The 576,716-nt window shown below is 45.9% G+C and overlaps 7 protein-coding genes across 11 annotated transcripts in view; 2 read left to right on the top strand and 5 right to left on the bottom strand.

Moving 5' to 3' along the window:
* The window catches only part of glyctk (glycerate kinase), a 15,337-nt gene extending 11,777 nt beyond the window's left edge, over window positions 1-3,560 (bottom strand). Inside the window, exons 1-3 of one of the 2 annotated variants that reach the window (XM_078209881.1) lie at window positions 3,346-3,531; window positions 991-1,090; window positions 418-848 (exon numbers count right to left, since the gene is read on the bottom strand). In XM_078209881.1, the coding sequence (XP_078066007.1) occupies window positions 418-806 (389 nt within the window). In that variant the 5' untranslated portion in view covers window positions 807-848; window positions 991-1,090; window positions 3,346-3,531. Of the gene's footprint in view, window positions 1-417; window positions 849-990; window positions 1,091-3,345 lie in introns of both variants that reach the window. The other variant, XM_078209880.1, reaches the window with a different exon arrangement.
* A 3,191-nt stretch (window positions 3,561-6,751) lies between these two features.
* wdr82 (WD repeat domain 82) lies at window positions 6,752-36,634 on the top strand. Its single transcript, XM_078209879.1, has 9 exons — window positions 6,752-7,098; window positions 10,481-10,578; window positions 20,807-20,873; window positions 21,495-21,594; window positions 26,073-26,189; window positions 28,079-28,234; window positions 30,011-30,080; window positions 31,863-32,005; window positions 33,141-36,634. Exons 1-9 carry the CDS (start codon window positions 6,938-6,940, stop codon window positions 33,168-33,170), a joined length of 942 nt encoding a protein of 313 aa, XP_078066005.1. The 5' UTR covers window positions 6,752-6,937; the 3' UTR covers window positions 33,171-36,634.
* Window positions 36,635-46,507: 9,873 nt separating this feature from the next.
* LOC144491693 (protein phosphatase 1M-like) lies at window positions 46,508-90,785 on the bottom strand. The gene is made up of 10 exons (XM_078209877.1): window positions 90,291-90,785; window positions 71,863-71,983; window positions 68,483-68,755; window positions 63,973-64,085; window positions 62,529-62,613; window positions 61,673-61,791; window positions 56,889-56,952; window positions 51,727-51,834; window positions 49,671-49,819; window positions 46,508-48,459 (listed from the first exon to the last, which is right to left on the bottom strand). Exons 1-10 carry the CDS (start codon window positions 90,503-90,505, stop codon window positions 48,312-48,314), a joined length of 1,395 nt encoding a protein of 464 aa, XP_078066003.1. The 5' UTR covers window positions 90,506-90,785; the 3' UTR covers window positions 46,508-48,311.
* An 11,382-nt stretch (window positions 90,786-102,167) lies between these two features.
* Window positions 102,168-207,556, bottom strand: twf2 (twinfilin actin binding protein 2). Of its 2 annotated transcripts, XM_078209910.1 has the most exons (11): window positions 207,473-207,556; window positions 189,417-189,494; window positions 156,645-156,823; window positions 137,113-137,208; window positions 135,213-135,317; window positions 134,514-134,528; window positions 115,360-115,485; window positions 112,664-112,814; window positions 111,059-111,180; window positions 106,115-110,054; window positions 102,168-105,983 (listed from the first exon to the last, which is right to left on the bottom strand). In XM_078209910.1, the coding sequence occupies exons 1-10, from the start codon at window positions 207,495-207,497 to the stop codon at window positions 109,881-109,883; spliced, it is 1,071 nt and encodes a 356-aa protein (XP_078066036.1). In that variant the 5' UTR covers window positions 207,498-207,556; the 3' UTR covers window positions 102,168-105,983; window positions 106,115-109,880. The 2 variants fall into 2 exon arrangements, with proteins under 2 accessions (XP_078066036.1, XP_078066037.1); XM_078209911.1 differs by lacking the exon at window positions 134,514-134,528 and having other exon boundaries at window positions 207,473-207,551.
* An 18,566-nt stretch (window positions 207,557-226,122) lies between these two features.
* Window positions 226,123-231,931, top strand: inka1a (inka box actin regulator 1a). Of its 2 annotated transcripts, XM_078209914.1 has the most exons (3): window positions 226,123-226,326; window positions 228,140-228,318; window positions 230,790-231,931. In XM_078209914.1, the coding sequence occupies exons 2-3, from the start codon at window positions 228,316-228,318 to the stop codon at window positions 231,765-231,767; spliced, it is 981 nt and encodes a 326-aa protein (XP_078066040.1). In that variant the 5' UTR covers window positions 226,123-226,326; window positions 228,140-228,315; the 3' UTR covers window positions 231,768-231,931. The 2 variants fall into 2 exon arrangements, with proteins under 2 accessions (XP_078066040.1, XP_078066039.1); XM_078209913.1 differs by lacking the exon at window positions 228,140-228,318.
* Window positions 231,932-233,810: 1,879 nt separating this feature from the next.
* Window positions 233,811-522,583, bottom strand: LOC144491702 (ubiquitin-like modifier-activating enzyme 1). Of its 2 annotated transcripts, none has more exons than XM_078209895.1 (25): window positions 522,401-522,583; window positions 517,830-517,888; window positions 510,102-510,270; window positions 509,232-509,366; window positions 505,999-506,105; window positions 503,867-503,957; window positions 500,798-500,933; window positions 497,038-497,135; window positions 493,043-493,189; window positions 490,755-490,931; window positions 489,029-489,139; window positions 486,234-486,314; window positions 482,943-483,098; window positions 472,543-472,708; window positions 467,666-467,862; window positions 429,266-429,330; window positions 419,704-419,899; window positions 403,407-403,481; window positions 379,925-380,114; window positions 377,474-377,562; window positions 370,436-370,528; window positions 335,602-335,793; window positions 261,014-261,115; window positions 248,774-248,874; window positions 233,811-235,977 (listed from the first exon to the last, which is right to left on the bottom strand). In XM_078209895.1, the coding sequence occupies exons 2-25, from the start codon at window positions 517,883-517,885 to the stop codon at window positions 235,845-235,847; spliced, it is 3,063 nt and encodes a 1,020-aa protein (XP_078066021.1). In that variant the 5' UTR covers window positions 517,886-517,888; window positions 522,401-522,583; the 3' UTR covers window positions 233,811-235,844. The 2 variants fall into 2 exon arrangements, with proteins under 2 accessions (XP_078066021.1, XP_078066022.1); XM_078209896.1 differs by having other exon boundaries at window positions 522,421-522,572.
* Window positions 522,584-537,372: 14,789 nt separating this feature from the next.
* Window positions 537,373-576,716, bottom strand: part of traip (TRAF-interacting protein) — a 46,572-nt gene continuing 7,228 nt past the window's right edge. The window contains exons 4-16 of the mRNA XM_078209876.1: window positions 575,015-575,095; window positions 571,732-571,771; window positions 568,460-568,587; window positions 568,260-568,354; window positions 564,594-564,707; window positions 559,096-559,183; window positions 554,726-554,815; window positions 548,896-548,984; window positions 546,923-547,078; window positions 545,447-545,492; window positions 541,185-541,298; window positions 540,131-540,181; window positions 537,373-537,608 (exon numbers count right to left, since the gene is read on the bottom strand). Coding sequence (XP_078066002.1) covers window positions 537,489-537,608; window positions 540,131-540,181; window positions 541,185-541,298; window positions 545,447-545,492; window positions 546,923-547,078; window positions 548,896-548,984; window positions 554,726-554,815; window positions 559,096-559,183; window positions 564,594-564,707; window positions 568,260-568,354; window positions 568,460-568,587; window positions 571,732-571,771; window positions 575,015-575,095 — 1,212 coding nt within the window. The 3' untranslated portion in view covers window positions 537,373-537,488. The remainder of the gene's footprint in view (window positions 537,609-540,130; window positions 540,182-541,184; window positions 541,299-545,446; window positions 545,493-546,922; window positions 547,079-548,895; window positions 548,985-554,725; window positions 554,816-559,095; window positions 559,184-564,593; window positions 564,708-568,259; window positions 568,355-568,459; window positions 568,588-571,731; window positions 571,772-575,014; window positions 575,096-576,716) is intronic.

Genomic DNA, 576,716 nt, shown 5'->3' with positions numbered 1-576,716 from the left:
GAGTGTCCTCACTCAATACCCACTTCCTCACCCACCACCATTTTCTAGCATGAATCAGGAGCCTGATTAAGAATCAGGAGCACAGACACCACCTCAGTTTCCATCTCCATAACATAGGAGCACTGAGACCAAATGTAGCTTCCACTTCTCCCCCACAATGAAGTTTTTCAGCAAGACCAGAAATTGAATCTGCAAACATACTGGTCAGTATAATTCCATTTTACAATTGGACCACAAATTTACCAACTGAGTAGTTGTTTGAATGTTTCTCAAGCAACCCCAAACTGTGTGAAACTGTGTCATCCTCCAGCTTAATGTCCTTGGTTAGGTTTGTTAGGGAAGGATCAAGGGGAGACTCATTGGTGCTACCGGCTAATAGCAAAGAAAAATAGACATGCTAATCTTTTAATTTCTTACTCTTTTCCAGCCAACTGAAGAATCCGCTGAATTCCAAGAGGAATGCTGATCACTCCTTGGAGCAGGTTGTCTCCCAGAATCTCTTCCATAGCAGCTGCCATTCCCAACACGGCCTTTCCAAATCCAACAAGGTAGACATTCTTGTGCACAGGGAAGCACTGATTTTGAATCACCAGCCTGTCTCCTTCTATCCTAATGTTGTTTTTGATCATGTTTTGAGGCAAAACAGCATTGATTGCTGCCTGAAAGATCTGCAGACCATGCTGCTGAGGGGGCATTTCTTTACTAATTACAGAGGCAATCTGATGAGGTCTCCTTGGCTGCCAGTACTTGTAGATGAGTTGGTGATTGCGATGAAGCCGTAAGTACCTTCCAAATGCAGCGACCATCTTAATTACTGAGGTTCATTGATTGCTTTGAACAGTTTCATCCTGCCGGAGAATGAATATGGATTAGTGAGAAGTTAATCCAATTCTGGAGTGCAGCAAACATAGATTCAAGTCCAGAATTAAAACTGTAGGGTAAATGTCATGTCAGAAATGTTATTTGGTGGTTACATCTCCAATTCTTCACCTGTCATTACTTTATCTTCCACTTTGCATATTTTCATTCCAGATTTTTACCAGAATTTGTACTTCCAGATGTGATCATTGTTATTTCATTTTTCATAAAGCTGCAAGAAATATTAGTAAATCATAAACTGGGGTCTGGTTGGTAACAAAGCTTTTATTTCCACCTTTTCACCATTTTAAATTATTGACTAGAGACCTGTTGAAATAATTTTAATTTTAGCCTTGACACTTCATCTTGAATTGAAATATTATTTCAGCTTTAGGGTGGGATATTGTGCCCCCCACCACAGCGTTGGTTTCCCAGTGGTGGAGGGGTTCACTCTTGGTCGCTGGTGAGATCTTACGATCCCGTTGATGACTATGGCATTTTGCATGGCTCCCCTGTCCTGCTGCAGAGGGGTCGCCTTTGGCGGGTCTGGAAGATTCTGTAGGCTGGAAGGGCTGGAAAATCCCGCCCTTAGCTGGGCTAAGGTGATCGGTCTCAATGAGAAAGTGATGTAATTGGTCTCTGCATCCCTCAGCTTGGGGAAGGGAAAAATACAATCCTTACAGAAGTGCAGAAGGAGACCATTCAGCCTATCAAGTCTACACCGACTCTTTGACAGGGTGTCATACCCATGCCCACCACCCTGCCTATCCCCTAACCCCACACATTTACTATGGCCAATCCATTTAACTGGAACATCTTTGGACTGTGGGAGGAAACCAGAGCACCCAGAGGAAACCCACGCAGACACGGGGAGAACGTGCAAACTCCACACAGACAGTGAGCCGAGGCTGGAAGTGAACCTGGGTCCCTGGCATTGTGAGGCAGCAGTGTTAACCACGGTGCCACCGTGTCACATCAGTGCTGGATTCTGCTTCTGATTGCTAACCAGCAACCTGATATGTGTGTGTGAATTTGGATTCAGACTGGTTATCCTGTCCTGCTGAACTGTCCAGGGCTTATATACAGAGACAATACACAGAAAGACACCAACGCCTCTACTTCCTCAGAAGACTAAGGAAATTTGGCATGTCAGCTACAACTCTCACGAACTTTTACAGATGCACCATAGAAAGCATTCTTTCTGGTTGTATCGCAGCTTGGTATGGCTCCTGCTATGCCCAAGACCGCAAGGAACTACAAAAGGTCATGAATGTAGTCCAATCCATCAGGCAAACCAGCCTCCCATCCGTTGACTCTGTCTACACTTCCCGCTACCTCGTAAAAGCAGCCAGCATAATTAAGGACCTCACGCACCCCGGACATTCTCTCTTCCACCTTCTTACTTCGGGAAAAAGATACAAAAGTCTGAGGTCACGTACCAACCGACTCAAGAACAGCTTCTTGCCTGCTGGTGTCAGACTTTTGAATGAACTTCCCTTGCATTAAGTTGATCTTTCTCTACACCCTGGCTATGGCTGTAACACTACATTCTGCACTCTCTCCTTTCCTTCTCTATGAACGGTATGTTTTGTCTGTACAGCGCACAAGAAACAATATTTTTCACTGTATGTTAAGACTTGTGACAATAATAAATCAAATCAGAAATATAGGAACAGGAAGAGACCATTCAGCCCCTCAAGCACGTTGCACCCATTCAATGTGATCATGACTGATCTGCATCTTTAACCCTACCGACCCACCTTGCTTCTGCAAACTTTTACAAACATGCCTGTCAAAAATCAACAGCTCTTGTACCTTGCACCTGAGCACAAGGTGGGAGGTGAGGGGAGAGGAGAAAATTGTTGAGTGGGGGAAGGGCAAAATTAAACATTGAAAGGATAGTTCTGTAAACCATTGGCCATCTTCCTTCGCCTCTTTCCTTCAGGCCATTTTGAAAAAAAAAGACCACCAATAAAATTGCCTAAAAACAATGAAATCTAATTTCCCTGAAAAGAAATGCAGAGATGGTTCCAAAAATCTTTATTTTATTTATTATTTAATACTGGTTCAAGGATGCCGGAGGTTAAGGGGGACAGTAGTTACAAAATAACCCGGCACAAATCTCCAGTTGAGATCATTGATAATCTCTTGCTGAAGCGACTGTTAATTATTAACACAGGTCGAGACTGAAATGTAACTTCGAAAAAGAAACTCTGACCCAAAGTTGTTCAAACTTATTCTGCACAGCCAGAACTGCAACTAGACTCCTAAAAAAGTTCCCCCAAAATAACTGTAGATCTTATGTGATCCAAGGTCATCGGGCAGCTTAGCTGGTCGGTGTCAGGCAAGGGATGAGGATGGAGCTAGCAATTTTACTGCTCTTTTTCAGCACTGCGCCCTTCCTGTTGCTGCTGCTTACACGCGTGGGTTGGACATTGGGTTAAGTGGCATGTTGATACACAGCAGAAATCTGCTTCATGCTCTTACCTTTTAGGCGATGGCTGCTGTCAGCGAAAACTAAACCACAACCTCAGCTGTGAGTCTGCCGCATGATGTACGGAATTGTAGGGGGTTGGACATCCTACTGCTCCTCCTCCTCTTCCTCAACCCACCGTCGTCTCTCCCCTCCCCACCTTCTCTCCGCAAATGCCTCTTCTTCCTTACAACACGAGCTCCATCTCCTCTTTCCACCCACCTTCTCTACCTCTACTTCGCTAAGGATGACAGTTATTTTTTCAAAAATTCAATTATTTAGTTAGTAAGTGTTTTGGAGATGTTTCCACTCAAGGGGGAAGGGTTGGAGGGATCAAAATAAGGAGTCTTAAGTATACAGCACTCGCCCATTCGGTGGAAGGATTGAGAACCAGGCAGAGGACACATTAATTAATTGGCAAAAGAGGCAATGGTGACAGAAAAATGACTTGTTCACCCTGTGAGTGGTCAGGATCTGGATTGCACTGGCTGAGTGTGTGGAATCAACCGTGGCATTTAAGAGGGATTTAGATCGTTATCTGTAAAGAACGAATGAGCAGAGCTACGGGGCAAAGGCGAAAGGAATGGCACCAGGTAAATTGCTCCTTCAGAGGGCCAGCACAAACACGACAGGCTGAATGGTATCCTGTGTTTTAACCATCTTGAGGTTCATAAATCATAAAATCCCTACAGTGCTGAAAGAGGCCATTCGGCCCATCGAGTCTGCACTGATCACAATCCCACCACCCCACATATTAACCCTGCTAATCCCCCTGACACTGTGGTCAATTTAGCATAGCCAATCCACCTAACCCACACATCTTTGGAGTGTGGGAGGAAACTGGAGCATCCGGAGGAAACCCACGCAGACACAGGGAGAATGTGCAGACTCCACAAAGACAGTGACCCAAGCCGGGAATCAAACCCGGGTCCCTGGCACTATGAGGCAGCAGTGCTAACCACTGTGCCACCAGGTTAAGGGGATTAGTGGGATAAATACGTGGGGTTATGGAATAGGGCTTGGGTAAGATGCTCTGTTGGAGAGCTGGCGCAGACTCGATGGGCCGAATGGCCTATGGGAATTCTATTCTATGATTAAGTCTGTACACTAGAAAGGTACTTACCTGGAAGCTTATTATGTACATAGTGTAAATAACATGGTTTTGAAGAAACTTAACTGAGTTGGACATGAGTCAACCATGAGTCGAGGGAAACCTTCCTAATATTGATTAGACTACAAGTTACCCGATGAGAGATCCAAATGCTATTCTGTGTGGAGACCAAATCACAAACCACCAGTCTTCATAGAATCATGGAATCCTTACAGTGCAGAAGGCGGCCATTTGGCCCATCAAGTCTGCAATGACTCTTCGACAAAGTATCTTACCCAGGCCCTAACCCTGTAACCTGTATCCCAGTCTTCTAATATGACCAGTTTCTGTAAATTCTACATACAAATAAGTATTACGAAGTTCAAGGTGCTGAGAAGTTTTGATAGAGTAGATAGAGAAAAATTATTCCCTCTAGCGAGTGAATCATTAAGAAGAGATCATAGATTTAGAATCATTGACAACGATTTAGAGGGGTGGCGAGGAGAATGTTTTTCACTCAGAACAGTGGTGGGATCTAGAATCCTTTATTTGAAATGGTGGTGGAAGCTGATTTCAACAATAAGTTTAAAAGGGTATTGGTCAGATAATTGAGGATGAAGAACTTGCAGGACAGACAAAAAGCATGGGCTGGTGTGGGATGGGATGGAACTGAGTAGAGCTGTTCTTTCAAAAAGCTAGAACAAGCATGATAGGCTTGAATGTCTTTCTTCTGTGCTGTAAATGCATTTGATTCTATGAAGCACTAGGTGCAGTAAAAACAGAACATGGAAAGCAGTTCAGGCATATTCTGTGGAGAAGGAAACAGAATTAATGTTTGAAATTAGTGACCTTTCATCAGAACTTGAAAAATGAGTGCCAGCACAGGTTTTAATAAGCAATCACAAAGGCAGGCAAAGGCAACCAAACGGTTGCCACTGGTATCATTTAGGAAATGGAACCGTGTAGGAAACAGAGGTCAGAATGGGAGTGGAGAATTAAAATCAGTAGTTTGGCATTCACTACCTAAATTAGCTGTTAAGGCTGAAATGCTCAAATTATTTAAGAGGACTGGCACTGCTGCCTCACAGCGCCAGGGACATGGGTTTGATTCCCAGTTTGGGTCATTGTCTGTGCGGAGTCTGCATGTTCTCCCCGTGTCTGTGGGTTTCCTCGATGCTCCGGTTTCCTCCCACAGTCCAAAAAACATGCTGGTTAGGTACACTGGCCACGCTAAATTCTCCTTCAGTGTACCCGAACAGGTGCCAGAGTGTGATGACTATGGGATTATCACAGTAACTTAATGCAAACCTACTTCTGACTGATAAATAAATTTTAAGGTACCTGGAACTGCATCTGAATTGCTGTAACCTCCGAAACTATGGCCAGGTGCTGGAAAATGGGATTAAAATGTACAGCTAGTTTCTATTTTTTCTCCTTTTTGGCTGACATAGACAGGATGGGCTGAATGGCCTCTTTCTGCGCCAGAACTTGAAAATTAGGGCAGAGGCAGCAAGGATGGCAAATTTCTCCACAAAATGAACAAATTTCTCCACAAAATGCTGACTGGCTGAGGTGAGACTTGATTATCTGTAAAGACTGCATTCCAATCATTATTCTGTAAATTGAGTTTTTGTCTCTGTATGCCCTGTTTGTGAGCAGATCTCCCACTCCACCTGACGAAGGAACAGCGCTCCGAAAGCGAGTGGTGTTTGCTACCAAATAAACCTGTTGGACTTTAACCTGGTGTTGTTAGACTCCTTACTGAGGTGAGAGCAACAGGGAATAAGCAGTAAAATAACTTATAATCTTAAAAATATAATAAATATAACAAAACTAATGTGGTAATGGGACAAGTTAAAAAGTGTAGGAGGTGTAAAATGGAAGAGCAGAACCATGACAACCAGGAGGTGGGTATTATGGGTAATGCGTACAACCAATCAAGAAGCGGGGTGAAGGTCATCTTCGGCTTGAGGGACAGACGATGTCGAAGGCAGAGACCACGCCCCTTCTGTCTCCCTGACAACCGGGGCGGTGCGTGGTGGGTATTATGGGTAATCACGAACAGGGACATCTTCGGCTCGAGGGACGGACGGACGGACGACGACGGCGAGACCACGCCCTCCTTCCATCTCCCTGACAACCAGCGCGGTTAATATTATGGGTAATGGTTGCACAGCCAATCATGAAGCCGGTGAACGTCATCCTCGGTTCGTGGGACAGACGCCCCACAGAGACCAGCCCCCCCCTCCTGTCTCCCTGACAACCAGCGGTTGAGTATTATGGGTTATGTTCCCGCCAACAGCGGCTTGGGATCCACAATGCCCCGCGATGGTGGTGGTGGGGGGAGGGGAGTGTGATTGCAGCCTCTGTGCGCGGCCCGTGTGCCGCCGCCATTTTAACCGCTGCCACCGGCTCGCCGCTTGCTTTTAAATACTGAGGGGAGGGAACAATCCACCGCGGAAGCGGCGTTTTGACCGTCCGATTCTTTCTTTTCCCATCCCGGGCACAGAGAGGAGATGAAGCTGACGGATAACGTGCTGCGCAGCTTCCGAGTGGCCAAGGTATTCCGGGAGAACACGGACAAGATCAACTGCTTCGACTTCTCGCCCAACGGGGAGACGCTCATCTCCAGCAGCGACGACGACTCCATCGTCCTGTACGACTGCCAGGAGGGGAAGTGAGTGAAAGCAACCCGCCTCTTCTCCCCCTTCCAGCCGCCCTGCTTGGGTTTAAAGACCAGCCTCGGAGGCCTACAAGCCCCGACCTCGATTTTCACAATGCCCTCCCAATCTGTTCCTCGTGGCGGGCAGGAGGATGAGGCCAGACTCCAGGCAATGGCGAGAGGAGAGTGAAAGCTTGGCAAATTATAATCAGTCGCCTTCTCTTATTTTAGTGATTTTTTTTAAAAAAGGGGGGCAGTCATACGTTGGACGTAGGGCGGGAAATGGTTCCATGATAGAGTGGCTGAACGTAGGAATTAAAAGCAGGAATAGGCAATTCGGTTTTTCGAGAACATTTCTCATGATTATGGCTGATCTTTATCCTGGTCTTAACTCCACTTTTCTGCCTTCTCTCCGTGGCCCTTTTATCCCATTTTCATCAGCAATATATCCATCACTTTCTCCTATCTGTTGACTGATTCTGCCTCCACTGCACTCTTTGGGGGGGGGGGGGGCGTGAGTTCCACAACTTTGAGAGAAGTGCAATCACTGAATCCCTACAGTTCAGAAGGAGGCCATTTGGCCCATTGAGCCTCTGCCAACAGCAATCCCATCCAGGCCTGATTCCTGTAACCCCATGTATTTACCTGCTAATCCCCTAACACGGGGCAATTTAGCATGGCCAATCAATCTTAGAATCCCTACAGCACAGAAAGAGGCCATTTGGCCCATCGAGTCTGCACCGACCACAATCCCACCCAGGCCCTACCCCCATATCCCTACATATTTACCCACTAATCCCTCTAACCTACGCATCCCAGGACACTAAGGGCAATTTTAGCTTGGCCAATCAACCTAACCCGCACGTCTTTGGATTGTGGGAGGAAACCGGAGCACCTGGAGGAAACCCACGCAGACACGAGGAGAAAGTGCAAACTCCACACAGACAGTGGCCCAAGCCGGGAATCGGACCCAGGTCCCTGGAGCTGTGAAGCAGCAGTGCTAACCACTGTGCTACCGTGCCATCTAACCTGCACATTTTTGGAATGTGTGAGGAAACTAGGGGGAAACCCACGCAGATGTGGGGAGAAGGTGCAGACTCTGCACAGTCACCTGAGGCTGGAATTGAGCCCTGGTCCCAGGTGCTATGAGGAATAGTGCTAACAACTGTGCCACCACGCTGGTTTCTCCTCCTCTCACTTTTGAACCCCAGTTTAAGGCCAGGGGTTCAATATCACATTTTTGCTCTTCCATTTCCTCTGCATGCAATAATCTTAAAGTTTATCTGCGGTCCTGTAAAGTCTGGGTGTAAAGTACAGCCTGTGGTTTGCAGGGTTCACTTCCCCAGTATTGCAGTCTGCCAGCAAGGGAAGCTGAGAATCATGTAAGCAGTTAAAATATGCAAATATTTTAGCTTGGCGATGGAGCAGTTGAGGCAAACACCTTGCGTGTAGAAAATATTTCCTGCGTGCTCTAAAGTGCATTCAGATCCACCAAGAGTTAAATGATGAGCACTTAATAGGGCATGGACACAGAGCTGGGGCTTAAAGGGAGTGAGAGCTTTATGGAGGAAATTCCAGAGTTTAGGGCTGAGATGACTGAAGGCTCAACCCATACCAATGAAGAGAGTGTGGGATTTACACAAGTGGTCAGTGTAGGAGGAATCTTACGTGGAGAGTTGTACAGCTGGGATAAATTATAGAGATGGAAGGGACAAGGCCATAGAATGGTAACTGCATTGGAGGCCTTTTGGAGTTAAATGCATCTAGGTCAAACTATGTGCCCTCCTTCATAAGATTTCTAAAAAATGTCTCTTTATGGAGAATTGTTCTTTTTCCCTTCTCCGTTTTCTCCCTATTGATGTCACTTCCACAGTTCTGTTGTCACAAGTTATTATTCATGCGTGAATCCTAATATTAGGTGCTGGCAGGTTATTCCACAGTTGCAGGGGCAGCCACAGTTGCATCTGTTCTTATTGTTGCTACCTGCAGATTTCCAGTCTGTGCTACAGCTAATTCTGTAAAGCAGATATGCAACCCTATATTAGGTCAGGTATCTCAACTCTCAAAATAATGTTACTCCGACAGAGGGGGTCATAGAGTTATCAGGATATTTAAGCTTGATTTTAAAATGCAGTATTGAACTGCTTGATCCCCTAATAAGGCTTCCGCATCTCTTGTCATGGTGCTCAGTGGCCGTACAGGCCAAGCAAGTGATACTTTGCAATTCTTTAGGTTTTATTTTACTGTGGCTTGTGATTTTCATTTGCTGTCTCCATTGTTGCAAGTAAGGTTAGCCAATAAATCATAGGATGTCACTAGCAGCTACAGAGTGCTTTTTAGCTGACTTCGTTTATCATCTTGTATTAAAAAAATACTTCACTGCTTTAATAAACGATAGCACTATATGGCAGTAGCTAAATTGGTGACATACAAATTCATACTTGGAACTTGTGAACAGGTTGTATTTAAGTTTTGTTAATATCCTTTCTGATATTTGGACATCTCACTCCATGGGAAGTCTTCAAAGTAGATACCAGTGAGAGTAGGGTGTGTGACACCTGATGTATGGACCACTGCGCGTACCATTGCTCTTTCAGTGTTGAAATTAAATATCTTTTCTGATAAAACCTGCTGTAAGTTGATCAAGTCTGTCAAATTTTCTTTTTATTCCTCTCCCTTCCTTTCTAATTGGTTATTGTTTGTTTTTGTTATTTTCCACTTGTTTGAGATTGTGGAAGGGAATGGGGGTTGGTGAGCAGTCTTGACAAGCTGCGATATGCTCACTCCTTTCATGGTCATAATAATTTTGCCTGCTGACAGAGTTGTTAGGCCTACACAGTGTGTGTGTGTGGGTCACTGCATGATCGTGAATGGCTTTAGAAAGACTGGGCGCAACATAACTAACTGGAAAAAAGACTCGCTTGGTTAGCGGTGGGGAAGGGTGGACACAAAAATAATATCCTTAATTGGAACGAGCGGGGAGTCCCTTGTCTGGAGAGACTATTTTGGGTGGATTGATGATGGAGAGGGAAAATTTTGTTTCGGACAAGAGACATGGCTGAGATAGGAAAAATAAACCTTGCATGGACTGGGGGATCAGCTGGTTTGCTGGGAGCAGGGGGGTCCATTTCGGTCTCAATGTTAGTGGGCCCGTACAAATACCATGCCTTCCAATTCATTGTGATCGATGTCTTCGACAATCTTTTTTTTTGGTTTTTATTGTGGTAGATGTCCTAGTGACTAAGATGTGCCAAACTTAATTGTTCCCTTTGAATCCTGACCAAAGGAGCAATTGTTGGGAGAGGATTCTCAGAATTTGATTGTTGGCCCTTTGTTTGGAATTTGTTTTTAAGCTTGCACTTAACATCACTTAATATAAATCTTTCTTATCTGTCAGACCAAAGAGAACACTGTACAGTAAGAAGTATGGGGTAGACCTGATCAGATACACACACGCAGCAAACACAGTGGTTTACAGCTCTAACAAAATCGATGGTAAGTTAGCTGCTGTCATGCAACTCTGATTTGGTTTCTCTTTCTGTGAACTTCTTGAGGATTGGAGCATCAAAGTCAATTGCCATAGTGTAAAGTTTATCGGCTATTGTATTAAATATGTTTAAGATTTATGTATTGCATGTTCAATTCAGTCATATTTAAGAAAAAGTTAGTGATTTAGTTGCTTGAAAGCCACACTATGTTAAATAGTTTTGTTTCATTTTCCCATAATTTTGGGTATAGCTTTGTTTTGGTAATTTTTATACTGAAAATTTTGACCTAGCCCAAACTGTATAACTAGTGGAAGAAAACCATGCATGTGGTTTTGAAATCTGCTTTTGTAAATCAGTATGGTCTTATTGTTATTTTTGAACTAAATCAAATTATCCACTAAATTGAGTTTAATATATGAAACAAGATGGGGATTTGAAATGTGGATTAACAGATGTGTTGAATTAATTAACATTGACGGGGGAACAAGCGACTGTAGTAAGAAATAAGAGAGGTGGTGATCTTTTGGGCAAAACGTTTTTTCCTCCTCCACTCTGGAAGGTGTGATTCCTGACTGGATTGCGTTCAAAGGAGTGCAGTTAATCCATTCGTCCCTCGCCCAGGTGTGGCATTTTTACAAAGGCCTTGTTACCAAACTATTTTACTTGCTTTGGAAATGAGGGAGGGGTAGCAGGGATTTGGACAATTGCAGCTGAACCTGAAACCAAAAGTGAAAATGCTGGAAAATCTCAGCAGGTCTGGCAGCATCTGTAAGGAGAGAAAAGAGCTGACGTTTCGAGTCCAGAAGACCCTTTGTCCAAGCTAAAAGGCATAGAAAGTGGGATATATTTATACTGCAGGGGGAGGGAATGAAAGATGAGTCATAGCCACAGAAACCAAGGGAAAACACTGCTAATAGCTGTCCACAGAGAGAATAAAGGGTGTGAATGGCCAAACGGCAGAGAAGCTAAAATAAAGGTGGGGGGGTAGGGGGGAGGAAAATGGATGGGACAGAGGTAAGGGAAGGGGGATAAAGTTGGGGGGAGGGAAGAAAAATGAAGAAAGACAAAGAAATAAAACGCAGAGAACAGTAAAAAAAAATTAAATTGTTAAACTTCAGGTGATTTGCTCTACCCCACCTCGACCCTTTTGTTTTCATTCTATTTTAATTTTTTTACTGTTCTCTACCTTTTATTTCTTTATTGTCTGTCTTCCTCCCCCACACCCTTTTCCCCAACTTTATCCTCCCTCCCTTACCTTTTCTCGCCCATTGCTTCTCCTTTTCTAAATCTTAACTCTGTCCCATCCATTTTCCTTCCCCCTCCCCCAACATCTTCATTTTAGCTTCTCTGCTGTTTGGCCATTCACACTCTATTCTCTCTGTGGACAGCTATTAGCAGTATTTTCCCCTGGTTTCTGTGGCTGTTGTTTCCCTCGCCCTGCACTATAAATATCTCCCACTTTCTATGCCTTTTAGCTTTGACAAAGGGTCGTCTAGACTCAACGTCAGCTCTTTTTTTCTCTCCTTACAGATGCTGCCAGACCTGCTGAGGTTTTCCAGCATTTTCTCTTTTGGTTTCACATTCCAGCATCCACAGTAATTTGCTTTTATGCAGCTGAATCTGGCCAATGTAGCTGTTTTGTTCCTTGCTAGCTAAACATGGACACTTCCAGCGATGGTGACTGTAACCCCGTGGTATTAGAGTAGAAATGGAACCAGATTTTACTCTTCCATTTTGTCCTTCCTACCCAAAGCCTCCTACATCAAGAGGGTGACAGTCAGTTGTGCATCCTTGTGTTTCACTGGCTGGGGTTAGCTTCCTCAGCAAAGGCAGAGAATGCAATAATGCACTTTAGTGAAAATATTTTGTTCAAAACCTTTTTATAACCTTTTGAAATCATCAGGAGTCTAAATTTTGAGATGGTTAATGGGTGCTCCCGAGGTGAAACGTACAATTGTGTTGCTTTGGAGGGTGTAACTCACTCTGCTTCCATCTTTGTTCAAATTGCAAGTGTTTTCAATACCCATTTTAGAGGGGAAAAAATGATAAATCTAAACATTTTGTTTTCCTTGACATTGTGTATGTTTCTGTTTAACTGAATTCTAATGAAACACCAAGTACTGCTCCGGATGAGTTACTGAGCCTAACCATGTGAGAAACGGGACGTCACTTATTGAACCTGAAGCACCTTGTTTGATTGGCAAGTGAATGATGTTGGGTTTTTTTGTTGTGCTGTCCTGTAGCGCGACTCTTGAGGATAATGTGGTTTATAGGGAGGTGCTTGCAGTGGAAAATACTTCCGCTAATCAGTTACATTTGTTGAAATAAATGGTGTTCACGCTGTATTAATTTATAGTACTGCAGCATCATTGTGCTTGGATTTGAGTGCAAGTCCTCACATGTATGCAACTGTCCTTAAAAACATACTGTTAGCATTCATCATTGGAATTGTTCTGAAACATGAAATATTATATTGCTTTATAATTGCTTTAAGTAATTTAGTTTTCGTTACCCACATGCTTACCTAGGTCAAATTTTTGCAATAAAAACGCAGTAGCAATGCTTTAATGAGAGATCTAATAAAGGAGACTGCAGAGCAGTCTAGCCTTGTTGCAGCTCATGAATGATGAAGCTGTGCTACACCAGCCCCACATTTTATCAGTGTTTGGAAATATTCATGGGCCACTGAACATTTATAGCTATTTAAATTATAGCTATAACATATAGCTATTTTATTTTTAATTTGTTTCTGCCTAATCCCAAACCAGTTCAACTTGGATAAAGATATCTGCTCCACAAATAAATACTGATTTAATGTAAATGTGCAATGTTTTATTGGACCATTAAGTAAAATTTGTGATTCAAATTTTAAAAATGCGTGCAAAATACATTGATACCTATAACTTACAGAAGCAACTGCAACACTGCAGTTACCTGGGAAAGTGGAAAATCCAAACAGTTACAACCCCAATAGCCAAATTTCATCAACAAAGTGATGGGTGGTTGTATATCATCAGTTCAGTCAGGTAGCACTTGCTGCCCAATAAACCATTGGTTTATTGGGCAGCATGGTGGTACAGTGGTTAGCACTACTGCCTCACAGTGCCAGGGACACGTGTTCAATTCTCACCTCGGGTGACTGTGTGGAGTTTGCATGTTTTCCCCGTGTTAGCATGGGTTTCCTCCGGGTGCTCTGGTTCCCCCTCTCAGTCCAAAGATGTGCAGGTTAAGTTGATTGGCTATGATAAATTGCTCCTTAGTGTCAGGGGGTTGGCAGGGTAAATACATGGGGTTATGGGAATAGGACCTGGGTGGGATTGTTGTCAATGTAGGCTCGAAGGCTGAATGGCCTCCTTCTGCACTGTAGTGATTCTATTCTATGAACCTGTATGCTTATTGGTCAGTTTGGGTTCTGCCACTCCACTGTAGAGCTCGTAACAGCCTCAGGCTGAACAGAGGTGAAGTGAGAGTTCCTTTGTCATCAAGGCAGCATTTGACCTAGCGTGGAATTGAGTAATCCTAGTAAAATTGAAGTCGGTGTGAATCTGGGGGGGGAAATGTCTCCTGGTTAGAATTATACCTTGCATGTGGCAAAGATGGTTATTGGAGGCCAACCATCTTAAAGCTTCACCTTCACTGTTTATCATTAACCCTCCTCCCAGCATAAGGGGATGTTTTTTTGTTAAAGTATCCTGTATTGTTTGCGACTTTTCAGATAATGAAAGGTCTGTGCCCATATGCAATAGGGCATATCCCAAGATTCAAGCTTGGGCTGATAAGTTGCAAGTAACATTTACCACAAGTGCCAGATAATTACTATCTGCAAATGAGAGTTGAACCACCTCCCCATGGCACTTAATGACATTGCTGAATCTGAATCTCCCACCATCAACATTCTGGTAGGGCACCGTTAACCAGAATCTTAACTGGATCAGCCATATAAATACAGTGACTACCTTAAACATTAATTCCCTGCACCACCCAGTACAGACTGCTGTAATGTGTACCATCTATAAGATACACTGGAGCAACCTTTTGAAGCTTCTTTGACAGTAGCACTTCCCAAACCTGCAACTTCTACCACCTTGGAGGGCAAGATCAGTAAGCACATTGGAAAGTTACCAACTGCAAGTTCCCCTCCGGGTTGAGCACCATCTGACTTGGAAAAGTATCACTGTTGCTGGGGGGTAAAATCCTTGAACTCCCTCGCAGCACCATGTTTACCTACACTGGATGAACTGCAGCGTCAAGAAAGCAGATTACCATCACCTCCTAAGGATGGGTAACAAATGCTGTCCAGTTATACAGATATCACTGTGCATGTGCAAATAAGCCATAATAAAGTCTAGTTTAATAAGAGATCTTCCCTCTGCTTCCTGTAAAAAAAAAAAATCTTAAATAAATATTCAAGCTATAATGCAAATCGCTCTAGCTCCACAAATTAGTAACTTGCAGACATGCAATGACAGCTAGAGTGAAACTTACGGATGTTACCCTGATGTTATAAGAGTCAGGTTTTGACTACAGTGTTTGGTAGAAATGCTATGATTTACGTTTCACCCAGTATAAATTAAATGGTGGTTGTTGCATTCAATGCAAATAAATTTATAATATGAGGCAAAATCATCACATTTTAAAATCTGTTTTAAAGCACTGTTTTGATATACAAATTAATTCACCCTGCATCACGGATTGTGGGCTTTTGTATTTGGGACTTTCTCCATATCAAAAGCTTGCTGTGGGAAACCAGAAACCTGAGACTGCCTTGCTCTGTTGCACTATTTTTCAGAGCTACTAATGTGTGTTATGGGTATAAGATTGCTGAAACTGGTTGGTGAATTAGATCTTCAGCTGATTTTTCTATTTTACTTTATGAAATTTTAAATCTTGACACTAATTAAACCCAGACTTTTACAGTCTCCTGTTTTCCCGTCGTTGCTAATTCAGGGAGAGAAGGTGCAGTGATAATGTCACTGGACTAGTATCTGTAAAATTAAAAAATCAAATATACTTGTATAACATAACCTTTTAATTCAAGTTGCATACCAGTGTGAAATCGTGATCTTTCTGCAGCAAATAATAGCTACTCTCCTCCAACCTCCTAAGTAATGAAGATTTTTAATTCGGTGTTAACAGTATATTGATTGTGTATTATGGGTGGCACAGTGGTTAGCAATGCTGCCTCACAGCACAAGGGACCTGGGTTCAATTCTTGGCTTGGGTCACTGTCTGTGAGGAGTCTGCACATTCTCTCTGTGTCTGCGTGGGTTTCCTCTGGGTGCTCCAGTTTCCTCCCACAGCCCAAAAGATGTGCAGATTAGGTTGATTAGCCATGTTAAATTCTCCCTCTGTAACCGAACAGGTGCCGGAGTATGGCGACTAGGGATTTTCACAGTAACTTCATTGCAGTGTGAATGTAAGCCTACTTGTGACCAATAAATAAACTTTAACTTTATGTCCTAAATTTGATTTATTTGTAGTCCGGATCAGTTTTCCAGAATTTAAGTTGATGGAGCAACATCAAAACTTTACATTGCCTTTTGAATTGATAAACTTGGTTAATAGGCACAATTAAAGCAAGTTTGTGACCCATGAACAAAAACTATGATGAAAATTGGCTAAGAAACTAGTTGTAGCTGTTTTATATTTGCAGTTCAGTGGTGGTATTCATAAACTTGTCCCTGTGCGATCACCGAGTGCCACCGATGTCCACATACTATTCTGCCTGTGCCCGTGCAGAGGTAGTTGTTTGTACAGTTTGAGGGTTTGTGACACCACCCGGTTGATGGAGATAACTGTACAAGCCACTGCCTTGCCTGGGCCAGAGACCAGCATCACCCAGAAGGGACCAGGAGCTACAGCTTGGATGAATCCGCCGTCTTCAGATGATTAAAGAATTCACTCTTGATAAAGTTGTACAAAGTTTTTTTTTGAGTTAGGAGCTTGTTTGATTTATAGAACATAGAACATAGAACATTACAGCGCAGAACAGGCCCTTCGGCCCACGATGTAGCACCGACCAGTTAAAAAAAAAACTGTGACCCTCCAACCTAAACCAATTTCTTTTCGTCCATGAACCTATCTACGGATCTCTTAAACGCCCCCAAACTAGGCGCATTTACTACTGATGCTGGCAGGGCATTCCAATCCCTCACCACCCTCTGGGTAAAGAACCTACCCCTGACATCGGTTCTATAACTACCCCCCCTCAATTTAAAGCCATGCCCCCTCGTGCTGGATTTCTCCATCAGAGGAAAAAGGCTATCACTATCCACCCTATCTAAACCTCTAATCATCTTATATGTTTCAATAAGATCCCCTCTTAGCCGCCGCCTTTCCAGCGAAAACAATCCCAAATCCCTCAGCCTCTCCTCATAGGATCTCCCCTCCATACCAGGCAACATCCTGGTAAACCTCCTCTGCACCCTCTCCAAAGCCTCCACATCCTTCCTGTAATGTGGGGACCAGAACTGCACACAGTACTCCAAGTGCGGCCGCACCAGAGTTGTGTACAGTTGCAACATAACGCTACGACTCCTAAATTCAATCCCCCTACCAATAAACGCCAAGACACCATATGCCTTCTTAACAACCTTATCTACTTGATTCCCAACTTTCAGGGATCTATGCACACATACACCTAGATCCCTCTGCTCCTCCACACTATTCAAAGTCCTCCCGTTAGCCCTATACTCAACACATCTGTTATTCCTACCAAAGTGAATTACCTCACACTTCTCCGCATTAAACTCCATCCGCCACCTCTCGACCCAACTTTGCAACCTGTCTAAGTCTTCCTGCAAACTACGACACCCTTCCTCACTGTCTACCACACCACCGACTTTGGTGTCATCAGCAAATTTGCTAATCCACCCAACTATACCCTCATCCAGATCATTAATAAATATTACAAACAGCAGTGGCCCCAAAACAGATCCCTGAGGTACACCACTTGTAACCGCACTCCATGATGAATATTTACTATCAACCACCACCCTCTGTTTCCTATCCGCTAGCCAATTCCTGATCCAATTTCCTAGATCACCCCCAATCCCATACATCTGCATTTTCTGCAGAAGCCTACCATGGTGAACCTTATCAAACGCCTTACTAAAATCCATATATACCACGTCCACTGCCTTGCCCCCATCCACCTCCTTGGTCACTTTCTCAAAAAACTCAATAAGGTTAGTAAGGCACGACCTACCTGCCACAAAACCATGCTGACTATCACCTATCAATTCATTACTCTCCAAATAACTATAAATCCTATCCCTTATAATTTTTTCCAACATCTTGCCGACAACAGAAGTGAGACTCACCGGTCTATAATTCCCGGGGAAGTCTCTGTTCCCCTTCTTAAACAGTGGGACAACATTCGCTAACCTCCAATCTTCTGGTACTATACCAGAGGCCAACGACGACCTGAAGATCAGAGCCAGAGGCTCTGCAATCACTTCTCTTGCCTCCCAGAGAATCCTTGGATAAATCCCATCCGGACCAGGGGATTTATCTATTTTCAGACCCTCCAGAATATCCTGCACATCCTCCTTATCAACTGTAATACTGTCTATTCTACTCCCTTGCAACCCAGTGTCCTCCTCAGCTATATTCATGTCCCCTTGCGTGAACACCGAAGAGAAATATTGGTTCAATGCTTCACCAATCTCCTCCGGTTCCACACATAACTTCCCTCTGCCATCTATAACTGGCCCTAAACTTGCCCTAACCAACCTTCTGTTCTTGACATACCTATAGAACGCCTTAGGATTCTCTTTAACCCTATCCGCCAAAGTCTTCTCATGTCCCCTTTTAGCCCTTCTAAGCTCGCTCTTCAACTCCCTCTTAGCCAATCTAAAGCTTTCTAGTGCACTACCCGAGTGCTCACGTCTCATCCGAACATAAGCCTCCTTTTTCTTTTTAACCAACAAAGAAACTTTTTTGGTGCACCACGGTTCCCTAGCCCTACCAATTCCTCCTTGCCTGACAGGGACATACCTATCACAGACTCGCAGTAGCTGCTCCTTGAAAAAACTCCACATGTCGGACGTTCCCAGTCCCTGTAATCTCCTAGTCCAACCTATGTTTCCTAATTCTCTCCTAATAGCCTCATAATTACCCTTCCCCCAGCTAAAACCACTGGCCCGAGGTTCATGCCTATCCCTTTCCATCACTAAGGTGAACGTAACCGAATTGTGGTCACTATCACCAAAATGCACACCAACTTCCAAGTCTAGCACCTGGTCTGGCTCATTTCCCAGCACCAGATCCAATATAGCCTCACCTCTAGTTGGCCTGTCTACATACTGAGTCAAAAAACCTTCCTGCACGCTTTGAACAAAAACTGACCCCTCTAACGAGCTAGAGCTATAACAATTCCAGTCAATATTAGTCAAGTTAAAATCCCCCATAACAATTGCCCTATTACTTTCACTCCTAAGCAGGATTGACTCCGCAATCCTTTCCTCAACCTCTCTAGAACTTTTAGGAGGTCTATAAAAGACTCCCAACAGGGTGACCTCTCCTCTCCTATTTCTAATCTCCGCCCATACTACCTCAACAGATAAGTCCTCATCAAACCTCCTCTCTGACACTGTGATACAATCTCTGACCAATAATGCTACCCCTCCCCCTCTTCTACCTCCTTCCCTACTTCGACTAAAACATTTAGCTTGTAAATTTAAATGTTTCATTACAAAAATTAATATTTTAACAATTGTTGAATCATGCAAAGCTGGCATTCCTTTTTATAAAGTAATTATTTAATAGCTTATATTTTGGGGTTTTATTTTCTTCAGAAACTTGTTCCAATAAAAAGTTCAATTAACTGTGGGATAGATAATTGATTAGCCTTGCTGTCAATGCTGGTGGCCAAACGTAACTTGAGCCTTGAAAACACTATCTCAATTTGGGAGGTTCATGATTTTTAAAACATGCATTTGACTGCAACTGAAAATGCCTCAAAGGGAGATCGATTAATGAAAGCTGAGCCTTCCACCTGGAACTACCATTCTATGTGCTATCCCTGTATAATTTATGGTTGTAAATGGAAATCGAAGGTTTTCTGTTCGCTCCATTCCAAATGTAAACAGGCCTACAGTTTATAGGGCTGCAGAAACTGGAAACTGTCCAAAGTAACAACCTTGACTCTTCAGGGCCTTTTGTTTGCTTATCTAAATCGTCACTGCACTCCCCAGTATAATTGTGTGAAGTATTTTGGATGTTTTGACACTGCTGCTGTATAATTGCAAAGATGAATCCCCAACCATAATGAAGAATGTCCAATAACGTTTTGCTTCAAATGGTTTCAGCGATTGACTACTTCACAAAGACCAAATTGTATTCTGCAAATAACCTCCCACCTGTGCCACCACTTCTAGATTAAATGCTGCCTTTAGGATCAAGCAACGTTGTAAACTCCAAGGCAGCCGGGCATTGTTGTGAAACCAGACCCATGCTCTGTGACAGACGCTGCAATCACAGCCATTGTCCTTTGCATCAATATGTACTGATATCACAACCAAAGGCAAGGGTGGCATGGTGGCACAGTGGCACTGCTGCATCACAGCACTAGGGACCTGGTTTTGATTCCTGGCTTGGGTCGCTGTTTGTATGGAGTTTGCACATTCTCCCTGTCTGCGTGTGTTTCCTCTGGGTGCTCCAGGTTCCTCCCAGAGTCAAAGATGTGTGGGTTAGGTTGACTGGCCATGCTAAATAGACCATAGTTTCGGGGGATTAGCAGGATAAAATGCACGGGGTTACGGTGATAGGATGGGTTGATGGGCCGAATGGCCTCCTGTGCTGTAGAGATTCTGTGATTCTAACTTGGAAAGCTACATGGTGATCCTGGAATGATAGATAATGGAGGAAGAATGGCAAGCAGGATGGAGTGACTCCGTTGTAACCATAACTTATTAAAATAAGCAAGGACTGAATAAGTTCAAATGTAGCACCACTCCATTAAAGTCCTTACCTCTGCTGAATTCCTCATGTGCTGAAGAATAAGCCTGAAAGTAAAGTGCATTCTGTCGAACATATGAAATAGGAGCAGAAGTGGCCATTTGGCCCCTCAAACTATTCAATGATACAGTGCATCAAACAGACAAGGAATGCCATGCTCTCATAACGTAAAAAGTTTGCAAATTTCCTAATGAAGTGAAAAATTATCAATGCACAAGCTAGAATATAAAGTGATTTCTTTTCAATTATATACATCCTATCTTGTTTATTTTTAGATACTATCCGGTACTTGTCACTTCATGACAACAAGTACATTAGATACTTCCATGGTCACAGCAAGAGGTAAGTGAATTATTTGTATTTGTCAGCTCTGTTTTGGCTTTTACCATGGGCCTCGCTTCAGTAGTGATCTTATCAGATAATGTTCTGGGCTGAATGTGCATAATGTAATAAGAAAATTTAAATCCCCATTTAGAGCTCTGTCCCTTATAAGCCATGATAATAAATGAACATACCCCCACAACATTGCGTAAGTTGGACTGAATCATAACATGTTGAATGTGTAGGATGTCTTTTTTGTGTCTCCGTTAGGTGGGGGGTTATCTTGTTTTTCTTTTCAAAAGTTCTAACAGTCTTTTAGATACTTGGCCCGTTCTTTACTCATGAGCCTGGACTTTCAGATGTAGCAGTGTTTGACCATAGAGCTATCACTGCCAAGATGGGTTCCACCCTCACTTAATGTCCATTCATGTGTACTTTCTTTCAGTGGGGATCACTAAGCACCCCCCCCCCCCCCCTAAAGTTTTGATAACCGCGAAAGTATTTGCACATTTCAGCACTGTTCGTAGCCAATACTTGTTAAGATACATTTTGCAATAGAGTAAATGTTACATTGCACAGTATTGAGATGTGGGAAATCGTCCTGAAGCTCCTAATGTTCTTCTTTTGTTTTGCATGCTTTAGAGTTGTAGCGTTATGTATGTCTCCTGTGGATGACACCTTCATGTCCAGTTCCTTGGATAAAACTATCAGACTGTGGGACCTCAGATCACCCAATTGTCAAGTATGTTTTATTTGTCTCCTATCTAAATGAGCGGTGATAGTTGTCAGCTTTGGTGGGGGTGGGCAAGTAGTCATGAATGTAGTGTCATCTTGGATCTGGACTCATAACTCTGAGTCAGGAGGTAATTGGTTCAAACTTTGCCCAAGATTTGAGCACGCAATCTAGGCCATTGTTTCAGTGTATTAAATAGGCCGATGCTTTTAAAACCATGTCTCTCTGTTTAGATTGGCACTATGTGAAGAGCTTTTTTATCAATTCAGTACTGAGTTTGAAAATTTCAGGAAAAAGACATGTTGTCAAAGCTTTTCGTCTTGCACTCATCAGGACAATTCATGAAAATATCTGATGTGAAGGGAAAAATTTATACTTCATCAAGTGATTGGTTGACAAGTGGACTCTTGATTGTTAGATGCACTGCCATGGAGAATACACCAGTTAACTGCCAAGCTTTGTTTAAATTCAAACCAGGCAAGTTGAAGCTGATTGTGTCTATTTCAACTGAACAAAATGTGTGTGTTCTTTATGTCTGCAAAGAACAGGACCCTGTGTACTAACATATGTAGCTTCTCTCTCACAACTGCACCACACGTCAAGCCCAACTGCTAATCTTGAATTGGTTGTCGGTGTAATTAAAACCACATAAATGTTATGGCACTGAAAGAGGCCCTTCAGCCTATCATGTCTGGGTTGGCTGTCCATTTTAATCCCACCTTCCAGCACCCAATTTGTAGCCTTGTAGGTTACAGCACTTCAAATATGGATCCAGGTACCTTTTTAAATGAATTGTGTTTCTGCCTCAACCACCAGTCCAGGCAGTGAATTCCAAACACCTACCTGTGTGTGGAAAAAGATTTCCTAATGTCCCCTCTAACCCTTCTACCAATCACCTTTAAATATGTGCTCTGATAATTAACCTCTTTGCAAGGGGAAGCAAGTCTTCCCTCTTTGTCTACTCTATCGAGGTCCCTCATAATTTTGTACACCTCAATCAAGTCACCCTTCGTCATTCTCTGTTTTAAAGAAAATAATCCCAGCCTATCCAATCTTTGCAATTTTCAAGTCTTGGCAGCATTCTTGTAAATCCTCTCTGCACACTCTCCAGAGAAATTATGTCCTTCCTGTGATGTGATCAGAACTGTACACAACTCCAGCTGTGGCCTAACCAGTGTTTTATACCATTGCAGCATTGTATCCGTGCTTTTGTATTCTATACCTCGTGCAAGAAAGGAAAGCATTCCATATGTCTTAACCACCTTATCAATCCATCCTGCCACCTTCAGGGATCTGAGGTTGTTCACTCCATGGTGTCTCATTTCCCCCCTCCCCCTCATAATCCTTGCATTTAATGAATATTTCCTTGCATTTTTTGGCCTGCCAAATTCTTTACCTTGGGTACAGTTGATACTTTACCTGTTGCGAAAAGCTGCTGTTCGATCTGATCCACCAGTCTTTGGAACATATGGCTGATGTGTAGCATCTCACACGTGTGTGATAGGCAGAATGGCTTTTTGGCTTGATGGCGGCATCTTGTTTGTGGCAAATACCGCTTGGTGTTACTGCTGCATGATAACTGTACGTCCCAAAGACTGGCAGATCATATCAAACAGCATGTCCCTTCATCTGTTCACAACAGGCAAAGTACTGACTGTACTCAACCTGCCCATGCTTGCAGAACTCAAAACACGGTGTCCAACATTAGATGTGAATCCGTGATTTAGGCAACATTTGCTAAACATTCAAGTGTGCTAAGAATTACACTAACAGCCAATCCAAGATTATCAGTCAGGCTCACAGTGTGGTGCACTTGCACATGCTAGAAGCACCCCATTAAGACTCGGGGCTCTGTTCTTTGCAGACAGAACATGTACACACAATTGGCATCAGCCATTCTTTGGTTCATTCCCCAAGGTAATGCCTTGACCAATCAGTCAGTCTGCTTGGTTTAACTTTAAGCTAAGCTTTGTAGTTAACTGTCCTCCGATAACTGGTGCATTCTCCGTGGCACTGCCTTTAACAATCAGTCACTTGCCAGCCAATAAGTACTCTCCTGTCTCTTGAAGTATAAATTGTTGTTCCCTTTACATTTGATATGCTTGTGAATTGTCCTGATAAGTGCAAGACAAAAAACTTCATGTCTTTCAGCAATGCTCCTGTTCTGTACTATGGCACGACTACTGAGAATTCCTTAATACTTTACTTATTTCCTGTCTCTACGAAGACGTTGTTTAAGGAAACTTCCAACCCCAAGTTAAAGATAAACGAGGGGACTGGACAAGCACTGCCACTACATTCAATTTTACCAGTGTTTATTTAAAGCTTTTTGATTATGCAATTAAGGGTTCCTCCCTTATTATCAAAATAACTTGCTTTGGTGAGTAGGCAAATGAATACCTGTTACACATGGTCATTACCTGGCTGTACTGTTGCTGTAAGACAAACTCAATGTAAAACTGGTCAACCACAGTATTTGATAGACAAAAAGGTTAACATTTTTAGAGGAAGCTTTCTGTTGAAGGATACATTATATATTGCCTACTTATTCCTCATGAGCTTGATCTGTTGGCATTTTTGCTTTTATTTCAGATTTTCTGCATTCAAAGTTTACTTTGGTGTTGGCAATTAGGATTTGAGCTTGCCCTAATAAAGAATAAAAATAGGTTATATAACAGTATCAGCAATACAAGATTAATTGATAAGCTATATTTATTACCATATTGAAATGATGTGGTGAGAGCGTGTACAGGAAATGAATAATTCCAGGCAAGGCCAAAAAAGCCTTTGACAATTGAAATATTTTGTAAAAGCTGAATAGATCTCCAGAATCGCCCACTTCTTAAACCTTCCTGTTAATCAGGAAGGTTTAATCCTGTTAATCAATGATAAAAACCAAAAGGCCTGCTTACAATCAATGCAGAGAACATTATTTTTAAAAAAACATTTCTTTAAACGTACACTAGCGTTACACTTCAATTAAAGCACAACATCGCTCTAATGTTCGTGTTATCTTCAAATCAAAAGCACTGGGGGTTGAACTATCTGAAGTCTGCAATTCTGTGTAACTACAGTTTCTGCAATGAATACAGAAAATAGCGCATTTAATGTGACTTTAAAAAAAAACTAACACTGTTGCACCTGATATATCTTAAATCTAAACATACTAAAATGGCAAGTCGAGAAAGAGAGTCTGTCCACGTCATGATATTTGAAGAATTGTGACCAATCATTTACCAGCAGTCATGTATCTGGTTGTTGGTACCACAGTATGCAGCCTTGTCATGTGGTATACTTAAAATTTCAATGCATGCCAGATTTTCTCAAGCTAACCCCTTTTACAGCTAGTAGAACAGGACTATAAAGACTTGAACAGAACCTTTGTGACTGCGCGATGCCACAGATGTTGGATATTTGCCTAACGTGAAACAAATCTCCAATCGTGTGCAATGCCAATAGAAGCTTGTCTGGTGGAATAAAAATTTCACATGCCTGTTGTAACGTCTGTATTAGCAACAAACTGGTTTGCTTTTTAACTTTGCTTATTCCTTCCCATATGTTTTAGAAAACAGGGAATCTTGACTTGCAGCTATTTATACTCAATGGGGATAAAATATCTACCATACCGATTGTTAGCCTGGCAGAGCTGTGCTTGCATTTGTTCAGTCGTATTCATTCCCTTTGGCTGTACACTAAGTGAAGAAGGATATATGAAGTTGCCAGCTGCTCCTTTTTCACCCCTTACGCGCACACACACACCTTTACTGAACAGGTTTTGGGGTTGGTTTGAAATTCTATAATCAAAAACAAATCTGTCTTTGAAAGTGTTCTGCTTATAAAAGAGAATTTAAGTTTTAAATTTATTAGTGTCACAAGTAGCCTTTAACATTGCAATGAAGTTACTGCAAAAATCCCCTAGTTGCCACCCTCCATCTGTTCAGGTACACTGGGGGAAAATTCAGCATGGCCAATTATGCACCTAACCAGCATGTCTTTCGGACTGTGGGAGGAAACAGGAGCACCTGAAGGAAATCCACTCGGACACTAGGAGAGCAGACAGACAGTGACTCGAGCAGGGAATCGAACCCAGGTCCTTGATGCTGTGAAGCAGCAGTGCTAACCACAGTGCCACCGTGCTGCCCATTTTAATTTGTATAAAGTAAATTGTACTGAATAGCCTGGTTGATTGTTTGCTCTGGCAGCTCTGCCGCACAGCATGTTTAGCAGTACTGCAGTGGGAGAGGTAGTGTGAAGAAATGGCTGGAGCATCTCCATCCTCCCCACACGTGCACACACCCAGCCCCCACTGCCTGGTTTAAGAGGAGGCATGGCAGCCAATCATCAGCTCTCTCGACACACAAAACAGAGTTAGAAAATAGAATGGGGAATATGACATTGAACTTTGACCTTTAATGGGAGGAGTAATGGATTCGTTTATAATTCTTCGCTTGTACTGGTACTCATTTGCTGCTTTTATCATTTGCCAGGGCTTAATGCATCTTCAGGGGAGGCCAACGTGTTCATTTGATCCTGAGGGACTTATATTTGCGGCTGGTGTGAATTCTGAAATAATTAAACTTTATGATCTACGGTCGTTCGACAAGGTAGAGTCTCTTAACCAAACCTTTTGAGTTCCAGCAATTCCTGTGGTGCAGCATCTTCTAAGATTAAGTTCAAATGTATGTAACCAATTTTACTGTGTCGGCAGATAATGTATGCTGCTGCTTATACTTGGGGAATCGAAGTTGCCTCAATCTACCCTTTAGTAGTTCTTGTAATATATTTGCCATCACCTTGGAAGCAAGTCACTTATGTGTGACTTTACTGGGAAATAATTTGTGAACTGAGAAAATAATGGGCAGGCTCACTGCTGTCTTATATCTAGCAAAGTTACACTTTCTTTGAGAGGTATGCAGCTAATGACTGCTTTTAAAGGATGTATATCTTGGTTTGAGTGTGTGTGTGCATAGCTGATCTTCATTTAGACTCTTGTTGGCAGTAAACGTGTATTCCAATTCTCTCCTCTTGAATCCAGTTAGCTTCCACTCAGCATCTCTAATAAGAAAGGCATCATGTAGTCCTGTATCATTTAGAAATTAAGATGGTACTTTGTACTCTATATGGCAACTCCCTCTTAATTCCTCCAACAAAAGGTAGCATTACTTTCAATTACATTTGGCAATATTATACCATCACTGACGTGAGAATCTTAACTGACAGCAAATTATTGGTGTGCTAGGTTTGCAGTTGTGGGACTTGCACTTGCAACAATTATTTCCTCATGGTGCCCACTTGTTTGGAGTGGGCGAGGATGATGAGCTGATAAAACATGCTGCTCCATGGGTAGAAGATGATTGAATTGCTGCTGAGTCAATGATATATATGCACTTGTCAGTGACAAAACAGCTTGGGGAAAGCCTGGGAGTAAAGTGTCCCTTACTTGAGCAGACTGAGGATTGATGATGAACTCAGGAGTCACAAGATTAAGTTTGTAGTTTTTTTTTTAGTTTATTTATTAGTGTCACAAGTAGGATTACGTTAACACTGCAATGAAGTTACTCTGAAAATCCCCTAGTCTCCACACTCTGGTGCCTTTTTGGGTGCACTGAGGAGAATTTGGCATGACCAATGAACCTGTTGTAGGTAAAATAATACCTGAGACCAGTCGTGAGTCAAAGTACAGTGGTTTATTTTCACAATTGTGGAAGAAGTCCGATCCCTAACACGGTCTCCCAGACTTCTTACTGATTACAGGTCAAGAACAATATTTATACATATATTTTCGCCCCATGTCACGTCCTCATCTTCCCACGATTATTGCTGTCTCGACAGTTCCGTCTTTCCCGTGTAACCGTGGCCATCTCAAGGCTGCGAATATCTGTTTTGTCGCCACCTGTGCGTTGTTTATCCATTACACAAGATTATAAGTTTGCATAAACATGTTAACTAAAATACAGGGGCCTATATAACAATTTATATCGATAAGGATGAAATGGTATATAATGAATATATATGAATCTATTGCTATACGATCACAGAAGGCATACATGTCAGCTCCATGTTAAACAAAGGTACATAATATAAAATGGAGTCTAGCTTAGCTGATTCTGCTTAGCTTATACTAGCTGGGAAAATCATACGGTTGTATACAGTTGTACCTCTTATCTGGTTTGGATACATGAAAACAAACTTTACAGACACACATCTCTAAATATTACAGATATCGGGTCTCAATGCTTAAGTGTTACAATGTTCATTAACCCATTCCTGTCTTCAAACCTAATCAGCATGTCTTTCTGTGGGAGGAAACCAGAGCACCTGGAGGAAACCCATGCAGACTCTGCATTGACTGTCACCCAATCCAGGAATCTAACTCTGATCCCTGGCGCTGAGGGGCAGCAGTGCTAATCACTGTGTCACCGTGCCACCCATATCCAGTAAGATTTAAAATTAAACTAGAAACTGAAAGGATTTTCTAACCTTGTTTTGTTAGGGTCCTTTTGCCACATTTAAGATGCAGTATGAACGGACCTGTGAGTGGACAGGATTGAAATTCAGCAACGATGGAAAACTGATGCTTGTGTCTACAAATGGTGGCATGGTCAGGCTCATCGATGCTTTTAAAGGAGCAGTACTGCAAACATTTGGGGTAGGTGGAATTCTTGTGAGCAGAAAGTAAAGTTTTTGCTTGGTTAAAAGGTTTTTCAAAAAAGGTACTTAGCACAACATGAAATGGATACCAACAGCAGAACGTTAGAGATGTACAACAGCAAAAGAAAGCCTAACATTCCTGCCACCAGTTTGCTCTAGCAGTCTCACTGCTTTGTTCTTTCCCGTAGTCCCATATCTTCTATATTGCCTTAAAAGATGCATTGTCATCTGCCTAAATCTTGTGACAAAGTATTCCTCGCTCCAAGAATCTGGCATTAAAAAAAATTCTTGGTGACCATCTGTCACCGATAATTCAAACCAAGGAAATCGTCTTTCCCATCTCACATTGCAAAAACCCTACATCATTTTAAAAGAAAGCTTCTGTAAAACAAAAATTCCTTTGGGCTCCCTCTATTCCAGTCAACTATCTCGAATCCTTGCCCCCTTGGCAGCACTTGACAAATCTACCTTGCACCCTTATCTATGCCGATTTTATAAAACTCAAATTAATATTGGCCTTTTCTTTCATGGCTCTGTTTGTACTTTCAAATGCCAACATTTCTGCTCATCCACACCGTAGCATTTTCCCACAAGTGTAATCCAATACCTTTTGCCAAAATGTATTGCTTCGTATTTATTTGCATTAAATGCTATTTGTTTGTTTCTCAACCCATCTATACCACCCTGTCTGTCCTCCAAGGATTTTACATTTCTCTTTCCCCTAATGTAGTCATGAACAAAATTTCAAATCGTGCTGTTCATGGCAGGTCCAAATCATTTGTGTCCCCCAAGAATCATAGTGAACCCAGAACTGGCCCAGATCATTCCCAAAGCAAAGTCCATTAAACCTAACCCTTCTTTCCCAACTGTTGATGCTGCTACAATTCTTTCATACCATTCACTGGACTTTTCGTGACGAGCTCTTGTAAGGCAGTTTTCCAATTGGATACTTTCTAATAAAAAATTTGTTAACTCTGTCAAACACTATACATTAGCAAATCTTTAGCTGTCTCATACTCATCAGTTCTATTTTAATATATTTTGAGAGTTTTCCCATAGTTACCTAATGGCTCAGTAAGTAGTCTCACAACACCAGGTTAAAGTCCAACAGGTTTATTTGGTAGCACAAGCGTTGCCCCATCAGGTGAGTCTGTCGATATGCGCGATCTGCTTGGAGATCCTCCACTTTGAGCTGGCAGTTTGCGGTGTCGGTGGTAGCCATGATGTGGAGTTGCCGGCGTTGGACTGGGGTAGGCACAGTAAGTAGTCTCAACACCAGGTTAAAGTCCAGCAGGTTTATTTGGTAGCACGAGCTTTCGGAGCGTTGCCCCTTCATCAGGCGACTCACCTAATGAAGGGGCAAAGCTCGTGCTATCAAATAAACCTGTTGAACTTTAACCTGGTGTTGTGAGCCTACTTACTGTGCCTACCCCAGTCCAACGCCGGCAACTCCACATCATGGCTACCACCTAATGGCCATTAGCCTAATTTGATCTGTAGCCCAGGTTGTTCTTTTCCCTTGGAGCACACGAAAGTGTTGATGAGGTTTTATGAAAACAGCATAGTGGCTCATTCATTTTTGGTTACTGCCTCTACTTGCAACTGTAAGCAGTGGGAAATAACTGTTGTCCAATAAGTGGCACAGTAAAGCGTATCCTAACTCTGGGTGCTGCTCTAGAGGAGATTGTACTAGTTTAAAACTAAATACTCTGCTTTAATTTCTCAGTTGGCAGAATGATGACTTTATGCTGAACTATCTTGTTTGATGTTTTAGGGATACAACAACAACAAAGGTATTAGTTTGGAAGCATCATTCACACCAGATTCTCAGTTTGTGATGATAGGTAAGCCTGAGAATACCAGTTGAAGCAGTTTTTACCTCTAAAATACTCCAATATTGTATTGCGGGATTTGACATTTTATTAAATTAGATAGTGCCTTTAAGTTTTATCTTCGCTACAAAACTAAATTATATTGTGTGCATTCATTAAACTTCTCTAGAGTTGCTATTCCAACTTAACCAAGTGTAACTGGATTCCCTCATGAACATTTGCTAATTTATTTTATAGACAACAGACGAGAGAGTTTTAGCTGAATGGGCATCCAATGTTGTAACATGGGTTGGGAGGTGTTTTAAGTTTATTAGTGTCACAATTGGGCTTGCATGACTGCAATGAAGTTACTGTGAAAATCCCTAGTCGCCACACTCCGGCGCTTGCTCGGGTACTCTGAGGGAGAATTTAGCACGGTCAATTCACTGAATCAGCACCTCTTTCGGACTGTCGGAGGAAACTGGAGCACCTGGGCGAAACCCACACAGACACGGGGAGAACGTGCAGACTCTGCACAGACAGTGACCCAAGCCGGGAATTTAACCCAGGTCCCTGGCGCTGAGAGGCTGCAGTGCCACTGTGCCACCATGCTGCCCAAGACACAGTAGGGATGAACAATTATAATCAGATTGGGATGTGATGGGTGATGTCTCACAAGGAACAGTCCTGGGCCCTCCACTTTTTGCCACGTACTTAGATGAAGGAAAAATGTTGTAAATGGTTTGCGATGGCACTGTTAGGTGGCATAGTGAGATACAATATTTACAATTGAGTTAATTTGTATTCCCTTGAGTTTTGAAAGTTGAGGGGTAATCTAATTGACAAATTAAAAATGATGAATAGTTTTGATGATCTAGATACAGGTAAGCTGTGTTCCCTGGTGTGGAAATCCATAAACAAGGAGGTGCAATCTTAAAACTGCAGGAGTCAAATCGGAAAGAATGTGGGACTTCACAAAAGGAGCATAGTGGCGGATTTCTGTTCACGTGCTCCTAAAGCTCTGTTCAAATGCTGCTTATGCAGTATGTTTGTGCCAAAGCTGCTTGCTGTTAATGATTGCTATCATGTAACCAACCACTTCTGCAAACGTGAACAGCAATCTCTTGGGTCACAGTAGCCCACACTCCTTTCTGCAAATGTCTGAATAGCACACACGTTGTGTCCTGACTTGCACAGATGAAATTGCTACTGTGGCAAGGTACAAAAGGTTGGCAAGCGCAAGTGGTACTGTCAGCAGCTTGCCTTACAACAAAGTTCATAGTAGAATATAAGATTGCAGCATGGATCCCATCTACGGCAGTGCAGGAATTTGGTATGACCGTTGGTCTTTTTCTTGAAATAAAGATGGTTTTATTTAAAATTCAGAAATTAAGTTCCCTGCCCCAGAGGTTCCAATAACAATGGAGTCAAATTGCTTTTCTCTCTGTCATTAAGGGGAGGGATGAAAGGGGCAAATTAAAACCAATGTCCTTTTTCACCATGGCAAAGGTGGCCTCATCCTTGGGTCACCATATGTGCTGTAGTGTGATTTATTAGGTGTGATTGAAGGTAATTTAGCTCTTTCAATTCTTTTTTTGGCAAAGACACCGGTGTCTTCCATGCAAATCTATTGTATAATGGTGCTGTTAATGGCAAAAGGCCCAGTGCAATCAAATTGTTTCTCATTGAGTGTTTAACAGACTCAATTTTTCTCCAAACCCCCCTTGATTAAACATGAATTTGGGAAATGTTTTGAGTTGAAGTTTTAAAAAGAATTTGGTCATTAAATTGCACAATTTATGTTTTGGTTTGCAGGATCTGAAGATGGTAAAGTTCATGTGTGGAATGCAGAAAGTGGGTTAAAGGTGGCTGTTTTGGATGGGAAACATACAGGTCCTGTTTCTTGTCTTCAGTTTAATCCCAAGTTTATGACATTTGCCAGTGCGTGTTCAAACATGGTGAGTGTGTATAGTCATTTGTTAGGATAAATTAGGCTGCCACAACTACTTCTCTGCATTTTTAAGATTAGGATTATCCAGGTCTCTTTATAGTTCCTCAGTTGCTGACCCATCAGCTAACTCAGCAATAATCCGTGGAACCTTCCTGGTCTTGAGTTTGACACTGGAGCGCATTTGCTGAATTGATGAGGTGACAAATCGGCACAAGAAAAGTCCTCTTTCCCACGTCTTCCTGGCTGTCGAATGTTGTCAACCACACAAAATTGTAATGAACAGGCTGCCCTGCAACCATCAGTAAATTTGCTTTCTGGCAGCAATTAATTATTAGTGTATGCAACTTTATTTTCTACTTGCTGTTTGCGTGAAGGAAAGTCAATTTGCAAACAACGTGATCCTATTTAAGTTAACTTCTTTTATGTAATAAACCATATGTGCACTGTTTTGTAATAGAACTAGCAAGTCAATGCCGATTGATTTCCAGTCTATGGGCTATTCACCCAGAGGGCGATTGCTAAGGTTCTTTATTTCTATAGTCGTATCTTTATCCTTGTGTTTTATTAATAGTTCAAACGTTTCCTGGTATTTTTTCTGTTGTGCACTAAACTAATTTTCTGTCCAGTAGTTTGCTTTCCTTCTCAGTTAAAGCAATCTTTCAGAAATTTAAATAAAAATAAAGTTTATTAGTCACAAGTAGGCTTACATTAACACTGCAATGAGGTTACTGTGAAAATCCCCAAGTCGCCACACTCCTGCGCCTGTTTGGGTACATGGAGGGAGAATTTAGCCCAGCCAATCCACCTAACCAGCACATCTTTGGACTGTGGGAGGAAACCGGAGCACCCGGAGGAAACCCACGGGGAGAACGTGCAGATTCCGCACAGACAGTGACCCAATCCAGGAATCGAACCCGGGTCCCTGGTGCTATGAGGCTGCAGTGCTAACCACTGTGCTGCTCCGTAAGGGGTCTGGATGTGTCGATATTTGCTGGGACCCACAGGCAAAGTTTGAAAATTCCTAGTGTAAATACTCCCAGCAGTATTATTCAGCATAGGGTTAGACTGGACAGCAATGCATTTGTTCACCCTGGTGTAACATGTTTTACTCAAGTTTCTGAAGTGTTTTAATTTCTTCACAGGCATTTTGGCTACCTACGATTGATGACTGAAGAGAGAGAATTGGGATAGTTTTTAATCGACTGCAATCAGTAATGGACTGAATGCAGAAAGTTGGACCTCCAAGCTTTTCTGGGTCTCTTTCTACAGAGATTGATTTGAACTTGATTTACAGGCTGGCGAGTCAAATCTTTATGCTTGGGCATCATCAGTCATGGTGATGGTTACAGATATTTTCTGTGGAATTCTCATAAGGAAGTAAAAGTCAAGATGGTCTTTTTTTTTGCCCACTCTTCCTACTCATCATGCGGGCTGCAGATTTTGACTCCTCCCTCCAACGTCACTTTTTCTCTTGGGAATGTGCCAACTCCATTTAAAAGTAATTGAATATGCTGGGATTTTTTTTCAGTGCGACCTTGCAAGTTGTGCAGGAATGTGAATGCAGTGCTAGCTGCAAGATAGTGGGGCCAATGTGGCTGGGATTTCATTTCGTATCCCAGCCAAAAATTATGCTATTTGTTCGGTTTGTAAAAAAAGCTGAAGAAAGTGCTTCCATTGTGATGGATGTTAACATGTGAAGAGAATCTTGATTGCATCAGATGGATGGCTGAGCAAAAAACTGACGAGACGTCCAGCTGGGCCAGGCAGCATCTGTGGAGAGAGTAACACGGGCAAGTTTCAGGCTGCAGACTTTTCATCAAAACTATCAACCTGAAATGTTAACTATTCCAGAGAATTCCAGCACCTGCATTATTGTACTTTTGTGAACGGAGTTGAATGATTTACCATTAGTAAACTAAACCTTTCCCTTGCTTGAGTCTTGATCAGAAATATATCCCTGTTACTATATTGTATATTTGTACAGTTCAAAACCTAGTTTCCATTCAGAACTAAGTTTACTTTCTTCAAAATGTTCTTGAGGTATATTTTATGTAAATACAATGGGGTGATTGTGGTTTTTACATTTTTTTTCACTGTTCTGACGCAAGGTATCTGAATTTGCCAAGCTCTGAAATCACACTAAACGCGCACACTTGTAAAATTTGCAGTGTTTATGTTTTTCTTCCTGTCCCCCTCTTTCCTCCATCGCTGTTTTGAGGTATAAAATTGTTCTACAATTTAGAAGAAAATCGCTAGAAAATGTGTTGTGGTGAGTCCTGTTCTGCAACTTAGATTTAAATCCGCTTCTGTAGTTTGGGTGTTTTGATGTGCCAAAGATACATTTCTGCCACAACCAGGAAAGTATTGTTTACTATGCAAAACCTGATTCATTGTGTTCAATAGCTAAAACAACTTTCCTCCCAAAGGAGGTAGGATTATTATTTTTTGTTGTGGGTGGAAGTTAAAACAGAATAAATTGCGACTTTCATCTTTTACAAAGTGTCTCTCCCTTCTAGGAGGGGGCAGTGGGCAGGGATGGGGGGGGGGGCATACACTGAGGTTCAGCAAGCTGCAGTTAGGACCAGTATCTCGCACAAAATACCATTCATGTACAATTCTTTCAGGAGTTAAGTAGGAAGGGGAGAGAGGGAAGGATAAAAATGTTCCTGTTCAGTTGAGCCTCTTGGCAAATTGACTGAGAAATGATGTTGACAGCCCCACAGAAATATTAATGGGCTGGATTATTACAACTTCTTGATCAATCTCTCAGGATTTGGCACGGATTTTCTTCTGTGTGGAGATGGGAAAATAATTTTTGAATTGTGCGTAAAGTTATTTGAAAAATGCAGTTTTACCTCCAGTGATTTTTAATGGTGTGACATGTTCTATTGCCCGTCACAAGCATAGATACCACACCTAAAAACAAGCTACACTATCAATTTTCAACTCCTAAGTTTCAAATGAGTGTCTCAATTTTGACCATTTGTCCTGATGGAAACTTGTAAAGAATTAGACTTTTTGAGTATAAAAATCACCACCTGCTCTTTGTGAATTGAGCTTTTATCTTGAAAGTTATGGACTACAATACAATCTTGGCTAGCATAGTGTTGACAAAGCTCTTTAATGTAATGCTGGAGGTTGTGATGTTTCTTGAGCTTTTTAAACACGTAGACTTGTAAATACAGTATTTCTGTTCAGACAAAAATACTGTGGACAGGATATAATTAAAGGGAACCAATAATTTGTGAAGTCTGGCGATTTAATTTACCAAAGCAATTCTAGGATAAGATAGTGACACCTGAAGCGTTAACCTGCCTTTGTATCTAATGGGCAAGTTAATTTGTGGATATTCTGCCAAAGTGATGTGAAATTAACTGTTTTGTATTTTTTTGATTTCTCAAATTCAACATTTTTAAGTTATGCTTTGTTCAGTGGTCAATTGATTTTTTTTTTATGGTCAAAGAAATAACCTTACTTCTGTTCCCTATCTCCTCCAAGACACCGTAAAATACAAATGACTTTAGGCACATAGTAAGTCTTCAGCTGATCCATCCACCACCTTTACCGACAAGCAAGTGCATTCTGCACAATTACTCTAGGTTAAATAATAGACTGACAGTATTGGAATTCGTGTTGATCCGGGCAGCTGAGGCGGATATAGAATCTCCAAAGGCATTCAGAAAATACCTTGCTGGCTTGACTCCTGAGAATGTCCTGACTTGTATTCTGCTTTACAAACTGCAGCATTCAGTATCTGAGCTCTTGGACCACACGATAGCCAGAGTGGCAGCTAATCATGTACAACATCATGACCACAATCCCTGAAATAGATTAGGGATCTCTTACGGGATATTCTTTATATCGTTAATATTAAATAATTACGAGGCATATCATGTAAGTTCTAATGTGCAGCAGTACTCGAGTCCCAGCGCTGCCCAAAAAGCAGGAATTGATTTCTGGCACATTAAATGTGATATTTCACATATCCTTGCAATAAATTATATTTAATGTATATAGTACCTATAGTAATTAAATAAAGGTCAGTATTAAGGTGTGATATTTAATCTCTGGTCATTTCAGAGCTAATCGTAGTTCCACAAATACTGTAGCCAGCAAGCTTCTGTAGTTTAATTCCCTGTAGTGGTCTTGTTATTTTGTATGACCTGTGGTATATTTAACATTTTATACCGTTCTGTTTGAATAGCAGTGTATTTTTTTTAAGGGAAAAAGCAGCAGTGCATTGTGCCATTTTGAATGTAAAAATGTAGTTTTGTGTTGGGAGAGAATCTGGTGCCTGCCCATCTGCTTCCGAGAAATGTTGGCAGGCATATCCTCACATCTTCCCGTCAAGTTCTTGGCATTAGCCATCATTCTACTCTCTCTCTTGGCACTGAGTATCTACCAGAAGGGACATTCAAAAAGTGGCAAAGCCTTTTAATTTTTTAAAAAATTTGAGCACTGATGATTTTAAAACGGTGACTTGTAACTTCTTGAATATGAAGTTGTCCTCATTTAACTATAAAAGCTGTTGGTTTGCAAGATTTTGTATAAAGCTGTTGCATATTGCTTGTGTATAGATGAGAGACTTGCTTGAATCTCTTGTAAACTGTGTTAAATAAACTGACATATTTCATCAGTGTAGATGTACTCTTCAAATTTTTAAATACCAATTAATGTAAATGAGCAGGACGGATATTTGAAGTAAATAGCTGAAATTGTCCCATTACATGAGGATGGTTTAAAAAATTTGTAAACTCATAATTAGACAGGGAGGCGAGTGTGAATATAAATGTGAGGAAGATTTTTAAAAAAAATGTTCTCCTGGGTTCCTTGGTGTAGAACTTGTCCCAAGTGCTTATTATTCAGGATCAGCTTTGATATATCACTCAAACCATTAAGCCATGAGGTTTTCTTTATCCATTCAGTGTCCGTGTGTCTGCACAGAAAGAGGCCCATCGTGTCTACATCGGCCATCAAGCACCTTTCTCTTGTAATCCCATTTTCTGGCACTTGGTCTGCAGCCTTGTATGTTATGGTGTTCCAAATGCTCATCTAAATGTTGAGAGGGTTCCCCCCCACTAACACCCTTTCAGACAGTGAGTTTAAGATTCCCACCAAGTGGGTGAAAACATTTTCCTTAAATCTCCGACCTGTTACTGTAAATTTGTGCACCTGGTTACTGACCCTTCTACTAAGGGGAAAAGTTTCTTATTTACCCTATCTGTCCTTCATAATTTTGTACACATCAGGTCCCACCTCCGCCTTCTCTGCTCTAAGGAGATCAAACCCAGCCTCTCTTTATAACTGAAATGCTCCAGCCCAGGCAACATCTTGGTGAATCTGCTGTGCACCCTTTTTAGTGCAATCACATTCTTCCTGTAGTGTGACAACCAGAACTGCATTAGCTGTGGCCTAATGAGTGTTTTATACAGCTTCATCATAACCTCCCTGCTCTTATAACCTATGCCTCGGTTAATAAAGACTGTTTTTAACAACCATATCTACTTGCCCTACTGCCTTCAGGAATCTATGGACATGGATCCTGGTTCGCTATACATCCTAGCGTCCTGCATTCATTGTGTAATCCCTTAGCTTGTTAGTCCTCCCAAAATGCTGCATAATGTTTTTAAGGGTTAAATTCCATTTGCCACTGTTCTGCCTACCTGACCAGCCTGTCTATATCGCCATGTAATCCTAAGGCTTTTCTCCTTGCTATTTAGCACACCGATTTTTGTGCCATCTGTAAATTTGCTGGTCATTCGTTCCTGCCGCCTCCCAACCCGCCCCCCCCCCCCCAAACTCCAACATTGTAGATCATTAATGTACACAACAAAAACAGCAAGGGACTCAGCACTGTTCTCTATGATGCACCACTGGACACAGGCTTCCAGTCACAAGAACAGCCTTTGACCAATACCCTCTGTCTCCTGCCACTAAGCCAACTTTGGATCCAAATTGTCCTGGATCCCATGAGTTACCACCTTCACCAGTCTCTGCCATGTGGGATCTTGTCAAAAGCCTTACTGAAGTCCATATAGACTTCATCAACTGCGCTGCCCTCATTTACACACCTGGTCACCTTGCAAAATTCAATCAAATTTGCTTGACATGATTTGCCCTTGGCAAAGTCATGTTGACTATCCTTAATTCTGTCCCTCAGAATTTTTCTAATAATTTCCCTACTGCTAATTGTTAGACTAACTGGCATATAGTTACATGGTTTTTCCTTACTCCCCTTCTTGAATAATGGTATCACATTCCTTGTGCTCAGAGGGAATTTGAAAATTAGCGTCAGAGCTCCTGTAATCCCCTTCCGTCTTTCATCTGGGTCTGGGGTTTTATCCAATTTTAATCCTGCTAAAAGCGCTAGCACTTCCTCTCCCTCAATGCTAACCTGTTCATTTATTTCACAGACCCCTGTTTGCTCCTAATTTCTTCGCTCCTAATTCCTGCACTTGCTATTCTCTGGAGCATCAACTGTTTCCAGTGTCCTATACAAGCCTTTTTTCCTTATCCAGTCCTGTATTTGCCTTGACATCCAAGGTTCTCTGGACCTTTTGGTCCCATCCTTCACGGCTTTATACTTTGTATTTCCTTTCTGAACAGCTCCCACAGCTCTGGTGTGGGTTTTCCTACAAGTAGTTGCTCCCAGTCCATTTTGATCAGATCATGTCTTACCCTATTAAAATCAACCCCACCCCACCCCCGCTGTAATTCAGAATCTTTCATTTCAGTCCATCTTTGTACTTTACTATAGCTACTCTATTATGGTTACTATCACCACAGTGCTCCTCTACTCACAGATCTACCACCTGTCCAACTTCATTCCCTAAAATTAGGTAAAGTACAGCCCTCTCTCTTGTACAACTCTCTATGCGCTGGCTCAAAGAACTCTCCTGGATGCACTTCAAGAATTCAGGCCCTCCTAAGATATGTTATAAAGCCAGACTGGGCCCCAACAATTTTTCATTTTGGCAAATCAAAACATCGCAGTTTAAATATATCTCTAACAAAATGAAACCGTTTAACTCAACTGTTGGGACATTTAAACATAGAATCATGAAATCCCTACTGTGCAGAAGGAGGCCATTTGTCCATGGAGTCTGCATCAACAATAATCCCACCCAGGCCCTATCCCCATAATCCCACATATTTACCCTACTAATCCCCCGAAGGAGCAATTTAGCATAGTCAATCAACCTAACCCACACATCTTGGGAGTGTGGGAGGAAACCGGAGCACCTGGAGAAAACCCACACAGACATGGGGAGAACGTGCAGACTCCACACAAGACAGTGAGTAACCTGAAGCTGGAATTGAACCTAGGTCCCTGGTGCTGTGGGGCAGCAGTGCTAACACTGCCACCATGCTGCTCCAAACATGAGAAGAAACAAACTTCTAACTATTCCGTTCCAACTAAGCAATATTTCTCTTATAGACTTAACCCCTGCTTGGTAGCAAATCTAGGCATACTTGCTTTCACCTTTGTTAACAGTTTTGGAGCTTCCCGAGAAGTTTTGTAGAGAGAGAGATCTGCTTGTAGGCTGTTACCTTTAAGCCGCCCTCTCCAGCAACTGGACTCAAAGTTGTTTTTCTTAGTTACAGATCTAGCTCCTCCCATTTCTAATATCGCAGGACTATATGACCCTGTATACCTAACTCACCTTTTCATTCCTTTAATCGAGAGAACATTCCAAGGGTGGTCCTCTTTGGTAAACAAAAACTCATTAACCCTTCTGCTAAATAAACACTTACATGCCCAAAATGAGTAATTATTCTGCTTTCCAGCATCTTGCTGTATTCCTTCCAAACTAACTGACTGCTTGTAACAAAACACTGCATCTTAAAACAGTTCCCCCCTTAAACATAAAATATATCAATAGGACACAGGCCAGGGAGAAAGTTGGTGTGGATGGGATTTGGTGGGTCGGGTTTGGGGAGGCAGACTGATTCAGGCCCGCAGCTTGGAGGTAGGGGAATGGAGGGGGGCATCCTGTGGGGTTAGGAATATGTTTGTTGGGGGGGGGGGTTCCCCGTGCTGGGCTTGGTCTGGGTGTTTAAAACAGTTACGCTGAAGGTAGAAGTTGCTTTGTTTCTTCTTGCATTTTCAGAGTAACTGTTGGTGTAAATCTGGCAGAATCATCGAAAGTTTAGTGACTTAAGTCACTTTGTCAGATGGTTCCCAGCCCAGTGCAATTCTCCAGGAGAAGTTTTTTTTAAAAAGCTTATTTATTGGCGTCACAAGGAGGCTTACATTAACGCTACAATGAAGTTACTGTGAAAATCCCCTAGTCGCCACACTCCGGCACCTGTTCGGGTTACACTGAGGGAGAATTTACCACGGCCAATTCACCTAACCAGCACGTCCTTCGGACTGTGGGAGGAAACCGGAGCACCCAGAGGAAACCCACACAGACACGGAAAGAACATGCAAACTCCACACAGACAATCTCTCTCAAGCCAGGAATGGAACCTGGGCCACTGGCGTTGTGAGGCAGCAATGCTAACCACTGTGCCACCGCGCTGTCCATAGAAGTTAGCCCTTCTGGACAATTGCGAGTTAAACCCTTAACTGGAAACCTAGGTCTATGGTGTCCTTCTGTGACTCGCTGCCCATGCCAAAATGGTTTAACAGAATTTTTAAAAAAAATCTGCTTAAAATTTGCACGTATCTTTTAAGGGACAGGAAATAAAAGGACGTAATCTTAAATAATCTGTGAGGCAGATATAGGTGCTGTGCTGTGCGCTGGAGCTTTTTTCTGTATTCAGTAGCATCTGGGGGGGGGGTGTTTTAAGACCATTTTGTTGGCCAGCAGATGTCTCCAGATCTTGGCTCAAGGCGGGGAATGTTTTGCTGCCTTTGTTTCCCTCCCCCAAAGGATTTATTTGGCTCATGTTTATTGGACAGGTTGAAGTCAAACTTAATCCATGCACCTAGACTGAGCAATTCATTGCACAGTGTGCTGCAACCATCTGGCCTTCACACGTTGGAAGATGCATCAGAAATAACAATGGCATTAGGGTAAAAACACAAAACATATTTAATTAATCACACTCTATCACCTTCTGTTAAGTCTGTACTTCATATTCAAAGAATGATTACTAAAAAAATCTCTTGTACAGTAAGTCCCTATTTTAAATTGCTCTGGGTTCAGTTGTGATGTGGAGTTGCCGGCGTTGGACTGGGGTAAGCACAGTAAGTAATCTCAACACCAGGTTAAAGTCCGACAGGTTTATTTGGTAGCACAAGCTTGATCACTCACCTGATGAAGGGACAACGTTCCAAAAGCTCGTGCCACCAAATAAACCTGTCGGACTTTAACCTGGCGTTGTGAGACTACTTATTGTGATTTAAGTTGATGCTTTAACATCAAGCAGTTAACATAGAACAATACAGCACAGGAACAGGCCCTTCGGCCCACCAAGCCTGTGTCTGTATCCCTCTATTCCCCATCTGTTCACATATTGCCCATCCCCAGTTGCCTCAGGGCAGTTGAGAGTCAACCACATTGCTGTGGCTCTGGAGTCACATGTAGGCCAGACCAGGCAAGAATGGTAGATTTCCTTCCCTAAAGGACATTCATGAACCAGATGGGTTTTTCCGACAATTGACAATGGTTTCATGGTCATCAGTAGATTCTTGCAAGTTTCATTTTGAAGTCAATTAGTTCTGGATCTGATGCAAGACTGCATAATCAGATTGCCATTTTGGAGAGACCTCTGCCATTCCCTATTCTTCCCCCCCCCCCTCCCCCAACGCTCCAAACCCTTCAGTTCACAGCCTCTGACCCTCCCCTCTTGCCCCATACTTCCCAGCTTGTGGCCTCTGCTTTCTGTGACCCTCTCCTTCACCCAAAATTCTCCAGTTTGTGGTCTTTGCCACTGCCTGATCCTCCCTGTATTTAAGTATTTAATTCGTTTTTACCATTTGAAGCTGTGATGGCCTAGTGGTATTATCACTATTCCAGGAAACTCAGCTAATGTTCTGGGGACCTGGGTTCGAATCCCGCCACGGCAGATGGTGAAATTTGAATTCAATAAAAAATATCTGGAATTAAGGAAACTACTGATGACCATGAAACCATTGTTGATGTTGAAAAAACCCATCTGGTTCACTAATGTCTTTCAGGGGAGGAAATCTACCATCCTTACCTGGTCTGGACTACATGTGACTCCAGAGCCACAGCAATGTGGTTGACTCTCAACTGCCCTCAGGCAACTGGGGATGGGCAATAAATGCTGGCCAGCCAGCAACACCCATGTCCCATTAATGAATTTAAAAAATGATCGGTTAAGCCTTTTCTAACTGGTGATGTAATATTTGGCAGGTAATAATTGTATTCAATCTTATTCCTAGTTAGTGAACAAATCCAATTCCAATCTTACGGCCCATTGCGATGAAGGAGGGCCATTCATGCAGCCCACTCACTCGCCCTTCCCTGTTCCAGACCCCCCAGCCCACACCCTGTGCTACCCCCTGACCTTCCCTCTCCCTACCAACCTTTGAGTTTGCAACTTCCACCTTGCACGTTCTCCTGCTTCTATCCACCGATCTCCAGCATCTAACACTCATGGTAAGAATTCAGGAGAGGGTAATGGGAGAGGTCACGAACCAGAGGGTTGGCAGCAAGAGAGAGGGTCGGGGAAGCGGGATGTGTGGCGAGCGGGAATCTCAGCAAGCAGGAGGTAAATAGCTTCCTTCATAATAGATTCCAGCACTTTCCCAACAACTGGATGTTGGACTAACTACCCTGTAGTTCACGGTTATAACTTTTAAAATAAAAGTGATTTCACTTACCAATATAGGAATTTAATATTGCAAGTCATAGGGTTTGATGCATTTTCCAATGGTCCTATAGAACCTGACTGCAGATTTTAATGAGAAAATCTGATTCACTAAAGATTGTTCCTTTCAAGAATGAAACCACAACTTTAAGTGAGGACTTGCTGCATTGAGCAAATTTAATTAATACACCAAAAATAGTGATTATATTTTTGAAGTGCAATGAATAACCAAATAATGGAGATAGTCATGGATGTCAAGAAGCATAGTGGAGGACATGCCCCTGTCTACATCAATGGGGACAAAGTGGAAATGGCCAAGAGCTTCAAGTTTTTAAATGTCCAGATCACCAACAACCTGTCCTCATCTCTCCATGCCGACACTATAGTTAAGAAAGCCCATCAACACCTCTACTTTCTCAGGAGACTAAGGAAATTCAGCATGTCCACTACAACTCTCACCAACTTTTACAGATGCACTATAGAAAGCATTCTTTCCGGATGTATCACAGTTTGGTATGGCTCCTGCTCTGCCCAAGACCGCAAGGAACTACACAGGGTTGTGAACGTAGCCCAGTCCCGTCACGCAAACCAGTTTCCCATCCATTGACTCCGTCTACTCTTTCCGCTGCTTGGAAAAGCAGCCAGCATAATTAAGGACCCCACGCACCCCGGACATTCTCTCTTCTACCTTCTGCTGTCGGGGAAAAGATACAAAAGTCTGAGGTCACGTACCAACTGACTCAAGGACAGCTTCTTCCATGCCGCTGTCAGACTTTTGAATGGACCTACCTCGTATTAAGTTGATCTTTCTCTACGCCCTAGCTATGACTGTAACACTACATGCTGCACTCTCATTTCCTTCTCTATGAATGGTATGCTTCATCTGTATAGTGCACAAGAAACAATACTTTCCACTGTGACAATAATAAATTAAATCAAATCAAATACTTCATATTATGCTCCATTTGCCACTCACCTAACCTATCCAATAGCTGTTTTCAGCCTCTGTGTCCTCCCCATAACTTGCTGTACCACCACCAAGGCCATGGAGACTTCAGCCACTTTGTCTTAAAAGTGTAATGTATACAATGAGCACCAGGTGGTGCTATACAACCAGGATGAGAAAATGCTGACTATATAAAAACTCCAGGAGGGAACAGTTCAGAAATGCTTTCAGTAATTATCAAAATTTAATGTAGAAAATTTAGAAGCAAGCAGGGAAAGGTCTTCTGCACTACTCTCCTCTCCTGCACCCTCTCCTTTCCTTCTCCTCTATGTACTCTATACTCTATGAAGGGTATGCTTTGTATAGCGCACAAAAAACAATACTTTTTACTGTATCCCAATACAAGTGACAATAATAAATCAAAATCTTCACAGGAGCAATATCAACAAATAAGAATATTTTAAGTTAATGTCCACATAGGTGATTATGCATATATATATATATATGTGGAGACGCCGGCGTTGGACTGGGGTAAACACAGTAAGGAGTCTAACAACACCAGGTTAAAGTCCAACAGGTTTATTTGGTAGCAAGTGGCGTTTGCTACCAAATAAACCTGTTGGACTTTAACCTGGTGTTGTTAGACTCCTTACTGTATATATATATATATATATGCACAGTGTAAGATTTATTGATTCTCTCAATTTTATGTACCTGGATGCGGTTTCTTATTCATCACTATCTCAGCAAATCGTGTAACTTATCCCTTTACATTTGGGAAGGATGTCATTCTTGTTCTGCTAGTCCGTGTGTGTCATAATGAAGAGCACCAGAATGTCCCAGAATCAGTACATCTGTTTTTATTTATTAATGGGCTATTGGCAAAGCCAGCATTTATTGCCCATCCCTAATCAGCCCTGAAGGTGGCAGTGTTGAGTCACCTTCTTGAGAAGAGTTGTTTGGCAGGCCTATTCATAGTGCAATGAAGGGTCAAGACATATAGGCCAGGCTGTGAGCATGGACAGCAGATTTCCTTCCTGAGGGGAATTTGCAGGTGGTGTTTCTGTGGCCCTTGTCCTTCTAGATGGTGGTAGTCGGAGCTTTGGTGAGTTGCTGCAATGCATCTTGTGGACGGTACACACTGCTGCCAGTGTGGCAGTGGTAGGGGAAGTGACTGTTTAGGGTGGTGGATGCAGTGCCAATCAAATGGGCTGCTTTTTCCTGGAAGATTTTGAGCTTCTTGAGTGTTGTTGGAGGTGCACTCATCCAGGCAAATGGAGAGTATTCCATCACACTCCTGACTTGAGCTTTGTAGATGGCAGACAGGTTTGGGGGGGGGGGGGGGGGGGCGATGGTTAGGAGTTGAGTTACTCGCCGCAGAGTTCCCAACCTCTGACCTGCTCTGGTAGCCACAGTATTTATGTGGCCGTTCAATTCAGTTTCTGGTCATTGGTAACCCCCAGGATGTTGATAGTGGGGGATTCAGCACTGGTGATACCATTGAATGTCAAGGGGGAGATATTCTCTCATCTTGTTCCTCCCCCCACCCCCCTCTCCCTGGCTGCCAGTGAGAAAAGAGATTCCTTCCAATTGTACAGCAGTACAGGAAAGAGATAGAGAATCTGGTGAACTGGTGGAACCACAATAATCTCTCCCTCAATGTCAACAAAACAAAGGAGATCGTCATTGACTTCAGGAAGCGAAAGGAGAACATGCTCCTGTCTACATCAATGGGGACGAAGTACAAAGGGTCGAGAGCTTCACGTTTTTAGGTGTCCAAATCACCAACAAACTCTCCTGGTTTCCCCCCGCCCCCCCCATGCCGACACTATAGATAAGAAAGCCCCACCAATGCCTCTACTTTCTCAGAAGACTAAGGAAATTTGGCATGTCAGCTACGACTCTCACCAACTTTTACAGATGCACCATAGAAAGCATTCTTTCTGGTTGTATCACAGCTTGGTATGGCTCCTGCTCTGCCCAAGACCGCAAGAAACTACAAAGGATCATGTCTGAAACCCAGTCCATCACTCAAACCAACCTTCCACCCATTTGCACTATCTACATTTCCCACTGCCTCGGAAAAGCCAAAAGCATAATCAAGGACTCCACATACCCCGGACATTCTCTCTTCCACCTTCTTTCGTCGGGAAAAAGATACAAAAGTCTGAGGTCACGTACCAACCGACTCAAGAACAGCTTCTTCCCTGCTGCTTTTGAATGGACCTACCTCGCACTAAGTTGATCTTTCTCTGCACCCTAGCTATGACTGTAACACTACATTCTGCACTCTCTCCTTTCCTTCTCTATGAACGGTATGCATTGTCTGTATATCGCGCAAGAAACAATACTTTTCACTGTAAACTAATACATGTGACAATAATAAATCAAATTGATTTGCTCCCCTGGTGGCAACAAATATATAAGAGTTCCTTTAACACAGTAAAACACCCCAAAGCCACATAAAGGGAATATCAGCACAGCTGTGCAAAACCTTAGCCCAAAGAGCAGCTTAAAGGAGAGGATTTTACCTGGCACTTTCCAGAGCTCCATCTCTCATTTCTATTACCAGATCCCAAAAGTTTTTTAATTTAAATTATTATAAACCCCATACACAATTAAAACATTTACAAATGGCATTAGAATATTCCATCATATGGCATCTGAAAGTTACAGAGGTAAGTACTCTCAGCTTAAGCGTGGCACAGTGAGTTTCTGGACTTACATTCTATAGGTCTAAACTGCAAGGATGCACAATAGTAAATTCGACACACACCAGAGAAGGAAAATGCTTTTATATTTATTGAGGAACACGATAGAAATCCAGATAAGTACAGTACATTTATGAGGCTGAGATTTAGTAAACCTTCAAAAGCTGCCCTTGAACTAATAAATAAATCTTAAAACTTTTAGTGTCATAAGTAGGCTTACATTAACACTGCAATGAAGTTACTGTGAAAATCCCCTAGTCGCCACATTCCGCTGCCTGTGCGGGTACACTGAGGGAGAATTTAGCATGGCCAATGCACCTAGCCAGCACGTCTTTCGGACTGTGGGAGGAAACCGGAGCACCCGGAGGAAATCCACGCAGACACGGTGAGAATGTGCAAACTCCACACAGACAGTGACCCAAGCCGGGAATCAAACCCAGGTCCCTGGTGCTGTGAGGCAGCAGTGCTCACTGACCACTGTGCCACCCCAACTCCCCCGGGTTTCGCTCACGTATTCCTTGAAATGTTTGTAAAAGAGAGTGGCAGGGATCCCCATAACTGCATACGTCCCATCTCCAAAACTGGGTTAGCACAGCCGCTCTGGCAGAGTTATGACAGATGATGGAGAGAATCTCTGCAGAAACTCAGCCTTTCCCTCCTTTCGATTCCTGCTGGAATATTTTGATTTAAAAACACAGAAATAAAGTGCTTAACAGCTCAACGTAACATCTCAAATGTTCCTAAATGGCATCAATTAGTCAGAAAACAATCTTTGCTGATCATGGAGCTGTCGCGGGCGAAGTCGAGATGTCCTCTGTAGATTTCTGATGCCTTTGGTGTTTAGTTCAGTTCAGGCATCGACAATGGCTCCGTGGGTCGATGGATTTTTAAAGTCTCATTATAATTGTGGACACTTTTGCTTCAGTCCTTTTTGTTATATAAAACGTAAGAAAATCAACTGCCCTTCAATATTTGTACATAGAACCAAAGATGGATATGAGAAGGTGGCATAGGGTGGGAGATATGAAAATGGCAAAACATTTGTCCCCTCATCAACACATTAATATACTCTCTTTCCCCAGGGCTGGGTCTTTCCAAGTACATATGTTTATCTTCGATACCAATATCTCTGTAACCCTTCAATCTGTGTCAATTAGCAATGTCTTTATTTGAAAAAAAAAAAGAGTCCTCATTTTGTATTTTAGTTGGTATTCAGTAACTGGAAGTCCCACGTGCTCTGCCACCATATCACATGATGTGGAGATGCCGGCGTTGAACCGAATAAACCTGCTGGACTTTAACCTGGTGTTGAGAGACTACTTACTGTACAATATCTCAATGAGTGAAAGGAAAGATAGGGGACCCATTGACCCCACGTTGCTCAAACTCGTCCCTCTGACTCAAGTTGGTCAATGGCATAAATTGACACCCAGGGGAGAGGCCACCCAAAATGGGACTTGTGTTGGGAACCAGGAGATGTACAGGAATGCAGCGAGATGTTTGTCCCTTTTAGGTTGGGAATAGTACACGTCAGTGGCTGAAAACCCAAATACTTGCCACACAAACCGCTCCCTCACTGAAGGAACATTTTGTAAAAAAGGAAAAGCTCCTCGCTTGGTGCTGAAACATTAAATGGATGAACAGAACTGGTCACTTCTCTGGTGCAGCTTCCCGTCAACACCCATCCATCTAACTTGTGGAATTGCTCAGGGTGAGAAGTGGTCGGTAACTCGGGTCCACACAAACACACGATGGTTTCCCACTTCGACCTGCGGCAATTCTCAATTCCACCTTGGACACAGCTTTAAGCTCGGAACACTCAAGGTCGGTGGGAAGCTGCGGAAACTGTGCGGCCCTCTTCGAACCAAGACTTACACCATGTCTGCTACGTTAAGCAACGGTATCACAAATACCGATATGTCATCGAAAGAGGCGTAGTTGCCATCTTCCAGTTTCCATTCGTTGTCTTGTAGCGTTCCTTTTGCCTTATTTACAAGGCACTGGGCCAGCATGGTGTATCTGGAGAAATAAAGATGGGTTATGTACAACTTAAAAATTTCCTTTCCTTCATTCAGCCATCATTTCCTCAGTGTAATTACCATTCATCACCCGTGATATTTGACCAGCTTGGGGTATACATGTGATTAGGCAAAGGAAAGGTTAACACTGCTGCCTCAACTCCAGAGACCTGGGTTCGATTCTGACCGTGGGTGACTGTGGAGTCTACACGTTCTCCCCGTGTCTGCGGGGGGTTTCCTCCAGGTGCACCAGTTCCCTCCCACACTCCAAAGATGTGCAGGATGGGTTGGTTGGCCTTGCTAAATTGTCCCTTAGCATCCAAAGATGTGCAGGTTAGGTGGATTGGCTATGCTAAATTGCCTCTTAGTGTGTAGATTAGGTGGATTAACCATGGCAAATGCACAGGCGGGGTGGGGAGGGGTGGTAAGATGCTCTGTTGGAGAGTCGGTGTGGACTTGATGGGCCGAATAGCCTCTTTCTGCATTGTAGAGATTCTATGGTTCTATAGATTCTATGGCAAGGTAAAGTCCCAGGTGACCATAGGCTGTGATAGGTGGCGAGGATCACCACACCTCAGGCAAGGGGCAAGGTTGAGAAGGCAGGGCCTTCATGAATAACCTCAGTGGGTCTGGGAATTGAACCCGCGCTATTGGCGCCACTCCGCATCACGACCCAGCCGTCCAGCCAACTGAGCTAAACTGACCCCCTAGCTAAGCCTCAACTGCGGGGTGTCTTGACAAGTACATGAATAGGATGGGAATAGAGGGATATGATCCCTGGAAGGGTAGGGGGTTTTAGTTCAGGCGGGTAGCATGTTTGGCGCAAGCTTGGAGGGCCGAAGGGCCTGTTCCTGTGCTGTAATTTTCTTTGGATACTTTCAAGAGGTTTCACTGAATAAATAATCAGAAATAATACTCCAGCTGATTTTCCCCTCTGTATCTCAGATAGATATCAGTTAACACCAGTGCCCCCTTTCTGCTAGTCTAGTACAGACAGGGAACTGAACTTTGGGCCTTCTGGTCTGTAGTGGACACGGTGCCTTTATCAACAAATGCATTGGTGCAGCAACAAGTCGAATTCATATCAGATCTCGGAGTTTGACAGCACGCATCATCTTTTCACGTTGCCGTTTATTAAATATGTCGCACGAGGGTGAGCAGAACACACAAATGTGAGGAAAACAGAATGAACAGACAAGGAGCATCCTTTACCTGCGTGGATTATGTTTCTCATCTTCCAAAAATCTCTGGCTGATGTCTGCCACTTCCTTATTAGACATGACATCCCATAATCCATCGGTGGCCATTACGAGAACATCATTTTGCCCAAATTCATGTTGTCCCAGGTCAAAGATTGTCACCTTTTTAAAAAAAAAAGTAGGAAGAAGCCTTGAAGATACATCTGACATTTATGATTCTGGTTACTGACAAACTTATTGAATAATTTAAATGTAGAAGTTTATTTTGGTATTTAGCTTCATGTACATGGGGAGAGCTGCACTGAGAGAATACCACATACTTTATTATCCCTCATGCACTGTCAGAATACCACATACATATCCCTCAAATCAACATTAAAAAACAGATTCCAGGTCAGTAAATCTGAAATCCAAACATATCTAAAAACCACATTTTTGATAACCTCATCGACCTTTAGCACGGGAAGTCCTTGATCCGAGAGGACATGAACTGTGCCGACCGCCCCTGACTAATGAAGTCTAGTTGTTCCGTCTGCACTCGCGACAAATCTATATGTGGTATCCGCAAACTAAAATGATCCAAAATATGAGACGATAAGATACTCGGTCTGTGCAAGTCATTATCACAAAATCACAGAATTGTGGAAGGAGGCCATTTGGCCCATCATGTCTGCACCAGCTCTCCAAATGAGCACATGACTTAGTGCCATTCCCCTGCACATTAGAGGATTGTTTCTATTCGAGTAACGTCCTCTTGAATGCCTCGATTGAATCTGCCTCCACTGCACTTCCAGGCAGTGCGTTCCTGAAATGCTCTTGGCGTTGAAAACGTTCGCTCTCGCGTCACATTTGCTTCTTTTGCAAATCACTTCAAATCTGTGCCCTCTCGTTCTTGATCCTTTCACAAGCAGGAATGATTTCTCCCCATTTACTCTGTCCAGCTCTATCATATCCCCTCTTAGCCTTCTTCTCTCCAAGGAGAACAGTCCCAACCTCTCCAATCTATCCTCATAACTGAAGTTTCTCATCCCTAGAACCATTCTTGCAAACCTCTCCTGCACTCGCTCCAATGTGTTCACATCCTTCCTATAGTGCGGCAGCCAGAACTGTACACAATATTTCATCTGAGGTCTAGCTCGTGTCTTGTACAAGTTCTGATTGCTGTTTATGGGAGTTTGCTGTGCATAAGCTGGCTGCTGGATTTCCTACAATAGTGACTACTATGATGATACAGATAAATATATATAGAGTTTAAGAGGAATGTTTTAAAATTTAGCCTTATGCTACAGGCAGTCAGCATGTTTGGAAGCAAAGCATTCCAGCATTGCAAGTATTTATTTTAAGTAGAGTTAATGGACTTTTGTTTACTTAAGTTCCTCTGGGATTTCTGATAAGAGTGATCGACAGGGTCATATGATGATGTGGTTAATGCACAGAGCAGGGTCTGTATCAGAGAGAGAGGGAGGCTTTTGCAGTTCAAGCATTAACCTGGGCCTGTGGTCTACTGATATCACCGCCAAGTCATCATTGTCTCTAAATTTATTCCTTGCGCATCCTCAGCCTCACTGGCAACAATGAGTCCACTCACTTCATAGAAATCATAGAAACCCTACAGTACAGAAAGAGGCCATTCGGTCCATCGAGTCTGCACCGACCACAATCCCACCCAGGCCCTGCCCCCATATCCCTACATATTTTACCCACGAATCCCTCTAATCTACACATCTCAGGACACTAAGGGGCAATTTTAGCATGGCCAATCAACCTAACCCACACATATTTGGACTGTGGGAGGAAACCGGAGCACCCGGAGGAAACCGACGCGGACACGAGGAGAATGTGCAAACTCCACACAGACAGTGACCCAAGCCGGGAATCGAACCCGGGTCCCTGGAGCTGTGAAGCAGCAGTGCCGCCCTTAATGGTTTGAAAGTAGAGTGCTGTAATTACAGCAAAGAATACTGGTAATATAAACACAATGAGTGAAGAATCTTCTTCTTAAACCCACCCACCGCCAGGAACGATACCGGGACTGAGATACGGGTGGTAAAAGCCTCTGCTGTACCTACCTCGGGAATACAGGATAAAAATGGCTTTACATGGAGATCAGTGTCATAGACCTTCAACCCATGGTCTCCAAAGCCTCGTGTGACTGCGATCGTCCCCATTATACGAGTCTGAAAGGGAAGGCAAATTACTTTGTCAGGCGAAATGGCAAAATGACTGGCAGGAATTGAGAGAAATTAAGTCACATTAAGGCCCATCTGGATAGAAATGTTGAAAGAATAAGAAAAAGGTAGTTGGTGGATGAGACTGGGTGTAGGAGGAAGAGAAATTGTAACCAAGCCCAACATTGCGCTCAGCAGAGCTGCAAACATCCCCACATTTCGGCAGTCACCAGTGACAAGAAACAGGAATGGCACTCCCACTTCCCCATGTAGTGGCAACTATTCTGCTCCCACTGTAATCAGGCGACTGGGAATAAAGCAGGGATCGAGCGATTAATAGCCTGGAGTCTGCTGCTTGTGAACATAAACACAGCAGGAAATCTCATCCCTCCGACCTTCACTCCGGCAAATAGACTGGCCCCTGCTCACTCTGGTTCACCCCCAGGTGGGAACCCGCTATGTGAGGGATCGTCAGAGAGGAAACCACGTCCTTGTGTCAAAGCCCTGTGATACTCTATGCTGCAGTGTCCAAATGCAAAGGACCTTCAGCCAGCACGCTTGTGAAACCCGTCTTCAGTGATAGTGTCAAAGGATGTGGGCCAGAGGTGGATAAATGGAACAGAATCGGCTATCACCCAACTGAATGGCCAAGCAGGCTTGAGTGTGAGATTGGCCTATATCGGGTCGAACATTGGTAAAGTTCAGCTCAATTCTTCTGCTGCCGCAGATCCTGTTTCTGCTCCATGTTTTTAACTATAGGAGTAAACCCACAAGGTTTTGTGTACAACTGTTAATGGCCCACTCAAGTGGAAATGTGACAAAGGTCATAGTGCAGAGGCAGGCCATTCGGCCCATTGAGTCTGCACCGACCACAATCCCACCCAGGCCCTATCCCCATAACCCCATGCATTTACCCTAACTAGCCCCCCCCCCCCTCCCCGACACTAAGGGGCAATTCAGCACGGCCAATCCACCTAACCTGCACATCTTTCAGACTGTGGGAGGAAACTGGAGCACCCGGAGGAAACGCACACAGACACGGGGAGAACGTGCGGACTCCGCATAAGCAGTGACCCAAGCCGGGAATTGAACCTGGGTCCCCGGCGCTGTGAGGCAGCAGTGCTAACCACTGTGCCACCATGTTACCCTCAATCAATTTGTCTTCCTAAAAACGATGATGACAGCAATGTCACTGCTTGCTCTCTGGTGGAGGTGGGAAAACAGGAGCCTGGGGGCCACACGCCATCCATCTGGATTCTGAGTGCAGCCCAGGAGACAATTTGTTGAGTGTTGGCCACATGCAAGGTTGCCGCATTCCGCTGATGTCTTTTTTCCTACCGGTATGACTGAACTGACATGCATGTAAAGCAAGGGCAAGTGAAGTGAGCTGCTTGCTCACAACATTGACTGTGAGAGCTGTGCGCTCTCCCTCTGTGTCCTTTTTAGCATGTGAAGTTGATAATAGTTCTATTAATATACAAATAATTAACTATTTTCTACATCTTATGAAATATTTGACATGTATTAAATGTATTTAATCTTGTCCATGGGGTTATGGTTAGTGAACAAGCCCGATTTCAGTTATGTGGCCCACTGAGATGAAAGAGGGCCAACCATGTCCCCACTCACTAGCCTAGGCTGCCCATCACTGCTCCATGGGCATCATCAGGGCTGTGCTCTCTTCAATATTGCACCATCTAGGACAAAGAAAGAACAAAGAACAATACAGCACAGGAACAGGCCCTTCAAGCCTGCGCCGCTCATGTGCCCAACAAGACCATTCGTTTGTATCCCTCTATCCCCAGTCTGTTCATGTGGCTATCTAGATAAGTCTTAAACGATCCCAGCGTGTCCGCCTCAATCACCTTGCTTGGGAGTGCATTCCAGGCCCCCACCACCCTCTGTGTAAAATACGTCCCCCTGACATCTGTGTTGAACCTTGCCCCCCTCACCTTGAACCTGTGTCCCCTTGCGTTCGTCACCTCTGACCTGGGAAAAAGCTTCCCACTGTTCACTCTATCTATGCCCTTCATAATTTTATACACCTCTATTAGGTCGCCCCTCATCCTCCGTCTTTCCAGGGAGAACATCCCCAGTTTACCCAATCTCTCCTCATAGCCGAGACCCTCCATACCAGGCAACATCCTGGTAAACCTTTTCTGTACTCTCTCCAAAGCCTCCACGTCCTTCTGGTAGTGTGGCGACCAGAACTGGGCGCAGTATTCCAAATGTGACCTAACCAACGTTCTATACAGCTGCAACATCATATGCCAACTTTTATATTCTATGCCCCGTCCAATAAAGGCAAGCATGCCATATGCCTTCTTCACCACCCTCTCCACCTGTGCTGCCACCTTCAAGGATCTGTGGACTTGTACACCCAAATCCCTCTGTGTGTCTATATTCCTGATGGTTCTGCCATTTATTGTATAGCTCCCCCTTACATTAGATCTACCGAAATGCATCACTTCGCATTTATCTGGATTAAATTCCATCTGCCATTTCTCCGCCCAATGTTCCAGCCTATCTGTACTGCTGGTTTGCGGTGGACAGAAAGGATCGAGCATGTGGACATAAAGAAAGAGGATGTGTTGGAACTATTGAATGGCATCAAGGTTGGTAAGTCGCCGGGACCGGATGGGATGTACCCCAGGTTACTGTGGGAGGCGAGGGAGGAGATTGCGGAGCCTTTGGCGATGATCTTTGCATCGTCGATGGAGACGGGAGAGGTTCCGGAGGATTGGAGGATTGCAGATGTGGTCCCTATATTCAAGAAAGGGAACAGGGACAGCCCGGGAAATTACCGACCGGTGAGTCTAACCTCAGTGGTTGGTAAGTTGATGGAGAGGATCCTGAGAGACAGGATTTATGATCATCTAGAGAAGTTTAGTATGATCAAAAGTAGTCAGCACGGCTTTGTCAAGGGCAGGTCGTGCCTTACGAGCCTGGTTGAGTTCTTTGAAAATGTGACCAAACACATTGACGAAGGAAGAGCGGTGGATGTGGTCTATATGGACTTCAGCAAGGCGTTCGATAAGGTCCCCCATGCAAGACTTCTTGAGAAAGTGAGAGGGCATGGGATCCAAGGGGCTGTTGCCTTGTGGATCCAGAACTGGCTTGCCTGCAGAAGGCAGAGAGTGGCTGTGGAGGGGTCTTTCTCTGCATGGAGGTCAGTGACCAGTGGAGTGCCCCAGGGATCTGTTCTGGGACCCTTGCTGTTTGTCATTTTCATAAATGACCTGGATGAGGAAGTGGAGGGATGGGTTGGTAAGTTTGCTGACGACACCAAGGTAGGTGGTGTTGTGGATAGTTTGGAGGGATGTCAGAAGTTGCAGCGAGACATAGATAGAATGCAAGACTGGGCGGAGAAGTGGCAGATGGACTTCAACCCGGATAAGTGTGTGGTGATCCATTTTGGCAGATCCAATGGGATGAAGCAGCAGTATAATATGAAGGGTACCATTCTTAGCAGTGTAGAGGATCAGAAGGACCTTGGGGTCCGGGTCCATCGGACTCTTAAATCGGCCTCGCAGGTGGAGGATGCGGTCAAGAAGGCGTACGGCGTACTGGCCTTCATTAATCGAGGGATTGAGTTTAGGAGTCGGGAGATAATGCTGCAGCTTTATAGGACCCTGGTTAGACCCCACTTGGAGTACTGCGCGCAGTTCTGGTCACCTCATTACAGGAAAGATGTTGAAGCCATTGAAAGGGTGCAGAGGAGATTTACAAGGATGTTGCCTGGATTGGGGGGCATGCCTTATGAGGATAGGTTGAGGGAGCTTGGTCTCTTCTCCCTGGAGAGACGAAGGATGAGAGGTGACCTGATAGAGGTTTACAAGATGTTGAGAGGTCTGGATAGGGTAGACTCTCAGAGGCTATTTCCAAGGGCTGAAATGGTTGCTACGAGAGGACACAGGTTTAAGGTGCTGGGGGGTAGGTACAGAGGAGATGTCAGGGGTAAGTTTTTCACTCAGAGGGTGGTGGGTGAGTGGAATCGGCTGACGTCGGTGGTGGTGGAGGCAAACTCGTTGGGGTCTTTTAAGAGACTTCTGGATGAGTACATGGGATTTAATGGGATTGAGGGCTATAGATAGGCCTAGAGGTGGGGATGTGATCGGCGCAACTTGTGGGCCGAAGGGCCTGTTTGTGCTGTGGCTTTCTATGTTCTATGTTCTATATCCTGCTGTATTCTCTGACAATGTTCATCACTATCCGCAACTCCAGCAATCTTCGTGTCGTCCGCAAACTTACTGATCACACCAGTTACATCTTCCTCCAAATCATTTATATATATCACAAACAGCAGAGGTCCCAGTACAGAGCCCTGCGGAACTCCACTAGTCACAGACCTCCAACCGGAAAAAGACCCCTCCACTGCTACCCTCTGTCTTCTATGGCTAAACCAGTTCTCCACCCATCTAGCTAGTTCACCTTTTATCCCGAGAGATTTAACCTTTTGCACCAGCCTGCCATGAGGGACCTTGTCAAACGTTTTACTAAAATCCATATAGACGACATCCACAGCCCTTCCGTCGTCAATCGTTTTTGTCACCTCCTCAAAAAACTCAACCAAATTTGTGAGGCATGATCTCCCTCGTACAAAACCATGCTGTCTATCGCTAATGAGATTATTCAGTTCTAAATGCGCATATATCCTATCTCTCAGAATCTTCCCCAACAATTTCCCTACCACGGACGTCAAGCTCACCGGCCTATAATTACCCGGGTTATCCTTGCTACCCTTCTTAAATAACGGGACTACATTTGCTATCCTCCAATTCTCTGGGACCTCACCTGTGTCCAGTGAAGAGACAAAGATTTCTGGTAGAGGCCCAGCAATTTCACCTCTTGCCTCCCTGAGGAGTCTAGGATAGATGCCATCCGGCCCTGGGGATTTGTCTGTCTTAATGTTTCCTAAAAAACCTAACACTTCCTCCCTTGTAATTGAGATTTTTTTCTAACGGGTCAACACATCTCTCTGAGACACTCCCAGTCAACAGGTCCCTCTCCTTTGTGAATACTGATGCACTGACAGTTTGTACAGTGAACTTTCAAAGGTGTACCTGTCTTCCATCTCCGTGCACAACAGGGTACTTGAGGTCATCTTCTTGTGCGGTTTTGTATCCCCTGAAAGCAGACACAAGACTGAGAGTAATGACTTTAAACCAGCATGGGTTTATAAAGAGAGGAGGTACCCATCTTGCTGACATGAGAAAAGTTGTTTGTGATAAGAATATTAAGTATCATATTACAGAGCTTCAGAATAAACCTACATCAGCTATGGTAACACTCTTCCCTCAGTGTCAACATTGTGGGTTCAGGTCCCATTCTGGACACCCCACCTACCTTCTCAGGGTAGATCCCACGATACTATCTTGAAGGGTAGCAGGTGAGCTCTGGCTAAAACCTGCCCTGAACCAACATTGGTTGCTGCATTTCCGACATTACAATGTGACCACACTTCAAAAAGTATTTCATTAGCTGTAAACATAAGAACATAAGAACTAGGAGCAGGAGTAGGCCATCTGGCCCCTCGAGCCTGCTCCGCCATTCAATAAGATCATGGCTGATCTTTTTGTGGACTCAGCTCCACTTACCCGCCCGCTCACCATAACCCTTAATTCCTTTACTGTTCAAAAATGTATCTATCCTTGCCTTAAAAACATTCAATGAGGTAGCCTCAACTGCTTCACTGGGCAGGGAATTCCATAGATTCACAACCCTTTGTGTGAAGAAGTTACTCCTCAACTCAGTCCTAAATCTGCTTCCCCTTATTTTGAGGCTATGCCCCCTAGTTCTAGTTTCACCTGCCAGTGGAAACAACTTCGCTGCTTCTCTCTTACCTATTCCCTTCATAATCTTATATGTTTCTATAAGATCTCCCCTCATTCTTCTGAATTCCAATGAGTATAGCCCCAGTCTACTCAGTCTCTCCTCATAAGCCAACCCTCTCAACTCCGGAATCAACCTAGTGAATCTCCTCTGCATCCCCTCCAGTGCCAGTATACCCTTTCTCAAGTAAGGAGACCAAAACTGTACACAGTACTCCAGGTGTGGCCTCACCAGCACCTTATACAGCTGCAACATAACCTTGCTGTTTTTAAACTCCATCCCTCTAGCAATGAAGGACAAAATTCCATTTGCCTTCTTAATTACCTGCTGCACCTGCAAACCAACTCCTTGAGATTCCTGCACAAGGACTCCCAGGTCCTTCTGCATAGCAGCATGCTGCAATTTTTTACCATTTAAATAATAGTCCATTTTGCTGTTATTCCTACCAAAATGGATGACCTCACATTTACCAACATTGTACTCCATCTGCCAGACCCTCACCCACTCACTTAGATTATCTATATCCCTTTGTAGACTTTCAGTATCCTCTGCACACTTTGCTCTTTCACCCATCTTAGCGTCATCTGCAAATTTTGACACACTACACTTGGTCCCCAACTCCAAATCATCTATGTAAATCGTAAACAAATGCGGAACCAACACTGATCCCTGAGGCACACCACTAGTCACTGATCGCCAACCAGAAAAACACCCATTTACCCCCACTCTTTGCTTTCTGTTAGTTAACCAATCCTCTATCCATGCTAATACATTACCCGTAATACCGTGCACCTTTATTTTATGTAGCAGTCTTTGGTGTGGCACCTTGTCAAATGCAACACAAAGAGTGTTAGGATGTCCGGAGGTCACGAAAAATGCTATATAAAATGAGATTTTATACAAAAGTCTGAGGTCACGTACCAACCGACTCAAGGACAGCTTCTTCCCTGCTGCCATCAGATTTTTGAATGGACCTACCTTGCATTAAGTTGATCTTTCTCTACACCCTAGCTATGACGGTAACACTACATTCTGCACTCTCTCCTTTCCTTCTCTATGAACGGTATGCTTTGTGCGTATAGCACGCAAGAAACAATAGTTTTCACTGTTTACTAATACATGTGACAATAATAAATCAAATTTTCTTTAAAAAGGTCTTTGGGTAATTTGGATAATAATTGGTAAAATATGAATATTGCTGGAAAAAAAAAAGAGACATGCTGTTGAAGCTTTTCATCTTGCACTCACCAGGACAGGCACAAGAATACCAAATTTCAAAGAGAACCATAAAGACCATAGTAATAACAAAATTTATACTGCATGAGAAAAGGATACTGCTTGGCAAGTGAACTCTGATTGGTACAGCCATCGCCAAGAAGAATGCTTTTCAAACCAGGCAAGTTGATTTTTTTATTCATTCTTGGGACATGGACGTTGCTGGCTGGCCAGCATTTATTGCCCATCCCTAGTTGCCCTAGAACTGAATGCTTGCTAGGCCATTTCAGAGGGTAGTTGAGAGTTAACCACATTGCTGTGGCTCTGGAGTCACATGTAAGCCACACCAAGTAAGGACAGCAGATTTCCTTCCCTAAAGGACATTAGTGAACCAGATGGGTTTTTCTGACAATCGACAACGGTTTCATGGTCATCATTAGATTCTTAATTCCAGATATTTTTTATTCAAATTCCACCATCTAGCGTGGCAGGATTTGAATCTGGGTCCTCAGAACATTAGCTGAGTTTCTGGGTTAATAGCCCAGCGATAATACCTCTAGGCCATTGCCGGCCAGATACACCAGGGAACAATAGTCCTCCATGCCTTTGTTTGGTAGGAAAAGGCGCAATGCCAGGACAGGTTCTTTTTGTTTGCAGAGGTCGCGGCCTTGCGTATGAATATGTAGCTTCTAGCTGAGCCACATTGCGGGCCTGACAGATAATCTTAAATTGGTTGTCAGTGTAAGTTTGAGCACACTTTGGATTTAAACCAAGTGTAGGGATAAAGTGCAACTGTTTAATGGTCAGCCTTGTTCATCTCAAAACTATAAAATCCCACCCAAGGCCAACAGACCTTTCCATGAACAAAGAACAAAGAACAGTACAGCACAGCACAGGAAACAGGCCCTTCGGCCCTCCAAGCCTGTGCCGCTCCTTGGTCCAACTAGACCAATTGTTTGTATCCCTCCATTCCCAGGCTGCTCATGTAACTATCCAGGTAAGTCTTAAACGATGTCAGCGTGCCTGCCTCCACCACCCTACTTGGCAGCGCATTCCAGGCCCCCACCACCCTCTGTGAAAAAAATGTCCCTCTGATGTCTGAGTTATACTTCGCCCCTCTCAGCTTGAGCCCGTGGCCCCTCGTGATCGTCATCTCCGACCTGGGAAAAAGCTTCCCACTGTTCACCCTATCTATACCCTTCATAATCTTGTATACCTCTATTAGATCGCCCCTCATTCTCCGTCTTTCCAAGGAGAACAACCCCAGTCTACCCAATCTCTCCTCATCTGCTCCTCGCCCGCTTCGAATCCTGTGCTGGGAGGGAGGGTAAAATTCTGGCGGTAGTGTATTTGGATTCTCAGAAACTTTGATAAAATCCCATATAACAGTGGCGCAGTGGTTAGCACTGCTGCCTCACAGTGCCAGGGACCCGGGTTCGATTCCTGGCTTGGGTCATTGTCTGTGTGGAATTTGCACGTTCTCCCTTTGTCTGTGTGGGTTTCCTCCGGGTGCTCCGGTTTACTCCAAAGATGTGCAGGTTAGGTGGATTGGCCATGCTAAATTGCCTTTGCATCCCCATAACCCCATGTAAATGCATGGGGTTATGGGGATAGGATCTTGTGGGATTGTGGTCGGTGCAGACTCGATGGGCCGAATGGCCTCCTTCTGCACTGTAGGGATTCTATGAATCCAGAGAAACAATAAAAAAATGCATATTCATTCACACAAACCCATGAATCAGAATGGGACAATGTGGCTTCAGATAAATTTCAGATAATTGTCCCAGAATGGGACAATTTTGGTTTCAGATAAAGCTCGGCACAACATCGTGGGCCGAAGGGCCTGTTCTGTGCTGTACTGTTCTATGTTCTATGGTGAATGCGCGAGGCAAGTTTTAAGTTAATGATTCTTCACTTGTGCAGCTGTCGACTTACGGTGTATCTGCTGCCCTTATCCTTCTAGGTGGTAGAGGTTGCGGGCTTGGAAGGTGTTGGCACGGGAGCCTTGGTGAGTAGTTGCAATGCGTCTTGTAGATGGTACACACTGCAGCCACTCTGTGTTTGGTGCTAGGGATGACCCCAACCAATGGAGAGATTGCCCTCTGATTCCCATTGACTTCATATTTGCTGGAACGCCTCAATGCCGCACTTGGTAAAATGATGTCTTGATGTCGAGCAACGCCCATTACTATGAACACAAACTAGGGCAAAACATTCGATATGAAAAGATCAGCATTAGACGGAGGACTGGCACTCACTCACAAATGGAACTGAGAAGGAAGAATGCATGAGAGCCATTTTCACTTTTCTCAAAAAATCAACAGCAATATTAACTGGACTGTTGGTCTACACTCAGCCGCAGAATTCTTCCCAGTATACAGAGAGTAAAGAGAACAGGAAAGAAAATTAAAGTAATTAATAAATAAATAAATAAATAAATAAATAGAGGAAGACCAGCAAATATTATTTTTAAAATGTGGAAGCTCGATTTTCCAGGATTGCAGATGGTTTAACAAAGTTACATGGGTTCGATTCCCAGCTTGGGTCACTGTTTGTGCGGAGTCTGCACGTTCTCCCCGTGTCTGCGTGGGTTTCCTCCGGGTGCTCCGGTTTCCTCCCAAAGTCAGAAAGACATGCTGGTTAGGGTGCATTGGCCATGCTAAATTCTCCCTCAGTGTACCCGAACAGGTGCCGGAGTGTGGCGACTAGGGGAATTTCACAGTAACTTCATTGCAGTGTTAATCTAAGTCTACTTGTGACTAATAAATAAACTTTAAAACTCAAAACTTTAAATACTCACCAGCCAGACATGAAGTAATCACGGTATAAGACTTTCTCTCCAATATCACTCCTTTTCACTCTGCGAGGAACCTCGTGTCTTGAAAACACATCACCAAGTAACTCAGGCTTCAGGAAGGCCTAGAAGGAAATGTTGAGTCATTAAAAAATGATGTTAATTCACATATATATATATATAGCTTCAACTCATAGAATCCCTACAGGGCAGAAGGAGGCCATTCAGCCCATCGAGTTTGCACCGACCACAATCCCACCCAGGCCCTACCCCCATATCCCCACATATTTACCCACTAATCCCTCTAACCTATGCATCTCAGGACACTAAGGGCAATTTTAGCATGGCCAATCAACCTAACCCGCACATCTTTGGACCGTGGGAGGAAACTGGAGCACCCGGAGGAAACCCAAGTCTCCGGGCCCGCTAATTAGATCGAAATGAGTATTTGAATATATTATACAGCTCTGCACCGATCTCTGGCACGGAGCTGATGGCGCTGGAAATCTGGCAGCCGGAGACTTGCGGAGGCCGTGGCACCCAGCAGGAAGCCAACTAAACGGCCTCCGCTTGAGTCTCCGCTAAAGCAGCGCAGCGGGCTGGGAGAATCACCCCCATATTTCTGGTTTATGTTTGTCTTACTCAATGACCCACGTCGCTATCTCCCTGTTCCCTAATGTCGCCAATTTAAAATTCTTATCCCTCAAGTCCTAAGAGACTAACCCAAACTCTATTAGACTCTCATCTAGAAAAGAAAATGTAAAATTTAACTGTTTAATAATTGCTTTAGAAATCTGCTAAATTAACATGCATTAAGTCTTCAAGAGTTACGTAGGACTAAGATGAAGATGTTGCATTTTACCAGATACTGAATCCTTTGTCTCTCAGTCACAGCTGTGAATTCATTGGACAGGGGTAGAACATCAGTTTTGTGCACCATAATTGCCCTTTAGGGGGGTTAAAAAAAAGGGGAAAATTAACATTCATCACTTTTGTGTCCTGCGGGGGAATAACTTTCTAGACAACACAATAGTCATGCTAAGGGGGTGCTGCAAGCAAAGCTTTAGTAATCACAATGCAAGGTGGATGAATGAACAGCGACAGACACAGGGAAGCTGAAGACAAACTGAGATGTAAAGTTTAATTATTAGTGTCACAAGTAAGGTTTACATTAAACACTGCAATGAAGTTACTGTGAAATTCCCCTAGTCACCAAAGTCCGGCGCCTGTTCGGGTCAACCCAACCAGCACGTCTTTGGACTGTGGGAGGAAACCGGAGCACCCGGAGGAAACCCACGCAGACACGGGGAGAATGAGCAAACTCCACACAGACAGTGACCCAAGCCGGGAATCGAACCCAGGTCCCTAGAGCTGTGAAGCAGCAGTGCTAACCACTGTGCTACCATGCCGCCAGTTAATAAATTTTGACTTCAGCCAGGATGGCCTTCGAGGTACAAATCAGACTTGGTGTCCCTGAGTAGGTTAGAAAAGAATAGGATTCCTACCCTTGATAAAAATCTTGTGTGGGACATTGAAAAATGTGGGCCTGGGAAAAGGGAAAGAAAATTCACTGTCGTGGGGTTAAAATCCTGGAACTCCCTCCCTAATAGCACTGAGGGTGTGCCTACACCACACGGACTACAGCGGTTCAAGAAGGCAGCTCACCTTCTTGAGGGCAATTAGTGATGGGCAACAAATGCTGGCCTTTGCAGCTTTAGTTTTTTAAGTTTATTTATCAGCGTCACAAGTCAGCTTACATTAACACTGCGATGAAGTTACTGTGAAAATCCCCTAGTCGCCGCACTCCGGCGCCTGTTCGGGTACACTGAGGGAAAATTTAGCATGGCCAACACACCTAACCAGCACGTCTTTCAGCAACCGGAGGAAACCCTCGCAGACATGGGGAGAATGTGCAGATTCCACACAGACAGTGACCCAAACCAGGAATCGAACCTGGGTCCCTGGCGCTGTGAGGCAGCGATGCTAACCATTGTGCCACCCCAGATCTCATGTGTTAGTATAAAAAACGAAAGATCTATTTGATTTGTACTAAACTCCATCAAAGAGCGTATTCCAGACGGCCTGTTCCAGAGCTGTCTGGATCTAACCACAAGATGATCAAGACCAGCAGGAAACTGTCTTAGGATAAGGCTGGCCTGTTATTGAGCAATAAAACAGGAACCCAAAAAGAGGAAGAGGGGATACTTTGTGGAAATAAAGACAAGTAAACCAGCACCAGTCAGCCCAAAGGGGCCATCACAAAGGAAGAAACAATGCTGAGATCATCAGTCTGTTCACACACTAACCTGCTGTCTCCTGCATTGGCCACGTACAACTTTCCCTGCAAGCGAAGTACAACCAGAACCGTACAACCTCCTGTTTGATTGTGCGACGCCTGGTAATGTTCAATCTGTTCATCCTGGGGGGGGTAAGAAAGCAAATAGAAAGCTGGGTGGTTAAATAAAGAAGTGTCAAGCGTGCCTCAGTTGGTAGCACGCTCGCCTCAGAGTCAGAAACTTGTTGGTTCAAGTACCACTCCAATCATTGGAGTACAAAGGTCTAGGCTGACACTCCAGTGTAGCACCAAAGGGGAGTGTGCTTGGGGCCCGTATCCAAGGAAGGATGTGCTGGCCTTGGAAAGGGTCCAGAGGAGGTTCACACGAACGATCCCTGGAATGAAGAGCTTGTTGTATGAGGAACGGTTGAAGACTCTGGGTCTGTACTCGATGGAGTTTAGAAGGATGAGGGGGGATCTTATTGAAATTTACAGGATACGGCGAGGCCTGGATAGAGTGAATGTGAAGAGGATGTTACCACTAGTAGGAAAAACTAGAACCAGAGAGTACAACCTCAGGCTAAAGGGACGATCCTTTAAAACAGAGATGAGGAGGAATTTCTTCAGCCAGAGAGAGTGGTTAATCTGTGGAACTCTTTGCCGCAGAAGGCTGTGGAGGCCAGGTCATTGAGTGTCTTTAAGACAAGAGATAGATAGGTTCTAGATTAATAAGGGGATCAGGCGTTATGGGAAAAGGCAGGAGAATGGGGATGAGAAAAATATCAGCCATGATTGAATGGCGGAGCAGACTCGATGGGCCGAGTGGCCTAATTCTGCTCCTATGTCTATTGTCTTATGGATTGCTGCCATCTTTCAGATGAGACATCAAACGGAGGCTCTGTCTGCTCTCTCAGGCGAATCTCCGTTGCCTTTATTCTGAAGACAAGCAGGGGAGTTATCCCTGGTGTCCTGCCAATATTTATCCCTCAACTAACACCACAAAAAGAATTCATGAATATCACATTGACGTTTGCACGAGCTCTTGGGTGTTCAAATTGTCTGCCACATTTTCAAAAGAACTTAATTGGCTGCAAAGCGCTTTGAGACATCTCGCGGCCGTGAAAGGCGCTATAACAATGCATGTCTTTCTTTCAAATAACTCAGCTCCACATTGTCCTCAGTGGCTCCTTATCCTTTCAATTTGCAAACATTCAAGAACCAAGCTTGACATCACCAGTTCCCCCATTTATCTCATCTACTAATAGATCAGACGTTAAACCAAGAACCCGTCTTCAAAGTTAAAGTTTATTTATTTGTCACAAGTCAGGCTTACATTAACACTGCAATGAAGTTACTGTGAAATTCCCCTAGTCGCCACACTCCGGCGCCTGTTTGGGTCAATGCACCTAACTAGCACGTCTTTCAGACTGTGGGGGGGAACAGGAGCACCCAGAGGAAACCCACGCAGACACGGGGAGAACGTGCAGACTCTACACAGACAGTGACCCAAGGTGGGAATCAAACCTGGGTCCCTGGTGCTGTGAGGCAGCAGTGCTAACCACTGTGCTGTCCCATCTAACTGGTCGGGTGGATGTACAAGATCCCAGTAGCACAGTTCGAGCAATAGCAGAGGAGCAGAAGCTCTCTCAAGTTATTTTTGTGAACAGAATTCTCAAGCAACACCAGCAAAACAGGAGGTCAGTTCTCTCATTGCAGCTTTGGAGACCTCACTGTGGATAAATTGGCTGCCCTGTTTGCCTGAAAGCAACAGAGTCCCACATCAAAAGTAATCGGGTGGAATTTTCCAGCCATTCACGCCAGCGGGATTCTCCAGTCCCACTGCAGAGATTTGGTCGTTCTCTGTCCTTCTCTTGCTGGCAGCGGCAGAAGTGCGTGAACAGCCGGAACTTTCTGGCCACGAGTTAGATCGCAAAGTGCTTTCAGATGTTCTGAGGGCAGGAAATGTGAGATAAATGGAAGTTCTTTTGCTGTTTTTTTAAAACCTCACTGTAGTGTTGCGCATTATCACCTCAGATCGTAGTTTCTTGATGTTTAAATAGAAAACTACACATATTGATGATGAATTATCCCAAATAACTGTTGCTTTTCACAGTAACTTCATTGCAGTGTTAACGCAAGCCTACTTGTGACAAAATAAACAAACTTTACTTTGAAGTTCATTTTGAGGTTCGCGGGGAGGCAGTGGTACAATGGTGTTGTCACTGGGCTAATAATCCAGAGACCCAGGGTAACGTTCTGGGGACCTGGGTTCGAATCCCACCACAGTAGATGGTGAAATTTGACTTCCATAAAAATCTGGAAATTAAAAGTCTAATGATGGCCATTGTTGGTTGTCAGAAAAACCCATCTGGTTCCCTAATGTTCTTTAGGGAAGGAAATCTGCCGTTCTTACCTGGTCTGGCTTACAAGTGACTCCAGATCCAGTTCTGGTAACAGAACTCCCACTTACCTGACGAAGGAGCAGTGCTCCTAAAGCTAGTGGCTTTTGTTACCAAATAAACCTGTTGGACTTTAACCTAGTGTTGTGAGACTTCTTACTGTGTTTCCATCTGATCCAGTATTGAGAACATTTCGAATTGGCTTTGTCAAATGTCTGGATGTTCTAAACTGCTACAGTAAATATTGCCTTTTGTGACTCCAATATCTCCCCTTTTGAAGGGTTTTTCCCTTCTCCTTGCATTTCTATAGCACCTTTAAAGACCTCAGGGTGTCCCAGATTGCTTTAAAACTACCGGAAGGACCAACTCTGACTACCGGAAGGACGTGGAGGCTTTAGAGAGAGTGCAGAGGAGGTTTACCAGGATGTTGCCTGGTATGGAAGGGCTTAGTTATGAGGAGAGATTGGGTAAACTGGGGTTGTTCTCACTGGAAAGACGGAGGATGAGGGGTGACCTAATAGAGGTGTATAAAATTATGAAAGGCATAGATAGGGTGAGTGGTGGGAAGCTTTTTCCCAGGTCGGTGGTGACGTTCACAAGGGGTCATAGGTTCAAGGTGAGGGGGGGGGGGGGGGGGGGGGGAGGTTTAACACAGATATCAGAAGGACGTATTTTACACAGAGGGTGGTGGGGGCCTGGAATGCGCTGCCGGGCAAGGTGGTGGAGGCGGACACACTGGGAACGTTTAAGACTTATCTAGATAGCCACATGAATGGAGTGGGAATGGAGGGATACAAAAGAATGGTCTAGTTTGGACCAGGGAGCGGCGCAGGCTTGTAGAGCCGAAGGGCCTGTTCCTGTGCTGTATTGTTCTTTGTAAAACCAATGAAGTACTTTTGAAGGTGCAGTCACTCTTGTAACGTAGGAAACACAGCAGCCAATTTCCACACAGCAAGATCCCACAAATAGCAATGAGTTAATGAGGGACCCGGGTTCGATTCTAGTCTTGGGTGACTGTCTGTATGGAGTCTGCACGTTCTCCTTGTTTGCGTGGGTTTCCTCCCACAGTCCAAAGATGTGCAGGTTAGGTGGATTGGACATGCTAAATTAGCTCCTTAGTGTCCCAAGATATGTAGGTTAGATGGATTGGCCATGACCATGGTCATGAAATGTGTGGGGTTACGGGGATAGGGCGGAGCAGAGGGCAGTTACTCTGTCTGAGAGTTGGTGCAAACTCGATGGGCTGAATGGTTTCTTCTGCACTGTGGGGATTCTATGATTCATGTTTCATTGATGCGATTGAGGGGTGAATATTGGCCAGGACGTTTGGGAGAACTTCCCTGCTCTACTTCCAAATACAAAATGAGATGTTTTATGTCCGCCCGAGGGGGCAATTCACGGCTTCAGCTTAACACGCTATCTGCAAATTGGCACCTCTGACAATGCAGCAACCCCTCCCGTGCTGCCCGGAGGTCAACGTAGGCTGTGCACACAAATCCTGGAGTGGACCATGAACACATAACACTCGGAATCAGAGCAGCGAGGGAGCTACAGCTGACACCCAAGTTTCTCAACGAGGAATCGTACCTCTTCTCTGTGGAGATATCCGCAAGACAAATTGGGTAAAGGAAGCCAGATATACTGTCAGAAGGCAATTACTATCAATAACAAACTGCATTTACATGGCACCTCTAAGGGAAGAGGACACTTCACAAAGAGCACCGCGAAACAAAATTTGGCATCAGATCACATAACAAGATGTACAAGCAAATGACCAAAGACTTGGCCAAAGAGTTAGGTTTTCTGGAGGGTCTTAAAAAGGAAATTAGAAAAGTTTAAAAGGAGGGAATCCAAGGCTTAGGGCCTAGGCAGCTGAAGGCACAGCAGCCAATGGCGGAGCAGTTGAAATCAGGGATATGCAAGAGGTCGGAAATAAAGGGAGCGGGGCGGATATCTCGGAGGGGGGGGGGGGGGGGGGGGGGGCGGGGGGGCTTTGAAAGGCTGGAGTAATGGGAAGGGGCAGGGCCGCGGAGGGAACACAGACGACAATATTAAAACCGAGATGTTGCTTCACTGAGAGTCAGCTTGGTCGGCGAGCATTGTGGGGGAATTGGAATCAGACCACCCGTGTCATATACTCACGCAGTTTTTGAAGGCAGTCTCCAACGCCCCTTTCACCAGGTTCTCGATGCAGACATTTTTCTCTACTCCATAGCTTATTTCAGTTTGCGTCCCCTTGTCCCCCGCAAGACGCAAAGGGGGTGGGACATTACACGGGCCGCTGATAACATCCAAGATTTCCTCCAGCTGTTCCCTGATGCAGTGATGCAATTGTTCAGATGCCAGAATGGCAGCCAGGGGGCCATTGTGACCATCAAACAATCCCCAGTAGGTGGCTGCAAGGCCTTGGGCTGGCTGTGGAAGAAGAAAATAATTTTGGAACCAAAGTGCTTTGCCCCTCACACAAGCGATTTGTAAAACAAGCAAATGTCTCTGTCTGTGTGGAGTTTGCACATTAAAGTTTATTTATTAGTCACAAGTAAGGCTTACATTAACACTGCAATGAAGTTACTGTGAAATTCCCCTAGTCGCCACACTCCGGCGCCTGTTTGGGTCAATGCACCTAACCAGCACGCCTTTCAGAATGTGGGGGGAAACCGGAGCACCCGGAGGAAACCGACACAGACATGGGGAGAATGTGCAAACTCCACACAGACAGTGACCTAAACTGGAAACCGAACCTAGGTCCCTGGTGCTGTGAAACAGCAGTGCTAACCACTGTGCCACCATGCCGCCCACATGTCTGTATGGGTTTCCTCCGGGTGCTCTGGTTTCCTCCCACAGTCCAAAGATGTGCAGGTTGAGTTGGTTGGCCATGCTAAATTGACCCTAGTGTCAGGGGGATTAGCAGGGTAAATGTGTAGGGTTACGGGAATAGGGCCTGGATGGGATTGTGGTTGGTGCAGACTCGATGGGCCGAATGGCCTCCTTCTGCACTGTAGGGATTCTACGATGTGAGGAAAAACCTTTTCACACAGCGAGTGGTTGGGGTCTGGAATGTTACTGTCTGGGCATGTGGTGGAGGCAGGTTTAATCGAGGCATTTAAGAGGGCGTTAGATGATTATTTCAATAGAAACAATGTACCGGGGTACGGGGAAAAGACAGGGGAATGGCACTAAGTCACGATGCTCATTTGGAGGGCCGATGCAGATGCCAAGGGCCAAATGGCCTCCTTCTGCACAGCAATGATTCTGTGATGAATGCAGGAAAACTGGTATAAAAAGGGACATCGACTGATGCAAATTTTTCATTTGTTTCCAAACACACAAGTGAGGGCATAAAACCAAACCATTCTTATACCAACATTGGGATGAAAAATAGTGTGTCCCTGAACCATAGTCTTTGTTAAACACCTTCCTGTGACGGTATCCCCTTCTGAAGGACGGAGAATGAGAACGTGGCGCTTCTCAAACCAATTCCTTTTCAGTGAATGTCAATAATTTGGATTTTCCACTGAACCTTCACCAAATTATTTAGCCTAAAGAGAACTGACCAACGCAAGGCAATTTTATTAAAGAGGAAATCGGCTCAGTAAATGGGTCTCTACATTAAACGCAGCCTGGGTGACCGCTTTGAGGAACACCTTTGCTCAGTCCTAACCCCAAACTTCCTGTTGCTAACTCAGCTTCTTGTTCTCATGCCCACCCTTGGCCCTCCTCCAAGTTCCACTGATGCCCAAGGCAAACTGGAGGAACAGCACCTCATCTTCTGATTAGGCATGGAACGGCCTTCAGGCCTCAACACGGAGTTCAACAACTTTCTCCTCCATTTCATATCCAATACATTTTTGTCTCAATGCTAAAACAATTCCCTGCCCCCCCATCTTGGCTATCACGGGCATTCGGCCTCTGATCTTCGCGTAAGCGTTCTCCAAGGCGGCCTTCACGACACACGACAGCGCAGAGTCGCTGAGCAGAGACTGATAGCCAAGTTCCGCACACATGAGGACGGCCTCAACCGGGATCTTGGGTTCATGTCACACTATCTGTAACCCCCACAGCTTGCCTGGACTTGCAGAATCTCACTGGCTGTCCTGTCTGGAGACAATACACATCTCTTTAACCTGTGCTTAATGCTCTCTCCACTCACATTGTTTGTACCTTTAAGACTTGATTATCTGTAAAGACTGCATTCCAATCATTATTCTGTAAATTGAGTTTGTATCTCTGTATGCCCTGTTTGTGAGCATTTCTCCACTCCACCTGACGAAGGGGCGGCACTCCGAAAGCTAGTGGCATTTGCTACCAAATAAACCTGTTGGACTTTAATCTGATGTTGTTAAACTTCTTACTGTGTTTACCCCAGTCCAACGCCGACATCTCCACATCATGACCACAACCATAGTCAGAGGTAGGAATACTGTGGCAAGTAACTCACCTCCTGACTCCCCAAAGCCTATCCACCACAAGTCAGGAGTGTGATGGAATACTCCCCATTTGCCTGGATGGGTGCAGCTCCAACAACACTCAAGAAACTTGACACCATCCAGGACAAAGCAGCCCGCTTGATTGGCACCACATCCACAAACATCCACTCCCTCCACCACCGATGCTCAGTAGCAGCAGTGTGTACTATCTACAAGATGCACTGCAGCAATTCACCAAAAATCCTTAGACAGCGCCTTCCAAACCCATGACCATCTAGAAGGACAAGGGCAGCAGATACATGGGAACACTACCACCTGCAAGTTCCCCTCCAAACCACTCACCGTCCTGACTTGGAAATATATCGCTATTCCTTCACGGTCGCTGGGTCAAAATCCTGGAATTCCCTCCCTAACAGCATTGTGGGTCAACCACAGCACGTGGACTGCAGCGATTCAAGAAGGCAACTCACCACCACCTTCTCAAGGGCAACTAGGGATGGGCAATAAATGCTGGCCAGCCAGAAACGCCTGTGCCCCATGAATGAATTTTAAAAAGCGGGGAATCACCCCTCGGATCAGACTATGGAACACACCAGAAACAGTCCTTTCTGGCCATTTACAGCCTACATTTGTTCCAAAGGGATATATCTGGCCAAGAAGTTAGGGATGTTGATCTACTATTCGTGAATATTGCTCATTTGCCTTAATTAGTCTGGGAGAAATTTCCTTGAGATTTGTTCTTAGAAATGAACCTTAGGTTTTTTTTCCCCTCTTTTTCATTTTCCCCCATAATAGTTCACGTGAATGCCTATAAGAACTGGAGAGGAATCTTCCTACATGGAATAAACTACATTTTTTCCAATGACAGTTTATATGGGGTTCCTAACACCTGTGGCACAGACTGTAGGTTGTGCATCGGACTCCTCAAATCACCCAAGAACTCATTCTTAGTGTGGAAGTAAGTCATTCTCGACTCCACGGGATTGTCTAAGAGAAGAGCGTATGTCTGTGCTCAGTCTGTCTGACCTGTCTATCATTGCCATTCAGTACACAAAACAGTTCAATTAAACCTTTGTTGCCTCGTGTGGTACGTACAGTGTCTTCATCTGGGCACAAAAGGACCCATTCTTCTTCAATGTCCATTGCTTTTCTGAGGAACATTGGTCGGCAGGTTGCCTGATCTTCATTGAGAATACTTTTACCGGCATTTATAACCCTGTTGAACAAGAAATGAACAGTTAACCACATACCTTCCACTCACTTTGCTCAATGACTTTCCCTAACCAGGCGGATCCCTGGAATGGCAGATCTATCATATGAGGAGACTAACTCTGTTAGGATTGTATTGGAGTTTAGAAGAGCGAGAGGGGATCTCATATAAAATTCTAACAGGGTTAGACACGGCAGACTCAAAGAATGTTCCTGATGATGGGGGAATACAGGACTAGGGGTCATGGTTTGAGGATAAGGGATAAACCTTTTAGAACTGAGGTGAGGAGAAATGTCTTCACCCAGAAGGTGGTGAACGTGTGGAATTCACTACCACAGAAAGTAGTTGAGGCCAAAATGCTGTGATTTCAAGAAGAAATTAGATTTGGCTCTTGGGGCTAAAGGGATCAAGGGATATGGGAGGAAGGGGGTGGGGGGAATAGGGGAAATCAGGATATTGAATTTGATAATCACCCATGATCAAAATGAATGGCCGAGCAGGCTCGAAGGGCCGAATGGCCTACTCCTGCCTCTAGTTTCTAACTCTTCTTCTCCTTTACAATTTTCTCTTCTCCATTATTCGGTGATGGGGATACATGTCTCCAGCTTTATGGAAAAAATAACAATTCACAGGATCTGTGCATCACTAGCAAGGGCAGCATTTATTGCCCATCAGTAACTGCCCTCCCAAAGTGATGGTGAGACACCTTCCTGAACTGCTGCAGCCCCATGGATTACAGAATTTCAGAGCCGTTTTGATAACCGCACTAGCAAGCCACTCGGTTTAGGAGTCACCTCATTGCTGAGGGTCTGAAGTCCCATTTAAGCCAACAGATTTCCTTCTCCAAAGGGCATTCATGAACCTGTTCGGTATTTACAACAGTACAGTTTCATGGTCACCATCACTACTGTCATTTCAAGTGTAGTTTACTGATTTTTAATTACCCAAGTGGGATTTTAACTCCCATCTCTGAATCATTAGTCCTGGCCTCTGGATTACTAGTCCAGTGATATAACTTCTGTGCTACCGTAACTATCTGTTGATGTCCCTCTTCCAGTTTCTTTCTATGTACTTGGTACAATGGGTTATTTGAGCATTGTTTCTTGATCCTCTGATGTGTGGATTTTCAGAATTTAACACGGTTAAATTCTGGAAATCCACAACATTGTGAATTATTTCTTTGCTTCTCCGAGATCACAAGAATGGACAATGCTGGAAAATCTCAGCAGGTGTGGTGTAGGGGGGCTAAATTAGGCCAATTTGAACACTAACACAATACTGACTTAAGAGTGAATGATCTTAGGCTATGGAAAGCGTTGACAAGAAGGCTGTCATTATAGAAAACAGCTATATATGAATAACAAGCATCCCTCATTTAAAACATGCATTTTGCATTTAGTAAAATGAATGTAGTTTGCTTTTAAGATACATTTTGTGAAACCTCAGTCAATGGCAAGAGACAGCAGGGCTTGATGGGATGAGGTAGCAGACGGAGCCTGCATTCCAGAGGACAATGGTTTCAATGAATGCAGCTACTTTATCAGCAGTTGTCAGGAATAAGATGGCTACCAACGCCAGTTTGATGAATAGAAATATACAGCTTCAAGCTGATAACATCGGTGCAAGGCAGACAGAAGGGATTTCTCAGGGTTGGACAAGTGTCACGTGGATTCCAGTCGGTGGGAATTTCTCCCGTCTCCCATGTCCAGCGTCCTGTGTCGCTGGGCAACAGAAGGGAGGTAACGCCCGTAGTTAATGACAAATGAGATCCCAAGAGTTCAGGACGTATATTGTTATTGGCTGGAGTGAATGGCAGTGATGATCATTGACTGATTTGTATTAATGCTGACTGGATAATGCCCACCAGAAAGGTGGGAAATATATAATTGCCCTCACGGAGGCACTGTATTTCACTGTGATATTGGGCTGCCCACATGTGATATGATATTGAGTGCTGGGCTACTTTATATCATTCTCCCATTCAATCGTTTGGTTAATAAAGTAACGTCTTAAAATCAGTACACAATGGGGCCGATTTTACCATTTTCATTCTAAGTGCTGAATCTGGGCGTAATTCCGATCCGACTTGGAAATCTGCTCTCAGGCTCCCCCCCATACACACTCAGCCTGGAAATAAAAATCGCCAGTCCCATTCGCACTGTGGGCGGGGCTTATCGCACCCGGAACGATCGGAGCTCTGAACTGCGCATGCGCAGTTAGAAAAAAATTTGAAAAAGCGCGCCCGTGTCAGATCGCTCCTGGGCCGCAGAAAGTGGAGAAAGCGGCCCGGGAGCAAAAAGCGGGAGCGATGGCCCCCACAGACATCATTATCCCCCTTATCCACCCCCCCCCCCACTACCCACAGATATCACTGTCCCCCCTTATCAACACCCCCCCCCGCTACTCAGACCGATCGCCACCCCCTGCCCCTCCACCCCCCACCAATCGCCCGCAGAGTGGCAGCGGACCCCACTGCCCCCCTCCCCACCAGAGATCCACCTGACCCCCCCACCCACCAGAGATCCATCTGCGCCCCCCCCCCCGACCAGAGATCCATCTGCTCCCCCTCCCCCCCCAAATCAGTGAGCGATCGGGTCTCCACGCCCCCTCCCCCCAGAGATACATCTTACCCGCCTCCCTGCTCTCCCCCCACCCCAGACAACGATCTGGCCTCACTCCCCCCACCCCAGAGAACGATCTGGCCTCACTCATCCCCCCACCAGAGGAACATCTAACCCGCCTCCTCCTCCCTCCCCACCAGACAACGAACAGCCCTCCCGCCCCTACCACCAGACAACGATCAGCCCCCCTCCCCCACCAGAGAATGATCTGACCTGCCTCCCTCCTCCCCCCACCACTGATCTGAGTCAGAGAGCCGTTGGAGACTCTGAACGTGCTCTTCAGCTGCTGGAGTGCCCGACTCAGACTTTTATTTAGCAGGTCCATTACGGCACGGTTCCGGATTGGCAAACGCGGTGGTAAAGGGGGAAATGCTGATAAAGTTGGGCGGGCAGTTCATTAATTCAATTTAAATGCATGCAAATGCATTTAAATCGCCGTTGCGCCTGTTTTGGATGCGAAGTGGATCGCGGCCATTCCCGGGTTTCGGTAAAGTGGCCATCTGTGCGGACCGCGATCATGGCCTCACACCCGACTTTACCATGTTTCCGCGCCCGAAAACGGGCATGACACAATGGTAAAATTGGGCCCAATGTCTCTGTGTTAACTGAAGTTTGGTAATACATAGCCTTGCGAGAAAACCCCCATCAACAAGGTGTGACTGCATTTGTGGAGAGAGAACAGAGCCAACGTTTCGATTTGGATGCTCTTATCACAAGAATGGAGGTTGATGGGTATATTCCTCCTTTATTACTCAAGAGAGTTGGAAAAATATGGTCCACTTCACTTTAAAAACACCTCATGTTTAAGTTAGACATTGAATAGTTATCAGACCTAAACTCAGCCTCCATATCAAATGCATTGTACTATATATAAATCATGTCTCTGTATCTTTTATAGACAATCTGTTTACAGCAGGGGACTTTTTTGCAAAGTGAAAATAAAGAAACAGCAAGAAGTGCCAAAACTTGCATATACAATCTTTAACATGACAGGCGATCTCTAAAGGAAGTTATTCATTCTCATCTTTGTTCTGCTATTTTTTGTTAGATAACACACAAGTGCTAATCTACTGTGCTTCAGTTATTCCTATTAACATAGTTCTCTCTCTCTCTCTCAAGAGCAATATGATAGGGCTTAACATTTTCTCCAAATCAAATAGGACAAGAATGTATCGCTCAAGGGCACAGATAAAATGCAGAGTAAAAGCTCGGGACAAAGGTGAAATAAAGGATGAAAAACATGCTGCTGGATATAAAGTGTGCTATAAATAGGATTTAAAAACAGGTTTAGATTTTTGCGATAATTTAAACATTTCATTCACACCCATCTGCACCAACAGATGATCATGGCCACACAGTCTTATGGAAAAATTAAACACTCATTAAGCTGCTTTCCTAGAAGAAGAAAACCATTAGCAGAGGCTTGAGAACTCTGCGCTCCTTCAATTCTGGCCTTTTGCATCTCCCCAGTTTTAATCATTCCGCCATTCGCATGGCGGCACAGTGGTTAACAATGTTGCCTCACAGTGCCACGGACCCAGGTTTGATTCCCAGCTTGGGTCACTGTGTGTGGAGTCTGCACATTCTCCCCGTGTCTGTGTGGGTTTCCTCTGGGTGCTCCAGTTTCCTCCCACAGTCCAAAGACGTGCTGGTTAGGTGCATTGGCCGTGCTAAATTCTCCCTCAGTGTACCCAAACAGGTGCCGGAGCATGGCGACTAGGGGATTTTCACAGTAACATCATTGCAGTGTGAATGTAAGCCGACTTGTGACTAACAAATAAACTTTACTTTAAGCTGCCTCGGCCCCGAACTCTGCGATTCCCTTCCTCCATCACCTCTTCCTCTCTCTCCTTTCAGCACAGTTATGCTTTAGTGTTACATTGGACCCTTACGGCGCAGGAGTTGGTTACATTTAGCACAGACCCAGTGAGAACAATGCTGTGTAGCAAAACGTAATGAAGTTGATGAGATACCTCAGGCAGGATAGGCAGACAATTCGCAGAGTTTGACACTGAACATGTGAGTACATGTATTTAATAACAAGACGTTTGCCGGATGTTTCATATTGTCAGCCTCTCTCTCAGTCAAATCCTTTTGTACAGTGTGGCTAGAATGTTTTAAACTGCAAGGTACCGCCAGGATTTCTAGGGTGGTGGGGCCAGGAGGGCTATTTGGCTTGGGCCTCAAGTTCAAAAGGGGGGGCCTCAAATTTTGACACTTGTTTTTTTTTTGCAATGGCCTAGTGGTATTATCACTGGACTATTAATCCAGAAACTCAACTAATGCTCTGGGGACCCAGGTTCGAATCCTGCCACAGCAGATGGTGGAATTTGAATTCAATAAAAAAATATCTGAAACTAAGAATCTACTGATGTTCATGAAACCAGTGTCGATTGTGGGGAAAACCTATTCACTAATGCTCTTTAGGGTAGGAAATCTGCCATCCTTACTTGACCTGGCCTACATGCGATTCCAGAGCCAGAGCAGTTGACCCTCAACTGCTCTCCAAGGGTGACTAGGGATGGGCAATAAATGCTGGCCAGCCAGCGATGCCCATGTCCCACAAATGAATAAAAAAATATACATTTAAAAAGCAAAATATGCTGGAATCTGAAACAAACACAGAAAATGCTGTAAAGTCTCAGCAGGTCTGACAGCATCTGTAGGGAGTGTGTAGAGCCAATGTTTCAAGTCTAGATGACCCTTCGTTGGAGTCCAATATCAGCAGCTCTGATGAAGGGTCACCCAGGCTCAAAACATTGGGGATAGAACTAAACCAACACCTCACATTTAAAGTTCTTACTCTTGTATTCACTTTCCTCCATCTGTAACCTTCTTCAGCAATAAAACAAATCCCACTCCCCGTGCACTCCCTCCTTCTCCCTCATCGTTTTCGCATTCTACCCTCCATCTGGTTCACCATTAATGAGCACACCTTCAGCCAAAGGTACCACCTTTGGAATTCCCTCCCTAACTGCACCTATGCTCCTGACAGATTGCCCATTAAAATTCCTACAGTGCAGAAGGAAGCCATTCGGCCCATCAAGTGTGCACTGACTCTCTGAAGAGCATCTTGCCTATCCCCGTAACCCCATGTATTTACCCTGCTAACCCCCCCCCCTGTGGAATGGAATTCTATATCAGACAGAGTTAAATGGACATTAGCAGCTAACAATTAGGAAAGAGAGAGTTAAATAAATCAATCTTACCCAACACGATGATTTTAAGCAGTTGATTATATGTGAAAGAGTTTGGAATGAAATTGAATTATGATCTATATGCTTAATATGAACAAAATCAACTATAATGATTTTGAAATAATCCGTTGTATTGAAATAATCCATTGTATGGTATTAATCAAGCTTATAAAAAGCAAACTAGCAAATTGTCAATAGAATGACCAAAGAATTAGTAACATTAATGAAAGAATGCAGATTTGGCAACATCTGATGGACTTTATGTAATCAGCTGTAAGAAAAGCAAAGACTGCAAACAGATATATTCAAAATATATCTTGAAAATGAGCACATTCGATGATGCATTATATAAGAATCAAGCTGCCCAGGCTTGGACGGATGCCAGGTGTTGGGCCCACATCTGGGATTAGATCAAGTCTTGGCATTTAGCCAGTGCTGAGCTGGACAAAAAAAAAGCTTCTTGGACATCCTAATAACAAGGAAGTAACCCATGCCAAGAGGTGGACTTCCGCTAATTGGAATGAGCTAATGGAAAATCATTATTTAAGTTGGCAGATTGTAATTGATTGAAGCAATCCTGTCATAATTGGATTGACATATTAATGATAAATGAAATCACATTTAGCTAATGAATGGGTTGAACTAAAGATTACGGAAAAGTAGAATTGCATTTAATTTTGGCACGAAAGTCAGGATCTTTGAGAAAGTTCTGCGGTACTTTTAGTACTGCTTGGCATATCAGAGGTCTCCCTTTGACTGAGGTTACTGCTCTGTACGCCCTGCTTGATTTTTCTATGTTTTAATAAACTAGTTTTAAATAAATAAATTCTGATACGCTTTAAAAACGGAGTCATTTTACCTTTGCAAAGTTTATATTTTCAGAATTACTTTAGTTTTCTATTTGCATATCTTCGGAGTGTGGGAGAAAACCCACGCAGACACGGACAGAAGGTGCAAACTCCACACAGACAGTCACCCAAGGCCGGAATTGAACCCGGGTCCCTGGCACTGAGAGGTAGCAGTGCTAACAGTGTCAAGAAGCCCTTTGAAAATCTCCTATTTGAAGCTCTATACATGCAGAGTCAGCAGAATGAAAACCCTTCATCCAAACTCAAGTTTCTGATTTGCCAGACGGAAAAGAAAAGCAGAACAAAAATATTTCTTAAACTCAGAGGAAGCTCGACTCAAAGACCAACATAGAATCAGACATCGCAGAAGATCAGCCCATCGAGTCCGCATCGACACATTAGAAACACCTCAGCTCCCACGTAATCCCATCTGCCAGCACTTGGTCCATAGCCTTGATCATAGTATCGAATGTGTGGTCAGGTGCTGATTCTTCATGTGACTGGTGGCACAGTGGTTAGCGCTGCTGCCTCACAGCGCCAGGGACCTGGGTTCGATTCCCAGCTTGGGTCACTGTCTGCGTGGAGTCTCCCCGTGTCTGCATGTGTTTCCTCTGGGTGCTCTGGTTTCCTCCCACTGTCTGAAAGATGTGCTGGTTAGGTGCATTGGCCAAGCTAAATTCTCCCTCAGTGCACCCAAACAGGCACGGAGTGTGGCAACTAGGGGATTTTCACATTAATTTCACTGCAGTGACTAACAAATAAACTTTATATTCATTGGAGTTTAGAAGAGTGAGAGGGTGTATCATAGAAACTTAAAAAATTCGAACAGGATAGATTCTGAAAGAATGTTCCCAATGGTGTCGGAGTCCAGAACTAGGGGTCTTTGTTTGGGGATAAAGGGGTCCCTTTAGGACTGGGATGAAGAGAAATTTCTTCACCCAGAGGGCGGCGAATGTGTGGAATTCACTACCAGAGAGAGCAGTTGAGGCCAAAATGTTGTGTGATTTCAAGAGGGAATTAGATATAGCTTTTGGGGCTAAAGGGATCAAGGGATATAGGGAGAAGGTGGGATCAGGATATTGAATTTGATGATCAGCTATAATCAAAATTAATGGCAAAGCAGGCTTGAGGCCGAATGGCCTATTCCTGCTTCTAGTTTCTATATTTCTAACAAACATCCATCCCTCAAACCAACACCATCAAAGCACCTTGGCATAAAATGTACAGAAACGTGTAGACCTTACAGCATGGAAACATCGTGTTTAAATCTCTTCCTTATTTTGTTCCTTCACAGCATGGTTCCTGAGGTGGATACAGGGCAAGTTGGCATGAAAGATGTAAGGGCAAAGGGTAGTGGGTTGGCACTGGGGCTATAAGGGAGCCACAAGGGTGGGTGGGGGGTGCATGAGTTGGCATGTTAAAATGGATGGGGCATGGCAAGAAGGTGGGGTGGTGAGGAATGTCCGTGTTGGTGTATGCTCTCCACTTGAGTAACTGGTTCCAGTGTCATTTACCCAATCTGCTCCCAGATTCTTTCAACCCCTGTTCCCACATCTACCCAGTCATTGTAATGTTGACATAATCCTGGATTTTCACAAGTAATGGGAGACTCTGTGCACTTTTCACAACTTGCCTGGATGTGCAAAATCTCACTAGCTGTCCTGTCTGGAGACAGTACACATCTCTTTAACCTGTGCTTAATGCTCCCTCCACTCACATTGTCTGTACCTTTAAGACTTGATTAGCTGTGGGGTTATGAATACAAGCTTGCTTGTTTTTTAAATAAGGGATTAAGTACTTGAGGAGATTTAAACATTTTGAATGGGCTAGAACCACAGAACCATAGAAAATTACAGCTCAGAAACAGGCCTTTTGGCCCTTCTTGTCTGTGCCAAACCATTTTATGCCTAGTCCCACTGATCTGCACTTGGACCATATCCCTCCACATCTCTTACATTCGAGTGCTTTTTTTTTTTAACTATTGTAAAGCCTGTAACAGATATTTAAACCTTTATTTTATTCCATCACAGCATGGCTCCTAAGGTGGATACCAGGTGAGTTGGCATGAAATATGTAAAAGCAGAAGGTAATGGGTTGGCACAAGTTGGCACTGGGGCTATAAGGGAGCCATGAGGATGGGTGTGGTGGGGGGGGGGGGCGGCAGGGGTTGGCATGTTAAAGAGGATGGGGCATGGCAAGAAAGTGGGGGTGGTGAGGAATGTGGGCGAGGGAGCCAAAATACTTAAAACCACCAGGACAGAGAACTGAAGCGGGCCTTTCAAACAGCCCACCCGAGCACGTGGCAGCATCAGTGGCTGCCCTCAACTTCCATCCGGGGGAGGGGGAGAGAGAGAGAGAGAATGGACCTGACTCCACCTACCCATCTCATGCTACCCACCTTAGGAGCAAAGATCTAGGCTGTAGTTTCTGCCGAGACCACTACTCACCCTGGTGGTGAATTCCACATCTTTACAACAGACACCAACTCCTACAGGCAGCATTCACTCAGTTCAGTATGGCTGGAGTGGCGGTCAGCAAAGGAGATCTTTCACTCCTGCGCGCGGTTGTGTGCTTTGGGAACAATGACTGACATATCACATCATTTTAAAAAATAATTGAGGGGGGGGGGGGGGGCGGCACGCTGGCACAGTGGTTAGCACTTTGCCTCACAGCGCCGGAGACCCAGGTTAGAATCTGGCCTCAGGTCACTATCTATGCGGAGTCTGCACATTCTCCTCGTGTCTACGTGGGTTTCCTCCCACAGTCCAAAGATGTGCGGGTTAGGTTAATTGGCTATGCTAAATTGCCCCTGGTGCCAGGGGATTAGCAGGGTAAATATGTGGGGTTGCAGGAATAGGGCCTGGGTGGGATTGTGGTCAGTGCAGACTCGATCAGCCGAGTGGCCTCCTTCTGCACTGTAAGGATTCTATAAACCAAGTGTCACAAGAGTGTCTAATGATTCAGCATTCTTCACACCACATGGTCAACCACAATATATGTGGAGGAGATCAGCTGGTAGGTATTCATTCTGCACTGGTCTGTTGAGAACCACTTTATGGAGCTTGCAATTACCAATCACCCAAGTAACCCTCTGATGTTACAAATCAGAGTCACATGAAGAATCAGCACCTGACCACACATTCGACACTATAATGAGATCCTTAACCATCAAATTTAAGAAATGAGATTCTCTTCCTCACTGGCTAGACTCTGTATTGTTTCTAATTTTCAGTTCTGTTATTTGTTTTTTGCTGCCTAAAACATGATTAATGTGGCCCCATGGATAGCTAGAAATGTTTGCTATATCAGCAGGGTAGAATCATAGAATCCCTATAGTGCAAAAGGAGGCCATTTGGTCCATTGTGTCTGCACCGACCACAATCCCACTCAGGCCCTATCCCTATAACCCCATATATTTACCCTGCTAATCCTCCTGACACTAAGGGTCAATTGAGCATGGCCAATCAACCTAACCTGCACATCTTTGGACTGTGGGAGGAAACCGAAGCACCCAAAGGAAATCCATGCAGACACGAGGAGAATGTGCAAACTCCGCACAGTGACCCGAGGCCGGAATTGAACCCGGGTCCCTGGTGCTGTGATGCAGCAGTGCAAACCACTGTGCCACCATGCTGCTCCTACATGAGATCTGGCAGTGCACAACATTGTGTGTCAATGTTCACCCAACTTGGCTTATTGTCTGCCAAAGCCAAGGCAATAGTGCCTGACTGACTCAGGGTTGTTTTGGGGCCCAACTTGACGCCATGGAAAAGGCTCAAGCATTCACCCTTCTGAGCTTTGCAGGGCAGACGGTGGCAGAGTGAGGCCCAGGGAAAAAGATACAAATGTCTGAGGTCACGTACTGACTAACTCGAGAACGGTTTCTTCCCTGCTGTCATCAGACTTTTGAATGGACCTACTATAACGTAAGCTGGTCATTCTCTACACCCGTGCTGTGACTGCAACACTATATTCTGCACCCCCTTACAGAATCCCTACAGTACAGAAGGCGGCCACTTGGCCCATCGAGTTTGTACCAACCACAATCCCACCCAGGCCCTATTCCCGTAACCCCACACACCTACCCTGCTAATCCCCCTGACACTAGGATCAATTTAGCATGGTCAATCAAGCTAACTCGCACATCTTTGGAGCGTGGGAGGAAACTGGAGCATCTGGAGGAAACCCACGCAGACACAAGGAGAAAGCACAAACTCCACACAGACAGTGACCCGAGGCTGGAATTGAACCTGGGTCCCTGGCGCTGTGAGACAGCAGTGCTAACCACTGTGCCACCGGGCCACCCTCTCCTTTCCTTCGCCCTCTATGTTTTGTCTGTACAGCGCACAAGAAACAATACTTTTCACTGTATACCAATACATGAGACAATAATAAATCAAGTCATTGATAAAGGTGAAGCTAGAAAACCACAAGGAAAAAGAAATCAATTAGAAGGGTATGAGGTTGATGGGGTTACTTAAAGAAAAACAGGAGGAGGTTTGTGAGGAGCACAAGTACCAGCATGGGCCTATTGGGCCGAATGGCCTGTTTTTGTGTTGCAACTAGTTTGTAATGGTCATTCTGTCCATCATTCTTGGGTCTGGGTTTGAGGGAGGAAGGGGTCAGTTAGGCAACTGTTGCCTGAGCTGAACTCTGACCTTCTGCTGTCAGAGTTCTCCCCCTGTGGCGACATCACAGGCACAAACCCTGGTTCGAAAATATAAACTATTTTCCAAAATGATAAACCTAAAATTAAGGTGGTGTTAAACACTATGTCAGCTTGACCCAGTTTATAACACCACCACCTGAACCAGAGGATTGTGGGATCATAAGAATTAGGAACAGGGGTAGGCCATTCGGCCCCACTAGCCTGCAACACCATTCAATAGTGCTACATAGAGTCATAGAATCCTACAGTGCCGGAGGCCATTCAGCCCCATCAAGTCTGCACCGACCACAATCCCACCCAGGCCTATACCCATAACCCCATACATTTACCCTAGCTAGTCCCTCGGGTGCTATGGAGCAATTTAGCATGGCCAATCCACCTAACCCGCACATCTTTGGACTGTGGGAGAAAACCGGAGCACCCAGAGGAAACCCACGCAGACACGGGGAGAATGTGCAAACTCCACCCAGACAGTGACCCAAGCCGTGAATCGAATCCGGATCTCTGGCGCTGTGAGGCAGCAGCTCTAACCCACTGTGCCACCATATTTTGGCTTCAGTCTTTGTTTGGAACAAGGAAGGTATGTATTGATAATGAGGAACTTTAGGGTTTTGCAACACAAAGGCTGCCCTGGGACAGAGTCCCAATTCTACATGCCTACTAAAGATTCTCCGGAGAGGACAACACCCTCTGGTGTGATGACTCATGCTCAGTTTTCATTGGTCCCTCAAGTCAGGTGACTCACATCTGCTGTACGGTCTTAAAGTAAGAAGTCTCACAATACCAGATCTTAAAGTGACAGACACCACATACACAACAAATAGTATCATGGCTAATCCAACATTCCTCACATCCACTTTCCTGCCCTTTCCTCATAGCCCTTGATTCCCTTACTGATCAATAATCTATCTCAGCCTTAAATATACACAAGGACACTGCCCCCACATCTTTCCTTGGCAAGGAGGACCAAAACCTCTCAACTCTCAGAAGAAATTCCTCCTCATCTCTTTGGTTTGATTTATTATCACATGTATTAATAAACAGTGAAACTATTGTTTCTTGCGCGCTATTCAGACAAAGCATATTGTACATAGAGAAGAAAAGGAGAGAGTGCAGAATGTAGTGTAACAGTCATAGCTAGGATGTAGAGAAAGATCAACTGAATACGAGGTAGGTCCACTCAAAGGTCTGATGGCAGCAGGGAAGAAGCGGTTCTTGAGTCGGTTGGTATGTGTCCTCAGACTTTTGTATCTTTTTCCCGAAGGAAGAAGGTGGAAGAGAAAACGTCCGGGATGCATGCGTGTGGCCCTTGATTATGCTGGCTACTTTTCTGAGGTAGTGGGAAGTGTAGACAGTCATTGGATGGGAGGCTGGTTTGCGTGAAGGACTGGACTTCGTTCATGACCCTTTGTAGTTTCTTGTGGTCTTGGACAGAGCAGGAGCGATACCAAACTGTGATTCAACCAGAAAGAATGCTTTCTATGGTGCATCTGTAAAAGTTGAGAGTTGTAGCTGACATGCCAAATTTCCCTTAGCCTCCTGAGAAAGTAGAGGAGTTGGTGGGCTTTCCTAACTATAGTTTCAATATGGAGGTCAGGTTGTTGGTGATTTGGACACCTAGAAAATTGAAGCTCTCGACAAGTTCCACTTCATCACTGTTGATGTAGACAGAGGCAAGCCTCCACTGTGCTTCCTGAAGTCGATGACCATCTTCTTTGTTTTAGTGACATTTGAGGGAGAGATTATTGTTGCCGCACTAGCTCACCAGATTCCCTATCTCATTCCTGTACTCTGCCTGGTCATTGTTTGAGATCTGACCCACTATGGTGGTATCGTCAGCAAACTTGAAGGGGAATTTGGTCGTGCAGTCATAGGTGTATAAGGAGTATAGTAAGAGGCTGAGGACACAGCCTTGTAGGGTACCGATGTTGAGGATGATCATGGAGGTGGTGTTGTTGCCTATCCTTACTGATTGCGGTCTGTGGGTTAGGAAGTCTAGGATCCAGTCACAAAGGGAGGAGCTGTGCTCCAGGCCATGGAATCTTAAATTGGCTCCCCTTTAATCTGAGACTATGCCCTCTGGTCCTAGACTTACCCATGAGGGGAAACATCCTCTCAGCATTTACCATGTCAAGCTCTTTAATAATCCTGTATGTTTCAATTAGGTCACCTCTCATTCTTACTAAATTCCAATAAGTAGTGCCCCAACTTGTTCAATCCTTCCTCATAAAGACAATCCCTTCACACCTGGGATCATCCTGGTGAACCTGAACTGCCTCCAATGAAATAATATCTTTCCTTAAATGTGCGAGTTAGGTGGATTAGCCATGATAAATTGTCCGTCAGTGTCAGAGGAATTGAGCAGGGTAAATATGTGGGGTTACGGGGATAGGGCCTGGGTGGGATTGTTGCCAGTGCAGGCTCGATGAGCTGAATGGCCTCCTTCTGCACTGCAGGAATTCTGTGATTTCTATGATTCTAAGGGGACCAAAACTGCTCACAGTACTCCAGATGTGGTCTTGCCAGTACCTTGTACAGTTTTTTTCTTTGTTTTTATTCCAATTCAATCAAATCAAGTCCAATTCAGAGTCTCAACAAGTTGAGACATTCCCAATCCAAGCTGACAAGACAGGGCTCTCACCTCCTGTCTTGGGCTTGATCCACATGATCCAAGCTGATTGGAGTAGGCATAGCTCCTCCTCCAACGCTTGATCTCATTTGCATCTTAGCTAAAAGGCTGAGATGCCGCTTTTAAAAATTGCTTCAAACGAAGCTAAAATGTAACCCAATGACTTCAACCAAGTACAGCATGTCGATACTACACTTGATCTTAGCCAAAAGGCCGAGATAACTTCCCTACTCTTGAAAACTCTGGGCTAAGAAGGTGCACAATTCACTGGCTTCTGTTGCCACTGGACCCTCTTCTTGGCGAGCTGAGGTGTTAAGTAAAACCAAGACTCTTAAATGAAGCAAAGCAGCATCAGGTAAATGTGCTTCAAGCCATTATCAGTAGCTTTCGTAAACATCCGACCCTGATTTTGGTACAAAGTCTCATGTTTATCAATCTCCACACAGCAAGTGTTTTGATGTGTAAAAGATATTGAACAAAAGGACAGGAACTGTGCTTACAAAGAGTGAAAATCAAAAAAGAAATTCGAACACTTCAACGTGAATTATTAAGAGCTTGGCTGGATGGTATGTTTTTCATACAAGTGAGTTCCTCCAACTCATTTGTTTACTTCTCGAGTTACTAATTCTCCGCAGGCCTGGGGAACATTGCCCTTAACTCAAACTCCAGATTTGAAATTTATGTAGCTTTTTACCCAATATCCTGTAATTTATTCAGTTTTCTAATTTTAGCAACCATAATTTGGATTTATACCTCAGTTTTAACATTAAGAAAAGTGCCAGGGTCATTCCTGAACAGAATGTGAAGGCCGGAGGAAACTGACAATGGAAATAAGGGAACTGATGGTTAAACTCCAAGCTTGCTATTACTTAATCATTACTTCTGGATTTAACTTCTTCCCTTTTTCAAACGTTAGGTGTCAGACACTTATCAATCGAGCTCCTTCATTTAACAATAAATTAAACAATTTTGTTCCTTCGACTATGGATCCACAAACATTAACACAACTGAAATTAATTTGTCGTAAATTTCCTACAAGGCTGAAATTAAAGGTCAAGTATTGAGAAGGAACAATGGATGGTATGATTAAGGGTGGCATGGTGGCACAGTAGTTAGCACTGCTGCCTCACAGCGCCAGGGATCGGGGTTCAAATCCTGGCTTGGGTCACTATCTGTGTGGAGTTTGCACATTCTCCCCGTGTCTACGTGGGCTTTGTCCAGGTGCGCCAGTTTCCTCCCACACTCCACAGATTTTAAAGTAAAGTTTTTTAAAAGCTTATTTATTAGTCAGAAGTAAGGCTTACATTAACACTGCAATGAAGTTACTGTGAAATTCCCCTAGTCGCCACATTCTGGCACCTGTTCGGGTCAATGCACCTAAACTAGCACGTCTTTCAGACTGTGGGAGGAAACCAGAGCACCCAGAGGAAACCCACGCAGACACAGGGAGAATGTGCAGCTCCACACAGATCGCCGGGAATGGAACTTGGGTCCCTGGCGCTGTGAGGCAGCAGTGCTAACCACCATGCCACCCAAGATTTGCGGGTGAATTGGCCATGATAAATTGCTCCTTAGTGTTAGGGGGACTAGCTAGCGTAGGTGCATGGGGTTATGGGGATAGGGCCTGGGTGGGATTGAGGTCAGTGCAGACTCGATGAGCTGAATGGCCTCCTTCTGCACTGTAGGATTCTATGATAGCACGCAAAACAATACTTCTCACCGTATCTTAGTACATGTGACAATAAATCAATAAAAAAAAAACAAACACAGAGCTCCCGAACGCACCTTTAAATCTCGCTGGCTATTAGGATTGCACAAGAGAATGTAAGAGGGGAGTGAACACGAGGAAAAGCTGTATCAGTCAACAAGTTGTTATGCAATATAAACCAACAAGTGCTGAAAATACTCAGCAGGTCCGGCAGCATCTGTAGAGAGGGGGGGAAAAAAAGAGTCAATGTTTTGAGTCAAATATGACACTTCCTCGGAACCTGAGGTTATGATCTGGAAGGCACTGCCCGGAGAAGCGGATTCAGTAGGTACTTTCTAAAGGAAGCTGGATACACTCAGAAAGGAAACAAAATGCGAGTTAATAATGGGAAACAAGGAAATAAGACTTCGAGCAGATATTTTACATCGGTCTTCATGGCAGAAGATGCTAAAAATCACCCCAATAAAACTCGAGAAGCAAAAGGGATCAAGGAACAGAGATCAACGCTGGGGCCTCAACCACTTCTGATTTATTTTAATGCAATCCATCCAAATTTGTTGACAATACGAAGCTAGATGGGGCAGTAGGTTGTAAGTAGGGTACAAAGAGCCTATCAGGGATACAAGTAGGTTAAGTGAGTGGGCAAAGAATTGGAAGCTTGAGGTTATCCACTGGTAGTAAGAATAGAAAAACAAAATATTATTTAAATAGAAGGAGGCTACAGAATGCTTCGATACATCAGAGATCTGTATATTCTCAGCCATGAATCACAAAATGCAGGTACAGCAAGCAATTAGCAATGCAAATGGAATGTTGACCTCTATTGCAAGGACGTTGGAGTATTAAAGTAGGCAAGTCTTGCTAAAACATTACAGGGCCTTGGTGAAACCACGCCTAGAGTACTGCGTAGTGTTTTGATCCCATTAGTTAAAAGGTGGATATACTTGAATTGGAGGTAGTTTGGAGAAGGTTCATTAGGCTGATTCCTGGGATGAAGGGGCATCTTCATCTAGAGGAAACGTCGAGCAGGTTGGGCCTGCCTGATCAGAGTTTAGAAGAATGACTGGTGATCTTATTAAAAAATAAAAGATTCTGAGTGGGTTGCACAGGGTAGATGCTGACATGATGTTTCCCCTTGGGGGAAGAATATAAACTAGAGGACATAGTTTCAGACGAAAGTGTCGCCCATTTAAGATGGAAATGTGGAGTATGTGGGCGGCACGGTGGCACAGTGGTTAGCACTGCTGCCTCACATGCTAGGGACCCGGGTTCGATTCCTGGCTTGGGTCACTGTCTGTGCAGAGTCTGCACATTCTCCCCGTGTCTGCATGGGTTTCCTCCGGGTGCTTCGGTTTCCTCCCACAATCCAAAAGACGTGCTGGTTAGGTGCATTGGCCATACTAAATTCTCCCTCAGTGTACCGTGTCGCTACTAGGAGGTTTTCATGAGACCAGGAGCAGGATTAGGCCACTCGGCCCATCGAGTCTGCTCCTGCCTTTTCCCCATATTAAATCAAGAACCTATCTCTGTCTTAAAGACACTCAATGACCTGGCCTCCACAGCCTTCTGCGGCAAAGAGTTCCACGGATTCACCACTCTCTGGCTGAAGAATTCCTCCTCATCTGTTTTAAAATAATCGCTTTAGCCTGAGGTTGTGCCCTCTGGTTCTAGTTTTTCCTACTAGTGGAAACATCCTCTCCACGTACACTCTATCCAGGCCTCGCAGAATCCTGTAAGTTTGAATAAGATCCCTTCTAAACTCCAACGAATGCAGACCCAGAGTCCTCAACCATTCCTCATACGGCAGTAATTTAATTACAGTGTTACTGTAAACCTACTTGTGACACTAATAAATAAACTTAAAACTTATCTCAAAGAATTGTGAATCTTTGGGATTCTCTGCTGCAGAAATCTGGGTTATTGAATATATTCCTGACGGAAATAGACAGATTCTTAAACTGTAAATCAAGGATTGAAGAAGGGAAAGTGGCGTCAGATCAGTTATGACCTTACTGAATGGTGGAGCAGGCTCAAGGGGCAAGTGGTCTACTCCAATCTCCTATGAAAGAACTGGGGAGAGGGACTCATATGGCTCTATCAAGAGGGAGCTGACAGCATAGTGGTATTGTCACTGGACTAGTAATCCAGAGGGTGACACACTTGGGACCCAAGTTCGAATCCCACCATGGCAGATGGCAAAAATTCAATTCAAATATAAAAAATCTGGAATTAAAAGTGTAATGGTGACCTCAAAACCATTGTTGTAAAAAAAACCATCTGGTTCACTAATAGCCTTTAGGGAAGGGAAATCTGGTCTGGTCTGGCCTACATGTGACTCCAGAACCACAGCAATGTGGTTGATTCAAAACAACAAATGCTGGCCCGGTCAGCCGAATGGCCTTCTCTTTTGTTGTACGATTCTAAAGAACGTTGTTTTGAAGGCGGCAAATACCACAAGCGTTTTTCTTTTTTGAAGAGTAACCGTGTGTAAATGAATAATTTGATTATTTCACCACAAGGGAAGATTATTTAGTAACATTTTTGTTGCAAATAAAGGACAGTAATTGTCCCAAATTACACAAAAGGCTTGGCATGGAAGTTTCATCATTTTGAACACAAGTTATTTCCTGTTGAAACTCACTCAGCGTAGCCTGTGTTCCACGGAAGTTTCTTGTTCCTCGGAGGAAGCAGGATCGGCCTGTCCCTTTGATCCCCGTTCTGGCTCATTTCTGCGGGGTTTTGGTGCAGAAAGTGGGGCCGGCAGTACATGTTGTAGATGGGCTCCGGGCGAGAAGTGGTCGACGGCTGGCGGTTCCTGGCCACGGGCGCAGTCCTTCTCTTTAGCCTCTTAAACATGCCTGCGCTCTGGGTTTATGAAGCAGCGGGAGGGACTGGATTAGTAATCTTCTCTCCTCCTCTTCCCCAATTTTGTCCTCTTCCCCAGTCCAGGCTAACACGGTGCAGAGAAAGTTTTCCTAATGAGGAAAGATTCCACTTGTTCCATTTGTAGGGATGAAATCGCTGTGAGCCTCTGTCTCCCAAGCCCCCCTGTTAACAAGTGAGGGAGTTCCTCGCACCCGCGATCAATGCTGAGTTTTTAATGTGTAGCAGCATTGTGTAAACCTGACACAGACTCAGCGTCCAATTACAGGGCTCAGTCTAATTTCACACACTGAGGAATCTAAGTCAGAACCTGCAGTAAAAGAGAGGAGTTTCAGCCTCTTTGATGAAACTTAAACTAATTGGATGGTTTTAAGTTCATTTATTTATCTCAGTTCACAAGTAGGCTTACATTAACACTGCAATGAAGTTACTGTGAAATTCCCCTAGTCGCCACACTCCGGCACCTGTTTGGGTCAATGCACCTAAACTAGCACGTCTTTCAGACTGCGGGAGGGTGACCTTCACGAGGGCAATTAGCGGTGGGCAACAAATGCTGGCCTTGCCAGCTTTAGGTTTTTAGTTTATTTATTAGTGTCACAAGTTGGCTTACATTAACACTGCAATGAAGTTACTGTGAAAATCCCCGAGTCGCCACACTCCGACGCCTGTTCGGGTACACTGAGGGAAAATTTTGCATGGCTAATATACCTAATCAGCACATCTTTCAGACTGTGGGAGGAAACCGGAGCACCCAGAGGAAACCCATGCAGGCACGGGAGAATGTGCAGACTCTGCACAGATATTGACGCAAACCGGGAATCGAACCCCGATCCCTGGCGGTGAGGTAGCAGCGCTAACCACTGTGCCACCATTCTGCCCATCCAAAGTCCTGAAATTCTTCTTTCAAGCATTTGTTGCCCCTATTTATTTATGGGATGTGGGCTTCGCTGGCTGGACCAATATTTATTGACCATCCCTAATTGCTTTTGAACTGAGTGGTTTGCTAGGCCATTTCAGAGGACAGTTCAGAGTCAACCACATTGCTGTGGGTCTGGAGTCACATATAGGCCAGACCAGGTGAGGACAACAACTTTCCTTCCCTAAAGGACATTAGTGAACCAGATGGGTCTATACAACAATCGACAACGGTTTCATGGTCATCATTAGACTTCTAATTCCAGATTGTTATTGAATGCAAATTTCACCGTCTGCCGTGGTGGGATTCGAACCATCCCCAGAGCATTACCCTGGGCCTCTGGATTACTAATCTAGCGACAATACCACCACACTACTGCCTCCCCTATATACCCTATTCTCTTTTGAAAGCTATCATTGAATCTGCTTCCATTAGGCTTTCGGTTCATGCAGTCCAGATCAGGACAAGTCACTGCACAAACAAAAGTATTCTCATCTCAGCCTTATTACAATTGCCTCTGCTTCTGCCCTGCGGAAATGTGCCGGCACAATTTTGTCTCCTGCCGCTCACCGGAACTTCCCTTACCGGGTGGCATAGTGGTAATATCACGGGACTCGTAATCCAGAGGCCCAGGCTAATGCTCTGGGGACATGGGTTCAAATCCCACCTGGAATTGAAAACTAGTCTCAGTAATGGTGACCATGAACAATTGTCGTAAAATCCCATCTGATTCACTAAGGGAAGGAAATCTGCCGTCCTTACCTGGTCTGGCCTACACATGACTCCAGAGCCACAGCAATGTGGTTGACTCTGAAATGCCCTCCGAAATGGCCTCGCAAGCCAATTATTTCAGACAGTTTGGCATGGGCAACAAATGCTGGCTTTGCCATGGACACGCACACCCTCATGGAAGGGAAAGTAATGGCCTAGTGGTATTTTCACTAGACTATTAATCCAGAAACTCAGCAGATGTCCTGGGGACCCAGGTTTGAATCCTGCCACAGCAGATGATGGAATTTGAATTCAATAAAAAGTATCTGGAATTAAGAATCTACTGATGACCATGAAACGATTGGCGGAAAAACCCATCTGGTTCACTACTGTCCTTTAGGGAAGGAAATCTGCCGTCCTTACCTGGTCTGGCCTACATGTGGCTTCAGAGCCACAGCAATGTGGTTGACTCTCAACTGTCCTCGGAAATGGCCTAGCCAAGAGCAACTAGGGATGGGCAATAAATGCTGGCCAGCCAGCGACACCCATGTCCTATGAATGAATTTTTAAAAAATCCTCTGAAAGAATAAAGAAAAAATTCCCTCCATTTCATGAGTTTCAACTGTAGCTAAGTGTCTCTTATAAAAGAGGTGTGTTTGTGGTTAAATGACTTATGGTTATATGGACTTCTTTGGAAGTCCGTATAAATAACATTCCGAGACATTCTCCCATCTGATGCTTTAGTCACCTGTTCAAAGAAAATTCAATGAGATTAGTCAGGCATGACTTCCCTTTTTAAAATTCATGATAACTCTGATCAGCTGAAAATACTCAAGGTGATAAGTCACCATATTTTTAATTATAGATACTAGAAATTTTCTGACAACGTCTTAGATCAGTGCCTTCCAAACCCTTACCCGGTGAGACCCCATTTTAATGCCTCAGACTTCATGTGACCCCAGAGTCAAAACGTGGGGGAGCAGGTGAATTGCTGAGCTTAAAGATTTTACAAGTTTATTTACTTCTTCGTGCCACAAGTAGGCTTACGTTAACACTGCAATGAAGTTACTGTGAAAAATCCCTAGTTGCCACATTCTGATGCCTGTTCGGGTACACCGAGGGAGAATTTAGCATGGCCATTGCATCTAACCATCACATCTTTTGGACAGTGGGAGGAAACCCACGCAGACACGGGGAGAATGTGCAGACTCCACACAGACAGTGACCCAAGCCGGGAATCGAACCCAGATCTCTGGCGCTGTGAGGCAGCAGCACTAACCACTATGCCGTCCTTGGCAGATTTCCTGTTGAGCAGTTTTGGGGGGGGCGGGGGAGGAGATGATTCAATTATTGAGTGGGGGCTTTGGTTATTGCCCAGGATGGAGGGGGTGGGGGGGTGTTCAGGGAGCATAGAGCATAGCTGACTAAAAAGCAGGGTTTCTCCAAAAGAAAATGAACACTCACCTGTTCACAAGGTGTGGAATCAAGCAGAACTCGGAGAGGAATCCACCAGATCACACCCACCAATAAAACATGGCAAGAATTAAAAGGGGTCTTGTTGCTGTCAGGAATCTGTCGAAGTTCTTTTGGAGCCTCCTCCAGAGTTGCTGCTTCAATCTCTCCCTGCAGTACAAGCAATGATGTGGAGATGCCGGCGTTGGGCTGGGGTAAGCACAGTAAGAAGTCTCACAACACCAGGTTAAAGTCCAACAGGTTTATTTGGTAGCAAATACCATAAGCTTTCGGAGTGCTGCCCCTTCGTCAGATGGAGTGGATATCTGTTCTCCAACAGTGCACAGACACAGAAATCAAGTTACAGAATACTAATTAGAATGCAAATCTCTACAGCCAGCCAGGTCTTAAAGGTACAGATAATGTGGGTGGAGGGAGCATTCAACACAGGTTAAAGAGATGTGTATTGTCTCCAGACCGAACAGCTAGTGAGATTCTGCAAGATCAGGGGGAAAGCTGTGGGGGTTACTGATAATGTGACATAAATCCAACATCCTGGTTTAGGCCGTCCTCATGTGTGCGGAACTTGGCTATCAGTTTCTGCTCAGCGACTCTGCGCTGTCGTGTGTCGTGAAGGCTGCCTTGGAGAACGCTTACCTGAAGATCCAAGGCTGAATGCCCGTGACTGCTTCAGCACTTCAGCAGTCACGGGCATTCAGCCTTGGATCTTCAGGTAAGCGTTCTCCAAGGCGGCCTTCACGACACACGACAGCGCAGAGTCGCTGAGCAGAAACTGATAGCCAAGTTCCGCACACATGAGGACGGCCTAAACCGGGATGTTGGATTTATGTCACATTATCAGTAACCCCCACAGCTTTCCCCCTGATCTTGCAGAATCTCACTAGCTGTTCTGTCTGGAGACAATACACATCTCTTTAACCTGTGCTTAATGCTCTCTCCACTCACATTGTTTGTACCTTTAAGACTTGATTATCTGTAAAGACTGCATTCCAATCATTATTCTGTAAATTGAGTTTATGTCTCTGTATGCCCTGTTTGTGAGCATTTCTCCACTCTACCTGACGAGTGCTCCCTCCACCCACATTATCTGTACCTTTAAGACCTGGCTGGCTGTAGAGATTTGCATTCTAATCAGTATTCTGTAACTTGATTTCTGTGTCTGTGCACTGTTGGAGAACAGATATCCACTCCATCTGACGAAGGAGCAGCGCTCCGAAAGCTTATGGTATTTGCTACCAAATAAACCTGTTGGACTTTAACCTGGTGTTGTGAGACTTCTTACTGTACAAGCAATGGCCACCAGTCCCAGTGGCACTGCTGAGCATGAAGAGCTGCTGGATGGTTGGCAGCTCTCAAAGATGGGCTCTTCATCTTTGAAGGCCCAGTGGTGTCAGTTGACTGCCTGACTAATTATTTCAGGGCGTACAAGTTTTTTTAAAGGCAGAGGTGGATAGATTCTTAGTAAGCAAGTGGGTGATGGGTTATCGGGGGTAGATGGGGTGCAGATTTGTGGTTATTATCAGGTCAGCCATGGTCTTATTGGAGGGTGGGGGAGGCTCGAAGGGCTGAATGGCCTCCTCCTGCTCCTTTTTTGTAAATGCAGATTTATTATCAGGGACAATCCAGGGGAGTACCAATCCTGAGAATTTTGACACTGGAACCACTGGCACTTAAGACTGCACTTTAATTCAGTCTTGCAATTCTCGAATTATTTATCCATGAAAGATTAGGTATTTTAAATGTTACAACAGTTGTTGGAACTTCAATACTAGTTTACAGGGGTCCTTTCATTAGGAATCCAAAACTAGGTAAGTCATGTTAATTTGTGAAGTGAAACCTTCCAACAATATGACTGTGATAATCTCAACAGAACATCACGACTAAATTATCACGTCAAGATACACAGATTTTTAATCAGTAAGGGAATCGAGGGTTCTGGGGATAAGACGAGAAAGTGGAGTTGAGGATTATCGTTAATAAGTTGCTGTCTTTGTGCTTGCTTTTGATTTGATTTGATTTATTATTGTCACATATATTAAAATGCAGTGAAAAGTATTGTTTCTTGCGCACTATACAGACAAAGCATACCATTCATAGAGAAGGAAAGAAGAGAGTGCAGAATGTAGTGTAACAGTCATAACTAACATTGTGCACTTAGCCGGAGAACCTGTATTTTTGCTTGCTGCAATTCTGCAGGGGTGAATCAGAATCACTGGCTACAGAGAAACCAGTTCCCTCATTAACTAACTGCAGTTGCCTCTCCAGTAGAAAGCTTATTTATCCCCGACTAAGACTGAAAATAACTTAACTTTAACAGCAAATGGTCACAATGGTGTTGCCAGTGTAAGTTTAGGTTACTTACTCCCTTAGCGTTTCCTGGTATAGCCAAGAGATCTTCGATTGGGTCCTAACCTTCTGAAAGCCAATGAGACCACTCATGATCTCATTGAGCGGTGGAGTAGACTCGATGGGCCGAATGGCCTACTTCTGCTCCTATGTCTTACATTCTTGTAACTTTTGGTTTTCAATACTGTGCTCCCAGGAGGGATCAAGGTGAGTCATTAAATCTTACAGCACAAAAGGAGGCCATTTAACCCATCATGCCTGTGCTGGCATTATGAAAGAACAATCGAATTCACCCCACTCGCCTGCTCTTTCCCCATAGCCCTGCAATTCTTTCCCCTTTATTCAATTCCCTTTTGAAAGGTACCTTTGTTACTGTTACTCCCAAAACCATTGAAATAAAACCTTGGAGTCAAGTTCTACTCAAATCCGTTCATTCACTTCTCTTTGTCTCTCTCACACTGTCCAAAGGGCATAACTTGGAACACTGCAAAACATTGTGGGAATATTGCAAATACTTAACACATTCATGGCATTTTGTTATTTTAACAGAAACAAGCTCAATTAAAACATAAACAGTTAATAAGATTCTTGTTTATCTGCCAAACATAGTCACAGTGAAAATTGCTCATAAGCAGGGAAACTTGCTAATGTCAAACAGAAAGTGCGTACTACTGCTGAGTTAGTTTCTATATTTAAGCACTGCATGCTGTGTCCCAGCTGGGACTGAGCTGGTTTTATGTTTGCATATGAGTCACTACGTTCAAACTCCAGGGCCTGAGTACAAATGTCAAGCCTGGCTCCAGTGCAGGACTGGGGGAGTGTTACACTGTTGGGAGGTGCGGATCCCTTCTTGCAGCCAACTGGAACTGATATGGTTAGATGAAGGAGGCGGGTAGCCCGATTCAAAAGCGTGAGTATAGACGAGTTGGGTAGAATGGCCTCTTTCAGTGCTGTAACTTCTAGTGACATCTCAGTTGCTGTCCAGGGTGGAAACATACCTAACACAAAATCGGGCACCTTCCTATTTACTGCAGCCCAGGACCACACCAGTTGCCAAATAATCTATCTGAAGATATTTTTATCAGGCTATTTTCTTTTGCCTGCAGGAATACCCTACCACAAAATGACCTCAATTCTGTTTGTGTTCAGCTGCCCTGTGGCGTGATGGAAAACACTTTGTGGTACAACATAAGCACATTCTCATCTTGATTCTTCGAGCCTATGGCATTGTGGATTGCTGTACCATGGACTGTCTTGCTATCTTTCACAATCTTTGTTTTTGGAAACATTTTCTTTTGTCAAGATTGGAGGTAGTGGACAAGATCAATGTGGTCGATTCTTACTGACCCTGTGAAAAGGACTAGCAAGCCACTCAGTTGTCCCAAACCACTACAGGAATAGAATCAAGTAACAGCTTAGTTTAGCTCTCAGAGATCAACCTCCCCTTCATAACAGTGATGGAATACTCTCCACTTGTCTGGATGAGTGCAGCTCCAACAACACTCAAGAGGTTTGACACCATCCAGGACAAAGTGATCTGCTTGATTGGCACCCCATCCACCACCCTAAATGTTCAATCCCTGCACCATTGACAAACAGTGGCCACAGTACGTACCATCCACAAAATGAATTGCAGCAACTCACCAAACTTCCTTTAACTGCACCTTCCAAACCTGGGATTTCTACCATCTAGTTGATAGCATAGGATTCTACAATAGTAACACCAATGCAATATTTGTCACCTAAAGGGGACAAGGGCAGCAGACATCACCATTCATTCATTGCAGCTGGATTAAATCCTGAGACTTCCTTCCTAACAGCACCGTGGGTGTGCCTTGATCAGATGGACTGCAACGGTTCAAGAAGGCAGCTTATCACCAACACCTTCTCAAGCAAAGTTAGAGATGGGCAACAAATCCTGGCTTAGCTACATCCCATGAAAAAAGTTTTAATAAACTGCCTCGATCTGCCCAATAGATCATCGATGCTGCAGATGATTTTATGAATTAAATCTGTGATAATTAGGGCCAGATTTTTATCTTCAGTTTGGAAACTGCAAATTGGGCAATTTACATCTTTGTATTCCCAGCTTCTAAAAGGCAACACGATTCCATAAAATATTTGTTTCTGGGACCAACGCCTCTACTTTCTCAGAAGACTAAGGAAATTTGGCATGTCAGCTACGACTCTCACCAACTTTTACAGATGCACCATAGAAAGCATTTTTTCTGGGTGTATCACAGCTTGGTATGGCTCCTGCTCTGCCCAAGACTGCAAGAAACTACGAAAGGTCGTGAATGTAGCCCAATCCATCACGCAAACCAGCCTCCCATCCACTGATTCTGTCTACACTTCCCGCTGCCTTGGCAAAGCAGCCAGCATAATTAAGGACCCCACACACCCCGGACATTCTCTCTTCTACCTTCTTCTGTCGGGAAAAAGATACAAAAGTCTGAGGTCACGTACCAACCGACTCAAGAACAGCTTCTTCCCTGCTGCCGTCAGACTTTTGAATGGACCTACCTTGCATTAAGTTGATCTTTCTCTACACTCTAGCTATGACTGTAACACTACATTCTGCACTCTCTCGTTTCCTTCTCCATGAATGGTGTGCTCTGTAGAGCGCGCAAGAAACAATACTTTTTACTGTATGCTAATACGTGTGACAATAATAAATGAAATCAAATCAAATCAAATTGGGTGCAAGTTGAAGTCTCCTAAGGCAGGTACAAAGTGACAATGGAGGTGGGCGGTGGATGTTGGACCAGCGGGTTAGAAGGCCTGCCTTCACTTACTGGGGCATTGACCCAGTTCTATGTACGGTTGTTAGCCTTCTACCCCTCACCCTTAATTCCCCCCATGTTCCCTTCATATCCACTTACTCGGTATTCACTATGTAACTGTTATCAACAAAAGTAGGCTTAGCAGATGGCCAGACATCTAACTTGCCAGATGGTCTCATTATGAATGCTTGGCTGAACTGCAAAACTCACTAACGGATTCAGATTTGATGCTTTAGGTGTCAAGGAAATATTTATAAACTCACAGAGAATAGCCTAGGAAATCAGCAATGGATACCGTAGAGCAGACTGCCTGCCTGTCCTCATAACCAGGCAATAATCCAAAGGTCAATGGGACAAAACAAAACGTTCTGCATTCTTAAAACTCAAATTGCAACATAATTTCCATAAAAGTTAATTTTGTTGTATTATTTGAAACAAGAAAGACTTGCATTTTTGGAGTTCATTTCTCAACCCCAGGGCATCCAAAAGTACTTCAGAGGCAATTGTGTACTTTCAAAATGCAGTCACCGATGTAATGCAGGAAACAAGGCAGCCAATTTGTGCACAGCAACCTCCCACAAACAGCAATGTGATAATCAATCTGCCTCCACTGCTATAAACTGGTGGGCAGTGGCAGGTGGGTCAGCTCAGAGACTGGAGTGTATTATTGGCCCACTTTAATCAATTAATGCTTTAAGTTTCATTTATGCTTTGTTTTTGTTTTGGGTGGTTCCCCCTTTTAAGGGACTGCCCTTCTTGCTTTCTCCTTCAGTTTGTTTAATTTAATTAAATTTGTTTTTCCAAAAAGAATGGCGGGTGGGTCGAAGTACAAAGGCCAATTTTGAAATGGCTCCTTTGAAAGGCAGGAAGGCAAGTGTGGGGGGGGGGGGGAGGGGTTGGTGGGGAGGGGATATCAATTGGGAGGGTTGGAGAGCTGTACATGTTGGGGCACCCCCTTCCCACCATGATGTGACACCATCCCCACTTGTTCTTCCCCATGTGGCCTCCAAAGCCCGCCCGCCCCCTATCCCCTCAACCCCTCCCTAGGTTGGCTGATCCCTTCCTGCCCTAATAGCCCAGGACTTACTTATCTCCTTCTGAGATCCATTGCTTTTCCCCATGGAGATGCTTGTGGTTCTAGCAGCACCCACTGTTCAGTTCTGGCATTGCTGGGAGTGCCAAAACTGCCAGCCAAACTGAGGTGTGGATGTTTGATCTCACCCTGTTTGTGCTGCCCCCAACCTGGTATCACTACGGTGCAGGATTCAGGATTTTTAAAAGGTGGTCCGTTTGGGACTGATGTCTTTTCGGGATGGGGGGGAGGAGGGGATGGAGTCAAGCAATTATCTCCGCCCCTGTAAAATTCAGCCCTATTATCCACTTTAACACCAGCCGAAAGTGGATGTCTCTTAAATGTGAAATGAATGGAAGATAGGTGCACCCACATTGCTGTTAGGGAGAGCGTTCCAGGATTTTGACTCAGCGACAGTGAAGGGACGGCGATATATTTCCAAGTAGGTTTGTGAGTGACTTGGAGGGGAACCTCCAGGTAGTGGTGTTCCCAAATATCTGCTGCTTTTGTCCTTCTAGATGATAGTGGTCATGGGTTTGGAAGGTGCTGTCGAAGGAACCTTGGTGAGTTCCTGCAGTGCATCTTGGTTCACACGGCTGACACTGTTCGACGGCGGTGGAGAGATTGAATAATTGTGGAAGGGGTAGCAATCAAGCGAGCTGCTTTGTCCTGGAGTTATCGAGTTTCTTGACTTTTGTTGGAGCTGCATTCATCCAGGCAAGGGGAGAGTACGGGCAGCATGGTGGCTCAGTGGTTAGCACTGCTGTCTCACAGACCAGGAATCCGGGTTCGATTCCCGGCTTGGGTCACTGTCTCTGTGGAGTTTGCACGTTCTCCCCATGTCAGCATGTGTTTCCTCCGTGTGCTCTGGTTTCCTCCCACAGTCCAAAGATGTGCAGGTTAGGTGGATTGACCATACTAAATTGCCCCTTATTGTTAAGGGGACTAGCTAGGGTAAATGCATGGGGTTATGAGGATAGGGACTGGGTGGGATTGTGGTCAGTGCAGACTCGATGGGCCGAACAGCCTCCTTGTGCACTATAGGATTCTATGATTCTATGAAGTATTCCATTACATTCTTGACTTGTGCTTTGTAGACGATGGACAGGCTTTGGGGAATCAGGTGGTGAGTTACTCACCGCAAGGTTACGAGTCTTTGACCTGCTCTTGTAGCCATAGTATTTACATGGCTAGACTAGTTTGATTTCTGGTCAATGGTAACCCCCAGGATGTTGGTAGTAGGGCATTCAGTGATGGTAATGCTATTGAACGTAAAGGGGCAATGGTTAGATCCTCTCTTGTTGGAGATGGTCATTGCCTGCCACTTGTGGGGTGCGAATGCTACTTATTTGCCACTTGTCAGCCCAAGCCTGGATGTTGTCCAGATTTTGCTGCATTTGGACATGGACTGTTTCAGTATCTGAGGAGTCACGAATGATACTGAACATTGTGCAGTCATCAGTGAACATCCCCACTTCTGACCTTATGTTGGAAGGAAGATCATTGATGAAGCAGTTGAAACTACAGTGGATTTTTGATAATATGGAAGAGGAGTTTTGGAGTAAAAAACCGTGAGAATCTTGGAGTCAGCTAATCTCAGCTGGGAACATTAGTGGAGCTACAAATATTCATTAGCATCCTTAGACTAGGATCAGCGAAGTGATCTTTATTTCTCCCTCATATTCCTGTCGAATATGAGGGAGAAATAATATGAGGGAGAATATGAGGGCGGCACGGTAGCACAGTGGTTAGCACTGCTGCTTCACAGCTCCAGGGACCCGGGTTCGATTCCCGGCTTGGGTCACTGTCTGTGTGGAGTTTGCACTTTCTCCTCGTGTCTGCGTGGGTTTCCTCCGGGTGCTCCGGTTTCCTCCCACAGTCCAAAGATGTGTGGGTTAGGTTGATTGGCCATGCTAAAATTCCCCATAGTGTCCTGAGATGCGTAGGTTAGAGGGATTAGTGGATAAATATGTAGGGATATGGGGGTAGGGCTTGGGTGGGATTGTGGTCGGTGCAGACTCGATGGGCCAAATGGTCTCTTTCTGCACTGTAGGGTTTCTATGATTTCTATGAATGACCCTCCAAGTGGAAGTGTGCAAGTGTGATAACCACAAAATAGAATAACAAGTCAACGCTCAACTCGTTAGGTGATTTGAGCTAGGTTCTGGAGTGAGTTGGATTTCAAGGAACACTACTTCAAGGAATAATGACCTTTATCAGGAACAGAGAAAATAAGATTCTAGCGATGATGCCAGTGGTTATGGAAAGGTGTAAATTACTCAATCGTTGGAAATAACCCACAAGTACTCATTCACTTTGACTGAAGACAGAAGATGAACTAAAACTTGTAGAAACATTTATTATACGAGGCATGAGTTTGTGCAATTCCTTTCAATGTGAATCGATCAACCAAGAGGAAATGCAACCTCTCAGTTCTCACAGCAAGACCAGAGGTAACTTTCCCTTGAAAGTTGACTTGCGTAACTCAACTACAGAACATCTTCAACAGAGGCAGGCCGAGTAACATCACAAAACTATCTATTCACTGATGCTTCTTTTAGCATTTGGAAGAAATGATTTACAACAGTAACTGAAACACATTGTACAAGAGGGCACATGCAGAAAGCCTGGTTAGTGTTGAATCAACATTGTCTGCTTGCTGCTTTCGGGTAAAGTTGGATTTCCTTTCAAGGTTAAGAAATTGGAAACAAATAAAAAGCAAGCAAAGTTACTATAACTCCACAGATTACCATACACAAGAGCTGTTTACAATTTAAAATTTTTGAAAGAATGTCATATAGGTCCTGTTTGAAAGGACAAGCCAGAAGAGGGCAAGTAGGGTATCCTTTAGAAGCAATCTGGAAGTTCAATTGTAATGTGCGGCTGAAAGAGTTTCTAGTTCACCTTGGACAGTGAGTTTCATCAATTGTGTGTGCGTGTGTGTGCAAGTATATGTATGTATCGGTGAGCAACCTTCCTGGTGCATTGACCATAATGTGGCATTAAAACTATCCTGGGTCATGAAATAAGCTGTTTGAGAATGGCATATATTTAAAACAACATAAACAACTTATATATATACATATATAGTGCCGTTAACATAAAATGTCCCAAGGTGCTTCACAGGAATATTATAAAACAGGTATGGTACGAAGCCACATACAACCAAAAAATGGTCATAGGGGTAGGTTTAATGTGTATCTTTAAGGAAAAAAACAAGGTAGCAAGGCCACGAGGTGCAGGGAAGAGTATTCTAGTACTTGGGGGCTAGGCAACTGAAGGCACAGCCACTAATGATTGAGTAATTAAAGGGATATTAAAGGAATTAACATATCTTAAGAGGGTTTTGGGGCTGAAGGAGATTACAGAGATAGAGGGGACAAGGACTGGGAGGGTTTTTGAGAACAAGAATAAGAATTTTAAAATCAAGATACTGTTTGACTGGGAGGCAATGTAGGTCAATGAGGACAGGAGTGGCGGGGAAGCGAATCAAGTTTAGACATGGGCAGCTGAGTTTTACATGACCTCAAGGTTATGGCGGGTAGAATGTGGGAGACCAGCCTTGAGTGCATTGGAATAGTCAAGATGAGAGGTAATGGAGGCAGGAATTAAAAGTTTCAGCAGCAGATGAGCTGCGACTAGGAGCAGGGTCTGGTAACGTTATGGAGGTGTAAATGGACAGTTTAATGATGGCCCAACTCTGAGGCTGGAAGATGATCTCAGGGTCACATATGACACAAAATTGTGATCAGACTGACTTAATCTCAGATTATTGCCAGAGATAGTAGTTAGGAAAGGGAGTTTGGAGCGGAGACTAAGAACAATGGTTTTAGCCTTCCCAATCCTTAATTGGAAGAACTTTCTGCTCAACCAGTACTAGATGTCAGATAAGTAGTCTGCTAATTTAGCAGCAGAGGAGGAGTTGAGAGAGGTGGTGGTGAGATCGAGCTGGGTGTTGTCCGTGTAGATGTAAAAACTAATAATAAAAAAAACAATGAAAATAAACTACATTTGAGAGAAACTGAGAAAAGTATCAAGCAAACGTTCCTTCAAAGAAGAATAACTGAAAATGAAGCTCATCAGGTCATATAAAGAAATTGGTTAATTTGCATTTAAGTTTCATATAATCTTTACAATATCACTGATATCCTATTGATGAAAAGCATGATGTATACATATTCAAATTGTCTGACCATTTATACTGAGCAATGGGATGGAGAAGTGAGATTTTCCATTCTCTGAATTCAGTAATGTACTGTGAAAAAAATCAAATCGATGCTGTCCACATATTTATCAAACAGAACTTTGTTAGAAGTATAAAAAAGTACTGCAAACATCAGGGTAAAGATTTCTAGGTTCCTAAATCCCCTGCCATAATAATACCACAAATGGCATATTCCATTTTTCCAGGGTTTCTGCTGATCTATTTCCAAGGGCTGAAATGGTTGCTACGAGAGGACACAGGTTTAAGGTGCTGGGGGGTAGGTACAGAGGAGATGTCAGGGGTAAGTTTTTCACTCAGAGGGTGGTGGGTGAGTGGAATCGGCTGACGTCGGTGGTGGTGGAGGCAAACTCGTTGGGGTCTTTTAAGAGACTTCTGGATGAGTACATGGGATTTAATGGGATTGAGGGCTATAGATAGGCCTAGAGGTGGGGATGTGATCGGCGCAACTTGTGGGCCGAAGGGCCTGTTTGTGCTGTGGCTTTCTATGTTCTATGTTCTATCTTCCACTGACTGTATGACGGGAGGTTAAGGAAAAATGCTACAGAAGCTTCAGATGCTTATTTTTAATAACACAAAGTTTAAGTTTATTTATTAGTGTCACAAGTAGGCTTATACTAACACTGCAATGAAGTTACTGTGAAAATCCCTGAATCGCCACACTCCTGTTCGGGTACACTGAGGGAGAATTTAGCATGGCCAATGCACCTAATCGGCACGTCTTTCAGACTGTGGGAGGAAACGGGAGCAGCTAGAGGAAACCCACGCAAACACTGGGAGAACGGGCAGACTCCGCACAATGACCCAAGCCGGGAATTAAAACCAGGTCCCTGGCGCTGTGAGACAGCAGTGCTAAGCACTGTGCCGCCGCACTTCGTAGGTGTTTTACCATTTTCAAACTTTTCTTTACCCTTTTGAAATTTGCTGCCACTGATGTGATGGCTGTGTTTTGCCAAGTGGCCTTGTGTCACTTGGCAGAAGAGATGAGTTTGACGTTGAATCGGCAACTGATGAGAAATGATATTTCAATTGAAAAAATACCATTTTACAGGTATTCTGAATATATTGTCGTACAACAGTCAGTGAATTAATAGACTAAGACTGTATCAATGTTAAAGTATAATGAGAAGTTAAAAAATTAGATGGATGACAGTCAGTTGAGGTGTCAAGTCAACTCAGACAGGTAGCACAGTGAAATTGATATAGATGTCACCAAAGATATTAAACAAAGAAACAAGAATTCAGAGGCGTCAGAGTGACCTGGGCTGAATGTCAATTTTTTTCTGCACCAATCCTCCATCATTCAGAAAAGACTTATTGTGCCAACAGATTTTTACACATCCCAATGCATCCTACTTTATAGCAATTGAGTCATTGAATTATTTATTTGTTCCCCAAATATTTGAACAGAAAACATGTTGATATATATATGTATATAAATGAACAGGTTTAAGATGTAAATATTTGAATAAATGGGTTTTACCATCAGCCAGCATGATAATAAATGCACTCCACTCATGATAAAATGTAGCTCAGCTTCTGTGTCCTCTCATCATGAACATGCCCTCCCAGAAAGCCCAGTAATGTTGGTATTTTTATGACATCCCACTCTCTGAAGATTCCTTGTTAAACTACCTCGGATGAGAGGCTGGGCAAACAACTTGTCGCTGTAACTGGCCACTTGGGAAGACCCGAGAGCAGCCTAAAGGATGACTTTGTCTCACCTTGAGATTGTCAAAGCACACGCACAAAGGGTAGGACTCACTGCATGGGGTTGTGAAGGAAATGCATGTCTTGCTACTCTGCCAAATAGCTCGTGTATGGCAATAAACAAGAGAAAGCACAATAACACCATGTGCCGAATCTGCTGTCAGATCATGCCACCCTGCTGGTAAACACTACCAGGTTAAAGTCCAATAGGTCCAAACCTGTTGGACTTTAACCTGGTGTTGTTAAAACTCTTACTGTGTTTACCCCAGTCCAACGCTGGCATCTCTACATCATGGTAAACACTGGCTCAAATCTCCAAATTGGGCCTCTTCATAAACGCAGACCGTACCTGTTCTGGGAATCCTTTGTAGGGCAGTATTATTAGGGGAAAGCCAATAAACTATGACCCCTTTTTACTGAAATAGCTGCTGTATTTTTGGAAGTCTTTGTTCACTAACACAGTGAAAGGCTTTGGGATATTGCATCAGCTTTTCTGTATTAATGACTGAGGTATGTGGGTAGGGTGGCAGGACAGTAGGCAGCTGGGTAGGGTGGTGAGGTCCAGTAAGGTCAAGTCGGGTCAGGGAGGGGATTCAGAGGGTTGGGGATACTTTTCCTGGGTAATTATCTAGGTACGCGAGTCAGAATCCTCTGAAGTTTCTGACTCTAACTCAAGAGTTGGAGGCATTTTGAGGGCTGCTGATCTGGGGAATTGCCTATTGGAAGTTGAAACTTGATAAATGATAATCTAATGAAAGAGATACTTTCCATTTGGCCATAGGTTTGTTTCTCAACCAAAGAGGAGATTGCAAGGTTATTTTACAATCATGGGATGTGAGCATCCAATTTCTTTCCATCGCTAATTGCTTTCGAGAAGGTGGTGCTAAGACACCTTCTTAAACTTCTGTAGTTGATGTGGTCAGCGCTATTAGATAGAGTGTTCCAGGGTTTTGACCCAGTCACGATATATTTCCAAGTCAGAACGGTGTGTGACTTGGGGAAATTGCAGATTGTGGTGTTCCCATATGCCTTGTCCTACTGGTGTTAGAAGTCTGAGGTTTGAGAGGTGCTGTTGAAGGAGCCTTGGTGAGTAACTGCACCACATTTTGTAGGTAACACACACTGCAGCCACAGTATGTCAGTGGTGGAGGGAGTGAATGTTTAGGGTGCTGGATGGAATGCCAATGAAGTGGGCTGCTTCGTTTTGGAATATGTCAAGTGACTTGACAGTTGTTTGGAGTTTCTCTTGGAGAAGCAAATACCTGTTGCCATGGTATTTATATGTCTGGTAAAGTTTCTGGTCAGTTGTGACCCTCAGGATGATGTTGAGGTTTCAGCGAAGGTAAAGCGATTGAGTGTCATGGGAATGTGGTTACTCTCCCTTGTTGAAGATGGTCAGAACCTGGCATTTGCAAACATTCCCATTTCTGACCTCATCTTGGGTGAGAAGACCATCGAAGCAGCAGCTGATGATGGTTGTGCCTAGGGCACTGCTCTGAGGAAGTCCTGCAGCGATGTCCTGGGCTGAGACGGTTGGCCTCCAACAACCAAAAAATCTTCCTTTGTTTTAAGTACGACTCCAGGTTTTCCCCCCAATTCTCATTGACTTTTCCAAGGGCTCCTTGGTGTTACAGTCAAATGCTGCCTTGATGTTAGGGGAGGGGGGGTTATTCTCACCTCACCTCTGGAATCCAGCTCTTTTGTCCATGTTTGGACCTAGGCTGTGATGAGATCTAGAGCTGAGTGGGTATGAAGGAACCCAAACTGACCATTAGTAAACATATTATTGATGAGTAACTACAATTTGACAGTACTGTTGACTACACCTTCTATCACTTTGCAGATGATTGTGATGGGTTGGCTGGAGTACTCTGTTAATTCTCCAGTGTTATCCCAAATACATTTTATGATTTTTAAAAAAACATTCCCTATTCTGTGTTTCCATCGGGAGCTTAGGTGACACAAGTTAATGTCCTTGCAACACCTTGTAAAATATCTCATTAATTCTGAACTCATTAGAGTTTAGAAGGATGAGGGGGGATCTTATTGAAACTTACAGGATACTGCGAGGCCTGGATAGAGTGGACGTGGAGACGATGCTTCCACTAGTAGGAAAAACGGGAACCAGAGGGCACAACCTCAGGCTAAAAGGACGATCCTTTAAAACAGAGATGAGGAGGAATTTCTTCAGCCAGAGAATGGTGAATCTGTGGAACTCTTTGCCGCAGAAGGCTGTGGACGCCAGGTCATTGAGTATGGTTAAGACAGAGATGGATAGGTTCTTGATTAATAAGGGGATCAGGGGTTATGGGGAAAAGGCAGGAGAATGGGGATGAGAAAAATATCAGCCATGATTGAATGGCAGACCAGACTCGATGGGCCGAGTGGCCTAATTCTGCTCCTTGTTTTATGGTCTAAGTGGCAAATCCCTACTTTCACATCAATACAATTCCACTGGACAATACGATTGGTGATCTTAATCAATTGTGACCGACTGTATTTCAATGGATACTTAAACAGCATAACACACTAAAGACTTGCTCTGTCCACACACACCTAAGCAGATATTCTGCCTGGTGCAACTAATTAACATTACAGATTTTAAAGCTGATGTGATTTACACAAGTTAAAATTCATTTATTATCTTTTAGAAATGGTCAAAATTCCACATTATAAAGAAATGCTGGTGAAAGGCGCAGAGTGCGGCCTCACTGATTTACACCATTTCATCGATTGCGACCTAAATTCACCTTTGGATTAACTTCAATCAATTAGTTCCAGTGCTATGGTTCTCGTCCCACAGACACCACAGCTATATTCAGATATATTCCCTATCTATAGCTATATCAGAGCAAAGTGCATTTTGTGAATTAACTTACAGTACCACAACATGAGTAAAAACTTACACTCCTCCAACAACAAAAAAATACAAATAAAGAATCGGGGGAGAGGCTTGAATCAGATTCCGGTGAACACTGTGATCCAAATTCCTGCTCCCCTTATGTACAGAACTCTAATATACAATAGGTAAATATGGATGACATGCCAAACTCGCCTACATTGGGCACCTGTCCCTTTGAAAATAAAACAGGAAGTCATTTTCCACTCTAACCAAAACTTCACGTGTACAGCAAAGGGTAAAGAGTAAAACGGAGCTGGGAGCAACTCCACGGACCGCTGTTTTCATGCAAACATTTGCTTTCCGGTGATGGTGTCTGTGCCCATTTTCCATGGTTATGGATTTGTATTCCAGCTCCCTCACAACCTGCTGGAAGAGTATGAGTTTAATTCCTTGTGGTGAGTGTGCACCAGCAAATCTGAGGAGTGGGAGGTCAAGCAGGAGGTGATGGATTTAACCCCCTATCAGGTTGCCGCCGGGGGTTAAGTATCAGAGTCACTGGCACTGTGGATTGGCTTCCCAGTGGCCTATTGCTGATTTGCACACCAGCCTTTTGAAGTTGCCGACGTATTTGCAGGAACCTTATTTTGGAAGTTTTCAAAATCAATTACTATCGCAGATAATGCAAGTTTTGGATGCACTTCTGAACTCGAACAGCATGTAGTGTTTGTAAGAAAATAGTTTCAGTTTCCCCCATTTATTGTCATTCAAATTAGTGATTAGTTTTTGTTTCTTTTGGTCAAACCTTGAAAAGCACCACACTAGATTCACCCCCACCCCACCCAGGTGGGAACCTGATAGAGTGTCAGTTGTGTCCCTCGAGTTAGGGATAATTGTAGTGCATTTGGTAGTGGGGAGCTCACATGGTTCCCAACTGAACCGGCTCCCAAGTGTAAATGGGACATGCAACTGGTTTGTGTTGTTGTCACGTAAAGCAGCCAGTGACTTACAGCTGCCATGAAACTGTGCCAATTATTGTGTGTTTCTCGGATGGCGACATGACAGTCCTTGTACAAATCAAAAACTCTCCCAAATATTCTGTGAAAAGCCGTCAGCAAACGATTAAAACTCAGAAAGGTGCTTAGTGTATTTTGGGAGAAAAAGGGCAAAAAAAGAAATGAGGTTCAACTCATAAATTGATATTCTAATGTAAATTTTAAATTCACTGTTAAAAAGTAGAAAGTTCAAAGTCCCTTATGCCTGGCGGTCTTTGTTTTTAAACATCCTCTCCGTTTTCCGCATCGCCACCTCCTTTGATAATCCGCTTCATCCCACGCTTTCCAGCGGGTCCCTTGGGCTTTGCAAACGCTTGTTTGAAAGCATGCTGCTTAGGGTGGACTTCTTCATAAAGGAAGTCAGGTGTTAGCTCTTCACCACTGTCTATCTCCATCTGTAAAAATACAATTTCAAAATGGCCGTCTTATTCAAAGTTAAAGTTTATTTATTAGTCACAAGTAAGGCTTACATTAACACTGCAATGAAGTTCCTGTGAAATTCCCCTAGTCGCCACAGTCCGGCGCCTGTTCGGGTCAACGCACCCTAACCAGCACGTCTTTCAGAACGTGGGAAGAAACCGGAGCACCCGGAGGAAACCCACGCAGACACGAGGAGAACGTGCAAACTCCGCACAGACAGTGACCCAAGCCGGGAATCGAACCCGAGTTCCTGGCGCTGTGAAGCAGCAGTGTTAACCACTGTGCTAACCAATTGCATTGTGAACCGAGCAATATGTGCTTACAGTACCACACATAAAAATTTGAAAAGCATTTAAATTGACTATTCAGAGTGGTTTTAAAATAGTAAACTAATCTTGAAGCTCAACTTTGTCACCTTTCTAGGTAGCTTTCGACCCATATTCTCTCCAACATAAAGTCCACTGTGTGTTACTTCTGTAACATAACTTTCTCAACCTCTGCCTACACCCGACTAGCAGTAAACTCCGAAGTATTTGCCCAGTGATATGCCTGGCAGGGAAATGGGCAGCATGCGTGGGAGGCCTACAAACCACTCTTTCCTGCTTGCGTGGCGGTACAGGCAAAGGTTGCCCTGTAAAGGAATTCCCCCTTGCTGCCCTCAAAGTGGCACCTGGCTGCTATTTCTGTTTGTTTAAAGTTTTACAAAGGTTGGTGAAGTACCGTCTACCACAGTCTGCTGTTCCTCATAAGCTGGAAGGCCTCTGATAGGTCCTCCAGCATTGAGAGCCCGCTGTCCTTAATCCGACAGAGAACCTTTGTCCTCCATGGCAATTAAGAAGGAGCCTTTGTAAGAATCCCAGGTCAGTGACTGCTTCCCCCTGGGAGGGGGCCTGGAAAAAGATCCAGCTTCCGTTTCCCAGCACAAAATAAAAAAAAAAATCACCCCACGGTATCTGCAGACACACATGTAGGTGGATACCTTTTTGACGACTTTCAGTTGTAGCTGTTGTTCTGCCACGTCTAGTAACGGTCCCTTACAGCTGGAGTACAGCATGCGATCTTTAATACCACATTTGTACCCTGGCATGGAGTAGATAAATACTGTGGGAAGAAAAATAATAAATTCAACACATTTAGAAATAACAGGTGAGTTGTAGATGTGTGCGAGCCTGGAGTTGTGTCCCATTTCTACCCACTATAGCTCCCTCACTGAACACACACAATTTTGTATGATCCTGTATTTTTGCTTTTGTGAGAGATGTTAGGACAAGGCACAGTTGAAGCTATTTCTAACAGTGGACGCGCAGGGGTAACATGGACGGGGAAGGTGAACAATGAAAGAAAGCTATACGTTCCAAAGAAAGAATATAACATATAGATGCACAATTGCATCTGACTGGCATTAACAGACTGCAATTTCATTCAATATTTCAGCTCACTTCAAGGAGCAGATCTGGCAATTTATGGGTTTTTAAAAAAAATCATTCATGGGATGTCGCTGGTTAGGCCAGCATTTATTGCCCATCCCTAATTGCCCTTGAGGAGGTGGTGGTGAGATGCCTTCTTCAACTCCTGCTGTCCACGTGGTGTAGGTATACCCACACTGCTGTTGGGATGGAGTTCAAGGATTTTGACCCAGCGACAGTGATCATTTAAACCTTCTGATTATAGTGATTCATTACAATTCACTTAATATTCACGTGCATAGATACACAAATGCATTAATTTTATGGACTGTAAACTGTATGAAATGTAGGCTCTGTCACTGAGTTAAGATTGGTATTTAATAGTTGCTGGATAATGCTAATGCATATGAAGGAGTACAGCGTAAACTGGGAGGGCGAGGGAAACAGGTAAATTGTAATTAACATTTTAAAAACACCAGCAAGGTTCCCGAATGGTTCAACAGGTTGACTTCACTTCCTGGTGTCCTTCTGAACCATCTGGACCAGGGGAATCTGTGCTGAGATTGCTGATCTCATCTGGGTAAGGGTTGGAATGACCTCAGTACCCACTGGCAAGAGAGGAAAATCAGGTATGTTAACCACTGGAGTACCTGCTAAACAGCAATTGCAAGGTGCAGATAGGCTGGGTAGTGATGCCCCTATCCCAAGGTTGAATCATTTGCTAACACTGACTCATAGAATCCGTACAGTGCAGAAGGAGGCCATTCGGCCCATCAAGTCTGCACCGACAACAATCCCAGCCCAGGCCCTATCCCAACAACCTCACACATTTACCCCACTAATCCCTCTAACCTACACATCCAGAGACACTAAGGGGCAATCAACCTAACCCGCACATCTGTGGGATGCAACTGGAGCACCTGGCGGAAACCCATGCAGACATGGGGAGAATGTTCAGACTCCGCACAGTGACACAAGCCTGGAATTGAACCCAGGTCCCTGGAGCTGTGAGGCAGCAGTGCTAACCACTGTGCCACCGTGCCGCCCAGTTTGTTTATGAAGCACGGGCAGGCACTTTGGGTGAGAGAGTAGAGACTACTATGAGAGGAGGGAAGGGGAGCAAGTAAATAAAAACCAGAAAAACCCAGAATGTTTCAGTTATACATTTTTCAGCTTACCAACAGATTCTAAGTAGTCCCCCTCATGTGAGTGCTTATAGAGGAAGAAATGATAGCGAGCAGCGTTACTTGGGATTCTCTTTGGCAAATCAAGGATGTCAGTGACATCTGTATGAACCAAGTTGATAGTTTCCTTCTCTATATCCAATTTCTGAGGAGTGGAGGAGATAGAAATGTAAAAAAGTCAGCAATTGGCCCAGCTAAACATATTCTTTATAACAGAATATCTTGTAAAAGGTTCTGTGAAGAGCACACAAAATAAGCCCGTTTTCTCAACATATCCTAAGCACTTGAGCACCGTAGCAAAGAACGACACAGCACAGGAGGTCACTCAGCCTATCGAATTTGTCCTGCTACCCCAGCCCTTTTCTCATTGACATTTAATGGAAAGATGTGGCAGGGCAGTGTGAGCAGTGAATACAGAATACTGCATTGAAAGAAGTAACAAGTCCACTGATTCCATAGCTACCCTCATTACATTTCCTCCCAAATGTTTCCTGTAAGGACTTTATTCCATCCTCCAGGTTCCTCTGTCTCTGTTGCATCTATTCCAACTATACCACCCTTCATACCAGTGCCCCTGCAATGTCTTCCCTTTTCCTCGACTGACATCTAAACACTCACTTCCCATTCCGTGGAACCTTCCCATGCAAGTACAGGAGATGCGACAGCTACCCATTTACCTCCTCCCCTCCCACTGTCTAGGGGTCCAAACACTTTTTCCAGGTGAAATAGCGATTTACAGCTGTACTTCTGTACTTTATAGTACATCACGATGTGGTCTCCTCTACGCTGGGGAGATCAAATGCAGACCGGGTGATTACTTTGCAGAACATCTCTGTTCAATCCCCGAGAGTGACTCTGAGCTTCCAGCCATTTTTAATCTCCACTTTGATCTTGGCCTCCAACACTGTTCTAATCAAACTCCAAGTCAGTTGGAAGAACAGCGTCTCATCTTTTGATGAAATGATTTACAGCCTTACAGACTCAATGCTGAGTTCAACAATTTCAGATCATAACCAGGTTTTCAGATAGCAGTTACTGGCAATGTTTCTGCTTTTGTCATTTCAGCTCCTCTAATGCATTGTTTGTTCCTTTTCTTCTCTCACTACCATCTTCTTCTACCTTGCACCGTCATCCTTTTTGTTATTTAACCTCCCTTTATCCAACTCATTACTTCCTTTTCTTCTTTCCTCCCATCCCTGTTTTTCCCTGCCTCTACATTTGATTAAAACATGCTACATCATTAATTTTTTTCCAGTTCTGATGAAAGATCATTGACCTGAAACATTAACTCTCCGTTTCTCTCTCCACAGACGCTGCCTCACGTGCTGAGTACTTCTAGCATTTTTTGTATTTATTACAAGTTATGTCTGTATATATCATAAGAAAACACCAGGAAGCAGTATGTTAACAAACGTATTGCTGTAAGTGAGAACGTGATAAATCCTCTATTTTTGAGATATATGGCCATCAAAGCAAAAATCTTTTTAAAAAATTCATTTATGGGACATGGGCGTTGTTGGCTGGCCAGCATTTATTGCCCATCCCTAGTTACCCTTGGAGGGCAGTAGAGAGTCAACCACATTGTTGTGGCTCTGGAGTCACATGTAGGCCAGATCAGGTAAGGAAGGCAGATTTCCTTCCCTAAAAGGCATTAGTGTACCAGATGGGTTTTTCTGACAATCGACAATGGTTTCATGGTCATCAGTAGATTCTGAATTCCAGATAGTGGAATTTGAATTCAATAAAAACTACCTGCTGTGGCGGGATTCAAACCTGGGACTCTAGAACATTAGCTGAGTTTCTGGATTAATAGTCTAGTGATAATACCACTAGGCCATCACCTTCCCTTCAGTTAGAAAAAGTCTGTTCATTATAGAAACATAGAAGATAGGAGCAAGCGGAGGCCATTTGGCCCTTCGAGGCTGCTCCGCCATTCATTATGATCATGGCTGATCATCCAGCTCAATAGCCTAATCCTGCTTTTTCCCCCATAACCTTTGATCCCATTTGCCCCAAGTGCTATATCCAGCCGCCTCTTGAATACATTCAATGTTTTGGCATCAACTACTTCCTGTGGTAATGAATTTCACAGGCTCACCACTCTTTGGGTGAAGAAATGTCTCCTCACCTCCGTCCTAATACTTATACTTTACATATATATGGTTACATGCAAGATGTGTGAAATTACACTCATGCAATGTGACTGCTTGTTCAACTAAATATATGAAGTCCCTGGATAAAACAACTGTTGGAATATTAGCATTAGATATTTGCAGGATGTCCAAATAAAGACATGTCATAGACAAGAAACTACTATCCGTATAGCCTAGACTGCACCAGTGTGAACATGAATAGTATTTCAACAGGTTATTATAACTATAAAATTAAGGGGACCCAATTAGAACAACAGCATGAGACTTTTCTTTTAATTTCAATGGTAACTATAACCCTTTTCCTTTCACTCGAGCAGGTTACCTGAATCTAAATGTCTTTTATTACTCTGCTCCCAGTTAATAGATAACATCAGTTGTGTTAAAGTATAATTAAATTGTCCCAAGGGAAGCATCACATTATATATTAATCTTGTAGCGTTCGCTGGGATACATGCAGAACCCATATATTTTGTTACACGCAGCCTTACAATGCTGAAATTAATTCAGTTTACATTGAATGAAAATGGAATTACATACCAGCTGGATGTAATTTATCTTCTTCTCTTTAAGTAAGAGAAGGGCCGCAATGGCACTTTCCTGAATTGGAAACGCAATACCTTGCATTGTCTGGTGCTTACTTTGGACACTGATCTCAGTCTTTACCTGGAATGGCAAAACATGAAATTACCACATAATCATACCGCAATAGGCACCTTCCTCACCTGTCGCATAACACTAACATAACTCAACCCGAGGACACAGTTCAACAAGAGGCACAGCAAGCCCGGGAAAATTGTAATACAATTGGAATTTTACTACAGAAACTTAAGGGCATGTGCATTTTCTTCAAATTAAAATGCTGTTAACTTCTGTTTGCAAAAATACACAGAGGCTGCTGTAAGAAAATCAGCTGACAGCATTAAAGGGACCTTTGGGGATTTACATACTACAAATTTTTGATGGTGGTTAAAAAGGCTATTAAAGAACCACACATGATCCCTAATTTTATAAATAGGGGCACAGAGTACAAAAGCAACTTCAATTACGCGGAACCTTTGGTTTCGCCTCAGCTCGAGTATTGGAGTACTGAGTCAATTCTGGGCACCACAGCTTTGGAAGGAGCGGATGCAGAACAGATTCACCGGGGATGAGAGATTCAGTTATGTGGAATGATTTTAAAAGCTGGGATTTTCTATTTCAATCAGAGAAAGATTAGTGGAGATTTAATAGATGTGTTTGAAATTATGAAGGATTTTGATGGGGTAAAGGAGAAGGAACAATTTACACTAATGGATTTAAATTAGTTACCAAAAATAAAAGCACAGAAGAGATGAGGAGTATTTTCTTTATGCAGCAAGTTATGATCTGGAATGCTTCTTGAAGAGGTGGTGGCAACAGATTCAATACTAACTTTCTAAAAGGAACTTGATGTGTATTTGAAAAGGGAAAAATAACTGAAAGGTTATCGGGAATTCGGGCAGCATGGTGGCACAGTGGTTAGTATTGCTGTCTCACAGCACCAGGGACGTGGGTTCAATTTCCTTCTCTATGTACGATATTGTCTGTATAGCGCACAAGAAACAATACTTTTCACTGTATGCTAATACATGTGACAATAATAAATCAAATCAAATATCCAAATACACTTCTAGTGGAATCTTTTCCTGCATTGTAGATGATTTTTTTCCTCTCTCGTCACACTTTACATTGGATTTAAAATTTTACCTCCTGCTAACCACAGTAAGTGATAGACTGGAAGAAATGTTCTAAGTTTATTGCTATTTATGATGAATAAAATGAAACTCCAGAAATAAGCAGTGATTAGAGAATATTTAAGCTTTAAAATTCACTTTTGAAATTATTTTCACGAACTTGAAATTTAGCTTTTTATATCTGTTTTCAATTTGCGTGCACATTAAACACCACTAAACTTCCTGCTAGTGAACTGCAATTAATTTCAGATGAACCTAATCACGATCCTTAATCGTTATGACATTATTGATCAACTAAGACCAACTGGATGGACAGCCAGTGCTGATTTCAGGACTGAATCCATCTTACATGGCTTACAAATACTTATGTATTTATTTGTAAGTACTCAAACACCAGTAGTAGTTTTGAGGTAACAATCTTTGTGTTCTCTGACTTCTTACAGCAGGTTTTCTATTAAGCGCATCGGAAGAGTTTGCAATTGTGTCCCAACAGAAAATTTGCATATTTGTGACACTTTAGTTTGGTGAATTTTCCAACATTACCAGACTAGATTTTTCAGTGCGCTCTTTTTTTTTAAAAAGATGCGCGCCATTTGATCAGAAAATAACCCTCACTAACCCCTTGGTTGTAGTGTGTTAACAGGGAATCTTGTTCTAATGTATTAACAAAATAATATGCTGTTTATTATGGTAACACTACAGTTTTGATCATGGAGAAAAACAGGTTTTTCTGTTTTAAAACAGAGGTTATCCCATTTATTTTTAACTGGTTAATACCTTTGTTAAAATAGCAGAAGAATGTCAGTGTTTATTTCTTGTGTGGTCTAAAAATGGTTCTTCAGTAAATTAACTGCCACTGACCCTTACAAACTTCGAAGAATGGCTGCCTGCAATGCCTCTGTCTTGTCTCATTGCTGCCTTCTGCCTTTGTTGATAGGATTTGATGTATTTCTTTACATAAACATCATGTACACAATAGTAAGGAAGCGGCGAGAGTGAGAATTAAATTTAGTGTGGATAATTTTGACTTTAGGCCTAAGGGAGGTGTTGGCAAGCAGCCAATCTGACACTGCCTATTTTACTGAAGTTGTAAGTTCATCTTTGCACAAACCTTAACCTCCAAAAATTAAACCTCTCCGACATATCCTCGATTGCACGCTGTAAAGAATGGGCATGCTCCAGTCTCCACAATAATCAAAAAGCAAATATACTGAATCTTGCCTTCAATACACCTGTCCTGCAACCTATCTTGCCCGTTGAATCTACTATTTTGTGACCAATTTGTTATTCTATATGCACAAATGTATGAAATAGACACGTTCTCTTTTATAACAATGGCAATGTGTAATTGTCGTTAGTTCATATTTCAGATCAAGCACTGAATTGCTCCTTTTTGTTAATTCTTTAAAATCTATGTGAGTGGCTGCGACAAATTGTAGGATAGCATTAAAGCTGAAAATGCCAGGAGAGAAGAGGAGAAATTGTGGATAAATGAAACCAGTCAAGATTTAAGTATCAGCCGGAGCTCAGTTGGTAGCACTTCTGCCTCAGTCACGAGGTTCTGGTTTCAAGTCCAACTTTAGGGCCTGAGTATGAAAATCAAGGTGGACACAGTGGAGCGCCAGGGATTGCTGCACTGTCAGCAGTTCCGTCTTTCAGTGAGATGTTAAACATAGGCCCCATCTGCTTGCTCAGGTGGACGTGAAAGATTCCATGGTAATATTTCAGAGACAAGCAGGAGCCTTATCACTGGTGTTCTGGCCGATACTTACCCCTCAATCAATACCACACGTTTCTGTGGGAGTTTGCCATGCGCTACACTTTAAAAGTACTCCAGGATTCCAATGTATATGTTGAACCATCAAATGAGAACATGATCAGACTTGGGTGTGCTGACTGCCTATGGTCAAATAGCTTGCCAATATTTGGATAATGAGCAAACAACGTACAATTTAAAAGGATTTAAAAGGATAAGCAGCATGAGTGAATACCTTACAGGCAGGATAGAATTTAAACAAAAAATTGTTTACAGGATGTGGGTGTCGCTGGCTAGGCCAGTATTTATTGCCCATCCCTAGTTGCCCTTGAGAAGGTGGTGGTGAGCTGCCTTCTTGAACCACTGCAGACCCTGTGGTGTAGGTACACCCACACTGCTGTTCACGAGGGAATTCCAGGATTTTGACCTAGTGACAGTGAAGGAACAGCGATATATTTCCAAGCCAGGGTTGGAAGTGGCTTGTGATGGTTTTCCCATGTGAATGCTGCTCTTGCTTTTCTAGATAGTGGTGGTTGTGGGTTTGGAAGGTGCTACCTTAGGGGCTTTGATGAGTTCCTGCAGTGCATCTTGTTGATGGTACAAACTGTGGAGGGAATGAATATTTATTGAAGGGGTGCCAATCAAACAGTCCGCTTTGTCCTGGATGGCATTCATCTTCTTGACTATTGTGAGAGCTTGCAAGTGGTGAGTATTCCATCACACTCCTGACTTGTGTCTTTTAGATGATGGACAGGCTTTGGGGAGCCAGATGGCGAGTTACTTGCCACAGAATTCCCCGATTCTGCCCTGCTCTTTCAGGCACAGTATTTATATGGTTGGTCCAGTTTAGGTTCAATGGTAAGTCCCAGGATCTTGATCATGGGGGATTCAGTGATGGTAATGCCATTGAATATCAAGGGTCAACATTTGGAGGTTAAATTTGCTCTTGTTGGAGATGATCATTGCCTGGCACTTGCGTGGCATGAATGTTACTTGCCACTTGTCAGCCTAAGCCTGGATATTGTCCAGGTCTTGCTGTCTTTGAACATAGACTGCTTCATTATTGGAGGAGTTGCAAATGGTGCTGAACTTGTCAGTCATTGGCAAACATCCCCACTTCTGACCTTATGATGGAGGGGAGCTGAAGATGGTTGGGTTTAGGACACTACTCTGAGGAACTCCTGCACAGCTTAGATCTGATCTGCTAATTGTAAAATCACTAAGCTCTCACTATTACTTGCTACTTAAGCTGCTTGGCATGCAAGTAGTCCTGCTTCACCAGGTTGGCATCTAATTTTTAGGTATGTCTGGTGTTGCTCTTGGCATGCCCTCCTGCACTCTTCATTGAACCAGGATTGATCCCCTGGCTTGGTGATAATGGTAGAGTGGGGATTATGCTGGGCCATGAGGTTACAGATTGCAGTTGAATACAATTCTGCTGCTACTGATGGCCACAGCGCCTCATGGATGCCCAGTCTTGAGTTATTAGATCTGTTCGCAGTCTGTCTCATTTAGCAAGGTGGTAGTGCCACACAACAGGATGGAGGATATTCTCAATGTGATGAGGGGACTTGTCATGTTGGTTCCCTCACCACCTGCCGCAGACCCAGTCTAGCAGCTATGTCCTTTAGGACTTGGCCAGCTTGGTCTGTGATGGTGCTACCGAGCCTCTCTTGGTGATGGACATTGAAGCCTCCCAACCGGAGTGTATTTTGTAACCTTGCCACCCTCAGTGCTTCCTCCAGGTGGTATTCAACATGGAGGAGTACTGATTCATTAGCTGAGGGGAGAGTGGGGGGTGGCTGTGGTAATCAGGAGATTTCCTTGCCCATGTCTGACCTGACACCATAAGACTTCATGGGATCCTGAACTGATGTTGAGGACTTCCAGGGCTCCCTCCCATCTGTATACCACTGAGCCACCACTCTACTGCGACTGTCCTGCTGGTAGATCAGGTCATACCCAGGAATGGTGATGGTGGTGGCTGGGCTGGTAATGTATGAATCTGTGAATATGACTATGTCAGGCTGTGGCTTGACTCCTCTGTGAGATAGTCCTCCCAATCTAGGCACGAGCCCCCAGATGTTAGTAAGGAGAACTTGATAGGGTTGGGTTTTGCACAGGTTGAAGCTAGATGGTCCGTCTTGTTTCATGCCTTTTTATTGACTTTGTGGAAATTTGATACAACTGAGTGGTTTGCTAAGCCATTTCAGAGGGCATTTTTAAGTCAACCCCATTGCTGTATACAGATAAGGAAAGCAGATTCCCTTCCCTAAAGGACATTCTATGGCTTATAGAAATTCTCTAGTGTAAGGCTGTTTCTCATCACCTCTAGATCAAAATCCTGGAACTTTAACCATAATTGTATAGACTGAAAGTTGCTTAAGTGGCTCATCACCACTTTCTGAAGGGCAATTAGGGCTGGGCAATAAATGTTGGCCTTGTGCGAATGAGTAAAAAGCAACATGAAAAAAGGAAGTTGCCTTTGTGTGTGAAAAAAAACAAACAAATAAAGTTCTTCCTCTGCAAGTTTCTATTCTGCAAACATGCTACAGAGTACGGTGTACAAAGTTCACCTAACAGCTGCTGTTTTCTTTCAATTTATTTGTGGAAAGTTTAAAACAATGAATTAAATTACAAAATTTACAACAGACCCACACAGCTTTCTAAAAACTCCTGGAAGAATCAAAGGTGTTTTTTTTGGTCTCACTCCTACTGATACCAACTCTGCTTTTCTGTCATGAAAAGAAAAAACAAAACAGACTTGACGAGAATGAGGTGACTGAAAGGGCAAATTTAAAAATAGAAGAAAAGAGCTCCTGATGATGAAGTCAGTGGTTCCTTATTTATTGCTAGCAAATACATCAGGGGTTCTTAACATTTTTTTGCTTCTGAGGAACACCTGCCCCCAATGTTATAAAAATTCGACAGACCCCCGGCAACACAAGTATTTCTTCTGTATAAAAATTAGTCACACAATTAAACATATGTATTAATTTACTTAGTTTGACCAGAGGATTGATTGTAAATTGCACAGGGCTGTAATGAGCGAGTGCTGCATTGAGCAAGTTTGGAAACGAGATATGAAGTGAATGATGAACTTCTGGGCAGTAAGACTACCTATTTCTACCTCTGTAACATCACCCGACTCTGCCATTGCCACTGCTCATCTTCTGCTGAAGCACTCATCCGTGCCTTGGCTACCCCTAGACTTGAGTATTCCAATGCACTTCTACTTGGCTACCCACATTCTACCCTCTGTAAACTTGACACCATTCAAAACTCTGCTGCCCACGTCCTTACTCAGCCCAAGTCCCATTCACTCATCGCCACTGTGTTTGCTGACCGGCAGTAGGTGCCTATGAAGAAACACCGTGATTTTAAAATTCGCTTCCTTGTTTTCAAATCCTTTTTTGGTCTCACCTCTCCCTTCTTCTGTCATCGTCACTATCCCCACAATCCACTGAGATATCTGCACTTGTCTAATTCTAGTCATTAGAACATCTCTGATTTTATTGCTCTAACATTAGTGGCTGTGTCTCAGCTGCCTAGATCCTAAGCTCTGGAATTCCCTCAGCCTCTCATTCCGCTTTTAAGAGGCTCCTTAAACCCTTCATCTTCAACAAAGCTTTTGGGCACCTGCCCTAACATTGCTTTATGTGGCTTGGTGTCACATTTTGCTTTATAATGCTTTGGTGAAGGGTTATTATCAAAGATGTTATATAAATGAAAGTTGTTGCTGAAGGTGTTCTCAAAAGAGTCTTCCATAATATCATGTTGGATACACGGAGGTTATGGAATTAACATTCAGTTTGGAAGATTTTAATGTTGTTTAGGGACTGATTAACTTAAAGCTTGAACTAATGCATCAGCATTGGCGCATTCAACAAGTTCTTTCACAGGCATGAAAGAATTGCACGATGCTTGTAATATTTAGGGTTATATGTGTGGCAGAGCAAATCTATATGTTTAATATATGCAGTTGTTAAATCTATTTATTGCACAGGTGACTTAAAACCCAGTCATAAGTCCACCCCCTTTAGTTTGATAACTGGAAATTAGATGCAATTTTATTTTTCCACTATTCTAGTCAGAGGCAAATTAACACATGATACAAGCTGAAACAGGTCCTAAATCACACTAGTGTGGACATCCAGTGTGTGGATCTAAAGAGGAAGATCTCCCTGATGACTCGATTGTCACTTATTATTCACTAGCTGCTGCTTCTTACTGAATTAATTGAGGAAATAGTGTCTTTTTGATGCTACTGGTGACAGCCTCAATGTACTGCCTGTTGGCCCATTGTTGTTGCCTCTTTCTCTGAACCAGATCACCCCTGCATCACTGTGGCTGAAGAAAAATGATGTTCCCTGACTCTGCCCCACCTGTACTTGTTGTGCTTGTTGGCTTTGCATCGCTTGTCCAAAGGGCCAAAAGAACCAAACAACTAGATTGGCCACAGCTAACTCAGAATGACAGGATAAACAAAGCTTTTGGATCAGGAGGGCTGCGGTTTGAGACAAAAGATGAAATGAGGTGAATCGGCTATTTTTGGTGGACCCCTTGAAGTATTCTTGCAAATCCCTAGGGGGACTGACAAATCCCCAGGGCCTGATGGAATCTATCACAGGCTGCTCAGGGAGACGAGAGATGAAATCGCTGGGCCTCTGACGCAAATCTTTAGTCTCGTCACTGGACACAGGTAAGGTTCCAGAGGATTGGAGGATAGCTAATGTGGTCCTGTTATTTAAGAAGGGTAGGAAGGATAACCCGGGAAATTATAGGCCGGTGAGCTTGACGTCCGTGGTCGGGAAGTTGTTGGAGAGGATTCTTAGAGATAGGATGTATGCGCATTTAGAAAGGAATAAACTCATTAACGATAGTCAGCATGGTTTTGTGAGAGGGAGGTCATGCCTCACTAACCTGGTGGAGTTTTTTGAAGAAGTGACTAGAATGGTTGACGAGGGAAGGGCCGTGGATGTCGTCTATATGGACTTTAGTAAAGCGTTTGACAAAGTCCCTCATGGTAGGTTGGTGCAAAAAGTTGGATCTCATGGGATAAAGGGGGAGGTGGCTAGATGGGTGGAGAACTGGCTTGGTCACAGAAGACAGAGGGTGGTAGTGGAAGGGTCTTTTTCCGGCTGGATGCCTGTGACTAGTGGTGTTCCGCAGGGCTCTGTATTGGGACCTCTGCTGTTTGTGATTTATATAAACGATCTGGAAGAAGGTATAACTGGGGTGATCAGTAAGTTTGCGGACGACACGAAAATGGCTGGATTTGCAGATAGTGAGGAACATTGTCAGAGGCTACAGAAGGATATAGATAGGCTGGAAATTTGGGCAAAGAAATGGCAGATGGAGTTCAATCCAGATAAATGCAAAGTGATGCATTTTGGTAGAACTAACGTAGGGGGGAGCTATACGATAAATGGCAGAACCATAAAGGGTGTAGATACGCAGAGGGACCTGGGTGTGCAAGTCCACAGATCCTTGAAGGTGACGGCACAGGTGGAGAAGGTAGTGAAGGCGGCATATGGCATGCTTGCCTTTATAGGACGGGGCATAGAGTATAAAAGTTGGGGTCTGATGTTGCGGTTGTATAGAACGTTGGTTTGGCCGCATTTGGAATACTGTGCCCAGTTCTGGTCGCCACACTACCAGATGGACGTGGAGGCTTTAGAGAGAGTGCAGAGGAGGTTTACCAGGATGTTGCCTGGTATGGAAGGGCTTAGTTATGAGGAGAGATTGGGTAAACTGGGGTTGTTCTCACTGGAAAGACGGAGGATGAGGGGTGACCTAATAGAGGTGTATAAAATTATGAAAGGCATAGATAGGGTGAACGGTGGGAAGCCTTTTCCCAGGTCGGTGGTGACGTTCATGAGGGGTCATAGGTTCAAGGTGGGGGGGGGGGGGGGGTTTAACACCGATATCAGAAGGACGTATTTTACACAGAGGGTGGTGGGGGCCTGGAATGCGCTGCCGGGCAAGGTGTTGGAGGTGGACACACTGGGAATGTTTAAGACTTATCTAGATAGCCACATGAACGGAGTGGGAATGGAGGGATACAAAAGAATGTTCTAGTTTGGACCAGGGAGCGGCGCGGGCTTGGAGGGCCGAAGGGCCTGTTCCTGTGCTGTATTGTTCTTTGTTGGGATGCAAACTTCCAGTTGAGAACCTCTGCCATACATTACTGATTCAAGTGGCTCATGAATTTACTGGTGCGGTTCTGAAATTGGTACTGATTATTTTAATCAGGGTAAGAGTTGGGTTTGTTTTGAATTGCATGTGCCATTTAGGATGTAGCTATTAGATTGAACACTGAGCCCCAAAGTCCATCTGATCAGATTTCCTTCCTGAAGACTGAATTGCAGTTTGCCATGTCATAGAATAGAATCATAGAATCCCTACAGTTCAGAAGGAGGCCATTTGGCCCATCGAGTCTGTACCGACCACAATCCCACCCAGGCCCTATTCCCGCTAATCCCCCTGACACTAGGGTCAATTTAGCACGGTCAATCAATCTAACCCACACATCTTTGGACATGTCATTACCACATGCATCAGTCAGAGTGGTACTTCAGCCCAGTATCCGGTGCCAGGGTATTTAGGTGACAGCTGAGCTCAGTGGGTGTATCCTCATGCCTCTGAGTCAGAAGATTCGTGGTTCAAGTCCCATTGGAAAGACAGAGGCATCAAACTCATGTCTAGCAATCTGGAAATGCCAACATTTGGATGAGACATTAAAATGAGATCCACCTTAAGTGGACATAAAAGATCCTATGGGACTTTTTGAAGAAGAGCAGGGGAGTTACCTCCAATGTGCTGGCCAAGATTTATCTTTCAACCACCAGCACTCAGCATCTGGTTATTCTCACAATGCTATTAGTGAGTCAATTTGTACACAAGTTGGCTGTCACGCTTCACACATTGCGACAGTGTTTACACCTCAAAAGTACTTCACTGGCCATAAAGTGCCTTGGGGTTTCTTTAGGTCTTGAAAGGCACTATGTATATGCAGGTCATGCACCTCTTAGCGTGTATTTTATTCGAGTACAGTATTTGTAGCGGTTTGGTAGTGGGCTGCCTTGGTCTGGAATGGGTTTGTAAACTTCTGCGGATTACTAGAGAGGAAGAACACACAAAGAGGCAGAAATGTTGGAGAGGTAGGCAGGCTGTTTGATTGAGACATGAGCACAGAGTTTGAGGGCACTAGTTTAAATTCAATAAGCTTCAGTGAGACTAGCAATTTACAAAATCATTTATCCAACAATGACATGCGGAAGCCATTCCCACTAAATACAAGTAATTATCTCCTTCAAAAAAAGAACTGCATAGATACTTAGCTGGGAATGGGGTTAGTGATTATAGGGATATGCCAAACACTTACGAGGTTTAGAGATGGCTTGTATGCTACTGGGGTCTAAGTGGTGCTGTGATAAAGAGGAGAAGGCTATCTTGTGGTAACTATGAGCTGGATTTGACTTAGAGTTACTAAACTGGATGTAGTTTGGGAAAAGTGGTGTCTCAGTAAGTTTTGGGAATGTTAGTATATTTTGGGAGTAAGGTAATTTTAGATAAAACGGTATTTAGTTATTAATATACTTAAGTGTCATAGTGCACATTAATCTTTCTTGTGCGTTTTTCTTACTCTTTATTAATTGTTTGCACAACGACTGAACTGGTTCCTCACTGGGATGTACATGCTTCCTCACATTATTCCAAACAAATATACATCACAAAGAACCAGTGCTTCGAGTTATCCTTTGAGGTTTTTGAGACACTCTTGCAGGTAACATCAGTGGGGTTCTTAACAATGGTCTGGATTGGAAATGGTTGATCCAGACTATTTGACTCATTTCCACCCATGCGTCTTATGCTCTTTTCTTCCCTTTTTATTGTGACTATTACCAACAGTTGTGGTTATACGAGGGAAATTTTAAACTGGATCATATTCTGAAATAGCCTACTTCAGAAAGTCCATTCAGATGCCATTATGTTGGCAATCATGCTTTGTTATGTCTCAGTTGAGCTATTAAATAAAACCTAGGAGGTAGAGAAGGGTCAGGTCATTTTGAGTGGGAAAGGAAAGAACGCCCATCTATAAATAAAGTTTAGTTTTCATTTTTCCACTTCTTTGCATATGTAAACAGTGCCCTGATCCACTTACTCCTTTTGCAGTCACATTAAAAAAAAAATCAAATATTCATCATAATGGAATATGTTCACATTATCCAATTAATCAAATACAAAATGATAAAATTCACTGTTAACAAAGGGATGGACAAACATGCCAGGCAGGAGATCGAGATTTATAGCCTCAGATTATTTTTTTTAAAAGTAAAACATTGAAAATAGTAAGTCTTTACTCTGTTTCCAAGCTGATCAGAGCATAACATTTTTGATAGCTTTACTAGTTAGGAGGAACTCAACCCTCTTTAATCATTGGTACTGCTGTAGGTAGTGAACAGATAAAGCAACAAAAACAAACATGAAGAACTGAAGGCCTACCATTGTGCCGCTACACTTCTGAAAGCATGTGAAAGGGCAGAAAAAATGCAGCAGAAAGTAAAAACATGATAGCAAAGCTCTGTAATAATCAGGTACTGGAAACGCAAAGGCTGTCTTTGTTTTGATCTGCAGTAATTATCAGCAATTGTCCATGAGCAACAGTAATGGAAGCTTTGTCAATTGATTTGCTTATGAGTACGAAGTGGTTCTGAAATGAGAACCTCTCACAAGCCACAAAGTCAAGTTGAAACAAGATAATACATGACCACTTAAAAGGTACACATTTCGTTCGTCACAGGTACAATGTATAGTCTTTATCATCATAGAAAAGAATCCCTACAGTGTAGGAGGTGGCCATTCGGCCCATCGAGTCTGTACCGCCCACATCGCACCCAGGCCCTATTCCCGTAACCCCACACATTTACCCTGCTAATCCCCCGGACACTAGGGTCAATTTTAGCAAGGCCAATCAACCTAACCTGCACATCTTTGGACTGTGAGGAGAAACTGGAGCACCCGGAGGAAACCCACGCAGACACGGGGAGAACATGCAAACGCCACACCGATAGTGACCCGAGGCCGGAACTGAATCTGGATCCCTGGCGCTGAGAGGCAGCAGTGCTAACCACTGTGCCACCCAGTGTCAAGTGAGATTTGCTTAACTGGCCATTGACCATGGTCTTGAAGGTGAACTTTATTTCAACGCGAGGTTGATTGACTAACATTTTCTATAAATTTCCATTCAGTTGAACAGTTAATTATTTGACATGCTATAAAGGAATACCAAGCAACGGAAATTAATTTCTGACTGCGGAAATTCTGTTCTGACCATCCCGTGCTGTTTTCATGGGGGTTTTTTATTGTCCGCACATGAACAAGTATACATAAAATCCTAGTATGGAAAATAAGAACTGACTGCCATTATTGTAATTGGATTGCTGAATATTCAAGTTGCCTGGCAAAGATATGGTTCGGGACTTTTTCTGCAGGCATCTGATCCTCACCGTCAGACTGAAATGTGAATTAAAGACCTGTACAGTGTGGGAAACTCCCACTTGTTGCAATGCTCCCCAGGGTGGCCAATTAATGGCCAGAGCGTAGGCTTGCTGTCCAGTTAAGGATGATGGGTGGGGTCTCAAAACTGGAGGGCCTATCAGGGGAGGTAGTGGTATTGTCACTGGATTAGTAATCCAGAGACTCAGGGTAATCTCAGGGTTTTGTCGCTGGGCTAGTAATCCAGAAACTCGGGGTGAATCGCAGGTTCAAATCCCACCATGCTAGATTGTGAAATTTGAATTTAATATAAATCTGGAATTGAAAGTCTAATGATGATCATGAAGCCATTGTTGCAAAAACCCATCTGGTTCACTAATGTCCTTCAGGGAAGGAAATCTGCCGCCTTTACCTGGTCCGGCCTACATGTGACTTCAGATCCACAACAATGTAGTTGACTCTTATATGCACTCTGAAATGGCCTAGCAAACCACTCAGTTCAAGGGCAAATAGGGATGGGCAATAAATGCTGGCCAGCCAGCGATGCCCACATCTCATGAATGCATAAATGAAAAAAAAAGCAGAGGCCTTCCAGCTTGAAAAGATGCTGCAATGGCACTTAAGTAAGAAAAAGAGTGCTTAAACCTCTCTCTAACATTTTTGATGTCACATATAAGTGTCACAGAAGCTGGGCCACCATTTTGGGCGGGTGGGGATGGTGGAGAGTGGGGGGAGCTCCTTCAAAGGCGACCTCTGGCCTCTAGATCCACATGGATTACGGATCCACCCTCACCACCCAACCCATCGGTCTCTGGGAGGCCGCCTCCAGTCACCTAAACTGGTCACCACACCTGGGAACCTGGAAGCTGACCAGAAAACCCTGGTTGGCCTCCTCGAATTGGCCTTAATTGGTGGTGTTGGCTACCTGCTTTTTTGCAGGGCCACCTGACAGCATTACATGTCTGCAAAAAACCGCTGTGGGGAACAGGGTGTGGGATGGAGCTGGGAAACTAGCATGCTGGCCCAAGGGGCTACGTTTAGCTCCAGCCTGCCTCTGTTCCAGCCCTTTAGAGCTCAAATCCCTGTCCATGGTGTGTAATTCTGGAGGTTAAGTAGTCAGTCAGCCCTGATTTTAAGTCCAGTCACTGTAACATAATCCAGTAAAAGGAGAGATAAAGTATGTACTATGGTGACCTCTTGGTCCTGTATGTTTTCAGCAGGATATGCAAATTGATATAACAGAATAATTCTGAAGCGGGCGACAGTGACATCTCATGGCAGATTCAACACTGCAAGCTCTTTTATTTTGTACCACTGAAGCTGCCTAACCGAGTCAATTTGGATCCCTTTCCATGACAAATTGTAATGTTAATTGTTTACCCAGATGGACGGACATTCAGCTGCAGCTAAAACTCTGCCCCTCTCCTGTTCCAGACTTTGGAACAAGCTCTCAATTTCAATCAAACGTATCTTTGATATTTTTAAAAAATGATAAAAATTTAGTTTAGTTTTAATGTTGTTTATTGTCTGTGTACAATTGTAGGCACGGCTAGGTTGAAGCTGAATACAATTTATATCCGAGGGATGTGCGTTGTTAAAAACACATATACACAGACATACACAGGTAACATTCCACATACATGTCACAAAGTTGAAGGGCAACTACAGATTGCATAGAACAAAACAACAACCTGCACCATTCTGATGAATATTTCACAGTGAATTCCTGCACAACTTTAAACACTCCTTCCAGTTATGATAAAACACATATGAACTGATTACTAACCAGAAGGCCAATTTTCAAAATTCCGTCATCTTTGAAAACATGTAACGTGACAATTTCAGTGTAATGGAATGGCAGTTACGTAACTGTAAGGAGCATTATTCAAAAAAAGGAGACAAGCAAATTTAGGATCGGTGAAGAATTACAGAAATTCATAAGTAATAGTGTAAAAAAACCCACAAAAATTAATTTTGGAAGATGTGCTTTTGATCACCAGGCAATGCGGACGGAGAGTATTTTTGATATCGGGAAATACTATTTTGTCAACTGTGCAATTGTTTCACATTTATTGCTATAAAGGCACAGAGATATTAACTGGGCGGAGCAAGCTGGCAAAATCGCGCGAGAGTCGGGAAATCAGGCTCACGTCCGATTTCTTGGTTTTCACGATCTTACGCGAGCCGGATTTCCGTCGAGGTCAGCCTCTTGCCGGGAATGGGTGAGGGACTGGATAAATGATTTAAATGTTAATCTACATATGTTGAGTGAGCCCGGCACTCAATCATCCGGACTCACTTGCCTTCATGGCCTCGACGGGAGAGTTCTCTCCGGCGAGGAAAACACTTGCTCCCCATGAACGGGGATTAGTCGTGTTGGCCTCGCCAGCAGAACCAGAGGCTATTGAGCCATCCCGTGGGGAGACCGAGGGCAAGGGGGGGTGCCCCTTTGGCACTGTCCGGAAGGGCGGCCCGCTGTCACTCTCTCTGTGATTGGATCGTGGGGCGGGGACGCTGCCACTCTGCCTGCGATTGGATCGGGGAGGGGGAGGAGGGGCCTGCTCTGAGTCATGATCAGGTGATGGGGGCTGCATTTTGGGCGGTGTGAGGTTTGTGATCGGCCGCGGGCCCCCATGATTGTTGGGGCTGGGGGGGGGGGGGGGGGGGGGGGGGAAGAGTTTGTTCAGGCTGCCTGCAACAACAGGGGCCTGACAGCTCTCTCTCTGTCTGTCAGACCTCTGCTATTAGAATTGTGCATGTGCAGAATCAGAGGTCTGCACATGCACAATAGCTCCCTCTGCAGTTGCTATTGCACATATGCAGGCTGGCTGGTGAATTAAGCCCAACTTATTGCCTGCAGCAGCTAGAAACAGTCTAGACCATTTTTCTATGCACTATGTACACAAGACTGGCTGTGAAAACTCGCCCAAAAAATGGATCAGGAGCTCTCCCATTTTCATGCGAGCTGGACACTTAAAATCATTCTCATAAAATTCCGCCCATTGTGTTCAGAATTTTTTCTTTAATATAGCGCACTTGTTTGCCATTGATATTTCTGTGGGGGGAAAATTGCATGCTTTTTGCATTGAAAATTCAATCTAGTAGTCAAAAGTAAGTATTCAGGTCACACTAGAATAATGCTGTAAATTGTAAATAATCTTGTAACAATGCAAAAGAACTGAAAATTGGCCTCACGATACACATAATTCATCAACTACCTTGTTAATTTACAGTTCTTACTTATTCTTAATCGCACACAGAAAATCACGACAAAGATTAGACCATTAAATCCAATTCAAACCAATCCAGGGGCAGGGCATAAAGTAAAAATGAAATTGAAGAAATTAACACAATGGAACTCTGTCATTTAAAGATGTGAATTTGTTAAAATGTTGTCTGGTTAACCTGATGCAAATAGCGAGCCAAGCAAACCAGATTCCATTTGTACTCAGTTTCAGTTACCTGATCATAACTGCAGTAAAGATATCTACACATTAGCCTTAGGAAGGGGACAGGCAGAGGAGGGAGGAACAAAAGTCAGTCAGTTCCTTTCCTGATCACTATCCCGTGGTCTGCAGTATAAAGCACACAGGTGAGGATGTCGGGGAAGGACAGGGCAGACAAATCATGTGTATTAAATAGCCTGGCACTGCTCATCATCGAGGTTCGCACAGATTTGCAGATAGCCAGAGGGGAGGTAACAGCCCGAATTACTTTTCTTCAGAAAAGGACTGATAAACATTGAGGGAAAGACCCTGCAACAGATGTAGAGTTCAGAGCCAGCTTTTGAGAGAACCTACTCCACGAAATTTTTCCTCGCTCTCTATTCTCTGTATTTTTGTGCTCAGCACAATTTCTAAGGCTCGTAGTAAAGGCTGGTAGGCTGCTCTCAGACCTTTGCTTAAACTCATGATGGTGACCCAGGGATAGCCAATCCTTTCTGAAGAGTTGCAATGATCGAGTTTTATTTTTACTTAGAGTTTATATATATATGAGACACACACATATATAAATGCAACTGCATTCAGCTTTCGATAAGAAAACAATCTTTGCACAATGCAAAGAAGTATTAGAAAAGCAACAACTTCAGACATGCACAGTTCACCACACTGCAGTCAGAACTTTTGGAAGCAAAATAAATTGCAAAATCAAAGGCAGGCAGACACACACCACAAACAAGACTTCTTACATTTCTGTCAATAAAGACACACTCATAATTGTCCCTATTCTTGTGTAGATAACTGCAGAAGCAACCCAAGAATAGATGCATTGTGAGGTTGATTTTCACTGCCAAGGATCAAATACCTTGCCACGCCACAATACGGCTGGCTCTATTTTGAAAGGGGCTTACTGCTGGCTGTACAAAATGCTTGCTTGTTTCAGGCCACTTTCATAATGGAAATTAGAGTGCAATGACATTAACTGAACCAGCGTTCGATCAGCTGGAGTGAGAGCTGGGCATACTCTAACCACCTAACCACTTAAACTGTAAGTAAAGAGGCCCACCAGATAAGTGTTAATTTTTCTTTCTCGTTCTTCCTCCAGCCACTTGTTTTTATCGCCCCTCTGCCTCATACCTCCACACCCACTTAAGTTGGCTTAGCAAATTATCTTTCTGGGTCAATTTTGAGGCTTCAATTTAACATGTTACACTGGGAAGATCTGTTTGGTTCCATGGAATGCGCCTGCCAAATTTAAATAAGGGCTCAAAATCACCAGGACCTTTTTGCCACTGGAACTGTGGCCAGAAATGCCCACAGTTGTAACAGCATCAGGAATTGTGAACTCTTATGCTAAGTGCTACTCCAGGTAGCCAGAGGTGCTGGTTGGATAAATTCCAATGAGTCCTTTATCTCCAGACTTTCCTGGGGCATAAAATTGAGATACAAGGAGAGTTCTGAGGCACTGGTAAGGATTATATAGTGTTCCAGATCACCGTCACTACATTCTAGTTTTAATTACTGGAAACCTAATGCACGCAATTCCTCACGTGACCAACCCTTGACTTTTGCAGTGTTATCAGGGTAGGTGTGGACAGGACATCACTATGGATTACATGAACAAATAATGCCAGTGCTCTCAATTACATAGGAATTCTTATATTTAGTCAAATCTTGATGGCATGCAAAGATTCTTGAATTTTAGAAAAGTGTGAAACAATCTGATTTAAAAGGGTTGGCACCAACGTTCCCGCTAATTTTCCTTTGTTGTGCATGGTCTATTTCTAACATCGTGTGATCCTTTTAAAATTGCTGCACAATCACACAATCACACATGTACCTATAGTAAAAGGATTGCTGTTTGAATGCAGAACAAGGGCTGCACGGTGGCAGAGTGCTGCCTCACAGAGCCAGGGACCCGGGTTAGATTCCCAGCTTGGGTCACTGTCTGTGTGGAGTCTGCACGTTCTGTCTATGTGGGTTTCCTCCGGGTGCTCTGATTTCCTCCCACAGTCTGAAGGACGTGCTGGTGAGGTGCATTGGCCACGCCAAATTCTCCCTCAGTGTACCCGAACAGGCGCCGGAGTGTGGTGACTAGGGGATTTTCACAGTAACTTCACTGCAGTGTTAATTTAAACCTACTTGTGACACTAACAAACTTTTTTAAAAATTCCAATGATACACCCTCGCAGCATGAAAGCAAGGTTGGTGGGGACTGCTAACATAGGAAACCAGGCAGCTGTTAGAATGTCCTGTACCCACCTAGCAGATCACATGTAGGCATCTGATAAACACATGGCATTATTGGGGTAGCACAATGGCACAGTAGTTCGCACTGCTGTCTCACAGCGCCGGGGACCTGGGTTCGATTCCCGGCTTGGGTCACTGTCTGTGTGGAGTTTGCACGTTCTCCCCCTGTCTGCGTGGGTTTCCTCCGGGTGCTCCAGTTTCCTCCCACAGTCTAAAAGATGTGTTGGTTAGGTGCATTGACCCGAACAGGCGCCGGAGTGTGGCGACTAGGGGAATGTCACAGTAACTTTATTGCAGTGTTAATGTAAGCCTTACTTGTGACTAATAAATATACTTGAACTTTAACTTATTCAGGCTCAAAGATTTCACCTGGATTTATTGGTGAGGGATGGGAATGATCGAGCTTTACGCTCGATTTCTAATTGGCACACAAGGAGTTGACATGCATCACATTTCAGTTCAAAAACACTGCATTTCTGCTCATGCAACCCAGCAGTAACTTAAGTCAGTTGCTGTGTGAAGTATGCTTTTAAAACTGACTGCGCTATTTAAGGGTGGTGCCACCATGCTGGAGAACTGTAGTGGGAACTTCATTCTTGGAGCAGTCAGAACTGAGTGCCCTCGATCCTACTATGTAAAGTTTACAGAGACTGCTACATCAATGCAAATGATTGCCGTTACAACAACAACATTTGCAAATCCACTTTTTTGATTCTCGGCTTAATTCTTATTTGTGACGATCTAAATGTGTAATCTGCAATTTGCAATGTGGTATTATTATCATGTTGCACACTGCTACAGCCCTTTCTGGACTACAATATGATTAAAACATCTTAGAAGGAAAGTTATCATGGCAACACCATCCCTTTAAAAACTTCTTTTTCTGATCTCATCAGACATGAATGAAAGACCACATTTTATTGTACTCTGGTACTGCTTATTCCATTCTCTATACAAAATTCATAGCTTTGTCAAGCTCACTCCAAAAAGACACAAGATAATGCAAATGGCAGAAAATGTTTAAGTACTTACCTGGATCACCTTATCCTGCAAAAGACAGTAACATCAACCCAGAGCTACAGAAATGCTTTTTGTGACAATCAGGTTAACATGTCTTTTTTAAAAGAAGACCTTTTTGTCTCATAGGAGACAAGGTTTCCATTATTCATGACTGATTAACCTACAGAGCAAACCTCTTTGGTGATAAATGTGAATCCAATGCTTCACAGATTTAAAAAAAAATCTCATTGTGGCATCCGTGAAAGGATTCTGTATACATGCGAGCAACTGGAAGGCAATTAAATATCCATCAATAGACATAATGACCTACAAGTGGATATACAAGGTATTTTATTTAAATAAGGTTATCTATTCAGCAGAATACTTGGTGTTATTTTTTCAATGACAGTCTCATTATACATCAGGCTCATCATCGCTGTATCATTACCAAATAACATCTTCAATGGCGATAATTAAGTTTTCTGCAGCCCATTCATTAAAAAAATTGCACTTTTTGCTCAATTTAAGTAATTTAATAGTCCTTTGTCATGTCTTCACTGCACCCAGCAAATCAAACAGAAAACATTTGCTTATTCCTAGAATTCATTTTGTGCTGTAAAACTCTAAGATCCTGTAACTAGTTTCATGATCCCTGCAGGGACAGACTGTAAGAATTGTTGAGCAAAACTAACCACAAAGTGGATGAAAATGCAGAATTGATGGTTTTGTTACCTCATTAATCTTAATCTGTTTCAGCTCCTCCTCAGCTGCTGTAAGTGGCGCTGGTCCCAAGCGGGACAGGACATGTTTTTGATAGCCACTAAAACAGACATCTTCCTGTTGGGAGAAATATAGAGACTTTCAATATTAGAATATTATAACAAACGCTACCAGAATATATATTACCAGCAGGGTGAGTTCAGGCAAATTGCACTACATTGCAACTGACGAAGGGTAATTCTGACTTGAAACATTGGCTCTATTCTCTCTCCACAGATGCCGTCAGACCCGCTGAGATTTTCCAGCATTTTCTGTTTTTGTTGCGCTAAATTCTTATTGGGGCAAGCAATACGGTTGGCAAGATCATCTGCGTAGATTAACAGTGTGACTCATATCTAAAATGAACTGTCTTCATATGCAGACAATGTTGCCTGTGAAGATCATAAGGACTCTAAGCAGGAGAAAATTATATTTCAAGTTTCTATCATAAGGGAGTCTGAAAAAAAATACTGCAGATAGGATCCAGGCACTATTGAAGGCTTTTATAAATAAGGATATAGAAAGATGTGGTAAAAGAAGGTGGCACATTGGTCAGCACTGCTGCCTCACACCGCCAGGGACCCGGGTTCGATTCCCGGCTTGGGTCACTGTCTGTGTGGAGTTTGCACATTCTCCCCGTGTCTGAGTGGGTTTCCTCTGGTTTCCTCCCACAGTCTGAAAGATGTGCTGGTTAGGTGCATTGACCAAGCTAAATTCTCCCTCAGTATACCTGAACAGGCGCCGGAGTGTGGCGACTAGGGGAATTTTACAGTAACTTCATTGCACTGTTAATGTAAGCCTTAAATAAATAGACCCACTCAAAACACAGTGAAGTTGACAATGTTAAAGAATAAGGATGTGATAAATGTGCTAAATTATTTATTTCCCCTTTCAGTTGTATAGTGGGGAGGATATAATACCAGAGGTAGAGGGAAGATTAGAGATGGGGAGGATTTTACATGGGTTCAGACAAGCAGTTGAAAAATGTAATGGATAAAACAACAGGATTATGGCCAACATAACAAGATTGAGGATAAATTTCTGGGCTTAGACTGTTTCCATCCTAGTGTATCAAAAAATTGAGTAAATTTGGAACTGTGTTATAACCTTGTGGAATTGAGAGGAAAATAGGAGGCAATGTTTGAGATAAAAGCAATTGCGTATAGAACAGAAAATTGTAAAGGCAATTTAAGGCAACACTGAACATTAGAATGGCAGATGGGAGTATAATTTAACTAGGGAAACAGATAGCAGTTCAGGAATAAGCGAACAACACGATTTATGGGTTCAGATACATAAATCATGAAAAAACAGCTTGTAGACGCTAAAACGATCAGGAAGATAAATGAAATGCCACATTTCATCAGAAAAGATTTGATAAAGGTAAAAATTCATGGCGCAGTTATAAAAAAGGTCAGAGCTTTTTAGAATTAATGATTTTAGTCTGAGGAAGCTCTGCTGCTCCTGGAGAAAATATATGATTCACGGGATGATGGTATTTGGGATGAAGAGACTTTTGTAAATGCAGTTTGTATCATTTGGAGCAACTTTAGGACTGAAATTACCTAAAATGTTAACTTGCTTTCTTTCTCCACAGATACTATCTGATCTGCTGAGTATTTCCAACATTTTCTGTTTTGATCTAAGGGTGAAAGTTTAAGATAACAGTGGGAATTAACACTGTTAGGGAATTACGCATCTCTAGAAAGTGAATCCAGAACAAGGGAACGTGACTTTAGAATAAGATGACTAAAAGCAAGGTCAGTTGCGAAGAATAGATTTGTACGCTAGACATTACATTTTCCAAAGTTTAACATGAAATTAACAGATCACGTCCTGTATATTCATCCATTAAAATAGAGTATCACAGTACCTTCATTGTTCCAAATAATTCATCCTTAATGTGTCCTCCACCAAATTCTTTTTTCACAGTAGCTCGAGTTGCAGCGTACAGCATCTTCTGTCTGACCTGTGTAAAACACAATGGGGTTAAAATGTGTATGTAACTTGGAAGAGCATGCAGGAAAGCAGATTTCGTCAGTGGGAGTGAACAATTATAAATGAGGAGTTAAAACCTCTCTCTACACAAAAACAATTCAACAAGGTGGGCGATTGGCAATCACCCTGAAGAATGCTGCCCTCATCTCTTATGGTGTGGATTGACCTTAATTAGGAATTCTTATCCTGCTACAGAATAGATTTAATTAAAAATCACCATTTATGTTAACAATATTTTGTTTTGTTCTTGCATTAACCTTTTTGGATAGAAATTATATCATAGATAAGGCTAGACTTAACAACAAATAAATCACACAGTTCAAACGCAAGTACTGGGAAACACATGTGTAAATAAAGTGATATTCATGGAACTTCAGCTGAATATTGGCTTCAGTGGCACCTACCAGCCAACTGAATGTCATTAGCAATCATTGTTTGAGCATAATACACACACATACAAACACACAGAGGGCAATCTTACCAATAAAATTCTAAGTGCCATACGAGCGTGAAAACAGGAGAGTTTCAGATCCGTTTTTTGGGTGAGTTAAAAAATACAATCTTTCACCACTGTGGGAAAAATGAAGCATAATCTGTTTCCTGCCAGTAAGGGGAGGAGGCAGAGTCCAAGCTCGCCAGAAAGCAGACAGCTCACAATAGCGGGCGCAATTGTGCATGCTTACTTATCTCAGTTCCGTGCAACAGAACAGGGAGATCTGTCAGTCACCTCCACCCCCTGGATATCACCTGCCTCCCCCACAGCGATCGCTGGCCTCCCTGGCCGATTGGCCCCCGCCACCCACCCCTCGCCGATCGCACGCCCCCCCCCCCCCCCAAAACTTGGTCAATCCCCCCCCTCTCCGCCCCAAGTCCGGTCCGGGGGGGTGAGGCTGATCTTACCGGAAATCCGGGCCCGGCAAGATCACGAGAGATAAAATTAAATATGGAGGGAGCACGTCTGATAGAAATTGTAGGTATATAGTTTGTACACTATGCTGACTTTAATTTCAGACTACAAACAAATTGCTCCCACTATGGTTAAAAATGAACTCAGTTTCATATATGGAAGTATCTCGAATTTAATAAAAGGCATATTTATTTCAGATTTGCATGAATAGATAATTTTCCTCAGCCATGCACATAATGCTGCGTTGCACAACTTAGTCATTTTAATATAGGACTGAATTTTACAGCTGCCCATGGGATGTGTTTTTGGCAGGGGGTGCACATAAAATATAACGGATGGGTAAACCACTGCCTTTCTGTCCACTGCCCCCACCCTGCCACTATCCCATCCCTGAGCTATACCCCATAATATAGTTGGTGGATTTGTAAAATAGGCAATTAAGCTTGCCAACAAGCCAACTTACCCAAACATTACACTGCCCACGCCATAATATGGTTGGCATAGGTGGGAGAAGGAAGGCCTCCGATTTAAAAAGTGGGCAGGAGGGGCAGGGGGCATCCTTTGGGAGGTGCCCATTGCAAATCAGGGACAACGCCCCCCCATTACAAGGTGTCCCCCCCACCCCTGCCTTTGTTCCTTCTTGTCTGGCTTCCAAAGCTGTTCTCCATACCCCCGCCCCACTCAGGTACCCTAAAAGCCCAGGTATTATTTTATTCCAGACACCATCACTCTTCCTTGTGGGTTGACTGCTTGTAGTCCCAGTAGCACCCATGACTGAGTGTGTCTCTAGATCAGCAAGCAGCTCTCAATTGTGAGACCTCCTTCCACTGAGGGGCAGAAGTCCAATCCTCACCCGTTTACAGCTGCTGGCAGCAGGTCACCGTTCAGCGGTGGCCTTGTCAAGCATCGGCCAAAGTGGATGTAACAACAGTGGGTCATTTAGCCCCTTGAGCCTGTTCCCCAATAAGACGGGATTGTGGCTGTTCTGCAACTTAACTCTATATACCCATCTTTGATCCAGATTCCTTAATCATTACTTAACAAAAAAAATCAATTCAGATTTAAAATTAATAATTTGATCATCAATTGCTGTTTGCAGAAGATAGTTTCAAACTTCTACCTCCCTTTGCATGGAGAAGTGAAACCCTGTCATTTCCAGTAAAATCCTGTCCTTTCGAACGTGTTATGAAATCGGAGATTAATTTGAATATCATAGACTCCCTACAGTGCAGAAGAAGGCCATTCGAGTATGCACCGACTGCAATCCCACCCAGGCCCTATTCCCGTAACCCCACATATTTACCCTGCTAATTCCCCCTAACACTAGGGTCAATTTAGCATGGCCAATCAACCTAACTTGCACATCTTTGGACTGTGGGAGGAAACTGGAGCACCCGGAGGAAACCCATGCAGCCACGGGAAAAATGTGTAAACTCCACACAGACAATGACCCGAGGTGGGAATTAAACCCGGGTCCCTGGCGCCATGAGGCAGCAGTGCTAACCAGTGCCACCGTGCTGCCCTATATTTGTATTACCATGATACCAAATTACCATAATATGCATTTTAAAAAGGTGCATTAGCACAAAATCCAAACACAGTTTTTTCTCATTGAATCTAGAACAGTCTAATCCTGGGACTCAGTTTGTGGTTTATGATATGTTACCCAAATCGCTTAGTTGATACTGCCTGCTAAACCATGCTGATAAGATCCATTCGCTTTTTCTAATTGTCTCCCTTTATTCCTCCCTCTGATGGCTGTGCTACATGTGATACAGTGAAGCAGATCCTTTGGCAATGTGATCATTCTTCACATACGAGTTGGATATTAAATGAGAGTGAGTTAGGTATTGGGTCATTGGGGCTGTTAAAATGAACCCAGTGCTATCCCTGGCCATCACACTAGAAAGCTTGCAGCGGCTGGATAGCAATGAGGCAGATGGATCTTTTTCTCTCTTCCTAGACCGTAGGACATTTTCTTGATAAAGGAGAACCAGTGGACTTGATTTATTTAGATTTCCAGAAGGCCTTTGACAAGGTGCCGCATAGGACACTGTTAAATAAGTTAAGAGCCTATGGCCATCCTGACATGGATAGAGGATTGGCTGACTGGCAGAAGGCAGAGAGTGGTGATAAAAGGGTCTTTTTCAGGATGGCAGCTGGTGACTAGTGGTGAGCCTCAGGGGTCAGTGCTGGGACCACAACTTTTCACAATGTACATTAACGATTTGGAAGAAGGAACTGAAGGCACTGTTGCTAAGTTTAAAGATGATACAAAGATATGTAGAGGGACAGGTAGTATTGAGGAAGCAGGGAGGCTGCAGAAGGACTTGGACAGGTTAGGAGAGTGGGCAAAGAAGTGGCAGATGGAATACAATGTGGAAAAGTGTGCGGTTTGCACTTTGGAAGGAGGAATGGAGGCATAGACTATTTTCTAAATAGGAAAATGTTTAGGAAATCAGAAACACAAAGGGACTTGGGAGTCATTGTTCAAGATTCTCTTAATGTTAATGTGTAGGTTCAGTCGGCAGTTAGGAAGGCAAATGCAATGTTAGCATTCATGTCAAGAGAGCTACAATACAAGAGCAGGGATGTACTTCTGAGGCTGTATAAGGCTCTGGTCAGACCCCATTTGCAGTATTGTGAGCAGTTTTGGACCCCATATCTAAGGAAGGATGTGCTGGCCTTGGAAAGGGTCCAGAGGAGGTTCACAAGAATGATCCCTGGAATGAAGAGCTTGTCGTATGAGGAACGGTTGAGGATTCTGGGTCTGTACTTATTGGAGTTTAGAAGGATAAGGGGGGATCTTATTGAAACTTACAGGATACTGCGAGGCCTGGATAGAGTGGACGTGAGGAGGATGCTTCCACTAGTAGGAAAAACTAGAACTAGAGGGTACAACCTCAGGCTAAAGCGATGATCCTTTAAAACAGAGATGAGGAGGAATTTCTTTAGCCAGAGAGTGGTGAATCCGTGGAACTCTTTGCCGCAGAAGGCTGTAGAGGCCAGGTCATCATGTGTCTTTAAGACAGAGATAGATATGTTCTTAACGAACAAGGGGATCAGGGAAAGGCAGGAAAATGAGGATAAGAAAAATATCAGCCATGATTGAATGGCGGAGCAGACTCGATGGGCCGAGTGGCCTAATTCTGCTCCTATGTCTTATGGTCTTATGATTGTACGAGACAGCATCACATCCAAAGTGCAATGGACCTTTGTGCTATTGGGGTGGAGATGGGAGGCATTTGTGCATCAGAATTCACTGCAGGTGAGGAAATCTCTGCATTGCAATTAGAAAGAGGAACAACTACTTACATTTATATAATGAAAGGACCCAAAACACTTGACAAAAGACCAGAAGACCATAAGACATAGGAGCAGAATTAGGCCACTCGGCCCATCGAGTCTGCACCGCCATTCAATCACGGCTGATATTTTTCTCATCCCCATTCTCCTGCCTTTTCCCCATAACCCCTGATCCCCTTATTAATCAAAAACCTATCTATCTCTGTCTTAAAGTCGCTCAATGACCTGGCTCCCAGCCTTCTGCAGCAAAGCACTGCCAAACAAAATTTAACACCAAGCCACATATATAGAGATATTAGGACAGATGACTAAAAGCTTGGTCAAACAGGTAGGTTTTAAGGAGTGCTGGATAGGCCCCATTTGGAGTACTGTGAGCAATTTTGGGCCCCACACCTCAGGAAGGACATACTGGCACTGGAGCGGGTCCAGCGGAGATTCACACGGATGATCCCAGGAATGGTAGGCCTGACATACGATGAACGTCTGAGGATCGTGGGATTATATTCATTGGAGTTTAGGAGGTTGAGGGGAGATCTGATAGAGACTTACAAGATAATGAACGGCTTAGATAGGATGGACGTAGGGAAGTTGTTTCCATTAGCAGGGGAGACTAGGACGCGGGGGCACAGCCTTAGAATAAAAGGGAGTCACTTTAGAACATAGAACATAGAACATAGAACATTACAGCGCAGAACAGGCCCTTCGGCCCACGATGTTGCACCGACCAGTTAAAAAAAAAAACTGTGACCCTCCAACCTAAACCAATTTCTTTTCGTCCATGAACCTATCTACGGATCTCTTAAACGCCCCCAAACTAGGCGCATTTACTACTGATGCTGGCAGGGCATTCCAATCCCTCACCACCCTCTGGGTAAAGAACCTACCCCTGACATCGGTTCTATAACTACCCCCCCTCAATTTAAAGCCATGCCCCCTCGTGCTGGATTTCTCCATCAGAGGAAAAAGGCTATCACTATCCACCCTATCTAAACCTCTAATCATCTTATATGTTTCAATAAGATCCCCTCTTAGCCGCCGCCTTTCCAGCGAAAACAGAGATGAGGAGAAATTTCTTCAGCCAGAGAGTGGTGGGTCTGTGGAATTCATTGCCACAGAGGGCTGTGGAGGCCGAGACGTTGAGCGTCTTCAAGACAGAAATTGATAAATTCTTGATTTCTCGAGGAATTAAGGGCTATGGGGAGAGAGCGGGTAAATGGAGTTGAAATCAACCATGATTGAATGGTGGAGTGGACTCGATGGGCCGAATGGCCTTACTTCCGCTCCTATGTCTTATGGTCTTATGATCAGAGGGGTAAAGGAGTAGGGAGGTTTAGTTTAGGGAGAGGATTCCAGAGCTCAGGCAGCTGAAGGCACAGCCACCACAGGTAAATATACAAGATGAATAAAAAGAACATTCTGAGGAGTATGAATCTTAGCCACAATTTAAGGTGCAAAGATGATTTCAAAAAACAATGTTCCTTTAAAGCAAATAACAGCACAAATTATTCTGCATTATAAAACAGGTAATTGGTAATTATTGCACTGGATTTTAATAAATTGACAGTTTTGAAGGAAACAAGACGTGCCACATAAACACGTTAATACTCATATCGGCAATGCACCAGTACCAGATTTACAATGGAGGGATAACAACTCTAATTTGCTTCACATCTTGGCTGTTGTGCCTGTTGATGAACTCTGCCAGCAGGTGGCAGTAGTTATTCATGAACAGTGAAATGGTGCCGTTGGCCTGGGTGAAATCTTATCAAAAGATGGCAGAGTATTTCCCACCGAAGGTGCCGGGGTGTCTTTGGGCCAAATCTTATACCTCAATCGCAGTGACTTTTATGTGTGCTCCCTCTGATTTGCCTGCCCCACAATGACTTAACTGCTGCAAGCACTGAGGTAAACGGCCATGTAAACGGCTGCCCAGCACTCGTTCCACAACGGCTGCAGGGGATGGCAGGCAAGAAGGCAGCACCATGCATTTCGGAGGGGCCCCTCACCAGGATGCTGGGTGGAGTGGAGCAGAGGCGGGACACACTCTACCCCTGTTCCAGGAGACGGTTTTCCAGCAGGGTCACCACCCAGCCTGGGATGCAATGGCAGCCCTGGTCAGTGCAAGTGCACTCCAGAAAAATGCAACAGTGTCAGAAGATGATGAATGATCTTCTTCGCTCAACGAAGGTAAGTAAACCACCCCCAGCCATTTAGTGGACCCCCTCGCACCCCTAATCTCTAACTCTGCCACCTTAGACTTTGCCAACACCAAGCACCAGGTTCCCCCTCCCTCCCACAATCATCATGTGCCCCCAGTAGTTGTCATGCTCCTCACTCTCCAACTCCTACCTAAGCCCCACATCTGCCACACTTTATCACCATCTTAAATGTCAACACTCCAACCTACACTCTTCCTCTCTGTGGCATTACAGGACAAACTCAACCACAACAGCCATCAGTGGGCACAGCCAGCTGGACTCGTGCCTGAACTGAGAACCATCATGTGTTTTGAGGAGCTAGCCCGCGAGTTGGCCGGGGAGGAGGAAGAGCGCGCCTGCACTGCTGGTGAAGTGGGGACAGCAGAGAAACGTGAGAATCTTCAGCACACATGCTGTCATTTCTCAAGAGAGTCACGTTTCCTCCGTATCCCCTGTAATGCATTGATGCCATCTCCTTTCTCATGCAGGTCGACCACCGGAATATGCTGTACCATCCTCGCGCCCCCTGGACCCACCGGAGTCCAGCAGCTCCGAGAGGGACTTCTCCAATCCCATCGTTGAAGAGGCATCGCAGCTCTCACCCACACCCAGGTTCATGGCACCGTGGCTGGCTCTGCTACACAGGAGGGCAGGAAAACGAGTGGCAGATCTATAGTGAGAGGGGATTTAATTGGAAGGAGAATAGACAGGTGTTGCTGCGAATGCAAACGAGACTCCAGGATGGTATGTTGCCTCCGTGGTGCAAGGGTCAAGGATGTCTCGGAGTGGCTGTAGGGCATTCTGGAGGGGACGGGTGAACAGCCAGTTGGCATGGTGCATGCAAGCACCATCAATATAGGTAAAAAACGGGATGAGGTCCTACAAGCTGAATTTAGGGAGTTAGGAGTTAAACTAAAAAGTAGGACCTCAAAAGGTAGTAATCTCAGGATTGCAACCAGTGCCACGTGCTAATCAGAGTAGGAATGTCAGGACAGCTAACATGAATACGTGGCTTGAGGGATGGTGCAAGAGGGAAGAATTCAAATTCCTGGGACATTGGAATCGGTTCTGGGAGAGGTGGGACCAGTACAAAGTAGACAGTCTGCACCTGGGCAGGACGGGAACCAATGTCCTAGGGGGAGTGTTTGCTAGTGCTGTTGGGGAGGGTTTAAATTAATATGGAAGGGGAATTGGAACCAATGCAGCAAGTCAGAGGGAAGTAAAGTTGTGACAGAAACAAAAGGCAGTAAGGGGAAAAGTCGAAGGCAGAGAAACCAAAGACAAAACTCAAAAGGGGCCATATTACATCATAATTGTAAGAGGGCAATAAATGCCAAAAATCGAGTCTGAAGGCTGTGTGTCCCAATGCGAGGAGCATTTATAATAAGGTGGATGAATTAACTGAGCAGTCAGTCATTACTGGTTATGATATAATTGGGATCACGGAACCTAGCTCCAGGGTGACCAGGGATGGGACCTCAACATCCAGGGGTATTCAATATTCAGGAAAGATAGATGGTAAGGAAAGGGGGTGGGGTAGCGTTGCTAGTTAAAGAGGAGATTAATGCAATAGTAAGGAAGGACATTAGCCTGGACAACGTGGAACCTGTACGGGTGGAGCTGCAGAACACCAAAGGTCAAAAAACGCTAGTGGGAATTGTGCACAGACCACCAAACAGTAGTAGCGAGGTTGGGGATGGCATCAAGCAGGAAATTAGAGATGTATGCAGTAAGGGTACAGCAGTTATTATGGATGACTTCAATCTGCATATTGATTGGGCTCACCAAACTGGTAGCAATGTGATGGAGGAAGATTTCTTGGAATGTATAAGGGATGGTTTTCTCGACCAACATGCCGAGGAACCAACTAGAGAGCAGGCCATCCTAGACTGGGTATTGTGTAACGAGAGAGGATTAATTAGCACCTTGTGGTGTGAGATTCTTTGGGGTAGAGTGACCATAATATGGTAGAATTCTTCATTAAGATGGAGAGTGACACAGTTAAGTCTGAGACTAGGGTCCTCAACTTGAGGAAAGCTAACTTTGATGGTATGAGACATGCATTGGCTAGGATAAGCTGGCAAAGGATACTTAAGGGGTTGACAGTGGATAGGCAATGGCAGACATTTAAAGAACACATGGATGAACCTCAACAACTGTACATCCCTGTCTGGCGCAAGAGTAAAACGGGGAAGGTGGCTCATCCATGGCTAACAAGGGAGATCAGGGATAGTGTTAAAGTCACAGGGGAGGCATATAAATTGGCCAGAAAAAGCAACAAACCTGAGGACTGGGAGAACTTTAAACCCAGCAGAGGAGGACAAAGGGTTTAATTCAGAAGGAGAAAATAGAATATGAGAGTAGGCTTGCAAAAAACATAAAAACTGACTGCAAAAGCTTCTATGTGAAAAGAAAAATCTGGTGAACACAAATATAGGTCCCTTACAGTTAGAATCAGGTGAATTCATAATGGGCAACAAAGGATGGCAAACCAGCTGAACAAATACCTGGGATCTGTCTTCACTAAGGATGACACAAATAACCTTCCAGAAATACTGGGGACAGAGGGTCTAGCATGAAGGAGGAATTGAAGGAAATCCTTATCAGTCAGGAAATTGTATTGGGGAAATTGCTGAGATTAAAACCTGATAAATTCCCAGTCCCTGATGCTCTGCATCCCAAAGTACTCAAGGAAGTGGCCCTAGAAATAGTGGACACATTGGTGATCGTTTTCCAGCATTCCATAGACTCTGGAAGAGTTCCAGTGGATTGGAAGGCAGATAATGTAACCCTACTTTTTAAAAAAGGAAGAGAGAAAATGAGGAATTATAGTTAGCCTGGCATCGGTGATGGGGAAAATGCTGGAGTCAATTATTAAGGATGCAATAACTGAGCATTTGGTAAGCGGTGACAGGATCAGTCCCAAGTCAGCATGGATTCACTAAAGAGAAATCATGCTTGACGGATCTTCTGGAATTTTTTGAGGATGTGACCAGTCGAGTGGACAAGTGAACCAGTGGATGTTGTGTATCTAGATTTTCAAAAGGCTTTTGACAAGGTCCCACACAAGAGAATAGTGAGCAAAATTAGGGGCGGCATGGTAGCACAGTGGTTAGCACTGCTGCTTCACAGCTCCAGGGACCTGGGTTCGATTCCCGGCTTGGGTCACTGTCTGTGTGGAGTTTGCACATTCTCCTCGTGTCTGCGTGGGTTTCCTCCGGGTGCTCCGGTTTCCTCCTACAGTCCAAAGATGTGCAGGTTAGGTTGATTGGCTATGCTAAAATTGCCCTTAGTGTCCTGAGATGCGTAGGTTAGAGGGATTAGTGGGTAAATGTGTAGGGATATGGGGGTAGGGCCGGGGTGGGATTGTGGTCGGTGCAGACTCGATGGGCCGAATGGCCTCTTTCTGTGCTGTAGGGTTTCTATGAATTCTATGAAAATTGAAGCTCATGGTAGTGGGGGTAATGTATTGATATGGATGGAGAACCGGTTGGCAGCCAGGAAGCAGAGAATGGGATTAAACGGGTCCTTTCAGAGTGGCAGGCAGTGACTGCGGGGGGTACTGCAGGGTTCAGTGCTGGGACCCCAGCTATTCACAATATACATTAATGATTTGAATAAAGGAATTGAATGCAATACCTCCAAATTTGCAGACGACACTAGGCTGGGTGGCAGTGTGTACCGTGAGGAGGATGCCAAGAGGCTGCAGGGTGACTTGGATAGGCTGGTTGAGTGGGCAAATACAATACAACAGGAAAGAAGATTATCTGAATGGTGGCAATTTAGGAAAAGGGGAAGTGCAATGTGACTTTGGTGTCATGGTGGAACCGTCACTGAAGGCTGGCATGCAGATAAGTTTAAGTTTATTTATTAGTGTCACAAGTAAGGCTTACATTAACACTGCAATGAAGTTACTGTGAAATTCCCCTCAGTAGGCGGTGAGGAAAGCTAATGGCATGCTGGCCATAGCAAGACAACTTGAGTATAGGAGTAAGGATGTCTTGCTGCAGTTATACGGGGCCTTGGTGAGGCCAAATCTTGAATATTGTGTGCAGTTTTTGTCTCCTAGTCTAAGGGAGGACATTCTTGCTATTGAGGAAGTCCAGCAAAGGTTCACCGGATTGATTCCTGGAATGGCAGGACTGACATATGAAGAGAGACTGGATCGACTGGGCTTGTACTCACTGGAATTTAGAGGAATGAGAGGAGATCTCATAGAAACATATAAAATCCTGATAGGACTGGACAGACAAGATGCGGGAAGAATGTTCCTGATGTTGGAGAAGTGCAGAACTAGGGGTCACAGTCTAAGAATAAGGGATAAGCCATTCAACACTGAGATGAGGAAGAACTTCTTCACTCAGAGTTGTGAACCCATGGAATTCTCTACCACAGAAAGCTGTTGGGGCCAGTTCAGTAGATATGTTCAAGAGGGAGCTGGACGTGGCCCTTGTGGCTAAAGGGATCAAGAGGCATGGAGAGAAAGCGGGAGTGAGATACTGCAAGTGCATGATCAGCCACGATCATATTGAATGGTGGTGCAGGCTCGAAGGGCCGTATGGCCTACTCCTGCACCTATTTTCTATGTTTTTATGTTTCACCCGGCACCAATGCAGTTGCTCACACCTCATTCGGTCCAATAGGTAGGCAGGCTTCTGGTCACTCACTGGTGAGCACTTCACAACTAAAGATCCACAGCAGGCGGAGGCAGGGTTGTCCCAGGGAACTGACACTCGGAGGGATACCGGAGCCCAGGACTGAGCCCGTTGCTGATGATGTGCCCCTGGGCCCGGTCATCCCAAAGCTGCTGGAGCTGCAAAGACAGAGTTGTGAGCATCAGGAAGAGATGACAGCAGCCCTCCTTGCAGAGCAAGGCCAATTGTTGGAGTCCCAGCACCTTCTATCCAATGAGATGGTGCCTTCACTGCAGCGTACCGAGAGGTTGGCATCCGCAGTGGAGACATTGGTGCAGGACGTACACTCCATGTCAGGAGATGCCCGCACCATGATGCAGGGCTTTGAATGTATGGCGGGAATCCACGAGTCCAAAGATGTGCGGGTTAGGTTGATTGGCCATGCTAAAATTGCCCTTAGTGTCCTGGGATGCGTAGATTAGAGGGATTAGTGGGTAAATATGTAGGGATATGGGGGTACGGCCTGGGTGGGATTGTGGTCGGTGCAGACCCGATGGGCCGAATGGCCTCTTTCTGTGCTGTAGGGTTTCTAAGATTTCTAAATGTCAGCGCCAGAGGACGGCGGAGCTTCTGGATCTCACTCCAGCTGCCCCTCCATCCCATGGAGAAGAACAGGGGCTCCTGGGAACCCAACGGGAAGAGGATCGGCAAGAGTTCAGCCGGGGGCCTTGGGCGTCTCCACTGGCAAGGGGACGGTAAGATCAGAACTCGGAAACACGTCAGCATGAACTGCGCTCTCCAGATTTGAGCGCAAGCCACCACTCCCGCAGGCGAAGAGTGCAGGCTCAAAATCGCCCCCACAGTTCCTTTAGTTTAAAGGATTAAAGTTTAAAGTTTATTTATTAGTGTCACAAGTAGGCTTACATTATCATTGCAACAAAGTTACTGTGAAAATCCCCTAGTCGCCACACTCTGGCGCCTGTTCGGGAACACTGAAGGAGAATTTAGCACGGCCAATGCACTTAACCAGCACGTCTTTCGGACTGTGGGAGGAAACCGGAGCACCCGGAGGAAACCCATGGGGAGAACGTGCAGACTCTGCACAGACAGTGACCCAAGCCGGGAATCGAACCCAGGTCCCTGGAGCTGTGAGACAGCAGTGCACTGTGTCACCGATTATAGAAATCATAGAAACCCGACAGTGCAGAAGGAGGCCATTCGGCCCATCGAGTCTGCACCGACCACAATCCCACCCAGGCTCTACCCCCACATATTTTACCTGCTAATCCCTCTAACCTACGCATCTCAGGACTCTAAGGGGCAATTTTTAACCTGGCCAATCAACCTAACCCGCACATCTTTGGACTGTGGGAGGAAACCGGAGCACCCGGAGGAAACCCACGCAGACACAAGGAGAATGTGCAAACTCCACACAGACAGTGACCCGAGCCGGGAATCGAACCCAGGACCCTGGAGCTGTGAAGCAGCAGTGCTAACCACTGTGCTACCGTGCCGCCCTTACTGCCAATGCTTTGCATTATATGCTCTGGAATGCTGGTCCGAAGAATGAGTGCTAATTGTGGGATTACAAATAAGATTTCCTCATGTGGTCCTGACTTCAGCCAGGGAGTGAGTAAAAGGTAAAACTGGAAAAGAGGAATTTTGGGAGTCAGAACACCAGTAAATGGTTGGAAGATGGTGAAAGAAACATATTTGAAAAAATTTCAGCATTGCCATATTAAAGTCTTTGGTCATAAACTGAATTCCTTAAATAGCTTCTTATGAACATGCGACAAAGATCCATTTGGCAATCTGACCTTTGCTTAAACTAAATAATCACCGAATGCAATCTGTAATGTAACAACCATTTTGCATACCTCATCTGCCATTAGGTCTCTTGCAACATACTTTTCCATTATGACCACGTTTGTATGAAAGTATTTGTCTGCAACAGCAAACATTGTTGTGGTGAAGTCTCAATAAAAGGAAACAGACTATGCACCACTGTGCATTCAAGCTGAAAGTTATGCCCTTGCTAATGCTAGCAAGAGCTTAGAATCAGCAGAATTTACTTTCTGGTCTGACAGGCTTTTAAAAAGATTCTCAAGATATTCTCAGGGACACTTGGCAAGGCAATTTTTCTTGTCCACCCGTGGCTGCCGTAAGGTGGAGAAAAGGAGTGTGACATGGAATTATACGCAGGGTGTTTATAAAATCCTAGTGCAAATTTAAACTTCAACAACTTCAGATGTACAAATGATAGGAGCAAGCCATAAATCATAGAATCATAACAGTGCAGAAGAGGCCCTTTGGCCCATCGAGTCTGCACCGACATGTGAGACACACCTGACCTCTCGCCTAATCCCATTGACTAGCACTTGGCCCATTGCCTTGAATACCATCACGTGCCAAGTGCTCATCAAGGTACTTTTTAAAGGATGTGAGGCAACCCGCCCCTACCACCCTCCCAGGCAGCACATTTCAGACCCAGTTGCCTGGATGAGTGCAGCTCCAACAGCATTCAAGATGCTTGGCATCACCCAGGACAAAAGCCTTGTTTGCTTTTCTTTAGTCGCCATTTTCAATCAGTTTCAGCATCGTTAGAACAGCATATCATTGAAATTATATTAATTATACTTTCATATGCAGTTTTCTTCTATCATGTATATTTCTAAAGTGATTAAAGTTTACAGTTCACAAGATCTTTCTAAACGTCCTCTATTGGGCAGACGGAGTAGAATTGTCAGGTTTTGTGGTATTGGCACAGAAATGTCCAGACATTTTTGAATCCAATTTCACAACTTGCCAAGTTGGGCTGACAAGTGGTAAGTAACATTCACTCCATGCAATTGCCAGGCAATGATCATCTCCAACAAGAGACCTAATCATTGCTGCTTGACATTCAAGAGCATTACCATTGCTGAATCCCTCATTGCCTATGTCTTGGGGCTTACCATTCACCAGAAACTGAACTAGCCAAATAAATATGGTGGCTACAAGAGCAGCTCAGCAGCTATAAATCCTGCAGTGAGTAACTCACCTCCTGGGTCCTGAAGAGTGTCCATCACCTACAAGGCCCAAGTCAGGAGTGTGAAGGAATACTCCCCACTTGCCTGGATGAGTGCAGCTCCAACAGCATTCAAGATGCTTGGCATCACCCAGGACAAAACAGCCCTTTTGATTGGAACCCCATCTGCAAACATTCACTCCCTCCACCATTGATGCACAGTGACAGCAGTGTGTACTATCGACAAGATGCACTGCAACACCGGAGGGGGTGGAGATGAGATTCACCAGGATGCTGCACGGATGGAACATTTAATTTATGAAGAGATGTTGGATAGGCTTGGGTTGTTTTCGTTGGAGCAGAGAAGACTGAGGGGCGACCTGATTGAGGTGTACAAGATTATGAGGGGCATGGACAGAGAGCAGCTGTTCCCTAGTTGAAGGGTCAGTCATGAGGGGACATGGGTTCAAGGTGAGGGGCAGGAGGTTTCGGGGGACATGAGGAAAAATGCGCTGCCTGGGAGGGTGGTAGATGCGGGTTGCCTCACATCCTTTAAAATATACCTGGATGAGCACTTGGCACGTCAGAACATTCAAGGCTATGGGCCAAGTGCTGGTAGATGAGATTAGGTAGGAGTTCAGGTATTTCTAGCGTGTCGGTGCAGACTTGATGGGCCGAAGGGCCTTTTAAGTTTAAGTTTATTTATTAGTATCACAATTATTCTTACATTAACACTGCAATGAAGTTACTGCGAAAATGCCCTAGTCACCACACTCCGGTGCCTGTTCGGGTACACTGCGGGAGAGTTCAGCATTGCCAATCCACCTAACCAGCACGTCTTTCGGACTGTGGGAGGAAATGGGAGCACCCGGAGGAAACCCACGCAGACACAGGGAGAATGTGCAGATTCTGCACAGACAGTTGCCCAAGCCTGGGTCCCTGGCGCTGAGGCAGCAGTGCTAACTACTGTGCCACCGTACTGCATTGTATGATTCCATGCAGCAAATCATCAAGAGATGATCATCCTGAAACAGCATCTTCCAAACTCATGACCGCTCTTATATGGACAAGAGCAGCAGGCGCATGGGAACACCACCACCTGGATGTTCTCCTCCAAGCCACTCACTATACTAACTTGGAAATATATCGCCATCTGTTCACTGTAACTGAGTCAAAATCCTGAACTCACTCCCTGACAGCATTGAGGGTGGACCTACACCACATGGACTACAACGGTTCAAGAAGGCAGTGCACCATCACCTTCTCAAGGGCAATAAATGGGATTGGCAATAAATGCTGGCCTAGCCAGTGATGATCGCGTGAATTAATTTTAAAAAAAGACAGGCTTTAAACTGAAGACTTCTGGGTTTCCAGTCCAGTGCCTAGGCCAACAGGCTACCATATTTGTATCTGCCGACTCCAATAAGTGCCATATTTAACCTTTGAAAGAGAAGCAGTAGAAGCTAGAAGAACACACGTCAGTCAGCATCTGTCAAGTAAAAAAACGCTTCAGTTATGTATCTTTCATCAGAACGGACTTGCTGAGTATTTGCAGGGGTTTACAATTCCATTCCTGATTTCCAGCTTTTCCTCTCAACTTATTCTATTCAGCCCGTGGCTGGTTTTTGAGAGCAGCACCTAGTGAGAAAGGTCCTGACACCATGACTGAACTTTCCATAACCCTATGCAGACGCTTTTCTCTTCATTACTTTGGCCACTGTACGGGTTCAGGCTGGAGGAGCACAAGTTTAAAATAGAGACGAGGAAAAGTTGCTGAGCAATAGAAGCAGCAACTCAGTTCGTTGATTATGAAAACCTAACGTTGCAAGTTTGGAGAGATGAGTATCAATGAATTTTGGTGGACAAATTCAGATTTTGTCATGCTAGAGGCTTTTTAAAGAAATGTTAAGCACTATGCATCTGGGAGTTGTTTTCCCAGCATCTTGACCTTAACTGCAACATTTTGAAGTGCAAATCTACCATAGAAATCAGGAAGATAGAAGTCAAATCTGCATATTCAAACACCAAAAGGAGGCATCAAATAAACTGAGAGGGTCAATATTTTTGGTGAGATAGTTGGAAAGATTTAAGAGTGTTGGAAGAAACTGCTGACAGGATTTCAGCACCGCCGTGGAAGCAGATTTGGGGCATTGGACAAGACAGCTCTTGTTACATTCTGAACAGTCTCCAGCACACTAATTCATTTACTGGAGCTTTGTGCATCCAACTGGTTCGATACCCACAACATTTCATAGAATCTCTACAGTGCAGAAGGAGGCATTCAGCCCATTGAGTCTGTACCGATCACAATCCCACCCAGACTCTATCCCCATAACCCCACACACTTTCCCTAGTTAGCCCCCCTGACACTAAGGGGCAATTTAGCACAGCCAATCCACCTAACCCACACATCTTTGGATTGTGGAAGGAAACCGGATCACCCGGTGGAAACCCACGCAGACATGGGGAGAATGTGCAAACTTCGCACAGACAGTGACCCAAGCCGGGAATCGAACCCAGGTCCCTGGCGCTGTGTGGCAGCAGTGCTAATCGCTGTGCCATTGTGCCACCTCTTTTGGAGGAAATTGTTTGAAGAAAGAAAAAAATTGCATTTATAACATAAAAGTTTAATTGACCATTATGTTGAAAATGCCGATAATTTTACATCTAAATCTGCCATGGAATACAGGGATGCAGGATTGATCCCAGACTCCAGAGAGCTTGGGACCTGAGTCTCTACTGTGGGGAGGCACTGCGTGGAGGTAGTGATCCCCTTCGAGTGAAGTAAACTATAAACTAGTCTGCCCTTTGTGTAGGGAGTCATGGGAGCAGCCTGCCTTCTGCTCTGCAAGCCTTAGAAGGCCTGTTAAAGTTCATACTGTGAGAAAACTAGGTAGAGCAAAGGAATTTCATACAGTCACAGCATTGAATATAATTGCAGGCCACGTTCTGTGGCTCAGGGTAATGTACAAACTGAAGCTATTTCCCCCCATATTTTGGATGAACTTGAATGAAAACAAACTCCATACTGAAAAAAATGTTTGCCTTACTATTTTTTAAACTAGTTTGGAAGTGTTACATTATTCCAGCTTTAGAAATGTTTCTCTTGTCAAATTGCAGCATTATAAGTAAAGGTTAGCCTTAAGCTCAAATTTGTTTTCTCAGCAGCAAAGAGGCACTGATCAGTATTCAGCGGCTTCCTGCTCCATCCATCAGTGTAACCGGCAGCAAACTGATAAGGGCCTACAAGCTGTAGCTGATGTTTGTTTGATATGCAGTGCTTCTCCTGTGGACTTTGTACTACAGTTCAAACACTTCACCCTTGCAAAAAAAAAAGGTGCAGCTATTACTTGCAGAAAGCAAGTGACTGTGGAATGGAGGACCAGTAATTAAAATGAACGCACAGCCTTTCCTGAAAAGGAAGACAATCAGCCTGGAATACGTGAAAAAGGAAACAAAGTCTGGAATTTGTAATGAGGGGAATAAAGTGAACTATGGCTCGATTCATTCACATTCATATTTAAACTGATTTTACATGTACGTTGCACATACAAATCATTGCTGGGAGCTGAAATTGGGGGTTTGCTTCCTGTGTGAGGCATTGCTGTGGATGCCAGGGACAGCAAGCCTGCCAATTGTGGCAATGCATGGGACTAGCAATTTAGATGACTCTGTGAAGGTTGTACTATCAACCCAGTCATTGTGGTACATTCTGGCTGAGTATGATTGCTCCCATTGCTCTGTGCATTCTGGACTCTCAGGCAGTAGCATTGCATGGTCAATTCACAGCATTGTTTTGGAATTGAAAATTGTTTGCCTTATATGGGTGAGTTACAGTGAAGACGGAACTGCACTCATTCCAGGAAGCACAGTCACCAACTTGGCCCAGTTCCATTCTTGTGTTCCTTCAGGATTCTCTGTGTAAAGGACAGTAAACATGCAGCAAAATATTTATTTCCTACTCTGGTAAACCTGGAGACTGCTGGCATAACTTATATGCAGCACATTATGTTTTTGCCTTAAAGGGTTCAGTGTGGGGGGCATCTTATACTTAAAGAATGAGCATTAATAATTGAGGTGTGCAGTATCATATACTATTTACCATTATTCACTGACAATGAAGATCAAGTACTTCCATAGATCAAAAATACTCCCCGAGAGACAGCTTAGCTGAATAAAAACTGGTTTAAATTTCCCATGTTGAGGTAATGAAAAATTAATGAGAAGACATAGAATACCACCCTGCTTGCTATATATTTTTTCACTTTCATGACTAGCTTCAGAAAGCGGAAAAATCAAAGGGGCAGTTTTCTGTAAAACATTTTCAAATAGGCTCATGTTCTAAAACTGCAAATGATCTGGCTCGCAAACGTTGAAGCAGAGTCCGTATATTAGTTCACACAGGAAAGGTGCTAAATTGGTTACAGTGTTAATTCTTTCAATGCAAGTTTGATATTTTAAAAATTGAAGCAAATAAAGGGTCACTGGTCGTAGGTGACTTTTAAAATGATTTCATGGGATGTGGGCATCACTGGCTAGGTTAGCATTTACTTCCCATACCTAATGGCCCTCGAGAAGTTGGTGGTGAGCTATCTTCTTGAACCGCTGCAGTCTAGATAGCACAGGTGCACCCAAGGTGCTGCTCGGAAGTGAGTTTCAGGACTTTGACCCAATGACAGAGAAGGATCAATGATATGGTTTCAAGTCTGGATAACGTGTGGTTCGGAAGGAAACTTGCAGATGGTGGCTGCCCTTTTCCTTTTGGTGATAGAGATTGTGGGTTTGGAAGGTGCTTCTGAAGGAGCTTTGTTGAGTTGCTGCAGTGCATCTTGTAGATGGTACACACTGCTGCCACTATTGGCGGGAGAGCAGGTAGATGTTGAAGATGGTAGATGGTGTGTCAATCAAATTGCATCTTTGTCCTGGATGGTGTTGAGCTTCTTGAATGTTGTTGGAGCTGCATTCATCTAGACAAATGGAGAGTATTCCATCACACTTCTGACTTGTATCTTTAGGAGTCAGGAAGCGGGCTATTCTCCACAGAATTCCCAGCATTTAACTTGCTCTTGTAGGCACAGTATTTATAAGACTGGTCAATTGGTTGGTGATGGGGGATTCAGCAATGGTAATGCCATTGAATGTCAAGGGGAAATAGTTACATTCTCTCCTATTGTTGATAATCATTGCCTGGCACTTAAGTGATAACTAACATTTGCACTACACATTAGTCCAAGTCTGAATGTCATCCAGGTCTTGTTTTCCAGTTTAATCTATCTTCCCCCCCTTTCAATATTTGACTAGCCTCTTAATATTCCTAATGTTAGATCTGTTGAATAAAGATCATGCACAACTTACAGGGGAATGATCAGGTGACCAGGAAATAAAGAGCCATTCGTAGCCCTGTGCATTCTGGCTGTCAAGGCGATAAAGGATGTAGCACGGCTGCATGTCCTCCAGAAGGGGAAGGATTAAATTGTCGTAGTCTCTGTCCCATGCCTGTGATGGCTCCTTGTACATCCCCAACACTAACTGCTCTAGAAGAGAATTACAAACATAGTCAATTTCACATTTTTAAATTCTCTTGTGTTCAGTTAGTTCAAGTATTAATAACAGGGTAACCAAAACTATAACCTGGAAATTCCTATTTTATATTTTTTTAAAGATAAAATGGAGGTGTAGCTGAGTAACACAATACACATTCAAATTGTTACTGCAATGTGGTAAAGTATTGTAATTTTTTTGTTTAACAGCGTGACCAGTGTAAAAGAATACATTATACCACATCATAGCCACAGAATCAGATAGTGAGCAGAAAGGAGGCACTTGTTTTAAACAAAAAAATATCATAGCTTGAGTAAATCTGGAGCCGCTTGTTTGCACCCCACAGTAGCTCGTGACAGAGGTCTGGCAGATGCTGCACAGTTGTGAGTCTGTCTACTCTTGATGCAGAATGACATAAATCAGCAATGGACAAATGCTTTAAGCAGAACTGTCACAAACTGGACTTGAGAATATTTGATGCCGACACCTAAATGGAAACTGCTCGATACTCTATCATCCCTTATCCTGATTACAAAACCAGCAAAATAAAAAACCACAATGGGGGTTTATTAGTTCCACAAATGGAACTAATTTTTTCAGTTGACAGATATCTGTGAGTCAGTGAATTACATACAAGTAGATTCTTGTTGTTGGAGGCAAGTGACCAAATGTCAAGATTTACCATGCTATTAATCTTTACAAAATGGATAAATGTTACAGTGGCGATCTTGAGAATATACTATTGAAATACTGCAGTAAGTTGAATACCATTGGCACATACATCCACTCTTTCGGAATGTCTGTTGTATAAAACAGAAAGTGAATTGGTTGGCTAAATCGGAATTGATTAGAAAGCAGATTTATCTGCATTGTGCAGCTAAGTCCCATCTCCAGATCTGAAATTACAGCAGCTTTGAAAGAGATCAGCAGAGATATAAAGCCATCTTTCCATTTGTGCAATGATACAGTGGCCTGTTAACACTGTAAATTAAAGCTACAGCACGAATTTATAAACTTTATTTTCATATAAAATATAAGAAAACCAGCATCACCTTGTTTTTGTTTTGTACTCGAGGGGTTTTTTGTTTCACAAACACTGTTGGCAATATTAGCAAACTCATTCATTCACATGACATGTCCATGTGACTACTGCTTTTTTCCTTCAAGGTGGTACAGCTTACAGGTTTGGAAGGTGCTGTTGAAGGAGGCTTGGCAAGTTGCTACAGTGCATCCTGTACAGGGCTCACACAACTGCTACTATGGGTGTTGGAGGAAATGAATGTTTATTGTGGTCGATGGAGTGCTGGTCAAGTAGATTGTTTTACCCTGGATGGTGTTGGGTTTCTTGAATGTTGTTGGAATTGCATTTATCCAGGTACACACTTGATTTGTGCCTTGTATATGGTGCACAGGCTCTGGAAGCTGGGGGGGGGGGGCGAATTCCTCGCTGTAGGATTCCCAGCCTCTGAATTGCTTTTGCAATCACAGCTGGTCCAGTTAAGTTTATGGTCAATATTAACGTCCAGGATTTTGATGGTGGGGTATTCAGTGATAGTAATGCTGTTGAACTATCAAGGAAGATGGTTAGATTCCCTCTTGTTGGAGATTGTCATTGTCTGGCACTCATGGGGCATCAATGTTACATGTCTGAGCATTTGCAAACAGAATTTTAATTTTTAAACAATATTTTCTTCACTGAGCTCTTTCTGTGCCTGACCATTTCCCTAGCTAAGGGTATTCCGTAACTTTGCCAACACTGCTGTATAACTGGGTGTCAGATGGTGGGCTGGAGCCGACTAGGCTTATCTGTTTCCCTGTTTTGTTCTTTCCACTGTGGAAAAGTTCCAAGCCTCCATTCAACAGCATTCCACATCAGGACATCTGAGTAACTTTGAGTATAAATCTCCATTCATCTGCCAAGTGGCACCTGCAAGCCTGAATGTTCTAAACCATCTTGTTTCAAAGCCAACATGCCACTTCGCACGTCCCCCAACAAGGTGACTCATGAGATCACAAATTTGGCTGAAAACCCATGTCCAACTATTGTGGGCAGTACAACTCCCTGTATTTAGCCTCCTTAATCACCGGATTTTATTTAACTGCCCATATATCAGTGCAATGCCAGAGGGGATAAATTCTCCTTACCTTATCTCAGTTACACAGTTCTAATAATATTTATTTTACCTACTGTCAGGAAAATGAAACAAATTCAAGAACTACAGTTTTGGACACAGAGATTTAATTTCCATTCTCCTTCCCAGAAGCTCATGAATTTCATCACTGGTTGCATCGGTCACAGTCATTTACAGGCACAGAATGTGGCCATTTGGCACATTGAATCCATGCCTGCTCCCAGTCCAGTCAACCCCAACCCCTGCATCACTGCAAGCTTACTTCTTCCAAGTGTCCATACACTGAAATTTTGAAATCATTAATTGTTTCCGCTTCCAAATCTTCATGGGCAGTGAGTTCCGGCTCATTAACACTCGCTGCTTAAAAAAGTTCCTCCTGCATTTCCCTGCATCTCTTGCCCAAAATCTTAAATCCGTGATCCAACTTCCTTCTCCCATCAAATAATAGGAAGAGTTTTTCTGGCTTCTTTCTCCAAGCCTGTCGTAATCTTGTACTCCTTTATCAAACCTTGCCTCAATCACCTTTGTTCCAAGCAGAATAACCTCAACCTTTCCAACTTAATCTTTTAACTAAATCCCCCCAATGGATCCATTCTGGTGAATCTCCTCTTCACCCTCTCGAGGGCCTTTCCTTAAGTGCAGTGACCAGAATTGGATGCAATACTTCAGTTGGGGCATAACCAGAGTTTTATATAGATTCAGCACTTCCCTGTTGAACATATATTTCCCTGCTTTTGTACTCAATGCCTCTATTTATGAAGCCCAAGATCCCATATGCTTTGCTAACTATCCTCTGAATATGTCCTGCCAACTTCAAAGATGAATACACGTGCGCACCAGGTAACTCTGTTCCTGCACACTAATTGTGCCATTAAGTCTATATTGATTCTCCCATCCCGTCTGCCAAAAGTTACCACCTCACACTTCTCTTTATTAAATTCCATCTACCACTTGTCTGCCCATTCTGTTAACCTATCTATGACCAGTTGCAGGCAATTCGGAATATCCTCAATGTTTGCCACTCCTCCAAGTTTGGCATTATCGTCAAGTTTTGACATTTTACTCTCTATTCCAAGATCAGAGTAATTTATATCTAGCAAAAGAAATCAGTGGTCCTAGTACCAAGTCCTGGGGAACATCACTGACTACCAACCTCAAGTCTAAAAACAGTCATCTATCATGACTCGCTGCTTTCTGTCCATAAGCCAATTTTTTTACCCAGCTGAACACTGGCCCTTCTTTTCCATAAGCTTCAATTTTGTTAACCAACCTTTTATGTAGTACCTTGTCAAACACTTTCTTAAAATCCATACAGCCAAAATCCATCCATTCCCTTCATCAAAAAGTTCAATTAGCCAAGCACGATCTGTAATTTACGAATCCATGCTGGCTCTCCTTCGATAACTCAAACACCTCCAAGTGCCTGTTGATTTTATTTGCCCAACTGAAGAATCCAAAACCTTGCCCACCACCGATACAAGTAGAACGATTGCCCTTTAGGGATAATAACAAGTTCTGTACCACATTAAATTCTTTTTAGAACACCACCCACTGATCTTCTGTCGATTTACTCATTAACAGGTTTGCTCAATCAACAACAGAAACGAAAAGACTTCACCCTTTCAGTGTGAGCTCCAATTTAAAAATCAGATCTGAGATGACGGAAATGGCACAACAATATTGTGCCATCTCACATATATTGACAACATTAAAAATATCTTTGGCTGCACTCTCAAAATTCCAATAAACAAGATTTACATAATCTTAATCCAATTTTTGGTTTATTCTCGGACCTAGAGTTGTGATCTGAGCTCCGGAATTTAAAGTTTATACAATATAACTGTTTCAGGAAGAATGATGCATAGCAGCATGGTGGTGCAGTGGTTAGCACTGCTGCCTTACAGCGCCAGGGACCCGGGTTCAATACCGGCCGTGGGTCACTGTCTGTGCGGAGTTTGCACATGCTCCCTTTGTCTGCGTGGGTTTCCTCCAGGTACTCCGGTTTCCTTCCTTGGTCCAAAGATGCGCGGGTTAGGTTGATTGGCATGCTAAATTGCCCCATAGTGTCGGGGCGGGGGGGGGGGGGGGGGGGGTTAGCAGGGTAAATACGGGGATTACAGGGATAGGGCCTGGGTGGGATTATTGTCGGTGCAGGCTCTATGGGCTGAATGGCCTCCTTCTGCACTGTAGCGATTCTATGACACCTATGCAATGTCTCCAGTAAATGTAAACTGCAAGTAATTTCTACACTGATGACAAACAATTGAAGATCAAAAATAAAAGAAAGAAAAAGAATTTGTACATTATAATCTTACTCTACTTATTTTATTTATTTTTGTCACAAGTAGGCTTACATTAACACTGCAATGAATTTACTGTGAAAATCCCTGATAAGCAACACAGTCTGATCGTTGACCAGCCTTGGACTCTGAAGTGGCTGGAGTAATTGGACGTGTGACACTTGGAGGATTTGACTTGATGACAGAGGTCAGAACAAGCTGTCCTCCAAATGACTGGATTTCATTTCTGGAATCAATTTGTTAGTTTGGATTGTTTGAAAACAATGATTTAGAGCTTTGGATCAAATCCATCCATCACATATTCTAAGGGAAGACTGGTTAAATACAGAGCAATGGGAAGAGTCAGGCAGTTGTATTAGTTTTGGATTGTTTTAACAGTTGGGAGATATGGTGGCTCAAATGGTTTCCTTCTGTGCTGTAAACTTCTATGGTTCTATCATTGTGTTTGAACAAGTTTTCCAGAAGTGATTCAAGGCTAAATAAAACCATGCATATTACCATAAAAGATAGTCTGTTTTGATTTAAAGACAGTGATGCAATCTCAGCTCTGGCTTTCCGTGTGGTTGAAAACGATTTCCTGTTTATGGAGAGTGGTAAAGAACCACAGTTAAGGACAATCTCTGACAGGGGTTTTAACCTCAATTGCAAGCAGTGTCACTGGATCCAAGTTACCTGGTGCTACAGTAAATCTCTTCTGCATTGCTGAAGTGGGAGAATAATAGACTTTTGCAACCATCCAGACATTAAATCAACAAATGAATAATTCCATAAGCTAAGGAATCCACAGCCATAAACAAGTCAACTGAATTAGAATACAACCACATAGTCAGTTCTTGGAATCTATCACTTTAAGTAGTTAGCCCAGGAATGAGTTACTTTCTACATGGGGCAGAATTTTGGGTCTGGGTCTGGACACAATGGCAGGATCAAATGGAGGTCCTAACCCTGTACTGTATTGGAAACAGTCACCTGTCAGTGATTTTTCTTGACTTGCCAAGTAATGGCCTGAGGCCACGCTCAACATCCAATTAAAGGTGGCAGCTAGCTCTTGAAGCTGGGGCGGGGGGGTGGGGGGGGGGGGGGGGGGGGGGGGGTGGGGGGGGGGTGGCCCTCTTGGCAAATTTAAGGGTGACACAGTGACACAGTGGTTAGCCCTGCTGCCTCACAGCCCCAGGGACCCGGGTTCGATTCCTGGCTTGGGTCACTGTCTGTGTGGAGTTTGCACGTTCTGCCCTCCAGATGCTCCGGTTAGCTCCCACAGTCCAAACATGTGCGGGTTAGTGTCCCAAGATATGTAGATTAGATGGATTAGTCATGCTAAATGTGTGGGGTTACAGGGTTTGGGCGGGGCCTGGGTAAGTTACTCAGTCAGAGAGTTGGTGCAGGCTCAATGGGCTGAATGGCCTCTTCTGTACTATAGGGATTCTATGATTAAAAAAATTAAATTAGAACATGGCCACAGCTGCCTGGTCACCATTGTGAGCCTCAAAACCTGCCTGCAGTGCTGCCATTTGGGAGGCTGCCTCCGTGCAGATTGCCATTTCCTATATGGGATGTGCAAGTTAACTGGAATATTCCAGTTGGCTGCTGATAATTGGCCTTAAACTTAGTTTAATTGGCTACCCATTGCTTACAAGTGGGTAGCCCTTCTGCCCCCAATCTTGTCCCTGAGAAAATTACCTGCAAAGGGGGGGGGTTGCGCGCCACAGGATTCCCAGTCTCTGACCTGCACTTACAGCTACAGTATTTATATGGCTAGTCCAGTTAAGTTTATGGTCAATGGTAACCCCCAGGATGTTGATAGTGGGGGATTCAGCGATGCTAATGACATTGAATGTCAAGGGATGATGGTTAGATTCTCTTGTTGGAGATAGTCATTGCCTTGCACTTGCCACTTGTCAGCCCAAGCCTGGATATTGTCCAGGTCTTGCTGTATTTAGATGTGGACTGCTTCAATTTACATAGTTCATGTTTACTCTACTATGAACCCACTCTGCTGATGCGATGGAGTATGTACACATCCTGGAGGAACTCAAAAGATTTGAACAGGAATCAAAGTTTGCAACTGACATAGAAGTTAATTTGGACTCCTGAATGTGGCGTGATGGGGGGGCGGTGGTGATGGTGGAATGGATACCTCCATCAGTGTGAGTCATTCCAGCCAGGGCACTTGTGGGTTAACTTTACAAAGTACATTTCTAAAACAGCTCAGGAGACAGACACCTGAAATGGTTGGACTCCATGTACCCAAAAATATGCTACAAAACCAACATTTCTTCCGACAATATGATTTTTTTTGACAGTATGCTTTAAAGTAGACAATAAACTATTTCAAACAGAATGCATTCTCTAAATGTCCTCAAAGAAGATAAATTAGAATTTAATTTAAGGGAATCTTACACTATTCTGATATATTGGCCAATATATTCACCACTGCTGAATGGCAAATCAATTCTTGTCTTGAGATTATAGATGACCCAATAGTTCAATGTCGATTATAATGTCCTCATCATAACTAAATTACAATTCACTGAATGCAGATATTTTTATCCAGCCATTTTAAGCTTTCTTATGGTTGTACCATTTCCGGATGAAGAAAGTGGCGAGATGACCTTCTCTTGGATGCCTTTGAACTATAACCGGGGTGTCTATTGACACAGCCATGTCAGCCAATGAGTTTCATTGTGTCAGCCAATGAGTTAGAGATGTGACTGGAGGATAGTTACCTACAAATACGTATTCAATACCAGCCAATTACAGTAATGCACTCCCAGGGCCAAATTGACAAGGAAATTACTCAATCATTTCTATTATATGCAGCCAAGATGAAAAACCTCACAAATACATGGCAACAATCACTCTTCCTTGCATCCTACCTCACAACATGCATGAAGATCAAGGAATGAATGCAGAGCAACATTAGACACGTGAAGCCGTATTCTATAACAGTGAGGCAAATTGGGAGCTACAATAATACATCACTAAGTGTGAACCTCAGAAGATAATGTTAAATGACGACTATTTAGGAAACTAATTGAATGCTCAGCAGAGTAAAATCCTTCTACATTCAGATTCACAACACTTTTTGCAAGAAACAGTACAATAAAAAACTGTGCTCTGTATAAGATTTTTTATTCATAGCAGCCCTAATATAATTTAAATGATTTAAAAGGAGTTCCATCTCTGCAACGACACACACTAATAATTAATAAGGGAAGAGATGTGATTACTTTTAGCAAATCATTTGTGAAATGATGTTGACAATTCTATTTGTTGTGGATGTGGAAACAAGACAAATTAAGCTGTTGAAATACAAGTACATGTTTGCCTATGTCTCTAAAATCAGGTTATAATCTTGGCTTTTAAGGAAAGTGATAGCTCTTAGTCAAGGTATAAATCCAAGTGAACACAAGCATGACATGAATTCAGATACAAGAGTAGCTCCAAGGGATCCTGTAGTAAAATATTAAGATCTTCTCCTGATGGTCTTCATTGAACTGAATTTTTAATGTTAGTTTAAACCTCACACGGCCTCTCACTACTAATCAGTCTCTTATTCTGGCAGTAGCTACAGGTTACTGCATCTCTTGTTTGAGGCTGGGTAGGGATTAAATGGACCTTGTACACTTAGCAGAAGAACATAGGCATTTTCCTTCTGATAACTATAATACAAACAAAATGATTTTGTTAATTTGAAAATACTTTTGATGACAATGAATATTTTCTGAAAAAATGCTGCATTTAATGTATCATAACATAATCCCAAGTGATGTCCCTACACTGGTACAAGGGGAGAAAACAGCAAAATCCAATATGCATTAGTTTGGGTTTCTAATTATGCTGTCCAATATCAGAATGCCCACTGCAGAAATACACAATTCAAACAGATATAATCGCGGTTGCATTGCACAGAATTCTAGTTTGGCTAGATTTTGAATTTTCTCAGAGATAAAATAGTCCTAGATGATGCCAATGTACTGGGTGTTGAGAAGATTGTGGCAACTGATGAGGCAAAGTCCGAACAGAAGGAGCAAAAAATCTGGTAAACAAAACTGAGAAAATAAATTATATTAATCATTTTACAGTATTATTTTCCATTTCCCCAATAAATTTCCAAGTCCATGTAGATGCCAGATACTGTTTTCTTTGCTTAAACTTAATTCATTTCAATTATATGTGATTGATACCGACTGATTGCCAATACTAAAAATGTAACCTTTAGTAATGAAAACCATTAAATTAATAAATGCTGAATATACCACATCATGTGAAACATCAATGTTTGCAGAACTGAAAATTGGAATTGAATAAATCTTTTTTTCACAATGGACCCTAATTGCTCTGTAAAGGGACCAATTAATCATCATCCTACTGAATATGCAAAGCAGAAACCACTTCGTCAATATAGGAGAAAGCCATTTTTCTCTGCCACCTCTTTGCTGCAGCAATTAATGAAAATAACAAAGATAAAAACTTGCATTTAAAAAGTTTCTTTAAGGTAGGACAACCTAACAGGTTTCTATATAGAAGCATAGTCAGATCAAACTTGGCATTGAGCTACAGAAGGAGATGTTAGAACGAGCAACTAAAAATATGACTAATGAGATAGTTTTTAAGGAGCAGAAATTTTCTCCAATGAAATACTGAGAAGACCAGTCTTTTGTCCCCGTCACAAATTCCAATCCTGAGCCAGTGATTCCATTGCGCCACCTCAGAAAGTACCTGAGACTGAACCAGACCATTTGGAACCTCAAGTGTCATATTTGACACAGAAATGAATGTCTGGCCACATATCAGTTCCATCAACAAAACTGCCTTCTTTTTTCACCTCTGCAACATCACTGACTTTCCACACCTCACCTCAGCTGCTAGAACCTTCATCTGTGAGGGAACAGAGTTTGCGTCAAACGTTGAAGCTTTGGTCTTCCCAATGCTTAGTTAGATGTTCTGTCGGGGAGCAGGTGCAGATCCGATGGGCCGAATGGCTTCTTTCTGCACTGTAGGCACTCTATGATTCTATGATGGGACATTCTCTCGTACATTTACATAAAAATAGCATAAACACAGTCTACAGGAAAGGTCGAAACAGGTTTTTGATTTGATTTGTCACATGCATATATGTGGTATACAGTGAAAATTGCTGTTTCTTGCATGCCGTACATGGCGAAGGAAAGGAGAAGGTGCAGGATGTAGTGTTACAATCACAGCTGGGGTGTAGAGAAAGATCAACTGAATACGAGGTAGGCCCCATTCAAAAGTCTGATGGCAGCAGGGAAGAGGCTGTTCTTGAGTCGGTAGGAATGTGAGCTCAGATTTTTGTATCTTTTTCCCGACGGAGGGAGGTGGAAGAGAGAATGTCCGGGGTGTGTGGAGTCCTTGATTATGCTGGCTGCTTTTCCGAGGCAGCAGGAAGTGTGCCCAGGGTTAATGGATCGGAGGCTGGTTTGCATGATGGCTTATGCTTCGTTCACAACTCTTTGTAGTTTCTTGTGGTCTTGGTCAGAGTAGGAGCCATACCAAGCTGTGATACAACCAAAAGGAATGCTTTCTATGGTGCATCTGTAAAAGTTGGTGAATCGTAGCGGACATGCCAAATTTCCTTAGCCTCCTGAGAAAGTAGAGGTGTTGGTGGACTTTCTTAACTATAGCGTTGGTGTGGAGAGACCAGGACAAGTTGTTGGTGATTAGACACCTAGAAACTTGAAACTCTCGACCATTTTCACTTCATCCCCATTGATATAGACAGGGACATGTTTCAAGCACCGTCTTAAAAGCCTGCAAGTGTTCATTTTAAGAAAAATGGGAATTGCTTGAAGTACCAGAAGATTGCTTTTACTAAACACATAAAGCCATGAACCACATACTTCCATTTACCAGATCAGCAAGTCGTCTAAGTACCAGTTTACCGGACCTTAAGATTACCAATTTGTAGTGGCATCTAAAACGTTTATCTAGTTGCCACAATCTCCTTGAATGCACTTAAGCTAACTGCATACCATATCTCTAAAAATTGTTTAAACTTTATAAGTTATGTTATTTTTAGTCATTGACTGCTTTGATGCAAGGCTATTAAGATTCAGGGCCTAATTCTGTTCTGGCGTCGCACCACTTACATTTCAACAGAATGATGACCAGAGAATAGATTTAGATTAGCTTTTTATTCACAGCACAATGTTTTCATGTGCCAAACACACAAACGTGACCCAACAAACAAATTCTGCTTCTCAGTTACAGAATGATGCCAATTTACTGATATCATGTCACCACATCAATGCTCTAGATGCATAACTAAAAAGAATGCTATGGAACAACTAACTCCATGTCAATGTTTACAAAGCTCAGCGAAACTTTAATGTGATACTAGAATAATTGATGCTTAACCGTGGCTACAAGAACAGGTCAGTGGCTGGGAATTCTGTGGTCAGTAACTCGTTTCTTGACTCCTTAAAGCCTGTCCTCCAGCTACAGGTCACAAGTGAGCATTGTGATAAACTACTCTACATTTGCCTGGATGAGTGCAGCTCAAGAATGCTGAAGAAGCTCAACACCCTCTAAGACAAAGCAGGTTGCTTGATTGGCATCCCATCCACCAGCTTAAACATTACTCCATCCACCATCAGTGCACAATGGCAGCAGTGTGTACCGTCCACAAGATACAGTGCAGCCAAAGCTCCTTCACAACGGCATTTTCCAAATCTATGACCTCTACCACTTAGAAGGACAAAAGAGCAGGCACATGGAAACACCACCACCTGCAGGTTCCCCTCCTAGTCACACATCATTCTGACCTGGAACTATAACTGCTGTTCCTCCACTTACTCAATTCCATTTGGAATGGAACCACTGAATCTGCTTCCACTGCCCTTTCAGAAAGCGTGTCCCAGATCTCAATAACTTCCTTCAAAAAACTCATGTCACATCTGGTTCCTTTACCAATCACCTTAAATCCAAATCCTAAGTATCCCGACTCTTTCTTTTTAAGAAACAGTTCCTCATTTACTCTATCAATGTTCATGATTTTGAACATCTCTTTCAAATATCACCAGTAACTGACATTCTTCAAACTGTTCATGACTCAAGAGTTAATTTCTGGCGCCAATGGACTTTGGAGTGCTAAAAGCTCAGGTATGTCATTCATCCACCAACATAAATGTACATTTTTTGGCCTATTACCCGATTCCCAACTCTTGCTTTAACAAAGCTCCCAGCCACCACATTACCTACCAATCTACCAATCAGAATTCTCTATTAACCGGGATTTCTGATATTCCCCTAATACAAATCGTCACTTTACCAACCAGAAGCAGTTACAAAGTTATCTCGAACTCTATACTGCATTATTTTACGTGCTGCTGAAGATTAGAAGAGAATGCTGCCATTTCCTTACTGAGTATTTGCATAATAGTTCATGCTACGAGCATTGTGCTGTATCCCATTGGTAAATGGAACTCTCCGCTGACCAGCATTTTTCATTAACCAGCACCACCCAAACCTTGTGGATAATAAAGATTTTACTGTACCTTGAGTAAGTGCATGGTATGTATAAAGGAATGAAAATAATATCAGTGTTCTCCCTCCCTCAAAACAAAACTTGTGTAATGCATGTTTAAAGCTGGCTATGAAGTAATGGGTTTGAACTGATGCAAACGGTTCAATTTAAATCCCCAGTTGCTGGTGTCTATAAGTTAATGTAATACGAGACATGAAAGTGGTCTGTGTGAGAGGAGTCTAAATACAGAGATTAGAATCGATCATAGCAAATGTGACCTTCCCAGAGGGCATATCAAAGAGAAAACTAACTAATGCTTTCTCTAAATTAATATTTTATTGCTTTTCGCTGGGTTCTCTCTAACTTAATCCCACAATATGTGATGTATACTACTGAGAATGGTGAGAGACAGCGTCTAAAGTTTTGATTGGATTGAGTAAATTTGATCTGAATCAGAAAAGGATTTAAAAATGAGGACAGATCAGCTTCAAAACATCTGCTGTTCACCTTCAGATGTGCAGCAAAATTGACTGCAGTTGTGTGTCATGAAAAATAGGAGATTTTAACCAGATTTCAAATCATAAGCAAGTCTATGTTTTATTTTCTATCCATGGCAGGTAACTGGTCACGTCTAATTCATTTTACTACAACTGTCAATCTGGTTGAAAATGTACACTCAACACCAGGAGACAGAGACTGCTGTTCTTGTTTGGGAAATACATCAAGGGCAAAATCGTTAAAGAAAGATATAACACCAAATAAGCACTATTTGCTTTGTCGAAAAGTAATTGACGCAGCTGTTCAATAAGGGAAGAGTCGAGTTTTTCCACTTTGGTAATCTTTCGCTATACATTCCAGTGGATAGAAAAATCATGGGGTGGTACGCGTACAAATGGAAAACAATCTGGATAAGATCCCAAATGTTCCAGGTATGAAAAGAGCAGTTGATTTTAGGTCACTAGAAATTAGGAAATGTGATCCCTGATCAGCTGGCATCCTGTGCATTTTAAATTCTGGGCCACCTTATACAAGCATAGATTCATATATATTTGAATTTACTTCTTAAACAAGATGAAAGGCTGAAACTGAAGTGACCTACTTATTGTGATAGCGAGAAGTAAAAGTAAAGTTTAGTTATTAGTGTCACAAGTAGGCTTACATTAACACTGCAATGAAGTTACTGTGAAAATCCCCTAGTTGCCACATTCCAGCGCTTGTTTGGATACACTGAGGGAGAATTTAGCATGGCCAATTCACTTAACCAGCACATCTTTTCGACTGTGGGAGGAAACCAGAGCACTCGGAGGAAACACACGCAGACACAGGGAGAACGTGCAGACTCCGCACAGACAGTGGCCCAAGCCGGGAATTGAACCCGTATCCGTGGCACTGAGGGGCAGCAGTGCTAACCACTGTGCCACCCTATAAATCCAAGAAGAAGTCCAATAAGGGTTGACTTTCACCTTCAGCACAAGTGATAAAACAGGTGGTTGTGCCTGGTATATGCCCCACCCAATTTTTAGATCTATTGATCCATAAACATCACGTCACAATGATTCTAGGACTGTGGGCAGCTGGTTTACAGCTCCATGACCATACAAAGGTCTATCTTGTGTAATCTACCTCAGATGGACAGTTATTTGCGATTCACCGGGCCACAGCTTTTGCGAAGGTAGTTCCATTAAGGAAAGGTATTTGCAATGCTTAAGTGTTAAGATATGGATTTCGGACCAAGATTAACATTGCCAGTGGAGTTAATGAAATCCTGTATCTTTTGTTATTTTTGAACCAGAGTGAATTAAAGCTTATGTTAAAACATAGCAAGCTTTTATACTGCACTTTGGCACTTCATAGCTAATAGCTCAAATATTTTTTGTTCAATAATTTACACCTAAATTCTAGTCTGGTAGGATTATTTTTCAACCAGCCAAAGGCAATGACATCATGGGTCATATTCGTGGGTCATATTCAGAAAACTAAACACTGTAAAAGAGTTTCTTTTAGACCATTATGTAAAACTACAATACCAGATATTGTACATGAGAGACTTGGAGTAATTGAGGGCTGAGTGGGCTTTAATTTGAACACAAGAGACATATCTGGTGAAAGCCAAAAGATTTAGAAATAACATATGCAGTCTTGTTAGATGCAAGATAAATTCAATACAGATTTGAATCAGGAAAGATTAAATTGGGAACAAAGGACTCAACATGTTATCAATAGTATGTGTAAAATCAGATCTGGCGTTAAAATAAATAATCTTAGTAACTGTTTTTACCTCAATACCAATTAAGATGCATGACAAATCCCACATAGCACACACCAAATCCCTCCCTATATTGTGCACTGAAGCCACCCTGCAAAATTCCCTGTCAGCTGCTGTCATGGTGTAAAAATAATCCGACACCCCTCTGCAATGTGTGCACATGCATAGATAGGCAATCTCTTCCCTTCCCCGCTACCAAAAAAATATAGTGTGTGCAGCTTCCCTCATATACTCAGGCAGTCTGATGAGGGAAGCTTCACTAATTATCCATGTGAATATGATCTGTAGAGTTCAGATTACATTGCAAGATCCCAGCATATGTACACAGCAAAGCTCTTACCTACTAAGAAATTTACAGGAGCCTTCTGAAACATGAGTAATGACTGATATAATAATGATGACTTAAATAATTCTGCACGTTAACTAAAAAGCAGCACAGCCTACAGTGGAAGGCTATTTTGATTTGAGGAAGGTTTAAACTGCAGAAAGGATTTTTAGGAGATTAACCTTTGTTTAGAAATACTGAGAAGTCTAACAACCTCTCATTAGAACAGAGGTTCTATACTATATCATTAGCTTGTTTAATAATGCTTTTTGTCAGCAGTCTAAAGGCGAACTAGTAGTTAGCGAGTGAGTACAGGAATCAAATTGGTAGAACAACAAGGTATAGACAAGACTGTCTAGAGTTTATCATTTCAATGGTTTACACTGGAATACAATTGTTTCATTTGTTGCTACATGTAATTTAGTGAATCTGTTTGCTGCATGAAGAAATATTTGTTTAGGTGGGGTTTTGATGGATTTTCCTGTTTTAGTATTTAGGCTGCAATCTATCTCTAACTGACCCTCCCTAACAACATGTGCTTCACTTTTTATATTCTTCTAAAAGAGGGATTAGTTAGAATCTCATTTACAATGAAGTTGGATCCTTTCCAAACATCCATAGTGCATTTTAAATATTGGTAAGAATTGGTGAAAATTATATTAATATAGTTTGTATGCAGCTATATATTATGCACATCCTTGCTAGCCAACGTAAATTAAAAATAACATTTATGTTCACACACTAATAAACAATTGAAATAAAACATATTTAATATTTAAGATTATGTTAACTACTAACCCATCTATATTCACTAAATTGTGAAATTACTTTATAGCTCACGTTCTAACTTCTTCAATGAAGGTTTTAGTTGTCTGCATAAGGTTTATCATTCAACTTATACACTGAAAACCCCCAACCTCGCCCATGGCTGGGATTCTCTGGTGCCATTGAAGTAAATGGAGTTTTGGCTGGAGCGCCAAATTCCCCATTTTTGCTTGCAGTGGGGCGGCAATGAACAAGATCGGAGAATATCGCACCTGTATCAAGGGGCAGTGCCAGAGGCTGACCCCAGTGGGAGCCTCATGGGGTGGGGGTCATTTCATATATGGAGGTGGGCCAGAGCTCCGATCTGATTTTGGGGGGGGGGGTGGGAGGCCCTGAGACCTCTGTGATGGGCTAAGGGGGAGGTTTATTGCTGTTCTGATGAGGCCTTCCTTTAAAGATTGCACCCTGATCTCAGTGCAGCCGGGTTTTGCCGCGTTTTGAGGTCCCGCACCCCTGCATGACGACGCAAAACATGCCCCCTTGATTTTTTTTTGGCAGTCGTGAGATCTGGAGAGAAAAGTGGTGTGTTTCTCTGGAGTGAAACATGCCAGTTTTCTTGCCAGAAACAACACTTTGCCATTTTTGGTCGGATTCCACCCATAATTTCTTTTGAAATCACTGGAGATTGAATTATATTGCTGAGCATGTCAACAGTCGTATTTCATTGACAATTTGGTGTTGGTGGGTTGAAATCAGTTTTGACCCTTGCTCCATCTCTCAACATTGCTTCCACCACCTACTTTTAGCAGTGCCCCTGGTACAGCTCACTGGTTCTCACGATCTGTTGCAGCTTTGTAATTGAACAAAGTGGGAATTCTCAGGAAATTAGGAGCTTCCCCCCACAACATGCAGTGGTATTCCCAGGAGCCGCAGATGATAGGTGTTGGACGTGGCACTAGATTGAAAGTGGCGAGCCTGAACGGAGTGGGTGGGAGAAATTCCCACCATGAACTGGAAGGAGGGGTGAAGAAAAAAAAGCAAGGCGTTTGGGGAGGGGGTGTTGTCAGAAAGCATGCCAGTTTGTTTGCCTTCGAGGAGGAAGAGGAGAAAACATGAACTGGAGAGAAGAATGAGAGGGAAGAAAAGGATTGGTATGAACCAACTGGTGAAATGGGAGAATAAGCATACTTATCTGAATGAAGTAAAGGGGAGGGAAACTGTCTCCATATCACTCTGGCAATTGCATACGTAATTTTAAAATGATTAGCAATGGTGGATGCCTTCAAACCATCGCTGAAGAGGTCAAACATCCAAGCCGACTCAGCTGACTGACTAAGATAGAGAGGGCTCATTCAGGAAGGCACTAAACACATCAAGAGATTTTGTCAGGGATGTGCAGAGGCAAAGTCAAAGCATCATTGATCCACTGGAGCAAGCTGAGAGGGGTGATTGAAAAGCAGCAGTGCTGGTAAGAGATTAATTGGATTAATTGAATTGTTTATTTATTTAATTAGTCAGCTAGTGTGTGTATTTTTTTGGCCTTTACTTTAACAGCAGTTTTTCAAGTTTAAAGTGAAAACTAGAAGTGGGCAGCAAAGGAGTCTGGGAAGGGTTTTTATTTTAACTTTAAAAGTCAGTTACCTGGGTGGTTCCCCCTCAGTAGTAGTTTTTTTTTCTCTCGGGCCCCTAGCCCTATAAATTGGAGATACCCGATCCTCTACACTGGTAGAGGATCCCACCCTTCCATCCTCCTCTAACCTAATTATAAGTGTGGGGAAGTTTTTTGTTTTCTTTTTTTCTTGCTGGTTATGGCTTCGGGGATGGCAGTTCAGGCAGTATGCTGCATCTCCTGTGGGATGTATGTGGTGAGGAAATCCAGTAGTGTTTCAGGAGATTTTAGTTGTAAGAAGTGCATTAGATTGCAGCTTCTGGAGGAGCGTGTAAAGGAGCTGGAGGGGGAGGTAGAGGAACTCCGCATAATTCGGGAGGCGGAGGTGGAAGTTGATAGGAGTTATAGAGAAATAGTAACTCCTAGAAATGAGGCTTGGGTCAATGCCAGGAGGAGGGGTAAGAAGCAATCGGGAAGACAATCCCCTGGGGCGGTTCCCCTCCATAATAGGTTTTCGGTGCTGGAGGCTACAGTTGAGGAGGAATCAACTGAGCATAGAGAGCAGATCTCTGGGGGTGAGCCGAGTGAGAAAGCTCAGGTGGTTAGGGGCTGTAAAAGACTGGGCCTTGTGATTGGGGACTCCACAATTAAGGGGACAGATAGGAGGGTCGGAACTAAAGGTAGGGACTCAGGGTTGGTGTGTTGCCTACCAGGGGCTGGGGTCCGGGATGTGTCTGACAGGGTATTCAGGACTCTTAGGGGGGAGGGAGATAAACCACAAGTTATTGTACATGTGGGGACACACGACATAGGGAGGATAGGGGAAGGGGATATTAGGCAGGGATTTATGGAGTTGGGGTGGAAACTAAAGGCCAAGACTGACAGAGTGGTTATCTCTGGACTCTTGCCTGTACCACGGGATAGTTTAGAGAGGAATAGGGAGAGGGAAGGTTTGAATTCATGGCTGAGGGGATGGTGCAGGAGGGAGGGGTTCAGGTACTTAAGCAATTGGGGCTCGTACTGGGGAAGGTGTGACCTCTATGAGAAGGATGGTCTACACCTTAATCAGAAGGGGACCAATATCCTGGGGGGTAAATTTGCTAAGGCCATGCAGGGAGGTTTAAACTGATTCGGGGGGGGGGGGGAGGGATCCTGAGTAGTGGGGCTGAAAGTGAGGGATGCATGGATGGGGACTGCAATGCACGGCATTGCAGAGGTGGGGTGGAGCAGGGTTTGAAATGTGTATACTTCAATGCCAGGAGTATTCGCAATAAAGTGGGTGAACTTGCAGCGTGGATCAGTACCTGGGACTTCGATGTTGTGGCTATTTCAGAGACATGGATAGAGCAGGGGCAGGAATGGATGCTGCAGGTCCCGGGGTTCAAATGTTTTAGCCGAAGTAGGGAAGGAGGTAGAAGAGGGGGAGGGGTAGCATTATTGGTCAGAGATTGTATCACAGTGTCAGAGAGGAGGTTTGATGAGGACTTATCTGTTGAGGTAGTATGGGCGGAGATTAGAAATAGGAGAGGAGAGGTCACCCTGTTGGGAGTCTTTTATAGACCTCCTAAAAGTTCTAGAGAGGTTGAGGAAAGGATTGCGGAGTCAATCCTGCTTAGGAGTGAAAGTAATAGGGCAATTGTTATGGGGGATTTTAACTTGACTAATATTGACTGGAATTGTTATAGCTCTAGCTCGTTAGAGGGGTCAGTTTTTGTTCAAAGCGTGCAGGAAGGTTTTTTGACTCAGTATGTAGACAGGCCAACTAGAGGTGAGGCTATATTGGATCTGGTGCTGGGAAATGAGCCAGACCAGGTGCTAGACTTGGAAGTTGGTGTGCATTTTGGTGATAGTGACCACAATTCGGTTACGTTCACCTTAGTGATGGAAAGGGATAGGCATGAACCTCGGGCCAGTGGTTTTAGCTGGGGGAAGGGTAATTATGAGGCTATTAGGAGAGAATTAGGAAACATAGGTTGGACTAGGAGATTACAGGGACTGGGAACGTCCGACATGTGGAGTTTTTTCAAGGAGCAGCTACTGCGAGTCTGTGATAGGTATGTCCCTGTCAGGCAAGGAGGAATTGGTAGGGCTAGGGAACCGTGGTGCACCAAAAAAGTTTCTTTGTTGGTTAAAAAGAAAAAGGAGGCTTATGTTCGGATGAGACGTGAGCACTCGAGTAGTGCACTAGAAAGCTTTAGATTGGCTAAGAGGGAGTTGAAGAGCGAGCTTAGAAGGGCTAAAAGGGGACATGAGAAGACTTTGGCGGATAGGGTTAAAGAGAATCCTAAGGCGTTCTATAGGTATGTCAAGAACAGAAGGTTGGTTAGGGCAAGTTTAGGGCCAGTTATAGATGGCAGAGGGAAGTTATGTGTGGAACCGGAGGAGATTGGTGAAGCATTGAACCAATATTTCTCTTCGGTGTTCACGCAAGGGGACATGAATATAGCTGAGGAGGACACTGGGTTGCAAGGGAGTAGAATAGACAGTATTACAGTTGATAAGGAGGATGTGCAGGATATTCTGGAGGGTCTGAAAATAGATAAATCCCCTGGTCCGGATGGGATTTATCCAAGGATTCTCTGGGAGGCAAGAGAAGTGATTGCAGAGCCTCTGGCTCTGATCTTCAGGTCGTCGTTGGCCTCTGGTATAGTACCAGAAGATTGGAGGTAAGCGAATGTTGTCCCATTGTTTAAGAAGGGGAACAGAGACTTCCCCGGGAATTATAGACCGGTGAGTCTCACTTCTGTTGTCGGCAAGATGTTGGAAAAAATTATAAGGGATAGGATTTATAGTTATTTGGAGAGTAATGAATTGATAGGTGATAGTCAGCATGGTTTTGTGGCAGGTAGGTCGTGCCTTACTAACCTTATTGAGTTTTTTGAGAAAGTGACCAAGGAGGTGGATGGGGGCAAGGCAGTGGACGTGGTATATATGGATTTTAGTAAGGCGTTTGATAAGGTTCACCATGGTAGGCTTCTGCAGAAAATGCAGATGTATGGGATTGGGGGTGATCTAGGAAATTGGATCAGGAATTGGCTAGCGGATAGGAAACAGAGGGTGGTGGTTGATAGTAAATATTCATCATGGAGTGCGGTTACAAGTGGTGTACCTCAGGGATCTGTTTTGGGGCCACTGCTGTTTGTAATATTTATTAATGATCTGGATGAGGGTATAGTTGGGTGGATTAGCAAATTTGCTGATGACACCAAAGTCGGTGGTGTGGTAGACAGTGAGGAAGGGTGTCGTAGTTTGCAGGAAGACTTAGACAGGTTGCAAAGTTGGGCCGAGAGGTGGCGGATGGAGTTTAATGCGGAGAAGTGTGAGGTAATTCACTTTGGTAGGAATAACAGATGTGTTGAGTATAGGGCTAACGGGAGGACTTTGAATAGTGTGGAGGAGCAGAGGGATCTAGGTGTATGTGTGCATAGATCCCTGAAAGTTGGGAATCAAGTAGATAAGGTTGTTAAGAAGGCATATGGTGTCTTGGCGTTTATTGGTAGGGGGATTGAATTTAGGAGTCGTAGCGTTATGTTGCAACTGTACACAACTCTGGTGCGGCCGCACTTGGAGTACTGTGTGCAGTTCTGGTCCCCACATTACAGGAAGGATGTGGAGGCTTTGGAGAGGGTGCAGAGGAGGTTTACCAGGATGTTGCCTGGTATGGAGGGGAGATCCTATGAGGAGAGGCTGAGGGATTTGGGATTGTTTTCGCTGGAAAGGCGGCGGCTAAGAGGGGATCTTATTGAAACATATAAGATGATTAGAGGTTTAGATAGGGTGGATAGTGATAGCCTTTTTCCTCTGATGGAGAAATCCAGCACGAGGGGGCATGGCTTTAAATTGAGGGGGGGTAGTTATAGAACCGATGTCAGGGGTAGGTTCTTTACCCAGAGGGTGGTGAGGGATTGGAATGCCCTGCCAGCATCAGTAGTAAATGCGCCTAGTTTGGGGGCGTTTAAGAGATCCGTAGATAGGTTCATGGACGAAAAGAAATTGGTTTAGGTTGGAGGGTCACAGTTTTTTTTTTTAACTGGTCGGTGCAACATCGTGGGCCGAAGGGCCTGTTCTGCGCTGTAATGTTCTATGTTCTATGTTCTATTAAATATATCATCTGCTTTTTAAAATGTCAGTTACCAGCTGCCATTATTTATTAAGTCAGATGGGCGTATGTTATAAATTTATTTGTCGATAACGGCCATCTAGCCAACTCTTTAAACACCACCTGTCCCACAAGTGGCAAAGTCTGCAAGTTGCTCAGTGGACTGATCAGCCATCTCCGAACCCAAGGAATCAAAATGGAAGCAAGACAGTCTCAATCCCGAGGGATTGCCCAAGTGGAAGAGGTGGAACCTTCGGATCAAAAAAGTATTTTCCCCTTTCAAAGTATTTGCATGTACTTGGAGGTTTCTACTATATGAACTGTTTAGAAAAGTGGAGGGGGTGAATCTATTAACTACAGTCAGCCCAATATTTGTGTCAGGAGATACAACAACGTGGGACAAAATTAATTGGCATTTGGCAAGATATGGGCTAATAAATTTCGCTAACTTGATCTAATTCTTTGAAGAATTAATGGAGATGGTTGCTGAGGGTAGTGTGGTTGATACGGTGACACAGTGGTTAGCACTGCTGCCTCACAGCACCAGGTCACTGTCTGTGCGGAGTCTGCACGTTCTCCCTGTGTCTGTGTGGGTTTCCTCCGGGTGCTTCAGTTTCCTCCCACAGTCCGAAAGACGTGCTGGTTAGGTGCATGGGCCATGCTAATTTCTCCCTCAGTGTACCCAAACAAGCGCCGGAGTGTGGCGACGAGGGGATTTTCACAGTAACTTCATTGCAGTGTTAATGTAAGCTGACTTGTGGCACTAATAAATAAACTTTAAAACTCTATTTTGTGTATATGGACTTTCTAATGGTGTTTGACCAAATGCCACAGAATTGGGTTGTTGGAAAATGTAAAGCCCATGAGTAATGGAACAGTAGCAGTATGGATACAAAATTGGCTCTTGTCAGTGGCATTCCCATTGTTGGTATTAAGATCACTGCTCTTTTCGATATATATATATTTTAAAGATCTGGATTTAGATATACAAGCATAATTGAAAATGACAACATATGAAATTAAACAGGCACATGTAGCAAACAATGAGGAAAATAATAACAGACTTAGGAGGACAGGGACTTCTGAAATGGGCAGACATATGGCAGATAAAATTTAATGCAGAGCACTGTTAACAAAGCTTAAAGCAAGTATGCCTGCATTTGCTAACTATTTTTTAAAAGTGGGGTTTAAGTCTGTAAGAGAAATATTGCTGAAGTGGAATTGAATAGTAATAAGTTAAGAGTTGTTTCCTTTCATGTTTAAACATTGTTAAATAGTTAAGAACTGTTTCAATTTGAATTGTTAAACTGTTTCATTTTGTAAGAGTTATTCTTAAACTGCGTTATGAATAAAGCGTGCTTTGTTAACGAGATCCCTAATTTCATAGAATCATAGAAACCCTACAGTGCAGAAAGAGGCCATTTGGCCCATCAAGTCTGCACCGACCACAATCCCACCCAGGCCCTACCCCTATATCCCTACATATTTACCCGCTAATCCCTCTAAGGGGCAATTTTAGCATGGCCAATCAACCTAACCCGCACATCTTTGGACTGTGGGAGGAAACCAGAGCACTCGGAGGAAACCCACGCAGACACGAGGAGAATGTGCAAACTCCACACAGACAGTGACCCAAGCCGGGAATCGAACCCAGGTCCCTGGAGCTGTGAAGCAGTAGTGCTAACCACTGTGCTACCGTGCCGCCCTGCAGGAGCCATACCAAGCTGTGTGATACAACGAGAAAGAATGCTTTCTATGGTGTATCTGTAAAAGTTGGAGAGAGTCGTAGCTGACATGCCAAATTTCCTTAGTCTTCTGAGAAAGTAGAGGTATTGGTGGAATTACTCCTAGAGTAAAGCATCCTTTCCTCACATTTATGCCAAAATAGAAAATTGTTGGGGTCTAGTCTGACTTCATAATATACCTTGGGGTTTCTGATCTGGCACCCTAACAAAGATTAAAAGGAGATTTGATAGAGGTGTATAAAATTATGAATGGATTTGATAGTAAATATGGAGAAGCTATTTCTAGTGACAGACACAGCAGGTTGTTGTGATTTGGAAGGCATTGCCTGAAAGAGTGGTGGAAGCAGATTCAATAGTAACCTTTGAAAGGGGAAACTGGATAAATTTTACAAGGAAAGAAAGATTACAAGGCTATGGGGATAAAGCAGGGGAGTGGAATCAATTGGTTACCTCCATCAAATTGGCTTCAGAGGCTGAATGGCCCCCTTCCATGTTGTATCATTCTACAATTCTATCAGGTTGCTTGAGTATCAATTGCCATCATTTTTTTTTAAACAGTGACTGCTTGCAAGGCAAAGTAACTGATCACCTGTTCACCTTCTTGTCTCGAGATTTGACATGTTAGCAGCACATCATCATAAACAGACGTCAAAGCAAATTTTATTTCACCGTCTTAGGTCTAGACAGGCTGCATTTCAAAATGATAGGAAACAGATTCCACTCAGTAACAAGAGCTTGCTTGGGAAAGCTGTTGTCAGCTTGTTGTAAGCATAAGATTTAAAGTCAATTGCCTAAAAAAGTATCTAAAAATTCCTGAACTTTTACACCTTCAGGAGATTATCACTGTGTCATTTATATGTATACAATTTAAATTAATGAACCGACAGGTTTTTGCCAGAAGATGCTGTGAATGTTTGGTTAAGTTAAAAATATTTAAACAAATATTTAATTGAATCCGAAAGCCATGCTGGTTAGATGCATTGGCCATGCTAAATTCTCCCTCAACGTACCCAAACAGGCACAGGAGTGTGGTGACTAGGGGATTTTCACAGTAACTTCATCGCAGTGCTAATGCAAGCCTACTTAACACTAATAAATAAACTAAAATTTAAAGTTAAAAAACACATAGAATCTTTAGGCATGGAATAGAAAAGCAAGAAAGTTATTCTAAGCATTTATAACAGCAATATTTAAGATGCAGCTGAGTATGGGTAATGTGTTCCATTCTGAGCAAGACATAGGAAGGATGTCAAGGCTTTGGACAGCATACAGCAGAGATACAAGGGGTGAAATAATTCAGTTACATGGAGAGGCTTGAGAAGTTGGAATTGTTCTCCTTAGAGCAGAGAAGATTGAGGTGTACCAGAGAAATATTAATGATCAAACGAGAAAGAGACACAAGTTTAGCCTTGTTGTTTAAGAAGGGTAGCAGGGATAACCCAGGAAATTATAGGTCGGTGAGCTTGACGTCCGTGGTAGGGAAGTTGTTATGGAGAGGATTCTTAGAGACAGGATGTATGTGCATTTAGAACGGAACAATCTCATTAGTGACAGACAGCATGGTTTTGTAAGAGGGAGGCCGTGCCTTACAAATTTGGTGGAGTTTTTTGAGGAAGTGACAAAAACGGTTGATGAAGGAAGGGCCGTGGATGTCATCTATATGGATTTCAGTAAGGCATTTGACAAAGTCCCACATGGCAGGTTGGTTAAGAAGGTTAAGGCTCATGGGATACAAGGAGAAGTGGCTAGATGGGTGGAGAACTGGCTTGGCCATAGGAGACAGAGGGTAGTGGTCGAAGGGTCTTTTTCCGGCTGGAGGTCTGAGACCAGTGGTGTTCCGCAGGGCTCTGTACTGGGACCTCTGCTATTTGTGATATATATAAATGATTTGGAAGAAGGTGTAACTGGTGTAATCAGCAAGTTTACGGATGACACGAAGATGCCTGGACTTGCGGATAGCGAAGAGCATTATCGGGCAATACAGCAGGATATAGATAGGCTGGAAAATTGGGCGGAGAGGTGGCAGATGGAGTTTAATCCGGATAAATGCGAAGTGGTACATTTTGGAAGAAATAATGTGGGGAGGAGTTATACAATAAATGGCAGAGTCATCAGGAGTATAGAAACACAGAGGGACCTAGGTGTGCAAGTCCACAAATCCTTGAAGGTGGCAACACAGGTGGAGAAGATGGTGAAGAAGGCATATGGTATGCTTGCCTTTATAGGACGGGGTATAGAGTATAAAAGCTGGAGTCTGATGATGCAGCTGTATAGAACGCTGGTTAGGCCACATTTGGAGTACCGCGTCCAGTTCTGTTCGCCGCACTACCAGAAGGACGTGGAGGCGTTAGAGAGAGTGCAGAGAAGGTTTACCAGGATGTTGCCTGGTATGGAGGGTCTTAGCTATGAGGAGAGATTGGGTAAACTGGGGTTGTTCTCCCTGGAAAGACGGAGAATAAGGGGAGATCTAATAGAGGTGTACAAGATTATGGAGGGGATAGATAGGGTGAACGGTGGGAAGCTTTTTCCCAGATCAGAAGTGACATTCACGAGGGGTCACGGGCTCAAGGTGAGAGGGGCGAAGTATAACTCAGATATTAGAGGGATGTTTTTTACACAGGGGGTGGTGGGGGCCTGGAATGCGCTGCCAAGTAGGGTTGTGGAGGCAGGCACGCTGACATCGTTTAAGACTTACCTGGATAGTCACATGAGCAGCCTGGGAATGGAGGGATACAAACGATTGGTCTAGTTAGACCAAGGAGCAGCACAGGCTTGGAAGGCCGAAGGGCCTGTTTCCTGTGCTGTACTGTTCTTTGTTCTTTGAAATCCAATTAGAACAACTACCTACTTGTGTGTGTTCAGGTCCTGAGGTTCTGCTACAAGTTCACAAATTTGGATCATCAGCACAAGATACAAGAGGAAGACTTAATCTGATCTTTATTGTATTTCTTTTGAAAATGACCCCCATTTTAGAACAGCTTGTTCAAAGAAAGAAACAGATTGTTCTCATTAGAACTTGCCTATCTCAAACACAGTTGGAATCATGCCTCCCTTACAAGTAATCTTAGAAGGCTAAACTGCTGAATTAGCAAGTCACAAACAAGCTGACTTTGAAATTTTGAAATCAGCGGAGATGTATGTGGTCCTTCATATGCAGCCAACTACCACAGACATCTTCAAAACTAAAGTGAACAGGTATAAAGGAAACCAGTTTTTCGTTGTGTTTCATTTGTTTCCAAATGTACATGATCTCTAACAGTCCAAAGATGTGCAGGTTGGGTTGATTGGCCATACTAAATTGCCCCTTAGTGTCAGGGAGACTAGCAGGGTAAATACGTGGGATTACGGTGATAGGGCCCTGAGTGGAATTGTTGTCGGTGTAGGCTTGATAGGTTGAATGGCCTCCTTCTGCACTGTAGGGATTCTATGATTCAATGATTCTATGAATTCAACATGATGTTAGCTGCTCATGCACATTAACATTTTCCAATGCTTTCTGCAGGCACAAGAGCGAGACAAACAGCCTCAACTAATGAAATCTCATTGGAGTGGAACCAGGAGCTATCCAAAATCTGGCATCAGAAGCCAGTATAATCAAAGTAAACTTTTCATTAAAAACTGGTAATATGGTTATTGTATAATATATACAGTTGAATTTAGTGAATCAATATCTCATTTTGGGCAGCACGGTGGCACAGTGGTTAGCACTGCTGTCTCATAGCACCAGAGACCCGGGTTCAATTCCCAGATTGGGTTACTGTCCGTGCGGAGTCTGCACATTCTCCCCGTGTCTGTGTGGGTTTCTTCCCGGTGCCCCGCCCACATTCTGAAAGACGTGCTGGTTAGGTGCATTAGCCATGCTAAATTCTCCCTCAGTGTACCCAAACAGGTGCTGGAGTGTGGCAACCAGGGGATTTTCACAATAATTTCATTGTAGCGTTAATGTAAGCCTACTTATGACACTAATAAATAAATTTTATAAACATTTATTAAGAAATTGCATATTTGGATCATTGGATCGGATGTCATTTCTGACTTTGATAATGGCTGTTTCAGTGATGTGGTGAGTAGGTAACCTGATCGGTGAGTTCTGAACTTGATGTTGTTCCAAAATTCATGCCCATTTTCCCCCGTGAGACTGTGGCTGAAATTTGAATTTCCCAATTTTATAGTATCCTAGTTACCATCTAGATAAAAAGAACTCAGAGAATTTTGTGTGCACTTTAAAGCCCAAGCAAGTTATAGTTCAGAGAATTTTGAATGCCTTTCTGTGGTATTGTGATTGTTATCAGAAATGACACCAATATTGAGTGCAGGGAGGATGCCATTAAAAACCAGATCGGTCTGGTTTTCCAATCTGTAAGATAAATATATTTTATTTTCCATTTGATCACATAATGGTCAGGTGCATTGACCCGAACAGGCGCTGGAGTGTGGCGACTAGAGGAATTTCACAGTAACTTCATTGCAGTGTTAATGTAAGCCTTACTTGTGACTAATAAATAAACTTTACTTTTAACTTATAATACTAGATATCTCACTCAATGCAACCAACAAAATATAGATTCTCTTCACAGATTAAATATGTCATGGTTTATGTTAGCAAATGCATATTTCTGTTACAGACCAATGGATGAACAATGCTTAATATGGTGCTGTTAGATCAGTGGATGCGCACAGTTTAATATGGTGCTGGTGCTGTTATGCAAACTAATGGGTGAACACACAGCTTAATAATATAACATTTCTTGGCGATTTCTCTCAAATCCAGATAGGAAAAGCTGGCTGATATTTAAACAAGTATTTAATTGAATACTTATATATTCAAAACTAAAAAACCTGAGCCCAAAACCTTTATGGTGAATGTAGCACCTACTAATTCAAAAAAATAGACAAAGCTCACTCAATCATGGAGACCTATCAGATTTGAATACAGTGAAATACTTTTTGTCCAGCTTCCAGGCAGCACACCACATAAAAAGACACCACGTGACCAGTTACCAAGATCAGCGAGTGTAGAGGTGAGGGAATGCTGCACTATCAGAGTTGCCAACTTTGTGAGGAGGCCCAATTGCCCCTTTCAGATGGATGAAAAGATCTTGTGGCACTATACGGAGAACATCAGGGGATTTCATCCAGGTGTGCTGTTCAATATTTATCCCTCAATCAATATCACTAAAACAAATTCTCTGCTCATTATCACATTGCTGTTTCTGGGAGCTTGCCGTATGCAAACTGGCTGCTGCATTTCCAACAGTACCACAGTGACTATACTTCAAACAATGTTTCATTGGCTGTAAAGTGCTTTGGAATGTTTGGAGATTGTGAAAGATGCTATATAAATACAAATATTTATTTCTTTGCATTCTAGACTGGTGACTAAGGCCAATTACTTTACTTCTATTCCTCCAACTTATAGATTTATCTGCTAAGGGAAATAGGTCCTTCCAGTTCATTTAAGTCCTTTATAATTTTATAGACTTCAATCAAATCTCCCCTCAGCTTCATCTGGTCCAAAAAAAAACAACTCCAAACCATTTAATCTGTCCTCGTGACTAAAATTCTCCAGTCCTGCAGCATGCTTGTAAACCTTCTCTGTACTCTCTCCTGGAACCACGTTCTTTCTATAACATGGTGACAAAAACTGTACAAACTACTCCAGCTTAATTAACATTTTGTACAATTCTAGCATAACCTCCTTGTTCTTATAATCTATGCCTTGGCTAATAAAGTTGCCTGCATGCCTTCAGAGCCAACTTCTGTACCTGCCCTGCTACCTTCAGGGTTCCAAGGTCCCTCTATTCTCTTCTCAGCGTCCTACAATTTATTGTGCATTTCTTTGCTCTCCCAAATGCAATCCCTTACATTTCTCCAGACTGAACTCCATTTGCTACTTTTCTACCTACCGGACATTGATATCTTCATGTAGTCCACAGCTTTCTTCCTCATCATCAACCACACAGTCAAGTTTTGCATCACCTGCAAACTTCTTAATTATGCTCCTACATTTTAGCTTAAATCATTGAAAATGCCATGAGCAACAAGGAACCAAGTATCTGAAGATCTCTACTAGAAACACACCTCGAACCACAAAAATACCAGTAGAGCGTTACTTTGACCCTTTGCTCCCTGCCAATGAGCCAGCTTTGGATCCAACTTACATTTTCCCTTGCATCACAAGTGCTTCCACTATTTTGAACAGTCTGCCATGTGGGACTGATGGTAATCCAACATAGTGGGGACCAAGTGAGGAAGAGGATGAAAGTGTAGAATGGTGTATTGGGAGTTCAGAAAAAAAAAAGAATAGAAGTTAAAAGGAACAAATCATGTTGCCCTCCCCCTGGAGTTGCGGTCACCCAACAATTTATAACAGATGTAACAGCGGAAACAGGGCAAGTTCAGGGGCTTGGGAAGAGTGATGGATTTAAAGCAGCAGGCAGGTAAGAAGAAAGGGGAGACACCCTACAATCTGCATATAGAACCCCCCCCCCCTTCCTTTTTACTCTGAAGAACTTGTTTAAAATAACTGGCTGCCCACTCCTGCCTGACTGCCCAAGCCAACATTCTGTGACACGGACAGCACATTATTGGGGTCAACTAGCTTGGGAATGAGCCTAATTAACTTGTGATTATTGACTTAAACATGGTGGACGGGCTGCTGAATTTGGCACCTGTCCAGTAACAACCCCCCTCCCCTCACTCCCATATTAGAGGGTGAGCTCAAGGATGTAGAAGAATGTGTTGGGGTGGGCACCAGCCCTATTATACGTAACCCTACCACCAAACATGCAGTCCCGTGTCTCAGAAGCATCAAAAGGAACCAGATTGTTCAGTTGATGAGTGCAGAGAAAGGTACAGTCTTGTGATTTTGCCATAGTGTTATGAGAGGACTAAAGGCTTTGAACTTTGAAAAGGTTGTTGATCTAAAATAAGATGACGAATTTGGAGTGAATCTATCAGGAAGAGAATGGATATGGTTGGAGATTAGTGATGAGAGAATTGGGACCTTTAGGAATCAATGAATTTGTGGATAAGGAGTCAAAGGATGAGTCAGCAAATACAACATAGATAGAGCAATGGAAGAAGAAACTGGATAGCCAGTAACATAGTTTTGGTGAGAAGTCATGGTGGTGCTACACCAACATTCCAGGCCCTGTCAACAGCCCTGAAAATGTTCAAGGCAACAATAGACAATTTACCCAAGTCTTCAATAGCAGATTCCAGAGGTATAGAGTCATAGAATCCCTACAGTGCAGAAGGAAGCCATTTGGCTCATCAAGTCTACACTGACTGTCTGACAGAACATCCCATTCAGGTGCAACCCCTGCCCCACCCCTGTAACCCCACACATTTACCCCACTAATCCCCCTAACCTACACATCTTGGGACACTAAGGGACAAGTTAGCACGACCAATCCACCTAACTTGCACATCTTTATAATGGAGGCAACAAGACTATAGATGGGATGCCAAAATGATATAGTAGCCCTAAATTTTCAAGCTAATGGGTGCACAAGATGCTGGACTCCTGAGAACAATATTATGATAGTGAAGAAGAGATTTCTATATTAAACAAGACAACTGTCTCCAGATGCATCCCATGACATCTTCTATGTGCACAGAAATCTGTAACTGATACTTTATCCATGCTTTTCATGTTTACAGTGTAACATCTTCAGTACCAGTAGCGTGTTTTCATTCTTTGCAGCAAACTCATGATGTTGTTCTATCAGCTGAGTCCAGTCCAGCCATACCCATTGGCTGGATGCACTATTTTAAGCACAGCCTGCAGCTGTCATCACTTTCAGAGCAAAGTGACAGGTCCCATCATGTTGCTGAAGTAGACTGACATCACTACATATTCAGTACCCATACACACGCACCCCCACTCCTTCCCAACACCCCCCCCCAATCTCCCCAACCCCTCCCCAATCCGCTGCTCCCCAACTCCCCCCCCCCCAAATCCCTCCCCAATCCCCCTCCCCCCAACACCGCCCCCCCAACCCCATTCCCAATTCTGAGTTGCCTCATACAGCCATTTCACCATGCAGGAAATAAATCCCAGCAAAGCACATACTGTTCTGAATCTATGTTTTCCAGTGAACTGTAACAAGAAGCTAGGCATTGATGAAAAAATATCCTGTAGAATGTTCTGACTGTTATAAACAGGTAATCTGTCCAGGTTATGTGTATATAAAACAACCAAAAATATCAGATCAGATAAGTGATTAGAAGAGAGGAATACATTTTAAAGCAAGAAATATCAGACTTTGATTCCCTCCTTATTAGACTTCGCCCTGCACTATACAATCCCTTAGATGAAATTTAGACTGGTGAACTAGTATAGGCATCTGTCAATGCCACTCTAGTCACCAAGAGATGGCACAGGCAATTCAGGATGAGTTGTACCCCAGTATCCCCTCACTTTCACAAGAGGGTTGGATAGATGGTTGATAGCAAACAGTTCTGTGCATGATCAATCCAAGCTGAGTGTTTGGAAAATTGCAAATCCACATCCTGACTCTCCATGCACAGCACATTGGGAACCATGTTACACCATTTGGTACATCTTTTTAAAACGAGGACAAGTGACTATGAATTCCAACCGCCCCCCTCTCAAAAGTCAACAAATAGAATTTGACCTTCATGTACATGATATGATCAGGGGTTATGGGGAAAAGGCAGGAGAATGGGGATGAAAAAAAAAAATCAGCCATGACTGAATGGCGGAGCAGACTCGATGGGCTGAGTGGCCTAATTCTGCTTCTATGTCTTATGGTGTAACAAGGGATGCCAATAAGCCAGATATTAAATTCAATTGCCATTTTATTTGTTGAACTCCTCATCATCATCAAAACTCACAAACTCCATCACAAAATGAGAGAGAATGGATGTTAAATGGGAGTATTGCAATATTTGAAAATGAAGTCCTTTAAGAAATCAGATGTAATCTTTAAAAGTAAATATTTTGTGTTGATTGCGTTGTGGATGTCAGATCAAGTATTCGTAATCCAAATTTAACATAGGTTAGACAGGTCTTGGGTAAACCGCCCTTTGTGCACCATATCCAACCATATGCCTTTACATTATTGTCAGAGCAACATTCCCTCTTGCACCGGTACATCATTCTCCTTCTCTACATCAGCCATCTGAAATGAGACTGACCATTTGTTTCCATTTATAGTCTAATTGTGGGAGTTTTATCCTGTGAGCTGCAACTTATTGTGGGTGTGGGTTACGGTGCTCAAACATATTGAGAGAGACAACGTCAATTCCAACTGTCTACTGGATATGGGTACAGGTCCTCGTCTCAGCCAGTCATATTAATCAACAACTTCTATAGTAACCAAGATTTTATGTAATTGGGGATGGAGGATCACAGGTTCATTTCATACTTCAGAATCAAAGGAGTTTCTGCAGTGGAGCGAGAAAACTGACAGACATAAAGTAGCCAGTCGGGAAAACTGTGAAAGGCTATTGATAGACTGAGGGTTTAGGCAAGGGAAATATAAATGTGTGACAAGTGATAAATGTAGGGGGGGGGGGGGGGGGGGGGGCACACTTTAAATATAAATTAAATTGCTTAAAACGTTGCTCTTAAATGCAACTCAAAAATACATTATCGTTGTAATAAATTTGACTCAAAGGCCAACACAGCAGCTTTTTTTAACTTCAACCCGAGCTCCGTCTCTTACTGTACTTTGTATACAATATCCCCATCTATATAAATATAGCAGCTGTGCAGATTCTTTCCACAAAGAATACACACATTCCAATTTTAATTACAATGAACATTTGACCACAGTATAGTAGGAAAAACAAACAAAAACTCACTGTTGTTTGAGACAAAACTTACCATCTTTGATGATAACCTTCATAATGCGAATAGATCCATTGCGGGCCTTTGCAAAGAAGTCCTTCAATTCCCTGGTAGCTAGGAGAACCAGAAACATGTTGATTAAACAAAACTCCACAAACTGCAGCAGAACTTGACAACCAAGCTAAGCTTGACAGAGAGTACTATGCTATGTCAGTCTGCGTTGTGGAAACTGTGAAGTACACAGAAAGCACTGATGTTCTGTAAGACTCCAGTATTAGATACGGTGTGTGCATGTGACCAGTAGAACCTGACACCAACATGGGTGAACATAATCCCCAAATTTAGCTGGGAATGGCAAGGCCAATGGAAGAGCTCAAGTGATCATTTATGATATATATATTTTACCGATCTGTGCAGCATGCAGCTCTTTCAGGATTTTCTTTATTTTAATTAATAGAGACACAAAAAACATAATTCTTGCAACAACCTGCATTTAAATAGTACCTTCCAGGTTGAAAAAAGATTCCAAGGTGTTTCATGGAAGGATAAGGAGATAAAAATTGACACCAAGATTAAAAAAAGGAGATTAGGAAATACAACTTAAAGCTTGGTCAAGGAAGAGGGTTCAAGGTAGGTCTTAAAGAAGGAAAGGGTGATACTGAGACAGAGAGGCTTAGGGAAAACACTCCAGAGCTTACAACCAAGATGACTGTCAACGATTGGACAAAGAAATTTTGGGGTATTCAAGAGGACAGAATCAGAAGAATGCAGAGTTCTCAAAGGGGTGTGGGACTGGAGGTCAAAATGATGATGGAATAGTGATGTGGCCTTGATGTGATCTGAACAGGAGGATGAGAATTTTAAATTTGAGGCTTTGGGGGACTGTGAGCTAATGTAGATCTGTAAGCATGGGGCTGATGTGTGAATGGGACATGGTGTGGGGTAGGTCACAAACAACAGAGCTTTGGATGAACTGGGGTTACTAGAGGTTGGGGGATGAGATTCTGGCAGAGTGCATCAGGGATTTAAATTACCTTTCGAAACAGTAATGTTATCATGTAACACTGATTGGCAATTTATTTGTCTTCTTCCCAAGTTGTTAAGGCTGTTTCGAAAAAACAATTTCCACTGATGAATCAGAGATATAAATAGGCATTTTTATTTCACTGCGCAAGAACATAATAAATAGGAGCAAGAGAAGACCAAATGGCCCATTGAGTCTGCTCTACTGTTCAATACGATTATGGCTGATCTTGGGCTTCAACTTTACTTTTCTGCCTTCTCTCCATATCCTTTGATTTCCTGAACGCCCAAAAATCTGTCCATCACAGCCCAAAATATATTCAATGATGGTGTACCCACAATCCAAGCTAGGAAATTTCTCATTTCAGCCCTAAATGATCAGTCTCTTATCCTGAAAGTGTGTCCCCTTGTTCTAGATTCCCTAATCATGAGAGTCAATTTAGCATGGCCAATCCACCTAACCGACACATCTTTGGATTGTGTGAGGAAACAGGAGCACCCAGAGGAAACCCGCACGGACATAGGGAGAATGTGCAAACTCCATACTGTCACCCAAGGCCGGAATCAAACTTGGGTTCCTGGCACTGTGAGGCAGCAGTGCCAACCACTGTGTCACCTGTTAGGAAGGGAGTGCCACGATTTTGACCCAGTAACATGAAGGAACATATATTTCCAAGTCAGGATGTTTTGTGACTTGGAGGGGAACTTGCAGGTGTTAGTGTTTGCATGCCCTTGTCCTTCTAGGTGCTGGAGGCTGGTGGTTTGGAAGGTGCTGTCAAAGGTGCCTTGGTGAGTTGCTGCAGTGCAGCATAGAAACATAGAAAATAGGAGCAGGAGTAGCCCATTCTGCATCTGAAGTGGATAACTTCACATTTATTCACATTATATTGCATTTGTCATTTATTTGCCCACTCACTTGTCACCTTGAAGCCTCTTAATATCCTTGTCACCACTCACATTCACACCACGTTTTGTGTTGTCAGCCAACTTGGAAATATTACATTTGGTTCCCTCATCCAAATCATTGATGTATATTGTGAAAAGCTGAGGTCCTAGCACTGATTCCTGCAGGACCCCACCAGTCACTGCCTGCCACTTTGAAAAATACCCATTTATTTCTACTCTCTGCTTCCTGTCTGTTTACCAATTCCCAATCCATGCTAATAAATAACCCTGAATCCAATGCTCTTTAATTTTTCACACTAACCTCTTATGTGGGACTTTATCAAAAGTTTTCTGAAAATCCAAATACACCACATCCACTGGTTCACCCTTATCTATTCTACTAGTTACATCCTCAAAAAAACTCCAACTGATTTGTCAACATTTCCCTTTCATAAATCCATGTCCAATCTGGTTGACATTTTCTAAGCGTTCGGTTGTCTCATCGATATTCAGCAAACGTTCTGACTTCTGAACTCATGATAGAGGGAAGATAAGTGATGAAACAGCTAAAGATGGTTGGGCTTTGGACACTAATTACCCTGAGAAAATCCTGCAGTGATGTCCTGGGACTGAGATGATTAACCTCAAATAACCACAACCATCTTCTTTTGTGCCAGGTATGACTCCAACCAGCAGAGAGATGTCCCTCTGACTCATAGAATCCTTATAGTACAGAAGGAGGCCATTCGGCCCATCGAGTCAGCACCGACCACAATCCCACCAGGCCCTATTCCTGCAACCCCAAGCATTTACCCTGCTAATCGCCCTGACACTAGGATCAATTTAGCATGGCCAATCAACCTAACCCGCACATGTTTGGACTGTGGGAGGAAACCAGAGCACCCGGAGGAAACTCACGCAGACACGGGGAGAATGTGCAAACTCCACACAGTGACCCAAGGCCGGAATTGAACCTGAGACCCTAGCGCTGTGAGGCAACAGTGCTAACCACTGTGCCACCACGCCACCCATTTGATTCCCACTGACTTCAGTTACACTAGAGCTCCTTGATGCCATACCCAGCCAAATACAGCCTTGAAGTAAAGGACAGTCATTCTCACCTCATTGCATACTGCTTCCAATGTTTGGAATGCAAAAAATCATGTGTGGCAGCTTCACCAGGTTGACACCTTATTTTTAGGTATGCCGGGTGATGCTCCTCACATGCCCTCCTGCAGTCTTCACTGAATCAGAGTTGATTCCCTGGCTTCATGGTAATGGGAGAGTGGAGGATATACCAGGCCATAGGTTACAGACTGTGGCTGAAAACAATTCTGCTGCTGCTAATGGCCCACAGTGCCTTATGGATGCTCAGTTTTGAGTTGCTAGATTTGCTTGACATCTATCCCATTTGGCATTTTGATAGTACCACACATGTTGGAGGTTACCCTCGATGTGAAGACGGGAATTTGTAACGAAGAGGTTATGTGGCAGTCAATCCTACCTCTACTGTCATGGGCAGATACATCTGTGACAGGTAAATTGGTGAGGATGAGATCAAGTAGGTTTTTTCCTCTTGTTGGTTACCTCACCATCTGCCACAGACCCAGTCTTGCAGCTATGTCCTTCAGGATTCAGCCAGCTTGGTCAGCAGTGGTACCACTGAGCCACTCTTAGTGATGGACATTGAAGATCCCCACCCTAAGAACATTCTGTGCCCTTGCCACCCCTCAGAGCTTCCTCCAATTGAGTACTGATTCACCATTGTCCAAGGTGCCAAGCATTCTTCCAGGTGAAACAGTAATTTATTTGTACATCTTTCAGTTTAATATACTGTAATCAATGTGGCTTCCTCTGCTTGGGGAGGGGAGACCAAACTCAACTGGGTAACCGTTTGCAGAAAAACTCTGTTCGGCCTGCAAGCATGAGCTTCTAGTCATCTGTTATTTTAATTCTCCACCTTGTTCCTACTCTGATCTTTCTTCCCTTGGCCTTCTGCAGTGTTCCAGTGAAGGGGCTGCATGGTGGCACAGTGGTCAGCACTTCTGCCTAACAGTGCCAGGGACCTGGTTCGATTCCCACCTTGGGTCACTGTTGCGCGGAGTTTGCACATTCTCCCCGTGTCTGCATGGGTTTCCTCTGGGTGCTCCGGTTTCTTCCCACAGTCCAAAGGTGTATAGGTTAGGTGGATTGGCCATGCTAAATTGCCCCTTAGTGCCAGAGGGACTAGCAGGATAAATGTATGGGGTTATGGGAATAGAGCTTAGATGTGATTGTGGTCGGTGCAGACTCGATGGGTCAAATGTACTATATGATTCTGTAGCTCAACATAAGTTCACAGAACAGCAGCTCATCTTCCAAATTGGCATTTCAGTCCTCTGGATTCAACACTGCACTCACCAATTTTAGATTGCAATCTCTGCTGCCATTTTGTGATGGTTTTCTTTGTTAGTTTGTATTTTTTATCCTGTTTCTCTCTCTTTTTAAAACTTTGATTTTGGACGGCAGCTATTCAGGATCCTGGCACTCTCACCTCCTCCAGGCACATCTTTTGTTTCTTTACTTGTCCATTACTACTCCCTTAGGCCCTGCATCATGAAACCTTTCGTCATTTAATCTCGCCTGCCCTTCACCCTATCACACACCTTCCTTTTTGTTCTTCTTCCCACTCTCCCCCCTTTCACTTTCTCACAACATTTTAGTTAGCTCTTAAGAAGTTAGATGGATGCAAAACATTAACTCTGTTTCTCTCTCCACAGATGCTGCTGGACCTGCTGAGTTTTTTTCCAGCATTTTCTGTTTTATATTGCCTCAAATACATTGTGGGTGCATTGCTGGTATGCAGGGAGGCACTTACCGCTCAGACTGCCTGCCTGAAATAACTCCCCAGAGGCCAGTGTCCCTTCAACAGATTCCCTTTATTTACAAACTCAATTCCACTCCTAAGAGTGCTTCAGCTACAAAAGGTCAGAATCCAGAGTGCCAGTAGACCTGACACTCCTCATTATATACACAAGTGAGACTCCCTGATTAGGCAGGCAATCATTACCTCAATCAGGGAGCTCGTACTCCAAGAGGCCCATCTCATGGGCTGTGAGAATGGTTAACTATAAATACTCATCCTCTGACTACACATTTTTTGTGCCGTATGTAACAAAACAGAAAACAAACACATCAATCTGTTGCTCCAACAGACATTTGCTAGTTTATTGTGGCAGATCACAGGTTCTACGCACACTGAGGTGATGTTACCCTTCACAGATCACCCATTCCCTACCTCTGCTAGTCTGCATGCCACATCTTGGCTCTCGTGTCTGGGCTACTTGGTTCAGATACTTTGTCTAAAATGACCTAAATATATTTGTACATCCAAGACACACAACAATATTCAATATCCAGGAAAAGAAATGAGGCCACGATAAAAAGCTGGAATTCTGGGCTCAATGTGTGAAGGAAAATTACATTGAAATATTTCCAAGTCTGCATAAATTCCCAATGACTAATTAGCTAATTTTGCAAGGTAATGTTAAAGGTGACATCGAGCAACATATCACCGAATTGGCACAGAGGTTAAGTGAGTATTTCCCCCGCCACTGTTCCCGATGGACAACACAAGGAACTGGATATGCTACGTTTTCTCAAATTTTCCTGCAATTTCCAAGTCATAAGAAGAGTTGGCTGTAAAAGAACATGAAAATTCCTCTGATACACAACTAATAGAATTTCAAGAGTTTCAAGAAAAGCAGATATTTTGGTCCAAATGCAAGCAGAGTAACTTCACCTGTCAGGGCTTTGATGCTGTTCGCCACAATGTACGAACCTTTGTGAAAGGGAACTTCTGGCATTCATTGGAATGAAATCTAAGTAGTGTCCGTGTATGTGTTGAAAACAGTCTGCGACACCCATTTCTCCCACCTTTACGTGCTAATGCTCCAACAATCAAACTCATCCATCACATTAATGGCAAGTAAAAAAAATTATAGATGTATATTTACCTGTAATGTGAAATGATGATGATTTATACTACATGCCATCATTAGAGGGGCAATTAAAAAAGAAAGCACCTGTAGGGGTTTGCAAAAAGTTGGCAAATCTGAATAAGGGTATGTGGCCAAAAAATGTTTGGGAGCCAGTGGTGTAGTACATAAGCTCCATTCCTCACAATGGAATAAATTAAAAACAGTCACCCGCAACAAAACCCTCTTCCCTTTGACAAAGGATCAGCTTTGACAAAGGGTCATCTGGACTCGAAACATCAGCTCTTTTCTCTTCTTACAGATGCTGTCAGACCTGCTGAGATTTTGCAGCATTTTCTCTTTTGGTTTCAGATTCCAGCATCCGCAGTAATTTGCTTTTATCCTCCTTCTCCTTTCAGCTGATACAGGAACCTTTGGTGATGTCTTGAGAGGTTTGTTTGCAGTCAATGAGTTATCTGGCAAAGGTATACGGCAACATTTGGGTGGCACGATGGTACAGTGGTTAGCACTGCTGCCTCACAGCGCCAGGGACCCGGGTTCGATTCCAGCCTTGGGTAACTGTCTGTGGGGAGTTTGCACATTCTCCCCGTGTCTGCGTGGGTTTCCTCCCACAGTCCAAAGATGTGTAGGTTAGGTGGATTGGCTGAATTGCCCTTAGTGTCCCAAGATATATGGGTAGAGGGATTAGTGGAGTAAACACATGGGGTAACGGGGTAAGCCTGGGTAAGTGTTGGTGCAGACTCGATGGGCAAATTGCCTCCTTCTGCACTGTAGGGATTCTATGAATATAGAGCCAGGACAAATGAATGGAGTTAAGATACAGATCAGGATGATCATATTAAAGGATGGAACAGGTTCGAGGTTGGCCTATCCTTGTTGCCATGATTCTATGATTGAGATGAACATCATGTTTACAGCAAAATTAAACAATGCAGAAAATTGTAAGGTTTGACATTTTGTGTATGAAATTATAGCCAATAAGTTTTTAATTATTTTACAGTTCTGCTGTATCCAATTTTGTGTAGATTTTTGTTTCACATCTGCAATGTGTAGAAAAATGTGCTACTTCAGTTATTAACATTAAAGTTACTCCTTGGGCAAATATATAGTCATCGCTTTGATTTTTTTTCTTGATATTATGGTCTGGTGCCAGTTATATTCGTTTTTTAAACATCAGTCCTAATATTTATTGTGTGTATGTTTTGAACCATGGGACAAAACTAGATTGATCTGAATCAACCAATAAGGCATACACAGCTGATTCCAAAATTCTGTGGCTGTCAGGGTTTTGCACAACACAAGGGTTTTCACATGCTTGCCACAGAACAGAAGACACATGGCAACTTCCTTCGTTATAAGCATATCTATAAACATAGATGCCTCTAAAGCCTCTGCATTAATCTGATTTAGCCACTAGCAAAACGGGGAACTGCAGAACAACACAGTCATACGATAGGCATTCAATTAGCTCATTTATTCCTAATGCAGTCACAACCTCTGGTTTTATATTCACAAGCTCTTTAGGGTGTTGATGTATCATCACTTAATATAGAAAATAACACATTATTATAATCTGGGCCAGTGGACATTCGGGGTACGTGTTAACTGCAGATAGATACCTTATTATTACACCTAATTTTTTTAGTGGCTGGCTATTCCAGAGCAGTTCTCATAGCATCACAGATGTCAATTTTCAGGCAATTCGATTCACTCCAAGTGATAGCAAGAAATGGCTGAAGGCAGTGGATATGCAATGGCAATGGGTCTCGACTGCATTCCAATAACAATACCGAAGAGTTGTGCTCCAGAACTAACTGCACCCCTAGTCAAGCTGTTCTGGTATAGCTACAACACTGGTATGGAAAATTGCCCGGGTATGTCCCGCCTGCAAAATGCAGGTCAAATCTAACACGGCCAATTACCACCCTATCAGTCTACTCTTACTCATTAGCAAAGTGTGGAAAGTGTTGAAGACAGTGCTATCATCGGCACTTGGGGAACCCAAACTGAATGTCACTCAGCTCCTGACCTCATTACAGCCTTGGTCCAAACATGGACAGAAGAGCTTGACTTCAGAGATGAGGTGAGACTGATTGCCCTTGAAATCAAGGCAGCATTTGACTGACATCAAGGAGCTCTAGCAAAACTGGAGTCAATGGGAATTGGGGGGAAACCCCTCTATTGGTTGCAGTCATACATAGCACGTAGGAAGTTGATTGTGGTTGTTGGAGACAATCATCTCAACCCTGAGACGTTACCAAGAGTTCCTCAGGGTAGTATTCGAGGTCCAAACATCCTCAGCAGTTTCATTAATGATCCTCCCTCCACCATAAAATCAGAAGTGGGGATGTTTGCGGAAGAGCTTGTCTACAGAGGCCCTATGGGAGGAGCTGAGAAACAGGAAAGGTATGACCACATTAATGGGGTTGCATTATAGACCACCCAATAGTCAGCGAGAATTGGAGGAGCAAATCAGCGGAGAGATAGCTGACAACTGCAAGAAACACAAAGTTGTGATAGTAGGGGATTTTAATTTTCCACATATAGATTGGGGCTCGCATACTGTTAAAGATTTAGACGGGGTAGAGTTTGTAAAATGTGTTCAGGAGAATTTTCTACATCAGTATATCGAGGTGCCAACTAGAGAGGATGCGATATTGGATCTCCTATTGGGAAATGAGTTAGGGCAGGTGATGGATGTGAGTGTGAGGGAACACTTTGGATCCAGTGATCATAATGCCATTAGTTTCAACCTGATCGTGGATAAGGATAGATCTGGTCCTCAGGTTGAAGTTCTGAACTGGAAAAAGGCCAAATTTGATGAAATGAGAAGGGATCTGGGAAGTGTGGATTGGCACAGGCTGTTCTCTGGTAAGGATGTAAATGGAAAGTGGGAGGCCTTCAAAGGAGAAATTTTGAGAGTGCAGAGTTTGTATGTTCTTGTCAGGATTAAAGGCAAAGTAAATAGGAATAAGGAACCTTGGTTCTCGAGGGAGATTGTAACACTGATTAAGAGGAAGAGAGAGTTGTATGAAATGTACAGGCAGCAAGGAACACATCAGATGCTCGAGGAGTATAAAAAGTGCAAGAAGCTACTTAAGAGGGAAATCAGGAGGGTTAAAAGAAGACATGAGGTTGCTTTGGCAGACAGAGTGAAGGAAAATCCAAAGAGCTTCTATAGGTATGTTAGGAGCAAAAGGATAGTGATGGATAAAATTGGTCCTCTTGAAGACCAGAGTGGTAGACTGTATATGGAACCAAAAGAGATGGGGGAGATACTAAATGGTTTTTTTGCATCCGTATTTACTGAGGAAACGGGCATGGAGTCTACGGAAATAGGGCAAACAGGTAGGGAGGTCATGGAACCTTTACAGATTAAAGGGGAGGAGGTGCTCGCTGTCTTGAGGCAAATCAGAGTGGATAAATCCCCAGGACCAGACAGGGTATTCCCACGGACCTTGAGGGAAGCTAGTGTTGAACTTGCAGGGGCCCTGGCAGACATATTTAAAATGTCAGTATTCACGGGGGAGGTGTCGGATGATTGGAGGGTGGCTTATTTTGTTCCGTTGTTTAAAAAAGGTTCCAAAAGAAATCCGGGAAATTATAGGCCAGTAAGTTTGACGTCGGTGGTGGGCAAGTTATTGGAAGGTGTGATAAGGGATAGGATCTACAAATATTTGGATAGACAGGGACTTATTAGGGAGAGTCAACATGGCTTTGTGCGTGGTAGGTCATGTTTGACCAATCTATTAAGAGTTTTTCGAGGAGGTTACCAGAAAAGTGGATGAAGGGAAGGCGGTGGATGTTGTCTACCTGGATTTCAGCAAGGCCTTTGACAAGGTCCCTCATGGGAGGTTAGTTAGGAAGGTTCAGTCGCTAGGTATACACGGGGAGGTAGTAAATTGGATTAGACACTGGCTCAATGGAAGAAGCCAGAGAGTGGTTGTGGAGGATTGCTTCTGAGTGGAGGCCTGTGACTAGTGGTGTGCCGCAGGGATCGGTGTTGGGTCCATTGTTGTTTGTCATCTATATCAATGATCTGGATGATAATGTAGTAAATTGGATCAGCAAGTTTGCTGATGATACAAAGATTGGTGGTGTAGTGGACAGTGAGGAAGGTTTTCAAAGCTTGCAGAGGGATTTGGACCAACTAGAAAAATGGGCTGAAGAATGGCAAATGGAATTTAACGCAGACAAGTGTGAGATATTGCACTTTGGAAGGACAAACCAAAGTAGAACGTACAGGGTAAATGGTAGGACTCTGAAGAGTGCAGTTGAACAGAGGGATCTGGGAATACAGCTACAGAATTCCCTAAAAGTGACGTCACAGGTGGATAGGGTCGTAAAGAGTGCCTTTGATACATTGGCCTTTATAAATCGGAGTATCGAGTATAAAAGTTGGAGTGTTATGGTAAGGTAATATAAGGCATTGGTGAGGCCGAATTTGGAGTATTGTGTACAGTTTTGGTCACCTAGTTACAGGAAGGATGTAAATAAGGTTGAAAGAGTGCAGAGAAGGTTCACAAGGATGTTGCTGGGACTTGAGAAGCTGAGTTACAGAGAGAGATTGAATAGGTTGGGACTTTATTCCCTGGAGCGTAGAAGAATGAGGGGAGATTTGATAGAGGTGTATAAAATTTTGATGGGTATAGATAGAGTGAATGCAAGCAGGCTTTTTCCGCTGAGGCTCGGGGAGAAAAAAACCAGAGGGCATGGGTTAAGGGTGAAAGGAGAAAAGTTTAAAGGGAATATTAGGGGGGTCTTCTTCACGCAGAGAGTGGTGGGAGTGTGGAATGAGCTGCCGGATAAAGTGGTAAATGCGGGGTCACTTTTAACATTTAAGAAAAACTTGGACGGGTTCATGGATGAGAGGGGTGTGGAGGGATATGGTCCAAGTGCAGGTCAGTGGGACTAGGCAAAAAATGGTTCAGCACAGACAAGAAGGGCCAAAAGGCCTGTTTCTGAGCTGTAATTTTCAATGGTTCTAAGATTGCACAATGTTCAGTACCATTCACTACTCACTTACTCTCCCTTTCTTTGAAGACTTAAATGCACCCTTGTCTCCAACAGCACAATTTGCCTGTGAGGTCAATTCCTCATTCTATCATTGTGCTGCACTCAGGACATTTAATATCTAAACTGTTAACAAATATAAAATTTCACATATGTGGACATTACAGCAAAATAAAGTGCTTTGTTCTGAAAGAAGTATTCATTGACCCTGTCAGTAACCACACCACCTGTTCTGCAACTGCCAATACTAAATGCTGATAATACATTTAAAATCTTGTAATCTGCAATTTAAACACTACCACTCCTAGTTTCAAAAGTGCACTGTGCCTACTTAATTCATATTTCATCAGAGAAGTAGTAAAAAAACGCCTCAATAGAACAGGACAGTGATTCCATCAAGCAATTGAGCCAACAGCACAAATTTATTTTAACATTTAAACACTCCTTTACAATTGTGTTGTTATAATTGGGAGGAACACAATCATAGCAAAAACGTGGATCCACAAAAATATAAAGATGTACACTATATGATTACTGTTCTATATTGTGTTTGTTTAAAACATTGGACTTTCAGGTAAAACATCTTATGGCCAGCTGTACAAAGTGTTGTATTCTTACCAGGACTATTGCACCACAGTAGAAGAAAATCTGAATTAAAACATTCATTGCACATTAAACACAATAAACTATAGCAACCAACAAGCCTACATAAATTATGGCTACATCTCAGGAGTACGACGTTGGGTGTGCATGTTTTGGATATCTTGAGGATGGAAAAAAAATGTAAAAGTTAATTATTTTCTTCTTGGGTAAATAGAATATTGCAGCAGATGACAATCTTACACATATGGCAGGAGAAATAATACATTAATCGCTGTTGCCAAAGACTTTTTGTGCATGGGCATTTCAGGCTGGCAACATTTATTGTCTAATTGCCCTTACAAAGGCGATGAGTCACCTTCTTGAACTGTTGCAATCTGATGGTGAAGTTACTTTGAAGTCGCCACAGTCCCAGATGATTATAGGCTTTGACCGGTGGTGACTTAACCTGAGGGTCACCAAACCTCAGGAGAGGGGCAAAGTTGCGAATAACCTGGTACGGGAATTGAACCTGGCGTCACTCTGCAACACTGACCAGTATCCAACTGAGCTAAATACCTGGGTTACCTTTTCCAGTTTAATTTATAGTATTTCACAATAACTTTTTCTATACCCTCCCTCCATAAAACAGTAAGAAGTCTCACAACACCAGGTTAAAGTCCAACAGGTTTGGACATGTTGGACTTTAACCTGGTGTTGTGAGACTTCTTACTGTGCTTACCCCCGTCCAACGCCGGCATCTCCACATCATGGCTACCATCGACACTGCAAACTGCCAGCTCCAAGTGGAGAGGATCTCCAAGAAGATCGCGCATATCGACACAGACATCAAGTTTCTACAAAGATTCCAACCATTATCTTGTAAATTGAGTTTGTGTCTATATATGCCCTGAACACAGCCCTTCATTCACCTGAAGAAGGGGCGAGACTCCGAAAGTTTGTGCTGCCAAATAAACCTGTTGGACTTTAACCTGGTGTTGTGAGACTTCTTACTGTCTCTACCCCAGTCCAACGCTGGCATCTCCACAACATGGCTTCCATAAAACATCCATATGACTGTTTCTTAAGCCATTTGTTTCCTTCTCCAATGCTTGAATGTGTCCAGATTTGGCCTCCATAAAACAAGAGACATTACAGCTTTGGGATTGTGGTAATAAGAGTCAGGAAGCTCATCCCTAGTATCAGTCGTCTAAGTTACAATGACAAACTGGAGAAAGTTGGGGGCTTTACAAAATCATTTGCCCACATAGAAACCAATGGCTTAGAAACCAGTAGTATGTCTATGTCTCAGTTGAAATTATGGGACAAAACTCAGGTACACAAGCAACTCACTGTGCGGTTTGTCAAGAAGGAAACTAAATGCATCCAGCAGCTTCACAGTAAGAGATATGAACAGATTATCAATGATGAGTGTAAAATGGTGTACATGCTGCAGTTTTTAAGTGCTCATTTTCAAGAAGAGAGCAGTGATGCATACACTAAAAATAGCAAGCCTAATCTTCAAATGTAACTCTTGCACACAGATTAATTTTACAATTTCATGGCTCCAAGTATGTTGCAAAGAGCAAAAGTAGGCAAATATTATGAATAAACAAAATCAAAAACCGCTTGACTGAACAATTAAAATGATTAATTCCAGTCAAGTAAATTTTATACTACAGTTCCTTTGAGAAATCCTGATAGTTAATTAAGGCTCTTCACGTATAATTTCACAGTAAGTTTGACATTTCCAGGTGCCGTACCACTCTTGCTGTATCTGGCTGGGAACATTTGAATAAGGATAACAATTCGGCGGTGGAGGAAACACAAGACTTTGCATAGACCCAGAGATCCTTGGTATTGGTGAGGTAGTATCATTGACTTACAACATTCGAACATAAAGATATCGGGAGAGCTAGCTCTTTATACATGTTAATAATTAAGCAGACTACACAGTGGACTGTGTTTGTTCTCCTTCCTGGATCACATCCGGAGTATGAAATCATCACTATAGCATCCATATGTTTAATGCATCATTTAACAGTGAGAGCTGAGAAGACATGGTTAAATAAAAGAAAATACAACATGCTCTCTACACAATAGTACCCCAATTCCGAAAACAAAATACTGCAACTTCTGACGCATTTTGTTAGGTCCCTACTGAAAGCACTATAATGGTCATCTTTTTCACTGAGGTACAAAGGTTATAAAACCATTCTGCAAAAATGATTAACATGTTAGTTAGAAGCTTCATTCTTTCTCTCTGATATCTTGCTTCAGAGCAAGTGTCCTAAGTGGTAATGCTCCATTTGGTGTCTGAAAGGGCTGAACTCAACCAGATTCACTTTTGAATCTAACACGCTGCTGCCTCTGGAAACAATCTAATTTAGTCTTGTGACAAGTGGTTACACCTCCCCTCTCAGCTTCTGCTACATCATAGTCAGCTCGAAAACATGTCTTGTGCTTTTTTTTCCCTCTCTCTGCTTGCCTTTATTGTTATGTTAGGGCCAGCTGAAGGAAAGTGGCAGCACGGTGGCACAATGGTTAGCACTGCTGCCTCATAGCATCAGGGACCCAGGTTCGATTCCCGGCTTGGGTCAGTCTGTGTGGAGTCTGCACGTTCTCCCCGTGTCTGCGTGGATTTCCTCTGGGTGCTCCGGTTTCCTCCCACAGTCCGAAAGACGTGTTGGTTAGATGCATTGGCCATGTCCCTCAGTGTACCTGAACAGGCAGCAGAGTGTGGCGACTAGGGAAATTTCACAGTAACTTCATTGCAGTGTTAATGTAAGCCGACTTGTGACTAATAAATAAACTGTTAAAATCACAGTACAAGACAACACTATTCAGGACGTTAGTCCACCTGCTTATTCATTGATTGGTGATTTCTCAAACTCTCTATTGAGACTCTTCACATTTGATCAATTGTATCGTCAGTAACCTGATACAAAGGTTTCACCAGAACGAACTCACAGCATGTTATCTTTCAATTCTGTATTCTACAGATTTCTGGACTCAACATTTTGCTGGTTCAATTTTTCTCATTTCTTTCTTTATTCTTTCACTTTGCATTTGGATTGCTGTTATCCAGCCATTCACACCTCATCTGGACACATCATTAGAGAAAATGCTGGAAAATCTCAGCAGGTCTGACAGCATCTGTGAGGAGAGAAAAGAGCTGACGTTTCGAGTCCAGACGACCCTTTGTCAAAGACATTTCTTATTCATTATTAAGTACAGCATGTAGTGCACTCTTCTCCTCAAAGCTTTGACAAAGGGTCATCTGGACTCGAAATGTCCTTACAGATGCTGCCAGACCTGCTGAGATTTTCCAGCATTTTCTCTTTTGGATTCAGATTCCAGCATCTGCAGTAATTTGCTTTTATGGACACAATATTAGTTTCTTTATCCATGCCCACAAAACCTTTTGTCATTTAATCTCTTCTGCCCTCTACTCTATCACGGACCTTCCCTTTTGGTCTTCCCTCTTGTTTAAAGTCATCCTCAACCTGAAATCTTAACTGTTTCTCTCCACAGAGGCTGCTAAGAATTTCCAACATTTTCTATTTTTATTTTAGACAAACCCAACATCCTTTTCACATTTTGAATACGGCCTAAGTTCCATTTCAAAAGCAAACCTGCCATAAATTCTGATTAAGAACCATTCTACCTGAGGTGAAGCCAGCATTACTTCACTGAATTAACTGAGATGCTGCTACATTTTTAAAATCTGACTTTGTATCATGTGTATGATTGCCAACTGTTTTGATGAACCAGTATTTTATTTTTAAGCATGATTACACAACCCAATTCGCAGAAAAATTGCTTAAAAACAAAATTTGTAACCTTCAAAGCAATGACCATATAAATAGATTTAAAATATTAGGAGTAAAAGCAGATCAAATTTCTGTTTGAAAAAACCACCACCACCCCTCTGTAACCACAAAAATATATATACAATCAAACTAATCAGAACTAATGCACTTTCAAGGCAACTTGACAGCCTCACTAAATCCAACTGCACCCTTGTATTATTCATACATGCTGCATTTCTTATTCATTATTAAGTACAGCTTGCAGTGCAATCTTCTGCTGAAAGTTTCTCTCAACAGGAAACAACCAAAGAGATGGTGACTGTTGCTCTACACTGCTGATGACTAACACTACATGGGGAGCGAGTGGATTCTCTCAATTAATTAATATTTTAGCCAAAGGCCCATTTGCATTGTGGACAGGTAACATAATGCTCACTCATGAATATTTATTCAAAGTCTATCTTGTGAGGGCTCCCGAGCGGCGCCCACCTGATGCCTTCCCACTTTCGCAATCAATCACACTCTACGTGGTGGAATCAGAGTACAAACAAAAGGGTAATGTGAGCTTGGGATATACATGTGAAGGGATTAATTTCAATCCTTGCATAATATGACAGCAGGCCACATGACTACATTCACATCATTATTAACAAAACAGCCATACCTTAGCAATGTAACACAGACCCAGTGGAGTGACTATGGCGAGATCATTCCTTCCACTGTCATATAATGAGGTAGATGGTCATTTATTACTGAAGGTGTCTTAAGTTTCTAGTGGATACCTCTACAAGATTATGCCAATTGTGTTTTAATATAGTTGCACACAGTGGAAACAGGATGCTGTATGAACAGCAAATACTTGATACTACTAGGAGTCAAAACTGCAATACGTGAGTTACTGAGACACTAGTATAGTTAACCAGATCGGCATCCAGAAGGGTAGACAGGAACTTGCTACTCATGGGGCTGGTGGTGGCAGAGACGGTTCATGATTTGAAAAGGAAACTGCGTAAGCGCTTTAAGGAAAAAGACTTGCAGGGTTAGGGTGATAGAGTGGGTGAATGGGACTGATTGAATCCATGCTGGCTCTCCATGGAGCAATGGGCCAAAAGGTCTCATTCTGTGCTGTAACTGACTCCATCACATTGTTAATGATACTCTAGCCATTTTACTACGCGGTTCAGAAGAGCAACAAAGACATCTCTCTCTTTCCTTTCCCCCCTGTCCTTTGGTCCAGAAGCACCAACCTTCTCTTTGATATGTCCTTAAGACAAACTGCACAGGGAAACATTACTGGTGGAGTGCTACCTAGCCAGGTCACTCAAAAGGAGACACAATTAAAATTGCAGTCAAAGCCACAAAAGCTACAGATAGCTTCAATTCAAAGTTTCATAAACTGAACCCTGCTAATGGCACTGCAGCATCAACACTTTCTTGATTTAATAAATTCTACAGTTAATAAACAAGTTCATGAATGTTATCACAAATTATTTAAAAGATTGAACTTTAATCTACACTTAGACATCTGGAGCCAGTACATGTTGTCCATGTGTAGACTGGCAGTAGGGTAAACAAAAGAGCTTCCATGCTGCCATGGGATAAAGAAAGTTTATAAAAAGCACAAATTACAACAGGGACTGTTTGATTTGGTTGAATTGTTTGCAATTCATAAAGCAAGTTTAACTCACCTGGGAAATATTGTGTATTAACAGCACATGATGTGTTACCTAAACTGTCTGTCATCACAACAGACTGCACCAAAAAAACAGGCCATTTGGTTCAGTATGTCCATACCGATGTTTGTGCTCCACAAGAGTTTCCTCCCATCCCTTCTTCATCTAACCCTGTCACAGCATTACCATTTATTCCTTTCTCCATCATGAGTATCTAACCCACAACCCCCCCTTAATGCATCCACACTATTTGCCTCAACACTCCCTATTATGGACAATAGGCACCATAGACATACAACTCACTGCATCTGAAGGAGCTTTTGTGTCCTTGCAAACCAAATGACAAATGACACAAGTACCCACCCCATTCTAACGCGGGGGGGGGGGGGGGGGGGGAGAAGAGGAGGAGGGGGGGAGAAGAGGAGGAGGGGGGGAGAAGAGGAGGAGGGGGGGAGAAGAGGAGGAGGGGGGGAGAAGAGGAGGAGGGGGGGAGAAGAGGAGGAGGGGGGGACATTTCTTTGGGCTTTACAGGCACTGATGGATCTGATATTCACTTCCAGTAACCTACCACTTGTGACATGCCAGCTGCAGGTTTCTTTGTCTATGAAGGCCACTGCTGCAATCAAAATGCATTAAAATTTCCCAGTAAAATCTGATCTGAGAGGGGTTTATTTTCCATCAAAATGGAGACATTGGAGCAAAGTGCAAACACACAAGGGAATGACCTGAGCTGAGGGAAGCATTCCTGACACTATTGTGTTGTTGTATTTTAATCCCTTACAAAGCCAGGAGAGGGTAAATTAAGGTTTAAAACCCATTTTGTGACTCCTGTCCCACCCCCCAGGGACATCACAACTGGGCACTGATTGTGATTGACGTTAGTGCAGGCCAATCAGCAGCCGCCCCGCTGACCGGACGTCGCGCTTCACCAATCGGCGCGGCAGAGGGGCGGGACTTCCGGCTCGGGCTGAGGGACTCAGGCGCCGGGTTTCCCCAGCAACACAAACGGCAGCGGGGCTGGAAAAAAAACGGTCACAAATCAAATCAACCGGAGCGCCCATCCCGCACCCAAACCCTCAGAGAAACTGATCGTCCCTCAAATCCATGTGGCACCGGCTGGTGGCTCTTACCGGGTATCCCCGTCTGGTGCGACATTGTTGAGACGCTGCTTTACAGAGAGAGAGACGCTGAGAGTAACGGCGCCCGCCCACAGGAGGGCGGGGCTACAGCCCAGGGGCGGAGACTAATTGCGGGAGGGCGGAGCCGCGGCTGAAGGCGGGGCTGAGCGTGTGAGGGCGGGGCTGAGGCTCAGTGTGGGAGCAGTGATAGGGGCGGAGCTGCGCCTGGGGGCGGGGCTGAGGGTCAGTGCGGGGGCGGAGATAGGGGCGGAACTGCGTCTGGGGGCGGGGCTGAGGCTCAGTGCGGGGGCGGTGATAGGGGCGGAGCTGCATTTGGGGGCGGGGCAGAGGTTCTGGGGGCGTGGCCAGCCCGCCCACGTTGCCGGCGCTCCACGTAGTCACACTGCAGCGCCCTCCGGCGTCGAGATACCCATACCGCAGCCCTTCAGAGGCAAACAGCGACATCTCCCGGTCACATAGAGGCACTGCTCCCATCACCCACACACATCGCCACCCAGTATCCACACGCACATCACCTCAGCGAAGGTTGTATGAGCTACTTCAAAGAGCGTGGTGAGCTTGCCTGTGAGGTGCTTTCCCTTCCTTGCACCCCTTATAACATGTCTTTAGGAGTGTGGGAGGAAACCGGAGCACCCGAGGAAACCCACGCAGACACGGGGAGAACATGCAAACTCCACACAGACAGTGGCCCAGGAATCGAACCCGGGTCCCTGGCGCTGTGAGGCAGCACTGCTAACCATTGACCATTTCGGGTGGCATGGTAGCACAGTGGTTAGCACTGCTGCTTCACAGCTCCAAGGACCCGGGTTCGATTCCAGGTTTGGGTCACTGTCTGTGTGGAGTTTGCACATTCTCCTCGTGTCTGCGTGGGTTTCCTCCGGGTGCTCCGGTTTCCTCCCACAGTCCAAAGATGTGCAGGTTAGGTTGATTGGCCATACTAAAAATTGCCCCTTAGAGTCCTGAGATGCGTAGGTTAGAGGGATTAGCGGGTGGATATGGGGGTGGGGCCTGGGTGGGATTGTGGTCAGTGCAGACTTGATGGGCCAAATGGCCTCTTTCTGCACTGTAGGGTTTCTATGATTCTATGATTCATTTTAAATTCTCCCACAGTGTACCTGAACAGGCACTGGAGTATGGCAACTAGGAGATTTTCACAGTAACTTCATTGCAGTGTTGATATAAGCCTACATTGATACTAATAAATAAACTTAAAAATTTAAAAATTTTGTATCATTGGTAAGATCGTTTTGGTACTATGACAGGGACAGAACGCTGGTTGGAGGGATCCAAACATCAAGTTCTGGAAGAATTAGACAGGGATTTGGGAGCCAACAATGAATTCTAGGATCTTGGAGAGGAAAGGGGGGCTGAAGTTTGCAAGAATGTGACACTCCTTTGAGGAGTGGGTTGATGCTGGCGGATTGAGTGGCGAGGGAATGCACACCTGAAGAGAGAGAAACTAGGTAACCCCTGGGCCAAGATTTCATCCTGCACCTGGAAACACCCTCTTCCCACCATGTCTTCATGTCTCCTTCCATATTGAATCCCATCCCTCCACACAGGTGCATCACGGTAGCACAGTGGTTAGCACTGCTGCTTCACAGCGCTAGGGACCTGGGTTCGATTCCCGGCTTGGGTCACTGTGTGGAGTCTGCACGTTCTCCCCGTGTCTGCGTGGGTTTCCTCCGGGTGCTCCGGTTTCCTCCCATGTTCTGAAAGACGTGCTGGTTAGGTGTATTGACCCAGGCACCAGAGTGTGGCGACTAGGGGAATTTCACAGTAACTTCATTGCAGTGTTAATGTAAGCCTTATTTGTGACTAATAAATAAACTTTTACTTTACTTTATAAGCACAAAGACTGCAGATAGCTCAAGCTTCATCCAGTGATCAGAAAGTAGCACAAGTTGTATGTGGCGGCTCGTACACCCCGTACTCCAGTGTCAGTATTTCTTAACACAAGCTGTCAGCAAACATAGACTTACAAAATATAAGAATAAAAACATCACTCTACAATGGCCCAGCAAGACATGCAATTGCATTAGAGATGGGCAACAATTGCTAGCCTTGTCAGTGATCCTCACATCCCATGATTTGATTTGATTTGATTTATTGTCACATGTATTAACATACAGTGAAAAGTATGGTTTCTTGTGTGCTATACAGACAAAACATACCGTTCATAGAGAAGGAAACGAGAGAGTGCAGAATGTAGTGTTACAGTCATAGCTAGGGTGTAGAGAAAGATCAACTTAATGCAAGGTCAAACATCTGATGGCAGCAGGGAAGAAGCTCTTCTTGAGTCGGTTGGTACATGACCTCAGACCTTTGTATCTTTTTCCCAACGAAAAAAGGGGGAAGAGAATATGTCCGGGGGGTGCATGGGGTCCTTAATTATGCTGGCTGCTTTGCCGAGGCAACGGGAAGTATAGACAGAGTCAATGGATGGGAGGCTGGTTTGTGTGATGGATTGAGCTACATTCACGACCTGGACAGAGCAGGAGCCCATACCAAGCTGTGATACAACCGGAAAGAATGCTTTCTATGGTGCATCTGTAAAGGTTGGTGAGAGTCGTAGCTGACATGCTTCTGAGAAAGTAGAGGCGTTGGTGGGCTTAACTATAATGTCGGCATGGGGGGACCAGGACAGGTTGTTGGTGATCTGGACTAATAAAACCTTGAAGCTTTCCTCCATTTCTACTTTGTCCCCGTTGATGTAGACAGGGGCATGTTCTCTACTACACTTCCTGAAGTTGATGACAATCTCCTTCGTTTTGTTGACATTGAGGAGAGATTATTTTTGCTGCACCCGTTCACCAGATTCTCTATCTCATTCCTGTACTCTGTCTTGTCATTGTTTGAGATCTGACCCACTACAGTGGTGTCGTCAGCAAACTTGAAAATCGAATTGGAGGGGAATTTGGCCGCACAGTCATCGGTGTATAAGGAGTATAGTAGGGGGCTGAGAACACAGCCTTGTGGGGCACCGGTGTTGCGGATGATCATGGAGGAGGTGTTGTTGCCTAGCCTTACTGATTGTGGTCTGTGAGTTAGGAAGTTCAAGATCCAGTCGCAGAGGGAGGAGCCGAAGCCCAGGCCACGGAGTTTGAAGATGAGTTTTGTAGGAATAATGGTGTTGAAGGCTGAGATGTGGTCAATAAATAGGAGTCTGACATAGGTGTCTTTGTTATCTCGGTATTCCAGGGTTGAGTGCAGAACCAGGGAGATGGCATCTGCTGTGGACTTGTTGCGGCGGTTTTTGATGAGGATTTTTCACTATTAGAATAAGCATGCCCATTGCTGGGTGAGCTGCGAACATGGATGTTTTCAATACAATACTTTGAGGGAGGGTGAGCTAAGGGAGACTGGTAAAGGGTGATGGTAAAATAATTTGGAATTTATATATGTGGGAGTAAGGGAGCACAGGAGAGGATGAGAAGACTGCCACACCAGCCCACAGCACTGCAAATGTGGTTGAAGATTTCACCAGTGGGAATTTCGATAGTGTTGAGCTCAATTCATAGAATCATAGAATCCCTACAGTGCAGAAAGAGGCCACTTGGCCCATCGAGCCTGCACCAACAACAATCCCACCCATGCCCTATCCCCGTAACCCCACGTATTTCCCCTAATGCTAAGGGGCAATCTAGCATGGGCAATCAACCTAACCCGCACATCTTTGGACTGTGGGAGGAAACTGGAGCATCCGGAGGAAACCCACGCAGACACGGGAAGAACGTGCAAACTCCACACAGACAATGACCCGTGGCCGGAATTGAACTCAGGTTTCTGGCGCTGAGAGGCAGCAGTGCTAACCACTGTGCCACCGTGCCTCTCCTGCTGGAATAGCGGATACTCAGTTTCAGCTCAGGTCAATTGGGCGAGGAGGTTGCAGCCACCTGTGGATGCACACTTTAGCAAGATTGATGCTTTCGGAAGAGAAAGGAAGCGGGCCGGCCCCTCTTTCATGCCAGTGATAATCCCCTGGAAAATTGACTTTCCAATAGGGCATTTTTGAATCCTCTATGCCCTTTTAAAAATAATTTGAGTGCTACTGGCATGGATATTCAACGTGTGACGGTGAGAGGACTTTTAAATAAACATTTCCACACATCTTTCTGCAGCTGGAGCCTCTGGTCAGAGGGAACTTGCCTGATACCCCCGAATATACAGATCCTTTAATACAGAGAATCCTTGGTGCAGAGAATATTTTAAAATTTTATTCATTCATGGGATGTGCGAATCACTGACAAGGCCAACAATTGTTGCCCATCCCTAATGTGACTGCATGTCTTGCGAGGCCATTGTACCACATTCCTTTGGACCTGGAGTCATGTGTAGGTTAGACTGGGTAAGGATGGCAGATTTCCTTCCCTGAAGGACATTAGTGAACAAGGTAGTTTCTTGATCACTATTACTGATTATTTTAGATTCCAGATTTTTATTCATTAATTGAATTTGGAATCCAAAGGGTGCCATGATGGGATTTGAACCCATCTCTTAAGAACATTAACCCAGGCCGCTGGATTACAGGCCCAGTTATTGAACCATTAGGCCACCATTCCCAGCTTTTAGCATGTTTAGATGTGAAGGCATTAGAGAGAGCGCAGCAAAGATTCACACAAATAATTCCAGGGATGAGGAACTTCATTACTGGAGATAGATTGGGGGTGTTTGGGACTGTTTGGAGGGTGTGAGGAGGATGCAGAGATTCTTCAGCGTGATTTGGACAGGCTGAGTGTGTGGGTGTCTGCATGGCAGTTGCAGAATAATGTGGATAAATGTGAGGTAGCAATAATTGGAAGACAGATTATTACTTGAACGGGTGTAAATTAAGAGAGATGGATACTCAACGAGACCTTGGAGTCCTTGTGCATCACTCGCTGAAAGTAAGTGCACAGGTACAGCAGGCGAGAAGATTTGAGTATAGGGATAGGAGATGTTTTGCTGCAATTGTATAGGGCATTGGTGAGGCCACATCTGGAATACTGTGCGCAGTTTTGGTGCCCTTATCTGAGGAAGAATGTCCTTGCTGTAGAGGGAGTACAGCGAAGGTTTACTAGGCTGATTCCTGGGATGGCAGGTCTGTCATATGAGGAGAGATTAAATCGGTTAGGATTATATTCACTGGAGTTTAGAAGAGTGAGAGGGGATCTCATAGAAACTTATAAAATTCTAACAGGGTTAGACAGGGTAGATTCAGAAAGAATGTTCCCGATGGTGGGGGAGTCTAGAACTAGGGGTCATAGTTTGAGGATAAGGGGTAAACCTTCTGGAACTGAGGTGAGGAGAAATTTCTTCACCCAGAGGGTGGTGAATGTGTGGAATTTACTGCCACAGAAAGCAGTTGAGGCCAAAACGTTGACTGATTTCAAGAAGAAATTAGATATAGTTCTTGGAGCTAAAGGGATCAAGGGATATGGGGGGAAGGGGGAATCAGGATATTGAATTAGATGATCAGCCGTGATCAAAATGAATGGTGGAGCAGACGCGAAGGGCTGAATGGCCTCCTCCTGCTTCTAGTTTCTATGTTTTCCTCGGAGAAGAGAAGGATGAGAGGAGTTTTGATCGAGGCATACCAGAGGGGTCTTGACAGAGTAGATTAGGAGAAGCAGTTTCCATTGGTGGAAGGATGGAGAACAACAAGGTGCAGATTTAAAATAATTTGCTACAGAAGCAGTGGCAACATGAGGAATAACCTTTTCACACGGCGAGTGTGTCAGGTCTGGAATGCACTGCCTGAGAGTGTGGTGGATGTAGGTTCAATCGAGGCCTTCGAGAGTCAAGTGCATTATTATCTGAAATGGAAGATCGTGCAGGGCTATGAGGAGAGGGCCGGGGTGTGACTCTAAGTGAATTGCTCCTTTGGAGAACCAGAAGGAAATGACCTCCTTTCTTTCTTTCTATGAATTTCTCTGCTGTAACTATTCTGTGATTAATTCTGAGCGCAGATTTGACATCAGATGATTCACTATGCTCATATATCCTGAACAGTTCATACAGATTTACCTGAAGAATACATTCCTGGTATTGTTAATATTGTCGACACTGTCACTTCTACTTTTAAGTTAATGGCACCTTTAGGCGATTGTGGAATTGCTGCAGTCTGTTCTACATAGCCAGCTGAAGGGAAAGTTTAACTGTGCAATGATTGACTCACCAAAACCTTTCAAAGAGTCTATTAAGAAGTAGAAAAGGGAGCCTCCATTCTGCTTTTGATGTCCCAAGCGCAGTTATCCACCAGCCATTCTGTCAATAGCTATTGCTCACTGACAGGGCCCATTGTGGCACTCAGTTGGAGGCGGGGTTCAGGAGAAATCGCCTCTTTGTTTGCCCCGTTCCCTGTTACATTGAGTGCTTTGTCCGGTCTTAATCGCAGAGCCGTGAGGGAGACATATGAAAGCGTTTGAGGTGATGGAAGAAAAGAGTCCTGAGATTGATCCATAATGGGGGAGGGATCGTAATAAAACAAATATAGAGAGAGATAGAGAGTCATGGGATTTTCAATCTTAAAAGCAGGTGATGGAGACATTACTTTGTACAAACCTGTGACAATAACAGACACTAGTCCACCTGGCCTCATGGTTCTCAAACATTTTTTTTCCATGGACCACTTAGACAGGGTGGCATGGACAAGTAGGGCCGAAGGGCCTGTTTCCATGCTGTAAACCTCTATGACTCTGACAGTAACAAAGACCCTGAGGGCCATCAATTGGCACCACCCCACCTGCTCTTGCAAAAAGACACATTGGAATTAATGAAAACTGGAAATATTTCACTGTCTTCTTGTTTCTAAATGTCATAAATGCAAATGCATTCATATTTAAATTAAATATCATCAGTAAATTATCAATTCAAAACAAAAATACAGATATTTTAATATTTTAAACACTAAAACTACAAGAGAACATGTTCTAATATGAACAATAAAATCATCGCAATGATCTTCTTCTAAGAAATCTCGCACATCTATATTAATCAAACAAAATCAGCAGTAACATAAATCTTGCTTATAAAATGACATAGTTGTTGCTGATGTTAATGATGACTAATGCTGCACAAGTGGGAGCCAGTTTTATTATTGGAGGTTGTGTCAGCGACAAGGATGAGGGTTCTGGCCTGTTCTCCAGCATGGCCTTGGCTGTGGCGAGCGTGCCAGTGACGTGCATTTAGTACCCCACAGGCCAGACTTTGAGAACCCACTGATCTATATTATATTAATCGAGCACAGGTAAATGGTGAGAGATTGTAGAATTGGGCGGCACGGTAGCACAGTGGGTTAGCACTGCTGCTTCACAGCTCCAGGGACCTGGGTTCGATTCCCAGCTTGGGTCACTGCCTGTGTGGAGTTTACACATTCTCCTCGTGTCTGCGTGGGTTTCCTCCGGTTTCCTCCCACAGTCCAAAGATGTGCGGGTTAGGTTGATTGGCCATGCTAAAACTGCCCCTGAGATGCGTAGGTTAGAGGGATTAGCGGGTAAGTATGTAGGGATATGGGGGTAGGGTCTGGGTGGGATAGTGGTCGGTGCAGACTCGATGGGCCAGATGGCCTCTTTCTGCACTGCAGGGTTTCTATGGTAGAACTCTGAGGTACAGAGGGATCATAATTTACAGAGGGATCTCCACATCAGAACTCTGAGGTACAGAGGGATCTGGGCGCCCTGCTGCAGGAACCACAAAAAGTGAGCGGAAGGCAAATGGAATGTTGTTGTCTATTGCAAGAGGAATGGAAATTAAAAGTAGGAATAATTTGCTACAATTGTACAGGATGTCGCCTTGCCCCCATATCCCTTGATCCCTTTAGCCCCAAGAACTATATCTAATCCCTTCTTGAAATCACGCCAAGTTTTGGCCTCAACTACTTTCTGTGATAGTGAATTCCACAGATTCGCCACTCTCTGGATGAAGAAAATTCTCCTCACCTCAGTCCTAAAAGATTTATCCCTTATCCTCAAGCTGTGACCCCTCGTCCTGGACTCCCCCCACCATCAGAAACATTTTTTCTGAATTAGTGATTATCCCTTTAGCAGCGACACAGCAGAGTCAGGCTCACATGGCCTGGGTAAGCGATTGGGACTCAGTGTGGGTAATTACCCCAGGGGGTGGGGTCCTCTCTGAGGCAGTGGACATGTAGGGAACTAGGTGCAGCAACGCTGGCTGCTGTTCAGTTCTTATTAACAAATCCTTTTGCGTTTGTAATGAAGTTTGTGTAAGTGCATCATTACACCCAGACAGCTGTGACGTCCTATCCAGTTTTGTAATGTTACAGATGTATCGTAGATATAAAACAAGGTAAGAAACTGAAAACCACAACTCCAGAACAAATTAGACCAAGATAGTCAGACAAAGTGACAGAGCTTCAAGCTGGCAAAAAGGTAAATTTTGAACATGTTATCAGACAAAGAGTAATGGATGCTTGGAACAGACGTCCTGGTAGGCCTGGTATCTTTTAAGAAGCAGCTGGATGCTGTAATCAGGTGGGTGGGGGGGGGGGGGGGGGGTGCGGTTTGCACAGTTGTTTTTTAGACTGATGAGCAAAGATGAGTTGAGTGACCTCTTTGCCTTTATTTATCTTGTGGAGATCTAACTGATTTACTGATACTTCTGTTTCCTGCCTGCTGACATAATGCGAAAGGAAGACAAGCATTAACATCTCATGTTGCTGCTTTAACTGTGCATTCGGAACTCTCATTCCAGCTTCAGGCATTTATATCGTGCTTCTCATCATTTTAACATGCTTCCCCTCTGTATCCACCCCCGCCCACTCCGTTCAATCTCTAACCCATTTGTTGCTGTAGACATGTCCCTCAATACCTTCATCTTGCAAAAATCTATCAGTTTTAGTATCTTTAACTGACCTGGCTTCAACATTTTTTGGTGGGGGAAATCATAGGATCCCCACAGTGCAGAAGGAGGGCATTTGGCCCATCACATCTGCACTGACCACAATCCCAATTCCCGTAACCCCACATATTTACCCTGCTAATCCCCCTGACACTAAGGGGCAATTTAGCATAGCCAACCAACCCCACCTGCACATTTATGGACTGTGGGAGGAAACTGGAGCACCCGGAGGAAACCCACGCAGACACGGGGAGAATGTGCAAACTCCACACAAACAGTGACCCGAGCCGGGAATTGAACCTGGGTCCCTGGCGCTGTGAGGCAGCAGTTTGATTTGATTTGATTTTATTGTCATATGTATTAACATACAGTGAAAGGTATTGTTTCTTGCGTGCTATACAGAAAAATCATACTGTTCATAGAGAAGGAAACGAGAGAGTGCAGAATGTAATGTTACAGTCATAGCTAGGGTGTAGAGAAAGATCAACTTAATGCAAGGTAAGTCCATTTAAAAGTCTGACAGCAGCAGGGAAGAAGCTGTTCTTAAGTCAGTTGGTACGTGACCTCAGACTTTTGTATCTTTTTCCTGAAGGAAGAAGGTGGTAACCACTGTGCCACCATGCTGCCATTAGTTAATTTATTAGTTACAAGTAAGGCTTACATTAACACTGCAATGAAGTTACTGTGAAATTCCCCTAGTCGCCACAGTCCAGCACCATGCACCTAGCCAGCACGTCTTTCAGATTGTGGGAGGAAACCAGAGCACCTGGAGGAAACCCACGCAGACACGCGGAGAACATGCAAACTCCACACAGACATTGACCCAAGCTGGGAATCGAACCTGGGTCCCTGGCGCTGTGAAGCAGCTGTGCTAACCACTGTGCTACCATGCCACCCCCCCTGTATAGATTAGGGAAATAATTGGGGTAAATATGTGGGGTTACGGGAATAGAATCTGGGTGAGATACTCTTGTCAGAGAGTCGGTGCAGACTTGATGGGCCAAATGGCCTTCTTCTGCACTGTAGGGATTCTATGGAAGGTTGTGGGATCCCACACAAGCAAGTGTCAGTACTTCTATGAAGGAATGGAGAAAATTTGGGGGGTGGGTGGCTGAGGGGGTTTAAAGTAAAAGTTTATTTATTAGTCACATGTAAGGCTTACATTAACACTGCAATGAAGTTACTGTGAAAAACCCCGAGTCACCACACTCTGGCGCCTGTTCGGGTCAATGCACCTAACCAAGAAAAGGGTTGAAGAAAAATTGAGAGCAAGAATGTGAAAATACCCCATGCAATGATTCCCCCACCCCAGAAGTGTTGTGATAATGCTCTTGTGGACATGTTTTCCAGCACCTCGTTACTTCCTAACCTGAAGAAAAAAGGGCGATAAGGCTTTGTGTATTCCTGACCCGAGGACAACATTACTCCTCGCAAAGCGAATACACACCCCTTAGCACGGTTGGTGGTTCTGAAACAACAGCCTATCAAGACAAATCAGATCAGATCACTGATCTCATTAAATCACAATTCCACCCCGCCCAGACAATGTGAATTTTAATCTGATTTTGATTATATTTCATGTCACTAGATAAACGCTTAGTCTGAAAAAACAAAGGTGTTGGATTACTCCTGTGTCGAGTTAAAAGGCTTAACAGCCCAAATCAACAATAAATATGACAAAGAAAGTAGTCCATCAATTAAAAATAACAGGGTGGTCTGATAATAAAGCAAGTCTTCAAGAAAAGAGAAATTAAATACGGGTCCCCTCTCCGAGACTGCACTCAAAGCAGTGATGGCAAAAAAAAAAGCTATGATGTGGAGATGCCGGCGTTGGACTGGGGTAAACACAGTAAGAAGTTTAACAACACCGGGTTAAAGTCCAACAGGTTTATTTGGTAGCAAAAGCCACAATGCTACCAAATAAACCTGTTGGACTTTAACCTGGTGTTGTTAAACTTCTTACTGAACTTGTAGCAAGACAGATTGGGCACCAGGGGGAAACCAAGCGACATTGGAAATGGGCATCTAGTCTGAATGCTCTTTGTAAAATTTGCTTGCAGGAGGAGAATTAGGTGCCACGCAGAGAGAGAGTTTGAAATAACTGGGAGTTCAATTGGATGCCAGTTTTACACTGGTTGCTGCAAGCGCCCCAGACGCAAAACAAATAGAAATGGGGATTTGAGGTGGTGGCAATTGCTGCTTCATTAGTGGGCGGATTCGGGGTGGTGGGGTTAAACAATTTGTGGTCCAACATTGCAAAAACTCAGCTTGTTTCCTCCCGCGGGTTTAAGCGGGGTGAAATTGCAGACTGGGTGAATTTCGGGGTAGCGACATTAAAGTCTCGACTGCCTGTTGCCCCCGGGGTCGAGTCCGCAAACTGGTTCGACTTTGTCTTTACGCCGACGGGGTTAAATTCTCTGTGTTCTTCCGTTAATGAGGAAATCATTCAACGGTACGAACTCGACTCTCTCAGACAAGTCCCCCGGGGGGGCTTCTTTCCTTTATTTTTATAAGCGTGTGATCTTGGAGCAGGGTGACGAAAAGCACCAACCCTCCTCATTCTCCACCCCCAAGGGGTACTGAGCTGATAATAAAGTATTAAGTGTCCCGGGGGCTCCCAGGGTTGTGGGATGTGAAAATGTGTCGAGAGGAGAGTTTCAAGTTGTAACATTTCCACCTCAGCACGTGTCTCGGCCTGCGACCACGCGACTTAAGGCAGTCTGAGTTGGCAAGATCTAGGGGAAGTGTCCCAGCGAATTAAAACAGAAAATGCTGGGTGGATGGGGAGGACTCAGCAGATCTGGCAGCATAGCGAAACAGAATTAACGTCAACAAAAGGGGAGGCCATGGCCTAGCAGAATTTTTCACTGGACTACTAATCCAGCTGGGACCCGGGACCCGGGTTCAAAGGGGTGGCACGGTGGTTAGCACCGGTGCCTCACAGCGCCAGGGACCCGGGTTTGATTCTCGGCTCGGGTGACTGTCTGTGTGGAGTTTACACATTCTCCCCGTGTCTGCGTGGGTTTCCTCCGGGTGCTCCGGTTTCCTCCCACAGTCCAAAGATGTGCGCACTAGGTCGATTGGCCATGCTAAATTGACCCTAGTGTAAAGTGGATAAGCAGGGTAAGTGTGTGGGGTTAGGGGGACAGGGCCTGGGTGGGATTGTGACTGGTGCAGAGTCGATGGGCCGAATGGCCTCCTTCTGCACTGTAGCGATTCTATGATGAGTCCTGTCATGGTAGATGGTGGAATTTGAATTCATAGAACATAGAATTCATAGAACATAGAACAGTACAGCGCAGAACAGGCCCTTCGGCCCACGATGTTGTGCCGAGCTTTATCTGAAACCAAGATCAAGCTATCCCAATCCCTATCATCCTGGTGTGCTCCATGTGCCTATCCAATAACCGCTTCAGTAACAATTATCTGGAATTAAGAATCTACTGATGTGTCGATTGTCAGAAAAACCCATCTGGTTCACTAATGTCCTTTAGGGAAGGAAATCTGCCGTCCTTATCTGGTCTGGCTGACATGTGACTCCAGAACCACAGCAATGTGGTTGACTCTCAACTGCCCTTCAAGGGCAACTAGGAATGGGCAATAAATGCTGGCCAGCCAGAGGAAATTGTTCGGCGCAACTTGTGGGCTGAAGGGCCTATTTGTGCTGTAGCTTTTCTATGTTCTACGACCATGTCCCATGAATGAATGAAAAAACAGAAAATGCTGGAAAATCTTAGCAGGTCTGGCAGCATCTGTGGAGAGAGATTAGAGCCAACGTTTTGAATCTTCCAGCATTTTCTGTTTTTGTTTCAGATTCCAGCATCTGTAGTATTTTGCTTTTATTTAACAGGTTAACGTTTCCATTATGTCTCCTCACCATATCTTTAACTGCAACACTATATTCTGCACCTTATCCTTTCCTTCTCCCCAATGTACTCTATGAATGGTATGTTTTGTCTGTATAGCGTGCAAAAATAATACTTTTCACTGTATCCCAACACACGTGACAATAATAAATCAATTCAATTCAGTTCAAACTCTGTTTCTCTCTCCACAGATGCTACCAGACCTGCTGAGATTTTCCAGCATTTTATGTTTGTGTTTCAGATTTCAGCATCCACAGTATTTTGCTTTTATTTAACAGAGTTAACATTTCCCTAAACGTCTCTCTCTCTCCATGGATGCTGCTAGACCTGCTGAAACCCCCACCCCTGTATTTTCTGTTTTAATTTCAGATTTCCAGCATCCCTGGTACTTTGCTTTTGTTCCAGCAAATTGAATCTGACTCAGCTCTGCTGAAACCCGCCTGGGGAACACAATCATCGGCTGTCTAACGGAATTAGCATAAATGGTGGAGAATCCAAGTTAACATTTTGAGGGGAAATCCCTGAACTGAGATTATTTCCACCGCAGAACAGCAACGGGAACAGCTTGTTTTCTGATCACGTGCATTTTCCAAAATAACAGCGCCACAGGGTGTAATTACCATGTGACAAGTTTACATAGGCAGTTTCCATGCTAAATATTGACATAGGAATTTATCATGCAAACATGAAAACAAGGACAGAATCTGCGACTGAATTATATCTGGGTGCCCTGGTAGAATGCATATACTTCATAGAATCCCTACAGTGCAGAAGGAGGCCATTCAGCCCATCAAGTCTGCACTGACTCTCTGACAGCATCCCACCCTATCCTTGTAACCCCGCTAATTCCCCTAACCTACACATCTTGTGTCACCAAGGGGTAATTTAGCATGGCCAATCCACCTAACCTTCATATCTTTGGACTGAGGGAGGAAACGAGCACCCGGAGGAAACCCGCACAGTCACAGGGAGAACGGGCAAACTCCACACAGACAGTCACCCAAGGCTGGAAATGAACCTGAGTCCCTGGCGCTGTGAGGCAGCAGTGCTAACCACTGCGTCACCATGCCGTCCTTCATCTAATCCTATTTCACATTTGGCCTGGCTTTAGGGCAGATGGATCAGTGTATTTTATGAAATGTCTTTGCACAGACATTGATATGGACATATATAAAATATCTTGAGTTCTGAAGAAATCAAATGGGATTTGTAATGTTAACTTTGTTTCTCTGCCCACTGATGCTGTCAGCCTGCTGAATGTTTCCAGCCCTTTCACAGAATCCCTACAGTACAGATGGAGGCCATTTGGCCCATTGAGTCTGCACCGACAACAATCCCTTTCTCCAACCCTATCCCTGTCTTTACCCTCCTAATCCCTCTGACACTAAGGGGCAGTCCAAAGATGTGCGGGTTAGGTTGATTGGCCAGGTTAAAAATTGCCCCTTAGAGTCCTGGGATGTGTAGGTTAGAGGGATTAGCGGGTAAATATGTGGGGGTAGGGCCTGGGTGGGATTGTGGTCGGTGCAGACTCGATGGGCCGAATGGCCTCCTTCTGCACTGTAGGGTTTTTATGATTTCTATGATTTCTATAACTGAGCATGGCCAATCCACCTAACCTGCACAGGGTAACTGTCTGTGTGGAGTTTGCACGTTCTCCCCGTGTCTGCGTGGGTTTCCTCCGGGTGCTCTGGTTTCCTCCCACAGTCCAAAGATGTGCGGTTTAGGTGGCTTGGCCATGCTAAGTTGCCCCTTAGTGTCAGGGGGACTAGCTAGGGTCAATACGAGTGGTTATCGGGATAGGGCCTGGGTGGGATTGTGGTCAGTGCAGACTCGATGGACCGAATGGCCTATTTCTGCACTGTAGGATTCTATGTAGATCACTGTAATCTTTGGACTGTGGGAGGAAGCCGGAGTACCCGGGGGAAACCCACACAGACACGGGGAGAAAGTACAAACTCCACACAGACAGTCACCCAAGGCTGGAATTGAACCCGGGTCCCTGGCGCTGTGAAACAGCAGTGCTAACCACTGTGCCACCGTGCTGCCCTGAAACTGTTTTTATTTCAGATTTCCAGCTGCTGCAGTACATTACTTTTTACTGCATTAAATAAAATATCTTTCCTGTGGCTGCATGCCTGGAAATGCCACAATAAATTCTCCAGACACTTTTCTGTTAACGCCTATTTCTCTGCTTCTCTTTCCTTCAAGAACCATCTCCTTGACCAAATATTTGGCTACCTTCCCTAAGATGCAGTATCCATTATGCAGTCTGGTGTCAAATTTTGTTTGGTGACACTCCTGTGAATTGCATTGAGAGATTTAACTCCATTAAAGGTGCTATATAATTAGTTGTTGCTAATTCCCTCATACTATTTTTTCACATTGTATGTGTCTGTCACCATTAGACTCACCTATTCATTTCACTTGTCTGTGACTGCATACTCTACACTTGCTACCAAAGGTATGTGACATTTTTTCAATCATTATCTCTGAGATCTCCCAGCTCTGAATCCGAGATATTGTCACCCACTTAGTCCCCAACCATGGCCAGAACTAGCAGGAGGAGCAGAGCACACCATTAGCCTCTGCCACAATTAGAATCCAAACCCTAACCTCAGACCCAAGTCCTGAAGACCCCAGCTGCAGTTCCAAAAGTTGTGACCTGGCTGATAGTGAAAACCAGCTTCCATAGAATCCATAGAACCCCTACAGTGCAAAAGGAGGCCATTCAGCCCATCGAGTCTGCAGTTACCCAGGCCCCTTCCCTCCTCTGTTCTAACCCCGTAACCCCACACATTTACCATTTACATATCCACCTAACTTAGGACTGCGGCAGGAAACCGGAGCACCCGGAGGAAACCCACGCAGGCACGGGGAGAACGTGCAAACTCCACACAGAGAATAACCCGAGGCTGGAATTGAACCCGGGTCTCTGGCGCTGTGGGGCAGCAGTGCGAACCACTGTGCCACTGTGCCATGAGTTCCTGGTCAAATTGCTTTGGTTAGTATATCTGCTCCTGCATCATGAGATCACCAAAATCCTGCCTAAGACAGTCCAAGTGTTCAGATTTATGTACAGTGCAAATGCCTGGCTAGTCCTCACACCAAGTAAAAACTGTGCATCCTCAATGATAACTCCACTGAGCACATCTCACTAAGATACAAATTAAACCTCAGCTTCCTGCATTGAGGACACACTAGCCTTCAAGTTTGTAATGGGCTACAGATAACCGGCATTAAAGTTACCATTCTTTCCTGCAGCCTCCCCTCGATTAACATCAGCCTTGGAGATTAAATTGAATAAAATGTATTAAAATTATCATTTTAAATTACAATGGTATTCTGTATTCAATTGAATGGATTGCTTTGATTGGTGGGCCATGCCATTGGAATGTCAGCACATATGGGGAGTGCTGGTGTCGCGGTATTGCCACTAGTAATCTAGGATTATGCTCTGGGGACCCTTGGTCAAATCCCACCATGGCTGATGATGAAAATTGAATTCAATATGAATCTGGAATTAAAATCTAATGATGGCCATGAAAACATTATTGATTGTTATAAAAATCCATCTGCTTCGCTACTGCCTCTTGAGGGAAGGAAATCTGCCAACCTGACCTGGTTTGGCCTACATGTCACTCCAAACTCACAGCAATGTGGTTGACTCTTAACTGCCCTCTGAAATGGCTTAGTGAGCCACTCGGTTCAAGGGCAACTAGGGATGGGCAACAATGCTGACTTTGTTAGGGATGCCCACGTCTCTTGAAATTAAAAAAAAATACAGATAATGAAGAAAGTCTTGCATTTATAAAATGCCTTTCATGATCTCAGGGGCCCCAAGTGCTTTACAGCCAATGATGCACTTTTGAAGTGTGGTCTCTTCACTTCAGAGTGAGTGTTGTAATGGAGGAAATGTGGCAGCTAATTTATGCACAGCAAGCTCTCACAAACAGCAATGTGATAATGATTGGATAATTTCTTTTGTGACGTTGATCAAGGAATAGATTTTTTTTACTCCATCATAGAATCATAGAATCCTACAGTGCAGAAGGAGGCCATTCGGCCCATCGAGTCTGCACCGACAATAATCCCAGCCAGGCCCTATCCCCGTAACCCCACATATTTTCTCCGCTAATCCCTCTAACCTACACATCCTGGGACACTAAGAGGCAATTTAGCATGGCCAATCAACCTAACCCGCACATCTTTGAACTGTGGGAGGAAACCGGAGCACCCGGAGGAAACCCACGCAGACACGGGGAGAATGTGGAAACTTCACACAGACAGTGACCCAAGCCGGGAATCGAACCTGGGTCCCTGGCACTGTGAGGCAACAATGCTAACCACTGTGCCACCGTGCCACCCCAATCTTAAAGTTACAGAGCCAATGCTTAGAGTGGACTAGGCAAACTCAAATCCATTCTTTGCTTACTCCAAAAACCAAATTCAAATTCAAATTGAATCCAATTCATGGTCTCCACAAGAGAGACAAACAAGATCCAAGCTGAAGGCAAAATACTGGGGATGCTGGAATCTGAAACAAAAACAGAAAAAGCTGGAAAGTCTCAGCAGGTCTGACAGCATCTGTGGAGAGAGAATAGAGCCAACGTTTCGAGTCTGGATGAACCTTCGTCAGAGCTTTGTCCAAGCTGACAAGATAAGACATTACACCCTATCTTGGGCTTGATCTGATGCTTGATATTAGCCAAAAGGCTGAGTTCAAGGAATAGATATTGACCAGGATACTGGGAGTGTTCAACTGCTCCCTGGCGTCCAGCCGAGAGGACAGATGGAACCTCATCCCAAAGAGTACACCTCTGACAGTGCAGCACTCCCTCAGTCCTCATTGGTTTGCATATCCAAGTCCTCCAGTGGGTTGAACACAGTGCCTTTCTCACTTATGAAGCCATGATGTGGAGATGCCGGCGTTGGACTGGGGTGGGCACAGTAAGTAGTCTCACAACACCAAGTTACAGTCCAACAGGTTTATTTGGAATCACGAGCTTTCAGGGAGCTGGTCTCTCTCACCTGAGGAAGGGGCAGCGCCCCGAAAGCTTGTGATTCGAAATAAACCTGTTGGACTTTAATCTGGTGTTGGTGAGACTTCTTACTAAAGAGGCGACACAGGTACCAACCGAGGCAGCTGCTGACAAATTATAGTCCTCAGCACCCTCCCCCCCAATATCTATAAACTCCCCTGCACCCCATATTGCCCTAACTACAACAAGAATGGCAGGAGATTGTGGAAACAATACGATTTCCTTCCTCGATTCCTGGGGCCAGTCGCCCATTCCTGGGATTTCCATTGGGAGGGCAGTGAGGGAGTGACAAATAGCGGGGTCTTCACCCAGAATCTGGGCAAACCCCCCCTTTCTCCCCTCCCCACAGACTGAGAAAACAGCGAGAACACGTTACTCGAAATCCGAGGGCTGTGGAAGAGCTGAACTCTGTGGACACCTTGGACTTTAACCTGGTGTTGTGAGACTTCTTACTGTGCTTACCCCAGTCCAACGCCGGCATCTCCACATCATGACACCTTCTAATGGAGATTTGTCCCTGTAATTCACAACGCAGGCTCACAAATGCAGAAAAAGTTACAAGCAAGCAGGTCATCGCAAACTTTCTGAAAAGTTCCAACGTGCTTAACTCCAATATTATATATAATATATTAAAGTTCACAAAACGGCATTTATTGAATGCAAATATTGAGTGCATGGGCCCCTTAATTGTGACACTTGGCGGAGTGCCAATTTTCCCCCACGTTGTGAATCTTGGCGATAGATTCTGGGATAAGGTTACAGAGCCGGGCGATTGGCCCGTGTCTCACTCCGAGAGACGGAGCTGGGTCCCGATAGGCTGCCTTTTTAAATAGGGGAGGGAGGGAGAGGAGGGGACCCTCCCTGTATAAAATATACACCAGCCAAAATTTGAAACAAAAATTGAGGGGGAGAAATCCGACAAGCCCAAGCCAAGGGGAGGATTGAAAAGAACCGAAGCCGCAGCAATTTTTCCAATGTAGGGGGGTGCTGAGACTATTCACGGTGCAAGAGCTGGGAGAGGGGCGGCTACACACAAAAGGCATCGGTGATGCAGGACGCCAAACTGGATGATTTCATTTGTCATCTCCGCAAAGAAATGGTGAGTTACCGAGAAAGAAATGGAACACTTTCAGCGGAGATTTAATGTTGAATGTAGCGTTCACAGTTAGTTCTTTTAGAGTTACTTTTTTGTTAAGGAGATGACAAGGCTCAGAGTAAAAATCCAGTGTCGTCCTTGGGAACTCTGGTTATTAAGAAAAAAAATCCCTTATGCCAGATTTTAAATTCTCTATTATTGCCAATTCATGTAATATTGGAAATGTTAATGTATTTGTCAGCTCCTGGCACCTAACAACCAATGTCCCCATGGCATGACATTATGTTTTTATTTATTTTTGCTTAGTTCTGTGGTTTTATAAAGGAGCTGTGGTCCCGGACGATAAGAGAGAGAGAGAGATACACAGGGGGCAAATGCGAGTTGGGGAGGAAGCATAGAGGGTGCGGATTAAAGCATTTATCTGACCCTGACATTACACATATCAAGCCAATGTGGACCCCCCTCCCCTTTTTAATTGGGGGGTGAATTTGGAAAGTTACTGAGGAGAGAATGCACAGTCTCCCTGTATGAAATGTATAGCACCAAGCAGGCCAGGTGAGCAGTAAGCGTGTCCAGGTGTTCCCTACAGTTAACATGTTCTTACCTGCCCGCAGCGTCTGTGCAGATAGAATGGAATGTCTACGAGGGAGAGACTCTGACCCTTTCCTTACTCATCTCTTAACTTCTTGGAAACAATGAGGGTGCCCGTGTGGCCTTTTGGAAAGGGGGCTCAATCATTACCTCCCAGTCCATCTATTCATGGGGAATTTGCAGTTACAACCTCGATCATCAATAACTCTCCAGGATTGGTTGGGGGAAGAGTTCTTTTGGCGGGAGGGAGGAGGAAGTTCTGTCTTTCACCCCCTCTTCCCAATTGTACCATCACTTTCTTTTTCTCCAGCTCTAGATGTTGGGTCAGGGATGGTGTGGAGCATGTTTGAGCTAGTCATCTGGAAGCAGTGATGGGCCGAGTGGTTTTCTGTTCTGGAAATCATTAAACTGTAATGAGCACAGATATGAATGGGTTGGAACCTGGGATCTTGCTGCCCTGTGTGGCTCAATCCGACATGGCAAAATGCATTTCCCTATTGAGTCAGCAGAGGGAGCCGGGTGGACACTTTTCCAAGTCCACCGCACTGCACTTGGCACCCCAGGCTTAGACTGGATCAGGCATGAGTCCAGAGGAAGTTAACTCAATATTTGATATTGGCTGGTGTAGGGGGGCAGTTAAATAAATGCAGTGCAATATATCTTTATTAAAAGGAGCACCTACATACCCAGAGTAGCTTTTAGAATCCTACAATGCAGAAGGAGGCCATTCGGCCCATCAAGTCTGCACCGGCCACAATCCCACCCAGGCTCTATCCCCATAACCTCATGCATTTACTCTAGCTCGTCCCCCTGACACTAAGGGGCAATTTAGCATGACCGATCCACCTAACCCGCACATCTTTGGACTGTGGGAGAAAACCGGAGCACCCAGAGGAAACCCACGCAGACACGAGGAGAATGTGCAAACTCCACACAGACAGTGACCCAAGCCGGGAATCGAACCCGAGTCCCTGGTGCTGTGAGGCAGCGGTGCTAACCACTGTGCCACCGTGCCGCCCATGGTGGTGTACAAGTCCTAGATTTGGAAACCAGTGTTGTTGTGGCATTGAGGCCTCACAGACATGCTGAACTGCTCATGGCCAACGTTTTAATTTAATCTAAAAATATTTATTTTAAGAACAATAACTTAATGGGAAAAGATTAAAATCCACTTCAGTTCATCTCATAGGGAATATTTCTGAAAGTTATTTTTGATGTGTTATAGATTTCACTCCATCTTCCTTCCCTTGATACCCGGCTGAGGGAATGGGCCCATTCGCACATGCTCGCTGATAATCCATTTAGCATTGCTGCTTGCACACAATGGAAGTCCCGCAGACGTCAGGACACTACAAAGTCTGGATCTAACTAGATCTTCATGATACTGGGGCTCAGACAGTAATGGTAATTATTGTGGGTTTTAGTGGATTGGAAGGCAGATTGGTATGGGAGTAAAGTTGGGCAGTGCTAGGTGTACTGGAAGGGGAGTAGGCTGTTCAGCTCCTCGAGCCTATCACTGAGAGTGATGGCTGATCACAGAATCTACAGTGCAGAAGGAGGCCATTTGGCCCATCGAGCCTGCACTGTCCACAATTCCACTCAAGTCCCAGCCCCCTAACCCCATGTATTTATCCTGCTAATCCCCCTGACACTAAGGAGCAATTTAGCATGGCCGATCAACCTGCACATCTTTGGACTGTGGGAGGAAACCGGAGCACCCGGAGTGAACCCACGTAGACACGGGGAGAATGTGCAAACTCCACACAGGCACCCGAGGCTGGAATTGAACCCGGGTCCCTGGCATTGTGAGACAGCAGTGCTAACCACTGTGCCACCATGCCGTCATTTGTGATCCATTTGCTATGGTTCCATATCCTTTTATACAATTGTCTAGCAAGAATCTTTCAATCTCAGATTTTAAATTATTGAACTAGCATCTGCTGCTTTACATGGGGGAGTTTCAAACTTCCCTTTGCATGAAGATGGAGATATACATCGAATATACAGCACAGAAAGAGGCCATTTGGCCCATCGAGTCTATGCCAGTGTTTATATAATTCTCAAGCCTTCTTCCATCTTTCCTTATCTCAATCTGTCATCGTAACCCTTCTCCATCATATGCTTGTCTAGCTTGCCCTTGAATGCAGCTGTACAATTCACGTCAACCATTCCCTGGGGTAGTGAGTTCCTCATTCTCACCACTCTTTGGGTAAAGGGGTTTATCCTGAATTTCCATTTGGAATTCTTGGTTACTGCTGTATCTTATGCACCTGATTTCATGTTCCATGTATGCACAAGTATTAACATATATACTGACAAGTATGTGCAACACTTGCAATGCATGTAGACAGAGATATACATTCACACAAGAGGAATACTCATCTCGTAATGAACATCTGAATAAGGAGCGGTAGGCCATTCAACCCCTCGTGCCTGCTCTGCCATTTAATAAGATCATGGCTGATCTGATGGTAACCTCAAACCTGCATCCCACCTACCCCTAATAATCTATCACCCACTTGCTTAGCAAGATTCTATCCACTTCTGACTTTAAAATGTACAAAGACTGTTTCTTTTCAGGAACAGAGTTCCAAAGACTCATGACCCTCTGAGTGGAAAAAAATGCCTCCTTTCTGTCTTAAATGGTCGACCCCTTACTTTAAAACTGTGGCCCTTAATTCTAGATTCTCCCACAAGAGGAAACATCCTCTCCACATTCACCCTGTCAAGATCCCTCAGGATCTTATGTGTTTCAGTCAAGTCACCTCTTACTATTCTAAACTCCAGCGGACACAAGCTTAGCCTGTCCAAATCTTTCCTCATAAGACAACCCACCCATTCCAGGTGTTAACCCTCTCTGAACTGCTTCCAACGCGTTTACATACTTTCTTAAATAAAGTGACCAATACTGTACACAGTACTGCAAAGGTGGTCTCACTAGTGCTCTGTAAGGGTGGCATGGTGGCACAGTGGTTAGCACCGCTGCCTCACAGTGCCAGGGACCTGGGTTCGATTCCCGCCTTGGGTCACTATCTGTGTGGAGTTTGCACATTCTCCCCGTGTCTGCGTGGGTTTCCTCCGGGTGCTCCGGTTTCCTCCCACACTCCAAAAGATGTGCGAATTAGGTGAATTTGCCATGCCAAATTCTCCCTCCGTGTACCTGAACAGGTGCCGGAGTGTGGCGACGAGGGGATTTTCCCAGTAACTTCATTGCAGTGTTAATGTAAGCTGACTTGTGACTAATAAATTGACTTTGACTTTAACAACTGAAGCATAACTTCACTACTTTTGTAGTCAATCCCCGTTCAATAAATGATAACATCCTATTAGCTTTCCTAATTACTTGCATACGAGCCTTTTGTGATTCATGCACTAGGACACCCAGATCCCTCTGCATCAGAGCTCTGCAATCTCTCTCCATTTTGATATACGTTTTTGTTCTTCCTGCCAAAATGGACAATTTCACATTTTCTCACTTTATGCTCCACTTGCCAGATCCTTGTCCACTCATTTAACCTATCCATATCATGCATCAAATTCGGCAAACACTGAGGTTCCAGCACTGATCCCGCGGCACATCTTGCTAACCTGAAAAATACCTATTTATGCCTACTCTCTGCCTCCTGTTAGCCAGCCAAGCTTCTATCTGTGCCGATATGTTACCACTACAGCATGAGCTTTTATGCACATTCCCAGCCATATACAGACACCCATAGACAGTGAACTAAATTTAGAAATTATTTTTCAACAAATCAGAGGCCTTCCCTTCGGGATTTTATACTTTGATAGTTAGTATTAAACAATGCTAGAAAAATAATTACCTGCAATCAATTTGATTTACTTATTGTTTTCTTGTATTGTGTCCTCTGAACCAGATAAATATGAAAGAGGCAGGGGCTTGTCTTCGCGATCAAATGCAGTGTATGATGCAGGCATTGCAAGACCTAAAACAGATCCACAGCATCAGCAGCTTGAATCTGAAGGAGGAGGAGGTGCCGTTGCCCCCCGCCAAGGGGAGGAGCTCACACAGTTTTACTTCGGATGTCTCCGAATCGGACACCTACGACTCCGCATGTTGCCTGGTGTCTCCCAGAAGTGAAGAGGAAAGCAGCGCATCAGTATTCGCGTCACCCAGCAGTGAGAGAAGCTTAGAGTTTGACTCTGGTTACTCAGAGGCCTCTGGCCCCACCTTGACAAAGGCAGCCCGGGTAGGAAGCTCTCCATGTTTGAGGGAGAATAGACTCCCTCCCTCTGGAATCTTGAGGAATAAAATCGGCCTGGGACTAAACAAAAAAGTAAGACCAAAATCCACTTCCGATGTTTATTTGGAACAGTGCTCCTGGAAGATTTTCGATTACACGGATCCCAATGACTGGACAGTGAATTTGCTCTCCCAGAGCAGGAATAGGCAGCCCCTGGTACTGGGGGACAACTGTTTTGCAGATCTGGTGGAAAACTGGATGGACCTACCAGAGGAGGTTGATGAGATGACGGAACCAAAGGCCAAGGATCACTCCGGCAGATGGTTGGGGAAGCCTCACGAATTCATCCTGAACCTCTCTGGTAACGTCAGGCGTAAACTGGCCAACATCTCGAGGTCTGACAGGTCAAAGGGCACAGACCTGAAGCACCAAAGCAGCAGAGATAGCAGCCATGCGCATATGCTATCAAAGAGACTCTCTTGTCCGACAAATTTGGGTAATTACATGCCAAAGCTCTCTTATCTGAATCGTTCTCACTCTAACCTACCCCAGACGCATGAAGCATCAACAGACTTTGATAAGTTTATTGCTTTGATGAAAAGCAGAAGTAGGAAACCAATTATTTGCAAGGACACAATTAGTTATGTATAAAGTAAACATGATGGACATTGACTCCTGTGCGTCTAACTTGAGGCACGTATTAATCTCATTTTTGTATCACTTTTTGATATAAGCCAAAATGTATATAGCCATGTAGTTTGTCAACATACATTTTATATTTTATACAATGCCTTAAAATAAACACAAGATTCTTCAACGGTTTTGTTTGACAACTCTTTGTTTATTTAGATGTCAAATTCCAGCATCGATAAATCAACACAATTCTATAAAGGTTGTGCCGTCTTTTCCATGGCACTCTGCAGATTTTGTCTTCATTACTATTTTCTAGTCTGTGATCTGACCCTCTCTACAGCTTTACACTTCAATTTGATTCAAAGCAGAACTTCAGCCAAAGCTCAACCACAATTGGCCCCCACTTTGCAAACAATTAGCATCTGTTACCAAACAAGGTTGTTTCAATTAACTGTGGGCTCTTGCAGCCCTGGGGACTATTATTTACTGTATGGTTTCCATGCAAGGGAAAAGGTTAAAATGCTCTTTACTTCCAGTGTATGGGGAAGGCGATTCTCCCAACCCGCTGTGCTGCTTTTTTTTAGTGCAGCGGGCCGGGGGACTCTCGTGGTGGCCAATTCGTGCTGGGTGTCCGGGCCTCCAAGTCGCCCAGCGCTGGATTTCTGACGAGAATGGCGCGGAGCTGCATAATGTATGCAGCAGCTCATTTACATGCTATTTAAATCCTATTAGTGGGCCCGGGACTGGAGTCTCCGGACCCACTAGCCTCTTCCCCCGCCCCGCCAGATGTGGTTCACTCCAGTGGGGTTTACTATAGCTCCGCAATTGCAGGGAGCTGGCGGCCCGATCTCGCTGGAGTGGAAGGGGGCAATCGAGGACCCCAGAGTGCCAGGAGCCGGGTGGTTGGCACCTGGGCATTGCCATCTTGGCGGTGCCAGCCTGAGCCCCCCTGTTACTGCCCAAGGGGCAAAGTGCCAATGCCCAGGGGGCATCTTGGTATTGCCCACTTGGCATGGGGCAGTGCCAAGGGGCAGTGCCTAACGCGGCGAGCCTCTGGGGATGATTGGTGTGGGTAGGGAGTCCTGCTGCCACTCTGCAGTCGGGATCGGTGCGGGAGGGAGGGAGACTACATGCATTTTGGTAGAACGTAGGGGGGAGCCATATGATAAATGGCAGAACCATAAAGGGTGTAGATACGCAGAGGGACCTTGGTGTGCAAGTCCACAGATCCTTGAAGGTGACGTCACAGGTGGAGAAGGTAGTGAATAAGACATATGGCATGCTTGCCTTTATAGGACGGGGCATAGAGTATAAAAGTTGGGGTCTGATGTTGCAGTTGTATAGAACTTTGGTTCGGCCGCATTTGGAATACTGTGCCCAGTTCTGGTCGCCACACTACCAGAAGGACGTGGAGGCTTTAGAGAGAGTGCAGAGGAGGTTTACCAGGATGTTGCCTGGTATGGAAGAGCTTAGTTATGAGGAGAGATTGGGTAAACTGGGGTTGTTCTCCCTGGAAAGACGGAGGATGAGGGGTGACCTAATAGAGGTGTATAAAATTATGAAAGGCATAGATAGGGTGAACGGTGGGGAGCTTTTTCCCAGGTCGGTGGTGACGTTCACGAGGGGTCATAGGTTCAAGGTGAGAGGGGGGGAGGTTTAACACAGATATCAGAAGGACGTATTTTACACAGAGGGTGGTGGGGGCCTGGAATGCGCTGCCGGGCAAGGTGGTGGAGGCGGACACACTGGGAACGTTTAAGACTTATCTAGATAGCCACATGAATGGAGGGATACAAACGAATGGTCTAGTTTGGACCAGGGAGCGGTGCAGGCTTGGAGGGCTGAAGGGCCTGTTCCTGTGCTGTATTGTTCTTTGTATTGGGACTGGCTATTGAGGTGGGAGGGGGCAGCCTGCTGGGGACTGCGGGGGTGGGGTAGTTCGGGACTGCCAATCGGCAAGAATTGGGAGATCGAGGCGGGCCGGGAGGGAGGGGGGGTGTCAGGGCTGGGCGCAGACATGTCCGGGGAGCCTGCGACCAGGCTTTGGGGGGGGGGGGGGGGTGTCGCACGGCCGGCATTGCGGGGGCCATTGGGCTGGCCAGCGATCCAGCTGGCCAGCAATTGGGAGGCCGTCAGTGCGGGGCCACAGCGCAGGCGCTGACCTTGGTGCTGACAGATCGGCGCATGCACAGTAGCGCATTCAGTGCTATGCTGCCGGCCTCTCCAGTGGGAATAGGCCCCGCCCATTGGTGTCTGGAGCGAATCACGCTTGGGCACTCTGCAGCGCATAGAGTGGGAGATTCATTTTGAAACTCCCGCTGAAAAAAACGGCAGGATTTACTCCAGTTTTTACATGAATCCGACACTTAGAATTCTTTTGGGAGAATCGCCCCCGTTGGTGTTTCCAAGCATCGAACAAGCAGTGATCCTGGCTGCTGTAAGTTACTATTTGCAAACTGGGATCAGTCTACAGAAAATGTGAGGAGAGTTCATAAAGGGTGGAAACTTGTCATAGCCTTAACCTGTCCTGGAGTAGTCACGTTAATCATTGTATTGCTTTGTGTTAATTCAGGAGTGTGAATCCATTGGGTAACGTACCTAAATCCCAGACTCCATTCCAAAGCCTATCACATCTTTAATGTTACTGATGCAGCTCTCACAAGGTATCCCTCCCCTCATCGGAAAATGTGATGAATTGAACATGTAGTAGAAGGCGACCAAAAATCAAGGGGCTTTTCCCAGCAGAGACCAAAACATAACTTGATACTGAAGCTGCGTTTGCTTCAGTGTATTGTGAAAATTAACCTGTAACGAGTGTATCCCTAACACTCGCTGCGACACAGGGAGTTTTTAAAAACACAGTTACTCCATTTAAATACAGCCAGGCTTCCCACTGGCACATACTTCACAACAAGGCTGCCTTGTTTAAAATCTATCAGGTAAGTGATAAAATTCCTTTTCTGAAAACAACCTCGGGGTCCAAACCTACTTGGGTGTTTGTTTTTCTCCTCAGGTGACATTTTTCTCCAGCTGATCAATTTCCAGTTTCCCTTTTCATTATTTTCATTTGTTCTGTTAAAATTAATAATATGGGGTGGGGGTAGGGGGTGGGCGGGGGGGTGGGGGTAGGGGGTGGGCGGGGGGGGGGGGGGGGGGGGTTATTATTTCTGAGTCCAATTTGGGTAGTGAAATGCTATTTTGCCATTTCCAGTCAGAAGCCTTACATTTATTCATCTCTTGTATTAAAAAAGGTTTCAGTTTACAGGGAAAAGATAACTGTGGTGAGGAATTGGTCATTTTTCACCTCTGACTTCCACTGTGAAGTATTCTTCACAGTAAGAAGTCTCACAACGCCAGGTTAAAAAGTCCAACAGGTTTATTTGGTAGCACAAGCCACTAGCTTTCGGAGCGCTGATTCCAAATAAACCTGTTGGACTTTAACCTGGTGTTGTGAGACTTCTTACTGTGCTCACCCCAGTCCAACGCCGGCATCTCCACATCACTAATAAATAAACTTTACCTTGCATTATGATGTGACGCCTACATTTCCCATATTAGTATGGTGGGTGGATAGGCAATGGGTGGAAATGTAAAGGCCTCGGAGCAAGCCTGGCCATTTAGTGCCAATTATTACTGAATTATGTTGACACGAGTTAAGATTGACACATGACCAAATCAGAACGGAGCTGTGACTGTCCCAATTCACACTGCGTGGCATCTTTGCAGTGAGCAGAAAGGAAAATACAGAGGATATATTCATCCCCTCAGCTGGGTTGGGTTCAGATTTAGATCCTGGAATGAAAACAGCAATGTAGCCGAGATTCTGTGCTCGGGGTCATGTTTAAAAGGGATTGGCAGTCTGCAGTCTGCATCACTTTTTAATGATTATCAAAGTGGCCGCTCGTGACAGTGAGCTGTGGTGCTTCACTGGACTATTATCTTCAGAAAATAAGAGAAAACTCAATAACATTTAAAAATATCCAAGCTTTGCATTGTTGATAGGCCAACAACGCAGAGGTTTCTATAAGGTTATCAGAAAATGGGCAGGTGCTTGGGTGAAAGGGGCAAGGCACAAGTCCCAAAACTCCTATGCTTTCACCGGATCTGGTAGAAAACAGGGGGAAGATCTTCTCCATCTTCTTCAGTTTTGCAGTTTATCTCAAACTTTAGGCCCTTCACATGTTCCTCGATCTTTTCCTTACTGAGCATTTCCACAATCTCGGACAGTCTGAAAAGAGGCAAAATATTAATAGATATTAATGGGAAATATCAAAATATGGCATGATGCATAATACCACTTTTTAAAAAATTCATTGATGGGATGTGGACGTCACTGGCTGGGCTAGCATTTATTACAAAGAACAAACAAAGAAGAAAGGAAATTCCAACACAGGAACAGGCTCTTCGGCCCTCCAAGCCGGCACCGACCATGCTGCCCGACCGAACTAAAACCCCCCACCCTTACCAGGGACCATATCCCTCTATTCCCATCCTATTCATGTGTTTGTCCAGATGCCCCTTAAAAGTCACTATTGTGTCCACTTCCACTACCACCCCTGGCAGCGAGTTTCAGGCACCCATCACCCTCTGTGTAAAAGACTTGCCTCGTACATCTCCTTTAAACCTTGCCCCTCGCACCTTAAACCTATGCCCCCTAGTAATTGACTCTTCCACCCTGGGTAAAAGCTTCTGACTATCCACTCCGTCCATGCCCCTCATAATCTTGTAAACTTCTAACAGGTCGCCACTCAATCTCCGTCGTTCCAGTGAAAACAAACCAAGTTTCTCCAACCTCTCCTCATAGCTAATGCAATTGTCCTTGAACTGAGTGGCTTGCAAGACCATTTCAGAGGGCGTTTAAGAGTCAGCCACATTGCTGTGGCTCTGGAGTCAAATGTAGGCCAGACCAGGTAAGGACGGCAGATTTCCTTCCCTAAAGGACAGTAGTGAACCGAATGAGTTTTTCCGACAATCGACAACGTTTTAATGATCATCAATAGACTTTAATTCCAGATTTTTATTGAATTCAAATTCCACCATCTGGGATTGGAACTCGGGTCCCCAGAGCATTGTCTTGGGGATTCTAGGAGCAACTCACAAGAAAAAAGTCAAAAAGGTTCCAAATACCTTTATAAGTCACCCTTGTCCTGATATTATGGGAAAAGATGTCGGGAAGAGTAAAACTAGAGGCCATTGAGTTTATAAGATAGTCACCAAGAATCAGATAGGGAATTCAGAAGAAATCTCTTTTCTCCAGAGAGTGGTGAGAATATAGAACTCGCTACTGCAGGGAGTAGTTGAGGTGAGCAACATGGATGTATTCAGTTAAACACTGGGAAGGTCAAAGGCATGCTCTTCAGCACACAACACAAAACCTTGTTCCCTCTCAACTGATTCCATCCCTTTCCCGCCTGTCCCTAGTCAATGTCTCCAGGATGTTCGCAACCTCAGTGTCCAATTTGACAGAGCTGAGTTCTGATCCCATATCCGCCCTTCATAAAGACCACCTACCTTTGCTCACATAACCACAAGTCTCTGCCCCACCTCAGCCCATCCATTGTTGAAACTCTCAGTCACATTTCTGTTAGCTCCTGAACTGATTATTCCAATGTTTTCCTAACCAAACACCCATCTTCCACCCTCCATAACCCTGAGATTATCCAAATCTCTGCTGTCCCTCCATATGCCAATCCACACCACCCTGGTCAAATGACACGCCCGTGCCCGCTGATCTACAATGGCTGCTTGTTTACCAAGGTGCCTTTGACAAGGTACCACATGCTAGGTTGTTGCATAAGGTCAAATCTCACGAGATCCAGGGTGAGGTAGCCAACTGGATGCAAAATTGGCTTGACGACAGAAGACAAAGGGTGGTTGTAGAGGGTTGTTTTTCAAACTGGAGGCTTGTGACCAGCGATGTGCCTCAGGGATCGGTGTTGGGTCTACTGTTATTTGTCATTTATATTAATGATTTGGATGAAAATTTAGGAGGCATGGTTAGTAGGTTTGCAGATGACACCAAGATTGGTGGCATAGTGGACAATGAAGAAGATTATCCCGGATTGCAACGGGATCTTGATCAATTGGGCCATTGGGCAGATGGAATTTAATTGAGATAAATGCGAGGTGATGCATTTTGGTAGATCGAACCAGGGCAGGACTTACTCAGTTAATGGTAGGGCACTGGGGAGAGTTACAGAACAAAGAGATCTAGGGGTACATGTTCATAGCTCCTTGAAAGTGGAGTCACAGGTGGATAGAGTGGTGAAAAAGGTATTCGGCATGCTTGGTTTCATTGGTCAGAACATTGAATACAGGAGTTGGGACGTCTTGTTGAAGTTGTACAAGATATTAGAAAGGTCACACATGGAATACTGTGTGCAATTCTGGTTGCCCTATGATAGAAAGGATATTATTAAACAAGAAAGAGTGCAGAAAAGATTTACTAGGATGCTTCCGGGACTTGATGGATTGAGTTATAAGGAGAGGCTGGATAGAATGGGACTTTTTTCCCTGGAGTGTAGGAGGCTGAGGGATGATCTTATAGAGAATGATCTATAAAATAATGAGGGGCATAGGTCAGCTAGATAGTCAACATCTTTTCCCAAAGGTAGGGAAGTCTAAAACTAGAGCGCATAGGTTTAAGGTGAGAGGGGAGAGATACAAAAGTATCCAGAGGGGCAATTTTTTCACACAGAGGGTGGTGAGTGTCTGGAACAAGCTGCCAGAGGTAGTAGTAGAGGCGGGTACAATTTTGTCTTTTAAAAAGCATTTAGACAGTTACATGGGCAAGATGGGTATAGAGAAATATGGGCCAAACACGGGCAATTGGGACTAGTTTAGTGGTTAAAAGTAGGGCGGCATGGACAAGTTGAGCCAGAGGACCTGTTTCCATGCTGTAAACCTTTGTGACTCTATGACCAATACCTTGATTTTAAAATCTCATTCTTGCATTCAATTCCCTCTCTGGCCTCACCCCTGTTATGTATTTAAAGTACTCGCATCTCTGCCGGTAGAACATCATGTGACCTATAGTGATGTAAGCAGAAGGGTTTGCGGGCTTATGGGGCATTTCCATCTTGAACCTTGGACGAGCAACAAGTCCTAAAAAGACCTACCCCGTGTTTGACTTTAACCCGTGAATGTGGCAATTACTTTCTTTTTGTTGAAATTCTTGGTCAATACTTATAGAGTCATAGAGTCATAGAGGGTTACAGCATGGAAACAGGCCCAACTTGTTGATGCTGCCCTTTTTTTAAAAAATCCCTAACCATTCCCAATTGCCCGCATTTGGCCCATATCCCTCTATACCTATCTTACCCATGTAACTATCTAAATGCTTTTTAAAATACAAAATTGTACCTGCCTCTACTACTACCTCTGGCAGCTTGTTCCAGACACTCACTACCCTCTGTGTGAAAAAATTGCCCCTCTGGACACTTTTGTATCTCTCCCCTCTCACCTTAAACCTATGCCTCTAGTTTTAGACTCCCCTATCTTTGGGAAAAGATATTGACTATCTAGCTGATCTGTGCCACTCGTTATTTTATAGACCTCTATAAGATCACCCCTCAGCCTCCTACGCTCCAGAGAAAAAGTCCCAGTCTATCCAGCTTCTCCTTATAACTCAATCCACGAAGTCCCGGTAGCATCCTAGTAAATCTTTTCTGCACTCTTTCTAGTTTAATAATATCCTTTCTATAAGAGGGTGACCAGAATTGCACACAGTATTCCAAGTGTGGCCTTACCCAATGTCTTGTACAAATTCAAAAAGACATTCCAACTCTTGTATTCAATGTTCTGACCAATGAAACCAAGCATGCCGAATGCTTTCTTCACCACTCTGTCCACCTGTGACTCCACTTTCAAGGAGCTATGAACGTGTACCCCTAGATCTCTTTGTTCTGTAACTCTCCCCAACGCCCTACCATTAACTGAATAAGTCCTGCCCTGGTTCAATCTACCAAAATGCATCACCTCGCATTTGTCTAAATTAAACTCCATCTGCCATTTGTCAGCCCACTGGCCCAATTGATCAAGAACCCGTTGCAATTGGAGATAACGTTCTTCACTGTCCACTATGGCACCAATCTTGGTGTCATCTGCAAACTTGCTAACCATGCCTCCTTAACGCCCCCCTTCCTACCGCTTAACTTTCTCCAGCCCTGCAACCCTACAAGATCTTTGCATTTTTCCAGCTCTAGCCTCTTGTGCAACACTGCTTCCACCCCCACCGTGGACGGTTATGTCTTCATTTGTCTAGATCCTTAGCTCAGGAATTCCCTCCCTAGGCCTCTCTCCCTCGACGTCCCTCCTTTTAAGAAGCCTCTTACAACCTACCGCATGTACCAAGCTTTGAGTCAATAATCTTAATATCTCCTTCTTTGGCTCAGTGTCAATTCTTGTCTGATTCTGCTCCTTGTGAAGTCCCTTCGATACAGTAAAGACGTTATATAAATGCAGATTGCTGTTATTAGAAACTGTAATCTAATCAAAGGTTTTGCATGGGTTATGCATAGATTAATAAATACCTGGGTTTGAGATTACAGATTTAATCAAGGGCCTCGGGCAGTTTTTATCAGCAAGAACAGCCATTCGACAGTGGTTGAAGGATTGAGATGGTTTTACAAACCACAAGAACTATCTTTGCATGCAATTACCATCATCTGAATCCAAAGATTAGAGTTCATTTAAAGGTTAGATATGCATGGGCTTCCTGGGTCTGGTTTTACGTAGATATGCATTCATTACTGAGTGGTCTATGCACAACATTGATGGAATGAAGATTGTCAAAAACTCGAGAAAGAGAGAGGCACAGATTCAATGTGATTTGTAAAAGAAGCAAATGTGATGTGAGAGAAACCTTTTACACAGAGTGAGTGATTTGGGTCTGGAATGCACTGCCTGGGAGTGTGATGGAGGCAGGTTCAATCAAAACATTCATGAGGGCTTTAGATGATTATTTGAATAGAAACAGTGTGCAGGGTCACTTGGAAGAGGCAGGGATCACAGAATCACAACAGTGCAGAAGGAGGCCATTCGGTCCATCGAGTCTGCACCGTCCACAATCCCACCCAGGCCCTATTCCTGTAACCCCACATATTTATCCTGTTAATCCCCTGACGGTCAATTTAGCATGGCCAATCGACCTAACATGCACATCTTTGGACTGTGGGAGGAAACCGGAGCACCCGGAGGAAACCCACCCAGACATGGGGAGAATGTGCAAACTCCACACAAAAAGTGACCCGAGGCTGGAATTGAACCCTGGCACTGTGAGGCAGCGGTGCTGTGCGCCCCGGAGAATGGTGCTAAGTCAGAATGCTCATTCAAAGAGGTGGCGCAGACACGATGGGCCGAATGCCCCCCTCTGCACAGTAACAATTCTGTGACAAGAACTGACACTGAGCCAAAGAGGTATGATTAACAATGGACGCACAATTGCTGGAAAATTCCATGGTCAATCTTGATTCTGTGCACTCTTCCTGTTTGTAAAATCGTACTTCACGATGTCACATTTTGTTATAGTTCCACATCAATTTAGAAATTCCTAAGTCCACATTTATTATGGAAACAGCCGATGTTAACTCGAGTTTATTGTGTCTCTCACCCCCTCAGCAGACATTGTTCACCGCATCCCAAAAATGACCGCCTGTTAATCAATAAATAATACATGGAAGTTTTATGTAACAATAAGAACAGTCTGGATGACTTTAAAATGCGAACAGCATTGTATTAGCAAACCTGAGTCCAATTATCCCCATTCCTTAACCTCACTTCACTTATTGACTATTTGGTTTCGACACTCAGGGAGTACGTTTGCCTTTGTGCAAAAGTGTATAAGGGGCAACGGCAAATCAGCTACTTGTTTTGCACCGCTTCTGATTTTTATTTCAACTGAAGATGATCCGCCAATTTACACATTGTCATAAGATGTCAAGATGTCTCCTTCCGCGTGCAGCGCCATGGTTGGTCGACATGGTAGTAAGAAAAATTAAGTGTCACTTCTGAGCTAATAAATTGGCAAGTCCCAAGTGTTGCTTTGCAGTAAAAATACTGAAGCCTAACTCAGCTAACCAGCAGACACAATAGTTTGGTGATGGATGCAGAGGTAATTTTGAAGAGACATTTATTCTCCACTGGCGGTTACCAGGTTTCATATCTCAGCAGTGAGTGATACCAAACTGTTCATGGCAAGCTTCTCGGACAATTCCATTGACCGCTCATCAACACGGAGAGCACAGGGAAAGATCTCACTGTATTGCCTTTCAAAAGGATTCCATAACCATTTTAACATTTTGGTGTTAAAGCCAGTTTCCCTGACTTCTGCTCCTGTGAAAGCCGACTGTCTGGGTGCAAAGGTCAGGTCAAGGAGGGGGAGTCCACTTCGCCTGCCAGCACAAGCTTTTCTTGACATAACTTCTAAGCTCCCCGTCGGGGAAGTCAACCACCGCCATGACAGGCAAGGGTACTAACCACTACACTAACGCGGAACTAGCTCTAGTCTATTCTGTACTCCCCTGAGCTAAATCTCCGTTCACTGCAGCAGGACCAGAAAATCCCGTCTGCGTGGATGGCCGGAAAAGTCCCCCCTACATGTATTGGCAACCAGAGATACATGTAAGACCTGATTGAGACTGTGTCTGGGACACAGCAAGGCTGAACAATATGAACCTACGGAGGAAACAGATGGGGCGCCTCCCTCTAATTGGCTCCTGGTCATAGAAAGTGAAAATGAACATGCTTTTCTTGAGCAAGTCTGGGAAATGTCTTATTCAGCAAACACACACACACACACTCTCTCTCTCTCTCGCACACACACACACTCTCTCTCTCTCGCACACACACACACTCTCTCTCATACACACACACACACACTCTCTCTCTCTCGCACACACACACACTCTCTCTCTCGCACACACACACACTCTCTCTCTCGCACACACACACACTCTCTCTCATACACACACACACACTCTCTCTCTCTCGCACACACACACACACACTCTCTCATACACACACACACACACACTCTCTCTCACACACACACTCTCTCTCACACACATACACACTCACACACACTCACGCACACACACCCACACACACTTACAGACACACACAGACACACACACACACTCTCTCTCACACACACTCTCTCTCACACACACACTCACGCACACACACTCACACACACACTCTTACAGACACACACACACACACACTCGCGCACACACACACACACATACATATACACAAAGACACACAAAGACATTCACACACAAACACATTCAGACACGCTCTCACATCACACACACAAACACCTGGACACGCACACATAGCAGCAGGGTCCTGCTATGGTCTGGTGTATATGATGCTATCAAGAGATCCTGTGCTTTTCTTTTTAAAGCGATAGGAAATGTCTTGGAGTGGTATCAGAGAGGAAATAGCCACAGGCGGATGTTTACTCCACCCGTCAAACAGCAGCTAGAATTTTACATCCTTCAGCTGCTGGTTCAGAGGGTAACCTCCAGCCTTGGGAACCACACACACATGAACAGGAACAGTAAGACATTTCCAACAACTACAACAAACAGATAAAATCCCGGGCAGTGGAGTGGTGTCAATATGACACTCCTTAGTGTACCTGCCGAGGTCAGGTTCCCTCAGTACCAGTGAGCCCACTAACACACCCACTCCCTGGTTTAAGGGAGTCTGCAGCGCAGGAAGAGGGAAACACTGGAGGTTTGTGTCTGAGCCACATTCATGGGCAATGGGAAGAGGAGGGAACAAAAACGGAATTAGTTAGAAATTCTCCCTGGCCCTCACTCTTTCTTCCTCAATTTTTTTGTTTCTCATTGTCACTCAAGTGGCAAAGGTTAATAATGTTCATGAACATACAGTTATAAGAATATAAGGACATAAGGAATAGGAGCAGGAGTAGGCCATCTAGCCCCTCGAGCCTGCCCCGCCATTCAATAAGATCATGGCTGATCTGAGGTGGATCAGTACCACTTACCCGCCTGATCCCCATAACCCTTAATTCCCTTACCGATCAGGAATCCATCCATCCGCGCTTTAAACATATTCAGCGAGGTAGCCTCCACCCTCAGTGGGCAGAGAATTCCAGAGATTCACCACCCTCTGGGAGAAGAAGTTCCTCCTCAACTCTGTCTTAAACCGACCCCCCTTTATTTTGAGGCTGTGTCCTCTAGTTTTAACTTCCTTACTAAGTGGAAAGAATCTCTCCGCCTCCACCCTATCCAGCCCCCGCATTATCTTATAAGTCTCCATAAGATCCCCCCTCATCCTTCTAAACTCCAACGAGTACAAACCCAATCTCCTCAGCCTCTCCTCATAATCCAAACCCCTCATCTCCGGTATCAACCTGGTGAACCTTCTCTGCACTCCCTCCAATGCCAATATATCCTTCCTCATATAAGGGGACCAATACTGCACACAGTATTCCAGCTGCGGCCTCACCAATGCCCTGTACAGGTGCATCAAGACATCCCTGCTTTTATATTCTATCCCCCTCGCAATATAGGCCAACATCCCATTTGCCTTCTTGATCACCTGTTGTACCTGCAGACTGGGCTTTTGCGTCTCATGCACAAGGACCCCCAGGTCCCTTTGCACGGTAGCATGTTTTAATTTGTTTCCATTGAGATAGTAATCCCATTTGTTATTATTTCCTCCAAAGTGTATAACCTCGCATTTCTCAACGTTATACTCCATTTGCCATATCCTCGCCCACTCACTCAGCCTGTCCAAATCTCTCTGCAGATCTTCTCCGTCCTCCACACGATTCACTTTTCCACTTATCTTTGTGTCGTCTGCAAACTTCGTTACCCTACACTCCGTCCCCTCCTCCAGATCATCTATATAAATGGTAAATAGTTGCGGCCCGAGTACCGATCCCTGCGGCACGCCACTAGTTACCTTCCTCCAACCGGAAAAACACCCATTTATTCCGACTCTTTGCTTCCTGTCGGATAGCCAGTCCCCAATCCACTTTAACACACTACCCCCAACATTATATGGGCACTGGACTGCACCTGGGTCTAAAGTATATTTGTATTTTCATACGAGTGTTTCAATGGAGCTATGAAATGTACTATGCATCTTTATATATATTGCTTAATGTTAATTGTGTGCAATTTTAATTAGGGGATTGAGTTCATCTTTCAACAGGGCTTCGGTAATTGGACTTTATTTAAATTTCATATAGCAATGTAACGGAAGCAATTACTCCTGGGTGGCACGGTGGCACAGTGGTTAGCACTGTTGCCTCACAACGTCAAGGACCCAGGTTCGATTCCCAGCTCGGGTCACTGTCTGTGTGGAGTTTGCACTTTCACCCTGTGTGTCAGCGTGGGTTTCCTCTGGGTGCTCCGGTTTCTTCCCACAATTCAAAGATGTGCAGGTTAGGTGGATTGGCCGTGCTAAATTGCTCCTTAGTGTCCCGGGATGCATAGGTTTGAGGAATTAGTGGTGTAAACATGAGAGGTTACGGGGATAGGGCCTGGGTAGGATTGTTGTCGGTCCACACTTGATGGACCGAATGGCCTCTTTCTGCACTGTAGGGATTCTATGATTCCTTCCTTTGTGGAGATAATCTGATTATTTATATATTTTTATTCATTCATGGGACATGGGCGTCGCTGGCTGGCCAGCATTTATTGCCCATCCCTAGTTGCCCTTGTTCAGAGGGCAGTTGAGAGTCAACCACATTGCTGTGGCTCTGGAGTCACATGTAGACCAGACTGGGTAAGGACGGCAGATTTCCTTCCCTAAAAGACATTAGTGAACCAGATGGGGTTTTTCTGACAATTGACAATGTTTTCATGGTTATCAGTAGATTTTTAATTCCATGTTATTTTTAAAATTAAATTCAAATGCTACCATTTTCCATGGTGGGATTCGAGCCCGGGTGGCCAGAACATTAGCTGTGTTTCTGGATTAATAGTCTAGTGATAATACCACTAGGCCATCGCTTCCGCCATATATATATTTAGATACTTGGAAATTTCAATCCCATAATCCCAGTCCATTGGTAAGTAACAATACAATCATTTACATTGTCTGAATTCCTTTTTACATTAACTATAATGGAGAGATTTCAGAGCAAACATGCCAAAGATTATTATTAATTTAATTGGCAAATATCTTGCTGTAGTCCCAGAGACCTTTCTTTTTAATTCCTTCATGGGATGGCACGAAAGGGACAGTTATATATAGAGAGAGGGGCAGACAGAGAGAGAGAGAGTCACCCAGGCAGTCGGAGAGAGAGGAGACACAGAGAGACACAAAGGGACAGGTAAGTATATAGAGAGAGGACTGGAAGGTTTGAATTATAAGGAGAGGCTGGATAGGCTGGCACTTTTTTCCCTGGAGCATGGGAGGATGAGGGGGTGTCCTTATAGAGGTTTATAAAATCATGAGGGATATAGATAAGGTGAATGGCCACGGTCTTTGCCCCAGGGTAGGGGAGTCCAAAACTAGAGGGCATAGGTTTAAGGTGAGAGGGGAAAGATTTAAGAAGGACCTGAGGGGCAACTTTTCACACAAGAGGGGTGTGAAATGAGCTGCCAGAGGAGGTGGCAGAGGCGGGTACAATTACAACATTTAAAAGACATTTGGACAGGTACGTGGGTGGAAAAGGCTTAGAAGGATATGGGCAGGCAATTGGGACTAATTCAGTTTTGGAAACTTGGTTGGCACGGATGAGTTGGGCCGAAGGGCCTGTTTTCGTGCTGTATATCTCTGTGACTTTATAATGGAGGAATTTCAGAGCAACGGTGCCGAAGATTACTATTAATTTAATTTGCAAATATGTTGCCGTAGTCCCATAGACCTTTCTTTTTAATTCCTTCATGGGATGGCACCCTAGGGAATATGCTGGTGAACTGCCTTCTTGTAGACCTCGTGGTCAGATATTCCACAGCATCATTAGGGAGGGAGTTTCAAGATTTTGACCAAATGACAGTGAAGCAACACTGATATACTTCCACATCAGGCCGGCGCGTGTTTTGGGAGGGAACTTGTACATGGTGTTCTTCTCTTGTGCCTATGGCCCATATCGTCCAAACTGTTAGAAGTCACAGTTTTGGAAGATGTTCCCAGAGGAACCTTAGTGAGTTGCTGCAGTGCATCCGATGGATGGAGCACACTATACCCATGGTGCACTGGAGGGAGCGAGTGTTTAAGACTGGAGGAAGGGGGAGCCAGTTCTGTACGAGAATCTAGCTTCTCCGATGTTGTTGGAGCTGCGTTCACCTCGGCAAATGGAGGGCATTCCATCACATGCCTGATTTATGTCATGGAGGTGGTGGGAGGGTTTTGTGGAATCAGGAATTGAGTTACTTGATGCAGAAAACATAATCTCTGACTTGATTTGTAGCCACAGTATTAATGTGGCTGCCCAGTTAAGTTACTGGTCGATGCTGCCCTCCGGGAGATTAATTGTAAGGGATTTAACAATGATAATGCCTTTGAATGTCAAGGAGAGATGGTTAGATTCTCTCTTATTGGGGATAGTGGTTGCTTGACACTTGCCATTCATCAGCCGAAGCCTAAATGTTGTCCAGGTCTTGCTCCTTTAAGAGACCAACTCCAAGAAGTTCACTATGCAAACACTGATGTGACACATGGCCTTGTGATCAGGTATTTTGAATGTTGTCACATAGACCTGTAGATGTTAGCTGGCCAAGTTTGTTATCCTCTTCAGTAGAATCATAGAATCCCTACGGTGCAGGAGGAGGCCATTCAGCCCATCGAGTCTGCACCAACAACAATCCCACCCAGACCCTACCCTTTTAACCCCACGTAATCCTCCTGACACTTGGGGCAATCCCACCCAAACATGTTCCCCATAACACCAAGTATTTACCCCACTAATCCCCCTAACCTACACATCTTGGTACACTAAGGGGCAATTTACCATGGCCAATCCACCTAACCTGCACATCTTTGGAGTGTGGGAGGAAACCGGAGCACCCGGAGGAAATCCACACACAGACACGGGAAGAATGTGCAAACTCCACACAGATAGTCACCCAAGGCCGAATTGATCCCGGGTCCCTGGCGCTGTGAGGCAGCAGTGCTAACCACTATGCCACCATGCTGGTAAACAGATCCTGGGTGGAATGTTGAGGATAATAACTGACCATTGAGTGGGTTGAAAGTGTGTTTGGAAATGGAATTTCCCGAACCAGTACTCACCTTTCCAGGCCTCTCCTATTTCTCATCTACATGCTACCCCTTGATGGCATCATCTGTAATCGGCGGCACAGTGGTTAGCACTGCTGATAGCGCCAGGGACCCGGGTTCGATTCCCGGCTCGGGTCACTGTCTGTGTGGAGTTTGCACGTTCTCCCCTGTCTACGTGGGTTTCCTCCGGGTGCTCCGGTTTCCTCCCACAGTTTGAAAGACGTGCTGGTTAGGGGCATTGGCCGTGCTAAATTCTCCCTCAGTGTACCCGAACAGGCGCCGGAGTGTGGCGACTCAGAGAATTTCACAGTAACTTCATTGCAGTGTTAATGTAAGCCTTACTTGTCACACAAATAAATAAACTTTATTTAACTTTTACTTTACTGTGAACACAGATGTCAGGTTCCTGGTGTGTATTGATAATACGGAGCGGGATTCGAACCCGGGTCCCCAGAACATTAGCTGAGTTTCTGGATTAATAGTTTAGCGATAATATCACCAGCTCATTGCCTACCCCTTGAACAAACAAACATAATCAAACATTAATGTGGCAGCATAACTAAAGCGATGGTGGGGGATGTGGTGGGATGGAACATTACCACACGGTAGTTTAAAAATGGGCAATAGCAAATTGGATACCTTACATCCCTCCTGACTTTTATTTCCATTTAAGTCAATGGGAATGCGGATCAGGAGGGAGGTGAAGTGGCTGCGGACCTGTTACCACTCGCTGTACATTATTGCCAACAGTTAAAATGACCGCCACTGAGTAATCATAACACACTGGGTCTCAAACTGAAAGGAATGTTACGGACCTCTGTGATAATCGCTTCGTCTGTACTTCCTGTCTCATGTGTTCAGCATACACATTCCAAACCTCACAAACGATGGAAATGAGCTCCATTCCGTGTTCTTTCTGCAAGAGAGCAAAACAGGTTTTAAGTTTACTTATTTGTATCACAAGTAGGCTTGTAAGATTAACACCGCAACAAAGTTACTGTGAAAATCCCCGAGTCGCCACGCTCTGGCGCCTGTTCGGGTACGCTGAGGGAGAATTTAGCACGGTCAATGCACCTAACCAACACGTCTTTTGGACTGTGGGAGGAAGCCGGAGCACCCGGAGGAAACCCACATAGATAACGAGCAGACTCTTCACAGACAGGGAGGCAATGGCCTCGTGGTATTATCGCTAGACTGTTAATTCAGAAACGCAGCTAATGTTCTGGGGACCCGGGTTCAAATCCTGCCATGGCAGATGGCGGAATCCGAATTCAATAAAAAAAAAGTCTACTGATGACCATGAAACCATTGTTGATTGTCAGAAAAACCCACCTGATTCACTAATGTCCTTTAGGGAAGGAAATCTGCCATCCTTACCCAGTCTGGCCTACATGTGACTCCATAAGGTTAAATCTCATGGGATCCAGGGTGAGGTATCTAAATGGGTACAAAATTGGCTTCTTGATAGAAGCCAGAGGGTGGTTGTAGAGGGTTGTTTTCCCAAACTGGAGGCCTGTGACCAGCGGGGTGCCTCAGGGATCAGTGCTGGTTCCACTGTTATTTGTCATTTATATTAATGATTTGGATGAGAATATAGGAAGCATGGTTAGTAAGTTTGCAGATGACACTAAGATTGGTGGCATAGTGGACAGTGAAGAACGTTATCTCCAATTGCAACGGGATTTCAATCAATTAGGCCAGTGGGCTGACGAATGGCAGATGGAGTTTAATTTAGATAAATGCGAGGTGATGCATTTTGGTGGATTGAACCAGGGCAGGACTTACTTAGTTAATGGTAAAGCGTTAGGGAGAGTTACAGAACAAAGAGATCTCAGGGTACATGTTCATAGCTCCTTGAAAGTGGAGTCACAGGTGGACAGAGTGGTGAAGAAGGCATTCGGCATGCTTGGTTTCATTGGTCAGAACATTGAATACAGGAGTTGGGACGTCTTGTTGAAGTTGTACAAGACATTGGTAAGGCCACACTTGGAATACTGTGTGTAATTCTGGTCACCCTATTATAGAAAGGATATTATTTAACCAGAAAGAGTGCAGAAAAGATCTACTAGGATGCTACCGGGACTTGATGGATTGAGTTATAAGGAGAGGCTGGATAGATTGGGACATTTTTCTCTGAAGCGTAGGATGCTGAGGGGTGATCTTATAGCGGTCTATAAAATAATGAGGAGCACAGATCAGCTAGATAGTCAATATCTTTTCCCAAAGGTAGGGGAGTCTAAAACTAGAGGGCATAGGTTTAAGGTGAGAGGGGAGAGATACAAAAGTGTCCAGGGGGGCAATTTTTTCACATAGAGAGTGGTGAGTGCCTGGAACAAGCTTCCAGAGGTAGTAGTAGAGGCAGGTACAATTTTGTCTTTTAAAAAACATTTAGATAGTTACATGGATAAGATGGGTATAGAGGGATATGGGCCAAATGCGGGCAATTGGGATTAGCTTAGGGGTTTTAAAAAAGAAAGGGCGGCATGGACAAGTTGGGCCGAAGGGCCTGTTTCCACGCTGTAAACCTCCATGACTCTATGACAGAGCCACAGCAATGTGGTTGACTCTCAACTGCCCTCCAAGGGCAACTAGGGATGGGCAATAAATGCTGACCAGCCAGCGACGCCCATGTCCCACGAATGAATTAAAAAAAGACAGTGACCGAAGCCAGGAATTGAACCCGGGTCCCTGGCACTGTGAGGCAGCAGGGCTAACCACTGTGCCACCGTGCCACCCATTGACAAGTGCAGTTGACGGGACCGTCCTTGAGGTGAGAGGAAAGAAACACGCACAGAATACATTTCTCAATTCAATGGTGATAACGAAGGCACAGATCCCTCCCAAAATAAAGTTAATTCCTATTCAACTTTCTGGGAAGGGCGCTCCCTGCGTACGTAGCTCCATTGTACTGTAGTTGATTTAAAAATAAAGTTTCAAAAGATTAGTAGGGCAACTCTTTTCAAAGCAGCGCACCTGGCTGAAGAAAAGATGTATATTCTAACACTGCTTTTAATAATGTACTTCATCAGTTGTGTTCATTCACTGAAGTAGCAACACAATGAGGAACCTTTGATCTGGAAATCTTGGCACACCCCCCTCCCCCTCCACCAAAACATCACGTTAAGAACTTTAAGCATTTTTTAAAATTATTTTTGACTGCAGGGCTTCTTTTCTTTGATAAAGCAGAGGTACTAATAACATATCATCGTAATTCAAAGCCTCCTTCCTGCATTAGTGGGCAGACACTGTCAATTACAAAGAGTAGCGCACGCCCCGTTTGAGACACAGAGGCTCAGCTGCAGGTTTACACTTGAAATGCCAACTCCACAAAAGTTTGGCTCCTCATCTGACAGCAATGTGCTGACGTTCATCCACTTTATCAGAACTCTCACCTCAAGGCAATTGCAGGACCATTCCTGCCATTGTCCCTCCCCAAAGGATATCAACAAGTACGCTCTTTACCAGGAACCGTTAATATTTTTGTACATATATCAATACAAATATATATATATTTTTATTCATTTGTGGGACATGGGGATCCGTGGCTGGCCAGTGTTTATTGCCCATCCCCTAGTTAAGAGGAATCAGTTGACAGTAATCCCACATTGCTGTGGCTCTGGAATAACATGTAGGCCAGACCAGGTAAGGATGGCAGATTTCCTTCCCTGAAGGACATTAATGAACCAGATGGGTTTTTCGGCAATCGACAATGATTTCATGGTCATCAGTGGATTCTTAATATGAGATTGTTTTTAATTGAATTCAAATTCCACCATCTGCCGTGACGGGATTGGAACCCGGGTCCCCAGAACATTAATTGAGTTTCTGGATCAATAGTCTAGCGATAATGCCACTCGGCCGACAGACAGACACACACACACACACACACACACGTTAAAATAATAAACAGAATCTTTTTAATTGCTTGAAAGAAAATTAACAGCATATTAATGAAGAATTCAGTAACTTTAGTTGCCCTGCACGAGTTGCAAATCCTTGGCACATTAAGGATTGGTTTTCTTTACTCCATGAGGGAGATTCCGGGCCAGGCTGCAAACAATTAGAGGAAAGATGGCAGCAATTCCCACCGTCAGGCGACCGAACAATCTAGAGTGAGTGAGGTCAGCTTCATGTGCCCGCCATTTTGGTAAGGCCACTCAGGCTTGATACGCGGGAGCATGAGACACAGAAACATAGAAACAGAGTAGATAGGAGCAGGAGGAGGCCATCTGGCCCTTCGAGCCTGCTCCGCCATTATCACGATCATGGCTGATCGTCCAATTCAATAGCCTAATCCTGCTTTCTCCCCGTAACCTTTGATCCCATTCGCCCCAAGCGCTATATCCAGCCGCCTCTTGAATACATTCAATGCTTTCAATGAAGGAGTTAGTAGCACGCCAGCCTGGCGCTGTAACAACAGAATTTAATAGTGGGAACTTGAAAATCGCAGTTACTTTCCAAGGAGTCCTTCCTTGATTTGAATACGGATGTCCCATTATTTACTTTGGAACTTCAGATACCTGGGGTTAAAAACTGCTAGAAAGTGTTGCTTGGAGATTGCGTGTGCGTGTGTGTGTGCGTGCGTGGTCATGTAGCTTGGGTTTGGTCCCTACCACGATTGAGTTGAACAGAGGCCAGTGGCTGCTGCTAATGATTCAGATCAACAACAATTTGTATTCACGTGACACCTTTAATGCCATAAAGTACTTCAAAACACTTAATGGAATGCTTTTCCACCGTTCCCCTGACACTAGCGCTGTGTTATCGTTATGGAGGATTTTCAGAGTTGCACTGCAGAAACTGCTGAAGTTTGAAGTGCCCCTCCTCCAAGGTATCTCAACTAAATTTTGCCTGATAGTTTGTTCAGGGCAGGATATACTTCATCATTCAAAGTTCTCATTCCTTGTTTTCAAACCCTCCACAGCTTCTATTCCTTCTTACTGCTATTAGATTTTCCAGCCCTACAACTCTCTGAGATCTCTGTACTCCCCCAGTTCCTGCCTCGTGCTCATCCCCAATTTTAATTGCTACTCAATTAGTGGTCATTGCCTTCAGTTACTTACATGTTAATCTCCGGAATTGCCTCCCTCGATCTCCCCACCTTGTGACGATATTGTGCCTTTAAGAAATGTATTTTAATCAGGTTCCTTTGCAAGATGTTTCTAGCGGGCCCTGGAAGTTGGCGGCACAGTGATGTCTGTGACCATAGAAATCATAGAAACCCTACTGTGCAGAAAGAGGCCATTCGGCCCATCGCGTCTGCACCGACCACAATCCCACCCAGGCCCTACCCCCATATCCCTACATATTTTACCCGCTAATCCACGCATCTCAGGACACTAAGGGATAATTTTAGCATGGCCAATCAACCTAACCCGCACATCTTTGGACTGTGGGAGGAAACTGGAGCACCCGGAGGAAACCCATGCAGACACGAGGAGAATGTGCAAACTCCACACAGACAGTGACCCGAGCCGGGAATCAAACCCAGGTCCCTGGAGCTGTGAAGCAGCAGTGCTAACCACTGTGCTACCGTGCCACCCCTGTGTGCTACCAGTGTCGCGTGTGCTACCAGTGTCCTTTATTGCTGCTGAGGCAGTATAATAGAAATCATAGTGATTTTAATCTGGACTAATGCAGTGTTCTGCGGTTTTATGGTTCTTCGGGAATCACAGGGTGGAGCTTGGTTTGGGGATGATTGACAGGCCAGGTGACATGTCTGAGACAGTTTATTTTCTACAGAAAAGTCTAAGTTTTAGTATCATTTTCTTAGTTGCTGCTCGAAGCTTGTGGAAGAAGGCAATGTCTCTGTCTCTCTCTCTCCAGAGGCATGATGAGAGTTTCCGGACAGGGAAACCTCAGAGAATTGATCCAACATTCAAAGCACCAGTTCACAGCAGGTGTTAAAAAGCTGATGATCCAGCATCACATGAGCAGACTTATTTCTTTTGTGCCAAGTTTAAAGAAGGGTGTATGTCTATGGGATGGTGTTTGGCTTGGAACAACAGAGATAGCTAGCTGGTAGGAGTATACTGTATAATATTTGAATCTTGTAATTGGTAAAAAGTTATGCTAATTATTCTTGTTATATTTTAACTGGGTTCTTAAATAAATTTTGTTTGATAAAAGCTTTCTAGTGGGTCACTTGAATCATACACAAAGTGAAACATCTTGTGCTCACCCATGCCAAAATCAAATGTAAAACTTAGGGTCTCGGCCACCAGGCGGCATGGTGGCACAGTGGTTAGCACTGCTGCCTCACAGCTCCAGGGACTTGAGTTCGATTCCTGGTTTGGGTCACTGTCTCTGTGGAGTTTGCACATTCTCCCCGTGTCTGTGTGGGTTTCCTTTGGGTGCTCTGGTTTCCTTCCACAGTCCAAAGATGTGCTGGTTAGGTGTATTGGCCATGCTAAATTGCCCCTTAGTGTCCCGGGATGCGCAAGTTAGAGGGATTAGCGGGGTAAGTGTGTGGGGTTACGGGGAAAGGGCCTGGGTGGGATTGTTGTCGGTGCAAACTCAATGGGCCAAATGGCCTCCTTCTGCACCTTTTTCTATGAAAACACCTTGGGGTTTTTGGCCTTGGTTTTAACAACCTCTATACCTCTCTGTTCCTTTAAGATTTTCCTTGAAACCAAACTCTTTGACCAAGTCTTGGGGCAGGATCTTTCCATCGCCAGGATCATCCGGTCCCACCGAAATTTTGACTGGCCCGCCACATCTCCCCCAGCAGATCTGAAAAATCCCAACATTGGTCACCTGTCCTAATACTTCTTTACGTGGCTTGATGCTAAATTTGTTTAGTAACATTGCTGTCAAGCACATTGGGTTGTGTTACTTTGTTAAGGGACCTACATAAATTCAAGTTGTTGTTGCTAGGGCCTGGGAGATGTGGGAGGGTGAACTACCCGGCTTGTTGAAGTGAGGGAAGGGGTCATTTTTGTGAGTCTGTGATATTTCGTTCATTTTTTTCAGCGTTAGTTTAATTCGTTCTAATAAACTTCAGGTTAGTTAACAATGAATAATTGAATATGCTTTTCCCAACAGGAAACTGGATCAACTGCTTTTGCTGGGTTGCAAAAATCTTACACAATCTGATTGGGAAATTAAAAAATACACCAAGGGCATCACATTACAAGGGGCCAATGGCACTCTCATTGGCAGCCCATGAAAATAATTAGAGGCCAATTGAATTTGCTCCCATCCCCGTCCTCCCCTCACTGGAAGCAAAGTGCTGCAGGCAGGCTGAACCGGGGCAGTGCGGGTCCTCACTGGGGAGGAAGTCTATCCCACGGGAACTGCCAGCCATTCAGATTGGCCAGCAGTTCCTTCAGTCCTGGCAGCGCCAAGAGGGCATTAGTGGACACTGCTGGGACTGCAACCAGGAACAAGAAGAAGGCCCATGGATCTTGGATCTGGGTAAATCCAGGGTTTGGGTAATCTAGGAGGGGTGCCAGGGGAGGATGGCGGGGGGTGACGTGTCTTATGCAGCAGTGGGTAGAAAGAAAAAGGGGGGTACTATATTAAGGGGGTTGCCCTCCAAAATGCAAAGGTTCCCCCCTCCCCCCAGGGCAGGAACCCTGTCTTCCTGCCCTTTGAAAAGGTTTTTGAGAAAGTAACCTGCCCACTACTGCCCGATTGCCCATGCCAATCGTTCTAACGCGTATGGCTGGCTTGTTAACAAGCTCAGTTGGCCCCTAATTATTTTATTTAAATATGGTGGATGGGCTATCAATTTCGGCACCCCCCCAACTCCCCTCTCTCCCCCCACCGCTGTATTATGGAGGTGTGGGCACCTGCCCTATTTAAATGCCCACAGTCAAAAACACATCTGGCAGGGGCACATAAAGTGCAGCCCCAGAGTTTTAAGATATAATTTAGTAGTTCTCTTGCCTCATAAACTCCAGCCTTGTGCCAACATTAAGAGTTTAAAATAAGGTAGAGCAAAAGTGATGTCAACATTCATGGTGTAGTGACACTCCAGGTTGGTCTCCCACATTTCAGCCTCTACGAACTTGTGGTAACCTAAAACACTGCAGCCTCGCTCTCCCTCACACAAAACCCTGCTCGCCTATCACCCCTGTGTTCGCTGACCTAAGATGGCTCCCGCAGGTCAAGCGATGCCTTGATTTAAAAATTCTCATGATTGTTTCCAATTCCCTTCATGGCCAACTCCCTCCCTAATCTCCTTCAGCTCCAAAACATTCCGAGATATCGATGCTCTCCTAAGTTAGGCCAGTCGAACATCCCTGATTTTAATCGTTCCGCCATTGGTGGTCATGCCTTCAGCTGCCTAGGCCAAAAGCTCAGAAATTCCCTCCCACAAACTCTTCGTCATGCTACCTCTCTTCTTTCCTTTAAGACCCTCCTGAAAACTTACCCCTTTAACCAAGCCATCTTGCCCCAAGATCTCCTTGTATGGCTGAGCATCTCGTTTGGTTTGTAATGTTCCTGTGATGTACACTGGGATATTTTATTCCAAAAAAATGCACTGTATAAATGTAAGTTATTGATAATGGTCAGAACAGTCTTGTGTCAGCTTTCACAGTCCAGTTATGAAGCAAAATGTGGCTGCGGGGATCATTTATTGGTACAATCCTTATATCAGTATAAAAATGGCCAAGCAAAAATAACCACTCTTCACTCAGTAAGATTCCTATATTAGCACAGAGACAATTGCTGAATTGAATCCATAAATCCCTACAGTGCAGAAGGAGGCCACTATGTCCATTGAGTCTGCATCAACTCTCCAAAAGGGCATTCCCTCCCTCTACCCTATCCCTGCTATCCCCATAATCCTAGGCATTTACTGTGGCTAATCCACCTAACCTACACATCTTTGGAAATTAAGGGGCAATTTAGCATGGCCAATCCACTTAACCTGCACATCTTTGGACACTAAGGGACAATTTAACATAGCCAATCTACCTAAACGGCATATCTTTGGACACTAAGGGGCAATTTAGCATGGGCAATCCACCTAACCAGCATATCTTTGGACACTAAGGGGGCAATTTAGCATGGCCAATCCACCTAACCTGTACACCTTTGGACTGAGTGAGTGCAGGAGTATACTATTATATTGGGGTGAAGGCTATTGAACACTGGGAGTGAGAAAAATAACCCGCAACTAATGTGCGAAATTAGCTTTATTTCAAGTATTGTGGAAAGTAAAGGAGTTGTTTCTGTTTTTCCAATAGTTATGATGTTGCAAGTTGGTTACTATTCAGGCTTATCTACCCTCCTCCTCCCTTTCAAATATTGCACTGTGTCAGAACCGCATGGTTTCGTGCAAGATAAATACATATGGTTTGTTGCTCAAAATGAGAGGTTAGATTTCAATCGTATGTTTCTGCCGTGATACCAATCTCACAGCTGGCACAGCTGGAGGGGTGCCAAGATAACAGATGAACGCAAACACAGTGTAATGTGATGGCTCAGCTCTGAGGAGTCTGTGCTGTTGACAGCACCAACCTGTGTCTACCTGTATTCACCCTGTCTGACAAGGATCGTTCTCCCCCGTGACGAATGCTACCCTTGAACCTAAAATGACCCATCTGTCCATCAGGCAGGAGCTGAACTCCACTTGCATGTCTGTTCCAGATTTCTTTTGGTTGAAAACTGACATTTTCTGTCTTCTTATTATTAACTCTTTACATCTTCTTTGTATCACAGCAAAGCTGCCGTGGCATGGTGGGTAACCACCGTGGCTTTAGCCCTGTGCGTACTGAACAGGGTCTGTGTTTGTGGAAAACCACTTGCTTGTTTGGAATTTTCTGACGATGTGCGCTCACATGGGAATGGTGTCCGCCATAATCTCCCCAGTAAAATAAAGTCTAAGTGTTAGTTCATAGAGGTTTACAGCATGGAAACAGGCCTTTTGGCCCAATTTGTCCACGCCGCTCCTTTTTTTAACCACTAAGCTAGTCCCAATTTCCCACATTTGGCCCGTATCCCTCTATACCCATCTTACCCATGTAACTGTCTAAACGCTTTTAAAAAGACAAAATTGTACCCTACCTCCGCCAGCTTGTTCCAGACACTCACCACCCTGTGTGTGAAAAAATTGCCCCTCTGGACCCTTTTGTATCTCTCCCCTCTCACCTTAAACCTATGCCTTCTAGTTTTAGACTCCCCTACCTTTGGGAAAAGATATTGACTATCTAGCTGATCTAGCTAGATGTTGCAACCAAACAATTCACTCTCAGGTAAACAGCTCAGTTAAGCAACTCTCAGTAAACCCTTCAAGCATGTATGTATAAATCAGCAGCAGGAGTTGGGAAATCACAGCGTTACGTAGTATTTACAGCTGCAGTAATATCCTATTCAAGGACTTGTGGCATAGTGGGTCTCTGAGCCAGAATTTCCGGGTTCGAGTCCCACCCCAGGACTTGATAGCCGAGGAAGGTGGGTTCATAACACGGTCAAACAGGTTGAGTGTCAACCTGCAAATACTTCTAAACACGCCAATGGCAGGCAGTAAGAGCGGGAGAGACTCCTGGTCAGTCACACTTGATGTGGAGTGGCGCCCCCCCAAGCTATAAGCCCCTGGCGACAGACTAGCGACCTGTTCTGAGAGTTACTAGCTATGGAAACAGACGTTAGTGCACCACTAGGTGTGAGAAGAGAATTTAAATGGAAAAAAATATCCTAGTCAGCCCAAACCATCCAAACTGGCGTCTCCCCTTAGTGTCAGAGGTACTAGCTAGGGTAAATGCATGGGGTTATGGGGATAGAGCCTGGGTGGGGTTGTGGTCGGCGCAACCTCGACGGGCTGAATGGTCTCCTTCTGCACTGCAGGGATTCTATGATTATTTTCGATATGAGCTGTCTCTCACCCTAATTATTTTTGTGTCACCCTATTGATATATCCTTCTGTTCTTTTTCCTCTTGTATTCATCTTAACACTGTACGGTAAGGAGTTCCAAATTCTAACCACTCTCCAGACGAGATTGTTGGGTGAAATGGCATCATTCAACACCTACCTGGGGAATGTGCATTCGAAGGCACTTATTGAAGGGGCTATGTTGTGGCAATTTAGTGCGAGGAGAGAGCTGTGCATACTGATAGAACAGCTCTTAATGAATGTTATTGTATAATTAATTTAACATTTGGCAGTGTCTAGTTTGCTGGCAATTAAGGCATCCTTAAGCTGAACTTGTAGACACTTGGCAAGGTAAAAAGGGAACTTGGCTTCCTTACAAAAAAGGATCCAGACTGTATTTTATCTATACTTTTTTATCTTTGTTGGCATGTTATAGAATCGTATTTCTGAACTTGCACTCCATTTTTAATGAAAATATAACTGAATCTCCCATGGATATCATGTTGTTATAACTTGGTGTTCAGGACCGCACTGCCCAAGACCGCAAGAAACTCCAAAAGGTCATGAATGTAGCCCAATCCATCACGCAAATTAGCCTCCCATCCATTGACTCTGTCTACACTCCCTGCTGCCTCGGCAAAGCAGACAGCATAATTAAGGACCCTACGCACTCTGGGCATTCTCTCTTCCACCTTATTCCGTCGGGAAAAAGATACAAAAGTCTGAGGTCACGTACCAACCGACTCAAGAAGAGCTTCTTCCCTGCAGCCATCAAGACTTTTGAATGGACCTACCTCGCATTAAGTTGATCTTTCTCTCCACCCTAGCTATGACTGTACCGCTGCATTCTGCACTCTCTCCTTTCCTTCTCTATGAACGGTATGCTTTGTCTGTACAGCGCGCAAGAAACAATACTTTTCACTGTATACTAATACATGTGACAATAATAAATCAAATCAAATCGAAATCGAAAAGGAGAGTCCTATAGCTGGCCTTTAACTATAAACCACATTAGTGGGTTATCAGACACACATTTTTAAAGGCTCGAAAATTTGGCTGCTTCCGCCACATCCTGCCTCCGACAAGCTTCTAAGTTAGCGGAAACAAGAGCAGAGGACGCTGGAAAAACGTGGCAGGCTTGCCAGCGTCAATCAGGAGAGAAACAAAGTTAACGTTTCGAGTCATTCTGACTCTCCATCAGAACTGGAAGGAGGGAGAATGTGGAAACTGCAACACAAAGCAAAAACTTTAAGAACCAAGGGCATATGGCCGAGGTTAGAGGGGAGTGTTTTGCTTGAGGCAACATGTGCATGGAATATTACAAAAAGGAGAAAGGCGGGGGGGGGGGGGGGGAGGGTTTAAGATCAAAGAGAAAGGTCAAAATCTAAAGTTGTTGGACTCAATGTTGGGTCCCGATGGCTGTAATGTGCCCTGTTCCTCCAGTTTGCACTGGGCTTCGCTGGAGCATTGCAGCAGGTCAAGGACGGACATGTGGGCATGGGGACAAGATGCTGAGTTAACAGGTTGGATTCAGCTTTGAGTTTCTGGTATGAAAATCTATGATTCTATGAAGGGTCTTTAAACCCTGCCAGACCTCTGTGTTACCTTGTTTTGAGTGCTAAGACCCCACCCCATGGTTCCATCATTTTCTGCTGTTTATATTCACGTTTGGGTGACGCGTGGTATGAGAAACAGCTTTTGTGCTGCAGCACTGGCGTAGTGGTATTGTAACCCAGAGGCCTGGGGTAATGCTCTGGGGACCGGGGTTCAAATCCCACTGCGGCAGATGGCGAAATTTGAATTCAATAAAAATCTGGAATTGAAAGTTTAAAGATGACCATGAAACTACCATCGATTGTTGTAAAAACCCATCGGGTCTTTACCAGATCTGACCTACATGTGACTCCAGACACACAGTGATGTGGTTGACTCTTAAATGCCTGCAGGGATGGGCAATAATTGGTGACCCAGCCAGTGCCTCCCACATCCCATGAACAAGCGACATCAGAGATACTCAGACAAACAGTGCACGGCTGAGGAATAAAGAAAAGACATCAGTAGGATTTGAAATCATCTTCATGAGGTACAGCGTGAAAATCATGAGGGCACAACAACAGATGTGGTTCACGTGGTGTTTTGAACTGAAAAATGACGTGAGTATAAACCTGTGTCTGGGTCACACCGCAAAGCTAAATTTACTAAACCAAAAAACCAACAAGGAAGTTGTTGTTACCTTAAAGTAATTGAGGAATTCTGCCAGAGTCATCTCTTCACCGTTTGGTTTAATGCCTTGAACATTTATACGATCCCATATTGTCCATTCTTTGTCACGGTACTGCAACATTGAGAAGACAAAGTTATTCACATAGTTGTCGGTGGGGTGGAGGGGGGAGGGGGGGGTGGGGGGGGGGGGGGGGGGAGAGATGCGGGGGTTGTTTAAGGAGTTGCATTCAGTGAGATCATCTCAAAGCATCCGCCAAAAATAACCAGAGTAAGTGCAGAATCAAATACAGTTTGTACCCCAAACTAACTGTCTGTGTGGAGTTTGCAATTACTAGGGGGCACAGGTTTAAGGTGCGAGGGGCAAGGTTTAAAGGAGATGTACGAGGCAGATTTTTTGCACAGAGGGTGGTGGGTGCCCTGGAACTCGCTGCCGGGGGAGGTAGTGGAAGCAGATGCGATAGTGAGTTTTAAGGGGCGCCTTGACAAATACATGAATAGGATGGGAATAGAGGGATATGGTACCTGGAAGGGTAGGGGGTTTTAATTCAATCGGGCAGCATGGTTGGTGCAGACTTGGAGGGCCGAAGGGGCTGTTCCTGTGCTGTAATTTTCTTTGTTCTTTGTTCTCCCCGTGTCTGCGTGGGTTTCCTCCGGGTACTCCTGTTTCCTCCCACACTCCAAAGATATGCGGGTTAGGTTGATTGCCATGCTAAATTGACCCAGGTGTCAGGGGGATTAGTAGGGTAAATATGTGAGGTTATGGGGATAGAGCCTGGGTGGGATTGTTGTCGGTGCAGACTCGATGGGCTGAATGGCCTCCTTCTGCACTGTAGGATTCTATGATAACCGCTTCCAACCCAGAAAAAAATACCTAAATCTGTCTGTGAGTTTGACAATAGGGTCGCAGCACTTTGAAGGTAATTTGCCCTGTGAAGAGTTGTGAACCATTCAGGCTAGGTGAAAACGTGAAAACCCATTAAAGACACTTAAGCCTCAACATGCATCTAACTGGACAGAGATTGTCATGTGACCAAATCAGCCCAGGCAGAGGGAGGTGAAGGTACCAGCTTGGGAAATGTCAATTTGACATAGCGTCAGATTTTCACTATGATGGAAAGGCTGGCTCTCAGTTGTTGCAAAAACAACGAGAATGGCTGAAAGAAAAAGGGGCGGCACGGTGGCACAGTGGTTAGTACTGATGCCTCTCGATTCCCGGCTTGGGTCACTGTCTGTGTGGAGCTTGCACGTTCTCCCTGTGTCTGCGTGGGTTTCCTCCGGGTGCTCCAGTTTCCTCCCACAGTCCAAAAGACGTGCTGGTTCGGTGCATTGGCCATGCTAAATTCTCCCTCAGTGTACCCGAACAGGCGCCGGAGTGTGGCAACTAGGGGATTTTCACAGTGACTTCATTGCAGTGTTAATGTAAGCCTATTTGTGACACTAATAAATAAACTTTAAAAAAAACTTGTCTTTTCGTGGGGGATGTGGGGGGTTGTTGGTAGACTGTGGAAGCAACAAGGTTGAGAACTGCTGGTTTAAGAAGCTTGAAGTTTGTATGTAGAGTTATATGTTGGGAAGAAGAGTGAGATGGTTTGTGCTTTTCTTCTGATTTCCATGTGTCTGTTTGTACATGTATAGCGGAGACAGATACTCCACATGCAATTTAGCCCCGGGGGAAGAGACTGAACTTTACTTGTTTACTTGTGACAATAAAATCTAAGATTTCTTCAAGTTAACTTAATCTTCAGACGGTGTATTTGATCTTTACATTCCATCGCAGAATGGCTACAGCACAGAAGGAGGCCATTCGGACCGTCGCATTTAAACTGGCTCGGAGAATTTCCAAGTGTTCAGTTCCACAAATGCAACTCACCAGGAGAGAAATATCTCTGGAAAGCTGTGATGTTAAAATGTATTGTTCTAGACGGAGCCACCAAGGTTGTAATTTCGAACAAATAACTCTAACCAGCCCAGACCGAAACAATATGAATTGTCACGACAACAATTCCTCTGTGTGGGAAGCAATTTCACTATCGCCTGCTTTTGGATGCACTGGCATTTTGTCTCAAAGGTAAAGTGGGTTTGTGCTATTTAGCAAGTGTTCAGGTCAACAATAACAACAACAGCTTGCATTTATAAGTCCCTCCAACCTAGAAGAAAGTCCCGAAAATCATAGAATCCCTACAGTGCTGAGTGAGGCCATTCAGCCCATCAAATGGGCACTGACAACAATTCCACCCAGGCCTTACTTCCGTAACCCCACGTATTTACCCTAGCTAGTCCCCCTGGCACTAAGGGACAATTTAGCATGGCCAATCCACCTAACCTGCACATCTTTGGAGTGTGGGAGGAAACTCTGTGGAGCACCCGGAGGAAACCCACGCAGACATGGGGAGAACGTGCAAACTCCACACAGACAGTGACCCAAGGCCGTAATTGAACCTGGGTCGCTGGTGCTGTGAGGCTAACCAGTGTGGCGCCGTGCCATCCAAGTTGCTTCACAGAGGTGTAAGAAAGACTAGTGTTGAGCTGACTTTGCCAATATGGTACTGCCGCAGTGTTCTATGATACTTGGGAGGCCACATTACGTAGAATAGCCCCAGGTTCCCATGGCAGCCACAATACAGTTTGCTGAGGTAACTGTTGAGTACGGGCCAATGTTTTGTCCTTTGTTTTAGGAAGTAGGCTTCCATTACAAAGGTGACGGGGACGATTCTCCCAAAGAAATTCTAATTGTCGAATTCATGTAAAAACTGGAGTAAATCCTGCTGGTTTTTTCAGCGGGTGTTTCAGAATGAATCTCCCACAATCTGTGCACTGCAGAGTGCCTCAGCGTGAATCACGCTGAAAATCAATAAACAGGGCCCATTCCCGCTGGAGAGGCCGGCAGCATAGCGCTGAGTGGGCTACAACGCATGTGCCGATCTGTCAGTGCCGAGATCGGCGTCTGTGCAGTGGCCCCTGTCTGCCGGCCTCCCAATCGCTGGCTAGCCCCGCGACCCCGCATCGCCGGCAATGTGACCACCCCCCACCCCATGGCCCGATTGCTGGCCCTCCGAATGCCCGTGCCAGCCTCGACCCCCCAAGCCCCTGTCCCCAACCTGCCTCGATGTTCCCCCCATCGCTGCCCTGATCGCCTGGATCCTCTGGGGGGGGCCTTGATTGCCCTCTTCACTTCAGAGGGGTTGGGTTGCCAGCTCCCCGCAAGTGGGGAACGATACTAAACCCCACTGGAGTGAAAAACTCCTGGAAGGGGGGGTGAGAGGCTAGCGGGCCTGGAGGCTTCAGTCCCGGGTCTGCGAATGAAATTCAAATTGTATGGAAATGCTAATTTAAATATATTACACAGCTTCGTGCCGATTTCTGGTGCGGAGCTGACGGCGCCAGAAATCCGGCGGCTGGAGATGTGCGGAGGCCTTGGCGCCCAGCGGGAAGCCCTCGAAACGGCCTCCGCTGGAGTCTTGTGGCCCACTGCGCTACAAAAGCAGCTCAGCGGGCTGGGAGAATCACCCCCAATATCTTTGCCTTCTTTGTATAGAACCAATACACGGAAGTTAGGATGAAGGAGATAACGTTAATGGATTAGGTCGAGACCTTGAATTGGACACTTTACAACTGCATTTTGTGTCTTTTAAGGGGCCAATCAAAATATCCACAGTATGTCTAAAATATTAAATCACCCCACTTATGAAAAAAATGAACCAGGAAATTTGCAGCAGTAACGGTCCAGGAACGGCGGAGATTGGGTTTGTGCTGCTCACGTCTTCAGCCACAGGGGGTACAAGGTCCAACCAAAACTCCACGTGACAAAGAAAAGGAATAGAGAGTCAGAATCAACCCACTTCAGATAACTGGGTTAATGCCTCTCTCAAAATACTTCACATCAGCTCATTAAATACTCTCACTCTCAACCTTTCCACACCTGACGGTGCATAGGTCAGACTTTTATCTGTTCCATAGCCAGTAATTCCCAGAACAGGTTGCTAGTCTGTCGCCAGGGGCTTATAGCTTGAGGGACAACAGTTCACATCAAGCATAGCCACACTCTCTCTCGCACACACACAGACACATACACACACAGCACACATGTGCGCGTGCACACACACAACACACAAACACACACACACACACTCCTGCACATACACACCACACATGTGCGTGTGCACACACACACAACAAACACACACACACATAAGCACACACACATAAACATACACATGCACTAACACACACACACACAACTAACACACACACACATGCACTAACACACACGCACACTAACACACACACGCATGCACTAACACACACACTAACACACATACACATGCACTAACACACACACACAGGCACTAACTAACGCACACACGCACTAACACACATACATACACACACTAACACACACACACACCCACTAATACACACACACACACACACACACGCACTGACACACACATTAATATTCATATAGCCTAATTTCGAGACTGTAACCGAAAATCTCTGCAAATAAAGTATGATAATCATGACATGGAATTGTGAGGTGAAAATAATTGTAATCCAGCCTCAACAACAACCCCCCCCTCCCCCCGCCCCGCCCCCCTGCTATTTTGGGCCATAGCAATCTCTTAATTCTCTGTCCCATTTCATGTCACTTTGTGTTGCCTTGAAAGGAGAACGCCCGTACAACGAAAATCAAGTGACTGCCCTCCTTTGAAACAGGCGCAAATACGCACACACATCTATTTACATAATATATTATAAAGTAAAATCCTTCACTTCTTGGGTTTCAGAAGTGAGCAATGATGACCCAAACCTTCGGTTTTGGACACTGGGACAAGCTCTGGGGTCAACAGTTTACCACTGCAGCCTGCAACTGGAAACAGTTTCTTTGAGTCAAATAACTGGAGTGATTGATGAATTCGGCTGGGATGTTGGGATGTAAGTAGAGCAGCTATTAATTCATTTGTCTTGTATAAGTCTGTTATAGGATAAATGGTATTCCCTAATTTCCCTTTATTCAGACCATATATTGGGCAAAGGATGTCCCATATTTCTCCTTTCTCATGGACATTATCTCACTATCTGTACAGTTATCTCATTCTCCACCCCTCAGGAATATTGAGATATATAAATCTCCCGTCTCCTATTAATGTCTCAACCCACATTATTTCATCTGTCTCTCTCTCTCTCTCTGGCACTTTTTCTTGCCTGTCTGGCTGGGTTCATGCCTCTTTTCCAAAGGCCGGGGATGGGGGGTAGGGGTGGGATGGGGGTGGGTTGTGTTTGCCCACAGCTGTTCCCTCTCTCCTCAGCTCGTTTCCTGTCTCCATCAATCCACATGTGAAGTGGGGGAGGAAAAGGGGAGGTGAGAGCGGAAATGCTGCCACAGGCCGATGTGAGGCAAGAACTCAGGCCAGCCAGAGCATTCAACGTACTGTCTTAACGTCAGGAACACTGCGGGGCTAGGGGCAAGCAAATAACAGCCAGCAGACTGCTAATGAGGAACAGGCCTCCGGGAGCAGCCCCCCTCCTCTCTCTCTCTTTCTGTTTGGCGGTGAACACTGCTCCAGCTCACAATCTGCAAATTAACAGGAAAATTGGTATCCAGTACAAGGTAAAAAAGTTAAAATAAAGTTAATTTATTAGTCGCAAGTAATTTACTGCGAAGTTCCCCTAGTCGCCACACTCCAGCGCCTGTTCGGGTCAATACACCTAACCAGCATGTCTTTCAGATCCGTGGGAGGAAACCGGAGCACCCGGAGAAAACCCACGCAGACACGGGGAGAACGTGCAGACTCCACACAGACAGTGACCCAAGCCGGGAATCGAAACCAATCTGGACTCAAAACGTCAGCTCTTTTTTCTCTCCTTACAGATGCTGCCAGACCCGCTGAGGTTTTCCAGCGTTTCCTCTTTGGGTTTCAGATTCCAGCATCCGCAGTAATTTACTTTTATTGATCGAACGCGGGTCCCTGGCGCTGTGGGGCAGCAGTGCTAACTACTGTTCAACTCCCTCTGCGAGATTCTGCTTTCACCAGTCAAAATGTGATCTTTTGGTGCTGCACATAGGCTGGCTCTGTGCAGGATCAAATTAATTTAGCCTGGGTGTGAGAGGGTGTGGTGGGCCTGTTAAATTAAAAGTGATGTCTCTTGAGGAATCACAAGAACAAGCTAAAATAGGGACTGGGCCACTTCAAAACAGGGAAATCTTAAAAAAAAGGGAGATTAAACTCTTTAATGAGGAAATTTGCTTTCTATAATGTGGTGACCAGAACTGCACACAGTACAATGGCTTTAATGATCCGTTTCCTTCACACACAAATTCAGCTTTCTGTTTGAAAAAATACTTAATCTCTGTTCAGAGAGGATATGATACAGCTGGCCAAACGGGTATATTCTGGTGGGGCGGGGAGGGGCAGGGAGGGGTTAAGACTGCAATGTGCACCCGTGACATTTGTCATTTGGAAACCTGCCCAATAATTTTTCAAACGCATCTGGTATTCCAGCACCGATTCAATTAAGAGGCGAGGCCAGAACATCTGGACCTCAGTCTCGTGAGTCCGGGGAACTGGGATCTGATCTTAATGTGAGCCTGCATTGCCAGAGTTCATTTCTTCAGGAAGGTCCCCATTCCCGCCCACCACCGCCCGCCCCCCCCCCCCCCCCCCCCTCCTCCCCTCCCTCCCAATCAATCACAGCTGCAGTTTTAACAGCACTCACATTTAACCCCTGTTAATGAGGTTTAATCTCCGATTACTGCAAACATTCCAAAGCACCACTGCCTCAGTCACTGGCTGGTCTTTCAAGCGATAAGATGGGATACTTGCCCGTATTAGCCGAGGTGTAGAATATAAGAGTAGGGAGGTTATCTTGCAGCTGTATAAAACGCTGGTTAGGCCACAGCTAGAGTACCGTGTGCAGTCCTGGTCGCCACACTATAGGAAGGATGTGATTGCACTGGAGAGGGTGCAGAGGAGATTTCACCAGGATGTTGCCTGGGCTGGAGCGTTTCAGCTATGAAGAGAGGCCGGATAGACTGGGGTTGTTCTCCTTAGAGCAGAGGTGGCTGAGGGAGGGACCTCACTGAGGTGTACAAAATTATGAGGGATTATAGATAGGGTAGATGGAAAGAGACATTTCCCCCTTAGTAGAGGGGTCAATAACCAGGGGGCAGAGATTTTCCACTGGGTGCTCCAGTTTCTTCCCACAGTCCAAAGATGTGCAAGTTAGATTGATTGGCCATGTTAAATTGACCCGAGTGTCAAAGGATTGGCAGGGTAAATATATGGGGTCATGTTGATAGGGCCAGGATGGGATTGTGGTTGGTACAGACTCGATGGGCTGAATGGCCTCATTCTGTACTGTAGGGATTCTATGTAAGGAGCAGGAGATTTGTGGGGGATTTGAGGAAAATCTTTTTCACCCAAAGGTTGGTGGAAATCTGGAACTCACTGCCTGAAAGGGTGATAGAGGTGGGAACCCTCACAACGTTTAATCCATAGCATACAGGGCCACGGACCAACTGCTGGAAAATGGGATTAGAATAGATGCTCGATGGCCAGCACAGCCACAATGGGCCGAAGAGCCTCTTTCTGTGCTGTAAAACTCCATGGAGATGATGGCAACAATGCTCTACTACAAAGTCATGCCCACACTTGTGTGTGCCTACACCCAGCACGCTCACTAACCTCAGTTCACGTGAGGCACTAGCAAGCAAGAGAGGACAAATCCTTTCGGATCAGGGTGGATACCTTGGGATGAGGTGGCAATAAGCTTGTCTCACAACAGTTGCGGAGAGGAAATTCATCATAATAGGACGTGATGATTAAAATAATATTTCAGGAAACAAGTAATAAATCAGATCCAGGCGTGAGGCTTCCTGAGGAAATTAGGATCTCCCCTCGCAAGGCTGGGGCTCTGATAACAAGAGCAGGGATTCTACAAAACGTTGTCGATGCAAAAAAATGAATGACCAGATCATTATTGCTGGCGCAACAGAGGAACTGACGAACTTCAGAAAATAATCCTTGTGAAATCCAGTTCATATAAACATTGTACAGGTTAACAAAAGCCTATATTATGTCCAGATAGCATTATGTACTCGGGTCCAATAAATAAACACACAACTTTTCTTTCATTTCATTGAACTAATTTTTAATTCCGAGTTATTCATGAAGTATTTGACCTTAAGAAACAAGCTTAGGAAACTGAGGCCTCATCACACAGTAAGAAGTCTCACAACACCAGGTTAAAGTCCAACAGGTTTATTTGGAATCACGAGCTTTTGGAGCGCTGCTCCTTCATCAGGTGAGTCATGGAGCGGCGCTCCGAAAGCTCGTGATTCCAAATAAACATGTTGGACTTTAACCTGGTGTGGTGAGACTTCTTACTGTGCCCACCCCAGTCCAACGCTGGCATCTCCACATCATGGTTACCACACTGTAGGATCCCTACAGTGCAGAAGGAGACCATTCGGCCCATCAGCCCTTGAATTTGCTTTGGGACATCCCTCCACTGCTCAAGCTTGTAGCTAGGCAAGAAGGCCAAATATTAAGCTTTGTTTTGATACATTCAGTTTGCCAGCTGTGGCTCAGTCAGTAGCACTCGCACCTCAGAGCCAAAAGGTTCTGGATTCAAGTCCCGCTCCAGCAAATGAACACTGGGGGAGGTGATGGCCTAGTGGTTACATTGCCAGACTATTAATCAAAAAACTCAGTTCGTGTTCTGGAGACCTGGGTTCGAATCCCACCACGGCAGGTGGTGGAATTTGAATTCAATAAAAAAAATGTAGAATTAAGAATCTACTGATGACCATGAAACCATTGTGGATTGTTGGAAAAGCCCATCTGGTTCACTAATGTCCTTTGGGGAAGGAAATCTGCTGTCCTTACCCGGTCTGGCCTACATGTGACTCCAGAGCCACAGCAATAGGGTTGACTCTCAACTGCTCTCGGGCATCTAGGAACAGGCAATAAATGCTGGCCAGTCAGCGACGCCCACGTCCCACGAATGAATAAAAAAAATCATGATAAAAGAATCAAAACTGTTATTCCGGGGCAGTACGGAGGGAGCACTGCATATCAGCTGCGCTGCTTTTGAGCTGATCCTACAGTATGATTTTGAAGATCTCCAGTATGCTGGTTAATATTTATCCCTCAATTGATATCCCTAAAACAGATTATCTATCCATCATCATATTGGCATTGTGGGAGGTTGCTGTTCTCAAATTGGCTACCTTGTTTCCAATAGGAGAACAGTGGCTACACTTCAAAAGTACTTCATTGGCTGTAGCTTTAATGGTTGTGAAAAGTGCTTTACTTCTCTTAAAGTGAAAAGTATTTGCATACACTCCACGCCAACGCAATAGTTAAGAAAGCCCTCCAACACTTCTACTTTCTCAGGAGGCTAAGGAAATTCGGCATGTCCACTACGACTCTCACCAATTTTTACAGATGCACCATAGAAAGCTTTCGTTCCGGATGTATCACAGCTTGGTATGGCTCCTGCTCTGACCAAGTCCTCAAGAAACTACAAAAGGTCATGAATGAAGCCCAGTCCATCACTCAAGCCAGCATTCTATCCATTGACTCTGTCTACACTTCCTGCTGCCTCGGAGAAGCAGCCAGCATTATCAGGGACCCCCACACACCCCAGACATTCTCTCTTCCACCTTCTTCCATCGGGAAAAAGATACAAAAGTCTGAGAACACGTACTAATCGACTCAAGAACAGCTTTTTCCCTGCTGCCATCAGACTTTTGAATGGACCTACCATATATTAAGTTGTTCTTTCACTACATCCTAGCTATGACTGTAACACTATATTCTGCACCCTTTCCTTTCCTTCTCCCCGTGTACTCTATGAATGGTATACTTTGTATAGCGCGCAAGAAACAACACTTTCACTAGATCCCAATACATGTGACAATAATAAATCAAATCAAAAATGCACATGTTTGCAGATTTGCAACTCATCACAATTGCCAGCATAATTAAGGACCCCACGCACCCCGGACATTCTCTCTTCCACCTTCTTTCTTCGGGAAAAGGATACAAAAGTCTGAGGTCACGTGCCAACCGACTCAAGAACAGCTTCTTCCCTGCTGCTGTCAGACTTTTGAATGGACCTACCTTGCATTAAATTGATCTTTCTCCACACCCTAGCTATGACTGTAACACTACATTCTGCACTCTCTCGGTTTCTTCGCTATGAACGGTATGCTTTGTCTCTATAGTGCGCAAGAAGCAATCCTTTTCACTGTATGTTAATACATGTGACAATAATAAATCAAATCAAATCAAATAAAAAAATCATCTTTAGTGACTTTGACCACTGCAAAGTTGAGTGATGTTGGCCTCCAAGAGAAGTGTAGAAACTGAGAGTTATACATTCAAAGTTACTTGTCTGAATGGCCACAGGGGATGAGAGCAATTACACCAGTGATCAAGTTTAGTTACTTATCCTGATGACTGTAAGCTTACTCATCCAGCCTCACCGCAGTGGAGCAACATCCCTTGCCAATTACTAGCCTATAGTTTATACAATTTCCTGCCTACAACTAAAACAAATAAATACATGGCTTTTTTCATAAAAGAAAGTCAGGGTTTAATCTCCACACCATCATTTCACAGTACAGTAGTGCCAAATTAGGTTCTAATTAATGCAAAGAGCACAGTCCGCTCCTGCTGTGGTGCCCCTGGATATCCTGAGGTGACCCCAGGGGTTACCGAGTCCCAAGAAACCTCTCTCTCATACAACCCAGCAGCAAGCCAGTTAATGAAGGCAAATTAAAAAGGTGGAAGAAAGGGAGAAGTGACTTATTTGAGGGTCGCCAAGAATGCGGACATGGTACGTATAGTGGTTTGTGCAATGAATGAGTCTCTGTCAGCTTTTGCATTCAGACAAAGACCTCGACACATTAGCGAGATGTTCATATAAAAAGGGAGGAAGGATGGGCTAATGTACTGGGCACAAATACAGCACTTCGCACAAGACTTTTATTATATATTTTTTCCCTCAATGTCATCCTGTTCTGCAGTCAGATGCTCCAAGGGCCCTTTAGCAAAGCCACCCCGTGACCTTCCGAGTGACATTATAATGGGCGCTCTCTTCTGGCCGCTGGACAAGAACCGATAATCGACAAGCAATTACTTCTCCAAAAACACTCCATTCAAATAATCAAATGGCCACAGAAAGCCAGGGCTCTGCCAAAGAAATGAGTAAGACATTTCAGTATCAATGGGCGTTTTGTCTCTGATGTGTTGCTTACTGTGCAATCCTGAACAGGATAAAGCTTGACCCATCAGAAAAGCAAGGAGTGTGCCCTGTGGTTTGTGCTTTTAACTCCAGGCATTTGTGTCATCGACAGAACACATCTTTCCCGACTGCAGTAAGTTTTTTTTTGTTGGTGTTCGCTGAATGGAATACACCGTGCAGAAGTGCATGAGTAACACAGCAGATCTTCACCATGGAGTCTGCAGCCAGGTGTACTGTCTTCTTTCTCTACTTATCTTTTATTTTATTTATTTAGTGTCACAAGTAGGACTACATTCACACTGCAATGAAGTTACTGTGAAAATCCACTAGTCACCACACTCCGACGCCTGTTCGGGGACACTGAGGAAGGCCAATGCACCTAATGTTTTATGATGTCCCAAAGTGTGTCACGGTGGCACAGTGGTTAGCACTGCTGCCTCACAGCACCAGGGACCTGCCGGCCTTAGGTCACTGTCTGTGTGGAGTTTGCACATTCTCCGTGTCTGCGTGGGTTTTCTGCGGGTGCTCCGGTTTCTTCTCACAGTCCAAAGATGTGCGGATTAGGTCGATTGGCCATGCTAAATTGAGCCCAGTGTCAAGGGGATTAGCAGGGTAAATATGTGGGGTTACGGGAATATGGCCTGGGTGGGATTGTGGTCGGTGCAGACTCGATGGGCCAAATGGTCTCTTCTGTAGTGGAGGGATTCTGTGAACCAGCACGTCTTTTGGATTGTGGGAGGAAACCCACGCAGATACGGGGAGAACGTGCAGACTACACACAGTGACCCAAACCGGGAATTGAACCTGCATCCCTGGCGCTGTGAGGCAGCAGTGCTAATCACTGTGCCACCTCTTGTATTAGTAGAAAGTGAAAAGTATTGTTTCTTGCGTGATATACAGACAAAGCATACCATTCATAGAGGGGGAATGGAGAGAGTGCAGAATGTAGTGTTACAGTCATAGCTAGGGTGTAGAGAAAGATCAACTTAGTGCGAGGTAGGTCCATTCAAAAGTCTGATGGCAGTAGGAAAGAAGCTGTTCTTGAGTCGGTTGGTATGTGACCTCAGACTTTTGTATCTTTTGCCCAACAGAAGAAGATGGAAGAGAGAATGTCCGGGGTGCGTGGGATCCTTAATTATGCTGACTGGTTTTCCGAGGCAGCGGGAAGTGTAGACAGAGTCAATGGATGGGAGGCTGGTTTGAGTGATGGATTGGGCTACATTCACGACCCTTTGTAGTTTCTTACGGTCTTGGTCAGAGCAGGAGCCATACCAAGCTGTGATACAACCAGAAAGAACGGTTTCTATGGTGCATCTGTAAAGGTTGGTGAGAGTCGTAGCAGACATGCCAAATTTCCTTAGTCTCCTGAGAAAGTAGAGGCGTTGGTGGGATTTCTTAACTATAGTGTCGGCATGGGGGGGCCAGGACAGGTTGTTGGTGACACCTAAAAACCTGAAGCTCTCGACCATTTTTACTTGTGGGTAAAATTATAGAAGAGGCTAGAAATGTAAAAATTATTCCTTCATAAAGTTGCTAGACTATAAAAGTTGCAGAAAATAAAAGCTCATGGCATAAGGGGTAAGATATTGGCATGGGCAGAAGATTGGCTAGTGAACAGGAAACAAAGAGTAGGCATATACAATTTACTTTCCTACCTACCTTAGTGTCATCAGCCAATGTAGCAACCTTACATTTGGTACCTTCATTCAATTCATTCAGATGGTACGCCAGTTCCATGATGGCCAGAGTACTGGACGGCAGAGAATCCTCTGAGGCATTCCCAGTCAACAATGGTGTCAAACAGGGCTGTGTGCTCACACCCACACTGTTCAGCATGATGTTTACTGCCATGCTGAATGATGCCTTCCAGGGCAGTGTTGCTGGAATCAGCCTTAAGTACAGAGTGGATGGGAAGCTCATCAACCTGAGGAGACTTCAAGTTATTACCAAAGTGAAGGAGACTGTTCTGAGAGACTTCCTCTTTGCTGGTGACTGCGCCCTGTATACTGGCTCAGATGTGGAGATGCCGGCGTTGGACTGGGGTAAACACAGTAAGAAGTTTAACAACACCAGGTTAAAGTCCAACAGGTTTATTTGGTAGCAAAAGCCACACAAGCTTTCGGAGCTCCAAGCCCCTTCTTCAGGTGAGTCTCACCTGAAGAAGGGGCTTGGAGCTCCGAAAGCTTGTGTGGCTTTTGCTACCAAATAAACCTGTTGGACTTTAACCTGGTGTTGTTAAACTTCTTACTGGCTCAGAGCCAGAGATGCAAGTCGGTATGGACAAATTTTCCACGGCTTGTGACAACTTTTGGACTCACCATCAACATTAAAAAGACCGGAGTCATGTCCCAGCCTGCTCCTCATGCACCAGCCTGCTCCTCATGCACCGTACACAGAACCCATAATCACAATCAAAGGGCAGAAACTACAGGCAGTGGACCAGTTCACTTATCTTGGCAGCACCCTCTCCCGAGCAGTGACTATTGATACAGAAGTTAACTGCAGAATAGCAAAGGCAAGTTCTGCTTTCAGTAGACTGCGTTCCACTGTATGGGAACGTCGAGGAATCAGCCCAGCAACAAAACTGCAGGTCTACAGCGCCGTGGTACTCACTACCCTCCTGTATGCCTGTGAATCGTGGACTGTGTATCGAAGGCATGCAAGACAGCTCAATCATTTCCACATGACTTGTCTTCGCAGAATATTTGGCATCAGAGGGCAAGACAAAGTACCAGACGCTGAAGTTCTCTCTAGAGCAAGTCTACCATCAGTCCACACACTGCTGATGAGAGCACAGACCCGGTGGGCAGGTCATGTCATCCGTATGCCGGACGGGCGCATACCCAAGCAGCTCCTTTTTGGGGAACTCTCTGCTGGAAGATGCTCACATGGAGGGCAGAAGAAATGTTACAAAGACACACTCGAGGCCTCCCTGAAGTCGCTTGACATAGACACGACCACCTGGGAAACGCTGGCCCAAAACCGTCCTACCTGGCGCTGCCTCATCCACAAGGGCTGTCAAGCTTGCGAAGCAAGGTGCAATGCTGAAGCATAACTTAAGCGCGAGCTGCACAAGTCCAGAGCCACCAGCGCAACAACTACAGCGCCTACACAAGTCTGCCCAATATGTACCAGGGCATTCTGTGCCCGAATTGGCCTGATCAGTCATCTTTGGACACACCGCCTCCAGCCTCATAATGACTAATGGTGTCGAGGTCCTCATCGACGATGATGGACGAACAACAACAACATTTGGTACCTTCATTCAAGTCCTTTATATAGATTGTAAAAGGTTGAGACACCCCCAGCACTGATCCCTGTGGGTACACCATTAGTTACATCCCTCCAACCAGAGAATGGCCCATTTATGCCTACTCTCTGCTTCTTGCTAGCTAACCAATCTTCCATCCATGTCAATATCTTACCCCCTACACCATGAGGGCAAACTTGTGTAGGCGCTGTAGTTGTTGCGCTGGTGGCCCTGGACTTGCGCAGCTCGCGCTTAAGTTGTGCTTCAGCATTGCACCTTGTTTCATAAGGGCGGCACGGTAGCACAGTGATTAGCACTGCTGCCTCACAGCTCCAGGGACCTGGGTTCGATTCCCGGCTTGGGTCACTGTCTGTGTGGAGTTTGCACATTCTCCTCGTGTCTGCGTGGGTTTCCTCCGGGTGCTCCGGTTTCCTCCCACAGTCCAAAGATGTACGGGTTAGGTTGATTGGCCATGCTAAAATTGCCCTTAGTGTCCTGAGATGCGTAGGTGAGAGGGATTAGTGGGTAAATATGTAGGGATATGGGGGTAGGGCCTGGGTTGGATTGAGGTCGGTGCAGACTCGATGGGCCGAATGGCCTCTTTCTGTACTGTAGGGATTCTATGATGAGCTTTTATTTTCTGCAACTTTTATGAGCAAGCAACTTAATGAAGGAATAATTTTTACATTTTGGGGAAATGGGATCTCTATAATTTTACCCACATTGATGTAATTCCTTAACACATCCATCAAAGTGTCTCAGAAACTGCTTCATACAATGAATTCCTTTGAGGCTCAGTGGTTGCTGTTAACCAGGCAAATCTGAGTTTGTTCATTTAAATTTGTGCCGAGTAGCCCTATCACCTTTTTCCATATAATTTCTGAGCAGTGTAGGGAACCCAGAATAAATTCTGTGACAGCAGCCCCCCCCCTCTTCACCCTTGCCTCCACCAATACCCCCAGCCCCTCTCCCCCACACTGAATTCTAGTAATCTCTGCCTCACAGCTGGATGTTTTTTTTACTGTTTATCTCCACCCTCTGTTTTCTACAGCTCAGCCAATTTTAATTGCCTTTAGCTCATGTGCAGTTAATTAATGCTGGTTAATCTTCTTTATTAGACACTAATGTGATCATTAATCAAGTGTCTTCTGAAAGTCCAAGTATATTGTATCCAATGGATTGGTCCCCGTGCTGTGTCGTCCAAGTTACTTCCTTAGAAGGTTCCGGTGTATTTGTGAGACACAGTCTCCTGTTTCTAAACCCATGTTGCCTAGTCCACTTTATTCTGTGAATGGGAAGTAAGCACGCACTGGAGGCTCTGTGTGAGATGATGTAATCTAAAGACAGCTTTTGTACTTAGTAATAAACAAGTGGCAAATATATTACAGCTAGAACCACAGTAAGTTACCAATCTGACTCATCTCCAGTTCGGTTAATTCTGCCCCAATTCTGCTAAGTAAACCTCAGTGCTCTAAAAATTACGCTGACAACCAATTTAAGAATGTCGCTCAGACTCACAGGCTGACACATTTGCATGTACTGGAAGCTACATGAATTAACACACAGGGCCCTGTTCTGTGCAGGCAGACAAAACAGTTAGACACATTGCGCCTGTTTCAGCTGAACAAAATAAGTGACAGCCATTTGCTGGTTCATTCCTCAGGGAAACGCCTTGACCAATCAGAGTCAAGCTGCCTGGTTCAAATTTCATGCAATGCTTGGCAGTTATCTGTCAGTCACCATCATCTCATAGAAATCATAGAAACCCTACTGTGCAGAAACAGGCCATTCGGCCCACGAGTCTGCGCCGACCACAATCCCACCCAGCCCCTACTCCCATATCCCTACACATTTACCCGCTAATCCCTCTAACCTACGCATCTCAGGACACTAGGGGGCAATTTTAGAATGGCCAATCAACCTAACCCGCACATCTTTGGACTGTGGGAGGAAACCGGAGCACCCGGAGGAAACCCACACAGACACGAGGAGAATGTGCAAACTCCACACAGACAGTGACCCAAGCCGGGAATCGAACCCAGGTCCCTGGAGCTGTGAAGCAGCAGTGCTAACCACTGTGCTACCGTGCCGCCCGATCTGGTGCATTCCTCAAGGGAATGCCTTGACCAATCAGAGTCAGGCTGCCTGGTTTAAATTTCATGCAGTGCTTGGCAGTTATCTGTCAGTCACCATCAACTGGTGCATTTTCCATGGCAATGCCTCTACTGATCAGCGTCCACTTGCCAACCAATCAGCACTCTCTTCTCATAGTGTACATAATTAACATTGCAGTGTTAATGTCAGCCTACTTGTGACTAATAAATAAATTTTGATGTTGAATTTCTACGTTTCTATGTTTGAAAGGTTTTGGAACATTTTGTTACATTAAAGGTGCTATATAAAGACATGTTGACATGGCCAGGCAGGTTATTTGAATGTAAAGGAAATCGAAGCCAGCCCAATCCAAATTCCACACTCAGATCAAGGCTAACCAGGTCACTTCTGAACAACAGGCTGGCACTGTGATTCTCTCAGTGACAGAGAAGGCTCCCACAGTGACAGCTCAGCATAGCCAAGCAAAAGACATAGGTGTGCATTTCAATAGAACACCAGGGTGTTAGTTTGGGACAGTTGGCAATGTACTCGCTCGCCCCTGAGGCAGTAGGTCAATGCCTGAAGATCAGACGGTCAACCCTTGTCAGAGACCTGAGTGCATAGCCTAGGGTTGACAATTTAGTGCAGTACTGAGGTAGTGCTTCAATGTGCAGGAACTATCTTTTGAATGCAGATGTTATACCATTTGCCCTCTCAGGTGGATGTGAAAGATGCCAAGGCATTGATTTAAGACGAGATGGGGCATTCTCCTAGTACCCTGGCCAATATTTAGCCCTCATCCAAAATCATTAGTGCATAATTACTTGGTAATTACTTCATTAATATTTGTGGGAACCGGTTGTCTGCATACTTGTTGCTGCATCTTCTCACACTGTGGAGATGCCGGCGTTGGACTGGGGTAAATACAGTAAGAAGTTTATCAACACCAGGTTAAAGTCCAACAGGTTTATTTGGTAGCAAAAGCCACACAAGCTTTCGGAGCCTTAAGCCCCTTCTTCAGGTGAGTGGGAACTCTCACAGAATTCCCACTCACCTGAAGAAGGGGCTTGGGGCTCCGAAAGCTTGTGTGGCTTTTGCTACCAAATAAACCTGTTGGACTTTAACCTGGTGTTGTTAAACTTCTTACTGTTTTCTCACACTACCAGAGTCATGACACTTCAAGAATACCTCGCTGGCTGCAAAGTGCTCTGGGACATCCTGAGGTCATGAACTGTGTTTTCATATTGTTTATTCAAACTGTTTACTTCGATGTAAATTATATCTGGAATGGCTCTGGAGCGACTGGAATATGAAGCAATAATGTGTGGGTTCTAAGGTTTTATTGTTATATATGTATATATATTTATATTTATATATTCTTTTGAACTCTGCTGCAAGGCAGGACCAGGGCAGCATGGTGGCACAGTGGTTGGCACTGCTGCCTCACAACGCCAGGGACCCGGGTTCGATTCTCAGCTTGGGTCACTGTCTGTGCAAAGTCTGCATGTTCTCCCCGTGTCTGTGTGGGTTTCCTCCGGGTGCTCCGGCTTCCTCCCACAGTCTGAAAGACGTGCTGGTTAGGTGCATTGACCATGCTAAATTCTCCCTCAGTGTACCCGAACAGGCGCCGGAGTGTGGCGACTAGGGGATTTTCACAGTAACTTCATTGCAGTGTTAATATAAGCCTACTTGTGGCACTAATAAATAAAAACTTTAACTTTAAACAAAAGAAAATGATCAATTCAAACGTGTTATCGGTCAGTAAGGCTACAAGCATATACTTGTCCATTGAAAGCTGGGCCACGTTAATGATTTGAAAGGCCTGTCTCTGTTTACTGTTTCTAGCAGGGGATGAGCAGGATGATGCAGGCAGCTCTGCTGTGGGAGGAACAAAGGCTTCATTTTGATTCCGAACAAGACCCAACACAGGACAACAAGCCGCCTTCCTCCCCAAAGCAATTAAACACGAAGGGTCTTATACACCAGAAATACAACTCAAAAGAGCCAGCTTGATGTGTCTGATCCTTATCGTGATCATGTGCAGGGACCCAAAGGACTAAATATGTTTTTTTTTCCAAGCCGCGAGCTCAACACTCAGTGACCAGAACTATGTTACCATTCAGAAGACTTACTGCCTCCGAAACGACATGCCTGCAGCCTTGCACCCCCCTCTCCAATCTGATTCAGAGCCTCCTCTCTGTCAAGCCAAGACAGGACTTCATTCAGAAAGTGCATTATTTTTAGCAGCAGAGGTATGAACTTCCACGGAGTGAATGCGGTAGCTTTAAGGCAGAGTACTGACACCATTCAAAGGATCCATTATGCACAACAATGAACAACCGGGTGATCGTACAGAGTGGATAATTAACTGAAGAGGGGCAGACCCCAAAAAGGTGGTCCTTAGCTTCTAGTAATAAAACTGATGAACTCCCATTTGAAGGGACAGCTTGTTGAAGCATTAAGATGTTGAATTTCTGATTAGAAGCCCCTTTGTCTCCAGCAATAAAAGACTGGATGCCCATGGGCGGCGCGGTGGCACAGTGGTTAGCACTGCTGCCTCACAACGCCAGGGACCCAGGTTCAATTCCCGGCTTGGGTCACTGTCTGTGCGGAGTCTGCATGTTCTCCCCGTGTCTGCGTGGGTTTCCTCCGGGTGCTCCGGTTTCCTCCCACAGTCCAAAAGACGTGTTGGTTAGGTGCATTGGCCATGCTAAATTCTCCCTCAGTGTATCCGAGCAGGCGCCGGAGTGTGACGACTAGGGGAATTTCACAGTAACTTCATTGCAGTGTTAATGTAAGCCTACCTGTGACACTAATAAATAAACATAAACATTTAGGGGGCAAATTACATCAGGGAGATAGAATGCTGGACTTAATTTCAGAGAACCAAGCAATTTCATCAGTTAAGTGCTGGGCTCCTAAAATTGCCCCAGAACTCTGAAAGTCCAGGTTTACCCATCCATCAGCTTTAGTAACAGAACACTTACTTCCCATTCCACATCCACAACAACTTGCATTCAGATTAAACCCTTAATACAGGTGTGTAGTGGCATTTTACAGATAGCCTGAGGGGCAAGAGATGAAAGTGATAAAGGAACAGAAACTGTCTGGATGAGTGCGGCTTCACCAATACTCAAGACTACCAACATCGTCCAGCACAAGCAGCCTGCTTGATTCTCACCACATCCAACACCTTAAATGCACAGTGGCGGCCGAGCGTACCACCTTCAAGATGCACTGCAGCAACTCACCAAAGCTCTTTCGACAGTACCTTCCAAACCCACAACCTCTACCAACCAGAAGGACAACATCAGCAGATGCACTGGAACAGCACCACCTCCACGCCACTCACCATCCTGACTTGGAATAACACCGCTGTACCATCACTGTCGCGGGGTCAAAATCCTGGAACTCCCTCTCTAACTGTACTGTGGTTGTATCTACACCACATGGTCTGCAGCAGTTGAAGAAGGTAGCTCACCACCACCTTCTCAAGGGGCAATTAGGGATGGGAAACAAATCACAGAATCCCTACAGTGCAGAAGAGGACATTCGGCCCATTGAGTCTGCACTGACTTCCTGACAGAGTATCTTACCCAGGCCCTCTCCCCCGCCGTATCCCGTAACCCCACACATTTTCCATGGCTAATCCCCCTAACCTACACATCTTTGAACACTAAGGGGCTATCTAACCTGGTGAATCCACTAACCCGCACATCTTTGGACTGTGGGAGGAGACCAGAGCAACCAGAGGAATCCCACACAGACACGGGGAGAACGTGCAAACTCCACACAGACGGTGACCCAAGGCTGGAATTGAACCCGGGTTCCTGGAGCTGTGAGACAGCAGTGCTAACCACTGTGCCACTCCGAATGCTGGCCTAGCCAGGGATGTGCTCAGCAGGGGGGGGAAGATGTACAAAAGGCCAGAGGATCAAGGGGTATTGGGATGGGACAGAAGGCCACAGAGGGTTGCAGGACATGATTAGAGATTTGAAGACCAGAGCAATCATTTTAAATTCAGTGCTTTTGGGAACGATTACTACTGGTGAGGACAGGTGTGAGGGTGAGTGGGACATTGTGTGTTCCAGGCCAATTATGGAGCTTACGGAGGCTGAAAGATCAAAGGCTCTGAATAGAAATGAGAAAATAGTTTCAATGTGGATTTGTGGATATGGAGAAGGTGGAGTATTGGACTCCCATTCAGAGAGCCTCAGGATAATCCATGCCGGGTTTTAGTTGATGATCTCAACAGAGCTAAATGAGTGTGCTTGGATTTTAGTCACAGGATGCTGAAGTCTATCCAAAAGGTTCTGGGCAGACTCACGGCTGAAATTGAAATTTACATTATTTTGGTGGTGAGAGATAACTAACAAGAAAAAGAATGGAGCCGCTCCTTCGGTCAGGACAGAATCTACCTCAAACACAAGAAATAGGTGCAGGAGGTAGGCCATGTGACCCTTCAAACTTGTTCCACCATTTAAAACCATTTAACCAACACCACTTAATAAAGGGCGGCATGGTAGCACAGTGGTTAGCACTGCTGTTTCACAGCGCCAGGGACCCGGTTCAATTCCGGCCTTGGGTCGCCTGACTGTGTGAAGTTTGCATGTTCCCCCCGTGTCTGCGTGGGTTTCCTCTGGGTGCTCCGGTTTCCTCCCGAAGATGTGCAGGTCAGGTTGACTGGCCACGTTCAATTGCCCCTTAGTGTCAGGGAGATTAGTAGGGTAAATAAGTGGGGTTATGGGAATAAGGCCTGTTTAAGTTTATTTATTAGTGTCACAAGTAGGCTTACATTAACACTGCAGTGAAGTTACTGTGAAAATCCCCCAGTCGCCACACTCCAGCGCCTGTTCGGGTGACACTGAGGGAGAATTTATCATGGTCAATGCATCTAACCAGCACGTCTTGCGGACTGTGGGAGGAAACCGGAGCACCCGGAGGGAACCCAGGCAGACATGGGGAGAACGTGCAGACTCCACACAGACAGTGACCCGAGCCAGGAATCGAACCCGGGTCCCTGACGCTGTGAGGCAGCAGTGCTAACCACTGAGCCACCGTGCCGCCCTGGGTGGGATTGTTGTTGGTGCAGGCTTGATGGGCCGAATGGCCTCTTTCTGCACTGTAGGGATTCTATGATTCCATTCTATGAATACAATATTGGCTGATCTTGGGCTTCAACTCCCTTTTCCTGCCCACTCCACATATCCCTTGACTTCCTGACAGATCAATAATCAGTCTATCCCACAACCTTAAATGTATTCAATGATGCAGCATCCACAACCCTCTGGGGTAGAAGATTCCCAACCCTTTGAATGAAGTAATTTCTCCTCCTTATCCTGAGACTGCGTCCCTCACATTTAAATTCCCCCACCAGCGGAAACAATCTCTTAGCATCCACTCTTTTCATTCCTTTCAGAATCTTGCATGTTTTAACAAGATCACAGGGCGGGATTTTACAGGTTCGCTCGGGCGAGACTGGAAATTCCCGTCCGAGATCAATGGAGATTTCCGTTGTTGGACCCCCGCCCGCTCCGATTCCGTGGCGGGCAAGGTGGTAGAGTTCTGGCACACCTCTCATTCATCTAACCTCCAGCGAATATAAGCCCAATATGTTCAGCCTCTCAGAGACAAGCCTTCTCATCACAGTGAACCTTCCCTGTGCCTCCTTCAATGTAAGTATACCGTCTCTTAAATATGGAGACCAAAATTGCACATAGTATTCCAGATGTAGTCTCACCAAAGCCTTAGACAAACGCCAAACTTAATCCTTAAACTCTAACTAAAAAACGCCTTGGATGACCATCGGCTGCTCTCCTCTTTGAGGGGGAGAGTTGACTGGTGGGGTTTTAACCTGAGGATCACCCACACCTCAGGCGGAGGGGCAAGGTTGAGAAGCTGGGGCCTTCATGAATAACCTCAGCTGTAAGATGTCAGGTACAAAAAGAAAGAAGTACTTGCGCTATATAATCCTTTTCACAACTTGGGAATTCTTACAGCACTTCTCTGCCACTGAAATACTAAGTGCAGTCACCATGGTAGCTAGCTCCTTTAAAAGGGGTGTCGTCGGGAGGGCTGTGTGACCTGATCGCCCAATGGGGAACAAGTGCAGGGTCCTTGTGACTGAGCAAGGGCTTTGGCAGCCAGAGTGATCCTGGTGCAGTGGGATGAAGACATCTATTATAGTGCTCTGTAAATAATGTACTCGACTAGTACTAAATCCATTGTTGTTCATTTACTGACTGGCGGTCACCAATCATTGCATTTACTACTGTAACGTCAGAAAGTGTGTGCGCACAGCAAGATCCCACAAGCAGCACTCTGACCTCACTTGCGATTCTCCGGTCCCGCTGCTGTGAATGGAGCGCCAAATTTCTCTGTTCTCGCCGGCAGCAGTGGCGGAGACTGGAAAATTTCGGCCATAATCTGCTTTCAGATTTAGATGAGGGATGATTGTTGGTTGGGACACTGGTAAAGGGTTCCCCTGCCCTTGTCTGAAACAGCCTTGTGGAGAGGTGATGGCCTAGTGGTATTATCGCTGGACTATTAATCCAGAAACTCAGCTAATGTTCTGGGGACTCGGGTTCGAATCCCGCCACGGCAGATGATGGAATTTGAATTCAATAAAAGAAATCTGGAATTAAGAATCTACTGATGACAATGAAACCATTGCCAACTGTTGGAAAAACCCATCTGGTTCACTAATGTCCTTCAGGGAAGGAAATCTGCTGTTCTTAACTGGTCTGGCCTACATGTGACCCCAGAGCCCAGGAATGACTCTTAACTGCTTTTGGGCAACTAAGGATGGGCAATAAATGCTGGCCAGCCAGTGACACAGTGATAATGATAAATTCTCCCTCAGTGTACCCGAACAGGCGCTGGAGTGTGACAACTAGGAGATTTTCACAGTAACTTCACTGCAGTATTAATGTAAGCCTACTTGTGACACCAATAAATAAATTATTGCCCCACGAATGAATAAAAAAGTAGCGTGACATCTTTCACATCTCCCGTCTGACGGGGTGTCCGGTTAAATTATCACCTGAAAGACGGCACTTCTGAATAAAAATTCACTTTATTCTGCAAATGTTACCGAGGCTGGACACACACGGGAATGCTTCAGGCCGGAACCAGAGCATGAGCTTGAAAAAAAATTCATAAACCTCTTTAGTTTCGCTGCTGTGATTTGGACCTACCTGGATTGCTCAGTGCATTACCTCATTTAACAACACACTCCTCAGTGATAATTATGTTTCAATTGTATTTTTCCATTTTTAGTCCAACCCGTCTTTGAATGCGACGGGCAAGCTTTGAGATGTCAGAAACATCAGCCTAACTGCTTTCATAATCAGTGGAACACGTAGAGCCAGACATTATAATTAACATCATACTCCACAGAGTTGCCAAATAGAATATTGTCCCATTTCCTTAACAATCTCCCGCACCGCAAGGCCACTGCAATGCAAGTGAAAGTAGCTACAGATACTGAAATATTACAACAGATTATTTCCTTATCTGTGGCTACGAACAGACAAGTGAAACATTTTGTTGATGAAAAAGTCACCTGATTTGTCTCTTTCAGACACTGCTTCACCTGTTGTTGACTTCTTGGAGTGTTTGACATTAATCTCATGTTAGTTGGAACATAGGGATGTACCATTTATACCTACGAACATGATCAGTAATTCTATGAGACGATGGCTGAACTGTGATCTAACTTCATATACCCATCTTTGCCCCCTTTTTTTCATTCATTCTTTCATGGGACGTGGGCAGCGCTGGCATGGGCAGCGCTGGCTAGGCCAGCATTTTTTGTCCATCCCTAGTCGCTCTTGAGAAGGTGGTAGGGGGCTGCCTTCTTGAACCGCTGCAGTCTCTGAGGTTTTGGAACACCCACAGTGCCGTTCGGGAGGGGCTCCCAGGATTTTGACCCAGCCACAGTGAAGGAACGCTGACATATTTGCAAATCCAGATGGTGAGTGGCTTGGAGGAGAACTTCCAAGTGGTGGTGTTCCCACATATCTGCTGCATTTGTCCTTCTAGGCGGTAGCGGTTGTGGGTTTGGAAAGGGGTGCCTAGGGGGTTCTGGCAGTGTATCCTATAGATAGCATCTCTTAATGCTTTTGGTTAATAAAAATTGACCAAGCTCAGTTTTAAAATTAGCAATTGATACACCCGTTGTGGGCCTGAACCTGGTAACATTGTCAGCGAGTGATGTCAATAACTGGAAGACGCGACTCCTTTGGATTGACACTTAAACGCCCTCAGGGATGGGCAATAAATGCTGGCCCAGCCAGCGACGCCCATGTCCCATGAACAAATTAAATAAAACAGAGCCAACGTTTCGAGTCTGTCCTCTGACGAAGGATCATCCAGACTCGAAACGTTGGCTCTATTCTCTCGCCACAGCTGCCGTCAGGACTGCTGAGATTTTCCAACATTTTCCATTTTTGTTTCTCTCACTCCTGGGGCAGAATTTTCCTGTTCCGCCTGCCATGGGAATCGTAGCGGGCGGGGGCGGACCACGCAAAGGTTCATTGATCTCGGGCGGGATTTTCCAGTCTTGGGGCGAGCGCGGCCGGAAAATCCCACCCCTGATCTCTTCCCAGTAATTCCAGCTGGAAAGTGGGGAGCGAAAGTGGACGGGGAGGACATACGACATTCCCTCACCACCTGCCATTACAGACCTCGGGCGAACAAAAAAACCCAGAAATCAGACAGCCCCCTCAACGCTCCATCCAGCGTGAGAGATTTCGAGGGAGGAAGTGGGGAAAATGAGTTGTGGCAACAAGTACATTCTTATTCAAAGTCTGGTGGCGGGGGGTAGTGAGGCCATTTCTAAAGGCAAAATAGAAATAACGCTGTTTATTTTGTATACTAACGTAGAGTTTTATCATGATAAGGTTGGAAAAAGTCTGCCTTTTGTTGTCATTTGTACAAGAGACAGGGAAAATGGCAGCAAGGCTGAAGGATGATGACAGGAATTATAAGAACTTGTTCGCATTAGTGAACATTCAAAGAAGCAATTAAATAACTTCTATTTGTTTTGTTAAATGGCCACAGCTGTGGGGAAAATGTTCAAAGAAGGCAGCGTTTTAGACTTTCAGACCTTGCACTGCAACCCTTAATGCAGCATTTCAGTGTATTTGTTATGTTAGCACTGCAAGCTTTCCTGTCCTATCAGTAGGGTCAGGGTGAGAGGCATTACTTTCTGGCGGGGGCCAAGGATGGTCCCGTGGATGAGAACACTAGTCCTTTCAGGTCTGCAACTCAGGCTGGCTTCAGAAGGAGACATCAATCTAAAGTGCTGAATCCGTCAAGGCTGCGGCATTTCCTCGATAAGTTTGCGCATTGTGTCACCAGTGATAGCAGAAGGGGCCAACGCAAATCACTGTCGGGTCCAAGACCTTGCCCCATAGCAGCTGATTAAAAAACAAAATTCACTGTGCGATTTCAAGAAGAAATTAGATATAGCTCTTGGGGCTAAAGGGATCAAGGGATATGGTGGTTGGCGGGGAGGGGGGGCGGAATCAGGATATTGAATTCGATGATCAGCCATGATCATAATGAATGGCGTGGAACAGACTGGAAGGGCTGAATGGCCTACTCCTGCTTCTAGCTTCTACATTTCCATGTAAAATTTGCTGTTACAATGTGACACAGCTTCCCAATCCATCAGGCACCAATTTCAAGCAAATCCGTGCACTATGCTGGTCGTTTGGCATCCCGGGCAGGTTCACCCTCACAGGTTACAGACAATGCACAAGTCATGGGTGCCCTTGTGTCTCTTGCCAGCTGGTTTCAAATTCTGGCCCAGAGTGATTGAGAAGACGGTCTCCCCCTCTGCCAATCTCAGGTGGTTGTGGCCAGTGCCTGCGCCCACACCACCTCATGCCAGAATTAGATGGGGAGGGCCCTGACTTTGGATTCACATCGTAATGAAAATGGGACAAGTGTTGGTATGAAATGAAAGTTCATTGAAAGAGTGCAACACTTGAGAGTGTAAACGTGTTTGAAGGAGGTGATTCTGTGATCCAACATTTCCTTCAAGAAGCTATGAGGAGAGGTTGGATAAACTCGGTTTGTTCTCACTGGAACGACAGAGGTTGAGGGGTGACCTGATAGAGGTTTACAAGATTATGAGTGGCACGGACAGAGTGGATAGTCAGATGCTTTTTCTTAGGGTAGAATTGGGCAGCACGGTAGCACAGTGGTTAGCACTGCTGCCTCACAGCGCCAGGGACCCAGGTTCAATTCCGGCCTCGGGTTACTGTCTGTGTGGAGTTTGCACGTTCTCCCCGTGTCTGCGTGGGTTTCCTCCGGGTGCTCCAGTTTCCTCCCATAGTTCAAAGATGTGCGGGTTAGGTTGATTGGCCATGCTAAATTGACCCGAGTGTCAGCAAATTAGCAGGGTAAATATGTGGGGTTACAGGAATAGGGCCCGGGTGGGATTGTGGTTGGCGCAGACTTGATAGGCCGAATGGTCTCCTTCTGCTCTGTAGGGATTCTATTCTATTATGTTCTAAAAGTCAAGAATTAGGGGACATAGGTTTAAGGTGCGTGGGGAAAAGTTTAGAGGAGATGTGCGAGGCAAGTCTTTTACACAGAGGGTGGTGAATGTCTGGAACGCGCTGCCCGGGGAGGTGGTGGGAGCAGGTACGATAGCGACATTTAAGGGGCAACTAGACAAATACATGAATAGGATGGGAATGGAAGGATATGGACCCCGTAAGCGCATACGGTTTTAGTTTAGGCAGACATCATGATCGGCCCAGGCTTGGAGGGCCAAAGGGCCTGTTCCTGTGTTGGACGTTTCTTTGTAAGCATGTTTCATAATGTGGAGAAAACAATCCCCTGGGAGTGCAAGATCACAGGATCACGCTTTACATTTACAGATGAGAATTTAAAGTCCATATCAGCTGGTCTATTTTCAGCTGAATAAATCAGAGAAATGGAGAAATCAATTCAGAGCAATGAATATGATAAAACCTCCTGGAAAAGTCACCTTCATGCAATTGAGGTCTGACAAATATACTGGCCGTGTCACAAATGCTGATTACATGCATTCATTCTTAATAGTAATTAACCAGCAACACAAGTGTGGATACCCCACCATCTAGGGACATCTGGGTAACCTGGAGTTAACACAGTAAGAAGTCTCACAACACCAGGTCCAACAGGTTTATTTGGTAGCATAAGCCACTAGCTTTCGGAGCACTGCTCCTTCATCAGGTGAGTGGGAGTTCTGTTCACAAACAGGGCATATAAAGACACAAACTCAATTTACAAAATAATGGTTGGAATGTGAGTCTTTACAGGTAATCAAGTCTTAAAGGTACAGACAATGTGAGTGGAGAGAGGGTTAAGAACAGGTTAAAGAGATGTGTATTGTCTCCAGCCAGGACAGTTAGTGAGATTTTGCAAGCCCCACATCGTCACAATGGATGTCTCGGCACTCTACACCAGCATCCCCCACGACGATGGCATTGCTGCAACTGCCTCAGTGCTCAACGCCAACAACTGCCAATCTCCAGATGCAATTTTACAACTCATCCGCTTCGTCCTGGACCACAATGCCTTCACCTTCAACAACCAGTTCTTCATCCAGACACACGGAACAGCCATGGGGACCAAATTCGCACCTCAATATGCCAACATCTTCATGCACAGGTTCGAACAAGACCTCTTCACTGCACAGGACCTTCAACCGATGCTATACACTTAATACATTGATAACATTTTCTTCCTTTGGACTCATGGTGAACAATCGCTGAAACAACTATATGATGACATCAGCAAGTTCCATCCCACCATCAGACTCACCATGGACTACTCTCCAATCAGTTGCATTCTTGGACACACGCATCTCCATCAAGGACGGTCACTTCAGCACTTCACTGTATCGCAAGCCCACAGATAACCTCACGATGCTCCACTTTTCCAGCTTCTACCCGAAACACGATAAAGAAGGCATCCCCTACGGACAAGCCCTCCGTATATATCTCAGATGAGCAGACACCTCCAGACACTGAAAGATGCCCTCATAAGAACAGGATATGGCGCTCAACTCATCGATCGACAGTTCCAATGCGCCACAGCGAAAAACCGCACCGATCTCCTCAGAAGACAAACACAGGACACGACGGACAGAGTACCCTTCGTCATCCAGTACTTCCCCGGAGCGGAGAAGCTACGACATCTTCTCCGGAGCCTTGAGCATGTCATTGATGAAGACGAACATCTTGCCAAGGCCATCCCCACACCCCCACTTCTTGCCTTCAAACAACCGCACAACCTCAAACAGACCATTGTCCACAGCAAACTACCCAGCCTTCAGGAGAACAGTGACCACGACACCACACAACCCTGCCATAACAACTTCTGCAAGATGTACCGGATCATCGACACAGATGCCATCATCTCACATGAGAACACCATCCACCAGGTACACGGTACATACACTTGCAAGTCGGCCAACGTTGTCTACCTGATACGCTGCAGGAAAGGATGGCCCGAGGCATGGCACATTGGGGAGACCATGCAGATGCTACGACAACGGATGAATGAACACCGCTCGACAATCACCAGGCAAGAGTGTTCTCTTCCTGTTGGGGAACATTTCAGCGGTCACGGGCATTCGGCCTCTGATCTTCGGGTAAGCGTTCTCCAAGGCGGCCTTCACGACACACGACAACGCAGAGTCGCTGAGCAGAAACTGATAGCCAAGTTCCGCACACATGAGGACGGCCTCAACCGGGATCTTGGGTTCATGTCACACTATCTGTAACCCCCATGACTTGCCTGGGCTTGCAAAATCTCACTAACTGTCCTGGCTGGAGACAATACACATCTCTTTAACCTGTGCTTAACCCTCTCTCCACTCACATTGTCTATACCTTTCAGACTTGATTACCTGTAAAGACTCGCATTCCAACTATTATTTTGTAAATTGAGTTTGTGTCTTTATATGCCCTGTTTGTGAACTGAAATCCCACTCACCTGACGAAGGAGCAGCGCTCCGAAAGCTAGTGGCTTATAAGAACATAAGAAATAGGAGCAGGAGTAGGCCATCTAGCCCCTCGAGCCTGCCCCGCCATTCAATAAGATCATGGCTGATCTGACGTGGATCAGTACCACTTACCCGCCTGATCCCCATAACCCTTAATTCCCTTACCGATCAGGAATCCATCCATCCGCGCTTTAAACATATTCAGCGAGGTAGCCTCCACCACCTCAGTGGGCAGAGAATTCCAGAGATTCACCACCCTCTGGGAGAAGAAGTTCCTCCTCAACTCTGTCTTAAACCGACCCCCCTTTATTTTGAGGCTGTGTCCTCTAGTTTTAACTTCCTTACTAAGTGGAAAGAATCTCTCCGCCTCCACCCTATCCAGCCCCCGCATTATCTTATAAGTCTCCATAAGATCCCCCCTCATCCTTCTAAACTCCAACGAGTACAAACCCAATCTCCTCAGCCTCTCCTCATAATCCAAACCCCTCATCTCCGGTATCAACCTGGTGAACCTTCTCTGCACTCCCTCCAATGCCAATATATCCTTCCTCATATAAGGGGACCAATACTGCACACAGTATTCCAGCTGCGGCCTCACCAATGCCCTGTACAGGTGCATCAAGACATCCCTGCTTTTATATTCTATCCCCCTCGCAATATAGGCCAACATCCCATTTGCCTTCTTGATCACCTGTTGTACTTGCAGACTGGGCTTTTGCGTCTCATGCACAAGGACCCCCAGGTCCCTTTGCACGGTAGCATGTTTTAATTTGTTTCCATTGAGATAGTAATCCCATTTGTTATTATTTCCTCCAAAGTGTATAACCTCGCATTTCTCAACGTTATACTCCATTTGCCATATCCTCGCCCACTCACTCAGCCTGTCCAAATCTCTCTGCAGATCTTCTCCGTCCTCCACACGATTCACTTTTCCACTTATCTTTGTGTCGTCTGCAAACTTCGTTACCCTACACTCCGTCCCCTCCTCCAGATCATCTATATAAATGGTAAATAGTTGCGGCCCGAGTACCGATCCCTGCGGCACGCCACTAGTTACCTTCCTCCAACCGGAAAAACACCCATTTATTCCGACTCTTTGCTTCCTGTCGGATAGCCAGTCCCCAATCCACTTTAACACACTACCCCCAACTCCGTGTGCCCTAATCTTCTTCAGTAGCCTTTTATGGGGCACCTTATCAAACGCCTTTTGGAAATCCAAAAACACCGCATCCACCGGTTCTCCTCCATCAACCGCCCTAGTCACATCTTCATAAAAATCCAACATGTTCGTCAAGCACGACTTTCCCCTCATGAATCCATATTATGGTACCAAATAAACCTGTTGGACTTTAACCTGGTGTTGTGAGACTTCTTACTGTGTTTACCCCAGTCCAACGCCGGCATCTCCATAAGCTGGGGTTACCATTGACCAACAACTGAACTGGACCAGCCAAATAAATACTGTGGCTACAAGAACAGATCAGAGGGAGGTGGGTCAGATGGCTCTGTGGTAGCGGGATGAGGAGGGAGGAGGGTCAGATTGCTCTTTGGTTGGGGGGGGGGGGGGGGAGGAGAGCAGGGGAGGTCCGTTGCCACTCTACGTGGGATTGATGGAAGGGGAAGGGGGACAGGGGGTCGCGATCAGTCTGCGTAGCGGAGGGGTGTGGGGGGGGATAAGGGGGTCAGTTATGTTGTGGGGTGGGGCAATGTCTGTTGGGGCCAGAGGGGAGGCATGTTCCAGCCTGGGAGCAATGTGGCAGGGGAGCGTTTTTCTATTTTTTTTAGTGCGCATGTGCAGTTGAAGGCTCCGATCGGAGCTGCAGGGTTTTGGGCACGATAAGCCCCACCCACAAACTTCTGCAGCGCGATTCAGAATCGCTGCTATTTTTTCAGGCAGAGTGCGTATGGGGGCGCCGGAGAACGGGTCTAAAAGTCAGATCTGGAACACTCCCAGGTTCAGCACTGAGAATTAAAATGGTAAAATCGAGCCCACAGAATCATAGAATCCCTACAGTACAAGAGGCCATTCGGCCCATCGAGCCTGCACCGACAACAATCCCACGCAGGCCCTATCCCCTTAACCTCAGATATTCACCTTGCTAATCCCCCTGACACTAAAGGTCAATTTAGCGTGGCCAATCCACCTATCCCGCACATCTTTGGAGTGTGGGAGGAAACTGGAGCACCCGGAGGAAACCCACGCAGACACGGGGAGAATGTACAAACTCCACGCAGACAGTGACCCGAGGCTGGAATTGAACCCGGGTCCCTGGTGCTGTGAGGTAGCAGTGCGAACCACTGTGCCACCTCCTGACTCCCAAAGCATGTCCACCATCTACAAGGCACAAGTCAGAAGTGTGATGGAATACTGTCCACTTGCCTGGATGAATGCAGCTCCTACAATAATCAAGAGACTCACACCATCTTGATTGGCACCACCACCTTAAACATTCACTCCCTCACTAGTAATACACAGCGGTAGCTGTGTGCACCATTACAAGATCCAATGCAGCACCTTCCAAACCTCTGACCTCTACCACCTAAAGGACAGGGGCAGCAGATCAATGCACGGGAACCTCATCACCTCCATGTTCCCCTCCAGGTCACTCACCATCCTGACTTGGAACTATATCGCCGTTCCTTCACCATCACTGGATCAAAACCACTAACAGCACTGTGGGTGTATTCACACCACATGGACTGCAGCGGTTCAGGAAGGCGATGATGAATGAGCAAGAATCATAGAATCCCTACATTGCAGATGGAGGCCATTCGGCCCATCGAGTCTACACTGACCACAATCCCACTCAAGCCCTATCCCCATAACCCTACTTATTTACCCTAACCCTATGACACTAAAGGGCATTTAGAATGGCCAATCCGCCTAACCTGCACATCTTTGGATACGAAGGGGCAATTTAGAATGACCAATGCTTGATCTTAGCCAAAGGGCCCAGAAGCCCATCCCTCTGTGGGGTTGTGTGCCTTCTTCTTCTGAAGAAGGGCGGCATGGTGGCACACTGGTTAGAACTGCTGCCTCACGGTGCCAGGGACCTGGGTTCGATTCCCGATTTGGGTCACTGTGCGGAGTTTGCACATTCTCCCCGTGTCTGCGTGGGTTTCCTCCGGGTGCTCCGGTTTCCTCCCACAGTCCGAAAGACGTGCTGGTTAGGTGCATTGACCCGAACAGGCGCCGGAGTGCGGAGACTAGGGGAATTTCACAGTAACTTCATTACAGTGTAATTGTACGCCTACTGGTGACTAATGAACTTTAACTTTGAATCTAACTAACAGTATTGATATGGATTAAGGACACCATGGGTGGGAGTTTCCAGCTGCGCATGCCCCAAGACTGGAAATTCATGCCCAAGCTCAACAGACTTTAGAATCATAGAATCCCCACAGTGCAGAAGGAGGCCATTTGGCCCATCAAGTCTGCACCGACCACAATCCCACCCAGGCCCTATCCCCATGACCCCATGACATTCTTCCTTCAGTCCAAAGATGTGTGGGTTAGGTGCATTGGCCATCCTAAATTGCCCCTTCGTGTCCTAGGATGCGTAGGTTAGAGGGATTAGCAGGGTAAACATGTGGGGTCATGGAGATAAGGCCTAAGTGAGATTGTTGTCGGTGCAGACTCAATGGGCCGAGTGGCCTCCTTCTGCACTGCAGCGTTTCTATGATTCTATGATAACCCCATGTATTTACCCTAGCTAGTCCCCCTGACACTAAGGGGCAATTTAGCATGGCCAATTCACCTAACCCGCACATCTTTGGACTGTGGGAGGAAACCGGAGCACCCGGAGGAAACCCACGCAGACACGGGGAGAACGTGCAGACTCCGCACAGCCAGTGACCCCAGCCAGGAATCGAACCCGGGTCCCTGGTGCTGTGAGGCAGCAGTGCTAACCACTGTGCCACGTACCGCCCCTTTAAATGTTCCGGCGAATTTTCTGTCTCGCCCGTTACGATTCCCGCGGCGGGCGGGACAGGAAATTTACGGCCTAGGTTTCTATACCGAAAGGACAAAAGTTGAACCAGTTGGGATTTTCTAGGACAACTCAGCAGCTTCCCAGTCACTTCTACTGACAGCAACCCTCCGTGTAAAAGCTCAATTCCAGTTCTCAAACTGCGATGCTGGGATTCTCTGATTAGTCTGGGCCTCTGAATTACTGCAGCCGTAAAGTAAAACATAGCACTCGAGCACCAGTGCAAACAGCCTTCATTTCCCCAGGGTTGTACTCTTGTCTTGAATTTTCTCAATGGTTTTGTGTTTAGTGCGCAGACAAAGCTAAAAGTTTCAGCACGCTCCCATCTGCCTCCTAATCACTTTCCTTGGCCTGGGTCTCTGATCTGACAGGAGCGGCACATCATTAGGCCTTTGGCCAGCCATTTGTTTATTTTTGATCAGAGCGGCACAGAAGGGAATCGCCAAATGTTTCTTTTGTCTGCCCCTAATTACACACTGACCTTCACACCTCTGAGTAGCAGAGAGTCTCCTCTCATTAACACCTCTGATCAGTGCAGTCTGGCACACCTTCTCCACTGGCAAACCAGTCCAGGCCTGCACCCAGTCTCCAGCTCATCTGTCACTGTTAAAAGGGGTGCTAATTTCAGTTCGCAATGCACGGTGTTAACCCTGAATTGCTGCCACTGCCTCGCCAGCTGTTTATGGCAGATTGGCGGTGGTCCAACTAAATTTAAAAAATAATATACTCCATTCTTGAAGTTATAAAGCCAATATGCAGAGTGGACAGGGCAAGCCCTTAATCATAGAATCCCTACAGTGCAGAAGGAGGCCACTTGGCCCATCGAGCCTGCACCGACCACAATCCCACACAGGCCCTATCCCTGTAACTCCATGCATTTACTCTAGCTAATCCCCCTAAGAGGCAATTTTCAATAATACTTTTCACTGTAAACCAATACATGTGACAATAATAAATCAAATCAAAAATCAAATCAATTTAGCATGGCCAATCAACCATGGGCATAACGGTGGCACAGTGGTTAGCACTGCTTCCTCACAGTGCCAGGGACGTGGGTTCAATTCCTGGTTTGGGCCACTGTCTGTGTGGAGTTCATATGTTCTCCCCGTGTCTGCGTGGGTTTCCTCCCACACTCCAAGATGTGCGGGTTAGGTTGATTGGCCATGCTAAATTGCCCCTTAGTGTCCCAGGATGTGTAGGTTAGAGGGATTAGTGAGGTAAATATGTGCGTGGTGGGATAGGGCTTGGGTGGGATTGTTGTTGGTGCAGATTCAATGGGCCGAATGGCTGCCTTCCGCAGTGCAGGGATTCTATGATTCTAATCCGCACATCTGTGGAGTGTGGGAGGAATCCGGAGCACCCGGAGGAAACCCAAGCAGACACGGGAGAACGTGCAAACTCCACCCAGACAGTGACCCGAGGCCGGAATTGAACCCCTGGCGCTGTGAGGCAGCAGTTCTAACCACTGTGCCGCCCCCTCCTTAATCCACCTCCTTGCTTGCTCCAAAAAAACCCAATTCAAATTCAAACTGAGGAGCTGGGAAACCCGGTGGCGGGAGTTCACCTTCAGTGGGACTGGAAGATCCCGTCGGAAAATCACATCCCTCATATTTTAAGTCCTCCTATTTCCCTCTTCCTTTCTTTACTTCCCAAACGTTGCTCCAATTATTAAACTGTAATAAAAATAACAGAAATCATGTGAACATGTGTCATTGTTGGCACGGAAGGAAAACTAAAAGGCCCGCCCTTTTTCATAAAAAAACAAAATTGATAAAATGGGATTTTAAATGCTTAGGAATAATTTTGTCTTGTGCCATTAGTCATTAGGAGTGGCTATGCTGACATGACAGGTGCTTTTTTTACTTTCTGTTCATTCCTGTGCCGGAAGGTATTTGGAGAAATGCATGCAGCCCTTAGTTGAACTTGTTTATCCATTTTAACATTGTGTTTAAGACAATTTTTCTGCAATGACCTTTGACCCCGAGATGAGTTCCTGACCTTTGGCCCCGAGTTCAGTGTCTGACCACATCTCCGCACCAGGACTGCCTGCTTCCCTCTCTGCAATACCTCCTCACCGTGCCTTTGTTTCAGCTGATGCACTGTTGAAACCCCCATCAGTAAATTCATAATTTTTATTCATTCGTGGGACATGGGTGTCGCTGACTGGCCAGCATTTATTGCCCATCCCTAGTTGCCCTTGATTTTGTAGTGATTGATACAGTTGAGTGGCTTGCTGGGCCATTTCAGAGGCAGCTGAGAGTCAACCACATTGCTGTGGTTCTGGAGTTACATGTAGGCCAGACCAGGTAAGGACGGCAGATTTCTTCCCTAAAGGACATTAGTGAATCAGATGGGTTTTTCCGACAATCGGCAATGGTTTCATGGTCATCAGTAGATTCTTAATTTCAGATATTTTTTTTTGGAATTCAAGTTCCATTACCTGTCGTGACGGGATTCGAACCCGGGTCCCCAGAATGTTAGCTGAGTTTCTGGATTAATAGTCTAGCGATAATACCACTAGGCCATTGCCTGGCCTGAACCTCCACAGAGGGATAATCAGAGACACTCTGCTCTGAGTTACTGACCTGGACACGAAGCCACTTCTTTCTTCCCTGACCCTCAGGTTCTGGCTAGGGTGGGGAATGGCTTCCCAAGACCTTGTGTCACGGATCAGAGAGACAGAGGTAAGGAAGCCACGCCTCCCCTTTTTACAGCACTAGCTGCTGTAAAGCAGGTAAATTTGACAGTCCAGACACTTTGAGGAGCCAGAGAGCAGGTACGTTTGTTAAGGTAAGTGGATAAGGTTTGGGGGGAGAGGTGAGGGGGAAGGCAGGATGTTGGGTGGTCGACAGCAGTGGTGGTTGGACGGTTGAGAGGGAAGTCAATGGAGAGGTCAGGAGGTCAGTTGGGGGTTGGACACAGAAGGTAGGTTGGGTGGTCAGTGAGGGAGGGTGGGTCACTGGGGTAGGGTAGACAATGGAGGTGGTCTGTGAGGGAGGGTGGTCAGTGGGGGAGGGTCTGTGGGGGAGGGTGGTCAGTGGGGAAGGGTCCGTGGGGGGGGAGGGTCTGTGGGGGAGGGTGGTCAGTGTGGGAGGGTCTGTGGGGGAGGGTGGTCAGTGGGCATGGTCAGTGGAGGAGGGTGGTATATTCAGGGGCTAGGAAGAGCAATTGGGGGTTACTGGTATAGTTGGGGTGTGGGGGTGTTGTTGGAGCATGGGGGTGCAGTCAGGGGCTCAGATAAATAGAGGGGGGGATTCTGAGGGAGGGGGGCCAGTGAAGAAGGGGTGGTAGTCCTGTGGGAGGGAAATAGGAGGGGATCAGTTTATAGTTATCCAGAAGTTAGAAGTGGTTTTAATCTTCTAATTTTTTTCTGGGTAACTATTGGTGTGACCCTGTCAGAGTTTGTGATTTAAACTGTAGTTTCAAATGGTTCCCAATGTTGCCCGGGTAATTTCCACAAATTCTCCTATGGGGACTTCCGGGGAAGGTTGGGAGGGTGGTGGGGGTCCCGCAGCGTATCTTTGTCCGGGGTACTCCACAGGTACGGCACCTCGGGAATGGAAGTTTTGGGCCAAGAACTGACCATTCCAATGATTTCAGAACCAGACACACTTCTTCCATCCTCTTTAAAATTCCACCCTCCAAAACTTTACTGCCAGCGCGCTTACTCACAACAAGATTCACGCATGTCTATACCTGCTGATCAACAATGGTTCCGTGACAAGCAATGTCTCAATTTTAAAATTCACATCCTGGGGTCAAACCCCTCCGTGGACTCACCCTCCCCTATCTCTGGAATTTCCTCCAGCCCTACGGTCTTCCAAGGTCTCTGCACTCATCCAATTTCTATCCATGTTGTTAATTGCTCCAACATTCCCGGCCGTACCTCTAGCTGTCTAGGTCCTGACCTCTGCAATCCCTCCCTAAACCATCCCCAGACTTTCCACCTCCTTTAAGATGCTCCTTAAAACCTGTCTCTTTGATCAAGCTTTTGGTCACCTGTCCTAATATCTCCGTGAAGTGGCGCCCCTCAAGAAAGTTGATATGCAGGTATAGCACGTAATAAAAAAGGCAAATGGAATGTTTGCACTTATTGCAAAAGGACTGGAATATAAAAGTAGAGAAGTGTTGTTGCAATTTAATAGGGTGTTGGTGAGACCACACCTGGAGTATTATGTCCAGTTTTGGTTTCCTTATTTGAGGAAGGAGGTTGCGGCATTGGAGGCAATTCACCAGATTGATTCCGGGAATGAAAGGGTTAAGAACATAGAAAAACTACAGCACAAACAGGCCCTTCGGCCCACAAGTTGCGACGGTCATGTCCCTACCTATCTAGGCATATATATAGGCTTACCCATAACCCTCAATCCTATTAAGTCCCATGTACTCATCCAGAAGTCTCTTAAAAGACCCTATCGAGTTTGCCTCCACCACCACTGATGGCAGCCGATTCCACTCACCCACCACCCTCTGAGTGAAAAACTTACCCCTGACATCTCCTCTGTACCTACTCCCCAGCACCTTAAATCTGTGTCCTCTCGTAGCAGCCATTTCAGCCCTGGGAAAAAGCCTCCGAGAATCCACCCGATCTATACCTCTCAACATCTTGTACACCTCTATCAGGTCACCTCTCATCCTTCGTCTCTCCAAGGAGAAAAGACCGAGCTCCCTCAACCTATCCTCATAAGGCATGCCACCCAATCCAGGCAACATTCTTGTAAATCTTCTCTGCACCCTTTCAATAATTTCTACATCCTTCCTGTAATGAGGCGACCAGAACTGAGCACAGTACACTAAGTGGGGTCTGATGAGGGTCTTATAAAGCTGTATCATTATCTCCCGACTCCTAAACTCAATCCCTCGATTGATGAAGGCCAGCACACCATATGCCTTCTTAACCACCTCCTCTACCTGCGAGGCCGATTTAAGAGTCCTATGGACCCGGACCCCAAGGTCCTACTGATCCTCTACACTGCTCAGAGTCTTACCCTTGATATTATACTCCTTCATCCCATTTGACCTGCCAAAATGTACCACCACACATTTATCCGGGTTGAATTCCATCTGCCACTTCTCCGCCCAGTCTTGCATCCTATCTATGTCCCTCTGTAACTTCTGACATCCCTCCAAACTATCCACAACACCACCAACCTTCGTGTCGTCGGCAAACTTACCAACCTATCCCTCCGCTTCCTCATCCAAGTCATTTATGAAAATGGCAAACAGCAAGGGTCCCAGAACAGATCCCTGGGGCACTCCACTGGTGACCGACCTCCATTCAGAAAAAGAATGAAAAGGTTGACGTATGAGGAGAGATTAAACAGTTTGGGTTTATATTCGCTGGAGTTTAGAAGGATGAGAGGGGATCTGATCGAGATATATAAAATTTTAAAAGGTATTGATAAAGTAAATGTACGCCAAATGTTTCCTTTGTGGGGCAATCTAGAACAAGGAGTCACAGGTATAGGTTGGGAGACGGTAGATTTAAAACTGAGATGAGGAGGAACTACTTCTTGCAGAGAGTGGTGAATTTGTGGAACTCGCTGCCCCATAGCGCGGTGCAGTCTGAATGGTTTCAAGAAGAGATAAGATACATTTCTATTAAAAAACGGGTTAAAGGGATATGAGGAACAGGTAGGGAGGTGGATTTGAGACCAGGAAGAGATCAGCCATGATCTGATTGAATGGCGGAGCAGGCTCGGAAGGCTGAATTGCCAACTTCTGCTCCTACTTCCTATGTAAAAAGTGCTTCACAGGAGTATTAAATCAAGCGATAAGCCTCTGGTGACAGTGTAGTGACCTGTTCCAGGAAAAACTTCACCATGGGAACAGATGAAAGTCTGGCTTATCCACCACTAGGTGCAGGAAGAGAAAATGGCTGCCAGTGAAGCCACAAGCACAGTGACTGCATGCCCTCAGTTGTGGTGGTGGTAAACTGAGCCATCTTAAAATCAGACCCCGATGATTTGGAAGTGAAGGCAGGAGACACTTTTTTGACACAGTGGGTGAGATTTTCCAGCCCTTTCCGCTGGGATCTTCCGATCCCGCTGAAGGCGACCTCCCCCTCCGTTGCGGGTTCCCCAGCGGTGGTACAAGCAAGCCACGCAAATCTTCGTAGATGTTGGCGGGACTGGAAGACCCACTGGTGGCCAATGGCGAGCTGCCTCCACTGTCGGAAAACACACCCCGCGGGAGGGTGGTGCTGGAAAATCCTGCCCACAGAGTTGTGGAAATCTGGAACTTGTAGCGGCACGGTGGCACAGCCTCACGGCGCCAGGGACCCGAGTTTGATTCCTGGCTTGGGTCACTGTCTGTGTGGAGTCTGCACATTCTCCCCGTGTCTACGTGGGTTTTCTCCAGGTGCTCCAGTTTCCTCCCACAGTCTGAAAGGCGTGCTGGTTGGGTGCATTGGCCGTGCTAAATTCTCCCCCAGTGTACCCGAACAGGCGCCGGAGTGTGGCGACTGGGGAATTTCCACAGTAACTTCATTGCAGTGTTAATGTAAGCCACTAATAAATGACACTAATAAATAAACTTTAAAGTTTAAAAATACTACGAACACTAGGCCAACCGAACATTTCTGAGATTGTTGGAGATTTTTGTTAGATAAGGGCATGAAGGAATGGGACCAAGGCGGGTAAACGGAGTTAAGATACAGATCAGCTTTGATCTAATTCAATGGGTAGTGGAAATAGTTTGGCAATTTACCGCACGGCACTCCTCCAACATTCACCACCTTGCTCACTTTCCCTCTCATTGGGCGAGTAATTTGCTTTAGCTTATTACTTCCTCCTCATAAACCCCGCAGAGATCAAACACAAACTGGGTCCAGCACATACGGTGTCAAGGCCCCATTCTAAACACACAGCAGCACAGCAAAAGTATGGAAATGTTCTGGGCAGCATTAGGGACTAATTCCAGAGGAAAGAGAATAATGAAGCGTTTCCTGATAGCAAAAGATTTATTTTCAAATCAAAGTACTGTCTTAGCTCTGACAAAGGTTAATGGGATGATAGCCGGAAAGTTCTGGATTGCCTCCTCCAGTGTAAGTGAGAAATACATTTGTGGCATAATTCAGGAAAATCAAACAGTGGTAATTTACCGAGGCTTAAAAGGATTCCCTCCCTAATACAGCATCCTCTTGTGATGTGTACGTGTGTGTAAGTGAGATAGATGGCAATCGCTTTACCTCCCCTACATGACAGGTCGATCCAGTCCCTCTTATTTTAAGTGAGATTCACTGGCTTTCTTAGAAGCCTCGCTGTAATGAAGCCAGTCGTATCGACCTTAATGAGCTTCCAGTCTGACTCACCGAGAGAAAGAAAAAACACACCCAGACAAATTCCTTTCAGTGGGTTTAAAAACTAGTGCCACTCCAGTCAATAAATTTATTCGCCATTTGTCTCACTATTGCAACAGTTCCCCAATGTTTTCTACTTCAAGGACATGGATTTTGGGTCTCTCATTCTCATATCCATTCACTGAGGCTGATCATGATGGGTTTGTCTGTGACAGTTATAAACAAGTTGATAGAATTATAGAAAACAGAAGCAGGAGTAGGCCATTCGGCCCATTGAGCCTGCATTGACGACAATCCCATCCAGGCCCAATCCCTGTAATCCCACATATTTACCCTGCTAATCCCTCTGACACTAAGGGTCAATTTAGCATGGCCAATCAACCTAACCCGCACATCTTTGGAGTGTGGGAGAAAAACTGAGGAAAGGGCGAATTGGAGATATGTTTGAAAAGGGAGTATTTGCAGGGCTAAGGCAGCGCGTGGAAACCCACGCAGACACGGGGAGAATGTGCAGACTCCACACACACACACAGTCACCCAAGGTTGGAATTGAACCCAGGTCCCTAGCGCTGTGAGGCAGCAGTGCTAACCACTGTGCCACCGTGCCACCCTAGCCCTGCAAATATTTCCTTTCCAAACATATCTCCAATTCCCCTTTTGAAGGTTAGTGCTGATTCCGCATCCAATGCAGGGAGTTTATTTCAGATCATGACAACACACTGTGTAGTAAAAATTCTCCTTACCTCCCCGTGTTTCTTTTGCCAATTACCGTAAGTCTGTGTTTCCTATTCACCTGATGCTTTCTTGAGATGTGGGTGTCGCTGGCAGGGCCAGCATTTGTTGCCCACTCCTGATTGCCCTTGAACTGAATGGCTCGCTAGGGCCATTTCAGGGGTCAATTCTATTACTGTGATGAGCCATAGGGGACAGGTGGGGAGTGTTGGCGGGGGGGGGGGGGGGGGGGGGTGGGGATGGGTTGGCATGGGGGGAGGAGGGGCGGGAGCTGGAAGGATGTTTTACGTCTTTTCAGCCACACAGTGCCTGACAGGCCTTCCAGCCTGCCCGCCGCTGCACCTGGCATCCTCCGCCCTCTTTCCGGGATCGCCTAGCCTGACCCCCAGAGGCCCCGCGGTTCTGAAATACAAATCTGACATTTGGCGAGACATTTTAGAAGTTGGGTTCGCAGTAGCAATTCTGCTCCTATATCTTATGAACTTATGACCTGCAGGGGAAACACAAGTCACCGAGCCAGTGTTGCAGCAGCATTATATAAATCTTTTAAAACATTGGGGATTACCTTTATTCACACTGAATCTAAGATATTCTTTCCCTTATTCAGTAATTTTTTGTTTCTTTATTCCTTGCATTGATTGCACGATGAAAAGTGAAGGAATCTTGGGCCTAGATTTTCGTCCACTTGTCATAGAATCCTTACAGTGCAGAAGGAGGCCATTCAGCCCATCGGGTCTGCACTGACTCTCCAAAAGTGCATCCCATCCTGGCCCTGTCCCCATAACCCCGCACATTTACCATGGCTAATGGACCTAATCTACACATCTTTGGACACTAAGGGGCAATTTAGCATGGCCAATCCGCCTAACCTGCACATCTTTGGACTCTGAGAAGAAACTGGAGTACCCGGAGAAAACCCACGCAGATACGTGGAGAACGTGCAGACTCCGCACAGACATTACCCAAGCCGGGAATCGAACACAGGTCCCTGGCGCAGTGAGGCAGCAGTGCTAACCACTGTGCTACCGTGCCGCCCACACAACCCTTTGGGAGAAGTAGTTTCTCCTCAACTCTGTTTTAAATTTGCTACCCTTTATCCTAAGACGATGACCTCTCGTCCTAGAATGCCCCAAGAGAAAGCATCCACTCCACGTCTACTTTATCCATACCTTTTATCATCTTGTATAGGCCACTGTGGCACAACACTATTGGAAGCCATCGTTCTTTGATCTGACCAAAGGTGGGGGAGCGGAGGGTGGGAAGGGGCACCTCACCACAAATCAAGATGCCAATCTGGAGTCACTGGTGCCTGACCCTGGGCAAACCACACCATGAGCCAGGGATAATCGCAGATCTGTAAGCTCTTGATGGCTTAGTGGCAATGTCACTGGCCTCGTCACCCAGAGATTTAAGACTCTGGGGACAGGGGTTCAAATCCTACTACGGCAGCTGGCAGAATTTAATTCCAATCAATTCATTAAATTGGAATTAAAAGCTTAGTCTTAGAGGCAACAAAACCCTGGACCTCCCAGCCAACCCAGGACAGGAGCACCTGCAGCACATGCACTGACCAGAAAGATGGTTCACAAGCAGCTGACGAATGGGATGGGCAAATTATGACAACCTTGGCAGTGATCCCCATGTTCTGAACTCATAAATAAAAAAATACATAATAAACAGAATACCCCAACATGCTTTACAGCCAAATAAGTTTGTTTGAGTGCAGTTACTGTGAAAAGGGCGGCACGGTGCCCACAGTGGGTTAGCACTGCTGCCTCACAACTCTTCACTCACCTGAAGAAGGAGGAACATTTCAAAAGCTTGTGCTACTAAATAAACCTGTTGGACTTAGAACATAGAAAAGCTACTGCACAAACAGGCCCTTCGGCCCACAAGTTGCGCCGAACATGTCCCTACCTACTAGGCTTACCTATAACCCTCTATCTTACTAACTTCCATGAACATATCCAAAAGTCTCTTAAAAGACCCTATCGAATCCGCCTCCACCACCACTACCGGCAGCTGATACCACCCTCTGAGTGAAAAACTTATCCCTAACATCTCCTCTGTGCCTACTCCCCAGCACCCTAAACCTGTGACCTCTTGTGGCAGCCATTTCAGCCCTGGGTAAAAGCCTCTGAGAATCCACTCTATCAATACCTCTCAACTTCTTATACACCTCTATCAGGCCACCTCTCATCCTTCGCCTCTCCAAGGAGAAAAGACCTAGCTCTCTCAACCTATCCTCATAAGGCATGCCACTATAACCTGGTGTTGTGAGACTTCTTACTGTGCTTACCCCAGTCCACTCCAGCATCTCTACATCATGGCCTCACCAGGGACCGGGGTTCGATTCCCAGCTCGGGTCACTGTCTGTGCGGACTCTGTACGTTCTCCCCGTGTCTGCGTGGGTTTCCTCCGGGTGCTCCGGTTTCCTCCCACACTCCAAAGATGTGCTGGTTGGGTACAATGGCCATGTCCCTTAGACAGGGTAAATATGTGGGGTTACGGGGATAGGGCCTGGGAGGGATTGTTGTGGGTGCAGACTCAATGGGCTGAATGGCCTCCTTCTGCACTGTAGGGATTCTATGATAGTGTAGGAAGCACTACAGCCAATTTGCATGCAGCAAACTGCCACAAATAGCCATGGGCTGATGACCAGATAATCTGCTTTAGTGATGTGTGTTGAGGGATAAATCTTACCCAGGACACTAAGGAGACTTCCCTGCTCTCTTTTGAACCCCAATTCTGTTATTGCCGCTGCTGCATTGACCACTTCCTGGGTTACTGAAGGACAGCTTCCTCACACGGTTATAGTCTCAAAGCTCACAGCACTCACTCAGACTTGCTGAGGCCTTATCTGTGTTTAGTCTGCAGCAAAGAGATTGTACTGAAAACTGAACGGGCAGTGGAGAGAGGACACTATCTGCTGATAACGGTGGGTTTGGTGGGAGATCTGATATCTGATCCGTACTTTGTCCTGTCTATACTCTGTTATTGGTGACACATTGCTACAATTCACAGTTTACATAGTGGCCAAACCCTGGCTCTCAAATATACTCCTATAATCTAGATGGGTTCAGCACGAAGAACTCCTCTCATGGTGGGACTGCCCGGATGGGTGGCAGGAGGAGTCTATGAGAGAGAGAGACTGAGAACTTCAAGTGAGAGGTTCCAGCAACAGATATCATAGGATCCCTACAGTGCAGAAGGACGCCATTTGGCCCATCAACTTTGTACTGCCTCTCTGACAGAGCATCTTACCCAGGCCCACACCCTGCCCTATCCTCGTAACACCACGCATTTACCCCACTAATCCCCCTAACCTACACATCTTGGGACACTGAGGGAGAATTTAGCATGGCCAATGCACCTAACCCGCACATCTTTGGACTGTGGGAGGAAACCAGAGCACCCGGAGGAAACCCACGCAGACACGGGGAGAATGGGCAAACTCCACACAGACAGTCACTTGAGGTTGGAATTGAATCTGGGTCCCTGGCGCTGTGAGACAGCAGGGCTAAACACAGCGCCAGGGACCCGGGTTCGATTCCCGGCTTGGGTCACTGTCCCTGCGGAGTCTGCATGTTCTCCCCGTGTCTGCGTGGGTTTCCTCCGGGTGCCCGGTTTCTTCCCACAGTGCGGAAGACGTGCTGGTTAGGCGCATTGGCCTTGCTAACCTGTCCCTCAGTGTACCCGAACAGGCGTCGGGTGTGTGGCGACTAGAGGATTTTCACAGTAACTTCATTGCAGCCTACTTGTGACACTAATAAATAAGCTGTAAAAGAAAGTGCCACCGTGTAGAAACAGGAACACAAATGGAAAATGCTGGAAAACCTCAGCAGGTCTGGCAGCATTGGTGGAGAGAGAAGCAGAGCTCTGAAGAAGAGCCGTATAGACCTGAACCATTGACTCACTTTCTCCACCGATGCTGCGTGACCTGCCGAGGTTTTCGGCCATTTTCTGTTTTTGTTTCAGATTTCCAGCATCTGCACAGGATGTTGCGTTTATGATGTGGATTCGAAACAAGGGCTGGAGTCTGGGAAAGGTTCTATAAGTAGAGCAGCCCAGAAGAAATCTGTTTCAAGATTGTCTGTGGTAAGGCAAGGGGATAGTAACCTTAAAATCATCTAACTGGTTTCAGATTCCAAATTGTGTCTGAACGGCAGGGGCAGGGGGTCCCCAACCATCTGTGCTGAGTGATTGAGGGCCTGGGCCTCATCGGCCTTCCTTCAAACAGCTGTTCATTCACATGGATCAGAGATTTACATTTCATGACACAGATCGTAGGCACGGAGCAAACTGGCCATTCCTTGTTGCTGCTAGTCTCTGACAGCCTCAATATACTAAGCTACTCATGAATTGCTTTTAATGGGCGGTGTGATGCATGAAATAGTGTCACACAGCCAACATAGTCAAGGACCCCACGCACTCCGGACATTCTCTCTTCCACCATCTTCCGTGGGGAAAAAGATACAAAAGTCTGAGGTCACGTACCAACCGACTCAAGAACAGTTTCTTCCCTGCTGCCGTCAGACGTTTGAATGGACCTACCTTATATTAAGTTGATCTTTCTCTACACCCTAGCTATGACTGTAACACTACATTCTGCACTCTCTCCTTTCCTTCTCCCCTCTGTACTCTATGAACAGTATGTCTTGTCTATACAGTGCGCAAGAAACAATACCTTTCACTGTATCCCAATACATGTGAGAATAACAAATCAAATCAAAACCAAACCTCCACCCAATCTGACTTTATGCATCTCCGTTACCAATGAGTCTGCTTCCATACTTTCACAAAGTGAATTCCACCCTAAAAAATATTGTCTTTAACACCCCACTCTGCCCCAACCCCCATCCTCTCCGGACAAACTAGCAATTTCCCAAGCGAAGGGTTATAATCGAAAGGCTCTGTGGTTTTCTGAGCAGAGGTACACTGCTGCAGACAACTGTACCAGTCAAACACAATTAAAAGAATTTGATTCATTCCTGTTGTAAATGTACCAGTCTCTGGAATCTAATTGGACCACAATTAGAAAAGAACCTCAATGACTCCCCATCTGAGTCACTGATAACACGGTTTGTTCAAATCTTTCAATTTATTCATGGGATCTGGGCGACACCAGTGGGGTAACACTGATTGCCCCATAGAATATAGGAGCAGAGTTAGGCCATTCGGCCCATTGAGTTTGCTCCGCCATTCAATCATGGTTGATATGATTCTCATCCCATTTTCTTGCCTTCTCCCCATAACCCTTCAACCCATTATCAATTAAAAATCTGTTTAACTCCCCCTTAAATTTACTCACTGTCCCAGCATCCACCGCACTTTGGGGTAACGAAAGGAGATGGTGAGGAATGTAGTGTTTCAGCCATAGCCAGGGTGTAGAGAAAGATCAACTTAATGTATGATAGGTCCATTCAAAAGTCTGATGGCAGCCGGGAAGCAGCTATTCTTGAGTTGATTGTTATGTGTCCCCAGACCTTTGTGTCTTTATCTCTATGCTGACTGCTTTTCCGAGGCAGCGGGAAGTGTAGACGGAGAGATGGCAGATTCCTGAAGATCATTACTGAACCAGCTGGGCTTTTTTGACAACACAACATGGGCATTTCACTTGTCCTCAACCCACAAATGATTAGACTTTTTAATTTGATGGGTGAATTTTCTGCCCTCACCCCCCATGTAGCGGGGAGCACGGCGGGCAGGGGGAAACCTAATTTGGTGTAAAACCAAAAATCTGGTTCCATGTCAGGATGAATGTTTGCAATTATGCTTTAGGAACTTTCGAGATGGGTTGTGCTTCCTGAAGAGCAATATCGAGAGAGCTTCTTACATGCATTAGCACGTCACATGTGCTCATTGAAAGGCCAGCTCAACAGAACGAAGCTCCCCTCCTCCAGGGTATGATTCCCTGCCAGTGAAAAATCAGAACCTTCACATTTACCACTGCTGATAGGTGGCGTGCATCTGGCAAGATAGACTTCTTCCATGATTAACAATGAGTTGTAGTTGGGGCAGCATGGTGGCACAGTGGTTAGCACTGCTGCCTCACAGCCAGGGACCAGGGTTTGATTCCTGGCTTGGGTCACTGTCTGTGCAGAGTCTGCAAGTTCTCCCTGTGTCTGTGTGGGTTTCCTCAGGGTGCTCAGGTTTCCTCCCACAGTCCACAGACATGCTGGTTAGGTGCATTGGCCGTGCTAAATTCTCCTTCCATGTACCCGAACAGGCGCCAGAGTTCGACAACTAGGGAATTTTCACAGTAACTTCATTGCAGTGTTAATGTAAGTCTACTCGTGACTAATAAATAAACTTTACTTTTTAGCTGCATTGTCCTCTCCCCCTGGGGATTGTTTGTAAATGCCAACCTGTATTTTACTCATTGATAAGATGTGGGCTTTGCTGGCTAGACCAGCATTTATTGCCTATCCCTAATTGCTCTTGAGAAGGTGGTGGTGAGCTGCCTCCTTGATACACTCGCTGCAATTCATGTGATGTAGGTACACCCACGGTGCTGTTAGAGAGGGAGTTCCAGGATTTTGACCCAGCGACAGTGAAGGGATGACGATACATTTCCAAGCCAGCTGTGTGACTCGGAGGGGGACTTGCAGGTAGCTGGCGATGTTCCCATATGTCTGCTGCCCTTGTCCTTCTAGGTTGCTTTAGACTGTGGCTTTGCGCTTCGTTTGAGGCCTGGTGGTGGCAGTGGAAATTACGTTGAGGATGACCAAGGAAGGGAGGTAGGGTTAGTGGGAAAGGGTGGAGACATGGCCAGGCAAAGGTGGTGCAGGCTGTCCGGGTGCCCTTTATATATGTCACCCTGACCTTTGAACCCACTTCCTGCCGTACCCCCATCTACAAACATTCACTTGCTCCACAGTGGCAGCCACTATCTACAAGATGAAGGAACTCACCAGGACTGCTCAGTAAGCATCTTCGAAACCCACGACTGTTTCCATAAAGATGGAAGCACAAGGGCAGCAGATACCTGAGAACATCACCACCTGGACATTCTCCTCCAAGTCACACACCATCCTGACCTGGAAATATATCGCCGTTCCTTCACTGTCGCCGGGTCAAAATCCTGGAACTCCCTCCCTAACAGCACTGTGAGTGTACCTACACTGCATGGCTCGTCACCGCCTTCTTAAGGGCAAAAAGGGCTGGGCAATAAGTGTTGACCTTGCCAGCGACATCTCATGAAAGAATAAAGAAAATGTGCTACTGCTTTAACCAGAGTTGGAACGCATTAACTGATGGAAAAGATCAGACGAGCAGAGACAGAGAATCCTATCCAAATATTAAAAGATCCCATTGTCAGTTTACCAGATGTGAAAACTGCACGATTCCCAGACAGACTGAAAGGATGCTTGGAGGATTGTCAAATCTGTTTCTAATACCTGGCCCGATTCCACTCTCCCTTCCTGGGGTCATGCGTCACATTTTTGTGGATAAGGCAGAGTTGTCAACTAGAGCTTACCAAGAACCATCTGAAATTCAAGTCAGGTGCCAAAAGATTTGCACAGCTGTAGGAACCCAAGCAGCTATATCAAGAGGGATAAATATTTTCTTTCAATCGTTGATGTCTTCAAACTTTTTTTGGCCCAGTAATGGCATAGTTGCTCGCAGCTTCACACTGGCTATTTCCACCGTCTGCAGTGCACTATTCAAAGCAAATGCAGCCAATACACTAGCTTCAAGGGATCACTGTCAAACCCCATTAAGGGATGCACTTAAAGCTTCTCAAAGCAGATTGATTACAATTGTAGACAGGCCACTGGTTTCCAACTCATATTAAAATGGATAAAAGTTGCAGAATAAGCCAACCAAAGCACTGGTAGATCACAGAATCATAACAGTGCAGAAAGAGGGCACTGGGCCTATCCAGCCTGCATCGACAACAATCCCACCCAATGCCTCCCAATGCTCTGACACTGAGTTATCCTCAAGCTGTTTCATAGAATCATAGGATCCCTACAGTGCAGAAAGAGGCCATTCGGCCCATCAACCCTACATCGACGACAATCCCACCCAGGCCCTATCCCCATAACCCCACGCATTTACCCTGCTAATCTACCTGACACTAGGGTCAATTTAGCATGGACAATCAACCTAACCCGCACATCTTTAGACTGTGGGAGGGAGCCAGGGCACCCGGAGGAAACCCATGCAGACATGGGGAGAATGTACAAACTCCACACAGACAGTGACCCAAGCCAGGAATCGAACCAGGGTCCCTAGTGCTGTGCTAACCACACCGTGCCGTCCAGATCTTCTGGAAGATTCCATGCACCTAATTAAAATGGAATTTGACTTACCCAGCCATGCTAAACCTGTACATTCCATTTGAAATGAATATAGAATAGAATAGAATCATTCCAGTGTAGAAGGAGGCCATTCGGCCCATCAAGCCTGCACCAACCACAATTCCACCCAGGCCATATCCCCTTAACCCCATGTATTTACCCTGCTAGTCCCCCCCTAACACTATGGGGCAATTTAGCATGGCCAATCCACCTAACCTGCACATCTTTAGTCTGTGGGAGGAAACCGGAGCATCCGGAGGAAACCCACGCAGACACGGGGAGAATATGCAGACTCCACACACACACAATGACCCGAGGCTGGAATTGAACCTGGGTCCCTGGCGCTGTGAGGCAGCAGTGCTAACCACTGTGCCACCGGGCCACTCTAAGGAAGCTAAGGAACCTGACCACCAAAATAGGGATAATCCCAGTTACCCACGGAGCAGTGGTGTGATTTCCACTGTAAAACATTGTCTTTAATCGTAACTGGAAGCTCAGGACAAAGATTATGTGGTAAAGTCAGCTCAGAGCTTTGTAGTTGTGTAACAGAAGGAGGTGACTCTTATCCAGCAGTTAGATAAAAGCTGAGTAACTTGTCTGCTAATTGTGCACATTGTAAGATTTCACAAGCAGCGAGATAGTTGAGTGATCAGTGCGTCTGCTTTCTTTGATGGCGTTGTTTGAAAGAAGTATATTGAGACTGGGGGAACAAACCCCCTGCTCTCGCCGCACCACCCCTCTCCCCACTATTCTTCCAAATTGTGCCCTTGGGATTTCTCACATCCCCCTGGACAGGCCTCAGTTTAATATTTCATAGAATCCCTACAGTACAGAAGGAGGGCATTCGATCCATCGAGTCTGCACCCACAACAATCCCACCAGGCCCTATTCCTGCAACCCCAAGCATTTACCCTGCTAATCGCCCTGACACTAAGGGGCAATTTAGCACGGCCAATCAATCTAACCTGCAAATCTTTGGACTGTGGGAGGAAACCGGAGCACTCGGAGGAAACCCACGCACACACGGGGAGAATGTACAACCTCCACACAGACAGTCAAACCATAGAATCCCTACAGTGCAGAAAGAGGCCATTTGGCCCATCGAGTCTGGACCAACTCTCTGAAAGAGCATCCCACCCAGGCTCTCCCCTCCGCGTTATCCCCGTAATCCCGCGCATTTATCATGGCTAATCCCCCTAACCTGTACATCTTTGGACGGTGGGAGGCAACTGGAGTGCCCGGAGGAAACCCACGCAGACATGGGGAGAACGTGCAAACTCCACACGGACAGTGACCTGAGGCTGAACCGAACCTTGGTCCCTGGCGCTGTGAGGCAGTAGGGCTAACCACTGTGCCACCGTGCCGCCCACATAGTCTCGCATTCCCTCACTGAATTATCAGTCCTGGAGTAGGTCTTGAGATCACGTCATTCTGACTCAGAGCTGCAAGTGCTGAGTCAAACTGACATAAAGAGACCTTTTAAGTTTATGAGGCATTTGGATAGATACATGAATAGGCAGGGAATAGAAGGATATAGACCACGCAGAGGCAAGAAAATATTAGATGAGAGACGCATCTGTGTCAGCACAGACTTAATGGGCCGAAGGGTCTATTCCTGTGCTGTACTAAATAAAAGCAAATTACTGCGGATGCTGGAATCTGAAACCAAAAGAGAAAATGCTGGAAAATCTCAGCAGGTCTGGCAGGTCTGTAAGGAGAGAAAAAAGAGCTGACGTTTCGAGTCCAGATGACCCATTGTCAAAGCTTGACTCGAAACGCCAACTCTTTTCTCTCCTTACAGATGCTGCCAGACCTGCTGAGATTTTCCAGCATTTTCTCCTGTGCCATACTGTTCTTTGTTCTCTGTTAAGTTTATTTATTAGTGTCACAAGTAAGTTTACATTAACACTGCAATGAAGTTACTGTGAAAATCCCCTAGTCGCCACACTCCGGCGCCTGTTCGGGTACATAGAAACCCTACAGTACAGTAAGAGGCCATTCGGCCCATCGAGTCTGCACCGACCACAATTCCACCCAGGCTCTACCCACATATCCCGACATATTTTACCCGCTAATCCCTCTAATCTACGCATCCCAGGACACTAAGGGGCAATTTTAGCATGGCCAATCAACCTAACCCGCACATCTTTGGACTGTGGGAGGAAACCGGAGCACCCGGAGGAAACCCACGCAGACACGGGGAGAATGTGCAAACTCTGCACAGGCAGTGACCCAAGCCGGGAATTGAACCTGGGTCCCTGGCGCTGTGAGGCAGCAGTGCTCACCACTGTGCCACCATGCCGCCCTAGATCTTTTGACCCTAGAGTTTAGGCTGGACTCAAATACAGGTCCCAGAGGGGCAAAGGAAAGTGAGACCTGTATTTGAAACAAAATTACCCGACAAATCAAATTAACGTCCCTTTCTGTACGACATGAATTGCTCCCCTGAGGAGCTTGGCAGTGAAAGTGTTAAGAGGGGAGACACAGTAGGATGCTACTGAATCCGATCTTTCTTTTCACTGAAGTGAAGAAGGGCCTGTTTTAAGACAGTGCGCCTGTGATGTATCTGGAGTGAAGCAAGAGATCAGAGGAGCTCACAGCAATCTGGTTTCAATATGCGGCGACCCTACGGCAGGAAGTACTTCTTCTTTCACATTGTAACTTACAATGAAAACCTTCTGAAGTCCAGCGCTGAAGGAGTTTATTACTGAAACCAATTACACGTGCTGTCCTCTCCTTCTACTCATGTTCCTACTGGGCAAAGGAAGTCTGAGACAAAATTAATTCCATATTTAAGCTGCCCCAACAAAGCGGGACTATTTAGGCTCCAAATTCTGCTTAAAGGAGCACAGACAACTCATTAAAGGATCTCAATGGATGCTTTATCTGCTATTTGACCTTTCAGTTTCTTGCGATGCCGAACATTAAATTTAGAAATTTCAGTTTCTGCTGAAAGGGGGTTCTGTATCCAAGTGAACTCTCCTGACTCCCCAATCACAGAAGTGCCTGTTCAAAGCAGACTGCAACGGACCCGGGCTTCGAAGAAAAACGGGCAGAAAATCACAAAACTGTTTTGCAAAAATTCATGTCACTGCAAACTGAAATGCCTGATCTTTTGTGAAACCTTCCAGCGAAGGCTTGGTGGGCAGATTTAATTATTCCCCCACCCCCAACTCCAAAATTCCCAGCTGAACAGGAACTGTTCCTTCAACACAGGAAGACAGGAAGAAACTTAGTGGAGGGATCAATGGCCAGGGAGCAGAGATTTAAGATAGAATCATAGAATTCCTACTGTGCAGAAAGAGGCCATTTGGCCCATCGAGTCAGCACCAACCACAATCCCACCCAGGCCCTATCCCTGTAACCCATATGTTTACCCTAGCTAGTCCCCCTGACACTAAGGGGCAACATAGCATGGCCGATCCACCTTACCAGCACGTCTTTGGACTTGGGCAGGAGGTTTAGAGAGGATGCAAGGAAAAAATCTGTTCACCCATAGGGTGGTTGGTGGGAGTCTGGAGCTCAATGAAACTGAAAGGTGGAGGCAGAGACCCTCATAACATTGACAAAGTATTTAGATGTGCACTTGCGATGCCAAGGCATATAAGGCTATGATTCAAGTGCTGGAAAATGGGATGAGAAAAGTGAGGTGGTTTGTCTTTGACAGGCGCAGATGCAATGGGCCAAAGGGCCTTTCTCTGTGCTGTAGACATCTATGACTTTATGACACACAACAATTAGCCGAGGTCAACATTTCCTCTTGGCCAAATGTGATTTTCCCCATGAACATGTACATGGGTGTCACACTGTGTTCAGGGCTGAGCACTGGATTTACTGCAAGAGAACTTCCCCCAGCCACATCGTCCTGACAAATCAGTGCTATAGAACAGAGAGGAGCGCGACAATCTCTTTCCTGGTTAGGAAATGGGAAGTAAGATGCGTGGCATCACCATGGCTTCGTGATGACAGGACTACTTGTTAATAGGATTGCTGTGAGTTTTCCACTGGCCTGCCAGCAAGGTTATCAACCACGCGTGGAGGGTGTTGGCAGCATTGGTGAGCGCCAGCGCGTTACATAACAGAACGCATCCACTGATACACCCATCACGCTCCCCAACACTCACCCTTTTGTGCCACTCCCCACCATCCCTTATTTGATTTACTATTGTCACATGTATTAGTATACAGTGAAAAGTATTGTTTCTTGCGCGCTATACAAAGCATACCGTTCATGGAGACAGAAATGAGAGAGTGCAGAATAGCTAGGGTGTAGAGTGCCATAGCTAGGGTGTAGAGAAAGATCTCTATGAGATAGGGAAAAGGCAGGCAAGTGGAGTTAGGATGAGATGGAGATCAGCCATGATCATATAGAATGATGGAGTGGGCTCGAAGTGATGAATTGCCTACACCTGCTCCTAATTCCTACGTTCCTAGGACATTCTGGGATGTCCTGGGGGAAGAGTATTTTGACCGGGGAGATGCCCCTTTTGTGGCACATTGCCCTGCTACCTAAGAAGGGGGAATCTCCACCTCCTTAAAAACTGATACTTGGTCGCCCTCCTCAGCACGGACTATAAGATTTTGCGAGGACAATGTCCACCTTTACACCGTGCTGGACCATGTGATCCACCCTGACCAGTCCTACACGGTCCCGGAACGTACCATCTTCAATAACATCCACCTCGTCCCGGACTTGATCCACCATTCTCAGGGGGCTGGTCTGTCGAGAACCTTCCTGTCTCTCAACCAGGAGAAGATGTTCGACAGAATGGATCACAAAGCACCATGTTGCCTGGATCCAACTTCTGACAAAGATTTGACAAAGAGTCATCCAGACTCAGAATGTTGGCTCTATTCTCTCTCCACAGATGCTGTCAGACCTGCTGAGATTTTCCAGCAGTTTCAGATTCCAGCATCCGCAATAATTTGCCTTTACGCGTCTTCTGAATGCTGGCGCAGAGTGTCTCGTTGAGGTTAATGAGGTCAAACATTCCTGGAAGTGCCGGCTTGCTAATAATGTTACAATTCATTAAAATGAGGAACCTCATTACGCCACAGGCGGAAGATCTTATTTCCTAACTCTCACGAAGTTTTGGGCCATTTCCACTGACCTCTTAAGTGGGCTCAGAATTCCACCCAATATCTTTTTCACCAGTTAACTCATCCAATACGTTGGGAACGTCCAAGCCTTTATGTTCACGAGCCACTTAGGAGCACACCAGAGGGAACCAGTACAGTTTAAAATCAAACATTCCCATTGGGGCGGCATGGTGGCACAGTGGTTAGCACTGCTGCCTCACAGCGCCAGGGACCTGGTTCAATTCCAGAGTGTGGCGACCAGGGGATTTTCACAGCAACTTCATTGTGGTGTTAATATAAGCCTATTTCAGCCCACCAAGTCTGTGCCGACACAGATCCCTCTCTAATCTAATATTTTCTTGCCGCTACGTGGTCCATATCCCTCTAATCCCTGCCTATTCATGTATCTATCCAGATGCCCCTTAAATTTAAAAGGTCTCTTTATGTCAGTTTGATTCAGCACTTGTAGCTCTGAGCCAGAATGACATGGTCACAGTGGATAGCCCTACTGCCTCACAGCACCAGGGACCAAGGTTCAGTTCCGGCCTCGGATCACTGTCTGTGTAGAGTTTGCACGTTCTCCCCATGTCTGCGTGGGTTTCCTCTGGGTGCTCCGGTTCCCTCCCACAGTCCGAAGATTTACAGGTTAGGAGGATTAGCCATGGTAAATACGTGGGGTTACGGGGATAAGGCGGAGGGGAGGGCCTAGGTGGGATGCTCTTTCGGAGAGTTGGTGCAGACTCGATGGGCCAAATGGCCTCCTTCTGCACTTTTGGGATTTTATGGTTTGACTGAAGTTTGCACGTTCTCCCAGTGTCTGGGTGGGTTTCCTCCGGGTGCTCCGGTTTCCTCCCACTGTCCAAATATGTGTGGGTTAGGTGGATTGACCATGATAAATTGCCCCTTAATGTCAAGGATTTAGGAGGGTAAATATGTGGGGTTATGGGGATAGGACCTGGGTGGAATTGTTGGCTGTGCGGGCTCAATGGGCCAAATGGCCTCCTTCTGCACTGTTGAATCTATAATTGGAAGGCTTGGTTGGTAAGGGAGTTGACCTCCGCATGCTCACACAATTACTGATGTGCAGTGTCTGTATCTCTTGGCTGATTTCAACTTCCTCACACAATGTTCCACTCACTTGCTGCCAAATCCCCTGATGTTATCAACATCCACTGTATAAAGATCAAGGCAAGGAAAGGGACACTGAGTTTCAATGTGACTCTTTGTATGGTTAAAACCAGCAATAACATCTTAACCCTGAAGCTCTCCCTCTGCTACTCAGAAGTTAATAGCACCATAAAACCGCCCCCCCCCCACCAAGACTCTCGGATAAAGTCATAATTCTTGCAACAAATCCCCTCGAGTCTTTTTGCACAACATCATTTCCAAAGCCCAAGTCACCGTTTCGCTGTTTCTCTTCACATTAAAGGTAAACAGCTGGCTGGGAGGCGAATCTCTGAATCCGGAAGGTACAACTAAAAGGCTTGTGGGAGCAGATTCAACAGCACATTTCCAACATTGGAAAATACTTTTGAAAGCAGGAGGAGAGCCGGGCAGTGAGAATAACGAAACTGCTCCTCAAGGGGCTGGCATAGGCCCAGAGGGGCAGAACGGTCTCACTGGATGCGATTCAATAAAGTTCTCTCAAAATTCAAGGGTAAAGCCCTAAATTCGACAATTTGACTTACTGCTCTTTCTCAAGCTGCATCAGTCCGAATCACAGGAAGAGGCATTTGGTCTACTGAGCGCACTTGCCTCAAGATCGGAGTATCCTGCCTGAGGTCAACGGGCCTTTGCATGGTCCTGCGCCACCCGCCACCCTGTCTGCCCGCTACGATTCCCGTGGAAGGCAGGACGAGGAAATTCCACCCATTGGCCGGAATTTTACCACCCCGCCTGCCACGGGGAATCCGAACGGGCGAGGGACGGAACACGGAAAGGTCCGTTCACTTTGGGCGGGATTTTACGGTTTGAGGACAAGCGAGGCTGTGAAATTCTGCCTGTGGTGAATGTTCTTTTAAATTCATTCGTGGGACATGGGCGTCGCTGGTTGGCCAGCATTTATTGCCCATCCCTAGTTGCCCGAGGGCAGTTGAGAGTCAACCACATTGCTGTGGCTCTGGAGTCACATGTTGGCCAGACCGGGTAAGGATGGCAGATTTCCTTCCCTAAAGGACATTAGTGAACCAGGTGAGTTTTTCCAACAATTGACAATGGTTTCACGTCATCAGTAGATTCTTAATTCCAGACTTTTTTTTTATTGAATTCAAATTCTACCATCTGGTGGGACTCGAACCCAGGTCCCCAGAACATTAGCTGAGTTTCTGGATTAATAGTCTAGCGATAATACCACTAGGCCATCGCCTCCCCTCCTGTGCTGACTAATAAAAGGGCTATTTAACCTAATCTTACTTTCCATCTTTGGTCATAGCCCTGTAGGTACAACACCCCAAGGATATTCATAAATACATGAATAGGATGTGAGTGGAGAGATACGGTCCCTGGAAGGGGAGGAGGTTTTTGTTCAGTCGGGCAGCACGGTCGGTGCAGGCTTGGAGGGCCAAATGGCCTGTTCCTGTGCTGTAATGTTTTTTGTTCTTTGTTCATGTTAAGTATTTTTTAAATGTGATGTTCTGCCCCTTTCATGCAGTGAGTTCCAAATACCCACCATCCTCACAGTGGAAATATTTCTCCTAAACACCTCTCTAATCCATCTCCCAATTATGTTAAACAAATGCTGTCCTACCAAGGAAAATGAGTCCTTCCTATCCCAGTTTCTCATAATTTTCCACACCCTAATTTACTGCTTCCTCCCTCCCCCGTCTCCTCTTTTGCAAAGAAAACCACCCCAACCTATCCAATCTGTCCTCATAGCCGGGGATGAGGATTTCATAGGCCAACGACCCTCTGAGAGAAAAAAGTCTTCACACCTCCACCTTAAATGGGAGAGCCCTTATTTTTAAACTGAGGAGAGATTGGTTAAACTGGGCTCGTTCTCCCTGGAAAGGCGGAGAATGAGGGGAGACCTAATAGAGGTGTACAAAATTATGACCGGTATAGATAGGGTGAACAGTGGGAAGCTTTATCCCAGGTCGGAGGTGACGATCACTAGGGGTCACGGGCTCAAGGTGAGAGGGGCGAGGTATCACTCAGATATCAGAGGGACGTTTTTTACACAGAGAGTGGTGGGGGCCTGGAATGCGCTGCCAAGTAGGGTGGTGGAGGCAGACACGCTGGCATCGTTTAAGACTTAACTGGATCGTCACATGAGCAGTCTGGGAATGGAGGGATACAAACGAATGGTCTAGTTGGACCAATGAGCGGCACAGGCTTGGAGGGCCGAAGGGCCTGTTTCCTGTGCTGTAATGTTCTTTGTTCTTTCTCCCCACAAGGGGAAACATCCTCTCCACATCCGCCCTGTCGCATCCCCTCAGGAGCTTTGTGATTCACATACCAAAGTGCCCAGATCCCTCTGTACCTGAGTTCTACAATCTGATTTGATTTGATTTATTATTTTCACATGTATTAGTATACAATGAAAAGTACTGTTTCTTGCACATTATACAGACAAAGCATACCGTACACAGAGAAGGAAAGGAGAGAGTGCAGAATGTAGTCATAGCTAGGGTGTAGAGAAAGATCAACTTAATATGAGATAGGACCATTCAAAAGTCTGTTGGCAACAGGGAAGAAGCTGTTCTTGAGTCACTTGGTACGTGTCCTCAGACATTTTGTATCTCTCTCCATTTAACTAATATACTGATTTTCTTCCGCCAAGTGGATGAGTTTACATTTTCCCTTGTTACTCCCATCTGCTATTTTGTTTTGTCCACTCACATAACTAATTCTAAATCTCTTTGCAAACTCTTTTTGCCTTCCTCTGTACATTCTCTAGCGAGATCACATCCTTCCTGTACTGCTGTGAGCTGATCTGCAGATAGTACAGGGGCGGCACGGTGGCACAGTGGTTAGCACTGCTGCCTCACAGTGCCGGGGACCCGGGTTTGATTCCTGGCTTGGGTCACTGTCTGTGTGGAGTCTGCACGTTCTCCCCGTGTCTGCATGGGTTTCCTCCGGGTGCTCCGGTTTCATCCCACAGTCCGAAAGACGTGCTGGTTAGGTGCATTAGCCATGCTAAATTCTCCCTCAGTGTACCCGAACAGGCACCGGAGTGTGGCAATTAGAGGATTTTCACAGTAACTTCATTTCAGTGTTAATGTAAGCCTACTTGTGACTATTAAATAAACTTTACTTTGCACCAACTTTGATCTAAACGATGTTCCAGCATAACTTGCGTGACTTTACTCTCTCGGCCTTTGCTAATAAAGGGATGTGTCCTGTATGAGTTCTTAACCACCTTACCGATCAGTCCTGTTACCTTCAGAGAGCTGTGGACATAACGCCCCAAGGTCCCTTTCTTCCTCTTCTCAATATCCCACCAATAATTCTCTCTGTTTGCTTTCTTTGTCTTTCCCAAATGCTTTCCCTCACATTTCTCCTGACTGAATTCTATTTGTCACTTATCTGCCCACGCGCCCAGTCCACTGACATCTTCCTGCAGTCTACAGCTTTCTTCCTCACTCTCAACCACGTGAATCATTGGCAAACTTCTTAATCACGTTCCCACAATCTAAGTCTAAATCATAGATGTATCCCACAAAAAGCATGGGATCACAAGCTGAGCACTGTGGAATCCCATTGAAAACAGCCTTCCCAGCTGTCCAGATGGCTACAGCCTCCGCCATTCCCTCCCTTAGCAGCCTGGGATACATTTTATCCGGATTTGGCAATTTATCTACTCTGAAAGATGCTAAATCCCTTAAATATTTCCTCTTCACTAGTTTAACCCACACTCTTCCTCTTTCACTGCAATATCTGCTTCAACCCACAGTGGTTAGCACTGCTGCCTCACAGCGGCAGGGACCTGGGTTCGATTCCCGGCTTGGGTCACTGTCTGTGCGGAGTCTGCACGTTCTCCCCGTGTTTGTGTGGGTTTCCTCCGGGTGCTCCGGTTTTCTCCCACAGTCTGAAAGACATGTTGGTCAGCTTTGACAAAGGGTCGTCGGGACTCGAAACGTCAGCTTTTTTCTCTCCTTACAGGTGCTGCCAGACCTGCTGAGATTTTCCAGCATTTTCTCTTTTGGGTGCGGGTTAGGTGCATTGGCTGTGCTAAATTCTCTCTTAGTGAACCCGAACAGGCGCCGGAGTGTGGCGACTAGGGGAATTTCACAGTAACTTCATTGCAGTGTAATGTAAGCTTACTTGTGACACGAGTAAAATAAAACAAAACTTTGACACCAATTCCACCCTGCATGGCAACCTCCCAATCTGTCCCAATGCATGATGACAGTTTTCTCAATCTGACAGATGATGCTGACTCCTTCTCAGAAAGTATCGTCCACCTATCTATCTTTACGTGCGTATTAAGTTTATGTTTAAGTTTATTTATTAGTGTCACAAGTTGGCTTACATTAACACTGCAATGAAGTTACTGTGAGAATCCCCTAGTTGCCACACTCTGGCGCCAGTTCGGGAACACTGAGGGAGAAGTTTGCACGGCCAATGCACCCTAACCAGCACGTCTTCGGGACTGTGGGAGGAAACCGGAGCACCCGGAGGAAACCCACGCAGACACAGGGAGAACGTGCAAACTCCACACAGACAGTGACCCCAAGTCGGGAATCGAACCCAAGTTCCTGGCACTGTGAGGCAGCCGTGCTAACCACTGTTTTAACGTGCTGCCTCTGCATATGTCATAGAGGTTTCCAGCATGGAAACAGGCCCTTCGGCCCAACTTGTCCACGCCGCCATTTTTAAAAAAAACTCCTAAGCTAATCCCAATTGCCCGCATTTGGCCCATATCCCTCTATACCCATCGTACCCATCTAACTATCCAAATGCCTTTTAAAAGATAAAATTGTATCCGCCTCTACTACTACCTCTGGCAGCTTGTTCCAGACACTCACCACCCTCTGTGTGAAAAAATTGCCCCTCTGGACCCTTTTGTATCTCTCCCCTCTCACTTTAAACCCATACCCTCTAGTTTTAGACTCCCCTACCTTTGGGAAAAGATATTGACTATCTACCTTGTCTGTGCCCCTCATTATTTTGTGCATATGTTGGTGTGTGTGCAGATACATTAGTATCTCTACGTGTGTGTGTGTGTGTGTGTGTGTCTCTCTCTCTCCCTGTGCAGCTTTTTGTTACATTTTTGAAATATTTGGCTGGAAACTTTAAGATGCTTTCAGATATTGTACCTGGAAATCCTTTCCCGCTTGGCCTGGGACCCAGAACCACAGGGGCTGAAAGCAAGCGCGGTGATGTGGCTTAGTATGGGTCTTTGCTTCAGTCTGCCAGCGAAATATTTTGTTGAGTACGGGTGAGTGCTTCCATCTGAATGCTATTACAGTCCCCAGTACAACAGAAACACTGATGTAACCATTCTGTGTAGTTTGATCCTTCTCCTGGGTCCAGCTGCTAACTGTTCTGCGTGAGTGTGTGCATGTGTATATTTCATGGAAATATACATTTACCTCTGGGGTCTTAAAAAGGGATTTTAACTGGACTGAGCCGGCCACTATTAGCCCAGTTCCGGTAATTCACTTCCATTTTGTTATCTGAGTCTCCTTGATACTTACATTCTGATTCAATTATACTGGAACACAAATGGATTTCTCTGTCATTCAGTAAGGGAGTGAGTTTTCTTTCCGCTGGGTTGTATATCTGGCGTAATGGTGACATGGGCAATAATCAGCCTGAAATCCAATCACCACTGTTGCTTAATAACTGCAGTAAATTAGCCCTAAAGGATGAAACTGATCTCTAGCCTCCTGGGATGTGATTGCATTTTACAGACCCACTGGCTCTGCTTCTGGTGACCCTCTCTCTCTCTCGCTGATCATTTTAACCCTCTGGGTGCCCTACGCAGTTTAGCAGCAACAGCCTCTGGGCTTCTTTCAAGAAAAGCACTCTACCTTCGCCTTGGACCCTACCTCTGCAAGGTTCAAGCCCCGTGGATGCATTTAGATGGCGGATGGGTAAGGGCCGTATCATCCATTGTCTAGTGCAACATCTGTCGTTGCGTCTGCGTCGAGGAATGCAGATGGGCAGACCCAAAAGCTGCAATTTCTTGGCCAAAGTTAATCCACCCATCTGTGTTTCACAAAATGACGCACACAGAGGGAACATTCAGAGGGAAATGGTGAGAAATCCAACCTATAGATGCAGTCCACAAGATCTTTTGACTCACTTGCTATCATTCTCTCTCTGCATCAGCTGCTCACTTTTGAGACAACTAATTTTGAAGAGACTTTGAGCGCAGAGGGGAGGCGATGGCCTAGTGGTATTATTACTAGACTATTAATCCAGAAACTCAGTTAATATTCTGGGGACCTGGGTTCGAATCCCACCACAGCAGATAGTTGAATTTGAATTCAATAAAAAAAAATCTGGAATTAAGAATCCCATGATGACCATGAAACCATTGTCAATTGTTGGAAAAACCCATCTGGTTCACTAATCTGCTGTCCTTACCTGGTCTGGCCTACAAGTGACTCCAGAGCCACAGCAATGTGGTTGACTCTCAACTGCCCTCTGAACAAGAGCAACTAGGGATGGGCAATAAATGCTGGCCAGCCAGCGACACCCATGTCCCATGAATGAATTAAAAAAAAACTGAATGGTGTTTAGTCACTGCTGCAGTGGAGTTGCTGCATCGTCCAATCATTTTCAACAAACTGACATTGGTCAGGAAGTCTGTTACCCTCGGAACGAGGAAGGGAGGAGCAAAAATATCAGCCAAGGTTCTGACTCCCAATACCATGTTGGGCAATGGGCAGGTGTGGGGCGGCTGTGAGAGCCCCATCCCTCGCCCCCCCCGCCCCCCCCCCCCCCCCCACCCCCCCACCTCACAATGAGCTGGATAACTGACCAATGGTCACTGCAAAAAAAATGGAATTGAGCGCTAGCCTTGATAATGGTCCCATGAAATTAGATATTTAAAATGTGGTAAACAAGGTGATTCACAGGCATGGAGATAGCCCATGAGTGAATGTCAATGGATGACACATCCAGCGTGGGGAGAAAATTCCAATGAACATGGAAGCATTTACTGAGAAATTTCCAGGCTGAATTTTGCATGCTGCTGGCGGACATGTTTCATACAGGGTGTCACGTTATCATAGAAATCATAGAAACCCTACAGTGTAGAAAAAGGCCATTCGGCCCATCGAGTCTACACCGACCACAATCCCACCCAGGCCCTACCCCCATATCCCTACATATTTTACCCACTAATCCCTCTAACCTACACATCTCAGGACACGAAGGGGCAATTTTAGCATGGCCAATCAACCTAACCCGCACATCTTTGGACTGTGGGAGGAAACTGGAGCACCCGGAGGAAACCCAAGCAGACACGAGGAGAATGTGCAAACGTATGATAGTACTGGTTCAGTGTTATTCTCGGCGAGAAAGCTGGTGTGAATCCCGCCAGCCCTCTCGGCGCGATCTAGACCTGAATTGTTAAGACTCTTGGGAGGGGGTGGGGCACACATTTTCCCCACGTGAAAAGTGGTATGCCCATGGCACTGTGTCTGATTCACCCACCCCAGGGGTCACCTGAGCAGCTCAATCAAGGGGGTGCTGCATTTAAACAGCTCCACAGAACGTGGTCACGGTTAAGCCAAGAGAATGGCATCCAAGAGATTGGCAGCCAAGAAGCCTATTATTTCATGGTTCATGGAGGGGACCCTGACATGAATGTTGGATGCCATTGGGGTGCGAAAGGCTACCACCTACCCGCAGGCGGGCAGGAGACCCACAAGTAAGGTCACCAACCCTGCATGGGAGACTGTGGCCGCACTGGTGAGTGCCAGCACCCTCCACAAGAGGATGTGGGTGCAGTGCCAAAAGAAAATGAATGGCCTCCTCCGTGTGCTCTCTCTCTCAGACACCTCTCGACACGCCACCCGCACCCTACTTATTGCCACCTCGCTGTGCTCTACCAATCGACCTCCCACTCACTTCCTCTTCCTCCCTGATGGCCCTCTCCTCTCAATGCATCCCTGTTCACACTCGGCACCCACACATGTCAGGCATCATCACCCTCTGACCCAGCACAAGGCCTGCGCACAACCTCCCTGTCTGTCTCCCTGCAGGATAAGCTCCCTCACGTAACCGCCGCGAGCGAGCAAAGTCAGGCAGTGGAACCACAGAGATAAGGATCCTGACTCCATTCGAGGAGGGAGCTCTGGATCGCACAGGGGAGAGGCAGGAGTGGGTCTGTGTGCGAGAGTGGAGCAGGCAAGAGAGGGGAAAGTGAGGCCCCTCTTCACTTGCATCCACCTGCCCAAAGTCGAGGAAATTCTGCCTCTCCCAGACCTTTACGATCTAACACTAGCCTCCTCATGGCACCAGGTTCGTATTTTCCTGAAGCTGTAGTAACTTGCGCCAGTGTGACACTGATGGGTGGGAAGATACATTGGGGCTAGAAGTTGTGTTGCGACTCCTGCTAATGATATGCTAATTAATGCACATTAATCAGGGTCACGCCCTTCCTGGGCATGAACCTCATTGCATCACCACAGGGGAGCTGGGAAAATCATGAACCAAAATCTCGCCAGCCCAAATCCCATTTTTGGCCCCTCACGTGATTTAGCGGCCATTACAGGACTTGCACCTGCAGGCAAGGTGGCCATTAAGTCACGGTCTGGAGAGTTGGAGGGCATTGGATGGAATGGTTTTGGTCTTGCAAATTAGAGAAATGTTTTGGCACATTCTTGATGAGATGCAGGATAAGGGATCAAAAGTAGAAAGGTCATCAGGGAGTCGAGGGTGGTAATGGCACTCGAGGTGGATCAGGTTGTCAGCTGTACACAGACATCTTAGGCTACTGTCTCCATTCACTGAGTGTCAACAAACCCAGAGAACCAAGCCACAGTAATAGTCAAGTCAAGGGATGGGGTCACTAATTTCTATTTCAGATATAGGAGTGATAGATTGAGGTTTAAACTGTTAGAATTCCAGACAATGGGTGTTATTCTTCCCTGAGAAGCTGAGGTGAAGGCTGAAAATTCGGAACACCACCAAGGGCATTTAAAAATGCATGTGGGCATCACTGGCAAGGCCAGCATTCATTGCCTATCCCTAATTCATAGAATCATAAAATCCCTACAGTGCAGGAGGCCATTCGGCCCGTCGAGTCTGCACTGACTACAGTCCCACCCAGGCCCTATCCCCATAACCCCATGCATTTACCCTAGCTAGTCCTCCTGACACTAAGGGGCAATTTAGCATGGCCAATCCACCTAACCCGCACATCTTTGGACTGTGGGAGGAAACCGGAGCACCCCGAGGAAACCCACAGACACGGGGAGAACGTGCAAACTCCACACAGACAGTGACCCAAGCCAGGAATGGAACCAGTGTCCCTGGAGCTGTGAGGCAGCAGTGCTAACCACTGGGCCACTGTTCCACCCCTAATTGTCCTAAAAATGTCAACGGTTGGCATCTCAGAGGGTAGTCAATAGCCGGTCACTTTGCTATGGATCAGGAGTCATATGTAGGCCAGACCAGGTAAGGACGGCAGATTTCGTTCCCTAAAGGGCATGAGGGAACCAGGTGGGTTTTTCTGACAATCGGCAATGGTTTCATGGTCATCAGTAGATTCTTAATTCCAGATTTTTTTTTATTGAATTCAAATTCCACCATCTGCTGTGGTGGGATTCGAACCCGGGTCCCCAGAACATTAGCCAAATTTCTGCATTAATAGTCTAGCGATAATACCATGAGGCCATCACCTCCCACAATATAATAACTGGGAATCTGCTTGATGCATTGGAATTTATTGCTTTGAGTCAGCGGGGTGACTGTACAATATTACAGTGCCTCATTAGTGGTGTGCAGTTAAACTCTTGCACTGTGACCATCTGTCCCAGCCCATCAGTTATATATTCTAGTTTCACAGAGGTTGTCATTTTAATGATCTAACTGTCTGCAGACAACTGAAAGTACCAAGGAAAGATACCCCTGTACACAGCCAGATGAGAGTTAGGTAAATGCAGCCAAACCTATTTGAGCAATGTTGACTTGGAGACAGAAGAGTAATACCCTGGGTGAGGACACTTCATATAGCATCTGATGCAAAAGGCAATTGGAAGCTGAAGTATTTTGAACCGATGGCATGACAAGAGGAGGTTGAGACTGGGATGATGAGGGTCTGCTGCCTCCACACAACTTAATGGGCCCCTTCTTCACTTCCTCATTTCCGGACATTTCACAGCTTGGTATGGCTTCTGCTCCGACCAAGACCTCAAGAAACTACAAAGGGTTGCGAACGAAACCCATTCCGTCACGCAAACCAGCCTCCCATCCATTGACTCTGTCTACACTTCCCGCTGCTTCGGAAAAGCAGCCAGCATAATCAAAGGCCCCACGCACCCCGGATATACTCTCTTCCACCTTCTTCCGTCGGGAAAAAGATACAAAAGTCAGAGGTTACTCACCGACCGACTCAAGAACAGCTTCTTCCCTGCTGCCATCAGACTTTTGAATGGGCCTACCTTATATTAAGTTGATCTTTCTCTACACCCTAGCTATGACTGTAACACTACATTCTGCACCCTCTCCTTCCTTTTCTATGCACTCCATGTGTGGTATGCTTTGTCTGTATACTGCGCAAGAAACAATACTTTTCACTGTATCCCAATACATGTGACAATAATAAATCAAAGCAAAACCGACCCTCAACAATGGTAATTTCAAATCCTGAGTCATTTACAGTGGAGATATCAAGAAACAATACTGGCAACAATGAACGTGGGGTGGCACGGTGGCACAGTGGTTAGCACCGCTGCCTCACAGCTCCAGGGACCCGGGTTCAATTACCAGCTTGGGTCACTGTCTGTGTGGGGTTTGCACGTTCTCCCTGTGTCTGTGTGGGTTTCCTCCGGGTGCTCCAGTTTTCTCCCACACTCCAAACATGCGGGGTGGATTAGCCATGCTAAATTGCCCCTTAGTGTCCCGGGATGTGTAGGTTAGAGGGACTAGCAGGGTGAATGTGTGGGGTTACGGGGATAGGGCCTGGGTGGGATTGCTGTCGGTGCAGGCTCAATGGACTGAATGGCCTCCTTCCGCACTATAGGGTTGCTATGATTTTTTTAAATGAGAGATATCCCTTCAGTTGTGTCCCCCCTCGAGTGCTGTGCTGCCACCCCCCCTCCCAATGAGCATTACAGTGTGACTCCATGAGTGTTACAGTGTGACCGAGTGAGGGTTACAGTCCTAGCCTCCTGGGGGTTACAGTGTTATCCCCTCGCGGGTTATGGTATACCCCCCTCAGTCAAGCAACAGCCTGACACAGTCACACTCACGGAATCATTCCTTACAGACAATTTTAAGGTGAGGGGGCAGGAGGATTGCAGGGGATTTGAGGAAGATTTGTCTTCACCCAGAGGATGTTGGGAGTCTGGAATGCGCTGCCTGGGAGGCAGGACACCTCACAACCTTTAAAAAAGGGTGTGGATGAGCACTTGAAATGTTATTACATTGAAGGCTATGGACCCAGAGCTGAAAGTGGGATTAGTGGAGATTTAGTGTAAATTTGTGAGTGCGGACCTGGTGGGCCGAAGAGCCTCTTCGATAGTGTCTGAGTGTATGACGATGTCCCAGACACCATCATCACCGAAAAGTAGAAGCTGGACAGAGTTAAGGTTTCAGGTTGAGCTGACTTTCTCATCAGAACATTGCAGTTTGAATGAAAGGTCGTCTTGACCTGAAACACTCTCCACAGATGGTGCCAGATCTGCTGAATCTTTCCAGCGTTTTTGTTTGCAATGCTGCATTGGAGTGTCAGTCTTGTTTGCTTATTTGGGTTAGACTTCAGAGGGAATATTGTGCACAGTTCTGGCCGCCACACTCTAGTTTGAAGTTTAATTATTATTGTCACAAGTAAGGCTTACATTAACACTACAATGGGCGGCACGGTAGCACAGTGGTTAGCACTGCTGCTTCACAGCTCCAGGGACCTGGGTTCGATTCCCGGCTTGGGTCACTGTCTGTGTGGAGTTTGCACATTCTCCTCGTGTCTGTGTGGGCTTCCTCCGGGTGCTCCGGTTTCGTCCCACAGTCCAAAGATGTGTGGGTTAGGTTGATTGGCTATGCTAAAATTGCCCCTTAGTGTCCTGAGATGCGTAGGTTAGAGGGATTAGCGGGTAAATGTGTAGGGATATGGGGTTAGGGCCTGGGTGGGATTGTGGTCGGTGCAGATTCGATGGGCCGAATGGCCTCTTTCTGCACTGTAGGGTTTCTATGACATCTATGAATGAAGTTACTGTGAAAATCCCCACACTCCGGTGCCTGTTCGGGTACACTGAGGGAGAATTTAGCATGGCCAATGCACCTAACCAGCACGTCTTTCAGACTGTGGGAGGAAACTGGAGCACCCGGAGGAAACCCACGCAGGCACAGGGAGAATGTGCAGACTCCGCACAGACAGTGACCCAAGCCGGGAATCGAACCCGGGTCCCTGGCGCTGTGAGCAGTGTTCAGCAGTGCTAACCATTGCGCCACCGTGCCATCCCACGAAGGATGTGAACCCATTGGAGAGAGTGCAGAAGGGGTTTACGAGAGTGGTTCCAGGGATGAGAAACTTCAGTTATGAGGATAGATTGGAGAGATTGGGACTGTTCTCCTTGGGGAGAAGGAGGAAAAAATGTACCTGCTCATTCAAGGATCGAGAATGAGACAGCACAGACTTAAAGTGATTTGTAAAAGAAGCAAATGTGATGTGAAAATAAACTTTTTCACACAGCGAGTGTGGAGTCTGGAATGCATTGCCTGGAAGTGTGGTGGAGGCAGCTTCAATCCAGGCATTCAAGAGGGCATTGTGTGGTTACTGGAATAGCAACAATGTGCAGAGGTACGGGGAAAAAGGCAAGGGAATGGCACTAAGCCATGATGCTCACTTGGAGGGCCAGTGTAGACACAATGGGCCAAATGGCCTTCCTCTGCGCCGTAACAATTCTGTGACTCTGTAAAATCCTAGGCTGGGACTTGAACCTGGAATCCTGTGGCTTAAAGGTGACAATGCACCAAACCGAGACACAAGGGAGGAACAATTTGTTTCCGCACTCCTGGATACAGAAGGAGGATACAGAACCTTTGCCTTTACTTTCCCCAGACACAATAACCAAAGGGGATAGAATTAAGGTGAGGGGCAGGGTGACAGAAAGGGTGAAAGGATGGTCGAGGCGGGAACCCTCACGACATTTAAGAAGCATTTAGATGAGCACTTGAAAGGTCACAGCATACAGGACTACGGACCAAGTGCTGGAAGATGGGATTAGAATAGATAGGTGCTTGATGGCCAGCGCAGACACGCTGGGCCGAAGGGCCTCTTTCTGTGCTGAAAGGCTCGATGACCACGACAATATTGCAGCTGTCTCCAGATTCGGTCGAGCACTCCACATGATCTTGGCTCTGTCAAAGGTTTGTGACTGAAGTTTGGTTTATTCTATTGAAATGGTGCAGGGGGGCTTCTCTGGAATGAAAAAATCCATCCACACAGATTGGATGCAGATGCAGTTTCCTGCGCAACAGTCTCTCGACTGTCTCAGGCTTCCAGTGAACTGCATCAGGCCCCGGAGTTCAAAGGGCAGGAGCCAGCTGGGGTCATCCCAAAGTAAAACCAGTTTAGTCTGTTTCTGTGGGAAACCTGAGTAATATCAGATGGTGAGGGGACAAGAATCTGGCTCGGTGCCAGAACTGAGCTGTCAGAACATTCTGCCCAGCTGTCATACATGCTCCTTATGTGGTACTCAGGGATACAAATATCGGTGTAAAAACCTCCATATATTCGAGATGGGCTTTAAAATCAATTGATTTTCTGATTCTCTGACCTACAGATCAAAATAAGGACTCACACCCCTGTGCCAGAACTGAGACGAGCCTTTTAAAAGTACTTCATTGGCTGTAGAGTGCTCAACTGGATGTCCCGAAGTTGTGAAATGAATGCAAGTCATTGTCTTTTCTTCTGGGTTAATCCACACCAGCACGGACTACAGATTGTACCTGATACAACCCCGGGCGGCACGGTGGCACAACAGCCCCACAGCGCCAGGGGCCCGGGTTCGATTCCCGGCTTGGGTCACTGTCTGTGCGGAGTTTGCACTTTCTCCCCGTGTCTGCGTGGGTTTCCTCCGGGTGCTCCGGTTTCCTCCCACAGTCCGAAAGACGTGCTGGTTAGGTGCCAATTGGCCATGCTAAATTCTCCCTCAGTGTACCCGAACTGGCGCCGGAGTGTGGCAACTCGGGAAATTTCACAGCAACTTAATTGCAGTGTTAACGTAAGCCTATTTGTGACACTAATAGAAGCACAGAATCCCGACAGTGCAGAAGGAGGCCATTCGGCCCATTGAGTCTGCACCGGCCACAATCCCAGCCAGGCCTTATTCCCGTAACCCCACAAATTTACACTGTTGATCCCCCTGACACTAACAGACACTTCAGCATGGCCAATCAACCTAACTCGCACATCTTTGGAGTGCGGGAGGAAACCGGAGCACCCGGAGGAAACCCACGCAGACACGGGGAGAACCTGCAAACTCCACACAGACAGTGACCAGAGGCCGGAATTGAACCCGGGTCCCCGGCGCTGTGAGGCAACAGTGCTAACCACTGTGCCACCACTAATAATAAACTTAAATTGAGGTTGTGAAATGAATGCAAGTCGTTTGTCTTTCCTTCTGGGTTAATCCACACCGGCACAGTTACACCTGGCACTGCCCCAAAACTAAACGACATATCGGGTGGTACATTTAAGCACTGAGCCATCATAACACCTTTTTCACTGAGCCAGGTTCCTCTAATTCATGTTATTTCCTGAATAAACATGTTCGGAAACTGGAAGGTACAGCCTCTGCGATGGAACAGAACATACTGGCACCATCTGCACCTCCATCTGGCACCGATGGGTTTGCCATAACAACATTACTTTCAAATGATCCTGAACAGGAGTTCTAATGTGATATTATCAGGAAAAGGCACATCTGTGCTCAGGTCACAGTGCTCTCCCCATCCTTCCTGAGCAACAGACGGATCACAAATTACCTGGTTCACGTGACGCCTGGCAGATTGGTATCAAATGTCACGAGATTGTGGTCGATAAATATCCCCAGCAGCATCTAGGCATCAATGTGTGCAAATGTGGACTTGCATTGTTGGACGACGTGCATGTATACACACACACATATATCGGTATATTAAAATGGTACCTTTTAACTTTAAGTTTATTTATTAGTGTCACAAGTAGGCTTACATTAACACTGCAATGAAGTTACTGTGAAAATCGCCACACTGCAGCGCCTGTTCGGGTACACTGAGGGAGAATTTGGCACGGCCAAGGCACCCAACCAGCACGTCTTTCGGCTAGTGAGAGGAAACTGGAACAGCCAGAGGAAATCCACGCAGACACGGGGGAGAACATGCAGACTCCCGCACAGTGACCAAAGCTGGGAATTGAACCTGGGTCCCTATCCCCGTAACCCCACTAATTCCCCGAACCTACACACCTTGGGACTCTTAAGGGGTAATACAGCCAATCAACCTAACCCGCACATCTTTGGACTGTGGGAGGAAACCGGGACATCCGGAGGAAACCCACACAGACATGGGGAGAACGTGCAGACTCCGCATAGTCACTCAAGGCCGGAATTGAACCCGGGTCGCTGGCGCTGTGAGGCAGCAGTGCTAACCACCATGCAGCCCCTAACGTACTTCGAGACAGTGCCCAAGCTCTGGTCTACAATGCATGATCTTTGAATGGCAGAGATTTACAGGCTAACACTTTGTTCAAAAGGGGCAATAGTTGTTTGCCAAACTTTTAAATAAACATGAATGCAAAGCACGGGTAACAATTGGGATAACATTCTGACGGGAGTTGTCCTGGTGATTTGGGGTAACGTTGGCTGGAAAAGCTGGGGAAAGCGTGCCAATGATCCCTTCCCGGATTTCCTCCAAAGCCCTTCCAATGCCACATCAGACGAGCAGCAGAAACCCCCATAGAAATTATTGGCTCCAATCCCATTGTTAAAAATCATAGGCCAAATGAATTTTAGGCCAAACTTTAGGCAGGCAATACTTAGCAGCCCTGAGGTAGGCTGCAATTTGTATTTTGGCGTCTCATTGTTCCTCGGAATCTGCCCTCTTCAACTCTTAACGTAGGAACTCTGTAAGGATGTTGGTTGTCAAGGCAACAGGGGCTCAATATGTCTCCTCAGCCTTCATCTACTTAAACTGCACCTGTACTTTATTATTGTGAACCGGTTTCTTGCAAACCTCCCATTGTGGTAAACTTTTTCTGGTCCCAAGAGCAACTCCATTTTGTGTTGGGAGGAAAAAACTCAAATCTTATATTTTAAATTCCGATGAGAGTTTGACCAACAGTGAGTAAGATAGGGCGGCACGGTGACACAGTGGCACTGCTGCCTCACAGCATCAGGGACCCAGGTTCGATTCCCGGCTTGGGTCACTGTCTGTGCGGAGTCTGCATGTCCTCCCCGTGTCTGTGTGGGTTTCCTCCGGTTTCCTCCCACAGTCCGAAAGTTGTGCTGGTTAAGTGCATTGGCCATGCTAAATTCTCCCTCAGTGTACCCGAACAGGTGCTGGAGTGAGCTAGGGGGATTTTCACAGTAACTGCATTGCAGCGTTAATGTAAGCCAACTTGTGACACTAATAAACAAACTTAAAACTACAGTTCATTTTCACTCACCACCAAGTATATTGAAGAAAAGAAGGCTTTTATTACATTGGATCTTCCCAAAACCACCAGCACAGCCTGGACTCGCATTACGTTTTGTGCAACTTTATAATGTAGTCTCAATAAAGGATCGAGGAAGGTGTCTTCCTGACATCCTTGGGGAATTGGGAATGTTAAAGCAATGAAAGGTTGATAGTGCCCTTTATCAAATCTGACCCCTCAAATTGTCCATAATGTTGTGATGAAACAAGTCATTATTCTCAAAGTGCGGACACACACCTCGCTCAATGTATTGACAATTCAAAACAAGGGATCTTTGCAGTACAGCTGTATAAAACTTCAGTTAGGCCGCAATTGGAGTATTGCGTGCAGTTCTGGTCGCCACACTACTAAAAGAACGTGGAAGCTTTGGAGAGAGCGCAAAGAAGGTTCACCAGGATGTTGCCTGGTCTCGAGGGTTTTAGCTATGAGGAGAGGTTGGACAAACTGGGATTATTTCCACTGGAAAGACGGAGGCTGAGGGGGCAATCCGATAGAGGTGTACAAAATTGTGGGAGGCACAGACAGGGTGGATAGTCGGAGGCTTTTTCCCAGGGTGGAAGGATCGACTACAAAGGGGCACAGGTTTAAGGTGAAAGGTGGTAAGTTTAGTGGAGATGTGCAGGGGATGTTTTTCACACAGAGGGTGGTGGGTGCCTGGAATGCGCTGCCAATGGAAGTGGTGGAAGCAGGCATGTTAGCAATGCTCAAGGTGTATCTTGATTGACACATGAACGGGAGGTGAACAAAGGGATAGAAACCATGTATTGGTGCAGGCTTGGTGGGCTGAAGGGCCTGTTCCTGTGCTGTATTATTCTTTGTTCTTTTTGGCTACAATGTCTTCCGCTGAACAGTATTTGAACATAGCTTCAATTATTCTTTTTCTTCAATGTCCATTGAGGACAAAAGATAGAAGTGAATTCCTTCTCTAAAATTAATCCTTCCTTTAAGACGGCCTTTGGATCCATGTTCAATGGTGAGGGCAACTTTATAAAAGATGATGAACATGAAATCGCGCCACCCCCAGCCCCAGAAAGTGCACAGTGACCGAACAGCAAAGATCGATCTTCTGTTAAAAATACTCCAGACTCCCAGCGGCTCACTCCCATCTCCAGTTCTGGGATTTCTATCTAACTGGTGAGTCAGGGTGGGTTGTGTAAATGGCTGTCTGCAGTCATTTAGGCTTCATGGTTGCCTGGAGACAGAGCCGGCTAATGGGGTGGAATTAGCAGTGTGTCTGATGATACGGTTTTGGCACACTGAATTCTGCTGCTTGATAACAACGTGTGCGGCAAGATCGAATGAAGGTAAAGGAGACTTCTCGCTGCAAAGGGGATGAGCTAGTTTTCATGTTAGGGGCGACATGGTGGCACAGTGGTTAGCACTGCTGCCTCACAACGCCAGGGACCCGGGTTCGATTCCCAGCTTGGGGTCACTGTCTGTGCAGAGTCTGCACGTTCTCCCCGCGTCTGCGTGGGTTTCCTCCGGGTGCTCCGGTTTCCTACCACACTCCAAAGATGGGCGGCTTAGGTTGATTGTCATGGTAAATTGACCCTTAGTGCCAGGGGGATTAGCAGGGTAAATATGCGGGGTTACGGGAATAGAGCCTGGGCGGGGTTGTTGTCGGTACAGACTCGATGGGCTGAATGGCCTCCTTCTGTACTGTAGGGATTCTATGGTGCTGACGGTCACTGGGTGAGGTCCAACAGTGGGCTGTAGTGCTCTGCGGCGGCTGGTGAGAGGTTTGTCAGACCCCAGGCCTGGGGTTTTGAAGGGCTGAGACCAATCCACTTACCTTCAGTGAAGCAGCTGGCGGAGGCTCAGAGAAGGCAAACAGAGGGACAGCCAGGTTGATGAAGCCATTTCTGAAGGCCCCTTTCGGCCTGTGACCCTGAACCACTTTGTAGAGCTCCAAGCACACTAGGCCGACGATTGCAGATGTGGTGGTGGCAATGGCGGGGATAATCCTCCCAGCAATCAGTTTGCTCTGTGACATAAAATAATAAAATCAAGGTTAAAGAGGATCTGCCTGAGTGTTAAACATGAACTCCAAATGTTTTTCACACTGCCAGCTTTAACCCAGTTACACCTCCTCCACCTGTAGGCTTAGCATTCAATGCCTGCTCTGAAGACCCAAGCACAAAATCTCAGCTTATCCCCCAGTACAGTTCTGAAAGAGTGCCGCACTGCCAGAGGGTCAGTACTGAGGGAATGCTGCACTGTCAGAGGGTCAGTACTGAGGGAGCGCTGCATTGTCAGAGGGTCAGTACTGAGGGAGTGCCGCACTGCCAGAGGGTCAGTACTGAGGGAATGCTGCACTGTCAGAGGGTCAGTACTGAGGGAGTGCCGCACTGCCAGAGGGTCAGTACTGAGGGAATGCTGCACTGTCAGAGGGTCAGTACTGAGGGAGTGCCGCACTGCCAGAGGGTCAGTACTGAGGGAATGCTGCACTGTCAGAGGGTCAGTACTGAGGGAATGCTGCACTGTCAGAGGGTCAGTACTGAGGGAATGCTGCACTGTCAGAGGGTCAGTACTGAGGGAGCGCTGCATTGTTAGAGAGTCAGTGCTGAGGGAGTGCTGCACTGTCAGAGGGTCTGTACTGAGGGAGTGCTGCACTGTCAGAGTGTCAGTACAGAGGGAGTGCTGCACTGTCAGAGGGTCAGTACTGAGGGAGTGCTGCACTGTCAGAGGGTCAGTGCTGAGGGAGTGCCGCACTGTCTGAGGGTCAGTGCTGAGGGAGTGCTGTACCGTCAGAGGGTCAGTACTGGGGGGAATGCTGCTCTGTCAGAGGGTCAGTATTGAGGGAGTGCTGCACTGTCAGAGGGTCAGTACTGAGGGAGTGCTGCACTGTCAGAGGGTCAGTGCTGAGGGAGTGCCGCACTGTCTGAGGGTCAGTGCTGAGGGAGTGCTGTACCGTCAGAGGGTCAGTACTGGGGGGAATGCTGCTCTGTCAGAGGGTCAGTATTGAGGGAGTGCTGCACTGTCAGAGGGTCAGTACTGAGGGAGCGCTGCACTACCTGAGGGTCAGTACTGAGGGAGTCCTGCACTATCAGAGGGTCAGTACTGAGGGAGTGCTGCACTGTCAGAGGGTCAGTACTGAGGGAGTGCTGCACTGTCAGAGAGTCAGTACTGAGGGAGTGCCGCACTGTCAGAGGGTCAGTACTGAGGGAGTGCTGCACTGTCAGAGGGTCAGTGCTGAGGGAGTGCTGCACTGTCAGAGGGTCAGTGCTCAGGGAGTGCTGCACTGTCAGAGGGTCAGTACTGAGGAGTGTTGTACTGTCAGAGGGTCAGTACTGAGGGAGTGTTGCACTGTCAGAGGGTCAGTACTGAGGGAGTGCTGCACTGTCAGAGGGTCAGTGCTGAGGGAGTGCTGCACTGTCAGAGGGTCAGTGCTCAGGGAGTGCTGCACTGTCAGAGGGTCAGTGCTGAGGGAGTGCTGCACTGTCAGAGGTAGTCCCTTTTGGATGAAACATTAAGACAAGGTTCTGTATAATCTCTCAGGAAGATGTAAAGGATTCCATGAACTTTATTTTAAAGAACAAAGAAGTTCTCCCCAGTGTGTTCTGGCAAATATTTATCCCTCAGCTAACAGCACTAAAAGGATTATATAGTCCTGATCACACTGCTGTTTGTGGGAGCTTGCTGTGCACAAATTGGCTGCCATATTTCCAGCATTATAATAATGAAAAGAGATGAACAGTGCTTCACTGGTTGTAAGGTGCTTTGGGATTACCTGAGGCTGTGAAAGGTGCTGCAAAAATGCAAATCTTTTTATACTCTTTGACTTCCAGTATTGTTAGGATACCAGGTCAGAGACCCCAAGGTATATTATGAAGCCAGGCTAGACCCCAACAATTTGCTACTTTAGCATTAATGTGAGGATAGGATGTTTCACTCCAGGTGCAATTCTACTGACACACTGGGAAGCTTTTATCAAATTTTATTTAACAGCACTGTTTAACTATAACAAATGAATTCGCTTAACTTTTAACAATTGACCACAACTTAAACATGACCAAGATACAATTATTAACTGCCAACCTATCGCTATTAGCTCTAACCGAGCAATATTTCTCTCATAGATTTAAACCCTTCTTTAAAATTAGCTAGCAAAACACCTGCATCCTCGCTTTGACTTAGGTTACCAAATAATACTAATAAATTAATAAATAATACTAATACTTTCTCCCCACTAGCAAACTTAAAACTGTTTGATCTCTTATCTGCTTCTTTTATCATCACATGCTGCGCCACATTTAAATGCTGCCAATCAAACTCACCAACCCTAGTTAATCTCTCCCTCGTGTTGGTCACATCGTCCAATAATGTAGTCTCAGAACGCTGACTCACCAATTTCACCTTGACCAATTTAAGTGGTCCTCTTACCTCACGACCAAAAGTTAATTCAAAGGGACTGAATTTAGTCGATTCATTAATCCTTAATTGCAAAAAGTACAATTCCTTTATCCCAATCTTTTGGATAATCCTGACTATAGACCTTCAACATGCTCTTTTAAGTTTCATGCCACTGTTCTAAAGCTCCCTGGAATTTTTTTTATTCATTCGAGGGACTGGGCATCGCTAGCTGGCCAGCATTTATTGCCCATCCCTAGTTGCCTGAGGGCAGTTGAGAGTCAATGACATTGATGTGGCTCTGGAGTCACATGTAGGCCAGACCGGGTAAGGATGGCAGATTTCCTTCCCTGAACGACATTAGTGAACCAGATGGGTTTTTCCAACAATCGACAATGGTTTCACGGTCATCAGTAGATTCTTAATTCCAGATATTTTAAGATATTGAATTCAAATTCCACCATCTGCCGTGGCGGGATTCGAACCCAGGTCCCCAGAGTATTAGCTGAGTTTCTGGATTAACAGTCTAGCGATAATGCCACTAGGCCATCGCCTCCCCTGGATGATATGCAGTTGATTCAAATTGCTTTACGCCGAAGCTATCCATAACTTCCCTGAATAACTTCAACGTAAAATTGGATCCTTGATCTGATTGAATTTCTGTCGGCAGTCCGTATCGCGTAGAAAATTTAAGTCACCCCTCTACAATCCTCTCAGCTGTAATATTTGGTAATGAAATAACCTCCAGAAATCTAGTAAACACATCGATTATAATCAATAGATACGGATTCCCACTTTCCGTTTTAGGGAGGGCTCCCATGCAATCAATTAGGACCCTTGTAAATGAGATGCCAGAATGGATATTAAAGATGCTGATTTGATTACTGCTTGAGGTTTTCCTATTACCTGACACGTACGGCAAAATTCTACCACATCTTTATACAGTCAAGGCTGATAAAAATGCTTTTGTATTTTTGTATGTGTTTTCCTTACCCTGAAATGACCTCCTACGGGAACCTCATAGGCTACACGCAACATTTTCTTCCTATAACCCACCGATAATACAACTTGATGAACCTCTGCCCAATTTTCAACTGCCTGAATATGTAAAGGTCTCCACTTCCTCATTAAGACATTATTAATGTAATAACGTCCCGATGTACTCTCCCATTTTCCTTCTGTTTGTGCTTATTGATACAACCGCTTTATCTCCACAGCTTTCTGTTGTAATTCTGCCAACTTTCCTGAACTAACGATACCCGCTTCACCCTCCATCTGCTCGTGTTCTTTATCAACCATCTGGTCAAAGATTGTTTCTGATAACTGAACCTCAGTCTCCTTATCTTTATTATTTGCTTTCTGCTCCTCCTATCTCAACCTGTTGATCTTGCGACCACACAGTTAGGAAACATCCCAGGTTGTGCTTCCTGCAACACCTCAGGTTGGACATTCTTTGACTTTCCAGGTGCTTTCCAATCTTAGTAGGCATCTCTGCCATCTGTGATCCAGCAATGTTGGCACTCAGGATAAACTGTATCCCTGGAAAAGATACTTTCCCTATAATCCTATCACCATTTCACCACTTTTCACCGTACTCTCCAACCTTACCTTACATAATGGAAAACTATTTTTTTCACCATTAATTCCACATATTACCACATTTTCTGGCGATACTCCCTCCGAACCACATATCTCCTCATCTTCCACCATTAAAGATAGATTTGATCCTGTATCCCTTAAAATTTGAACTTCCTTGCCCACTCCTCCTGGCACACATCAGTAAACCGTACCCACATAAATAAATTATTCAAAGTGATCTGGCACTTGCTTATCAACCAAGCCCGGACCAGGCTGTACATTCTTTGGCACCTCTTTAGCTTTGGCTATGGTTTCCTTTGCCACTTTGACAAACCCCATTGGCTTATCATGTCATACCATGTCTGTCTTCCCACTGATTTTATTAAGTCACCAGCACTGCAACTTTGTGTGTCAAATGTTATTACAATGAAAGGTGATGACATGGTGGTATTATTGCTAGACCCTTAATCCAGAAACTCAGCTAATGTTCTGGGGACACGGGTTCGAATCCCACCACAGCCGCTGGTGGAATCTGAATTCAATACAAAAATATCTGGAATTAAGAATCTATTGATGACCGTGAAACCATTGTCGATTGTTGGAAAAACCCAATTGGGTCATGAATGTCCTTTTGGGAAGGAAATCTTACCTGGTCTGGCCTACTAGGGGAATTTCACAGTAACTTCATTGCAGTGTTAATGTAAGCCTTACTTGTGACTAATAAATAAACTGTACTTTTTAAAAACTTTACATGTGACTCCAGAGCCACAACAATGTGGTTAATTCTCAATTGCCCCTCTGAACAAGGGCAACTAGGGATGGGCAATAAATGTTGTGATGTGGAGATGCCGGCGTTGGACTGGGGTAAACACAGTAAGGGTTTTAACAACACCAGGTTAAAGTCCAACAGGTTTATTTGGTAGCAAATACCATTAGCTTTCGGAGCGCTGCCCCTTCGTCAGATGGAGTGGAAATCTGCTCTCAAACAGGGCACAGAGACCCAAAATCAAGTTACAGAATACTGATTAGAATGCAAATCTCTACAGACAACCAGGTCTTAAAGATACAGACAATGTGAGTGGAGGGAGCATTAAGCACAGGTTAAAGAGATGTGTATTGTCTCCAGACAGGACAGCCAGCAAGTCCAGGAGACAAGCTGTGGGGGTTACTGATAGTGTGACATAAACCCAACATCCCGGTTTAGGCTGTCCTCGTGTGTGCGGAAATTGGCTGATAGCCAAGTTTAACCTGTGCTTCATGCTCCCTTCACTCACATTGTCTGTACCTTTAAGACCTGGATGGCTGTAGAGATTTGCATTCTAATCAGTATTCTGTAACTTGATTTTGTGTCTCTGTGCCCTGTTTGAGAGCAGATTTCCACTCCATCTGACGAAGGAGCAGCGCTCCAAAAGCTAATGGTATTTGCTACCAAATAAACCAGTTGGACTTTTACCTGGTGTTGTTAAAACTCTTACAATAAATGTTGGCCAGCCAGCGATGCCCATGTCCCACAATGGAACAAAAAGAACATCTAAAGTTTCTTCTTTCTCTTTCACCTTCTTCATATGTTTCCTTTTTAACTTGAGGCAAACTATCCTGACCGTCTCCACCGAGATCTTCGTTGCCTTGACCACCTGAGGGTTTCCCTTTCTCCTGGGTTCTATCCCTCACAGATTGTAATTGGGGTGATAACCAAACTTTGATTTATCAACCAATTTAAAATCATCTGACAAAGTGTTGCTACTCTTGCAGTTTTAACCTCATGCTCTACCACTATTTCAAGTTGAAGTTTTCTTTTCAGCTCATGAAGTTCTAATGCTCTCTCTCTTTCCTTTGCCAGTGCATCTCTCTCATTTCCTTATCCTTTCCTTTTGGCTCTCTCTCTCTCTCTCTCCTGTTGTGCCAGCAGAGCTGTTCTCTTCCTTTCCTTTAGTTCTTTCTTTCTCTTTTTCCGCTGCAATTGCCTCTCTCTCTTTATTTTGCTTTCATTCTAATCCAAGCTGTCTGACTTATTTTTCTTGTTGCAGCTGTTTCATTTGTAATTGAATTCTAGCTAGTTCCAATGATTCCGACAGTGTCGCTGCCAAATTTAAATGCTGAGCTATCACTGAAATTATCTCTGCCTTCCTCACCCCTTCAGGTATAGTCAACTTCAGCTGGTCCGCCTAATCCAAAAGCTTTGCTTTAACCACCCCTTGTAAATCATTCCGAGACACCTCTTCCACAACCAGGAAATCTTTAGCCACTCAAAGAGCCATTTTTCCAGAAGGCATTTCCTGTTTAAACTAACCAACACCTGAAAAGAATCACCAATACCTCAACATCCATTGACTTATAGCTTTTAATCCTGGATAAGTCCCCAATCTTTGTTAGGATACCAGATCAGAAATCCCAAGGTATATTATGAAGCCAGACTTGACCCCAATATGGCATTAATATGAGGGTAGGATGTTTCACTCCAGGCACGATTCTACTGACAAGCTATCAAAACAAATTTCATTTAACAACTCAGTTTAACTATAACAAATGAATTAGCTTAACTTTTAACAATTGAATAATACTTAAACATGACAAGATACAATTCTTCACTGCTAACCTATCACTATTAGTTCTAATCAAGCAACATTTCAATGGACAGCACGGTGGCACAGTGGTTAGCACTGCTGCCACTCAGCACCAGAGACCCGGGTTCGATTCCAGGCTTGGGTCGCTGTCTGTGCGGAGTCTGCACATTCTCCCTGTGTCTGTGTGGATTTCCTCCGGGTGCTCCGGTTCCCTCCCACAGTCCGAAAGACATTCTGGCTAGGTGCTTTGGCCATGCTAAACTCTCCCTCAGTGCACCCAAACAGGCGTCGGAGTGTGGCGACTAGGGGATTTTCACAGTGACCTCATTGCAGTGTTAATGTAAGCCTACTTGTAATGCTAATAAATAAAAACTTTATTTCTCTTACAGACTTAAGCCCCTCTTTAAAATTAGTTTGCAAACCACAGGCATCCTTGCTTTGACTTAGATTACCAATCGTGGAGCTTTCAGAAAACCTCTGGAGAGAGAAAGAGAGTGACACTTCTTTCTTCCACCAGCTCCAGGCTGCCACTGCTCTTCACTTTGAAATGAAAATGAAACTGTTCTATCCTGCAAGCTTAGCTTCTCCCATTAACCACATGACTCTGTCCCTCAATCAACCTGATCAAAACTCAAATGACTGCATACCTTGTCTAAAATCCTGGGAGAACATAAGTAAACAGAAGACCCATTAACTCTACAAAGTAACACTTTCCTAGTTAAAATCAGTTATCCAGCTGTCAGCATTTGAAGTGCACATTTTCCCAAACAAACCGACTACTTGTAACAAAATACTGCCTCTTAAATTAGTCTGCAGAAAGATAAAATATGTTAATAGCATGGTATCATCACAGTGTGAAAGTGAGCCAGGAATCATTGCTCACAACTATTGCACGTCAGGATTTGTCTAATACTTGGAATCGGGCAATATTTAACTGCTCTGAATATAGTTGTTAAGATTATCAGCAACAGACACAAGCTCTGAGCTCCTACTCTCTTTTAGCCACAGTTCTATTTTCTCCCAAACACTCCATCAGAGCCTGCTCCCCAGCCTCCAACCTATCCCCACCTCCTCCCCACTCTCTCCTGCTGAGCCCACGCCCTGAACCACCTAGCTGCCTTGCCCAGATCTTCTGCAGCTATTGGAGCTGGAACACAAGGCCGAATTTTACAACCCCCTCCCACTGGCAAGATTTTCCAGTCCCGTTGAAGTCACTTGGCATTTCACCTGCTCATTTTCACATCTTATAGGGTGGCACAGTGGTTAACGCTGCTGCCTCATAGCGCCAGGGACCCAGGTTCGATTCCCAACTTGGGTCACTGTTTGTGTGGAGTCTGCATGTTCTCCCCATGTCTGCGTGGGTTTCCTCCGGGTGCTCCAGTTTCCTCCCACAGTCCAAAAGACGTGCTGGTTAGGTGCATTGGCCGTGCTAAATTCTCCCTCAGTGTACCTGCACAGGCGCCGGAGTGTGGCGACTAGGGGATTTTCACAGTAACTTCATTGCAGTGTTAATATAAGCCTACTTATGACACGAATAAATAAACTTATATTAAAAAGAAGTCTGCCTCCATGGGAAGTAGGAGAGGAAATGAGTGTGAAAGAACTGGAGAGAGAGAAAAAGGTGTACAAGGAGAATAAAATGCTTGTGAAATGCTTATGAAAGGTGCACAGAGAGGAGGCAAGCACTAGGTACAAATATTTCATTTATATAGTGACTTTCTCAACCTTAGGATGTTCCAAAGCGTAACTCCAAACTAAATATTTTTACAAGTGTGCTGGCTGTTGGAAACTCCCACAAAATAAGCTGCACTTTTTAATGTTGGCCAGGGTTTGTTTTCGAAATCACAATCTTTATAAATTACTGGTTAATTTCCCATGAGGTTGTTCATTAAAAAAAATTGGTATGTCTTTTGCTTGTCTCCCGCCTAATTATTTCCATCTCCAAGTGTGTCATCCTCTCTCCCTGTGTGTCTCCCCCAGGAGAGCCTGGCTCTTCCTCGATGTAGTCCAATTGCATTTTTTACACCCACCCAAGCAGGCAGGTGGGGCCTGGGTTTTGATGCGTTATCTGAAAGACAGCATCTCTGACAGTGCTGTGCTCCCTCGGGTATGGCACCAGAGTGTCTGCCTCGATTCTTTGATCAAGTCTTGCAAGTGGAGGAGTGGGGAGGAGAAGAAATAAGAAATTAAATAAACAAGCAGGGGGATGGCACAGTGGTTAGCACTGCTGCCTCACAGCGCCAGCGACCCGGGTTCGATTCCCAGTTTGGGTCACTGTCTGTGTGGAGTTTGCACGTTCTCCCCGTGTCTGCGTGGGTTTCCTCTGATTTCCTCCCACAGTCCAAAGATGTGCTGGTTAGGTTGATTGGCCATGCTAAAAAAATGTCCCTTACTGTCAGGGGGAGTAGCAAGGTAAATACGTTGGGTTACAAGGATTGGGCCAGGATGGGATTGTGGTCGGTGCAGGCTTGATGGGCCGAATGGCCTCCTTCTGCATTGTCGGGATTCTATGAGATGATTTTTTTTGGGGGGAGAGCAACAACAGTGGGTCAGCAACCAATATAAAGTGAGAGATGTAAAAGGGACGATCCGATTTGCAATCCTTGTTTTACAGAACCAAGACCCAACTCTAACGAAAGTTGGCAGAAGAGAGAAGGAGGGAGAGAGGTAAAGAAAGAAAGAGAGTGCGAGATAATTAGAAGGTGAGAGACAGACAGTTGAGGCAGAAGACAGGCCGATTTATTTGTCTTAATGAACAAACCCATGGGAAATCAACTGGTAAAAGATTGTGTTTAAAAAAAACTAATTAATTTTAAATGCTTTCAAAGCAAAAATGTGCATGGAGATCGTGCATCCCCGCGCTGAGTTATTAAGACTTTTATACTTTTGGCAGGGGTTGTGACAGGACGAACATTAGGTGTTGCACTTAGTCTGAGGATTAACAACCCTGTGCCATCCAGGTTAGGAATTGCAGGCAGCGCTGCTGTGGTTGGCACAGCCCAGTTAGCCCCCAGTGCCAATGGGATCTTGGTGACGTCATCTGACTGTAACCATGAGTGCAGCCACGTAGGCATATGCTGAAGCCGCTGAGAATAGATCCTCTGGGTTTATCACGGTGGCACAACGTGGCATTGCTACCTCACAGCGACAGGGACCCGAGTTCAATTCCAGCCTCAGGTCACTGTCTGTGTGGAGTTTGCACGTTCTCCCCGTGTCTGCGTGGGTTTCCTCCGGGTGCTCCGGTTTCCTCCCACACTTCAAAGATGTGCGGGTTAGGTGGACTGGCCGTGCGAAATTGCCTCTTAGTGTCAGGGAGGTTATCAGGGTAAATGTGTGGGGTTACGGGGATAGGGTCTGGGTGGGATTGTGGTCGGTGCAGTCTCGATGGGCCAAATGGCCTCCTTCTGCACTGTCGGGACTCTATGATCTAACTGGTGTTACCCGAGATACGACAATTGTCTCTCCACACGTCTTTCCTCTCCCCACCCCAAGCCCAACCCTTTCTCGATGAATTCGCCCACAGTCGGCCTTCACAATCACACAGCAAGAAAATAAATTGCGTTTACGTAGCGCCTGTCGGGACCTCGGGTCAACCTGAGGGATCTTGACAGGGTGGATGTGGGGAGGATGCTTCCTCGTGTCAGGGAATCTAGAATGAGGGGCCACGGTTTAAAAATAAAGGTCACCAATTTAGGACAGAGATGAGGAGAGCTTTTTTCTCTCTGAGGGTCTGGATACTTTGGGACTCTCTTCCTCAAATGTGATTAACATCCAGGAAAAATGTGCAAAGCGAACAATAACTTAAAAATGTGTTCTTTCATAGAATCCCTATGGTACAGAAGGAGGCCATTCAGCCCATCACTGACAACAATCCCACCCAGACCCTATCCCCACAACCCCACGTAGTTACCCTGCTCGTCCCTCTGACACTAAAGGGCAATTTAGCATGGCCATTCAACCAAACCCGCACATATCTGGACTATGGGAGGAAACTGGAGCACTCGGAGGAAACCCACGCAGACACGGGGAGAACGTGCAAACTCCACACAGACAGCGACCCGAGGCTGGAATTGAACCCGGTTCCCTAGCGCTGTGAGGCAACAGTGCTAACCACTGTGCCATCGCGCCGCCAATAAGGAAACATGCGGAAACTTTTTTTTTTACACAGTGAGTTGTTGGGTTGCACTCTCTAAAATGGAGGAGAATGTGGACTCAGTTCTGACATTCCAAATGTGGCACGGCAGTACAGTGGTTAGCACTGCTGCCTCACAGTGCCAGGGACCCGGGTTCGATTCCTGTCTTGGGTCACTGTCTGTGTGGAGTTTGCACATTCTCCCCGTGTCTGCGTGGGTTTCCTCCGGGTGCTCCGGTTCCCTCCCACAGCCCGAAAGACGTGTGGGTTAGGTGCATTGGCCATGCTAAATTCTCCCTCAGTGTGCCCGAACAGAGTGTGGCGACTAGTAGATTTTCACAGTAACTTCATTGCAGTGTGAATGTAAGCCTACTTGTGACACTAATAAAGAAACTCTACTTGGAAAAACGCGGGACCCTGGGGGAAAGTAAAAGGGAAGTGGGCCTAACTAGATAGCTCTGCCAAAGAGCCGGCATAGGTGCGATGGGCCAAAAGGCCTCTTTCTATGCGGTATTCTTCTCCGCTTGTCCGATAGCGGCAACTGTTAAAACTGCTGCAATCATCAAAGAGCTTCTGTTCCTCCGGTTACAGGAAGACTGAGAAGTGCAAGGTTCTGGAGTACAGAACAGATATTTAATTTGACGAATTAGTTTGTCTGTGAGGAAAAGTTAATAGCCAAGTAGAGTCTGGATCTCGACTTGAACTTTATCCTGTTACTGTAAGCACTGAGTGATTCAACACAGCTGTGGTAAAGGGGCCAGTTCGTAGGCCAGGGAAAGTAACCTTTCCCAGCATTCACAGTTGCAGTATGTCTGCACGTTTCCTGTTCCCTTCAGACCTTGTTAATATTATTTGCCTGATGGGAACCAGGGCCCCCGACCGTCTGGGTTTTTTTTTATTGCCTTGTTCCTTTCATGACAGAGGAGATATCAGACTGAGTGGCTGCGAGGGAAGGGGGTTCAAGACTGATGCCAGGTCTAAAATTACATCCCCCATCGTATGTGATTGCCTCTGGAAATAAACCACGTGGAGTTCACGTTATCAACTTACTAAAGAGCTTTGCAATGGATTCTGTTCTGCCCCCCCCCCCCGCCCCCCCCCCCCACCACCCCCCAACACCCCACCCCACCCCCTTCAAATTCAATTCTAACCCCCATGCCTCTCACCATTGCATTCCCAGGCTAACCCAACCTGCAATTTAACACGGAGGCAGTGATTCCTTTCCCTTCCTCCCCTCCGGCCATTGCACCGTCAACGGTGAGACTTTCCTCTCCACCTGCGAGGAACGCCTGTCCCGAGGGCATCCAGCCCCATCAGTTGGCCGGCAGCTCTCCCGGCACGGTGGCGCCACCTGGGAGTGGGTGGCCACTGCTGGGATTACAGCAAGTCCCCAGCCCCAAGGAGCCATGGAACCAGATGGCAAGGTAAGTCTGGGGTTTCGCTGGGGTCAGGGTGACAAGGCGCGGGGAGGTGGGTTTGAGGGGGGATGGGGGAGGGGGTAGCCAGGCTTGCGAGGGCAGGGAGTGAGGCATGTGTGGGAGAGAGCGAGGAGGCCTGTATTTTGGACACAGGGTACCGAACAAAAGGACCCCACCACCCACCTTCCCAAACCCCTTTCACCCTGAAAAATGTTGCCAGGTGGTGGCATTGCCAACACAGAACCCTATTCTATGGACACCCCTGCCTGCCACTTGTTCTGGGAGTGATGAGTAGAGAGGGAGGTAACATATGCGTGTGAAAGTTCAGAGAAGGTCATCCTTGCTCTTAATGAATGTAGCTAACCAGAGATAATAGCACATAGCTTGAAGTTCCCTGCTTGCTACCATTCTTTGTATTAGAAGGTGGCACAGTGGTTAGCACTGCTGCCTCACTGCGCCAGGGACCCGGGTTCGATTCCCGGTTTGGGTATGGTGGTGATGGCGGAGGGCTGGCTGGGCCGTAATGTCAACTATTTTGTCCCCTACTCAGCCCCTGCTGAGATTTTCCAGCATTTTCTAGTTTTGTTTCAGATTCCAGCATCCGCAGTAATTTCTTCTTCAAAGATGTGCTGGTTAGGTTGACTGGCCATGGTAAATTGTTCCTTTGTGTCCAAAGATGTGTAGGTTAGTGGAATTAGCGGGATAAACATGTGGGATTACAGGGGATAGAGCCTGGGTAAGATACTTTGTCGGAGAGATGGTGCAGACTCGATGGGCTGAATGGCCTCCTTGTGCACTGTAGGGATTTTATGATTCAATGGAACTCATGGGTTTGAGTTGATGGGGTGTTTCCCGGATGGTTCCTTGGGCTCGGTTTGGGGTGGAAGGAAACATTAACATTGCGGCACGGTGGCATAGTGGTTAGCACTGCTGCCTCACAGCGCCAGGGACCTGGATTCCATTCCCGGCTTGCGTCACTGTCTGTGCGGAGTTTGCACATTCTCCCCGTGTCTGCGTGGGTTTCATCCGGGTGCTCCAGTTTCCTCCCACAGTCCAAAGATGTGTGGGTTAGGTGGATTGGCCATGCTAAATTGCCCCTTAGTGTCAGGGGGACTAGCTAGGATAAATGCATGGGGTTATGGGGATAGGGCCTGAGTGGGATTGTGGTCGATGCAGACTCGATGGGCCGAATGGCCTCCTTCTGCGCTGTAGGATTCAATGATTAAGACAGTGGTTCAGTTGATTGATTAGTTGTTAAAGCAGAAGGAGCATCCCTCCCCCACCCTCCTTGCACCACCCCCCACATCCCCAGCCTTTCTGACATCTCCTGGTCTCCTATTATTGCAAAGTGAAGCAAGAATAGCCAGTGTGAGAGCAATGTATGTTCCACTGGCGATAGGGGAGGGAGTGGTGCCGGGCTCTGCTTCACTCGACAGGAATGCAGACTGAATCCGCAGAAAATTGCTTGCACCGTGAATTGGCTGGAAAAGTTTCCCTGGGGTCTGTCGATATCCGAGGGCAAGGCCGATTCTCCAACTCCACAAGAAACACAGAACAGTTAAGCAGACACATTACCTCTTGTTGGGTGGAGGATGCAATTAAACTAATACCTAGGGCACTGCGTTCTTAGAAAGGCGGTGGACTGGTCTGTTGTAACCTTGTCCTGCAACTACCCTGAACCCACAAGAGTTAAAGGATTTTCCCATTGGCTGCACAATTGTTTAATCCAATTCACAAATTTATGCAGAGATAAAAAGATCAGCAACATCGGTGCTAGACGTTGATTATTCACACCTGGCCAATCCTAATGGTTGCTGGGTTATTAATTCATGCATTACCCCAGCAACCATTCTTAACTTCTTTTGAATGGTGAGTCAGCAGTCTTTTGGAGGGGGATTTTCCAAAACCGTCAGTCATACACATTGTCCGTTAGCCGAATGGGAACAGTCACACCCCCAAGGACATGCCCGATGGCGAATTTGCTATCGACACGATACTGACAGGCCGCCCACATGTGCAACACAAGGATGCCTGCAGGACAGGTCTTCAAGTTGCCGGAGGTCGGAGTCAACGCATGGGGAAGCCCTCGCATTGGGCCCATCGACCACAATCCCACCCAGACCCAGACCCTATTCCCATAACCTCATACATTTATCCGAGCCAGTCCCCCTGACACTAAGGAGCAATTTAGCATGGCCAATCCACCTAACCTGCACATCTTTGGACTGTGGGAGGAAACCGGAGCACCCGGAGGAAACCCACGCAGACATAGGGAGAATGTGCAGACTGCACATAGTGACCCAAGCCGGGAATTGAACCTGGGTCCCTGGCGCTGTGAGGCAGCAGTGCTAACCACTGTGCCACCATGCTGCCTGGGCGCAATCCATCATTTCTCGAGACAGACTGATACTGTCAGTTAGGCACCTTATATTCTTCACTGCTTTTTGAACAATGTTCTCTCTGCCTCTTCCTCTCCTGAACATACCAATTCTGTCAGAAGTGCTTCCTTGGCATCAACAACATCCATCCCCTTGCCCCCCGCAAGTGACCACTCTTCACCTTGTACAGCAGGACTGAAAATGACAACAGATTATTTGATCTAATGGATAACGTGCTGACGTTCATTGAAGTGCTATTTCCCTCCCTCTCCCTCAATCTCTCCCTCAATGTCAACAAAACGAAGGAGATTGTCATCGACTTCAGGAAGCGTAAAGGACAACATGCCCCTGTCAACGGGGACGAAGTGAAAAGGGTCGAGAGCTTCAAGTTTTTAGGTGTCCAGATCACCAACAACCTGTCCTGTTTCTCCCATGCCGACACTATAGTTAAGAAGGGCGGCACGGTAGCACAGTGGTTAGCACTGCTGCTTCACAGCTCCAGGGACCTGGGTTCGATTCCTGGCTTGGGTCACTGTCTGTGTGGAGTTTGCACATTCTCCTCGTGTCTGCGTGGGTTTCCTCCGGGTGCTCCGGTTTCCTCCCACAGTCCAAAGATGTGCGGGTTAGGTTGATTGGCCATGCTAAAAATTGCCCTTAGTGTCCTGAGATGCGTAGGTTAGAGGGATTAGTGGGTAAATATGTAGGGATATGGGGGTAGGGCCTGGGTGGGTTTGTGGTCGGTGCAGACTCGATGGGCCGAATGGCCTCTTTCTGTACTGTAGGGTTTCTATGTTTCTATTTCTATGTTTCTAAGAAAGCCCACCAACGCCTTTACTTTCTCAGAAGATTAAGGACATTTGGCATGTCAGCCATGACTCTCACCAACTTTTATAGGTGCACCATAAAAAGCATTCTTTCTGGTTGTATCACAGCTTGGTATGGCTCCTGCTCTGCCCAAGACTGCAAGGAACTACAAAAGGTCGTGAATGTAGCCCAATCCATCATGCAAACCAGCCTCCCATCCATTGACTCTGTCTACACTTCCCGCTGCCTCAGCAAAGCAGCCAGCATAATTAAGGACCCCATGTACCCCAGACATTCTCTCTTCCACTTTCTTCCTTTGGGAAAAAGATACAAAAGTCTGAAGTCACGTACCAACTGACTCAAGAACAGCTTCTTCCCTGCTGCCGTCAGACTTTTGAATGGTCCTATCATATATTATAAGCTGCTCTTTCACTTCACCGTCCCTGTAACTGCAACACTATATTCAACACCCTCTCCTTTCCTTCTCCCCTATGTGCTCTATGAACGGTATGTTTTTGTCTGTGCAAGAAACAATACTTTTCACTGTATCCCGATACATGTGACAATAATAAATCAAATCAAAAACTGCTTTCCAACCCAGGAACTTGGGAAAGTGGGATTTTTGTTTTAAATACTAGAGTGGCCAGAATGACTAGCTTCCCAATTTTCCCTCACCCTACACAGGCCAGCTTTGAGATGAGAAACCCATTAAATGGGTGTAATAATGATACTGGTGTAATTGGTAGACAGGCGGACTGACTCCTGAGGATCATGATGCAGTGTTAAGTAATTGCTGGAGTTAGAACAGCATATAATTAAGCTAAGTTCCCAAACGGGTTTGAATCACTGCTGAGTCACTGTTTTCAGGTTGAGTTTTCTGTGAAGATCTTTATTCCTCTCCGAGATTGAAGCTATGGAACTCATGTTGAATCAAAATATGATGCAGGTGAAAACTGAAGAGTATCCTGATTGTTAAAAATGATGTGGAACTAGTAGAATTGAAAAGTCTTTACTAACACTCCAGGGCAGTGCGAGAGAGCACTACACTGTCAGGGGGACTGTCTTTAATCGTTAGATTGTGGCACCTATGCCTGCTCAATAAAATATTCCACGGCGCCCCTTTCAATACCCTCTAATTCCATTTTTTACACTCGTTCCATGCTTTTAAAACTCTACTCTGACACTTATAAACTCTCTAACAATGCTCCAAATCAATCCATTAGACTTTTGAATGGATCTACCTTATATTAAGTTGATCTTTCTCCACACCCTAGGTATGACTAACACTACATTCTGCACCCGCTCCTTCCCTCCCCAGTATGCCATGATGTGGAGATGCCGGCGTTGGACTGGGGTGGGCACATAAAGAAGTCTCACAACACCAGTCCAACAGGTTTATTTGGAATCACGAGCTTTCGGAGCGCTGTTCCTTCATCAGGTGAGGAAGGAGCAGCGCTCCGAAAGCTTGTGATTCCAATTACTCTGCTGGGCGTTAACCTGGTGTTGTGAGACTTCTTACTGTTCCCTATGAACGGTATGCTTTGTCTGTATAGTGCGCAAGAAAGAATACTTTTCACTGTATACCAATACATTGACAATAATAAATCAAATCAAAGAGGAACAGGGGAGTTATCCTCAGTGTCCCGGCCAGTGTCCTTCACTCAACATCAGAAAAACAGATTATCCTATCGTTGTTGTGAGAGCATACTGGCTGCCAATTTCCCTACTTTATAACACTTCAAATGCCTTTCACTGGCTGTAAAATCCAGTGGTCAAGAGAGGCGCTATAGAAATGTAGGGTTTTCGCTCTCTTTAAGGCACAAGCTACTCGACCCATGCGTGCGGCACACGAGTCCCCTCCCACCCATCTTCAGCTGAGCTTAACAGCAGAATAGATAAAAGCAAAATACTGCGGATGCTGGACTCTGAAACAAAGACAGGAAATGCTGGAAAATCTCAGCAGGTCTTACAGCATCTGAGGAGAGAGAATAGAGCCAACGTTTCGAGTCTGTGAATAGTCATCCAGTCTTGAAACGAAAGCCACCCCACCCTACTCTGTATCTAACTTCTAGCAACAAAACCTTCTATCGCTGTCTCCCTCATAAGTTTATCCAGCTTCCCCTTAATGTGCCCCTGGGTGGCACAGTGGTTAGCACTGCTGCCTCACAGCGCCAAAGACCCGGATTCGATTCCTGGCTTGGGTCACTGTCTGTGCGGAGTCTGCACGTTCTCCCCGTGTCTGCGTGGGTTTCCTCCGGGTGCTCCGGTTTCCTCCCACAGTCTGAAAGACGTGCTGGTTAGGGGCATTGGCCATGCTAAATTCTCCCTCAGTGTATCCAAACAGGCACCAGAGTGTGGTGACTAGGGGATTTTCACAGTAACTTCATTGCAGTGTTAATGTAAGCCTACTTGTGACTAATAAATAAAGTTAAAGTTAGTTAAATACATCTACACTGTTAATCTCAACTACTCCTTGAAGTGGAGTGTTCCACATTCTCACTACTCCAGAGATAAAGAAACTTCTTAATTTCCTATTAGACTTCTTAGCGGCAATCTTTAGTTTTATTCTCCCCCACAAGTGGAAATATCTTCTCTGTCTGTTCTTTCAAACCCCTTCCTAATCTTAAAGGTCTCTTTCAAGTCACCCAGCAGCCTCCACTTTCCTGGAGAAACGAGCCTTCGCATCTTCAATCTTCCCTGATAGTCTAACGTCCCGTTATCCTTGCAAATGTTACTCTGCACATTCTCTCCTTCCTCTACATAATATGTTAAGTTGATTGTGCATTTTGGTCGGAAAAATGGGAAGGCGACTTATTATCTAAACGGGGAGAGATTTCGGGGAGCTCCGGTGCAGAGGGATCTGGGTGTCCTCGTTCATGAGTCACAGAAAACTAGCATGCAGATCCAGCAGATAATCAAGAAAGCGAAGGGAATGTTGGCATTTATAGCTAAAGGAATAGAATATAAAGGTAAGGAAGTATTGCTGCCACTATACAAGGCATCGGTGAGGCCGCACCTGGAGTATTGTGCACAGTTTTGGTCCCCTTATTTGAGATAAGATGTAGTGGTGTTGGAGGCAGTTCAGAGGAGGTTCACTAGATTGATTCCAGAGATGAGGAGTTTGTCGTGTGAAGAGAGATTGAACAGTTTAGGCCGATACTCTCTGGAATTTAGAAGAATGAGGGGAGATCAAATTGAGGTATTCAAGATGATAAAAGGTATGGATAAAGTAGACATGGAGCGGATGCTTCCTCTTGTGGGGCATTCTAGGACGAGAGGTCATAGTCTTAGGATAAAGGGTAGCAAATTTAAAACAGAGTTGAGGAGAAACTACTTCTCCCAAAGGGTTGTGAATCTGTGGAATTCGCTGCCCCAAAGTGCGGTGGATGCTGGGACAGTGAGTAAATTTAAGGAGGAATTAGACAGATTTTAAATTGGTAATGGGTTGAAGGATTATGGGGAGAAGGCAGGAAAATGGGGATAAGGAGCATAACAGTCATGATGGATGGTGGAGCAGACTTAGAACCATAGAACCATAGAAAATTACAGCTCAGAAACAGGCCTTTTGGCCCTTCTTGTCTGTGCCGAACCATTTTTTGCCTAGTCCCACTGACCTGCACTTGGACCATATCCCTCCACACCCCTCTCATCCATGAACCCGTCCAAGTTTTTCTTAAATGTTAAAAGTGACCCCGCATTTACCACTTTATCCGGCAGCTCATTCCACACTCCCACCACTCTCTGCGTGAAGAAGCCCCCCCCCCTAATATTCCCTTTAAACTTTTCTCCTTTCACCCTTAACCCATGCCCTCTGGTTTTTTTCTCCCCTAGCCTCAGCGGAAAAAGCCTGCTTGCATTCACTCTATCTATACCCATCAAAATCTTATACACCAAATGGCAAAATGGCCTAATTCTGCTCCTATATCTTATGAACTTATATCCTTCTTATAATATGTAAAGCTGATCAATTGGTTTTATAGTTAACAGGAATGTCTGCTGCGCATGGACTCTGCACTGAAGGAGAGGGTGATGAGAGTGACATTGCGTACACGGAACTCTTTTCCTCATGGGGACATGCACAGTACTACACAACACTTACTGGTCGGACTACAGGCAGAAAGGAACATTTCAGCTTCTAAACAGAGGAGTTATTTTACAACCAGTGAAAATGGCCAGTGAGGGAAAGGGACAGGTGCTGCCGGGCTGCCGGAGGGTTATATATTCCGACACACACAGCTTTATCCACACTGCGACTCTCTCTGGCAGTGAATACGACAGGCTCCTGGCCGAACATTGGATCGATTCCGAGCCAGGTTTGTGCTCGCCAAGGATCATATCCAAAGCATCGAGCAGTCCAGAGAGGTTGATCATCTGAATGAGCAGAGACCCGACAGTAACATAAGCTACGCTCCTGGTACATTCACTGGCAGAACTCTGAACGCTGGGCAAATGCAGCCTTCAAGCTTCGGGTCAGCCATGGTGTCACCCACATGATAAAATTGCTGTTAAAATGGATAGCTCGGCCTGTTTGAGAGGCTGAGTTTCCAGGCTTTAATGCCAGTTTGCTGCTTTGTTTCTCCTGCTCTGGATTGGTCTTTTCCTTTATCATTAATGGTACATGGCCACATGATTTCCATTGAACCATAGAATCCCTACAGTGCAGAAGGAGGCTATTCAGCCCATCGAGTCTGCATCGACTCTTCGAAAGAGCATCTTACCCAGGCCCAGCGCCCTGTCCTATCCCCATAACCCCACGCATTTACCATGGCCAATCCACCTAATCTACACATCTTGGGACACTAAGGGGCAATTTAGCATGGCCAATCCACCTAACCCGCACATCTTTGGACTGTGGGAAGAAACGGAAGCACCCGGAGGAAACCCACGCAGACACGGGGAGAACGTGCAAACTCCACCTAGTGACTCAAGGCCGGAATTCAAACTGGGTCCCTGGCGCTGTGAGGCAGCAGTGCTAACCACTGTGCCACCATGCCACCCAGCCTCACCTGAACAGAATGAACCCACAGTGTTAATGAATCTACAATTAGGTAGATTAGGCAGTCTAAAGATATACTAAGAGCCAGTGTTAATATTTACACACGAGATAGCAGCACGTGTAGGCCACTCAGTCCCTCTGGCCTGCTCCGCCATTCAGTAAGATCTTGGCTGATCCCTGGAGACTCCTTTCTCTGTGGCTTGGTGGTCATCATGTTCACCTTAAACTTGGAAGGCTTCTGGTTCAAAACTGGGCAGAAATGTTACATAGCTCCTTTCTTTAGAGGAAGGGCTGTTTACACAATTGTGTCAGTTGCAAAGAGGTATAGGTTCAAGTTTTAGGCTCCCCTACCTTTGGGAAAGGATATTGACTATCTAGCTGATCTATGCCCCTCATTATTTTATAGACCTCTACAAGATCACCCCTAAGCCTCCTACGCTCCAGGGAAAAAAGTCCCAGTCTATCCAGCCTCTCCTTATAACTCAAACCATCAAGTCCCGGTAGCATACTAGTAAATCTTTTCTGCACTCTTTCTAGTTTAATAATATCCTTTCTATAATAGGGTGACTAGAACTGTACACAGTATTCCAAGTGTAGCCTTACCAATTTAAGAGGCATCAGATGAGTACATGTGTAAGGAGAGAATAGAGGGATAGAGACTGAGTAAGGGCAGAGGTTTTATTTTAGTTTAGTTAGGGCATCATGATCAGCACAGGCTTGGAGGGCCAAAGGGCCTGTTGCTGTACTTTTCTTTGTTCTTTGTAGTTCTGGACTCACCCACAAGGGGAAACATCTTTTCTACGTCCACCTTGTCGAGACCGTTCAACGTCTTATAAATTTCATTCAAGTCACCCCTCACTCTTCTAAACTTCAGTGGAAATGAGCCCAATCTGTCTAACCTATCCTCTTTTTGACAGTCGGAACACCATGATAACATTCGTTAAGTAGAAGAGATGCACCCTTGGAAGAAATGGAGAAGTTGGGTAGAATACCCCAGCATCAAAAAATGAAAGGCGGCAGACTTTGAGGCAGGAGGCAGTTATGCCCTTGACAACGCAATAGGAAGTGATGGCCTAATGGTGATATCGCTAGGCTAGCAGGTTTAGGTTAATTCTCTGGGTAAAAGTTGGTGAAATTTAAATTCAATTGATGAAAGGTGCTACATAAATGCGTTAAAAAATTTTTAATAGTGTCACAAGTAGGCTTACATTAACACTACAATGAGGTTACTGTGAAAATCTTCCAGTTGCCACACTCCGGCGCCTGTTTGGACACACTGAGAGAGAATTTAGCATGGCCAATGCACCTAACCAGCACATCTTTCGGACTGTGAGAGGAAACCGGAGCACCCGCTAAACACGAAATTGCTTTGGCAGATAAGGCAAAGGAGAATCCATAAAGGGCAAAAGTGTAACTAGGGCACAGAGCGTAGGGCATCTTAAGGATCCACAAAATCACCTCCACAGCCGTTAGCCCCGTACCCAAGAATCTAGTGCAATGATGCTCTCCTCAATTCCTGCGTAAAAATTGCCTTGTTTATGCCGGAGATGGAGCTGGAATAACGGCGCATAGTCTAGTTTTGAAAGTGTAACCATGTGGTACTGGACTCAGTTCAAGTATCAACTCCGGAAAGTTCCTTTGAACAATTACTGACATGACTTCAATAAAGGCTGTGATATTTCCAGTTTCCCAGATGTCCACACGTGTTAGTTGACAGAAAGCCAGACTCAGATTCTCCCTCCTTCTTTCCTCCCAACTCCCTGAGGAAGTAAGCTGGCAAAGAATAGGAACTCTGTGAGCGCTGTCGCTCCTCCCCCAGCACACACTGGTTCACACGCCCACATGTGTGCACAATAATCTTGTGGCATGTTGATTTATCAACTTAGTCGGAACCAGTTTGTCCATTGATTGAAATCAAATCTGAAATGTTGGATCTTCCCAAATGCCCAGAAATGATTCCCAGAAATCCGAGTGAACCGCAGGTGACCCTATTCCGAGAAATGAGCCACCTTCATAGAAGTGGCCCCAAGGTGTGTGGTGACACTTTCAATTTAAGTCATCTGTTCATCAGAGGTGTGGGAGGCTGACACTGGGAGTCCGCACAAGTTCGCACACATCTCATCGAACAGTCGTTCAAACATCCCTGGGTCAGATGTGGCAAAAGGTACAAGCAAAAGGAAGTGAGGCTCCCCTGCATTCTCCCAGCCACAGAGAAGGACCAGTGTCTCAGGCAAGATCAACAAGTCCAGTGCCCGCATCATCATCTTTCGTGGGTTCGTGCGAGCGAGAGATTGAGAGCTTGGTATTAATTTATACCAAGTGCCTATAACAACTCGGAAATGAACTAACCAAGCACAGAATTGTCCAAACTCAGGCCAGGAAAGGTTTTGGCACAGTGGTTAGCACTACTGCCTCACAGTGCCAGAGACTGGGTTCAATTCCTGCCTTGGGTCACTGTCGGTGTGGAGTCTGCACATTTTCCCCGTGTCCGTGTGGGTTTCCTCCGGGTGCTCCGGTTTCCTACCACAGTCCAAAGATGTGCAGGTTAGGTGGATTGGCTATGCTAACTTGCCCCTTAATGTCAAAAGATGTGCAGGTTACGTGGATTGGCCATGGTAAATGTGTGGGGTTACGGGGATAGGGCGCATGTTGGGCCTGGGTAAGATGCTCTTTCAGAGAGTCAATGCAGACTCGATGGGCCAAATGGCCTCCTTCAGCACTGCAGGAATTCTATGATTCCCCATCCGAAGAAGAGTCAATTTTGGGTTGGGATTTTTCTGTCTCTCCCTCCCTGTGGCGGGTTTTCCCTTGGCAAGCCATTGGTCGCTGGTGGGATTTTCCGGTCTCGCCGAAGTCTATGGGCTTTGCGTGGCTTGCCCGTTGACCTCGGGCGGGAATTTCCGGTCTCGCTGAAGCAAGGCTGTAAATTCCCAACCCAGAACTTGGGGCTTAAGTTTAGCCTTTCCGTACCCTGATGATGCATAGATCAGACTTTCCTCTGTTTCTGTAGCTAATTATTCTTGCAACAGGTCCTAGTCTGTCGCCAGGGGTTTATAGCTTGAGGAGCACCACATCACATCTTACATAGCTGCACGCGCCGCACACACACTATGGGGTGTAGCCAATCCACCTAACCTGAATATCTTTGGACTGTGGGAGGAAACCGGAGCACCCGGAGGAAACCCACGCAGACACGGGGAGAACGTGCAAACTCCACACAGACAGTCACCCAAGCTGGAATTGAACCCGGATCCCTGGCGCTGTGAAGCAGCAGTGCTAACCACTGTGCCACCCCCAAAGATAATAATTTCTCCGAAACTGACAAATATTTATCCAAAAGATTTTCTCTCAATATGAAAATGCATGACCGCACAAACACACACATATATCAGAGTGAGCATGCTGACACTAATACATTCCCAAGGCCATCACTGGAGCGTGTCTGCCTGACTATTTACACAGCCGAACTTGCGCAGCTGGATGGAATCTCGGAATCCCTACAGTACAGAAGAAGGCCACTCGGCCCATCGAGCCTGCACCGACAACAATCCCACCCAGCCTCGGTCCCTGTAACCCCACATAGTTACCCTGCTAATCTCCCTGAAACTAGGGTCAACTTAGTATGGCCAATCCACCTAACCTGCATATTTTTGGACTCCACGCATTTACCCTACTAATCCCCTAACCTACACAACTCGGGATGCTAAGGGGTAATTTAGCAAGCCCAATCCACCTAACCCGCACATCTTTGGACTGTAGGAGGAACCCGGAGCACCCGGAGGAAACCCACACAGACACGGGGAGAACGTGCAGACTCCACACAGATAGTCACCCGAGGCCAGAATCAAACCCGGGTCCCTGGCGCTGTGGGACAGCAGTGCTAACCACCCACCGGGCCGCCCCCTAAGTATAATATGGGTGCTAATAAATCCAATTGGAAATGTAGACAAAGCCTCTTTAGCCAGAGAGGGGTGAGAATGTGGAATTCCCAAAGGGCGGAGCACCGATGCATTCAAGGGAAAGATAGAACAACAGCCGAGGGAGAAAGAATCCGTTGATGGGATTAGTTGACGAATTAGATGAGGAGGAGGCTCACTGACTAGCTGGGCCGAATGGCCTCTTTCTGTGTTGCAAGTACTTGGGGTAAGCAGTGAGCAGCCATTAAATCAGACCAAGCTAAGGTTTTAAAAGCCAGTTGAAGGCCAGAATAAGAGACAGGAAAGTAGCGGGTTTCACTACCATGGACACAAATGTCTGAGTAGCAGCATGTCTGATATTTTTTAAAAACGGTACCTCGCCACACCCTTTGCATTTTCTAGGTCAATAACTTAAAATATCAACAATGCGTGAATCAGTGTGGACACGGCTGTATCAGTGTTTGTAGGTGCACTAAACAATTGTGGGAAAATGTGTGGAACAGTGAAAGACTGATTTAGCAGAGTAAATTAGGTACCAGAGGAAATGTTTTACTCGACTGGACAATAATAGAAACAAGCTGGTTTCATTAGATTAGTGAAAACAAGTTTCTGACACACTGCATAGGGTAGCTGGATTTAAAATTACAAAATCAGTTCGATTTTGACGACCCTCTCTGTTTTTACGGTTACTGAATCCAGAAGTGAATGTTATTTTGCTTGCGTAACCATCAGGTCAGCATACAGAGTATGGTTACTTCCCCACCTACCCCAGGCTGAAGCTCAGAGAAGAGGAGGAAGCGCACAAGGGCATTCTATATTTAGTTGTGGTTTCCATTAGCTTTCTCCGTTCAATGTTTTAAACTTGAAGGATTTGAGAGAGACATGGCCTCGTGGTATTATCGCTAGACTACTTATTAATCCAGAAATTCAGCTAATGTTCTGGGGACCCGGGTTCTAATCCCGCCACGGCAGATGGTGGAATTTGAATTCAATAAAAAACATCTGGTATTAAGAATCTACTGATGACCATGAAACCATTGTTGGAAAAATCCATCTGGTTCACTAATGTCCTTTAGGGGAGGAAATCTGCCATGCTTACCTGGTCAAGCCTACATGTGGCTCCAGAGCCACAGCAATGTGGTTGACTCTCAACTGCCCTCAACTAGGAATGGGTAATAAATGCTGTAAGAAGTCTCACAACACCAGGTTAAAGTCCAACAGGTTTATTTGGTAGTAAATACCATAAGCTTTCGGAGCGCTGCCCCTTCGTCAGATGGAGTGGATATCCACTCCATCTGACGAAGGGGCAGCGCTCCGAAAGCTTATGGTATTTGCTACCAAATAAACCTGTTGGACTTTAACCTGGTGTTGTGAAACTTCTTACTGTGCTTACCCCAGTCCAACGCCGGCATTTCCACATCATAATAAATGCTGGCCAGCCAGCGATGCCCATGTCCCTCAAATGAATTGAAAAAAAGTTGCATTATCCAAATTAACCAGTCACCCAAGGCCGAAAGTATAATGGATTTTACCTTGAAGGTGATGCACAAGCATGATTTCCATTCCCCATTAAAAATTGTTAATATTTTATGTTGTCCATCTCACTAATATTCCATGCCCTCCTCCAACACACTCGGATGGTGGCCTGGGCCACCATTCTGGCTTGGAACTATATCACTGTTCCTTCACTGTCACTGGGTCAAAATCCTGGAACTCCCTTCCTAACAGCACAGTGGCTGTACCTACACCAGTTGGCCTGCAATGGTTCAAGAAGGCAGTTCACCACCACCTTCTCATGGGGCGATTGGAGATGGGCAACAAATGTTGGCCTTGCCAGCAACACCCACGCCCCATGAAAGCATGAACGAAAACAGTTGTGCCCACACCTAATAAGTACTTCATTGGCTGACAAGCACGTTGGGATGTCACGAGGTTGTGAAACGCATCAACATGTCTTCAGAATGTCTAACTGTGGCCGTGCACTTTTGTGTGATCGATTTTATTGTAAATGACAGAAACTTGTAACATAAGAAATGACACACCAAGGACAGTTCTAATCTTGCATGGCACATTATGAAATGAGGTGGAGGACAAGGTTTTAACCGCAGGCCAATAAATAAAAGTTATTCTTTCCAACCCAGCTTCGTAAAAATAAATCCCTTCTGCGTTTGAAGGGACGCTCTCAGAAATCTGGCATTGAAGCAAACCGCACGATACAGCTAAAAAATGAAACTTCCTGGCGCATGTTTCATCGGGAGCAGAGCCAACATGATTTGTTGGGCATCAGAGGACTCAGGGTTTTAGAAGAAGAATTCTACAGTGCAGAATTCGGCCCATCGAGTCTGCACCGACCACAATCCCATCCAGGCCTGATCCCCATAACCCCATGCATTTACCCTAATTAACTCCACTGACAGTAAAGAGCAATTTAGTATGGCCAATCCACCTAGCCTGCTCATCTTTGGACTGTGGGAGGAAACCGGAGCACCCGGAGGAAACCCACGCAGACACAGGGAGAACGTGCAAACTCCACACAGACAGTGACCCAAGCCGGGAATCGAACCCAGGTCCCTGGTGCTGTGAGGCAGCAGTGCTAACCATTGTGCCACCTGTTTTGTTCAAAGTGATCCGTTACAATGTTCAGGCAGAGCTCTCCTCCCAGAACAACTCGGACATAAGACTGGCTCAATTGAGTCGTGCTTTATGGTAAATAGAAATGGGCGGCCCAGTGGCACAGTGGTTAGCACTGTTGCCTCACAGTACCAGGGCCTAGGTTCAATTCCTCGGGTCAATGTCTGTGTGGAGTTGGCATGTCCCCCCTGTGTCTGCGTGGGTTTCCTCCGGGTGCTCCGGTTTCCTCCCACACTCCAAAGATGTGCGGGTTAGGGTGATTGACCATGCTAAGGTCATGTTTAGTGTCAGGGGGATTAGCAGGGTAAATGTATGAGGTTATGTGAATAGGGCCTGGGTGGGATTGTAGTCGGTACAGACTCAATGGGCCGAATGGCCTCCTTCTATACAGAAGGGATTTTATGATTCTATGAACTGTAATACTGAATTTTCAGGTCTCCCACCTTATAGAATCAAGGTGGTTGTGAGCTGAGAGTCCAAAAATCTATTATCTTGTTTCCACCATGATCTTTTGACCAGGGACCTTCAAATGAGGAGATGATGGCTTAGTGGTATTATCGCTCGACTATTAATCCAAAAACTCAGCTAATGTTCTGGGGACCCGGGTTCGAATCCGGTCACGGCAGATGGTTGAAATTGAATTCAATATTAAAAATATCTGAAATTAAGAATCTACTGATGACCATGGGTTGACACAGTGGTTAGCACTGCTGCCTCAAAGTGCCAGGGACCTGGGTTCAATTCCCGGCTTTGCTCACTGTCTGTGAGGATTCTGCACGTTCTCCCCGTGTCTGCATGGGTTTCCTCTGTGTGCTCCAGTTTCCTCCCACACTTGGAAAGACGTGCAGGTTTGGGGCATTGGCCATGCTAAATTCTTCCTCAGTGTACCCGAACAGGCACCGGAGTGTGGCGACTAGGGGATTTTCATGGTAACCTCATTACAGTGTTAATGTAAACCTACTTGCGACACTAATAAATAAACATAAACTAAAACCATTGCCGGAAAAACCCATCTAGTTCACTAATGACCTTTAGGGAAGGAAATCTGCCGTCCTTACCTGGCCTGACCTACATGTGACTCCAGAGCCACAGCAATGTGGTTGATTCTCAACTGCCCTCGGGCAACGAGGGATGGGCAATAAATGCTGGTGGGCCAGTGAAGCCTGTATCTCATGAATGAACAAAAAAAGTGTCTGGAGTGACTGCCTGAAGAGGGTGCCATGAACTGATTGAAATGCTTCAATGAGGAGGTCCCAGGATATGAGTAAGGCTCCCAATGCTATTTTTGGACTCAAGTGAGCACAGCCCAAGCAATGAAAGGATGGCATATCGTTGCAGGTGCAGATAATGAGATTGGCACATTTGTCACTGGCTGCCACTAGGTACAAGTGGGCATGTGCCTTCCCAAGCAGTCTCCCTCCCTTGCCAATGCCAGTCCTGACCCTGCTCAATGCTCGACATCAAGATTATTGTGAAGTGGCGTGATGGAGGAGACACAGCAGTGAGGGGGAAGGGAATTGGGAGTGGGGACAAGTGTCTGGGAATGGGTACCAATGAAAGGTGAGATTAGAACTCAAGGAAAAGAGTGCAGAGTAGAGTTAAATCAAGAGTTTCTCAGTCAGGCCAATGTGTCGAATTAACAGTAACCATTTTTCAACTAACATCATTAGGAAGAGTTTCAGAGTGCGCGTTTACAGAATGATTATAAATCAGACTCCATCTGCCTGCCATAACGTTTAATATTATTATAAACACTCTGCTTTAGAAACATTAAGGAGGTTAAGTGCACTGGCACAGAGCCAGTCTTGTTTCTTTTCTGAACATTGGGCACTGTTCCTAAAAGTCAGGGCTGGAACTGATGAGTAACTCCCTCCGTCAGCTTCTGTTGAGGCCTGGCACTGGATTAGGAGGTTTTCAGTGACTGGGCCTCTTCACATTGCACTCACTCGTCTGAAATCCAGTCTGCAACATTTTGCATCCATTCGTACATGTATGGTTCCTACTTGAGGTGAGGTGCCTTCGAAGGCAGTGGGCCTTTTTATTCTGTCATAATGGGGGACAAAGAACAGTCCAGCACAGGAACAGGCCCTTCGGCCCTCCAAGTCTGCGCCGATCATGATGCCTGCCTAAACTAAAACCGCATGCACTCACAGAGTCCGTATCCTTCCATTCCCATCCTATTCATGTATTTGTCTAGTTGCCCCTTAAATGCCACTATTGTCCCTGCTCCCATCACTTCCCTGGGCAGCGCCTTCCAGACATTCACCACCCTCTGTGTAAAAATGCAAGGTGAACGAGGCAATTGGGAACATTTACCAGTTCCGAACAATTTTCTGATCCTAACAGAGGGTCTCAGTATTGTAGAAGTCACTCCAAGATTCAGCAGCTTCCTACATTACAACATTGACTACAAAAAGCACTTCTTTGGTGTTGCAGTGCATTGGGATGATTGAGGATGTGAAGGGTGCTGCATGGATGCCCGTTCCTTCTCTTTCAACTAAATGCAATGAGCCATATTGAGCAGAAGATCCCAGGCTGGTCCCAGTTGGCATGTCAGACCCCTGATTTTAACTCTGGGTTTTGTGGATGATGCGATGAGTTGGTTACAGCACGGTGGCACAGCACTGCTGCCTCACAGCGCCAGGGACCCGGGTTTGATTCCAGCCTTGGTAGACTGTGTGGTTTGCACGTTTTCCCCATGTCTGCGTGGGTTTCCTCTGGGTGCTCCGGTTTCCTCCCACACTCCAAAGATAAAGAACAAAGAACAGTACAGCACAGGAAACAGGCCCTTCGGCCCTCCAAGCCTGTGCCGCTCATTGGTCCAACTAGACCATTCGTTTGTATCCCTCCATTCCCAGACTGCTCATGTGACTATCCAGGTAAGCCTCCACCACCCTACTTGGCAGCGCATTCCAGGCCCCCACCACCCTCTGTGTAAAAAACGTCCCTCTGATATCTGAGTTATATCTCGCTCCTCTCACCTTGAGCCCGTGACCCCTCGTGATCGTCACCTCCGACCTGGGAAAAAGCTTCCCACTGTTCACCCTATCTATACCGTTCATAATTTTGTACACCTCTATTAGGTCTCCCCTCATTCTCCGTCTTTCCAGGGAGAACAAGCCCAGTTTACCCAATCTCTCCTCATAGCTAAGACCCTCCATACCAGGCAACATCCTGGTAAACCTTCTCTGCACTCTCTTCAAAGCCTCCACATCCTTCTGGTAGTGCGGCGACCAGAACTGGATGCAGTACTCCACATGTGGCCTAACCAGTGTTCTATACAACTGCAACATCAGACTCCAGCTTTTATACTCTATACCCCGTCCTATAAAGGCAAGCATACCATATGCCTTCTTCACCACCTTCTCCACCTGTGCTGCCACCTTCAAGGATTTGTGGACTTGCACACCAAGGTCCCTCTGTGTTTCTATACTCTTGATGACTCTGCCATTTATTGTACAACTCCCCCCTACATTAGTTCTTCCAAAATGCATCACTTCGCATTTATCTGGATTAAATTCCATCTGCCATTTCTCCGCCCAATTTTCCAGCCTATCTATATCCTGCTGTATTGTCCGACAATGTTCATCGCTATCCGCAAGTCCAGCCATCTTAGTGTCATCCGCAAACTTGCTGATAACACCAGTTACACCTTCTTCCAAATCATTTATATATATATCACAAATAGCAGAGGTCCCAGTACAGAGCCCTGCGGAACACCACTGGTCATGATGTGGAGATGCCGGCGTTGGACTGGGGTAAACACAGTAAGAGGTTTAACAACACCAGGTTAAAGTCCAACAGGTTTATTTGGTAGCAAAAGCCACACAAGCTTTCGAACACCACTGGTCACAGAACTCCAGCCGGAAAAAGACCCTTCGACTGCTACCCTGTCTCCTGTGGCCAAGCCAGTTCTCCACCCATCGAGCCACTTCTCCTTGTATCCCATGAGCCTTAACCTTCTTAACCAACCTGCCACGTGGGACTTTGTCAAATGCCTTACTGAAATCCATATAGACGACATCCACGGCCCTTCCTTCGTCAACCGTTTTTGTCACTTCCTCAAAAAACTCCACCAAATTCGTAAGGCACGACCTCCCTCTTACAAAACCATGCTGTCTGTCACTAATAAGATTGTTCCGTTCTAAGTTAGGTGCAAGTTCGGTGGATAAGACCATAAGATATAGGAGCAGAATTAGGCCACTTAGCCCACTGAGTCTGCTCCGCCATTCAATCATGGCTGATATTTTTCTCATCACCATTCTCCTGCTTTTTCCGCATAACCCCAAATCCCCTTATTAATCAAGATCTATCTATCTCTGTCTTAAAGACACTCAATGACCTGGGCTCCACAGCCTTCTGCGGCAAAGAGTTCCACAGATTCACCACTCTCTGGCTGAAGAAATTCCTCCTCATTTCTGTTTTAAAGGATTGTCCCTTCAGCCTGAAGTTGTGCCCTCTGGTTCTAGTTTTTCCTGAACACCGATGAACACCGCTCGACAATCACCAGGCAAGACTGTTCCCTTCCTGTTGGGGAGCACTTCAGCGGTCACGGGCATTCAGCCTCTGATCTCCGGGTAAGCGTTCTCCAAGGCGGCCTTCACGACACACGACAGCGCAGAGTCGCTGAGCACAGACTGATAGCCAGGTTCCGCACACATGAGGACGGCCTCACCCGGGATATTGGGTTCATGTCACACTATCTGTAACCCCCACAACTTTCCTGGATGTGCAAAATCTCACTAGCTGTCCTGTCTGGAGACAATACACATCTCTTTAACCTGTGCTTAATGCTCCTTCCACTCACATTGTCTGTACCTTTAAGACTTGATTAGCTGTAAAGACTCACATTCCAATCATTATTCATGTAAATTGAGTTTGTGTCTTTGTGCCCTGTTTGTGATCAGAACTCCCACCCACCTGACGAAGGAACAGCCTGTTCCGAAAGCTAGTGGCTTTTGCTACCAAATAAACCTGTTGGACTTTAACCTGGTGTTGTTAGACTTCTTACTGTGTTTAACCTAGTCCAACGCCGGCATCTCCACATCTAGTTTTTCCTGCCAGTGGAAACATCCTCTCCACATCCACTCTATCCAGGTCTCGCAGTATCCTGTAAGTTTCAATAAGATCCTCATCCTTCCAAACTCCAACGAGTACAGACCCAGAATCCTCAACCGTTTCTCACACGACAGGCTCTTCATTCCAGGGATCATTCTTGCAAACTTCCTCTGGACCTTTCTAAGGCCAGCACATCCTTCCTTAGATATGGGGCCCAAAACTGCTCACAATACTCCAAATGGGGTCTGATCAGAACCTTATACAGCCTCAGAAGTACATCCCTGCTCTTGTGTTCTAGCCCTCTCGACATGAAAGCTAACATTGCATTTGCCTTCCTAACTGCCGACTGAACCTGCACGTTAACCTTAAGAAAATCTTGAACATGGATTGGCCATGCTAAATTTCCTCTTAGTGTCAGGGGGATTAGCAGGGTAAATACCTGGGGTTATGGGGATAGGGCCTGGGTGGGATTGTTGTCAGGCTTAATGGGTTGAATGGCCTCCTTCTGCACTGTAGGGATTCTATGGCAGGGTGTGGGGGAGAGAAATAGGGAATAAAACACAACCATCAGGAAAGATTGAAGAGGCTGGAGGTAATTTCTTTGAAAAAAGTGAAGGCTCAGGAGGTGACCCCACAGAGGTCTTTAAGATTAAGAAAGGATTTGATAAGGCAGACACAGAAAATACGTTTCCAAAACTAGGGGTTGTAAACATATAGTGGCTTGTGTTACAGTTCATTCAGGGAGTCCAAGTTACTGCAGCCAATGCACTTTGTACATACAGTTATAGTCTGGAGCTATGGATAGTGATGGTAGAAGCTCCAACTTTCTTTCCATCACATGGTTAAGCCGGAATCATTCCCACTCTTACAGCCTGCCACTGACGCGTGTTGGAAGGATTTACAGTTGATTCTCAACCTCTTTGGCCGAGTTATGGATACACATTTTCTGGCCATTAAGTCCTGGGGTTGGACTTGAACTCAAAGCTTCTAACTCAGAGGCAGGGACGCGGCCCACCACCCTAAACACAAGATGGCCACGAGTGAATCCAATAAGGATCTCAGGGGAAATGTCTTTAATCCAGGGTCGTTAGAAAGTGGAGCTTGTTAATACATGAAGCAATGTTGCTCATATCTCCCTAGTGAACATGGATCATTACAGAGGGAGACAGGAACAGGATGTTATCTCCTATTCAATCACAGATGTGGTGTCATTGGCTGGGCCAACATTTATCGTCCAACACTAATTGCTCTTCAACTGAGTGGCTTACTCAGCCATTTAAGATTCAACAACATTATAGTGGATTGGGAGTCACATGAAGGCCAGTCCCAGTAAAATAGATGCTCTAAAGTAGATTAGTGACACATATGGATTTTTACGACAATTGACCATCGTGGCACGGTCATCATTAGACTTTTCATTCCAGGTTTTTTTCATTGAATTCAAATTTCATCATCTGCCGTGGTGGGATTCAGACCCAGGCCATAGAGGATGCAGCATGGGGTGGCACAGTGGTTAGCACTGCTGTCTCACAGCACCAGGGATCCACTGTGGGGATTCTATGAAGCTCATGTGGAGTATAAACACCAACACCAACACAGATTCCCACCTTGGGTCACTGTCTGTGCAGAGTCCACACACATTCTCCCCGTGTCTGCGTGGGTTTCCTCCGGGTGCTCTGGTTTCCTCCCACAGTCCGAAAGACGTGCTGGTTAGGTGCATTGGCCGTGCTAAATTCTCCCTCAGTGTACCCGAACAGGGGCCAAAGTGTGGTGACTAGGGGATTTTCACATTAACTTCATTGCACTGTTAATGTAAGCCAACTTGTGACTCTAATAATAAAAGAATAATAATAGGGTTAGCCTGCGTCTCTGGATTACTAGTCCAGTGACATTATCAGTTACGCCATGGCCTCCACACACGTCGACATGTTTAGAAGAAAATGGGTGAGAGGAAGGCACGGTGGCACAGAGGTTAGCGCTGCTGCCTCACAGCACCAGGGACCCGGGTTCGAATCCCGGCTTGGGTTATTGTCTATGTGGAGTTTGCACATTCTCCCCATATCTGCGTGGGTTTCCTCCGGGTGCTCCGGTTTCCTCCCACAGTCCAAAGATGTGCGGATTAGGTTGATTGGCCATGCTGAATTGACCCGAGCGTCAGGAGGATTCGCAGGGTAAACACGTGGGGTTACGGGAATAGAGCCTGGATGGGATTGTGGTCGGTGCAGACTCGAAGGGCCAAACGGCCTCCTTCTGCACTGTCGGGATTGTATGAAGCTCATGTGGAGTATAAACACCAGCACAGATCGCTCGAGGTAAAAGGCCTGTTTATGCGCAGTGTAGTTCTCATCAATGAGGAACACCGTTCCCCAATGTCCCTCCAGGGTTAATCATTGCTGGCATTTCTGTTTGCTGCTGCGACTGCTCTGTGCTAATATCCTGTGCATAATTGTTGGTATCAATCTTGTTCTGCAGATGTTACAGTGACAGAAAGCTTGCGCGCACAGGTATCACAAGAGCTGAGGGTGCAATGGGGCGGCAACTGCCCTGTTAGGCAGGGGGGCAGGGGGTGGGGGTGACGGGCGGTGATTAATCATCGCCAGCGCGTTGCTAACCCGGTGACTGTTAATTGGCACCCGGAGATTCCGGCTCAGTTCACTCGATAAACATCAGACAGAAATCAGCACGCGCTGTGGTTGGTGCCCTCTCCCTGACTCTACTCCCTTACAGTGCGGGATCATGTTCACCGGCTTGTCTCTACCTGCCATTTCTAAGGTGCTCTCTCCAGGTGTGTGCGGCCTACCTTGTGGCGGTCGGCAGCTGGAATGTCATAATTCTCTGCCCTCAGATTGGACGCAGCGACGATGAAATCCATGTGGAAGTTTGTGTCATCATCCTGCAAATCAAATAATTCTCATCACTAAAAATCAGGAATGTGCATATTTTGTGTATAGTACACACACACACACACACACACACACACAGACACACAGACACACACACACACACACACACACACAGACACACACACACACACCTTCACAGAGCTGACGTTTCGAGTCCAGATGACCCTTTGTCAAAGCTTTGACAAAGGGTCATCTGGAAACGTCAGCTCTTTTCTCTCCTTACAGATGTTGCCAGACCTGCTGAGATTTTCCAGCATTTTCTCTTTTGATTTCAGATTCCAGCATCCGCAGTAATTTGCTTTTATCACACCTTCATTTTATATATGCATGGTACACACACATGCAAAAATATAGTAAACACGTATGTACACATGTTGTATATGAAAAACAATCATAATCTGTTACTCATTTTCTTCTTTTTCCTTACTGCATTAGGTTATGCGGGATCCACTACTCTCCCCTTCATAGAAATCATAGAAACCCTCCAGTACAGAAAGAGGCCATTCGGCCCATCGAGTCTGCACCAACCACAATCCCACCCAGGCCCTACCCCCATATCCCTACATATTTTACCCGCTAATCCCTCTAATCCACACATCCCAGGACACTAAGGGGCAATTTTAGCATGGCCAATCAACCTAACCCGCACATCTTTGGACTGTGGGAGGAAACCAGAGCACCCGGAGGAAACCCACGCAGACACGAGGAGAATGTGCAAACTCCACACAGACAGTGACCCAAGCCGGGAATCGAACCCAGGTCCCTGGAGCTGTGAAGCAGCAGTGCTAACCACTGTGCTACCGTGCCGCCATAGGAAAATTCTCATAGGAGAAGACTATGGGCGGCACGGTGGCACAGTGGTTAGCACTGCTGCCTCACAGTGCCTGGGACCCGGGTTCAATTCCGGCCTCGGTTCACTGTCTGTGTGGAGTCTGCACATTCTCCCCGTGTCTGCGTGGCTTTCTTTCGGGTGCTCCGGTTTCCTCCCACAGTCCAAAGATGTGCGGGTTAGGTTGATTGGCCATGCTAAATTGCCCCTTCGGGTCAAAGCGATTAGGAGGGTTAATATATGGGGTTGCGGGGATAGGACCTGGGTACGATTGCCGTCGGTGCAGGCTCGATGGGCCGAATGGCCTCCTTTTGCACTGCAGATTCTATGATCTAAGACTCTTCGGCTGGCACCACTGCCTCATTCACTGCCCTTAACAACACCAACACTTTGGCCCCTTACATAGAATCCCCACAGTACAGCAGGAGGCCATTCAGCCCATTGAGCCTGCACTGACAACAATCCCACCCAGACAGACCCTATCCCTGTAGCCCCACGTATTTACCCTGCTAAGGAACAACTTTAGCATGGCCAATCCACCTAAACTGTACATGTTTGGACTGTGGGAGGAAACCGTAGTACCCGGAGCCATGCAGACGTGGGGAGAACGTGCAAACTCCATACAGTCAGTCACCCAAGGCTAGAATTGAACCCGGGTCCCTGGTGCTGTGAGGCCGCAGTGCTAACCACTGTGCCACCACGCCACCCATGTACCACTGTTCCAAAATCAGTTAATTATGTCACTCAATACTGGACCTTCCAGCCTCACATTAGGTTTCAAATGTCTAAACTTGGCTGACATCCCATCCCCAGCTTTGAGGCAGTTCTTCATTGCTGGAGTGTTGCCCATCCATCAATGGGGCACTAAATTGGAGGTCTTGTCTGACTGCACATTCAAGATTCCACATGCTAACTCTTGAGAAAGAGCAGGGAGTTCTCCTGGTGTCTAGGCCGCAGTCATTCCCCAACTTAGCAGAAACAGACTGGTTTGCCATTTGTTGCTGTTTGTGAGGTGTCACTATTGCCAAATGGTTACCGCACTTACCTTCATACTGACAGGCCGTAGAAAGTATGGGGCCAACCCTGCCCTGGCTGTTTCAGGGACCCCTAACTTGATCCTGTAGCACTCAAGACAACCAATGAGCAGCCAGCAGATCTCGCCTCCCTTCATGTCCTACCTCCAAGAGATGCCGACCAATCGGAGGCCTAGCAGGTATTCAGTCTCAACAGCTCCCACAGGAGCGGTGGCCGTTACTGGGATTGCGAGTGGCCTGGAGAAGCAACATGGACGCCATCGCGGGACCAAGGTGAGCGGGGTGAGGGTTTCTGTGGTCAGTGAGGCAGACCATCACAAACCTGGGGGGTGGGGGGGATGATGTAGTTGCTGAGGGCATTGGGGGGGAGGGGGGGGAAGGGGGGGTTGTGGGCAGGATGCAGGTGTATCTGCAATGTGGAGGGGGGGCTACTTCCTGAGGGAGACACTCCATGGAGCACAGAGAGCAAGGTGGGAATCTTCCCCCCCGCCATTACCCCAGGGAGGCTGCCAGGTTTTACTGGGTGGTCTCCCCGTGCGGCAGAGGGTATCCGCTGCTGTTAAAATGCTAGCGGTGGCAGGAAGAGGCCATTAATTGGCCATGTAAGGGACCTCAATTAGCCATCCTCCATTTTCCCCACGACTGTTAAATTTCCACGGAGTCAGGAAAGTGACTCCATGCCCGCCGTCCCTCTTGATTCTCTAATCCCACCCCCCCAACCATCTCCCAAACTATTAAACCCCGCCCTGCACTTCAGAAGTAGTGGATTGCGGGAGGTGTTTGGAGATCATTGTGAGCTGGTCGGAGAGTCCAATCTGCAATCTTGGACCAAACTCTGCCCCGTAGCATTTTGCTCACATGACTCTCCTCGCAAAAGACAAAGATTGAATGCTCCTGTGACAAGGTGTGTCATAAATTCACTGATTTCTTTAATTTACTATTCAGCCATGGAGAGGAGCGTATATACATCTGGGGGTGACTTAAGACCATAAGACCATAAGACATAGGAGCGGAAGTAAGGCCATTCGGCCCATCGAGTCCACTCCACCATTCAATCATGGTTGATTTCAACTCCATTTACCCGCTCTCTCCCCATAGCCCTTAATTCCTCGAGAAATCAAGAATTTATCAATTTCTGTCTTGAAGACGCTCAATGTCTCGGCCTCCACAACCCTCTGTGGCAATGAATTCCACAGACCTACCACTCTCTGGCTGAAGAAATTTCTCCTCATCTCTGTTCTAAAGTGACTCCCTTTTATTCTAAGGCTGTGCCCCCGCGTCCTAGTCTCCCCTGCTAATGGAAACAACTTCCCTACGTCCATCCTATCTAAGCCGTTCATTATCTTGTAAGTTTCTATTAGATCTCCCCTCAACCTCCTAAACTCCAATGAATATAATCCCACGATCCTCAGACGTTCATCGTATGTCAGGCCTACCATTCCTGGGATCATCCGTGTGAATCTCCGCTGGACCCGCTCCAGTGCCAGTATGTCCTTCCTGAGGTGTGGGGCCCAAAATTGCTCACAGTACTCCAAATGGGGCCTAACCAGTGCTTTATAAAGCCTCAAAAGTACATCCCTGCTTTTGTATTCCAAGCCTCTTGAGATAAATGACAACATTACATTTGCTTTCTTAATTACGGACTCAACCTGCAAGTTTACCTTTAGAGAATCCTGGACTAGGACTCCCAAGTCCCTTTGCACTTTAGCATTATGAATTTTGTCACCGTTTAGAAAATAGTCCATGCCTCTATTCTTTTTTCCAAAGTGCAAGACCTCCTTCCATTGGGGAAGCACATTCCCTCTGCTGGGAACTCGCTGTGGTGTGGTGGGGAACAGGACTGCTGAGGTGGGGGTGGGAGGGGATAGGAGAATAGGAATTGCAGATGTGAATCTATGTCTGTAGGTTATTCTCCATTGGTCATGGTAGCCAGTGTTTGTGTGACCGGATGGACAGCACCAGTTTATGAGTTCAAATCACACCATGGTAAATCTCAAAATTGAATTCAATAAATCTGGTAGTTTGTACGCAACAGGAAATCGCTGCTGCCCCAATAATCAAAAGCCCTTCAGGACTAGGAACCTGCCACCCTCACCCCTATGTAGTCTATGACTACAGTTCCACCATTGTGTGCTATCTCTTAATTCTCTCAGGCACCTGATCCACTACTTTAAACATTCACTCCCTCCACCACCAACGCACAGCAGCAGCGGCAGTGTGTACCATCTACAAGGTGCACTGTGACAACTTGCCAAGCCACCTTTGACAGCACCTTCCAAAGCCAAGTCCTCTACCACCTAGAAGGACAAGGGCACCAAATATAGGGGAGCACCACCACATGCCGCAGAACACCCCCACATGCAGGGAAACACCATCAGATGTAGGGGAGATCAGCCAGATGCAAGAGAGCACCACCAGGTGTAGGGGAACATCGCCAGATGCAAGTTCCCCTCCAAGCCACTCACACCATCCTGACTTGGAACAATGTCGCAGTTCCTTCACTGTCACTGGGTCAGAATCCTGGAACTCCCTCGCTAACAGCACTGTGGGGCATTACCACATGTGGACTGCAGCAGTCCAAGACCGAAATCTTCTCAAGGGCAAATAAGGACGGGCAACAAATGCTGGCCTTGCCAGTGACACTTGAACAAATAAAAAACAGTTGGTCAAGAATAATAGTTCATATAGGATTACCAGTGAGAACCTGGATATCGGCACGATGTACTCCAGGTCACCTGACCTGCCTTCTGCGCTTCACAAGGTGAAGACAGCGACGAGAATTTTCTACCTGAAAGTTACTTTCAAATATAACGACACACGAGGTCGGGAACTGCGCTCCACCGAGCATTAAGCCCCACTCTCATTTGCTCTTTTAAAACCGCTTCTAAATTGGTTCCAACTTGATCTGTACTGTGGCCTAATTTCCTGCGCAAATTCAATCGATTTATAAATTTAACCAAAAACAGTTGTGGTTTTTGCAACCTTTAACCTCGAAACATCTGTTTAACCTCTGGATCAAAATGAAAGAGCTTAAACTGCCTTTGCAGGTTAATTGTGGGGACGTCGGAAGATTTATTACCTCGCCAAAAGGCATAAATAGTCCAGATTTGTGTTGGAAAGGATGCTGTCACACTTTCTATTTTAATAACAAGAGTTCGATATTTCTCCCCCCATCACACCCCTCTTAACATCCAGCCATTCCCAACATGCCATCTGCTTATGGGTCTGGGATGGCTTCACTGTTAACTGTGGACAGTAGATGGTCATGTTGGTTGGTCAGATGCGAATGACAGTGACCCAGGTTCAATTCCGGCCTCGGGTCACTGTCTGTGTGGAGTTTGCACGTTCTTCCCGTGTCTGCGTGGGTTTCCTCCGGGTGCTCCGGTTTCCTCCCACAGTCCAAAGATGTGCGGGTTAGGTTGATTGGCCATGACTAATTGCCCCTTAGTGTCAGGGGGATTAGCAGGGTAAATGTGCAGGTTTATGGGAATAGGGCCTGGGTGGGATTGTGGTCGGTACAGACTCGATGGGCCGAATGGCCTCCTTCAGTCCTGTGGGATTCTATGATCTGCATGCATACAGGAACCCATCGCCATCACTGAGTAATTCCGAAACAAGCTCTTGGCATTCCTGGCAAACATTCCACACCTGTTGACTTCCTGGTTGATATAGGTTTCCACTCTACCCTTATTGAGACTGACTCTGCTTGTCCAAGTCCAGAGAACTCAAGTGTGGGTATCTTGCCCTTCCCTAAGTATATGTAAAGGACACGAATAAATTTTAAAGTTTAGTTATTAATGTGACAAGTAGGCTTACATTAACAGTGCAATGAAGTTACTGTGAAAATCCCCTAGTCGCCACACTCCGGTGCCTGTTCGGGTACACTGAGGGAGAATTTAGCATGCGCCTTTAGGCCAATGCGACTAACCAGCACATCTTTCGGACCGTGAGAGGAAACTGGAACACCCGGAGGAAACCCATGCAGACACAGGGAAAACATGCAGACTCCACACAGACAGTGATCCAAGCCAGGAACCAGGTCCCTGGTGCTGTGAGGCAGCAGTGTTAACCATTGTGCTAAATGGACTCGAATCAGCTGGAACATCCCACATCTAGGACCAATCTCTTCATTTTGATCCTGGCTTTCAGGGTCATTTGGGGCAGTGTGGGAAGAATCCCAATGAATGCTGACTGACCATTCCTAGGTCAGTCTTCCGTGCTGTATTGGAACACTGTGGACTGGCCTGGAACCATACAGTCCTTACAGTGCAGAAGGAGGCCATTTGGCCCATCGAATCTGCACTGACTCCCTGAAATAGCATTTTACCCAGGCCCAGCTCCCCCCATCCCATCCCCCCTCCCATTTCCTGTAAACCTGCACATTTATCATGGCTAATCTTTTGTTTTGATTTATTATTGTCACATATATTGGGATACAGTATTATATTTTGTGCACGATAGTCAAAACATACTGTTCATAGAGTACATAGGGGAGAAGGAAAGGGGAGGGTGCCAAATGTAGTGTTACAGTAATAGCGAGGATGTAGAGAAAGATCAGCTTAATATATGGTAGGTCCATTCAAAAGTCTGATGGCTATCAACCTAACCTACACATCTTTGGACTGTGGGAGGAAACTGGAGCATCCGGAGAAAACCCATGCAGACACGGGGAGAACATGCAAACTCCACAGAGACAGTGACCCGAGCCGGGAATTGAACCCGGGTACCTGGCGCCATGAGTCAGCAGTGCTAACCACCATGCCGCCCTCGAGCAAAGTAGAATAATGATGTGGGAAATGCTGGTGTTGGATTGGGGTGGGCACAGTAAGAAGTCTCACAACACCAGGTTAAAGTCCAGCAGGTTTATTTGGAATCACGAGCTTTTGGAGCACTGCTCCTTCATCATGTTTCTGTCAACACAAGAAGAAGCCTACAAGTTTCCAAGATATCAGCGAAGAAAGATATAACTGACAAATGGAAGTGCTGCCCTGAACTCTCCGAAGAACCACAAGTAGGAAGGGCACAAGACAAGTTCAAGCTCACGATTCTGCAATAAATAAGACCAAATTTACCTTCTCAAAGTCAATGGGTTGCATTGCAGTTCCAGTAACATTCTTACGAGAGGAAAAGAGTTCTTTTAGTTCTGCCAAGCGCCCGTTATCTGAAACAGGAAAGAGTTAAGGAGGTGAGTTTGGAGAAAGTGAATGATATCGTACAATGCCGATAAAAGCTCCATTTTGTAAATGACTTCAAATGGCAGGAGACAATTTTTCTTCTTACAGAATAAGATCAGGAAAAGGGAAACAGTCAAAGCTGCTCATCTATTTGTGTATTTAAAGGGTTTAATAAGGTTCTTTTGGTTTCTGCAATCTGTCTGAAGTCAGCTCTTTTACTGCAAGCCTCTGACTTTTGGATTAAGGCGTTGGGTGAAATGTTACAGAGGGCATTAAATAGATTTTGTCAGGTTCCTGGGCTAGCGAATGAAAGACTCCATCTTGACAAACCACTGTAACTCGGAATTGTTTCTCCGAAAGTGACAAATATTTATCCAAAGGGGATTTTCTCTCAATATGAAAATGCATGACCGCACAAACACACACATATATCAGAGTGACACTAATACGAAGCAATCGCACTCCCAAGGCCATCACTGGAGCGTGTCTGCTCGACTATTTACACAGGCGAGCAATAAACTTGCGGAGCTGGATGGAATCTTTGAATCCCGACAGTTCAGAAGGAGGTCTTTTGGCCCATCGAGTCTGCACTGGCTCTCCGACAGACTGTCTTACCCCCTGCTATATCCCATAACACAGTAAGAAGTCTCCCAACACCAGGTTAAAGTCCAACAGGTTTATTTGGGTAGCAAATACCATAAGCTTTCGGAGCACTGCTCCTTCGTCAGATGGAGTGGAAATGTGCTCTCAAACAGGGCACAGACACAAAATCAAGTTGCAGAATACTGATTAGTATTCTGTACTAATAGTACTGGGATAGTAATCAGTATTCTGCAACTTGATTTTGTGTCTGTGCCCTGTTTGAGAGCACATTTCCACTCCATCTGACGAAGGAGCAGTGCTCCGAAAGCTTATGGTATTTGCTACCAAATAAACCTGTTGGACTTTAACCTGGTGTTGTGAGACTTCTTACTGTGTTCACCCCAGTCCAACGCCGGCATCTCCACATCATATCCCATAACCCCACGCATTTACCCTGCTAATCCCCTAACCTACACAACTTGGGACACTAAGGGGCACTTTAGCATGGCCAATCCACCCAACCTGCACATCTTCTGGGTTACTGGTGGGCAATTTAGCATGGCCAATCCACCTAATCTGCACATCTTTGGAGTGTGGGAGGAAACCGGAGCACCCACGCAGACATGGGGAGAACATGCAGACTCCACACAGACAGTGACCCAAGGCCGGAATCGAACCCAGGTTCCCGGCGCTGTGAGGCAGCAGTCACACTGCTTGCAAAATTAAATTTCCAGATCAAATTTACCGCAGGAAATAAAAGTGGGGAAAAGAAAGATGGAGTGCCCAGAGGGAAAAGGACACGACATTCCCATTATTCCACACTAGCTGTTCCGCTGTCTTCATGTCAGTGATAAACCCAGTGGAACAGGCCTCGGGAAACTTGAAGAATGAGAGGTGAGCCGATTAAAATGGATAAAGTTCTCAGTGGTACTGAATGATGGAACAGGCTCAAGGACCAGAATGGCCCACGGGGAAACACCCATTCCTTATGCTTTTATAATGGATGCTTTGGATAAGGAATAACACATAATAATACAGCAGTCCTCTCTTCTCCTGCGCTGTTACGATAACCTGGCATTCATGATAAACACAGACTTAAAAGGGAATTAGTTACTGGCTAGACACAGCCTTTTCACAAGGAACAACGGGAATGACTGTGCAGGGTGTGTGAGAGGACTGGGATTCCTGCGTCCAAACAAAAGGCAGAAAGAAGGAAAGCTTGGGTTACAACAGATCTAGATCCTGCTCCAGGATTGCAAGTGGGTGACTCCAGTCACAGTGAGGTGGGGAGGTGCAGAGTGTAAGACAGGGACCGGATACTGGCGGGGAATGGACTCCCGAGGCTACACATCTCCAAGCGGTCAGTTCTTTCAGCTCCTCATTGTAAGAGCTGGGGAGAACATATTTCCTGACTGTATTGCCAGGAAATGGACATGGGGCGGGATTTTCCAGTCACGCTCGCCCCAAGACCAAGAATTCCTGCCTGAGGTCAATGGACCTTTGCGTGGTTCCTGTCCTGCCCGCTACGACTCCCGTGGCGGACAGGAAGGGCAAGTTCCGCCCGTGATCTTAGCCCAGAGTAATAAACTTTTCAGAAATGCAGCCTCCAATGAGAAGTCCATACATTGCATCCCTTCTTTATTCAAATAAGAAAGAATAATGACCTACAAAGGGTTGGTTGGTAATAAAGGGCAATGGGGAAGGCGCAAATGTCTCCCGTACGTGCAGCTGATGAACACAAAGTGAATCATTAATGAGTAAACCCACCTGTAGAATGTTCAGCTGCCTCCATCTCCTCATCTTTGGTGTGGATTGTCACTCCTGATTTAGGGGTAAATGGAGGGACGTCAACGGACAGAAGTATCTGCTGGATTGTCACCCTGTCCCGAGACCCCGGAATGGAATAGATCTCCGCGAACAGGTTAGCCGCTGCGACAACGTAATCCATGTGGAGGCACTGTCAACACAAGAAGATAATCAGTCATGTGCACCCAATACATCACAATCAAAGACTTTACCCAGTCTGGCCTACACATGACTCCAGAGCCACAGCAATGTGGTTGACTCTCAGAGGCGATGGCCTCGTGGTAATATCGCTAGACTGACAATCCAGAAACTCAGCTAATGTTCTGGGGACCCGGGTTCAAATCCCGCCACAGCAGATGGTGGAATATGAATTCAAAAAAAAAAATGGAATTAAGAATCTACTGATGACCATGAAGCCATTGCCGATTATTGGGAAAACCTACCTGGTTCACTAATGTCCTTTAGGGAAGGAAATCTGCCATCCTTACTTGCTCTGGCCTACATGTGACGATGTGGAGATGCCGGCGTTGGACTGGGGAAAACACGGTAAGAAGTTTAACAACACCAGGTTAAAGTCCAACAGGTTTATTTGGTAGCAAAAGCCACACAAGCTTTCGGAGCTCTAAGCCCCTTCTTCAGGTGAGTGGGAATTCTGTTCACAAACAGAGCTTATAAAGACACAGACTCAATTTACATGGATAATGGTTGGAATGCGAATACTTACAACTAATAAAGTCTTTAAGAAACAAAACAATGGGAGTGGAGAGAGCATCAAGACAGGCTAAAAAGATGTGTATTGTCTCCAGACAAGACAGCCAGTGAAACTCTACAGGTCCACGCAACTGTGGGAGTTACAAATAGTGTGACATGAACCCAATATCCCGGTTGAGGCCGTCCTCGTGTGTGCGGAACTTGGCTATCAGTTTCTGCTCAGCGACTCTGCGCTGTCGTGTGTCGCAAAGGCCGCCTTGGAGAACGCTTACCCGAATATCAGAGGCCGAATGCCCGTGACCGCTGAAGTGCTCCCCAACAGGAAGATGGTGGAATTTGAATTTAAAAAAAAAAATGGAATTAAGAATCTACTGATGACCATGAAGCCATTGCTGCAAGAAAGGATGTCCCGAGGCATGGTACATTGGGGAAACTATGCAGACGCTGCGACAACGGATGAATGAACACCGCTCAACAATCACCAGGCAAGACTGTTCTCTTCCTGTTGGGGAGCACTTCAGCGGTCACGGGCATTCGGCCTCTGATATTCGGGTAAGCGTTCTCCAAGGCGGCCTTCGCGACACACGACAGCGCAGAGTCGCTGAGCAGAAACTGATAGCCAAGTTCCGCACACACGAGGACGGCCTCAACCAGGATATTGGGTTCATGTCACACTATTTGTAACTCCCACAGTTGCGTGGACCTGTAGAGTTTCACTGGCTGTCTTGTCTGGAGACAATACACATCTTTTTAGCCTGTCTTGATGCTCTCTCCACTCCCATTGTTTTGTTTCTTAAAGACTTGATTAGTTGTAAGTATTCGCATTCCAACCATTATTCATGTAAATTGAGTCTGTGTCTTTATAAGCTCTGTTTGTGAACAGAATTCCCACTCACCTGAAGAAGGGGCTTAGAGCTCCGAAAGCTTGTGTGGCTTTTGCTACCAAATAAACCTGTTGGACTTTAACCTGGTGTTGTTAAACTTCTTACTGTGTTTACCCCAGTCCAACGCCGGCATCTCCACACAATAAATGATGGCCAGCCAGCGACGCCCATGTCCCACGAATGAATACAAAAAAAAGTCCAAGCCAGCATGGGGAAGTAATTAAAATAGAGATACAACAATCAAAAAATGTGTATTTGTATATGCATGTAAATCTTTACACATGTGTACAAACCTACAGTCGTAGCATATGGAATCTCAGGTATGCGGACGACACCACACTCATACCAGAACGAAGAAAGAGCTGGAAACTATGGCAGGCCCAGTCAAAAGACACAGTGAATATTTTAAACTGAATATAAATGAGGCAAAGACGAGTGTTATGGCTCTTAATGGCAATGGAAAAGTCAAGATTGGAAGCACTGAGGTAGAAGCATTGGCCAACTTCAAATACTTTGGCTCAGTGTTAAGTGCCAAAGTTACAACCAAGAATGAGAACGGATGAGATTAGCCATGGCCTGGAGGTGTGACCAGTGAGTTCAGTAGCATCTGCAAGTCCAAAACCATCAACAGGAAGCTGACAAAATGCCCTGGGTTTTATTTGCTTGACTGGCCCCAAGCTCTGGAATTCCCTTCTGAAAATGTCTTTGCCTCTCCAACTCTCTCTCTCTGCTTTAAAGTTTATTTATTAGCCTTACATTAACACTGCAATGAAGTTACTGTGAAAATCCCCGAGTGGCCACACTCCGGTACCTGTTCGGGTACACGGAGGGAGAATTTAGCATGGCCAATCGGTCTTTCGGACCGTGGGAGGAATTTAGCATGGCCAATCGGTCCTTCGGACTGTGGGAGGAAACCGGAGCACCCGGAGGAAACGCAGGCAGACACGGGGAGAACATGCAAACTCCGCACATACAGTGACCCAAGCCGGGAATCGAACCTGGTTCCCTGGCGCTGTGAGGCAGCAGTGCTAACCACTGTGCCACCGGGCTGTCCCTTTAGGATGCTCCTCAATACCTAATTATTTGACAAAGCTTTTTGTCACCTGCCCTTATTGTTTTTTATTCATTCATGAGACATGGGCCTCGCTGGCTGGGCCAGCAGTTATTGCCCATCCCTCGTTGCCCGAGGCAGTTGAGAATCAACCACATCGCTTTAGTCTGGAGTCACATGTAGGCCAGACCGGGTAAGGACGGCAGATTTCCTTCCCTAAAGGACATTAATGAACCAGATGGGTTTTTCCGACAATCGACAATGGTTTCATGGTCATCAGTAGATTCTTAATTCCAGATATTTTTTATTGAATTCAAATTCCATCACCTACCATGGCGGGATTCGAACCCGGGTCCCCCAGAGCATTAGCTGAGTTTCTGGATCAGTAGTCTAGCGATAATACCACTAGGCCATCACCTCCCCATGTTTCTCAGTACGTGGCTTGGTGTTGAATTGTGCCTCCTCTGACACAAGATTAGGACTCATTGCTCCATTAAAAATGTTCCATAAACACAACTTGTTGTTGGATGTGTAGGAAAGAACGCAATCAGGATCGACAAGAATTGAACAATGTTAATGAGTCACACAGGTCTTGTTTTTATTGAAGGGTTGGGAAAGCGCCACTGCTTTGAAGTAAAGGTTTAATGGTTTCTTTGGGGAACATTGATGGCCAATCCTACACACCTAACAGGGTGTACACACAAGGAGCAATTCCAAAAAATACTGTACAAGGCAGGAATGCAGCACTCGAGCTGGGTCTATGAAGATTGTGCTCCGGGCCTCGGTGCACCGATCTGTTTGGAAGGCCTACGTCGTTAGGTTTGTCCACTTCCTGGTGTTCTGAGGCGGAACCAGGTCAGTGATGGGCAACCTGCGGTCCGGGGGCCACATGCGGTCCATCTGGGTTCTGAGTGCAGCCTACGAGACATTTTATTGACCGTTGCCAAGCGCAGGGTTGGCACATTCCCGGACCCGGATTCAATTCCGGCCTCGGGTCACCGTCTGTGCGGGATTTGCATGTTCTCCTCGTGCCTGCGTGGGTCTCAGCCGGATGCTCCGGTTTCCCCCCACAGTCCAAGGATGTGCGGGTTAGGCGGATTGGCCATGATAAATTGACCCCAGCGTTGGGGGATTAGCAAGGTAAATATGTGGGGTTGCGGAAATAGGGCCTGGGTGGGATTGTGGTCTTTGCAGACTCGATGGGCCGAACGGCCTCCTTCTGCATATAGAACATAGAAAGCCACAGCACAAACAGGCCCTTCGGCCCACAAGTTGCGCCGATCACATCCCCACCTCTAGGCCTATCTATAGCCCTCAATCCCATTAAATCCCATGTACTCATCCAGAAGTCTCTTAAAAGACCCCAACGAGTTTGCCTCCACCACCACCGACGTCAGCCGATTCCACTCACCCACCACCCTCTGAGTGAAAAACTTACCCCTGACATCTCCTCTGTACCTACCCCCCAGCACCTTAAACCTGTGTCCTCTCGTAGCAACCATTTCAGCCCTTGGAAATAGCCTCTGAGAGTCTACCCTATCCAGACCTCTCAACATCTTGTAAACCTCTATCAGGTCACCTCTCATCCTTCGTCTCTCCAAGGAGAAGAGACCAAGCTCCCTCAACCTATCCTCATAAGGCATGCCCCCCAATCCAGGCAACATCCTTGTAAATCTCCTCTGCACCCTTTCAATGGCTTCAACATCTTTCCTGTAATGAGGTGACCAGAACTGCGCGCAGTACTCCAAGTGGGGTCTAACCAGGGTCCTATAAAGCTGCAGCATTATCTCCCGACTCCTAAACTCAATCCCTCGATTAATGAAGGCCAGTACGCCGTACGCCTTCTTGACCGCATCCTCCACCTGCGAGGCCGATTTAAGAGTCCGATGGACCCGGACCCCAAGGTCCTTCTGATCCTCTACACTGCTAAGAATGGTACCCTTCATATTATACTGCTGCTTCATCCCATTGGATCTGCCAAAATGGATCACCACACACTTATCCGGGTTGAAGTCCATCTGCCACTTCTCCGCCCAGTCTTGCATTCTATCTATGTCTCGCTGCAACTTCTGACATCCCTCCAAACTATCCACAACACCACCTACCTTGGTGTCGTCAGCAAACTTACCAACCCATCCCTCCACTTCCTCATCCAGGTCATTTATGAAAATGACAAACAGCAAGGGTCCCAGAACAGATCCCTGGGGCACTCCACTGGTCACTGACCTCCATGCAGAGAAAGACCCCTCCACAGCCACTCTCTGCCTTCTGCAGGCAAGCCAGTTCTGGATCCACAAGGCAACAGCCCCTTGGATCCCATGCCCTCTCACTTTCTCAAGAAGTCTTGCATGGGGGACCTTATCGAACGCCTTGCTGAAGTCCATATAGACCACATCCACCGCTCTTCCTTCGTCAATGTGTTTGGTCACATTTTCAAAGAACTCAACCAGGCTCGTAAGGCACGACCTGCCCTTGACAAAGCCGTGCTGACTACTTTTGATCATACTAAACTTCTCTAGATGATCATAAATCCTGTCTCTCAGGATCCTCTCCATCAACTTACCAACCACTGAGGTTAGACTCACCGGTCGGTAATTTCCCGGGCTGTCCCTGTTCCCTTTCTTGAATATAGGGACCACATCTGCAATCCTCCAATCCTCCGGAACCTCTCCCGTCTCCATCGACGATGCAAAGATCATCGCCAAAGGCTCCGCAATCTCCTCCCTCGCCTCCCACAGTAACCTGGGGTACATCCCATCCGGTCCCGGCGACTTACCAACCTTGATGCCATTCAATAGTTCCAACACATCCTCTTTCTTTATGTCCACATGCTCGATCCTTTCTGTCCACCGCAAACCAGCAGTACAACCACCCAGATCCCTTTCCACCGTGAATACCGAGGTAAAGTATTCATTAAGCAGCTCCGCCATTTCTAACGGTTCCGCACAAACTTTTCCCCCTTCACCTTTTAAGGGTCCTATGCCTTCACATCTCATCCTTTTACTCTTGACATATTTGTAGAAAGCCTTGGGATTCTCCTTAATCTTACCCGCCAAGGCCTTCTCATGACCCCTTCTCGCTCTCCTAATTTCCTTCTTAAGCTCCTTCCTACATCCCGTATACTCCTCTAAATCCTTAACACCTCCTAGCTCTCTGAACCTTCTGTACGCCTCTCTTTTCTTATTCACCAGGTTCATCACAACCTTCGTGCACCACGGTTCCCGTACCCTACCAACACCCCCCTGTCTCATCGGAACGTTGTCATGCAGAGCTCCAGACAAACATTCCTTGAAAATCCTCCACTTTCCTTCGGTACTTTTCCCCAAGAATGCCTCCTTCCAATTTACCCGTCTAATTTCCTCCCTGATGACACTGTATTTCCCTTTACTCCAGAGAAACACTTTCCTAGCCTGCCTGATCCTATCTCTTTCCAATGCTATCGTGAAGGAGATAGAATTATGATCGCTATCCCCAAGATGCTCACCCACCGAGAGATCCTCCACCTGTCCAGGTTCATTAGCCAGCACCAGATCAAGTACAGCCTCTCCTCTAGTAGGCTTATCCACATACTGTGTCAGGAAACTCTCCTGGACACACCTAACAAACGCCTCTCCATCCAAACCCCTAGCCCTAGGGATATTCCAATCTATGTTTGGGAAATTAAAATCTCCCATCACGACAACTCTGTTATTCCTACATCTCTCCAGGATCTGTTTCCCCATCTGCTCCTCAACATCTCTGTTACTATTGGGCGGCCTATAGAAAACACCCAGCAACGTTACCGACCCCTTCCTGTTCCTAACCTCCACCCACAGAGACTCCGTAGTCAATCCCTCCACGGCGTCCACCTTCTCTACAGCCGTGACACTATCCCTGATCAACAGTGCCACTCCCCCCCCTCTCTTGCCTCCCTCCCTGTCCTTCCTGAAACATCTAAAACCCGGCACCTGAAGCACCCAGTCCTGTCCCTGAGACATCCAAGTCTCCGTAATGGCCACCACATCACAATTCGAAGCAGCAATCCACGCTCTAAGCTCATCCACTTTATTCACTACACTCCTGGCATTAAAATAGACACATCTCAGACCTTCAGCCTGAGCACTTCCCTTCTCCATCACTCGTCTAACCTCCCTCTTACCCTGTTTACATTCCTTATCTATTTGCGAGCTAACCTCCTCGCTCTCAGTCCCCTCATTTCGATTCCCTCCCCCCAACCTTTCTAGTTTAAAGTCTCTCCAGTAGCCTTAGCCAACCTTCCCGCCAGGATATTGGTCCCCCTGGGATTCAAGTGCCACCCGTCTTTTTTAAACAGGTCACACCTGCCCCTAAAGAGGTCCCAATGATCCAAGTACCCAAATCCTTGTCCCTTGCTCCAGTCCCTCAGCCACGCATTCATTCTCCACCGATTCCTGTTCTCACTCTCCCGCGGCACAGGCAGCAATCCCGAGATTACTACCTTTGCATTCCTCTTTCTCAGCTGTCTACCTAACTCCCTATATTCTCTTTTCATGACCCCTTCCCTCTTCCTACCTATGTCAGCAGTACCTATATGCATCACGACCTTCGGCTCCTCTCCCTCCCCCTTCAGGATTTCTGGGACTCGACCAGAGACATCCCGGATCCCTGCACCAGGGAGGCAAACCACCATCCGAGAGTCCCGTCTGTGTCCGCAAAAACGCCTATCTGACCCCCTCACCGTAGAGTCCCCAATTAGCACTACCCTCCTTTCCTTACCCTTTTGCACTACTGGGCCAGGCTCAGCTCCAGAGACACTGCCACCGCTGCTTCCCCCAGGTGGGCTGTCCACCCCAGTAGTACTCAGACAGGAGTACTTATTATTAAGGGGCACATCCACCGGGGTGCTCACCATCAACCGAGCTTTCTCCTTCCTCACTGTTACCCAGTTACCCTCCTCCCGTGGTCCCGGTGTGACCACCTGCCGATAGCACTGTAGGGATTCTATGATTCCGCTGATTGCTGTCTGCGTAGCTTTTTTCCTACTTGTCTGAGTGAAGTGATTTGCACGTAAAGCAAGGGCAAGTGAAGTGAGCTGCGTGCTAATTGCTCACAACATTGACTGTGAGAGCTGTGCTCTGAGTCCAAAGCATCAATATTTCTTTTGTTTTTCCATTTGCCGTTGACAGTCCTATGAATATAGGAATTATAAAGCATTTTGTATAACTTGTCATGAAATATTCCACATGTAGTAAATGTATTTAATCTCATTCATGGGATCGTGGTGAGCGAGCAAGTCCGATTTCAATCTTGCGGCCCCCTGAGATGGAGGAGGGCCACTCGCGCGACCCACTCACTAGCCCAGGTTGCCCATCGCTGGACTAGGTTCCGCTGGCTCACAGCCAAGGAAGAATCGAAAGGAACATGAACAAGAGGAGGACAGCAAGAATAGGTAGGTGCTACCACCACGGAGAGCGGATTGTCAAAGGAACCCAGAGCAGCAGAATGGATGAATCATAAAAATTAATCACACGGCTCCGAGACTGGTGAAGCCATTCAGCTAAATGATGGGACCTGCCGGCCGAGAGAGAGGGGGCGAGGAAAAACCGGGATGTTGGATTCAGGATTGCTGCAGCCAGCTGTAATACTTTAACAGAAAACACATCTGGCTCGAAAGCACATGCAAAAGGCATTTGGATTAAAGGACACCGCACAAACTGTTAAACAAATCCAGTTCGGAGAACCCACAGGGGACGGGGAAACTTCCCTCGCCGGCATTTCCTGATTTAACACCAGTCATCGCACTTCAAAGCAATTCACTGTCTGCAGGGCCCGATGTGACACTGTACAAATGCAAGGATTATTGGCGTTACAGCAGGGCACTCCATTCACCGTGTTTAGATTGCATCACTGGAGCAAGGTCAAATTATTCATTCAGCCACCTACCTTGAATTCATTCCCCAGGTTAGGCTAATCATCACCCAACTATTGTTCTCCCTGTTTTGGGAGGGCAAATATCTTTCCTCCCTTCTGGATTTACCTTTTGAACTTCTCTTGGGGCTATTTCTGTTATCCAATAAGTGTCTCGGGAACTTGTGACGGAGCTCTGTGGGCCGTTTTGAAGGTGCATCATGCAATCAAGACAGTTAACACTGGGCTGCTTTGAGCCATCATCGCCCACCTCCCCGCCCCCTCCAGCCATCACCACCACCACCACCGGGCCGCTGAGTTCCTCATCTTGGCCAGCTCACCACAGGGAGGCCCCAAGTGGTGGCCATGGGATTTCCACCTCCTCCCTGGCACGATGGCACAGCGGTTAGCACTGCTGCCTCACAGTGCCAGGGACCCGGGTTCGATTCCTGGCTTGGGTCACTGTCTGTGTGGAGTTTGCACATTCTCCCCATGTCTGCGTGGGTTTCCTCTGGGTGTTCCGGTTTCCTCCCACAATCCAAGAGATGTGCTGGTTAGGGTGCATTGGCCGTGCTAAATTCTCCCTCAGTGTACCCGAACAGACGCCGGAGTGTGGCGACTAGGGGATTTTCACAGTAACTTCATTGCAATGTTAATGTAAGCCGACTTGTGACACTAATAAATAAACATGAACTTAAACATAGAAGGAAAAAAGGTAAGCCTGATTGACACTCAGTTAGAAATGTCCTCCCTGGCGTCTGGTTCAGAGGTGTGCTAGTGAGGTTACTGGGGACCAGACAACCTTGAGAGAAATACTGAAGGAAAAAGTTTGAGGGATTTACACTCAAGTGTAAAAGAAAAACGCCCCAACTGTCAAACGTGAGATCAACTTTCCAAAAGAAAAGCACTGGGGAACATTGCGAGAATAATGAACCTGTGGTTTTCCTCAAAGTGTTGTTTCATGTGGGTGGAGCCACATTACACTCCTTAATAAATTAATAGCGAATGTAGAATGAGGTCATTGCAAATTCAAGAGAGCTGGATTCAGGCCTATCCTGAATTCAGACCGAATGACGGAAAGTGAAAGCAGAACCTCTGGAGAAAACCTGATTAATGAAAGGCAGAAGTAGATAACGAGGGAGTCAAAGGTTATGGGGAGAGTGTAGGGAGGAATGTGGAGGCGAGGGCACAAGATCAGCCAAGACCTCATTGAATGGTGGACCAGACTCGAGGGGCTGAATGGCCTACTCCTCCTCCTGATTGCTAGATTTGTATGTTTGATATCGGACTTATTTCCAGGCATTTGTGACATAGCTTCCTTTCAGTGAGAGGATGGGGGTATCTACACTTTAGATTTCACCATGAGTGTTGAAGAGGACAACTGCTACAAATAGCAGCGCGCAGAGTGGACTAAGAATTGCTCAGTTCTCCCTACCTAAGGCTCCAAAGCGCTCAATCGAGATATATGACTGGGGAGAATGAACACAGTTTGCCAGGGGCACAGTGGTTAGCACTGCTGCCTCACAACACCAGGGACCCGGTTATGATTCCCGGCTTGGGTGACTGTCTGTGCAGAGTCTGCATGTTCTGCCCGTGTCTACATGGGCTTTCTCTGGGTGCTCCGGTTTCCTCCCACAGTGGGTGTGTGCAGGGGGGACTGCTGGGGGAGAGGGGGGTGGGGTTGGAGATTGCGGTGCTCTGGGACGGGGGCGGGGGGGAGCAGGGAGGTCGGTGCTGGCCAGGAATGCTTGTGCAGGCCGTGATTGGTCGCGATTGGGCCGTGGGAGGTGGGGCACGGGGGGTGTGGCTGGAAGGGCAGCACTGCGGGGGTCCCAGGCTGGCCAGCGATTGAGTTGGTCAGCAAACTGCAGGCTGACAGTTGGGGGCCACTGCGCACGCGCAGAGACCTGGAACTGTCAGACTCTGGCATGAACCCTGCCCCCTCGAGCTTTTAATGATATTCACGATTGTGACCTCTGCATTGCACTGAGTGTGGGAGATTCGAGTCTGGACTCCCACTGAAAAAACAATCGTGATTTACACCAGTTTTCCTGAGGAGAATTGGGCCCAAAATGTTCAACGAAGGGGAGGCGATGGCCTAGTGGTATAATCGCTAGATTATTTAATCCAGAAACTCAGCTAATGTTCTGGAGACCCGGTTTCAAATCCCATCACGGCAGGTGGTGGAACTTGAATTCAATAAAAATAAAATCTGGAATTAAGAATTTACAGATGACCGTGAAACAATTGTCGGAAAAATCCATCTAGTTCACTAATGTTTTTTTAAAGGTTATTTATTTATTAGTCACAAGTAAGGCTTACATTAACACTGCAATTAAGTTATTGTGAAATTCCCCTAGTCGCCACAGTCTGGGTCAATGTACCTAACCAGCACGTCTTTCAGAATGTGGGAGGAAACTGGAGCACTCGGGAGGAAACCCATGCAGACACGGGGAGAATGTGCAAACTCCACACAGACAGTGACCCAAGCCGGGAATCGAACCCAGGTCCCTGGCGCTGCGAGGCAGCAGTGCTAACCACTGTGCCAGCGTGCTCATCCTTTAGGGAAGGAAATCTGCCGTCCTTACCTGGTCTGACCTACATGCGACTCCAGAGCCACAGCAATGTGGTTGACTCTCAACTGCCCTCCGGTGACTAGGGACGGGCAATAAATGCTGGCCCAGCCAGCGACGCCCATATCCCACAAATGAATATTAAAAAAAACTAATAACCCCTTGACCCCGAGGCCTCAGTGCTACCAGCTGACACCAAGTCTGAATAGTTCTGAGAATACAAATTCTGCCAAGTGCTAATTTACAATAACAACTAAATATAAATTGGAAGCTTAGTCAAAAGTGCAACAGTTGTGTGTCAGACCTTGCAGAGAGTTGAAAGGTTTACTGTGCCAGGAAAGTGTTTGTAGTTTCGACAGATACCTGACAAGTTGCAGCAAGCCTGCACTGAGGGAGCGACAACTGAAAGTTAAGAGGAAAACGGAACTGCAGCAATGGGAGGCGGCGTTCACTGGAATCCTGTTTCCAATGAAGAACTGAGTACCTCGACCGCAAAGCTGCCTCTACAGTACCTGTCACTTCCACTTATCGAGTCAGGTGATCATTTCACAGCTCAGTGACAGAGTGGGAGAGACAATGGCCGGAACATTACCACCTCGCCCAGCACGGGATTGACATGGGCGAGGGTCCGACAACGGAAATCGCCATTGATCTCGGGTGGGAATTTCTGGTCTCGCCCGAGCGAGGCCGTAGAATCCCACCCAGTACGTTCAAGGACAGTCACTGTGCTATACAGTTAGACTTCAAAAGGACTCGGTTTCAATAGCTGCGGAACTGTCAGGCTGACAAAAAAGAAGTCGCCCTCGCACAGACTGGTCTCTCTTACGAAACCCCTGGTTTTTTATGTTTTATGGACAGAGAGGGTGCCCTCTCTGTGACATTACCAACTCTTGGATGACTCTAAGCTGAGCTTCCGAATTCTCTCCAACCAAAAATGGTCACCCTTCCCCAGCACCAGAAAAGTCACGTGATCGGGAAAGATCACCGAGGAGGCCATTCGGCCCACAGTGCCCATGCTAGCCCCCTGACAGAGAGCTGCCCCAATAGTCCCTCTGCCCTGCTCTTTCCACAGTAAGTACCCCACGGACCCCGGACATTCTCTCTTCCACCTTCTACCGTCGGGAAAAAGATACAAAAGTCTGAGATCACGTACCAGCCGACTCAAGAACAGCTTCTTCCCTGCTGCTATCAGACTTTTGAACGGATCTACCTTGCACTAAGTTGATCTTTCTCTACACCCTAGCTATGACTGTAACACTACATTCTGCACTCTCTCGTTTCCTTCTCTATGAACGTGCAAGAAACAATACCTTTCATTGTATACTAATACATGGGACAATAATAAAGCAAATCAAATCAACTCAAAGTCATAGTCTACCTCTGTCCCCAACTTTGTCACCACTCTGATTAATTCGGTTGTTCAAATGCTTTCTTGGCTGATCTCCCATCCTCCAAAGTCTGTATAATTCGGCTCATTCAGAACTCTACTCCCCATCTTCTATCCTGCACTGGGTCAAATTTGTCCAATAATCTGGCCTTTTCATTGGCTCCCAATTCCCTAAAGCCTCAGATTCAACAGCCTTATCCACTTGCTAAAATCCCTCCACTGCCTCACTCCTTCCCATCCCCATAACCTCCTCCACCCAATATCATTCCCTCACCTCTCAAGTAGTCAAGATGCGGAGATGCCGGCATTGGACTGGGGTGGGCACAGTAAGAAGTCTCACAACACCAGGTTAAAGTCCAACAGGTTTATTTGGTAGCACGAGCTTTCGGAGCGCTGCTTCTTCATCAGGTGACTCACCTGATGAAGGAGCAGTGCTCCGAAAGCTCGTGATAGCAAATTAATCTGTTGGACTTTGACCTGGTGTTGTGAGACTTCTTACTCTGAAGTGCCGTGGAAGATCTTGCTACACTGAAGGCGGTATATCCGAGCTTCCTGTGTTTATAAACACCACTGAAGCATCACACACTGTTCAGGCTACATTCTCACAAATGTAAACCTTCGAGATATGATTTTAGCTTTCAGGATTTGTAGTTTTTTAAAAAGCTAGCAAGCTTGTTGGAGATGAATATCATCATCATACTCGCCTGGGTTCGCTACAGTCTTTTTGGGCCATTAACTGAACATGCCATCTGATTCTAATCTCTTTCATTGTTGGTTTTAGTGTTCAAACACACTCCATCCGAGTTGTGATTAAAATAGAAACTGCCGCAAGGAACACGGCAAGTCCATTGTTTAAAGTTTTTTTTAGAGTTTATTTATTGTTGCCGCAAGTAGGCTTACATTAACACTGCAATGAAGTTACTGTGAAAATCCCCTAGTCGCCACGCTCTGCCACCTCTTTGGGTACACTGAGGGAGGATTTAGCATGGCCAATGCACCCTAGTCATGATGTGGAGATGCCGGCGTTGGACTGGGGTAAACACAGTAAGAAGTTTGTGAACAGAATTCCCACTCACCTGAAGAAGGGGCTTAGAGCTTCGAAAGCTTGTGTGGCTTTTGCTACCAAATAAACCTGTTGGACTTTAACCTGGTGTTGTTAAACTTCTTACAATGCACCCTAGCCAGCATGTCTTTTGGACTGTGGGAGGGAACCCACGCAGACACGGGGAGAACGTGCAGACTCCGCATAGACAGTGACCCAAGCCAGGAATCGAACCCGGGTCCCTTGCGCTGTGAGGCAGCAGTGCTAACCACTGTGCTGCCCTGTGGGGTCCATAAAAAGACCAGTTTGTGCTTCAGGTGTAGTCCCTTTGATGGGGCGGTCCCACACCTGAAGCGTTAACTTACCTTTACTCTTTACAGATCCCAGGGACCCTCATGGAATGGTACAGCACAGAAAGAGGCCATTCAGCCTCATATCTGTACTGGATCTTTGAAAGAGCTATCCCGTTAGTCACATTTTTCTGCCCTTTTGCCATAGAATCACAGAATCCCTACAGTGCTGAAGGAGGCCATTCAGCCCATCGGGTCTGCACTGACAACAATCCCACCCAGGTTCTATCCTCCTAACCCCACGTATTTCCCTTGCTAATCCCCCCTGACATGAAGGGGCAATTTAGCACGGCCAATCCACCTAACCTGCATATTTTTGGACTGTGGGAGGAAACCGGAGCACCCGGAGGAAACCCACGCAGACACGGGGGAGACCTTAGAGTCCTGATGCGTAGATTAGAGGGATTAGTGGGTAAATATGTGGGGGTAGGGTCTGGGTGGGATTGTGGTCGGTGCAGACTCGATGGGCCGAATGGCCTCCTTCTGCACTGTAGGGTTTCTATAATGTGCAAACTTTGCACAGAAAGTCACCCGAGGCTGGAACTGAACCTGGGTCCCTGGCGCTGTGAGGGAGCAGCACGCCACCGTGCCACCCAAAGCCCTGCAAAGTTTCACCCTTTCAGATCATGATCGCTTTTAAATTGCCTCCTTTGCCTCATGACCCGCTGTATAAAAGAAATCCTTCTCCTGCCCATTTCCAGCATCTTCTGTTTCGACCTCAGATTGCTGGCGGTGTTTTATTTTTATTCAGCTGCACGTTATACCGAGATGGCACGGTGCCCTAGCTCAACCTGTCATAGCTGGCATTGCCTGAAACTCTTTGTCTGTTTCCTAACTTAGTCCGGTGGCACTTTGAATAGCTGCATTTCGTGCTGGATTAGACTTCCCTGAAAACAATACAACGGGACTGAATAACACCGCACTTAATCTTTCTCTCTAGCTTTAAAATCAACCTCAAAGTTCACGTCTTTTCCAAAGTAGTCCCAGCCAATTTGACTGGAAAACCTGTCGCAGTGGCCGCAGAGTTCTAAACGGGAAATCAGATACCAGCTCAGTTCGCACGTTCAATATCTACCCATTCATTTCCACACCGTATAAAAGATCGGGTTTTAAGTCTGCGAAGGAATTTCGTCAGATCACCAGCCACAATCCCCACCCTCTGCCCTCCCTCTCTTCCATCACCTGTCCCCACTCTACCATCTGTCGGGTCTGGGCTTGCAAGCAGGTGGGACACGAGTCTTGTTATCAACGTTTATTAAAAAAAAAAGAAATTTATGAATGGCTTATCACCTCAATACATCGCGGGGCATTTCATTGAGCAGGTGTTTGAAGAGGGAGGGACCGGAATAAAATGAGGGCTGGAGTCTCTGGAGTTAGCTCACCCGGGCAACACAATAACCTCTTTCCAAAATGCCATTCGCCTAGCGAGTGACAGGCTGGCAGATGGCATGTGGTGCTGCATTCAAGCAACCAGCCAGACAGTGATTGGTTGAAAAAAAAGGTGCGACATTCAAATTCTAATAAGGTCATGTTGGATTTGGGCGTGTGTAATTGGGAAAGGGAGAGAGAGAGAGAGAGAGAAATGGGAAAGAAAGAAAGCATTCAGTGCCTACGTAATTTCCCACTTGTCTAGCCTTTCCTTGAAGTGATTAGTTAGCACGCCTACACATCAATTGTTTCCAATGTTAAGGTTATAAAATCGCGAGCGAGTACAAACAGGCACACGTGATTCTGCAACGTTAGACCCATTACAATTCATACAGTCCGGATAATGACTCAGTCCTTTGTTGAGAAATAGGGGAGGCTTGATTTTTAAACAGTGCACATTTCCCGTCAAGGCGGAAGGTTCTTTGTCGACATCCAACCAGCCGAAAGCAGCCAGCATAATCAAGGACTTGAGGTATTATCGCTTGACTGTTAATCCAGAAACTCAGCTCATGTTCTGGGGAACTGGGTTCGAATCCCGCCACGGCAGATGGTGGAATTTGAATTCAATAAAAAAAATCTGGAATTAAGAATCCACTGATGGCCGTGAAACCATTGTTGGAAAAACCCATCTGGTTCACTGATGTCCTTCAGGGAAGGAAATCTGCCGTCTTTACCTGGTCTGGCCTACAAGTGACTCCAGAGCCACAGCAATGTGGTTGACTCTCAACTGCCCTCGGGCAACTAGGGATGGGCAATAAATGCTGGCCAGCCAGCGACTCCCATGTCCCACAAATGAATAAAAAAGGATCCCACGCACCCGGACATTCTCTCTTCCACCTTCTTCCATTGGGAAAAAGATACAAAAGTCAGAGATCACGCACCAACTGACTCAAGAAAACCTTCTTCCCTGCTCCCATCAAAATTTTGAATGGACCTACCTCATATGAAACTGATCTTTCTCTACACCCTAGCTATGACTGTAACACTATGTTCTGCACCCTCTCCTTCTCTCCGATGTACTCTATGAACAGTATGCTTTGTCTGTATAGCGCGCAAGAAACAATACTTTTCACTGAATCCCAACACATGTAACAATAATAAATCAAATCAAAAACCCACACATGGCTTGTTTTCCAGTAACCGCTTTTGGTAATCAGTTTTGCTTCTTATTGTGAATAATCACATATATTGTTCTGTTTGGATGGATGTTGTTTTCAAGAGCTGCAGTACAATAAAATCTGCACCCAGTCCCCATTTAACTGTAAGTTCTTGTTTTAGTTCACACCATGTAAAAGGCAACAATGCTGGGAAATATAGCTTCAACACAGAACAAAACCCACAGCCTGAGGACAGTAAAGGTGCATTTCCTAATGTCCTTTAGGGAAGGGAATCCTTACGCGGTCTGGCCTACATGTGACTCCAGTCCCACAGCGATGTGGTTGACTCTTAACTGCCCTCTGAAACAAAACTTTTTAGTGTACTTCCTATAAAACATTCACTGCAACAAAGCAACGGTGGGTGGCACGGTGGCACGGTGGTCAGCACCGCTGCCTCACAACACCAGGGAGCCTGTTTGATTCTCGGCTTGGATCACTGCCTGTTTGGAGTTTGCACGTTCTCCCCGTGTCTGTGTGGGTTTCCTCCGGGTGCTCCGGTTTCCTCCCACAGTCCAAAGATGTGCCGGTTAGGTTGATTGGCCGTGCTAAATTGAACAGAGTGTCAGGGGGATTAGCAGGGTAAATGTGTGGGATTAAGGGCATAGGGCCTGAGTGGGATTGTTGTCAGTACAGACTCGATGGGCCGAATGGCCTCCTCCTGCACTGTAGGGATTCTATGGTTACACAGATTAGTGAAAATTTATTTCAGGATGAGGCAACATTGGACTTATTGCCCTCTCTCTGTTTGCCTGTTGATTCCTGCACAACTTCCAGACAACATAAAGAGACAACCAGGTTCTGTGGGACTGCAGTCAGTGTAAGGCCAGACTGGACATAAGGGATGTCCAATTCCTAACCTTCAAAAGCAATTGTTTTCTTATTCATTCGTGGGACATGGGCGTTGCTGCCTGGCCAGAATTTATTGCCCATCCCTAGTTGCCCTTGAGAAGGTGGTGGTGAGCTGCCTTCTTGAATCGCTGCAGTCCACGTGCTGTGGGTTGACCCACAATGCCGTTAGAGAGGGAATTCCAGGGAAATGAAGAATTAGGGAGAGTAACTTTAAAATTAGAACTGGACCAGTCAGGAGTGAAATCCGGAAGCTCCCGCTTTCTAAAGTTTGGTGGAAGGCTGGAATTCTCCCGCAGGAAGATCCCCCAGGAGATGAATTGCTTGGAGTGCATGATGGTGGACATTGTGCAAGGCCGATTGAACTAACCGCCTGAAATGGTTTTGACCCAGTGACTGCGAAGGAACGGCGATATATTTCCAAGTCAGGTTGGTGAGTGGTTTGGAGGGGAACTTGCAGGTGGCGGTGTTCCCATGTATCTGCTGCCCTTGTCCTTCTAGATGGAAGTGATCGTGGGTTTGGAAGATGCTGTCTAAGGATCTTTGGTGAATTGCTGCAGTGCATCTTGTAGATAGTACACACTGCTGCTACTGAGCGTCGGTGGTGGAGGGAGTGGATGTTTGTGGATGTGGTGCCAATCAAGTGGACTGCTTTGTCCTGGATGGTGTCAAGCTTCTTGAGTGTTGTTGGAGCTGCACCCATCCAGGCAAGTGGGGAGTATTCCATCACACTCCTGACCTGTGCCTTGTAGATGGTGGACAGGCTTTGGGGAGTCAGGAGGTGAGTTACTCGCCGCAGTATCCCGAGCCTCTGACCCGCTTTGGTAGCCACTGAGTATATGTGGTTTATTAAATCAGTTGGATTTTCCTGTAACCAACATGGCCGATTTCTACATGAATATCGATAGTATTAATCCATAAATGACAGGATTTGGGAACTCAATTTTACAACTTGCCATGGTGGGATTTGAACTTACCTTTTTTTGGATTATCAGTCCAGTATGTGTGCATGTGTGTGTGTTCAGATTGAAGGAAGAGGGGACAGACTATAAGATATGGAAGCAGAATTAGGCCATTCGGCCCATTGAGTCTGCCCCGCCATTCAATCATGGCTGATATGATTCTCATCCCCTTTCTCTTGCCTTCTCCCCGTAACCCTGGATCCCCTTATTGATCAAGAACCTACCTATCTCGGTCTTAAAGGCACTCAATGGCCTCTGTGGCAATGAGTTCCACAGATTTGCCACCCTCTGGTTGAAGAAATTCCTCCTTATCTCAGTTTAAAGGAACGTCCTTTCACTCTGAGGTTGTGCCCTTGAGTTCAGGTTTCTCCCACTAGTGGAAACATCCTCTCCACGTCCAACCTATCTAGGCCTCTCAGTATTCTGTAAGGGACTAGCACTCCCTGGTTTGCACTGATGGTGCAAGACCTACTATTGCCATCAATAATGTTTGGGGTGATGACAGTTTTATATACAAAAATGCAGTAGAAATTACTGCACAGAGGAATTGAGTTAGCTCATTGAATTTATACCCATGCTAATTCTTCTAATGTAATGATCTACTTGAATTCCATGACCCTGTCCAATTATCCGCATAGCAAGAATGAACAACTTAACTTTGCACCTCAAGTGTAGAGAATAAAAAGGGAACTTTGTGGTTAATTCCCATACTGGCAAAGTACTTATCTAACCATTCCCTCTCTAACTTTACTTTAGTTATCCGCATTTACTGAGCTATTGCTAAAGATTCCAACTCAGGCAATCCCCAAGGTGAATTAATTAGGGATTAATCACTGAACTTCCACCACTTATATCAGTGACATCCCACCATGTACTTCAGTGATCTCCCTATTCTGGTCTCTTTGAGGAAAGGCTGTTGCCAAGTCCTGCCTCTTCCACTCCCCTCTGACCCATCCCCACACACTTTCATTTTCACTAAGTTCCCTTCTGCAAGCACTCCAAATGGAATCCTCCCTCCATACAGAATGAAGAAAGTGCAGGACAAACATTAATCATCAACCCATTTCAGGCGGTTAGTTCAATCGGCCTTGCACAATGTCCACCATCATGCACTCCAAGCAATTCATCTCCTGGGGGATCTTCCTGCGGGAGAATTCCAGCCTTCCACCAAACTTTAGAAAGCGAGAGCTTCCGGATTTCACTCCTGACTGGTCCAGTTCTAATTTTAAAGTTACTCTCCCTAATTCTTCATTTCCCCAATCAGAGGAAACAGTATCTCTTTAACTCCAGTCATGAAATCCATGGATCTGGGTTTCGCAGGGTGCTAATTTCACAGTCCGTGGAGATTGTGACATTTAAGTTACGGGACATTTCTGGTTCCTGTCTCGTGACAAGGTTGGGACTCTCTGGGAGTGTTTTGGGAGGTCACCAAGCCAGTTCAAGGGTCAGTGCGTAGCCCGTCTCAAGGCAGTCAGATTGTGGCAGTCTGATAGCTAATCAAGATGCACTGCAGCAATTCACCAAAGATCCTTAGACAGCACCTTCCAAACCCACGACCACTTCCATCTCGAAGGACAAGGGCAGCAGATACATGGGAACACCACCACCTGCAAGTTCCCCTCCAAGCCACTCACCATCCCGACTTGGAAATATATCGCCGTTCCTTCACAGTCACTGGGTCAAAATCCTGGAATTCCCTCCCTAACGGCATTGTGGGCCAACCCACAGCACCTGGACTGCAGCGATTCAAGAAGGCAGCTCACCACCACCTTCTCAAGGGCAACTAGGGATGGGCAATAAATGCTGGCCAGCCAGCGATGCACACAAAAAAAACTCTTCCGAGCAAAAGGAATCACCTCAGAGTTTTACCTCACTGCTCAACCTCGCTCATACCCTTAAAGTTTATGTATTAGTGTCACAAGTAGGTTTCCATTAACACTGCAATGAAGTTACTGTGAAAATCCCCGAGTCGCCACACTCCAGCACCTGTTCGGGTACACAGAGGGAGAATTTAGCATGGCCAATGCACCTAACCAGTACATCTTTCGGACTGAGGGCAGAAATCGGAGCATCGGGAGGAAGCCCACGCAGATACGGGGAGAACGTGCAAACTCCGCACAGACAGTGACCCAAGCTGGGAATTGAACCCGGGTCCCTGGCGCTGTGAGGCAGCAGTGCGAACCACTGTTACCCAAGAAAATACAAGCAGCTTGTCCTCACGGTGTAACTCTCTCCACCCCATTTACTTCCTGGCGATTACCGTTTTGAACTGGAGTACATTGACAGAATGAAAGAACTTTAAAGAAAAGCGTTCGACGCAGTCTTGCAAAGAGTAAAAGATGAGGACGGAATACTGGCAGGCGTTCAGCTTCCCCCTCTGCTGTTTTGTTTGCTGAATGGTCCCGCTGCACCTTGCAGTTGGGGCTAGATCCCTTTGCAGCCGCTCAAAGCTGCAACACTGCTGATGTTTATGTTGTCGCCTCCTTCACTTCCATTCATAAACCATGAGAGTTAATGCGAGTCCTGGAGTTGAACAGGAAGTTGGAGTGTGAATGGAACAATATGTGGAGGATATCAGGTAGAAGCCGGTTTAAATGCACCAGAGGTCACACTTCCTGGAAACCCTCACCGCAGCTGAGAATATTAAGAAGTTAAAATGGGTGCAGTTGCCACGGTTACACAGACGGCAGGATTCTCTCTGCCTGTTCACAATGACGGGATGTATCAATGTGTTACAACATGCCGCCTCTGCTGTAACGCATTAACCCTTCCCTGCGTTGAACCCCCCCCCACACTTCTGCTCCCCTCCTCCATGCAACCCCTCACTCAACCTCACCAATCAGGGCCTGAAATGGTGGCAGGAGAGCAAAGGGATTTGGAGCGGGCTGTTTGGAATATCTTCACGAAACAGCCAGCACAAGACTCGGGGTCGCTTGGCACAGGATTTCCTCTGTGAGCAAGACACTGACATCTGGCCTTTTGAGAGTCGTGAGAACCCACCGGTGGACTGACATTCGATCTCACACAACGTTCACACTCGGCCATCAACAGCGAGAGGTCAGATCATTCGGATGGACCTTTCCTGTGGAAATACTCCTGTTTTCAGACAATCGATCTAATGTTTAATGAACATTCTCCCACCCCCCCCCACTCCAAACTCCATTTGATTATTATTTTTAGGGCTCCAATCTCACCAGCCTCCAGTTCAGATCTCAGGCTCCTCACCATTGCCGATCTCTGACCACATAATCAACGCAACATGTCTGCTTCTCTAATTGCCCCCTTTATCCCTCTCCTCACAGTGTTTTATCTTTTTACAATGGTCAAAATAGTTTTTTAGTTCATTTTTTGGTGTCACAAGTAGGCTTACATTTACCAATGAGTGGCACTGCTGCCTCACAACGCCAGGGACCCGGGTTCAATTCCCGGCTTGGGTCACTGTCTGTGCGAAGTTTGCACAGTCTCCCCGTGTCTGCGTGGGTTTCCTCCGGGTGCTCCGGTTTCCTCCCACATGGCAAAGATGTGTGGGTTAGGTTGATTGGCCATACTTAATTGACCCTAGTTTCGGGGGGATTAGCAGGATGGGGTTACAGGGCCAGGGTGGATTTGTTGTCAGTGCAGGCTCGATGGGCCGAATGGCCTCCTTCTGTACTGTAAAGATTCTATGATTAACACTGCAATGAAGTTACTGTGAAAGTCCCCTAGTCGCCACACTCTGGCGCCTGTTGGGTACACTGAGGGAGAATTTAGCAGGCCCAATGCACCTAACCAGCACGTCTTTCAGACTGTGGGAGGAAACCGGAGCACCCAGGGGAAACCCACACAGACACGGGGAGAACGTGCAAACTCCACACAGACAATTACCCAAGCTGGGAATCGAACCCGGGTCCTTGGCGCTGTAAGGCTGCAGTGCTAACCACTGTGCCACCATGCCTAGTGAACTGGCTACGCTTAGCTCACACCCCTCATGTGTATCGGTGCTTCATACTCTGTCCACCTCACCACTGGGGTGTCGTACAGCGCAACCCCTCCCAACCTTATACTACGGATGTCGGTATATACGTCAAGCTTCAAAGCCTCAAAAAATCCCTTGGAAACGGGGGCTGACTTATACGCTGAGCATAAAAGTGGAACGCCGCATTGGGTGTGGTTAGCTGCCATTTTGAAATATTGTCTTCTTCTGATGCAAAGAGTGGGCGTGTCTAAAACTCCCACGACCGTTACAACATCGCTTGCTTGATCCCTTATGCCCAGTTATACGGAACTGGTCAGGAAAACATGCATCCCCGGGAGAGAAAATTTGAGGTTAATTACTAATGCGAGGCTAGCATGTTGTGGCTGAAAAGGAGGTCGACTTATATGCCAAGTATGTGCAAAAACACGATTTTCAGGAAAATGGGGTTGAATTATGCGCCGGTTGACTGATACGGTCGATTTATGGTCAGCGTCGTGGAGAACATGCCCCAGTCTACATCAATGGGGACAATGGTCAAGAGCTTCAGTTTTTTAGGTGTCCGGATCACCAACAACCTGTCCTGGTCCCCCCATGCCGACACTATAGTTAAGAAAGCCCACCAATGCCTCTACTTTCTCAGAAGACTAAGGAAATTCGGCACGTCAGCTACGATTCTCACCAACTTTTACAGATGCACCATAGAAAGCATTATTTCTGGTTGTATCACAGCTTGGTATGGCTCTTGCTCTGCCCAAGACCGCAAGCAATTACAAAGGGTCGTGAACGAACCCCAGTCCATCACTCAAACCAGCCTCCCATCCATCGACTCTGTCTAAACTTCCCGCTGCCTCGACAAAGCAGCCAGCATAATTAAGGACCCCACGCACCCCGGACATACTTTCTTCCACCTTCTTCCGTCGGGAAAAAGATACCTCGCATTAAGTTAATCTTTCTCTACACCCCAGTGAGGACTGTAACACTACATTCTCCACTCTCTCCTTTCCTTCTCTATGAATGGTATGCTTTATCTGTATAGCGCGCAAGAAACAATACTTTTCACTGTGTACTAATACATGTGACGTTAATAAATCAAATCAAATCAAATAAAAAAGTACCCATCCACCATTCTACCTGAAAACTCAATAGAGTCACAGTCCACTTCTTACTTTACTCCCTTGCACTAACAAGGCATTGTGCAGAGATATACTGAATGGGTGGGAGTTAGCACTTACATTGCCAGGATCAAATTCCAGAGGATGGGGACATCTCTTCGTACCTGACCAGAAAGGAGCTCCTGAAGATGTAACCTGCAAGAAAATGAGGGGATTTGATCATGTTACAGTCCAGCACAGGCAAACTCAATCCAAACAGAACAATATTACAGAAAGGGACAATCCAAGCTTTTAACACTTGTGGTTTTTCACCCAGTCGGGGAGACTCCGTGAGGGATGAAAGTGGCAGCCAGGATCCGATTCTGGGATTCCCGATCCCCATCCCCTGGGTTTCTGATTTTCAGTCGAGTTTTTTAAGGATGCAGGCTGGTGGAGGTCTTGAGTGCGCAGCCTGCACTCCCTACCTGGCCGACTCCATTGCGAGAATAGGCACATGCTACTCCACAGCTTTCATGGAACCGGACCAGGTTTTCAGTGAGTCACGGCTCACGGTGCCTCAGGGGTATTGTGAAGCATTGTCCACGAGGGAACCTTTTGAAAGGCAAGTTCAAAGATCCTCCTCGTGTTCCCCTACCCTTCCCATGCTGAGGTATGCCTCCCACACCCAACTCCTATGGCTGCTCTTATCTCCCATGCCAAGCTATGGCACTTCCATGGCCATTCACCCACTAACCACTGTATACAATCAATGAACCCTATAGTGACAATAAGTCATTCATCGATAACGTTCCACTTTCCAAAAAAAAACTCCTTTTTAATCCATGCCAATAAAAGTATCAATCATCCAGAACCTGTAAAGTATCAACAACAGAAACTGCAAGCACTTGAAACCTCTTTATCTTGGGTAACTAAATGTTTTCAGATTGGCGGAGAGCCCAGAAAATCCATTAGACTGTTAAAATAGCTGATTCCACGCCCCCCAGGGAAAACATTGCTTGATTGATAGTTCCGGCTCTCTGATTTCTTCTGTCAATTGCACAATTCTTATTGCTTTGTAGGGAGTTTCATCACTTTAGGGTAAATTTGTTCAACACAGTGTATAGTGGGCGCATGGACAAGAAAATGCCATACCTTGGCATGGGCAGGCATGAGGTGTCATAAAGGGTGGATGGGGGGCTTGAGATGGCATGGGTGGGGCATGGAGTCTGTGTGAGTGGGGTGAGAGGTGATGGGGGCTAGAGTGGTTTACTTTTCAATTGTAACTGAGACAAGGTCCCCAAGCACTGAGGCGAGCCTTCCAAACAGCCCACCTTGGCACCCAGCATACAGCCCCTGTGGCTGCCTCTGAACTTCTCTGGGGTAGGCAGGCCTGACTGTGGCCCTCACGCACACTACCTCACCCCATCCCCAACCCACATCCATGGAATGAAAATCCACTGTTTTCCTGGCACTTTCTCCCAAGGCGGGATGGGACATGTCGGAAGTTGTCCCAAATCTCACAACCCATCTTGAGGGTGAAAATCCAGGCCTTTATATTTGAAAACACAGGTCATGCCTTTGACAGCTAGGCCGCAGTGCTAAATATTACCATTCCATCTCCAAAATAAAAACAAGTTTCAAAGTGTGCGCTTTTCACACATCCGGTTGCTGCCATTAACGACTTAAGAGTGAGGGAAAGCATGTTAGTCACTTGATAAATTCACACTTCTGTTACATAAAACAGGAGGTCACAGCTCCTGGAGGAACAGAAACAAATTCCACTTGTCCATTAAAAGGAAGAACTTGCATTTACATAGTCACAAACTCCCAAAGAACTCTGTAGCCAAGAGTCATCACTGTTGAATTGTAAGAAAACAAATCACTGACAAAGTGAATTCTTACGAAGTTTGGAGGTGATGTTTTCAGTATCATTAGCCCCGGGATCCAGGTATTAAACATAGAAACTAGAAGCAGGAGAAGGCCATTCGGCCCTTCGAGCCTGCTCCGCCATTCATTTTGATCATGGCTGATCATCGAATTCATTATCCTGATCCCCCCCTTCCTCCATATCTCTTGATCCGTTCAGCCCCATGAGCTATATCTAATTTCTTCTTGAAATCACACACAAAGTTTTTGCCTCAACTACATTCTGTGGTAGTGAATTCCACACATTCACCACCTTTTGGGTGAAGACATTTCTCCCCACCTCACTCCTGAAAGGTTTACCCCTTATCCTCAAACTATGACCCTAGTTCTGGACTCCCTCACCATTGGGAACATTCTTTCTGAATCTACCCTGTCGAACCCTGTTAGAATTTTATAAGTTTCTCTGAGATCTCCTCTCACTCTTCTAAACTCCAGTGAATATAATCCTAACCAACATAGTCTCTCCCCATATGACAGGCCTGCCACCCCAGGAATCAGCCTGGTTAACCTTCGCTGTACTCCCTCTATAGCACCCCCTCTGTAAACGCCATCAACACTTTTATTTAAAGTTTATTTACTAGTCACAAGTAGGCTTACATTCACACTCCAATGAAGTTACTGTGAAAATCCCCTAGTCGCCACATTCTGGCGCCTGTTCGGATACACTGAGGGAGAATTTAGCATGGCCAATGCACCTAACCCGCACGTCTTTCGGACTGTGGGAGGAAACCGGAGCACCCGGAGGAAACCCACGCAGACACGGGGAGAATGTGGAGACACTGCACAGACAGTGACCCAAGCTGGGAATCGAACCTGGGTCCCTGGCACTGTGAGGCAGCAGTGTTAACCACTGTGCCATCCCGATTGGTCCATGTGAGGTGTGTGAACTCAGTGTAGACTGGACTGCAAGCCTGCGACTCTGCTGGCTGGTGGAACTCAACTGCTCTCTTCCACCTGGACCAAGTAGAACCATAGAATCCCTACAGTGCAGAAGGAGGCCATTCGGCCCCTCGAGTCTGTACTGACCACATCCCACCCAGCCCTATCCCATAACCCCATGCATTTACCCTAGCTAGTACCCCTGACATTAAGGGGCAATTTAACACGGCCAATCCATCTAACCCGCACATCTTTGGGACTGTGGGAGGAAACTGGAGCGCCCGGAGGAAACCCACGCAGACACGGGGAGAATGTGCAGACTCCACACAGACAGTGACCCGAGGCCGGAATGAACCAGGTCCCTGGTGCTGTGAGGCAGCAGTGCTAACCACTGTGCCACCGTGATGCCCCACCAGGGGAGCATTAAGACTTTCCCTTGAACTGGAGACTGTGGCCAATCTACCACAGCCTAATTGAGGCAGATTTATCATTAACTCTGGCTTCAGATTGAGCCGATTGTTGTTACAAGACTAATTACCACCTCCAATATTCAGAACAGGATGAATTCTAACGAGACAGCTCGGTGCATGTTAAAAACCTGCGACATTGGGGTTCACAGCAGCGTTGTGCTGCTGTTTGTCATAATTTGCTTCAGTGCTGTGATAAGTGGAAATCCACATGTAAATTGTGCTGGTGGGCAGTCCAGTGTCTGTTAGAATAGAATAAGGGACCTGAGAGTTGATTAAAGGTCTTATCCATATCCTACATTTTAATCTGCTCTCAGACCCTGATGCACTGCTTTCACAACATAAGGGCACGCAATCTCGAAGCCCGTGGCTAATCAGTATTCATTGTAGTGATATTCAACTGAGTTGCCATTCAGGCACCATTGAATGAATCAGATCCGTCATTAGTTCGTCTATTCAAAGGGTGCGTCTCGGCATGGCGGACTCATTTAAAAAAAAAATCAGGTGTTCTTATCAATTCTCCAGCTGACACTGCTAATTTAACTCAGAGACCTTACCGGGAAGAGGCACAAGGCAGATTGAGTCAACAGAGCTGTGGTGTAACCTCCGCTCCTCTGGGCGTGAATCCTACTCACGAGCAAAAAGCTTAGAGCTGTCACTAAATCTCCAGTGAGATAGTCTACAACTTGAGATTGAGGGAGTTAACTGGAGGTTTGATACCATGTCAGGGCCATGATCCTATCAAAATGAGCTAGAAGAGTGGGCACAGCGCAGTAAAAAAATGCCATTTGGCCCATCTGATCTGGGGTACAATTTATGCTCTGTTTGAGCCTCCTTCCAGCCTGCATCATTTCACCCCAATCAGCATAATCTTCCCTCTTTCCTCATCTTTATCTTACTTCTCCATAATTACACCTATTCTATTCACTTCACCTTGTGCTGACGAGTTCCACATTTCAACCACTCTCTGGGTGAAGAGCTTTGGAATTCTCTATTTGGTTTATTAGTGACTATCTTAGATCTATAGCCTCTATCTCGTTCTGGTCTCCTCTACAAGTGAAAACAACTTCTCCACAGGGCCTAGGTGGGATTGTTGTCGGTGTAGACTCAATGGCCTCCTTCTGCACTGTAGGGGTTCTATGCTTCTATGGTTTCTATGACCATTCTATCAAATCCTTTCATAATCCTAAAAGCCTTTATCAGATTACCACTTCTTTTTCATTCAATTAACGTTGAAGTTTATTTATCAGTGCCACAAGTGGGCTTACATTAACACTGCAATGAAGTTATTGTGAAAATCCCCCAGTTGCCACACTTGGGCGCCTGTTCGGGTACACTGAGGGAGAATTTAGCATGGCCAATGCACCTAACCATCTACTCATCACAGGATTCCTAACCTCTGACCTGCTGTTGTAGCCACAGTATTTATGTCGCATGACCAGTTCAGTTTCTGGTCCCCCAGGATGTTGATAGTGGAGGATTCAGTGATGGTAATCTCATTGAATGTCAAGGGGGTGAGGGTTAGATTCTGTCTTTTTGCAGCTACTTATTACCTGGCATTTGTGTGACATGAATGTCACTTGTCATTTATCAGTTTGAACCTGAATATTGACCCGGTTTTGCTCCATTTGGACATGGATTCCTCAATATCTGAGAAGTCGCAAATAGTGCTGAACATAGAAACATAGAAGATAGAAGCAGGAGGAGGCCATTCAGCCCTTCGAACCTGCTCCACCATTCATCACGATCATGGCTGATTGTCCAACTCAATAGCCTAATCCTGCTTTCTCCCCATAATCTTTGATCCCATTCGCCCCAAGTGCTATATTCAACCACCTCTTGAATACATTCAATGTTTTGGCATCAACTACTTCCTGTGGTAATGAATTCCACAGGCTCACCACTCTTTGGGTGAAGAAATGTCTCCTCATCTCTGTCCTAAATGGTCTCCCCCGAATCCTCAGATTTTGACCCCTGGTTCTGGACTCCCCCCACCATTGGGAACATCCTCCCTGCATCTACCCTGTCTAGTCCTGTTAGAATTTTATAAGTCTCTATGAGATCCCCCCTCATTCGTCTGAACTCCAGCGAAAACAATCCTAACCTCGTCAATCTCTCCTCATACATCAGTCCCACCATCCCCGGAATCAGCCTGGTAAACCTTCGCTGCACTCCCTCGAGAGCAAGAACATCTGATGCGCTATCAATAAGGCGAAAGACTACCGATATGCCAATACAAGTGTAGGCTTTTATTCACAACAGAATCAGGAGCAGATCCCAACAAATAACCGACCTGGACTGAACAAGGGGGAGGAGACAGCCACCTTTATACTAGGTGCCGAGGGGAGGAGCCAAACTGGAAGGGGATGTGTCCAGGTATGACACACACACACAACAGTGGTCCATATAGGACAAAGGCACAACTGAGGTCCACCACAACATCCTTCCTCAGAAAAGGAGACCAAAACTGCACACAATGTTCTAGGTGCAATCAGCGAACAACCCCACCTTCTGATGGAAGGAAGGTCATTGGTGAAGCAGTTGAAGATGGTTGGGCCCAGGACACTACCCTAAGGGCACTGCAGCAATATCCTAGAACTGAGATGTTTGATCTCCAATCATCCCAACCATCTTCCTTTGTGCCAGGTATAACTCCAACCAGTGGAGGGCTTTATCCCTGGTGCCCATTGACTCCAGTTGTGCTGGAGCTCCTTGATGCCAGACTTGGTCAAGTGCTGCCTTGACATCAAGGGTGGTCACTCTCACCTCACCACTGGAATTCAGCTCTTTTGTCCATGTTTGAACCAAGGCTGTAATGAGGTCAGGAGCTGAGTGACCCTGGAGTAACCCAAACTGAGTGTCAATGAGCAGGTCATTGCTGAGTAAGTGCTGCTAGATAGCACTGTTGATGGTGCCTTCCGTCATTTTACTGATCATTGAGAATAGACTGATGGAGCGGTAATTGGCCGGGTTGGATTTGTCCCGTCTCTTGTGAGCAGGACATACATGGGCAGTTTTCCACATTTCTGCCCAGGTAATGTGGGCCAGGTAGATGGGTAGGACTGAGTAGATGCCAATGTTGTAACTGTACTGGAAGAGCTTGGTTAGAGGTACAGCACGTTCTGGAATACATGTCTTCAGGATATTTACAAGGATGTTGCCAAGACTCAAGGGACTAAGTTATAGGGAGAGATTGGACATGCTAGGACTATTTTCTTTGGAGCATAGGAGACTGAGGGGTGATCTTATAGAGGTGTATAAGATCATGAGAGGCATGGATAGAGCGAATGCACTCAATCTTTTTCCCAGGGTTGGGGAATCAAAACCTAGAGGGCATAGGTTTAAGTTAAGAGGGGAAAGAACCTGAGGAGCAACTTTTTTACGCAAAGGGTGGCACCTTTGTGTGTGGAATGAGTTGCCGGAGTTGAGTTGAGGCAGGGACAGTGACAACATTTAAAAGGCATTTGGACAGATACACGGATAGGAAAGGTTTAGAGGGAAAGGGGCCAAATGCAGGCAAATGGGGTTAGCTTAGATGGGCTTTTTGGTCGGCATGGACTAGTTTGGGCCAAAGGGCCTATCTCCATGTCATAGATTCTATGATTCTATGACTATTGCTGGAATATTGCCAGGGCCCATAGCCTTTGCAATATCCAGTGCCTTGGGCTATTTCATGATACTATGTGGAGTGAATTGAATTGGCTGAAGACTAACATTTGTGATGCAGGGGACTTCCAGAGGAGGCCAAGATGGATATTCCACTCAGCAGTTCAGGCTGAAGATTGTTGCGAATGCTTCAGTTTTATCTTTCTGATGTACTGGTTTCCTCCATTGTTGAAGAGACCAGTCTCCAGCAGCGAGTTGTTTAATTGCCCACACCATTCACGACTGCATGTGGCAGGACTGCAGAGCTTGGATCTGACCCGTTGGTTGTGGGATCACTTAGCTCTATTACTTACTGCTTCTGCTGTTTGGCATGCATGTACTCCTGTGTCATAGCTTCACCAGTATGCTCTTTTGCACTTTACATGAACCAGAGTTGAATCCCTAGCTTGGTGGTAATGATGGAGAGTGGGAGATACTTGATTTGATTTGATTTAATTTATTGTCACATGTATTAGTATACAGTGAAAAGTATTGTTTCTTGCGCGCTATACAGACAAAGCATACCGTTCATAGAGAAGGAAATGAGAGAGTGCAGAATGTAGTGTTACAGCCATAGCTAGGGTGTAGAGAAAGATCAACTTAATGCGAGGTAGGTCCATTCAAAAGTCTGACAGCAGCAGGGAAGAAGCTGCTCTTGAGTCGGTTGGTACGTGACCTCAGACTTTTGTATCTTTTTCCCGACGGGAGAAGGTGGAAGAGAGAATGTCCGGGGTGCGTGGGGTCCTTAATTATGCTGGCTGCTTTGCCGAGGCAGCGGGAAGTGTAGACAGAGTCAATGGATGGAAGGCTGGTATGCTCGGCCATACGGTTACAGATTGAATACAGTTCTGCTGCGGCTGATGGTCCACAACGCCTCATGGATGCCCAGTCTTGTGTTGCTAGATCAGTTCAAAGTCTATCCCATTCAGCACGGTGGTAATGCCACACAACACAATGGAGGGCATCCTCGATGTGAAGGCGGGACTTTGTCTCCACAAGGACTGTGCGGTGGTCACTCTTACCGATACTGCCATGGACAGATGTATCTGCGGCAGGCAGGTTGGTGAGGGTAAGGTCGATTTATTTTTTTCTCTTGTTGGGTTCCCTCACCACCTGCTGCGGACCCGGCCTCGCAGCTACTGCCAACGCCCAATCACGAGCAGAAAAGTTGTGTTTGAGCAGACTGACTTTAAGAGGGCCGCCCGCCTGCAGCGATAATAGACCGAGGGCAGCCTGAACCAACTGGGAGCGGGACTGACACCCTCCCTCAGGGACAGGAAGTCCTACTCTGGAGAGCTGCAGCTGAGAAATTCCAGCAGCACTTAGTGGTGGCCCCCGCCACAACTCTACAAGGGGGCCAGAGACAAAAGGACATGAATGCCGGAGGGGTTTTTGGTCGAGGATGGATTGGGGACCCGGCAGGGGGAGGATTCTGGAGCCTGGGGGAAATGTGGGTGTAGGCACAAAAAGGGGAGGGAACCATCTTGGGGGTTTGCCCACAATGGGCAAAGGTCCCCTAAAGGAGGCAAAATGTGCGATGTTACGTGCCCCCCTGATCCCCACCAGCTGAGGAAGTGTAAAATTCTCTCATAGGTGTGGGCTTTGATGAGGATTTCGATATTGATTCAGAAGGGAACAAGATGCCAACAGAGTCCTACAAGGACCCGTGGAATGGTACAAGGGGGAAGCTTGTGGCTGCGACACTCTAAATAATGGGCGGCACGGTGGCACAGTGGGTTAGCACTGCTGCCTCACAGCGCCAGGGACCCGGGTTCGATTCCCGGCTTTGGGTTACTGTCTGTGCGAAGTCTGCACGTTCTCCCCGTGTCTGCGTGGGTTTCCTCCAGGTGCTCCGGTTTCCTGCCTTCCTGCGAAAGACATGCTGATTAGGTGGATTGGCCATGCTAAATTGCCCTTTAGTGTCGGGGGGATTAGCTAGGGTAACTACGTGGGGTTACGGGAATAGGGTGGGATTGTTGTCGGTGCAGACTCAATGGGCTGAAAGGCCTCCTTCTGTACTGTAGGGATTCTACGATTCTATAAGTTGCAGCTTTCCGAGGATTTGAAGGTGGATATTCTGTATTTTGCGAGTCAGCTACACAAATGAATAAAGCAGGCAGCCCACATGGAAAATAGAGTCCCCGACACGAACGACTATCGAGTGACATTATCACCCACTTTACAGTCTCAATAACTGCCCACTAGGCATTTTATACAATGGTGCCAACGCTGACACTGAAATAAGCTTTACTCGATTCGCATCGTCTGATTCAAAAAAAAAGTTCACCCGAAAGGAAGTTTCAGACGTGGAGCAAAAGTTAAAATTCTTTTGTGTAGCTTGGAATTTTTAAACAGAACCTGATGTGAGACAAAAAGCTTTTTTTGAACTGCAAGAATTCTCTCTCTCTCCATCTGTTGGCTCACCCACGTTTTAAACCTGAACCCGTTGTATTTTTGTTTTGGGATGTGGGGGGGGGGGGGGAAGGAGGGAGGTGGGGGCTGTGCCCACTGAGACCTATTTTTGCCACATTGCAAAATCCTGCTTTTAAATCTGCAATCTATCCTCTACAGGCCCCGGCTGCACACGTGCCAACACAAAGCCTCTTGTTTTCATTCTGGATTGACCTTTACTTGTCTTGCCCCTAAAGCAATATCACAAAAGGCCGGCGTCTTAACCGCAAGCTCACAGGAGGCAGGCATCCCTGGCTGGTGTTAATTCGAACATCACAATTAATTAAAAAGTAATTCATTTAACCAGTGTTACCTAAGCCAGCGTACATTCTTCAAGGGAAATAATTTTATGTGGGAACAGCTAAGACAGAAAAGTCTGCTTCTGTTCTGACTGGAACCACAGCTAACTCCAGATTCCATCCTATGCTTAACATAGAATATCATAGAATCATAGAATCCCTACAGTGCAGGAGGAGGCCATTCGGTCCATCAAGTCTGCATCGACTTTCCGACAGATCATCCCACCCAGGCCCTACCCCTGTAGCCCCATGTATTAACCCCGCTAATCCCCCGAACCTACACATCTTGGGACACTAAGGGGCAATTTAGCATGGTCAATCCACCTAACCTGCACGTCTTTCGGACTGTGGGAGGAAACCGGAGCACCCGGAGGAAACCCACACAGACACGGGGAGAACGTGCAAACTCCACACAGACAGTCACGTTGGGGGTGGCACAGCGGCATGGTGATTAGCACTGCTGCCTCACAGCGACCCGGATTCAATTCCGGCCTCGGGTGACTGTGTGGAGTTTGCACATTCTCCCTGTGTTTGTGTGGGTTTCCTCCGGGTGCTCCGGTTTCCTCCCACAGTCCAAATATGTGCGGGTTAGGTTGATTGGCCATGATAAATTGCCCCTGAGTGTCAGGGGGATAAATATGTGGGGTTACGGGGATAGGACAGGACCTTGGTGGGATTGTTGTTGGTGCAGGCTTGATGGGCCAAATGGCCTCCTTCTGCACCGTAGATTCTATTCTATGATTCACCCAAGCCGGGAATTGAACCCTGGGCCCTTGCGCTGTGAGGCAGCACTGCTAATCACACTGCAACCACGCCACCCCTTTAAGGCCACAAATGGGCGCCACCAGGTGGAGGGCAGGCAGTGGAAGCAGCCAGGCCCACCAAAGAGAATTGAATTAATTCCTTTTTTAAATGACGTTAGGAGCCTCCCCTTACAAAGTGGGTTAATCCCTCCAGAGCTTTTCCTCTCCCCATCACTGTAACATCTTGCGGGACCCGGACTTTCCAGATTTTAGAGTCCATACAATTCTGGCCTCTCGTGCATCCCCTATTCACTTCGCTCCACCATTGGGGGCCCTGCCTTTAGCTGCTTGGGCCCCAAGTTTGGGAATTCCCTCCCTACGCCTCTCTGCCTCTCTCTCTGCTCCTTCTTTAAGATACTTGCTTAAAACTTCCATCTTTCGATCACTTGTCCTAATGTCTCCATGTGTGTGACTTGGTGTTAAATTTTGTTTCAGAACATTCCTACATTAAAGACACAATATTAAATATAAATAGCAAGTTGCTACAAAGGGCTGCAAAAAGGGCAACAGAATCATCATTCTGTGGGGACAAAGAACAAAGAAAATTACAACGCAGGAACAGGCCCTTCGACCCTCCAAGCCTGCACTAACCATGCTGTCCGTCTGAACTAAACCCCCTACCCTTCCGGGGACCATATCCCTCTATTCCCAGACGGGAAGGACTGGACAGAGATGGAGTACAGGAAAGAGATAGAGAATCTGGTGAACTGGTGTGACGACAATAATCTCTCCCTCAACGTCAACAAAACAAAGGAGATAGTCTTCAGGAAGCGTAGTGGAGAACATGCCCCTGTCTACATCAATGGGGACAAAGTGGAAATGGTCACGAGCTTCAAGTTTTTAGGTGTCCAGATCACCAATAACCTGTCCTGGTCCCCTCCATGCCGACGCTATAGTTAAGAAAGCCCACCAACGCCTCTACTTTTTCTGAAGACTAAGGAGATTTAGCATGTCCGCTAGAACTCTCACCAACTTTTAAAGATGCACCATAGAAAGCATTCTTTCTGGTTGTATCACAGCTTGGTATGGCTCCTGCTCTGCCCAAGATCACAAGAAACTACAAAGGGTCGTGAACGAAGCCCAGTCCATCACTCAAACCATTGACTCCATCTACACTTCCCGCTGCCTTGGAAAAGCAGCCGGCATAATTAAGGACCCCATGCACCCCAGACATTCTCTCTTCCACCTTCTTCCTTCGGGAAAAGATACAAAAGTCTGAGGTCACATACCAACCGACTCAAGAACAGCTTCTTCCCTGCTGCTGTCAGACTTTTGAATGGACCTACCTCGTATTAAATTGATCTTTCTCTACACCCTAGCTATGACTGGAATATTACATTCTGCACTCTCCTGCTTCCTTCTCTATGTACAGTATGCTTTGTCTGTATAGCACGCAGGAAACAATGCTTTTCACTGTATACTAATACATGGTGGTGGAGGCAAACTCGATAGGGTCTTTTAAGAGACTTCTGGATGAGTACATGAGACTTAATAGGATTGAGGGTTATAGGTAAGCCTATATATAAGCCTAGGTAGGTAGGGACATGACCGGCGCAACTTGTGGGCCAAAGGGCCTGTTTGTGCTGTATTTTTTCTATGTTCTATGTGACAATAATAAATCAAATCAAGTCCTCCTAATGGACCGCAATAGGAATCAGAGTTGCCAGTTGAGCATGGCATGATCCCGGTCTAACTGCTAGGGACATGCTGCTCAGCATTCTTTGCCAAAGCAGTGGTTAGCACTGCTGCCCTCACAGAGCCAGGGACCCGGGTTCAATTCTGGCTTCGGTGACTGACTGTGTGAAGTTTGCACATTCTCCCCGCGTCTGCATGGGTTTCCTCCCGTTTCCTCCCACAGTCCGAAAAATGTGCCGGATGGTGGATCGGCCATTATAAATTGCCCCATAGTGTCAGGGGGTTAGCCGGGTAAATACGTGGGCATAGGGCCTGGGTGGAATTGTTATTGGTGCAGACTTGATTGGCCAAATGGCCTCCTTCTGCACTTTTCGGGTACACTGAGGGAGAATTTAGCATGGCCAATGCACCTAACCAGCATGCCTTTCGGACTGTGGAAGGAAACTGGAGCACCCGGGGGAAACCCACGCAGACACGGGAAGAATGTGCAGACTCTACACAGACAGTGACCCAAGCCGGGAATTGAACCGGGGTCCTTAGCGCTGTGAGGCAGTAGTGCTAACCACTGTGTCACCGTGCCGCACATGTCTGTGTGGACATGTTCCCTCCGTGTCTGTGTGGGTTTCCTCGGGTGCTCTGGTTTCCTCCTACAGTCTGAAAGACGTGTTGGTTAGGTGTATTGGCCATGCTAAATTCTCCTCAGTGTACCCGAACAGGCGCCAGAGTGTGGCAACTCGGGGATTTTCACAGTAACTTCATGTAAGCCTACTTTTGACAGTAATAAATAAACTTTAAAAACTTTAAAATTTTATAACGATGATAACTCCTTCAAGGAGCTGGTACAGGCATGATAGACCGAAGAACCTTCTGTGCGATTCGATTTTTGCGCTCCATGACTGGATAAAATGCGGGGGCCACAAACTAGCAGTCAACGATGAAGCCTGTTTTCCAAGCCTCTCACTCACAATATCACATATCTTCCACGTAAAAGTTTAGACTGTGCACACCGCAGTTCCTAATGTTTTACAAAAACAACCAGCTGTCTGTAAATCTTTCCCTGCCAGGAAATTTTGCCAAAATTAATTCTTATTTGTAGAGGGGAGGATTTGAAGTCATCAAGATAAGTGCTGGAGGAATCAGAACTTCTTGGCATGGATCGCTTGGTATCAGGGTCAGTCAGTTCAGGCCAGCGTGGGCTAACTGCAGAGCACGCGTCTCCTCATGACGGTTCTGTAAACTCAGACTCAGGAAAGCGACCTTGCTGTGACAGCACGATACATCCATCACCCTGCCATGGGCGGCACAGTGGTTAGCACTGCTGCCTCACAGCGCCAGGGACCCGGGTTCGATTCCCAGGCTTGGATCGCTGTCTGTGTGGAGTTTGCACGTTCTCCCTGTGTCTGCGTGGGTTTCCTCCAGGTGCTCCGGTTTCCACCCACACTCCAAAGACGTGCAGGTTCGATGCATTGGCCATGCTAAATTCTCCCTCAGTGTACCCGAACAGTTGCTGGAGTGTGGCGACTAGGGAATTCTTACAGTAATTTCATTGCAGTGTTAATGTAAGCCTACATGTGACACTAATAAATAACTTGTTTCTTGATGAGAAAAATTGTTTCGTTATTGCCAGATTGTGTTGAATTATGAGCTGATTTGTGCAGTTTACTTCAAACCCAATAAAGTCTTGATTGAAACTTCCCTAGTTGGTAAGTATTTTTAAAAATTCATTCGTGGGACATGGGCGTCACTGGCTGGCCAGCATTTATTGCCCATCCCTAGTTGCCTTTGAGAAGGTGGTGGTGAGCCGCCATTTTGAATCTCTGCAGTCCATGTTCTGTGGGTTGACCCACAATGCCGTTAGGGAGGGAATTTGAGGATTTTGACCCAGCGACTGCAAAGGAGCGGCGATATATTTCCAAGTCAGGATGGTGAGTGGCTTGGAGGGGAACTTGCAGGTGGTGGTGTTCCCATGTATCTGCTGTCCTTGTCCTTCTAGAAGGAAGTGGACGTGGGTTTGGAAGGTGCTGTCTAAGGATCTTTGGTGAATTGCTGCAGTGCATCTTGTAGACAGTACACACTGCTGCTACTGAGCGTCGGTGGCGGAGGGATTGGATATACCATGTGGTATTATGGAAGTGGTATTCACGGAGTGGAAGTAAGTGGTGGTGGGCTTTGGGGGGGTGGGGGAGGTCCATGTTGCTTCCAGTTTAAACCCTGAGCTATACTGAGTTGAACCATCTCTGTTCCTCACGCAATCGGGTTATTATAAGTGACACCAATGGACCTATTCAACATTCCAGCTTGGACTAGTAAGTGGCAGCTAACAGTCATGTCACAATGACTATATGCAACAAGACAGAATCTAACCATACCCGCTTGATATGCAACAACATTGCTATCGGTAAAACCCCTGCCATCAACACCTTTGGGCTTACCATTGACCTCAAATTTAACCAACTGTATTCAATACTGTGGCTGCAGCAGAGTGGGTGAATTTGGGAATCCTGCGGTGAGTAATTCACCAACTGACTCCCCAAAGCCTGTCCACCATCTACAAGGCACAAGTCAGGATGTGATGGGCGGCACGGTGGCACAGTGGTTAGCACTGCTGTCTCACAGCACCAGTGACCCGGGTTCGATTCCCCGCTTGGGTCACTGTGTGGAGTTCGCTCTTTCTCCCTGTGTCTGCATGGGTTTCCTCTGGTGCTCCAGTTTCCTCCCACAGTCCAAAGATGGGTGGGTTAGGTGGATTGGTCATCCTAAATTGTCCCTTAGTATCAGGTGACTAGCTAGGGTAAATACATGAGGTTTTGGGGATAGGACCTGGTTGGGATTGTGGTCGGTGCAGAGCCGGTGGGCTGAATGGTCTCCTTCTGCACTGTAGGATTCTACTCTCCACTTGTCTGGACGAGTGCAACTTCAACTGCACTCAAGAAGCTTGACACCATCCAGGAATCCCTTCCCCAACAGCACTGTGGGTGTACCTGCACTATATGGACTTCAGTGGGCTGAGAAGGGGGCTCACCACCACCTTCTCAAGGGCCATAGGGATGAATAATAAACATCGGCTTTTCCAGCGATGCTCATTCAGTGAATGAATGAAGAGAGAACACTGGGCTTCCATTCCTGATTGTTGGCCAATACCCCATGTGTTGGAAGAAAGGTATGTTGGCGATGGTGCCACCCATGGTGAAATAACTTTGACACTGAGACACATAAAGAAAGGGTCACTTGGGTGAGGTGGCCTATAGGTATCTACACCCGGAACCAAATTCCCAGCAAATTTCATCACCTTCCAAGACTCCGAAGACCTGAACAAATGGAAACACAGCAACAAACAAAACACGGTGGTACAGTGGTTAGCACTGCTGCCTCACAGCGCCAGGGACCCGGGTTCAATTCCAGCCTCGGGTCACTGTGCGGAGTTCATACATCCTCCCTGTGTCTGCGTGGGTTTCCTCCGGGTGCTCCAGTTTCCTCCCACAGTCCAAAGATGTGTGGGTTAGGTTGATTGGCCGTGCTAAAATTGACTTTAGTTTAGGGGGAATTAGCAGGGTAAATGCATGGGGTTCTGGGAATAGAGCCTGGGTGGGATTGTGGTCGGTGCAGACTCGATGGGCCGAATGGCTCCTTTCTGCACTGTAGGGATTCTATGATTCTAACAATGGCTGGAAGGTGAGCAGGGTCACATCACCTCAAACCTTAAAAGCCCTTAGGGAAAGGAAATTTCAACCCATGAGTCTTGCTTGCCTTCAAACCAGGTCCCAAAGGAAAGAGAACAATGCAGCAATCCAGAAACCATTCTATTCCTCATGGGACTGATGGATCAGGACATTGGCTGATACTTCAGAAGAGACTCTTGTCCCGTGTTTCTACCTCATGCCCGTCCTTTAGCACTCAGTGCGGCGTGGATGGGACGCAGATGGAAAGTACGACGAGGTCAAAGGTCACCCCTCTGTGATCTCAGCCAGGTGGTGAAGATGACTATCTGAGGTAACAAAGGGCCAACGTGGGGCAAGTGGAAACTTCAGCACAAAGAAAAATCACATCACTGCGGTTTTTAAAAGAACCTACAGTATGATGAATAGTGCTGCAGTACTCATTACCTTTCAGTAACCCCTATCCTCCACAGTGGGGAAAAAAAGACAGTCTGTTATCCGTCTTAAAAGAAATATTGTTCAGTCTGTGACAAGGCTCCGTATGAAAATCTCTTCCTATTAAACCTCTCTGCCAGAGTAATTACTCTTGTTCAGTCCCAGTGTTGAAAAGCTGATTTATTCCAATGCCCCAGACAGCCTCCATTGCCCGCCCAACCCCCCCCACCCCACCCCCGTACCTGGTCCGGTGGGAAGTTGTGCAGGAGTTGCCTGATGTGGTTGCTGTATCGTGTCTGCCAATGTCTTCTGGCCCAGGCTACGCAGTCGGCCCAGGACTCGGGCTTATCGATATCCAGGCTCCTGTAAACGCCTTCCAGGATTTCCAAAGCCTGACCTTCCTGCAGTGCCATTGTATGATCAATAAAAGAAGGGTCCCTGTTTGATGTAAAAAGAGGAGTCAGTTATTGCTGGAGTTCAGGCCCCAGTTAAGAAACAAGTGGTATTACAACTCTCACCCGCAATGTCAAGTGGAGGACAAACAGTTGGATGCGAAGGGAAGCAGTAACAATTTATTTTAAGCAACAAAAAAAAAGTACCCTTTTGCTCAACTTTGCATTCTACAGCGAAATGCTCCAAATAATCCCAGATTATGGGTGGCACGGTGGCACAGTGGTTAGCACTGCTGCTTCACAGCGTCAGGGACCCCGGGTTCGATACCAGCCACGGATCACTGTCTGTGTGGAGTTTGCACGTTCTCCCAATGACCGTGTGGGTTTCCTCTGGTTTCCCCCCCACGATGTGTGGCTTAGGTGGATTGGCCAGGCTAAATTTTACTGGCACCTCCACTCGAGGTTCGTACGATGCCACATGAGGCCAATGGAGAATGCCGTTCTCCGAGCCGCGCCCACCACCGGAATCGGGGCGAGCGTGCCGGTAAGATTCCGGCCAATGACTGTAATTTGGAAGTGTAAGTAACTTGTTAATTGAGTCCAAGCCGGCTGGTGGAGTCAAAACCAAGACACAGCTTTTCTTTACTGAGAGAGTTTATAGACTTGTTCAGTCTCATAGCTGCCTCCCCAGTGTCCCAGCTGTCCCCATATTTATACATGTTCAAAGTACTTATGAGGCAGCACGGTGGCAGAGTTGGTAGCACTGCTGCCTCACAGCGCCAGGGACCCGAGTTCAATTCCGGCCTCGGGTGACTGCCTGTCTGGAGTTTGCCCTGTCTGTGCCCCTCATAATTTTGTAGACCTCTATCAGGTCGCCCCCTCAGCCTCCGTCTTTCCAGTGACAACAATCCAAGTTTATCCAACCTCTTCCCATACCTGAAACCCTCCAGAGCCAGGCAACAAATGTCTCTGCACAAGTCATCAAGAATTGAATGAAAATGCATGTTTTGGCTCCTCACGATGATGGTAAAGAACGACAACATTAAATGAAAATATTCCAATCAGAACGGAATAGCAAAACAAAAAGATTCATAGAATCCCTACAGTGCAGAAGGAGACCATTCAACCCATCGAGTCTGCACCGACCACAATCCCACCCAGCCCTATCTCTACCTATTGACCCTGCTAGTCCCCCTGACACTAAGGGGTAATTTAGCATGGCCAATCAACCTAACCCACACATCTTTGGACTGTGGGAGGAAACCGGAGCACCCAGAGGAAACCCATGCAGACATGGGGAGAACGTGCAAACTCCACAAAGACAGCGACCCAAGCCGAGAATCGAACCCGAGTCCCTGGCGCTGTGAGGCAGCAATGCTAACCCACTGTGTCACCGTGCTCCCCTGGAGTTGGATAAAAATCTTTGCAGCTTGCAATTTTTACATGCTATTTTCGTCTTCAAATGTGGGTGATGGCTGGAAAGCAAGTAGAAGAGAGATAGAAAAAGAGAACATCAAAAAACTACAGATCAAATCATTCCCTGGGATGTTTAGGTGCATTGAAAATGGGCTTTTTGGCCTTTAAGAGGAGGTGGCTGAGAAATTCACCATCATCGGTTGTCCCTTGATTTGGGGATGACGTCTACTCAGGGTCATGAGGTTCTTGACTGAATAGGCCGATTCTCGATCCACAGGTCTTTGGGCACACAAGACTCACGAGGTGGTGAGATCTGGAATGCAGGATTTGCTTCCATTTCTTTCCTTTGTACCGTCACTCTCCCTCATCACAAAGATATTTCGACTCAAAGTGTGATGCAACTTGACGGACAAGTTGGTGCTATTGTGCTGGTGGCAAGCTCCCCCCAGTCATCAATGTCAATGCTGCCACTCTTCACAGAGTCTTTGCAATGCTTTCTTTTTCCTCTCCAGGAACTTTCGCCATTTAAGAGTTGAGGAAGCAGGATTTTGTGGGAAAGGTGGTTTTTCAGTTATTCTGGACTCAGTGTTCAGTCATCTATGTTGATTTTGCAGGGGTTTTTGCAGAAATACTTATGGAGCGGACTTTAAGGGCACCAGTGTTTGTCATTGAATCCGGAGGTTGCGGCAGTGGCAATGCTGATGGAATTTCTCTTATGTGTTGCTGATACACAATCTATGGACGGGATTTTACAGCCTTGCTCGGGCGAGACTGGAAATTCCCGCCTGAGGTCAACGGAGATTTCCGTTGTTGGACCCTCACTCGCGCCAGTTCCGTGGGCGGGACGAGGTGGTGGAGTTCTCGCCCTTGTCCCACTGCATTACCGGGGCGCGCTAACTACAAATGCTGTGTGTGCCCGGCCTTGCCATAACTCATGGAAGTCCTTTGTTGTCGAGCACTCACTGTCGGTGTTTGTACAAGTTTCGAGTTGGTGCTATTGTTCCGATGTTGGGTCTCTTTGTCAATGGGGGCCTTTGGGGAGAGGTGGTTGCCATGGTATGGGAAGTGTGCAACATTTTGCAGAATCTGTCCAACATATATGGAGGTGGAACATTTCTCTGACCAAGTGAGACCATCTTCAGAGGTAATCTTATAAAGATGTAAAGGATCAATAAAGGAATAGAAATATCGACCCAACACATTGCACCAGACTGATTTTATTCTCCTGATGCCATACAGAGGCTTTTTTCAAATTCAATGGGGCGGCACGGTAGCACAGTGTTCAGCACTGCTGCCTCACAGCACCAGGGACCCGGGTTCAATTCCAGCCTCGGGTGACTGTCTGTGTGGAGTCCGCACGTTCTCCATGTGTCTGCATGGATTTCTTCCGGGTGCTCCGGTGTCCTCCCACAGTCCAAAGATGTGCTGGTTAGGCGGATTGACCACGCTAAATTGACCCTTAGTGCCAGGCGGACTAGCTAGCGTAAAATGTGCAGGGTTACAGGGATAAGGCCTGAACCCACGCAGACATGGGGAGAACGTGCAAACTCCAGACAGACAGTGACCCAAGCCGGGAATCAAACCCAGGTCCTTGGTGCTGAGAGGCAGCAGTGCTAACCACTGTACCACCTTTTCACTGTATACTAATACACGTGACAACAATAAATCAAATCAAAATCAAATGGGTAATAAAGGCTGACCTTTTCCAATGACGCGCATGTGATTTGAATGAATTTTTAAAAACGCCCCAATGGAATTCAGTCAATGAAGGGTTAATCCTGACTGCTGCAGTGCTGTAGCTTGCAGCAATCGACCTCTTACCACTTTACAGAACCTAATTCCAGTCCTTAAATACATGGTCCTGATCTGAGTATTGCCTTGTTCTTTGATCATCTCTCCGGATGCCCAGAATTATAGGAATGCTCTCTGAGTAAAGCCGGAGTGTTCTGCCCTGATTAGAAACACCGCTTCCTAAACTCCCATCATCACAGTGTCCAACCCGTGGGCCCGAGCCCACAGGAGCATGATTTGGCAGGCCGGACTGCATGAACTCATCTCACAACTTTGCAGAACAAAAGCACATTTAAGAAGCTGTCTCTCTCTCTCTCTCTCTATCTGGCTGTGGAGAGCAGCAGTGAAAGAACACTCAGAATGAGTTCCAGATGTGCGGCTCACACAAGATTGGAGAGTGGAGCCAGGTAATGGGTCAGCAGCGGCTGTCCATCTCCAAACCAACCGTCTGGCTTCCTGTCACTCCGATCGATACCCAGCAACACCTCCATGGCAAGAAGGCAGCACGGTGGCACTGCTGCCTCAGTGCGCCAGGGACCCGGGTTCAATTCCGGCCTCAGGTCACTGTCTGTGTGGAGTTTGCACGTTCTCCTGTGTGGGTTTCCTCCGGGTGCTCCGGTTTCCTCCCACTGTCCAAAGATGTGCAGGTTTGGGGGGGGATCAGCCATGCTAAATTGCCCCTTAGTGTCCCAAGATGCGTAGGTTAGGGAGATTAGCGGGGTAAATGCATGGGGTTACGGGGATAGGGCCTGGGTAAGATGCTCTGTTGGAGAGTTGGTGCAGAATCGATGGGCTGAACTCTTTCTGTACTGGAGGGATTCTATGATGAGTGGAAATCTGAGTGAATTTGGCCAAAACCAATCGAGCAGATCGATTGTTCATCTTTCAATTTCTAAAATCAATTCTCTCATGATTCTACCCCTTGCAAGATGCTCCTTGCTGCCCGTTCCCAGCCAGGCTGGATGACGCTTTGAAACAAAGGGGCCACTTGTATGCAGATAGATTGCAGGTTGGCTATTAGGAATGCCGTAACCCAGTGCCTGCCTGCTGTGTCATAAAATCATACACCGCAGAAGAGACCCTTAGGCCCATCGAGTCCACACCAGCACATTAGAAACACCTGAACTCCCAACTAATCCCATTTGCCAGCACCTGGCCCATAGCCCTGAATGTTATGACGTGCCAAGTGCTCATCCAGGTACTTTTTAAAGGATGTGAGGCAACCGCTCTCTACCACCCTCCCAGGCAGCGCATTCCAGACCGTCACCACCCTCGGGGTAAAAAAGCTTTTCCTCACATCCCCCCTAAACCTGCTGCCCCTTACCTTGAACTTATGTCCCCTCGTGACTGACCCTTCAACGAAGGGGAACAGCTGCTCCTTATCCGCTCTGTCCATGTCCCTCGTAATCTTAAATATCTCAATCAGGTTATCCCTCAGTCTTATTTGCTCCAATGAAAACAACACAAGCCTATCCAACCTCTCTTCATAATTTAAATGCTCCATCCCACGCAGCATCCCGGTGAATCTCCTCTGCATCCCCTCCAGGGCAATCACATCCTTCCGATAACGTAGCAACCAGAACTGCACACAGTACTCTAGCCGTGGCCTCACCAAAGTTCTATACAACTCCAACTTGACTTCCCTGCCTTTGCAATCTATGCCTCGATTGATAAAGGCAATGATCCCATTTGCCTTTTTCACTACCCTACTAACATGCCCTTCTGCCTTCAGAGGTCTCTGGACAAACACACCAAGGTCCTCTTGTTCCACTGAACTTCCTCGTGTCCTACCATTCATTGAGTACTTCCTTGCCAAATTACTCCTTCCAAAGTGTATCGCCTCACATTTTTCAGGGTTAAATTCCATCTGCCACTTATTTGCCCATTTGACCATTCTGTCCATATCTTCCTGTAACCCAAGACACTTCGCCTCACTGTTAACCACCTGTCCAATCTTTGTGTCATCTGCAAACTTACTAATCCTACCCCCCACATAGTCATCAATGTCATTTATATAAATGATGAATAATAGGAGGTCCAAAACAGATCCCTGTGGTACATCACTGGTTTCCAATCACTAAAGCAGCCTTCTGTCATCACCTTCTGCCTCCTACAACTGAGCCACTTCTGAATCCACTTTATCAAATTACCCTGTATCCCATATGTATTTACCTTCTTTACAAGTCTCCCATGTGGGACCTTGTCAAAGGCTTTGCTGAAATCCATATAAACTACATCGACTGCACTACCCTCTTCTACGCACCTGGTCACCTCCTCAAAAAATTCACTCAAATTTGTTAGGCATCACCTCCCTCTGACGAAGCCATGCTGACTATCCCTGATCAAGCGTTGCCTCTCCAAGTGGAGATAGATGCTCTTCTTCAGAAGTTTCTCCAATAGTTTCCCAACCACTGATGTGAGGCTCACTGGTCTGTAGTTCCCTGATTTATCTCTACAAACCTTCTTAAGTAGCGGTTTTGTCCATTCGTGCGGCTTTACAAATGGTTTAAAGTGTCGAAGGATTTAAGGTGTTATTTTGTGACGTTTCCATTTATTCAGCCAGAATCGGCTTCATTTGAGTTTCTCATTTCACCAGAAAGTCGATCTCTGGTGGTCTTTGTGCCAGTTAGTGAGGGGATAGGATGGTCATCACCGAATCATAGAATTATCTGCGGGCAATGACCGATTCCTGGGTGTAAGATGCTCGAGTTGGCCAGTTTAAAGTGACCCTTTCGCTGGAACTTTCATCTTAAAGGGAGCCAGCACTGACCTTACAGCCAAGGCCTGAATCCCAGCACACAAAATGGATAAGCAAGGGTGAGACATTTCAAACATTAGCCAGAGTAGAGAGTCTCCAGGTACATGGGTGGCACAGTGGTTAACACTGCTGCCTCACAACACTAGGGACCGGGTTCGATTCCCGGCTCGGGTCACTGTCTGTGTGGAGTCTGTACATTCTCCCCGTGTCTACGTGGGTTTCCTCCTGGTGCTCCGGTTTCTTCCCACAGTCCAAACATGTCCAGGTTAGGTGGATTGACCATGCTAAATTGTCCCTTAGTGTCTCAAGATGTATGGGTTAGATGGATTAGCCATGGGAAATGCATGGGGTTATAGGGATGGGGCCTGGGTAAGATGCTCTGTCAGAGAGTCAGTGCAGACCTGATGGGCCGAATGGCCTCTTCTGCACTGTAGAGATTCTATGAATCTATGATGAACATCGGAAAATGAATGGGACGCAGACAGCGTAATCCAGCACTGAACAATCTGCATCTTGAGAATTCCTGATGGTTTTTCTCCTAGGATTGATTGCAGAAAGGATTGGTATTTAACTTCTGGAGATGCCGGGACAATCTTAGGAGCAGGGATAGCTTCCCGATCCAGTACAAGAGCAAAGATCTCCAGTCTGGGTCCTGATGCACAGGATTGTGTCGGGGAGTGGCTGTGCCTTCCTCCACTGGTACCTATCCATGTACCCCACCCCCACACTCCAACAACCCCCCCACCGATCCCATGCAGGACCAACCTGTGCGTAAATTGGTTCCCTCCGTTACAAGTGACCACACTTTCAAAAGTATTTCATTGGCTGAAAAGCCTTGAGCTTTGTGAAGGACACTAACTCAATTCCTTCTTTTCTTCCTGATGTTGGTTTGTGGGCTGCATTCAGGACTTGGGCGTGCATTCTATTAGCGGATGGTTGCAGGAGGAGTCCGACTCAGTGGCATAGGTGGGCGAGATTGCAGGATTTATTTTTTAAGAAGTCTGAATCCAACTGGGTGCCTCAGTTGTGGAAAGGTTACATCAACAAGATCAGATAACCGAGGCAAAAACATAAGCAAAGGAGCTGAGATGGGGAGAAGGAAAATGCCCTTAAATCAAAAGTACAGAATTAACGGCTGTTTGACAGTTACAGTGTTTATTGAAGTTCCGCCTACTTAACTTACTGTCACGAGACGAGATAAACAATCCCTTCAGTAAACTGTTCGGCTGAAACTATTACCTTTTTAAGACAATTTTTTCGTTTAAATTCGTAGGGAAAATAAACTGCAGGCCGGGTTCTGGGTAGACTCAAGGATATGCCATAAATGGGCACCAATCCCAGTGAGGAGAACTTTATTACAGCAGAGGAAAGCCAAACAATTCTGACTTGCATTTACTTCAGCCGCTTCCTGCCTGGAGACCCAGATGGTTCCAGATGGGGAGGCTACCTCTTTGGCCCACTCCTCCTTTCCCTCCTCCATCTGCCCACATTCAACTCAGCTCCTCATCCTCCCTCCCCAACTACCCCTCTTCCCAATTTCCTGTCAGTTCCTTAAGTTTTACTTATAAGTGTCACAAGCCTAAACATTGAATGTATTCAGGAGGCAGCTGGATATAGCACTTGGGGCGAATGGGGTCAAAGGTTATGGGAAAGAAGCAGGATTAGGCTACTGAGTTGGACGATCAGCCATGATCGTAATGAATGGCGGAGCAGGCTCGAAGGGCCGAATGGCCTCCTCCTATGTCTCTACAGTAAGTAGTCTCACAACACCAGGTTAAAGTCCAACAGGTTTAGTGCTACCAAATAAACCTGTTGGGACTTTAACCTGATGCTGTGAGACTACTTACTGTGCCTACCCCAGTCCAACGCCAGCAACTCCACATCTATGTTTCGAAGTAAGTAGGCTTACATTAACACTGCAACGAAGTTAACTGTGAAAATCCCCTAGTCGCCACACTTCGGCACCTGTTCAGGTACAGAAAACATCCTTTCCGATGGTATCACAGCTTGGTATGACTCCTGCTCTGCCCAAGACCGCAAGAAACTACAAAAGGGTAGTGAATGAAGTCCAGTCTATCTCGCAAATCAGCCTCCCATCCATTGACTCTGTCTACACTTCCCGCTGCCTCGGAAAAGCAGCCGACATAATTAAGGACCCCATGCACCCTGAACTTATTCTCTTCCACCTTCTTCCATCGGGGAAAAGAGTCAAAAGTCAGAGGTCACGTGCCAACCGACTCAAGAACAGCTTCTTCCCTGCTGCCGTCAGACTTTTGAATAGACCTACTTTGCAAGAAGTTGATCTTTCTCTACACCCTTTTTTGATTTTGATTTGATTTATTATTGTCACGTGTTTTAACATACAGTGAAAAATATTGTTTCTTGCGCGCTATACAGACAAAACATACCACTCATAGAGAAGGAAACAAGAGAGTGCAGAATGTAATGTTACAGTCATAGCTAGGGTGTAGATCAACTTCATGCAGGGTAGGTCCATTCAAAAGTCTGACAGCAGCAGGGAAAAAGCTGTTCTTGAGTCGTTTGGTACGTGACCTCAGACTTTTGTAACTTTTTCCCGACGGGAGAAGGTGGAAGAGAGAATGTCCGGGGTGCGTGGGGTCCTTAATTATGCTTGCTGCTTTGCCGAGGCAGCGGGAAGTGTAGACAGAGTCAGTGGATGGGAGGCTGGTTTGCGTGATGGATTGGGCTACATTCACGACCTTTTGTAGTTCTTTGTGGTCTTGGGCAGAGCAGGAGCCATACCGAGCTGTGATACAACCAGAAAGAATGCTTTCTGCTATGACTGCAACACTACATTCTGCACTCTCTCCTTTCCTTCTCTATGAACGGTATGCTTTGTCTGTACAGCGCGCAAGAAACAATACTTTTCACTGTATACTAATACGTGTGACAATAATAAATCAAATCAAAAACTGAAGAAGAATTTAGCATGGTCAATGCACCTAACCTGCACGTCTTTCGGACTGTGTGAGGAAACCGGAGCACCCGGAGGAAACCCACACAGACACGGGGAGAACATGCAAACTCCACACAGACGGTGACCCAGGCCGGGAATTGAACCTGGGTCCCTGGCGCTGTGAGGCAGCAGTGCTAACCACCGTATCACCCTCTTTTCTCCTGCTCCACCTCCAGCTGCTGACCTCCAGGAATCAGGTCTGCCAAGTTAAAAAGCTTCAGCTTTGTGTTTTAGCTCAGCCACTGCGGAAGGACGGAAAAGCTCCACGTGGAACAATAATGTTTTACAACACGCACTGAAAACACTTTTTATTCCCTGGATTCTGATTCACTGCGGAAGCACGAAGCACACTGAGTTTAATCCTGCGAGCGTTTACATGAGCTGTTATCCCTTCAGTTTACGCCAACTCCTCTCACAGAAACAGACCCAGATCAACTTGGGAACAAATTAGTGAAAAATCAAATACTCACTCGAAATACTTGTTGACGTTTTCTGCCGGCTGTTTGAACAGTCCCACAAATTCATCCCGGGCCCACTGCAAACAAACACATTCAATATCTCAGTGCCCGATCACAGCTAAAAATACAGCTGCCCCCAGCCTGTGAGCCCAAAAACCTTTCCCTTCAATCTATTTGAAGATCTCATAATCAGACATACAGACATATAGACATATAGAGAGAGGACAAGACAGAGAGAGAGAGAGCGCCAGAGAGACAGCGCGTGCCAGAGAGAGACCGCGTGCCAGAGAGAGTGCGTGCGCCAGAGAGAGTGTGCGTACCAGAGAGTGTGAGAGCGCGCGCCAGAGAGAGGGGGCACACATCAGAGAGGGGGCACACATCAGAGAGGGGGCACACATCAGAGAGGGGGCACACATCAGAGAGGGGGCACACATCAGAGAGGGGGCGCGCGGCAGAGAGGGGGCGCGCGGCAGAGAGGGGGCGCGCGGCAGAGAGGGGGCACGCGGCAGAGAGGGGGCGCGCGGCAGAGAGGGGGCGCGCGGCAGAGAGGGGGCGCGCGGCAGAGGGAGGGGGCGCGGCAGAGAGGGGGTGCGCGGCAGAGAGGGGGTACGCGGCAGAGAGGGGGTGCGCGGCAGAGAGGGGGTACGTGGCAGAGAGGGGGTGCGCGGCAGAGAGGGGGTGCGCGGCAGAGAGGGGGTGCGCGGCAGAGAGGGGGTGCGCGGCAGAGAGGGGGTGCGTGGCAGAGAGGGGGTGCGCGGCAGAGGAAGGGCGCGCGGCAGAGAGGGGGCGCGCGGCAGAGAGGGGGCGCGCGGCAGAGAGGGGGCGCGCGGCAGAGAGGGGGCGCGCGGCAGAGAGGGGGCGCGCGGCAGAGAGGGGGCGCGCGGCAGAGAGGGGGCGCGGCAGAGAGGGGGCGCGGCAGAGAGGGGGCGTGGCAGAGAGGGGGCGCGCGGCAGAGAGGGGGCGCGCGGCAGAGAGGGGGCGCGGCAGAGAGGGGGCGCGCGGCAGAGAGGGGGCGCGCGGCAGAGAGGGGGCGCGCGGCAGAGAGGGGGCGCGCGGCAGAGAGGGGGCGCGCGGCAGAGAGGGGGCGCGCGGCAGAGAGGGGGCGCGCGGCAGAGAGGGGGCGCGCGGCAGAGAGGGGGCGCGCGGCAGAGAGGGGGCGCGCGGCAGAGAGGGGGCGCGCGGCAGAGAGGGGGCGCGGCAGAGAGGGGGCGCGCGGCAGAGAGGGGGCGCGCGGCAGAGAGGGGGCGCGCGGCAGAGAGGGGGCGCGCGGCAGAGAGGGGGCGCGTGGCAGAGGGAGGGTGCGCGGCAGAGAGGGGGTGCGCGGCAGAGAGGGGGCGCGCGGCAGAGAGGGGGCGCACGGCAGAGAGGGGGTGCGCGGCAGAGAGGGGGCGCGCGGCAGAGAGGGGGCGCGCGGCAGAGAGGGGGTGGGCGGCAGAGAGGGGGTACGCGGCAGAGAGGGGGTGCGCGGCAGGGAGGGGGTGCGTGGCAGAGAGGGGGTACGCGGCAGAGAGGGGGTGCGCGGCAGAGAGGGGGTGCGCGGCAGAGAGGGGGTACGCGGCAGAGAGGGGGTGCGCGGCAGAGAGGGGGTGCGCGGCAGAGAGGGGGTGCGCGGCAGAGAGGGGGTACGCGGCAGAGAGGGGGTGCGCGGCAGAGAGGGGGTGCGCGGCAGAGAGGGGGTGCGCGGCAGAGAGGGGGTGCGCGGCAGAGAGGGGGTGAGCGGCAGAGGAAGGGCGCGCGGCAGAGAGGGGGTGCGTGGCAGAGAGGGGGTACGCGGCAGAGAGGGGGCACGGCAGAGAGGGGGCACGGCAGAGAGGGGGCACGGCAGAGAGGGGAGCGCGGCAGAGAGGGGGCGCGCGGCAGAGAGGGGGTACGCGGCAGAGAGGGGGTGCGCGGCAGAGAGGGGGTGCGCGGCAGAGAGGGGGTACGCGGCAGAGAGGGGGTGCGCGGCAGAGAGGGGGTGCGCGGCAGAGAGGGGGTGCGCGGCAGAGAGGGGGTGCGTGGCAGAGAGGGGGTGCGCGGCAGAGGAAGGGCACGCGGCAGAGAGGGGGCGCGGCAGAGAGGGGGCGCGCGGCAGAGAGGGGGCGCGCGGCAGAGAGGGGGCACGGCAGAGAGGGGGAGCGCGGCAGAGAGGGGGCGCGCGGCAGAGAGGGGGCGCGCGGCAGAGAGGGGGCGCGCGGCAGAGAGGGGGCACGCGGCAGAGAGGGGGCGCGCGGCAGAGAAGGGGCGCGCGGCAGAGAGGGGGCGCGGCAGAGAGGGGGTGCGGCAGAGAGGGGGCGTGGCAGAGAGGGGGCGCGCGGCAGAGAGGGGGCGCGGCAGAGAGGGGGCGCGCGGCAGAGAGGGGGCGCGGCAGAGAGGGGGCGTGGCAGAGGGAGACTTGTATTTATATCGTGTCTTCTGCACTGTTTTCCCAAAGGACTTTACACCAGTAAAATACTTTTTGATGTGTATTAGTCACTGCTGCAATGTGGGAAACATGATAAGTCACGTTATGCACAGCAATGGAGGAAGTGACTGTCTGTTTTCTGGTTGGGAGAAATGTTACCAAGGATGCCAGGAGAATTCCATGACTCCCCTTTACATCCATTTGACAGGGCAGGCAGGGTCTAGACCGATGATCACATCCAAAAGATGCCACCACTGACAATGCAGCACTCCCTCAGTACGACACTGAAGTGAGTCAGTAACATAAAAACGAGGGAAGTATGCACATTCATTTGACCATTGATTACACACACAGGAAGAAACGCAATCGGACCCGGTTATAAATTCCATTCGAAAACCATCAAATATAGAGGATGTTAGTTCCCATTTGTTTAAATTAAGCTGATCTGGCTCTTGGACATTTGACACACACCAAGCTCTGCACATAAACACAGACGTCCCAGCAATAGCCAGCAGGCAATCTTGACAAGACCAGCATACATCAGGGAGTACTTTCAAATAATATACATTTCACATTCAACCTCATCCTGTGCTGTTCCCTTAATGTTTACAAGGCACAACAGCTTTAAGCACCGTATCCTCTGAGGTCCAATTAACCCCATAGATACCAGCTCTGAGGTTGAATATGTGGTCGCATGAGGGGAGTTTTCAAATAAAAGCAATGGATTAGGACATGGACAATTTACTTGGGAGCAAGATCTTCATCACATAATTGGGAAGGCGATGGCCTGGTGGTATTATCGTTAGACTATTAACTATTAGCTGAAATTCAGCTAATGTTCTGAGGACCTGGGTTCGAATCCCACCACGGCAGATGGTGGAATTTGAATACAATAAAAAATATCTGGAATTAGGAATCTACTGATGACCATTAAACCATTGTCGATTGTCGGAAAAACCCATCTGGTTCATTAATGCCCCTTTAGGGAAGGAAATCTGCCATCCTTACCTGGTCTGGCCTACATGTGACTCCAGAACTACAGCAATCTGGTTGACTCTCAAACTGCCCTCTGAACAAGGGCAACTAGGGATGGGCAATAAATGCTGGCCAGCCAGCGACACCCATGTCCCACGAATGAATAAAGAACATTAAAGAGCTTGCTTCTCCGCACTATTCGATGGATTTTTCTCCTCTTCTAACCTTGTTCATTTGCTCCTTGATTTTAGCTCTTGCTGTGGAATCTGCTTCCTGGGCTTCTGATCCTGTGCCCTGAAACCAGGCACTACGAGAGGCACAGAATAGCGGGTACGAATAACTTGGCATGAATGCTGTTTAGTCTCGGAATTGATTCTGGGCAGGAATTCTCCAGCCTCATACGCCCCACTATCACTGCCAGTGGGAAAGGAGAATTCGGCACACAGCCAAACCTCCATTCACCGCAGCGGGACCGGAAAATCCCAGTCAATGGTGAGGTCGGAGAATCCCGACCTTACTTTCAGTCTCACGTCTATCTTAAAGAGTGGCCTTATTCAGTACGAGACTTCATCAAGTCCAAAGACTTGGGGGCACTTTTCAGTTCTGATGTTTGGGAATAAACTGAACCAAAAACGCCATTCTGCCTTGCGTAGCTTTTGACTTTTGAAAAATCCTTCAAAATTTATATTTCAACAGAAATAACCAAACTTGTCACACGGCACAAGAAATATTGAAAAATAATAAATAGGATTTGAATGAGACAGGAATTTATTCTTCACTTTCAACTCTTGCTAAATTTGTGTTGTCCCATTCAACACCGACTTGATTTCAGATCAAATCTCTTCTCTATGTTTGGAAGGTTACTGTTCCCAAGGAGATGCACAGTTTTATTATCTATGGAAGACGACACAATTACATTCAGCATTTACTTTCATCCTCATTTTTGATTCAGAACATTTTACTGCCTGCCTACATTCCAAGGACAGACTATCCAAACATCTGCTACTGTTCCACCTATTGTCTATGCAGGAGTTCAGTAATCAACCGGTGGCACAGTGGTTAGCGCTGCTGCCTCACAGCGCCAGGGACCCGGGTTCGATTCCCGGCTTGGGTCACTGTCTGTGCGGAGTTTGCACATCCTCCCCGTGTCTGCATGGGTTTCGTCCGGGTGCTCCGGTTTCCTCCCATAGTGCGGGTTAGGTTGATTGGTTTCGGGGGTTAGCAGGGTAAGTACATGGGGTTATGGGCCTGGGTGGGATTGATGTAGGTGCAGGCTCAATGGGCTGAATGGCCTCCTTCTCCACGGTAGGGATTCTATGATCTGCTTTCCCACATCAGTGTCCTCAACGTCGCCAGTACTGGGATCATCGACAAACTCTGACCTCAACTCAAATGAGGAACGTTCAAAACATTAATCAATAACTCAATATCAATGAAAACAAATGGAGCGTCAACACATCATCAAGTTCTGCAGAATTAAGTTAAGGCACCCACTATGGATTGAAATCTCTTGATAGCTTGCAGTCCTGCAGCATTCTTGCAGGATGCTTAATCTCTTTAAGCAGATTGTAAAATGTGACCACATCACAGGACGCCTGTGAAAATTGAGGTAAAAAAGCACTGGGATAGATTTGCTTCCTTTTCGGTCAGTTGTCTTCCTGAAGACATCGACTCTTTTTTGGAAAAGACTTGCGTGTAATTCTTTGATCAAAAAAGCCAATTCAAATCGAATCCAAACGTGGTCCCCACATGAGGGACAAACCAGATCCAAACTGACAAGATATTTCATCTCATCTTGGGCTCGATCAAACCAGATCCAAGCTGACAGGACGAGGCATTGCACCTTCCCCCGGGCTGGATCTAACATTTCATCTTAGCCAAAAGGCCGAGATAGCTTTGGAAAATTGCATCAGGTAAAGCCTCGGTTTTACCTTATTGGCTACCCTGATCCTTAACTCTATCCTGGCTTAGGCAAAGCACGATCACGGGCATCAGCACACCCCCAAGCTCACTGGGCTAGCCTTGTCATAAGTTCATAAGATATAGGAGCTGAATTAGGCCATTCGGCCCATCAAGTTTGCTCCACCATTCGACCATGGCTGATATGCTCCTCATTCCCATTTTCCTGCCTTCTCCCCATAACCTTTCAACCCATTACCAATTAAAAATCTGTCTAACTCCACCTTAAATTTACTCACTGTTCCAGCATCCACCGGGCTAGCCTTGTCCCCTACCCGATTGTGGTTTCACAAGCATTTAGCTTCTCCTTGTTGAAATGCTTCCAAAATTGAGAAGTTATAGAATCATAAAATCCTACAGTGCAGAAGGAGGCTGTTCAGCCCATTGAATCTGCACCGACCACAATATCACCCAGGCCCTATCCCTGTAGCCTCACGTATTTATCCTAGCTAGTCCTCCTGACACTAAGTGGTAATTTAGCATGGCCAATTAACCTAACCTACACATCTTTGGAGTGTAGGAGGAAACCGGAGCACCCGGAGGAAACCCACGCAGACACGGGGAGAACATTCAGATTCCGCACAGACAGTGACCCAAGCCAGGAATCGAACCCGGGTCCCTGGCACTGTGAGACAGCAGTGCTAACCACTGTGTCACCATGCCACCCTGTGGACATTTGGATTCACTTGGACACAGTTGTGATTTGATTCAAAGGACAGTTGCTTAGAATCATAGATTCCATACAGTGCAGAAGGAGGCCATTCGGCCCTAATGGTTCAAGTGTTTTTTTGAAATCATCACTTTGGCTCGAAGATGAATTTTCAGCGCAAGTTGATTCCCAACCCGATGATATGTGACTTGCAGGTTTCTCTGAGGTGTCATCACTGCTGTAATGTGGGAAAAGTGGCAGCCAAACGGACACCACAAAGTCTCGCAAACAGTAATGGGACTAGATAATCTGATTAAATGGTGTTGGATGAAGGATAAACATCCACCAAGACAACTGGGAGAACCTCCCTTCATTTCTTCAAAATTGTGCCAAGCGACCTGAGAAGTACCTCGCTTTAAACTCGCTTCTGAAAAACCTCACCACTGACAATGGACTCATCCATGACTTGCACAATATGTACAGAAAATGTTCAGATTTGTACGACAGGCTGTATATCCATCTCTTGCGCCTCAGTTGCTGAGTGCTTTCTGGAATTTTCTGCCTTGTGATGCACACTTGCCTTCAGAGTCACAAGGTTCTGGATTCTTAAAAATTCTTTCCCGGGATGTGGGCATCGCTGGCTGGTCTGCATTTATTGCTCATCCCTAATTTCCCTCGAGAAGGGGGTGGCGAGCTGCCTGCCTGAACCGCTGCAACCCATGTGGTGTAGGTATATCCACAGTGCTGTTAGGGAGGAGGGAGTTCCAAGATTTTGGCCCAGTGACAGTGAAGAAACGGCGAGATATTTCCAAGTCAGGATGGTGTGTGACTTGGAGGGGAACTTGCAGGTACTGATGTTTCCGTGGATCTGCAGCCCTTGTCTTTTGAGATGGTGGAGGTTGCAGGTTTGGAAGGTACTGTCAAAGGAGTCTTGGTGTGTGTTGCTGCAGGGCATCTTGTAGATGGTACACATGGTTGGCACTGCGCATGGGTGGTGGAGGGAGTGAATGTTAAGGGGTGCAAATCCAGCGGGGCTGATTTATCCTGGATGGTGTTAAGTTTCTTGAGTGTTGTTGGGAGCTGCACTCATCCATGTAAGTGGGGAGTATTCCATCGCATTGCTAACTTGTGCCTTGTAGATGGTGGACAGGCTCTGGGGAGTCATACAAGTCCCACTCCAGGGATAGGTGCACAAAAGTAAGCCTGACACACTTTATGCAGCGTTGAGGGGTTGTTGCATTGTCAGTGGTTTTTCAGAAGCGAGTTTAAAGCGAGGTACTTCTCAGGTCGCTTGGCACAATTTTGAAGAAATGAAGGGAGGTTCTCCCAGTTGTCTTGGTGGATGTTTATCCTTCATCCAACACCATTTAATCAGATTATCTAGTCCCATTACTGTTTGCGAGACTTTGTGGTGTCCGTTTGGCTGCCACTTTTCCCACATTACAGCAGTGATGACACCTCAGAGAAAGGTACTTAATCGACTGTAAATCGCTTTGGGACATTTCAAAGTTGTGAAAGGTGCTATTTAAATCAAAGTCTTTCTTAATAAACGTAGCCAAAACCCTTTTCCTCACAATGGTAACTTCATCATCACACCTAGTCATGGAACATGATGAGGCAGCACACTGGTTAGCACTGCTGCCTCACGGTGGCACAATGGTTAGCACTGCTGCCTCACAGCGCCAGGGACCCGGGTTCAATTCTGTTCTTAGGTGACTGGTGAAATTTGAAATCAATACAAATCTAGAATTAAAAAGTTTAATGATGACCAGGCTTGAGGGGCTTAATTTCCTGCTCCGAGTTCTTATGAATCTATTGTCGATTGTCATTAAAACCAATCTGGTTCACTAGTGTCCTTCAGGGAAGGAAATCTGTTGTCCTTACCTGGTCTGGCTTACATGTGTCTCCGGAGCCACAGCAATGTGGTAAAATGAATTTAAACAAAGCTTAACAAGGACTGCACAGTGACACAGTGGTTAGCATTACTGCTCACAGTGCCAAGGACCTGGGTTCAATTCCGGCTTTGGGTGACTGTCTGTGTGGAGTTTGCACGTTCTCCCGTGTCTGCGTGGGTTTCCTCCGGGTGCTCCGGTTTCCTCCCACGCTCCAAAGATGTACAGGTTAGGTTGATTGGCCAAATGCAAAATTGCCTTAGAGTCAGGGGGATTATAAGGGTAAATACGGGGAGTAGGGCTTGGGTGGGATTGTTGTCGGTGAAGGTTCGATGGGCCAAATGGCCTCCTTCGGCACTGTAGGGATGTTCTAGCAATGCTACCATCCAATCACTTCAGTGAACCGGTGCCTCCATTAAAACAGGAGAAGGAAGTTCGATACAAACAGAGAGGTTCATTGTCCTCAACATCACCGGTAATGGGATTGACAATCTCTTACCTCAACTCAAATGGGAGGTGTTCAAAAGATGAAATGATAACTCAAACATGGGGTGTTTACAGTATCAGCACATCATCAGGTTCAGTACAATTAAATAATGGCACCCGAACTTATCTCTTAATATGGATGTAAATCTCTCAACAGTGTGCAGTGCTACAGCACACTTGCAGAATGGTTAATCTCTTTAAACAGATTGTGAAATTTGAACATGACATGAAAATCGACTTTCAGTAAAAGGGCACTGAGTGAGTATATTTGCTCCTTTTTTGGTCAATTTTCTGCCCTGCTACCTGAAGGCATCAACTCTTTGCTGGGGAAAGTTTCCGTGGGCATTGACTTCACTCCTACACCTTGCCCCTGCCTATGGGCATGTCTGAACTTTGTATCTTGGCACAAAAGCAGTAAATGCTGGAGAAACTCAGCAGGTCTGACAGCATCTGTGGAGAGAGAATAGAGCCAACGTTTCAAGTCTGGATGACTCTTTGTCAGAGCTGAAGGGCGGCACGGTGGCACAGTGATTAGCACTGCAGCCTCACAGTGCCAGGGACCTGGGTTCGATTCCTGGCTTGGGTCATTGTCTGTGTGGAGTTTGCACATTCACCCTGTGTCTGCATGGGTTTCCTCCGGGTGCTCCGGTTTCCTCCCACAGTCCAAAAGATATGCTGGTTAGGTGCATTGGCTATGCTAAATTCTTCCTCAGTGTACCCGAACAGGGGCCGGAGTGTGGCGACTAGAGGATTTTCACAGCGACTTGCAGTGTTAATGCAAGCTTACTTGTGACACTAATAAATAAACTGAGTTCTGATGAAGGGTCATCCAGGCACGAAATGTTGGCTCTATTCTCTCCCCACAGATGGGCGGCACGGTAGCACAGTGGTTAGCACTGCTGCCTCACAGCATTGGTGTGGCTTTTGCTACCAAATAAACCTGTTGGATTTTAACCTGGTGTTGTTAAACTTCTCACAGCATCTCAACAGGGACCTGAGTTCAATTCCCGGGCTTGGGTGACTGTCTGTGTGGAGTTTGCACATTCTCCCCATGTCTACGTGGGTTTCCTCCGGGTGCTCCGGTTTCCTCCCATAGTCCAAAGATGTGCAGGTTAGGTTGATTGGCCATGCTTAATTGCCCCTTAGTGTCCCAGGGTGTGCATGTTAGAGGGATTAGCGGGGTAAATATGTGGGATTTCGGGAATAGGGCCTGGGATTGTTGTCGGTGCGGACTTGATGGGCCAAATGGCCTTCTTCTGCACTGTAGGGTTTCTATGACTTCTATGAGTTTCCCCAGCATGTTCTGTTTGTTGCAGATTCCAGCATCTGCAGTATTTTGCCTTTATCTTTGTATATTGGCGTCTGCTGCACTCCCGAACCGAGGTGGGGTGAGAATGACTACTCTTACTTGACGCTCCAGCAGGGGTCACTATGTAGCGACGAAGAGCAAGGCCGGTTCCCATCCTGCTCCGTTTGTTGGGGCCAATACTACTTTCCATGGGAACACCAGATCTATCCGGCTTTCAATCTCAGTAACACCATTATCATTGCTTTACATCTTAATGTGCACTTCCTCAGTTTGCCAAGCTGTAACTGCCCTGCTTAGTTTGCAAACAGCAAAGTATTCTGGAGCTTTCCAGCAATTTAGCATCCACCGTGTGAGGTTCAAATACACAAACATTTGACTTGATTTTCTAAACACACTAGCCAGATGTTAAAGGCACTTCCCTTCTCCCAGCCTCACCTATTGAGACCCCCTTAAATCATGGAACTGGATTGTATATTAAACATTAAGGGTCGCTTATACAAAGCTGCTCGCAGGACAGTCTCTGTATATGGATCAGGCACGAGCTGGGAGGTTAAGATACACATCCATCTCCTGTGCTCCTCTCTGCTCAGAGACCTGCCAAAGTAAATCAGCTCACTTAATACTGCTTAAACTTCAAATATCGAGCGTGCAGGTTTTGGCACTTTACACTGCACTGGGAGAAAATTGGGAGAGGGGAGTGTGCAGCGGGACCTGGGTGTCCTTGTGCACCGGTCGCTGAAGGTAAGCATGCAGGTGCAGCAGGCGGCAAAGAAGGCAAATGGCACGTTGGCCTTCATTGCGAGAGGTTTCGAGTACAGGAGCAGGGATGTGTTTTTACAATTACAGTAAGAAGTCTAGCAATTATACAGGGCCTTGGTGAGGCCACACCTAGAGTATTGAGTTGGACGATCAGCCATGATCGTGATGAATGGCGGAGCAGGCTCGAAGGGCCGAATAGCCTCCTCCTGCTTCTATCTTCTATGTTTCTATGTAAATACAAGTGAGAGAGTCTGCCAGAGCTACTTTGTGTCTTCTGGCCTTTAGAATGTCTCACAAGGGGAGGTGGTGGCGCAGTGGTTCTGTCACTGGACTAGTAACTCAGAAACTCAGGGCACGATCTCAGGGTTCAAATCCTGTCATATGGCAGATGGTGAAATTTGAAATCAATAAAAATCTGGAATTGAAAAGTCAAATGATGATCAGAACTCCTGCTCCTGCTCCGAGTTCTTGTGAATCCATTGTCAATTGCCATAAAAGATCTTTGGGTCCTCGCTGTCCACGGGGATGGTGCCAGAGGACTGGAGAATGGCGAATGTTGTTCCTCTGTTTAAGAAAGGGAATAGAAATGACCCTGGTAATTATAGACCGGTTAGTCTTACTTCGGTGGTTGGTAAATTGATGGAAAGGGTCCTTAGGGATGGGATTTACGACCATTTAGAAAGATGCGGATTAATCCGAGATAGTCAGCACGGATTCGTGAAGGGCAAGTCGTGCCTCACAAAGTTGATAGAATTTTTTGAGGAGGTAACTAGGTGTGTTGATGAAGGTAGGGCAGTTGATGTCATATACATGGATTTTAGTAAGGCGTTTGATAAGGTCCCCCATGGTCGGCTTATGATGAAAGTGAGGAGGTGTGGGATAGAGGGAAAGTTGGCCGATTGGATAGGTAACTGGCTGTCTGACCGAAGACAGAGGGTGGTGGTCGATGGAAAATTTTCGGATTGGAGGCAGGTTGCTAGCGGTGTGCCGCAGGGATCGGTGCTTGGTCCTCTGCTCTTTGTGATTTTTATTAATGACTTAGAGGAGGGGGCTGAAGGGTGGATCAGTAAATTTGCTGATGACACCAAGATTGGTGGAGTAGTGGATGAGGTGGAGGGCTGTTGTAGGCTGCAAAGAGACATAGATAGGATGCAAAGCTGGGCTGAAAAATGGCAAATGGAGTTTAACCCTGATAAATGTGAGGTGATTCATTTTGGAGGACAAATTTAAATGTGGATTACAGGGTCAAAGGTAGGGTTCTGAAGACTGTGGAGGAACAGAGAGATCTTGGGGTCCATATCCACAGATCTCTAAAGGTTGCCAGTCAAGTGGATAGAGCTGTGAAGAAGGCCTATAGTGTGTTAGCTTTTATTAACAGGGGGTTGGAGTTTAAGAGCCGTGGGGTTATGCTGCAACTGTACAGGACCTTGGTGAGACCACATTTGGAATATTGTGTGCAGTTCTGGTCACCTCACTATAGGAAGGATGTGGAAGCGCTGGAAGGAGTGCAGAGGAGATTTACCAGGATGCTGCCTGGTTTGGAGGGTAGGTCATATGAGGAAAGGTTGAGGGAGCTAGGGCTGTTCTCTCTGGAGCGGAGGAGGCTGAGGGGAGACTTAATAGAGGTGTATAAAATGATGAAGGGGATAGATAGAGTGAACGTTCAAAGACTATTTCCTCGGGTGGATGGAGCTATTACAAGGGGGCATAACTATAGGGTTCGTGGTGGGAGATACAGGACGGATATCAGAGGTAGGTTCTTTACGCAGAGAGTGGTTGGGGTGTGGAATGGACTGCCTGCAGTGATAGTGGAGTCAGACACTTTAGAAACATTTAAGCGGTTATTGGATAGGCACATGGAGCACACCAGGATGATAGGGAGTGGGATAGCTTGATCTTGGTTTCAGATAAAGCTCGGCACAACATCGTGGGCCGAAGGGCCTGTTCTGTGCTGTACTGTTCTATGTTCTATGTTCTATAAAACCCATCTGGTTCACTGGTGCCCTTTAGGGAAGGAAATCTGCCCTCCTTACCTGGTCTGGCCTACATGTGACTCCAGAGCCACAGCAATGTGGCAAAATGAATTTAAACAAAGTTTAACAAGGGCAGCACGGTGGCACAGTGGTTAGCACTGCTGCCTCATAGCGCCAGGGACCCAGGTTCAATTCTGGCCTTGGGTGACTGTCCGTGTGGAGTCTGCACCTTCTCCCCGTGTGTGCGTTTTTCTCCAGGTGCTCCAGTTTCCTCCCACAGTCCAAAAGATGTGCTTGTTAGGTGGATTGGCCATGCTAAATTGCCCCTTAGTGTCGAGGTAAATACGTGGGGTTACGGGGATAGGGCCTGGGTGGGATTGTGGTCGGTACAGACTCGATGGGCCAAATGGCCTCCTTCTGCACTGGAGGTAATTATATGATTCCATGAAAGGCCATCACAGATTTACTTGCGAATTGTATTATTCCTTTTGAGTCAAAAGCCGACAGGGTGACCAACTGTTCAATCTTTTAAGAGACTGTGCCTTTATTTAACTGTTGGTCCCATTAAGGGATGTCTATGGTTTTTTTCCCCAAGGACAGCCTGTAGGAGATGGAGATGGGACCCTCCACTTGCCTTTCCCTTTGTTTGCGACTATATGTACCGTGGCCATCGACCACCAGGGGGAGATATGATCACCAAGCCAATCACTTGCCCCCTCAACTCTTGTGGTCAACTACAACCACACTCCCTTACCTTCGCTCCCAATACCGTCCCCTTCACTGTAAAGAGCCCCTCAGTTTATTTCATAGGAGTTGGTCACCCTACACACCCGATGCAGCGTGCGACTGCCTGACTGTCCCATCAACGTGGAAACAGAGCTCCCCTTTGTCAATGAAAGGGTTAAACCCAGAGGTCTGGAGGAAAAACTCAAAAGGAAGGCAATTAAGTCGCGAAATATCATTCACAGTCCATTCTTGGCTGGTAGCCTGCGTTTGTTCTTGGGACACCGTGTGTCTGCTGAGCCCTAATGAGGAAATTTAGGAGAGATTAGGCCTAACGTGTACCAGAAGGGAGGAGAGATTATAGGGGGAGGGCGGGGGGGGGGAGGGGGGGGAAGCGGTATCGGGGGGGTGGGAGGAGGTGGGGGAGGAGGTTAGGGGAACAGGGGCTCAATGCTTAGAGGACAAGCAGTGGGAAGCGTGGCGCAGTTCCTTTTATAAAGCACAACAGTATCTCTCCATTGCAGGAAGCTCAGGGGAATATTATTCTTTAAAAGTTTTGCATCGAGAAAGAGGGAGAAGGAGAGAGAAAGAGGTGCCAATTCTTCAGGGTTGGATTGGAGTCCAGCCGGGGAGACAGGAAATGGAATCAGACAATAACAAATACTGAGCTGTGCCTGAGAACGAGCAGTGAAACTAGTCAAGGTCAAGCCAGATCTTAATGTAACTCAGAACCAAACACCGCCCCCTCCCTCCATCAGACACACACACAAAAAAGAGTCCTGTTGCTGTTTAAGTCGACAGGAAGAGCAAATTTAATTAGCTTGTAGCAACAGCTGTACTTGTATACAGATTTTCTTGTGCAGGGGATGGATATACTGAAAATCAACATGACCCATTCTCACACCGCCAGAATTCGCTAAAACCAACCCCCCCCCCCCCCCCCCCCCCGCCCCCGCCCCCTTTCTGTTAATGATATTTTACTTGCCTTCAGAAATTGGTCAGAATTTTACCGGCTCGTAGGATCGTGCCCGCGGGCAACGTTCTGCGAGCCTCGTCCGCCCCGGTTTCGGGGCACGCGTGCCGGGTAAAAATCAGGCCCATTGTCCTTCTTGGCACAGTGGCAAGCATTGCTGCCTCACCGCGCCAGGGACCCCGGTTTGATTCTGGCCTCGGGGTCACTGCCTGTGTGGAGTTTGCACGTTCTCTCCGTGTCTGCGTGGGTTTTCTCTGGGTGCTCCAGCCCAAAGATAGAAACATAGAAACACAGAACAACTACAGCGCAAAACAGGCCCTTCGGCCCCACAAGTTGTGTCGAACATATCCCTACCTTCTAGGCCTACCTATAACCCTCCATCCTATTAAGTCCCATGTACTCATCCAGGAGTCTCTTAAAAGACCCTATTGAGTTTGCCTCCACCACCGCTGACGGCAGTCGATTCCACTCGCCCACCACCCTCTGTGTGAAAAGCTTCCCCCTAACATTTCCCCTGTACCTACCCCCCACCACCCTGGGAAAAAGCCTCTGAGAGTCCACCCGATCTATGCCTCTCAACAGTTATATACCTCTATTAGGTCTCCTCTCATCCTACGTCTCTCCAAGGAGAAAAGACCGAGCTCCCTCAGCCTATCCTCATAAGGCATGCCACTCAATCCAGGCAACAGCCTTGTAAATCTTCTCTGTACCCTTTCAATCTTTTCCACATCCTTCCTGTAATGAGGCGACCAGAACTGAGCACAGTACTCCAAGTGGGGTCTGACGAGGGTCTTATATAGCTGCATCATTATCCCCGGACTCCTAAACTCAATCCCTCGATTGAAAAAGGCCAGCACACCATACGCCTCCTTAACCACCTCCTCCACCTGCGGGGCCGATTTTAGAGTCCTATGGACCCGGACCCCAAGGTCCTTCTGATCCTCTACAGTACTAAGAGTCTTTCCCTTTATATTGTACTCCTTCATCCCATTTGACCTGCCAAAATGGACCACTATGCATTTATCTGGGTTGAAGTCCATCTGCCACTTCTCCGCTCATTGCGTCTTGGAAGTGCAGCAGAGAGGGAGAGATTCGCGAGAGGAGTGCTGCGGGTAAGCGCTGTTATTTTTAACTTACTTTTTCGCGGGTTTTTTCTTTAAAAATATCTAAACCCGGAAGTGGTCGCGCAGGGAGGTCTGGGAGAGAGAGATTTTTTTTTTCCCCAATAAATTGGAACAGAGAGGAATCCCGATACTCTACACTTGTAGAGTATCCCACCCTCCCTCCTCCTCTAACCTAAAAAAAAAGACCCAGTGAGAGCAGGGCTTTGGAGAAAACAGGAGGAGGAAAGGTAAGTTTAAAATTTTCATTCACTTTTTTTTCCCTGTGTGTTTAAAGGGGCAATTATGAGTGTGAGGCCAGTATGTTGTTCCCAATGTAGGATGTGGGAGGTCCTGGAGGCTCCTAGCCTCCCGGACGACCATATCTGTGCTGGGTGTGTTGAGCTGCGGTTCCTAAGGGACCATGTTAGGGAACTGGAATTGCAGCTCGAGGACCTTCGCCGGGTTAGGGATAGTGAGGAGGTCATTGACAGGAGCTATCGGCAGGTGGTCACACCGGGACCACGGGAGGAGGGTAACTGGGTAACAATGAGGAAGGAGAAAGCTCAGTTGATGGTGAGCACCCCGGTGGATGTGCCCCTTAATAATAAGTACTCCTGTCTGAGTACTACTGGGGTGGACAGCCCACCTGGGGGAAGCAGCGGTGGCAGTGTCTCTGGAGCTGAGCCTGGCCCAGTAGTGCAAAAGGGTAAGGAAAGGAGGGTAGTGCTAATTGGGGACTCTACGGTGAGGGGGTCAGATAGGCGTTTTTGCGGACACAGACGGGACTCTCGGATGGTGGTTTGCCTCCCTGGTGCAGGGGTCCGGGATGTCTCTGGTCGAGTCCCAGAAATCCTGAAGGGGGAGGGAGAGGAGCTGAAGGTCGTGATGCATATAGGTACTGCTGACATAGGTAGGAAGAGGGAAGGGGTCATGAAAAGAGAATATAGGGAGTTAGGTAGACAGCTGAGAAAGAGGAATGCAAAGGTAGTAATCTCGGGATTGCTGCCTGTGCCGCGGGAGAGTGAGAACAGGAATCGGTGGAGAATGAATGCGTGGCTGAGGGACTGGAGCAAGGGACAAGGATTTGGGTACTTGGATCATTGGGACCTCTTTAGGGGCAGGTGTGACCTGTTTAAAAAAGACGGGTGGCACTTGAATCCCAGGGGGACCAATATCCTGGCGGGAAGGTTGGCTAAGGCTACTGGAGAGACTTTAAACTAGAAAGGTTGGGGGGAGGGAATCGGAATGAGGGGACTGAGAGCGAGGAGGTTAGCTCGCAAATAGATAAGGAATGTAAACAGGGTAAGAGGGAGGTTAGACGAGTGATGGAGAAGGGAAGTGCTCAGGCTGAAGGTCTGAGATGTGTCTATTTTAATGCCAGGAGTGTAGTGAATAAAGTGGATGAGCTTAGAGCGTGGATTGCTGCTTCGAATTGTGATGTGGTGGCCATTACGGAGGCTTGGATGTCTCAGGGACAGGACTGGGTGCTTCAGGTGCCGGGTTTTAGATGTTTCAGGAAGGACAGGGAGGGAGGCAAGAGAGGGGGGGGAGTGGCACTGTTGATCAGGGATAGTGTCACGGCTGTAGAGAAGGTGGACGCCGTGGAGGGATTGACTACGGAGTCTCTGTGGGTGGAGGTTAGGAACAGGAAGGGGTCGGTAACGTTGCTGGGTGTTTTCTATAGGCCGCCCAATAGTAACAGAGATGTTGAGGAGCAGATGGGGAAACAGATCCTGGAGAGATGTAGGAATAACAGAGTTGCCGTGATGGGAGATTTTAATTTCCCAAACATAGATTGGAATATCCCTAGGGCTAGGGGTTTGGATGGAGAGGAGTTTGTTAGGTGTGTCCAGGAGAGTTTCCTGACACAGTATGTGGATAAGCCTACTAGAGGAGAGGCTGTACTTGATCTGGTGCTGGCTAATGAACCTGGACAGGTGGAGGATCTCTCGGTGGGTGAGCATCTTGGGGATAGCGATCATAATTCTATCTCCTTCACGATAGCATTGGAAAGAGATAGGATCAGGCAGGCTAGGAAAGTGTTTCTCTGGAGTAAAGGGAAATACAGTGTCATCAGGGAGGAAATTAGACGGGTAAATTGGAAGGAGGCATTCTTGGGGAAAAGTACCGAAGGAAAGTGGAGGATTTTCAAGGAATGTTTGTCTGGAGCTCTGCATGACAACGTTCCGATGAGACAGGGGGGTGTTGGTAGGGTACGGGAACCGTGGTGCACGAAGGTTGTGATGAACCTGGTGAATAAGAAAAGAGAGGCGTACAGAAGGTTCAGAGAGCTAGGAGGTGTTAAGGATTTAGAGGAGTATACGGGATGTAGGAAGGAGCTTAAGAAGGAAATTAGGAGAGCGAGAAGGGGTCATGAGAAGGCCTTGGCGGGTAAGATTAAGGAGAATCCCAAGGCTTTCTACAAATATGTCAAGAGTAAAAGGATGAGATGTGAAGGCATAGGACCCTTAAAAGGTGAAGGGGGAAAAGTTTGTGCAGAACCGTTAGAAATGGCGGAGCTGCTTAATGAATACTTTACCTCGGTATTCACGGTGGAAAGGGATCTGGGTGGTTGTACTGCTGGTTTGCGGTGGACAGAAAGGATCGAGCATGTGGACATAAAGAAAGAGGATGTGTTGGAACTATTGAATGGCATCAAGGTTGGTAAGTCGCCGGGACCGGATGGGATGTACCCCAGGTTACTGTGGGAGGCGAGGGAGGAGATTGCGGAGCCTTTGGCGATGATCTTTGCATCGTCGATGGAGACGGGAGAGGTTCCGGAGGATTGGAGGATTGCAGATGTGGTCCCTATATTCAAGAAAGGGAACAGGGACAGCCCGGGAAATTACCGACCGGTGAGTCTAACCTCAGTGGTTGGTAAGTTGATGGAGAGGATCCTGAGAGACAGGATTTATGATCATCTAGAGAAGTTTAGTATGATCAAAAGTAGTCAGCACGGCTTTGTCAAGGGCAGGTCGTGCCTTACGAGCCTGGTTGAGTTCTTTGAAAATGTGACCAAACACATTGACGAAGGAAGAGCGGTGGATGTGGTCTATATGGACTTCAGCAAGGCGTTCGATAAGGTCCCCCATGCAAGACTTCTTGAGAAAGTGAGAGGGCATGGGATCCAAGGGGCTGTTGCCTTGTGGATCCAGAACTGGCTTGCCTGCAGAAGGCAGAGAGTGGCTGTGGAGGGGTCTTTCTCTGCATGGAGGTCAGTGACCAGTGGAGTGCCCCAGGGATCTGTTCTGGGACCCTTGCTGTTTGTCATTTTCATAAATGACCTGGATGAGGAAGTGGAGGGATGGGTTGGTAAGTTTGCTGATGACACCAAGGTAGGTGGTGTTGTGGATAGTTTGGAGGGATGTCAGAAGTTGCAGCGAGACATAGATAGAATGCAAGACTGGGCGGAGAAGTGGCAGATGGACTTCAACCCGGATAAGTGTGTGGTGATCCATTTTGGCAGATCCAATGGGATGAAGCAGCAGTATAATATGAAGGGTACCATTCTTAGCAGTGTAGAGGATCAGAAGGACCTTGGGGTCCGGGTCCATAGGACTCTTAAATCGGCCTCGCAGGTGGAGGATGCGGTCAAGAAGGCGTACGGCGTACTGGCCTTCATTAATCGAGGGATTGAGTTTAGGAGTCGGGAGATAATGCTGCAGCTTTATAGGACCCTGGTTAGACCCCACTTGGAGTACTGCGCGCAGTTCTGGTCACCTCATTACAGGAAAGATGTTGAAGCCATTGAAAGGGTGCAGAGGAGATTTACAAGGATGTTGCCTGGATTGGGGGGCATGCCTTATGAGGATAGGTTGAGGGAGCTTGGTCTCTTCTCCCTGGAGAGACGAAGGATGAGAGGTGACCTGATAGAGGTTTACAAGATGTTGAGAGGTCTGGATAGGGTAGACTCTCAGAGGCTATTTCCAAGGGCTGAAATGGTTGCTACGAGAGGACACAGGTTTAAGGTGCTGGGGGGTAGGTACAGAGGAGATGTCAGGGGTAAGTTTTTCACTCAGAGGGTGGTGGGTGAGTGGAATCGGCTGACGTCGGTGGTGGTGGAGGCAAACTCGTTGGGGTCTTTTAAGAGACTTCTGGATGAGTCCATGGGATTTAATGGGATTGAGGGCTATAGATAGGCCTAGAGGTGGGGATGTGATCGGCGCAACTTGTGGGCCGAAGGGCCTGTTTGTGCTGTGGCTTTCTATGTTCTATGTTCTTGCATCCTATCAATATCCCTCTGTAACTTCTGACATCCCTCCAGACTATCCACAACCCCACCAAGATGTGCAGGTTAGGTGGATTGACCATGTTAAATTGCCCCTCAGTGTCCCAGGATGTGTAGGTATGGGGGGGTTAGCAGGGTAAATGTGTGGGGTTACAGGGAGAGGACCTGGGTAAGATGCTCTTTTGGAGAGTCGGTGCAGACACGATGGGCCGAATGGCCTCCTTCTGCACTGTAAGGGTGGCTATGGCGCTTCTAAAACTACAGGGCAGGATTCTGAAACAAAAACAGAAAATGCTGGAAAATCTCAGCAGGTCTGACAGCATCTGTGGGGAGAGAATTGAGCCAACGTTTCGAGTCTGGATGAGCCTTTGTCAAAGCTGGACAGGATTCTGACCCTGATGGGAGTGCAGGATCGAAGGTGGGCAGGTGCATTGTTGGCCAGCGTGACACTTTATTGGCACCATCCCACCCTGAAACCATAATGATGAAAGCCAGAATGGCTTCTTGCTTACAAGGGGCAGGTAGCTAGAAAGATATAATAAATGCAAATTAGGACCATGAATCAGAGGCCGCATGGGAGATTCCAGCTCCCACACCCCAGCGTTGTCAGGAGGATGTCAACCGTCTGGAGGTGGCCTCCTGATGTACCAATGGGGGCCAGTGTTCCAGGCTGACTTTGAGCCCATCAGTCCCCCACTCTCCCACAACATCTTCCACAAGTGTAGCCGCGAGCCACCCGTGGAGAGGTTTCCCCTATGGCTGGGCAACTCTGGCCCCTATTTCATCACTTCTAAAAGTGCCACCTCCAGGAAGTGGTGCCCTCGTTTGCCCATTACTGTAACTGCAGTGTGTTAACCAGGGTTCAGGGTAAACACATTCCTCTTAGAGTGGAGGGCAAGGCTGGCAGAAGTCGGGAACCCTGGATGACTCGGGATATTGAGGCCCTGGTCAAGAAGAAGAAAGAGGAACATGACATGCATGGGCAGCTGGGATCAAGTGAATCTCTTGAAGAGTACAGGGGGTGTAGGAGTGGAGTTAAGAGAGAAATCAGGAGGGCAAAAAGGGGACATGAGATTGTTTTGGCAGATAAGGCAGAGGAGAATCCGAAGAGCTTCTACAAATACATAAAGGGGAAAAGAGTAACAAGGGAGAGAGTAGGGCCTCTTAAGGATCAACAAGGTCATCTATGTGCGGATCCACAAGAGATGGGTGAGATCCTAAATGAATATTTCTCATCAGTATTTACTGTTGAGAAAAGCATGGATGTTAGGGAACTTGGGGAACTAAATATTGATGTCTTGAGGAGTGTACATATTACAGAGAAGGAGGTGCTGGAAGCCTTAAAGCGCATCAAGGTAGATAAATCTGCAGGAGCTGATGAGGTATATCCCAGGATATTGTGGGAGGCTAGGGAGGAAATTGCGGGTCCCCTAGCCGAGGTAATTGAATCATCGATAGTCACGGGTGAGGTGCCTGAAGATTGGAGAGTGGCAAATGTTGTGCCTTTGTTTAAAAGGGCTGCAGGGAAAAGCCTGGGAACTACAGGCCAGTGAGCCTCACATCTGTGGTGGGTAAATTGTTGGAAGGTATTTTGAGAGACAGGAGCTACAGGCATTTAGAGATGCAAGGACTGATTAGGGATAGTCAGCATGGCTTTGTGAGTGGAAAATCATGTCTCACAAATTTAATTGAGTTTTTTGAAGGGGTAACCAAGAAGGTAGATGAGGGCAGTGCAGTTGATGTTGTCTATCTGGACTGACCCTCTGACAGTGCCGCACTCCCTCAGTACTGACCCTCTGACTTTATTTGCTGAGCGGTCTTTAATCGCTCGTTGAGTTTTAAAAGACAGAACAGCAGCATTTTTGATTAAAAAATGACTTAACAGCAACTTTTCAATTTGCCGAATATTTGCACAACTATAAACTACAAATTGCAAGGCTGTTAAAAACCAGAGTCAGGATGTTTAAAAGAAACCACGAGAGACAATCACCTCAGAGGAATGTGAATGAACTGCTCACAAAGCACCCATGTATTCAACGCGATGCGGAACAAACCATTAGATGCAATCACTTTGGACAATGGACCCTGGCTGGGGATAGGAAGTCCTCAAGTTATAAGCTTATCCTGTCTAAAATATGCACCTGGAACCAACTTACTATGACCGCATTTGGGTAACTGGTCAGTCGGTGAGACGGGATTGTGCGAAGAGTCTACTCTTTTGCGTTTTAAGATGCTGTTTTTCTCCAGACCAATTAGAAAACATACAGAAGAAGGACCCTGAATGGGCACTCGCTCTCTCTCTTTCCATCCATCCTGGAAACCTGAGCCCTGCCTGCTACTTTATCCATGATGTGGAGATGCTGGCATTGGACTGGGGTGGGCACAGTAAGAGGTCTCACAACACCAGGCTAAAAGTCCAACAGGTTTAGTTGGTAGCACGAGCTTTCGGAGCGCTGCCCCTTCATCAGGTGAGCGGAGAGGTGGGTTCATAAACACAGGTTAAATTGTGATTATCCCTCTCTCCACTCGCACTGTCTGTACCTGTAAAGACTTGATTCCCTATAAATACTCGCATTCCAACCATTATCTTGCAAATTGTGTCTCTGTCTATATATGCCGTGTTTGTGAACCCACCTTTCCACTCACCTGATGAGGGAGCAGTGCTCCGAAAGCCCGTGATTCCAAATAAACTAGTTGGACTTTAACCTGGTGTTGTGAGACTTCTTACTGCGCTACTTTATCAGCCATCTGCCATGGGTCGTGTTTAAAAAAAATCAACCCAGCAGCAGATGACTCCAGGAGACCAAATAGAAATCATCCGTCACCATCCTTAAATCGTCCTGATGCAGAATTTGTTAAATCCGTCAGGCCCCGGTCTAAAACCATCCAATGCAGCAATCTAATAATTTGTGATGAACTGACTTTTCTTTGGATTCAAACTGTTTAGCCTATCCTCCCAGTTTTTAAACTTACTTGTGTGTGTGCTCATGAACCCTTGCATATGTGAAAGTTGGAGCATTTTATTTAGACTGGGTGGTAAGTTTTTATGAAACCGTAACACCTCTCCCGAGGTTGACGGACCTCAGCAACAGCGCAGAGTCGCTGAGCAGAAACTGATAGCCAAGTTCCGCACACATGAGGACGGCCTAAACCGGGATGTTGGATTTATGTCACATTATCAGTAACCCCCACAGCTTGCCCCCTGGACTTGCAGAATCTCACTAGCTGTTCTGTCTGGAGACAATACACATCTGTTTAACCTGTGTTTAATGCTCCCTCCACCCACATTGTCTGTACCTTTAAGACCTGGCTGGTTGTAGGGATTCGCATTCTAATCAGTATTCTGTAACTTGATTTTGTGTCTCTGTGCACTGTTTGAGAGCACATTTCCACTCCATCTGACGAAAGAGCAGCGGTCCGAAAGCTTATGGGATTTGCTACCAAATAAACCTGTTGGACTTTAACCTGGTGTTGTGAGACTTCTTACTGTGTCTTTTACACTCATGGCACTTAACAATTAAACATTCATTGAGGACCATCAGAGGATACAGCAGGATATAGATCGGTTAGAGGCTTGGGCGGAGAGATGGCAGATGGAGTTTAATCCGGACAAATGTGAGGGAATGCATTTTGGAAAGTCTATTAAAGATGGGAAATATAGAGTAAATGGCAGAACCCTTTAGAGTATTGATAGGCAAAGGGATCTGGGTTTACAGGTACACAGGTCACTGAAAGTGGCAATGCAGGTGGAGAAGATAGTCAAGAAGGCATACAACATGCTTGCCTTCGCCGGCCAGGGCACTGATTTTAAAAATTGGCAAGTCATGTTGCAGCTTTATAGAACCTTAGTTAGGCCGCACTTGGAATATAGTGTTCAATTCTGGTCGCCACACTACCAGAAGGATGTGGAGGCTTTGGAGAGGGTACAGAAAAGATTTACCAGGATGTTGCCTGGTATGGAGGGCATCAGCTATGAGGAGAGGTTGGAGAAACTTGGTTTGTTCTCACTGGAATGACGGAGGTTGAGGGGTGACCTGATAGAAGTCTACAAGATTATGAGAGGCATGGACAGAGTGGATAGTCAGAAACTTTTTCCCAGGGTGGAAGAGTCAATTACTAGGGGGCACAGGTTTAAGTTGCGAGGGGCAAGGTTTAAAGGAGATGAACGAGGCAGATTTTTTACACAGAGGATGGTGGGTGCCTGGAGCTCGTTGCCGGGGGAGGAAGTGGAAGCAGATACGATAGTGACTTGACAAATGTATGAATAGGATGGGAATAGAGGGATACGGTCCCCAGAAGGGTAGGGGGTTTTAGTTAAGTCAGGCAGCATGGTCGGTGCAGGCTTGGAGAGCTGAAGGTACACCTGTGTACCTGTGCTGTAATTTTCTTTGTTCTTTGAATTGACAAGCCAACTCTTTTGGGAATCTTGTTGTGGTCAAACAAGTGCTGGAATGAGAGGTGACTCATTATATCACTTCTCACCTGACTGTAACAAAAGTGATTGTGTAGATGTAAGGAGCTGTCATTGTGAAACCTCTCAAAATGCTTCACTCAAGTTATTTTCTTTCTACTCATCTCTTGGGACATGGGTGTCTCTGACTAGCCAACGTTCATTGCCCATCCCTAATTGCCCTCGAGAAGGTGGTGGTGAGCTGCTTTCTTGAACTTCAATATCAAGATGGCGCTGGAGTGAGGCAACTTCTTGCAAGCTGTGCCCAGCATACCTTCTAATTCTATCTTTTACTCTTGTTCTATGCTTCTAAAACTTCATTACATTCTGCACTCTCTTGTTTCCTTCTCTATGAACAGTATGTTTTGTCTGTATGGTGCGCAAGAAACAATACTTTTCACTGTATGTTAATACATGTGACAATAATAAATCAAATCAAACCAAATAAAAAACTGCTGTGATCCCTGAGGTGTAGGTACACCCACAGTACTGTTAGAGAGGAAGTTCCAGGATTTTAAGCCAGCCATAGTGAAGGAACAGTGGCTAGCACTGCTGTCACACAGCTCCAGGGAGCTGGGTTCGATTCCCGGCTTGGGTCACTGTCTGTGCGGAGTTTGCACATTCTCCCCGTGTCTGCGTGGGTTTCCTCCGGGTGCTCCGTTTTCCTCCCACAGTCCAAAGATGTGCGGGTTAGGTGCATTGGCCATGCTAAATTGCCCCTTAGTGTCCAGGGGTGCATAGGTTAGAGGGATTGGCAGGGTAAATATGTTGGGTTAAGGGGATAGGGCTAAGGTGGGATTGTCATTGGTGCAGGACTGATGGGCTGAATGGCCTCCCTCTGCACAGTAGGGATTCTATGATATATTCCCAAGTCAGGATGGTGAGTGACTTGGACCGGAATCTCCAGGTTGTGGTGTTCCCATGTATCTGCTGCATGGGAACTTCCAGGTGTTAGTGGTCGTGGGTTTGCAAAGTGTTGCCCAAGGAGCCCTGGTGAGTTCCTGCATTCCCTAAAATCCATAATTTCCCTTTGTGACAAAGATCTATCTCAGTCTTCAACAAGTTGAATGACTGACCATCCACAGTAGCACATTCCGATGATGCACATTTGTCAGAAGTGATCTTTTTGATGCTGTCAGAGTTGATAAGGTTTATAATTAAGCTAAATAAAAAAAGCGTTTCTCTTCTAACTCCTCTCTGCCTCCCCTCTTCATCTCCTTCAAAAATAGTCTCTTCCACAACTACACCATGGCGAAACCAGTTGACAATCAGTAAGGATGTGCTGGCCTTGGAAAGGGGCCAGAGGAGATTCACCAGAATGATCCCTGGAATGAAGCGCTTGTCGTATGAGGAACGGTTGAGGACTCTGGATCTGTACTCGTTGGAGTTTAGAAGGATGAGGGGGGGATCTTATTGAAACTTACAGGATACTGCGAGGCCTGGATAGAGTGGACGTGGAGAGGATGTTTCCACTAGTAGGAAAAACTAGAACCAGAGGGCACAACCTCAGGTTAAAGGGACGATCCTTTAAAACAGAGGTGAGGAGGAATTTCTTCAGCTAAAGAGTGGTGAATCTGTGGAATTCTTTGCCGCAGAAGGCTGTGGAGGCCAGGTCATTGAGTGTCTTTAAGACAGAGATAGATAGGTTCTTGATTAATAAGGGGATCAGGGGTTATGGGAAAAAGGCAGGAGAATGGGGATGAGAAAAATATCAGCCATGATTGAATGGCGGAGCGGACTCAATGGGCCGAGTGGCCTAATTCTGCTCCTATGTCTTATGGTCTTAAGGGAATCAAGGGTTCTGGGGATAAGGCGAGAAATTGGAGTTGAGGATTATCATATCAGATATGATCTCATTGAATAGCGGAGCAGACCTCTGCTTCTCCGTCTGATGGTTTCATGGGCACCACAACTGAGACGAGCTTCATTTTCCAGAGCATTTGCTTTCAATTCTGGAATATTGTCTGACGGAAAAAGTCTTTGTCGAAGAGTGCATAACCACATTTTGTGGGAACAACCTTCCTAAGATGGGGTTTTTGTTTAGTTACCGGGCAACGCGACTTCCATCCCTTCCTAAAGAAGGGTTAAAGCCAGGCTAGACCACAGGGCAGCACTGCTGGTGAAAGGGTTAACATTCAGCCCGTGCTACCCGTAAGTGATTCTGCAAAGAAAAAAAATCGGTTAACCAGCGACTCGTGTTATTCATTCCTGTAATAGCACATCATGCAAGCCATTCTTAAACAGCGCATTCCATCACCATCTGCCGAGCTTTTCCTGCACAGAATGAACTGATCACAGCTTCTAAAAATATCAGCTTTCACACAATGCACAAACATTCCCACTTTTTTTTCACTCAGACTTGCAAAACATGTTTTCTTTTTGAAATTGTTTAAAAAAAATGTGCGGCTGTGGCAAGGAGGACTCGATAGCTCCCACAAGAGTAACGTTAAGCAACACCCCCAACCAGTCATCAACCCCAACCCCACCCCCCCCTCACTCCAGTCGTAACTATTCAACCAGGCCGGCTTCACACAGAAATTCGCCAGAGTGTGCAGATTTCAATCTCCCACCAGTCGCGTGTTCAATTTGCCCGCATTAACTTGCTCTGCACGCTGTTAGGGTGCAGTGTAACTTTCTTTTAAGAAGTTTATTTATTAGTGTCACATGTAGGCTTACATTAACACTGCAATGAAGTTACTGTGAAAATCCCCTCGTCGCCACACTCCGGCGCCTGTTCGGGTTACACTGAGGGAGAATTTAGCATGGCCAGTGCACCCTAACCCGCATGTCTTTCAGACTGTGGGAGGAAATCGGAGCACCCGGAGGAAACACACAAAGACATGGGGAGAACATACAGACTCGGCACAGACAGCGACCCAAGCCGGGAATCGAAGCCGGGTCCCTGACGCTCTGAGGCAGCAGTGCTAACCACTGTGCCACCATGCTGCCCTTTGAGACAAGCCAACAACTACTGGTTTGATTTGTCACATGTATTAGTATACAGTGAAAATTATTGGTTCTTGCGCGCTATACAGACAAAGCATACCATTCATAGAGAAGGAAAGGAGAGAGTGCAGAATGTAGTGTTACAGTCTTAGCTAGGGTGCAGAGAAAGATCAACTTAATGCAAGCAGCAGGGAAGAAGCTGTTCTTGAGTTGGTTGGTACGTGACCCCAGACTTTTGTATTTTTCTCCCAAAGGAAGAAGGTGGAAGACAGAATGTCCGGGGTTCGTGGGGTCCTTAATTATGCTGACTGCTTTGCCGAGGCAGTGGGAAGTGTAGACAGAGTTAATGGATGGGAAACTGGTTTGCGTGATGGATTGGGCTACATTCACAACCTTTTGTAGTTCCTTGCAGTCTTGGGCAGAGCAGGGACCATACCAAGCTGTGATACAGCCAGAATAAATGCTTTCTATGGTGCATCTGTAAAAGTTGGTGAGAGTCGTAACTAACATGCCAAATTTCCTTAGTCTTCTGAGAAAGTAGAGGCATTGGTGGGTTTTCTTAACTATAGTGTTGGCATGGGGGGGTACCAGGACCAGTTGTTGGACACCTGAAAACTTGAAGCTCTCGGCCCTTTCTACTTTGTCCCCATTGATGTAGACAGGGGCATGTTCTCCTTTACGCTTCCCGAAGTCGATGAAAATCTCCTTCGTTTTGTTGACATTGAGGGAGAGATGGAGGTCCATTCAAAAGTCTGATGGCAGCAGGGAAGAAGCTGTTCTTGAGTTGGTTGGTATGTGATCTCAGACTTTTGTATCCTTTTCCTGACGGAAGAAGGTGGAAGAGAGTATGTCCGGTGTGCATCGAGTCTTTGATTATGCTGGCTGCTTTTCTGAGGCAGCGGGAAATGTAGTCAATGTAGTCACGCTGGTTTGCGTGATGAATTGGGCTACATTCATGACCCTTTGTAGTTTCTTGCGGTCTTGGACAGAGCAGGAGCCATACCAAGCTGTGATACAACCTTTTGGACTGTGGGAGGAAACCGAAGCACCAGGAGGAAACCCAGGCAGACATGGGTAGAATGTGCAGACTCCGCACAGACAGTGACCCAAGCTGAGAATCGAACTGGGTCCCTGGTGCTGTGAGGCAGCAGTGCTAACCACTGTGCCCTTCGAGACAAGCCAACAACTAATGTGGCAGTAAAGTAGTGCTCCAAAGGAATTCTAGTCAAACACATGAAGCAACTTTCTACTAGGTCAAACCACATTCACCTGAGTGCAGCCATGATCAAATAAAGGCCTTCGACTTTGGCTCTGTTTTTGTAAGATATTTTGGGGCAGACAAAAAGCACAGAGATAATATTGATCATGCACTTGATTCAACACTCTTGCTCCTACTTGTCACAAAGGCTTAAAAGGGTTGCAAAGAACACTTTACCTGAACAACACTGTCCCACTAAACAGGCAACTCATGACAGGGATTTCCATTAATCGTAGCTTGTAAGTGGAATAGTCTGATTCCCCTCCAGACAGCTCTCCTGCGACTGGCTTCAAGGACTGCTGTCTGCCAGTTTAAGAGCGCCTTTACAGATGCTTAGGGATGACTGTGTGCTTCACTGAGAAGTCAAGTGTCCATGCTTCACTCATGGTGTCACGATGGGGGATGGAATCCTTCTCGAGTGAGTCCTTTACACAAACCGCAACGGGATTAGTCTGGTCGAAGAGTCATTTGGATTTGCTTCTGATAAATGGCCCAGAAAACTGATATCATAGACAGTGATATGATAGAACAAAGAAAATTACAGCACAGGGACAGGCCCTTCGGGCCTCCAAGCCTGCACCGACCATGCTGCACAACTGAACTAAAACCCCCTACCCTTCCGGGGATCATATCCCTCTATTCCCATCCTATTCATGTATTTGTCCAGTCACTATCATATCTGCTTCCACTACCTCCCCTGGCAGTGAGTTCCAGGCACCCTCTGTGGAAAAAACTTGCCTCATACATCTCCTTTAAACCTTGCCCCTCATGCCTTAAACCTGTGCCCCCCAGGGTCTCTTCCACCCTGGGAAAAAGCTTCTGATTATCCACTCTGTCCATGCCCCTCATAATCTTGTAGACTTCTATGAGGTCGCCCCACAACCTGATGTGGCCAAAGTGATGAATACACCTTCTGGGACTTGGAGAGGAGGGGTAATGATGTGCAGGGGATTTGTTGAATACTCCGTAGCCCCCAGCCACCACTTAGTTTAGCTGGGATTGAAACAAAAAAAAACTGAATTGCCACTTGCCAATGATTCTGAATGCGATTGTATTTAAACATGGAAAAGTAGAAATTAGAGGCAGGAGTAGGCCATTCGGCCCTTTGAGCCTGCTCTGCCATTTATTTGGGTCATGACTGATCATCAAATTCAATAGCCTGATTCCTCCTTATCCTTTGATCCTGTTAGCCCCAAGAGCTATTCTTGAAATCACAGTGTTTTGGCCTCAACTACTTTCTGTGGTAGTGAATTCCATAGATTCACCACTCTCTGGGTAAAGATATTACTCCTCATCTCAATTTTTATTCATTCGTTGGACATGGGCGTCGCTGGCTGGGCCAGCATTTATTACCCATCCCTAGTTACCCATGGAGGGCAGTTGAGAGTCAACCACATTGCTGTGGCTCTGGAGTCACATGTGGGCCCAGACCAGGTAAGGATGGCAGATTTCCTTCCCGAAAGGACATCAGTGAACTAGATGGGTTTTTATGACAATCGACAATGGTTTCATGGTCATCAGTAGATTCTTAATCCCAGATATTTTTCATTGAATTCAAATTCCACCATCTGCTGTGGCGGGATTTGAACCCGGGTCCCCAGAACATTAGCTGAGTTTCTGGATTAATAGTGATAATACCACTAGGCCATTGCCTCCCGAGGTTGAACACATCTGGAATAGGAGTTTAAAAATTACAAGCGAATGAACCAACAGCTTAAAGAGGCCATTAGTCTTCTAGTTGTAAGCTAGTTATTGATTTTTCAGAATAGTTCTGTCTAGTTTACCTTATGCAAGGGGATTTAGTCTAACATTCTCTTCACGTGACGGTTGGGTGAAGTCTTCGGATCAGCTGTAGCTCAGCCTGTAACACTCTTGCCTCTAAGCCACAAGGTTCTAGGGCCACGTGGCTTAGGACCTATGTACAAAAATCAGGGCTGACACTCCACTGCAGCACTGAGGGAGTGCTGCACTGTCAAAGGTGCCGTGTTCTGGACGTGTTATTAAACGGAGGCCACAACTGTCTGCTTGTGTGGATGCCCAATGGCACCATTTTGAAGAACAACAGGGGTGTTTGCCTTGGTGCAAACAACATCATTAAAAAAACCCAGATCATTTGGTCATCATCTTGTTGCTGTTTGAGAGGGCTTGCTCAAACCGAAATTGAAAAAAGTATATTCATTGGCTGTAAAGTGTTTCGAGACATCCAATGCCCATGAAACGTGCTAATTCGCTAGTTCACTAATGTCCTGTAGGGAAGGAAATCTGCCGTCCTTACCCAGTCTGGCCTACATGTGACTCCAGACCCCCAGCAATGTGGTTGACTTTCAACTGCCCTTCAAAATGATCCAGCAAGCCACTCAGTTCAAGGGCAATTAGGGATGGGCAATAAAAGCTGGCCCAGCCAGCGACGATCACGTCCCATGAATGAAAAGAAAAAATAAATATATATATAAATGCAGGACCTCCCTCACAGTGTCCTGCCAATGAGATGCCCGTTGTCTTTACCTCAGCCAATAGCACCAACAACCAAAAACATGAGCGGTGCTGAACCTTGCGAAATAGCCCATTCCAAATTGGCAGCTGGGTCCGTGTTGGCACTGAGGTAGTTGGCGAATGAGCTGGTAGGAAGCCTGCTGTCCATCATCTCAGTTCACCACACGTAATTCAATCCGTATATCAAACAACCTCCAGGGCATCAACAGCGCAGCATACAAGGATGATGCTGTGGTTGATACCAGTCGCCTTTTCTGGTGACAATTGGACCTTCCAAGTTGGCGATTGATAGATTTTTGTTATTTGCTATTCAGGGATAAGCAGCAGCATGGAGTTAAGGTGTCAATCAGCCATGTCCTAACTGAATGGCTGAGCAAACCAGAGGGGCTGAATGGTCTCTCCTGTTCCTATGCATTTACTACTGAGTTCCACATCTCCTGACTGGAAGTACCTCATCTCACTGCTATTTGCAGGATGATATTGGCCCAAAACGGCTGTCATATTTGTCCAGAGACAGTCACTGCACTTCAAGAAACAAGTCTGAAACATTCTGAAGACGTTTCAATGATACTATAGAACATGACATGGTGGCACAGTGATTAGCACTGCTACCTCACAACGCCAAGGTACCGGGTTCGATTCCCGGCTTGGGTCACTGTCTCTGCAGAGTCTGCACATTCTCCCCGTGTCTGCATTGGTTTCCTCCGGGTGCTCCAATTTCCTCCCACAGTCTGAAAGATGTGCTGGTTAGGTTGATTGGCCGTGCTAAATTGCCCCTTTGTGTCAGGGGGATTAGCAGGGTAAGTGCATGGGGTTGCGGGAATAGGGTCTGAGTGTGATTGTGGTCGGTACAGACTCACTGGGCCGAATGGCCTCCTTCGGTACTGTAGGGATTCTATAACAACTGGGATGTCATGGTTATGACCACATGTGCGGGGATTTGATTACACCAGGAAATGGTGGGGGTGGGAGGTGGTCTGTGTGTGTGTGGGGGTGGCGGGGCAAGTGGTGGATGAGACGGAGCAGAAATGTTCAGGAGTCAGACACTACGGTGGCGAATTTTCCCATTCTGCCCGTCACGGGAATCGTAGCAGGCAAGGGGCGGACCACCGAAAGGTCCTTTGATCTCAGGCGGGAATTTTTGGTTTTGGGGCGAGTGAGGTTGGAAAATCCTGCCTTACTACATGGGAGAATTCAGGAAATGCTACTGCACTGGGCAAGGTTGGGAATTAGTCTCGTACTGGGAGGTGGGGGTGCTTTGCAAGTGTGGGGATGGGGTGTGGGTGAAGGAAAGAAAATAAGAACCATTTTGAGATGACAGTGGGGACGCTTGGAGGAAATCTGGAAGTAGGTCAAGGGTACTACCCAAGATGTGAAATGTAAGGGTTGGAGGGTCTGTGCTGCTCTTGGTCTCTCTCAATGTGCTGATCTCTGCTCTACCTGAAGGAGGGGTCTGAATGCGACAAGGTGAGAATTCCCTATAATCCATAGCTTCAGATGCAATCCATATATCAAACAACACAGAGGACATTGCCAGCACATCACACAAGGATTGGGAACCATAGAAAGCAGAATGCAGCTTATGTACCATCCAATGTATAATCATACATGAAGGGTTACAGGGAGAAGGCAGGAGAATGGGAATGAGAATCATATCAGCCATGATTGAATGGCGGAGCAGACTCGATGGGCTGAATGGCCTATTTCTGCTCCTATATTTTAAGAATCTGCATTCTAGCATTGAACAAAAATTTTAATTGGGGAAAAGAACTATTTTTGGCAAACTTTTGTATTCTGTGTTAGTGTTTATTCAGCTGTCCTGTGAGCTAACATCCAGTACAGCTGCACGATATATAGAAAGAAGAAAGAGCATTTTTATTTTAATTAAAAACTTATTGACTCCCATTCATCCTGGGGCAATTTGCCATAAATAGAGTCCTCTTTGAATGTCTATCGCTCTCATTTGCCAGAAGCTCAAATTCTTTTTTAGTAACTTTATTCATGTGATTTGGGTTTTTAAAAAAAGGGAAAGCCATGACTAATGCATGATGGGATACCTCAGTTGCTTGGCAATTCAAGGTGACATTTTTTTTAATATCAGGCTTAGGGGGAGGTCAGACCAGTAATCATCACTGGTCAATGACTAACAAAAGACCAAATGGCTTCCTTCTGCGCCATAACATTTCTATGAATCACTTTGATTCCTCTCCCTTCCCCCTCAGGTCATGTCTTGCCTTTTCAATTACTCAGCTTCATTATCATAGAATCATAGAAACCCTACAGTGCAGAAGGAGGCCATTTGGCCCATCGAGTCTGCACCGACCATAATCCCACCCAGGCCCTATTCCCGTCACCCCACATGTTTACCCCACTGATCCTCCTAACCTACGCATCCTGGGACACTAAGGGTCAATTTTAACATGGCCCAATCAACCTAATCCGCACATCTTTGGAGTGTGGAAGGAAACCGCAGCATCCGGAGGAAACCCACGCAGACGCGGGGAGAACGTGCAGACTTTGCACAGACAGTGACCCAAGCCAGGAATCGAACCCAGGACCCTGGAGCTGTGAGGCAGCAATGCTAACCACTATACCATCGTGCCGCCCCAATGATCCATATTATGTACTAGTTGATGTGAGGTTAGAGAGTGGAGGGACCATTGAACAAGGATATCTGAATATATATTAAGCCTCATTTTAAAATCGTACATCAAATTTTTATATAATTCAACAGCAGGTTCCTCTGACAAATGAAAACTGTGGAGGTAAGTTAGCCATTAATTGCCTACGAGTCCAAAATCGGTGCTCCCATGAGGAGACATGACAAGTTGACATAGGCAAGCTACATCCTAAATGTAGACAGTGTTATCATCTCTGTAGAAATGGAAAACTTTTTAAAAAGAAAGGAATTTGGACAAAAACACTAGACACCATTTCCTGCTTCAAACCTTTACCTTAACAAACCAGCTATAATCAATATAATTCAAACTCTCATTAATGGATGAAGGAAATTTCAAATTAAAAAAGGAAAATTTCACTTTAAATACCCAACATAATGAAGTTACGTCTCATGTAGTTACAAACACTCGCATCACTTCCTGCCCAGATGTACGTGCAATCTCAGTCTTTGAGTGGGAAGTGAGAGATCTTACGGGTCAAGTTCCAATCATTTTGGCCGAAATCACATCCACCAGCTATGCATTCCATCTGAAGTCCCCAGACGTGGTTGCTACTTATAAGGCGCAAGTCTATGAACCCTCTCTAACTTGGGTCACAATGGCACAGAATTCCCAGAGATCTGCTGGGTCTCTGGGACAGCAGCAATGGGTATTACGGAATCCACAATCGCTCATCATCCTGCCTTTAATATTCTGTCCTTTCCAGCTGTATAACACACAGTAACACAGTCTCTGCTCTAATCTCAGAGCCCTGTTTCAATACCAGGATGTATTCCAACTCTGCCAAACAGAAAACCGTTCCATTTGGAAGGAACCTTGCTGGGTTTTTTCCCACCCAAATTCTGACAAACAGAAACACAGACTGACCTGACCCCACTTCAATTAGTTTTCTATTTGTCTTTTACTTCTTAGACGTTCTTCCCCATAACAGGCTCAGGTCATGCGAGAATTTCTTAAGAACATAAGAAATAGGAGCAGGGGTAGGCCATCTAGCCCCTCGAGCCTGCCCCGCCATTCAATAAGATCATGGCTGATCTGACGTGGATCAGTACCACTTACCTGCCTGATCCCCATAACCCTTAATTCCCTTACCGCTCAGGAATCCATCCATCCGCGCTTTAAACACAACTATGTCATAATCAGGAAGCCAACTAACCTTATTTCAAAATACTCCACTTTGGTATTAAAGGGACAGTGCACAAAAGAAAACACAAACTTTTCCCAGCACATGGATCATCATAATTGGGATTTCTATATATATATGTCACACATCTGGTGGAGAGGAGGAGGCAATGGCCTAGTGGTATTATCATTAGACTATTAATCCAGGAACTCAGCTAATCATAGAAACCCTACAGTGCAGAAGGAGGCCATTCGGCCCATCGAGTCTGCACCGACCACAATCCCACCCAGGCCCATCCCCACATATTTACCTGCTAATCCCTCAAACCTACACATCTCAGGACTCTAAGGGGAAATTTTTAACCTGGCCAATCAACCTAACCCGCACATCTTTGGACTGTGGGAGGAAACCGGAGCACCCGGAGGAAACCCACGCAGACACGAGGAGAATGTGCAAACTCCACACAGACAGTGACCCGAGCCGGGAATCGAACCCGGGACCCTGGAGCTGTGAAGCAGCAGTGCTAACCACTGTGCTACTGTTCTGGGGACCCGAGTTCGAATCCCTCCAACGCAGATGGATTCAATAAGAAATATCTGGGTATTAAGAATCTACCGATGGCCATGAAACCATTGTCGAAAAAACCCATCTGGTTCACTAATGCCCTTTAGGGAAGGAAATCTGCCGTCCTTACCTGGTCTGGCCTACATTTGACTCCAGAGCCACAGCAATGTGGTTGACTCTTAACTGCCCCCAAAGGGCTTCTAGGGATGGGCAATAAATGCTGGCCCAGCTAACGACACCCATGTCCCGTGAATAAAATGTATACATAGATATATATAAGAAATATAAAAAATAAGGGCCCAATGTATAACTTTAAAACTGGAAAATAAATTAGATTTGCACACTGTTGAATTTTCACTTGCTTTCTAACCTAAAGACTAAGCCAGGTCTGGACTCCCTGTACGTTACAACACAGGAGGGTGGATAATATAGTAGATTATATCCTTATGGCCTGTGGTATTACACCGCCCCAGCAGCATTTTTGTTCAACACTTCACACAATGCTTTCAGCATTGGCAAATTTACTGAAGCTCGTTTAATGTAACTCCAGGTTGTTATCATTTGATAAATTTCCAGCCACTTTATGCAGTGCACACTGTCAGCAGCCAGTTGCAGGGGTGAATTGTCCTGTCCCGCCTGCCACAGGACTTGTCGAGGGTGGGGGAGGGGGCGGACCATGCAAAGCTTTGTCGACCTCGGGCGGGATTTTCCGGTTTTGGGGCGAACGCGGTCAGAAAAACCCCGCCCGCAATGTGCGAGCCAGTGAGTTGGAGAACATGTGAATATATGAATTAGGAGCAGGAGCGGGCCCCTCCACCCTGCTCCAACGTTCATTAAGACCATGGCTGATCTCACTTTAACATCAAGTTCACATTCTTGCCTACCCCTGATAACCTTTCACCCCCTTGCTTATCCAGAATTGATCTATTTCAGTCTTAAAGATATTCAAAGACTCTGATTCAACTGCCTTTTGAGGAAGAGAATTCCAAGGTCTTTCATTCCAAAGTCTTACAACCCTCTGTGAAAACCCTCATCTCTGTCTTAAACGGGCAACCCCTTATTTTTAAATAGCGGCCCCTAGTTCGAGATTCTCCAACAAGAGGGTACATCCTTTGCACATCCACATTAAGTTCCCTCAGGATCTAATATGTCTTAATCAAGTCACTCTTACTCTTCTAAACTCCTAACAGATACAAGCCTAGCCTGTCCAACTTTCCCTTACTGTCTATCTCTGGTGGATGTGTAACTCACAATGTAGCTTAATCGCATGTCCCCATTCCCTCTCAACTCCTTCCCAATATCTGCCATGATCTTAGTACCACCTTGCTGTCTGGGCCTGGGTTTGAAAAGCCAAGAACCTAAAATTTCATTTATTAAGGCAAGGGAACATATTGACTCAATTTTAAGCGAATGGGCTTTGAATGAATTGAAACTGAACAGAAACAGGAAACCTCAATCCCAAAAAAACCACAATAAAAAACATCCAATCATTAAGATGCAATTTCACAAAACCAAACACTGCAGATGCTGGAAATGTGAAATCAATCCAACAGAAAGTTCCAGAAAGACTCGGCAGGTCAGGCAGCACCTGCGCAGAATAAACAGAACTAGTGCTCCAGGTCAGCGACCTGCTTTGAAGAAGGGTCAATCACCTATAACACTGGACACAACATTTGTGGGACATGGCCGTCACTGAATGGCCAGCATTTATTGCCCATCCCTAGTTGCCCTTGAGAAGGTGGTGGTGAGCTGCCTTCTTGAATCGCTGCAGTCCACGTGCTGTGGGTTGACCCACAATAAGAAGTTTAACAACACCAGGTTAAAGTCCAACAGGTTTATTTGGTAGCAAAAGCCACACAAGCTTTCGGAGCTCCAAGTCCCTTCTTCAGGTGAGTGGGAATTCTGTTCACAAACAGGGCATATAAAGACACAGACTCTTATATGCCCTGTTTGTGAACAGAATTCCCACTCACCTGAAGAAGGGGCTTGGAGCTCCGAAAGCTTGTGTGGCTTTTGCTACCAAATAAACCTGTTGGACTTTAACCTGGTGTTGTTAAACTTCATACTGTGTTTACCCCAGTCTAACGCCAGCATCTCCACATCTTGACCCACAATGCCATTAGGGCTTTGTTGAGACTTTGTAGCGATTGATACAACTAGAACATAGAACAGTACAGCACAGTACAGGCCCTTTGGCCCACGATGTTGTGCCGAATCTTTTCCAAAACCAAGATCAAGCTATCCCACTCCCTATCATTCTAGTGTGCTCCATGTGCCTATCCAATAACCGCTTGAAAGTTCCTAAAGTGTCCGACTCCACTATCACAGCAGGCAGTCCATTCCTCTCTGAGTAAAGAACCTACCTCGTACATCCCTCCTATATCTTCCACCACGAACCTTATAGTTATGCCCCCTAGTAACTGCTACATCCACCCGAGGAAATAGTCTCTGAGTGGTTTGCTAGGCCATTTCAAAGGGCAGTTGAGAGTCAACCACATTGCTGTGGCTCTGGAGTCACATGTAGACCAGACCAGGTAAGGACAGCAGATTTCCTTCCCTAAAGGACGTTAGTGAACCAGATGGGTTTTTCCGACAATTGACAATGGCTTCATGGTCATCAGTAGATTCTTAATTCCAGATTTTTTTAAAAATTGAATTCAAATTCCACCATCTGCCGTGGCGGGATTCGAACCTGGATCCCCAGAACATTAGCTGAGTTTCTGGATCAATAGTCCAGCGATAATACCGCTAGGCCATCGCCTCCCCTGGCCGTTGCTGCCTACCCACAACCGTGGGTTCCCTGGTGGTTGTGAACAACGGGAAACCCCGTTGACAGTGGCGGGATTGGAAGATCCTGCTACTGGCCAATGGCGGGCCACCTCCGCTGTTGGTAGACACGCTGTGGGGGGGATTGCGTGGAAAGTCCAGCCCATTATTTTTCTCTCTACGGATGCTGCCAGGCCTGAGAATTTCCAGCAATTTCCAGCAGGCTGCTCAATCCAAGACAAAATTCTCTTCATGAGATAATAACATAAATATAGCTTAATCTCCTTGAGCAACGCCATGGCGGATTGCTTCACATTTTTGGAGATAACACACCTGGTGTCCATTTCCTGTCAGTCGCATTCCTCTTGCTTTTCACACGCACCTTTCTGTCTCACTCTTCAGGAGAAAGGAGAAAGAAAGTCACCGGGAACACCCCGTGCCAGAGCCAGGATGTCTACAGTAACATAAATTCACCCAGTGTTGACTCAACAGCAATTGCTATTCATCCATGAGGAAATATATACCTGTATCGCATTCCTGACGATACAAAATACCCTCTCCCTCACCATCGGCAGCGCTATAGAAGATTTGGGTCTTTAATTTAGGAATACCTACGCGTATTCGTATTAGCAGCAAAGCTCCAACACTCCTCCGCCCCCTCTGACACAGGCTAGATGATACTCACGGCCCCTCAACACAACATCCACCTTCTTTGTGATTACCTGCAATGTATGCTCAATAGCATTGGGAAAGTTCCTGAGCGTACAAATGGGAATAGAATGTTCCGTAGGGTCGCCACTGGATCCGTAGGACTCCGTAAGGTGAGGAACAATGACCTGTAGGTGTCCTTTTGTGCCCAGAGTACCTGATTCTAGCAGTGGTTTCTGGTAGAACACACAGAGGCTATCCACGTATTTCCCTGGAAGCAAAATGGGATATTGTCAGCGAAATTCCTCCGGAACCATACATCTTTACAACAACAACTTGCATCTATTATCGCCGGAGATGGCGGTGCCATGGATTAATAATCCAGAAGACCAGGTTAATGCGCTGGGGACGTGGGTTCAAATACCACCACAACAGCTGGTGGAAGCTGAATTCAATTAATAAAATCTGAAATACAAAACTAACCTCAGTAATAGTGACCATGATAACTACCATGGGTTGTTGTAAAAACCCATCTGGTTCAATAATGCCCTTAAGCAAGGAAATCTGCTGTTCCTTGCATGGTATGGTCTACACATGACTCCAGACTCACAGCAACAATGGGGTTGGCTCTTAACTTCCCTCTGAGATAGTTTTCTTCTCCCAAGTATTGTCCCCAAATCTTTTATCACTCACTTATTGAAAATAAAATCACTTTGGGCTTTTCAAACCTCGCAAACGACTATACATCTTGGACCGCCCTTTCCTCTCAAGGCCTTGAAGGTGTTCCCATTTCTTTAATCTATGTCCCCGATTCCAACAACTCCATGTTTGGATTTCTCCTGTCAGATTTTCTTCTAATCTTCACTGGCCCAGAAGTAAGTTGCAGTGACATTGTGTGTGCCTGTGGTGCATTCACTCTCAGCATCATGAGTGATCGCACTGCCCTCCGTCAACGCCTCTCCTTAGTCTAGCTTGGTGTCACTGCCTTTACTGGATTCCATTCTTACCAATCCAATCAGGGCTAAAGTGTCGTTAACACTGGTTTTTTTCCCACATCTGCAGTTAGGACAGATGTGTATATTAAGGACACCCAGTTTTAACTCTATCACCTCCCTTGGCATCTCCATTGCTTGCTTCTTCCAATTGCTTGTTCAGCATTCAATTTTCAGCAGGCTATACCCCCCCAACAATACTCAACCCCCCCGACAATACTCAACCCCCCCAACAATACTCAAAACCCCCAACAATACTCAAACCCCCTCGGACAATCCTCCATTCCTACTCCTGACAATACTCACCCCCCTGGACAATACTCAACCCCCCCCCCCCCCCCCCCCGACAATACTTGCCCCCCTTGACAATACTCAAATACTGACCCCCCCTGACAATACTCACCCCCCTTGACAATACTCAACCCCCCTGACAATACTCACCCCCCTTGACAATACTCACTCAGCCCCCTTGACAATACTCAAATACTCACCACCGCCTCCCCCCCAAATCCCACCCCCCCAACCTACCCCCCGCTCCAACCACCGCCCCCCCCCACACAACCAACATACCTCTGTTGTATTTGGTGTAATCGTTCCTGAATGGTTGCTATGCTGTTAAATACTCAGTATTTAAGGAACCTTTTTGTTTCTCTGAGTCATTAATAGGTGCAGTGAATTTATTCACGGGATTGGTTCCAGACTAATAATGTTCTGCAGCAGAACTCCAGTTAAATTAATAAAGAATGAACTGTCAACTGGGGCTAAATACGAAGATCACCTTTCTTTGCTGTTGTTTTGAACAACTGTTGAGATTATCGCCTCACATCGGGACTTCCACAGGCACTGAGAAATCAGATGTATAACGTCGGAAAGATAGAAACACAAGGGGTGGAATTTTACCATCCCGCCTGCCTAGTGGGCGGGTGGGGGAGGGGCGGACCATGCAATGTTCCGTTGACCTCGGGCGGAATTGTCCAATCTTGGGGTGAGCGCGGCCGGGAATTCCCGCCCAAGATGTTGCCCATTGGTCCGTTATAGTGAGGGGTGTTTCAGCACTTAAACCTGCTTCACTCCAACCTGGGTTTCAAAGGTGACTTTTTAAACATTCATTCTTTCATGAGATGTGGGTGACACTGGCAAGGCCAACAGTTGTTGCCCATCCTTAACTGCCCGAGAGCCATTGCAGAGGGCAGTTAAGAGTCAACCACATTGTTCTCGGTCTGTAGGCCAGGCCAGGTAAGGATGGCAGATTTCCTTCCCATTAGTGAACGGGATGGGTTTTTACAATATTCGATGATTGTTTGCTGTCATGGTCACCATTACTGAGGCTAGCTTTCAATTCCAGATTTATCTTCTGTTAATTGAATTTAAACTCCACCACTGGCTGTGGTGGGATTGGAACCCGTGGCCCAAGACCACTAGCCTGGGCTTCTGGATTACTAGTCCAGTGACATCACCACCGGGCCGCCATCTCTTCCAAACTGGTTGTGTTTACAGAGAGACTTCCATCTCCAAACTGAAATCGGGTTCCCGAGGTGAAAGAACAAGTTTGTATCCAGTGAGGATGAGGGCAAAAAATATTCATGCAAGGAGATTTATGAAACACATTTGGAGACTTGCGGTCACTGCTCAGTGGTAGCACTCTCAACTCTTAGATCAGAAGGTTCTGCACTTACGTTTCCCACCAAAGACCTGGATGCATAATGGAGGCTGAAACACCAATGCAGCACTGAGGGCGGGCTGCACTGTCAGAGGTGCAGTCTTTCATACAAAACATTAAACCCAGGTTCTGGTTTAAGTTAAGTTTATTTATTAGTGTCACAAGTAGGCTTATATTAACACTGCAATGAAATTACTGTGAAAATCCCCTAGTCGCCACACTCGGCGCCTATTCGGGGGTACAGTGAGGGAGAATTTAGCACGGCCAATGCACCTAACCAGTATGTCTTTCGGACTGTGGGAGGAAACCAGAGCACCCAGAGGAAGCCCACGCAGACACGGGGAGAACGTGCAGACTCCGCGCAGACAGTGACCCAAGCCGAGAATCGGACCCGGGTCCCTGACACTGTGAAGCAGCAGTGCTAACCACTGTGCCACCGCACCACCACGGTTTACCCTTGCGGGCAGCACGGTGGCACAGTGGTTAGCACTGCTGCTTCACAGCGCCAGGGGTCCAGGTTCAATTCCGGCCATCTAGATGGAGTTTGCACGTTCTCCCAGTGTCTGCGTGCGTTTCCTCTGGGTGCTCCGGTTTCCTCCCACAGTTCAAAGATATGTGGGTTAGGTTGATTGTCCATAGTGTCAGGAGAACTAGCTAGGATAAATGCATGGGGTTACAGGGATAAGGCCTGGGTGGGATTGTTGTCGGTGCAGGTCAGATGGGCCGAATGGCCTCCTTCTGCACTGTAGGGATTCAATGACGCAAAGATCCTCCGGCCACTATTTCGAACAAGTGAGACAAGAGAGTGTTCCGATGCCCTGGTCAAAATATGACTCTGAACCGGTATTACTAAAAGCATCAACGGGGAGTGGAATTGATTGGGTCGCTCTTCCAAAGAACTGGCATAGACAAGATAGGCCGAATGGCCATCCTGCTGTGCTTTTTTATTCATTCGTGGGATATGGGTGTCGCTGGCTGGCCAGCATTTATTGCCCATCCCTAATTTCCCTTGAGAATTATAGAATTCCTACAGTGCAGAAGGAGGCCATTCGGCCCATTGAGTTTGTACCGACAATGATCTCACGCAGACCCTATCCCAGTAACCCAGTATTTTTACCCTGCTAATCCCCCTGACACTAATGGACAATTTAGCATGGCCAATCCACCTAAGGTGGTGGTGGTGGTGAGCTGCCTTCTTGAATCGCTGCAGTCCACGTGCTGTGGGTTGACCCACAATGCCGTTAGAGAGGGAATTCCAGGACTGTGAAGGAACGGCGATACATTTCCAAGTCAGGATGGTGAGTGGCTTGTGAGGGGATGTTGCAGGTGGTGGTGTTCCCATGTATCTGCTGCCCTTGTCCTTCTAGATGGAAGTGATCATGGGTTTAGAAGGTGCTGTCTAGGGATCTTTAGTGAATTTTTTTTTAATACTTTTCCAATTCAATCAAATCAAATCAAATCCAATTCAGAGTCTCAACAAGTTGAGACATTTCCGATCCAGGCTGACAAGACAGGGCAAGCGACCAAACCACCCTGTCCTGGGCCTGATCTACATGAGCCAAGCTGATTGGAGAAGGGGGAGGTTCCTCCTCCAAGACTTGGGCTCATTTGCATCTTAGCCAAAAGGCCGAGATGCCGCTTTTAAAAATTGCTTCATATGAAACATATGAAGCCTCAGTGTAACCTAATGACCTCAACCAAGTGCAGCATCCTCTCCATACTACACTTGATCTTAGCCAAAAGGCCGAGAAGATCTTTAGTGAATTGCTGCAGTGCATCTTGTAGATGGTACACACTGCTGCTACTGAGCGTCGGTGGTGGAGGCAGTGGGTGTTTGTGGATGTGGTGTCAATCAAGCGGGGCTGCTTTGTCCTGGATGGTGTTGAGCCTCTTGAGTGTTGTTGGAGCTGCTCCCATCCAGGCAAGTGGGGAGTATTCCATCACGCTCCTGACTTGTGCCTTGTCGATGGTGGACAGGCTTTGGGGAATCAGGAGGTGGATTACTCGCCTTGTCATGATGTTGTATGTTGTGGGAGCTTGCTGTGCACAAATTGGCTTCTGCAATCTACACTCCAGCAGCGACTATTAGTACCACCGGCAGCAAAGAACATAGGGATAGCCTGAGGTTGCTAAAGGCGCTATATAAATGTAAGCCAGTTCTTTTTTTGGTAACCAATGCAAACATGCATCAAGGTGTGGGCTTCTACTTGTTGAAGAGCGAGTCCCTTTTTACTGTTGTATTTATATATCAAAGCCGATCTGGTGGTCAATCTTTATTCATAGAAACACAGTCACTTACGTGTCTCCACATTGTCCAACGCGTTGGCCACTCCATTCAGATTCTCAAAGAAATCCTGGTGATAGACGTTCCCCGTCTCTGCTCCAACACGGTTCTCATGGGCTGTGATTCGCACAGAAGGATTCATCTTTCTCACAGCTGCTGCAGCTGTTTCGGACTTCATTTTCTGTACCGTGTTTAAAAAATACAGGTCAAGCTATGTTAGCGTTCCTCTACAACAATCACCCCCTACAACACAACAGAAATCATCCCACCCTCCTCCCCCAACTCACTGCCCTACATGGCCCATTCTACAGCATCTCCTGCAGGACTTGCAGCCCCCGAGAAAGTGAGCCACCTTCTGAATACCTTGAGTCAATCCCCCCACCCCCCCAACCCCCACTGCCCCCCCCTCCCAGAGTCAATCCCCCCACCCCCCCAACCCCCACTGCCTCCCCCCCACTCCCAGAGTCAATCCCCCCACCAACACCCCACCCTCCCCCACCCCCAGAGTCAATCCCAACCCTCCCCACTAACCCCCCCACCCCCCCCAACCAACCCCCCAACCCACCCCCACTCCCAGAGTCAATCCCCGCTGCCCCCCCCCACTCTCAGAGTCAATCCCCCCACCCCCCCCCACTCCCAGAGTCAATCCCAACCCCCCCCACCCCCACACCAACCCCCCAACCCACACCCCCCCCCCCCCCGCCATTGAAGAGGAAATATTCGAATCTGAAACCTGGGCTGGAGGGTCTGAGCGATGAGGAAAGAGTGGATAGGCTGGGAATGTTTTCCTTGGAGTTGAGAGGGGACCTGAGAGAGGTGTATGTACAAGATCATGGGGGTGGGTGGGGAGGCAAGATAGAGTGGTTAGAAAGGCACTATTTCCCTTAGCTGAGGGGCCATAGAGTTAAGGTTAGAGGTAGAAGGCTAAGAGGGGAGTTGAGGAGAAATGTTTTCACGTGGAGGGTGGTGGGAGTCTGATACGATGGGCTAAATGGCCTCCTTCTGTGCTGTAAATGGCCAGGCATCTATCACAGAAGGTCAACTGCTGTATATACACAGACACACAATACTCTGTTAGGCAAGAGGTCCTAGAATAAATCTGTTGTGTTTAAGTTTGAATCTACGCGTGCATTCTACTTTTCTTTTTGCTTAAAACCCACAACTCCTCACATCATTTGGACATTACAATATGCACTGCACAATTGGACAACAATCCAGTTAGATTCACGTTATTGTAAGTTCTATCAACTACTCCACTGCAGGCATTTTAAAATCCTCAACTTTGATTCCATATACGAACATACAAATTAGGAGCAGGAGTAGGCCAATTTGCATTGACTAGACTCGAGTGGGCAAGGGGTGATGTAATTGAGATGTTTAAGGCAATTTTAGGAGTTGTTAGGGTAGATACAGAGAAAGTGTTCCCTCTGTTGTTGGGGATGTCCAGCCCAAAGTGGCGGCTCGGTAGCACAGTGGTTTGGGGCAGCACGGTAGCACAAGTGGTTAGCGCTGCTGCCTCACAGCTCCAGGGACCCGGGTTCGATTCCCGGCTTGGGTCACTGTCTGTGCGGAGTCTGCACGTTCTCCCCATGTCTGCGTGGGTTTCCTCCGGGTGCTCCGGTTTCCTCCCACAGTCTGAAAGACATGCTGGTTAGGTGCTTTGGCTGTGCTAAATTCTCCCTCAGTGTACCCGAACTGGCACCGCAGTGTGGCGACTCGGGGATTTTCACAGTAACTTGTGACATTGATAAATAAATCGACAAACTATTAAAGCTATCACTAATCTAGTGACACTACCAGTATGCCACCACCTCATGTCACACTATCTGTAATCCCCACAGCTTGCCTGGACCTGCAGAGTCTCACTGGCTGTCCTGTCTGGAGACAATACACATCTTTAACCGGTCTTGATGCTCCCTCCACTCACATTGTTTGTATCTTAAAGACTTGATCAGCTGTAAGTATTCGCATTCCAACCATTATTCATGTAAATTGAGTTTGTGTCTTTATATGCCCTGTTTGTGAACAGAATTCCCACTCACCTGAAGAAGGGGCTTAAGGCTCCGAAAGCTTGTGTGGCTTTTGCTACCAAATAAACCTGTTGGACTTTAACCTGGTGTTGTTAAACTTCTTACTGTGTTTACCCCAGTCCAACACCGGCATCTCCACATCGTGACCACCTTCCCTACACAGGTGTGGACTTTAACAGGGTTAAAAAGTTTAAAATCTATTTATTATTGTCACAAGTAAGGCTTACATTCACACTGCAATGAAGTTACTGTGAAAAATCCCCTAGTCGCCACACTCTGGCGCCTGTTCAGGTCAATACACCCTAACCGGCACGTCTTTCGGACTGTGGGAGGAAACCCATGCAGACACGTGGAGAATGTGCAGACTCCGCACAGACAGTGACCCAAGCTGGGAAATGAACCCGTGTCCCTGGTGCTGTGAGGCAGCAGTGCTAACCGCTGTGCCGCCCGAGTGAGCGATGCCTCTGTGGTCCCAGCAGGATAAATGGAGTCCAGAGGATGGGTTCTCTAATCCGAGAGCTGGTCCCTCCCTCAGCCAGTTGTGAAATTTTCCCCAGGCTGTTTGAAGCTAATTTTTTTCCTCTCTTTCTGTCGTCTGAATGACTGGATTGTTTTCTGAAACCCCGCCTCGAATTAAAGGCTGATTAAAAGCACGTGTACTGCCGAGATGCCTCAGCTGATTCTTCCCACTCCAACAGCTTTAATGGACTTTGGTTTTATGCCTGTACCCTCCATCGAGATTCTTTCCCCCCAACAAGGCACCGTGCTGACTCTCCAAATATTTACTCCCTTCTAGAGAGTTTCTGCTGTCAGACAAATGTTTCATGCTTAAGCTTTCTGTTCTGTCCCTGGTGTGTTTTTTGTTGATTGTTTGCCTGCCTGGTGGATCAAAGGCTGATGGCTGACCACAAGAGGAGTCATGCAACGCGGATGCAGAACAACAACAAAGCCCATTTGCTTTCATGAACAAAGGGGAACCTTTCAAAGCAAGTGTCGCAGAAGCATCTTGAGGAATGAATGCCTAGCCAGACTCGAGGAGCAGTGAACAAAAGCCTGGTCCAGGAGGGTAGCTTCTTGAGGAGATTCTTGAGGGAAGAGTGCCGAGGAAGGAGGATCTTTAGGGGAATGGGGTGGTAGGGATGGAAGAGCTCACAGAGAATGGGAGTGGCAAAGGGACAAAGACAAGGGTGAGGATTTAAAGTTGCCCTGGGGCCTTGGGGGCCAACAGGCACAGGACTAGACGGGCTAAGACAGTTTGGCGCAGATGGGATACAGAGCTTTGACTGAGTTGAAGTTTATGGAGGGAGCTCATAGAATCCCCACAGTGCAAAAGGAGGCCATTTGGCCCATTGAATCTGTACCGACTCCGAAAGAGCATCTTCCCCAGGCCCCCCCCCCCCCCCCCCCCCCCCCCTCCCTATCGCTGCAATCCTGCACATTTACCACAGCTAATCCACCTAACAGGCACATCTTTCGGACTGTGGGAGGAAACCGGAGCTCCCGAAGGAAACCCACGCAGACACAGGGAGAACGTGAAAACTCTACACAGGGAGGTAGATGGAGAGAATGACCAGGAGACCATTGGATCAGTAGATCTTGGAAGTGACCTGGGCTTGGATGAGGATTCTGCACATCCCACCTCGACACAATAAAGGATGTGATGTAGGAACTCAAATAAACCATTCAGCTCCTTCAGCCTGTTCTCCCGAACAATTAGATCTCCAGCTACACACTTTGGTTCTAAAACCCTCTCTGCTCCTGCCTAACAAAAGTATCAATCTCCATTTTGAAATGTTAAATTAACCTTTGACATCTGCTGCTTTCTGGGGGGAGAAAAAGTTCCAAATTTCTGTTACCATTTGTGAAAAAGTGTTTCCTGACATTGAGAAACATAGAATCCTACAGTGCAGAAGGAGGTCATTCGGCCCATCGAGTCTGCACCGACCACAATCCCACCCAGGCCCTATCCCCATAACCCCATGCATTTACCCCAGCTAGCCCCCCTGACACTAAGGGACATTTTTTTAGCATGGCCAATGCACCTAACCCACACATCTTTGGACTGTGGGAGGAAACCGGAGCACCCGGAGGAAACCCACGCAGACACGGGGAGAACGTGCAAACTCCACACAGGCAGTGACCCAAGCCGGGAATCGAACCCGGGTCCCTAGTGTTGTGAGGCAGCAGTGCTAACCACTGTGCCACCGTGCAGGTGGCTGTGTGGCATTCAGGAACGGGGTACCTGGCACATTATCTACCTCCACAGCCCAGGGGCACGGAATGCAAATTGTAACATTCCAACAGATCCCCAGCTGGGATGAGGCATGACATAAACTTAAAGATGTACAGACACCAACACGGGGAGGGAGGGGTGGGAGGTGAATGGAAAAGCCACCTGTGTCACCGGGACAGATCCAAAATAATCAGATCAGTGACAGAGTGCAACATGGTTGGGAGGTGTTCTCTGCTCTCACAGGCAAAAGATTCACTGTTTTGAAAAGAAGATGCTATAAGGATGCTATTTGTGGGATCTTGCTGTGCACAAGTTAGCTGCTGCATTCCAATGTCACAACACTCTACAGAGAGGCTGTAGCACAGTGGTATTGTCACAAGACTAGTAATCCAGAGACCCAGGGTCTGGGGACCTGGGTTTGAACCCCACAATGGCAGATAATGATATTTGAATTCAACGATGACCATGAAACCATTAGCGATATTTTTTTTTCATTCTTTTGTGGGACATGGGCGTCGCTGGCTGGGCCAGCATTTATTGCCCATCCTGAGTTACCCTTGGAGGGCAGTTGAGAGTCAACCACATTGCTGTGGCTCTGGAGTCACATGTAGGCCAGACCAGATAAGTGCGGCAGATTTCCTTCCCGAAAGGACATTAGTGAACCAGATGGGTTTTTCCGACTATGATTTTATGGTCATCAGTAGATTCTTAATTCCAGATTTTTTTTTATTGAATTCAAATTCCACCAGCTGGTGTGGCGGGATTGTCAGAAAAACCCATCTGGTTCACTAATGTCCTTTAGGGAAGGAAATCTGCCATCCTTACCCAGTCTGGCCTACATGTGACTCCAGAGCCACAGCAATGTGGTTGACACTTAAATGTCTTGGGGATGGGCAATAAATGCTGGCCCAGCCAGCGACGCCCACATCCCATGAACGAATAAAAAAAAACTATATTTCACCGAAATTTAAATTATGTAAACCACTTTGGGACATTCTGAAGCCAATGCGAGACTTTCTCTATCCCATTACAACAAGGGTTAATATTCTCTCCAAATACATTGTCAAATCCCCGACTCCAGATGTCACAAGATCGTGACTCCAATGCTTGGTCACCTTGACTAATGATGCCATCCTCCACTACCCTTTATATCCTTGGCCAAGTTAACAGAATCTCCAGTTACAAAGACACGCTCTGCTATCAGGCTCTGCAATTCTCTGCTGCCAGATCGCTCATGAGGCTCCCACGCACACCCAGACTCCGTGACAGGAACACACAGAGTGTTCCTATCACCAACACTGACTGGCGTGGCAGAAACTGATGCACGAGATCCATGCACACGGGTCAGATGATGCAAGGGGCTTTGTAAATATTCCAAGGGTATTTTCACCAAACAGCAGATCTTTAAAATTTAAGGCACAAATGTATCTGAGCATACAGGGTAGACCATTTAGAATCATAGAACCCCTACAGTGCAGAAGGAGGCCATTCGGCCCATTGAGGCTGCACCGACCACAATCCCACCCTATCTCCGTAACCCCATGCATTTACCCTGGTGAGTCCCCCCTGACACTAAGGGACAATTGAGAATGGCCAATCCGCCTAACCCGCTCATCATCTTTGGAGGGTGGGAGGAAACTGGAGCACCAGGAGGAAACCCACGCAGACACGAGGAGAATGTGCAAACTCCACACAGTCGCCCGTGGCTGGAATTGAACCCGGGTCCCTGGCGCTGTGAGGCAGCAGTGCTAACCGCTGTGCCACTCCTAGGACTGAGATGAGGAGAAATGTCTTCACCCAAAGAGTGGTGAGCCTGTGGAATTCACTATCACAGAAAGCAGTTGATGCCAAAACATTGAATGTATTCAAGAGGTGGCTGGATATAGCACTTGGGGCGAAGGGGATCAAAGGAAATGAGGTTTGTTGGGATCAAGCTATTGAGTTGGACGATCAGCCATGATCACAATGAATGATGGACCAGACTTGAAGGGCCGAATGGCCTCCTCCTGCTCTTATTTTGTTTCTAAATAATCGGTCTCTGTGTTTTCTTTCAATTTTGCCTGGTTTACATTTTTATTCAGGGGTGCCAGGGCTGGTGGTGATAATGGGGCAGGGTGTTGGCGATGGGGAGATCGGGGGATGGTTGGGGGGGGGGGGGGGGAATAAAGGCTCCTAGCCAGCAGAGGGTTAGTCAACATGCCAAACTCTCTCCATAATGACTCCGTGCACTTTATTCCTTCCACAGCAGTGAGTGATATTTCCCAAACCGGCCATTCTTGTGCTACTTGCAAGGCAGCGACGGGCACTAAATTCTGGTGTCGTTTTTTTGCCATCGCCATGCTATCAGACCAGAGTCTGAACTGCTCCAGTCACCGATCCTGTTACTTTGAATGTGGCCCTACAAACCTCCACAATACTGGAGGAGTCCCTATTTTAATCACACCATGATTGGCAGCCATGCCAATCAGCGGCCCAGGCCCTAAGCGCTGGAACTCACTCCCCAAGTCTCAACGCCACTTCTAGGATGGTCCCAAAAAAACCTGCATCATTTGGACATCCCCCAATGTGGCAGATTTTGGGTTTTTTTTGATTTGTTCATGGGATATGGGCGTTGGAGCAGCATTTATTACCCACCTTGGCTTGCTAGGCCATTGCAGGGGGCATTTGAGAGTCAACCACATTGCTGTAGCTCTGGAGTCACATGTAGGCCAGACCGGGTAAGGACGGCAGATTTCCTTCCCTAAAGGACATCAGTGAACCAGATGGGTTTTTTCGACAATGGTTTCATGGTCATCAGTAGATTCTTAATTCCAGATATTTTTTATTGAATTCAAATTCCACCATCTGCCGTGGTGGGATTCGAACCCGGGTTTCTGGGTTAATAGTCTGGCGATAATACCACTAGGCCATCACCTCCCCATTCAGGCATTTTTGGGTGTGATATAGGTACAGGGATTGGGGTGTTGATGCGCTCTTTTTGAACGGCCCTTCCAGAGTCATCTGTCTCAGCAACACTCGTTTCGGATTCATAAATTTGACTTTTAATTTATATTTTTTGTTGGTTTGTCAGACTTCCCGCGCAAACGGTCGGTGAGTTTCCCGTTGTTAGAATCCGTTCAAAATAAAAAGGTTTATTTTTCGGATGTACGGATCATTCGGCCTGTTAGTCTATAAACATCTCTCAGTCATTGGGAGTCAGCATGACCCAGGGATTGAAGCAGTTAGAGCATTGGAGAAAAGGGGATAAGTTACTGGGTTATCTTCATGTTAATGCGGCCCTGCAGACTTCGAAAGGTTTAATGTAATAGATCCTCCAGCCCAGACTGTTAACGAGGATCTCATTATCCTGCACTGCCTGGATCACAGCCAACATATCCCAAACACACAGCACATCACAGCAAAATGGACAGAGAGCGCGGGCGCAGAGAGCGAGGGCGCGGGAGAGAGCAAGAGTGGGAAAACAGAGTGAGAGTGAGAGAAAACAGAGTGAGAGAAAGAAAGAGAGAAAGAGTGAGACAGAGAGAGAAAGAGAGATAGAGTGAGAAAGTGAGAAAGAAGGGTGAGAGAGAAAGAGAGAGAGAGTGAGAGAGAGTGAGAAAGAGAGAGAAAGAGAGAGAAAGAGAGATAGAGTGAGAAAGTGAGAAAGAAGGGTGAGAGAGAAAGAGAGAGAGAAAGAGTGAGAGAGAGTGAGAAAGAGAGAGAAAGAGAGAAAGAAAGAGTGAGAAAGTGAGAAAGAAGGGTGAGAGAGAGAGAAAGAGAGAGAGAAAGAGTGAGAGAGAGAAAGAGAGAAAGAAAGAGTGAGAAAGAAGGGTGAGAGAGAGAGAAAGAGAGAGAGAAAGAGTGAGAGAGAGAGAAAGAGAGAGAAAGAGAGAAAGAAAGAAAGAGAGAGAAAGGAGAGAAGAAAGGAAGGGAGAGAGAGAAAGAAAGAGAGAGAGAGAAAGAAAGAGAGACAGAGAGAGAGAAAGAAAGAGTGAGAGAGAGAAAGAAAGAGAGAGAGAAAGAAAGAGAGAGAGAGAGAAAGAAAGAGTGAGAGAGAAAGAAAGAGAGAGAGAGAGAAAAAGAGAGTGAGAGAAAGAAAGAGTGAGAAAGAGAGAGAGAGAGGTAGCATCGAAAAAAAGAATGTAAACTGGGAATGAAGAATAGTGGTCCAAACAGTATTTTTTGGTATTAGGAAAACCTCAAAGTAGGAAGAGGGGAGTGTGAGAATGGAAGCAAAGAAAGATGAGAGGATTTCTTTCCAGTCTCGTTCTCCATTTTTAATGTTCACACACCCAGATCTAACTAACGGGTGGATGGCCGTCCAGTCAGAGGACCAGGGCTCAAACTCATTTTGTCGACGGGACGTTGCAGTGGGTGGAGGATAAGGTTGCAGCTCCCTCTCTGATGTTGCTGCAGAGGGAGTGCAGGGAAAACTCTGGGGAAAACTCTGCACTCTCCCCGGGGACAGACTTTCCTGTATAATTCAGCTGGAAAGTGGATCAGTGGGGAGCTGCTGCCACCTAGTGAAATGCCCAGTTACTGCAGGGTGAAAAACACCCAAACATCTGCCCAAAACTGGGTGGAACGCTGGCAGCACAGGAAGCCATTCGTGTTAATGGATATATCGGGCGTTGTTTAATTAAGTACCTGGGGCACATATAAATAGGGGATGCTGCATATGGGAGTGGATCTGAGAGACTGAACAAGTCAATAAATTCTCTCAATAAAGGGCGGAATGGTGACACAATGGTTAGCACTGCTGCCTCACAACACCAGGGATCCGGGTTTAATTCCAGCCTTAGGTGACTGTCTGTGTGGAGTTTGCACGTTCTCCCCGTGTCTGTGTGGGTTTTTGATTTGATTTATTATCGTCACATGTATTAGCATACAGTGAAAAGTATTGTTTCTTGCGCGCTATACAGGCAAAGCATACCGTTCATAGAGAAGGAAAGGAAAGGGTGCAGAATGTAGTCATTCAGTCATAGCTAGGGTGTAGAGAAAGATCAACTTAATGTGAGGTAGGTCCATTCAAAAGTCTGACGGCAGCAGGGAAGAAGCTGCTCTTGAGTTGGTTGATACGTGACCTCAGACTTTTGTATTCCTCCGGGTGCTCCGGTTTCCTCTCTCAGTCCAAAAATGTGCAGGCTCGGTGGATTGGCCGTGCTAAATTGCCCCTTAGTGTCCCAAGATGTGTAGGTTAGATAGGATTAGCCTTGGTAAAGGTGTTGGATTATGGGTGCAGGGCAGGGGAGAGGGCCTGGATAAGATACTCTGTCAGAGAGCTAGTGCAGACTGGATGGGCTGAATGGCCTCTTCCGCACTGTAAGGAATTCGATGACTCTAAGAAAAGATCTTGTTTTTGACTTCACCAACTGGCTTGGACCTTATTGACAATCCGGCCTGTTAAGTCAGCTGGGCCCCGTTTCCTGCTCTTTCCCAATATCCCTGAAAACTTTATCCCTTCTGATGCTTATCCAATTCCTTTTTGAAAGCAACGATCAAATCTGCCTCCCCCCACAACCTCCCCCCCCCCCACCGCACACCCTCCCCCCCCGCACCCCCCCCCCCCCCCGCCCTCGCCCCCACCCCTCCACACTCTCAGGCAGCCCACCCCAGACCCCTAACCACTCGCTGCGTGAAAAATGGTGAGGGTGCGGCCCATTGTTTTTTTTCATCACTTGTACCTGAATCCCAAACCCGTCCCCAACCATCACCTGAACTCATCGTCACCCGAACCCCCTTCCCACCCCAAATGCCACCTGAACCTCCCTCCCCCACTCAACATCACCTGAGTTCTTGGACATCTGACCGAGTGACCATGAAGGAAGAGCAACATGAGAGCAGAGAGGGTGAGCGACTTGGTGGGGGAGGGTCGAAACGTGGGAGGTGGTGTTGTTCCCAAGAACCTGTTGCACCTTGTCCTTCTGAGGTGCCATTGAAAGAGGATAGGTGAGGCCCTGTAGGGCATTTAGCAGAGTACACTGCTGTCACTGTGCACGGATGGTGGAGGATGTGAATGGTTAAGGGGATAAACAATGCGCCAATCAAGTTGCTGCTGTATTCTGAATGGTCTTGAGCTTCTTTAGGGTCAGGGTACCTTCCCTGCTCGGCCTACACTCGGCTCATGGCCAACACCCTCGCAGCTGAACTGAAACTAAATTGTTTCCACTCACCGTGACGTCGCCAGGTCTGAAGAGGAACTGCCGGTTGAGGTTAGACCTTTCGATGGTGTCCATGTCAGTCACTGTGATGCTCCCGCCTTCTCCTGCTCCCAGGCCAATCATGGCAAAGTTCTTTAGCAGCTCACATCCAATGGCGCCGGCACCCACCTAGGAACAGAGCAAGGGTGAAGTGACCCTCCGAGAACATGTCACATTAACCACAGAGGGCAAGGTGAGTGAGATGAGGTCAAAGTGTCGGAGGTGGGGAGGGCAGGGGGTGAGAAAATGGACGCCCTTGTGGGACATTGAGGTGAAAATGGAGATGGAGATGCGGTGGGAAAGAGGGAAAGTTAAGAAACATAGAAACTAGAAGCAGGAGGAGGCCATTCAGCCCTTCGAGCCTGCTCCATTGTTCATTTTGATCATTGCTGATCATCAAATTCAACATCCTGATTCCCCCCTTCCTCCCATATCCCTTGATCACTTTAGCCCCAAGAGCTAAATCTAATTTCTTCTTGACTTGGGGTGGCACGGTAGCACGGTGGTTAGCACTGCTGCTTCACAGCTCCAGGGACGTGGGTTCGATTCCCGGCTCGAGTCACTGTCTGTGTGGAGTTTGCACGTTCTCCTCGTGTCTGCGTGGGTTTCCTCTGGGTGCTCCGGTTTCCTCCCACAGTCCAAAGATGTGCAGGTTAGGTTGATTGGCCATGCTAAAATTGCCCCTTAGTGTCCTGAGATGTGTAGGTTAGAGGGATTAGCGGGTAAAATATGTAGGGATATGGGGTTAGGGCCGGGGTGGGATTGTGGTCGGTGCAGACTCGATGGGCCGAATGGCCTCTTCCTGTACTGTCGGGTTTCTATGATTCTATGAAATCACATAACATTTTGGCCTCAACTACTTTCTGTGGGAGTGAATTCCACACATTCACCACCCTCTGGGTGAAGAAGTTTCTCCTCACCTCAGTCCTAAAAGATTTACCCCTTATCCTCTAACTGTGACCCCTAGTTCTGGATTCCCCCACCATTGGGAACATTCTTTCTGAATCTACCCTGTCTAACCCTGTTGGAATTTTATAAGTTTCTATGAGATCCCCTCTCACTCTTCTGAACTCCAGTGAATATAATCCTAACCAACAAGGTCTCTCCTTATGGAAGGAAGCACATGGATTAGGGAGAGGAAGGAGGGGTCAGGACAGCAGCAATGGGGAGGCTGGATCAATGGAGAGGACACAGAATTCCTCTTGGGAAATGCCCCCAGGCCTACATCATCTCAGGCTATGTTGGAGTTGAGGGGTGGTTGAGGGAAGAGGAGAAGTTGGTGGTGGCTAAAGTCTCTTAAGGGACCACAAACTACAACCGGATTGGGGCTCTGCTCTTTCTCTTGGACGCACCAATAATACCCGAAGACCAACCGAGTGGTCACGTGAGAAGGCGGCTACATACGAGGTCACTTTGCGGGACTGTGGGCGTTATTCCCGGGATCCAGTTGGATGTAGCTGTTGAGTTTAGGAATTGACTACCTATGTTGGTGGGGGGTGGGGGGCGGGGGGGGGGGGGGGGGGGGGGGGGGGGTGGGTGGTGGCGGCAGCATAGTGGTATTGTCACTAGATTAGTAATCCAGAAACTCAGGGTAATGTTCTGGGGATCCGGGTTCGAATCCCACCATGACAGATGGTGAAATTTGAATTCAATTTTAAAAATCTGGAATTAAGGAAATGACCATACTGCCACCTACTGGCATTACAGGTACTACAAGTAAACGTGGCCACTTTAAAACCTTCATCACCTGGACCTCTGGGAATCTCCAAACACACAAGGAGTTCTCCATATCGTAGCTTAGCATTCCACATAAAATCAAGATTTCAGATGTACATACCCTCTCCTTAAAGCTACAGTAGCCTAGGAGGAGGATAGGTTGAGGCAATGAGGGGGAAAAACATATTGTGACGGCACAGTGGTTAACACTGCTGCCTCACAGCGCCAGGGACCCAGGTTCGATTCCCGGCTCGGGTCACTGTCTGTGTGGAATCTGCACATTCTCCCTGTATCTGTGTGGGTTTCCTCCGGCTGCTCCGGTTTCCCCCCACATTCTGAAATACATGCTGTTAGGTGCATTGGCCGTGCTAAATTCTCCCTCAGTGTACCCGAACAGTGTGGCGACTAGGGGAGTTTCACAGTAACTTCATTGCAGTGTTAATGTAAGCCGACTTGTGACACTAATAAATAAAAATACAATAAAAAATTCCTTTCAAATTCCTAGAAACCTCAATCAAATTGCCCTTTAACCCTTTTACTTTCCATGGAAAACAAGCTTAGTTTATGAGACCTCGCCTCATGATCTATTCCTCAGAACCCTGCTAATTCAATAGTGATCATCACATTGGATATGTGAGAGGGAAAGGCCAGCTGGTAGGGGGGGGGGGGGAAACAGGGCGCAATGGGGCTCGAGGGCTTCGCTGTTGAGTCACAGAAACTTTGATGTGCGCTCGGCCATGGGTCTAGAATGTTCTATGTTGTCATGCTGCCGAGATAAATGGGTGAGGGAATTCATTATCATCATAGAAGAATCATAGAATCCCTACAGTGCAGAAGGAGGCCATTCGGCTCATCAAGTCTGCACCGAACACAATCCCACCCAGGCCCTATTCCCGTAACCCCACGTATTTACCCTGCTAATCCCCCTAACCTACATATCTTGGGACAATTTAATATATTTTTAAATTCATTCATGGGACATGGGCGTCACTGGCTGGCCAGCATTCAAAGCTCATCCCCAGTTGCCCTTGTAGGGCAGTTGAGAGTCAACCACATTGCTGTGGCTCTGGAGTCACATGTAGGCCAGACCGGGTAAGGACGGCAGATTTTCCCTCAAGGACATTAGTGAACCAGATGGGTTTTTCCAACAATCGACAAATGGTTTCATGGTGATCAGTAGATTCTTAATTCCAGATATATTTTTTATTGAATTCAAACTCCGCCATCTGCCGTGGCGGGATTCGAACCTGGGTCCCTGGCACTGTGAGGCAGCAGTGTTAACCATTGTGCCACCGTGCCACCTCATGGTAGATACTTAATTGCAGATTTATTTTTTATTGAATTCGAGTTTCACCATCTGCCGTGGCGGGATTCGAACCCGGGTCCCCAGAACATCAGCTGAGTTTCTGGATTAATAGTCTAGCGATAATACCACTAGGCCATCGTCTCCCCACGTACGGTGGTGCTGAAATTGACCATGTGATCAGGCACTAATATTTCGTGAGAGAATAAAAGGAAACCGGGGCCCAGGCCTCGTCACCCACTTACCAGAAAATATTTCTGCGCTTTCAGCTTCTCCTGAAAGTCAGATCCAAATATCGCAATCTGCCCATCGTAGCGACAATCTCTCTGCGCAGAACCAGAGCAAAAACATGGTTAGGAATGAAACAATGAGTTCTTTCAAAGAGTCAGCACAGTCATGATGGGCCAAAAGGCCTCCTTCTGTGCTGGACGATTGTGAACGTACCAATTAGGTGCAGGAGTAGGCCATTCGGCCCCTCCACCATTCAATAAGATCACGGCTGATCTAATTACAACCTCAACTTCACATTGCTGCCTCATCTCCGCTAACCGCTAACGCCCTTGTTCCTGAAGAATCTATCCACCTCTGCCTTAAAAATACTCAATGACCCAGCCATTTTTTTTGAATTCGTGGGACATGGGCGTCGCCGGCTGGGCCAGCATTTATTGCCCATCCCTTGGAGGGCAGTTGAGAATCAACCACATTGCTGAGGCTCTGGAGTCGCATGTAGGCCAGACCAGGTAAGGACAGCAGATTTCCTTCTCTAAAGGACATTAGCGAACCAGATGGATTTTTCCGACGATGGTTTCATGGTCATCAGTAGATTCAAATTCCACCATCTGCTGTGGCGGGATTCGAACCCGGATCCCCAAAACATTAACTGAGTTTCTGGATTAATAGTCTAGTGGTAATACCACTAGGCCATTGCCTCCCATCCCTCCTGACCACTCTCTGGGGTTAAAGAGCCTCAGGGAAAACATTCTTTCTCCCCTCCATCCAAAATGGGAGAGCCCTTGCTCTGAACCATTCCCCTGCTCTATTTGAGTTGATTTATTATTGTCACATGTATTAGTGTACAGTGAAAAGTATTGTTTCTTGCATGCTATACAGACAAAGCATACCGTACATAGAGAAGGAAAGGAGAGGGTGCAGAATGTAATGTTACAGTCATAGCTAGGGTGTAGAGAAAGATCAAGACTCAAGAACAGCTTCTTCTCTGTTGCCATCAGACTTTTGAATGGACTTACCTTGCATTAAGTTGATCTTTCTCTACACCCTAGCTATGACTGTAACACTACATTCTGCACTCTCTCCTTTCCTCCTCTATGAATGGTATGCTTTGTCTGTATAGCGCGCAAGAAACAATATTTTTCACTGTATGTTAATACATGTGACAATAATAAATCAAAAATCAACTTAATGCGAGGTAGGTCCATTCAAAAATCTGATGGCAGCAGGGAAGAAGCTATTTTTGAATTGGTTGGTACGTGTCCTCAGGCTTTTTGTATTTTTTTGTATCGCTCTATGACTGAACATAACTGCAATTAAAATGAGAATGTGTGCTGTATTCTGGAATGGAGGATGGTTTGATTTGATTTATTATTGTCACGTGTATTAACATACAGTGAAAAGTATTGTTTCTTGAGCGATATACAAACAAAGCATACCATTCATAGAGAAGGAAATGAGAGAGTGCAGAATGTAGTGTTACAGTCATAGCTAGGGTGTAGAGAAAGATCAACTTAATGCGAGGTAGGTCCATTCAAAGGTCTGACAGCAGCAGGGAAGAAGCTGTTCTTGAGTCGGTCGGTACGTGACCTCAGACTTTTGTATCTTTTTCCTGATGGAAGAAGGTGGAAGAGAGAATGTCCGGGGTGCGTGGGGTCCTTAATTATGCTGGCTGCTTTGCCGAGGCAGTGGGAAGTGTAGACAGAGTCAATGGATGAGAGGCTGGTTTGCGTGATGGATTGGGCTACATTCACAACCTTTTGTAGTTCTGTGGTGAGCAGCAGGTTAAACATCTCTGGAAGAACATCTCCCTCAGGAATTAATGAATGCTATTTCCACATGTTAACCTCCCAGCAAAAGGTATCCTGATTCTTTATCTGAAAATTGAATGTGGCCCTTGAATCCAATTTGCATTAAAACCATCATAACCTCTTCAAAACAGCTGATGATCTGATCTCGTTAATTGATTGGCCAACAATTGTCCGAAAGTCACCGACTCTTAGATACACAAATTCATAAATGCCTAATCCCTGCGACAAACCAATCTCATTCGCACCTCGTCGCCACACCTCATTAGAAACTGGTTTAGCAACTCCTTCTCGGCATTTCTTATCAAGTGATTCAATCTTGATAGTTAAATGTGATCTACCAGGAATCCACTCATGCAAACCAGGCTCCCATCCACCGAGTCTGTCTACACTTCCCGCTGCCTTGGAAAAGCAGCCAGCATAATTAAGGATCCTGCGCACCCCGAACATTCTCTCTTCCACATTCTTCCGTTGGGAAAAAGATACAAAAGTCTGAGGTCACGTACCAACCGACTCAAGAACAGCTTCTTCCCTGCTGCTGTCAGACTTTTGAATGGACCTACCTTATATTAAGTTGGTCTTTCTCTACACCCTAGCTATGACTGGAACACTACATTCTGCACCCTCTCCTTTTCTTCTGCCCTATGTACTCCATGAACGGTATGTTTTGTCTGTATCGCTTGCAAGAAACAATACTTTTCACTGTACATCAACACATGTGATAATAATAAATCAAATCAAATCCCTAAGATAAAAGCAAAATACTGCGGATCTGGAATCTGAAACAAAAACAGAAAATGCTGGAAAGTCTCAGGATCTGTGGAGAGAGAATAGAGCCAATGCTTCGAGTCAGGACGACCCTTCGTTAGAGCTGAATCTCTGCTGTGTTACCCTTAAGGGGACAATCACCACATAATGCGTTTATTACACAAAGGCTTCATCTAGATGGGGTCTTCATCGGGAGGTACGATGAGATAGTGGTGTGGAGTCCCGTTGATACTCACAGGTTGACAGCTTTCTTCAGTCAAAAGGAATTCTTCATTTTCTTGGGGTAAACATTCCAGCGCGTCAAAGTACATCCACTGGCTGAGGGGCACGAACTTTCCACTGCAGGCCTGAAACAACACCAAGGGCAGCGATCAACAGAGAGGGTGAAAGGTCACCATCACGCCACATGGAGGACATTACTAACTGAGGTTATGGCTGCCTGGGTTCTGGGAGGCCATTGTCCAGGAGTTGGCTCATATGAAGGAATCACTTTCTATAATCTGATTAACGTGACTCAGAGAGTCAGCCACTGGGTGACAGAAAGCAGCAGGAAATGCTGGAACTTGGCTCACTAACACCAACTCCTAGTTACTACATTAACACAGTCTAAATGCTGTTTTGATTGAATATAGGTTCAGACCTGCTTTGACACCCAGGGTGTGAAGCATGGGCCTTCACTCAGATGGAGAAATATGAATTACCGTGACTTCACATCATTCCTAACGCTAACTTTCTGCTGATTCTCCCCCTCAGCCACCCAATCAGAAGAGTAGCCCCAGCCTCCGCTTGTTGCCTTTGGTTACTTGGTAGTGATCGTCACAGAAGGTGGCACAGTGGTTAGCACTGCTGCCTCACAACACCAAGGACCTGGGTTCAATTCCAGCCTCGGGTTAAAGTAAAGTTTATTTATTAGTCACAAGCAAGGCTTAAATTAACACTGCAATGAAGTTACTGTGAAATTCCCCTAGGGTTACCGTCTGTGCGGAGTTGGCACTTTCTCCCTGTGCCTGCGTGGGTTTCCTTCCGGGTGCTCTGGTTTCCTCCCACAACCCAAAGATGTGCGGGTTAGAAACATAGAAACATAGAAACCCTACAGTGCAGAAGGAGGCCATTCGGCCCATCGAGTCTGCACCGACCACAATCCCACCCAGGCCCTACCCCCACATATTTACCCGCTAATCCCTCTAACTACGCATCTCCATGCTAAATTGTCCCTTAGTGTCAGGGGGATTAACAGGGCAAATGAAGGTTACGGAAATAGGGCCTGGGTGGGATTGTGGTCGGTCCAGACTCAATGGGCTGAATGGCCTCCTTCTGTACTGTAGGGATTCTATGATTCCATGATTCAGGAAGCTAATGGGATCTAACCTGCTTTTTAGCACTTGACAATGCAGCACGGTGGCACAGCGGTTAGCACTGCTGCCTCACAGCATCAGGGACCCGGGTTCAATTCCAGCCTCGGGTCACTGTCTGTGTGGAGTCTGCACGTCTCCCCGTGTCTGCGTGGGTTTCCTCCGGGTGCTCCGGTTTCATCCAGGCCAAAGATGTGCAGGTTAGGTGGATTGGCCATGCCAAATTGTCCCTCAGTGTCCTAAAATGTGTAGGTTAGGGGGATTAGCAGGGTAAGTATGTGGAGTTACGGGCATAGGGCTTGGGTGGGATGCTCTGCCAGAGGGTAAATGCAGACTCAATGGGTCGAATGGCCTCCTGCTGCACTGTAGGTATTTTATGTTTCTGTTCTTTGAAACCAAAAAGAAAGCTCCCATGTGTCAGTTAGAGGTGAAGGTGGTAAAGGATAAGGGGGGGGGGGGGGAGGCAGGATCACGCTATTGAGTTGGATGATCAGCCATGATCATAATGAATGGGTGAGCAGCCTCGAAGGGCTGAATGGCCTCCTCCTGCTCCTATTGTCTATGTTTCTATGTCACAAAGGCTCTGTATTTAGCTTCAATTCTCTTTTACCTTCATCACTTCCTGTGCAGCGACACCGCCAATGAATGCATTGATGGGACTCAGGTTGCCCGCGGCGACATAGGCCAGCTTCCTCACCAGCCCCTCGTTCAGGGGCTCCTCACTTAGGATTGACGGCTCCTCCTCACTCAGTTTGTTCGCGATGGCTACTAAGCGCTCCGCATCATTCTGCAAGAGAAGCGGGAAGAGCTATTAAAGCAAAGTGGATATATAAAATGTAACTTCTGCTCATCAACATTCTCTCCACGGGGGCGCAGTGGTTAGCGCCGCTGCCTCACAGCGCCAGGGACCCGGGTTCAATTCCCGGCTTGGGTCAATGTCTGTGTGGAGTTTGCACGTTCTCCCCGTGTCTGCGTGGGTTTCCTCCGGGTGCTCCGGTTTCCTCCCACAGTCTGAAAGACGTGCTGGTTAGGTGTATTGGCCGTGCTAAATTCTCCCTCAGTGTACCCGAACAAGCACCAGAGTGTGGCGACTAGGGGATTTTCACAGTAACTTCATTGCAGTGTTAATGTAAGCCTACTTGTGACACTAATAAATAAACTTTCAGCTTTTGTGAGGAATTTCAATGGAAGATGGGAAGAACTTCATTCAGCCATGGATCAAGATTGGGAACGTTCTCCTGGGTGCAAGAAAAGACTTGCATTTATATGGCACCTGTTACAACCACAGGATGGACATCCCAATGTACTGCACAGCCAATGAGGTCCTTTCTGGAGCTTCTTCATTGCAGTAATGTAGCAGTCAATGTGTGCATGGAAAGCTGCTACAAATAGCAAAGTGGCCAGCTCCGACCCAGTGACAGTGGGGGAATGGCTGAAATAGTTTCGCACCAGGATGGTGAGCGGCTTGAGGGAGGGAGTGCTGGCGTTCCCATGCACCTATTGCCCTTGTCCTTTGAGGTGCCTGGGAAGTCAGAGGTTGGAGAGGCGCTGTTAAAGGAGCACAGCTGAGGGCACAATTTGACCGTCGACCTCACTACAATCTCGAGTGTAAAGTAATTGACTGCAACGTAGATCTTAGCAGAAAGTGGGGGCTGTGAATTTAGCATCAAAGATGTGCGGGTTAGGTTGATTGGCCATGCTAAATTGCCCCTTAGTGTCCCAGGATGCATAGGTTAGAGGGATTAGCAGGGTAAATATGTGGGGCTACGGGGACATGGCCTGGAGTGGGATTGTTGTCGGTGCAGACTCGATGGGCCAAATGGCCTCCTTCTGCACTGTAGGGATTCTATGATGATTCAATGACCAGATAATCTGCTTTAGTGATGTTAATAGAGGGATGAATATTGACCAGTACTCGCTAAGTACTGGAATAGCATCTCAGCCTAGATTATATGCTTATGTTGCTTTGATTAGATTTATTATTGTCACATGTATTACAGTGAAAAGTATTGTTTCTTGCGCGCTGTACAGACATAGCATATTGTACACAGGGAAGGAAAGGAGAGAGTGCAGAATGTAGTGTTACAGTCATAGCTAGGGTGTAGAGAAAGATCATCTTAATATAAGATAGGTCTATTCAAAAGTCTGACGGCAGCAGGGAAGAAGCTGTTCTTGAGTCGGTTGGTACGTGACCTCAGATTTTTGTATCTTTTTCCCGAATGAAGAAGGTGGAAGAGAGAATGTCCGGGGTGCGTGGGATCCTTGATTATGCTGGCTGCTTTGCCGAGGCAGCGGGAAGCGTAGACAGAGTCAATGGATGGGAGGCTGGTTTATGTGATGGACTGGGCTACATTCACGACCTTTTGTGGTTTCTTGCGGTCTTGGTCAGAGCAGGAGCCATACTCAGGACATTCAGGAACCTGAAATGGGTCTTGACCCACAACGAGTGCCACCCACTGAACCAAGGTGGATACGTTGTCAATGATCCACACTGATTTCAGTCACACTGTGGGGGAGCCTGAGGAACAGTAACAGGATGTTACTCAATGGAGCCTGCTATCCAAGGAGCACATCTAAGTTTAAGTTTTTAAGCTTAAGGATTAAGCTTATATTAACACTGCAGCAAAGTTTCTATGAAAATCCCCTAGTCGCCACACTCCGGCGCCTGTTCGGGTACACTGAAGGAGAATTTAGCATGGCCAATGCACCTAACCACGTCTTTCGGACTGTGGGAGGAAACCGGAGCACCCGGAGGAAACCCACGCAGACATGAGGAGAACATGCAGACTCCGCACAGGCAGTGACCCAAACCTTCGAACCCGGGTCCCTGGTGCTGTGAGGCAGCAGTGTTAACCATTGTGCCACCGTGCCACCCCCACAGGTAATGGGAAAACTTACCTTTCCCCAGGGTTTGGGGAGACAACTGTACTCTCTCACAAACTGATGGAGAGCCTGGAACGCGATATGTAGTGTTCCGTGTCTGTCCATCTTGCCATAGTCGGAAATCTGGTATGTCGGCTCCTTCAGTGCCTCCCGAAAGGGTTTCTATGATTGAAAAGGTAAGAGTGAGTCAAAGAAGCCGGAATCGGAAGGATCCTCTGGAACCCGGTGCTTTCAATTAGGGAACTTTGGCAAGGGACACACAAAATCACAGAGACCCACACAACAACAGCTGGTATACATATTAAAACAATAACCACACCAAAGTAGCACAGATTCACCCACACCAATGCCTCTCCAATATGTGACGATACTGTGCCTTTAAGTAATGCATTTTGAATCGATGTTTCTTTGCAATATTTTATTGGTGCCGAGATGTCTGCAACTGGTGTCCTCTAATTGTTACTAAAGAAATATTATGGACATAATGGTGACTTTAATCTGGACTAATGCAGTGTTCTGGGGTTTTCTGGTCCTTTAGGGATTGCTGTTTTGGGGATAATTGACAGGTCAGATGAAATGCCTGGGGACAGTTTGTTTTCCCACAGAAAAGTCCAAGTTTTTTTTAGTTTTGGTTCAGTTGCTGCTCGAAGCTGGTGGAAGAAGTCAGTGTCTCTGTCTCGGTCTCTCTCCAGAGACGTGCTGAGAGTTCCAGGACTGAGAAGCCTCAGAGTTTTAATCCAACATTCAAAGGATTAATTCTAAGCAAGTGTTTTAGAAAGCTGAAAACCCAGCATCACGTGAGCATACCTAGAGTCAGAGGTTTACAGCATGGAAACAGGCTCTTCGGCCCAACTTGTCCATGCTGCTCTTTTTTTTAAAACCACTAAGCTAGTCCCAATTGCCCGCATTTGGCCCATATCCCTCTATATCCATCTTATCCATGTAACTATCTAAATGCTTTTTAAAAGACAAAATTGTACCCATCTCTACTACTACCCCTGGCAGCTTGTTCCAGACACTCACCACCCTCAGTGTGAAAAAATTGCCCCTCCGGATCCTTTTGTATCTCTCCCCTCTCACCTTAAACCTATGCCCTCTAGTTTTAGACTCTCCTATCTTTGGGAAACGATGTTGAGTATCTACTTCATTTATGCTCCACATTATTTTATAGACCTCCATAAGCTTCCTAAGCTCCAGGGAAAAAAGTCCCAGTCTATCCAGCCTCTCCTTATAACTCAAACCATCAAGTCCAGGTAGCATCCTAGTAAGTCTTTTCTGCACTCTTTCTAGTTTAATAATATCCTTTCTATAATAGGGTGACCAGAACTGTATTTGCTCTTTATGCCAAGTTTAGGAAAGGGTGTATGTTTGGGGGAGGATGTTTGACTTGGAACAACATAGATAGCTAGCTGTTAAGGTTTGTACTGTGTCGTGTACAACTCTTGTAATTGGTAAAAGTTAAGCTAAATCTTTTTATTCAATGTTAACTGTGTTCTTAAATAAACTTCGTTGGATAAAAGCTTCCGAGTGGGTCATTGAATCATACCTGGAGCGAAACACCTTCTGCTCACCTGTGCTAAATTCAAATGTAAAACTTAGGGTGTGGGCTATCTTTATAAAACTCCTTGGAGTTTCTGACCTGGATCTTAACAAATAAGAGGTAAAGGTTTTCAGAGAATACTAGGCTTAGCGGGTTAGATTTTGAGAAGAAGGCTGGGCTTATTTTTCTCTTGAACTTGGAAGATTGAGGGGTGATTTAAATGAGGTATTCGCAATGATTGGGTAGATATAGAGAAACCATTTCCTCAGGTAGGGACATCCAGCACAAGAGAATGGAATCCTAAAACTGGAGTCATTCCATTTAGGTGACAAATCGGGAAGCAACTTTTCACACAATGGTTGGCAGAAATTTGGAATTCTCACCTCCAAAAGCTTATTATTCCGGGACAAATGTTCACTAGGACGATCCCGGGTATGGAGGGATTTTCTTATGAGGAGAGGTTGAGTAGGTTGGACCTGTACTCATTGGAGTTTAGAGTAATGAGAGGTGAACATATTGAGACAGAGAGGATTCTCAGGGGGTTTCGCGGGGTAGATGCTAAAAGGTTGTTTCCCCTTGTGGGAGAGTCTAGGACCAGAGTGTATAATCTCAGAGTAAGGGGTTGCCCATTTAAGACAGAGGTGAGGAGTGTAGTGAATCTGTGGAATTATTTACCACAGAGGGCTGTAGAGGCTGGGTTGTTAAAGATGAGAGATGGAGAGAAAGTGGGGTTGAGGATTATCACATCAGATCAGTCATGATCTCATTGAATGGTGGAGCAGACTCGATGGGCCGAATGGCCTACCTGTCTTGTGACCTTATGGACAATTAATTGGCAACATGAAGACCTTTATTTGTCCACGTGAGTGGGTGTTACTGGAAGACCAGGATATTATTGCCTATCCCTAATTACTACTGATAAAGTTAAAGTATATTTACTGGTCACAAGTAGGCTTACATTAACACTGCAATGAAGTTACTGTGAAAATCCCCGAGTCTCCACATTCTGGCATCTGTTCAGGGACACCGAGGGAGAATTTAGCATGGCCAATGCGTTTAACCAACAAAGAACAAAGAACAGTACAGCACAGGAACAGGCCTTCAGCCCTCCAGGCCTGCACCGATCACGTTGTCCTATCTAGACTAACCGCTTGTATCCCTCTATTCCCCGTTTGTTCATATGCCCATCAAGATAAGTCTTAAATGTGGCTAACGTAACCGCCTCAACCACCTCACTTGGCAGCGCATTCCAGGCCCCCACCACCCTCTGTGTAAAAAAACCTCCCCCCGCACATCTCCACTGAACCTTTCCCCCCTTACCTTGAACTTGTGCCCCCTTGTAATTGTCATTCCTGCTCTGGGAAAAAGCTTCCAACTGTTCACCTTATCTATACCCCTCATAATTTTATAAACTTCTATTAGGTCACCCCTCAGCCTCCGTCTTTCCAGGGAGAACAATCCCAGTTTATTCAATCTCCCCTCATAGCTAATACCCTCCATACAAGGCAACATCCTGGTAAACCTTTTCTGTACTCCCTCCAAAGACTCCACATCCTTCTGGTAGTGTGGCAACCAGAATTGGACACAGTATTCCAAATGTGGCCTAACCAACGTTTTATATAACTGTAACATAATTTGCCATCTTTTATACTCGATGCCCCGTCCGATGAAGGCAAGCACGCCATATGCTTTCTTCACCACCTTTTCCAGCTGTGCTGTCACTTTTAAGGGTCTGTGGACCTATACTCCCAGATCTCTCTGTGTGTCTATACTCCTGATGGTTCTGCCATTTAGTTTATAGTTCTCCCCTGAATTGGATCTGCCAAAATGCATCACCTCGCCTTTGTCCAGACTAAATTCCATCTGCCATTTCTCCGCCCAATTTCCCAGCCTATCTATATCCTGCTGTACTCTCTGACAATCTTCATCATTATCCGCAACTCCAGCAATCTTAGTACCATCCGCAAACTTGTTAATCGGACCAGCTACATTTTCTTCCAAGTCACTTATATATATTACAAACCGCAGAGGTCCCAGCACGGATCCCAACGGAACACCACTAGTTACAGACCTTCATTCAGAAAAACACCCTTCCACCGCTACCCTCTGTCTTCTATGGCCAAGCCAGTTCTGAATCCATCCAGCTAGTTCACCCCTGATCCTGTGAGATTTTATCTTTTGCACCAGGCAAAGATAGGCACGTCTTTTGGAATGTGGGAGGCAACTGGAGAACCCGGAGGAAACCCACACAGACACAGGGAGAAAGTGCAGACTCAACACCGACAGTGACAATTTGTCTTAGTGTAGCGTTCTTTGGATGCCAGCTCAAGGCACAGGCCTGGTAAAGTGCCAATCCAGCCCAGTAATTGAAACATCGTGCTACCTTACCCTTCATGTCTAGAAGGTTGCGAAGTAGCAATGGAGAATGGGTCAGATCCGCTGACACAGGCTGGGCGCGACGCACACTTACAAAAGTCAACTTCTGTGGCATTTTCACTTCCGTCACAATCCCGCCTTTCTCGTAATCGCTAAAGTTGCTCGTGTCACAGATGAAGAAAGAATAATGATCTAAAAAGGACACAACAACACAATAAAATCCATGAATACAATGGAAAAGGGGGCCGGGAAAATGGGAGACAGAGAGAGGACAGCAGTAGCTAAAGAAAAACACACAATATTACAGGGAGATTCCCAGTGAGAATTTCTAAATGCCCACTGCGGGATCAAGTAGCGACGTGCATCTCAAGATACCACAGGCCAAACACTTCAATGTGTCGGCACTGCCTGGCCTGGGATCTACCAGCCCATTACTTGGAGTTAGAAAGGAGATGGTGATTAAAAAAGGAATAAAAAAAGGGGACAAACAGTTTCCAATCTTCGGAGGGTCTGTCAGTAAAGGTTGCAGATTTAAAATAATTAACAAATGGACTGAGTTGTGGTGGAAGGTTGGGAAGATGAGAAGAATTTTTTAAAAAATGATGCAGCAGCGTATGATGATGCGGGAAGTGCTTCCCGAAAGGGCAGAGGAAGCAAATCCAATATTAATATTCAAAATAAATACTCCACAAGTGGGGAGAGAGCAGGAGAATTCAACTCATTAAATTGTTCTTTCCACCCACCAGCACGGGTATGGTGGGCTGAATGGCCTTCTTCCATTTCCATGATGAAGGACACAAAACCATCCCCCCATCACGGCTTATAGCATGATATGATGTGGAGATGCCGGCGTCGGACTGGGGTAAACACAGTAAGAAGTCTCACAACACCAGGTTCAAGCCCAACAGGTTTATTTGGTAGCACAAGCCACTAGCTTTCGGAGCGCTGCCCCTTCGTCAGGTGAGTGAGATTTCAGTTCACAAACAGGGCGTATAAAGACACAAACTCAATTTACAAAATAATGGTTGGAATGCGAGTCTTTACAGGTAATCAATTCTTAAAGGTACAGACAATGCGAGTGGAAGAGGGTTAAGCACAGGTTAAAGAGATGTGTATTGTCTCCAGACAGGACAGTTAGTGAGATTTTGCAAGCCCAGGCAAGTCGTGGGGGTAACAGATAGTGTGACATGAACCCAAGATCCCGGTTGAGGCCGTCCTCATGTGTGCGGAACTTGGCTATCAGTCTCTGTTTAGGGACTCTGCGTTGTCATGTGTCGTGAAGGCCGCCTTGGAGAACGCTTACCCGGAGATCAGAGGCTGAATGCCCGTGATCGCTGAAGTGTTCCCCAACAGGAAGAGAACACTCTTGCCTGGTGATTATCGAGCAGTATTCATTCATCCGTTGTCGTAGCGTCTGCATGGTTTCTCCAATGTAACATGCCTCGGGACATCATTTCCTGCAGCGTATCAGGTAGACAACATTGGCCGAGTTGCAAGTGTATGTACCGTGTACCTGGTGGATGGTGTTCTCACGTGAGATGATGGCATCCGTGTCGATGATCCGGCACGTCTTGCAGAGGTTGCTGTGGCAGGGTTGTGTGGTGTCGTGGTCACTGTTCTCCTGAAGGCTGGGTAGTTTGCTGAGGACAATGGTCTGTTTGAGGTTGTGCGGTTGTTTGAAGGCAAGAAGTGGGGATGGCCTTGGCGAGATGTTCGTCTTCATCGATGACATGTTGAAGGCACCGGAGAAGATGTTGTAGCTTCTCTGCTCCGGGGAAGTACTGGACGACGAAGGGTACTCTGTCCATCGTATCCCGTGTTTGTCTTCTGAGGAGGTCGGTGCAGTTTTTCGCTGTGGCGCGTCGGAACTGTCGATCGATGAGTCGAGCACCGTATCCTGTTCTTATGAGGGCATCTTTCAGCGTCTGGAGGTGTCTGTTAACATCAGCCCCATGACTTGCCTGGGCTTGCAAAATCTCACTAACTGTCCTGGCTGGAGACAATACACATCTCTTTAAACTATGCTTAACCCTCTCTCCACTCACATTGTCTGTATCTTTAAGACTTGATTACCTGTAAAGAATTGCATTCCAACCATTATTTTGTAAGTTGAGTTTGTGTCTTTATATGCCCTGTTTGTGAACAGAACTTCCACTCACCTGATGAAGGGGCAGCGCTCCGAAAGCTTGTGGCTTGTGCTACCAAATAAACCTGTTGGACTTTAATCTGGTGTTGTGAGACTTCTTACAAGACAGCACAGGGGTTAACACTGCTGCCTCGCAACGTCAGGAGCCCGGGTTCAATTCCAATCTTGGGTGACTGTGCTTACAAGATAGTAAGAAGTCTCACAACACCAGGTTAAAGTCCAACAGGTTTATTTGGTAGCAAATACCATAAGCTTTCGGAGCACAGCTCCTTCGTCAGATGGAGTGGTTATCTGTTCTCTGACGAAGGAGCTGTGCTCCGAAAGCTTATGGTATTTGCTACCAAATAAACCTGTTGGACTTTAACCTGGTGTTGTGAGACTTCTTACTGTGCTTACCCCAGTCCAACGCCGGCATCTCCACATCATGACTTACAAGATAGACCATAATAGTATTAACAATGGCACAGTGGTTAGCACTGCTGCCTCACAGCACCAGGGACCCGGGTTCGATTCCCAGCTTGGGTCACTGTCTGTGCGCAGTCTGCACGTTCTCCCCGTGTCTGAGTCCCGGTTTCCTCCCCCAGTCCGAAAGACGTGCTGGTTAGGTGCTAAATTCTTAGCAGTGTAGAGGATCAGAAGGACCTTGGGGTCCGGGTCCATAGGACTCTTAAATCGGCCTCGCAGGTGGAGGATGCGGTCAAGAAGGCGTACGGCGTACTGGCCTTCATTAATCGAGGGATTGAGTTTAGGAGTCGGGAGATAATGCTGCAGCTTTATAGGACCCTGGTTAGACCCCACTTGGAGTACTGCGCGCAGTTCTGGTTACCTCATTACAGGAAAGATGTTGAAGCCATTGAAAGGGTGCAGAGGAGATTTACAAGGATGTTGCCTGGATTGGGGGGCATGCCTTATGAGGATAGGTTGAGGGAGCTTGGTCTCTTCTCCCTGGAGAGACGAAGGATGAGAGGTGACCTGATAGAGGTTTACAAGATGTTGAGAGGTCTGGATAGGGTAGACTCTCAGAGGCTATTTCCAAGGGCTGAAATGGTTGCTACGAGAGGACACAGGTTTAAGGTGCTGGGGGGTAGGTACAGAGGAGATGTCAGGGGTAAGTTTTTCACTCAGAGGGTGGTGGGTGAGTGGAATCGGCTGACGTCGGTGGTGGTGGAGGCAAACTCGTTGGGGTCTTTTAAGAGACTTCTGGATGAGTACATGGGATTTAATGGGATTGAGGGCTATAGATAGGCCGAGAGGTGGGGATGTGATCGGCGCAACTTGTGGGCCGAAGGGCCTGTTTGTGCTGTGGCTTTCTATGTTCTATGTTCTAAATTCTCCCTCAGTGCACTCGAACAGGCGCCGGAGTGTGGCGAATTTTCACAGTAACTTCATTGTACTAATTGTGACACTAATAAATCAACTTGAAACAAAAACAAAATTAATCTGGTACTGAATTTAAAAATTGATCTCTGGAAATACAGATTAATGTGAGCAAGTGGCAAACATGGGGCTGATGTTAGTAAGCACTTTAGGCAGCGAGCATTCAAAAGTGAAGCCTTGACGTTATAAAAAGCTTTCCCCCACTTCCCACAACACAGGAAAAGCCCTCCCCCCTTTATTGAGCTGCTGCTTTCCAACACGGTAATATTTAATCACAGGACTTTACTGCCCTCCAGTGTTTCCCACAGCACAATATTCTTAAACTGCTTACCATTAAACTGGACTTCGATGGGTTTGCAGTTATTCAGTTCGGTCATGCCCTGAATCTCAGAGAATGTGACGTAATCCCCGGTCCGAAACCCATGCGTCGTCGTATCGTCCAAGCAAATCACCAGGCCGGGGTTGTCCTGAAATCGGAACAATCGCATCAACTCCATTTAATTATCACCTTTTAAAAAAAAAAATGCCTTTTTTGGGCACCAAATGTTTCTGGAATTTATTTACTGACCAAGGGAAAGCACAGCTTCTCCGACACACCGAGCGCCATCTTACCGGCTGTTCACGCCACGCTCCCGCTGTAGCGAGGTCGGAGAATTTGGCGCCCTAGCCAAAATCTCCGTTCACTGTGGCGGGAAGGGAGAATCCCGCTGGCGTGAACGTTGGTAAGATTCCATTGACTGAGAGTTGGTAAGATTCCATTGACTGAGAGTTGGTAAGATTCCATTGACTGAGAGTTGGTAAGATTCCATTGACTGAGAGTTGGTAAGATTCCATTGACTGAGAGTTGGTAAGATTCCATTGACTGAGAGTTGGTAAGATTCCATTGACTGAGAGTTGGTAAGATTCCATTGACTGAGAGTTGGTAAGATTCCATTGACTGAGAGTTGGTAAGATTCCATTGACTGAGAGTTGGTAAGATTCCATTGACTGAGAGTTGGTAAGATTCCATTGACTGAGAGTTGCCAGCCAGGAATCTCTTTGGTTTGACTGGTTCTGCTCACGCGTCAGGAAGCTGAGAGCGGAACCAGTCAAACCAAAGGAGACTCCTGGCTGGCAACTCTCAGTCAATGGAATCAGTCCACTCTGGTAATAATAACAGAAAGTGCTGGAAAATCTCAGCGGGTCTGACCGCACCTCTGGCGAGAGAAACAGAGTTAACAAACTCTTCTTGGGAAATCCACTATGGTGCTGTTGGCTGCAAGGAGTCATCACAGAATCCCTACAGTACGAAGGAGGCCATTCAGCCCATCGAATCTGTGCCAATTCTCTCACAGAGCATCTTACCCAGGCCCAGTCCCACCTGTAACCCCACACATTTATCCTGCTAATTCGCCTAACCTACCCATCTTGGGACACTAAGGGGCAATTTAGCATGGCCAATCCACCTAACCCGCACTTCTTTGGACTGTGGGAGGAAACCAGAGCACCCGGAGGAAACCCACGCAGACACGGGGAGAATGTGCAGACTCCGCACAGTCACCCAAGATTGGAATCGAACCCGGGCTCCTGACATTGCGAGGCAGCAGTGTTAACCACTGTGCTGGCCCTAACCTTTCCTTCTGCTCTGATGGGGTCTTTGTCATCCTATTTAATAACACATTTTTTATATTTCCTCATTGCTGTAACTACTTCAGTTATTTAAGTGTTCCCTTTACCTGGAACCACTTGATCACCAATTGCGGCCTCTCCACAGGGTTATGCAGGATATACTGCACCGAAACAGGCCATTCAGCCTGACTATTACATGCTGACCCTTTTGCTCTTCCCTCACAAAATCCACTATTCGAACCATCTATTCCCTACTCCCTCATACGTCTGTCCAGTTTATTCTTAGATGCATTACACTTCTGTTTCAACCACACAGTGTGTTCGTAAGCATGGTGGTGTTTGGGAATATGTTGCTGCTATTGCCCAGCTTGGACTGTTCTCACTTGATTGCACTGTTTCCTATAACAACGGCAACGGTCTCTCAGCCACCCTCATCTCACCGCTCCCTCTGGCCTCCATGGATATACCCTGGGCCCCCCCCCATCTTCCTCAGGTTGCCGCTTGAAGTCAGCGGGCGCATTCACACTGACATTACCCAACTCCACCTGCCCACCACTTGCCTCAACCCACCCAGCACCTCGATGCCCACCTGTCTTGGATGAATTGCAATCTTTACCTGTTAGACACTGGGAAGACTATTGTTTCTTTTTTTTGGGGTGGGGGCTGCCACAGACTTCCTGAATCTATTACCCCTCCCACGTGTCAACGGCAGTGTAAGAGTTTTAACAACACCAGGTTAAAGTCCCAACAGGTTTATTTGGTAGCAAATACCATTAGCTTTCGGAGCGCTCCGAAGGGAGCAGGGCTCCGAAAGCTAATGGCATGTGCTACCAAATAAACCTGTTGGACTTCAACCTGGTGTTGTTAAAACTCTTACTGTGTTTTCCCCAGTCCAACGCCGGCATCTCCACATCAACCGCAATGGGCAGATGAGGATGCAGTCACAGTCTCGATTGGAAATAGTGCATTGGATGATCTCAGGTCAAAAGGTCAAGAGCAGGGTGAAGAGTGAAAATGGTGAACGCAACAGAGGAAAAGTGGGCAATATTTCGCAGAGAGAAAGCCAGTGGCCGGAATTCTCCAGCTTTTCACATCCCACTGCCGCTACCAGAGAGTGCGGGCGGAGAACGTGGCGCTCAGCTAAATCTCCCTTCACTTTGCTTTACTATTGTCACATGTATTGGGATAGAGTGAAAAGTATTGAGCGCTATACTGTTCATAGAGTACATAGAGGAGAAGGAAAGGAGAGAGTGCAGAATGTAGTGTTACAGTCATAGCCAGGGTGTAGAGAAAGATCAACTTAATATATGGTAGGTCCATTCAAAAGTCTGATGGCAGCAGGGATGTAGCACTGCAGTGGGACTGGAGAATCCCAGCCCCGGGTGAGGTTGGAGGATCCAATGACAGCAGGGATGAGCACTGCAGCGGGACTGGAGAATCCCAGCCACGGGCGAGGTCGGAGAATTCAATGGCAGCAGGGATGTAGCACTGCAGCGGGACTAAAGAATCCCAGCCATGGGTGAGGTCGGAAAATCCAATGGCAGCAGGGATGCAGCACTGCAGCGGGACTGGAGAATCCCAGCCGCAGGTGAGGTCGGAGAATCCGGCCCAGTGGATTTATTTTGCATCCATCAAAACCCGGAATTCGGTTGGAAGCAAAGAGAGTTCTCTGTACAAACACCCACCAGAAAGAGAGTGAAAGTGACAGCACTTTGCATCAGCGTGACAAGCAGGAAAACACAGAGGCAAGACAAAATGGCAGGTCGCAAACCAGTGGAGGAAGCAAGGTTACCTTGGAAACCCTTGTTACTATAGCGTGCAACGGCTCTTCGCTGTTAGGGTCAGTCACGATGAATTCCTCCCCAAAGTCACAGAATAGTTGGCTGTTAAATCAAACAGAAATTGGTTGTCAGTTTAGGCAGACTGAATTCAGATGAGAAAATGACCATTTGGCCCATTGTTCCAATGCAAGCTCTTTGGGAGCAGAGCTAGCCAATTCTTACACCATTTACAAACATACACTGTCCAATTGGGATGACTTCTATTCTGATTCACTGTCACTGTCTCAATTGGTGACCTCAGGTTTTGGGTCAAGTGTACCTCAAGGTTCCACAATCTTTAACCAGGTTTTAAAATATCGTGCGGGAAACCAGTTCCCCAAGAAGACTGGTCAAACCCCCTGACTGGAACATGGTGAGTAACAACCATTTGCTTCTGTTCGAGACCTTTTCCAGTTAAAATGTTAAAAGCAAATTACTGCGGATGCTGCAATCTGAAACCAAGAGAGAAAACGCTGGAAAATCTCAGCAGGTCTGACAGCCTCTGCAAGGAGAGAAAAGAGCTGACGTTTCGAGTCCAGATGACCCTTTGTCAAAGCTAAAAGGCATTGAAAGTGGGAGATATTTATACTGCAGGAGGAGGGAATGAAAGATGAATCATAGCCACAGAAACCAGGGGAAAACACTGCGAATGGCAGCCCATAGAGAGAATAAAGGGTGCAAATGGCCAAACGGCAGAGAAGCTGTAAACTGTGACAGATGAAGATGTTGGGGGAGAGGGGGAAATGGGACAGAGGTAGAATGTAGAAAAGGGTAAGTGAGGGGGAGAAAAGGTAAGGGAAGGGGGGATGAAGTAGGGGGAAGGAAAGAGTGGAGGGGGGGAGGAAGAAAAATGAAGAAAGACCATAAAGAAATAAAAGGTAGAGAACAGTAAAAAATTTAATAAAATAGAATGAAAACAAAGGGGTGGAGGTGGGGTGGAGCAAATCATCTGAAGTTGTTGAATTCGATGTTGAGACCGGAAGGCTGTAAAGTGCCTCGCCGGAAGATGAGATACTGTTCCTCCAGTTTGCGTTGAGCTTCACTGGAACATTGCAGTGTTGTGAGACTTCTTACTGTGCTTACCCCAGTCCAATGCCGGCATCTCCACAACATTGCAGCAAGCCAAGGACAGATCACATGTCTGTCTTTGGCCTACTGCAATGTTCCAGTGAAGCTGTTGTACCTCACTATTTCCCTGCCACCTTCTCAGGGCAGCGGTGATGGCAATAAATACCAGCCTCGCCAGCTATACCCACAACCTAAAAGAATGAAAGAGTTGCATTGCACAGATATCTCAAAGTGCTTTAGAGACAATGAAATGTTTCTTGAATTGTAGTCAGAATCACAGAAATCCTACAGTGCAGAAAGAGGCCATTCAGCCCATCGAGTCTGCACTGACGACAATCCCACCTAGGCCCTGACCCTGAAACCCTACTGCTAGTCCCCCTTACACTAAGGAGCAATTTACCATGGTCAATCAACCTAACCCACACATCTTTGGACTGTGGGAGGAAACCGGAGCACCCGGAGGAAACCCACGCAGATTAGGGGAGAACATGCAAACTCCACACAGACAGTGACCCAAGCCGGGAATTGAACCCATGTTCCTGGCGCTGTGAGGCAGCAGTGCTAACCACTGGGCCATTGTGCCAGCTGTCACAATTTTAAGATAGGATAAAACCACAGGTAAAGCAACAATATGATAACGATCAGATGTCCATTGAAGGATAATTATTGGCCAGGACACCAGGGACAATTCCCTCTCTGACCTTCAAGATAGTGCTGTGGGATCTTTGCATCCACTTGTTTAGGCAGAGGGAGCCTTACTTTAACACATAATTCAAAAGGACAGCACCTTCGCCAATGCAGCACTCCCTCAGGCCTGCAATGGGAGAGTCAGCCTTGACTATTGTGCTCAGGCCCTGGGGTGGGACTTGAACCTCCAACCCTGTGATTCACAGGCAAGTGTGCTACCCGCTGAGCCATAACCAACACAAACAGCACCAGAAAATAAAGGAGCTTTTGGTTCAAATAACTCGGGATGATAAGTGCTCAGATTCCACTGACATCCATTCAATGTTGCAAACTGGGAGGGAGCCCTTACCCGAACAAGCCTTTGGTATCTGCCACGATGAATTTGATGTTATTCCTGTGACAAAAATCCCCGATCCACAGCTGTTCCTCCAGTGAGGAATCGGTCAGCACGACCACCTGAGGAGAGTTTTAAACATTTTACATGTGGGGAATCAGATTGCAAGAAACAATACTTTTCATTGTATCCCAATACATGTGACAAATCAAAGATCAGTAAAAGGTTCAGAACTGGGCGCATGGCTACTGATTGCTGAGGGAGTCCTAAGGTTGATTTTGTTTAAAAATTCATTCGTGGGACATGGGCATCGCTGGCTGGCCAGCATTTATCGCCCTTGAGAAAGTGGTGGTGAGCTGCCTTCTTGAATCGCTGCAGTCCATGTTCTGTGGGTTGACCCACAATGCCGTTAGGGAGGGAATTCCAGGGTTTTGACCCAGTGACTGCGAAGGAACGGTGATATATTTCCAAGTCAGGATGGTGAGTGGCTTGGAGGGGAACTTGCAGGTGGTGGTGTTCCCATGTATCTGCGGCCCTTGTCCTTCTAGATGGAAGTGGTCGTGAGTTTAGAAGGTGCTGTCTAAGGACCTTTGGTGAATTGCTGCAGTGCATCTTGTAGATAGTACACACTGCTGCTACTGAGCGTCGGTGGTGGAGGGAGTGAATGTTTGTGGATGTGGTGCCAATCAAGCGGGGCTGCTTTGTCCTGGATGGTGTCAAGTTTCTTGAGTGTTGTTGGAGCTGCACCCATCCAGGCAAGTGGGGAGTATTCCATCACACTCCTGACTTGTGCCTTGTAGATGGTGGACAGGCTTTGGGAGTCAGGAAGTGAGTTACTTGCCGCAGCATTCCTAGCCTCTGACCTGCTCTTATTTATACTTGGGGAGTGCTGCCTATATCTGCCACTGCTTGCCTTCATCAGCCGGGGCATTGAGTCCAAGAATTGGGAAATCATATTGCAGCTATACAAAACCTGGGTCAGGCCGCATATGGAGTATTGCGTGCAGTTCTGGTCACCACACTACCAGAAGGACGTGGAAGCTTTGGAGAGAGTGCAAAGAAGGTTCACCAGGATGTTACCTGCTCTCGGTGTTGGCTATGAGGGGAGGTTGAATAATCTAGGATTGTTTTCACTGGAAAGACGGAGGCCGAGAGGAGACCTGATAGAGGTCTACAAAATTATGAGAGGTGTAGACAGGGTGGATAGTCAGAGGCTTTTTCCCCAGGGTGGAAGTGTCAATTACAAGGGGGTGGAGGTTCAAGGTGAGAGGGGGAAGTTTAAGGGAGATGTGCGGGGTAAACTTTTCACACAGAGAGTGGTGGGTGTCTGGAACGCGCTGCCAGAGGAGGTGGTGGAAGCAGACACATTAGCAACATTTAAGAGGCATCTGGATGGGTACATGAACAGGGAGGGAATAGAGGGATACGGACCGAGTAAGGGTAGAAGGTTGTTTTTAGCTTAGTTAGGGCATCATGATCGGCACAGCCTTGGAGGGCCTGTTGCTGTGGTGTACCTTTCCTTTGTTCTGCCTAGTGCTCCAAGCCTGCACTGGAACACGGTAAAATTAATGTTGTAATAAATCTTCTCATGTGAATTTCAGTGTTTTAATAAGTCAAGGGTTTAAAATGACAATCTCTGTGGGCCAGCTGGAGTCATTACACCTAATACTAGAACGGCACTCAGAGACTTCATGTTGGTGCGTGGGGACTTCTTAAGCAGAGAGTGGCACTCTCTTCAAAGCTTCCACATCCCTCTGGTAGTGTGGTGACTAGAACTGCGCGCAGTACTCCATATGCTGCCTTGGGCAGCACGGTGGCACAGTGGTTGACATTGCTGCCTCACAGCGCCAGGGACCCGGGTTCGACTCCCGGCTTGGGTCACTGTCTGTGCGGAGTCTGCATATTCTCCCCATGTCAGCGTGGGTTTCCTCCGGGTGCTCCGGTTTCCTCCCACAGTCCAAAAGACGTGCTGGTTAGGGTGCGTTGGCCATGATAAATTCTCCCTCAGTGTACCCGAACAGGCGCCGGAGTGTGGCGACTGGGGGATTTTCACAGTAACTTCATTGCAGTGTTAATGTAAGCATACTTGTGACACTAATAAATAAACTTAATCACAACAATAGGCCTAGAGCAATTATTCTATACCAGACTCGATTAAAGACTCAGTGGGAGACAGCTTTAGGAACTAGAAGCACAAATTCACTAAACAGTTATGTCAAGGTATTGATTGAGGGAAGGTCTTGTGGCAAAGCAGATAAACCTCCATCACCACTCTGTCTCTAAGCCAGGGGCACACTCCAGGACTTGTTGGCCACGGAAAGAGCAATCATGATGCAACTGAACAGATTAATAATCAAATTGTTAATCCTTCCAACACAGCCATGCTTGATGCAGAGCTATAACCACCTGACTCTCTGCTGCAGAGCAACGGCTACTGTCTCTGGAGGGCTATGGTTCATTGTGGATGGACCAACTGGGGGATGGGTCACTTGTTGACCATGTGAAATGAACTCGAGACAAAAGAAAATCGTTGAAGGAATTAAAACACTCATTCTCGGACAGAAAGTAGCCCAATCCATCACACAAACCAGCCTCCCATCCACTGACTCTGTCTACACTTCCCGCTGCCTTGGAAAAGCAGCCAGCATAATTAAGGACCCCACGCATCCTGGACATTCTCTCTTCTACCTTCTTCCGTCGGGAAAAAGATACAAAAGTCTGAGGTCACGTACCAACCGACTCAAGAACAGCTTCCTCCCTGCTGCCATCAGACTTTTGAATGGATCTACCTTATATTACACCGATCTTTCTCCACACTTTAGCTATGACTGTAACACTGCTGCCATCAGACTTTTGAATGGATCTACCTCACACTAAGTTGATCTTTCTCTACACCCTAGCTATGATTGTAACACTGCATTCTGCACTCTCTTCTTTCCTTCTCTATGAACGGTATGCTTTGTCTGTATAGCGCGCAAGAAACAATACGTTTCACTGTATACTAATACATGTGACAATAATAAATCAAATCAAAAAATGGAATTCTGAACCAAAATCCTTAAGAGAATCTTCCCTGGTGAGTGCCGGTCTGTCCAAGCATATAATGTACTGGAAAAGAATGGGAAGCTGTGAATGGGGCAGGATTGAGGACATCACAAAGGGGCTCAATAGGAAAGGAGGCCATTTCTCAACAAGCTTACATCAATCCAGGGATGGAGTCAGGAGGAATCCCCCCTGGACGTGTTTACCTGGAATCGGTACAGGAAGTCTTCAGTTAGTTTCTCAGTGTGTGAGGATACAGGAACGTAACTGTTCAGTCCTGCGAGGTGTTTCTCCGACGCTTCCGCCCTGTTCTTCCCAATATCTTCTTCTGCCAGATAAAACTAAAAATGGGAGACAGATAAACCAGGAAATTCTTCTCACACTGCGACAAATGCTTTTACTGCTTTAATTTACTTTCCTTTGGAAAGTTCACGGCAAAAGTTACCATAAAGAGCCAAAACTGATATTACAAGGGAAAGGTCCGGTCACTAACCAGTTTACCAGTGACCTGTGCTGCACTGGGCCCGATTTTAACTCACTCAAAACCCATTCACTCACACAAAGTTAAAATTGGGCCTATTAATTGAATGAAGCCCAAAGGTGTGCAGGTTAGGTGGATTGGCCATGGTAAATTGCCCCATAATCACAACAAGAAGCCTCACAACACCGGGTTAAAGTCCAACGGGTTTATTTGGTAGCATGAGCTTTTGGAGCGCTGCTCCTTCATCATGTGAGTGATGAAGGAGCAGCGCTCCTAAGTGTCTCCTATAGTGTCAGGGGGACTAGCAGGGTAAATATGTGGGGTCAGAGGGATAGGGCCTGGATGGGATTGTGGTCAGAGCGGACTCGATGGGCCGAATGGCCTCCTTCTGCACTGTAGGGATTCTATGACTTTTTTGCTGCCATTATGAGGACTTTAACATTTAATGTAACCACTGTGCAAAAATAAATGAATGAGGCGGGAAACAAGGAGAATGGAAGGCTTTTTAATTTTTCTATGCTGTGTTTCCTGCACGTTGATGATAAAAAAGCAAAGAAGGCTGCGTGATTCAGGTCCGAGGAAACTCGCACCGTACCTGAGAGGAGAGGTCATTCCATTCCGTGTTCCCTTCATCGTGAACCGTCACCGATTTCACTCCCCCGAGGGTAATGTTCTTGGCGATCTCCACACCAAGTCCCCTCATCCCAGCGATCAACACGTTCGAATTCTTCATCCTCTTCATTGCCTCATGGCCCAGCACGTATCTACAGGAGGGATTCAAAACCAATACAGCTCATTCATTTCCATCCTGGCTTGGTCCTCTTCTGGTCTCGGTTCCTCATCAAAAACCGTAAACACCTTACTCCACTGACAGAGAAACCCTGTATTCCTCAAACACTTCACATGGAAACCAATTACCTTCATCAAGAAGAAATTTGTAAAACCTTTAAGAATAGATTGGCCAGAAAGATTTGATGTAAAGAACTGGTGTTTGCAAGTTCTGTTTAAGTAGGAGTACAGGTAGATAAAAGCATGGACAATAGCCTTTCTGAATGCTAAAGTAAGGTCAATGAGTACTAGAGTGAAGAGATGATGATAAATTTAGATAGTGCAATGGTTGGACCACATTTAAGAGTACACAGCATGGGAAAGAGATAGAGAATCTGGTGAACTGGTGCGCTGACAATAACCTCTCCCTCAATGTCAGTAAAACAAAGGAGATTGTCATTGACTTCAGGAAGCGTAGTGGAGGATATGGCCCTGTCTACATCAACAGTGAAGAAGGGGAAATGGTCAAGAGCTTCAGATTTCTAGGTGTCCAGATCACCAACGACCTGCCCTGGTCCCTCCACACCAACGCTCTAGTTAAGAAAGCCCACCAACACCAATGCTTTCTCAGGAGGATTAGGAAATTTGGCATGTCCGCTATGACTCCCACCAATCTTTACAGATGCACCATGGAAAGCATTCTTTCCGGATGTATCACAGCTTGGAACGGCTCCTGCTCTGACCAAGACCGCAAAAAACTACAAAAGATTGTGAACGTAGCCCAATCCATCACTCAAACCAGCCTCCCATCCGTTGACTCTGTCTTTACTTCCCGCTGCTTCGGAAAAGCAGCCAGCATAATCAAGGGCCCTACACAACCCGGACGTACTCTCTCCCACCTTCTCTCGTCGGGAAAAAGATACAAAAGTCTGGGATCATGTACCGACCGACTCAAGAACAGCTTCTTCCCTGCTGCTGTCAGACTTTTGAATGGACCTGCCATAAATCAAGCTGACCCTCTCTACACCTTAGCTATGACTGCATCCTCTCCTTTCCTTCTCCCATATGTGCTCTATGAACGGTATGCTTTGTCTGTATAGCACGCAAGAAACAATACTTTCCACAGTATCCTAATACATGTGACAATAATAAATCAAATTCATTCTTGGAGTGAGTGTTGCTGGCAAGACAAACATTTCCTGGTCTTATTGGTGAGCTGCCTTGTTAACCGACTGCATTCTTTGCACTAGTTTGTGGTACAAACCATTGGCTTCCGAACCTTGTTCTGAGAGTAATTTAGAGGTAAACAATGTTGGTGTGGGACTGGAGTCACGTTTAGTCATTCCCTTAAAGGTGAGCAGTGAATAAGGAAGCATCAGCTAGTGTGGATGAATAGAATGTCAAATCAAGCATAGAAAGAGAGAGAGAGAAATAGAGGGAAAGAAAGATAGGATTAGGAAAGGGAGAAAATAGATTGAAAGACCAAAAAGTTACATTTAATTTAAAATAAAACATTTTTTAAAAACAAAAATTTCAATAATTTAAACCTGACAGAATGAAACTCCACACTAGTTAATTATCAGTGTCAGAGAGGTTAACAGGCAGTAATTAATCTATAAAAAGGCTACCTGGAAAGGACAGAAAGACATTAGAGAAAGGGTACTCAGGCTGAAAGGAACTACAAAGAACAAAGAACAGTACAGCACAGGAACAGGCCCTTCGGCCCTCCAAGCCTGAGCCGATCATGATGTCTGCCTAAACTAAAACCGTATGCACTTACGGAGTCTGTATCCTTCCATTCCCATCCTATTCATGGATTTGTCTAAATGCCCCTTAAATGCCGCTATCGTACCTGTTTTCACTAACTGCCCGACAGTGCATTCCAGACATTCACCACCCTTCTGTGTAAAAACCTTTTCCCCACGCACTTTAAACCTATGTCTCCTAGTGCTTGACTTTTCTACCCTAGGAAAGAGCATCTGACTATCCACTCTGTCCGTGCCATTCATAATCTTGTAAACCTCTATCAGGTCGCCCCTCAACCTCCGTCGTTCCAGTGAGAACAAACTGAGTTTATCCAAGCTCTCCTCATAGCTAATACCCCCGAGACCAGGCAACATCTGGTACATCTTTTCTGTACCCTCTCCAAATCATTCACATCTTTCTGCTGGTGTGGCGACGAGGATTGTACACAATTAGCTTTAACTTTCTCTGGCAATATTAGTCAGCATTTATTGCACAAAAACCCAGAACTTCACACTGTTCAATGGCGAGGCAGATGGCAAAAGCTGTGAAGAGTGACTGACCCATTTTGGATTCTCACATTGAACCCTCTGCCAATTTTCCCATTGATATAGTGAACACCATTGGCCCCATCACTCAGAGGAAACCCACGCAGACACGGGGAGAACATGCAAACTCCACACAGGCAGTCACTCAAGGCCGGAATCGAACCCGGGTCCCAGGCACTGTGAAGCAGCAGTGCTAACAACTGTGCCACCGTGCTACCCTTGACAGCATTTGATGGAAAGCTGAATGTTACAAATAATTAAATTGTTTACAATAATTATAACAGAAAACTAGCATGCAGGTACAGCAGATAATAAAGAAAGTGACTGGAATGTTGGCATTTATAGCTAAAGGAACAGAATATAAAGGTAAGGAAGTATTGTTGCAACTATACAAGGCATCGGTGAGGCCGCACCTGGAGTATTGTGCACAGTTTTGGTCCCCTTATTTGAGGAAAGATGTAGTGGTGTTGGAGGCAGTTCAGAGGAGGTTCACTAGATTGATCCCAGAGATGAGGGGTTTGTCGTATGAAGAGAGATTGAACAGTTTAGGCCGATACTCTCTGGAATTTAGAAGAATGAGGGGAGATCAAATTGAGGTATACAAGATGATAAAAGTTATGGATAAAGAAGACGCGGAGCGGATGCTTCCTCTTGTGGGGCATCCTAGGACGAGAGGTCATAGTCTTAGGATAAGGGGCAGCAAATTTAAAACAGAGTTGAGGAGAAACTACTTCTCCCAAAGGGTTGTGAATCTGTGGAATTCACTACCCCAAAGTGCGGTGGATGCTGGGACAGTGAGTAAATTTAAGGAGGAGTTAGACAGATTTTTAATTGGTAATGGGTTGAAGGGTTATGGGGAAAAGGCAGGAAAATGGGAATGAGGAGCATATCAGCCATGATCGAATGGCGGAGCGAACTCGATGGGCCGAATGGCCTAATTCTGCTCCTATATCTTATGAACTTATGAATTGGTTACTGACAGAACTTTGGAAACAATTAGTAATTTCAAATAGGAAAGAACGTACATTTAAAAAGAAAAGGCTTTCACAATCTCAAGATGTTCCAAAGTATCTTACAGCTGATATGAATACTATTACAGGGTTTAGAATAGGGAAACACGGCAAAATTGCATTTTCCATAAGGGTGATGTGGCTGTTCCTGCAATGAGACATGTTTTCACCCAACCTGATTTCCTGATGGTTTAAATGTCATCAACTTTGGACTTCGGTCAAAGCAGATACAACGCTCAGGTTTCAACCATTGCCACACAGTTACACAATCTAGTTATACATCACTTGGCATGACTGAGTCACAGAGCAATTCAGGAATTTCCCCTGCAAGCCACTTCTTAACATAAAATAATGAGGGGCGTAGATCATCTCGATAGTCAACATCTTTTCCTGAAGGTAGGGGAGTCTAAAACTAGAGGGCACAGGTTTAAGGTGAGAGGGGAGAGATACAAAAGTGTCCAGAGGGGCAATTTTTTCACACAGAGGGTGGTGAGTGCCTGGAACGAGCTGCCAGAGGTAGTAATAGAGGCGGGTACAATTTTGTCTTTTAAAAAGCGTTTAGACAGTTACATGGGTACGATGGGTATAGAGGGATATGGGCCAAATGCGGGCAACTGGAACTAGCTTAGGGGTTTTTAAAAAAGGGCAGCATGGACAAGCTGGGCCGAAGGGCCTGTTTCCATGCTGTAAACCTCTATATAATCGGCCAACGCACTTACGACGGGAATTAAATTTGACAGAAAAAGCACTTAACCAATCAATTCTATGCATTTCATTCTGGTTCTCGCCTTCAGCCTCTCACCTTTTAACTCCTTGGCTGGGATTTTACTGCCTTGCTTGCCCCGGAATCAGGGCGGGTGAGGCTCGCAGGACAAAATTCTCCATTGGACTCGGGCGGGATTTTAGGAGTCTCACCCAAGCGAGGTCGTAAAATCCCAATGTTTTTGGTAACTTTGTTGACCAGAATCGATATTATTTTTCCCAATATACTATTGAATTTCTTATACCTACATAAAAGGACATTAAATATTAATCCTGACCATCAAGGTAAAGTATAGCTGGAAACCCAGATGAAAAGCGAAGGCCAAGAGTGTTCTCCAATATCAGAAAGAATGAGAGAGGAATTTCATGCAGGATAATTGACCAGATAACCTGCTTCAGCAGTTTTGGCCAGATCTCCCAGTACCATCCTGGAACTCCCTTCTCAACAGCACCGTGGATGTACCTACACCACATCACAGAATTATTGCGGCGCAGGAAGAGACCATTTAAAGTTAAGTTAAAGTTATTTATTAGTGTCACAAGTAGGCTTACGTTCACACTACAATGAAGTTACTGTGAAAATCTCCTAGCCGCCACACTCTGGCGGCACCTGTTTGGGTATACTGAGGGAGAATTTAGCACGGCCAATGCATCTCACCAGCACGCCTTTCAGACTGTGGGAGGAAACCGGAGCACCCGGATGAACCCCACGCAGACACGGGGAAAACGCGCAGACTCCGCACAAACAGTGACCAAGCTGGGAACCGAACCCGGGTCCCTGGCGCTGTGAGGCAGCAGTGCTAACCACTGTGCCACCCATCGTATCTGCATTGCAAATGACTATAAATTCTCACTTTCTTTATTAAGTGGGCTCCCTGGATTTTAATGGACATGTTGTGGTTGCATTCAGCGATGGAAATCAAATAGAGTGTTAGGAGAAACCTCGTTATTCAGACAAGTAGTGAGAATGTGGTAAGCACAAGAGGAAGAAAGGAACAAAATAGTTTTGTTGATCAGGGTTAGATGAGGAAGGGTAGGAGGAATTTGGTGTATGTATAAACATAATTGACTGGTTTGACCACAGGCATGTTTCAATGCTGTATCGATGTGGAGATGCTGGCGTTGGACTGGGGTAAACACAGTAAGAGTTTTAACAACACCAGGTTAAAGTCCAACGGGTTTATTTGGTAGCAAATGCCATTAGCTTTCGGACTGCTGCTCCTTTGTCAGATGGAGTGGATTTCAATGCTGTATGGTCAATTATAGTTCTGCCTCTTCTGTAATTCAGGCCACCGATTTTTGGTGACTGAACAACCCAAGCTGGGAATCGAACCCAGGTCCCTGGCGCTGCGAGGCAGCAGTGCTAACCACTGTGTCGACCCTTCCCTTCTCTTCCTTTATGGGTGCGGCCTTTCCTGGATCGCTCGAAAGTGCTAGCATCATTTCAGGGAACTGTTGTTGTTAATGAAAAGGGCCTCAGATGCTGCAACTTTTTAACACAAAGCAAATTGGCCATCAGTAATAGGGATTAATTAATGAGAATCACTGAAGAAAGGCATTAATGATGAATGGCTGCCCACGTGAAACTTGTCCACAGTTTCCTTCATCACAGACAGGCTCCAGAGACTGGTCAAGGATGCGGTGGACTTACTGACCAACCGTACCCAACCAATGGGAGAGATAAGCATTCTACTGCCACAGTTTACACCTGAGGTCAAAGGCCAGACAAACTCCATTCATAAAGGCTTGATCCCAAATTAATTCCAAAACATATTGTTCCAGGAAAAAAAAAATCACAAAAGCATTCTGCGAACGCATCTTCCAGGCTACTTTTGCCAACTTGTAAAATTCCGCCCACACTGGCACAGGAGAAAGAATTGGATCGAAAGTTTCAAGAAGGCTGCATGGTGACACAGTGGTTAGCACTGCTGCCTCACAGCGCCAGGGATCCTGGTTCGATTCCCGGCTTGGATCACTGTTGGTGTGAAGTTTGCACGTTCTCCCCGTGTCTGCGTGGGTTTCCTCCCACACTCCAAAGATGTGCGGGTTAGGTGGATTGACCATGCTAAATTGCCCTTGAAGGTCCGGGGGACTAGCTAGGGTAAATGCGTGGGGTTATGGGGATAGGGCCTGGGTGGGATTATGGTCGGTATAGACTGATGGGCCGCATGGCCTCCTTCTGCACTGTAGGATTCTATGTCTATGTCTAAGTGGCCTCCTGTGAAGTCAATTCTCTAAGAAACTCCTCACAGTGGACCTCTACCCCTGTCCATCCACTGACCTTTCCTGACTCAGTTGCTTACATCTCAGCTCATGGTCAAAAGGTTCTGGGTTCAAGTCCCACTCAAGCACCCTCAAGGCACCTGCAAATAATCCTGGGAAATTATTCCTGAGGAATAATTGGGAGTTATTCCACCTCGTGAAACATTTTGAAATGTCTGGTGTCCATGAAAAGCGCTCCATAAATTCAAGTCTTTCTTCCAATCTCTTTCTTCCAGTGTTTACATTCCCTTGCTATAATAACGGATACAATTTAGCTCAAACTAGCCATTAATTGATGGTTTAAACCCCCGACTATCCTGCCTTCCTCAGCGAATTCCTGATGTCTCTCAGAATTTGGCTTCCAAACTCTTGGAAGTCCCTGGATTGTACGGCCAGATTTCCACACCACACGTCTCAGCTGCTGCTCTGTTGGGTAAATTTGTAAGTGATGAATGAGTTTACATTCCTTCCCCCTCTGTTGTCATTCCATGCTGAGCTGGTGACAGGTCTACTGCTCCGACCGGTTTTCCAGTGTCAGCTACAGTCCAGTCATGGCCAGAAAGTCACTCATCTCGATGGAAGTACATTTCTCTGAGGCTTCTGTATCTTATGGACGCCTCCAACTTACCACTTTATTTTGTATCTGCCCTGGAACCAATTCCACACACCTCCTGGGCTTTCGTTCTCACAGAAAAACCTCCATTAATGTGTTCTCCAATACTCTAACCTTCAAATAACTTCACTGCATGTGCCTGCCATATTGGGCGGGATTACCTGGTCACGGCCACCCCGAGACTGGAAATTCCCATCCGAGGTCAACGGACCATTTTCCGTCCCGCCCGCGATGGTTCTCGTGATGGGTGGGGCTGGAAAGTTTACCCCATTGTCTCAATCACCTCCCCATACCAACAGTAAATGCCTCATGAGAACAGTTCCCACCGCCCCCCCCCCCCCCCCCTCCACCCCCCATGCCAACTCTATCCTACCTATCTCAACTTCATCCCCACTGAAGCTCTGACTTTGATGTGGAGATGCCGGTGTTGGACTTGGGTAGGCACAGTAAGAAGTCTCACAACACCAGGTTAAAGTCCTGGTGTTGTGAGACAGGCTTTCGGAGCGCTGCTCCTTCATCAGGTGACTCGCCTGAAAGATAACTCTGTTATCCTTCTCACCTTCACCAGTGTGTTTCTTTTAACCATAGGAGTTTGCTTTACTTCCAAATATACTTACAGTTGCCTGGAATAGAGGCCTTCATCGATCTCTGTGGAATTCTGATTCGTGCCCATGGTCTGAGGGAAATAAAGATAGATTTTGTCAACGCAGAATTTAAACTGAACTCGTTTTTCTGATAAAAAAGTGAAGTTGCATTTGTGTAGCGCCTTATGAAATAAGATTGTACAGGACTGGGAAAGACCACTTTGGTCCTTTTGGGTGGACAGACAGAATATCCAACTCAGGACACCCCAAAGCCCATTTTTTTTACTAAAGCAAAATACTACAAATGCTGGAAATCTGAAATTAAAACTGAAAATGCTGAAAACTCTCTGCACCTGTGGTAAGGGCCTGTCGAGAGGAGTCAGGTTGTGTCCTTTTACCAGGACTGGAAACAGTTAGAGAGCGAACAGGTTTGCCCTCTTTTTAGGTCAAACCAAACCAAATAAACAAACTCAGATTAAATCAGGACAAAGTAAAAGGGGCAGCTCCCCAAAAAGGAGGGGGAACAGCCCGAACAGAAATCAAAAGTACAAAGGAAACTTAAAAGGACGGGGGGCAGTGAAAGGGGTGGAATGGAAAAAATAAAAAGCAAAGTAAAGTTTGTTTATTAGTCACAAGTAGGCTTACATTCACACTGCAATGAAGTTACTGTGAAAATCCCCTAGTTGCCACACTTCGGCGGCTGTTCAGGTACACCTGAGGGAGAATTTACCATGGCCAATGCACCTAACCAGCACGTCTTTCGGACTGTGGGAGGAAACCGGAGCACCCAGAGGAAATCCACGCAGACGCGGGGAGAACGTGCAGACTCCGCACAGACAGTGACCCAAGCCGGGAATCAAACCCGGGTCCCCGGTGCTGTGAGGCAGCAATGCTAACAACTGTGCCACCGTGCCTGCAAGATGTGTGATAGGGTAGTGGTTAGCACTGCTGCCTCACAGCGCCAGTGAATGGAGATAGATCGAGAAATGTTGATGTACAAAGGGACCGGGGGGTGTCCTTGTACACCAGTCACTGAAAGCAAGCATGTAGTACAGCAAGCAGTTAGGAAGGGAAATGTTATGTTGGTCTTCATTGCAAGAGGACTTCAGTACAGGAGCAAGGGTGTCTAAATGCAGCTGTACAGGGCACCACAACTGGAGTACTGTGAGCAGTTTTGGTCTCCTTCTGCACAGTAGGGATTCTATGGAATCATAACTGGTCATCTCTGCTGTGTTTAATGTGAATAGTGAATTCGATGCAGGCTTGATATCACACAAAACTGTCACCTGACTCCACAAGAAGAAATATGATTAATTTTAAATTACACGTCTTCATAATCAGATTTCCATGAGGCAAACACCAACCATTATAGTCACCTTGAAGGTGATCTTAGCACTAATGCAGAATGGCTTCATGGGAATTGCTAAACATTCAATAAAATTAAGAAGTAACACAGTGACAACAACCCTCTTTGGGAATTGTGGCACCAACAAGGTTCTAAGGTTCCTTCAACAGGGCATTCCATCCCTTAGAACTTCATATCATAGAATCCCCACAGTGCAGAAGGAGACCACTTGGCCCTTCGAGTCTGCACCAACACTCTGGCAGAGAATTTTACCCAGGCCCTACCCCTGTAACCCTGCATATTTATCCTGCTAATCCCCTTAACATACATGTCTTGGGACATTTAAGGGGCAATTTAGCATGGCCAATCCACCTAACCTGTACATCTTTGGACACTAAGGGGCAATTTAGCATGGCCAATCCACCTAACCCGGACATCTTTGGACTGTGGGAGGAAACCGGAGCATGTGGAGGAAACCCACGCAGACACGGGGAGAACATGCAAATTCCACACAGGCAATCACCCAAGCCGGGAATCGAACCCGGGTCCCTGGTGCTGTGAGGCAGCAGTGCTAACCACTGTGCCACCTCATAGTGGAGCATTTAACAGAGAGAAGTCATAGTATCGTTGAGTTTAAGCTCACTATGGAAAAGGATGAGGAGCTATCCAGATTAACAATAACAAAGCGGGCAGAGAGTAAACTTCAGTGGGGTGAGGACACATCTGGCCCAGGTCAACTTAAATCAAAGACTGGTAGGCAAAACTATCGAATAATATTGGGCTGGCTTTATAGAGGAAGTGGTTTAGGTAAAGTCAAAGTTCATTCCTACCAGGGGAAAAGGCAGAACAAACAAAGCCAGAGCTCCCTGGATGATGGAAAACACAGAGTGTGAGACCAGGCAGAGAGAGGGTGTGTTTCACTGACATCGCATTGATAATCAGACTGAATATAGAAAGTCCAAAAGGGAACTGAAAAAAGAAAAAATGAGAGAGAATAAGAGACAATAGAGTTTAGGAAAAGACTAACCCCAAAGGGAATCCTGAAGCCTTCTACAAGTATCTAAACAGTAAAAGGATCAATTGTGGACCAGCAAAACGGTTTATTCAATGAGGCAGAGAATGCTGTGGACTATTTGGCATCTGTCTATAGGAAGGAAGATGCTGCCAAAGTCATAGAAACCCTACAGTGCAGAAGGAGGCCATTCTGCCCATCAAGTCTACACCGACTCTCCAACAGAGCATCGTACCCAGGCCAATCCCTGCCCTGTCCCTGTAACCTCACACATTTATTCCGCTAATCCCCCTAACCTACACATCTTGGGATACTAAAGGGCAATCTAGCATGGTCAATTCACCTAACCCTGCACACTTTTGGACTGCGGGAGGAAACCGGAGAACCCGGAGGAAACCAATGCAGACACGGGGAGAACACTTGAGGCTGGAATCAAACCCAGGTCCCTGGAGCTGTGAGGCAGCAGTGCTAACCACGATGCCTTTGTGCCACCTCCAAGTCTCAGTGAGGAAGGAGGTGGGTGAGATAATGACGGTACTAAGAAGGAGATATTAGATAGGCTGTCTGTACTGGGACCGGATCAGATGCATCCAAGGATTCTGGGAGAAATGAAAGTGGAAATGGCTGAGACACTTAAGTTTTTTTTAGTGTCAAAAGTAGGTTTACATTAACACTGCAATGAAGTTACCGTGAAATTCCCCTAGTCGCCACACTCCAGCGCCTGTTCGGGTACACTGAGGGAGAATTTAGCATGGCCAATGCACCTCACCAGCACATCTTTTGGACTGTGGGAGGAAACCTGAGCATCCGGAGGGATTAGCGGGTAGGATATGGGGGTAGGGCCTGGGTGGGATTGTGGTCGGTGCAGACTCGATGGGCCAAATAGCCTCTTTCTGCACTGTAGGGTTTCTATGATTCTATGACTTCCAGACAGTGCATTCCAGACCCCAACCACTCCTTGTGTGAAAAAGTTTTTACTCACTTATTGGGGTGAATTTTACCGTCCTGCCCGCCACGGGAATCGGAGCGGGCGAGGGGCGGACCATGGAAAGGTCTGTTGACTTTGAGCGGGATTTTCTGGTTTTGAGGCGAGTTAGGCCCAAACAGGCGCTGGGGGGTGGCGACTAGGGGAATTTCAAAGTCCCCCAACCCGCCCAAAGGTGACATGAGGCAGCATTAGGATGTGGAGTGCATTACTCAAGTGTGTGGTCAAGGAAGAGTCAATTGTGGCTCTCAAAAGGGGAACTGGGTGATTGTGTGATGGGGAAACATTTGCAAGGCTAAAGGGCGGGACCAGCAGAGAACAGGCATGGATACAAAGGGCCGAATGGCCTTCTTCTGTGCTGTAACCAGTGAGGCTAACACACCCTGTCAAGAACAGCACGTGATCAGCAAAGAATAGGCATAGATACAAAGGGCTGAATGGCCTTCTTCTGTACTGTAACCGGTGATGTTAAAAACACACCCTGTCAAGAACAGCACGGGAGGGTGGGTGAATTCACAGTCTGGAGAAGGTAAATATAACAGGTGCCTGGAGATTCTGTATAGAGAGACACAAAAGGATGTAATCCCTTTGCAAAATAGTTTGGCAACAAAACTGGAGCACTTCTTAAATCCGACACAGGGAACTGAGCACAAAATTCCCCCACTGTGCATAGTTTCACTTTCTTTTTCAGATATTTGTCAAGAACAGTAGCTATTTATTTCACCTTCTCTGCAATTTATCCAAGCCTTGAAGTAAAAAGTTTATTTATTAGTCACAAGTAGGCTGACATTAACACTGCTACCAAGTGACTGTGAAAATCCTTGCGGGGGATGGGTGGGGGGGGGGGAAGGAGAAACATTTGTGAATGTCACTGGGTTATTGAACTGAAGAAATGTGCAATCCGTTATTTTAGTCCTTAATAAATCCGGGGAGTTTCAGTTCATTGACTCAGGGTACCTGGTCAGGATAGAAAATACACTCACATCCTTCTCTGACAATTCAGTGACCCACTCAAACTGCACATGGTTGGCTGCGTCTGTCTGATTTTACACAGTTACCCATTGAACACATTGACCCAGTTAAAACAGGGAGGGAGAAATTAACATTTAAGTCAATTTCAACTGGAAGTTTCCCTTTTCAAAAGGAGAAAATTCACTTGCATCATCTAGGAAGTTAACTGCCCTCCTTCACTCCTGTTTCCTGTACAATTTCTAATCTGAAATTTCTGTGTTTTAAATTTAATGGAATTTAAAAGCACCCACTTTCGGTTTGAAAGCTCTACCTGATGAGCGCAGTGTATCTCCGGCCAGCAGTTCTCTGTGGGGCTCACTCCGGCACTGCACAGGTAGTGGAGGTGGCACAGACTGTCACTCTGTGAAAGGTGCTCTGGTCCTGCGGCGATCGACTAAGCTGCGGCCAGTGATCAGCACAGCGACACCGGCTCCAATCGATCGGGCAGGGAGATCACAAACGCAAAGCTTCCTGCTGACTTCTGATCCCTCTTAAAAGGGCAATACATCCATGCAGCACATTGGACAGTTCTTACCGTGTGCAGGTTCAGTCTGCCACAGTGTAGATTGTGGGATGCCCCTGGGGACTTCCAATGAGGGATGGGGGTAGAATGAAAGTGGGATGGCGTAGATACAAGGTTCAATGCAAAAGATTTTAACTTTATTTATTAGTCACAAGTAGGCTTACATTAACACTGCAGTGAAGTTACTGTGAAAATCCCCTTGTCGCCACATTCCACCGGTTTGGGTACACTGAGGGAGAATTTAGCATAGAATCCCTACAGTGCAGAAGGAGGCCATTTGGCCCATCAAGTCTACACCGATCACAATCCCACCCAGGCCCTATCCCCATGACCTTATTTATTTACCTTACTAATCCCCCTGACACTAATGGGCAATTTAGCATGGCCAATCAGCCTGACCCGCACATCTTTGGAGTGTGGGAGGAAACCGGAGCACCTGGAGGAAACCCACGCAGACACGGAGAGAATGTGCAAACTCCCCACAGACAGTGACCCAAGCCAGGAATCGAACCCAGGTCCCAGGCGCTGTGAGGCAGCAGTTTAACCACTGTGCCACCATGCTGCCCCAATGGCCAATGCACCTAACCAATGTGTCTTTTGGACTGTGGGAGGAAACCAGAGCACCTGGAGGAAACCCCACAGACATGGGGAGAACGTGCAGATTCTGCACAGACAGTAACCCAAGCTGGGAATCAAACCCAGGTCCAAGGTGCTGTGAGGCAGCAGTGCTAACCCGCACTGTGCCACCGTGCTGCCCTAGGTGGCACAGTGGTTAGCACTGCTGCCTCACAGAAACCAGGCTCGATTTCAGCCATGGGACACTGTCTGTGCGGAGTCTGTACTTTCTCCCCATGTCTGCGTGGGTTTCTTCCGGGTGCTCCGGTTTCCTCTCACAATCACAAAGATGTGTAGGTTAGGTGGATTGGCCATGCTAAATTGTCTCTTAATGTCCAAAGATATGTAGGTTAGGTGGATTAAGATGGAAAATGTTCAGGGCAATAGAGATAGGGCAGGGGGTATGGGCCTTGGAAAGATGCTCTTTTGGAGAGTGGGTGCAGACTTGATGGGTTGAATGGCCTCCTTCTGCACTGTAGGGATTCTATGGTTTATACAAATCAATGAGAGATTCTAGAGTTCACTTCAAGGACTAGTGATTCATATAGAATCACAATGTCAAAGTTATCTGAACCCACCCACTGGAGACAATGGAATGTAAAACCAGGCAAGACATCCGGCCCGATTTCCTTCCACACCCCGATGGGTGGTCAGGTTAAAATCAGACCGCTTGGGGCTAATAGGAACAATGTGCAGATGTACGGAAAAAAGGCAGGGGAATGGCACTAAGTCGTGATGCTCTTTTGGAGAGCCGGTGTAGACATGATGGGCCAAACGGCCTCCATCTGCACCGTAATAATTCTGTGATTCTGTGATGTGGGAACATTCAAAATTGGATTAAATGGGAAGAAGAAGGAGATGGAAATGGATGGGTTGGAGGTATAGGTTGTGTAATTGTGGACAGCATAATTCCCTAGCAGGGGGTTAAACATGTTCATGGGCTAGCACAGCTGAACAGCCTGTTCCCATGTTGCTATTTCTCTATGGGTGGAAAGATAATGATTGAGACAAAGGAGGTTCCCACAATTTGCTGATTGAACATTCTAGGCTGGTACTCTAGGAGTGAATTGTTGGAAGGTATTGTCCTGGGAATGAAATGCTAGACTGTGGCCATGTCTATATTGTCCTGGTTCATGAAATCAAGCATTTACCTTCATGACCTGACAACCATCCTTCATTGAATGAATACCTTCACAAACAGCCTCAGTGCTCATTCCCACTTGTGGATCTTGGAGTGTGTAAAATGGCAGCCGCCATGGCCAATAGAACAATGATTTCACAATATGTGAAGATATTTCCACCAATTGATAAGCTTCTTGTATAAATGCAAGGAATTCTCCTTAATTATCAGAAAGTTGGAAATCCTGAGTAAGCTCCTTCCAAACAGGGTTGTGGTCATACAGCAGGGCCTGGCCGTTTGGCCCCTCAAACCAGCTCTGCTATTCAAGAAGCTCACAGCTGATGTTCTATCTCAATTCCATTTCCCTACCTTACATCCATGTGTGGTCTTGTGGCGCAGAGGGTGGTGTCCCAGCTTCTGAGTGAGAAGTTCTAGGTTCGAGTCCCACTCCTTGGACCTGATGGCCAAGGAAGTTGCGATCATAACCTGGTCAAGCAGGTTAAGTATCGACCTGCAAATCCTTCCAACACACGCACCAGCAGCCGATGGTGAGAGACGGAGAAATTCCTGGCCATCCACATGGTGGAAAGAATATTGGTGCCTCTACCATCACTATCCACAGTTCCGGAATACAACATTAAATGTAAAAGGTTGCCACAGCAACTTCCCTAAGTGAACAATAACCACCCACCTTACACCCATTTGTCCTGATTCCTTTTGTGCCCAGAAATGTAGCAATCTCAGGCTAGGGAATATTTAGCGATCCCACATCCCCAACCCTCTGGGTGGAGAATTCCAAAGATCCCCATCCTTTGAGTGAATGTGGGCGGCATGGTGGCACAGTGGTTAGCACTGCTGCCTCATAGCACCAGGGACCTGGGTTCGATTCCCGGCTTGGGTCACTGTCTGTGTGGAGTTTGCACGTTCTCCCCGTGTCTGCATGGGTTTCCTCCGGGTGGTCCGGTTTCCTCCCACAGTTTGAAAGATGTGCTGGTTAGGTGCATTGGCCGTGCTAAATTCTCCCTCAGTGTACCCGAACATGCGCCGGAGAGTGGCAACTGGGGGATTTTCACAGTAACTTCATTGCAGTGTGAATGCAAGCCTTCTTGTGACACCAATAAATACACTTTCTAAAAACTTTTACTTTATCAACAGAAAATGCTGGAAAATCTTAGCATCTGAGGAAGGGTCATCCAGACTTGAAACATTGGCTCTATTCTTTCTCCACAGAGGCTGTCAGACCTGCTGAGATTTTCCAGCATTTTCTGTTTTTGTTTCAGGTTCCAGCGTCCGCAGTATTTTGCTTTTATCATAATGCTGACATTAGTTTGGTGTGCACGTTGACTTTAATCTGTCTCTGTTTCAATTGTGTGGCATGTTTTAGGAACGGCAGGAGGCTGGGGGAACATAGTAAAAGGCCATTCAGCCCCTCAAGCCTGCTCCGCCATTCAATTAGAACTTGGCCATTTTCTTGCATGATCTCCACAATCCTTGATATCGTTTAGTGTCCAGAAATTTATTTTCAGCCCTTTGAGCTGGTGTAGTTCATATAATAATTACTGCTGCAGTTTTAAAGGTGTGTATTTGCTTTATGCCATTTGCACAGGGGAAAAGAATCAGGGTTGTTGTTACCGCTTTAAGAGGCGGGGCTTACTGTGAGCGACCAAAAGTTCAATTTTTGAGAAGTGATTCAGAGTAGAATGTGAAACTGAAACTGAAACTCAGGACTCCAATTGGATGCATTTCCTGCAGTCAGAAGATGATTGGAAGCAAAGATTGGAGTCCCTTAGCCTGACTGAGGATATTTTCACTCTTGTGTTTTATGTTAAGGCAGATTGGAAAGAGCTAAGCCTAAAATGCAATTTCCAAATACTTTGTATTCAATTTTGACATTTCTCTCTGCTCCCTGGCCGAGTGGTAGCTGCGGCCTTGCTGAGATATGCAGAGTAACTCTCCCTGTGAGAAACTTTACCCCCAATAACATTTCCCAGCACCTGGTGTGTGGAAGGAACATTCGTTAAAATTTCATATCTTCAGGGCCCCTTGGGGATGCACCAACACGCTGGATGGTGCTACAGCATAGAATCCCTACAGTTCAAAAGGCCATTCGGCCCATCGAATCGGCACCAACAACAATCCCATCCAAATTCTTATCCCCGTAACCCCACGCATTTACCCTAACTCTAAGGGACAATTTAACAAGGTCAATCCACTTATCCCGCACATCTTTGGACTGTGGGGGGAAACCGGAGCACCCGGAGGAAATCCACGCAGACATGGGGAGAATGTGCAAACTCCACACAGACAGTGACCCAAGCCGGGAATTGAACCCAGGTCCCTGGCGCGGTGAGGCAGCAGCGCTAACCACTGTGCCAACTTGTGGGTATTTCCTGATATGTGGTCATGCAAGAGGTAAATCTACACCAATGATGGGCAACCTAGGCTAGTGAATGGGCTCTGAGTGGCCCTCCTTCATCTCATTGGGCCACAAGATTGAAATCGGGCTTGTTCACTCAACATGACCCCATGAATAAGATTAAATAAAGTTTAAAGCTTTTAAAGATTAAAGTTTTTTTCAAGTTTATTTATTAGCATCGCAAGTAGGCTTACGTTAACACTGCAATGAAGTTACTGTGAAAATCCCCTAGTCGCCACACTCCAGCGCCTGTTCGGGTACACTGAGGGAGAATTTAGCATGGCCAATGCATCTAACCAGCACGTCTTTGGACTGTGAGAGGAAACCAGAGCACCCGGCGGAAAACCACACAGACATGGGGAGAACATGCAGACTGCTCGCACAGACAGTGACCCAAGCCGGGAATCAAACCCGGGTCCCTGGTGCTGTGAGGCAGCAGTGCTAATCACTGTGCTGGATAATTCCTGATACATGCTGATACAAAACATGTAAATCTAGGCTAGTGAGTGGGCAGCGTGAGTGGCCCTCCTTCATCTCAGTGGGCCGCAAGATTGAAATCGGGCTCGTTCACTAACCGCGACCCCATGAATAAGATTAAGTACATGATGAACATTTCATAATGAGTTATAGAAAATGATTAATCATTTTCATATTAATAGAGCCATCATCAACTTCAAATGGTAAAAACAAAAGAAATATTGACACTATGGACACAGAGGGAGCGCAGGGCTCTTACAGTTAATGTTCTGTATAATCAGCACACACCTCACTTCACTCGCCCTTGCTTTCCATGCGAATCACTTCAGTCACACCGGTCGGAAAAAAATTACACCGATGGAAATCAGCAGAATGTGAAACAAAATGTGAGAGGAAACGTCTCCTGGGCCAGACTCAGACCCCAGATAGGCCGCATGTGTCCCCAGGCTGCGGGTTGTCCACCACTGATTTAGACAGGTGCAGAGCTGAGGAATTCATCAATAATAATATTTGTAGTAAAATGGTGAACTGTGACGTCCTCTGTTGACACTGCAGTGTACCCCTTTAAATTTCTTATGCTGGTCTTCAACTCCCTCCATGGCCTCGCTGTACCTCAGCACCCTACTCCAGCCCCACATCCCTCAGGATTATGCGTACTTCCAATTCTGGTCTCTTGGAGCACTGATTTTCTTCAACCCACGACCGCTGACTGTGTCTTCACCTTCTGGATCCTAAACTCCCAAATTCCCTCCTTCATCCTTTCCACCTCAATCTGTTCACTCCTTAAAATCTCTCTCCTCCCCTCTCTTAATTTCACCATTCCTCCCTGTCAAAGTTTCCTCTTTTGAAGTGTTTTGGGATTATGTTAAGGGACTATACAAATGCAAGTTGTTGTTATTGTTCCACTCAGGTTTGGTCAGATATCAATGCAGAGGAAGGGCCCCAGTCTGATCTTCAGTGTCAGTCTTGTGTTATGAAGAAAGGAAGGTGTTGATGAGCTATCTTGCCTTGGAACAAAGATAATATAGAGATGTCCAGATAACTTAATTGTACAGGACAGATAAAGCTAGAACACTACTTCAAGTTAAACTAAGGTTGTAATATAAGGATCAAAATGTTGACAGGAAGAGTAAAAGTCTGATCCTAGAGGGAAAAAAAACATTTACAAAGTGATTTTATTGTCACATGTACTGGGATACAGTGAAAAGTATTGTTTCTGCGCACTATACAGGCAAAACATACTGTTCATGAAGTACATAGGGGAAAAGGATAGGGTGCAGAATATAGTGTTGCAGCTACAGGTAGGGTGTAGGGAAAGATCAGCTTAATATATGGTAGGTCTGTTCAAAAGTCTGATGGCAGTCGGTTGGTACGTGATCTCAGACTTTGTATATTTTTCCCGATGGAAGAAGATGGAAGAGAGAATGTCCGGGGTGCGTGGGCTCCTTGATTATGCTGGCTGCTTTTCCAAGGTAGAGGGAAGCGTAGACAGAGTCGATGTATTGGAGGCTGGTTTGAGTGATGGACTGGGCTTCGTTTGTAATTTCTTGCAGTCTTGGTCAGAGCAGGAGCCATACCAAGCTGTGATACATCCAGAAAGGATGCTTTCTATGGTGCATCTGTAAAAATTGGTGAGACACATGGGATTTAACACATGGAATTTTACACAAGGGATTTAACACATGGAATTTAATACATGGAATTGGCTCCTGAGCAGCTCAGGTACTTGTGGACCTTATGAGCAAACCACAGGAACGTAGTGGAGAATTTCATGAAATGGTGCAGTAACAGTTCTCTTAAACTGAACGAAAGAAAAACAAAAGAACCAGTTCCAGATCTTAGGAAGAAGCCAGTTAATATTGTTCCTGTGAAGATTCATGATGTGGACACTGAAATGATTACTAACTGGAAGTATCTGGGTGTCAAAGATGAGAAGTTGAATTGGAGAGAACAGCTTACAGATGTGGTGGCCAAGGGATAGACAATGGAAGTTAAAATCATTTCACCTGGATCCTACAATCATAAAAATCTTCTACAAGGCTGTGGTTGAGGGTGCTATATTTTGTCCATGTCTCACCTGGTACTGTTGTCTTAGGAAAGCAGACTCCTTAAGGATTTTATTGAAGCAGAAAGGGAAGATATTGATGAGCAGATCTTTCTTGACAAAATTTGCTCTCGAAGAATTTGGAGAAAAGTGTGTCATGAACATGAGAATCACACCCCCTAGCTCAGTATTAATGCTTGGTACTGTTCAGGGAAAAGACTGCAAACCCTTAGATGCTGGACAAATCAAGCCAGTTCCCAAAATTGTTTGTGCCCTTTGTAAGATTTACGATGTGTGGATGAAGATATGCACTCAGAGCAGGTTTAGATTAGTCTATTTATTAGTGTCACAAGTAGGCTTACATTAACACTGCAATGGAGTTAGTGAAAATCCCCTAGTCGCCACATTCCGGCACCTGTTCGGGTAGACAGAGGGAGAATTTATCACAGCCAATGCACCTGACCAGCATGTCTTTGGCGTGTGGGAGGAAACCGGAGCACCTGGAGAAAACCCACGCAGACACAGGGAGGACGTGCAGACTCCACACAGTGACCCAAGCTGGGGATCGAACCCAGGTCCCAGGCACTGAGGCAGCAATGCTAACCACTATGCCACCGTGCTGCCCAGGTGGATTAGTTTAAAATCCTCTATCCCATTTTTCCTTAATCATTGCACAAATGTGAATTTTTGATTTTAGTTTTCCGAAGGTTCCTGGGAGTCTCTCAATGTTTAGGCAGGAGTTGGCCACCTGCTGCTGACTGATTTAACATTACGAGTGTCTGGGACAGTTTGTTCAAACAGTGAGTGTGGGTGACCTGGTTAGTGTTTACTCTTCACTTGTTTCTCAAACCGCAGAGAGTGATTTGATTTGATTATTGTCACATATATTAACATGGTGAAAAATATTGTTTCTTGTGCGCTATACAGCCAAAATGTACCGTTCATAGAGAAGGAAGAGAGTGCAGAATGGAGTGTTAGTCATAGTTAGGGTGTAGAGAAAGATCAACTTAATGCGAGGTAGGTCCATTCAAAGGTCTGATGAAGCTGTTCTTGAGTCGGTTGGTACGTGACCTCAGACTTTCGTATCTTGTTCCTGGCCGAAGAAGGTGGAGGAGAGAATGTCCGGGGCGCGTGGGGTCCTTGATCATGCTGGCTGCTTTTCTGAGGCAGCAGGAAGTGTAGACAGAGTCAATGGATGGGAGGCTGGTTTGAGTGATGGACTGGGCTTCATTCATGACCTTTTGTAGTTTCATTTTATTATGAATTTATTTTTTAAATGAACAGGCAATGTATACAAATTGAATTTCCATCTGGATAATAATGTGAATTGAAGGTACATATCATGCAATCATTCTTGGATGCTCTAATAGGAACCATTTGATTTTTTTAATGAATGTGGCTAGGTTAGGTAAATTGACCATGGTTAGGTGGATTGACCATGCTAAATTGCCCCTTAGTGTCCCATGATGTGGAGGTTAGATGGATTAGCCACGGGAAATATGTGGGATTGCAGGGCTAGGGAGAGGACCTGGGTAAAATGCTCTGTCAGAGAGTCGGTGCAGACTCAATGGGACGAATAGCCTCTGCTGTACTGTATTCTACGATGAGTTAGATAGTTTTTCTCACCTGCAGATGTACAGCGGTGAAACTTCCTGTTTGGAATATCTTCAGGCACAATGCTGGATGGTGGCGGTTAATTCAGAGTATTTTTCTATCCCCATTTTAAAATGCCAGAGGGAGAAAATATCATCCAGTTACTAGTGGGTGCAATGGTCTGAAACTTCTCTGAACTGGGTAATGGCAGGCAGTTTCCAGGATTTGCCTCGGAAGAGGAATGTTAAAGTTTATTTATTCGTGTCACAAGTAAGCTTACATTCACACTGCAACGAAGCTACTGGGAAAATCCCCTAGTTGCCACACTCTGGCGCCTGTTCAGGTACACTGAGGGAGAATTTAGCATGGCCAATGCACCTAACCAGCACGTCTTTCGGACTGTGTGAGGAAACTGGAGCACCCGGAAGAAACCCACGCAGACACGGGGAGAACGCGCAGACTCTGCACACACAGTGACCCAAGCCGGGAATTGAACCCAGGTCCCTGGCGCTGTGAGGCAGCGGTGCTAACCATTGTGCCACGGAACTGCCCCCACGAATGTCTCAGTGCTGCAGGAGGGGAGCTGACCCGAACTTGGAGACTTGGTCACCAAGGGGACAGAGCTTTATCCAACATACTGCGGCTCCCTCCCACTGAATTCCTGAGGTCAGCTGTGATGTTAGGAACGGGGCAGAGTGTCTAGTCCAATGCAGCTCCTGGTGGCCAGTTACTGAATAACATTTGCATTGACCTAAAAGCCTGCCGTTCAACTTAATCCATTTATAGAACACCATAACTATTATCAAAGGCAACTCACAGCGAGTAATGCCAAAATTTGACACCATGCCACATCAGGCAATACATTGGATAGATGACCGAAAGCTTAGGTAAGTTTTAAGGAGTGCCTTAAAAAAGGTTTGGGGCAGTTTCTCCCCATGGCTCTTGCACATTCTCCCCGCGTCTGCGTGGGTTTCCTCCAGGTGCTCCGGTTTCCTCCAAAGACGTGTGGGTTAGGTTGATTGGCTATGCTAAATTGACCCTTAGTGGCAGGGGCATTAGCAGGGTAAATGTGTGGGGTTACAGTGATAGGGCCTGGGTGGGATGCAGTCAGTACAGACTCAATGGGCTGAATGGCCTCCTTTTGTAGGGATTCCATGATAAGATGCTCCTTAATTATTGTGAGACCAAGCTTTTGGTTACTTGTCCCAATATCTCCTTGCAAGGCTCAATGCCAAATTTTGTTTCATAGGATTCTTACGTGCCTTGAGATATTCTGTGTTAAAGGAGCTGTTTAACACAAATTGTTGAGATGATTTGAGTATATCCACAGGGTCAGTTTAAGGGAGATGATTTGAACACTCAGGTTGGTCAAAGCTTTGTCATAAGGTGGCACAGTGGTTAGCACTGCTACCTCACAGCTCCAGGGTCCTGGGTTCAATTACTGGCTTGGGTGACTGTGTGTGAAGTTTGCACGTTCTCCTCGTGTCTGCGTGGGTTTCCTCCGGGTGCTCCGGTTTCCTCCCACAGTCCAAAGATGTGCAGGTTAGGTTGATTGGTTATGCTAAATTGTGCCTTAGCGTCCCAGGATATGTAGGTTAGAGGGATTAGCGAGGTAAATGTGTGGTGTTGGGGTGGGACTGTTGGCTGTGCAGACTCGGTGGGCTGAATGGCCTCCTTCTGCACTGTAGGGTTTCTATGATAAATAATGTGCAGATTCGTGCAGATTCTTCCAGTGAAGGTTAGCGGTCTGGATGCTCCAACTGGTTTTTGAAGGGAAAACAAGAAAACATTTCCATCCCAAAATATTTAATGGTCTTTACAACAAGCGTACAGAAATAATGCAATACAATCGCAGACAAATAAACATACACCATTCAACATTTTAACCAGTAGTTGGTACGGTAACCAGATTCATTATTGGAACGGACCAAAACAAAAGATGAATAGTCTCCAGAAAAGGGCCACTAGAGGAAATGCTTGGGAGTTTCTGGAAACATGTGTGTGCATCAAAAGCTAACAGTGGAGCAAGGCCATGGTAACGGCCATAGCTGAGTTTAAGTAGCAGACTGCACTGAAAAATGGCTGCAATTATTTCAAATGGGGTCACTTCTTTAACGCACCTTATTGCAGCCAATAATATACTAATTATAGCCCCAAAATTGTAACCCTTCCCTTTAAATAATGAATCCAATGCAATTCGGTGTTGAGTAGTCAGCACAGGCTGTTATGTGCCCATAACAATGGATTAATGAACATCCTGGTCTGCTTCTCCTGTTTATTAAAAAAAAATCTTTAGAAGCTAGTTTTGTCTGCTTGTATTCAAATCATAGAATCCCTACAGTGCAGAAAGAGGCCATTCGGCCAATTGAGCTTGCACTGACAACAGTCCCACGAACTCCCCATCCCCGTAACTCCACGTATTTACCCTGCTGGTCCCGTTGACACTAAGGGCCAATTTAGCATGGCCAATCCACCTAACCAGCACATCTTTGGATCATGGGAGGAAACCGGTGCACCCAGAGGAAACACACACAGACACGGGAGAACGTGCAGCCTCTGCACAGACAGTGACCCAAGGCCAGAGTCAAGCCCGGGTCCTTAGTGCTGTGAGGGAGCAGTGCTAACCAAATAAAATCTTTCAAAGAATCTTAGAACCCCCACAGTGCAGGAGGAGGCCATTTGGCCCATCGAGTCTGCACCGACCACAATCCCACCCAGGCCCTATCCCCATACATTTACCCTAGCTAATTCCCCTAATACTAAGGGGCAATTAACAATGCCAATCCACCTAACCTGCACACCTTTGGATTGTGGGAGGAAACTGGAGCACCCGGAGGAAACCCACGCAGACACGGGAAGAACGTGCAAACTCCACAGAGACAGTGACTCAAGACCAGAATCAAACCCGGGCCCTTGGCGCTGTGAGGCAGCAGCGCTGACCAAACTAAAATCTTTCGAAGAATCTGGTTTTGTTTGCTTGACCACGAGTGTGTTGGCCCATGTTTGCTAACACGTACCATGCCCAGGTGTTACATTATCCCTCGTTCGTTTATTCCTGATATCAAGGAATAAACATCCAAAACTGGATGAATTGGATTGAAAAGCAGTCTGGAAAGCTGTTTCAGAGGGGCTTGGGACAAATAACCAATCCACATCACGCCAGAAAATTCATCTAATCTCAAAGCAAACATCACCGGCAGGAGAGAAAGCTGGCCTGAGCCATCGAGCTCAACCTGTAATTATTGCCAATTCCAATTGACTGCACAGACCTCTCGCAAACACAATTCAGACCCAAAATTTAGAGATGTTTCGCTCCAAAATAACATCGATTCACTGCCAAGGTTTGCTGGGCAACAGCAGCAGATACTTAATATTCATCATTTCTTTCCAGATTGTAAAATCTGTTTTCAGTAATTCAAACAAGATTTTTGTACCACGGCCCATTTAATCTCTCAAACTAATGAAGTCTTGATCAAAGTCTCTAACCTTTCGGGCCAAAGTAGCTCTGGATTTGAGGACTGAATTGTTGAAATGCTGACTGGGATTTTAAAAAAAATATATAAGTTACCAGGAGATAAGGCTGAAAGGGCTTTGATGCTGGACATCTTTTATGGTCGTTTATTTCAGTTGGAAACAAGCAATACACAGTGTCTAGCACATGCACAAGGGGCTGAATGGCCACATTGTGCGCTTACTCATGTTTCTAAAGCAACAGTAAAGGAACAGATAGCATTCTTTGACTTCCAGTGATAATCCATTAAGCTCCACTGGAATTGCCCAAGACACCATGGGCATTGGAGGAAATAATTTTCGTGCTCTCCTGGTAACCTGATGTTTGGGGGGGGGGGGTGGGGGGGGTGGAGGGGAAAACGGGGGGACGGGCGGGGGTGTTGCTTACCATCACACTTATCGTCCCGACCAAACTAGAACACAGAAATCAGCTGGGGATCTCGATGAGAGTACAATATTAAACCCAAGGGGAAAATCTAATCTAAGACGAGCAATGATTACAGAATAAAAAGACACTTGCAAACCAGCTAAAAATAATGTCCTCATTGTTTTTCCAATGGGAGGGGGGTAGATGATATTTTATTTCCCCATTGTGATATTAAAAGACTTAGGAATCAATTCGTAGTTCATGAGAGATAACATTCTTACTTTCCACCAATTAGTCTTTGAATAAGTGCTGTATGTATACGGGGTTTAAAAATATTTAACATTGTCCTAAATTCACACCAACCAGAAAGTTTCAACCTTCTTTGAAAGACTTATTATCTGAGTCTTTTAAAAGAGGCATCCTTGCCGTCAGGGAACGGCTCTCTCTCGAAGAGCTCGTCAGCAGCACCTCAATTAACATTAACAATGGTGAGTGAGTAATTAATCATAGCCCTCAAAGGACCATAGGCATCTCTCCATTAGAGAGACAGTGGTTATATACAGTTTGAGGGTCACCTCTCTGCAAGCGTGGGACAAGGCGAGAAGGCAGGCCACCTGGGAAGAATTGTAATCAGATTTCGCATTGAATGCTCAGTGCTTATAAATCAAAGGGTGATCGAGAGAATCACTGCGCCTGATAGCGCAGGGAATGAACACACAATTAGAACTGTAAGACTGCTGAACCTCCCCTCAGTGTTACTGATCCTCTCCAACAAGGTTTGCTTGAGTCAGGCTCATAGAATCCCTACTGTGCAGGAGGCCATTTGGCCCATCTAGTCTGCACCGACTCTCTCTGACAGAGTACCTTACCCAGGTCCTTTCCCCCACCCTATCTATCCCCATGGCCCCACACATTTACTATGGCTAATCCCCCTAATCGACGCATCTTGGGACACTAAACGGCAATATAGCATGGCCAACCCACCTAACCTGCACATCTTTGGACTGGGAGTGAACTGGAGCAACCTCGTACAGACACAGGGAGAACGTGCAAACTCCACACAGACTTGTTACCCAAGCCGGGAATTGAACCCGGGTTCCTGGCGCCGTGAGGCAGTAGTGCTAATCACTGTGCCACCGTGCCGTCCCTCAGCATTCAACCCTGAGAAGTTGCCTCATTATCAGTCATTACTTTTAAAGGAAATAGGGATGGAAAAAAAAATCCAAGAACCCAGTAGGTTATAAGAGATAGCCCCTGATTTAAAATCATTTAATTTTAATCTAAGACTTCATAAACAAAGCAGTCGTAGATCGGTGTGAAAATAAAGTGTCTGCTGCAGGACGGAGAAGTGGGACTGATCAGGCTGCAGGAGGACGGGCAGGCTGTGGTACTGGATATCTCAGTGAATCACAGCAACTGGGTGCTTCTGCTACCTCACTGTAACATTAAAAATCAATCACTAAAACTCCTGTGCTAGCAAGGAGTCTTATTGTGACTGACACGGCAGCTGTTCCTAGACTTTGAACTGATGCACAAAGTGAGCCAACCTTTCAAAACTGCAAAAATATTGCAAGCAATTGGACTGTTATAAGATCATTAATTATGTTCAAAATTATGCTGAAACTTAATAGCCAGTGACAGGAATTTGAAGCATCCATCTTGAGATGTCTGCAGCAAGAACTTTAATACACAGCACTGTACTGGCAGATGTATGGAGTTGTCACCAGTATGTTACAATCAATCAGGGCAACTCTGTGAATGACTCAAATAGATGGGTTAATCCAGTCAACCACTCAAAAAAACCCTTAGCGAAATGATCATGAGCTAAACCATGGGGACTGGATGAACTGTAGAAGCCTCCTGGCCTTCCTAATAACATGGATTCAATGTGAAATAGCCTGGGGGCTGCCTCAGAGACATACTGAAGCAACTTAATGCCAAAATAAGGTTGGACAGTCTCGACCTGGAACCCTAAAACTGTGCAAACTGCTAAATCCTCGCTGTAAAACCACCCTAATGTGGCACGGAAGAGACAATCTCATTGAAGGGGGAAGGACACTTGGTGTAGGGAACAGGAAGTTGCCGCACTGGTGCAGGGGTAGGCGAGGATCGGTGAACAGAGCAGGGAGATTTACTCTGCCACCTCGCCAATGCTATGTGTGACACGGGCTGTTTGATGCTGGGTGACTATCATAGAATCCCGACAGTGCAGATGGAGGCCATTCAGCCCATCGAATCTGTGCCGACTACGTAGTAACCCCCAGCACCAGTATCGCAGGATGATGAGGCAAAGCCAAAGAGATAGCTGTCATTATTCGCAATGAGAGGTGATTTCATTCAGAAGTTGTTCCGTCCTTGCCCATCATCCCTCCTCTCCGAAAGTCGGAATTTTACTCGGTGTCACAGCGCTCCTTTCTTTCTGGAATTCCATGTGATTTTGGCTTTCCTGGAGCAGGGTGATGTCAGTGGGCTGGCCGCAGTGATGAGGAAACAAGGCCTTTTTGCTTTTGGGACAGTTGAGTTTGATCGCTTCTCACGTTGAGGAGTCTGTAGGATGTTTGGCTCCTGGTTCCATCATACTGTGCAGGCCAGCTGCACCTCTTCCAGTCAGTGGTGTCAATATTAACACATGACTGCAGACCTTGCACTGACTTGCATCCCAGAAGTTTGGGAATCAAATAAGGAAATTCTCCAGTTTGGGCTGGTTGCAGATCAAAGTATTGGCAGTTGTCCGTGACACTTTCTTCCTCTTTCTTGCCTTTAACGGCAGCGGCCGGATTTCAGTCATTTTAGTCTGAAGGGAGGAATGTTAAAGAAAATAACTTTATACAAAAAAGCCACAGTTTAAAAAAAGAAATCCCTCCTTGTATTTTTGGAATGATGCAAACATTTCAATCAACCAGGGGGACTGAAGCTCTCTGCATTTACTTTATATTGCTAGGGGTGGCACGGTGGCAGTGATAAAAGTAAGGCATTTGACAAAGTCCCACATGGCAGGTTGGTTAAGACTCATGGGATACAAGGAGAAGTGGCTAGATGGGTGGAGAACTGGCTTGGCCATAGGAGACAGAGGGTAGTGGTCGAAGGGCCTTTTTCCGGCTGGAGGTCTGTGACCAGTGATGTTCCGCAGGGCTCTGTACTGGGACCTCTGCTATTTGTGATATATATAAATGATTTGGAAGAAGGTGTAACTGGTGTAATCAGCAAGTTTGCGGATGACACGAAGAGGGCTGGAATTGCGGATAGCGAAGAGCATTGTCGGGCAATACAGCAGGATATAGATAGGCTGGAAAATTGGGCGGAGAGGTGGCAGATGGAGTTTAATCTGGATAAATGCGAAGTGATGCATTTTGGAAGAAATAATGTAGGGAGGAGTTATACAATAAATGGCAGAGTCATCAGGAGTATAGAAACACAGAGGGACCTAGGTGTGCAAGTCCACAAATCCTTGAAGGTGGCAACACAGGTGGAGAAGGTGGTGAAGGCGGCATATGGTATGCTTGCCTTTATAGGACGGGGTATAGAGTATAAAAGTTGGAGTCTGATGATGCAGCTGTATAGAACGCTGGTTAGGCCACATTTGGAGTACTGCGTCCAGTTCTGGTCGCCGCACTACCAGAAGGACGTGGAGGCGTTAGAGAGAGTGCAGAGAAGGTTTACCAGGATGTTGCCTGGTATGGAGGGTCTTAGCTATGAGGAGAGATTGGGTAAACTGGGGTTGTTCTCCCTGGAAAGACGGAGAATGAGGGGAGATCTAATAGAGGTGTACAAGATTATGAAGGGTATAGATAGGGTGAACAGTGGGAAGCTTTTTCCCAGATCGGAGGTGACGACCACGAGGGGTCACGGGCTCAAGGTGAGAGGGGCGAAGTATAACTCAGATATCAGAGGGACGTTTTTTACACAGAGGGTGGTGGCGGCCTGGAATGCGCTGCCAAGTAGGGTGGTGGAGGCAGGCACGCTGACATCGTTTAAGACTTACCTGGATAGTCACATGAGCAGCCTGGGAATGGAGGGATACAAACGATTGGTCTAGTTGGACCAAGGAGCGGCACAGGCTTGGAGGGCCGAATGGCCTGTTTCCTGTGCTGTACTGTTCTTTGGTTAGCACTGCTGCCTCACAGCGCCAGGGACCCAGGTTCGATTCCAGCCTTGGGTCACTGTGTGGAGTTTGCACATTCTCCCCGTGTCTGTGTGGGTTTCCTCCGGGTGCTCCGGTTTCCTCCCATAGTCCAAAGATGTGCAGGTTAGGTGGATTGGCCACGCTAAATTGCCCCTTAGTGTCCCAAGATGTATGGTTTAGGGGAATTAGCAGGGTAAATGGGGATAGAGCCTGGGTAAGATGCTCTGTTGAAGAGTCTGTGCAGACTTCGATGGACCTTCTTCTGCACTGTAGGATTTTTATGATTCTATGAACACAATTACCCTGAAACTGTAAGCATTGATAGGAATCCAAAAATATCTTGTTATATAAGGGACCTAGTGGTAATATTGATAGGAATCCAAAAATATCTTGTTATATAAGGGACCTAGTGCTATTATTGCTAGACTATTAATTCAGCTACTGTCTGGGGACCCGGGTTCGAATCCCACCACAGCAGACGGTGGAATTTGAATTCAATAAAAAAAATAATCTGGAATTAAGAATCTACTGATGACCATGAAACCATTGTCAATTGTCGGAAAAACCCATCTGGTTCACTAATGCCCTTTAGGTAAGGAAATCTGCCGTCCTTACCTGGTCTGGCCAACATGCGACTCCAGAGCCACAGCAATGTGGTTGACTCTCAACTGCCCTTGTCAACTAGGGATGGGCAATAAATGCTGGCCAGCGACGCCCATGTCCCATGAATGAATAAAAAAAAAAAATCAATCTTACTTTTCTAATGGTTGGCCAAAGTTTATCCAGCAATGGTTTCTCGTCACGTCCCTGCATTATCAGTAGCTTCTCTATCATTGGCACATTCCCTTTCCTGATCTGCGATCTATTCCTGGGAGACATGATCTACAGGTGTAGGGTCCACCCAGTTGTCTCAAATGTTCTACGTTGACAGACTGCTGTTCAATATCCAATCTTAGATGTGGTACAGTTGCCACCATAAACCCGACATCTTCGCCATCAATTCCATCCTTTCTCCCTCACCACCATCTCTGAATGAACCTGACCGTTTGTAATGTGTTCCATTCAACTTTGAGCCAAGTCTCTGACCCCTTATCCTCTCCGCCATAAAGTCTGCCAATTTCCATTCCATTCTGCCTCAGATGACCGTTTCTCATTTCACCCATAAAGGATTCGCAAAAAACAGCAAAGGATACAGGTTCAATAAACTTGGTTCTTCCTCCCAGCCCATCGAAGCCAGTCCGCACCTAATGGGACAGAGAAATGAAGAAAAATTAACTTTGCCCTGGATTTTGGTATTAAAAATAACGGAGGGATTATTAAGAAGTAAATTGGACAGCAACCTCCAGCCTCTGCACATGTTCAATTAAACACAGGCATCTGGAGTTGCTGTCCTATTTGTTCTGTTCCAGTATACAAGTACCTTGCCGAGAGACTGGACATTCAAACTTACATAGAGCATGAATTCTGGTACTAACCCACTAGATATGCACTTAACATGCCAGTAGTAGTGTGGGCTTGTCCGTTCAATTGTTAAATACATTTTTAAGAAAGCGATGATTAAGTCTTAATTACTGACACGAATCTCTCTCCTACAAAAATTTAAATAGACACTTGGTAGTAAACTTAAGTATTGTTGGAAAAAAGAGACATCCTGTCAAAGCTTTTCGTATTGCACTCATCAGGATACCAAACAAGTGTCTTAAAAATTACATAAACAGCCAACTTAAGATTATCAATCAGGCTCGCAATGTGGCTCACTCATGCTTGCTAGAAGCTACATATATTTGTACACAGGGCCCTACCTCTGCAAGCAGAAGGAACATGATCATGCAACACTTTTTTTCAATTAAATAAAAGCGTTGAGTGCAACTGTTCCCTGGTTCATTCTCCATGACAACACCTCAACCAGAGGCCACCTGCCAACCAATCAGCACCCTTTTCTCATGCCGTATAAACTGTTCGTCCGTTTCAATTTGGTATTGTTGCACTGGTCCTGATGAGTACAAGATGAAAAGCTTCAATAGCAAGTGTCTTAGTTCAGCAATTGGAAAATTTACTTTTAGAATCTTTGCACATTTTTTGGTAATTGTTAACTTAGTTTCTCTCCCCACAGATGCTGCCCGACCTGCTGAGCTTTTCCAGCATTGTCTGTTTTTGTTTCAGAAGTCCAGCATCCACAGTATTTTGCTTTTGTTATGGTCATAGCAATCCCTTCTTATGGAAACAGAGGCAATTCACATTACTTACTGCTCCCTGGTTTCTGTGTGGATCCAAAAAGCTCCCACATGGTTTCTTTTGGAATAACATGGAATGTTTGAAGACTGACGGGGGACTATGATCATCCTCATCTTTCTTTGTTTTCTTAAAGAGAAAGAGAAGTTTTGCTGAGGTTACTGCAATTCAGATCTCAAATGCTTGCTCGAGGCTAAATGAAATAAAGCTCCAATCCTCAATAATACAATAAGAACAGGAAATGCTGGAAAACTCACCAGGCCCGGCAGCATCTGTGGAGAGAGAAACAGAGTTAATGTTCTGAGTGTGTAAGACCCATTGACTGTCTGTATGAAACGTTAACTCTGTTTCTCGCTCTACAGATGCTGCCATACCAGCATCTCCTGTTTTTATTTCAGATTTTCAGAATCCCCAGTATGTTGCTTTTATATTATTCTGATCCTCTTTGCTGCCAGCTCTTAACTTGACAAATCCAATCAGTATAATATTCAGGTTTGTAAGTAAAATGCGAGCTTTGAAATCTGAATGGGTGGCACGGCAGCACAGCGGTTGGCACTGCTGTCTCACAGCGCCAGGGACCCGGGTTCAATTCCAGCTTCGGGTGACTGCCTATGTGGAGTTTGCACATTCTCTGTGTCTGCGTGGGTTTCCTCCGGGTGCTCCGGTTTCTTCCCACAGTCCAAAGATGTGCGGGTTAGGTTGATTGACCATGATAAATTGCCCCTTAGTGTCAGGAGGATTAGGAGGGCAAATATGTGGGGTTACGGCGATAGGGCCTGGGGTGGGATTGCGGTCAGTGCAGGCTTTGTGGGACAAATGGCCTCCTGCTGTACTGTAGAGATTCTATGATTCAATGAACTAGATCTTTTACATGTTTATCTAGAACTTTTAAGGATGTGTTATTTTTGTGTCGGTTTCTACATCCATTGATAGTATGTTGAGCAACATAATAACTTCAAAGTATATATATTTACTTGAAAATACAAATCACTGGTTTCGATAACTTGGGGGAGAGGGTAGGTCTTCCTTGATCCAATTCATCAGGGAGCTGTTCCTGACCTTACCATATCTTCTGTCTAACACTGGGGTGCACACTTAGTGAAGACCACCAGACAGGGGCAACAATTCCACACAATACAAATCCAAATCCGGCACTGTATTTGCGTGAGCAACAGGTGGCATGGTGGTTAGCACTGCTGCTTCGCAGTGCCAGGGGTCCGGCTTTGATTCCCGGTTTGGGTGGCTATCTGTACAGAGTCTGCACGTTCTCCCTGTATCCATGTCAATTTCCTCCGGGTGCTCCGGTTTCTTCCCACAGTCTGAAAGACGTGTTGGTTAGGTGTATTGGCCATGCTAAATTCGCCCGCAGTGTACCCGAACAGGGGCAGGAGTGTGACGACTAGGGGATTTTTACAGTAACTTCATTGCAGTGGTAATGTAAGCCTACTTGTGACATGAATAAACAAACTTTTAACATTAAAAATTAAATAGGGAATATCTTTACAGGTATAAATACATTTGTGTGTACATAGTTTCTGAGACAAGAACCAAGTCTCAGATATTCTTGCTGAGAAGTATAACTTTGGTACAGATTTGTCGAGTTTCCCCACATACTACAGGGGGGGACCAGTGGCAGAGTGATAATGTCACTGGACTAGTGATCCAGAGACCCAGATTAATACTCTGGGTTCAAATCCCACCACAGCAGCTGACGGGATTTAAATTTAATTAATTAGTAATTCTGGAATTGAAAACTAGCCTGGGTTCAGCGCCGGGAAATGATCATCGATTGTTGCAGAAACCCATCTGGTTCACAAGTGCCCTACACGTGACTCCCGACCCACAGCAAGGTGGTTGGCTCTTATACCGCCCTCTGAAATAGATTAACAAGTGGCTCAGCTCACGGGCAATTGGGGACGTGCAACAAACAGCGGCTTTGGCAGCGATGCCCACATCCCACAAAAACTGAGTGCCTCCTCAAGCAGATAAAAGACAAATGAGGAAATTTAAAGAGCAGAAAAGTAGTATTATGCTTAAATCGTTAATATAAAATTATGGGAGAGGATTGCGCCAGTAAGGCTACAACTATCTTACTTTATAACATACAAGGGAAGGTGCCAATTCACAGAACCGGAAGTATGAAACTAATATAAAATTGGGACTTGGAACGTTAACTCTTGTTCTCTCCAAATGTTGCCAGGCCGCTGAGTTTTCCAGCGTTTTCTGTTTTTAGATTTCCAGCAGTACTTTGCTTTTTATTTATTCGTGTCACAAGTAGGCTCTCTTAACACTGCAATGAAGTTATTGTGAAAATCCCCTAGTCGCCACACTCCGGCGCTGGTTCGGGTACACTGAGGGAGAATTCAGCATGGCCAATGTGCCTAACCAGCATGTCTCTGGGAGGAAACCGGAGCACCCGGAAGAAACCCAAACAGAAGGGGGAGAACGTACCAGTCTCCGCACAGATAGTGACCCAAGCTGGGAATCGAACCCGGGTCCCTGGTGCTGTGAGGCAGCGCTGCTAACCACTGTGCCACCCTAAGTAGTATAAAACTCATACCCAAGATGCTGCTAACTAATATTATGCACCATTCACATGGTCCAAGATAAGACAATTATGCTGCTTCCAATTGCTGTTAGTGCTGTCTTTGAAGTAGAGTAAGAATTGGATGTTACACATTTCAATAGTAATGTAATAAAACCTCATTATTCAAGCATTACAGCTCTCGCCGTGAACACCTGATTTCTATTGCAATAGCATTCGAAACGTTCAAAGATAAAAAGGGGGAAGATTATTTTTTAAATTTAATTTCAATTTCTGATTCAACCTCAACTTTTTCAGGGCAACAAGAGTTGAAGGATTGCTCATACCACATAGCCAATTAAAAATAAATTGGACACAAATTATTCCAGGGTTACATTTCAACAGTGCTACATGCCAGACTTTAGTTTTACTGTATTTGTGAAAAGGCTGCAATGCTGACTGCGAGAGAGTATATTTAAAGCAGTGTGTCACTACCGTAGTGTCAAGAAGCACATTTTCCAAGCATGACAAATATTCAAAATTACATGAGCTCCAATTAATTCACATAATGACTATTCGAGACACTGCATCTATTTTAACAACATTGCCATAGCCATAAAGGCTCTTAGATACTCTTCATTTTGTATAATAAGAATAGAATACAATCTCTACAGTGCAGAAGGAGGCCATTTGGCCCATCAAGTCTGCACCGACTTTCCAACAGAGCATCCCACCTAGACCCCATGCCCACCCTGCTAACTGCCCTAACCAACACATCTTTGGACACTAAGGGACAATTTAGCAAGGTCAATCAACCTATCCTGCACGTCTTTGGGAGTAATTGGGAGGAAACCGGAGCACCCGGAGGAAACCCACGCAGACACAGGGAGCACGTACAAACTCCACACAAACAGGCACCCAAGGCCAGAATTGAACCCGGGTCTCTGATGCTGTGAGGCAGCAGTGCTAGCCACCGTGCCACCACGGTGAAAGTGGGACAATTCTGAATTGAAAGGTCTCTAGGCATACTCAAACCGCAGAAAGGCGGTATGTTCCCTGCCCTAGGACACTAGGGCAGGGAACATACCACTACCTTGTGGCCCCAGCTTGGATTCTCACTGGGCAGTGACACAGGTCAGTAACAGGCCTACAACTCTGAAGCAACGATTCTCCAAAGGGTACTCCCATCGTGGCAGTTCTGGGCTCAGAGGCAAGGTCACTGAAAACAGCTTTTGCAGAGTCATTAAGGCATAGAAAGAGGACATTCAGCCATCAACTCCATGTCCTATCATACTCAAAATGTTATGGCTCTGTTGGTGTATCGTTCTGACATATTTTGATAAGAGGCTCCCTAGTCATTGTAGATTTATTGATCACCGGGCAGTAATTGCTTTGCAGTTATTAATGATCAGTTGTGATTTCCCTGAATCAGCAGAAAGGCACCAATAGCTGGGAATGCATTTACAGCTGGCAAGGAAATTAAAAGCTGATTAAATCATTGACATTTAAAACTATACTGTACAGACCCCGCCAGGATCACAAAGGAGCAGATGGTGACTCAAGTTCCTGCAATTATGCTTCTGTAGCTTCTAGATTGTTCCGAATCCCTTTGCTGAACGGTTCTGCAATGTTACCATTAATCTTGACACATGCCTGAGCCCCCGATTAGATTACATTGCAATCGCTGCTTCTTTCCCAGATAACTGAAGCAAACATGGGGGCAGTTCTGCAAAAATTATAAGTAAATGCTCACCTTTGATTTGTCCAGTGATTTCGAAGGCTGATGTAGCCTGGATAACCTGTGAAAGTGGGGTGGAGAAAAAGGACAACATGCAGTTACCCTGTGACATTATACAAGGCCCTTTTGGTCAGAAGGCACAGAGATAACACTGTTCAACGTGGAGCCTTTAGGGCTTTGCTATTGAGGCCTTGGGAACCAAACTTCCTGGATTAGAGCCGTTCATGGGGGATAAATAGTAGACGTTTCCTAGATTGATCGATTCAGAAGCTGATTGCTGTCCATACGATAGCTAATAAATCTGTACACCTGAAATAATGTAAATTGAATAGGCCAAAAGGTATTTTGTTGATGAATATGGTGTGAATCCCGGTTCAATCCAATATCTGGGCAGCACGGTGGCACAGTAGTTGGCGAATCAACTTAACTTTGGGGCGGCACAGTGGTTAGCACTGCTGCCTCACAGCGCCAGGGACCCGGGTTCCATTCCCGGCTTGGGTCACTGTCTGTCTGTGTGGAGTTTGCACCTTCTCCCCGTGTCTGCGTGGGTTTCCTCCGGGTGCTCCGGTTTCCTCCCACAGACCAAAGATAATAGAATCCCTACAGTGCAGGAGGCCATTCAGCCCATCGAGTCTGCACCGACCACAATCCCACCCAGGCCCTATTCCCATAACCCCACATATTTACCTTGCTAATCCCCCGACACTAGGGGCAATTTAGCATGGCCAATCAACCTAACCTGCACATCTTTGGACTGTGGGAGGAAACCGGAGCACCCGGAGGAAACCCACGCAGACACGGGGAGAAGGTGCAAACTCCACACAGACAGACAGTGACCCAAGCCGGGAATGGAACCCGGGTCCCTGGCGCTGTGAGGCAGCAGTGCTAACCACTGTGCCGCCCCAAAGTTAAGTTGATTCGCCATGCTCAATTGCCCCTTAGTGTCAGTGGGATTAGCAGGGTAAATACATGGGGTCAGGGGGATAGGGCCTGGGTGGGATTGTTGTTGGTGCAGGCTCGATGCAGGCTCCTTCTGTACTGTCGGGATTCTATGATTCTTCTATGATACTATTCCCTGTAGGTAGTTTAACTTTATGTCATCTTGTGATGCAGTGGGTAGTGACACTATGCTGGGTTCAAGTCCCCCCCCGTTAGGACTTGGCCACAAAGGCTGCAGCCATAACATGGTCAACCTGGTTAGTTATCGACCTGAAAATCCTTCCAATATGCCTGACGACAGGTAGCAGAGCCATACAGTATAGAAAAGGCCCTTCAGCCCAACGAGTCTGCACCGATAATAAGTCATTGAAGGAGGGTGGGAGAGTTCCCTGGTCGGCCATATTGCAGAAAGCCACGACAAACCACTGCAGCACTTTGCGAAGCATAACCATGGATCCACCCAACAGAATTCCATGACTGCCAACACTGTCTGAGGGCATGGTACCCGGAGGAGGAGGAGTCACGTGGCTATTAATGAGCTCCGGCACTTACCCTGCTGTGTCTAGTTTTATCTTCTTGGACGAAGTAGTGTCAGGTGTTGGAGCAGTATGGCCTGGGGTGTCAAAGTCGTACGTCAGAGACAGATCGATGTCCTCTCCAAAGGTCGGCTTGTGCAGTTTAGGATGTTGCAAATCCACAGGTGCGGGGCTGCAAACACAGGAATCAAATCTGCATTTAACTGACAGATCAAAGCACAGCAACACACAGACATCATCTGTCAAACCAACAATAACCTAACAGCCTGCTTTACCAATTGCACCAAAAATATCCTGCACAGAAGTCACAGCATTTTGGAGTACGTCACTATTTGAAAGGCTCTGAAATATTATAAGGCTTATCATATCATAGGATCCCTACAGTGCAGAAGGAGGCCATTCGACCCATCGATCCTGCACCGACAACAGTCCCACCTAGGCCCTAACCCCTTAACCCCACATATTTACCCTGCTAACCCCCCTGAAAGTGAGTAAATTTGAAGAGTTAGACAGATTTTTAATTGGTAATGCGTTGAAGGGTTATGGGGAGAAGGCAGGAAAATGGGGATGAGGAGCATATCAGCCATGATCGAATGGTGGAGCAAACTTGATGGGCCGAATGGCCTAATTCTGCTCCTATATCTTATGAACTCATGACACTAAGGGGCAATTTAGCATGGCCAATCAACCAGTTAGCACTGCTGCCTCACAGCGCCAGGGACCCGGGTTCTATTCCCACCTATGAGTCACTCTGTCTGTACGGAGTCGATATTGAAGAAGGGAAAGGGTTAATGTTTTTTGTACTCAATGTATTTTGTGCCTAAAAGGTTGAACTTTGTACCTGGAATGTATCACAAACCTAACTCTTCCTTATGGCTAGCCTCCTTTTTGTTTCTTTTGCTCCTGGTAGTAATACAAGCCATTTGTTCATGTCTTTTATCTTTTACTTTTAGTAGTATAAGCCATTTGTTATTGGTTTCATCTTTTACTTTTAGTATAAGCCATTTGTTCATGGTTCCCTCGCTTGTTTATATCATTCTGATAAAACAGACAGTTGAATATAGATGTTAGTCTTTCTTTCCCGTAGGCTTGTCTATGATTTAAACAGAGGAAGCAGCGACCAAATGGTAGAGTGCGAGAATGGCCGTTTGAAGGAGGACTCCCACTGGGACAGTTGCACTCAGTCACTCAGTCACTTCAAAGGAAACGCTGCGGGAAGAGCAGGGGACCAGAGGTGACACCTTGACTGCAACGACCAGAAGAATTGTGCTTTATGACCCAAGGATACCAGATGGTCTCTAACCATGATCCAAAGACTATCAGAAGCTGTTAAAGGAACTATAATTTACGATCAAGGACTGTTAACTGGACTTTGTTTCATGACTTGTATTGGGAACCCTGATGTATAAATATCCACGCTTCTTGTGTTCAGAGAGAACTTTGGCTTCTGCTTTCAGGGGGTCAAGTTCTCCCATAAGCTTATGAGAATAAAGCATGACTGTATTTTGACTCATACCAGCCTCAAGAGGTATATTTTCCGACTTCAATATGTTCTCTCCGTGTCTGCGTGGGTTTCCTCCGGGTGCTCCGGTTTCCTCCCACATCCGAATGACGTGCTGGTTAGGTGTATTGGCCATGCTAAACTGCCCCTTAGTGTCAGTGGGTTTAGCTAGGGTAAATGCATGGGGTGATGGGGATAGGGCCGGGGTGGGATTGTGGTCGGTGCAGACTCGATGGGCTGAATGGTCTCCTTCTGCACTGTAGGGATTCTATGATTATTCTACGATTTCCCACAGGAGTCAGGGTCGCAGAGGGAGAAACAATACATTTTTATATTGCCAGCCATTGGATGGTGTGGGACACAGGATGGACATGACAATGGGGTGAAACACATCTTATAATTCACCTGACTACTTGAACATTACAAATAAAAGCCTCAAAGCAACACACATGAAGAGCCATCTGAACAGACAGAATGAGTTCACCCACCTCTCAAACATTAAGCGGCTGAGTGCCTCATTGGTGCGATTCGGTGTACTGAGGGACTTCTGGAGGAATTCCACCTTCTTCTTTAAGTTCTGCCAAACCAATATTAAATATATTTATCGGGCTGGCAAGCTCAGCCTTCTGTACCCATAGGAAAGACAGAAGGGAAGGGGGGGGAGGAAGAGGGAGGAAGAGGGAGGAAGAGGGAGGAAGAGGGAGGAAGAGGGAGGAAGAGGGAGGAAGAGGGAGGAAGAGGGAGGAAGAGGGAGGAAGAGGGAGGAAGAGGGAGGAAGAGGGAGGAAGAGGGAGGAAGAGGGAGGAAGAGGGAGGAAGAGGGAGGAAGAGGGAGGAAGAGGGAGGAAGAGGGAGGAAGAGGGAGGAAGAGGGAGGAAGAGGGAGGAAGAGGGAGGAAGAGGGAGGAAGAGGGAGGAAGAGGGAGGAAACGAGAGGGAGGAAGAGAGGGAGAAGCGAGAGGAAGGGAAGGATGAATGTTAACGGTGGTACTACTTTTGAGGTCTAATTATGTGCTACAAAGAAACCACGAGGTAAGTAGGTGTAAATCAAACGGAATGGTTTATTCAACATCGTAACAGTAGCAGTCAGTACAAGACTGACCTGTGCCCCGGGTCACCTGACCCACTCTCTTAAAGGGGCATACCCCCAACTACATACATAACAGAACTTTTGAAACTATGGCAGAGGTTGGGTGCTCTGAGGGGTTAATAATTCCTGGTGCTATTATTAGTACTGTATACTGTGAATCAGAGCTCGTCTACGACCAAAATCAATATTACAAAATGGCCCATGTCCCCCGCACCTGACCAGAGAGGGGGAAAGGAGAAATACAAGGAAAAGCTGCTTTGGCACAGAGCACCACACCCTTCATGAAGTCACTACACACCACAATGAGGTGCATTTCCTTTCAGCAAAAATAAAAAGAATATGCTATTTCCTCCTCCAGACACAGTTTAGACAGCCCGGAAATGATTGCACGGTTTATTTTAAACGGGTTAATGAATGTTCAAATAGGAAATGGAGGAAAGTCGTACAATAGCAGCCCAACATCCTAAGCATATCTTCAAATCAAAACGTTTGTGGTCTCTACTTCAAGCATGGAGTTAAACCACTTGGGTTAATGTGCTGTAGTTACAAATGGAGAGTTTTAGTGACCAATACTGAGTTTAACACATCTCTGACAGCGCACCAACCGGTTTAACTGATAAGCAGGCATCACAGCTGGAATGAGTGATAAATCTCAATCTGCTGTTACAAATTGGATATAGTTTGCTCTATAGACAGAGCCTCGGGTTCAATCACCCCTGGAACCGGTCTGAGCAACTTCATTTCATGAAAGTCAATGATGAATATCTAGTTTGTGTGATAGTGTAACCAGTGAGGCAGGTGTAACATTGTTAGCTCTTTGAGACCTTATGTTATGTATTGCTGAATAAAGGAGATGTTAGGTTCAGCATTGTTAGCTTATTCACCAGTGTTCCACTTCAGGAAGCTTGACATTTGCCCTGGAGACTTCTCACATGAATCAATATTCATTGAGCTAATGATTTGATTTGTCACATGCATTAGTATGCAGTGAAAAGTATTGTTTCTTGCGCGTTACAGACAAAGCAAACCATTGATAGAAAAGGAGGAGAGAGTGCAGAATGTAGTGTTACAGTCATAGCTAGGGTGTAGAGAAAGATCAACTTAATGCAAGCTAGGTCCATTCAAAAATCTGATGGCAGCAGGGAAGCTGTTCTCAAGTCCCCAGACTTTTGTACCCTTTTCCCGACGAAAGACCTCTAGCTCTGGACTCCCCCATCATGAGCTTTCGGAGTGCTGCTCCTTCATCGGGTGAGCGAGTGTCACTCACCTGAGGAAGGAGCAGCGCTCCGAAAGCTCATGATTCCAAATAAACCTGTTGGACTTTAACCTGGTGTGGTGAGACTTCTTACTGTGCCCACCCCAGTCCAACGCCGGCATCTCCACATCATTGGGAACACGAGTTGGATTCGCCACCAACAGGACACTGCGGTCAAGCCAAAAACCGTTCTGCCCATCACACAAATTAGTAACGCGGTAAATTAATTTCAGTGCCAATGTGATGCCAGGAATATAAACCGTACGTCACAAAGATTGGCAAAGCATATCAAACAGCAGCTAATTGCAACAGCAAGGTACAGACTCGACCCAACCGGCGCGTGTTTGCAAAATTCAAAACACATTGTCCAAACTGGACAACATTTGCCAAGTAATCCTCAGTGTGCCAAGAATGATGCTGACAACCAGTTCAAGACTGTCAGTCGGGTTCGCAGTGTGATGTATTTGAGTATGCTGGAAGCTACATATATTAATACGCAGACAAAAAGAACATGGACACACATTATGCCTGTTTCGGCTAAATAAAATAAGTGACAGCCATTCGCTGATTCGTTCCCCACTGCAATGCCTTAACCATAAGCTGCCTGTTTAAAATTTTCAAACAATGCTTGGCAGTTAACTGTCAGTCACCATCAACTGGTTCACTCTCAATGGCACGCCTCTACCAATCCACTGGCCAACCAATCAGAATCGTCTTCCCATACGATAGAAATTAGAAACATAGAAAAACTGCAGCACAAACAGGCCCTTCGGCCCCACAAGTTGTGCCGAACACATCCCTACCTTCTAGACCTACCTATAACCCTCCATCCTATTAAGCTCCATGTACTCATCCAGGAGTCTCTTAAAAGACCCTATTGAGTTTGCCTCCACCACCCCTGACAGCAGCCGATTCCACTCGCCCACCACCCTCTGTGTGAAAAACTTACCCCTAACATCTCCCCTGTACCTACCTCCCAGCACCCTAAACCTGTGTCCTCTTGTAGCAGACATTTCCACCCTGGGAAAAAGCCTCTGAGAGTCCACCCGATCTATGCCTCTCAACATCTTATACACCTCTATTAGGTCTCCGCTCATCCTTCGTCTCTCCAAGGAGAAAAGACCGAGCTCCCTCAGCTTATCCTCATAAGGCATGCCACTCAATCCAGGCAACATCCTTGTAAATCTCCTCTGCACCCTTTCAATCTTTTCCACATCCTTCCTATAGTGAGGCGACCAGAACTGAGCACAGTACTCCAAGTGGGGTCTGACGAGGGTCTTATATAGCTGCATTATTATCCCCGGACTCCTAAACTCAATCCCTTGATTGATAAAGGCCAGCACACCATATGCCTTCTTAACCACCTCCTCCACCTGCGGGGCCGATTTCAGAGTCCTATGGACCCGGATCCCAAGGTCCTTCTGATCCTCTACCGTACTAAGAGTCTTTCCCTTTATATTGTACTCCCTCATCCCATTTATCCTACCAAAATGGACCACGACGTATTTATCTGGGTTGAAGTCCATCTGCCACTTCTCCGCCCAATCTTGCATCCTATCTATGTCCCTCTGTAACTTCTGACATCCCTCCAGACTATCCACAACCCCACCAACCTTTGTGTCGTCGGCAAACTTACCAACCCATCCCTCTGCTTCCTCATCCAGGTCATTTATGAAAATGACAAACAGCAAGGGTCCCAGAACAGATCCCTGGGGCACACCACTGGTGACCAACCTCCATTTAGAAAAAGACCCATCTATACCCACTCTCTGCCTCCTTTGGGCAAGATGTGGAGATGCCGGCGTTGGACTGGGGTAAACACAGTAAGAAGTTTAACAACACCAGGTTAAAGTCCAACAGGTTTATTTGGTAGCAAAAGCCACACAAGCTTTCGGAGCTGCAAGCCCCTTCTTCAGGTGAGTGGGAATTCTGTTCACAAACAGAGCATATAAAGACACAAACTCAATTTACATGAACAATGGTTGGAATGCGAATACTTACAACTAATCAAGTCTTTGAGAAACAAAACAACGTGAGTGGAGAGAGCATCAAGACAGGCTAAAAAGATGTGTATTGTCTCCAGACAAGACAGCCAGTGAAACTCTGTGGGGGTTACAAATAGTGGGACATGAACCCAATATCCCGGTTGAGGCCGCCCTCGTGTGTGCGGAACTTGGCTATCAGCCAAGTTCGGACTGTGGGAGGAAACCGGAGCACCCAGAGGAAACCCACGCAGACACGGGGAGAACATGCAGACTCCGCATAGGGTGGGATCCGAGCCGGGAATCGAACCCGGGTTCCTGGCGCTGTGAGGCAGCAGTGCTAACCACTGTGCCACCGTGCTGCCTCTGAAATATGCAGAAACATATCCAAATGATGTCATTTTACTTTGGGCAAGCCAGTTCTGGATCCACCGGGCAGCAGCCCCTTGGATCCCATGCCCTCTCACTTTTTCTAGAAGCCTTGCATGGGGGACCTTATCGAACGCCTTGCTAAAATTGTTGTTTTTCCCCCCCTCATACTGGTATTCTTGCAAAGTGCCCTGATGAGTGCAAGGCAAAAAGCTTCTACAAGTCAGACAGATGAAACACTTGGTGTGTGGTGAAGCTGCTTTAGTTGGTTTATTTCAAATGAAACAGTTATGATTGGATTCTCTTGGTTCAGCTGGAGAAATTTGCCTTCAACTAGTGTGTAAAAATAAACACGCCTCCCCCAAACTGGGACATTTTACTTGATGAATCTAGATTGCCCTCATGGCCATCCATTTTTAATTCTGACTGCAGTTTTGGGCTTTAAGTAAATTGAGTGCCTCCCACTCATGAGAGTAACCTGCCAGCCTAATTTGACAATGAATCTTGCTGAAATCAATTAGCTGTTCACAATCGCTCGAACTCCAATCACGAGAATGTCAAACAATCTTTCATTGTCTCCAGCTGGCTGAATCAAACATCCCACCTGGATTCTAATCGACAACTGCGGCCCAGCTGTCTGCGAATTTAACTCCGAGTGCTAATTTAGCGCATTACAAGCATTTTTAACATCAATTATACCCGAGAACGTATAGGTCAAACGCCAGAAATGCGTGGAAACATATCCAACTGGTGTCATTTCACCCAAAGTAACTTCCATACTTGGGTTGCTTTGAAGTTTATTTATTAATGTCACAAGTAGGCTTACATTAATACTGCAATGAAGTTACTGTGAAAATCCCCTAGTGGCCACACTCTGCCCACTGCCTGTTCGGCTACACGGAGGGAGAATTTAGCATGGCCAATGCACCTAACCAGCACGTCTTTCGGACTGTGGGAGGAAACCGGAGCACCCAGAGGAAACCCACGCAGACACGGGGAGAACGTGCAGACTCCGCACAGGGTGGGATCCGAGCCGGGAATCGAACCCGGGTTCCTGGCGCTGTGAGGCAGCAGTGCTAACCACTGTGCCACCGTGCTGCCTCTGAAATATGCAGAAACATATCCAAATGATGTCATTTTACCCACATAACTTCCATTCTCGGGTTGCTTTGAACAGGTGGTGACACGGTGGCAGAGTGGTTAGCATTGCTGCCTCAGTGCGAGGGACCCGGGTTCAATTCCGGCTTTGGGTCACTGTCTGTGCGGAGTCTGCACGTTCTCCCCATGTCTGCGTGGGTTTCCTCCGGGTGCTCCGGTTTCCTCCCACAGTCTGAAAGACATGCTGGTTAGGTGCCAATTGGCCGTGCTAAATTCTCCCTCAGTGTACCCGAACAGACGTCGGCGTGTGACGACTAGGGGATTTTCACAGTAACTTCATTGCAGTGTTAATGTAAGCATACTTGTGACACTAATAAATATACTTTAAAGGTTTTGCGGAATTTCAGACTTCCCTGTTCCCCAAAAAGGACTGGACAAAGATACGGCAAAATACAGCATTGCAAATGGAGTTGAGCAGGAATTGGTTCCACTCCACTGGGTAAATTTGCACTCAAGACAGACGTACCATAATCTCTTTGTCTGCATTTCGCACATCCTCCTGTGATGCCTGAAGCTCCTCTTTAACTTTCTCCAGCTGTGACACGCTTTTTTCCAACTAAACAGAACAGAAAAGACAGCTTCAGATGAGCTTACATTCCATAAATTGACAGTGTCACATCGATGGGGACAGAGCAACACAACCACAAAAGATTAAATAAGGATACGAAGGGGGGAATCAAAGATGTTAACTCATCACATCAGTGGTGGCTTACGGCAATAATGTCTTCCTGGGCAACATAGGAGATTAACCATGAAGTCTCAGTGGCTGACAGCAAAATTCAATCCACATTCTCAAAATATTTGTCGCTGATCCTGTCATTCTGATTTAATCATCATCCACAAAGAGGCAGAATAGAAAACAGTCCTTTTCAAACCTCCCAAGCCCAAGAAGTCTTAACTGGGCAACCCAGATATCATTGCTGAGAGGCTTCAAGGGCCTGTAGTTTGAAGGCCAGCATGAGAGAGTAGCTATCGTGTCCCAGGGCTCTCCTGACCAGCAGCTGTTTGCTGCTGTGGGAAGATGCACACAAAATATCATCAGTCGCGTCTCAGCTATCATGGCTGGTGCTTGGAGCTGCGTATGTGTTACCAAGCTCTGCGTCTTCTCTGTCCTGACAGTCCACTCAAAGCGCCATACCAGTCACTTTCTGGCTCAACAAGATTTGCTTTTAAAAAGAACCCCAAATATTTCTCCTTCTAAACTTTAGACGCTCCTGATGCTTTATTTTCAGGAAAGGGTGTGAGGGAGGGAGGCTGGAATTGGCAAGAGGATTTTGGAAAGGCCGGGAATGCAAAGGTAATTCTGATTTTAACAGCAGGGCCGCTATCATTCTTACTTCCATTTTCTGCCCTTCAGCAGCCAGTCTTGCTGGTTGCTGGGCACGAAAGCCACAACGAGGGACCCTCGAGTCCTCGGCAATTGGTTGGAATATATCCTAGTTGGTGCGATTGCTAGGTGGGAAGGTGCCAGAACGGAACCCTAGCTCAAAAGACTGTAACAGTTACTGCTTTTTAGAAAACGAGGATGAATGTGGGTGGCATGGTGGCTAGCATTGTTGCCTCACAGCGTCAAGGGCCCGGGTTCAATTCCGGCCTCGGCTCACTGTCTGTGTGGAGTTTGCACATTCTCCCCGTGTCTGCGTGGGTTTCCTCCGGGTGCTCCGGTTTCCTGCCACACTCCAAAGATGTGTGGGTTCGGTAGATTGGCTATGCTAAATTGCCCCAATTGCCCCTTAGTGTCAGATGGACTAGAAGGGTAAAAATGGGGAGCTACAGGGATAGGGCCTGGGTGGGATTGTCGTTGGTGTAGGCTCGATGGGCTGAATGGCCTCATTCTGCACTGTAGGCTGATGCTGATGGTGATGAACAGAGTCACAGGATCGCCAATTAGGTTTTAAACAACAGAGAAAAACATTTGTGAAAAGTTTGACTATAATACAATACTCTTTCACTCCCACTTATCTTCACAAATGTACGCAGATTTTAAGGATACCATAGGTTATAACATATCTTATGCTACAATGGCTTCAATAAATACATAATCCCTGTAAACCAACAGCCAACTGTGGACAGATACACCCCACTCTGATGCCACTCAATCGAACTCCTGTGGCTTTCTCCTCAAATCCCCCCCTCCTGCCCCTGCTGATTATTACACTGAGCCAACAGATCTCCCTGGACTCCGCCGTCTACACGAGTGTTTCCAAATTACACTCTAAAGAGGACACGCCTTAGAATCTTCTTTCAAACACTGCTTTCCCTCAGCTGTTTCCAGCAAGAATCCACTTCCAGCAAGAATCCACTTCCAGGACCTCCAACTCTCCTTTCAGTATTCCTTTGTCTCGAATTGCCATGTGCATTCGAGCTTTCACACAATCTCTCAGGCACCCTGCCACCAATTGAACACTATTCCTTCATAGGACTGTACTCAGGTCAACAAGCTTGGGACTGCTTCAGATATCTGGCTTCCCTCTAGCCAACTTCACCAGGTGTGCACTTTTCAGCTGTCTTTAACTTCAGTGAACTGTACCTTGTTCAAATTCTAGTTCACCTTTGTTCCTTTGACTTCAATGTTCCTGGGATCTCTTTATTCATTCCCTGGTTTCTAGAACTAGTAATTCATCAATCCATCACACAAACCAGCCTCCCATCCATTGACTCTGTCTACACTACCTACTGCCTAGGTAAAGCAGCCAGCATAATTTAGGACTCCATACACGCGGACATTCTCTCTTCCATCTTCTTCCATTGGGAAAAAGATACAGAAGTTTGAGATCACATACCAACCGACTCAAGAACAGCTTATTCCCTGCTGCCATCAGACTTTTGAATGGACCCACCTCGCACTAAGTTGGTCTTTCTTTACACCCTAGCTATGACTGTAACACTACATTCTACACTCTCTCCTTTCCTTCTCTATGAACAGTATACTTTGAGTGTATTGCGTGCAAGGAACAATACTTTTCACTGTATCCCAATACATGTGACAATAATAAATCAAATAAATAAACAACAAAATATTGTTTAGTTTCTGGGACTTGTTTCCTTGCCCGTTACTCCATTGTTCTGCTTCTGACAGAGCTGCTGTCTCACTACCTAGCTGCCTTGGGTCCAGTTTAGTTTTAAAGTTTATTTATTAGTCACAAGTAAGGCTTACATTAATACTGCAATGAAGTTACTGTGAAATTCCCCTAGTTATAACTTAACTCAAAAGATCTTTCCAACTTAAAATGTGGCCCCTGGTTGACAAACAACATCTCAGTCTTTCTTGAAGCTTGTGTTTGCTTTACACATTGTAAACTTTTTAAGCACAGTGGAGAGTTTAAAATAAAACCAAATCCTCACTCCCATTCCTGTACTCACTTTTGTTTCACATGAATCTAACCAGAGTTTTACCCTTTCTTAAACAGAAGCACCAAATTAAACTCACTTAAATCTATCCCATATTTCTCATATTCAACAATGCAAACATAGGTCACTTAAAACGACCTCTGCTTCCCGACAGTAGGGCTGTGCGGGGAGAAGGGGACTGGGCTTGGTTGCTTGGTGGGTGGGGAGGCGGCGAGTGGCGAATGGGACAGCGAACACCCTCTCCTCCCCATCACGATGTGTCTCGGCCTCTGTCTATCTGATCAATTCCCAACATCACTAAACACATCGGAAGCTACTCCACTCTTGCCCAATTAGGGGGAAGCCACTGTGATGCAACTCTCCAATAATCTTTTCAGATGAGCCCATTGAGCTGGACGCTATTAACCCCAGCGGGAAGCAAGATCGCAAATCAAATAATAAGAATCATTTTTATTGACAAATTAATTTTATTCTGTCTCCCCCCTACACCAATTTGTGCCTTTTGTTTTGAGCAGCACACAAATCCACAAGATTACAGCCCTTAGTGTTAAGATTCAGTGGCCCACACTTAGCCCATTGCGATAATTCATTTCCTGAAAGTATATCTGATGGCACCAGCTTGTTCTCCTGCCATTGGCAGCACTGAGGAATCCAAAGCAGCTGCTTTCCCTGCATTCGTGGATTTGTTTCACAGAATTTACAGCACAGAACCAGGCCCAACTGGTCGATGTCAGTGTTCATGCACCACTCAAGCCTCCTCCCACCTTCTTCATAGAACCATGGAATCCCTACAGTGCAGAAGGAGGCCATTTGGCCCATCGAGTCTGCACCGACCACAATCCCACCCAAGCCCAATCCACATAACCCCATGTATTTACCCTGCTAATCCCCCTGACATTATAGGCAACTTAGCATGGCCAATCCACCTAACCTGCACATCTTTGGACCGTGGGAGGAAACCAGAGCACCCGGAGAAAACCCCACGCAGACACAGGGAGAATGTGCAAACCCCACACAGACAGTGACCCAAGCCGGGAATCGAACTCTGGTTCCTGGCGCTGAGACGCAGCAGTGCCAACCACTTTGCCACCCTAACTTTACCTAAACCTATGAGTATATCCTTCTAGCCAAGTATATGGTCACTGGATTCACTGTCAAAGTACTGGTGCAGCGACCCAGTTAACACCCAGTAAATAAGACTCTCACATGATGTACTCAGAGTACCCATTTTGAACGTGGAACAAAATCCTGCCCACTCCTTGAATCGGATTCAGTGAAAACCCCCTCACTCACTGAGGCGACACGGTGGCACAGTGGTCAGCATTGCTGCATTACAGCGCCAGGGAGCTGGTCAGATTTTTGTTAAAGCACTTTCAAAAACTGGAATGGTTGTAGTTCGTTTTTTAAACCTGTAACGACCCAGGTTGATTGAAAGTGAGGAGTGATTGAAGCTTAAAATGGTTTGGCTACTGATGTAATACTAACCTTGCAGGTGATAACAAAGTGTTCCCTCTTGAGCTTCTCAGACATATCAACGGACGATTTAAACGTCTCCTTCAGGTTTTCATATTCCCTGTGGACAGGTTAAATAGTGGCAAGGTGAGACAGTGCGGAATGCCACCTGGACCTCAAGGTCCTGATTCATCAAGGTTACATTTTATCGCAAAAAAAAAACACAACAAATTTCTCAGCAATTCAGTCGGATGCAGTGGCAGAACGCTCTCCAACACAAGCTGATGATTACTGACTGTACCAACATTGGTGGATTATTAAAAAAAAAAATCCATGTCTTTATCCAGTAACTCAGTTGGAAAACGCAATGCTAGTGCTGAGGCAGGATGGGTTGCGAGCTGACTTCAAGGCAGTAAGCAGGGAGTCAGGGTAAAGGTATCTACCGCTCTGGAATTCATTACCACAGGAAGTAGTTGATGCCAAAACATTGAATGTATTCAAGAGGCGGCTGGATATAGCACTTGGGGTGAATGGGATCAAAGGTTGTGTGGAGAAAGCAGGATTAGGCTATTGAGTTGGACAATCAGCCATGATCGTGATGACGTGATTTATTTAGATTTCCAAAAGACCTTTGAAAAGGTGCCGCATGGGAGACTGTTAAGTTAAAAGCCCATGGTGTTAAGGGCGAGATCCTGGCACGGATAGGGGATTGGCTGACTGGCAGAAGGCAGAGAATGGGGATCTTTTTCAGGATGGCAGCCGGTGACTAGTGGTGTGCCTCAAGAGTCGGTGCTGGGACCACAACTTTTCACAATATACATTAACGAAAGGCACTGTTGCTAAGTTTGCAGATGATACAAAGATATGTAGAGGGTATGAATGAGGAAGTTATTCTCGAACTTCAATGGCGTATTAGTGTGAATAATTCAACTGCACTGTTTTCACCAATTGAATATCAGCAAGACTGAAGTCATTGAAGTCACTGAAGTCATTGGTTTGAAAGAGAGATTGGAAACCAAACACTGACTCCATCCCTCTCCATGGGAACAGTCTGAGAATAAACAGTTTCTTTGCAACATTGGTGTTGTACGTGACCCCAGAACGGGCTGCTGACTACATATTCATGCCATCACTAAGACCATCTATTCTAATTCTGTATCACCCGTCTCAGTTCATCTGCTGCCGAAACCCTCACTCGTGCCTGTACTTGACCATTCCATTGCACTCCTGGTGCTCTCCCATATTCTATCCTGTGTAAAGGTTACCCAAAACCCACTGCCCAAGGCTAAACTCACATCAAGTCCTGTTTTCCTGTGCTTGCTGATCTAAACTGGCTCTACAAATTCCTCCAATGGCCTGGTTCCCTCCCCATCTCTGCAATTTCCTCCAGCTCCATATCCGGCGCTCTTCCGATTCTGACTTCCTGAGCAAATCCCATTACAGTCACTCCACAATGGATCACCACGCCTTCAGCTGCGTAGGCCCCAAGTTCTGGAAATCCCACCTTGCTCCGCGCTGCCTCTCTTCCTCAAACCTTATCCCTTTGGCCAAGCATTTGATCATCTGACCTGATATCTTCTGATGGGAGTTTGGTGTCGTCCCTTCATAGAATCCCTCCAGTGTGGAAGGATGCCATTGAGCCCATTGAGTCTGCACCGACTTGGTGGCACAGTGGTTAGCACTTCTGCCTCACAGCACCAGGGGCCCGGATTCAATTCCCGGCTTGGGTCACTGTCTGTGTGGAGCTTGCAAAATTTTCCCCGTGTCTGCGTGGGTTTCCTCCGGGTGCTCCGGTTTCCTCCCACAGTCCAAAGATGTGCGGGTTAAGTGTATTGACTATGCAAAAATTGCCCCTTAGTGCCCCTGAGGTAAATGCATGGGATTACGGGGATAGGGCGTATGGTCGGTGCAGACTCGATGGGCTGAATGGCCTCCTTCTGCACTGAGGATTCTATGATTCTCTGACAGAGCATCTTACCGAGCCCCACCCCCACACCCGATCCCCATAACCCCACATATTGACCTCACTAATCCCCCTAACTACACATGTTGGGATACTAAGGGGCAATTTAGCATGGCCAATCCACCTAACCCACGCATCTTTGGCCTGTGGGAGGAAACCGGAGCACCCAGAGGAAACCCACGCATACGTGGGGAGAATGTGCAAACTTCACGCAGAAGATCGTCACCCAAGGTCAGAATCGAACCTGGATCCCTGGCGCTGTGAGGCAGCAGTGCTAACCACTGTGTCACCATTTTGTTTTATAATGCTCCTGTGAAGCACCTTGGAATGCTTTATTCGGTTAAAGATGCTATATAAATACAAGTTGTTGTTATTCAGTGACCAAAGTTATTTCAGCTCAACATTCACAAGCAGTGTTTCAATTTTCTCCACAAAATCTAAACATTATGAAGAATTCCCAAAGGGAATTAAACAGCCGAAGAAAATTATTTAAGAATACAGGCGTCATTTACTCTTTGCTCAAGTTGAAGCCGTAGAATAGATGTCAACATCTCTGCAATCAACAATGATTTTGCAGGTACTTTGCGGTTGTCAAGTCAAATGAGAGATTCAATGGCCAGTATGCATTGTGAATGATTCCCTGGCACGCTAATTGAGACAGGTAATCTAATTCAGAGTTATTTTCACAGTCTGTGTAAGGAATATTGATTTTCCAGTAATTATGTCTGTCACTGTATTGAAAGCATTTCCTGAACAAATCTCTCTTTATTTCAGTAGAGTTCCTGTTCAACCTGATAAAACATGCAAGAATGCACCAATCACCCTTTTCATCCATTTAAAGCTCTTCTGCGGCCCAAGTTACAGAAAACATTGCACGTTAATTTATGCTTTAGAATGCTTAGTCTCAAGTATAAATTGATAGCCTTTATTGCATTACTAATTGTGGTGTTACTTTAATTGCAACACTTGGTTAATGTGGAAAGGCTACGGTGAATACATTTTTTTTGTTTCAAACCATATTTGGAGCATGAGAAATTTCTCTCACTGAGAAATGTTTTCGAAAAGCACTGAGCAATTGGATTAATTCCATTTTCGAAGTGCACATATATTTTAAGTTATTGCACATTTAAACTGCGCTTGGGGAGTGACACATGATGAAGGCTTAGTTCAATGATTCACGAGGGGAGCGACTTCACATTGCTTTTGTTAATTGCCAAATATTGCAACTTGACTGCGGAGTTTAAAATGACTGAATGTATAATGGTCTACGTAACCCAGAATAACAAACATTTAATCATCTTTAATCAGGAAAAATATAGACTCACTTGGCAAAACAATTTGCTGCTGCTTTAAGTTGCAATTCTTTCCAGCCCAAACCTCTAAATTTTGGTAACTAGGGAAGTAGTACAGCACGGTGGCACAGTGGTTAGCACTGCTGCCTCACAGCGCCAGGGGCCCAGGTTCAATTCCTGGCTTAGGTTACTGTCTGCATGGAGTTTGCACGTTCGCCCCGTGTCTGCAGTGGGTTTCCTCCGGGTGCTCCGGTTTCCTCCCACAATCTGAAAGACATGCTGGTGAGGTGCGTTGACCCGAATAGGTGTTGGAATGTGGCGACTAGGGGAATTTCACAGTAACTTCATTGCAGTGTTAATGTAAGCCTTACTTGCGACTAATAAATAAACTTTACAAGTGCTATAAATTTGAACATAAGAACTAGGAGCAGGAGTAGGCCATCTGGCCCCTCGAGCCTTTTACAGACCATTGTCGCCATTCAATATCATGGTTGATCTTTTCGTGGACTTGGCTCCACTTACCTGCCCGCTCACCATAACCCTTAATTCCTTTACCGTTCAAAAATGTATCTGTCATTGCCTTAAAAACATTCAATGAGGCAGCCTCAACTGCTTCACTGGGCGGGGAATTCCACAGATTCACAACCCTTTGTGTGAAGAAGTTCCTCCTCAACTCAGTCCTAAATCTGCTTCCCCTTATTTTGAGGCCATGCCCCCTAGTTCTAGTTTCACCTGCCAGTGTAAACAACTTCCCTGCTTCTATCTTACCTATTCCCTACATAATCTTATATGTTTCTGTAAGATCTCCCCTCATTCTTCTGAATGACAGGTCATATGACACAGGGTATTTGAAATCACGAGCTTTTGGAGCACTGCTCCTTCATCAGGTATGCTTCACCCCAGTCCAACACTGGCATCTCCACATTATAAATTTGAAGAACTTACTTTTATGTAACTCTTACTCTTATGTAATTCTGGTCACCCTATTATCGAAAGGATATTATTAAACTAGAAAGAGTGCAGAAAAGATTTACTAGGATGCTACTGTGACTTGATAGTTTGAGTGACAAGGAGGGGCTGGACTGACTGGGACTTTCTCCTCTGGAGCGTAGGAGGCTGAGGGGTGATCTTACAGGGGTCCATAAAATAATGAGGGGCATAGATCAGTTAGATAGTCAATATCTTTTCCCAAAGGTAGCAGAGTCTAAAACTAGAGGGCATAGGTTTAAAGTGAGAGGGGAGAGATACAAAAGGGTCCAGAGGGGCAATTTTCTCACACAGAGGGTGGTGAGTGTCTGGAACAAGCTGCCAGAGATAGTAGTAGAGGTGGATACAATTTTGTCTTTTAAAAAGTGTTTAGATAGTTACATGGGTAAGATGGGTATAGAGGGATATGGGCCAAATGCGGGCAATTGGGACTAGCTTAAGTGGTTTAAAAAAAAAAGAGGGCGGCATGGACAAGTTGGGCCGAAGGGCCTGTTTCCATGCTGTAGACCTCTGTGATTCTATGTGCATGAAGTTGTTAAAAATCAAGGTAATCTTAGACTGCAAACAGTGAGGTGAACACATTCAATAACATCAAGCAAGAGGTTTTATTGGTATTTGCCTGCATCCTCTTACTATTGTTGCTCTGGTTTCCCCTGGCCCATGGTTCCCATTTTCTTTTGCTGTTAGGGGCAAGTTTAGCCAGTGCCCCTAATTCCCTGTTCCTACAAATTGACTCAGTTTACCAAGGGGATGAATACAAGTACTAAGTAATTCATCCCCCCACTCCCCCCCAACATATTTTGCATCCATCAACAAGTGTTCCCCGTCGGTTTGTAGCAGGAGTTCGATACACAATGAAACGTCCTCAAATTTGTCTTGACCCCAACTTCAGATGAGCACTGTCCACTGAACCTTGATGAGACTTCCTGCAGCATCTATCCATGTGGGCTTTAGCTAAGCTTCTGTGCCATCCGCGCAGAACGAACTGGATCATAAGATATAGGAGCAGAATTAGGCCATTCGGCCCATTGAGTCTGCTCTGCCATTCAATCATGGCCTATAAGTTTCTCAAGCCCATTCTCCTGCCTTTCCCCCATCACCTTTGATCCCCATACCAATCAAGATACTATCTATCTCTGTACCTATAACGCTACTCGAATATTATGGATTCACTAGGAATTGCATTGAGTCTGGGACGTGACAGATCTTGCAGAGGTATGAGATTTCCCTCCCACTGGACTGCTGGATTAAACTATTTAGATACGTGAAGACAAAACAGCCATGCTTACTTTTTCAAGGATACACAGTAAATGGACAGCTGTTCGACTGCTGATTGTCCTATTCCCATGTCCCGGATCATTTCCTCCACTTCCGACCTCTGGCTTTGAAGCAGTACCTGAACACTGGAGACAAGAACAAAAGGTTGGATGGGTTAGGGTCTCACGTTTGTGCGGCAGTTTTATATCACAGACAGATGTGGAGGACATGCAGCGCTCCTGGATTTATCAGGCGAATAATTGAGCCATTCAGATCAGATCCCAAGTTTGAACCCTGGTCCACATTGCATTGTCTGAGCTCCAATGCTATTCAGAGTGACAAGTGCTGTCACAGCATGCCTAGATTGGAGGGCATTATAACTATAACATACATGGTTGAAGTACGTGTTCCTGATATTAGTTAAACAATCCTTGCTGCAAGTAGCAAATCTCACTGTTCGGGCATCAGGTGAGGACGGCAAGTAAGATGCCAGCACCAACCCTGAAGGATCACACATGCAGTGCCAGGTACCAGCGGACAGAATGGACACTAGCGAGTAGTTAAAGTCTTGGGATAGACGGGGAGGAGAGAAAATTGGTGAGAAACAGAAATATAATTGAAGTATTTGTTCTAACTGGGAACAAGAAATCTATCCATAAGCAACCTGGTCAGATTTGTTATGTCCACCACAACTCTCACCAACTTTTACAGATGCACCATAGAAAGCATTCTTTCTGGTTGTATCACAGCTTGGTATGGTTGCTGCTCTGCCCAAGGCCACAAGAAACTGCAAAGAGTTGTGAACATAGCCCAGTCCATCATGCGAACCAGTGTCTCATCCATTGACTCTGTCTACACTTCCCGCTGCCTCGGCAAAGCAGCCAGCATAATTAAGGACCCCACGCACCCCGGACATTCTCTCTTCCACCTTCTTTCATTGGGAAAAAGATACAAAAGTCTGAGGACACGTACCAACCGACTCAAAAACAGCTTCTTCCCTGCTGCTATCAGACTTTTGAATGGACTTACCTTGCACTAAGTTGATCTTTCTCTCCACCCTAGCTATGACTAACACTGCATTCTGCACTCTCTCTTTTCCTGTTCTATGAACGGTATACTTTGTATAGCGTGCAAGAAACAATACTTTTCACTGTATGTTAATACATGTGACAATGTATTAGGGCCGAAGGGCCTGTTCCTGTGCTGTAATAACAAATCAAATTAAAATAACTGGACAGTCTCAGCCTCAAGAATTAAGAATACTAACCACGCCACTCCTCTGCACATAACTATCTATTTGTGGCACTTCCACGCTTTTGCACAAAGCTGCACAGTGCCTCTGAGACTTTATCTACCGTGTCTGAATTTACAAGGTGGTGATTTACGAGGCCTTTCTGCTGCTTGAGATTGCTGCACTTGGTGAAGAAACACTTCTGATTGGCTAAAAGCACTATTGTATAATTTCTGCAATTTATTAAAAACGCTATGATATTGTGTTAAATTGCTGTTTTGCTTTATAATTTAATTCCCTTAGAAATGTTCCCCAGTGTTTCTCCACATAAGTTTGCAAAGTGGTAACTGCTGAATAAGAAAATAATCCAAAATATATCCACGCTACTGTTTTATAGGGCTACATACAACTGATTATTTCTAGTGTCAAATGATGGTCTCCTATTCTGGCTCAGGCACAGTGGGCCGAATGGCCTCCTGCTGTGCCGTTTCATTTTATGATCACCACCAAGTCATCCAGACTTCAACTGAATGAGCAGTATGACGACAAAATGTCACACAGTGGTCAACGCACAGACTGCACTGCTTGGAAGGGGAGGACTCAACTAGGACGAAAAATTCAAGCTTCACTTCATTTTCGTTTACTCTATAAACCATTTCTGCAAAGTAACTATACCATGAAGGATACTTGCATACTCATTAAATTCATCGCTCTAATCTCTGCTGCCCATCTTCTAATTCACACCAGGTTCTACCCAACTATCACCCCTGTGTTGTCTGGACCAGATTGATACCTGGTCAAGTAACGCCTCGAGTCTAAAATCCCCATCCTTTAAAATCCCTGCATGACCTCACCTTTCCCAATCTCTGTAATCGCCTTCAGCCCTACAACCCAAGGGGCGGCACGGTGGCACAGTGGTTAGCACTGCTGCCTCACAGCGCCAGGGACCCGGGTTTGATTCCCAGCTTGGGTCACTGTCTGTGCGGAATCTGCACGTTCTCCCCGTGTCTGCGTGGGTTTCCTCTGGGTGCTCCTGTTTTCTCCCACAGCCCAAAGACGTGCTGGTTAGGTACACTGGTCATGCTAAATTCTTCCTCAGTGTACCCGAACAGGCACCGGAGTGTGGTGACTAGGGGATTTTCACAGTAACCTCATTAAGCCTGCTTGTGACACTAATAAATAAACTTGAACTTAGAAGGGAACCCTCTGAGTTTTTTGTGATTCTCCAATTCCGGCTCCTTGAGCATTCCCAAATTTTAAACTGCTTCACCACGACGGCTGTGCTTTCAGCTGCCAAACATCCAAGCTCTAGAATTCCCATCCGAGGGGAAAATAAGGTGGAGAAAATTAAGGAGCTCCTTAAAATTTATCTACTTTAATATCTCCTTGGTGACTCAGTGTCAACGTCTGCCTGATGCTGCCCCTGTGAAAGGCATTGGGATGTTTAGCAGCATCAAAGGTGCAGCATAAATGCATGTTGTCCAGATTTCTGCTGCGGTGCTGGCACATGAACAGCCGCTGCCGTAAGTGTCTTTTTAGACAAAAATGATCAATGATTTAATCCTTCAGGGTGGCACAGTGGTTAGCACTGCTACCTCACAATACCAGGGACCTGGGTTCGATTCCCGGTTTGGGCGACTGTCTGTGTGGAGTTTGCACGTTCTCCCCGTGTCTGCGTGGGTTTTGTCTGCGTGCTCCGGTTTCCTCCCACAGTCCAAAGTTGTGCGGGTTAGGTGGATTGACCATAATAAATTGCCCCTTAATGCTCAGAGATGGTGTGGGTTAGATGGATGAGCCATGATAAATGTGTGGGGTTTCAGGGATAGGGCAGTGTAAGGTACTGGACTCGATGGGGCAAATGGCCTCTTCTGCTCTGTAGGGATTCTATGATTCTATATTTTTTGGTGATTCCCTCGGTATCGATTCAATTTGTAACATAGGATCTCAGTCGGAATGTGAATGTTGAACACTGCAGCAATAATCACAGAATTGTTACGGTGCAGGAGGCCATTTGACCCATCGTGTCTGCACTAACTCTCTGAATGAGCAACTCACTTAGTGCCATTCCCCTGCCTTCCCCCCACATCCTTCTCCTGAACATTGCTCCTTTTCAGCTGACAGTCTAATTCCCTTTTGAATGTTTCAATCGAACCTGCCTCCACCACATTCTCAGGCAGTGTATTCCGAACCCTAACCACTTGCTGTGCGAATTTCTCCTTGCGTCGTTCTTTGTCAAAGCGCAACAAAGCACAGCTTTGACAAAGGGTCACCCGACTCGAACCGTCAGCTCTTTTTTCTCTCCTTACAGATACTGCCAGACCTGCTGAGATTTTCCAGCGTTTTCTCTTTTGGTTTCACCAACAAAGACTTGGTGGGCCGAATGGTCTATTTCTGTGCTGCCCATTGAATATAACTAATAAAAAAGAAAATTGCACACTATTATATATGAGCTCTGGTGTCAGCACACCTTTCTAATGTTTTCAATTTCTGTCGTAGTCTTCGTGCTTCCTCCTTTGCGGATTTGGAGTTGTCCTGTTGCTGTTCCAGGTGCCGCATCTGCTTCTGTGAATATAAAAGCCATGGGTAATGTAAAGCCAGCATTGTACACCAGTGAATATGTGAATGCAGGTGGCTTCCCAGTCCAGCTGCAAGGTGTGTATGAATTACCTTGAGGGTGGAGCATAGCATTTCTGTCTCACTCAGCTCCTTCACCATGGACTCTACTTTGGTGTTGCGTTCGTCCAGGGTGTCTCTCAGTTTATCAATGATTAACTGGCGGTCCTTCTTCTCTTTCTCTGAAACCAGGTCAACCAGGTTAAAGGACAAACACCACCATTTTCCTCCTGCTTTCAATAAACTCAGTCGTGAATAGAATGCCTGAGTCACGCTGGCACAGTGGTTAGCACTGCTGCCTCACAGCTCCAGGGACCCGGGTTCGATTCCAGGCTTGGGTCACCGTCTGCGCGGAATCTGCATGTTCTCCCCGTGTCTGCGTGGGTTTCCTCCGGGTGCTCCGGTTTCCTCCCACAGTCTGAAAGACGTACTGGTTAGGGGCATTGGCTGTGCTAAATTCTCCGTGTGCCCGAACAGGTGCCGGAGTGTGGTGACTCGGGGATTTTAACAGTAACTTGAACTTTAAAAGATTCATTCTGTGACATCTCCTGCAAGAAGTCACAGGTTCAAGCCCCTTATAGAAATCTGAGTGCCTAACCTAAACTGGAGAATACAAAGTGATACTAAGGAGGTGCTGAAGGTAATGGCACGTTTGGGATTAGGCCCCATCGGTCTGCTTACATGGGTATAAAGATTCTGTGGAACTATTCAAAAGGACAGCAGGAAATTTTCCCAGTGTCTTAAAAAGCATTCGTTCCTCAACCGGCATCACTCACTTAAAGGGCAATTTAACCTGTCCCATGTTATCATCTATTGACATCCTGGGGGTTAGAAATTGACCAGAAACTGAACTGGACGAGCCATGCAAACACTGAAGTGAACAGTACAGGAGCATTTAAGAGGAAGTTAGAGAAACATGAGGAAAAAGCGAATTGAGGATTCCATTGATGGGTCCAGATGAAGAAATAGGTTCAATTGGGGCAGAAATACTGCCATGGATTGGACAGGCTAATAATGACCTGTTTTCAGGAGATGTCTGAGGCAAGTTTTTTTTTAAACACAGAGGATGGTGGGTGCCTGGAACTCGCTGCCAGGGGAGGTACTGGAAGCGGATACGATAGTGACTTTTAAAGGATGTCTTGGCAAATACACGAATAGAATGGGAATAGAGGGATATGGTCCCCGGAAAAGTAGGGGGTTTTAGTTCAGATGGGCAGCATGGTTGGTGCAGGCTTGGAGGGCCGAAGGGCCTGTTGCTGTGCTGTAATTTTCTTTGTTCTGATGTGATCTTTTGTAATCTTCTGCGCTGAATAAAATGTACCAGTGGACAGAACATCATAAAGCATTGCAGGTTTGAACGAATCATGGACATCATACATTGTGAATGTGTTGAAATAGCTACCAATAAAGTTTAACAGGCTGTCGGAGTGTTCAATCAATAAAGGATCGATAAGGTCCATAAATTCCCACATTATATTGCCAAAACAGTGGAATACAAGTCTGAGGAAGTCGTGATTAAACCCCAGAGCTCTGGATCAGATCACACCTCATGTACGCTGCCCAGTTCATAGAACCCCTACAGTGCAGAAGGAGGCCATTCAGCCCATCGAGCCAATCTCACCTAGGCCCTATTCCCGTAACCCCACATATTTATCCCGCTAACTGATGCATCCCGGGATGCTAAGGGGCAATTTAGCATGGCCAATGCACCTAACCGGAGCACCCGGAGGAAACCCACGCAGACACGGGGTTGCAATGTACAAACTCCACACAGACAGTGACCCGAGCCGGGAACTGAACCCAGGTCCCTGGAGCTGAGAGGCAGCAGTGCTAACCACTGTGCCACCGTGCCGCCCCACAACCCCATGGCCAGAAATTCTGGCCATTGTGTAGCATTCAGACTTTGGATGATACGTGGCAAAGGGTTACAAGGTGGTTCCAATCTCAGGAGATCTCAGTTACAAGACTGCAGAAACCAGAGCTCTTCGTTTTGAATAAAATCTGAGATAACATTAGAAGTAATTCTAAATGATATTGAAAAAAGTCTGGAAAATGTCTTCAAATTAAACTGTGCGAGTAGGACAAGGGGAGAAAACACCTGTAAAAGGCAAATTTAGCAATGATATGAGGAAGATTTTCTACAGAGGAGGAATCATCCAGAAATAGAATTTCCACTCTCTGGAGAGGAGGTGAAATTCTTGGAACCATTGAAGAAACAAATAGGTTAGTACATTGGGAATTTTAGGCTCATTGTGGATGAATGATTGGCCAAAAAGCTTTCCTTATCTGTGATCTTTTACAATGCTAGCTGGCTCTGACGAAGGGTCATCCAGACTCAAAACGTTGGCTCTATTCTCTCTCCACAGATGCTGTCAGACCCGCTGAGATTTTCCAGCATTTTCTGTTTTTGTTTCAGATTCCAGCATCCGCAGTATTTTGCTTTTAGCCAGACAGCGAACCAAAGCCTGGAGGGCAACTCCCTGCAGCCAATTACCCTGACAGCAGCTTAGAGGCTACTTTCCTAGTGGTAGTGTGGTAGATATTGTTGGTGCAGACTCGATGGGCCAAAGGGCCTTTTCTGCGCAGTATGACTCTACGACCTGCCCTGTTAATGAGTAACTGAAATGTAAGAAATTGCAGATGAAGTTACAAAGACAACACTGGCCGCAGAACAGGTCTACCAAACCGTTGTCCGATGCAGTGCACAAGTTATACCTTGACACCTCTATTGGTCAGCTTCACATAGGTAGAGTAAGGAACGGGACAACTCTTATTCAAAACTATTTTTTCTTTTTATATAACAGAGCATTTTTTTTTTTAAGATCAGCACATTTGGGAACCACTTTTTAAACATTGGAATAAAAACAAATGCATAAAAACAAATGCAAATTCTACCACAGATGCATAAACCTGACTAAAGGCCATTCTAATTGACAGGGCACAGGGGTGGCACAGTGGTTAGCATTGCTGCCTCACAGTGCCAGGGACCCGGGTTTGATTCCTGACCGAGTCACTGTCTGTGCGGAGTCTGCATGTTCTCTCCGTGTCCGCGTGGGTTTCCTCCGGGTGCTCCCGTTTCCTCCCACAGTCCGATTGACATGCTGGTTAGGTGCACTGGCTGTGCTAAATTCTCCCTCAGTGTACCCATACAGGTACCGGAGTGTGGCGACTAGGGGATTTTCACAGTAAGTTCATTGCAGTGTTAATGTGAGCTTTACTTGTGACACTAATAAATAAACTTAACTTAAACTCCTCTTTGATACTGAATTTACTCTGATGGTAACTCTGAGCTACAAAGCGTATTAAAAGATGAATTAAGTTCTTACCTTTCTGCAACAGCTGAGATTTTGCTCTGTCCAGTTCATTCTGGAAATTCACACAATTAAAACCGATTCAGTGAGATATGTACAGAGCACAGAACAGAAATAGGAATTGTAAACACCTTTTACACATCAAAATTGCGAAAACAGAAAACAATTCATAGAATCCCTACAGTGCAGAGGGAGGCCATTCGGCCCATTGAGTCTGCACCAGCAACAATCCCACCCAGGCTCTATTTACTCTGCTAGCCCCCCTGACACGAAGGGTCAATTTAGCATGGCCAATCAACCTGACCAGCACATCTTTGGACCGTGGGAGGAAATTGGAGCACCCGGAGGAAACCCACGCAGACACGGGGAGAACGTGCAGACTCTGGGAGAATATGCAGACTCCACACGGACAGTGACCCAAGTTGGGAATCGAACCCGGGTTCCTGGCTCTGTGAGGCAGCAGTGCTAATCACTGTGCTGCCCCTATTAAAAATATTACAAAGGTTGACAGTATACTACCACAGTGTATAAGTGATTTGAATTCAAATTTACAGTCCAATTTGAAGTCAGCCATTTAAATTTGGTAAACTTATTGAATCATTAACATGAATGTCAAATTAGAATTTTGTATAGAAATTCAATTTTTAGATAATTTACCTTCTTGAGCAAAAGAAAACTTCCAATTAAGAACAGTAAAAGATTTTGAAGTATATGGTTTTAAAATGGCATGACATGTTAGGCGGCACGGTGGCACAATGGTTAGCACTGCTGCCTCACAGCGCCAGGGACCCGGGTTCAATTCTGGCCTCGGATCACTGTCTGTGTGGAGTTTCCATGTTCTCCCCGCGTCTGCGTGGGTTTCCTCCGGGTGCTCCGGTTTCTTCTCACACTCCAAAGATATGCAGGTTAGGTTGTTTGGCCATGATAAATTGACCCTAGTGTCAGGGGGATTAGCGGGATAAATATGTGGGGTTACGGGAATAGGGCCCGGGTGGGATTGTGTTCGGTGCAGACTCGATGGGCCAAATGGCCTCCTTCTGCACCGTCGGGATTCTATGATTCTATAATTTCATTGCCGTGGCTGCAAAGACAACTATTGTGTCAGAATCGCTTCCACGAAGGGTGGCATGAGAAACACTACTTCCTCTGGTCAAGTTGTTCATTCTAACATGCACAGCGATCTCTCAGCAAGAACTAAATCAAAATCCTGGCAACTCACTGGCAAAAGGTCAGTGGCCTGCAACATTAACTCTATTTTGCGCCACAGAGATGTTGCCTGGCTTGCTGAGTCTTTCCAATGGACTCCAGAGATATTTCAGATTTCCAGCATCTGCGGAAGTTTGCTTTTATGTTCATTCAACTTAGTTTTTTTAAACGAATTTACAACATTCCCTGTCGTCTCTTTCGACAGCACTGGTGTTAAATGTCATTTCGCAATAATTATTACTCGATTAACACCGATAACGACACACAGAAAGATGGAGACATCAAGGGAATGTCATTGGACTAGTAACCCAGAGGCCCAGGCTGATGTTCCAGGGCATGAGTTCACAGTAGCTGGTGGGATTCCATCTTTGAGAAGCTCGCCTCAGTAATGGTGACCATAAAGTCATTGTCAATAGTTGTAAAAACATATCTGGTCTTCCCGTTTGGGGAGGAATTCTGCCGTCCTTACCTGGTCTGGCCCACATGAGACTCCAGACCCCACAGAAATGAGGCTGGCTCTTATCTGCCCTCGGAAATGGCCTGGCAAGCCACTCAGTTGAAGGGATGGGCAACAAATGCTGACCTTGCCAGCGATGCCCACATCCCAAGAAAGAAAAGTTAAGAAAAGCTGCTGATCGTGAAGGTGCACCAGATGACCTTTAACATGACCTGTCACTGGAACGACGGAGGCTGAGGGGAGACCTGATAGAGGTCTACAAAATTATGAGGGGCATAGACAGGGTGGATAGTCAGAAGCGTTTTCCCAGGGTGGAAGTGTCAATTACAAGGGGCACAGGTTCAAGGTGAGAGGGGGGGAAAGTTTAAGGGAGACGTGCGGGGGACGTTTTTCATGCAGAGAGTGGTGGGTGCCTGGAACGCGCTGCCAGAGGTGGTGATGGAAGCAGGCACATTAGCAATATTTAAGAGGCATCTGTATGGATAGATGAAAAGGGAGGGAATAGAGGGATACGGACCGAGTAAGGGCAGAAGGTTATTTTAATTTAGTTAGAGCATCATGATTGGCACAGACTTAGAGGGCCGAAGGACCTGTTCCTGTGCTGTACTTTTCTTTGTTCTTTATTCAGTGGCAAAATAAATTAAATTAAACTGCACTGAACACAGGTAGTCTTGTTCTGGGAATCATTAAGGCAATTATAAACTGCTTGTCATGTTCCCCAAGATCATAGCGGCATGGTGGCACAGAGGTTAGCCCTGCTGCCTCACAGCACCAGGGACTCCGGTTTGATTCCGGCCTCAGGTGACTGCCTGTGTGGAGTTTGTACATTTCCCCCGCCCGTATCTGCGTGGGTTTCCTCCAGGTACTCTGGTTTCCTCCCACATTCCAAAGACGTGCAGGTTAGGTGGGACTGGCCGTGTTAAATTGTCCCTTAATGTCAGGGGGATTAGCGGGGTAAATAGGTGGGGCTACGGGGGAAGGGTCTGGGTGGGATTGTTGTCGATGCAGGTTTGATCGGCTAAATGGCCTTCTTTTGCACTGTAAAAAAAAAGCTCACTGCTTCATTGTTCAATGTCTCAGGGTACGCCTGGAAAATTCCAGTCAGGACTGAGCTAGAGTGAATTGATCTGAAGAACAAAGCAATTTTTTGTAATGCTCTGTAGGTTTCTCTGTCTCCAAGTCTTCCCTTCTTCTCAGTCACTCCATCAGTCCTGTCACAACACAATGACATCCCATTCCATTACTTTTTAGAATGCACTTACACAAAGCAAAAGTGACTATTTTTAGCTGGTAGAATCTCTATTTACTGGATTATCCCTCAACAAAATAGCTCATTAAACTCTAGAATAGTCATTCAAAAAGGAATGTGACTGATCCTGATCCAAGTGACAACATCCATTTTGCCTCAGTTAAAGCACCACTCGAGAGTGATGTTAGTCACACTTTAAATTATTTTATATCCATTTTAGAGAATCACAAGGTATAATATGCCTTGGATTGTCTCCAGTTGCAAACCAGGAAATTACTCGAGTCTTGTTAAGATGCAGCACCACACGAGTGGTCCTGGGAATCTGACCAGGTTACCAGAACTGTTGGGACAAAATTTCTGCTTTTCCAAGAAAATGGCCGCCTTACCTGGAGAGTTTCTGCATCCAAAACCTGCTCGCTCTCACCGATGTCGAAGAACAGCTTGTTGATGATTTGTTTTGCACTGACCTGTTAGAAAACAAACCCATCTCATTTCATTGCAGTGATTTGATTTATCCTATGTATTAGTATACAATGAAAAGTATTGTTTTTTGCGCGCTATACAAAGCATACCGTTCATAGAGAAGGAAACAAGAGAGTGCAGAATGTGTCAGCATCATAGCTAGGGTGCAGAGAAAGATCAACTTAATGCAAGGTAGATCCACTCAAAAGTCTGATGGCAGCAGGGAAGAAGCTGTTCTCGAGTCGGTTGGTACCTGACCTCAGACTTTTGTATCTTTCTCTCGATGCAAGAAGGTGGAAGAGAGAATGTCCGGGGGTGTGTGGGGTCCTTAATTATGCTGACTGCTTTGCCAAGGCAGCAGGAAGTGTAGACAGAGTCAATGGATGGGAGGCTGGTTTGCGTGATAGGTTGGGTTACATTCATGACCTTTTGCAGTTCCTTGTGGTCTTGGGCAGAGCAGGAGCCATACCAAGCTGTGATACAACCAGAAACAATGCTTTCTGTGGTGCATCTGTAAAAGATGGTGAGAGTCATAGCTGACATGCCAAATTTCCTTAGTCTTCTGAAAAAGTAGAGGCGTTTTTTCATTTAAAAATAAATGCTGATCCATAAGTAGACAGCGTAGGGAGATAAGTGCCCAGTGTGAGGTGGAAAGAGTGGTTGTGCTACAGTACAGAAGCGAGGGAAAATGACTCATCAGAACTCAGTAAAATTGATTTGAAGTCACCCATGCTAGCTATTTGCACACTATTTTTGGAATATTCTTTTGACTGAAGACTGAAGTTAGTGACTAAATTTTATTTTAAACTCCAACCTTCCGGGTGTCAAATAGCAACTTAGTTAAGAAAATATGAACTTAAAATGGGTGCTGTTCCTTCACTGGTGGAAGGAGTCATAACATGACAAATTACAAAGTTCCCACGATAAAAATAGAGAGAAATTAATCATAGAAATACTGATAGTGTCCAGGCAGATGCAACATTTTTAATGCACAAATACAGTTATATGTGTTCATAGAATCCCTGCAGTGCAGGAGGCTATTCAGCCCATCGAGTCTGCACCGATCACAATCCCACCCAGGCCCCATACCCACAACCCCATGCATTTAACTTAGCCAGTCCCCCTGACACTAATGGACATTTAGCATGGCCAATCCACCTAACCCGCACATCTTTGGACTGTGGGAGGAAACCCACGCACGGGGAGAATGTGCAAACTCCACACAGGCAGTGACCCAAGCTGGGAATCGAACCCAGGGTCCCTGGCACTGTGAGGCAGCAGTGCTAACCACTGTGCCACCATGTCACCTTATCCATGATCATAATGAATGGCGGAGCAGGCTTGAAGGGCCGAATGGCCTCCTCCTGCTCCTATGTTTCTTCAAGCCACATAATGACCAAGGCAGTCAAACAGCCAGTTTCCAAACCTCTGCCCTTTAAACCAGGACATCCTGAACCTGCAGGTCAAACGAGTACATTCGGCCCATCTCCACTGCTCTGGCAATTTCACTTCCTGAACGAAAGGTCTTCAGCCTGAAATGTTAACTCTCTTTTCTCTCCCCAGCTGAGTGCTTCCAGCATTTCCTCTCATCTCCAGCATCCAGTGTTTTGCATTTGCCTTTCATTT

This window comes from Mustelus asterias, chromosome 3, assembly GCF_964213995.1.
Source record: "Mustelus asterias chromosome 3, sMusAst1.hap1.1, whole genome shotgun sequence".
Taxonomy (NCBI): domain Eukaryota; kingdom Metazoa; phylum Chordata; class Chondrichthyes; order Carcharhiniformes; family Triakidae; genus Mustelus; species Mustelus asterias.
Note: the sequence above shows the minus strand (reverse complement) of the source record. Positions and strands in the feature narration are given on the sequence as shown.

What these genes read in the sequence shown, in the direction of transcription:
- wdr82 (XM_078209879.1), top strand. Translation starts at nt 6,938, where the DNA reads ATGAAGCTGACGGATAACGTGCTGCGCAGCTTCCGAGTGGCCAAGGTA. An exon ending in TCAGATCACCCAATTGTCAA is followed by an intron (nt 21,595 to 26,072) that starts GTATGTTTTATT and finishes ATCATTTGCCAG; the next exon opens with GGCTTAATGCATCTTCAGGG. An exon ending in ATCTACGGTCGTTCGACAAG is followed by an intron (nt 26,190 to 28,078) that starts GTAGAGTCTCTT and finishes TTGTTTTGTTAG; the next exon opens with GGTCCTTTTGCCACATTTAA.
- LOC144491693 (XM_078209877.1), bottom strand. Translation starts at nt 90,505, where the DNA reads ATGTTTAAGAGGCTAAAGAGAAGGACTGCGCCCGTGGCCAGGAACCGC. An exon ending in GACAAAGGATTCAGTATCTG is followed by an intron (nt 61,792 to 62,528) that starts GTAAAATGCAAC and finishes ATTTCCTTCTAG; the next exon opens with GCCTTCCTGAAGCCTGAGTT. An exon ending in GATTACTTCATGTCTGGCTG is followed by an intron (nt 56,953 to 61,672) that starts GTGAGTATTTAA and finishes GTCTGCTTTCAG; the next exon opens with GGGATACAAAACCGCACAAG.
- twf2 (XM_078209910.1), bottom strand. Translation starts at nt 207,497, where the DNA reads ATGTCGCACCAGACGGGGATACCCG. An exon ending in GAAGGTTATCATCAAAGATG is followed by an intron (nt 156,824 to 189,416) that starts GTAAGTTTTGTC and finishes ATTCTCTTCTAG; the next exon opens with AGCAGTTAGTGTTGGGGATG. An exon ending in GGACTACTTAGAATCTGTTG is followed by an intron (nt 111,181 to 112,663) that starts GTAAGCTGAAAA and finishes TTCTTCCCACAG; the next exon opens with TATTTATCTACTCCATGCCA.
- inka1a (XM_078209913.1), top strand. Translation starts at nt 226,276, where the DNA reads ATGCAGGACGCCAAACTGGATGATTTCATTTGTCATCTCCGCAAAGAA. An exon ending in GTCATCTCCGCAAAGAAATG is followed by an intron (nt 226,327 to 230,789) that starts GTGAGTTACCGA and finishes CCTCTGAACCAG; the next exon opens with ATAAATATGAAAGAGGCAGG.
- LOC144491702 (XM_078209895.1), bottom strand. Translation starts at nt 517,885, where the DNA reads ATGGGCACGAATCAGAATTCCACAGAGATCGATGAAGGCCTCTATTCC. An exon ending in GATACCAAAGGCTTGTTCGG is followed by an intron (nt 503,958 to 505,998) that starts GTAAGGGCTCCC and finishes TTGATTTAACAG; the next exon opens with CCAACTATTCTGTGACTTTG. An exon ending in TGCCACAGAAGTTGACTTTT is followed by an intron (nt 493,190 to 497,037) that starts GTAAGTGTGCGT and finishes TTTCAATCATAG; the next exon opens with AAACCCTTTCGGGAGGCACT.